Genomic DNA, 576,716 nt, shown 5'->3' with positions numbered 1-576,716 from the left:
CTCAATACTGCCTAATACGAATCTCTCCCATATCAAAGAATGAAACGCACAAAATCCCAGGAATTGCAATCGAGAAAACATAATAGTTGGTGGAAAATTATTCCAAAGTAAACGACCAAAGTAACTAATATGAATCTCTTAACTATTTTATCATCAACAAGGTTAAGGTTAGGTTTCAGCATTTTACCTCGCCTATCCTAACCTAACTCATATGGAATAAGACAGTGGTAGGTCCAGCATTTGTACCTCCATTTTCACACGAAGCGTTAATATCTTTGACAAATAACTAGTAATAGCTATAACTTTCTGAAGATAACTCACAAGGATGACATATGTGAAGGTGAAGGTCATTGGAGGTTGGTCCTCTAAACAACAAAACTTTGCCAGTTTTATTTACCAGTTTTTGCAACGAAACTTACCGAACAATAACAAAAGTTAACAAAATATGGTGAAAGTGATCAAATTTTCCCTATAACTTTAGATACAATTTTTTTTTGTTAACCACTGCTATTTCTTCATATCGATAAAAATTACACCTTGTTTAAACGGCATAAATGTTGATGAATTAAAAGCACGTATTTATAGATATTATTCAGCAAACCTCGATTTCTTTAAGCCTCTTCTCAAACATATGAATCCTTTCGAAAACTAGCTTCTCGTGAAACGTCCAAAGTATAGGTTCTTGCGATTTAAAGTAAGTTTCTACCTTTTCTTTATATGATCGAAACAATTCTTGATAATTATTGAGCATTGGTATTACCTCCGCTATCTTCGCTTTGTTGTCTTCAATATCTCCTTCGAATAAAGTTGACGGATTTATATGTTTCACTGCCTATAAAACAATAATCAAGTGACAAACATATCAAATACGGGCGTTATCTTCCCTGTTAATATTAAAGTAACGATTAGCAGAAAAATTGTGCTTATTTTCCAAAATGTTCATTTCCATACAGGATGCGTCACAATTGAATTTCGCGGGCTTCGATAATTGACCCACAACACCGATAGGGCACGATTAATGGTCAGTCTATATATTATATATATTATATTGTATTCTTATCATTTTTTACATCACTATTATTATCTGTACGGGAATGAACGCATTTTGCAGTGTGTCAAATGTTAGAAGAAAAGCACTTAAAACTTATAGCACTCGCTAATAAGATGTAAAGTATCTTTAATTAACATAAGTTCTAAAGTCAGTCCTTTCAATGAAGAATAATAATTTGTTTTTACATTTGTAAAAGACGTCCGGTCTAGTCTTCCATCTATTTCAAAACAAGACTAACATCTGCTTATTATGGATTGTCGTAATCTTTTTTCAGTATTCATTCTGTGTCTTGTATTACACAACATACGTTCATTTTCCATTCATTATTGTAAATCTATTGCATTATTTATCATTGACAAAAAGACCAAGACCTTCAAGTGTCGCCATAAAACACATCCAAAGGAGTCAGATTATTCAGAGCCATTATCATTTAGAGATCATTTTGAAGTTTACGATACGGAGAAGAATATCTACTATTTTTCTTAAATTTAAATATTTCACTAATTTTGCATATGTTAACTTTATTGCCAAGAACGTCATAAACTTAATCACCATTTAAACCTTTGATATTTTCTATTCAATAAACGTATCGTAAATTATTCTTAGAATTAGAAACTACGAGAACAACATACATCTTAAACACTTGGAATAAATTGGACTTTAATTGCCGATAAACGACAAACGGACGCAGGGTACAATAAATTTGTGAATGAACTTGAAATAATAATGTCGTAGATAATGTAATTTTTACTCCTAATAAAATTTTATCAGGTGATACTCGGATAGGACGTAAACAAGAATCAAAAAGTACATTAAGCGATATATTGAAGGTGTCAAATAAAGCATTAAATAAAGCAACTGATTGGTCTAGTAGCAACTAGAACTCTGAAATAACAAATGACTCTCTATTTAAATAATTCTTTTATCCAGTTAGCTGTTTCTGACGAGTATACTAGTCATGAGGAAATGATACAATATTTTGTGTTATGACGAGCCCTGTTAGTAATAAAATTAAAAATATACTATAATTATAAAAAATTAACAAATATAATATAATTTGACAAATATACTCTTATTTTTTGCGACATATTTTAGGTATACACTTTCCAAATAATGGTTAATGAAAATTTGTTCAATAATGCTCAAAAATTGTTGTGTTAATATATTATTTGTTATGTGATTATACTATGTGAATTAAATACCTGAGAAATTAATAAATTTGAAATTTCTCGTAACAGAGCAATAATTCTTTCCATAGAGTAATATTTCGAGTTCGACCACATTAAGCAAACACAGTGAAACAGTAACTTTAATTTCCATATTATATCTCTGAACTCAACGTTTTCAATTTCATTGAAATACATTTCCAGAGGTTTCAAGTAAAGATTGATATCCCTTGTTTCCAACAATGCTGAAAGATTAGAGCAAAGATCATTTGAACATAAAAAATATATCTATTAAGTACAATAGTAATTTTTATTTTCAATTTAACAAAAGGTTTAAGATTTAGTATTTCTCAAAGATTAAATTAGAACTACTTTGAATAGGAAAAGAAGAAACAATTATATTGTTAAGTTGAAACATAAGTGTCTATATTCCTTAAATTAGGAATAAGAAAATGCTATTCCAGTCAATATAAAAGAAAGTCAATAAATCCAAAATTGCAAGAAATAAAACACTTTCTGTTTCCTAACTATTACTTACATGCAGTCACGTTCTTTACTAAATTTTTGAAATACACCGAATATGGACTTTCTATTTTTTCTAGAAATAGATCCATCTGTTGCACTTTTGGATCTTTTAATTGATAATAAAGCGATTCCATATTCTTTAATCTCATGTCCCAATAGACCAACTCTAGTGAAATAAACGATTTCGAATGATATTAATAATTGTCGTACCTTCCTTGTACAGATACAGGATAATTACAAGTGAGACGAATTTTTTCTTCAAAAACACGTCATATTTAATATTTTAAAGTGAAAAACTCAAATATGTTTTAATTGATAAAATATACTTGCTACTTGAAGTAGTGAACTGTCCTTTCTAAGACATGTAATTATCCTAATAGAATATTTTTATAAATATGGAAAATCCGCAAATACAATTTTGGATGTGGTCTATCTTTATTTTTACTTACTTTTACTTACTTACAGATAGATAAGTTGAATTCAACAAAACCTAAGTTATTCTATTGAATTAAATTATTAATTTAATGTAATTATAATAATTATTATTATTATTCTGAACAACCTCTTGCTATACATACAGTGTGTCCTGTTTAACTGTTAATGCTCAGATGTCTGAGAAAATACGAAGGATACAAACAAAAATTGAGATAAAGATTGCACTATACTGTATTCCTGCGCATTTGACCTTGAAACATCCTGTAAAGGCGACGTTATAATTTTTAAATGGATACCACCATTTTCTATTACATATTCTTGCAGCTGACATAACATCTATTTGCACATGTCCATTGTTGTCAGATAAAAGAATAGGCCTTCCATTTCTTTTAAAAAGAACACTAATTCTTGCTCCTTTTGGAGAAATGAAAACACAGTTTAGAAAACTCCTAAACTAGTCTTCAACATCTACTGCAAATTTTCTCGATGGATAATTGATAATATTCAAGATTTAATATGATTCGGAATAGTTACTTATTATCGTCTAAAAGATGGTAGAAAATAAGATCACAATCGTTAGAAACAGAAAAATGGTCAAATTTTTTCTAAAACAAAAATTTGTAAAATAATTTGTTAAATAATACATACATATATATAGCATTATGCATAAAGTGCTTGTAATTTGAAAACTAAAGCTGAATGGCGGTTTATTTATAGAAAAAAGTTGTTCAGAATGTTGACCTTGAAAACATATTTGAAAATCATTGAAATCGGTGAAGCCGCCCCTATTCAGAATAATTACTAATTAATTAATTAAATTGACTTAAAAATTGCCGTATTGAATTAGAATTATAATTACATTCTTATAAATATGCAAAAATTATTATTATCTAACATGCTCAAATTATAATCATTACAATAAAACAATACTGATCCACTACGCATTTCACAGATATATAGTTTCAAAAATTTATCTGATTCATTTCTTTGCCTAATTCATCTCTACCAGGATTACCCTAATAGTAACATAGCATACTTAAAGTATGCTAAATATAATATTATTATGAACTATGTATAGTAATTTATCCTAAACAGATATGGTTTGAAAAATTATTAGATTACCGGACACAGGAATTTCCTTTTGATTCGTTGAAGACTTTGAGAACTCTACGTTGAGGATCTCATTAATTTGAGTCGCCCATTTTATTACAATTTCCTCTATGTTGTTCTTTACTTGGAGTAATCTAGGAGACTCTAATTTAGAATTGAATTGCTGATCAAGAATTTCTTCGATACCCATTGGCATTGGTAGTAAAGTTTGTCCTGTTATTTTTCCTTTCACCTATGTTTTGTATAAGTAATAATATTTTAATTTGTTCTTCACATAGCTTTTAATATGCATATGAACGAATACGATAGGTCAATTAATAACTATAAAATTATACAGTTTGTACTTAAAGATGTCAACATAAAAATGCATTCTATAAAGTTGAAGCACAAAATTTCATATCAGATATCTACATATGAATTCATTACTAAATCATTATTAGTAGATAGAAATACATAAGAACAGTGGATAAAGCGGAATATCTGCAGAAGGAAGGAAGGACAAGATGCGGAAATGTTGAGGAGCGTAATTGTTACTAGTTGGAAAAGAGAAAAAAAAATGTTTCATGTAGTTTGGACATAAGCACCTTAAAAGGCTTAGTAAAAAAATTGCTATAGGTTACATTTTAGTGTGTGAATAATTGAAAATATAGTAAACGGTAGGATAAATGAAGCGGTTATAAGCTGGTTAATTCAATTTTGGAAAAAAATCCATAAAAATATAGGCACCGAACTGATTGTAAGGCAAAGACAGATGTGTGATAGCATATAGGTTAAGTATTGGATAGTGTATATAGATTAGGTTAGGTTGGGGATAGGAGAAATAAGGATATACTAATACGTTCAATTTTTAGTATTAAATATGAGAGACAGTATGTGTGTTTGGGATAGAAGTATGAATGGGTATGGGTCTTTGGATGTGATGGATGCTCTGAGAGTTATATGACAATGAGTAGGAATTAAAAATACAAAGAAATAAATATTATACATATACAGTGCATCCCGTTTATCTCGAACTACTGAAATATTTCGAACATGAGTGATACAAAAAAATTGCACGATATTGAAGTGGACATATTGTACTTTTGCGTATTTGACCTTGCGATGACTTTGAAACATTCTGTGAAAAAGGTGGCACTCAGACGTTCTCAAGACACTACAAACTTGTATCTCTTACGAAAGACATAAAATTCTAATGTTTTGAAAACATCTGAATGTCAGTTACAAAAATATACAATAGAAGATAGATGCTTCCATTTAAAAATTGCAATATCATTTCCACAGTCGGTTTCAAGGTCACCGCAAGATTAAATAAACAAGAGTATACTATTGTATACCCTCTTCATGTCGTGTAATTTTTGTCTAAAACATTTTTTCGTATCACTCGTGTTTTTTTATCATAAAAGATATAACTTAGAAAAAACGAAGCTGGCACCCCGCTGGGGGTAGCCACCCACATGCTATATTTATTTTATTTTATTTTTTTATTTACCAATGAGATATAACACTTTACCAAATGTCCTTCAGGACAAATTGTAAAAACCAAAATAAAATAAAAAAAAAAGAACTCGTGTTTCTTGAAATATTTGCATGCTTTGAGATAAACCGGACACACTGTATATACTCAATCATTCTTAAATATAAAATTAATTGCTTTACTATTTTTTAAATAAATATCTTTGTACCTGCCATATTAGACTTCGAAGGTCGTATACTTGTTTCTTAACATCTTTCCGAACAACTTCCGGCCACCCAACGTGATTTTTTGGATTAGATAAAATAGGTACGTATGCCTGGAAATATTACTTTATATAAAAATTATTTAAAGACCGATATATAGTGACTTAATTAATAACTGAATTAACATAACAGTTTTCATATATATCTAAATTGTATAAAATAATATTTTGAAAGTAAGGTCATTTTCTTTTGTTTCTTTGTTTGTTTTATGTTTTAATACACTTTTGTTTATAGACAAGACCAGGAAAGACAAAATACTGTTATTTAATATCAATATCATTTCTTTTCGATTATTAGTACCTGACTATTTAGAGAGACTATGGTTATAGGACATAGAATTACACCATTTTGAAAATGGATGATTATGCAACTTCATCTAATAGAAAAATTTCAATTAATTAAAACAAATGAATCCTTTAAGTCTTAAATTATAGACTGTTTAATTGATATTTTCAAAAATCACATTTAGGAATTTTTCTATATTTACCTGTTGTTATTTTTACCACATATTTTGCTATCTTAATTATCTTCCATGAGCAAAAAATATTCAGGAAAGAAAGGTAACAAAAAAGTAAGCTTGAGAATTAATCTTTAAACTCAATGTTTAATTAATGTTACGATAAATACCAAATATCAAATTTTACTTGCCAAATTAATATTTACTAGTTTAGAGAAAGACGTTATATATTTTTATACTATATATGTAATTAACATAGTGTTGCAACTAAAATCACAAAATACAAAAAAAAGAAACTACATTTTCCTAAGTCGAATGTAATGGAATGTTTCGTTAAAGAATAATTAGAGAAAGTTAGAGAACTAACATCTTCTACAAGCACCGCCAGTTCCTCGATCGGATTCGGTGCCATGTCACCTGGTATCAACAAATCTTTGTAGTTATCCTCAGTGACCTTTTGGGGCTTCCTCTTCAAGAAGTACGTCTGCTTTCTCTTAGATTGCGTTATTTCGAGATAGGGTACTAAGACACCGGCGGGTGTCAGTTGCAACACAAGGACCATCTCCGATGCAGTTCCAAAGAACTTCGTGATTAAATCCTGTATGTGAAAGTCCCGTAATTCATCATTGAATTAAAGAGACAATTTCAGTTTTGGAATCTCTTTAACCGATTGTATTATTGTGAATCTTATACAGGGTGAGTCAGTGAGAAGTACTACCTAAAATAACTCGTTACACATTAGTTTTATCGAAAAACGTCTTAAATGTTGCATTTCACGGGACTCATCGAATGAGCGCAATTCTATTTTCTAATATCTTATATTTTCTGAGATATCGAGGCAACCTTGAATCTTTTAAATGGCACCGTATATCTTTTATGACATTGATCAGGCCAGCTGGACATTTTCTACAAAAGAGATATTAATCTATTTATAACGAAAAGACATTAGCGTGGCAGATACCTTGATTTGAATTTGTTAAATTTAACTTATGAAAGACGAAGACAACGTAAGCACGAAAATACCGCGTCGCATCACTGCTTGTCTTTCATATTAAATTTGACAGTTGACAAATTAACCCATCCGCAACCGTGGTACTGTCGTGTGAACTGACTAAATGTTCTACAAAGGAGTAATAAAATCCACATATGTCAACAACTTAATAGTTTGACAAATATTTTGTGGGCTACGCAAATATTGTCCAATCTCCATCATCCTCCCTTGAAATTATCAAATAAATGATGATTTGTAATAACCGAATTTTACTCTGTTAACGATCCGATATTTGGAACGACTTGATTCGTAACAAAAATTATCCTCATCAATTCTTATCTTTTCCCATTATTGTTCAATATATTTGACACATAACAGAATGACACATTACACATAACAGAAGTATTAATTGTTGTTATAATAATTTATATAAATAAGTATCCCCTCCTCTGATTTAGAGCAAGATAATAATTGTAACACTATACAGAGTGTTTGGTTATAAACAAAATATGCGAATTACTGGAAAACTATCCACTGTATGAAAAAATGGTCCAAACAGGAAGTGAATGGTTTCAGAGGGGACATAATGTGATATAATTACCTTTTTTTATAGATGGCCAATTAGAGATCATATACCTTTAAATATAACTAACATATTTATGTGCAAATAAATAAATAGTATTAAAACCTATTTATATTAAAAAAACTATTAGTGTAGCAAATGTTTTAACCTTAACCCATTCGCAATCCATGTTGGTAAGTGAAATTCGAACTGATCAAATCCGCCAATGGCGTACTAGTACTGAATAGTGACTTTAATCCATTTTTATCACAGCTCTCTAACTTTATAACTTATCGCTTATAATGACAACAGCAATTTTGGCAATGAGTCTATATGTCCGAAACATACACGACTGATCATATGTAATTTATCAAGTCACTCATAATTCATCCAGATTTTGTTTTACTATGTAGTGCCGCTTTTTCAACTGAACTATCGTTTGGTCGATACAGAAGATCTCAATCGATAGGTAATATCAAATCGATAATATTCTTTAGTCCTTATTGGGTTACGAGTGTTCGAGATGTGCCCCATTTCACTACGTGTGTCAGTATTACGATCAATAAATATTTATCTTTTCAGTCGTAAGATTCTATTTGTACTCTGATGTAACCTTACGCATTACTAATTAGTAGTTAATTAATCGTTAGTTCTAATTTAATCTAATCTAATCGAATCATACTATATGTAAAGTTTTTAAACATTCAACAGAATAATAAAAATATCTTTACATCTACATACGTACATATGCTTCATGTCCATACACCATCTGTGTGTGAATCTACATATACACTCGCTTGCACTCAGCATATCAATAGTTCACAAAGAAAACTTGCAGAATGTTCCGCTAGAGTGACATCGGCCAGTTCGTCGTATGGAAGTTTTAATATGACAAAGGAGCCGTAAAATTAAATGGAATAGAATATATTTCGATTCTAATTTTGATTCTAACTTTAATTCAAATATTCAACAAAAATATAAAACTGAAACAATTGAAACAAGCAAGTTGGGTAGTGGAGAACATTGTAGCGTTAAAAATGAGGAAATTGGATATCAGTGGACACAATGTGGTGTACAACTGAAAATTTATAAATTTGAAGGACATGCAGCAATTTTGAATACTATAAATATAAAAAAAAACAGAAAGATCGGATAAGATTAATATACATATGACTAAATAATAAATAAAACTTCGTGACAAAACAACAAGACATTCGAGGCACTAGTACAATAATACAATGATACATTAATAATAATAATACATGTTTTGGCCGAGCGACTTGGCTCGTTACATTCATCCATGATACATGTGCAGTTTGAGCCAGTCGACGCGACACTGCCACGGTTGCATTTGTCAACAGAAATTAACCTATTCAAATATGAAAGACAAGGAATGACGCGACGCGGTATTTTTGTTCTTATGTTGTCTTTGTCTTTCATGAGTTAAATTTGACAAATTCAAACTAAGATATCTGCCACGTTGGTTTTCACTATAAATAGATTAATACCTTTTTACAGAAAATGTTCAATTGAGCCGACTAATGTCAAGAAAAATATATGGTGATATCTGAAAGAGGTTGCTTTGATATCGCATAAAATATAAAATATTAGAAAATAAAATTACATCCATCCAGTGAATCCCATGAAATGCAGCATAATTCATTTAAAACATCTTTCAATATAAACAATAGGTAACAAGTTATTTTAGATAGTACTTCTTATCGACTCACTCTGTATAAAGATAGATAACATGTTAAAATGCAAAAGAAATCCTACTGTACATGCACTTATGTAATCAAAGATTGTACTAGGTTTTAAGCCTAGCTGCAATAAATAATATACGTATGCACATACATTACCAGAGGTCGTTATGACTACTTCTTTCCACAACGCATTTCTATCTTTATTTATGATGTACTCTATCTTCACTTACGATATGCTTATTGAAAAAAGCAGAAAGACGCAAATTGTTTTTTATCAAAATGCATAATTCGATAAATTAATGAAACAGTAAAATTTTATTACTCTGTTTTATAAGCACACTTTATGATCCTTTTATTCTTACTTCAGATGATCACTTTATTGCGTTAATCTGTATTATTGCGTTCTTTTAACTTACGCGTGATCACCATAAAAACAGAAAATATTTTAATGAAAATTAATCGTATACAGGATGTATACTGAAAGCATCTTTCAGGCATTTCAGATAATTTGTCCAAAAAGAAGCTTTAAAAGACAGTCATCAGTTTTTGGTCCGCTACACATTTGGATATTAGAAACTACCAAAAAGTTTGTTTCGTTAAAGGATAATCACACGTTGACCTTTTAAAAGGTCAACCTTAAGGACTTTACAGAGTTGTAGCAAGACGAATTCAAAGGCCTACTACACAATGTCCTTGAGATAACCTTGTATTCAGCAATTTAGGTTAGATCAACAGAAAGAATATGAAAAATTATTTTATTCCGATCAAATTACATATTCAAAATAAGACTAAGACTGATAAACTAATAAGTTTATTAAAAAGATCCAACGATAAAAATAATACCGTTTTGCATTATGATAAACTACTGCTATTGGTAGAACTTACATTTCTAAATTCAAGGTCATTTTAAAATTTCCTCAAGGTCGTAATATATCAGGTCATTGAATTTGTTTTGATGCCAATTACAGCTCTGCGAAGTCCAAAATATTTAAAAATATCAAGGTGGCCTTGAGTTTTTATTGAAAAAATATATTTTTCAAAAATTTCTAATATCCGAATGCGTAGCAAGTCGAAAAATGACTAATTTTTGTCCAAAACATTTCTTTGGCACATTGTTGAAAATGCCTGAAAAATGGTGATTAATCTTAGAAGATACACCCTGTATATTAAAAGGCATCCTAAGATAAATTCTTCTTTAAAATATAACTTTTTAAACCGTGTTGTCAAAAATAATAAGTAATAATAAGTTGCGACGTGATAAAATATTTTAGATAAATGAATCAAAATAAATGTTCCGCTATTCATTCAATGAGTTGCGTTCATGTAATTGCGATTTCCCTGACATTTTCCTCCCAAGTTATTCACAATGCAACACATATTTTATTTATGACCTTTCAGATAATAAAAATTTCGAAGATGAAAATCGAAACGAAAAGTTTAAATGAAAGTATCCTAGTGCGACTTATGTAATATCATGTAACCGATAAGATCATAGTGAAAGGTGTGCAATAATGTTTACCTTGCAATAAGGAAATATTTAAGTGGCTTTTGTGATAAAATGCCTCACAGCTGTAATTCAAAGAGGCCCCAGTGACCGACCGAAATGAAATTTGAATAATCTACAGGGGGTTTCACCTACGATCTGCCCATCCTTTCTTAAACTACGTTTCAATTTTTGTGGCCAAAACATGTTAAGTTATGATATACCGTATACAGGGTGCGCCGTTAGAATTCGGACAGAATTCAATTTGTAGTTCCCACCATATTAGAATTCAGATGTTTGTGCTGATTGACTCTGAAGTTAGTTAAATATGTCAATAAGTCTTCTATAACCTCAAAATGACAGAACTCGTTAAGCAAAACCCGGAATACGATAGAAGAGCGGCGATTATAGAAAGTCTTCGCGCCGGGTGGATGCCAAAGTGAATCGGAGGAACGACCGTTGGCTGGCCCACAATCTCGAAGATGTTCCTGTTGTGGGCAAAACCAAATTTCCAGCAAGTGTTCACGTTTTGAGCGTTGTCTCAAGTGAGGGCGACGTCATGCCTCCGCACTTCTTCCAAAAAGGCGAAAGAATCACAAAGGAGGTTTATTTGGAGGTCCTGAAGACAGTAATAAAGCCGTGGATGGAAATTACGGCTTCTGGAAGGCCGTATTTATTTCAACAAGATGGCGCACCTGCTCACACAAGTCATCTTGTTCAAAATTGGCTCTCTGACAATGTGGACATGTTTTGGTCGAAAGATTTCTGGCCTCCTAACAGTCCCGACCTAAACCCATTGGACTATTACGTGTGGGGCGTTATCGAGAGACAAACTAATAAATGCAGGCACCCCAACGTCAACTCCCTACGAGCTGCTATCGAGTCAGAATTCGCGACAATTAAACGCGACCAGTTGAAGTCAGCGTGCTCGCGCTTTAGAGCAAGAATAGAGCAGGTCATAGAGGCAGAGGGTGGTTACATAGAATAAAAGTTCTCAGCAAGGACCCTTTAAATGAGATATAACAACATTTTCATGTGTTTTTGTGTATTGACTTAAATAAACAACTTTCTGCACAAAACTTCTTTTGTCCGGATTCTAACGGCGCACCCTGTATATGTATATACAGGGTGTTCGACGTAACGCGATTTATTTTTCATATTTTCCTACTATTTGCAACAATGTAACATTTTTTGTTTTGAACTGTACTTTAATGATGTCGAACGTACTACAAATGACGATAACAAAATTGTGATTTCTGCGAAATTAGTTTTCACATTATACGCAACAATATCTGGTTGTCATTCGTCTGGGTTTTCCCGGAATTGTCCTAGTTTTTAAGACGACCGGGAAATTTTCCGTGATCCGGATTTCCCGATGCTGTCTTATTTCCAAAACGGCCAGCCTTTATTGATCGTTCATATTATCATGATATACATGTATGTGTGTTCGTGTAGTGACCTGCCACGTGTTAGACACATCTATATGTGTTCTAATATACTAGGTAGCAATGCATTTATTTTTCTAAAAATGATTTCCAAGTGTTGCGTTCGCATCAGATGCTTTCGAAGCAGTCTAAATGCAAATGTTGTGCTATACGGTTATCTCATCTAACTTAAAAAAATATGTAGTTTAGGAATTTCCAAGTTTCAGGCGGAAAACTTTGGAGTTTTAATGCTCTTTATTCTAAATTAGCAATTTTCTAGATGGCTATAGATAGAACTCTATTTAATAGGAATATTAATCCAGTCATCACTTTCAAGAATAGTTAAACAGAATATAAGATATCCCGTAGTAACTGAGGTTACAAAAGTATATCTTACGTGAGACACCCTATAGATACTAAGACTGAATATCGCTATTGTATCATCGGCTATTTAGTTTCTTAATCTCTCGAAAACTAATGAATACTCGAAGCTAAAATTTTATATTGTGAAACACTACTCGCCTCAAATTTCGTATAAATCAGCCACCGGAACCTTTCAGAATTTTATCCTCTTTCATATTTATAACGCAAAAGTAGAACGGAAATTTACCTGTGAGTAATACTCAAGTTTCGTTCCTTTATCTTAATAGCCTTACATGCGCGATAAGATTCAAACGAACATGTAATTGCATTTAAGAAAGGAATATATTTGCACAATGCAGGTATTCCAATGCGTTTGCAGCAGAGATGCAAAATAATAGTTAGTTTAAACATTTTTCATCAATGAAAGAAAAGTCATTGAGTAAAAATGAATGTATATTTAAATAGCAATTAGTTATTAATAAATCTCAGAAATTTTCCAAAATTAAAATGATTAAAAAATAATAATTTTTATTTGTTCCGATTACGAATAACCATTATGAATAATTACAATTTTTTTAGCTACTAGTAAACATTATCGATGGCGAAATAATTAAATTATGGTTATCAGTAACCGGTATATGTACATAACAAAATTTTTGTTGGTTACCAGCAGCCATTATCAATGGTCCGAATTTTATTTTAGTTATTTATTTAGTTATATTTATTTAATTGTAACCGAAAAAAGATTTTCGATGGCGAAAATTCTTTTTAATTATCGCTAAGCAATATCGACAACAAAAATCTTTTCTATTTATATTCGACTATTGTCAATTATTATTAACATTACTGATAAATAATGTTCATCGACAACATAAAAAGACTTAATTATAAAACTTGTTTATTAAGCAAACAACGGTATGAAAATATATGAAAGAAGGAATAGGATAATAAATATTGCAGAATAATATTTTTATTAACGCTTGCATTAATATTTTACCAATATCTCTTATTCTATTCTTTGTTTCACATGTTTTCATACATCTTTCTTGCTTAATAAGATATATAAGTTTCAAAATTGATTTTTTTATGTTGTCCATGAATATGTATCAATTATCAATAATGCTAATAGTTGACAGTAACCGAATGTGATTAGAAAAAAATTCTGCCATCGGTAATGGTTACTGTAACCAAACAAATTCCGCTCATTTATATTGGTTACTGGTAACGTAATGATTATCTTCAACCAAGATATGTTTAACTGAAGATATTGAATCTTATATCATAACATAAAAATTTGTTTTATAACAATTACGGTATCTGGTTTGCAGATAAAATGGCGTTGTAAAAGATGAAAGCTTTATCGAATTATATAACATTTTTGTTTATCCTTATTCGAAAAATAAATTGAAGCACTTCTATCAAACCACTTCAAACGTATTCAAGTTACCTTGAAATCCGCATTGGATAACATTTTCGCCCATCTGTCGGCTTTTAATTTTCTCGAATACGTCAGATAATTAAACATATATTCCAATCGCGGATCCTCCTCCTTTTTCTCATCATCCTTCTTATCCATTTTTCTTGGTTATAACTTTATTTATTGAATTAAATATAACATTTTATATTACTATTAATCTGTTTCTTTATCGTATGTTTATACAAAGAAATAACGACTCCTATGACAGCAGAGTATATGCAGATACCTTCAAAGGTTTCTTCTCTGATCTGAAGTTAGATCTTGGCTAAATTCATACTGAAAGTTGCACCTTTATTATATATGTATACATGTATATATGTATATTTGCTATATATGTATACATATATATATGTATAGAGGAGTATGGGACGAAATAGGATACTATTTTGTAAATATATTATTCTCTTTTATACAGAGTGTCTCATTTTGATCGATACGTACAAATATCTCTTTAACTATACATTTTCCGAAGAAGTATTTTAAATGAAACTTACTGTGTTTAAAGGAGGACATCTTATGGTGATCTTTGCTTTTATTAACTATACATCTTTCATACACCATATAATAATAATTATAATAATTTTTTAATTGTCTACAGGAAAAATATTATTACGAAAAGTAGTATATGATTAAGGTACGTGTATCTGACAATGCTTAGTTTAAAAGATATTTCAATGTCAATTTTATCAAATTGAATATATGGAAAAAAGGGAAATATACACATAAAAGCACTGCGTTATAAATTTTATAAAATCAAAGTTAAAATATCTTTTAAACTAATCATTTTTCAGAGCCATTCTTTTCTAACAAATATACAAATCTTTAAATGAAAAGAAAACAAAAGAAGCTTGTATGCAAAATAAAATAAAAATGTTAGGAAATTTCAAAAAAGTATTTAAAATGTCTCAAATAACAGATATATTATCTATCTTTCTTCGTAGCTTAAATGTCATTAAAATTGACTTTATACTCAGAAAAACTTTTTTATTTAAATAGTTTCTCTCGCCTACCAGAATTCTTTTTAAATCCATCTACTATTCTTTCAAAATTAACTATTTGAAAGATCGTATTCAGAAAATGTGACGTTTTAAAATTTTTTCGAAAACTTACATCACTCCGTCGCCCATTTAACCTCACATTCGCTGACATATGTACAATGCTTTTAGCTACACTTAATTGAATAATCAATTTTTCATTCGTTCTATGTACCAAATTTTAAACACTGTTTATTTTATTTGACCGATTTTGAAATAAACAAACATTTTTCAAGGAATAGATTTTTGCTCATCTGATATTTTCCAATTACGCTATCAATGTTGAGTCAAAATATCAAAAATATTGCTTCATCTATTAAAGACTTAAATTTCTATTTTTAGAAAGGTAAAAGATATCTTTTTTCAATTCTACGTTACGTAATAGTCAATATTTGTAATTAGGCACTTGAAATATTTTTTGCTATGTCATGAAGGTTATGTACTATGTGTTCGTATTATCGAATCAAAGAGAACACTTTTAAAGTCTATGCAATTTGTACCAATCAACAAGATTAATGATTGCAGTCATTGAACGTAAAATGGGCCTATTTATTTCGCTTAAAATTAGCACTATATTTCTACAAATAGTAGATTTCTCCTCTGCATTCAGTTTCAATTATATCGTTGATCAGAGTTTTTGATTACGAGTTTTTAAACTACATTTTGCTTAAATGAATTCGAAGCTACTTTCTCTTTCGCTAAATGCATGAAAAAAATTCCTGGATAGAAGAACAAAACGTTTTAGATCTTTGAACAACAGGAACAGATTAATTACATGGTCCATAACCTCATATTATTAGTTAAGGAAGATATAAAACAATTTGCGAGAAATATTTATAAACCATTGTACATATTGTAACCAAAACTAAAATATTTTCTTATTCTTACCTTATAATGATAAATAATGTGACCTTAAGTATTAGATCAAATAGGAAAATAATGATAATAATAGTCATCTATTGCAACTCTGACTCGGTAGGTACAAAGATTTGTTTTATTTCCTATTCTTATATTCTAAATATTCTTAACACTAACTTACTAAAAAAGACGAGTTTCTCACTTATTTTTCATTGCATTTATTTACATTACAATAATCTGAAGACATCCTTGCAAAATAGTAAAAATGAAACTGTTCGATTGAGTTGGTTTTGTGTCGTTAAAGAAAATTCAGTTTACGCGATAAATGCAAAACTTTCAATATCTCTGAACGATAAATGTATGTGTACAACACTTAGGTCACTTTCATATGTTCTTTAGTTTCCAGTTTCTAGAACTGGAAACTATTACATATCGAAAATATTACATATCGAACACTACATCTTTTACCTAATCTTATGGAATATATCATTTCTACTACTCGAGCTAACTTCTTTCCTCTCAGCTAGTCTAAGCTGCACTATGTTCCTTATCATGTGTGTTGGCAGTTGTAACTGGATATAGTCTTCATGTTTGTATGCTGCCTTGTTTCTTTTGCCCTTCGTATCATAGCTGACGTTTAAAATTCCACGATTGTCCTTTAAAATAAGTTTCTCTCTCTGACCTTCTCTAGGATGCTTGGTAGGTTCTCTCCTATCTTCTTTACCGACGGGTTGTTGCATAACTCTTCTTGGCTGGTTTTACCGAGTTTTTACCGAGTATATTTTTCATTTGTATATACCAATTTCTTACCAGTTTTCTCGTTTTTCTACATCGTCCAGTTGGTCTAATCTGTCGCAACTTCTCCTCGAAACCTTGTCTCCTCCATTTTCCCCATTTCCCCCATAATTTAATTCTCTACCTTCTATATGATTCTCACATTTATTCTTCTTGTTTCGAATTTCAGCAAGTAGAGTCTGGAATACCGTTTGTAGTAACCCAGTAATCTTTTCAGGAGCACAGATTGTTTCTATATTAGTTGTGTATTCAACGATAAATCTTTATATACTAGGTGGCTACTGTTGCATCGAAGATTTTCATTTTTGCTTCCCAGTTATATATTTCTTTCTTTATGAATGGTTTCCAAAGCGCTCCAAGAGCTTATCTGGCTTTCGCTACGAACTGTTGGGCAGGTCTGGTTGCATACCCTTGAAGCCAAAAAGGTAATCACCTAGATGTGTATACTTTTTGTTATTATTGTTATTGTTATTGTCATTGTCAGGGAGGAAATGTACACTCTGATAACAGCAATGATAACAGTAACAATAGTAATAGTAGAGAAAAATAGGGGCTATTCACGCTTATAATTTTGGTTGTTCACGAACTAGTGCTGCACCATGCGGCCAAGTGCTGAAGGTTGCAGACGCTAGCACGTACAAGAACCCATAATGCACAATAACATAGACGAGAACCTATTAATTTCCATTCTATATGAATCTATCTAATTGTACTACGAGAAAGTTCATATCTATTTTCCCATCCAATAAACACATACAAGAATAACAAAATCGCGAATAATTAAACTAATTGTAAGTTATCAAAGGAAGAGAAATTAATTGTTTACTATATTTTTTCTAGAGAAGAAAAAAGAATATTCCCTTTAAAACGATAGTGGATCAGTGGAATGGCACAATAATCTTAATATATTTTCCTTACACGATAATGTTTTAGATTTAACATTGAATTTACTTTTGTCCTGATAATATTTTTGTCATAGTGAAACCAAAATATCAATTTTTTAATAGTAAATTCACTAGTTGGTGAACAGTGAATAATATTTCTAACAGAATGTATCCATCTCTGGTATCTATCTTCAATGCATGTTCGCCTACGAGAATGATAAAAACAGAAATTCCAATCGACTATAGATAGTGTGTAAGAACATGAACACGAAACAACTAATATGTGTAATGACGTAATTGGCTGGTGCAACTAGCCACGCTCTTTATCCATCTTATTTTCATTACTGACATAAATTTATTAATTTTATGAATCTTGATCTTGTTAAAATTAGGAGAACTATATTGAGATAAACATTTCACATTATATTGACATCAGACGAAACTTCTCATTTGGTATCTAACGAAAGAATGACGAATAAACCGAACAATATAAAAGATGAAACGACGATACAAAATCTTTCAGCGAAAATTTAGAAAATAGGCAATTAGGATTCTCTACTAAAAAAAATTATTTTAAAAAATATATGAAATTATGTTATAATATTGGTAGCAAAAATTTCATTTTAGAAAAAAAACAAAATTTTTACGGAAATTTAATATATTTATCAATTTTTTTAGGCAAATATAATTAAAATTCACTTACTAATTGTCGTGTTTTGTGTAATTTTAATTAAAAAATATCACGAACATGTTAATGAAAAAGAGGACCAATAACATAAATTTTATTATTGCATTGTTGTCTTATCGATTACCGATCTCGGATTGAGTAATATTGCTCGCCACTACCTCTGTAGTTGGTAACAGATGTTCAGTAAAGAAAATGTAATTGTAAAACGTAATTGTTTTACTGCATATTCAAAGATATCGTCAAAATACTAAAATACTTCTAGTGTATATACTTCTAGTAATATAACTAGTAATAATATCTAGTAAGTATATCTAGTAAGTAATAATACTTCTAGTAAGTGTATCTTAATTGAATTATTTTATTATTATTAAGTAAGTATTAAGCAATGATTGTTGCGTTTACATACAAGAAAGTTACAACACAAGAAACATTCGATAATTACACAAGAATCTGGAGCCAAATATTGCAATAACGAAGATGTCGAAACGACATCACGAAAAATAGAAATTTTTCGAAACTGAGACGTATGAACGCCGAAAAAGTCAGAAACTGATCGTAGAAGATAACAATGCGAGTAACGAAACGATCGACAAATATTAAATACCCGCGATATTTAAACAAAGTCTTGAAATATAAAAAGTTTTATCGACAAAAATCAAACTTCCTTGTTTTGATTTATTGTCGATAAAACTTTTACCGACATGTTTCTTACATCCTTCTGATTGAAATGACACCAAACACCATATAATATGTAGTATATTTGCCTGTTCATGTTAATCTAAAAGACCTCACAAGTACATTGATAAAAGTTTAATTTTTAAAAAATCAAAAATAAGATAACTGTTGCTTTTAAATTGATACCTAGTTACAATGTTTCAGCAATATCTGTCATGTTACATTACTCGATAGCGGCGGGTCATCGAGCTTCTTGAGGCGCCAGAGGGAATTCCTCTTCATGGTGGGGATGACTCCGTGCAACGGTGACTCCTTTTTACTTGTTAAATAATCTTTTGCGAAAACTAATGAACATTTAGGGATGAAATTTGGCGCACTTTTTCAGAGGCTTGCGCCTCTATCATTTAGAAATATGTAGTGTTCCTAAGCATCAAACAAACATTCCATGCGATTCAATCAGATCATTCCCATTTCATCCATTAATTTGCAGAGAAATATGCCACTTTTGATGCTTGTTTCATCTTCCGAATGTCTATTAACATTAAGCCTTGGATGTTATTTGCATGTGTTCCTTTTGTACAATTTTTCTTAACGACATTGCTAATGCTTCTTTTTATTGGGCAGGATCCTTGCACAAATACATTGCATAAATATCAATAATGAACCTTCTAGTTTTCATCATAAATCTGGTAAGAATCCATGATTCTTTCACAACATCCGTATAGAGCGTTCAGTATCGTCGTGAAGATTATCCGTATCGTTTTCAAACAGATTATTTTCGTCGTTCAAGGAAACCGAAGCTACACTTACGAAGTTATATAACACAAAAGCAAAGGCTTCCTTGTGAACATTCTTTATCCCTATCAATTTGTGGACCAATAATATTAGGTAACCAGTTTAATGGAGAATGAAGTAATCGAATTCTTCTGCCATTTGCCAACGAGGAAGCATTGGGTTGAGTAACATGAACCCTTTCCAAATCAACAATTAACCAACTACGATAGAAATTCCCAACTAAATAAATATTCTATTATTCTTTCCTCTTATGCAGACTGCGGTACAACGATTCAACATTCTCAAGTACGTCTTCAAAAAGAAAACAGAAATATTGACAATGTTTTTGTAAAGTAATCTACGTCTTGGATATAAATACTGGAAATTATTATATTTTTTTAAGGAATATTTTTCTTAGAAATGAAAGGGATTAGTTTACAAAATGTGCAGAAAAATTTTCGAAAAAATTGCCATTCATCGGAATCCTGAAAAAGATAGTAACGGTCTCGTTTTACAATTTTGTTACCTGAGCCTGTAATGAAAATTTAAACAATACGTTTCTGCATACTCACATCAGTTGTATATTGCCAAATTTGTAGCCAAATCGAGGGTAACTTCCGTCTCAAGCATTTTCTCGTTAGATCATTGGAAATGCTATAAAAACGGTAGATACTCTTAGAATGAACACCCTGTATAAGTGACATGAATCTCCAAAATGTCTTCTTCAAATTTGTATTACAGATCCGGATAAAAAACTGCAGAAAGTGATCTTTATCGTTTACAATGTTTTCAAAAGTTTCATTCTATTTCCTCAAAAAAAGGTCGAGTCGTTTATTACGATGTTAAGAAAGTTATTCCGTTTTAAAGGCTGTTTGATCAGTTGTGCGAGTAACTCCACATATTATGTTGAAAATCGAATTTTTGAATATTGAAAATTATTACTAAAAACTTATAAAGCAACGGGTGACCAAAATATTCATTATCCAAGTAGCATGATTGATCAGTGATATATTAATTGCAGGTTGAATAGGATTAAGATATCGATTAGGATCAGGTTAAGGTAATAAAATAGAGATAAGATAGAGGTTAGGTTTGATTAATTGAGGTAGCTAATATCATGTGTGTATTTAGGCTATAGATGTACATATGTTCGAATTATAGCTGAATGTAACCGTAGGTTAGTATGTATGGTTGTGTATATACATATTCATTCACATATATGAGATTATATAGATTATACATGTGAAGTACATATTTATTTATTTATTTAATTTTTTTTATATTGCAGCAAGTATCGCGTGCGATACGTGTATAGAAACGAGACGCTGTAATTCTATAAAGAAATCAATAAAGGCAAAAAAATATTCAACCTAACCGAACCTAACCTAACCCATAGTTATCCCATTTATTTGTCTTCTAACAATATTTGATCATTGTTTGAGTAAACTACATAGAAATTCTTCTCGTATGTTTTGAAGGAAAATTAGTAAAATTTTCAATAATTTGTTTAATATTATTCCATTACAGAATTCTTATACATCTTAATTACGTATGTTATATCTTCGTTACATAATATTTGAGTATTTTACAGGGATAACAAATGAGATATTAAACGAACAAATCACAGATACGTGTTAAACAGTTAAATAACCAAACATGAAGTAATCACTATTCTTCGACGTGCTGTGAATGGCGTTAAAATACTTGGCATAATCAGCATACTAACGCTTTCCCCTCTACCGTAACTAGCGCATTGCCTTCTTCGATGTTTCTATTTATACGTGCATTTGCATCGATGCGCTAATCTATTTTCACTCCTTTGCAAATAGAAAACCGTAACGCAAGCGCAATAATAATATAAAAAAAGAATCGGTGACTTTCATATGTCCTCTAAGTATTCGCCTACAGAAAAACTAATTATGTCAAATTATGCCCCCTTCGAAACTATTCAACTTCTATCTGAAACATTTTTTAATATTATCGACAACAAACGAGATATTCCAGATGATGAAGTTAGATTGACCACCCGGTATATGGACCGTTTATTTTGAAAGTGGCGCAAGGCAATTTTTGGAACAATTGAAGAATTTTATTCTTTAATGCGAACTTTTCGTTTATAAATAATTTATAATTTAAATCGCCAAATATTCGTTTGTTTCTATCGATTGAAATTTCGTTAATAAATAGAATTGCATAATCAATAATTTATTTTGAAAGTGCCGCAAGTCCATTTCGTAGTCTACCCAAACAGCGAGGCCACCGGTAATGAAATACAAATGGTATTGGAATTAAACAACAGTGTTTTGTCTTTCCTGCTCTTATTTATGAAGAAAAGTAGGTCAAAGCATGAAGCGAGAAGTTTAAATAAATAAAATTTGTTAAATGACATGGTTCACTAGTTTTAAAAGTGGTGTCAAGCCATTCATGACCCTGAAGAAAGGAAATATTTTAAAATTGGGTAATTTGACCTAAACTCTTACGCATCACGTACGACCCAACGATATTAATTGAAGATTAAAATTTTAAAAATATTAGAAACTGCAAAAGACGAGACGATTATCATATCAGTTCCAAGTTTTAATATTTGTGTATATGTATATACGTAAAAAGCGTAGACGTTACATTTGTCCCTCTTCAATGAACCAACTATGATGAAAAGCATCTAATTTCAGTAACCAATTAATCGATTAATCGATTTAACGTATTTTCATAACCTTAAATTACTTGAATATGTTACGACATTTTATATTATAGGTGACTTTGTGGTTCGTAAATTTGTTCGAATAAAACAAATTTAAAAAATAAGTTTATTAACATGCAATCAATAATATCGCCATACGACATCGATCATTCGAGCAAATCTAACTTCATCATTCCTATGAAATTACTTCGACAAATCTTGACATAACCTCTAATTGGCTTAATATTTAGTTTAACGCTTGTTATTTCCAGTATATGATAACTAGACTCCTGCGCAAGTTCATATTTTTATGAACACAGCTAAAAAAGCAGAACCTAGATAGAAATTTGTGTTGTCCTATAACTATGATGATAAGTATCTTTAAATATCTCGTATATTTCTGCATTTTACATATTTACATTCTATACATTTTTGCACATACAAATTTTCCAAAAATACATCCGCAGTCTAATGATACTCATTGTAAATTAAAATATATGGATCAATGTACAGGGTATTAAATATTCCATCTAAAACCTCTCGTTGGTTTTAACCAATTTCTGTAGTACTAAACTTCTAGTCAAATGCCTAAATACCTAAATGGATTATGTCAGATATGTAGATGATTCGTTAATTTAAACAATTTGTATAAATATAACATTTCTCTAGTTTATTAAATATTTACATGTATAAAAGAATGGACAATTTTTACTCTCTCTTTTAATTCAAATTAATTTCTTGATACATTTAATATTAAAAAAATATATAAGTCACAAATTTGTTTAAATAAACAATGAGCAATATGAGAAATAATTGGTACATATAGTAAAGTATACTTTTTAGAGTAAAGTATATTTACTTGTATTTCAGACTCACAGCCTATTACAAAGAAGATTACTATATTATATATCACACATACATCAACATATATTCATATATATACCCAAATATGCACATACACACTGCAATATAGTAACTTAATTTTCATTATGATTCAACTAGCATTAATTTTCTCATTTTTATGATTGTACAAAAAGGGATATATTTCTTACTTCCCATATATTCCTAATATTTAATAAGACAGGCAATTCTTCTTCTCCAACTTTCTATGCATAGTCCTACGGGAAAACATATATAATTTCATAGACACCCAATTATTTTACAATTTCTATCACGCTCTATAGTTCTACCATATTTTGAAAATCTGGCCATTTTTGTATGCACATGTCAGGTACCAAAACACATTTTGTTACAAATAATGGTTATTCATGACCAAAAAAGAAATTCTGCCACGGATAATGATTATCAATAACAAAAACAATTCTCTCATATGTAGCGGTTATCGACAACCAAAATAAAATTCTCTTACCTATTATGCTTATCGGTAAGAAATTTTTCTCCTCGAAAATGGTTATCGGTAATTAAAGTAAAATTCTCTTATCTATTACAGTTATCGGTAAAATTTTTCTCCCCGAAAATGGTTATCGACAACCAAAATAAAATTCTCTTACCTACTATGCTTATCGGTAATAAAAAGAAATTTTTCTCCTCGAAAATGTTTATCGGTAATTAAAGTAAAATTCTCTTATCTATTACAGTTATTGGTAAAATTTTTCTCCCCGAAAATGGTTATCGACAACCAAAATAAAATTCTCTTACCTACTATGCTTATCGGTAATAAAAAGAAATTCTTCTCCTCGAAAATGTTTATCGGTAATTAAAGTAAAATTCTCTTATCTATTACAGTTATCGGCAACTGAAAAGATTTCGATTTTTATAACGGTTAAACATAACCAAAATCGGTTAAATTTATTTATTAACTCTTATAGTTCAACTTTTAGTCAGTTTGGCCATAACTGTTAGGCTGCCTGATACGTATGTATCTATTTCAAAACTGAATATAAAGATTACAGTCTTCCCATATATTGACTGTAAACTACTAATGAACTGCGTAACATGAAATGTATTTTCTTGCCAAGGCGACACCAGATAAGAGAGAGCTACTGTATACACGAATTCTTAAAGAAACTGAAATCTACGACGCAACGTTTTATTTGCAAATTCGATAAGTTCCATTCGGTCCGGCTATGGTCAAGGCGAAAGAACCGAAAGAATTTAACGGACGAGGGAAAGAGAGCGGCAAGCCGGGTGAAGATAAAGATTGAGCCAGTGAAGAGTATCACGAACGAAGAGGAGGCTTGAGAATGAGGAGGAATTTGGTGCGGGCAGTGGAAAGCGGCAGGTGTTCCGGGTTAATATTCGTAGCGAAGAGGATTGTTTTGCAACGCTAACTCTCCGGGCAGCTTACGTGCCCGTGCCCGTCTCGTAATTAGTTTGACTTTCACCGTGAGGGCCACCATACCGAGCACACTTTCGCTCGTCTTCAGTTTTGCCCGTCTCCTCTACTTGCCTCTGGAATTACGTTATGGAGAAAATGCCTGAATGCGTCCACAGGAATTTAGGCCGATATCAAGGACGTTCTCCCGTAACCTCGCCAGATCCGAATCGTCAATTCGACGATCCGAGAGTCGACCAGCGCGTCCCACGTGACTCACGGGATCCTCGAAATCTTTCTGTGACCGGCACAAAGCGGCGCAATTTGATCCACTACATCCTTGCAGCAGCGATGCTTACTCAATAACGGGCTTTAATGTAACCGTGCTTTGATTTCTTGTAATCTCCGAATGATCCGTTGCTATACGAAATCTCCTTCATGCAATATCGTTTCACGAGGCGTTTAAACGCCGCGCTACGTCGCCCTCTTGTTGCACCTTCATTCACACTTTCTTCCAGTGCAGCGTGACGATGAGGCTCGCTGCCAAAATTGTACCCAACCGTTTTGCACCGTCACTTTTTTCCTCTTTCGTTCCACAAAATTATACACAACCACTTCATGACCCTTCCTTCTTTCGTTCGATATTCAACGTTCTCGAAATCACAGGTTCATACATGCTGGAAACTACAATCTTTTTATCTCAAGTATTCATGAACTAGGCACGTGTGTCGAAATTGGCTGCAACGACGTTATCGTTTATGGTAACCGAACTGTGTTTGGTAGAAACGCAAATTTGCCATAACCTAATTTGTGTCGACTCTTGTTTTTTTCCACAAAAGATATAACCTAGCAAACACGAAGATGGCACCCCGCTGGGGGTAGCCACCCACATGCTATATTTATTTTTATTTTATTTTTTTTTTAACTTTACCAAATGTCCTTCAGGACAAATTGTAAAAAAACCAAAATAAACTAAACTAAAAAAAAAACTCTTGTTTTTATCCTGCCATCTAAAGGAATCATAGGTAACTACGTAATAGTAATATGATCTGTGCTTGCGTTTCTTTTAATGCCGTTACAAGGATGCTCGAGTTGCTATATAAAAAACCTTGTCAAGAAGAAAGGTTTATCGAATATGTTCGCTACGATTGGCTTACGAACATACGTGGCGCGTGTGAAAGAAATCTGCAAAATTTTATTCTCACATTTACACTCGATAAACAAAGAAGTAGAGCGACTGAAAAATACCGTTGAAAAATGAAATTAATGGACTATCGTCGATCGATTCTCTGGAACCTCGACGCGACTGGATAACGATCACGCGAAAGCGTTTCTATTAAATTAATTAAAATAAAATACACGGTAAATTAAAGAAGATCCTTTGTTCGCGCTTCCGATCACACCGGTTTGAATGGCGAAAAATTTCCCGGTGTAAATTTCGCCTCCGTAAACCATTCTAGACGGGCCAAGACGAAAACCAGGGATGCCGTTAATCCGTAATAAGATCAGGGTTACGTAGTCACCTGAACGAAGATCGCCCGATCGATGATCGAATGAGCGAAGGAAGAGGACCGAGGATGTTCCTTTTCCCCTCTTCCAGCTCGTATAAAAGTCCGAATGTGTCGATCCAGCCGGCACAACAGTGAAAGATCGTCGGTGAAAGACGTTCTCCTTTGCGACATCTACCTTTCGTCCTCGTACCCTCTTCGGTCGCCGCGAAATACAACGATGTTGATCTATCTGGTGAGTTGTTCGATTCCTTCGTCGTGTCAGTTCTTTAACTTTGTCGCCTCTACCGATTTTTACAATTTTCCGAATTTCCGATTTTCACGTTTTTTCTGCACGTCGACCGTTTATGCAAAAAAAAATTGGCTAAAGAAAAAGGGGGGCAAAGTTTATGAAAAATGTGAAACAACCGCAATTGTGTTATTACACTCTTAACAGATCTAGTGAAAAATTCTTTCAAATGTTGTTTCAATCGAGCCAAGAAAATGTTTGCCAAACGTTATTCGGAAAAGTGTTTCAAATAAAACTTGTTCCATTTCAAAGGGGATGTCTTGCTATGATGTCTAGCTTTGTCTAAATGCAGGCGTTTTCGAGATCTCAAGGTGCTCTTTTTTTTCTCTTTTTCTTTTTTGTAATGTGAATTATACAATTTTCGATTCTCTACAAAATAGTATTAGGGTACTTGTATCTAAAAGTGCCTAGTTTAAAAAATATTTCGATCTTAATTTCGTGGAATTGAGTGCATGACAGACGAGGAGAACGTAAACATAAAGAGCTGCCATCTTTTCTTGTATTTCATACGGTAAGTTCTAAAAGATTAAAATTGAAATATCTTTTAAACTAACCATTTTTCAATGCAAGTGCCTTAATATATTTTTGTAGAGAATTAAAAAATGCATCGAATGGTGCATAGAAAAATGTATAGTTCCATTAAAAAAAATAGAGTTCACCTTGAAATCTTGAAGGCGCGTCCGCCTAAACAAGATTCGCGATCATCGCAAGATATCCCTCTAAAAATAAAGTAAGTTCTATTTGAAACACCTTTTCGGATAATGTATAGTTTACCAGATATTCACGTGGATCGATTAAAATGAAACACCCTGTATTGTATGTACATATATAATGATAAACAAAATTATAATATCTGACTCTAATAGTCACTCCAATAGTACTCCAGTTACGATTAGAAATGTTTTTCTTCTCTCTTCCTAAATATTCTTCCTTGAAAGAATATGATTCCAAAGATAAAACCAAAATTTACTCGTGCAAGTTTCAATTCCCCAAAGCGCTTTCGAGTGCTTCAGAATTTCTTTCATAATCGTATAAAGTCTTATCGTATCGATATCCGATAAATATATGTACAGTGAATAAAGTGAAAGTTCGAATTCGGATAATTTCTCGATTCTTATTTGGCAATGCGTACTAACCAGTGATCGAAAATAACAGTTATCTTAGAAACATTGTTTGAAAATATGTCATTGAATAAAAATTAATTTTAATTCTAATTAAATTTAGGAATTTTGAAATGCTTAAAAAATCTTAATTTTCCTTTGTCCTGATTACGAAGAGCCATTATCGATAATGGAATTTAATTTTGATTAGAGGTAATCAATATAAATGGCCAGATTCTTTTTAGATTATCAATAACTATTATCGATGATCCGAATTTTGTTTTGGTTACCGATAACTATTATCGATGGTGAACATTTTTTTTGGTTACCGCTAACCAATATCGGCAACAAAAATTTTCTACTTACATTCGGCTATTGTCAATTGTTATATTATTACTGATAATTAGTATTCATTGACAACATAAAAAAGCTTAATTATAAAATTCATACATGTTATTAAGCAAAAAGAACGATATGAAAATATATGAAACAAAGAATAGGAGAAAAATATTGTAATACAATATTTTATTGTATGTTATTCTTTGTTTCATATATTATTTTCATACCGTTTCTTGGCATAATAAAATACATAAGTCTTATAATTAATTTTTTTCAGGTTGTCAATAAATATGTATAAATCATCAGTTATATTAACAACAATTGACAATAGTTTAGTGTTAGGAAAATACACTTTTATCGTCGATAATGGTTATCGACACCTAAAATAAAATTCGGTCAATCGATAATGGTTACGGGTAACTAGAAAATATTTCGCTCATCTATGTTGGTTATTGGTAAGCAAAATTAAAATTCCGTCGTCGATAATAGTTATCCGTAACCAAAATAAAATTCCCATCATCGATAATGTTTACCGCTAATCAAACAAATTTTAATCATTTATAATGGTTATTCGCAACCAAAAGTTTTAAATTACAGAGATCTATAATAACTATTATACCATAACTGTTTAATTTGTCTTGTAACGGTTATGATGTCTGATAGTAGCTAAAGTAGGCAATATTTTTAACAACTCGTTGCTGCTCATTTTTCCGCGATCAGCGATCTACTCTTTACGACTGATCTTCGTGTAATTTGATCTCCTGTGGAACCTGTTGGCTACCCTGACATGTTATGACTTCGCTTTTGGATCGTCTATAATTTGTTCGCAATTTGCAACTGAAATATACTATCTCGATCCATGCAATTTGAATTCTATTCCAAAAGTGAGATCACAACTGACAGGTTTGTGCGCTAAAAGCTGCCCCGAAATATCTAAGAAATAATAAAGAAATTAGATGAAAAGAAAGCTGCGGTTCAATAAATTCATTTCACTTAACTGAACAAATTGTACCAAAACGTTGTAAAAATGAAATTTATCAACAAAGCATTTGAAATTAAACAAATTTGCGATATTTATATTTGGAATCATTATATATAATGAAGGAACTTCAACCAAGTGATGTAAAACAGAAAGGAACAATGAAAAATAGGACGTACACTTAGTCAAGTACAACAAACCATACGCATAAAACTTTGTATTAAATTAAATGATTAACAGTTCCAAAAAAATACAACAATACAATTTATAAAGATAAAATAGGATAAATAGTAAATCAAAATATAAAAAATAAAATATTGTAAAAATAGTTATTCGATTATTTAGTCTTTTAATATGTACTCAAAATTTTTAAGTCCTCTGTTTTACACAGAAAAGTGCAGCATTTTCGTTTAATCTAAAAACTTTCTATTTTGAACGTATACAAAAACGAAATACAAATACTGTGGACTAAAAAAACAAAAATTTTCATTTATTTTTATTTATTATTATCATTATTGTGTTAGGTTTCTGTCCATTACAAGCTTAGGTGAAAAAAGCTTAGTAAAGAAAAGCAGACAAAATGATAAAAATATATGAGTAGATACATAAGTAACCATATTCCAAAAAACAAAAATTATTTCGCAGTAGTTTTATAGAATCAAAAGAAACCGAGCAAAAAATATCCCAGTTATGATAATTCATGATTAACACTCAGCAGCCAGCCTCATTTTCCACTCCAAATCTGCCGAGAATTAGAATGCTTTAGAAGAAACTTATATTAAAGTAACCGTATCAATTGTAAAACGTTTTTACCCATTTTAGTCTATAATTATATGTTATGGGTTTCCATTTACGCTATATATGTAATGTAATATTATAATGCGTAAATCATAATTATTAACGTCTCATAAAAATGAAAGATATTTGATATATTCAATATATGAAATTATTGTTATCATTATTTTTTATTATTTATTATTATTATTCTTGCGTCAACTTTTGACTCATTACAAACTTAAATAATAATCGGAATACGAATATAGGTAAAAAATTAATAATATTACAAAAATATTTAATTAAGTAATTAGACATACAAATATCAATATTTCTTTGATATAGTGTTAGATTTGTATTATCTCTTTCAAACTTATTCCATCTTTCTTACTAGTAATTAATATCGCATTACTCTAAATGAAGGTACGCTATCTCTTAGTACTCTAGGCAAATTACTCTAATTAGTAGTGCAGTCTCTTTACATCATCTTCAGTCTCGCTTTCACAATTTGCCTTCTGTTTTTATTTGTACTTTGTATATATTTTCAATCTGAGTTCGCTATAGGTTAGGCAGTCTTTTAGGATGTGTTCGATCGAAGTATTGCTGACTGACACATTAATTAAACATCATCAACGCGAACGAGAGACTTGTGATTTGATACGACTGCCAAATCCTTCTGGTTCATAATTAAATGTATACCATATACTATCTAGAAATAATATTAATTTTAAGGAGACAAGCTAAAAATAAATAACAAACTTTACCTGTAAAAGCCTTTGTTCTAAAAAAATTAATTTTGAGATACGTACATTTAATTCATATACAACCTGAATAATATATATATATATATATACAGGGTGCGCCGTTAGAATCCGGACAAAAGAAGTTTTGTGCAGAAAGTTGTTTATTTAAGTCAATACACAAAAACACATGAAAATGTTGTTATATCTCATTTAAAGGGTCCTTGCTGAGAACTTTTATTCTATGTAACCACCCTCTGCCTCTATGACCTGCTCTATTCTTGCTCTAAAGCGCGAGCACGCTGACTTCAACTGGTCGCGTTTAATTGTCGCGAATTCTGACTCGATAGCAGCTCGTAGGGAGTTGACGTTGGGGTGCCTGCATTTATTAGTTTGTCTCTCGATAACGCCCCACACGTAATAGTCCAATGGGTTTAGGTCGGGACTGTTAGGAGGCCAGAAATCTTTCGACCAAAACATGTCCACATTGTCAGAGAGCCAATTTTGAACAAGATGACTTGTGTGAGCAGGTGCGCCATCTTGTTGAAATAAATACGGCCTTCCAGAAGCCGTAATTTCCATCCACGGCTTTATTACTGTCTTCAGGACCTCCAAATAAACCTCCTTTGTGATTCTTTCGCCTTTTTGGAAGAAGTGCGGAGGCATGACGTCGCCCTCACTTGAGACAACGCTCAAAACGTGAACACTTGCTGGAAATTTGGTTTTGCCCACAACAGGAACATCTTCGAGATTGTGGGCCAGCCAACGGTCGTTCCTCCGATTCACTTTGGCATCCACCCGGCGCGAAGACTTTCTATAATCGCCGCTCTTCTATCGTATTCCGGGTTTTGCTTAACGAGTTCTGTCATTTTGAGGTTATAGAAGACTTATTGACATATTTAACTAACTTCAGAGTCAATCAGCACAAACATCTGAATTCTAATATGGTGGGAACTACAAATTGAATTCTGTCCGAATTCTAACGGCGCACCCTGTATATATATATATATATATATATATATATATATATATATATATATAATACTTTTTAATTTATCGTTTATTAAAATATCGCATAAAATAATGCAACATCGATAACATCGCAAATTATTAAAATAAATACGTACTGTTAAAAACAGAAGATTTCGTTAATTTTATTTACTCTGTATGTTTCACATATCTATATATCACGTATATATAACCATATCATGTGAAATTTTCTCTTTTCCTTCTCTTTAATTTACCTTGTTCGAGCTGTCTCCGACAAAAGATACCGAGAAGTAAATTTCATACTTAAATTCCATAACGAGTGTGGCCGTGTTTCTTTTGTGGGCGTCGATGCATCAACATTTTACGATTTCACTTGATTTTAAAGCAGAGATCCGGCCAGAATCGTACACTTCACATGCGTTTTACTACAGAAACGAAATTTTTCCCCCGTCTTAACGATAAAAGAGAAAAAAGTTTATATTTTATAACGTATTTTATTTAGTTTATTATGTTATAAAAATTTTTGAGGTTATGAGCCTTACTATGAACAGATGAGCATATATGATGTTTACACTGGCAGTATAGCATAAATAGAGATATAAATGTCTCTTTTAATCGATAAATCGAACTGTTTATTTGAAAGTGGTCTAAGTTCATCTTCCTTTGTTGGAGATATTGAATTGAAGCCACGTTTCCATCGATTAAAAAATCCTCATAAGAACTACTTGGCTTTTTTTTAGAATTAATTCGACCAGTATCTTCCTTCAGTGTCATAAATAGATTCAAAGACACTCTCAAAATTGTACAGTTCATTAAATTTTAATTATTTAAAATTTATGTGTTATGTTTCAATCTATATATGTTTATAGATAAGAACAGGAAATACAAAGTACTGTTGATTAATTTCAATATCATTTGTTTTTGATCATTAGTGCCTCGACTATTTGGACAAACTACAAATTACAGAAAATTAACTTACCGCACTTTCGAAGTAAATGATTATGTAATTCCATTTATTAACAAAATTTCAATGAATTAAAAAGAATAATTTGTAATTTAAATTAAAGATTGTTTATAAATAAAAAGTTCATATTAAAGCATATATAAATTTTTCATTCCCTCCACTTTTGCAAAAAATAAACACAACATTTTCAATCTTATTAATCTTTTAACGCATATCAATGCAACTATAAACCAGTGGAGTAATAAAGAAAATATCGAAAAAATACCAGAGATCCAAAATAACGGTTATTTTAAACATTTCTTGGAAAAGTAATAAAAAAAATTCCGGTCATTTATATTAGTTACTAGTAACCAAAATTAAATTTCTGTGGTCGATGATGATTACCGATGAACAAAAAAATTTGTATCGCTTATGATAAATCCGTGTATCAAATCCGTGACCAAAATTTTTAAATCAAAGATATTAACTCTTATACTATAACTTTTTAAATTTGTCTTATAACAGTTATAATGTGTGCAAAAAAATTAAAAACTGTGTTTTATTGGACTAAAAAAGTGTAATGAAATGAAAATGTTTAGACCCTTTGCTTCACTGAAAATGATAAAAGGAAAAAAGCAAATAAATTTGCTCTCAAATACAGAGCCTGTATCGTTAAAGTAATTACTTCGTTTCACGGTTGTATTGCTAACGACGATGCATCTTTATGGACGATTAATCTTCCAATTCGTTCCGATCAATAAAACGTTCACGGAAGAAAAAGCTCATCAATGCAATGTCAAGCATCCGAACGTACGAATAAGGAGAGCAAAAATGTACAACGATGCAGTTGGTCCGCCGTTCGAAAGTAGCCGAATTGTTTTCACGATGAAAGTTGATCGCGTATTCCGCGTGCATGTGACCATGTACTCACGTGATCAATCTGTCGTAAGCAAGCACATACAGTGGTTCACGAAAGTATTTGAGAAACTTTTCATATATACAGTATGTTCTGTTTAACTGGAAACGGTCGAATATCTCGTTAAGTACGAATGATGCGAAAAAATGTTTCAGGAAAGAATCGTTTGACGTCAAAGGGAACATATTGTGTTTTTATACGTTTGATTTTGCGATTACTTTGAAACATGTAACCTCCGTAATATTTCTATTTTTTAGTTCATACTTTTATAACTGACATTCAGACGTTGTCACAATATAATAATACTAGAAATACTTTTGTACCATCCATTATCAATACGTGGACTTCAAAATTCCACAGAACAATGCAAGGAATTAACCTACAAGTGACTGCACTCACAAGTCACTCGCAACTGACTGAAACATTAGAAAACTGCGAAATCATGTGTCGGTAATGCAGTGTAAGTAGTAGCATTATGAAAAACATCTTTATGTGTTCCTATGGTATATATTAGGTAACGCTAATACTGGCATATCGAATTTTATAGTTTATATCTCGATAGTGGATGATGCAAAAGACACGGGTTTGTAATGTTTCGAAAACGTCCGAATGCCAGCAACAAGCATATATAACAAATATATAATAAAAAAAAATTAATTTAAAAATTTAATACTATATACTACGTTTCAAGGTCGTTGCAAGATCAAGTAGACAAAGTACAATATGTTTTTCTCGAGATCATACAACTGTTGTCTAATAAATTTGTCGTATCATTCGTATTATTGCAGATATTTGAACATTTCGAATTAAACAGGACATTCTGTATATAGCAGAATTTGTAGTAGCCGAATTAATTGAGAAAGAGATGACTATTCGAATGAAGGAATCCGGATAGTAAAACAAGCGTCCTTTTTTTAATTATAACACTTTACGAAGCAATTTACCTTTCATGACAACTAATCAATATTTGTCTGTCTTGTTTCTATCGTCTCTTTTCATTAGTCATGGTCCTGAAGCATCTCCAAAATTGATAACAGAAATACCCTGAACCATCTTCAATATAGAAAGACCTCAAATCAAAAATGAAATATCGAACACTGAGACATTATCATATATCTTAAAAAGAATAATTACAAGAAAAATTATAAAGAATACGATATTGTTGTAACTATAACTTAGATAGCCAGACTTTGAAAATATAAATTTCAGGTTTTAAGTTAAAGGTTTGAGATTCGTAAGCTTAACGTTTTATAACATTTATCCATAAACTATAAGGTACAGATGGAAAAAATAAATAAATAAGTAATAATAATAACGAAAGAATATACAAAAAAAAAAAACAAATTAACAGTGAAAGTAATAGTGGCGTTAAGTACTTGGTTAGTATGTCCAACTTTTTCCAAACTTTAATATGTTAAAAGGGACACTATTTAAACAACCAAAATATCAGGAAAATGGTAACACGAAGAATTGTAAATACTTTTAATTTCACTTAATCTCAATCTAATATAAACCGCATTAAATTTCGTTAATTATTTTTTCACGATTCATCCACTACAGCTAAACCTAACCCTAACCTTAACGCAAATCACATGTTGAATTTTTTAAATTTTGTTTGTTATATATTTTGTAACGCTTTCGTTATTCGACTATTTTGTTAATAAATACTGAATTAAATTTCTTTTTTACCTATTTACTATTTAACACCTTTCACTTAATAGCATTCATATAATGAGATTGAGATTAGATTTAGGTATAGTAAAATTAAAAGTACTTATAATTGTTTACGATACTCCTTTGTGATATTTTGCTTATTTAAATAGTCCTTTTTAACATATTGAAGTTTAAAAAAATCAAAAATACTGACCAAATTGTTCACTGTTACCAATTTATTACTACGTTGGGCTACATTAAATTACATTTCATATTTCTAATGCCATGAATATTTCAAAATAGGGCAGGTTTTCATCGTCACTTTCATTATAATTTTCTTTTTTTCAGTGCTTAGCATTGGGATTTGAAATTGGGAATTCTTTTTATCCAGATTTCAGAACTTTTCGCATAATATAAATCTAGAAACTAGCATACTGTATTGCTGATAACATTACTCACGTATAATAAAGTCCAGATACTTATTTTTTAATTCCATTAAAATTTTTCTCTATTGTTGTTTCTTGATATCAAACGTAGATCTTCTAACGTCGTAAACTCTTATAATTTTTCCAACACTTTCACACCTTTTTTTAACCTTTGAAATGTATTTTCTTTTCCTTCAACGCTCGATACAATACATTACTTCTTCGATGTTGTTATACGCGTTTATAATATATTGATATACACATTCTTAATACGTACAATATTAGCTTCGTATTAGGCTAACAGGAAAGATATGAAATTGTAAGAGGTACATGTAATACTAAAAAACATAAGCAGAAAATTGCTTACAATATTTATTGCAATTATCTTGTTAATAGAACATTCGTATAATAGGTCTTCAGATATCGTAGATCCCACTGTATTATACAAAACATCTTGATATCTCATTAGCACTATAACGAGACACGACTATCGTAATTATACTGGTGAATTCTGAAATGGATGTAAAAATTGACATAGGGATACAAGATATTGAGTTAGTGCAAAAGTTCGTTCCAATTCCAACAGATATCACTAAATTATTTGTTTACAAGTCCCATCTGTTGCTGCATGCTCAAACTTCATAGCGATATTCAAGTGTTATTTCAACAGCAGACATTTGTTCTCTGACAGTTTTATTACATTGTAAGAAAAAGATGTTGAAAATGAACGAAGAAAAGATTCAGTTACATCGTGTTATGCTCTACAAATTGCGGAAAATGATAAACGATGACGTTCTGCTTAATTTATCGGAAAATAATCCAACTTCAACTGAAGAAGTTCCAGAGAAACTTTTTTATTGTACAAAGAAGTGATGCATGGTCTTAGAAAACGTCCTGAATATTTTTTACGACAATTTCCGCTGTTTCAATTTCCTGGAATTCGTAGAGCATGACATGACGCAAACGAACCTTTCCTTCGCTCATTTTCAAAATTTTTGCTTTACGATGTAGAAACTATTGAAACACAAAAGTCTGACATAAAAGATATAACCTAGCAAACACGAAGATGGCACCCCGCTAGGGGTAGCCACCCACATGCTATATTTCATTTTTATTTTTTTTTTTTTTTTACCAATAAGATATAACACTTTACCAAATGTCCTTCAGGAAAAATTGTAAAAACCAAAAATAAAATAAAAAAAAAAACAAAAGTCTGCTGCTGAAATAACGACCGAATGTCTCTCTTTTATTCTACATGAAGTTCGAACATGTAGTAACAGATGTGACTTGTAGACAAATAATCTACTGACATCCATTGAATCGGGCACGAACTTATGCACTGACCCAATTTTTATTGGGAACGTACACTTTGCAAAGATCAGCAAAGTATCTAAATAATAAATTATTCGCCATAATCAGTCACAATAGCCGTCTCTAACGCTGTAACGAGATATGACTTTCGTGATTATATTAGTGAAATTAGAAACAGATCTGATAATTTACATAAGACTTACAGGATATTTATTGACAGCATACAATTTGCAAAAACCAATAAAGTATTTGGACAGTTAATTACTTTCTGTATATATTAATGAGTCACAATAGTACAACCGGTAGTGAGACCATCTTTAGTACTAACTACATGTTTAAGACTGCTATTCATGCAGCATACTAATTGCTTAAGGCGTATGTTTGCAATAAGTGTCTTGTAATTTCTATATACATTTTTACATTGATTTCCAATTTTACTATTATAATATATAATGAAGATGGTCATATCTTATTACAGTAACAAATTTTCAAAAAATTTCTTATAATAAATAAATTTATTAAAAAATTCTGTGATAAATATTTGAATAATTTCATGAGGCTTTACTTTTATTCTGACTGCTACTGATATTTTAGTTATTTCTTTTATGATATTTTAATTATTTTAGTTATTTCATCATAACTCTTATTTTCTAGTTATTTCATTATAAAACTGTTACTTATATCATATGTGACTTATAATGTAAAGTTAAATAAACAATGTTGCTAGATTTTTCCAATAAATGTAATAAGTAGGTACCACCAAGTAGTTATAACCGATAGTGTCATAATATCTACATTATAAAAAATTTTTATTTTAATTTTTTTTTTTATTTTAAAATTTATACTACGTGGTGATAGGTCAAGTAAATAAAGAAAGTTCATACAAATCTATGTCAGAAAATGCTTTATTGAAGAGTTATATAAGCGTTAGTAAAAATTTGTATTAATTGTTTTGGCAATCACAATAAATAAATGTTCGAAATTTCTTGCTTCTGCTTTCATTCGAACTAATGATTGTCGGGCTGTTTCAAATATTCCTGCTGTCGTGAAGATAATGGTAAATGCATTTTGGATGTATTTCCAAAGCTGGTTTTCTGCCTCTATAACATTTTCATAAATCAACTGTTTGACATAACCTCATAAATAATACTGTCTACGATTCTGCATAACGAGTCTGAAGGAAAACCTTCCCGGAAATTTTTGAACCCTCATGACTCTTCAGCAAAGCACTTTCGTATATAAATTTCAGTGAATTCCTTTTACCTGCTTAACCTCACTGACATGTAGCATAAATTTTGTCCCGAACTTTGTAGTATGCACTTTGTGTTAACTGTAATGCAAGTATAATTAATGCAATTTGTACGATCTGTATTCTTTACTGCAATTAATATATTCATCAAAAAATTCTATCATGAGTGTTCGAATACTTCCGTGAGCCATTGTAAGCGCATACATACTAGAAGCGCAGCGAAAGAGCAGTCGTGACCGTTTCGCAATCAATTTTCTACCACGTTAAATTGTTACACTTATGCAACTGCTCTCCCTTTCCTGTCGTACGGAACGAAATTCGAAGAAACTACGTAAACCGACACCCACGCGCGATCTTGGCGCTGCTGGATCGTCAACAACTAACAGTAAGTTCCCACATTTTCGAGGAAATTTCACTGTTCGCTGCTCGGTCGGTGTTGGTGCTCAACGACCGTTTCGTTATCTTTCGCGCCGACGTAACTATTCCTGTATTGTTCCCTGCCAACACCGATGCGACAATCACGTTAACCGTTAAAGTATTCCTTATCTTCAGTTCTATCATTTCCTCATCATTAGCTATATCTGCTTTGTCCTTTCTTTATGAAAGAGATTCTGTCACAGGAATTTTGATACACTTTACCATGGGAGTAAATAAACTAAAATTGCGGTACAATACAATAGACTAAAATAATAATAATAATCAGCAGATAAAAACACTCGCAGCATCTTTTCAAAGAGGAACAGATATACACGTGGCAATCACACAAGCAGATACATAATATGCGCGGTTAAATCTAAATACAAATATGCTAGATATATACACCAGAATAGCCAGAATTACCAGACCAAACAATAGAAAGATGCAAGACAAAACCATTACACAGAAAATGTATAAATATCGCGGAACATAATATAAACGCTGTGTTGACATATCCATTCTGTAACCAGAAATTGCAGGATTTATGATAGCCATTTGGGACCAAGTTATTAAGTTACCAGGAATTACAAAAAATACATATTGGAAGAAGGAATTGAAAATGATAAATGTAGCAAATGACAGTTCGTTACTAACTTACCAGGAATCACAGAAAATACATATTGAAAGAAGAAATCGAAGATGATAAATACAGCAAATAACAGTTCAAACGCAATTATACAAAAACAGACATAAGCAAGCAACAGGAATCATTCACAAAAGTAAAAATTCAGATTAGAAAAGTAATCATACTATACATACAGACTATAAACAGTATTAGAGAACAATGACGTAAAGATATATTGGCATAGAACAATAGATATAAATTATACAATAACAAACAACGAAACTAATAAGTAAACAGAACAGAATGACATACCTAATAGAAATTAGCAACCTCAATGACAATAGCATAACAAAGAAATACCAAGATAAGATAGGAAGATATATGCCATTAGCAGAAGAAATAACAAAAATACGACACCAAACAATTGTAAAAATTTCACCAATAATCGTATCAGTAGTTGGAATAACATCCAAATGTTTTCGTAAAAATATACAAGAATTAGGCCTAAACATAAACATCCATACATGCATACAAAAATCAGTTCTTTTAATAGCTACAAATATAACACACTCATTTCTACCGTTAAATCAGTCAATATGAACAGACTTGGCATCATGCCCATATACGTGCATACATAATACCCGTACTGATGAATATATGTATAATAATAATATTTTATTATATACCAGACTTTGTGTCTGTTACAAGAAGGTCTTTTCGCACAGTGAGGTGGTTCATTTAAATATACTTTTTCTTATCTTAGCGACAGTTATTCTACATACAGTGCTGGACAAAAGTATTGGCACAGCAAGATTGTTATGATACAAATGCTTATAACTATTAAACAAATTGATTTAAACAAAAAACTTTTTGACGTATTTATTTATTATCTATCCTAGTTTATTACATAACAAGAGCAACAATATAAATAAAATAATACGCAAAATAATAACAAAAATATATTTTTTGAACATTTTATGGGTGGACAAAAGTATTGGCACAGTAGAATATTTACGCTTATAACTAATTACATAATAAACTTCTAATATTTTGTTGGCAGTCCTTTTCTTTTAAGGACTTCCTTTAATCTTCTTAATTATAACACTCGATCAGTGAAACTGGAGACTTCAGTTATTAAACAACAAAAAACCAAGAAAGAGTAATAATGTCTAGAAAAACGAAAGAAACCACAATTGAAGAAAGAAAAATAATATTAAATTTATATAAGATGAATAAATCTTACAACGAAATTGCACAAATCATAAACAGAAGTCGTTTTACTGTGCGTTCAGTCATAAAACGCTTTAAAAGTGAAGAAAATCTAGAGAATCAAATTAGGAGTGGTCGCCCTTCTAAGGTAACAATTCGAGAAAAAAGGAAAATCGTAAATATTGTAAAGAAGGATCCAAAAACTAATTCGACTGAAATTGCTTCGATGTTAAAAGCTGAGTGTGAAAAAGAAGTAAGTACCAAAACTGTACGTAGGGTATTGAAGGATGCCGGTTATTCTGCCCGTGCAGCACGAAGAAAGCCCTACATCAGTAAAATAAACCAAAAGAAAAGAGTGGAATTCGCGAAAGAGTTTGTTACGAAAGATACTGATTTTTGGGAAAAGATCATGTTTTCAGATGAAAGTAAGTTTAATATTTTTAAATCTGACGGCAGAATATTAGTATGGCGAAAACCCAACACAGAGATGGACGAACTGAATCTGCAAGCCACCATGAAACATGGGGGTGGTGGTTTAATGGTGTGGGGATGTATGGCATCATCGGGTGTAGGAGAACTTATATTCATTGATGAGATAATGGATAAATATGTATATTTAAATATACTCAAGCAAAATCTTTTGAAAAGTACTCAAAAATTAAACCTCCCCAGGGATTTCTATTTTCAGCAGGATCGAGATCCTAAACATATGGCGTATATTGTTCGTCAGTGGATAATATATAATACTGCCCACACATTAAACACACCACCTCAAAGTCCCGATATGAATCCCATTGAGCACGTGTGGAACGAATTGGAAAAAAGAATTAGGAAACATAATATCACAAGCAAGTCTGAACTGAAGAAAGTTCTTCTGCAGGAATGGAGCAATATTGTACCTGAATTCACTAAAAAATTAGTCCACTCGATGCCCAGAAGATTAAAGGAAGTCCTTAAAAGAAAAGGACTGCCAACAAAATATTAGAAGTTTATTATGTAATTAGTTATAAGCGTAAATATTCTACTGTGCCAATAGTTTTGTCCACCCATAAAATGTTCAAAAAATATATTTTTTATAATAAATAAATAAATACGTCAAAAAGTTTTTTGTTTAAATCAATTTGTTTAGTAGTTATAAGCATTTCTATCATAACAATCATGCTGTGCCAATACTTTTGTCCAGCACTGTACATTCTAAATACATTTATTTATTACAATATAGGTTAGAGGTAAATATAGTATACATAATGATGACATAATATACATATGCGTGAACTTAAACTATAATACTAATATACTATAATACCAAAATATTTAACTACACTTATAATATTGTTATAATCTTATTTTAATCATTCTAAGAAATTTGGTAAAAAACGTAGGTTAACCAATGACCACTGTGACGATTAATAAGTTAATTATGTTTTGACAAATGTTTATACATGATATATTATGTACTGTACGTAATATTTTACATAATTGTAAAATGACATATATTAGACATTATGAACTTTTTGGAATGAAGTATAGTTTAGAAGATACATATTTACGTGGATCGATTAAATGAGACACACTTTGTATACTATGTACATAGATACACTTTATATTATTTGTAATCACTTGATTAAGCAACATTCTTTTTATAGGAAAATCTTGTACAGGATCGTCTAATGAAAGTTGCAAATTAATAATATTTCATTTTATAAAACGAATTGCATAATCAAAACAATATTTAAATGTTTAAATGTTCATGATCAAAAAAGGATGATAAAAGTTTAATATAAAAATTTAACGAAATATTCAATTTAACAATAAGACAAAATCTTTTCTTTTGTAGATAATCTCTGATAAACATCTGATTTAAATATTTCATCGAAAAAACAACGATAAAGAATAATGAGTTTAAGCTAAATAAAACGTTTTTATTGTGTGGGGATTGAAGAAAGGGAGAGAGAGATGTAAGAAGAATGATGAGAAAAAAGAGAGTTTCGTTCTGGGTCCACTGCTAGACTCAATTAATAACCTAGTCGTTTGGAAGTTGTGCTTGTAGGAAGTGCTTGGACTGGGAACACTAGTGGGAAAGTTTCACGTATCGCACTACAGTAGGTTAACTGGAAAGAATAAGTCACATATCTGTAACGTCATTGCTACCAGATAGTACGAAAATAGTTTATCTATGTGCATATTAAATAAGGAAGTCATTTCTGTATTGAGACTGAAAATATAACAGTTTATATTTCGGAAATCATTTTTCTCAAAATCTCTTGGCTCTTGACCAGAAACGTTTATCTGAATTAACATGGCAACGTAGATCTCTGGTGGCAGGGCGGGGAAGCTTCTTGCAATTGTTTCTATGAACTTATTAAACTAAACTTACTAAACTCAAAACATAGTAGTCGAGATGAAATAAATAAAGTGATGGAAAGCGGTTCAGTTAATTAAAAGATTCATATTATTTATATGATAATTAGCTGACTTCGTTATCCGAAACATATTATTCTTCTAATTTAATGATACTCGTTTATGTTGACATTTTAATCGTGGGAATTCCATTGAAGAAACTTTCACGAAATCAATGAAGTCTACTACCAATTAATCTACCATTCAACTAGTTTCATAATCAGCCAATAAGGAGATAATTATACGACTTTTAAGAAACAATGCAGCAGATTCTCCTGCATAAAGAAAAAATAAACGGAGCGAGGAAACTCGAAAAGGAAAAGCCAGGATGCGAGAGTAAAAGTAAAAGGCACTACTTATTTTTTGAAATATAGTCACTGCACTGGAAATAATTAGTATGACACTTTAATTACTCCGTCTTTGTTCTCTCTCTTCTCCCTTTTCCTTAAAAAAATCTATTTCTTTTCAACGGTTAATACCAATACTTAATAAAGACAAATTACTTAATTTCTAAAAAAAAAATTAAATCATAAATCCTTTACTTTGCCACTATCTGATTCTGGCTAATATGTTTGATCATCTCCGCTACTGAATTTATTTTCATTTATTAGAATTCATGTTTAATTTAAATTTTGGCGTGAAAGAATTAATTCGGTATTCCGAATTAATTCTAGATAACTCTGTAATATATTCTGGAAACGTAAATCAAATTCCTGCATAATATTAACTTCGAACTTAATATGCTTGTTTATTCAAATTTACCAGCAGTCGATACATATGAGAGGTTACATATGTTTTAAGACTTACGCTCTTTTACATGAAAATAAATTATTTTATCATGTCTTGTTATTTTTGTCATTCTTATCTGATACTCGTTGAAAGAATTTTATTACTTAATTCAATTAAGAATTTCAATCTCTTCAAAAAGTAAAAGTAAAATATTTTAGGTGTAAAAGTAAAATTTAAAAAACCTTACATTTGACTTCAATAACTTAGTATAAATTCATTAATATTCTATTTTTAACATTGTTTCGATAAATACAGGGTGGTACGTCTGACACGACACATTTACAACTACGTAACAAAAAATTTTTAAACCGAAATTTATCAGTGTCGTGTTTACAATAAATGTCTATAATAAAAAATTTCGAAAATAATTTGTTTTCGTGAAGAAACCAAGCTTACCTTGGATTTCTTAAGTACGATCATATTTTTTTCTTATTACATTGTAGTAGACGTCAAGACGAATTCGAACTACGGAAGAATAAGAATCTGTTGTAATTATCGTAATCAGTGAATAGTGCATCTAAAACGGGTTTTAAATGATGTTAATGCTTTTCTACTGTTTCCCTAAAAGGAAAATGTAATTAAATGTGAATTAAACGTCTACAGCTGATACTATGTAACTGTCCTTTTTAGCCAAATCCATTAAGCTAATTGTGGTTATTTGCAACTACTGACTCCTACATTTATTAGCATTAGATTTACTTTAAACACATTTATTGGATTTAATAAATCGAGATTATTAACTAATTTATATGTAAAGCTAATGAATTAGAATTTGAACTCAAAACTTTTATTTATCACAAAATATGATACGATATTCACTATGGATATAAAAAATATGCCTAAATCGTAAGTAGGCTTCTGAATCCGAGTAATCCAAAACTTTAAATTTAGCGCAAATTTATTATTAATATTATGCATTTTATAACTACATAAAGTGAAAAGGTCACAAAATTTAGCTACAGAATAATTAACAAAGTGATTACTAAACGGAATTACTATACAACTTCATGTTTATTATGAGTGTACTACGTATATCAAATGCCCACTTTTATCACCTATCTTCTCGAATTACAATCAAGATGATACAAAACAGCTTTATCGAAAAAATGAAACTTTAATATTTTAGTCTAATAGAAAAGAATTTAACCGTATTGCTCATAAAATGAAATTTGTACTTTATTTAGACATCATAAGAAAGAATCATTTTGAACATTATAATCATTGTCACAAATAAAATATGTTACAAAATGGAAAATCACGAAAAATGGACATTCCTCGTTTTTCCTTCTTATCCTTCAATTTCATTATAACTTCAAGATATTGAAAATTCTTTCAGACCACGCTACTATTGGTAGCTTCTACGACAGTATATTCGAAACCAGCACCGGAACCACCTAGCTCGTACTTCCCTCCATCGAGCGGTGCTAGTCTCTCAAGCGGTAGTTATGGTCCCCCAGACCGCTATGGGCCACCCCAACAACAACCTGTCGTCCATAAACACGTTTACGTTCATGTACCACCTCCGGAAGCGCCAGAATACAAACCACCAAAATACATACCACCCGCAGCACCACCACAGAAACATTACAAGATTGTGTTTATAAAAGCACCTACTCCACCAACACCAACAGCACCAGCTCTACCACCATTACCGCCTCAAGATGAAGAAAAGACTTTGATCTACGTATTGGTGAAAAAGCCGGAAGAGGCTCCAGAAGTTGTTCTCCCGACTCAAGCACCAACGCAACCCAGTAAACCAGAAGTCTATTTCATTCGATATAAGACACAGGTAAAGTATACAAAGTTTAAATATTTAAAGTAAAATTATGCTGATGATTGTAAACAAATTTGAGTGATTGGACGTCGAGCAAAAATGAGACACTAACTAAATACAATTGTGAATATTATAAATATTTATTATAATAACTGCATTCAAAGAATTTAATCAAGATATCTACTTAATATTGATTGACATAATCATTACTAATGAATGAATATTAAAATAAACAATATTATATTACATACTTTATGAACTGAATTTGTGTTTGCCTTCATAATGTGTATACACAGAGTCACAAATTTGCGGTGTATATAATTACATATAAAGATATATATGTAAAAAAATTAACGCTACTTTAAAGAACCATTTTTTCAGAATCAATTTTACCATTACTATATCCTATCATATATAATTACAATTGACATGTAATATTTTATTATTGAGAAAAATTATTCCAAAAATGATTTTATCTGGGATTAGAAAATATCCACTATAAGTAAGCAAATAATAATTAAATGTTAGATAAATTTAAAAAATGACTGTTAAAGGTAAACGAAGTACTTATTTATCATAAACACAGGAATTTCTTAAAACAAGTTGTAAAGGGCTGTAATTTTCTTATGTTACAGAAGGAACAACAAAATGCAGAATATGGACCCCCACCGCAATCACCTCCTTCAGATAACTATGGTGCTCCACCATCAAGCCCTGGTGGTCCTTATTAAATAACCCTATTCTAAAAGAATGCTCTGAATCAAATACTCAAAACACGTGAATCTCGCGAATAATAGAGATTTTAGTCAATAACAATACTCATTATCTATGAGATTTTGAGAAAATCAATCTGTAAGTAATGTGATTACTATTACAAAGTTTTGTGACTTTTATGATTATACTTAGATACTATTTATCTCTGTCAATGATAATATACTAAAGACACTTTGTAATGTTAATATCATTAACCATAAGTTAAGATGGAAATTCATGCATAATACTTGTATTAATTTATTATATGTATTACTTTTATCTCTATTAATTTCAAATTATTATCAAATGAATCAGAAAAAAAGTTATATAATCGGAAATATCTTTACTGCAAATTTCAACATTATTTTAGAGCACTATTCACAAAGGATTATCACGTATAGAAAGTTAACAAATTCGGAAATTTCTGATTAATACAAGATACACAATGAAAATTATTGTAACTAATATATATGTATATTTTAATAAAACTATTTGTACTTTTGTAAAAAGTTTCACTTCATTAGTTTTACATTTATTTCCTCTTTAAAGCTACTGTAATATGAATTTTCTTTTTCTATTAATATATACAATTCAATAAATGTAGATCAGAAACTAAAGAAGATACAAAAATTTAATTTAATGCAAATTTATTTGGAACAGAATATAAAAGGATAACAAACAATGATATAGTTTACAATTCCAAGTTCATAATTTTGATATACAAGTATATTAAAAAATTACTTCATTTAAAAAGATATTTTTATAAATAACTTGACTGCTTAAAATGCAATAACAATGAAAAAATATTCATTATGTTCGCTTGTATATCTGTAAAAAATTGTAAACCTGTAGTTAGTATTACAACTTTTACTGTAAAAATTAGTCTTACTTGTTTAAACAATCTATAAAAGTATTTCACACATTCAGAAAGATTCTTTTGAATTATTATAACTTCCAAAAACATTTTCTAAATATTTTATCCTATCTTCTTTGGGTAAAAGTATTTACTTATCTATTTATACATTTCCTTTGCAATACATTAGATTGAGTAGTAAATTCATTCCTTTTCTTGCAAGATAAATATGCCTAATAAAAGAAGTATAAACCATTTTATTTTATCACTTTTTACTTCTTGCAATTATATCATTTCTTTACTTTATCACTGTAAAACTTTCCTTCCTATTATAAAATGATATGGACATATTTTCTCAGAATTCTATGTAAATACATATTCAAAACATAATAATTTCCAACCAAATTGCATTGGTAACATTATTCTAGTGAAAAATAATGGTAACTAATTTTCTTTTTTCATTGCCTATGATTAACTTATACACAATATTTATCAGCAGTAATTGTCTGCTTTTTTGATAAAACATTATAATAAAGTCATTCTCTCAATTTTATCAAAAATACATTCTTAGATTGTTACTGCGGTTTAGATTAGTGTTTTTCCTTTATCAACACTGTCCAACATAATTTGTTGCCTTCCAATTAATTATTTCAATCACAGATCTTCAATTTGTTTAAATACCAGAAACTACTATGATTTGTGTTAAATATTTAAAATTTTATGTCTTATATAATTTGTAACCATTATAGGTATTCGATTAACATTAAGCTTTATTTACTTGCCTTTACTTTCTCAAATAGACATTATTTGTAAATTTACTACCTACATCTTTACCATATGTGACAAATTTTTATTTTTGTCTATTTCTTAAAAACCTACATTGTTCTTTCCAGAAATATTATTTAAAATTTTATGTCTTATATAATTTGTAACCATTATAGGTATTCGATTAACATTAAACTTTATTTACTTGCCTTTACTTTCTCAAATAGATATTATTTGTGAATTTACTACCTACATCTTTACCATATGTGACAAATTTTTATTTTTGTTTATTTCTTAAAAACCTACATTGTTCTTTCCAGAAATAAAGCAATATTAAATATCAAAAATAATGCTGCACTCACTCATCATCAAAAAAGTTTTACCTATTACAAAATACATACTACATACAGAAGTACTTACTAAATTATATACAATCATATACATCCTTGGAGGACTTAACTTAACCTGATATGTTTAATTATCATAACCATTGAAATCATGAGATAGACATTTTTCGAAACAATCGAACATTTTTTGAAGAACGTGTTAGATAAGGTTTTGAAAGAATTATTCTGACGTTTCGTTTAGTTAGCATCATCATTGTAACAAGAAGTCCACTGAACCCAAATGGGACAGAAATCGAGTATACTTTTTTATTCGTAATAAAGCTAACTATTATCTTGATGAAATATATGTCGGAATATGTATTTTAGAGCACAGCTTATACCCGAAAATTTCAATAATTACCACGAGTCTTGCATTTATAAATAAACGAACTTAGTACTCAACTTAATATGCACTCTTTCCTACAATCTTATAATTGAACTTAAGTTTTAACTCAATATCTATGCAAACAATTTATTTTAAAATATCATTCTTTTAAGACAAAGAAACAATTTGGCTTTAAATTGATCAATTTGTAAATACTTTTAACCGCTTGACGGTTTCCATGTCACACTATTTTCGCGTAATTTTTCCATTCAAACCATATGTACTACAAACAGTGTACATACTTACTTCTTTATCTTAACACTTATAAACTTGTTTTACGTGCACTATGGGGACAATTATTTTAATAAAAAATTCAACTTTTACCGAAAATAGATTGGCATGGAAAGTTTTAAGTGCTACATAATTTAATTACATAATTCGCTCGAGAGCGATCGCACAATTTGACATTTTTCGTATACATACATTTTTTCGATCAACTTTGGCACTCAAAAGGTTATAAATATAAATATATTTAACAATATAAGGTTACGATGATAATACATATTAAATAAAATAATCATGTGAAATCGACAACGTTTATAATTCTGATTATAATTTAACCGAAAATGAAAAATTGATTTCACACATTTTAACTTTTTAAATTACTACAAACAATAATTTAATTTATTTATATAATCATACCTTCATCAATCATATATCATACCTTTACATATTTCAATCCTTAAATGCATCATATTTTTAAAAGAACAGAAACTTTAGCATAGTGTTTACTACTTAAATTATGTCTAAAGTGATGCTAACACAATTCTTTTTGCAAAAAGAAATAATTTTCTTAAAACGCATCAATTAAAATATTGATAAAAGATATTTATAATAGCTCTCTTAAATATTTTGTACGTATTAAAGTTTATACAAAAAATATTTTGTACGTCCTCAAAAGTTAATTCCATCTATTAATCGAGGAAGGTGTAATTTTTTATATTTAGTGTACAATATCACATAAAATAAATCCTTAAATAGTATTAAGTATCTGTTTATATCTATTAGTCACAATATGAAATTACAAATATTTTCCAAAAATAAAATGTTTTTTCAAATACCTAAAACGAACATGTCAAGATATAAGCATTAGGTATGATTAAAAAACCATACTCCTACATTGCAAATTTATTAAGTTCTTGCTTAATGAAAGATTAAAGATTAGTGAAATTTTCCATTTCTTTTCCTTCTTAAAAAAAGATTTCCAAAAGTATAAATAGGTCATTTCTGGGAGGTTAAAACATAAATTTTCTTTTATTTATACAGAAATTACAACCGTCTACTATTCATAAAAAATCTATTGTATATTTTATTATCTTAATTGGCACTTTTCAAAAATAGTTTATAAATACTTCTTGTACTTCAACAAATTGTGTGCGATCCCAGTATTTGAAGACAATGTACCCTTCACTATTTCATTTCTATCACTTTCCTTATATTTAGCATCATCAATAAAAAGTTAAAACTTATTCAGAAACTTTTTTACATTTACATTACTCTTCAAGTTTTTTAGACCGTTTTTTTAGAAAAAATATCTTAATAAATAGTGAAATCAGTGGATAAGAGAGATATATTATATGACCACAATAATAAATAGAAAAGTAAACTTGATGATAACGAGGGTATGACAAAAATGTAAAACAAACAAGACAATAACCCATAAAAATAAATGTGTACATGTTCATAAGAATCCATGTGAGAATTTGAAGTTCTGGACGACTGTTTAATAAGCTTTGTAATTTCTGTTGTCTCTTCAATATTTGAGATAACTACAAAAATTAATACAAGATTTTACTCAGTGTAATGATATTAAATTGACAAATAATTAGTTCATTAACTATTTTAATAATAATTTCATTAATTGAATAATAGCTTACTTAATGTATTTAGTCTATCTGGCCAATTTTATAAGTTATAATTTAATAAATTACATTTTGAGGAAATATAACATTAATATCAATGTATATTTCTACCAAAAATAAACATGATATTATATATATTATATAGTACATAATAACAAGAAGAATATAATACTGAATTTATAAATTATAAAACTTTTAAGTAAGCCATTAAACAATCATTTACCTGATCGTAATCAAGGTAAATAACCAATTGCTTAATCAATGCATATAGGAATATATAATGTAAAATTAATATCAGACTTACATCTTTTTCAGCATACATGATAATAAACTCGAGGAAGAAGCATACATAGTATCCTGAATGAAGTCCATGCCAAACTGCGAGAAACACCAGGGTGAAAAACTGACTATATATTTTTGATCCCAGAAATTTCAATCTCTTGTAAATATATTCCGCGCACCAATTATTAGTGTTTATATTAAATGATAAGATATAATCATTAAACTGAGTTGCTGTTTCAAATTTTAACAATTTAACATTTTCACAACCATTCCACAGAGGACGACCTTTCTCATCCTTTCCATTATAAGTTAAACCAAAAGTTGTACAAACCTGAAATGAAAATTATGTTTTATGATTCAAAGCAAACAATAATAAGTAATTGTTAACATTGATTAATTATAAATTATTAATTAATTAATCAATAGATTATTAATCTATATTTATCTCAATAATTTTTTTAAATGCTTAAACCTGAAACAGTACATATTATAAACATATATATATATATATATATACATGCTTTCCTTACCCCTTCAGCTAATAACCAACAAGAAATATATTTATACAGATTGAAATGACCCCAAAAGCCAATCGTAAAAAGACGTTTCAAGAATGTCTGTTCTCGGAATTCTGCACTCAATAGATATTGATTGGGAATGTATGAAGTCCCTAATTGATAGAATGTCAAGTATATACATCCAACAAACATTCGAGAAATACCAGGAATGATACAATCATGAAGTTCAATTTCTTCTTTCATAGAGAACTAAAAATATAAAAAATAAATTATTTTTTCTTTATATTATATTGCATAAGTTTTACAACAATAGATGAAAGTGTGCCACCATGTTACAAAAGTTAGAGTAAGAAAATATATTACATAAATGTAAACATGTTTTATATAAAATATCTTATTAATATAATACAAAGTATGTAATAATAATGGATTAATCTTTTCTTTAACACAATATGAAAATAGGTTGACAATATTTACTCTAACCTTATTTCAAAATGTTACCTATTTTCATAAATGTAAAATTAACATCAGTGAAAAATGAGATTTATCACATTTTTTTATTAATTATAATTCGTTTCAGTGAATGCATTAGAAATTCCTTATATTAGTTTGTGACGTGTATTCGTTCTCTTCTCGATATATACATATATATCGAGCGATAAATCAGACTTTTTCTTGTAATTCTGTTCATGAATTATTTATAAGATTGTGTAATATTTTTCTCTTAGTTTTACTCATAGAACATGTTGGCACCGTTTGTCGAAAAAGATCTGAGATATCCTATATATCAATTAGAAAGTTCTTACAATTTGTTCGATTACTTAATTAGTATTTTAGTATGACTTACAGAATTCGTATCGATCATCGTATATCGTCCATTTACATAGTCTAAGTACCTTTTCATGCTAAATTGTGGCCCAACGAGAAACGATCCTGGAAAATATGCAAATGCTGCAATCTCTAAAAACGTTGGTTGTTCTTTCAAGGCCACTTGTTTCTGCGATACAGACAATTTTTCCTAAAATGGTAATGTCATTAGTTAACCTTCCTTTTGAAAGGAAATTTCCTTCGTTTCTTATTCACCCTTCTTAATTGTTGTATTTAACTTAAATTTTAACTTCGATTCTTTAACTCAGCTATTTATTCATCAATTAGATACTTCCATCGCGTGTATTACGCTATTTGTTGTTCTGTACGTACCTCGGGTTTTTGACCGTCCAGCAAATTGAACGCAAGACCAATTAATCGCAGAGTTAATACACACTGTGGCATAGTCCATTTTATATCATAGTCATCTGTACTTGTCATATAATATCCTGTAAACGATAAAAACGAATATTATTTTGATAATGTATAATATCTTTACTATGTTTAATTTATCATCTAGATACAGGAGTATTCTGTAATATATATAAATCATTTTAGAGATAAATTTAGCATGTGAAAAAGATAAAAATTCTATTCGTCCTTGTTTTTATGTTATAGAAAGTGTTTAACTTGAAATGATGTTCTGCCGCATTTTAGTTGGGCAATTATATTATATATATATACACACACATTTCTATTGTTAAACCTACTTATTTGACTAAAACGCGATGGAAGTATAGTTATAGATTTGTTTAAATTTTATCACGTACAGTATTGGACAATCAATATTTACAATCAATATTAATGCAGACCTGCAATCATATACAAAGAGATTTGGTCTGTTATGAAAGTAAGCAGATACAGTTTGTTAAAGAAGAACCTCGCCGTAACTTGAATAAGGATAAATTGAAAAGAACATTATCAGATGTTCATATGAATTCTTTTCATTCTTTTCTTGTACTAAACCGATCTTTAAATCTCATATATTACAGGACACCCTGTATATATCATTTCAAGTGAAACGGTAACATGTACCACGAAGTTACAATTATCTGCACACGTTAAGTTTTACGATCTATTAAATTGTATTAGTTCCAAGTAACGCAACTATTGAATAAACTTGAAATTATTTGCTTTATCAATTATTTACATTATTAATACATCCACCACGTGGAATTAATTTGGAATAAATTTCAAGAAAATCGTATTATTTTAAATTAAAATAAACAATGAAATATATATTTATTTATTATTATATATATTATTAATATATATTTTATTATTATATAATTATTAATATATATGTTATTATTATATATACTATATATAATATTATATTATTATTATATATAATATTATATATATTAATAATATATATAAAAATAAATAAGTATGTATTTCATTGTTTATTTTAATTTAAAATAATACGATTTTCTTGAAATATATATATATGATGTATATTACCTGTTGGACACTTGTTATACATCCATTACACAACATTAACCGATGACCGGCGTCACGTGAACGGAGAAACTTTTGTTGATTAACAGTAATCGATATCGCATCAAACGTATTAAGTTATTTATCATCGTTATTTAAGAAGCAATATATGTTATGCAAATATTTACACATAATTTTTTATAAATTGCGCTCAATTAAAACTAACGATACTTTTACTATAATTTATAATAGTTCGCACGATTTCTGGACAATTTGTAAACATTGATAATATTTTCTTAATAAAATGAAGCTAATTATATAGAACAAGTCAAATATCTTTTATTCCTACGTTTTTTGCCGAAGATTAGTAGGTTGTTTGCTTATTAATTTACATATTTTAAAAAATCGCACGAACTGTTATATAAGTATAAATAATAGTGTGCTATGGATTCTTCATACCGCATAGAAGATAAGCCATATTGAAGATAAAAATAATGACAACAGATAAAGAGGAACCACCAAGGCGTTTTAAGACACAATATGTAACATACATTGCTGCTGCTGAGTGAAGTATATTGAGCCCTGTAAGTACACAATACTTATAGTCAACTAGTTCCTTAAAGAATTGATTCAAAATATTTTTTAATGAAAATTACATCTACTGTTATCAATTAATCAATCAATTTATAAAATCTTTCCAATACGCGAAAGAAAAATTATTTTAGTATGTCGATCAATACCTTTAAATAATTTCCGAATTGCTTTCCGATTTAATTACTATTGAATAATTCATCATATTTTAATAATTCTTAAAGTAACAAATATATTACACACTCTAAAATTTCAATTCATTTTCTCGAAGAAATAAACGTATATAATTGAAATACAATAAAAAATATAAGACAAAACATGAAAATGTATTTTAAAAATTCAAGAAATAATAATCTTTTTCTCAAATATTCTTCTTTATTTAAATATCATTTTCTGAAAAAAAATAATTACCATAATTCCATAAGCAAATCAAAACGCCACAGGTTGCAAAAAATATATGTTGAAAAACTGGACATTTTCCGTACAAAGTATATCTGTGAAGAAGGGCGATGGGTAATCCTGAAAGTTCAGTTATAATTGTATTATTCTCGAGTTTCATCGAAATATTTTTACGAATGTTTCATTTCACGTACATTTTATAAATTAAATTCATATCTAGTTGCAATTATTGATACTTGTAATTCGTTTTCATCAATTTCGAAATTAGTCATATTACAAATAATTAACTTTATGATAATGTTTGTATGATAATTTAATTAATTAATCTAAAAATAATACACCAATACGTGAAAATCTGTTATATGGTTATTATCGTAACATATATAGCTTTGAGAGACGATAAAAAAGATAAAAGTAATCAATGATACGAAATTTAAATACAATACGGATAATTGGAACGCAATAGTTATTATTAACAATGTTCTTATCCACAATAATTCCACAATTGAAAAACAAAGAAAATAATTTATAATTGTAAATATAAATTCTTTCATTAAGCTAGAATATTATATATATTGCAATGATGTTGCAATTTCCGTCGTAAAATAATTTGCATAAAATAAAACAAGGAATAGAGAAATATGACAGATTAGGACGAGAAATGGAGTTACTACTAAAGTAAATAGTAATTATTTTTATTCTTACAATCACTAAAACACACACATAATAACACATATGTTCAAATATAAATTTTAATATAACCAAACAGTATACATTTCAGATAAACAACTTGTATGTTTCTTTATAGCCAAAGTCAATAATAAATCCTAACTGACTAAATTACAGATTTTATAATATGACATACAATTACTTCTGTATAAAGTTTGGTCTAGGATTCAAGATTAAACAATCTAAATAATGAAAAATATTGTTTCCTATTGCAATAGTTACTATTAGGATAATCTTGACTACTTTACGAAAGAATTAAAGTACATATCACGTACGCATGTGCAGCAAAAATGACATAACCTTCAACCTCAAAACGCTGCAAAAGTGTGGAAATAGTATTTCCAATTCTAAAATGACAAATTGAGATCTGGAAATGTATTTCTAGAAATACATAAGAAATTATAATACATAACAAGTAAATCGATGTGCAATTTGATTATGCAATCACTGATGTAATAAACAAAAACGAGATCAGGCTATAGGTTAATGTATACATGTATTTTATATACGCCAATGTATTGATGTTAAATATTGTAAATAATAATCGTAAAAAAAGGAAGCAATGTCCTTCTGAAGACATTAATTACCAAGAAAAATGGAGATAAGAAGACGAAGTGCAGCTTCGGATGTATTTAAAGTTTCCGAGAGGCTTAACAACATACTGCTCGACATTGTTGATTCTTTCGAAATGGTTTCTTATCCTGTTGCTTTATCTTCTTAAATTAGTTTCGTAATATTATTATGAAATTTATTTCTATGGATGATGTAAAAAGAAAATTTAATTTACATTCTGCACCAATAACATCACATGTCACTTCTATAGTTATCAAGAAATCGATACTCAAACCACGATAGGAATGGAAACCGTTCTAAAACTCATTAAACTTTAGATAGTTGCAGATAAAATTTTTCAAAAAAGAAAAATATGTATATAGAAAAAAATTACATATTGAAAAGGATGGTTGAAATAGTAAAAAGTAATTATTCAGTATATTATAGAAAAAATTGAAAGAGGATTAAAAACGAAACATTGGTATATTTAAGAACACCTGAAAACAAATTTCACGTCAAACAAATCACACTTTCTGTATCTATTACTTTGTATTTAACATTATTTAAAATATTAATTAATGACATTGTGAATAGTTATACTTAAACATATTATAGAACAGTTACCTTTCAGTAGACCATAAATTTACTTTCAAGAATCCTTAAATTAAAAATTTTTTCTAACGTAGTGTATGTAGCGTGTCAAATAAATCATTACCCGCTTCGTAACCATTGACGAGATATGTTGCGACACAATACCATTTGCACGATGACACAGACAAGTTATTCGCGACAAAATACCGTTCGTATATTGTTACGGGCAATGTATCTATCGACACAATATTCGTACTGCGTTGCCGTTGAGATGTCCCGTGAGTCTGTTTTTTTATAATTGCAACTTTTGTCATAATAAGCAAATGCACAAGATATCTCGTCCATGACGTAGTATGACTATGAACAACGATATTGTATCATAATCGCGAAATGACTCAGCCGTACTATCGTATTAACAATATCGTATCGTAAAATATCTTTTCCATGGCTAAAAGCAAATTAACACTAACCTTACCAGGCCTGGTTAAATGATCGTTTTCAAATTTTAATTTAAAATTGTACATTCATTATTATTTATTTCGTTCATCTAACTTTTATTCATCAACATTTTTATATTAACACAAATTGACAAATTAATTCATCCGATAATATGAGAATTTACATAAAGTCAGATGAACAAAAGAAATAACAATAAATGAACAACTTTAGACCTTGAAGCCGGTGGTCATTCACCGGATCTGGTAAGGTTAATGTTAAAATATGTAGCTTTACAAGCTTACTACAAACATGAAATCTTTTTAAAAAGAATAAAACCGAATATAAGTAAACTTATGAATCAATATTGTTTAAAATTGTTGCAATTTAGTTCGTTCTCAAACCGTATATAAATCCGCACAATTTATTTATACCAAAGACAAAAGAGAGTACTCATGCTTATTTACCTGGTTCTTCTTAGACTGGTGCTGCACCATGCGGCCAAACGCTGAAATTGCCTAAAGTTAGTATATACAAGAACCTACAAAATTAGGAATCTGCCTGTTTGGTTGCACACTAGCATAGACAAAAACCCATTGAGTTCCACGCTACAAGAACCTATTTAATTATACGGTTCTACGGAAAAGTTCATACGTACTTCTTTATCCGATATAGACAAGTATGAGAATTATAAAATTGCGTAATAATGAAATTATTTGTAAACTGCCAAAGAAGAAGAAATGAATTGTTCACTACACATATTTATTTTTAAATAAGAAAAGAGAATGTTCCCTTTCAAACGATACTATATCGGTAGAATGATGCAATAATTTTAATATTTTTCCATATATCATCTAAAATTAACATTATCTATCCTTGACACTTGACATGTCAATTGTACTAGCATGAATATTTATTCATCGTCGCATGGCAATTTTCCTTGGTACGTACGATAGTGTTCGTTAAGACGAATTCAACGACCTTGCATATGAGGCTATTTATTGTTGTAAAATGTTATAAATTCGTCAGTTCTTAAGAAGTCAAGTGAGCCAGTGTTGCTAGTTACCGATTGTGGTAAACGCTGTAAACAAGTATCGAATTTCTTATCTCCCATGATGCTTCCTAAAATATCAAATGTTATTGAATCGTGAAAACTCACTTTAGTTGACGTACTTTAGTCGAATAAAAATTATAGTAGTCGTTAAAAACATTCGTTGAGCAGTAAATAAATAAAAATCGTCAAAAATCGTACTACTTTCAATTATCAATTATTCATGTTAAATTGATAACACGATTTGAAAATCATAAAAATGTAACTTTTGTCATTCTGAAAAATAAACAAAATTTAATCCCCAAATGTTTATTAGTTTTATTTTTATTAGTTATTTAGTAAAAGGGAATCTTCGTAGACTTTAATTTCTACAATTTTCAGAAGTCGCATAGTAACTGGGGGAGAGGGGGGAGAGGGGGGCTATTTTCTATTCTTGAAAACTTGCCCTATTATGTAAAATTCGAAACTAATCGATCTTTTAATCGTAAATTATTTAAAATTGGCGCCAGAAATTATACATCATTTTATTATTTGTAAAGACACGTTTATCTTATAAAGAATATAACAGTTACGGTAATATTAAAAATCTATGAATTAATAATATTCAATAGTGCAAACCAAAATGAATGCATAATTATAATAATACCATTAATAATTCTATTCTTTCTATTGTTCGTTATAAGAATATATAGAGGCAATGCTAATGACTAAGACTGACGATAAATAACTGACGAAAGTTAAACACGAAGTGTAAACAAATAAAAATTACTATACTGAAATCAGCTTATTTTCAAATTATGCTTGTGAATTTATAAATGTCCCAATGAGCTATTCCAAATTTTAAAAACTCGTCTCATTTTGACCATTAGCTGCTGATACAATGAATGTCCATCTACTTGCAATGCGTGGGACCAATTCTTTCCACTCTTCGCATCGATCTTCGGGCGAGTTCTTGCGTTTCCCATTACGTGACGGGATGATACCTCGCGGATGTACCTCGATAATCTTAATTTTCCACTGACTCATTCTTGGTTCAATAGGATGGATAAATACATGTGAATGAATTGGCGAATGCATCTCTCTAAGAGGGAGAAAGACGAACCTCTAGATTCCGTACATATCATGTAGGCATTGGCCCTGAGGTGGTGGGGACGTCCAATTAATGATTCGCAGGCAATAACATAACAAAGTACGCAGAGTTTAAGAAAAGGAAAAAGTATGCTAATTCCAAAAAATTCAGCGCCGTTAGGCTGCCCTTGTCCATAAATAGTTGTCGTTTTCTAATACTATTTTTAAAGACTGGAAGGTTTTACAAACTTATTGTTGCGTTACAACACATGTGTTTCGTCTGCAGCAAAGCGATATTCTGAACACAATATGCATTTCAATAAATAATAATATTTGCAGTCAGAGTGGTTATCACATTGACATAAACCACACAGTAGGCTAAAAATACCGAACTTTAAATACGTGAAACTTTTGAACCGATGGATCCCCAAATTAAATACTTTTGTATGTTGTCCCTTTTCTCTATTTGTATGAGTACCGAGAAAATACCGGACGTTAATATGCTAATTTGCAAATGTAGAACATCGACAAATACAAAACACAGACATGTAGAGTAAGAACACCTTGTACATACCAACTTTTGAAATTCATTACGAATGAGATCGTCTTCTTTCGAAAAATGATACAGATGATGTCCTTGATATGAACCGTTGTTGCATAGGCGCGTATATTCACTGACCTAACATTTTTCTGCAAATCCATGACATAAAAGCTTGAAACAAGCTACAAAAAATAACGCACACATTCGTGAAGACGTACTACAAAAGTAAAAAGAAAATTAATAAACACATAATATAAAGCAGTTAACTAAATAAAAAGGAATGACAATTGAAATTTGGTACAGATGTTTTAGCTGGAAAATTTTTAACTAAGAGAGATAACTCAGGCCATGATGTATTTATTTGTGGTACATATGTATTTGGTTGTGGCAGCAGACGACGGACTGAATCTGCGTAAAATTTGTTTTTATAAGGCTCGTGAAAAATTCATTATTTACTGAGTATTTATTCCGGCGTAGAAACTGAACATTTTTTTCGAGGAATCGTCTTAACAAAATGCAAAAAGTTTCATTCTGATTGATTCATGTATCGATGTTCGATGTAGAAGATTCATACGTCTTAGAATGATATATAGAATACAAAAATCTTTACAACCTCCAGTTCTTTAGAAAATGCAAAAGATTTCATATTGATTAACCTATCCTTGGCAGAATAATCGATGGATTTATATAAACAGAATAAATATTGAACTCGTAACCTCCTGCTTTCCGATCTTGATTAAAGACATCATCTAGCAACTGTAGCATATTTAGTAACTGTATGTGAGCTGTTTACTAGCGAAGATGAAGAAAAACGGTTCTCCAACGGATCTGTGTACGGTCGCACGGCATATTCGTTTATTGCCAAGGAAAAGCAACAGTCAAACAACAACATAATTTAGGAAGGAATCGACAATCGGAATGGATTGGTTAAAATCTCACAATCAGCAGTGTTTTTGTACCATGGGAATGATAGACGATGGTGAGGCAGCGTTTGTCTTTTGGCAGACAATGCTATAAAACACATTTTATTATTAAGATTTCAAAAGTGTGGAACTAAAAAAGTTTTTAATATAAAATAGCGACTTTTTTTGTAAAAATATTGCCACCTGCAATTTTTCCTAACTTAAGGTGTTTTGATGACTAAATGAATTGGTCAATTGCTATCTTGGGATAACCAATAGACGCGAGTGTTTACCTTCTTCTTCCATCAAGCCTTTCTCATCCAATGATTTGTAAATATTCAATGCTTGTTGTACCCCCATTCTTATCTCGGAACTTCTAACGAATCTTGGCAAAAACAAATATTACCTAGATTTGCTCTGTCGACTACCGCAGATAACCGAACCAAATGACTGTCTTCCATAGATTTGTATTTTGGACATTATACTATTTCTTTAGAAATATATATACTTTGTTTGATGCTATATATTCTTATTTCTTAATCCAATTTGCTCTCTTATTAGGGCGTCGTATGTCCCGAATCTCGCGTTACTTTTTGTAGTTTGCTTCAGGTATTTATGTGATAAACTTGCAGAGAATGGTTCGGAGAGAAAACATATACGTCTACATCGAATGTAACAACAGTCGACATCGAGAATATCAGCTGTATCACTTTCCGAAGAAACACAACCCCTTCATAAGGAATGAATTTGAAAAGTTGGTAAGTACAAAGCATTTGTACTGTGCATACGTGTGTCTTGTATCCGTCAATGTTTTAAATTAACACATTAGCGGCCGATATTTTTTCGGTTACATCTCGTTTCTGGCCAGCATCCTTCTTATCCTTTTTCACATATTCTGATAGCACTCATATGAACAATATTATGAGATCTTTCCGATTAAAATAAGTTAGCGTATGTGCTCCGAACTATATATAGTGCTTCATTTCATTTTAAATATAAAAATGCAAGCACCGTGTTGGTAAAAGTTTCATCACGAATCAAGAATGAGAAAATTTAAATTTTGAATTCAAGCTAACAGCTTATCACGGGCCTTTCATATTTGTTGATTCTCAGTCCCTCCTTCTCTCTCACTCGCATTGTCCCTTTTTACGTTCGACACGCCTAGGATCTCAGTTTCTACATATAGAATAGTTTATGTTTCTGCATTATCGGAACACTTGAATCCCTATTTTAGTACAATTACAAAATATTTCCTGTTTTATCAAAAAAAGCAATAACAGTTGAGAAAGAATTGTGCCTGTGGGCAAAGTTTAGCCAGTTCTTCGATTAAAATATATTAACACTAGCAATATTTTAGCATTTTGATGATATCCTAGAATTTACAACAAACAATTACATACCTCTACTTCATTATTCAACTACTACTGTCTATAGAAATAGTGCCGGTAGTATTACTCGATCCGGGACCGAATATCGACGAGGCAACAATACGATAATAAAACTTTCATATTATTGATCTATTTTCATGAAACTTTCATTTAACTATTAAACAATTAAACTCTCATCAACATATCCGAGAAATTTTAGTAATTAAAATGACATAAAACACGATAAAATTTGTTTAAGTTGACTAACTATTGTAAGTTTCTACGTAAACGAAAGACGTCACAATAAGGAGGGCATGATCGTGAAAAACCGTATCCCGCAAGATTTCACCCAATGATTTCACATCCCTGCACGCCGCGAAGCGTACGAGCAAGCAAGAGAGTCCGGTTCTGTTCCTCACACAGCTCAATTTTTTTTTCCAATAACTGATATCTTCGAATTTTATCTAAAATGTAAATATATTGTAATTCTTTTTTCTCAAATGGAAGTAAATGTCGAATAAAGTACTATACGAGATTGAGGGTAGGTTTGCTGTCAGTCAGGCAATTGTAATATAAGACGAGATACCTTGTATCTTGATTTCAACTTTACTCGTTTTCTTTATGTTACTTTCGCTTATTATTAATATGTAATATTCTTTTAGCATGCAATCTCTTCTAAAGTGTAATGCCAGCGAGGCTTTAAGAAGCATGGATATCTGTGCTGATTATTTTTTATCCGAAATCTTCAAACAAAATCATGCAAAAAATACGAATAGAAGAAAAAGCATACTGTATCCGAATCACCAACAAATTTATCACAAAATAAAAGAGAAAAGGAAGATTTACAAAAGAGGTATCTCGTAATCGAAAAACAGCTGATCAGGGAAAAAGAGCAAGAGTAAGAGGGATGCAGCTACCAGCACCGCCAACAGTAGCAAGAATCGGATGAAGGAGGGATAAAATAAGAAGAAGAAAAGGAATTATTTGTTAATATAGCAATGCCAGACTATACAAGAGTACCGTTAAAATTCGCTGACAACGAGGATTCTATTGAACGGCTAACAATTGAATCGCAGACAAACTGTAACATCTAAATTGACGAAAGTTTAGGAAAAAACTTACGAGAAATAGTACCATAAAATAGATTTCGGTAGTGTGAAACCCAACAGGTTCTTTTTTATGATGGTGTACAACCAAATAGGGCAGATATCTAATTTTAAGCTTAAATTTATAGGTTCTTATATATGCCAAATTACGACAAAGCAGGGCAGATCTTTAATTCTATAAATTCATTTGTGCGTTAATTTCAATTGAACTTCAATTTCCTCTGTATTCGAAACCATGGACGACATATATAGCGACACGATACCATTCGCGTGATGATACGAACAGCTTATTCGCGACGTAATATCGTTTGTATATTGTTAGGGAAGGTGTTGTCCCAGACACAATATTCGTATTACAACGTCGTTAAGATGTCCTGTGACTCTGTTTATTTCTAATTACAATTTTATAATAAGCAAATGCACGAGATATCTCGTCCATGACGTAGTATGACTATGAACGATATTGTATCATAATCGCGAAATGAGTCAGCTGCACTATCGTATGAACAATATCGTATTGCAATATATCTTGTCCATGGTTAAAAGTAAATTAACACAAACAAGTAAAGTAACAAATGATCGTGTTCAAAATTTAATTAAAAATTGTACATTCATTGTTATTTATTTCGTTCATCTAACTATTGCAAACATTCTTATCTTAACGCAAATTAACAAATTAATTAATTCTACAATATAAGAATTTACTTAATGTCAGATGAACAAAAAAATAATAACGAATGTAAATCTTTAGATTAAACATTGAAGCCGGTTATTTGATAGGATGTTTTTAAAAAGATTGAAATCGAACATAAACTTATGAATCAATATTGTTCAAAATTGTCGTAGTTTAGTTCGTTTTTATATCCGTATTTAAATTCGCAGAAATTATATCAGAGACGAAAGAGAGATCATTATACTTTTTATAAGAAGACGTTTATATTTTAAAGAATGTAACAATTACGGCAATATTAAAAATATAAGAATTAATAAAATTCAATAATTCAAAGCGAAATAAATGCATAATTATAATGACAATTATTAAAAGAATTTAATTATTTAGCAGTAAACCTAACGACACTTCGTGTGTACCTATTCCTATCGTGTAAGGTCAAAATGACCTGTGATTAAAAAATTAATAGTTTTTAGATTTAATTTATATAATGGCTAATTTCTAACTAAACGTATATAAAATGATGAACTTTCATAATATTTCGTCCAAATTTACTTTTGTTTAATTTCAGTTAAAGACTTAAATAGAATTACACTTTTATTTATATAGAGATATATGTTATTCAATTTCGCTGCATTTTTTACAAATTATCTTATTTTCAGATATACATTTTCGCATAAATATTTCCCGCATCTTAAACAAATTTTCGTAATTTTGTAAACTTTACAATTGTTTACTTGACAAATTTTTTGTAGTAATGAATTTGAACTTCTGTTTCTTTAAGTAAAAGTATTGTATGCATCAGATTTGTAACAATTTTGTGAATTCTCTGTAAATTGGCCCATTCTGTAGATACCGTTGCAAATTTATTGGTTCGCAAACGTTGGCTTCCTTCACTCCTCTTATCAAATTTTATAAACCACATAATTTCAGCAAAGTAATTCCTGCCCATTCTTTTCGAAAAAATGCAGATCTCTACATTTTATTCCATAAATACGAGACATCTATATTTTTTGCCTGATATGCACCGCGAGCATGTAGCAGAGCAATAAATGCATCTAGTTCTGTTGCATCTTTTAGTCCCCAATACTATAAATGCTTCTTCTTCCTTACAATTTATTATATGATCCCTTATACGATGATCAATGACAATATAAAATGTCATCTTTACTTGTCCTTTCATTATATGCCATTTAGTATATCCCAAAAGATATTATGAAAAATGTCCTGCCAGGTTTGGGACTTGCATCTTTTTCTTTCCAAACTGTTCCATCGGATCCAGTTTCACTCTCTGCTGTCAACGATAATTTCTTTCCATTTTGCCCTTACGGAAACGTTTATTTATAATATTCAACTCTGATTCGTTTATAAATAGCTTTTCCTGTGTTTCCATGCCGTTTTCAGTTGCTGAAGTTTCTCGTTCATCGTACTCTGAATAGTTTTCCTATGTATCCGTTATTTCTTTTTTTTAATTTTGTTTTAAATCTTGACTTTTCTAGGGTAAATATTTATCATAGAATAATACCATGTACGGAATACGAAGTCATTGTCAAATTTGATATGCTTTACTTTTCCTTTTCTAACAACATTACACAAGAAGCTCTGAGATGCCTTCTTTCTGGGTTTTGGAGATAACAAGTTTAGATGTCGACTAATTGACTAACATACCGAGATGTATTCTTGTCGAAAAGACAATAGTGAGTAAAAATGTGATCTGTGACGTCGATATTTACACCAAGATATTGATGAGTATTGAACGTACTTCACCAACGGTTACACGTGGATAGAGTTGGGGAAGCTTCTTCCGTGTTTTACAGTAATAAACAATAACCTTAAGAAACTTATCGACTTTTAAAGTGTTTGTCACAATGGACTGTAGAAAATGCTAAATTTTGTGGCCGTTCCTTAGGATTATTATGAGCCTAAATTGACACGCCTTGAAAGCTGGTAGCTATGTTGATCGTTGGATGGATTTATTTATGGCAAGATTCCAGGTGTAAAAGCAGTTATTGTCTGTTATTACTGATTTTCTTTGTCACCTGATCTTGAGATAGCCTTTTCTTCGTACTGATTGTATATATTTTAAGATTAACTAACATATTTTGTTTTGCGGTCAAAGTGACCGTTCACGATAGGCAAGGACGAGTACACATTTTTCTCAAGAAATAAAAGAGCAAACTAAAATTAAATACCGAAAAATATATTGCATGCATGTTTTAGGAAAAATCAGAAATTCTAAAGCGATATGATAAAGCTTAAATATGGTTAAATTTGTGCAGAAGTTCCGAGAGCGAACAATTTAACCGCGCCGGTAGCTGTAACGTTAATAATAACGTAATAATTCTATTTTTTCTATTGTTCGTTATAAGAATATATAGAGGCAATGCTACTGACTAAGATTGACGATAAATAACTGACAAAAGTTAAACATGAAGTGTAAACAGATAAAAATTTTAATATTGAAATCAGTTTATTTTCAAATTATGTTTGAGAAATTATACATGTCCCAATCAGCTATTCCGAATTTTACAAAGTCGTCTCATTTAGACCATTAGTCGCTGATGCACTAAATGTCGATCAAGTTAGCATGCGAGGGACCAATTCTTTCCACTTTTCCCATCGATTTTCGAACGCGTTCTTGCGTTTCCCATTACGTGACGGGATGATACCTCGCGGATGTACCTCGATAATCTTAATTTTCCACTGACTCATTCTTGGTTCAATAGGATGGATAAATACATGTGAATGAATTGGCGAATGCATCTCTCTAAGAGGGAGAAAGACGAACCTCTAGATTCCGTACATATCATGTAGGCATTGGCCCTGAGGTGGTGGGGACGTCCAATTAATGATTCGCAGGCAATAACATAACAAAGTACGCAGAGTTTAAGAAAAGGAAAAAGTATGCTAATTCCAAAAAATTCAGCGCCGTTAGGCTGCCCTTGTCCATAAATAGTTGTCGTTTTCTAATACTATTTTTAAAGACTGGAAGGTTTTACAAACTTATTGTTGCGTTACAACACATGTGTTCCATCTGCAGCAAAGCGATATTCTGAACACAATATGCATTTCAATAAATAATAATATTTGCAGTCAGAGTGGTTATCACATTAAAATAAACCATACAGTAGGCTAAAAATACCGAACTTTAAATACGTGAAACTTTTGAACCAATGGATTCCTAAATTAAATACTTTTGTATGTTGTGCCTATTCTCTATTTGTATGAGTACCGAGAAAATACCGGACGTTAATATGCTAATTTGCAAATGTAGAACATCGACAAATACGAAACACAGGTATGCAGAGTAAGACAATCTTGTACATACCAACTTTTGAAATTCTTTACGAATGATATCATCTTCTTTCGAAAAATAATACAGATGATGTCCTTGATATGAACCGTTGTTGCATAGGCACAAATATCAACTGACCTAACTTTTTCCTGCAAATCCATGACATAAAAGCTTGAAACAAGTTACAAAAAATAACCCACACATTCGTGAAGACGTGTTGCAAAAGTAAAAAGAAAATTAATAAGATTTGTCGTACTATGACATGAATAATAAGTGTTTATAATATGTTTGATTCTATTTGAATATGGTGCTTAGGTTTAAGGTATAATATCTTGTTAGCCTGCGGATCTGTTCCGACGTGTCGAGTAGTTGAGTAATTAGAGGGTTATGGTGGGTGTTAACTCCTGTGCTATGTCTATTGCTGAACTTTGATATTTCTTCTTTGACTGTGGGTATCTTGAAGTCGTGATGTATCGTTTCGTTGGTGACATACCAAGATGCATCTATTAGGGATCGTAGGGTTTTCGATTGGAATCGTTGGAAAATTTTTATGTTGGAATAATTTGCTGTTCCCCATAGTTGGATTCCATAGGTCCAAACAGGTTTTAATATGGCTTTGTGTAGAGTAATTTTACTTTGCGTGTTTAAGTTGGAACGTCGGCTGATGAGTCAGTAGAATTTTTTAAATTTTCCTTTGAGTTGTTTGGTTTTATCTATGATATGTTGTATCCATGTCAATCTTCTGTCCAGAGTCATGCCCAGGACGCCTTAGGACGTTTGCTGCCTCGGCTAGGCAGACCCGGTGTCGTAGTGCGTCTGGTTATACGCCGGCGTGGTACTAGCAAAGCTCCTCTACGGAGCTCCGATCTGGGCAGAGGACCTTGTGACCAACAGTCGCAATCTCCGAGAGATCAGGAGGCTGCACAGGGCGGTGGCCATCAGAATAGCGAGGGGTTTTCGCACCATTTCGGCAGCGGCAGCGGCGGTGCTCGTCGGACTTCCCCCGTTCGAGCTGCAGGCCCTGAGGTGTCACGAGATTTATATCCGCACTTGGTGTCTGCAGGACAGGGTCGGCGCGGTGGACGTTGACGCTGAGGCACGGGTTGGCGAGAGCTGCTCGACAGATGGCGTGTCGACCTGGACAAAAGAACGGGCGCGCCGGTGCTAAGGGTACTCGGAGCCGTCCTTCCAAACTGGGATGTTTGGTTGGACGGAGGCGCACCTCTTCTGACCAACAGGGTGACGCAGGTGCTTATGGGACACTCAGGGAGTATCTGCACTGAATCGGGAAAGAGACGACCGCGCGTTGCCACCACTGCGACGCAAGTGTAGACTCGGCGCAACACACGCTGGAACATTGCCTGGCGTGAACAGCACCGCGACACTCTCTCACCGGGGAATACGACCTCTCGCCGCCGCCGATTTTTGAAGCATTGCTGACGAGCGAGAAGCGCAGGAAGGCCGCAGTCTCCCTCTGTGAGCTAATTATACTGCGGAAGGAGTCAGCGGAGCGGTTGAGGAAGCGGGTTTCCGTTCCCGAGAGGATCGGCTGACAAGGGCGCAGCGGTGCCCGTGGACGCGCCTACACGAGGCGCGCGAGGGCCACCGCGACCTCCGAAGGGGATTTAAATTAGGTGCTGGAATCTCCAGCACCCGGTAGCCACCAAGCAGTCCGATTGGGGATCCGGACGGCCTCTTGGAGAGGACGCGACTTAACATGGCAACACGCTGCACCATTTGCGGTCAGAATGTTGTGCACTGGAGGGGCCTGGTGTGTCACCTCAGCGGTTACCGGGCACCCCTCGATCGCAAAAGGGACGGACATCGTGGAGGTGTTAGTAGGTTGGAGTTCGACACTACCACGCTGCTCTTCCCCCTAAAAGCGGCGGGTGTCCGTGCGGATTTCCTCTACAAAAAAAAAAAAAAAAAAAAAGAAACAGTGTAGATGATGAACAGCAGGGGTCCGAGGAAGCTGCCTTGGGGTATGCCAGTTTCTATTGGAAATGTTGAGGTTATAGCTTCTAAGTGTTTTACCATGTATTGTCTATTCGTGAGGCAGGATTTGAGGATGGAGTAGTAGGTGTGTCGTAGGGTGTTCTTTAGTTTGAACAATTCATTACAATACACAAAAAATTTCATTTCGATTAAACTATCCTGGGCAGAATAATCGATGGTTTTATATATAAAAAAAAAAATAAATATTGAATTCGTAACCTTCTGCTGTCCGAACTTGATTAAAGACATCATCTAGCGACTGTAGCATATTTACTAACTGCCTGTGAGCTGTTTACTAGCGAAGATAAAGAAAAACGGTTCTCCAACGGCTCTGTGTTCGATCACACCGCATGTTCGTTCGTTGTCAATGGAAAGCAATAGAGAAACGATAACATAATTTAGGGAAGAATCGACAATCGGATAGGATTTGTTATATTCTCACAATCAGCAATATTTTTGTACCATGGGAATGGTAGACGATGGTGGGGTAGCGTTTGTCTTATGACACACAATGCTATAAAACATATTTTATTATTAGATTTCAAAAGTATGGAATTAAAAAAGTTTTTAATAAAAAATAGCGACTTTTTTTATAAAAATATTGCCACCTGCAATTTTTCCCAATTTTAGGTGTTTTGAAGGCTAAATCAATTGGTCAATTGCTATCTTAGAATAACCAATAGACGCGAGTATTTGCCTTCTTCTTCCATCAAGCCTTCCTCGTCCAATGAATTTGCAAACATTCAATCCGTGTGGTACCCCCATTCTTATCTCGGTACTTCTAACGAATCTTGGGAAAAACAAATTTTACGCACATTTACTCGTTCGTCGTCTACCGCAGATAACCGAACCTCATGACTCAATCCGAGAAATTTTTATTTTTTTCAAACGATTCTGTCCATAGTTTTATATGTGGTTTCATTAGGGGTGTTTATTTTTGTATCTGTGCCCAAGTTGTTTTCTTTTTGGGACGTCGTATTCCCCGACTCTCGCGTTACTTTCTGTAGTTTGCTTCAGGTTTTTATGTGATAAACTTGCAGAGAATGGTTCAGAGAAAACATATACGTGTACATCGAATGTAACAACAGTCGACATCGAGAATATCAGCTGTATCACTTTCCGAAAAAACACAACCCCTTCATAAAGAATGAATTTGAAAAGTTGGTAAGTACAAAGAATTCGTACTGTGCATACGTGTGTCTTGTATCCGTCAATGTTTTAAATTAACACATTAGCGGCCGATATTTTTTCGGTTACATCTCGTTTCTGGCCAGCATCCTTCTTATCCTTTTTCACATTTTCTGATAGCACTCATATGAACAATATTATGAGATCTTTCCGATTAAAATAAGTTAGCATATATGCTGCGAACTATATATAGTGCTTCATTTCATTTTAAATATAAAAATTTAAGCACCGTGTTGGTAAAAGTTTCATCACGAATCAAGAATGAGAAAATTTAAATTTTGAATTCAAGCTAACAACTTATCACGGGCCTTTCATATTTGTTGATTCTCAGTCCCTCCTTCTCTCTCACTCGCATTGTCTCTTTTTACGTTCGACACGCCTAGGATCTCGGTTTCTACATGTAGAATAGTTTATGTATCTCCATTATCGCAACACTTGTATCCCGATTTTAGTACAATTACAAAATATTTCCTGTATTATCAAAAAACGCAATAACAGTTTTAGCATTTTGATGATATCCTAGGATTTACAACAAACAATTACATACCTCTACTTCATTATTCAACTACTACTGGCTATAGAAATAGTGGCCGGTAGTATTACTCGATCCGGGACCGAATATCGACGAGGCAACAATACGATAATAAAACTTTCATATTATTCCATTTATCCGTATTATACTTCTATATTATTATCCATTTTCATAAAACTTTCATTTAACTATTAAACAATTAAACTTTCATCAACATATCCGTGAAATTTTAGTAATTAAAATGACATAAAACACGATAAAATTTGTTAAAATTGGCTAACTATTGTAAGTTTCTACGTAAACGAAAGACGTCACAATAAGGAGGGCATGATCGTGAAAAAGTGTGTCCCGCAAGATTTCACCCAATGATTTCATTTCCCTGCACGCCGCGAAACTTTCGAGCATGCAAGAGAGTCCGGTTCTGTTCTCCGCACAGCTCAATTATTTTTTTTCCAATAACTGATATCTACGAAGTTTATCTAAAATGTAAATATATTGTAATACTTTTTTCTCAAATGGAAGTAAATGTCGAATAAAGTACTATACGAGATTGAGGATAGGTTTCCTGTCAGTCAGGCAATTGTAATATAAGACGAGATACCTTGTATCTTGACATCAATGTATATAACTCGTTTTATATATGTTACTTTCGCTCATCATTAATATGTACTTTTCTTTTAGCATGAGATCTCTGCCTAAAGTGTTATGCCAGCGCTACTTTAAGAAGCATGGATATCTGTGCTGATTATTTTTTACCCGAAATCTTCAAACAAATTCATGCAAAAAATACGAATAGAGAAAAAAGATGTACAAAAGTGATATCTCGTAATCGAAAAACAGCTGATCAGGAAAAAAGAGCAAGAGCAAGAAGGCAGCCATCAATGCAACTACTAGCGCCACTACCAACAGCAAGAAGCGGATAAAGGAGGGATAAAAAAAGAAGAATAAAATGAATTATTTGTTAACATAGCAATGCCAGGCTATAGAAGAGTACCGTTACAATTTGCTGACAACGAGGATTCTATTGAACGGCTACCAATTGAATCGCAGACAAACTGTGACGTCTAAATTGACGAAAGTCTAGGGAAAAACTTCCCAGAAATAGTACGATTAAATAGATTTCCGTAGTGCGAAACGCAACAGGTATTTTTTTGATAGTGTACAACAAAATAGGGCAGATACCTACTTTTACGCTTAAATTCATAGGTTCTTATATATGCTAAATTGCGACAAAGCAGGGCAGATCTTTAATTCTATAGATTCTTTTGTGCGTTAATATCAATTGCACTTCAATTTCCTCTGTGTTCGTAACCATGGACGATATATATAGCGATACGATACCATTCGCGCGATGATACGAACAGCTTATTCGCGACACAATACCGTTTGTATATTGTTAGGGAAGGTGTTGTCCCCGGCACAATATTCGTACTACAACGTCGTTAAGATGTCCCGTGACTCTGTTTTTCTGTAATTACAAGTTTTGTTATAATAAGCAAGTGCACAAGATATCTCGTCCATGACGTAGTACGACTATGAACGATAGTGTATCATAATCGCGAAATAAGTCAGCCGTACTATCGTATCAACAATATCGTATTGTAATATATCTTGTCCATGGTTATAAGTAAATTAATAGCATGCTCGATCAAATGACTGTGTTCAAAATTTAATTAAAAATTGAAGATTCATTGGTATTTGTTTCGTTCATCTAACTTTTGCAGACATTCTTATATTAACGCAAATTAACAAATTAATTAATTCTACAATATAAGAATTTACTTAATGTCAGATGAACAACAAAATAACAACGAATGTAAAACTTTAGATTTAATATTGAAGCCGGTTATTTGATCGGAGCTTTTTAAAAAGATTGAAATCGGACATAAACTTATAAATAAATATTCTTCAAAATTGTCATAGTTTAGTTCGTTTTGAAATGCGTATTTAAATCCGCATAGATTATATCAGAGAAGAAAGAGAGATCATTATACTTTTTATAAGAAAACGTTTATATTTTAAAGAATGTAAGAGTTACGGCAATACTGAAAATATACGAATTAATAAAATTGAATAATGCAAAGCGAAATAAATGAATAATTATAACGAGAATTATTAAGAGCATTTAATCATATAACACTAAACCTACTTACACTTCGTGTATATCTATTCCTATCGTGTGGGGTCAAAATGACCATTGATTAAAAAATTAATAGTTTGAGATTTAATTTATATAATGGTTCACTTCTAACTAAATGTGTATAAAATGATGAACTTTCATAACATTTCGTCCAAATTTACTTTTGTTTAATTTCCGTTATAGTCTTATACAGAATTGCACTTTTATTTATATAGAGATGTGTCTTATTCAACTTGGCTGCATTTTTTACAAATTATCTTATAACAAAATATACATTTACCGTATAAATATTTCTCGCAACTTAAACAAATTTTCGTAATTCTGTAACGCATACAATTTTTTAATTGACAAATTATTTGTAGTAATGCATTTGAACTTCCGATCCCTTATGTAAGATTAATGTACGCATCAGGTTTATATCAATCTTGTGAATTCTCTGTAAATTGGCCCACACTGTAGATACCGTTGCAAATTTATTGGTTCGCAAACGTTGGCTTCTTCCACACTTCTTATGAAATTGTATAAACCTCATAATTTCAGCGAAGTAATTCCTGTTCATTGTTTTCGAAAAAATGCAGGTCCCTACATTTTATTCCACAAATACCAGACATCTAAATTTTTTGCCTGATATGCACAGCGGGCATGTAGCAGAGCAACAAATGCATCTAGTTCCGTTGCATCTAGCTCCCTCTTATTCCCCAATACTCTGAATGCTTCATCTTCCGTACAATTTATTATATGATCCCTTGTACGGTGATCAATGACAAGATAAAATGTCGTCTTTACTTGTCCATTCATTATATGCCTTTTAGCATATCCCTAAAAATATGAATGAATATGAATGATTGAAGTTCCTCGTTCATTGTACACTGAACAGTCTTGTTATATGTCTTTATTTCTTTTTTTAATTTTTTGTTAAATCTTGACTGTCTTAGGGTAAATATTTATCACAGAATAATGCCACGTACGGAATACAAAATCATTGTCAAAGTTCATATGCTTTACACAACTTTACATAAGAAGCTCTGAAATACTTTCTGTCTGAGTTTTGGAGATAACAAGTTTAGATGTCGACTAATTGACTAACAAACCGTGATGTATTCTAGTCGGAAAGACAATAGCAAGTAAAAATATGATCTGTGACGGCGATATTTATACCAAGATATTGATGAGTATTGAACGTACTTCACCAACGGTTACTCGTGGGTAAAGTTGGGAAAGCTTTTTCCGTATTTTATAGCAATGTGTAATAACCTTAAGTAACTTCTCTGTTTTTAAAATGTTGGTCACAATGGACTGTAGAAAATGCTCAATTTTGCGAGGGTTTCTTAGAATTATCATGGACCTGAGGTGACACGCCTTGAAAGCTGGTGACTATGATGATCGAAGTATGAATTGATTTATGACAAGGTTACAGGTGTAACAGCAGTCATTATTTGTTATTACTGATTTTGTTTGCCACCAGACCTTGAGATAACCTTTTCTTTGTACTGATTGTGTTTATTCCTAGAATAACAAACATATTTTGTCCTGCGGTCAAAGTGACCGTTCACGATAAGCAAGAAGGAATACAAATATTTCTTACGAAATAACAGAGCATTTAAAATTAAATACCGAAGAATATATTGTATGTATGTTTTAGGAAAAGTCAAATTCTAAAGCGATATAACAAAGCTTAAATATTTTTAAATTTGTGTAGAAGTTCTGAGAGCGGACAATTTAACCGTACCTGTAGCTTTAATGTTAATAATAACGTAATAATTCTATTTTTTCTATTGTTCGCTATAAGAACATGTAGATGCAATGTTAATGACTAAAACTGACGATAAATAACTGACAAAAGTTAAACATGAAGTGTACACAAATAAAAGTAATTACCCTGAAATCAGTTTATTTTCAAATTATGCTTGTGAATTTATAAATGTCCCAATCAGCTATTCCAAATTTTAAAAACTCGTCTTATTTTAACCATTAGTTGCTGATACAATGAATGTCGATCTACTTTGAATGCGTGGGATCAATTCTTTCCACTCTTCGCATCGATCTTCGGGCGAGTTTTTGCGCTTACCATTACGTAATGGAATGATACTTCGCGGATGTACGTCAACATTGTTAGATATGTTGTTTCCATGTCAATCTTCTGTCCAGAGTCATGCCCAGATATATGACTGACCTTTTATCTGGAATAGGTTTGTTGTTTATCGTCATCTGTGGGCAAGCTTGTTTTCGTAGCGTGAAAGTTATGTGGCTAGATTTGTTTTCGTTGACTTTGAAGCGCCATTTGTGGAACTACTGTTCCATAGAGTCGCGGCGTCGCTGGAGAGTAGAGGAGGCAATTGTCGGGTCTGAATGTGAGGATAATAAGGCTGTATCGTCAGCAAATGTCGCTGAGGTTATATCTGTCAAAGTTGATAAGTCTGCAATGTAGATGTTGATGGATCTGACTCTCGACAGCCATTGGACAGTCGCAGCTCACTTCGAACGTCTAATACCGTCGGTCTAGGCGACGGCGAACGCCTTCGGACGTTTGTGCCTCGGCTAGGCCGGCCCAGTATTGGGGTGCGCCGGCTGTACGCCGGTGTCACACACTCAAGAAGACCACCCGCTCAATAACCAAATAGACCGAACACCCTGCATGCCACATCTGTTGAAACAATAACTAGAAAGGCCCCTCCAAAGGGACCAGATCCTCGGTAGAAGGACCTTCCTCAACCAGCGATCGAACAGTCCGTTGTAGCATCTCAACGTAGTCTATTCTAACATTCCGAACCACGCTGTTGTAACGCTTGAACCGTCACTCTGTTGGATTTCTGCAATAAATCTCATTGTCGCATACGAAGTTCTCTATTCTTCACCCTATTCGTGAAAGAATCATTTCGTTCGATCCGCGACGCGAGATCACCGGCGATCCGTTAATTTCGCGATCTCTTGTGTCTTCGACGTGACACCGGTGTGATACGAGCAAAGCTCCTCTACGGAGCTCCGATCTGGGCAGAGGACCTGGTAACCAACAGTCGCAATCTCCGAGAGATCAGGAGGCTGCACAGGGCAGTGTCCATCAGAATAGCGAGGGGTTTTCGCACCATTTCGGCAGCTGCAGCAGCGGTGCTCCCCGGGCTTCCACCGTTCGAACTGCAGGCCCAGAGGTGCTTCGAGATTTAACGACCCCTAGGAGAGGACGTGCCGTGACATGGCTGCACGCTGCACCATTTGCGGACAGAATGTTGTGCGGAGGGGGGGGGCTCGTGTGTGACCTCAGCGGTTCCCGGGCACCCCTCGATCGCAAGAGGGACGGACATCGTGGAGGTGTCAATCGATTGGAGTTCGACACTACCACGCCGCTCTTCCCCCTAGAAGCGGTGGGTGTCCGTGCGGATTTCCTCCACGAAAAAAAAAAAAAGTGTAGATGATGAACAGCAGGGGTCCGAGGACGCTGCCTTGGGGTATGCCAGTTTTTATTGGAAATGTTGAGGTTATAGCGTCTAAGTGTTTTACCATGTATTGTCTGTTCGTGAGGCAGGATCTGAGGATGGAGTAGTAGGTGTGGTAGGGTTTCCTTTAGTTTGAACAATTGTTTACAACGAGCAAAAGATTTCATTTTGATTAAACTATCCTTGGCAGAACAATCGATGGATATATATAAAAAAATAAATATTGAATTCGTAACCTTCAGCTTTCCGAACTTGATTAAAGACATCATCTAGCGACTGTAGCATATTTACTAACTGCCTGTGAGCTGTTTACTAGCGAAGATGAAGAAAAACGGTTCTCCAACGGCTCTGTGTTCGATCACACAGCATGTTCGCTCGTTGACGATGGTGGGGTAGCGTTTGTCTTATGACAGACAATGCTACGAAATACATTTTATTATTAAGATTTTAAAAGTATGGAATTAAAAAATTTTTTTAATATAAAATAGCGACTTTTTTGTAAAAATATTGCCACCTGCAATTTTTCCCAACTGAAGGTATTTTGAAGGCTAAGTAAATTGATCAATTGCTATCTTAGAATAACCAATAGACGCGAGTGTTTACTTTCTTCTTCCATCAAGCCTTTCTCATCCAATGAATTTGCAAACATTCATTCCTTGTGGTACCCCCATTCTTATCTCGGAACTTATAACGAATCTTGGGAAAAACAAATTTTACGCACATTTACTCGTTTGTCGTCTATCGCAGATAACCGAACCTAATGACTGTCTTCTATGGACTTTTATATTTTATATTATATTATTTCCTTAAATATATATATATTACAATTCAGGCTGTATATTTTTTTATCTTTTTCCAATTGATTTTCTTTTTGGGACGTCGCATTCCCCGACACTCGCCTTACTTTTTGTAGATTGCTTCAGGTATTTATGTGATAAACTTGCAGAGAATGGTTCGGAGAGAAAACATATACGTCTACATCGAATGTAACAACAGTCGACATCGAGAATATCAGCTGTATCACTTTCCGAAAAAACACAACCCCTTCATAAGGAATGAATTTGAAAAGTTGGTAAGTACAAAGCATTCGTACTGTGCATACGTGTGTCTTGTATCTGTCAATGTTCTAAATTAACACATTAGCGGCTGGTACTTTTTCGGTTAAATCTCGTTTCTGGCCACCATCCTTCTTATCCTTTTTCACATTTTCTGATAGCACTCATATGAACAGAGAATAGAGACGACATATGAATGTTTCTAATATAAGAATCTAATGGTTCAAAAGTCTTGCGTTTTTAAAGTTTGGTACTTTTAGCATACTGCATAATTTTCTTTTACGTGATTGCCATGTAAACAGTAAATTTTATTATTTGTTTAAACACATATTGTGTTCAGATATACAGAATAGCGCTTTACGATCAATATTGTGAGATCTTTCCAATTAAAATAAGTTAGCAAATATGCTCCGAATTATATGTAGTGTTTCATTTCATTTTAATTATAAAAATGTAAGCAATATGTTGGTAAAAGTTTCGTCACAAAATCAAGAACAAAGAAATTTAAATTTTGAATTGGAGGACTCAGCTTATCACGCGCCTTTGATATTTGTTGATTCTCAGTCCCTCCTTCTCTTTCACTTGCATTCTCCCTTTTTACATTCGACGCGTCAAGAATCTCAGTTTCTACATATAGAATAGTTTATGTTTCTCCATTATCGTAACATTTGGATTCCGATTTTAGTGCAATTACAAAATGTTTCCTGTATTATTAAAAAATGCAATAAAAGTTGAGAAAGAATTCTGTCTGCGGACAAAGTTTAGCCAACTCTTCGATTAAAATATATTCACAGTAACAACATTTTAGCAATTTGATGATATTCTAGGATTTACAACAAACAATTACATACCTTTACTTCATTACACAACTATTACTGACTATAGAAATAGTGGCCGGTAGTATTACTCGATCCGAGACTGAATATCGACGAGGCAACAATACGACAATAAAACTTTCATATAATTGTCTCACTTGAATGAAACTTTCATTTAACTATTATACATTTAAATACTAATCAACATGTCCGTGATATATTTCTGATTAAAATGGCGCGAAACACGATATAATTTGTTAAAATCGGCTAAGTTTTGTAGGTTTCTACGTAAACGAAAGACGTCACAATAAGGAGGACACGATCCTGATAAACTGTGTCCCGCAAGATCTCATCCAATGATTTTACATGCCTGCACGCCACGAAACATTCGAGCAAGGAAGAGAGTCCGGTTCGGTTCCACACACAGCTCAATTTCTTTTTTCCAATGACTGATATCTTCGATGTTTATCTAAAATGTAAATATATTGCAATACTTTTTTCTCAAATGAAAGTAAATGTCGAATAAAGTACTATACGAGATTGAGGATAGGTTTCCTGTCAGTCAGGCAATTGTGATATAAGACGGGATACCTTGTATCTTGATATTAATTTTCTCGTTTTCTCTATGTTACTTTCGCTTATTATTAATATGTAATATTCTTTTAGCATGCAATCTCTTCCTAAAGTGTTATGCCAGCGTGACTTTAAGAAGCATGGATATCTGTGCTAATTATATTTTACCCGAAATCTTCAAACAAAATCATGCAAAAAATACGAATAGGAGAAAAAGCATACCGTATCCGAATCACCAACGAATTTATCACAAAATAAAAGAGAAAAGGAAGATGTTCAGAAGAGATATCTCGTAATCGAAAAACAGCTGATCAGGAAAAAAGAGCAAGAGCGAGAATGACGACATCAATGCAACTGTTAGCGCCACCAAAAATAGCAAGAAGCGTATGAAGGAGGAATAATATAAGAAGAAGAAAAGGAATTATTTGTTAATATAGCAATGCCAGACTATACAATAGTACCGTTAAAATTCGCTGACAACGAGAAATGTATTGAACGGCTAACAATTGAATCGCAGACAAACTATGACGTCTAAATTGACGAAAGTCTAGGGAAAAACTTCCGAGAAATAGTACGATTAAATAGACTTCCGTCGAGCGAAACCCAACAGGTTCTGTTTTATGATAGTGTACAACAAAATAGAGCAGATACCTAATTTTAAGCTTAAATTCATAGGTTCTTATATATGCTAAATTATGATAAAGCAGGGCAGATCTTTAATTCTATAGATTCTTTTGTGCGTTTATTTCAGTTGAACTTCAGTTGCCTCTGAGTTCTTAACCATGGACGACATATATAGAGTCACGATACCATTCGCGCGATGATACGAACAGCTTATTCGCGACACAATACCGTTTGTATATTGTTAGGGAAGGTGTTGTCTCCGGCACAATATTCGTACTATAACGACGTTAAGATGTCCCGTGACACTGTTTTTCCGTAATTACAATTTTTGTTATAATAAGCGAGTGCACAAGATATCTCGTCCATGACGTAGTATGACTATGAACGATATTGTAGCATAATCGCGAAACTAGTCAGCTGTACTATCGTATCAACAATATCGTATTGTCATATATCTTGTCCATGGTTAGAAGTAAACTCACATCATGCACGATCAGAGCACCGTGTTCAAAATTTAATTAAAAATTGTACATTCAATGTTATTTTGTTCGTTTATGAAACTTTTGCAAACATTCTTATATTAACGCAAATTGACGAATTATTTAGTCCGATAATATAAGTATTTACTTAAAGTCAGATGAACAACAAAATAACAACGAATGTAAAATTTTGGATTAAACATTGAAGCCGGTTATTTGAACGGATCTTCTTAAAAAGATTGCATCCGGACATAAGTAAACTTATAAAACAATATTGTTCAAAATTGTCGTAGTTTAGTTCTTTTTTAAATCCGTATTTAAATTTGCGCAAATTATAGACGATCAGAGAATTGTAGACAAATCAGAGACGAAAGAGAGATTATTATACTTTTTATAAGAAAACGTTTATATTTTAAAGAATTTAACAATTACGGCAATATTAAAAATATAAGAATTAATAACATTCAATAACGCAAAGCGAAATAAATGCATAATTATAATGACAACTATTAAGAGCATTTAATCATTTAACACTAATCCTACCGACACTTTGTATATACCTATTCCTATCGTGTGCGGTCAAAATGACCTATGATTAAAAAATTAATATTTTTTAGATTTAATTTATATAATGGCTAATTTCTAACTAAACGTATATAAAATGATGAACTTTCATAATATTTCGTCCAAATTTACTTTTGTTTAATTTCAGTTAAAGACTTAAATAGAATTACACTTTTATTTATATAGAGATATATGTTATTCAATTTCGCTGCATTTTTTACAAATTATCTTATTTTCAGATATACATTTTCGCATAAATATTTCCCGCATCTTAAACAAATTTTCGTAATTTTGTAAACTTTACAATTGTTTACTTGACAAATTTTTTGTAGTAATGAATTTGAACTTCTGTTTCTTTAAGTAAAAGTATTGTATGCATCAGATTTGTAACAATTTTGTGAATTCTCTGTAAATTGGCCCATTCTGTAGATACCGTTGCAAATTTATTGGTTCGCAAACGTTGGCTTCCTTCACTCCTCTTATCAAATTTTATAAACCACATAATTTCAGCAAAGTAATTCCTGCCCATTCTTTTCGAAAAAATGCAGATCTCTACATTTTATTCCACAAAAACGAGACAACTAAATTTTTTGCCTGATATGCACCGCGGGCACATAGCAAAGCAATAAATGTACCTAGTTTCGTTGCATTTAGCTCCCGCTTAGTCCCCGGTACTCTAAATCATCTTCCGTACATTTTATTATATGATCCCTTATACGGTGATCAATGACAAGATAAAATGTCGTCTTTACTTGCCCTTTCATTATATGCCATTTAGCATATCCGTAAACATATTATGAATGAAGTTTCTCGTTCCTCGTACACTGAACAGTCTTCTTATACGTCCGTTATTTCTTTTTTTTAATTTTTTTTTAAATCTTGACTTTTCTAGAGTAAATATTTATCACAGAATATTACCATGTACGGAATACAAAATGATTGTCCAATTTGATATGCTTTACTTTTCCCTTTCTAACAACATTACACAAGAAGCTCTGAGATGCCTTCTTTCTGGGTTTTGGAGATAACAAGTTTAGATGTCGACTAATTGACTAACAAACCGAGGTGTATTCTAGTCGAAAAGACAATAGCGAGTAAAAATATGATCTGTGACGGCGATATTTACACAAAGATACTGATGAGTATTGACCGTTCTCCACCAACGGTTACTCATGGGTGGAGTTGGGAAATCTTTTCCGTGTTTTATAGCAATGGGCAATAACCTTAAGAAACTTCTCAATTATTAAAATGTTTGTCACAGTGGACTGTAGAAAATGCTCAATTTTGTGCCCGTGCTTAGAATTATCATGGGCCTGAGTTGACAGGCATTGAAAATTGGTAGATACATTGATCAAGGGATGGATTGATTCATGAGAAGATTGCATGTGGAACAGCAGTTAATAATTGTTATTACTGATTTTGTTCATCCTCTGACCTTCCGATAGCCTTTTGTTTGTACTGATTGTATTTATTTTAAGAATAACTAACATATTTTGTCGGGTGGTCAAAATGACCCCTCACGATAGGCAAGAAGGAGTACACATTTTTATCGGGAAATAAAAGAACAAACTAAAATTAAATACCTAAAAATATATTGTGCATATTTTAGGAAAAGTCAGGAATTATGACCCGATATTATAAAGCTTAAATATGGTGAAATTTGTGCAGAAGTTCTGAGAGCGGACAATTTAACCTCGCCGGTAGCTTTAACGTTAATAATAACGTAATAATTCTATTTTTCTATTGTTCGTTATAAGAATATATAGAGGCAATGCTACTGACTAAGATTGACGATAAATAACTGACAAAAGTTAAACATGAAGTGTAAACAGATAAAAAGTTTAATAATGAAATCAGTTTATTTTCAAATTATGTTTGAGAAATTATAAATGTCCCAATCAGCTATTCCGAATTTTACAAACTCGTCTCATTTAGACCATTAGTTGCTGATGCAATAAATGTCGATCAACTTAGCATGCGAGGGACCAATTCTTTCCACTTTTCCCATCGATCTTCGAACGAGTTCTTGCGCTTCCCATTACGTGATAGGGTGATACCTCGCGGATGTACCTCGACTTTCTTAATATTCCACTAGCTCATTCTTAGTTCAATATGATTGATAAATACATGTGAATGAATTGGCGAATGTATGCCTCTAAGAGGGAGAAAGACGAACCTCTATGCTCCGTAGATATCATTTTGGTATATAATCATATATAATCATTTTGATTCGCAAGCAATAACATGACAAAGTACACAGAGTTTAGGAAAAGGAAAGAGTATGATAATTCCAAAAAATCCGCGCTGTTAGGTTGTCCTTGTCCATAAATAGTTGTCGTTTTCTAAAACTATATTTAAAGTCTTGGAAGTTTTACAAAAGTACTGTTGCACTGCAAAACATGTGTTTCACCTGCAGCAAAGCGATATTCTGAACGCAATATGCGTTTCAATAAATAATAATATTTGCTGTCAGAGTGGTTATCACATTAGAATAAACCATACAGTAGGTTACAGTACCCAACTTTAAGTATGTGAAACACTTGAACCGATGGATCTGTAAGTTAAACATATTTATATGTTGTCCTTATTCTCTATTCGTATAAGTACTGGGAAAATACCGGACGTTAATATGCTAATTTGCAAATGTAGAACATCGACAAATACAAAACACAGACATGTAGAGTAAGAACACCTTGTACATACCAACTTTTGAAATTCTTTACGAATGATATCATCTTCTTTCGAAAAATAATACAGATGATGTCCTTGATATGAACCGTTGTTGCATAGGCACAAATATCAACTGACCTAACTTTTTCCTGCAAATCCATGACATAAAAGCTTGAAACAAGTTACAAAAAATAACCCACACATTCGTGAAGACGTGTTGCAAAAGTAAAAAGAAAATTAATAAGATTTGTCGTACTATGACATGAATAATAAGTGTGTATAATATGTTTGATTCTATTAGAATCTAGTGCTTAGGTCTAATGTCTAATGTTTTTTTAGCCTGCGGATCTGTTCCGAAGTGTCGAGTAGTTGAGTAATTAGAGGGTTTTGGTGGTTGTTAACTTTTGTGCTATGTCTATTGCTGAATTTTGACATTTCTTCTTGGACTGTAGGTATCTTGCTGTCGTGATGTATCGTTTCGTTGGTGACGTACCAAGGTGCATCTATTAGAGATCTTAGGGTTTTCGATTAGAATCGTTGGAGAATTTTTATGTTGGAATTACTTGCTGTTTCCCATAGTTGGATTGCATAGGTTCGAACAGCTTTCAATATGACTTTGTGTAGTTTAATATTATTTTGCGTGTTTAAGTTGGTACGTCGGCCGATGAGCGAGTAGAATTTTTTAAATTTTGCTTTGAGTGTTTGGTTTTATCTAAGATATGTAGTTTCCATGTCAATCTTCTGTCCAGAGTCATGCCCAGATATCTGACTGACACTTTATCTGGAATAGGTATGTTGTTTATCGTCCCCTGTGGGCAAGCTTGTTTTCGAAGCGTGAAAGTTATGTGGCTAGATTTGTTTTCGTTGTCTTTGAACCACTGTTCCATACAGTCGGGGCCTCGCAGGAGAGTAGAGGAGGCAATTGTCGGGTCTGAGTGCGAGGCTAATAAGGCTGTATCGTCAGCAATTGTCGCTGTTATTATTTATATCTGTCGAAGGTGGTAAGTCTGCAGTGTAGATGTCAGAGGACGCTCCCTTGGGGCATACCAGCTTCTATTGGTAATGTTGAGGTTATAGCGTCTAAGTGTTTTAACAGGAATTGTCTATTGGTTAGCTAAGATTTGAGGATGGAGTAGTAGGTGTGGTAGGGTTTCTTTTAGTTTTAACAATTCTTTAAAACATGCAAAAGATTTCATTTTGATTAAACTATCCTTGGCAGAATTATCGGTGGATTTATATAAAAAGAATAAATATTGAATTCGTAAGCTTCTGCTTTCCGATCTTGATTAAAGGCATCACCTAGCGACTGTAGCATATTTGCTAATTGTCTGTAAGCTGTTTACTAGCGAAGATGAAAAAAATGGTTCTCCAACGGCGCTGTGTTCGACCTCACGGCATGTTCGCTCGTTGTCAAGGGAAAGCAATAGACAAACGATAACATAATTTAGAAAGGAATCGACAATCGGATTGGATTGGTTATAATCTCACAATTAGCAGTATTTCTGTACCATGGGAATGGTAGGCGATGGTGGGGTAGCGTTTGTCTTATGACAGACAATGATAGGAAACACATTTTATTATTAAGATTTCAAAAGTATGGAATTAAAAAATTTTTTAATACAAATTAGCGACTTTTTTTGTAAAAATACTGCCACCTGCAATTTTTCCTAACTTAAGGTGTTTTGATGGCTAAATGAATTGGTCAATTGCTATCTTGGTGATAACCAATAGACGCGAGTGTTTACCTTCTTCTTCCATCAAGCATTTCTCATCCAATGATTTGTAAATATTCAATGCTTGTTGTACCCCCATTCTTATCTCGGAACTTCTAACGAATCTTGGGAATAACAAATTTTACGCACATTTATTCTTCTGTCGTCTACCGCAGATAACCGAACCAAATGGCTGATTTCTATGCAGTTTTATATATTTTAGGAAAGTTTATCCTGGATTATGCATATACTATTCTTCAGTTTACTTATTATTATATATTTGGCCAATTACTTTTGTTTTTGGGACGTCGTCTTGGCCGACGCACGCGTTACCTTATGTAGTTTGCAGCAGGTTTTCATGTGATAAACTTGCAGAGAATGGTTCGGAGAGAAAATATATCCGTGTACATCGAATGTAACAACAGTCGACATGAAGAATATCATCTGTATCACATTCCGAAAGAAGACTATCCCCTTCATAAAAAGTGAATTCGAAAAGTTGGTAAGTAAAAAGTATTCGTATTGTGCATACGTGTGTCTTGCATCTGTTAATGTTCTAAATTAACACATTAGCAGCCAGTATTTTCTCGGTTAAATCTCGTTTCTGGCCACCATCCTTCTTATCCTTTTTCACATTTTCTGATAGCACTCATATGAACAAAGAATAGAGACGACACATGAATGTTTCTAATATAAGAATCCAATGGTTCAAAGTCTTGCGTTTTTAGAGTTTGGTACTTTTAGCTTATTGCATAACTTTCTTTTACGTGATAGCCATCTAAACGGTAAATTTTAATACATATTTAAACACATATCGTGTTCAAAATAATGGAATATCGCTTTAAGATCAATATTGTGAGATCTTTCCGATTAAAATAATTAAGCATATATGCTCCTAACTATATATAGTGTTTCTATTCATTTTAATTATAAAAATGTACGTAACGTGTTGGTAAAAGTTTCGTCACAAAATCAAGAACGAAGAAATTTAAATTTTGAATTGGCGGACTCAGCTTATCACGGGCATTTCATATTTGTTGATTCTCAGTCCCTCCTTCTCTCTCACTCGCATTTTCCCCGTTTACGTTCGACACGACTAAGATCTCAGTTTCTGCAAATAGAATAGTTTATGTTTCTCCATTATCGGAACACTTGGATCCCTATTGTAGTACAAGTACAAAATGTTTCCTGCATTATCAAAAAACGCAACGAAAGAATTGTGCCAGCGGACAAAGTTTAGCCAGTTCTTCGATTAAAATATATTCACACTAGCAACATTTTAGCAATTTGATGATATCCTAGGATTTAGAACAAACAATTACATACCTTTACTTCATTATACAACTACTTCTGACTATAGAAATAGTGGCAGTATTACTAATATTACTAATATAATAGTGGTAGTATTACTCGATCCGGGACCGAATATCGACGAGGCAACAATACGATAATAAAACTTTCATATTATTGATCCATTTTCATGAAACTTTCATTTAACTATTAAACAATTAAACTTTCATCAACATATCCGAGAAATATTAGTAATTAAAATGACATAAAACACGATAAAATTTGTTTAAATTGACTAACTATTGTAAGTTTCTACGTAAACGAAAGACGTCACAATAAGGAGGGCATGATCGTGAAAAACCGTATCCCGCAAGATTTCACCCAATGATTTCATTTCCCTGCACGCCGCGAAACTTTCGAGCATGCAAGAGAGTCCGGTTCTGTTCCCCGCACAGCTCAATTTTTTTTTCCAATAACTGATATCTACGAAGTTTATCTAAAATGTAAATATATTGTAATACTTTTTTCTCAAATGGAAGTAAATGTCGAATAAAGTACTATACGAGATTGAGGGTAGGTTTGCTGTCAGTCAGGCAATTGTAATATAAGACGAGATACCTTGTATCTTGATTTCAACTTTACTCGTTTTCTTTATGTTACTTTCGCTTATTATTAATATGTAATATTCTTTTAGCATGCAATCTCTTCCTAAAGTGTAATGCCAGCGAGGCTTTAAGAAGCATGGATATCTGTGCTGATTATTTTTTATCCGAAATCTTCAAACAAAATCATGCAAAAAATACGAATAGAAGAAAAAGCATACTGTATCTGAATCACCAACAAATTTATCACAAAATAAAAGAGAAAAGGAAGATTTACAAAAGAGGTATCTCGTAATCGAAAAACAGCTGATCAGGGAAAAAGAGCAAGAGTAAGAGGGATGCAGCTATCAGCACCGCCAACAGTAGCAAGAATCGGATGAAGGAGGGATAAAATAAGAAGAAGAAAAGGAATTATTTGTTAATATAGCAACGCCAGACTATACAAGAGTACCGTTACAATTCGCTGACAACGAGGATTCTATTGAACGGCTAACAATTGAATCGCAGACAAACTGTGACGTCTAAATTGAGGAAAGTCTAGGGCAAAACTTCCGAGAAATAGTACGATTAAATAGATTTCCGTAGTGTGAAACCCAACAGGTTTCTTTTTATGATAGTGTACAACCAAATAGGGCAGATATCTAATATTAAGCTTAAATTCATTGGTTCTTATATATGCTAAATTGCGACAAAGCAGGGCAGATATTTAATTCTATAGATTCTTTAGTGCGTTAATTTCAGTTGATTTCAGTTAATTTCACTTCAATTTCCTCTGTGTTCGTAACCATGGACGATATATATAGCGATACGATACCATTCGCGCGATGATACGAACAGCTTATTCGCGACACAATACCGTTTGTATATTGTTAGGGAAGGTGTTGTCCCCGGCACAATATTCGTACTATAACGACGTTAAGATGTCCCGTGACTCTGTTTTTTTGTAATTACAATTATTGTTATAATAAGCAAGTGCACAAGATATTTCGTCCACGACGTAGTATGACTATGAACGATATTGTATCATAATCGCGAAATGGGTCAGCTGTACTATCGTATCAACAATATCGTATTGCAATGTATCTTGTCCATGGTTATAAGTAAATTAATAGCATGCTCGATCAAATGACTGTGTTCAAAATTTAATTAAAAATTGAAGATTCATTGGTATTTGTTTCGTTCATCTAACTTTTGCAGACATTCTTATATTAATGCAAATTAGGAAATTAATTAATCCTATAATATAGGAATTTACATAAAGTCAGATAAACAACAAAATAACAACGAATGTAAAAATTTAGATTAAACATTGAAGCCGGTTATTTGATAGGATGTTTTTAAAAAGATTGAAATCGAACATAAACTTATGAATCAATATTGTTCAAAATTGTCGTAGTTTAGTTCGTTTTTATATCCGTATTTAAATTTGCGCAAATTATAGACGATCAGAGAATTATAGACAAATCAAAGACGAAAGAGAGATAATTATATTTTTTATAAGAAAACGTTTGTATTTTAAAGAATGTAACAATTACGGCAATACTAAAAATATAAGAATTAATAAATGTCAATAACGCAAAGCGAAATAAATGCATAATTATAATGACAATTATTAAGAGCATTTAATCATTTAACACTAATCCTACCGACACTTCGTGTATACCTATTCCTATCGTGTGCGGTCAAAATGACCTGTGATTCAAGAAGTTATAGTTTTTATGACATAACTTAGATAATGATGCATTTAAAACTACATGTATATTGAATGATGTACTTTCATAATATTTCGTCCAAATTTACTTTTGTTTAATTTCAATTGCAGACTTAAATAGAATTACACTTTTATTTATATAGAGATATATCTTATTCAACTTTGCTGCTTTTTTTCCAAATTATCTTACTATCAGATATACATTTTCGCATAAATATTTGCCGGGTCTTGAACAAATTTTCGTAACATTGTAACCTGTACAGTTTTTCACATGACAAATTTTTTATAGTAGTGAATCTCAACTTCTGATTCTTTAAGTAAAAGTAATGTATGTATCAGGTTCGTAACAATTTTGTGAATTCTCTGTAAATTTTCCTATAGTGTAGATACCGTTGCAAATTTATTGGTTCGCAAATGATTGGCTTCTTTCACTACTCTTATCAAATATTATAAACAACATAATTTCAGCATAGTAATTCCGGCCCATTCTTTTCGAAAAAATGCAGGTCTCTACATTATATTCCACAAATACGAGAGATCTAAATTTTTTGCCTGATATGCACCGCGAGCATGTAGCAGAGCAATAAATGCATCTAGTTCCGTTGCATGTAGTTCCCTCTTAGTCTCCAATACTCTGAATGTTTCTCCATCCGTACATTTTATTATATGATCACTTATACGGTGATCAGTGACATGATAAAATGTCGTCTTTACTAGTCCATTCATTATATGCCATTTAGCATATCCCTAAAAATATTATGAATGAAGTTTCTCGTTCATCGTACATTGAACCGTCTTCTTATACGTCCGTTATTTCTTTTTTATAATTCTTCTATAAATCTTGACTTTTTTAGGGTAAATATTTATCATAGAATAATACCATGTACGGAACACGAAATCATTGTCAAATTTGATATGGTTTACTTTTCCCTTACTAACAATTTTACACAAGAAGCTCTGAGATGCTGTCTGTCTGAGTTTTGGAGATAGCAAATTTAGATATCGACTAATTGACTAACAAACCTAGATGTATTCCAGTCGAAAAGCCAATAGCGACTAAAAATATGATCTGTGACGGCGATATTTACACCAAGATATTGATGAGTATTGACCGTACTTCACCAACGGTTACCAGTGGGTAGAGTAGGGGATGCTTTTTTCCTGTTTTGTAGCAATAAGCAATTACCCTAAATTATTTCCCAACTTTTAAAATGTTTGTCACACTGGACTGTAGAAAATGCTACATTTTGTGGTAGTTCCTTAGGATTATCATGGGCCTGAATTGACACATCTTGAAAGCTAGTGACTATGTTGATCAATGTACGGATTGATTTATGACAGGGTTACAGGTGTAACAGCAGTCATTATTTGTTATTACTGATTTTGTTTACCACCAGACCTTGAGATAACCTTTTCTTTGTACTGATTGTATTTATTTTAAGAATAAGTTACATGTTTTGTTACTTCTTCCCCTCACGATTGGCAAGAAGGAGTAGAAATTTTTCTCAGGAAGTCTAAGAGCAAACTAAAATTAAATACCGAAAAATATATTGTGTGCATGTTCTAGGAAACATCAGAAATTCTAAAGTGATATGAAAAAGCTTAAATGTGTTTAAATTTGTGCAGAAGTTCCGGGAGCAGACAATTTAACCGCGCCGGTAGCTTTAATGTTAATAATAACGTAATACTTCTATTTCTTCTATTGTTCGTTATAAGAATATATAGAGGCAATGCTAATGACTAAGATTGACGGTAAATAACTGACAAAAGTTAAACACGAAGTGTAAACAGGTAATAATTTTTATACTGAAATCAGTTTATTCTCGAATTATGCTTGAGAATTTATAAATGTCCCAATGAGCTGTTCCGAATTTTAAAAACTCGTCTCATTTAGACCATTAGTTGCTGATACAATCAATGTCCATCTATTTGGAATGCGTGGGACCAATTCTTTCCATTTTTCGCATCGATCTTCGAACGAGTTCTTGCTCTTCCCATTACGTGATAGGATGATACCTCGCGGATGTACGTCGACTTTGATAATTTTCCACTGGATCAATCTTGGTTCTATATGATTGATAAGTACATGTGAATAAATTGGCGAATGTATGTCTCTAAGAAGAAGAAAGACGAACTTCTAGGTTCCGTACATATCATGTTGGTATAGGCCCTGAGGCGGCGGGGATGTCGAATTAGTGATTCGCAGGCAATAACATAACAAAGTACGCAGAGTTTAAGAAAAGGAAAAAGTATGCTAATTCCAAAAAATTCCGCGCTGTTAGGTTGTCCTTGTCCATAAATAGTTGTCGTTTTCTAAAACTATTTTTAAGGACTGGAAGGTTTTACAAACGTATTGTTGCGATACAACACAAGTGTTTTGTCTGCAGTAGAGCGATATTCTGAACACAATATGCATTTCAATAAATAATAATATTTGCAGTCAGAGTGGTTATCACATTAAAATAAACCATACAGTAGGCTAAAAATACTGAACTTTAAATACGTGAAACTTTTGAACCAATGGATTCCTAAATTAAATACTTTTGTATGTTGTGCCTATTCTCTATTTGTATGAGTACCGAGAAAATACCGGACGTTAATATGCTAATTTGCAAATGTAGAACATCGACAAATACGAAACACAGGTATGCAGAGTAAGACAATCTTGTACTTAGCAACTTTTGAAATTCTTTACGAATGATATCATCTTCTTTCGAAAAATAATACAGATGATGTCCTTGATATGAACCGTTGTTGCATAGGCACAAATATCAACTGACCTAACTTCTTCCTGCAAATCCATGACATAAAAGCTTGAAACAAGTTACAAAAAATAACCCACACATTCGTGAAGACGTATTGCAAAAGTAAAAAGAAAAATAACAAACACATATTATAAAGCAGTTAACTAAATAAAAACGAATGACAATTGAAATTCGGTACAGATCTTTTAGCTGGAAAATTTTTAACTAAGAGAGATAACTCAGACCATGATGTATTTATTTGCGCTTCATATGTATTTGGTTGTCTGCGGTAGACGACAGAATGAATTTGCGTAAAATTTGTTTCTATAAAGCTCGTTAAAAATTCGTTGTTTACTGAGTATTTATTCCGGAGAAGAAACCAAACATTTTTTTAAAACGGCATCCAAGAATCATCTTAACAAAATGCAAAAAGTATCATTCCAATTGATTCATGTATCGTTGTTCGATGCAGACGATTGATATGTCGTAGAAAGATATAGAATATAGGAATCTTTATAATCTTCAGTTTTTTACAACATTTTTTTTTACTTTATTTGCGTTTATTTTACAACCATTTCTCGTTAGAGAATTTTAAGTAAATTTCGCTGACGTGGTACTATGACATGATTGTGACATTATGACATTAATAGGTGCTTATAATATGTTTGATTCTATTAGAATCTAGTGCTTAGGTCTAATGTCTAATGTTTTTTTAGCCTGCGGATCTGTTCCGAAGTGTCGAGTAGTTGAGTAATTAGAGGGTTTTGGTGGTTGTTAACTTTTGTGCTATGTCTATTGCTGAATTTTGACATTTCTTCTTGGACTGTAGGTATCTTGCTGTCGTGATGTATCGTTTCGTTGGTGACGTACCAAGGTGCATCTATTAGGGATCTTAGGGTTTTCGATTAGAATCGTTGGAGAATTTCTATGTTGGAATTACTTGCTGTTCCCCATAGTTGGATTCCGTAGCTCCGAACAGCTTTCAATATGGCTTTGTATAGTGTATACGTCGGCCGATGAGCGAGCAGAATTTTTTAAATGTTGCTGTCAGTTTTTTTTTTTTTTTTCTAGGATATATTGTTTCCATGTCAATCTTCTGTCCAGAGTCATGCCCAGATATCTGACTGACCTTTTATCTGGAATAGCTATGTTGTTTATCGTCACCTGTGGGAAAGTTTGTTTTCGTGGCGTGAAAGTTATGTAGCTAAAGTTGTTTTCGTTGACTTTGAAGCGCCATTTGTGGAACCACTCTTCCATAGAGCCGAGGCCTTGCTGGAAAGTAAGGACGCAATTGTCGGGTCTGAGTGCGAGGCTAATAAGGCTGTATCGTCAGCAAATGTCGCTGTGATTATTTATATCTGTCGAAGTTGGTTAGTCTGCAGTGTAGATGTCCACGGACGCTCCCTTGAGGTATACCAGCTTCTATTGGAAATGTTGATGTTATAGCGTCTAAGTGATTTACCACGAATTGTCTACTGGTTAGGTATGATTTGAGGATGGAGTAGTAGGTGTGGTAGGGTTTCCTTTAGTTTGAACAATTGTTTACAACATACAAAAAATTTCATTTTGATTAAACTATCCTTGGCAGAATAATCGATGGATTTATATAAAAAGAATAAATATTGAATTCGTAAGCTTCTGCTTTTCGATCTTGATTAAAGACATCATCTAGCGACTATAGCATATTTATTAACTGTCTGTGAGCTGTTTACTAGCGAAGATGAAAAAAATGGTTCTCCAACGGCGCTGTGTTCGACCTCACGGCATGTTCGCTCGTTGTCAAAGGAAAGTAATAGACAAACGATAACATAATTTTGGGAGGAATCGACAATCGGATTGGATTTGTTATATTCTCACAATTAGCAGTATTTCTGTACCATGGGAATGGTAGGCGATGGTGGGGTAGCGTTTGTCTTATGACAGACAATGCTACGAAATACATTTTATTATTAAGATTTCAAAAGAATGGAATTAAAAAATGTTTTAATACATGTTAGCGACTTTTTTGTAAAAATATTGCCACCTGCAATTTTTCCTGACTTTAGGTGTTTTGAAGGCTAATTGAATTGGTCAATTGCTATCTTAGGATAACCAATAGACGCGAGTGTTTACCTTCTTCTTCCATCAAGCCTTTCTCATCCAATGAATTTGCAAACATTCAATCCTTGTGGTATCCCCATTCCTATCTCGGAACTGTTAACGAATCTTGGGAATAACAAATTTTACTCACATTTACTCGTTTGTCGTCTATCGCAAATAACCGAACCAAATGGCATATTCCCATGCATTTGGTGATTATATAGAAGAGCTTATCATTGTAGTTTTCTATACTAGTATTCTGTTTACTTTTAATTCTATATTTGCCCAATTCATTATCTTTCTGGGACACCGTCTTCGCCGATACATGCGTTAGTTTATGTAGTTTGCAGCAGGTTTTTATGTGATGAACTTGCAGAGAATGGTTTGGAGAGAAAATATATACGTCTACATGAATGTAACGACAGTCGACATCGAGATTATCATCTGTATCACATTCCGAAAGAAGATAACTCCTTCATAAAGAATGAATTTGAGAAGTTAGTAAGTACAAAGTATTCGTACTGTACATACGTGTGTTTTGTATCTGTCAATGTTCAAAATTAACACATTAGCAGCCGGTATTTTCTCGGTTAAATCTCGTTTCCGGCTACCATAATTCTTATCCCTTTTCTCATCTTCTGATAGCATTCATACGAACAGAGAATACAGACGACATATGAATGTTTCTAATATAAGAATCCAATGGTTCAAAAGCCTTGCGTTTTTAAAGTTTAGTACTTTTAGCTTACTGCATAACTTTCTTTTACGTGATAGCCATGTCAACAGTAAATTTTATTACTTATTTAAACACATATTGTGTTCAGAATTATGAAATAGCGCTTTACGATCAATATTATGAGATCTTTCCGATTAAAATAAGTTAGTATATATGCTGCGAACTATATATAGTGTTTCATTTCATTTTAATTATAAAAATGTAAGCACCGTGTTGGTAAAAGTTTCATCAGGAATCAAGAATGAGAAAATTTAAATTTTGAATTCAAGCTAACAGCTTATCGCGGGCCTTTCATATTTGTTGATTCTTAGTACCTCCTTCTCTTTCACTCGCATTCTCCCTTTTTACATTCGACGCGTCTAGAATCTCAGTTTCTACATATAGAATAGTTTATGTTTCTCTATTATCGCAACACTTTGATCCCGATTTTAGTGCAATTACAAAATGTTTCATGTATTATCAAAAAACGCAATAACAGTTGCGAAAGAATTGTGCCTGCGGACAACGTTTAGCCAGTTCTTCGATTAAAATATATTCACACTAGCAACATTTTAGCATTTTGATGATATCCTAGGATTTACAACAAACAATTACATATCTCTACTTCATTAGACAACTACTACTGACTCTAGAAATAGTGGCCGGTAGTATTACTCGATCCGGGACCGAATATCGACGAGGCAACAATACGACAATAAAGTTTTCATATTATTGATCCACTTTTATGAAACGTTAATTATGATATGAAACAACAATGCAGCGAAAGTCTCCTGCGGATGTGGCTCATGGGTGTCCCTGTTCATGGGATGAACCTGCTTTTTCGTCAGATAAATATCCGCTTTTTCCGTAATTTTGTAAGAGCGTGCAATTAGCATAAGGACTGATTTAAGGACCATCCACGAACCGAAAATACTTATTCGAATAGAGATTAAGCTAACAGGATTCGGTTTATGGTGGGACCTTAGGTTTATTGAGGGTCAGTGAAACGATGTGTAAGTCATGGTGGTCAGACCGTGAGGGACGTCGCACGGAGCACTTCACGCGACATAACAATTCTAATCTTATTTTATCTCAAATGGAAGTAAATGTCGAATAAAGTACTATACGAGATTGAGGCTAGGTTTCCTCTCAGTCAGGCAATTGTAATATAAGACGAGATACCTTGTATCTTGACATGAATGTGCTTTACTCGTTTTATCTATGTTACTTTCGCTTATGATTCATATGTACTATTCTTTTAACAGGCGTTCTCTACATAAAATATTATGCCAGCGCCACATTAAGAAGCATGCATGTCTATACCGACCATTGTGTGCCCAAAATCTTCGAACAATATCATGCAAAAAATACGAATAGGAGAAAAAGCATACCGTATCCCAATCACCAACGAATTTATCACAAAATAAAAGAGAAACGGAAAATGTACAAAAGAGATAGCTCGTAATCGAAAAACAGCTGACCAGGAAAAAAGAGCAAGAGCGAGAAGGCCGCCATCAATGCAACTACTAGCGCCACTACCAACAACAAGAAGCGGATGAAGGAGGGATAAAATAAGAAGAAAAAAAGGATGTTAATATAGCAATGCTAGACTATACAAGAGTATCGTTAAAATTCGCTGACAACGAGGATTCTATTGAACGGATAGCAACTGAATCGCAGACAAGGTGTGACGTTCAAATTGAGGAAAGCCTAGGGAAAACCTTCCGAGAAATAGAATTGCAAAATGAACAGGCTCAGCTGTTGAAAGAGGATAAAAATTTGATAGCACAAATAAAGTATGTCAAGTAAAACCTTAAAGGAACACAAATGTCTAGAGACCAATTGCGTAAAAAGTTGAAAAGATGAAATGTTTTCAAGGTCAAAATACATGCTCTAGTACGGACAAGAAAAACATACAAAAAGTTGGTCTAGGAGACAGAAACTAAAAAATATAGTACAGCCAAACGATCCCTATGAAGACAACATAGGAAACAATCGTTTTCCTAATTCCATAGTTTCTGAAGAATCCATTCCTTCAATGGTTTTAGGAGCATTTAAAAAATAAATTTTCGTCACCGCGGAGGATGGTCCGCGGCCGAGAAAACATCAAGAAAGACAAACGCATGTCTCAAAAGTCAGCAGAAAAGAAGAACAGCAGTTGGGATTTCCTCGAAGGCAAAATCTACGCTTATATAATACACGTCTTTGACTGAATCATTTTGAATAGTTTTCCTTTATGCAATTTCCTCTGTTGGTATAGAGTTATATATACATATTAGACATGTCGGGTATTTGTAAATGTATTATCTACGTTCTCTGTTTCTTGTTTTTAAATTATTATATTGACATTATACTACTTTTAACTCTAATCTAAATGTGTCACCGTTCAAAAATATAGTAAACGGATAATTTCTCTTCCTTAGGCCACTTAAAATGTATTAAATAGTTTCATTCTTGCGTCATTTTGTTATTCTCAGACTTGTCTATCTTGGATAGAAAAGTAGATAACCGTACGATTAAATAGGTTTTCGTAGTGTGAAACCCAATAGGTTCTTGCGTATGGTAAAATACGACAAAGGAGGGCAGATCTTTAATATTATAGATCCCTTTGTTCGTTAATTTTACTTGAACTACAATTTTCTCTATGTTCGTAACCATGGACAACATATATAGCGGCACGATGCCATTCACACGATGACACGAAAAGTTTATTCGCCACACAATACCGTTTGAACATTGTTACTTGTACATCCTTATTGTGATATATCTTATCCATGGTTAAAAGAGAATTAACACTAGCCTCACCATGCCGGTTAAAATGACCATGTTCATAATTTAATTGAAAATTGTACATTCATTGTTATTTCATTTGTTCATCCAACTTTTGTTCATCAACATTCTTATATTAGCACAAATTGACAAATTAATTCATATGATAATATAGGAATTTACATAAAGTCAGATGAACAAAAAAAATAGCAATGAATGTAAAGCTTCAGATTACACCTGGAAGCTGGTCATTTGGTCGGACCAGAGTAAGGTTAATGTTAAAATATGTAGCTCGACAAGAACACTATAGACTTAGAATCTTTTTACAAAGATTAAAATCGGTCATAAGTAAACTTATGAATCAATATCGTTCAAAATTGTCATGAGTTAGTTCGTTTTTAAATCCGTATTTAAATCCGCACAAATTATATCAGAGACGAAAGAGAGATCATTATACTTTTTATAAGAAAACGTTTATATTTTAAAGAATGTAACAGTTACAGCAATATTAAGAATAAAAGAATTACTAAAATCCAATAACGCAAAGCGAAAAAAATGCATAATTATAACGAGAATTATTAAGAGCATTTAATCATTTAACACTAAACCTACCGACACTTCGTGTGTACCTATTCCTATCGTGTGCGGTCAAAATGACCTGTGATTGAAAAATTAATAGTTTTTAGATTTAATTTATATAATGGTTAATTTCTAACTAAATGTGTATAAAATGATGAACTGTCATAATATTTCGACCAAATTTACTATTGTTTAATTTCAGTTATAGACTTAAATAGAATTACACTTTCATTTATATAGAGATATATGTTATTCAATTTCGCTGCATTTTTTACAAATTATCTTATTTTCAGATATACATTTTCCATAAATATTTCCCGCATCATAAACAAATTTTCGTAATCTTGTAACCTTTACAATTGTTTACCTGACAAATCTTATGTAGTAATAAATTTGAACTTCTGATTCATTAAGTAAAGGTATTGTATGCATCAGGTTTATAACAATCTTGTGAATTCTCTGTAAATTGACCCATACTGTAGATACCGTTGCAAATTCATTGGTTCGTAAACTCTGGCTTCTTTCATTCTTCATATCAAATCGTATAAACGTCATGATTTCAGCGAAGTAATTCCGGCCCATTCTTTTCGAAAAAATGCAGGTCTCCAAATTTTATTCCACAAATACGCGACATCTAAATTTTTTGCCTGATATACAATGCGGGCATGTAGCAGAGCAACAAATGTATCTAGTTCCGTTGCATCTAGCTCCCTCTTAATCCCCAATACTCTGAATGCTTCATCTTCCGTACAATTTATTATATGATCCCTTGTACGGTGATCAATGAGAAGATAAAATGTCGTCTTTACTTGTCCATTCATTATATGCCTTTTAGCATATCCCTAAAAATATGAATGAATATGAATGAATGAAGTTTCTCGTTCATCGTACACTGAACCGTCTTCTTATACGTCCGTTATTTCTTTTTTATAATTATTCTTTAAAGCTTGACTATTCTAGGGTAAATATTTATCACAGAATAATACCATGTACGGAGTAAAAAATCATTGTCATATTTGATATGGTTCACTTTTCCCTTACTAACAATTTTACACAAGAAGCTCTGAGATACTTTCTGACTGAGTTCTGGAGATAACAAGTTTAGAAGTCGACTAATTGACTAACAAACCCAGACGTATTCTAGTCGAAAAGACAATAGCGAGTAAAAATATGATCTCTGACGGCGATATTTACACCAAGTCACTGATGAGTATTGACCGTACTCCACCAACGGTTACGCATGGGTGGAGTTGGGAAAGCTTTTTCCGTGTTTTATAGCAATGAGCAATAACCCTAAATTATTTCCCGACTTTTAAAATGATTGTCACAATGGACTGTACAAAATGCTCAATTATGTGGCGGTTCCATAGGATTAGTATGGGCCAGGAGATGACAGGCCTTGAAAGTTGATAGCTACGTTGATCGATGTACGGATTTATTTATGACAAGGTTACAGCTATAACAGCAGTCATTGTTTTTATTACTGATTTTGTTTGTCACCTGAACTTGAGATAACCTTTTCTTTGTACCGATTGTATTTATTTCAAGAATAGATTACACATATTTTGTTACATATTCCGCTCACGATAGGCAAGAAGGAGTACAAATTTTTCTCAGGTAATAAAAGAGCAAACTAAAATTAAATACCGAAAAATATATTGTGTGCATGTTTTAGGAAAAGTCAAATTCTAAAGCGATATAACAAAGCTTAAATACGGTTAAATTTGTACAAAAGTTCCGAGAGCGCACAATTTAACCACGCCGGTAGCTTTAATGTTAATAATAACGTAATAATACTATTTTTTCTATTGTTCGTTATAAGAACATGCAGATGCGATGTTAATGACTAAAACTGACGATAAATAACTCACAAAAGTTAAACATGAAGTGTACACAAACAAAAATAATTACCCTGCTATCAGTTTATTTTCAAATTATGCTTGTGAATTTATAAATGTACCAATCAGCTATTCCAAATTTTAAGAACTCATCTTATTTTAACCATTAGATGCTGATACAATGAATGTCGATCTACTTTGAATGCGTGGGATCAATTCTTTCCATTCTTCGCTTCGATCTTCGGGCGAGTTTTTGCGCTTCCCATTACGTGATAGGATGATACCTCGCGAATGTACCTCGACTTTCTTAATATTCCACTAGCTCATTCTTGGTTCAATATGATTGATAAATACATGTGAATGAATTGGCGAATGCATCTCTCTAAGAGGGAGAAAGACGAACCTCTAGATTCCGTACATATCATGTAGGCATTGGCCCTGAGATGGCGGGGATATGCAATTAATGATTCGCAAGCAATAACATGACATAGTACACAGAGTTTAGGCAAAGGAAAAAGTATGCTAATTCCAAAAAATTCCTCGCCGTTAGGTTGCCCTTGTCCATATATAGTAGTCGTTTTCTGACCTATTTTTAAAGACTGGAAGGTTTTACAAACGTACTGTTGCACTGAAACACATGTGTTTCATCTGCAGCAAAGCAATATTCTGAACACAATATGCGTTTCAATTAATAATAATACTTGCCGTCTGAATGGTTATCACATTAAAATAAACCATACAGTAGGCTACAGAACCCAACTATAAATACGTGAAACTTTTACATCGATGGATTTCTATGTTAAAAACATTTATATGTTGTCCCTATTCTCTATTCGTATGAGTACTGAGAAAATACCGGACGTAAATATGTTAATTTGCTAATGTGGAACATCGACTAACACAAAACACTCGCATGCAGAATAAGAACACCTTGTACATACCACCTTTTAAAATTTTTTACGAATGACATCGTCTTCTTTCGAAAAATGATACAGATGATATATTTGATATGAACAGTTGTTGCATAGGCGCGTATATCCACTGACCTAACATTTTTCTGCAAATCCATGACGTAAAAGCTTGAAACTGGCTACAAAAAATAACGCACACATTCCTGAAGACGTATTACAAAATTAAAAAGAGAATTAATACGTTTTGTCGCACTATGACGTGAAAAATAAGTGTTTATAATATGTTTGATTTTATTTGAATCTAGTGCTTAGGTCTAAGGTGTAACGTCTTTTTAGCCTGCGGATCTGTTACGACGTGCGGAGTAGTTGTGGAATTATAGGGCTTTGGTGGTTGTTAACACTTGTGCTATGTATATTGCAGCATTTTGACATTTCTTCTTTGACTGTAGGTATCTTGAGATCGTGATGTATATTATCGTTGATGACGTACTAAGGTTCATCTATTAGGGATCTTAGGGTTTTCGATTAGAATCGTTGGAGAATTTCTATGTTAGAATTACTTGCTGTTCCCCATAGTTGGATTCCGTAGGTCCGAACAGCTTTCCATATGGCTTTGTGTAGTGTAATTTTACTTTGCGTGTTTAAGTTGGAACGTCGGCCGATGAGCGAGTAGAATTTTCTAAATTTTGCTTTGATTTGTTTTGTTTTATGTAAGATATGTTGCTTCTATGCCAATCTTCTGTCCAGAATCATGCCCAGTTATCTGTCTGACTCTTTATCTGGAATAGGTATGTTCTTTGTCGTCACCAGTGGGGTTAGGTCGCTGTGATTATGTCTGTCGAAGTTGGTAAGTCAGCAGTGTAGAGGTTGAACAGCAAGTGTCCGAGGACGCTATCTTGGGGTATACCAGCTTCTATTGGAAATGTTGAGGTTATAGCGTCTAAGTGTTTTACCATGTATTGTCTGTTCGTGAGGCAGGATTTGAGGATGGAGTAGTAGGTGTGGTAGGGTTTCCTTTAGTTTGAACAATTGTTTACAACAAGCAAAAGATTTCACTTTGATTAAACTATCCTTGGCAGAATAATAGATGAATATATATAGAAAGAGTAAATATTCAATTCATAACCTTCTGCTTTCCGATCTTGATTAAAGACATCATCTAGCGACTGTAGCATATTTACTAATTGTCTGTGAGCTGTTTACTAGCGAAGATGAAGAACAACGGTTTTCCAACGGCACTTTGTTCGACCACATGGCATGTTCGCTCGTTGTCAAAGGAAAGCAATAGACAAACGATAACATAATTTAGGGAGGAATCGGCAATCGGATTGGATTGGTTATAATCTCCCATTCAGCAGTATTTCTGTACCATGGGAATGGTAGGCGATGGTGGGGTAGCGTTTGTCTTATGACAGACAATGATAGGAAACACATTTTATTATTAAGATTTCAAACTGATGGAATTAAAAAATTTTTTAATACAAATTAGCGACTTTTTTGTAAAAATATTTCCACCTACAATATTTCCCGACTTCAGGTGTTTTGAAGGCTAATTGAATTGGTCAATTGCTATCTTGGGATAACCAATAGACGCGAGTGTTTACCTTCTTCTTCCATCAAGCCTTTCTCATCCAATGAATTTGCAAACATTCAATCCTTGTGGTATCCCCATTCCTATCTCGGAACTGTTAACGAATCTTGGGAATAACAAATTTTACTCACATTTACTCGTTTGTCGTCTATCGCAGATAACCGAACCAAATGGCTAATTTCTATGCAGCTTTTAATTCTATAGCAAAGATTTTCCTTGAATGTGCATATACTACTATTGTGTTTACATATTATTTTTTTTTTGTGTTAACACTTTTCGCTGTAATATTGGGTCTTTGTCCCCGACGCAGGCGTTAAGTTATGTAGTTTGCATCCTGCTATTATGTGATTAACTTGCAGGGAATGGTTCGGAAAGAAAATATATCCGTGTACATCGAATGTAACAATAGTCGACATCAAGATTATCATCTGTATCACATTCCGAAAGAAGACAACCCCTTCATGAAGAATGAATTTGAGAAGTTGGTAAGTACAAAGCATTCGTACTGTGCATAGGTTTGTTTTGTATCTGTCAATATTGTAAATTAACACATTAGCAGCCTGTAGTTTCTCGGATATATCTCGTTTCTGGCCACAATCCCTCTTATCCTTTTTCATATTTTCTGATAGCACTCATACGAACAGAGAATAGAGACGACATATGAATGTTTCTAATATAAGAATCCAATGGTTCAAATGTTTTGCGATTTTACAGTTTAGCACTTTCAGCTTACTGCATAGCTTTCTTTTACGTGATAGCCATGTAAACAATTAATTTTATTATTTATTTAAACTCATATTGTGTTCAGAATAATGGAATAGCGCTTTACGATCAATATTGTGAGATCTTTCCGATAAAAAAAAGTTGGCAAATCTGCTCCAAACTATATATAGTGTTTTATTTCATTTTCATTAAAATAATGTAAGCAGCGTGTTGGTAAAAGTTTCATCACGAATCATGAATAAGAAAATTTAAATTTTGAATTGAATTATCGCGGGCCTTTCATATTTCCTGATTCTCAGATCCTCCTTCTCTTTCACTCACATTGTCCCTTTTTACGTTCGACGCGTCTAGGATCTCAGTTTCTACATATAGAATAGTTCATGTTTCTCTATTATCGCAACACTTGGATCCCAATTTTAGTACAATTACAATATGTTTCCTGTATGATTAAAACATGCAATAACAGTTGAGAAAGAATTCTGTCTGCGGACAAAGTTTAGCCAGTTCTTCGATTAAAATATATTCACACTAGCAGCATTTTAGTATTTTGATGGTACCCTAGGATTTACAACAAACAATTACATACATTTACTTCATTATACAACTACTACTGACTCTAGAAATAGTGGCCGGTAGTATTACTCGATCCGGGACCGAATATCGACGAGGCACAATACGATAATAAAATTTTCATATTATTGATCCATTTTTATGAAACTTTTATTTAACTATTAAACATTAAACTTTCATCAACATGCCCGTGATATTTTTGTAATTAAATGACACGTACCACGATCATAAAAGATATAACTTAGAAAAAAACGAAGCTAGCACCCCGCTTGGGGTAGCCACCCACATGCTATATTTATTTATGTTTTATATTTTTTTTTTCTTCACTAATAAGATATAACACTTTACCAAATGTCCATACCAAACGTACCACGATATAATTTGTTAAAATTGGCTAACTATTGTAAGTTTCTACGTAAACGAAAGACGTCACAATAAGAAGGGCACGATCCAGAAACAGTGTCTCCCGCAAGATTTCACCCAATGATTTCACTTCCCTGCAGGCCGCGAAACTTTCGAGCAAGCAAGAGAGTCCGTATCTGTTCCTCACACAGCTCAATTTTTTTTTTTTTCCAACAACTGATATCTACGAAGTTTATCTATAATTTAAATTATTGTAATTTTTTTTCTCAAATGAAATTAAATGTCGAATAAAGCACTAGAAGAAATCTGAGGTTAGATTTCCTGTCAATCAGGCAATTGTAATATAAGACGAGATACCTTGTATTTCGACATGAATGTACTTTACTCGTTTTATCTATGTTACTTTCGCTTATTATTAATATGCACTATTCTTTCAGCATGCGAACTCTTCCTAAAGTGTTATGCCAGCGTGACTTTAAGAAGCATGGATATCTGTGCTGATTATTGTTTACCCGAAATCTTCAAACAAAATCATGCAAAAAGCACGAATAGAAGAAAAAGCGTACTGTATCCGAATCACCAACGAATTTATCACAAAATAAAGGAGAAAAGGAGGATGTTCAAAAGAGATATTTCGTAATCGAAAAACAGCTGATCAGGAAAAAAGAGTAAGAGCGAGAATGACGACATCAATGCAACTGTTAGCGCCACCAAAATTAGCAAGAAGCGGATGAAGGAGGGATAAAATAAGAAGAAGAAAAGGAATTACTTGTTAATATAGCAATGCCAGACTATACAAGAGTACAGTTAAAATTCGCTGACAACGATTATTCTATTGAACAATTGAAACGCAGGCAAACTGTGACACCTAAATTGCCGATAGTCTAGGAAAAAACTTACGAGAAATAGTACGATAAAATAGATTTCGGTAGTGTGAAACCCAACAGGTTCTTTTTTATGATGGTGTACAACCAAATAGGGCAGATACCTAATTTTAAGCTTAAATTCATAGGTTCTTACATATGCCAAACTACGACAAAGCAAGGCAGATCTTTAATTCTATAGATTCTTTTGAGCGTCAATTTCAATTTCAATTTCAACTTGAATTTCCTCTGTGTTCGTAACCATGGGCGGCATATATAGCGATATGATACCATTCGCGCGATGATACTAACAGCTTATTCGCGACACAATACCGTTTGTATATTGTTAGGGAATGTGTTGACCCAAACACAATATTCGAACTACAACGTCGTTAAGATGTCCCGTGACTTTGTTTATTTGTAATTACAATTTTATAAGCAAATGCACAAGATATCTCGTCCATGACGTAGTATGACTATGAACGATATTGTATCATAATCGCGAAATTAGGCAGCTGTACTATCGTATCAACAATATCGTATTGCAATATATCTTGTCCATGGTTAAAAGTAAATTAACACCATGCTCAATCAAATGACCGTGTCCAAAATTTAATGAAAAATTGTACATTCATTGGTACTTATTTCGTTCATCTGACTTTTGCAAACATTCTGATATTTACGAAAATTGACCAATTAGTCAATCCGATAATTTAAGAATTTACTTAAAGTCAGATGACCAAAAAAGTAATAACGAATGTACAACTTTAGATTAAACATAGAAGCCGGTTATTTGAACGGATCTTTTTAAAAAGACTGAAATGGGACAAAAACTTATGAATCAATATTGTTCAAAACTGTCGTAGTTTAGTTCGTTTTTAAATCCGTATTTAAATGCGCGCAGATTATATCAGAGACGAAAGAGAGATCATTATACTTTTTATAAGAAGACGATTATATTTTAAAGAATGTAACAGTTACGTCAATATTAAAAATACAAGAATTAATAAAATTCAATAACGCAAAGCGAAATAAATGGATAATTATAATAACAATTTTTAAGAGCATTTAATCATTTAACACTAATCCTACCGACACTTCGTGTATATCTATACCAATCGTGTGCGGTCAAAATGACCTGTGATTCAAGACGTAATAGTTTTTTTGACTCAACTAAGATAATGGTGCATTTATAAATAAATGTCAATAAAATGATGAACTTTCATAACATTTCGTCCAAATTTACTTTTGTTTAATTTCCGTTATTGTCTTATACAGAATTACACTTTTATTTATATAGAGATATGTCTTATTCAACTTCGCTGCATTTTTTACAAATTATCTTATAACAAAATATACATTTGCCGTATGAATATTTCTCGCAACTTAAACCAATTTTCGTAATTCTGTAACACATACAATTTTTTAATTGACAAATTATTTGTAGTAATGCATTTGTACTTCCGATCCCTTATGTAAAATTAATGTACGCATCAGGTTTATAACAACCTTGTGAATTCTCTGTAAATTGGCCCACACTGTAGATACCGTTGCAAATTTATTGGTTCGCAAACCTTGGCTTCTTCCACACTTCTTATCAAATTGTATAAACCTCATAATTTCAGCGAAGTAATTCCTGTTCATTGTTTTCGAAAAAATGCAGGCCCCTACATTTTATTCCACAAATACCAGACATCTAAATTTTTTGCCTGATATGCACAGCGGGCATGTAGCAGAGCAACAAATGCATCTAGTTCCGTTGCATCTAGCTCCCTCTTATTCCCCAATACTCTGAATGCTTCATCTTCCGTACAATTTATTATATGATCCCTTGTACGGTGATCAATGACAAGATAAAATGTCGTCTTTACTTGTCCATTCATTATATGCCTTTTAGCATATCCCTAAAAATATGAATGAATATGAATGATTGAAGTTCCTCGTTCATTGTACACTGAACAGTCTTGTTATTTGTCTTTATTTCTTTTTTTAATTTTTTGTTAAATCTTGACTGTCTTAGGGTAAATATTTATCACAGAATAATGCCACGTACGGAATACAAAATCATTGTCAAAGTTCATATGCTTTACACAACTTTACATAAGAAGCTCTGAAATACTTTCTGTCTGAGTTTTGGAGATAACAAGTTTAGATGTCGACTAATTGACTAACAAACCGTGATGTATTCTAGTCGGAAAGACAATAGCAAGTAAAAATATGATCTGTGACGGCGATATTTATACCAAGATATTGATGAGTATTGAACGTACTTCACCAACGGTTACTCGTGGGTAAAGTTGGGAAAGCTTTTTCCGTATTTTATAGCAATGTGTAATAACCTTAAGTAACTTCTCTGTTTTTAAAATGTTGGTCACAATGGACTGTAGAAAATGCTCAATTTTGCGAGGGTTTCTTAGAATTATCATGGACCTGAGGTGACACGCCTTGAAAGCTGGTGACTATGATGATCGAAGTATGAATTGATTTATGACAAGGTTACAGGTGTAACAGCAGTCATTATTTGTTATTACTGATTTTGTTTGCCACCAGACCTTGAGATAACCTTTTCTTTGTACTGATTGTGTTTATTCCTAGAATAACAAACATATTTTGTCCTGCGGTCAAAGTGACCGTTCACGATAAGCAAGAAGGAGTACAAATATTTCTTACGAAATAACAGAGCAAACTAAAATTAAATACCGAAGAATATATTGTATGTATGTTTTAGGAAAAGTCAAATTCTAAAGCGATATAACAAAGCTTAAATATTTTTAAATTTGTGTAGAAGTTCTGAGAGCGGACAATTTAACCGTACCTGTAGCTTTAATGTTAATAATAACGTAATAATTCTATTTTTTCTATTGTTCGCTATAAGAACATGTAGATGCAATGTTAATGACTAAAACTGACGATAAATAACTGACAAAAGTTAAACATGAAGTGTACACAAATAAAAGTAATTACCCTGAAATCAGTTTATTTTCAAATTATGCTTGTGAATTTATAAATGTCCCAATCAGCTATTCCAAATTTTAAAAACTCGTCTCATTTTAACCATTAGTTGCTGATCCAATGAATGTCGATCTACTTTGAATGCGTGGGATCAATTCTTTCCACTCTTCGCATCGATCTTCGGGCGAGTTTTTGCGCGTCCCATTACGTAATGGGATGACACTTCGCGGATGTACGTCAACATTGTTAGATATGTTGTTTCCATGTCAATTTTCTGTTCAGAGTCATGCCCAGATATCTGACTGACCTTTTATCTGGAATAGGTTTGTTGTTTATCACCTGTGGGCAAGCTTGTTTTCGTAGCGTGAAATTTATGTGGATAGATTTGTTTTCGTTGACTTTGAAGCGCCATTTGTGGAATCACTGTTCCATAGAGTCGCGGCGTCGCTGGAGAGTAGAGGAGGCAATTGTCGGGTCTGAGTGCGAGGCTAATAAGGCTGTGTCGTCAGCAAATGTCGCTGTGGTTATTTATATCTATAGAAGTTGGTAAATCTGCAGTGTAAATGTCTATTCGTGAGGCAGGGTTTGAGGATGGAGTAGTAGGTGTGGTAGGGTTTCCTTTAGTTTGAACAATTCTGTTACATCGCGCGAGATGGTTCTTGCGACGTCCCTTTCGGTCTGACCGCCAATCTTTCCACCTTAACTTCTATTCACTCAAGTATTTTCGGTTTATTGATGATCCTTTGAACAGTCCTTGGGTTTGTTGCACACTCTTGCAAATTACGGAGAAAGCTGATGTGCACCGCAAAACAGCTGGTTTTCCCCAAGAACAAGGACATCCATGAGCCACATCTGCAGGAGACTTTCTCCTCGTATTTTGTTTATTAACATTGGCTATAACCAATGGGCATCGCGGATCGTTACCTCACTTTTCTATCGAAAAGTGTGAACAACGAATCCGCATCCTTAGTTCAGAAAGGGTACACCCACATCGAGCATTCCTCCTAAATAGTACGAGATGGGTCAGGCACTGCTTTTACACTCCTCGGACAGTCATGTATGTTGCTCTTACACACCCCGGATAGTCAACTCTACTGTTCCTTCGCTCATCGGGCAGTCAAGTCTGCTATTCTAACACGTTCTCGGCATTCAACGCGCTAACTCTATCAACCCTCGGGTCAATCATTGTACTTACGATACGACGACGCCAAACATTTCTGTCTCCGTTGTAAGTGTTGTAATGTGGTGTAAATATATCTATATTATATAACTGTAGACTACAGTTATTCAACAACAAACATCCCTATTATCCCAAAAGACGCGCCTCAACGCGATCGCGTCTCCCACCGACTGGACGAAATTGCAAATTCTTTACAACAAGCAAAAGATTTCATTTTGATTAAACTATCCTTGGCAGAATAATAGATGAATATATATAGAAAGAGTAAATATTCAATTCATAACCTTCTGCTTTCCGATCTTGATTAAAGACATCATCTAGCGACTGTAGCATATTTACTAATTGTCTGTGAGCTGTTTACTAGCGAAGATGAAGAACAACGGTTTTCCAACGGCACTTTGTTCGACCACATGGCATGTTCGCTCGTTGTCAAAGGAAAGCAATAGACAAACGATAACATAATTTAGGGAGGAATCGGCAATCGGATTGGATTGGTTATAATCTCCCATTCAGCAGTATTTCTGTACCATGGGAATGGTAGGCGATGGTGGGGTAGCGTTTGTCTTATGACAGACAATGATAGGAAACACATTTTATTATTAAGATTTCAAAATGATGGAATTAAAACATTTTCTAATATAAAATGGCGACTCTTTTGTAAAAATATTGCCAACTGCAATTTTTCCTGACTTTAGGTGTTTTGAAGGCTAATCGAATTGGTAAATTGTTATCTTAGGATAACCAATAAACGCGAGTGTTTACCTTCTTCTTCCATCAAGCCTTTCTCATCCAATGAATTTACAAACATTCAATCCTTGTGATATCCCCAATCTTATCTCGGAACTTTTAACGAATCTTGGGAATAACAAATTTTACGCACATTTACTCGTTTGTCGTCTATCGCAGATAACCGAACCAAATGGCTGATACCAATGAAGTTTTTACTTTAATAGCAAAGTTAATCTTTGAATTTTATCATTCTACTATCCAGTTTATTTATTATTATATATGTTTGCTATTAGTTTACATTTTCATATTTGGTCTTCATCCCCGACGCAGGCGTTAAGTTATGTAGTTTGCATGAGGTTTTTATGTGATAAACTTGCAAAGAATGGTTCGGAGAGAAAATACATACGTGTACATCGAATGTAATAACAGTCGACATCGAGAATATCATCTGTATCACTTTCCGAAAGAGGACAACCCCTTCATAAAGAATGAATTTGAGAAGTTGGTAAGTACAAAGTATTCGTACTGTGCATAAGTGTGTTTTGTATCTGTGAATGTTCTAAATTAACACATTAGCGGCCGGTATTTTTTCGGTTAAATCTCGTTTATGGCCACCATCCTTCTTATCCATTTTCACATTTTCTGATAGCACTCGTATGAACAGAGAATACAGACGACATATGAATGTTTCTAATATAAGAATCCAATGGTTCAAAAGCCTTGCGTTTTTAAAGTTTGGTACTTTTAGCTTACTGCGTAACTTTCTTTTACGTGATAGCCATGTGAACAGTAAATTTTATTATTTATTTAAACTCATATTGTGTTCAGAATAATGGAACAGCGCTTTACGATCAATATTGTGAGATCTTTCCGATAAAAAAAAGTTGGCAAATCTGCTCCGAACTATATATAGTGTTTTATTTCATTTTCATTATAAAAATGTAAGCTCCGTGATGGTAAAAGTTTCATCACGAATCATGAATGAGAAAAATTAAATTTTGAATTGAATTATCACGGGCCTTTCATATTTCCTGATTCTCAGTCCCTCCTCTCTCACTCGCATTGTCGCTTTTTACGTTCGATGCGTCCAGAATCACAGTTTCTATATGTAGAATAGTTTATGTATCTCCATTATCGCAACACTTGGATCCCGATTTTAGTACAATTACAATATGTTTCCTGTATCATTAAAACATGCAATAATATTTGAGAAAGAATTCTGTCTGCTGACAAAGTTTAGCCCGTTCTTCGATCAAAATATATTCACACTAGCAACATTTTAGCATTTTGATGATATCCTAGGATTTACAACAAACAATTACATAGCTTTACTTCATTATACAACTACTACTGACTCTAGAAATAGTGGCCGGTAGTATTTCTCGATCCGGGACCGAATATCGACGAGGCAACAATACGACATAAAGCTTTCATATTATTGACCCACTTTTATGAAACTTTCATTTAACTATTAAACATTTAAACTTTGATCAACGTGTCCGTGACATCTTTGTAAGTAAAATGACACGAAACAGAATATAATTTATTAAAATCGGCTAAGTATATTAAGTTCCTTCGTAAACGAAAGACGACACAATTACGGGAGGACGATATCATCGATGTGTATCTAAAATGTAAATATATTGTGGCCGCGCTCGACAGTAAACCTTCCAACGGCTTCTGTCTCGTGGCTCGCTACACAGAGACCCTATTCTTCGGATAAGATGATTGACAGATGTCGAGACACCTCACGGTATATTTTCAGTTAGCCTAAGAACCTGCAATAAATCATAGGATCTATTTAGCCAAAGTGACAAACAGTCTTTCTCTTAGCAGGCCCTAAGCCTGTCACCTCGTACGGGAAGATACGAGAAATCTGCTTCTCTCATGCACGATGCTTCCCGCTAGCGACTTTCTTTCAAGGGCAGTTAGTATCCTTTTCCAACCACCAACACAAGAATTATCCAATTAACAACCGTGTCCATTTCTCTCACTTTCCGAACCAGGGCTTTCCTTAACGAATCCGATGATCTTGCCCCAACATAGTTTTCCTTCGCGGCATCATCGTGACGGAATGTCAGTCGTTACATACCGTCCGAAGCAACCATTGGCAAGTCATAGTAATTGGTGAGAGTTCCTCGACATCTCAAACAGTCGTCATGCAAACTTATAGCGCGAATCTGACTCATCGACCAGACGTCAAACTTGTAATCGCGAATCGCGAGTCCTACGCCAAGTGTACACCTTGAATATATTACAATAAATTTCTTCGTTAAATATACTCAAGTGTTTCATCCTCTCACTATCACGATCCATCACCTCAATATTGTTATCGTGGGGAGACGCGATCGCGTTGAAGCGTTTCAACGAGAGTCGTAAATTCCCGTTACGATCATAACAATCGACACCACGAGCAGGTCGATCCCCTTGTTTCTTGTCGGATAATAGGGGTGTTTGTTGTGTAATAAAATTGTAATCAACAGTTCTATAAGATTTGTATTTTCAACAATTTATTACATTCATTATTCCGCCGTGTCGGAAGATATATTTGATAATTGTATGCTTGCTAGTGGCGTCGTATAAGTAGAAAGTAGATTAAGTTAATGTCGCATAGACCGTAGTGAGGCCTAAGTTTGCAGTTACAGTAGATGACTATGTCGAGAATGAAAGAACAATAGATTGGATTGATCTAAATGTATAGCAATAGTATATGACTGCGCTGAGATGGAAAGAACAGCAGATGACTGCTCTAACGATAAGACCGTTGACTCGACTACACGAAGATTGGAGGAACAGTAGTAGACCCATCTCGTACTATTAAGGAGGAAAGCTCGGTGTGGGTGCGCCTTTTTCAACTAAGAAGGCGGATTCGTTGTTTACACTTTTCGGTAGAAAAGTGAGAGTAACGATCCGCGATGCCCATTGGTTATAGCCAACGTTAATAAATAAAAATATGAGAAGAAAGTCTCCTGCAGAGGTGGCTCATGGGTATCGCTGTTCATGGGAAGAACCTGCGTTTTCGTTAGACAAATATCCGCTTTCTCCGTAATTTGTCACAGCGTGCCATAAACATAAGGACTGTTTTAAGGACCATTCATGAACCGAATATACTTATACAAATAGAGATTAAGCTAACAAGATTCGGTTTCTGGTGGGTCCTTAGGTTTATTGCGGGTAAGTGTAACGATGTGTAGGTCATGGTGGTCAGACCGTGAGGGATGTCGCACGGAGCACTTCACGCGACGTAACAATTCTAATCTTATTTTATCTCAAATGGAAGTAAATGTCGAAAAAAGTACTATACGAGATTGAGGTCAGGTTTCCTCTCAGTCAGGCAACTGTAATATAAGACGAGATACCTTGTATCTTGACATGAATGTGCTTTACTCGTTTTATCTATGTTACTTTCGCTTATGATTCATATGTACTATTCTTTTAACAGGCGTTCTCAACATAAAATATTATGCCAGCGCCACATTAACAAGCATGGATGTCTATGCCGACCATTGTGCATCCGAAATCTTCGAAAATATCATGCAAAAAATACGAATAGGAGAAAAAGCATACTGTATCTGAATCACCAACGAATTTATCACAAAATAAAAGAGAAAAGGAAGATGTACAAAAGAGATAGCTCGTAATCGAAAAACAGCTGACCAGGAAAAAAGAGCAAGTGCGAGAAGGCCGTCATCAATGCAACTACTAGCGCCACTATCAACAGCAAGAAGCGGATGAAGGAGGGATAAAAAAAGAAGAAAAAAGGAACTATTTGTTAATATAGCAATGCTAGACTATACAAGAGTATCGTTAAAATTCGCTGACAACGAGGATTCTATTGAACGGATAGCAACTGAATCGCAGAAAAGCTGTGACGTTCAAATTGAGGAAAGCCTAGGGAAAACCTTCCGAGAAATAGAATTGCAAAATGAACAGGCTCAGCTGTTGAAAGAGGATAAAAATTTGATAGCACAAATAAAGTATGTCAAGTAAAACCTTAAAGGAACACAAATGTCTAGAGACCAATTGCGTAAAAAGTTGAAAAGATGAAATGTTTTCAAGGTCAAAATACATGCTCTAGTACGGACAAGAAAAACATACAAAAAGATGGTCTAGGAGACAGAAACTAAAAAATATAGTGCAGCCAAACGATCCCTATGAAGACAACATAGGAAACAATCGTTTTCCGAATTCCATAGTTTCTGAAGAATCCATTCCTTCAATGGTTTTTGGAGCATTCAAAAAATAACTTTTCGTCACCGCGGAGGATGGTCCGCGGCCGAGAAAACATCAAGAAAGATAAACACATGTCTCAAAAGTCAGAAGAAAAGAAGAACAGCAGTTGGGATTTCCTCGAAGGCAAAATCTACGCTTATATAATACACGTCTTTGACTGAATCATTTTGAATAGTTTTCCTTTATGCAATTTCCTCTGTTGGTATAGAGTTATATATACATATTAGACATGTCGGGTATTTGTAAATGTATTATCTACGTTCTCTGTTTCTTGTTTTTAAATTATTATATTGAAATTTTACTCCCTTTAACTCTAATTTATAAGTGTCATCGTTCAAAAATATAGTAAACGGATAATTTCTCTTCCTTAGGCCACTTAAAATGTATTAAATAGTTTCATTCTTGCGTCATTTTGTTATTCTCAGACTTGTCTATCTTGGATAGAAAAGTAGATAACCGTACGATTAAATAGGTTTTCGTAGTGTGAAACCCAATAGGTTCTTGCGTATGGTAAAATACGACAAAGGAGGGCAGATCTTTAATATTATAGATCCCTTTGTTCGTTAATTTTACTTGAACTACAATTTTCTCTATGTTCGTAACCATGGACAACAAATATAGCGGCACGATGCCACTCACGCGGCGACACGAAAAGTTTATTCGCCACACAATACAGTTTGTACATTGTTACTTGTACATCTTTATTGTAATATATCTTTTCCATGGTTAAAAGAGAATTAACACTAGCCTCACCATGCCCGATAAAATGACCATGTTCATAATTTAATTAAAAATTGTATATTCATTCTTATTTCATTAGTTCATCAAACTTTTGTTCATCAACATTCTTATATTAGCACAAATTGACAAATTAATTCATACGCTAATATAGGAATTTACATAAAGTCAGACGAACAAAAGAAATAGCAATGAATGTAAAGCTTCAGATTACACCTGGAAGCTGGTTATTTGGTCGGAGCAGAGTAAGGTTAATGTTAAAATATGTAGCTCGACAAGCTCACTATAGACTTAAAATCTTTTTAAAAAGATTACAATAAGACATAAGTAAACTTATGAATCAATATTGTTCAAAATTGTCGTAGTTTAGTTCGTTTTTGAATCCGTATTTAAATCCGCGCAAATTATACCAGAGACGAAAGAGAGATCATTATACTTTTTATAAGAAGACGATTATATTTTAAAGAATGTAACAGTTACGGCAATATTAAAAATATGAGAATTAATAAAATTCAATAACGCAAAGCGAAATAAATGGATAATTATAATGACAATTTTTAAAAGCATTTAATCATTTAACACTAACCGACACTTCGTGTATATCTATACCAATCGTGAGCGGTCAAAATGACCTGTGATTCAAGACGTAATAGTTTTTTTGACTCAACTAAGATAATGGAGCATTTATAACTACATGCCAATAAAATGATGAACTTTCATAACATTTGTTCCAAATTTACCTTTGTTTAATTTCCGTTATAGTCTTAAACAGAATTACACTTTTATTGATATAGAGATATAACTTATTCAACTTCGCTGCATTTTTTACAAATTATCTTATTTTCAGATATACATTTTCCATAAATATTTCCCGCATCATAAACAAATTTTCGTAATCTTGTAACCTTTACCATTGTTTACCTGACAAATCTTATGTAGTAATAAATTTGAACTTCTGATTCATTAAGTAAAGGTATTGTATGCATCAGGTTTATAACAATCTTGTGAATTCTCTGTAAATTGACCCATACTGTAGATACCGTTGCAAATTCATTGGTTCGTAAACTCTGGCTTCTTTCATTCTTCATATCAAATCGTATAAACGTCATGATTTCAGCGAAGTAATTCCGGCCCATTCTTTTCGAAAAAATGCAGGTCTCCAAATTTTATTCCACAAATACGCGACATCTAAATTTTTTGCCTGATATACAATGCGGGCATGTAGCAGAGCAACAAATGTATCCAGTTCCGTTGCATCTAGCTCCCTCTTAATCCCCAATACTCTGAATGCTTCATCTTCCGTACAATTTATTATATGATCCCTTGTACGGTGATCAATGACAAGATAAAATGTCGTCTTTACTTGTCCATTCATTATATGCCTTTTAGCATATCCCTAAAAATATGAATGAATATGAATGAATGAAGTTTCTCGTTCATCGTACACTGAACCGTCTTCTTATACGTCCGTTATTTCTTTTTTATAATTATTCTTTAAAGCTTGACTATTCTAGGGTAAATATTTATCACAGAATAATACCATGTACGGAGTAAAAAATCATTGTCATATTTGATATGGTTCACTTTTCCCTTACTAACAATTTTACACAAGAAGCTCTGAGATACTTTCTGACTGAGTTCTGGAGATAACAAGTTTAGAAGTCGACTAATTGACTAACAAACCCAGATGTATTCTAGTCGAAAAGACAATAGCGAGTAAAAATATGATCTGTGAAAACGATATTCACATCAAGTCACTGATGAGTATTAACATATGAGTACTGACGAGTACTCGACCAACGGTTACTCATGGGTGGAGTTGGGAAAGCTTTTTCCGTGTTTTATAGCAATGAGCAATAACCCTAAAATATTTCCCGACTTTTAAAATGTTTGTCACAATGGACTGTAAAGAATGCTCAATTATGTGGCGGTTCCATAGGATTAGTATGGGCCAGGAGATGACAGGCCTTGAAATTTGATAGCTACGTTGATCGATGTACGGATTTATTTATGACAAGGTTACAGCAGTCATTGTTTTTATTACTGATTTTGTTTGTCACCTGAACTTGAGATAACCTTTTCTTTGTACCGATTGTATTTATTTCAAGAATAGATTACACATATTTTGTTACATATTCCGCTCACGATAGGCAAGAAGGAGTACAAATTTTTCTCAGGTAATAAAAGAGCAAACTAAAATTAAATACCGAAAAATATATTGTGTGCATGTTTTAGGAAAAGTCAAATTCTAAAGCGATATAACAAAGCTTAAATACGGTTAAATTTGTACAAAAGTTCCGAGAGCGCACAATTTAACCACGCCGGTAGCTTTAATGTTAATAATAACGTAATAATACTATTTTTTCTATTGTTCGTTATAAGAACATGCAGATGCGATGTCAATGACTAAAACTGACGATAAATAACTCACAAAAGTTAAACATGAAGTGTACACAAACAAAAATAATTACCCTGCTATCAGTTTATTTTCAAATTATACTTGTGAATTTATAAATGTACCAATCAGCTATTCCAAATTTTAAAAACTCGCCATATTTTAAGCATTAGATGCTGATACAATGAATGGGGTTGGTAAGTCAGCACTGTAGAAGTTGAACAGCAAGTGTCCGAGGATGCTATCTTGGGGTATACCAGCTTCTATTGGAAATGTTGAGGTTATAGCGTCTAAGTGTTTTACCATCTATTGTCTATTCCTGAGGTAGGATCTGAGGAGGGAGTAGTAGGGTTTCCTCTTGTTTGAACAATTCTTTACAACATGCAAAAGATTTCATTTTGATTAAACTATTCTTGACAGAATAATCGATGAATATATATAAAAAGAGTAAATATTCAATTCATAACCTTCTGCTTTCCGATCTTGATTAAAGACATCATCTAGCGACTGTAGCATATTTACCAACTGTCTGTGAGCTGTTTACTTGCGAAGATGAAGAACAACGGTTTTCCAACGGCACTTTGTTCGACCACGTGACATGTTCGCTCGTGGTCAAAGGAAAGCAATAGACAAACGATAACATAATTTAGGGAGGAATCGGCAATCGGATTGGATTGGTTATAATCACCCATTCAACAGTATTTCTGTACTATGGGAATGGTAGACGATGGTGGGGTAGCGTTTGTCTTATGACAGACAATGCTACGAAATACATTTTATTATTAAGATTTCAAAAGAATGGAATTAAAAAATTTTTTAATACAAATTAGCGACTTTTTTGTAAAAATACCTACAATGTAATACCACCTAGAATTTTTCCCAACTTCAGGTGGTTTGAAGGCCAATTGAATTGGTCAATTGCTATCTTAGGATAACCAATAGACGCGAGTGTTTACCTTCTTCTTCCATCAAGCCTTACTCATCCAATGAATTTGCAAACATTCAATCCTTGTGGTACCACTATTCTTATCTCGGAACTCATAACGAATCTTGGGAATAACAAATTTTACGCACATTTACTCGTTTGTCGTCTATCGCAGATATCCGAACCAAATGGCAAATTTCTATGCACTTTTTAATTCTATAACAATGATTTTCCTTGAATGTTCATATGCTACTATTGTGTTTACTAATTATTTTTTAATTGTGTTAATACTTTTCGCTTTCATATTTAGTCATTGTCCCCAACGCAGGCGTTAAGTTATGTAGTTTACATTAAGTTATTATGTGATTAACTTGCAGAGAATAGTTCGGAAAGAAAATATATCCGTATACATCGAATCTAACAACAGTCGACATTCAGATTATCATCTGTATCACATTCCGAAAGAAGACAATCCCTTCATAAAGAATGAATTTGAGAAGTTGGTAAGTACAAAGTATTCGTACTGTGCATAAGTGTGTTTTGTATCTGTGAATGTTCTAAATTAACACATTAGCAGTCGGTATTTTCTCGGTTAAATCTCGTTTATGGCCACCATTCTTCTTATCCATTTTCACATTTTCTGATATCACTCATACGAACAGAGAATAGAAACGACATATGAATGTTTCTAATATAAGAATCCAATGGTTCAAAAGTCTTGCGATTTTAAAGTTTGGCACTTTTAGCTTACTGCATAACTTTCTTTTACGCGATAGCCATTTAAACAGTAAATTTTATTATTTATTTAAACTCATATTGTGTTCAGAATAATGGAACAGCGCTTTACGATCAATATTGTGAGATCTTTCCGATAAAAAAAAGTTGGCAAATCTGCTCCGAACTATATATAGTGTTTTATTTCATTTTCATTAAAAAAATGTAAGCAGCGTGTTGGTAAAAGTTTAATCTCGAATCATGAATAAGAAAATTTAAATTTTGAATTGAATTATCACGGGCCTTTCATATTTCCTGATTCTCAGAACATCCTCCTCTTTCACTCACATTGTCCCTTTTTACGTTCGACGCGTCTAGGATCTCAGTTTCTACATATAGAATAGTTCATGTTTCTCTATTATCGCAACACTTGGATCCCGATTTTAGTACAATTACAATATGTTTCCTGTATCATTAAAACATGCAATAATATTTGAAAAAGAATTCTGTCTGCTGACAAAGTTTAGCCCGTTCTTCGATCAAAATATATTCACACTAGCAACATTTTAGCATTTTGATGATATCCTAGGATTTACAACAAACAATTACATAGCTTTACTTCATTATACAACTACTACTGACTCTAGAAATAGTGGCCGGTAGTATTTCTCGATCCGGGATCGAATATCGACGAGGCACCATACGATAATAAAATTTTCAGATTATTGATCCATTTTTATGAAACTTACATTTAACTATTAAACATTTAAACTTTCATCAACATCCCCGTGATATTTCCGTAATTAAAATGACACATACCATGATATAATTTGTTAAAATTGGCTAACTATTGTAAGTTTCTACGTAAACGAAAGACGTCACAATAAGAAGGGCACGATCCAGAAACAGTGTCTCCCGCAAGATTTCACCCAATGATTTCACTTCCCTGCAGGCCGCGAAACTTTCGAGCAAGCAAGAGAGTCCGTATCTGTTCCTCACACAGCTCAATTTTTTTTTTTTTTTTTTCCAATAACTGATATCTACGAAGTTTATCTATAATTTAAATTATTGTAATTTTTTTTTCTCAAATGAAATTAAATGTCGAATAAAGCTCTAGAAGAAATCTGAGGTTAAATTTCCTGTCAATCAGGCAATTGTAATATAAGACGAGATACCTTGTATTTCGACATGAATGTACTTTACTCGTTTTATCTATGTTACTTTCGCTTATTATTAATATGCACTATTCTTTCAGCATGCGAACTCTTCCTAAAGTGTTATGCCAGCGTGACTTTAAGAAGCATGGATATCTGTGCTGATTATTGTTTACCCGAAATCTTCAAACAAAATCATGCAAAAAGCACGAATAGAAGAAAAAGCGTACTGTATCCGAATCACCAACGAATTTATCACAAAATAAAGGAGAAAAGGAGGATGTTCAAAAGAGATATTTCGTAATCGAAAAACAGCTGATCAGGAAAAAAGAGCAAGAGCGAGAATGACGACATCAATGCAACTGTTAGCGCCACCAAAATTAGCAAGAAGCGGATGAAGGAGGGATAAAATAAGAAGAAGAAAAGGAATTACTTGTTAATATAGCAATGCCAGACTATACAAGAGTACAGTTAAAATTCGTTGACAACGATTATTCTATTGAACGGCTAACAATTGAATCGCAGACAAACTGTGACATCTAAATTGACGATAGTCTACGAAAAAACTTACGAGAAATAGTACGATACAATACATTTTCCGTAGTGTGAAACCCGACAGGTTCTTTTTTATGATGGTGTACAATCAAATAGGGCAGATACCTAATTTTAAGCTTAAATTCATAGGTTCTTATATATGCTAAATTACGACAAAGCAAGGCAGATCTCTAATTCTATAGATTCTTTCGAGCGTCAATTTCAATTTGAATTTCAACTTGGATTTCCTCTGTGTTCGTAACCATGGGCGGCATATATAGCGATATGATACCATTCGCGCGATGATACTAACAGTTTATTCGCGACACAATACCGTTTGTATGTTGTTACGGAATGTGTTGTCCCCAACATAATATTCGAACTACAACGTCGTTAAGATGTCCCGTGACTTTGTTTATTTGTAAATTCAATTTTATAAACAAATGCACAAGATATCTCCTCCATGACGTAGTATGACTATGAACGATATTGTATCATAATCGCGAAATGGGTCAGCTGTACTATCGTATCAACAATATCGTATTGCAATATATCTTGTCCATGGTTAAAAGTAAATTAACACCATGCTCAATCAAATGACCGTGTCCAAAATTTAATGAAAAATTGTACATTCATTGGTACTTATTTCGTTCATCTGACTTTTGCAAACATTCTGATATTTACGAAAATTGACCAATTAGTCAATCCGATAATTTAAGAATTTACTTAAAGTCAGATGACCAAAAAAGTAATAACGAATGTACAACTTTAGATTAAACATAGAAGCCGGTTATTTGAACGGATCTTTTTAAAAAGACTGAAATGGGACAAAAACTTATGAATCAATATTGTTCAAAACTGTCGTAGTTTAGTTCGTTTTTAAATCCGTATTTAAATGCGCGCAGATTATATCAGAGACGAAAGAGAGATCATTATACTTTTTATAAGAAGACGATTATATTTTAAAGAATGTAACAGTTACGTCAATATTAAAAATACAAGAATTAATAAAATTCAATAACGCAAAGCGAAATAAATGGATAATTATAATAACAATTTTTAAGAGCATTTAATCATTTAACACTAATCCTACCGACACTTCGTGTATATCTATACCAATCGTGTGCGGTCAAAATGACCTGTGATTCAAGACGTAATAGTTTTTTTGACTCAACTAAGATAATGGTGCATTTATAAATAAATGTCAATAAAATGATGAACTTTCATAACATTTCGTCCAAATTTACTTTTGTTTAATTTCCGTTATTGTCTTATACAGAATTACACTTTTATTTATATAGAGATATGTCTTATTCAACTTCGCTGCATTTTTTACAAATTATCTTATAACAAAATATACATTTGCCGTATGAATATTTCTCGCAACTTAAACCAATTTTCGTAATTCTGTAACGCATACAATTTTTTAATTGACAAATTATTTGTAGTAATGCATTTGTACTTCCGATCCCTTATGTAAAATTAATGTACGCATCAGGTTTATAACAATCTTGTGAATTCTCTGTAAATTGGCCCACACTGTAGATACCGTTGCAAATTTATTGGTTCGCAAACCTTGGCTTCTTCCACACTTCTTATCAAATTGTATAAACCTCATAATTTCAGCGAAGTAATTCCTGTTCATTGTTTTCGAAAAAATGCAGGCCCCTACATTTTATTCCACAAATACCAGACATCTAAATTTTTTGCCTGATATGCACAGCGGGCATGTAGCAGAGCAACAAATGCATCTAGTTCCGTTGCATCTAGATCCCTCTTATTCCCCAATACTCTGAATGCTTCTCCTTCCGTACATTTTATTGTATGATCCCTTATACGGTGATCAGTGACAAGATAAAATGTCGTTTTTAAGTGTCCATTCATTATGTGCCATTTAGTATATCCCTAAAAATACGAATGAATATGAATGAATGAAGTTTCTCGTTCATTGTACACTGAACCGTCTTCTTATACGTCCGTTATTTCTTTTTTTATAATTATATTTTATAATTTTATAAATTTATATTTATATTTCTAATTAAATCTTGACTTTTCCAGGGTAAATAATTATCACAGATTAATACCATGTACGGAGTAAAAAATCATTGTCATATTTGATATAACCCAATAGACCTCATAAAAGATATAACTTAGAAAAAAAAACGAAGCTGGTACCCCGCTGGGGGTAGCCGCCCACATGCTACATTATTTTTTATTTATATTTTTTTTTTCTTCACCAACAAGATATAACACTTTACCAAATGTCCGCAAGGACAAATTGTAAAATAACCAAAATAAAAAAAAAAAAAAAAATATCTGATATGGTTTACTTTTCCTTCACCAACAATTTTACACAAAAAGCTCTCAGATGCTTTCTGACCGAGTTTTGGAGATAACAAGTTAAGATGTCGACTAATTGACTAACAAACCCAGATGTATTCTAGTCGAAAAGACAATAGCGAGTAAAAATATGATCTCTGACGGTAATATTTACACCAAGATACTGATGAGTATTGACCGTACTCCACCAACGGCTACACATGGGTGGAGTTGGGAAAGCTTTTTCGGTGTTTTATAGCAATAAGCAATAACCCTAAATTATTTCCCGACTTTTAAAATGTTTGTCACAATGGACTGTAGAAAATGCTCAATTATGTGGCGGTTCCATAGGATTATTATGGGCCTGAGATGACAGGCCTGAAAGTTGATAGCTATAATAACGTATTACTTCTATTTCATCTATTGATCGTTATAAGAATATATAGAGGCAATGCTAATGACTAAGATCTACGATAAATAACTGACAAAAGTTAAACACGAAGTGTAAGGAAAAAAAAAATTTTTATACTGGAGTCAGTTTATTTTCAAATTATGCTTGTGAACTTATAAATGTCACAATGAGCTATACCAAATTTTAAAAACTCGTCTCATTTAGACCATTAGTGGCTGATACAAAGAATGTCCATCTACTTGGAATGCGTGGGACCAAATCTTTCCACTCTTCGCATCCATCTTCGAACGAGTTCTTGCGCTTCCCATTACGTGATAGGATGATACCTCGCGAATGTACCTCGACTTTCTTAATATTCCACTAGCTCAGTCTTGGTTCAATATGATTGATAAATACATGTGAATAAATTAGCGAATGTATGCCTCTAAGAGGGAGAAAAACGAACCTTTATGCTGCGTACATATCCTGTTGTTAAAGTCACTGAGATGGCGGGGATAAGCAATTATGATCCGCAAGCAATGACATAACATAGTACACAGAGTTTAGGAAAAGGAAAAAGTATGCTCATTCCAAAAAATTCCGCGCCGTTAGGTTGCCCTTGTCCATATATAGTAGTCGTTTTCTGACCTATTTTTAAAGACTGGAAGGTTTTACAAACGTACTGTTGCACTGAAACACATGTGTTTCATCTGCAGCAAAGCAATATTCTGAACACAATATGCGTTTCAATTAATAATAATACTTGCCGTCTGAATGGTTATCACATTAAAATAAACCATACAGTAGGCTACAGAACCCAACTATAAATACGTGAAACTTTTACATCGATGGATTTCTATGTTAAAAACATTTATATGTTGTCCCTATTCTCTATTCGTATGAGTACTGAGAAAATACCGGACGTAAATATGTTAATTTGCTAATGTGGAACATCGACTAACACAAAACACTCGCATACAGAATAAGAACACCTTGTACATACCACCTTTTAAAATTTTTTACGAATGACATCGTCTTCTTTCAAAAAATGATACAGATGATATATTTGATATGAACAGTTGTTGCATAGGCGCGTATATCCACTGACCTAACATTTTTCTGCAAATCCATGACGTAAAAGCTTGAAACTGGCTACAAAAAATAACGCACACATTCCTGAAGACGTATTACAAAATTAAAAAGAGAATTAATACGTTTTGTCGCACTATGACGTGAAAAATAAGTGTTTATAATATGTTTGATTCTATTTGAATCTAGTGCTTAGGTCTAAGGTGTAACGTCTTTTTAGCCTGCGGATCTGTTACGACGTGCGGAGTAGTTGTGTAATTATAGGGCTTTGGTGGTTGTTAACTATTGTGCTATGTCCATTGCTGAATTTTGACATTTCTTCTTTGACTGTAGGTACCTTGAGGTAGTGATGTATCGTTTCGTTGCTGACGTACTAAGTTTCACCTATTAGGGATCTTAGGGTTTTCGATTAGAATCGTTGGAGAATTTCTATGTTGGAATTACTTGATCTTAGAAGCCCTGAACTACTACGAGATACCGGAGTACCTCGTAAGGGTCATTAGGGCATACCTCTGCGACAGGTGGATCATATACAACACCAAGGTTGGGGAAACGAGGAAACCGGTCGAGTGCGGTGTACCGCAGGGGTCAGTACTAAGCCCAATCCTCTGGAACACCGCTTACGACCGTGTACTTCGATGCCATATGCCCCCGGGTGCGGGTCTAGTGTGTTACGCAGACGACACCCTGATACTGGCAGGGGGCCGATGGTGGCACGAAACCGTCAGACACACAGAGGACGCGGTGGCGTGCGCGGTGAACGCTATCAGGAGACTCGGACTGAGCGTGTCACCAACCAAATCGGAAGCCCTGGGATTCTTCGACCGGCGACGAAGAGGACCACCACCAACCGGACTGTCCATCAATATCAACGGAGAGGAAGTGCCGGTGGGACACCAGATGAGGTACCTGGGTCTCATCATCGACAGCCAGTGGACCTTCGAGCCGCACATTGAACAACTGGTCCCAAGGGTGACTGCCGCGGCCAACGCCCTATGCGGCCTACTGCCGAACGTGGGTGGAGCGGGAGTGGGCGTTCGCCGACTGTACGAGGGAGTCGTAAAATCCCGAGTACTCTACGGAGCCCCAGTGTGAGCCGAAGACATGATGGAGAGCCGGCGCAGCCGGCTACTACTAAGGAGGCTACAAAGGACGACCGCCATCCGCACAGCAAGAAGCTACAGGACGGTGTCATACGCGACGGCGACCGTGCTGGCTGCGTTCCCCCCCCCCCCCTTCGAGCTGCAAGCCCTCGCACTCCGAAGGGTATACGACAAAAGGAAGATCTCACGCCTGGACGGGCGCGCAACGACGCCACCACCCGACAACAGACCACCGTCGAGTGCACGGGAAGAAGCCAAACGGGAGACATGGGAGCGATGGCGCTCTCAACTGGTCGAGGAAGACACTACACGGCAACACCGGGCTGTTCGCGCCGTGCTCCCCAACTGGGAAGCATGGAGAGAACAAGGCGGGGTACCGCTGACATTCCGTATGACACAGATGCTCACAGGTCACGGAGTGTTCGGTGAGTACCTACTACGGATCCGGCGGGAGGTGACCTCCATATGTCACCAATGCGAGGAAGAGGAGGATACGGTACAACACACGTGGGAGCGATGCCCGGCATGGAGAGACCAGCGCCGCGTCCTGCAACTCGACATCGGCGAGAGCGTAGCCCCAGAAGCGATCGTGAAGGCCATGTTGAGAGGGCACCAGGAATACACCGCCGTCCGCTCCTTCTGCGAGCAAGTGATGCTAGCAAAAGAGCGGGCGGAGAGAGAAAGATAAAGGAAACGCGACCCAGTAAGAGTGGAGCGACAAAGGATGCCCAGGCGCAACAGGGGGGGTGGCACCGCCGCCGCCACAGCTCGAGCGACAAGACTAGGAAAACGGAACACAAGGGATGTGGTCCCCTTCTATCGGACCAACACAAATATGGACGCCTCCCTCCTGATAAAAAAGGGGAGAACACGACGAGGCGTGCTTCTGGTAGAAATTCGCCAGAGAACCCGGGGCAACCTTCCAAAACATAAGGCTGGCCACCGTGGAGTTTTTAGTCGGTAAGAGTCCGACACTACTCGACCGGTGCGATGCAACGGCGAGTGTCCATGAGGATTTCTTCACGCACAAAAAAAAAAAAAAAAAAAAATGTTGGAATTACTTGCTGTTCCCCATAGTTGGATTCCGTAGGTCCGAACAGCTTTCAATATGGCTTTGTGTAGTGTAATTTTACTTTGCGTGTTTAAGTTGGAACGTCGGCCGATGAGCGAGTAGAATTTTTTAAATTTTGCTTTGATTTGTTTTGTTTTACGTAAGATATGTTGTTTCTATGCCAATCTTCCGTCCAGAATCATGCCCTGTTATCTAACTGACTCCTTATCTGGAATAGATAAGATTCTTTGTCGTCACCAATGGGGTTAGGTCGCTGTGATTATGTCTGTCGAAGTTGGTAAGTCAGCAGTGTAGAGGTTGAACAGCAAGTGTCCGAGGAATCTATCTTGGGGTATACCAGCTTCTATTGGAAATGTTGAGGTTATAGCGTCTAAGTGTTTTACCATCTATTGTCTATTACTGAGGTAGGATCTGAGGAGGGAGTAGCAGGGTTTCCTCTTGTTTGAACAATTCTTTACAACATGCAACAGATTTCATTTTGATTAAACTATCCTTGACAGAATAATCGATGAATATATATAAAAAGAGTAAATATTCAATTCATAAACTTCTGCTTTCCGATCTTGATTAAAGACATCATTTAGCGACTGTAGCATATTTACTAACTGTCTGTGAGCTGTTTACTAGGGAAGATGAAGAACAACGGTTATCTAACGGCACTTTGTTCGACCATATGGCATGTTCGCTCGTGGTCAAAGGAAAGCAATAGACAAACGATAACATAATTTAGGGAGGAACTGGCAATCGGATTGGATTGGTTATAATCTCACATTAAGCAGTATTTCTGCACCATGGAAATGGTAGACGATGGTGGGGTAGCGTTTGTCTTATGACAGACAATGCTACGAAATACATTTTATTATTAAAATTTCAAAAGAATGGAATTAAAAAATTTTTTAATACAAATTAGCGACTTTTTTGTAAAAATATTTCCACCTGCAATTTTTCCAGACTTCAGGTGTTTTGAAGTCTAATTGAATTGGTCAATTGTTATCTTAGGATAACCAATAGACGCGAATGTTTACCTTCTTCTTCCATCAAGCCTTTCTCTTCCAATGAATTTGCAAACATTCAATCCTTGTTGTACCCCCATTCTTATCTCTGAACTTATAACGAATCTTGGGAATAACAAATTTTACGCACATTTATTCGTTTGTCGTCTATCGCAGATAACCGAACCAAATGGATAATTTCATTGCAGTTATTAATTCTATAGCAAAGACTTTCTTTGAAATTTCATATCCTATTATTGTGTTAACTTATTGTTATTTATTTTTGATAACACTTTACGCTTTCATACGTCGTATTTCACTCCGACACAGGCGTTAAGTTATGTAGTTTACATCAAGTTACTATGTGATTAACTTGCAGAGAATAGTTCGGAAAGAAAATATATCCGCATACATCGAATCTAACAACAGTCGACATTCAGATTATCATCTGTATCACATTCCGAAAGAAGACAACCCCTTCATAAAGAATGAATTTGAGAAGTTGGTAAGTACAAAGTATTCGTACTGTACATACGTGTGTTTTGTATCTATCAGTGTTGTAAATTAACACATTAGCAGCTGGTAGTTTCTCGGATAAATCTCGTTTCTGGCCACCATCCTTTTTATCCTTTTTCATATTTTCCGATAGCACTCATACGAACAGATAATAGAGACGACATATTAATGTTTCTAATATAAGAATGCAATTGTTCAAATGTTTTGTGATTTTACAGGTTAGCACTTTCAGCTTACCGCATAGCTTTCTTTTACGTGATAGCCATGTAAACAATAAATTTTATTATTTATTTAAACACATATTATTTTCAGAATAATGGAATGGCGCTTTACGATCAATATTGTGAGATTTTTCCGATAAAAAAAAGTTGGCAAATCTGCTCCGAAATATACAGGGTGCGCCGTTAGAATTCGGACAGAATTCAATTTGTAGTTCCCACCATATTAGAATTCAGATGTTTGTGCTGATTGACTCTGAAGTTAGTTAAATATGTCAATAAGTCTTCTATAACCTCAAAATGACAGAACTCGTTAAGCAAAACCCGGAATACGATAGAAGAGCGGCGATTATAGAAAGTCTTCGCGCCGGGAGAACGCCGGTCGAAATTATAAAATTCTTTAGCTACCCAAGATCGACGGTATACGACATTGCTAAGAGATACGCAGCCTCAGAGTGGTTCGAGAAGGGTTCTCCTTCTCCGGCGAGAAAAGTTCAGCGTTGTCTCAAGTGAGGGCGACGTCATGCCTCCGCACTTCTTCCAAAAAGGCGAAAGAATCACAAAGGAGGTTTATTTGGAGGTCCTGAAGACAGTAATAAAGCCGTGGATGGAAATTACGGCTTCTGGAAGGCCGTATTTATTTCAACAAGATGGCGCACCTGCTCACACAAGTCATCTTGTTCAAAATTGGCTCTCTGACAATGTGGACATGTTTTGGTCGAAAGATTTCTGGCCTCCTAACAGTCCCGACCTAAACCCATTGGACTATTACGTGTGGGGCGTTATCGAGAGACAAACTAATAAATGCAGGCACCCCAACGTCAACTCCCTACGAGTTGCTATCGAGTCAGAATTCGCGACAATTAAACGCGACCAGTTGAAGTCAGCGTGCTCGCGCTTTAGAGCAAGAATAGAGCAGGTCATAGAGGCAGAGGGTGGTTACATAGAATAAAAGTTCTCAGCAAGGACCCTTTAAATGAGATATAACAACATTTTCATGTGTTTTTGTGTATTGACTTAAATAAACAACTTTCTGCACAAAACTTCTTTTGTCCGGATTCTAACGGCGCACCCTGTATATAGTGTTTTATTTCATTTTCATTAAAAAAATGTAAGCAGCGTGTTGGTAAAAGTTTAATCTCGAATCATGAATAAGAACATTTAAATTTTGAATTGAATTATCACGGGCCTTTCATATTTCCTGATTCTCAGAACATCCTCCTCTTTCACTCACATTGTCCCTTTTTACGTTCGACGCGTCTAGGATCTCAGTTTCTACATATAGAATAGTTCATGTTTCTCTATTATCGCAACACTTGGATCCCGATTTTAGTACAATTACAATATGTTTCCTGTATCATTAAAACATGCAATAATATTTGAGAAAGAATTCTGTCTGCTGACAAAGTTTAGCCCGTTCTTCGATCAAAATATATTCACACTAGCAACATTTTAGCATTTTGATGATATCCTAGGATTTACAACAAACAATTACATAGCTTTACTTCATTATACAACTACTACTGACTCTAGAAATAGTGGCCGGTAGTATTTCTCGATCCGGGATCGAATATCGACGAGGCACCATACGATAATAAAATTTTCAGATTATTGATCCATTTTTATGAAACTTACATTTAACTATTAAACATTTAAACTTTCATCAACATCCCCGTGATATTTCCGTAATTAAAATGACACATACCATGATATAATTTGTTAAAATTGGCTAACTATTGTAAGTTTCTACGTAAACGAAAGACGTCACAATAAGAAGGGCACGATCCAGAAACAGTGTCTCCCGCAAGATTTCACCCAATGATTTCACTTCCCTGCAGGCCGCGAAACTTTCGAGCAAGCAAGAGAGTCCGTATCTGTTCCTCACACAGCTCAATTTTTTTTTTTTTTTTTTTTTCCAATAACTGATATCTACGAAGTTTATCTATAATTTAAATTATTGTAATTTTTTTTTCTCAAATGAAATTAAATGTCGAATAAAGCTCTAGAAGAAATCTGAGGTTAGATTTCCTGTCAATCAGGCAATTGTAATATAAGACGAGATACCTTGTATTTCGACATGAATGTACTTTACTCGTTTTATCTATGTTACTTTCGCTTATTATTAATATGCACTATTCTTTCAGCATGCGAACTCTTCCTAAAGTGTTATGCCAGCGTGACTTTAAGAAGCATGGATATCTGTGCTGATTATTGTTTACCCGAAATCTTCAAACAAAATCATGCAAAAAGCACGAATAGAAGAAAAAGCGTACTGTATCCGAATCACCAACGAATTTATCACAAAATAAAAGAGAAAAGGAAGATGTTCAAAAGAGATATCTCGTAATCGAAAAACAGTTGATCAGGAAAAAAGAGCAAGTGCGAGAATGACGACATCAATGCAACTGTTAGCGCCACCAAAATTAGCAAGAAGCGGATGAAGGAGGGATAAAATAAGAAGAAGAAAAGGAATTACTTGTTAATATAGCAATGCCAGACTATACAAGAGTACAGTTAAAATTCGTTGACAACGATTATTCTATTGAACGGCTAACAATTGAATCGCAGACAAACTGTGACATCTAAATTGGCGATAGTCTACGAAAAAACTTACGAGAAATAGTACGATAAAATACATTTTCCGTAGTGTGAAACACGACAGGTTCTTTTTTATGATGGTGTACAATCAAATAGGGCAGATACCTAATTTTAAGCTTAAATTCATAGGTTCTTATATATGCTAAATTACGACAAAGCAAGGCAGATCTCTAATTCTATAGATTCTTTCGAGCGTCAATTTCAATTTGAATTTCAACTTGGATTTCCTCTGTGTTCGTAACCATGGGCGGCATATATAGCGATATGATACCATTCGCGCGATGATACTAACAGTTTATTCGCGACACAATACCGTTTGTATGTTGTTACGGAATGTGTTGTCCCCAACACAATATTCGAACTACAACGTCGTTAAGATGTCCCGTGACTTTGTTTATTTGTAAATTCAATTTTATAAGCAAATGCACAAGATATCTCCTCCATGACGTAGTATGACTATGAACGATATTGTATCATAATCGCGAAATGGGTCAGCTGTACTATTGTATCAACAATATCGTATTGCAATATATCTTGTCCATGGTTAAAAGTAAATTAACACCATGCCCGATCAAATGATCGTGTTCAAAATTTAATTAAAAATTGTACATTCATTGTTATTTATTTCGTTCATCCAACTTTTGCAAACATTCTTATATTATCGGAAATTAAGAAATTACCTAATCCTATAATATAAGAATTTACATAAAGTCAGATAAACAAAAAAATAACAACGAATATAAAACTTTAGATTAAACATAGAAGCCGGTTATTTGAACGGATCTTTTTAAAAAGACTGAAGTGGGACAAAAACTTATGAATCAATATTGTTCAAAATTGTCGTAGTTTAGTTCGTTTTTAAATACGTATTTAAATCCGCGCAAATTATATCTGAGACGAAAGAGAGATCATTATACTTTTTATAAGAAGACGATTTTATTTTAGAGAATGTAACAGTTACGGCAATATTAAAAATATAAGAATTAATAAAATTCAATAACGCAAAGCGAAATAAATGGATAATTATAATGACAATTTTTAAGAGCATTTAATCATTTAACACTAATCCTACCGACACTTCGTGTATATCTATACCAATGGTGTGCGGTCAAAATAACCTGTGATTCAAGACGAAATAGTTTTTTTGACTCAACTAAGATAATGGTGCATTTGTAACTACATGTCAATAAAATGATGAACTTTCATAACATTTGTTCCAAATTTACTTTTGTTTAATTTCCGTTATAGCCTTAAACAGAATTACACTTTTATTTATATAGAGATATGACTTATTCAACTTCGCTGCATTTTTTACAAATTATCTTATTTTCAGATATACATTTTCCATAAATATTTCCCGCATCATAAACAAATTTTCGTAATCTTGTAACCTTTACAATTGTTTACCTGACAAATTTTATGTAGTAATAAATTTGAACTTCTGATTCATTAAGTAAAGGTATTGTATGCATCAGGTTTGTAACAATTTTGTGAATTCTCTGTAAATTTTCCCATGCTGTAGATACCGTTGCAAATTTATTGGTTCGTAAACGTTGGCTTCCTTCACTCCTCTTATCAAATATTATAAACATCATAATTTCAGCATAGTAATTCCGGCCAATTCTTTTCGAAAAAATGCAGGTCTCTACATTATATTCCACAAATACGAGACATCTAAATTTTTTGCCTGATATGTACCGCGAGCATGTAGCCGAGCAATAAATGCATCTAGTTCCGTTGCATCTAGTTCCCTCTTAGTCTCCAAAACTCTGAATGCTTCTCCTTCCGTACATTTTATTGTATGATCCCTTATACGGTGATCAGTGACAAGATAAAATGTCGTTTTTAAGTGTCCATTCATTATGTGCCATTTAGTATATCCCTAAAAATACGAATGAATATGAATGAATGAAGTTTCTCGTTCATTGTACACTGAACCGTCTTCTTATACGTCCGTTATTTCTTTTGTTATAATTATATTTTATAATTTTATAAATTTATATTTATATTTCTAATTAAATCTTGACTTTTCCAGGGTAAATAATTATCACAGATTAATACCATGTACGGAGTAAAAAATCATTGTCATATTTGATATAACCCAATAGACCTCATAAAAGATATAACTTAGAAAAAAAAACGAAGCTGGTACCCCGCTGGGGGTAGCTGCCCACATGCTACATTATTTTTTATTTATATTTTTTTTTTCTTCACCAACAAGATATAACACTTTACCAAATGTCCGCAAGGACAAATTGTAAAATAACCAAAATAAAAAAAAAAAAAAAAATATCTGATATGGTTTACTTTTCCTTCACCAACAATTTTACACAAAAAGCTCTCAGATGCTTTCTGACCGAGTTTTGGAGATAACAAGTTAAGATGTCGACTAATTGACTAACAAACCCAGATGTATTCTAGTCGAAAAGACAATAGCGAGTAAAAATATGATCTCTGACGGTAATATTTACACCAAGATACTGATGAGTATTGACCGTACTCCACCAACGGCTACACATGGGTGGAGTTGAGAAAGCTTTTTCGGTGTTTTATAGCAATAAGCAATAACCCTAAATTATTTCCCGACTTTTAAAATGTTTGTCACAATGGACTGTAGAAAATGCTCAATTATGTGGCGGTTCCATAGGATTATTATGGGCCTGAGATGACAGGCCTTGAAAGTTGATAGCTATAATAACGTATTACTTCTATTTCATCTATTGATCGTTATAAGAATATATAGAGGCAATGCTAATGACTAAGATCTACGATAAATAACTGACAAAAGTTAAACACGAAGTGTAAGGAAAAAAAAAATTTTTATACTGAAGTCAGTTTATTTTCAAATTATGCTTGTGAACTTATAAATGTCACAATGAGCTATTCCAAATTTTAAAAACTCGTCTCATTTAGACCATTAGTGGCTGATACAAAGAATGTCCATCTACTTGGAATGCGTGGGACCAAATCTTTCCACTCTTCGCATCCATCTTCGAACGAGTTCTTGCGCTTCCCATTACGTGATAGGATGATACCTCGCGAATGTACCTCGACTTTCTTAATATTCCACTAGCTCAGTCTTGGTTCAATATGATTGATAAATACATGTGAATAAATTGGCGAATGTATGCCTCTAAGAGGGAGAAAAACGAACCTTTATGCTGCGTACATATCCTGTTGTTAAAGTCACTGAGATGGCGGGGATAAGCAATTATGATCCGCAAGCAATGACATAACATAGTACACAGAGTTTAGGAAAAGGAAAAAGTATGCTCATTCCAAAAAATTCCGCGCCGTTAGGTTGCCCTTGTCCATATATAGTAGTCGATTTCTGACCTATTTTTAAAGACTGGAAGGTTTTACAAACGTACTGTTGCATTGAAACACATGTGTTTCATCTGCAGCAATGTAAAAAGAAAAGTAAGAAATTTTGTGGTACTATAACATGATTAATAACTGTTTATAATATGTTTGATTCTATTTGAATCTAGTGCTGAGGTCTAATGTGTAATGTCTCTTTCGCCTGCGGATCTGTTCCGACGTGTCGAGTAGTTGAGTAATTAGAGGGTTTTGGTGGTTGTTAACTCTTGTGCTATGTCTATTGCTGAATTTTGATATTTCATCTTCGACTGTGGGTATCTTGAGGTCGTGATGTATCTTTTCGTTGGTGACGTACCAAGGTGCATCTATTAGGGATCTTAAGGTTTTCGATTAGAATCGTCGGAAAATTTTTATTATGGGATTATTTGCTGTTCCCCATAGTTGGATTCCATAGATTCAAACAGGTTTCAATAAAGCTTTTTATAGTGTCGTTTTACTTTGCGTCTTTAAGTTGGAACGTCGGCGGATGAGCGAGTAGAATTTTTTAAATTTTGTTTTGAGTTGATTTGTTTTATCTAAGATATGTTGTTTCCATGTCAATCTTCTGCCCAGAATCATCCCCAGTTATCTGTCTGGCTCTTTATCTGGAATAGGTATGATTTTTATCGTCACCTGTGAGGTTAGGTCACTGTGATTACGTCTGTCGAAGTTGGTAAATCAGCAGTGTACAGGTTGAACAGCAGGTGTCCGAGGACGCTAGCTTGGGGTATGCCAGCTTCTATTGGAAATGTTGCGGTTATAGCGTCTAAGTGTTTTACCATGTATTGTTAATTCGTGAGGTAGGATTTGAGGATGGAGTAGTAGGTGTGGTAGGGATTCCTCTTGTTTGAACGATTCTTTGCAACATGCAAAAGATTTAATTTTGATTAAACTATCCTTGGCAGAATAATCGATGGATATATATAAATAGAGTAAATATTCAATTCGTATTCTATTTTCCGATCTTGATTAAAGACATCATCTGGCGACTCTAGCATATTTACTAACTGTTTATGAGCTGTTTACTAGCGAAGATGAAGAACAACGGTTTTCCAACGGCACTGTGTTCGACCACATGGCATGTTCGCTCGTGGTCAAAGGAAAGCAATAGACAAACGATAACATAATTTAGGGAGGAATCGACAATCGGATTGGATTGAATATAATCCCACAATCAGCAGTATTTCTGTACCATGGGAATGGTAGGCGATGGTGGAGTAGCGTTTCTCTTATGACAGAAAATGATATGAAACACATTTTATTATTAAGATTTCAAAAGTATAGAATTCAAAAATTTGTTAATATAAAATAGCGACTTTTTCGTAAAAATATTGCCACCTGCAATTTTTCCCTGCTTTAGGTTTTTCGAAGGCTAATTGAATTGGTCAATTACTATCTTGGGATAACCAATAGACGCGAGTGTTTACCTTCTTCTTCCATCAAGCCTTTGTCATCCAATGAATTTGGAAACATTCAATCCTTGTGGTACCCCCACTCCTATCACGGAACTGTTAACGAATCATGGGAATAACAAATTTTACTCACATTTACTCGTTTGTCGTCTATCGCAAATAACCGAACCAAATGGCTGATTTCAACGGAGTTCATTTTATAACAAACTTTATCATAGAATTTTTTTTTAATGCATTTCTGTTTGCTTGTTATTATATATTTTTGAAATCGCTTTACTTTTTCATCCTTGGTCGTCGTCCCTGACTCAGGCGTCAAGTTATGTAGTGAGCATCAAGTTTTTAAGTAATAAACTTGCAGAGAATGGTTCGGAGAGAAAATATATATATAAATTTATATATATATATAAATTTTTTTTTCTCAAATGGAATTAAATGTCGAATAAGTACTATACGAGATTGAGGATAGGTTTGCTGTCAGTCAGGCAATTGTAATATAAGACGAGATACCTTGTACCTCGACATCAATGTACTTTACTCGTTTTATCTATGTTACTTTCGCTTATTATTAATATGCACTATTCTTTCAGCATGCGAACTCTTCCTAAAGTGTTATGCCAGCGTGACTTTAAGAAGCATGGATATCTGTGCTGATTATTGTTTACCCGAAATCTTCAAACAAAATCATGCAAAAAGCACGAATAGAAGAAAAAGCGTACTGTATCCGAATCACCAACGAATTTATCACAAAATAAAAGAGAAAAGGAAGATGTTCAAAAGAGATATCTCGTAATCGAAAAACAGTTGATCAGGAAAAAAGAGCAAGTGCGAGAATGACGACATCAATGCAACTGTTAGCGCCACCAAAATTAGCAAGAAGCGGATGAAGGAGGGATAAAATAAGAAGAAGAAAAGGAATTACTTGTTAATATAGCAATGCCAGACTATACAAGAGTACAGTTAAAATTCGTTGACAACGATTATTCTATTGAACGGCTAACAATTGAATCGCAGACAAACTGTGACATCTAAATTGGCGATAGTCTACGAAAAAACTTACGAGAAATAGTACGATAAAATACATTTTCCGTAGTGTGAAACACGACAGGTTCTTTTTTATGATGGTGTACAATCAAATAGGGCAGATACCTAATTTTAAGCTTAAATTCATAGGTTCTTATATATGCTAAATTACGACAAAGCAAGGCAGATCTCTAATTCTATAGATTCTTTCGAGCGTCAATTTCAATTTGAATTTCAACTTGGATTTCCTCTGTGTTCGTAACCATGGGCGGCATATATAGCGATATGATACCATTCGCGCGATGATACTAACAGTTTATTCGCGACACAATACCGTTTGTATGTTGTTACGGAATGTGTTGTCCCCAACACAATATTCGAACTACAACGTCGTTAAGATGTCCCGTGACTTTGTTTATTTGTAAATTCAATTTTATAAGCAAATGCACAAGATATCTCCTCCATGACGTAGTATGACTATGAACGATATTGTATCATAATCGCGAAATGGGTCAGCTGTACTATTGTATCAACAATATCGTATTGCAATATATCTTGTCCATGGTTAAAAGTAAATTAACACCATGCCCGATCAAATGATCGTGTTCAAAATTTAATTAAAAATTGTACATTCATTGTTATTTATTTCGTTCATCCAACTTTTGCAAACATTCTTATATTATCGGAAATTAAGAAATTACCTAATCCTATAATATAAGAATTTACATAAAGTCAGATAAACAAAAAAATAACAACGAATATAAAACTTTAGATTAAACATAGAAGCCGGTTATTTGAACGGATCTTTTTAAAAAGACTGAAGTGGGACAAAAACTTATGAATCAATATTGTTCAAAATTGTCGTAGTTTAGTTCGTTTTTAAATACGTATTTAAATCCGCGCAAATTATATCTGAGACGAAAGAGAGATCATTATACTTTTTATAAGAAGACGATTTTATTTTAGAGAATGTAACAGTTACGGCAATATTAAAAATATAAGAATTAATAAAATTCAATAACGCAAAGCGAAATAAATGGATAATTATAATGACAATTTTTAAGAGCATTTAATCATTTAACACTAATCCTACCGACACTTCGTGTATATCTATACCAATGGTGTGCGGTCAAAATAACCTGTGATTCAAGACGAAATAGTTTTTTTGACTCAACTAAGATAATGGTGCATTTGTAACTACATGTCAATAAAATGATGAACTTTCATAACATTTGTTCCAAATTTACTTTTGTTTAATTTCCGTTATAGCCTTAAACAGAATTACACTTTTATTTATATAGAGATATGACTTATTCAACTTCGCTGCATTTTTTACAAATTATCTTATTTTCAGATATACATTTTCCATAAATATTTCCCGCATCATAAACAAATTTTCGTAATCTTGTAACCTTTACAATTGTTTACCTGACAAATTTTATGTAGTAATAAATTTGAACTTCTGATTCATTAAGTAAAGGTATTGTATGCATCAGGTTTGTAACAATTTTGTGAATTCTCTGTAAATTTTCCCATGCTGTAGATACCGTTGCAAATTTATTGGTTCGCAAACGTTGGCTTCCTTCACTCCTCTTATCAAATATTATAAACATCATAATTTCAGCATAGTAATTCCGGCCCATTTTTTTCGAAAAAATGCAGGTCTCTACATTATATTCCACAAATACGAGATATCTAAATTTATTGCCTGATATGCACCGCGAGCATGTAGCCGAGCAATAAATGCATCTACTTCCGTTGCATCTAGTTCCCTCTTAGTCTCCAATACTATGAATGCTTCTCCTTCCGCACATTTTATTGTATGATCCCTTATACGGTGATCAGTGAGAAGATAAAATGTCGTCTTTCTTGTCTATTCATTATGTGCCATTTAGCATATCCCTAAAGATATTATGAATCGATGTCCTGCCATGTTTCGGACATGCATCTATTTCTTTCGGAACTATTCCGTCGGATCCAGTTTCACTCTCTGCTGTCAACAATAATTTCCTTCCTTTTTGCCCTTATGCAAACACTTATTTATAATATTCAACTCTGATTCGGTTGTAGATAGCTTTTCATGTGTTTCCATGCCGTTTTCAGTTGCTGAAGTTTCTCGTTCATTGTACACTCAACAGTCTTCTTATATGTCCGTTATTTCTTTTTTTTAATTTTTTTCTAAATCTTGACTTTTCTAGAGTAAATATTTATCACAGAATAATACCATGTACGGAATACAAAATCAGTGTCCAATCAGATATGCATTACTTTTCTCTATCTAACAACTTTACACAAGAAGCCCTCAGATGCCTTCTTTCTGAGTTTTGGAGATAACAAGTTTAGATGTCGACTAATTGACTAACATACGCAGATGTATTCTAGTCGAAAAGACAATAGCGAGTAAAAATATGATCTGTGAAAACGATATTCACATCAAGTCACTGATGAGTATTAACATATGAGTACTGACGAGTACTCGACCAACGGTTACTCATGGGTGGAGTTGGGAAAGCTTTTTCCGTGTTTTATAGCAATGAGCAATAACCCTAAAATATTTCCCGACTTTTAAAATGTTTGTCACAATGGACTGTAAAGAATGCTAAATTTTGTGGCGGTTCCATAGGATTATTGTGGGCTTGAGTTGACACGCCTTGAAAGGTGTAGCTACGTTGACCGATGTACGGATTGATTTATGATAAGATTGCAGGTGTAACTGGAGTCATTATTTTTTATTACTGATTTTGTTTGTCACTTAAACTTGAGATAACCTTTTCTTTGTACCGATTGTATTTATTTCAAGAATAACTTACACATATTTTGTTACATATTCCGCTCACGATAGGCAAGAAGGAGTACAAATTTTTCTCAGGGAATAAAAGAGCAAACTAAAATTAAATACCGAAAAATATATTGTGTGCATGTTTTAGGAAACGTCAGAAATTATGACGCGTTATGATAAAGCTTAAATATGGTTAAATTTGTACAGAAGTTCCGGGAGAGGACAATTTAACTGCGCCGGTAGCTTTAATGTTAATAATAACGTAATACTTCTATTTTTTCTATTGTCCATTATAAGAATATATAGAGGCAATGCTAATGACTAAGATCGACGATAAGTAACTGACAAAAGATAAACACGAAGTGTAAAGAAATAAAAATTATTATACTGAAATCTGTTTATTTTCAAATTATGCTTGAGAATTTATAAATGTCCCAATGAGCTATTCCAAATTTTAAAAACTCGTCTCATTTAGAACATTAGTGGCTGATGCAATAAATATCGATCTACTTTGAATGCGTAGGATCAATTCTTTCCACTCTTCGCATCCATCTTCGAACGAGTTCTTGTGCTTCCCATTACGTGATAGGATGATACTTCGCGGATGTACCTCGACATTCCTAATTTTCCACTGACTCATACTTAGTTCAATATGATTGATAAATACATGTGAATAAATTGGTGAATGTATCTCTCTAAGAGGGAGAAAGACGAACCTCAGGGTTCCGTACATATCATGTAGGTATTGGCGCTGAGGTGATGCGAATGTCCAATTAATGATTCGCAGGCAATAACATAACAAAGTACGCAGAGTTTAAGAAAAGGAAAAAGTATGCTATTTCCAAAAAATCCGCGCTGGAAGGTTGTCCTTGTCCATAAATAGTTGTCGTTTTCTAAAACTATTTGTAAAGACTGAAGGTTTTACAAACGTATTGTTGCGATTCAACACATGTGCTTCGTCTGCAGCAATGTAAAAAGAAAAGTAAGAAATTTTGTGGTACTATTACATGATTAATAAGTGTTTATAATATGTTTGATTCTATTTGAATCTAGTGCTTAGGTCTAATGTGTAATGTCTCTTTCGCCTGCGGATCTGTTCCGACGTGTCGAGTAGTTGAGTAATTAGAGGATTTTGGTGGTTGTTAATTCTTGTGCTATGTCTATTGCTGAATTTTGATATTTCATCTTCGACTGTGGGTATCTTGAGGTCGTGATGTATCTTTTCGTTGGTGACGTACCAAGATGCATCTATTAGGGATCTTAAGGTTTTCGATTAGAATCGTCGGAAAATTTCTATTATGGGATTATTTGCTGTTCCCCATAGTTGGATTCCATAGGTTCAAACAGGTTTCAATAAAGCTTTTTATAGTGTCGTTTTACTTTGCGTCTTTAAGTTGGAACGTCGGCGGATGAGCGAGTAGAATTTTTTAAATTTTGCTTTGAGTTGATTTGTTTTATCTAAGATATGTTGTTTCCATGTCAATCTTCTGCCCAGAATCATCCCCAGTTATCTGTCTGGCTCTTTATCTGGAATAGGTATGATTTTTATCGTCACCTGTGAGGTTAGGTCACTGTGATTACGTCTGTCGAAGTTGGTAAATCAGCAGTGTACAGGTTGAACAGCAGGTGTCCGAGGACGCTAGCTTGGGGTATGCCAGCTTCTATTGGAAATGTTGCGGTTATAGCGTCTAAGTGTTTTACCATGTATTGTTAATTCGTGAGGTAGGATTTGAGGATGGAGTAGTAGGTGTGGTAGGGATTCCTCTTGTTTGAACGATTCTTTGCAACATGCAAAAGATTTAATTTTGATTAAACTATCCTTGGCAGAATAATCGATGGATATATATAAATAGAGTAAATATTCAATTCGTATTCTATTTTCCGATCTTGATTAAAGACATCATCTGGCGACTCTAGCATATTTACTAACTGTTTATGAGCTGTTTACTAGCGAAGATGAAGAACAACGGTTTTCCAACGGCACTGTGTTCGATCACATGGCATGTTCGCTCGTGGTCAAAGGAAAGCAATAGACAAACGATAACATAATTTAGGGAGGAATCGACAATCGGATTGGATTGAATATAATCCCACAATCAGCAGTATTTCTGTACCATGGGAATGGTAGGCGATGGTGGAGTAGCGTTTCTCTTATGACAGAAAATGATATGAAACACATTTTATTATTAAGATTTCAAAAGTATAGAATTCAAAAATTTGTTAATATAAAATAGCGACTTTTTTGTAAAAATATTGCCACCTGCAATTTTTCCCTGCTTTAGGTTTTTCGAAGGCTAATTGAATTGGTTAATTACTATCTTGGGATAACCAATAGACGCGAGTGTTTACCTTCTTCTTCCATCAAGCCTTTGTCATCCAATGAATTTAGAAACATTCAATCCTTGTGGTACCCCCACTCCTATCACGGAACTGTTAACGAATCTTGGGAATAACAAATTTTACTCACATTTACTCGTTTGTCGTCTATCGCAAATAACCGAACCAAATGGCTGATTTCAACGGAGATCATTTTATAACAAACTTGATCATAGAATCTTTTTTTCATGCATTTGTGTTTGCTTGTTTTTATATATTTTTGAAATTACTTTACTTTTTCATCCTTGGTCGTCATCCCTGACTCAGGCGTCAAGTTATGTAGTGAGCATCAAGTTTTTATGTAATAAACTTGCAGAGAATGGTTCGGAGAGAAAATATATACGTGTACATCGAATGTAACAACAGTCGACATCCAGATTATCATCTGCATCACATTCCGAAAGAAGACAACCCCTTCATAAAGAATGAATTTCAGGAGTTGGTAAGTACAAAGTATTCGTACTGTGCATAAGTGTGTTTTGTATCTGTGAATGTTCTAAATTAACACATTAGCAGTCGGTATTTTCTCGGTTAAATCTCGTTTATGGCCACCATTCTTCTTATCCATTTTCACATTTTCTGATATCACTCATACGAACAGAGAATAGAAACGACATATGAATGTTTCTAATATAAGAATCCAATGGTTCAAAAGTCTTGCGATTTTAAAGTTTGGCACTTTTAGCTTACTGCATAACTTTCTTTTACGCGATAGCCATTTAAACAGTAAATTTTATTATTTATTTAAACTCATATTGTGTTCAGAATAATGGAACAGCGCTTTACGATCAATATTGTGAGATCTTTCCGATAAAAAAAAGTTGGCAAATCTGCTCCGAACTATATATAGTGTTTTATTTCATTTTCATTAAAAAAATGTAAGCAGCGTGTTGGTAAAAGTTTAATCTCGAATCATGAATAAGAAAATTTAAATTTTGAATTGAATTATCACGGGCCTTTCATATTTCCTGATTCTCAGAACATCCTTCTTTTTCACTCACATTGTCCCTTTTTACGTTCGACGCGTCTAGGATCTCAGTTTCTACATATAGAATAGTTCATGTTTCTCTATTATCGCAACACTTGGATCCCGATTTTAGTACAATTACAATATGTTTCCTGTATCATTAAAACATGCAATAATATTTGAGAAAGAATTCTGTCTGCTGACAAAGTTTAGCCCGTTCTTCGATCAAAATATATTCACACTAGCAACATTTTAGCATTTTGATGATATCCTAGGATATACAACAAACAATTACATATCTCTACTTCATTATACAACTACTACTGACTCTAGAAATAGTGGCCGGTAGTATTTCTCGATCCGGGACCGAATATAGACGAGGCAACAATACGACAATAAAACTTTCATATTATTGACCCATTTTTATGAAACTTTCATTTAGCTATTAAACATTTAAACTTTCATCAACATGTCCGTGATATTTTCGTAATTAAAATGACACGTTCCACGATAAAATTTGTTAAAATTGGCTAACTATTGTTAGTTCCTACGTAAAGGAAAGACGTCACAATAAGGAGGGCATGATCGTGAAAAACCGTATCCCGCAAGATTTCACCCATTGATTTCACGTCCCTGCACGCCACGAAACGTACGAGCAAGCAAGAGAGTCCGGTTCTGTTCCTCACACAGCTCAATTTTTTTTTCCAATAACTGATATCTTTAAAGTTTATCTAAAATGCAAATATACTGTAATTTTTTTTTCTCAAATGGAATTAAATGTCGAATAAGTACTATACGAGATTGAGGATAGGTTTGCTGTCAGTCAGGCAATTGTAATATAAGACGAGATACCTTGTACCTCGACATCAATGTACTTTACTCGTTTTATCTATGTTACTTTCGCTTATTATTAATATGCACTATTCTTTCAGCATGCGAACTCTTCCTAAAGTGTTATGCCAGCGTGACTTTAAGAAGCATGGATATCTGTGCTGATTATTGTTTACCCGAAATCTTTAAACAAAATCATGCAAAAAGCACGAATAGAAGAAAAAGCGTACTGTATCCGAATCACCAACGAATTTATCACAAAATAAAAGAGAAAAGGAAGATGTTCAAAAGAGATATCTCGTAATCGAAAAACAGTTGATCAGGAAAAAAGAGCAAGAGCGAGAATGACAACATCAATGCAACTCCTCGCACCACCAAAAATAGCATGAAGCGGATGAAGGAGGGATAAAATAAGAAGAAGAAAAGGAATTACTTGTTAATATAGCAATGCCAGACTATACAAGAGTACAGTTAAAATTCGTTGACAACGATTATTCTATTGAACGGCTAACAATTGAATCGCAGACAAACTGTGACATCTAAATTGACGAAAGTCTAGGAAAAAACTTACGAGAAATAGTACGATAAAATAGATTTCGGTAGTGTGAAACCCAACAGGTTCTTTTTTATGATGGTGTACAACCAAATAGGGCAGATACCTAATTTTAAGCTTAAATTCATAGGTTCTTATATATGCTAAATTACGACAAAGCAGGACAGATCTGTAATTCTGTACATTCCTTTGGGTGTTAATTTCAATTTCAATTTCAACTTCAATTTCCTCTGTGTTCGTAACCATGGACGAGATATATAGCGATATGATACCATTCGCGCGATGACACGAATAACTTATTCGCGACACAATACCGTTTGTATATTGTTACGGAATGTGTTGTCCTCGACATAATATTCGAACTACAACGTCGTTCAGATGTCCCGCGACTCTGTTTTTTTGTAATTACAGTTTTTGTAATAATAAACAAATGCACAAGATATCTCGTCCATGACATAGTATGACTATGAATGATATTGTATCATAATCGCGAAACTAGTCAGCTGTACTATGGTATCAACAATATCGTATTGCAATATATCTTGTCCATGGTTAAAAGTAAATTAACACCATGCCCGATCAAATGATCGTGTTCAAAATTTAATTAAAAATTGTACATTCATTGTTATTTATTTCGTTCATCCAACTTTTGCAAACATTCTTATATTATCGGAAATTAAGAAATTACCTAATCCTATAATATAAGAATTTACATAAAGTCAGATAAACAAAAAAATAACAACGTATATAAAACTTTAGATTAAACATAGAAGCCGGTTATTTGAACGGATCTTTTTAAAAAGACTGAAGTGGGACAAAAACTTATAAATCGATATTGTTCAAAATTGTCGTAGTTTCGTTCGTTTTTAAATCCGTATTTAAATCCGCGCAAATTATATCAGAGACGAAAGAGAAATTATTATACTTTTTATAAGAAGACGATTTTATTTTAAAGAATGTAACAGTTACGGCAATATTAAACATATAAAAATTAAAAAAATCCAATAACGCAAATCGAAATAAATGCATAATTATAATGACAACTATTAAGAGCATTTAATCATTTAACACTAATCCTACCGACACTTCGTGTATATCTATACCAATGGTGTGCGGTCAAAATAACCTGTGATTAAAAAATTAATAGTTTTTCGATTTAATTTATATAATGGTTAATTTCTAACTAAACGTATATAAAATGATGAACTTTCATAATATTTCGTCCAAATTTACTATTGCTTAATTTCAGTTATAGACTTAAATAGAATTACACTTTCATTTATATAGAGATATATGTTATTCAATTTCGCTGCATTTTTTACAAATTATCTTATTTTCAGATATACATTTTCCATAAATATTTCCCGCATCATAAACAAATTTTCGTAATCTTGTAACCTTTACAATTGTTTACCTGACAAATTTTTTGTAGTAATGAATTTGAACTTCTGATTCATTAAGTAAAAGTAATGTATGCATCAGGTTTATAACAATCTTGTGAATTCTCTGTAAATTGACCCATACTGTAGATACTGTTGCAAATTCATTGGTTCGTAAACTCTGGCTTCCTTCACTCTTCATATCAAATCGTATAAACGTCATGATTTCAGCGAAGTAATTCCGGCCCATTCTTTTCGAAAAAATGCAGGTCTCTAAATTTCATTCCACAAATACGAGATATCTAAATTTTTTGCCTGATATACAATACGGGCATGTAACAGAGCAACAAATGCATCTATTTCCGTTGCATCTAGCTGCCTCTTAATCCCCAATACTCTTAATGCTTCATCTTCCGTACAATTTATTATATGATCCCTTATACGGTGATCAATGACAAGATAAAATGCCCTCTTTACTTGCCCTTTCATTATATGCCATTTAGCATATCCCTAAAAATATTATGAATGAAGTTTCTCGTTCATCGTACACTGAACAGTCTTCTTATACGTCCGTTATTTCTTTTTTTTAATTTTTTTCTAAATCTTGACTTTTCTAGGGTAAATATCTATCACAGAATAATACCATGTACTGATTAGAAAATCATTGTCCAATTTGATATGCTTTACTTTTCCCTATCTAACAACTTTACACAAGAAACTCTGAGATGCTTTCTGTCAGTTTTGGAGATAACAAGTTTAGATGTCGACTAATTGACTAACAAACCCATATGTATTCTAGTCGAAAAAACAATAGCGAGTAAAAATATGATCTCTGACGGTAATATTTACACCAAGATACTGATGAGTATTGACCGTACTCCACCAACGGTTACACATGGGTGGAGTTGGGAAAGCTTTTTCGGTGTTTTATAGCAATGAGCAATAACCCTAAAATATTTCCCGACTTTTAAAATGTTTGTCACATTGGACTGTAGAAAATGCTACATTTTGTGGCAGTTCCTTAGGATTATCATGGGCCTCAATTGACACACCTTGAAACCTGGTAGGTACGTTGATCGATGTATGGATTGATTTATGACAAGGTTACAGGTGTAACAGCAGTCATTATTTGTTATTACTGATTTTGTTTACCACCAGACCTTGAGATAACCTTTTCTTCGTACTGATTGTATTTATTCTAAGAATAACTAACATATTTTGTCCTGCGGTCAAAGTGACCGTTCACGATAAACAAGAAGGAGTATAAATGTTTCTCAGGAAATAAAAGAGCAAACTAAAATTAAATACCGAAGAATATATTGTATTTATGTTTTAGGAAAAGTCAAATTCTAAAGCGATATGACAAAGCTTAAATATGGTTAAATTTGTGCAGAAGTTCTGAGAGCGGACAATTTAACCGCGCCGGTAGCTATAATATTAATAATAACGTAATAATTCTATTTTTTCTATTGTTCGTTATAAGAACATTTAGATGCAATACTAATGACTAAATATGTGAAAATTTGGAATCGATGAATTCCTAATTTAAAAATTTTATATGTTGTCCTTATTTTCCATTCATATGAGTACCGAAAAAAAATTTGCTAATGTAGAACATTGACAAATACAAAATAAACGTAGACAGAATACGAACAGCTTGTACTTACCAACTTTTAAGATCTTTTACGAAAAATGATACAGTTTATGTTCTTGACATGAACCGTTGTTGCATAGACTCGAATATCCACTGAACTTACCTTTTTCTCCAAACCCATGACATAAAAGCTTGAAACAAGCTACAAATAACAACACACAATTCCGTGAAGACGTATTACAAAAGTAAAAAGAAAATTAATAAACACATAATTTAAAGTAGTTAACTAAATAGAAACGAATGACAATTGAAATTAGGTACAGATGTTTTAGCTGGAAAATTTTTAACTAAGAGAGATAACTCAGGCCATGATGTATTTATTTGTGCTACATATGTATTTGGTTGTCTGCGGTAGACGACGGACTGAATCTGCGTAAAATTTGTTTTTATAAGACTCGTGAAAAATTCGTTGTTTACTGAGTATTTATTCCGGCGAAGAAGCCAAACATTTTTTTAAACGGCATCCAGGAATCATCTTAACAAAATGCAAAAAGTTTCATTCCGACTGATTCATGTATCGATGTGTGATGTAGAAGATTCATACGTCGTAGAATGATATATAGAATACAGGAATCTTTACAACCTCTAGTTCTTTACCAAGTGCGAAAAATTTCATTTTGATTAACCTATCCTTGGCAGAATAATCGATGGATTTATATAAACAGAATAAATATTGAACTCGTAACCTCCTGCTTTCCGATCTTGATTAAAGACATCATCTAGCAACTGTAGCATATTTAGTAACTGTATGTGAGCTGTTTACTAGCGAAGATGAAGAAAGACGGTTCTCCTACGGCTCTGTGTTCGGTTACGCGGTATGTTCGTTAGTTGTCAAGGAAACTCGGAGTGGATTGATTTGAATCTCACAATCTGCATCATTTCTGTACCATAGGAATGGTAGACGATGGTGAGGCAGCGCTTGTCTTCTGGCAGACAATGCTATAAAACACGTTTTATTATTAAGATTCCAAAAGCATGGAATTAAAAAAATTTTTTAATATAACTTATAGCGATTTTTTGTGTAAAAATATTGCCACTTGCAATTTTTCCCGACTTTAGGTGTTTTGTAGGCTAATTGAATTGCTTAGGTAACCAATAAACGTAAGCGTTTACCTTCTTCTTCCATCAATCCTTTCTCATCCAATGAATTTGCAAACATTCCAATCCGCGTGCTACCCCCATCCTTATCTTGAAACTTCTAACGAATCTTGGGAATAACAAATTTTACCCAGATTTACTCGTCTGTCGTCTACCGTAGATAACCGAAAATAATGTTTGTCCCATTTAAATCACTCAATGATTCCATATACATATATCTTTATGTGCTCATTTTATCTTTTTGTCTATATATCTTTTTGTGCTGTATTTTATATTTGCGACATCGTTTTCATCGACAAACGAGACATATTGCGTAGTTTGCATCAGGTTTTTATGTTATAATCTTGCAGAGAATGGTTAAGTAAGTAAACATTTGCGTGTACATCGAATGTATCGACACTCGGCATGAAGAATATCATCTGTATCATTGTCCGAAACAAGACGATCTCCTTCATAAGGAATGAATTTGGGAAGTTGGTAAGTACAAAGTATTTGTACTGTACATACGTGTGTTTTGTATCTGTCAATGTTTTAAATTAACACATTAGCGGCCGATATTTTTTCGGTTAAATCTCGTTTCTGGCCACCATCCTTCTTATCCATTTTCACATTTTCTGATAGCACTCGTATGAACAGAGAATACAGACGACATATGAATGTTTCTAATATAAGAATCCAATGGTTCAAAAGCCTTGCGTTTTTAAAGTTTGGTACTTTTAGCTTACTGCGTAACTTTCTTTTACGTGATAGCCATGTGAACAGTAAATTTTATTATTTATTTAAACACATATTGTGTTCAGAATAATGGAATATCGCTTTACGATCAATATTGTGAGACCTTTCCGATTAAAATCAGTTAGCAAATATGCTCCGAAATATATATAGTGTTTCATTTCATTTTAATTATAAAAATGTAAGCATCGCGTTGGTAAAAGTTTCGTCATGAATTAAGAATAAGAAAATTTAAATTTTGAATTCAAGCTAACAGCTTATCACGGACCTTTCATATTTGTTGATTCTCAGTCTCTCCTTCTCTTTCACTCGCATTGTCCCTTCTTACGTTCGACGCGTCTATGGTCTCAGTTTCTACATATAGAATAGTTTATGTTTCTGCATTATCGGAACACTTGAATCCCTATTTTAGTACAATTACAAAATGTTTCCTGTATTATCAAAAACCGCAATAACAGTTGAGAAAGTATTGTGTCTGCAGACAAAGTTTAGCCAGTTCTTCGATTAAAATATATTCACACTAGCAACATTTTAGCATTTTGATGATATCCTAGGATTTACAACAAACAATTACATACCTTTACTTCATTATACAACTACTACTTACTATAGAAATAGTGGCCGGTAGCATTACTCGATCCAGGACAGAATATCGACGAGGCAACAATACGACAATAAAACTTTCATATTATTGACCCATTTTTATGAAACTTTCATTTAACTATTAAACATTTAAACTTTCATCAACATGTCCGTGATATTTTTGTAATTAAGATGACACCAAACACGATATAATTTATTAAAACCGGCTAACTATTGTAGGTTAGGTAAACAAAAGACGACACTATAAGGAGGGGGCGATCGCTGAAAAAGCGAGTCTCGCAAGTTTTCACCCAATGATTTTACGTCCCTGCGCGCCACGAATCGTAGGAGCAAGCAGGCGAATCTGGTTCTGTTCCACATACAGCTCAATTTTTTTTTAATAACTGATATTTTCGATTATGTTTATCTAAAATGTAAAAAAATAGTAATTTTTTGTATCTCAAATGGAAGTAAATGTCGAATAAAGTACTATACGAGATTGGGGTTAGGTTTCCTCTCAGTCAGGCAATTTTAATATAAAACGAGATATCTTGTCTCCTGACATCAGTGTGCTTTACTCGTTTTATCTATGTTACTTTCGCTTATTATTTATATGCACTATTCTTTCAACAGGCACTCTCTTCTTAAAATGTTATGCCAACGTCACTTTAAGAAGCATGGATGTCTGTGACGATCATTGTTTACCCGAAATCTTCCAACGAAATCATACAAAAAGTACGAATAGATGAAAAAGCATACTGTATCCGAACAACCAACAAATATATTACAAAATAAAAGAGAAAGTTGTGCAAGAAAGACAGCTTGTTATCGAAAAACAGCTGATCAGAAAGGAAGGACAAGAGGAAGAAGGACGACATCAATGCAACTACTAGCACTACCAACAATAGCAGGAAGCGGATGAAGGAGGGATAAAATAAGAAGAAAAAGAAAATTAATTATTTGTTAATATACCAATGCTAGATTATACTTGATATGTATCATGTTTTAAAAATATAGTCAGTGATTAATTTCTCTTTCTAAGGTAACGTACAATTTATTAATTAGTTTCATTCTTGTGCCATTTTGTTATTGTCATAGTTGTCTATCTCGAATAGAAAAGTAGATATGAACTTTTCTTTAAACCGTAGGATTAAATAGGTTTCCGTAGTGTGAAACCCAACAGGTTCAGGTTTATGTTAGTTTACAACCAAATAGGGTAGATCCCTAACTTTCAGCTTAAATACGTAGGTTCTTGTATATGCTAAATTACGACCAAGCAGGGCAGATCTTTAATTTTATAGATCCTTTTATACATTAATTTCAGTTGAACTTAGCACTTGGCCGCATGGTGCAGCACTAGTACAGGAACAAGCAGATCCATAAGCGCGAGCACTCCAATTTCCCCTCTGTTCGTAACCATAGACGACATATGTAGCGGCACGATACCATTCGCACGATGACACGAACAGCTTATTCGCGACACAATACTGTTTGTATATTATTACGGAAGATGTTATCCCTCGACACGATATTCGTACTACAACGTCGTTAAGACGTCCCGTGACTCTGTTTTTCTGTAATTACAATTTTTGTTTTAATAAGCGAACGTACAAGATATCTCGTCTGTGACGTAGTATGACTATGAACGATTTCTATCACAGTCTCGTTTGTAGTTGCGAAGCATTTAAAAGCATATTAAGGAAGCTTAAAAACTCTACTAAAAATATAAAATCTTTCTGAAAAGATTTAAAAGCGCACCTGAGTAAAATTATGAATCAGTACTGTTCAAAATCGTCGCAATTTGTGTATTTAAATTTAAAAAGGTTTCGGAGAAAGGGTAGTGTCCAAACTGCAAAATTTGTTACCTAAATGTGCCGTTTCGGAGGTACCTTATTTCGCTAAAGCCGAAACTGAGGTTCATTTTTCACGGAAATGAACAGTTCGTAATATTCGAACTTATTAATATTTAATCAAATGTTTTAACCGTAGAAATTTGTGTAAGATCGTGATTACGTAAAGAGGCAAAATAAATGATGACGCAACCAACGACAACGTTCCAAATGTTCAAATAGAGGATAATCTATGCAGTAAGTTAAAAGTATCAAATTTACAGGAAAGGTATATCGTTTAAATCTATGAGTACGTCACACGTGACCAGGTTAGCCAAAATTTTATACTCGTTATTTCCTTAAAAACCGATCCTTATTTTCGACTGCAACAACTTCAAAAACCCAAATTTTTTTCATTAAAAAGTCTCAAGGTCACTTTTACATATTTCCTTAAATATGCACAATTATTTCTATCAGTTGTTGTGGATAATATGGAGACAAATTCAGGAATAACAAATCAGCTTACCTTTTTTTAATAATTTGCTTACATCATTCCGAATCAAAATAAGGTTTTTTATTGAACGTGCAAAATCATCTCGCTATTTAACTCAGGAGCAATATCATCGATCAACACGCTCGTTTACATTTTATGTTCATGTATGTATATATATATATATATATACTTGTTACAGACATATACAGCCGGCTTAGTTCTCATGACAGATCACGCGTAAAGACTCGACGTTATCATCGTGGCATGATTAGCAGTATTGACTTCTGAATTGATTAGTGAGAGAATGGATACTTTGTGACTAAATGTATTATAAAGATTAAGCACATTTGTTATACACTTGTTCAGAGGGCACCACGCTGGGGGTAGCCACCCACATGCTATATTTATTTTATTATTTTTTTTTTTTTTTTTATTTACCAATGAGATATAACACTTTACCAAATGTCCTTCAGGACAAATTGTAAAACCAAAATAAAAATAAAAAAAAGAAACCTGTTCAGAGCATGTAATTGTATTTTTATCGAACATCTAATAAGCATTCTCCAATTGCGTGCCATAGAATAGAATAACATAGAATGCTAAATGTTCTAATTTGTTCATTAAGTTTGGAACACTATATAGTTCTGCATTTATCTAACTTCAAAGCTCTTCGATTATGTTAATGTGTGTTTTGTAAACGGTGGATTATAAATATCCTGACAAGTATGTAAATCGTTAACATCGACATAAATAATTGTCACACTGACAGGTTCAGAATAAATTAGTAGTAGGTTCACACACAATTATTATAAACAAGAAATGTGATTACTATTTCAGCCACAAAATATCACCGAATTACGCGTCTGTAAGAAATTATCTTATTACATTTCCAAGCAAGTTATTTAAAAGAAGCAACATAACCTGATACATACTGCTGAAACTATACGTATTGATGTCTTAATATTATCTATATTTTGTTGGAACAAATTTGTTGACAGTTTTTTTACGTTACAGTCGATTGTCATTTCTGATTAACTTTTACTTAAAATCTTTTTCTGTCAGATTATTAGAAGAAAAAATCATGGAGGTTATTAACACCAAACATCATATACATATATTTATAATAAATTAATGGAAAAATGAATTTATCGTTTAATAAAACAGTGGTATTAAAATAAATTTTGAAAGGGAAGTATAAATAATATTTCATGAATATTTCATGGTAATAAATAATTCTTTAATAATTTAACTCATGTCACACTATACATTGTTATAATCGCAATATAAAACACATCGTAGGATTCGTTGAGTGGCAGTTTTCAACAACAAACATACTCTGTCGAATCAACTTTTAGAATCAGGAAAATCGAAATTAACTAACCCTTCGCAATCTTGCTACGTAATAACGCAAACATCGCATAATATTAGTAGCTACCACTTCATCGTCAATAAGAATGAAATATTCTACAGAATGTCTCGTATTTATGTAGCACTATGTACAGTTTAGGTAACTGTAAATTAATTTTACTTTGTCAATGACAATTCATGAAATACATATTAAGATAAGTATAATTGGCGGTTAATACGAAAAGTGATTCTTTTATGCTAGGTTCTTTTTCCGAAATGGTCTACGAAGGGTAGATATATCGACAGTTTAAAAGCATATCTCTAATATAGAGACAATGAACAAGAATTACTATATTAATTTATACAGGGTGTTCCATCGAAAGATTATTAGTTATACAGAAAAATGCAGAAAGGGTTTCAAACGATGCAATTCCTTTTAATAATTTTATCTAAAGAGGCACAGTTTTGGAAACATCCTGTATAATATTTTACATTAGAAAAATTGTGTTTGCTTTGAAATGGTCGCCGATTCTTACTTTAGAAAAATATATCAATTATGTTTTTGAGTAACAATCGACATTCAAATCGCATTTCCTATTATTCGTACATATACAAATTCATTTTACACACATTCACACATACGCGCGCGCACGTATACCATATACATTCAGAGAAACTCGCTAATAAACGAAAATTAAATTAATTTAGCGTTTGATTCTTCTGCAGTTCAACTCTTCGTTTCAAATATTACTATTTTATAGATCGTCTCATTTTACATGCAACAAGGGTATCATTTCTAGTATTATATTCAATAATACATTAATAAGTCATAATATCGAAAATGCTAATTACCCTTTGAATATTACATCATACATTGCATTCAATTAAAAACTTCAAGATCGCGGTAAGAAATCATAGTAAATTACTTTATCACGATAGAAAATCAATTTGCAAATCAATGGTATATTCATTGGCAATTAACTGTTTTAGAATTCTAGTACTATTGAAGAACGAAGAGTCAAATGGACGCTTTTTAAAATCTAATACTGCCTTACGATTTCTTCATTGAAGCCGATTTAATATCATTCTTGCTATTCTTAATCAGTTTTAAGTTTGAAACAATGATCTCCAGGTTTCTAAAAGTCTACAAATTTGCCACTATTAAAGAACGCTGTCAATCATTGTTCAAAAAATATCAAAACCGACCGAGTTCTATGTATATACAATTTAACAATCAATGTCTGAAAAATCTGTAAGACATTTTCAAAGCATTAAAAAGGCTACCATAATTATAAGAATATGGTTCTTAAATTATAACAGGTTGGTTACAGTTGGTTACAATATTATAATAAAATTATCAAAATTAATTCATTTTCCTAATACGTCTTTTTTAATGCTCCAAAAACTACTTATCAAGACTTACGATCAAATGAGGTTTCAGATCCAAGAAAAACTTAAAAACAAATAGTTTTATCAATTACTTATGAAGAGGAAACTCGTCAAAGACTGATTGGTCCGAGCAGGGTATGTAAATGGTACCCTGTCTTTCAAGAAAATTTTAAATAAGGAGAAACTCGGTCGAATAATCAATCTTACAATATTATGCTCTTTCCTGACTATGAACAAAATTATACGCTTTCATCTAACTTTTGAATTCGTTGATTATTTCAACAATTCAATTTCATGAACCCTTCTAATAAAATAACAGGCGCTGCTTTTAATTGTTTAATTTATAAAAGTGTAAGTTCTAGTATCTCACTAGTTAAACTCTATATTTCATATTACTCCACAAATTCTGATATAAATCGTCTTAAAATGTATAAAAATAATGATATTTTGGAGTTTTTCTGACTTTTGGAACTAATACAATAAAATTTCTATTACTTTATATTGTACTATAAAGCTGAAATAAGATATTTGAATTAAACTATTTTATTAAATATTTTTATTTGTTGCTACAAATTAATAGAAATTGAGAGAGGAATTTTACTGGAATACATTTAAATTTATCAGTTCATAAATATTTGTCTTATATATTTATCTAAAATTAATTTATTAATTCATTTAGTACATCAATTTAAAAATTATATGAAATACTGACAAAGAAAATCCAGAAATCAGAAAAACGTTATGCATCATTTTTCAGAGACTGTATGGATATTCTGCTAGATAATTTCTAATTAATGGTGGCAAGTGTTCTGTGGGTAATTTGTTCCTATTAACAACTAACCTGGCCAAATGACTAAGAGACCTAACTTCTTTAACTAAAGGCTTCGTCAAATAAATTTCACTATACAGTTGTCCACTATAATCTACCCAAACTTCCTTTCTATGTTCATCAACACTTTTTGAATATTCCACGTAATATTCCAGCATCTTAATTGGACAATCAAAAAGAGGAATCGCAAAAGCAAGCCTAGGTTCAGCATCTAATCGAAACTGTCCCACAAAATAGTGAACTCTAACAGAGGTAGGTCCTCTAGCAGTCTGTACAGACACAGCAAACATATATCTGCTATCTGAACTATCTCTCATCAACCATCTGCCAATCGCAGCATTCTTTAATAAATTTTCACTCTGTTGCCAACTAAGACCTTCGTGGTACCAACCACAAATTTGTAAAAGTCTTTTAACTTCGCTCAGTCTAGCTGCATCCCTGTTCATCATATAATTGTCAAAACTCCAGGGACATGGCATTAACCAAGAGACTGGTGTAGTTGGAGTTCTGTCTCTTCTTTCATCAAAATTTTCTTCGTTATTCTGAGTCTCATTTTTCTGCACTAAACCTCCACCATTAAAATTGTTTCTAGTTCTTGAAGTTATACCTGCCAAAGATTCAGGCGAATTTGTAGTAGTTGCAGTTATATTTACTGTACATTGTCCTAAACTTGCAGGAAGCTGTACAGTTGCATTTACTTGAATCTGTACTCCTGGATTAGAATTTAAAACCATGGAGTTACGATTTTCAGAAACTTGAAAGTTATTTGATTTAACATGATAAAGTTTCTGAATATTATTACAACAACAATTAAAATTTCGATCTTGATCTAATTCTTGACCATTTCCTTTCGAACTTTTAGCTTGTTGAAATTGCAGGACTGGCACATTAGTCACTTGAAAATTTGAAAAAACTGATTTTGCTTCACTATTTTCAAATGAAGTTCCCTCTTCTGCTTTTTGCGGTAGGATATTTCTTCGAGTCCCTGGTAATTCCTGACAACCACTTGGGGGTATTAAAAACATCCTTTTATCGTGAGTCACACTTTCTTGTTGATTCCTTTGTTCATTAAATACAGTAGAGGCTTCTTGATTTTCAGTTGATAATGTCTTTTGCACGAAACATCCACCACCAGACAATTTTGGACGGATTTCCATATGTGGTGTTTGCATAAGAGTTCCGGAATCTGTACTCTGAATTAAACAGCCTCCGGATTGTATACTTGGTGTTGTGATTGTTACACTTCCTCCAGTTAAATCGCAACTTGTAGTGATTTGACATCCAGAACTATTTTTTTGGATTTCTTCATTAATTAATGGAAATCCAAGAACTTGTGTATTTTTTTCAAATTTTTGGAGGAAACCTTCCTTTTGTTTATCGATTCTTGGCTTTTCCAAATCAAGTGTCATTGATGGAAAGTTGAAGGAATTGATAACAGGTTGTATAATAGTTGGTGCATTTATAAAACAACCACCACCACTATTATAGCCTTCAGGAACTAGCAGACCACCATAATAACAGGTTGTTGGATGAATTAGAGTATTATCTTCGTCCATATTTTGAGCTCTGCAACAACCTGGAGCTGGAAATCGGTGACGACAGTTTGGACACATTACTGTCAACATTTTTTGTAAAACTACTTTGTTTTCAGCATAACAGTCTTGTATCTGTAAACAGAAAAGACAAAGATCATTTTAATATTTTGATGAAACTAGTGTGTACAGTATAAAAATATTCTAAAATATAAAGCATATAAAATATAAATATTCAGTCTGAATACATAAGAAATATTTCTTTAATAATATTTGATTTATAATTATTAAATTATACAAAAGTCAGATTTAATAATAGTAAAAATCAATTTAAAATACAATAAAGACAAATTATTATAATTAGCAAAATACAGATAATTATTTACTAATATTATCTGAGCGAAATCATCTAGATTTAATTTATATTACTATAAATTAAAAAAAGTTCTTACTTCTTACAATTAGCCAAATAAAATGGATCACACTTCTAATAAAAATTTATTAATTGTAAATATATTATACTCTTATAGTATAGCTTAATATAATATTTAGAAGTACCATACATTACTTATATAATTTTTATAGAAGCATATTTTATAAAAAATATTAGAAGAAAATAAAGCAAATTGTCTTAAAATGCATTAAAATTTTTATAAAATTATACGGCAATGTTTTATAATCATTTGCTATACGCGATTATTTATAAGTGACTGGCATAATTTACGTAATTGACCGCATTGCGTAAGATATTTTCCATGAAAATCTGTTCCAACTAAAAATACTAACATGCCTCAGTAATTTTGTTTTTGTCTTCATTTTACTTCAACGCAGTAAATCTTGATTATATTAAATTTTAAATGGTATCTTGAACCTTGGTCTTCGACGTTTTTAATTTATATGTTACTTTTAGTTCAGCCTAATTAATTAATTTAATTCTTAATTTTTAGGTTACGATGCTATTGCATACATTATTAAGTAAATTTAAACATATTTCCAATGAGTCATGACTTACATAAAAAAATAATTTATTTTTAATTACAGAACTATTTCATTCCACAAAATTCTAGAATTTTTTTACAATCAAAATTTGATCTCTTTTAACAGTGAAAAAAAGAAAGAAGAGAAAGAGAAAGATCACGTTTCTTTAATTCCACCTTACTTTATTAGCACATTATAATCAAGTCATAAAATAATTATACACCACCTGCAGCTGTTTCTTGTTCTAAGAATAAAACGTTTCGCGTTCAACCCGTGTTCTTGCAAGGTTGATCAACAGATGTAAAAAAAAAACAGTGAATAATTGTACATTGCGTAGTAAACAAAGGAATTCGAACGGAATCAGATTATTGTCATTCTTCTGAATCTTCTTAATTACTAATATTTTAAACCTTGCGTGGAAATCGTTTCTAAGATTGATAAATTTGTCCATGAGTTTGAGCAAGAAAAAGAAAATGAAATTTCTATAAAAACGATAAAATTACGCAATCCCGTTAATTGGTAATTTCTGTTCACTTCGTCAGGGATGAATGCATCTCTGTTACCATTCGATCAATACACACGATCGTAACGTCGTTATAAAATCAAACAAAGTACCAAGAAATAGTCGTGAAACGTAAAACGAGAAATACAAAGAATTTGTCTAATGAATTTAAATCGATTTCTCATGCATATCTCCCTACCAACAGATCGGTCGAGTCACTCGTTGACATAAGAGTCCGTTAACCTTGTCAGTGTCTCACTGAGGTTATTTAAATAATCGACGAAACGTCAGGCGCAACTTCTACGTACGGCTTTACGATTCATACTTTTAAGACCAGGTGTCGCATTCTCCCGTGATCCCGGCAGGAATAGAGACGCATCTTTCGACATCGTTCGCGCGCACCGCAGCTGCCTTCTTTTCCCATTGTGTTTTAATGGGCCACGTGGCAGAGAGATGTCCGAGTGTTAGTAAAGCGGCACGGAGCCGCTTTTCCACGAACGTGTCGCAACGCTAGAAGGCCAAGCCCCCATTTAGAAGTTGTTCTTGGCCTCTCCAACTCCCCACCACTGCACACCCTCTCTTTGCCCCACTACTGGCGCCGACCAACTGACAATATCCCTCTCCTCTCCTAACCACGCAACGACACTACTGGTTTCCCTATATCAATCATATTCAGAGCTTTTACCAAATATTTGTTCGTTTCGTGCGAGATAAACTTCATGTTTGCAATTTAAAACAAACCTTGAATGATAATAACAACATACGCATCGGTATTTGATTAAATTTGAAAAGCAAACACACAAGATCACTAGGAATATTTTCAATTTTCAAATATTACCAACTGTGGTATTCGAGCTCGAACAAGCGTTTAATAGAATTACCACTAAATAGCATTGTAGTAATAGCCGGTGTTCTCTTTTTTTTTTCTCCAATTGTATCAAGAAAATGAGAATTATTCGCGTGGTAATGGTCCGATTATTCCGTGTCTCTTACGCTGGCTTCAAAATAGCCGATCGTTTCTTAAAAACACAGATATCTACGAACAATATCGATGAACGTTATAGCGAGCGTCGTAAACGCCGCGAAAAAAGAATCAATGTTTTTCTTGTAACGCAATATTCCAGCGAACAGAACACTTTCGCCAGAATCGTCGTGTCACGATTAACAAACCTGCAGTTACAATAAATATTCATCGTTGCGAATAAAAGGAACGAGTGCCAGTGCCGATTTCGAGAAACGATTTCACATCACGTCATCGACGAATTGGTATTATCCGGAACCCCATAATCGGTTCCACCAAAAGGCTCTTCACATGTTTACAACCCCTTTTTTTGCGTCATCGATAAGTCAGGTTACAATGTCGGTATCGGTATCGGTATCGGTATCGGTATCGGTAAAGGTAATTACTAAGATAACATTTTCCACGAATGTACAATTCTAGATACAAAATCAATCAAATATAATATACCTATAATGCATTCTGGGGAATAATAAGAAATATAAGTATGTGCACGTATGTGTTATCTATCAGGCATGATATTAAAATTACTTGTTTCATTTATTTAAGATACTAGCGAGATATTTCAATAATATCATATACTGCTTTCTACAAATAAAGATTTTTTTTTTTTTACTATTTTTGAAACAAGAAATGTATTGTCTTCGAATTATTTTCGAATATTTTTTACACCGTTTAACGCGAATATGACAAATATTTCAAGAAGAACGTACCTAGTTCTATTTTTATTTTTTAAACGATAACACCAAATGTTTAGAAACATTTTCACCTGAATTTTATCTAATCTTTCCGTCATTCTAAAAGATCAGCATAGCAATTCGAGGTTTTAAGTTTCATGGAACTTGAAATTACAATTTGCCCAAATATTTTCCATGGTTACAGGTTTGTCAAGTAGATATATGGAATGATCAAACAATTATTCTGTTTCATGACGCAAACTCACTTCCTTATCGAGTATTCCTTGAAGTAATAGTCGTCAATTGATGACACGTACACGATATCGAAATTATGTGGTATTGAAATATATGTACAGTACCTTTTATGAAAGTGCCTACTACGCATTCAAGCGTTGTCGTTCGCAACTTATTTTGGAATTCTAAGATTCCATGCTATTTGCCCGAAGAATGTTAATTAAAAAATCACTTCTGTTGAATCGCTTATCGTCGCTTAAATCGCTTCCTTTTTTTCCCTTTTTTAATTTTTACTACCTAGCTCAACGTAGCTTTGTTCGCTCGCGTGAGAAATTATTTCTCTACGATATTCGTTTCTATCGCGAAATAATCTTTCGATCGTAGAATTTTTTAAGCGATGTACATTTCTTAAGAAAGAAGAGGAAAAAGAAGCAAGAAAGAATACAAATTTGTTCAAAGTGAAAAAGATTGAAAACAAGATCTTATCTATCAATTAGTACCTATTACGCAGATTTGCTCCAGGTAACGTATAATTACATAAGATGTTATATGCGTTTAGCGAAGCAATTTAAAGCTACTTTTCTTCGAGAATAATAATCAAATAATGGAAAGCCGCAACACTGATATTTTATCTAACCGAACGAAGAAACCTATGAAAAGAAAAATTAGAGAATAATTATGACAGAGAAAGAATAATTTAATAATTAAATTCTGTTTTAATTTTTATCAATATAACGTACAGAACTTTCGAGAAGTAAAATAATATCCCAAATTAGTGTAGATTTTTTTAATGTCCGCCAGTAGGAAGAAGGTGACCTTTAGACGAAACTACACACACACTGGAACATAATGAAATTATATGTTTTTCTACACTATTCGATACACTTTTTGATTCTTCTGCGGAAGATTATCAGAGTACTTTGTATCTGAAAATATTTAATTTAAAAGATATTTCAATGTTAATTAGATCAAATCGAATGTACGAAAGACAAGGAAAACATAAACGTTGAGTTATCTTTCCTTGTCCTTCGTACGATAAATTTTACAAGATTAAAACACTTTTAATTAAACTAATCATTTCTCGGCCAAGTATCTTAAGAATATTTTTGTAGAAAATTAAAAAGTGCATCGGATGATGCATAGTCCCGTTTAAAGAAGCAAAGGTCACCTTGAGATCCTAAACACACATCCACCTAGACGAGATTGCGACCGTCGCGAAACGTCCCCCTCGAAACAAAGCGAGTTTCGTTTCAAACACTATTTCCAGTAAATGTATAATTTAGCAGATGTTTCGCACGGATCGATTAGAGTGAGACAGCCTGTATTTCAAACGCACAGAAGTGTGAAATACACATACAAATAGTTGTTTGAGTGTATGAATAACGAGTTTGATAGTAGACGTGTAATTACGTGTTCTTAGAATATGCGCAAAAACACTGAACTCTAGTTTAAAAGGTTTCGGGAAAAAATGTACTTCAATATTCATAGAATACATATTATGATTTTTTATTTATGTCTATTTTAATTTACTGCTTCAATAACATCCAGTTTTCCTCGGTACTGCTTTATAGTTTACATACATGCTTCTTGTATTTATATGTTCAATGATTGTTATATCTCATTCATTTGCATCTAGTACAATAGGACTGCACATTTCGTTCCACCTATAATTTCGAAGATTTTCTTCGTTTCTAATAAAATCCTGGCGGATTATTTTTATAAGGTTCCGAGTATTTAAGTAGAAAAAAAAGAAAGAAGAAAAATAAAAAATAACGTAATAACATAAGAATCGAATTTGTGGATTCTGTAAAACAGAATACCGCCATGTTTTGTTCATTAATTTCGATTTTTTACTATTCACAGTAGCCCTGATCTTTATTCTTCCTCGACCATCTGTTCTCTCCTGTCGTTGGAATGCTAAGGGGAGTGGAAACGGCCGAAGGAGAGAGAAGGAGAGAAAAATCTTTCTTCGAGCAACGAGGACTTCGCAGAATCGGACGTCGTAGTTTTATTTGAGGAAACAGAACGAGACTCTGATGGAGGGCCACGAAATTAGAAGAAATCTAAGAGAATATATTTTTTGTCCTATCACGAAGATTTAGGACGTAAAAATGCAGCAACGGCAATATTTATAAGAAGAAATAATTTCTTTCTTTTTTCCTTGTCGTTCTCACTTATTAACACATACCTGTTTATTACCACGACATTTATCGTTTTATCGTTCGAACGTAGATGTTCCAAATATGTGCGGACGAATTAGTTAAAGATATAAGTAGATTACGTTGCACAATGTGCATAATAATAATTCGTCATTTGCGGTTTTTAATGTAAACGTAACTGGTGACTGTGTAATAAAGAATGTACAACACGAAAATTGCTTAAAAGAAGTTAGGAAATACATCGTTGTATATGGCCGACGTTGGATAAAAATAAAGATTAGGATAATAAAAGAAAATTGAAATAATAAAGAAGTGGTGATAAAAAATTAAAGGATAAACGAATAAACACTAAGAAACGATTATTACGTTCACGTGTGTAAGGATAAACGAAGAATGGTGGAGTGCATAAATTTGGCGAAGAAAAAGCAACGAACGAGTTTTACGATGCACGTTCGAAGTCATAAGGTGGTTCGAAGGCGTCATAAATCGAGAGAAGGGTTTGGGATCTACCCTGTTTTCAAGGGGTCTGGCTAGAAATTCGTCTTCTTGGAAAACGACGAACTGGGCTGATGACCTATACGCCGGCGAAATACAGTTCGTCGTAGCGAATGCTAATTTTACTGGTCAACTTCATCGATGCCTCTACGGTCCTTTCGTTATACAGCTCTTTTCACAAACGGCGACCGACATTCACAAATATCACATTGTAATTTACTTCTCAATTTTTTTTTTTTTATCTTTAAATAATTATTTATGAACTACAGATAGTTGAATTAGGAGCGTAAAATATTCGAGAGATATAAATACCAAAGAACGTAAATACTATACAGGATGAGAAAGTTTTAGCTCATTTTCCTCCTTTTTTTTTTTCTTTTATTAATAAACATTTTCTATACTTTCAAGTAATAAACAAAGTAAATTTTTCTTTTCAAATTTCTTGTAAACCATCAATTTTAAAATCTTACTAGAGTTACATGCACCAATTGGAATTTGAATTTGTAACTGATGAGAATAAAAGACGATTCTAGGGAATTTTGTAGCTAATTGAGTAATCACCACTTATGAATGATACTGTAGCTGGCCTCGTTATCGGCAAGATTTCCAGCAAGTATAAATGAGAAGAGGTTCCTCGAATGAGTGGCAACACGGATTTTATCACTTACAGATAAGCGTGAATTTTATTTTACAAGCCTTCGCGGAAATAAACCTGCTTCCGTGAAAGAATCGGCTTTTGTTGTTGCAAGTATTTAGAGCATTACCCTCAGGCTATTAATCAATTAATAATTTCTTTTTCCTCCGGACTAATTTGAATTTTGCATAAGACCATTTTAAAGCAATCATTACAGGAATCATTGATCTAACGACGAAATTACGTTGGTAACTTTCCCCACAAAGTATGAAATTTGCAAAACATGAATTAACAAATGTAAGATTATTCCATTTTTTACACTGCGAATTTGTTAAATATTAACGTTCGCGATGTTATTTGAATGCACAGTGTCTTCAACAGGTTAATAAATCGATTTTACAATGATAAATTATAAATATTAAAACATTGCATGTGGTGGAATTGTTATTACAAAGTGGTTCGTTTCTTAACCTCTTAATGCTAGAACATCGAGCAACGCGTTGATAAAAAAAGAATTCTCCTATTTACTGCGTTTTTCTGTATTTCCCCCCTTTTCCGTTCGAGTCTTTTTCTCTGCGAAAGGAGGCCGAAAGGATCAAAAAATTATGGGATATGTCATTCGTCTTATCGGTTAATAAAGTCGATAAATCTGTCAATCTTCTATGTAAAGCAGAAATATTTCGGATTTCGATTAAAAGAGCGTTGACAGTGTCCGGAGCAAACAATGAACTTGCAAAGAAAGACTGAAAACGTAAAGCAAAGTTTCTGCCGCGGACCGCATTAAAATTCATAGGCTGACAGTTAAAACGGATGTAAATGTATCCAGAACGATGCTGGAAGGTGAAAAAATTAGCATGGAACGGTCGAGTTCTCGGTAAACGTACGATAGAAATTGTAGAACGTCTAAAAGCGTAACTTACTGGAATATTTTAGTAATTCGGTGACAGCGAAGAAGAAGAAATCCCCCACGAAACTTTCTCCGAAAAGGCACTTCCACTTTCACCTCGAGTCTCTCGAAAATAAACCCGTAGCACTGCTAAAAATATGTCTCGTTCAATGCACGCGATAGAAACTGGCGAATTGTTTCGATTTTCCTTCAGGATCGGCAACAGTGAAATATTCGATAGAAACTCGATAATAAATAATACAGTTGTCTGGCGAATACGCGGTGTCTACTTTTCAAAGATTGCCGAAGCGTAATGCCGAGAACAGCTACCAGACCAACCGCCCCAACGTAAAAGTCGGGATAGCACTGGCGCTGCTACTCACTGAATGAATCTATAATTGCTTTTGTACAGGAACATGGTGGGGGCGAGCACGTGATCCAGAGCCGAGTGGTGGGGCAGATCGTGGAAGACTCGTCGAGGGAGCATTAAGAACTCTATTTTAGCGATGGCTACGATACGGAAACGACTAACGAACCAATCCATTCAAACTTCGACTAATAACTTGCGAATGACGCGGAATTTCAACCTACGTTTTGGTATCGTAACAGACCGCCGTTCGACTATTCCACGAACGAGATGAATGAAAACGGTAAGGAAGAAATGACAAAAATTGTTGGCCTAGATTATCATCTTCTATGTTGTGTGTTTATCACCTTAGTTATATAAACATACAGCTACAAAAACATACAAGATCGAATAGAAGATACGTATCTAGCGGATGAATATTCTGTGTATTACGTAAAAGTAAGTTGAGCAACTGTTTCTTGGAATTTCATTTTTTTTTTTTTTTTTTTTTTTTTTTTGTTATGCTAGTTCCTAAACTTGGAAACAAACGTTGCAGGGTACGACGAAAACAAACAAATTATGAAAAAATTTATAAAAGGAGCCTGTATGTAGGCTTGTTGGAATTTGATGAACGAACACACTGATTACATATGTATATTTTAGTAGTACACTATGTGCTATGTTAACGTAACACAGAGAACAGATTTACAACGAATTTCGTAGCACATGCGCAGTTGCGAATCCAGTCCGCGGAAGATCTTCCGAAGAAGGATCTTAGGAGCGTGAATTTAGCTCTTAATTGGTAGAAAACGCGAGTTCCGAATGGACTTTGAATCGTTAGTTTATTAGTAATTTATTGAATAGGGTGTTTTGAACGATGCCAATAATGAAAACTCGGAGTTGGAATAAGAATTCAGTACTAGTACATAAATGGTTGGTTATCTAACAGGTTATTAGATATTGTAAAATACATCGGATTCTCGGTAGGTTTTCCTCTACGGTAAAGAATAATAAACGACCAAATTTTGTCTCTTACGTTTCGTTTCGAGATACTCCGACGGTTTGTTTGTAGCCGTTCCAAATATATTAACACTAATGTATTTTGTATGTAACCAGTAACGTTGCACAACGTGTAACTCACACTATATAAGTTAACTGCTAAATCGTTTTCTTCGTAATTCTTTAAATTAGATGCAATTCATAGAACCTGTTTATCGCTCCGATCAATCAATTAAATATTTTAGGATGGCATTCGTCCGAGAATAATCGTTCGCGTGTCACGCGCAACTGAACAATTTTAATTAAAACAAATTAAAAAATTCATAATGACAACAATCGTACTTAAGGCAAATTTCCATTAAATCGTTGCCAGTGACAATCTTTCTAAATTAGATGCGATTCATCGAATTTGATTTGTTAATTCTATTTATAGAACATTACCAGGAAGGAAAATGTTACACGTAACAATTGTTGAACAAGTTGGATAAAAATAAATATTAGCAAGGATTGATCGAAGCTGTCGCTATTGCATGTGCGACAGAGCACATGGCTCGCGGAAAAATGGATTCCTTTTAACTGGTTTACGTGCGATCTCGCCTCTGCTATCGCGTCATCGTTCTCGCTTACGAGTTCGTATTTCCGTGGGCCTCCCGTCGAAACGTCACGAATTCCGACGATTTGACGCCGTACACTTACGATGTTGGCTGCCAATCGATCGCCGCTGCCAGACTAGCTACCCCCTCCCCGCCGATATTCTCGACATTGGCAAACATTTCACGAACTGTTATACGATCAGAGGTTCGTAAAACTTGACAATTTTTACAAAATCGCGATACCGTAGAAATACATTCCGATCGAACGAGCGTTGTAATATTTTAATCGCCTTACGCAAATATTTACTAAACTATATATTATTGAGAAAAGTGTATCAAATGAAACTTGTTCTGTTTCAAGGGGGCCATCTTACGATAACCATCAAATTTATCTGGGTGCGCGCGTTTTTCAGGTCTCAAGCTGTCGTTGTTCTTTTAAATGGAACTATACAATCCTTTTTATGGATTTTTATACAATTTTTTTTTTTTTCATGAAATTTTTAATTCTTTACAGAGAAAGTATTAAAGTACTTGTATAAAGAAATGTTTAATTTGAAAAACATTTGTACGTTAACGAAATCGAGCGTATGAACAAGGAAAACGTAAACATAAAAGCACTGCGTTATCTTTCCTTGTCCTTCATACGATAAGTCTTGCAAGATTAAAGTTGAAGTATCTTTTAAAATAACCATTTTTCGATCAAAGTACCCTTTTGCAAAGAATTAAAAAATGCATCGGATGGTCTCTAGGAAAATGTATATTTTATAAAAGCCAGACATTGTAAGTGTTATAGAACGAATTTTTAAGGTTATGGTATAAGAGTTAATTTATTTAATTCAATACAATTTTCGTTACGAATAATCGTTATCGATGACGGAGATTTCATTTTGCTTGCTAGTAATCATTATCGATGATGGAAAATTTTGGTTACGAATCAATACCGGCAGCAAAATAGTTTTCTGTTTACATTTGGCTATTGTCAATTGTTGGTAGCATCACTGACAATTAGCGCATATTCATCGACAACATAAAAAAAGCTAATTATAAAATTTATTATATTTTTAAAAACAGCTCGAAAATATGTGAAACAGAGAATAGAATGAAAATATTGTACATAACTTTTATCTTATTCGTTGTTTCACACATTTTCATACAGTTTCTTTTCTTAATAAATAAGTCTTATAATTAAGTTCTTTTATGCTGTCAATGAATAGTAATTATCAGTAACGTCAATGACAAATTGATAATAGTCGAATGTAACTAAAAAATAATGTTTTCACAGCTGATAATGGTTAGCGATAATAAAAAAATTTTTCGGCATCGATAATGTAATGATCATAGTTAATCAAGTGTAATTAGGTTAACCAAATTATAGTTAATCAAAAAAATTCCTGTTTCATTAATATTAATATTATTTAAATATTAAATTTCTGTCATCGATAATGATTAGTTGTAGGTAAAAAATATTTTAATCAATATAAGTTTCATTTGAAACATTCTTTCGAGTAATGTGTAGTGTGTGAGATATTTACATGAATCGACTAAAACGAAACACCCTGTATAACACCTAGCAACTTGAATTGTTCACTCAAATAAGAATTTCAAATTTCACGAAATATTACGTTTTTATTTAAAAAAGTTCTATCTCTTTCGTTAATCACAACAATTAGCCGATGCTTGCAAAATAACACTTATCGTGTGCCATTGATATTTAATGATAAATCAGTAGATGTTTTATGTATGTACTAAGATCGTTAACGTGGATAATTTTAATTGATTTTCGCGGAAAGCTACGTAACTGTTACACTTTTCGCTAGCTCTTATTGCGCCTCCAATTTTTCCTTTTTTCCTTTACATTTTTGTTAAAAACTGTCAACGTGGAGATAAACGAGATTTGGAAATATTAAACATTTGTATGATTTACAAATAACGTATTTATTTTGGTTCTCTGTTTCGTCTCCATAGACAATGAAAAAGACAATGACGAACAACACTAGTTCCAAAAAACGTGAAGAAACCAAAGAAACCACAAACTAGCGAAGATATGATGATATATTGTGGTACTGAAATATATCATAATATGCTTATTTTAACATTAAGTATACTATGACAGAGAAATGTTGAAGTTATTGAAAATATTGAAAATAATATAAATATAAATATATTAGCGTATAAGTTATAAAAATTAATAATACTTAGAGTATAAGTTATAAAAATGATATTGGCAGCACTGCAATATAGATACACGTAGGTAACACATTAAAAAGCAAGCGAAATTCTACTAAACGCGCACTTGTGTAAATGAAGATATACGTACTAGTCATTAAAACTCACTGCAATAAATAACATACATACATATTTAAAGAAGACAAAAAAAAAAAAAAATAGAAAAGAAAATAGAAAAAAAAAAAAGAAAAATAATGCAGGTAATAGTCGTACGTTGTATCTGACGATTGACGAAGAATTCTGGTAAAGGAAGGGACAAAAAAAGAGAAGAAAAAGACACGGACAGGAATCGAGAGGAAGAGAGGAGGGTAGAGAAAGAAAGAAAGCGAGCGAGCAGGCGAAACCCCACAGAGAAAGAGGGAACGAGAGAGAGAGAGAGAGTTGCGCGTACCTAAGACACGTTATTCTTGTTCATTTCCAAGAATAAATCCGTAAGAATCCAGCTGGTCGCACAATACGAGTTTCTCTTAACAAAATACGCTGCTCCCTGCGTCCCTCTCCCTTCCAAACATTTTGCAAGCTTTCCGATTCACTCTAGGTCCAATATACCTGGCAAGCATTTGTTTTAAGGAAATTTTCACTGGAAACTGTGAAATCTTATCTGAAGAATCAATCTTCCTTTCAGAATTCTACAATATTTATCGTGAAGATTTTTCACTGCCAATATGCTGCATTTGTAGATTGTACTTTGCCATCTTTGATGGATCAAATCTTAATACTAATGTCCTAAACTTTTTGTACATTATGCTAAACTATTTTTATGAGAAGTCGTACGTTTTAAACGAACCTCGACTCGATTTAGTTTTGAATAAATCTTTGAAAAAATGTATCAATATTCATAATGAATATACGTATTTTATGCAAGTACAAGTATCATTGAATAATCGGACGTTGAATAATGTACATCGCTCATATAATATATGTGTATTGATAATGTATGTATATGTATATATATACATATATATTAATAAACATTGAACTGCAAATTTTTATGCATTTTCATATTTCTATGAATATAACTAAAAAAAAGAGAAGAAAAAAACATAAAACCTGAATAGAAATTCGTTCCAAGTAAACTAAATATTATAAGTACTCTAGTTTGAATATTTTTACATAATTTTACATATCATATGAATTGTATGTGTAGTTTTGCGCTTTCAAATTTCCTAGAAATACAAATCACGCATCTAATAAAATATTGAAATGAGAAGAAATTAATTACTGTTTATATCGCGATCATTCCTGCTAACGAAATTGTTCTGTCCTGGAAATAAATATGTCATACTTTTATCTCCGACGATTACTGTGACATGAAAGTTTAAGCAATAACGACTACGCGTTACGTAATTCGAGCATGTGTATTCGTAGAAATTGCTATTCCAAAAGCGTGTTGAAATCCAGTAAACTCACTGAACCCATAAATTTTATGAAACCTTTACCCATCAGAAAAGTGTTCCCTACTGATGATACACGAAGTACAAAAGAGGAACACCTGGTCGTGAGTCATAATTCTGAGACCTATATCCTACCAGACCATGTGACGTTTCTTTCACACAGCCATTCGTATCCTCTGACCGACGAGAACCTTTTATATAGTCCATTAAGTAGTTAGTTTGTTATTTATTTCTCTTTTGGAATCCTTTGGCATAGAGTTTGCATGAACATAACCTATTTGCAAAAGATGGCGCTTGGAAGGGAAAGTCCTCTCTCATCACCCAACGAATATTCCACTAGTTCGTTAAGTATTATATTATTGACCGTTTGATAATGTTCTAGGAAGTACTTTACTGTAACAAATTGTTTGCCAATTGTCCTTCACGATATTTGTTCTTTTAGGTGGAACTATATATTTTTTATACACCGTTCGATTTAGTTCTTTAATTTTTTTAATTCTCTACAAAAAAAGTACCAAGGTGCTTGTATCTGGAAATGATTGGTTTTAGAAAATATTTCAACGTTAATTTAGCTTTGTTAAGTTAAATTGTAATTAAATTAGCTATTCCCCGTCTTTCATACGATAAGTCTTCCAAGATTAAAATTAAGATAATTTTTTAAAACTAAAACTCTTTAACTAATGTTTAAACCAATATCTTTTTGTAGAGAATTAAAAAGCGTATCAAACAGTGTAAGGAAAAATATAGTTCCATTCAAAAAAAGCCACGCATCGTAACTGTTACAAGAATTCTAGAGGTTATGGTATAAAAGTTGATATATTTAATTTAAAAAATTTGGTTACGAATAACTATTATCGATGACGGAAATTTCATCGTATTTAGCAGTAATCAATATAAATGAGCGGAATTTTTTTTTTTTTTTTTTTTTTCGTTACTAGTAATCATTATCGATGGCAGGAATTTAATTTCGCTTGCCAATAACCATTATCGATGACCCGAATTTTACTTTGGTTACGAATTATCTTCATAAATAATTAACGATTTATCGATTACCAGTAATCATTATCGACGAAAGAAATTGTACTTTGGTTACGAATAACCATTACAAATGATTACAAATTTAGAGTTCCCTCTCTTTGTTCAACGAATCTTCGACTAGTCCATTAAGTCATGAACCATCTAATAATGCTAGGAAGTACTTTATCGAATTTCTAGGACTTTTCTGGCGTTCCCTACGAAGAATCTACATAATCTTTCGTGTTTGGACTTTACATATACAAGGTGGGGTTCTTAACTGGAACTACTTCGATTACTGCGTAAGCAATGACTTTCCTGAAAAATGTTTCGGGCAAGAGTTGTATGATGTCGAGGGAGATAATTTGACGTGATTAGTTGTTTCATAGGAGAATGTATAGAAGGCACACGAAACCTCGAAATCTCTTTAAAAAAATTAACACGAGAAAAAATTCTTCTCGCCATTATACGTGCCTTTTGAAATACTTTGTCCCGAAAAGTTTCTTCATAAAATGTAATGAACAAGCCAGATATTTAGGTGATCTCATTTAGCTGAGACAGCCTGTATGTTCTATCTTGTTCTCTCTGCTTTTGGGTCCAGTAACACAAACCAATTTCACTTCTTTCCTGCTTTTTTATCTGAGATTCTAATCGTGTATCTAAAATCTAACACCTCATCTTGCGTTTATCTTTCAAATTTATATTTTTCTTCTTTCTTCTTAAATATTACAAGTGCTTGTTTGCGAAACTAATAATTCTGATGTATAGTCCTCCGCCTGGCAGAGATACTATGCAACCTAATAGGTGATATTTTCAAATTTGTAAAGTATTTGTAAAGTATTATAGAAAAATTACAAAAAATTTACTTGCAAATTTACAAGTATTCTGCATGTGGTGGACGATACGAGAAATTTTCTGTCCTCAAATCTGCAGCTATATCTCTATCGCGGGAGTTTCCAGTCCTGTGTATACAACCGTGATACGTACGCTTCGTTGTTCTCAATTCTTCCGAAATTTCCTTGTTTACTGTTTACACGATGACAGTAAACATAGATAGCGAAAAGTTAAAAATTCGTGCTTCCTCACTTTACAACGTTTAAATTTGCAGCACATGCAGCAGAACGCATTTGTACGTGGAAAAGCTGCTGTTAGAAAGAGGCCAGCAGGAAAATGGTTTTAACGGTTCAAGGAAGGAAATGATTCGTTAGATGACGTGCCGCGTTCAGGACGTCCATCTGTCGTCGAAGATGAGGAATTGGATGAATATATGCGTTCAAACTCACGAAAGAGGTCAGTTCAGTTGTAAAATTAAAACGGCGATTACTTCATTGAAGAAAATTACCTTTCGGAAAAGATATTTAAATTTTCCTTGAAAAATTCTAAAACGTTTCCGGTATTTGATGTTTCATGATTTATTGATTTTATAGACACTGTAGCAGGATGTTTTATTGAGCGGAACGTTCGAAAGAGCCAGTTCGCGATAAGAAATATACCGATCGCTCGAAGAATAGGAATTTTGCTTTATACGAAACTGGACAAATACTCCTTTGTTTCGTGCGGAACTTCTGCCGTTTTCTTTAATACGTTGATTCTTGGAAACATTCTGTCTAACAGAGCATGAAGACGCAATGTCAACAAGGTCGATAATTCGTGAGATATTTCAGATTTTTATATCAAGTATCTTCCCTTTCAACTTAAAATATCTCACGAATTGTTGATTTTTTTTTTTATATTGTATCTTATTATCTTTTGACGTAAAATGTTTCCAAAAATCGATATGTGTAGAAAAAAGGAAAAAAAGTTCCATTTAAAAGAATGAAACTGACCTTCATACGACCTTGACACATTCTCCTATGAAAAAACTAATCACGTCAAATCACGTCCCTTTCGAAATTATCCAACTCTTATCTGAACTGTTCTTCGTCAAAGTCATGACTTTCGTAGTAATCAAGGTGGTTCCAGTTACGGGTCTTACCTTGTACATTTATCTATATTCCTGTAATATTTACACATTTTTTTTAAAGAGAAATAAAACTGGTAACAAACTGAAATCTTAATTGCACTCTTAAAAAGAAATCTTTGCAGCAAATAAGCACAGACACCACAAATATATAAACATATATATATATATATGACTGAAGTATTATATTATTGACCGTTTGATAATGTTCTAGGAAGTACTTTTCTGTAACAAATTGTTTGCCAATTATTCTTCGCGATATTTGTTCTTTTAGGTGGAACTATATATTTTTTATACACACATATTTTATATATATATATGTTTCAGAATTAAATACCGTCAGAATTAAAAATATTTTTTTCTTCACTATCTTGCATTTATTTCCTTCTTTTATTGCAAAGTCAGACAGTCCAACTTTAAAGGGTTCCCATTTCTTTTTCTTTATATATATATACACACACACACACATTTGTGGTGTCTGTGCATTATCTGCTATATATATATACACATATATATGAAAAGAAAAAAAAATGACGGCCCTTTAATCTGTCTTTGCAAAAAAAAAAAGAGAAGAAAAACAAGATAAAGAAGAAAAATATTTTTAATCCTGACGGTGATGATAACACACGCATTGAAGGTGAAGGGAAAATTTGAAGCTAATCAGTTGAACCGATTTCAAGATGTTATGGAAGCCGTTTCAGATAACACAGTTTTAAAAAAGTGCTATCTAAATAACATGCGTCACGAGTCAGTCTCAGAATTTTTAATTTTCCAGATTTATTTTTGAAATTGTATATCTGTGCATTTTAAGAAAATGCAAAAAAAAAAAGAAAAAAGAGAGGAAGAAAGAAATAAGAGAAACGAATTTTTTCGCAAATCCGCAGTGAACAAACGCTCTTAACAGTACTTAACGGTCTAAACGATCAGAAAGAAGAGAGAAAATTGGCAACATTGGCGCGTTTGAAAATATCACGTATTAGGTTATGTTGGATCTCTAATGGGCACAAATCAAAAGTCAGAATTGTTGGTTTCGCAAAGAAGCATTTATAATATCTAGAGAGTAATGCAAGATTAGGTGTTAGATTTTGGATATATTATTATTATTATTATGCTTATATCAGCGTATTTCGTTTTGACCAAAATTTGACTTCTATGCCCTTAAAAGACGCTAAGCTGTCTGAAATTGGTTACATGGCTTTGTTGGATAATCACAATGTTTGTTTTATCTTGTGGAGATATTGGAGACATTGAGAACTAAGTCAACAAACACGAAAAATTGCAGTTTTATTCATGCAGTGAGCTATACGTATTTATTCGTAACAATAGCCTTGAATTGGTTACGAAAGAAAACAATATTTCTGAAGCGTTTGTTATTTTATATTTTATGTTTATTATATTTATTATTCTTCGTCGAATGGCTGAAAAATCGTGCGTATCGTTAAAAGTGCTCATCCTGGATGGAAGTTATTCGAGTTTATACCCGTCTGTAGCTACTCTTTTAAGTTTAACTGCTTTTATGTAAGCAAAGAAGATAATATCTGCGAATAACATTACAGGAATACTTGTACTCACGCACGTCGAAATACTGATTTGGTTTTTGAAGCATTTTGAAGTAATTTGAAAAATAAAAAAATATTGAAAAATAAGAATTCAAAATTTGCCAAGGTTTTGCTAATTGTTGTACGTTGGTGAAGTATAAAAGAGGTTATTCATGGAACTTTATCTATTTTTGAATTCAGACGAAACAATAATAGCAGCATCACATTAGCAGAAAATCGAAATTATGCATAGAAAATTGATTAATAGATAGACGTATGTTTCTGCATAATAATACTCGGTCTCACGCATCAAAAATAACTACAGCAAAATTACCTGAATATATATATATATATATTTTCAGACTTTATTTACTTATTAAACAATAAATAGCGAATTAAACAATATTTTTATTCCGAATAAGAATTAAATTTATATATAATTAAATATTTATTATTTCTTACTTGCAAATAATATTTTATTTTTTATTTGCATTTAATTGGAAAACAAATGATAACATATAAATAAATGGTTTTTGGCGTTGCCCTACCTGTTCCATCTTGTACAACATGAAAAGATCATCAAATTAATATGTTTATTTTTCAATGGATAAAATCTTTCCGAACAAGTTGACCCAAACTCTATTTGATTTTGGTGCATTCATCAAAGCCAACAAACATTATTAAACATTACAAATTGTAATTTACGTTAATCTTTCTGATTGAAACGTTACATTTGTGTAAAAATAAATTTGCTCTACGACCGATAAATAATAAGTAAAAAGTAAATTTATATTTGTAAATAACAATCTACTTCATTATTGTAAATAATGCATTCAGACTCGTTTACATAATAAATGATATGTTTCTGTTTTTTATTCAAATTTCAGTTAACAAATGACTTTCTACTTGAACAATTATTTAAAGAAAAATTTATACAATAACGCCCAACATTGCCATTACCTTTGGCTACATTAGCTACAATGGCTACGCCTTTCTCCAATAAACTAGAATTTCCTTTCACCCAACACCACTTAAAACTGTTTCTAAAGAATAAAACATTTCCTATATGAAAAATACTAATTGCATTACTAAAGAATCATTTCTACAAAAATAAAATAGAAAAAGATATATATTAATATATTTAATAATGAAACTAATTATATTATAATAATTATATTTAATAAGCATATAAAACTGTTTCTAAAGAATAAAACACTTCCTATGAGAAAAATACAAATTGCATTACTAAACAATCATTTCTACAAAAATAAAATAGAAAAAGATATATATATATATATATTATAATAATTATATTTAATAAATTTAATATATATATATTTATTCTTTATTTATAACTATATATACATATCAATTGATATTCCGCCAAGATAAAATGATAAGTGATTCCATTGATGCGGTTAGATAAAGAATATATGTATTGGTTTGAAGATTACTAAAAATGGTACTGTCATCTGATTTTAAGATAAACGATATATTATACATAATATACAGATAATTACAATTAAACAGATACGACGAAGGTAAATGTAACAAATATATGCACAATATATAATAATATTTCTACTTCAATGAAAGTCGATATTGACTTTACCAAAAATTTTACCTTCATGTTTTTAATAATAGTAAACGTAAGAATTTAGAATCTAATTGAATGTAATTGGTCAGTTTAGTAGTAACAAAGTGATTACCAGGATGTTAAGTACTTTCATATATAATATTTAAACACGTTACACTCCTATCCTCGTGACATTTATTTCGGTAATAAAAAATGTGATGACTGACAATGTTCGAAACGTGTCGTCGTAGATCGCGCGTTTCCAGAAAGCTTTTATGTTTCCTGAACAATGGGTGGAGGCCGATTCCGTTATTAGGAATACAATGCGTCCCATTGTGTATTTACGGGGACCCTAGTGGGGGAGATTTCGTGGTAAATTGCCGGGTTTTGCAGAAATCGTTCTTTTCGAGGTTGAACTGTTCCAACGTATTCTTTAAACAGTGATATACCTAGCTTTTTGCATACACCACGTACCAAAAAGTTTGAGCAAGCATATGAGTATTATTTATATGTTTATAATATAAACATATTTATAAAATATATTTTTTTCAATGAAATATATTTTCTCATACTAAATATCTGATTTAAATATTTTATATGTTTGTGCACGTTATGTGCACCCGGTAGATTCTCGGAATTCTAAATTTCCTAGAAATACCTGAATATGTATGGCTATGTATGTACGCTTCGCGTCTCTAATCGAGTAAAAAAATTAAAGTGTGTATGTTCATAGCATTATTGGGATATTAATGGCGAAAAAGTAAACTCAAAGTAGGTGTTAAAGTATTCTCTGTGAAACTCGTGGCACGCATAGACATAAATAGTCTCGCCATAAACTGTCGAACTCGTTTAAAAACGACAAGATTACGTTACGTTAATATATTTAAACATACCATAAAAGTAACGATAATGATACGTCTGTGAACCATAAACGTAGTTAGATTAACGTTCTAATTCGTCAAACGAACGTTCAAAATTTTCGCCAGGCTTTTTGAAGCGCCCTCTACACTGTCGATAAATAATAGAATTTATTAAAGCAGCGAGTTCTATATTTAACTTTCCCGTGATTGTAAACGAGAATACCAGCATGTGTCCTCTATTCATTTTTATTGGGTTTTTACTCTTTCGTGAAAGTTAAATAGACCCCTGGTAACAACCTGCTTCGTTTCAATAACAGAACAACGGCGAAATAAATAACATATCCGTATTATGGCATTATGGAGTACCAATTATCGCTAACAATAAGTACGCCTCTGCAACAATGCACTGGCAATAATTGAAGCAGCGATAGATCCATTGGAACGATTTCCTTGAAACGATACGAGACTTGAGCACGATCGTAATTTCTACTCGAACGTTGAATTACGAAAGTATCGAACTACTGTCTAATCTGTATCCCACGGACGAAAATCTCACGTGTCCGCGCGTTTCAGTTTCCGCGGAGCGTGTCGATGTAATTTGTTACGATTAAACCGTAGTTTCACAGGAACGTAAATGATTTTATAATACGCGGCGCGTTACCCGGCGCAATCAAATTAGAAAGCCTAGCAAAGCGTAGGAATAGCAGTACGGGCTAGAATGATAAAGGTTACTAGAAACGAGCTGGCCGTTCATCGAGGTGGATCGAGGACTATTTCAGAGAGGATTCCAGGAACGTTTCGAACGGAGAAATCGAGAGACACGCTATGCTCCCATTTCAACTGGTCGCGTATATGGGCCTCATAGTGGCTGTTATCGTGTCTGTTACCTTGTGGTAGAGCCAGGCATCTTATCGCAAACAAACAAACTTCTTTATGGCGATTACACTCGGTTCTCTCGAATCGACCTTTCCTCGAATCGGCTGTCCAAGGGCGCGCCTTCCGATTAAGGTCGAGTCAGCGATTGTCCGAAATATACTTCACGCGACGCTAATACTGTTTTACATATCTTTCCCTCCCCTCTTTTTTCTTTTCTTTTTCTTTTTTTATCGTGTTTACACTACACACTCGTGTCACGTTCGATTATCACGCTTGTTAACACTTTACGACTAGAATTTTATGTACATGCCTCTCAGGGTAATAACGATACCAAACCGACGTTTATCAACTTTTAGATGACAACGAAGAACTATGACTAGCTATTTCGAATTTTTTGTCAGAAAGAGGTAAATAGTATATATAATTTGTCGAGTGTCTTTGATTTCTTTCAAACTGTAATGTGTTGAAAAGGGTTATTAAGGTTAAACCTAACCTAAAAGTAACTATAAAAATAATGAAATTTATAAAAATATTATAAACGAAAATTAAGTGACAGAAAGTAAATAGAAAACAGTCACGGAAAAAGTTTAGTCTAATGTTTATTGGTAATAAATTCAATCAGTCAAAAATAACAAAGATTGAATAACAAGAATGAAACTTAGTAATCATTTGGGTCGCTGTTAGTATCTAGCTCATGGCTAGTGCTCAGTAGCTTTTCAATTTCTGTATCATAATTGTACATCTCTTAACTTATGGCTTTAAATATGTTTTAGATTCTTATTTTCCTAGATTGAGGTTAGGTTCAGATTTAGTTCAAAAGTAAGAAAGTTTGAAAAATCGAAAATGCTCACCAAACTGTACGCTATTACTATACTGTGGATTTTTATGAAAATTTATATTTTCATGGATACAATTAAAAAAGTAGGATCTATTCAAATCATTGTTTTTAATATTTTAGTGTTTGAAAAAATCGAAAATGTTCACCAAATTATACGCTATGACTAGATTGCAGATTTTCATGTAATTTTAATGCAAATTTGTATTTTTAGGGATACAATAACAAAGACCTATTTAAATGGTTGTTGTAATTTTGGGTATTTTATATGTTTCTGTATATCATGTGCATTCTGTATTTCTTTGAATTTCTCACAGTTGTAAAAAAGTCCGCAATCTAATTATTACCTTTCTCAGAGAAGAAATTCTAAATAATTATAGTTCTTCGTTGCCATCTAAAAATTGATAAATTATGGTATTACTGTAAGTAATAAATAAATATAAAAAAATATAAAGAAGTAGTAACTGCTCATAACATGGAACACCTGATTTTAAAATCTTCCCAAGAAGAGCAACATGCTTTCGTCAATCAAACTGACGTTAACATACGGCGAAATTAGTAGACAGGGATTGAAATAAACAGATGCCTTCCGTTTTCAAAAATATTCTCTTCGAACTTAGGTGTTTCGTTTAAAAAAATATCTGTTTTGTGGAATTTTTATGGAAAGAAATGTTACCCTTGGGAATTTCTTTAAAAAATGTTCTCGTGGAACAGGTATTTTAGAGCCTGTGTAATAAAACTTCCATAAAAACGAGTTATTTTGAAACGTGTATTAAAAAAGTTTCCATAAGCTGACTAAAAGTACCAACCTATTAGTACTATTTTTATTTAATTTTACTTAACAATATAATATCATATTATTGACATGTTTATTGAATAAAACATATGAAAATCACAATATAAGTGATTAATAGTTTTATATGCAGTATTTAAGAGAAAAAGAGTTTGTCAAAAATAATACTTAAATAAAATTTTGCATAGTTTAAATAAATTGTAATACATACAAATTCTATAGTATAATGTATAGATAACGTTCTTCCTAAATGTACATTTCAAATAGAAACACAAAGAAACTTTGAACTGTGAATCATCTACATACATAAATATTACATAAATAAATAACGTATTCAGAATATAAATTCAACTGTAATAATTCTTTAGTATTATTGCAATTCTAATACTATTCACCCAACAGTATTCAGTATTTGTAATAAAGCTTTTTTAATGTTGATGTACAAAATACTTGTTCCTGTTATAGAAACATTTTTATTTTTATATTTCATAAGTTCTACCCGAAGTAAAACTTTTCTTTCTTATCGGAACTCATCACGCGAGGACGTTTTCTAAAAAAAGTTCCACGGTACGTGTTTGAAATAGAACCTATTAAAAAGTTCCATAACCCTATCGATCCCTATTAATAGATATTCGTATGTCACTAGTTAACTGTGTTCAAAGCTTGAGTGTCTTGAGGTCATGGTAAAGAAAGTTAAATGCTGAGTCGTTTATGCCCATGCAGACTTTTTCATGTTTTTGTGTCTTAAAAAACTCTGCCAACATTTTTGAACGCTACTTCAACTTTCTAGAATATTATCCAATAGTATTCACATGTTACCTTAATTTTTTTAAGCAGAGAAAAATTTAAATAAAAATGTGGGAAGATGACAAATTGCTTGAAATTACTGGTCGAAAATGACCCATTTTCATGTGCAGGTGGATGACTCATATGGAATATCTAGAAAATTTGTAAAGATATCTCAAAGAATTTTACTTTTACTATGGAAAATTAATATTCGTTTAAATAAAAAAGAAAAATCGATACTTCTATTTTTCTAACATATATTATACTAATTTCCTTTGTCTCGTACACGTTGAGCACGTGAATGACGCGTCTGAAGCACATCTTCGCGATGTCAATGAAAACAGCGAATACATTGCATACATTTTTCGCTATTGTTGTCTCTCATGTAATTGCCGCCGCAAAATAAATATAGCTCTGTATCACCATCATCATCATCATCAGTAGCAGTTTCATTGACATGTTCCATATTAAGCACACTCAACGTGTTGCATATTGAATACATACGTATTTCGACAGACAAATAGTAATTACATTAACAAGGAGATGGCAAGCACTGCGAAATCTCGAATGAGTTGATTGTATGTGCATTCAATGCTTCAGGTTGATGATAAAACAATTCCAAAGGAATTTGAGTGCATTTGATTTCGACAGATTAATCTTCTAAAGTAATTCTTGGTGTAGCTGTTTCTTCTTTTAAATGTTTTTATTTCAATTTCCACCCACAAAATAGTAGAACTATGCAGGAGTACTATAATAAATAAAAATGATCAAAAATTTATCCAAATAAATCATAAGTATTTAATATTAAAAAAGAGGATAATATCAATATCCAAAAATATATAAAGTAAGATGTAAAAAAAACTTATTACTTTCTCGAAAATAAAGAGCCGCACAGGCAAATCCTTTTAGGGCTATTTCAGTACCAACCTAATAACTAAAGCATCGAATGCACATATAGCCAACTTGTTTGAAATTTCCTGTTATTTGCTTGAAAGAAAAAACTAAATTTAACGGTAAATTTCTTCTGAATACTTAGGAACAAGCGTGTATAATAATAAGTTGTGGAAGGGTAGTATTGTTTAACTTGCTAAAAAATTTCACTGTTTGACTCGTCTGTCAAAATCTTTTATGCGCATTCAAACACAACAGTCAACAACATTCAACGACAGATTTCCAAGTAAAGCTGAAACGTGAATATGCTTGTCTTTTGCTTTTTACGAAATACTTTACATTGTTGCCAACTGATTTTGTTAGTTACTTCCGGGATATTGCAGGGTTCCATATTAACTGCAATTATCCTAAATAAAAATTAACCGAGCACCAAACATCACTTCTGCATATACGCCCCCATTTTTTATTGCTATTAATTAAAAATAAAATTCTCTCCTTAACAATTAGCTAAAATTTCTAACAGATACTGAAGTAGAGACGTTAGTAAATTATATTAAGTTTGTATAGAATTTTTTGAAAGCCTAGAACACTAAAAAAGGTTGAGGTGGGCCCAAGGTTGCAGATACTATAAATAAAAAGACCCAACCACTAATAGAAATATGAGATAATATGGTAGATGAAAGAAATAGATAAGTGGATGAGTATGTTACTTCCAATGTACAGTTATAAAGGACTAACAAAGTTGATTACTGACATCTATTTGTACAAAGATCTTACGTGAAAAGATATAACAAAAGTTATGAAAATTTAAACATAATTTTTATTTTCATCCTAATGTTAAACTGTATGTCATTGTTACAACAATTTTGTGTATAATATCGTCTATTAAATAATTTTTATCATATTGTCATAGTATTAAAATTATGATCAACCTTCTAAATAATGATATATTAAAAAAGAAGTTAAGTAAGTTAAGGAATAAATTTTAAAATGTAAATAAAATAAAAAATAAGTAAAGGATAAATTTAAAAATAGAAAATTAACATGAGTTTAATATTTATAGGATCAACTTCAATTTTTGCTTAAAAGATTATTTCACAATGTAAAGCACAATGGAATATATGTTATATGAAATAAGATGTACATTATTGCGGAGTATTACGCCCTCAAGGAAACATTTTCAAGCTCGTAAATTTTAATTTTGTAAGCTCATAATCTTCTATAAAGAGAACACGCCACTACTAAGTTTACATTCTGTAAATATAAAACGAAAATGTGCTAAATTAGAAATGAGGAGATTTGGCGTAAAGACTTTTTCTTAGAAAATGTTGTTTCGTAAATATTTGCAGTTGAAAGCGAAAAACATCACAGATCAAACAGAACGCTTATTTTGTGTACTTTTCAGCATGACGAAAACTTGAAATAAAATTAATGTAATTACCAGTATTTCTCCTAAATGATTTCCCGTGCACAAAATGTAATGTATTTTACGGGAAATTATAATTATATTATATATTAAAAGAGTTTTAAAGTTACAATATATTAATTTAAAAATTATTAATTGTAAGTAAAATAGCAATTTCTTAATATTTTTGGATGTAAACAAGTAGCACTATCTCTCTGATATTTCTCTCCAATTCATATGTTGTTTAACATCTTCTATTGTAAAGATAAATTACTAGTGATGATTGCTACTGAATGCTACTGATTTATCTGTGCACTTTAGATTAGGTTCCCTATCAGATCTTGCAAGTATCATTAAATAGATAATTAAGATAAAGGAGATGATTTATACGGTGAACAAACAGTAGTAAACAATTTACGAATTTTATGGTAAATATCTTTTTACTTTTTTAACAATGATTATTATAATATAGTGCTAATAATATGCGTTGTACTAATACAATATCTTAGAAAGGATAGAGATAGATAGAGAAATTGGAAAACTTCCACGTGTAATTCTTAAATATACGATTGACAGTTTAAACATTCGTGATACTAAACGTAATGATAATATCGTTAAAAGTCTTACACACTCAAACATAGAATTAATATGGGAAAAGATTGCGAGGGGTTATTTCTTAAATTACAAAATATGCATATGTATCTATTTGTAAAACTTCTAATGACATTAGCAATATATTCACCAAGTATATAAATTTCTGTGTTCTGTACAATAAAATAATAGTAATAAAGTAATAAGCAGTGAGAAGATTTTTAACAATTACAACACAATATATTATATAAGATCATATTATTCATATAAAATCAATGTCATTTTGGAACTTGTATTTTAATTAGTTTAAAGAAATATCAATCGAAAAAATATAATTCAAGTATTACGCCATTCCTTTACGAATATTCTCCCTATTTAGAATTTTCGATCAAATGAATTTATGCTATTTTAAGTAATCTACTTCTGGAAAGAGAAGTAACTATCGAGAAATTAGAAATTTGTATAAAAATAAACATTTAAAAGGATAAAGGTGAACGTACCTTGTACATTCGTTCTCGAAGCGTCCTCCTTCGTGTATATACAGTTACAGTTGCACAGTATAAATATCAATTTTAAGGGAACTCTGAAACGTTTTTCACTAATCAAACTACGAATTTGGAAGGATATCACTACTTAACTTCACTTATTCTACATTTGTAATAGAATTTGTGCAGAGATTCCGTTTCGGCAAATATGTTTTAGCGTCCCAAACGAGCTAGCTCCGCCATTGGCATTATTAGTTCTACGAATCGACCACAGGGGGTGCTCAAACTCGGCAATAGAATTACCTCCAAAATTTAAATTGTTAATTTTGACCATTCAACAGTAGGAAGAGAATTAATAGATAAGATATGCTTCAAGAAGTAGAATTATACAATGAAAGATGCATACAACGTGATATACTACGTACAATTTATATTTCATATTATGTATATTTATATTGTTATAGTCGTTGCTATAAATTACGGATATTTATCTATACATATACGTATACGTCTCCGTAAAAATATTGATATTTACAATTTGTACAGTTGTTTAGAACTAAGAAATATCATGATCACATTATATCATTACTGTTATGTTATTAATAGCAATAGAAAGCATTTACATTACAATTCATGATTAACATATATTAGCTTTAATAAATAAATGTGTCTCTAACATGAAATTCGTATTTCATATTATTTTAATTTCTTAATGTACAAATTTTTCGTTGAAATCACAGCAATATTTATTGAAATACTCAAGGGAATTAAATAACGCATAAGTAAATTTTGATGAATTTAGGAATACCGAGTAGGTGTTTATCTTTTTACGTTTCTTTGATGAAATATTACTGCATTATGCGTGTGTAATAAGAATATTCGTCAGCTTCATTTTGGCAGTAGTCTTTTTCAGTCAAATATTCCTAAATTCATAAAAGTTTCAATTGTAATTAAATTATATCAGGGAATTATATTTTCAGCGCCATCTATTAATGTAGCAGACAATATCTGATAGAAATCGCTTTCTCACAAGGTAAAGTTTAAAATATATGTAACTTCTCGTAAGAATAAATAAAGAACATTGTCAATATTAAATCCTACTAATAATATACACGATGTATATCCTAGTTCACTAGGATATTCATAGATAGTTCATTCTAATTCCTTCTGCAAGACGATGCTGGCATATTTGTTTTATTTGAAAATAGCACTTTTTGAATAAAACAAAATTGCTTTAATGTATTTCCTAAATTCGTACGGTTGGGTTGATCTCAGCAACGGTTTAAGGAGAACTAGATTAATCTAATCGGAAATAAAAGAAAATTTCGAATGCAAAAATCAATCAAAAAAAAATTACGTACGAAAAGAGACACTTCTTGCTTCATATAAACGGAAGTATATACCTTGTGGTATATTTTGTAATTCTTCTGTTAACAATATTCTACGATGGAAAATGAGGGAAAAATATCATAAACGTAGGTTCAAAAATGCTTTAGTAAAAAATTACAACGAAAGTGCGGAATAACAACGGACTGATTCTCGTTCGATTCAGTATAATAACAGATTGGCGCTATTTACCTACATTAGTTCCTTTCAAAGCGTCATCTGTCCTTATAATTATTGGATTAACAGCCTTAAAAAATTTAAATTATTACATTGCAAATTGATTTCTTTCAATTTCGGTAAATTGTAGAACAAATTCTTCGATATTAATTTCTCATATCTGGTAAACCTTTTGTTTTAATGTTGTCCACAATTAAAAATCCAGTGACATGATGTCTGGTGATTTTGAAAGCCAATGAATTAATTCTCCTCGGTTTATCTATGATTAAAGATAATTCTCATTTAATTATTATCATTATTTTGTATTTCTGAAATAACATTTTTGTAAAGTATTATTATATTGTATTATTGTATGATATTTTTCTCTTACCTTTAGTTTTCTCTCGTACAATATGCTGGCACAGTTTTGTGGAAAAGACATTTCGTATGTAAAAACTAACTATTAAGACCCTACATACTTTCAAACATGCCGCGACACGCATCGACACTTAGATTTCAAGAAATCTGCATCGGTTTCGATTTATCTCCACATTACCGATTGTTCTTAGTTTATGGTGTGACACCAACGCCAAAACACATATGTCAAAATGTTTGGTTATTTTTCAATTGCAATATCAGTATTAATATAATAGAGGGTATGTTCATAATAAAAAAATAATGATTTAAGGCTTAAAAGTAATGGGCAAAAACATGGTTAATTGGTAGAAACAGATTTTCCAGTTCCGCGTTATTAAAAGAATTAAAAACGAATGAACTGAGTGATTACAGAAATTATTTGCGTATGGATAATGCTGCTTTTTAACATCTATTGGATAAAGTACGCCTAAAGATTGAAAAACAAAATAAAACGATGAGAGTCTGCTGTACCTTATATTCGTTATCGGTGCCTCCCTCTACACGTTGAAACCTGCACCTCAACCGGATCTTGCTCACCTACTAACGCAGGATTCTGATTTCTGCATCGATAAAAGCTACTTCTGATACCGATTTTCCGATACCGAACTACATTGCAAGATGTATCAGGAAACCTAGTTGTCGATGCATGTCACAATATGTTTTAATGTGCATAGAGTCCTTTATATGACGTTAGTGTCTATTTATATTTGCTTGTGGCCATATTGGCGAAACACAAAGGAACGAGTAAACACTAATTTTATTGTTAAATTATTTTACTTATTTAAAAATCACAATCATCAGATGTTCGTTTGGTAGACGAGAGCATCGTAGAAAGAGGAGTCCACCACCTCGTTCTTAACTATACTTGTGTTACTTGCGTCACTGTGTGGTTTGTGCCGGTATTTCCATTATTTTCTATACAAATCCGTTTTGCAGTGCTTCTGGGGATTTTACAGTTTTTGCAGAAAAGTTCGTTAAACGTTTTCCTGAATTGTCTACTCATCGTGCAATATAGTATGAAGTTGATAGCTGAGTTTACAAGCGTTAACATATCTATAACATCACCTGAAAATTGACAAATTCTTCTGTTAATATTTCTTATAGTATTAGTAAATTCTTATATATATTATATATCTTATATTACAAAAAATATTTTTCACGTTTTTTATACAATGTATCCGTTTTATCTGAAAACACGTACAATTTATTAAATTTTAGTTGCTTGAAATTTATGTTTTTCGTTTTGGTCTACTTTGATCCAATTAAACTAATAGAAGCAGAATATCGTTATCAATATCATTTGTTTCTGATTGTTCGTGTCTCCACTGTTTAGACAGGTTACAGGTTACAGAAAATGGACTTACACCACTTTCAAAATAAATCATTATGCAATTCCATTTTTTAATCGAAATTTCATTGTTGATTGAAACAAAAATGTTTCAAGATTTAAATTATAAATTGTTTATAAATAAAAAGATCATGTTAAAGTATGTGTTTGTCGTTTTCTCAGATAATCAAAATATGGACTTTCATGACTTTTAAAATGAACGATCCATGTTGTTACTGATATATTATGAGTCAGTATTTTATTAATTTTAAAAGAACGTTATTATTAATGAAAATTTATTTATATTGTAAATGTCGTTATTGATAAAAATTCAGCAATAAACGATAATCGTGAATCCTTTAGTAAAGCTGCCAAAATTTTTCACTTTCATTTGTTTTTCTGTTGAAGGTTATCTAGTGAATATTTCACACGCTTTTAAATTTTTCCTAACTGCATAGCGCTGTTAGTGCTGACACAATGGTCTATACTCCTTTGTGTCAAAGTGACGATAACTCTCTTTCATAGAGGTAGAAAATCAATTTTTGTGTAAAAAATTCTCTTTTTCTCTTTGACTATATATTATTTTGCTTTTCTATCAGACATAATGTTGATAAGAAAATTAATTACTAAGAAATTCCAGGTAATCGCCAAGAAAATATCTGAGTTAATTACGAAGTTAATTACTAAGAAAGTATTAAACAAATGTAGGGTAATGAATATCGTAAATTTATTCTTTGAATATTATAATTTGATAATATTGTATGGTCTTTATTCGGTTAATAATAAATAATAATATTAAATTGCCCAAATGTTTCTTTTGTTTTATAAGGATATAATAGATGCACAATACTTTTTGTTTCATACTATTTTATTGAATTATGTATGATCCAGTTTGTTCTATTGGAACAATAAAATTATATAAAATAATCCAATAAAACAATATTCAACAAAAAATGTTGTGTATCCAAATGAAAGTAACTTTTGGGGCAACCTAATAATTAATCTGATTTATAGAAATAAATTTTGTACTAATTTAAGGAGAAACATTCTAACATGTGTTTAATTTGTTAGTGTAAAACTTAAATTCTTCTTACCATGCAGGTAATTAAAATGACTTGTGTATTTTAATTATTTTGCATTCGTTGAAGTGTCAATAAATCTTCCTTACAGAAATAATTTTTAACCTATATATAGTATAGCACTTTCATAAAAATAACTTCTCATGTATCTATACTGGGTGTAAAAAGTAAAAAGTATTCGCACACTCTCTAGAACTGAATAACTTTGTTTAAGATTTCATCAAACGACTTGAGTTTTTTTCGAAGTTAGTAAAAAATTAAAAAAAAAAAAATTGCGATTGGTCGAAGCGGCGAAGGGCACAGTAAAAGTGACTTTTTACAACCTTTTTATCTGAGACTGAAACGAAAGCTTGAAAAGTACATTTTGTAGATTTATGTAAGTCACATGCATCTTGAAAATTTCATCGAAAAATCTTTACATTTATTACGGTAATAAACTGTATATGTATAACAGACATAAATCTGCGAAACGTACTTCTTATATTTTCATTCTATAGGTTAGGATCAAAATGTTGTGAAATGTCATCTTCGCCATTTTTATCGCCACTCCGACCAATCGCAGTTCCTCAAAATTATTTTTGCATGCCATATAGTAAACTAATTCTTCTAAACTACCAACATCTCAAAGTAGCTCAAGTCCAGCTTTGTTCCAACATTAGAAAAAATATTCTATTTTAAATATGTATTATATATATATATATTATATATATATATATATATATATATATATAATATATATATATATATATAAACTTTTTATACATACATATACATATATATGTATGTATGTATGTATATATATGTATATGTATGTATAAATAGTTTTCTAATAGCTTTTGCGAATTGAAAATTATTGCATAATTCATTTGATTATGTCTTTTTTATAATTCTTCTGAACGTCCTTTCAAATTACTTTTTTTATATAATACGATATACAGTGTGCTCTCAAAACATTTATTAATTAAAATCGTAGATAATACAATAAAGTAATCTAGAATTTCATAATACTACTACCATAAGGCGTATCGAATATATGCAACATTTTGAAAGGTCGTATTTCTTTCAATTATGCCTACGTATATTAAATTATAGTATTAATTGTACATACGCTTTTGAAGTAAAATACAATTTCCAGGATTCATTTCACTGTGTTTATCTCTTTGAACACGTATTCAAATATTACTTCAGATAATCCCTTAAAAATATATAATAATTATTATTGCATAATTTAATTAATTATATTTCCTTTACCATCCTTTTTGACGTTGTCAAAATTTTGAAAGAATTTTTTTTTAAATAATATGACATAATAGGTGTACAACATTTTTTGTTTTATATTACTTTGTTGAATTATGTATGATCCATTTAGTTGTATTATTACAAAATGGATTGTTTCTAACCTCAAAATGATTTTATAAGTAAATAATAGATGCACCATATATTTCGTTTTACATTATTTTATTGAATTATATATTTTGTATTAATAGAACAGAATGGATCATACATAATTCAATAAAATAATATGAAACACAAAATGTTGTGCATCTATTATTGCCTTGTATTTCCATGTACTTTGTAGTAATAGAACCTGGTAGGTCTGTATTTCAGTTTTTCATTCTTAATAAATTATGTGCGCAAAATATTACTTGTTATTATAATCGATAAAGCATATACTTTTTTGTACTTCTCCAATTTATCCATTGGTTTCACTGTTGTACACCTTTTGCATATCGTACATTTGAATTAACCTGTTAACTGCGGAGTTTACTTTCAAAAATCCTTCACGAGGTGCGTAGTTAAAATGAAATTTTATTGGAAATAAAAACGAGCGCAAGGCAAATGCTGCTATTATAAATTTCATAAAGTAAATAAAGCAAAACGAGGAAGGATTATATTTTTATTCGATAAAAAATTAGTAATTCATTGTTGAAAAATGTATTGTTATTAAAAACTTAGAAACTGCCAAGAAATAACAAAATAAATCACACGAAACGATTCTGGGAATAGCCGGTATACGCAGGAAAACACACAAATGGGGATGTATTGGGGAAAATAATCAATTTATAGAAATCAAAGAGAATAATAAAAAAAATTAATTTTCTTTTATAAAATATACAATAGTTTTACTGGAAGTATAAAAGAATCATAAAACTAAATATCATTTATATTACTTTTTACTAAAATTTCGAGTTTTTATAGTGAAAGGTAATCTTTTATTTTACACGACGAGTATATATATATATATACCCATCGAACGCAATTATAACTGGTTAACTTATAACTGAATCTTATGATTGAATGACTATAGTTTACTTAATGTGATAGCAATTAAGATATTTTAATGTTTTTTTAACACTTTCCATGTTCGTCAACCATCATGATGGTTGGTAGACTTATGGTGGACAGTATGGTGTAAATTGACTATGGATTTAATCAATTTTAACACTTTACTGACCGCTAGCGGTTCAACAGCATACGCACGTCCGACCGGCAGCTTAGGCGCAGATTCTGTCTGGCGCCGGCTCTGTTTCGGTTTAGACTCTCCAATACTATTCTTTTCGTTCATCGCGAATGATAAGTTTTTCAAATTGGTATAAAACTGTGGGAGCTTACAAAACAACGTAACTGACGCAACTGAGCAAGGTACCTTAGTACTAAATAACAAATTACTGCTCAAATAATGAGAAAGATTGTTGGCGATAAAAAGTCGATTAATAGGCTATCGATCGGTAAGCGTCGGTGACAAAAAGCCGACTAATAGGCTATCGATAGGTAAAGTGTTAAGAAGTGGCAATAAAATATCATAATGTCAAAAAAAATTGTTTTATTATAAAATACCTATCAATGAATCTTGTCACATTTTAATAATAAACTAGGAACTTTTTTCAACAAATCAAAGATAATTTATAATCTATCTATCTACTCGCCAGACATGAATTCCCTGGAGTGTACCATTCGAGGGATTCTCGAGGCAGTGGTTTGCTTTTAGCCGTACAAATCGGTGGAGTCGCTAAAGCGTCATTTGATGAAGGCATGGAAGCAAATTGATCAAAGTACGGTGCGTGCCTCTATAGATCAGTGGAACGTCTCAAGGCTTGCAGCGACGCAAACGAAGGAATTTTCAAAAACAATTTCATCTAACTAACATTCTATGGTATTCTGATTGTCAATATATGTTTTCTCATTTTTCTTTGATAAGATTTAGATATAAACAACTCTATCGCGACGTTGCCAAATTTGCAGTTTCTATGCAGTATATACGTGCCATTCAAAGTTCTGAATATTTCCACTCGTATAGTCGTTATACAGTGACGAGGAAGATTTAATTTAACACGAAAAAGAAATTCTTAAGATTATACAGGGTGTCTGGTAACTGGTAGTACAACTGATGATTCCGTTTCGTTTTTTTTTTTTTAGAAAATCAAGTTTGAATATCTCTTTGATACACGTGCTCTCAGACAAGTCTCAATTCAGTGAAGAGTGTTTGCTCTTGGAGACAATGACGAAGATCATCGGATCGTCAGTCTATAGAAATTTAATTAAAAGAGCACAATTATTTATGCAAAAGCATGCACATCATCTTCAGCAGTTTTTGAATGAATAAAATAAATAAAATTGCTGACGATTAAGGACTTTCTTTTGTTCTGTGCTCTCATCATGCAGATCATCTGGAATTGCCAACTGTCGGTAAGGACGTTTACCGATATGAACTTAAATTACATTGGAATTTGCTATATAATGTTACATGCGATATTTTATAATTAATCGTATCTGAATTTGTAATTAGATCGTAAAATTGCAGGTAAAATAGAGCATACTGGTCGTTGAGAGATTGATAGTTACTAAAGTTATATTGGATATTTAGTTTGCCAGATGTGCAATCAATATCTGCATTCATATATACTTACACAGCTACTAGAGATAAACAATTAATTTAATGAGAAATTATCATCGTTACAATATGGAAATTACATCCTCTTTATCGAATATTTTAACATTCAATACGCAAGTACTTTCCTGGCTAAATTGTTTCTCATTCTGGCAATACAAAGCTTTGTTGCTGTGACATGTGAAAATCTCCAAAATAAATAAATGTAAAATTCTCTGCAAATTTGACTAAAAAATAAAGCTAAATTTGATAGTGAAACTAGAAAATAAAGCTAGTAGAGTTAAATTTCAAAATGTGTATCCACGATTGTACAGTCAGAGGATTCAACTTCCAGCTAGACTTTCTGTCGATCTTTTATTTAGAGCGATAGAAAATAAATATTCCACAAGTTTTGGCATACTGACCTAACATCAAGTAGCAAGTGGAGAAGAATCCTGGACCGAGAAGCACGCTGAAAAGTCCGAGTATTCCCTGTGGCAATTCTGTGAGTAGAAAAAGCAGCAAGACTGCTAGCAACATCATCGTAGTTCTATCTGTTTGTCGCTCTTTGTCCCCTCTTCGGCAACTTTTCTTTTTTTCCAGCTGTTGTTCTTGAATATTGGTTAACTTTCGCCTCCTTCGTTTGGCTTCCAATAGAACTTGCAGAAGCTTTAAGCTGACGACCGTTAGGACGAGGCAAGGCAGAAGTTTTATTACCACGCTATAAATCCAGAAATTTAGTTCCTTCAAAATGTCATGATTTTCTGCCATTTCCGTCAATCGAACAAAGTAGAGAGTAGTGTTTGTTGTATTTCCTATTGGGAAATATAAAAATATTTTTCGTTGATCGAATCAAGTAAATTCAACAGCACATATATCGATTTAAATGTTGGCTGAATCGGCTAAATTGAAAGTGACTATGATATACATTTTAATGGCTATGATAAATTTTTAAATATCTCACATTTTCGTCCCTTATTAGTAGGCTGCGGATTTTTATGCATTTATGCGAAATACGAAGACACAAAACTATACAGAATGCATATAATATGCAAAATTACATGAAGCATCCGAGATAGATAGAGTTACAGTTTTTAATATGATAACCAAATTTCTGTTTAAATTCTGCTTCGTCAGTTTTGTTTATCTATAATCTCGCACGTAAAAGGAAAAAGTGACTGACACGCTCATTAACGCCAACGCTAAACTCCTGTACCTAGAAACGTGAAACTTGAACAGTATATCCCTTTTATGACGTAGGCATAGTATTTTCGGAAATACGAAACCTTAAAGGCTAGAAGGAGATAACATTTTTTTCTGTTCAAGTGATATCTATATTTCACGCATTGTTTCAGTCGGGAACACGAATTTCGACGTATCAACCTCTCGTTAAAAATAAACAAACACGTCTTTGAGCGTTTTTCGAAATACATACAGGGTGAACGATATACGCGCAACTGAGTCATTTAAAAGTCCCGCCATTCTGGAACGAAGCGATATTGGCAATTGTTCTATGAATATGAATTGAAAAATAGAAAATTGTTTGAACACTTTATCCAAGTAAAGTCGATAACGATGACTATGACAATATCATCTGATAGTGCGCTAGACATCTTCTTATCAGATTTCTTTAGAAATAAAGTGTATGCCAATATACCAAATACAATGGAGCAGCTAGCAGACGTTTTTCGAGAAACAATAGCGAACATAGCTTTCAAAACGTGAGATGCAATGGAAAATACGATTGATCGTATTTGTCGTACTTGATCGACTTCGTACAGCGTCTGGAAGCGGACATCTTTCTCATGTTGCGTTCCATACGTAATTCCTAGGTATTATTAAATGTCTTGTATTGAAAAGAGTGTTGACTTTTTTATTCTGGTTAAACATAATTGACAATTATAAAATGTTCACCTTGTATGTGTATCTTTTTTTTCAGTATTCTAGAGTCTTTACAATTTGTTCAAGAAGGATATTCGGTATGTCATAACAGGATAGAAGTATGTTCAACGAACACGCCTGTCCCTTTGGATGATGTTCGTACAAAATTATGTTTCACTGATAACTTTTTGTCAATAACACTGAAAATCAGTCAGCTAGGGGAGAGTCGTGTAGTACCGAACAATCTCTAAGTTATTTGTTACGCCTTAGGCTAGAGTGAGTAAGAGTCAAAATTTAAAAAATGAGTTTGCTGTACAAATAGAGCTTGGTGGAAGAAAAGAAATTAATTTTGTGAAATTCGATGATAATGGAAATGTTGTAATTTGTGGGAAACGAAGAATTATCGTCCAGTACCGATTATTTCATTAGTAGATGTTCCAGCCTAAATGATTAATAACGTTAAAAAACTGACATTTAGAGGTTAGAATACACGCTTTTATTCAAATTATATTCTTACATACAGTGTGTCTGGCTTATTTCGAAACGCACAAATATCTGGAAGGACATGTATCGTACGAAAAAATGTTTCGGACAGAAAATCCATAGCATGGGGGAGCACGTACTGTACTTTTGTGTATTTAACCTTGGGGTGACCTGTGAAAGCCATGTTACAATTTTTAGGTGAACACCTCCGCCTGGTATTACAATATATTCTTGTTGCTGACATTCGGTCGTTTTCAAAACACTGCAAAGTTGTATCTTTTGCACTATTCGCTATCAACTTAAAAAACTAATCCAACGGAGCAATACGAGCAATCGCCTAACCTAAAAACGATTGCTCGAAACTGACTGATTGTTTTGGAAACATTAGAAAACTGCGACCTTGTGTTTCGGCAACGCCATTTCAATAGCAGCGTTATGAAAAGCGCCTTTACGTGTCCCTGTAATGTGCATTGAGTGGCGCTAAGATCGGCGAATAGATCGAATCTTAAAGTTCATATTTCGGTAGCGAGTAATGCAAAAGACACGAGTTTGTAGTGTTCTGAAAATATGCGAACGTCGAACGTAAAAATATGTAATAAGAAACGAAGGTATCCATTTAAAATTTTAACGTGACCTTCGCAGGAGGATTCGACGTCACCGCAAGGTCAAGTACGCAAGAACATAGTACATTCTTGTCGATATCACGCAATCTTTTTGTGTCATTTATGTTTCTCGATATATCTGTGTGATTCAAGATAAATCGGACACATTGTATGTCACAAGGAAAATAAGTAATATTTTTGTGATGTGTGCACTGGACATGTGATCAGTCAGCGTTCGTCATTTTCGGAATACTGAAAGCCTTAGTAGCCTGCTCTAGATCATTTTATCTCTGAAGATTAGCTTCAAAGCCACATCCACACTCCGCTCTGGCCATTTTTCTTTTTTCTCCTTTGGAATTTTAGATATTTTTCTGCCTGTAACGGTACAAGAAAGAAAAAACGAATATCTTCTAATTTAATTTCATCTGTCAATAGAGTGAACTTTCGGATAAAAAGAATGTGGTTCGTACTGAGCGACATCTGATCGGTCGGTATTGACGATAGTTAAACGCTTGGTATTTGACTACAAACACGTGGAAATGTTTTTGATTGTAACGTATTAGGTTGGGCCAAAAGTCTCGTTCGTTTTATAAGGAAATAAAAGACTCACATTTTTTGTTTGAATGCAAAACGATAGCCAAAGGACGATTGAAAATAAAGACGATAACATTAACTTTCACGTTTGAATAAACATTACCAGATAAAGCAGCTGCGTGCAGATAGCGAAAGACACTTTTGGGACGACCTAATATATAATACACAAATAAGATTGCAGAACTATTTTATGGCTGATAATTACACTCTGTTAGACTACATATAGTATACACAGTGGAAAAACAACATTTACTTACCTGGACAATAAAATATCAGCTTTAGAAAATAACTTCTAACACTGGGAATATCAACTTATACGCGTAACGTGTCAAAACAGCGAAAACGATGTAATAAGCGTTAGAGCTACGAAACATGTTGTATAGAATTGTTATATCCATCTGTTCGTTCAAATAAAGTGCTAATATCTTGTGAAAAATGTCAGAAATAATTTTAGTCGATATTGTATAACAGTCGGTACTGCAGTACTCTGCCCTAGACATATATATTGTTCATCCTGGATATATCTCCTAACTCACGTAGGAGTGAAAAACGGGTAGGTTTTTTTCTCCAGTGATAACCATATCTCCATATCGGCTAAAGCTGTAAATTTGCCGTCGACGAACAAACTCAGCTCATTAAAAATAAACCATCACGTGCTCGAGCGTGTTCACACAGAGGTTGATAAACATAAATCACTAGAGAAACAAATACTGCGCTAGCGAAGCTGCGGCGGACAGCTGGCAAAGATATAAATCTGCATAAAGATCTGCAATCTGATAAGAAGGAACGAAAGCAAGAAGTTGACTATTTTAATACATGTTTTAGCCATTAATACATGATGTAATAAATAATTACGATTATAATACACATATCGTCGCGTGGTGTCGATAGTAGCGCGATTGAAGAAATGTAAATTTTAGAAGAGAGATTTTTTTTAAATTTACGAAGAAGTCTTCGTGATTCATTTCGACAACCTCATAAGACTGATTTAACGCAAGACAGCGGTTAAGATTGATAGCGGTATAAGTGGTAATTCCTTCGTTTGATGCGAAACTAATGGAATTATAAATATACCGTTTTGCATGGTAAAAATAGAACCACAGTGTAGATCTTCTATTCAATAGAAACAAGATTGAAATATTTTTAGCTGTGCCACTGTCAATGCCACGCAGCCATATCAGTATTCTGCAAACAAACTAACTTATCGACGTTGTAAAATTTCGTTTCCTTAACCTTTTAAAATTCTAGGTAATATACCGGGCGCATGTGCTGTTTTCTATTTTTTTTTTCTTCCTCAACTATTAATCTAGCGACTTTGAACGAAACGATAACCGTTACTTCTCGGTTTCACGCAGGTTGTCGGTGAAAATTTCTAGTTAAAGTTTAAAACTGTGATCGGAGACGATCGCAGCATCTTTGGTCAAAGCCCAATGTAATGCTACGATCGATCCTAACCACAATGTGGTCTATCCCTTAATTACAGACTACTTGTCCCTGAGAGAAATTTGAGATCGTATTTCATTGATAAAATCTGACTGAGTTTGCAAGTTTCAGCATTTCAGTGAACCGTAGAAATCCATAATAAACAAATCGTATGTATCGGTAAAGAAGATCTGTTATGTTCAATTCATTTTTCGAACACAGTGTCGATAAATTAAATTTTCGAGTGATCTAAGGAACGAATAGTTTAAACTGTGTGCCATCAGAAAAGTTTTTGATTGATTCGTAATTCGTTCAATTCATTTTTAATTGACTCGAAATAATTTGTAAATAATTTTACTTGTTACTTTTGGATTTTTATTAATTAGTTTGCCTATAAACATAAATATTATATATTTTCATGCGTTGTAATTCGACCAAATAAAACGTATTGTGAATGTCTGAAATTACTCTTTTGATTAGATTGAATTTTCGTATATTTATTTATTTATTTGTAAGCATAAATGTTTCATTCGCATTTACTGTAATTTAGTTGAGCAAATATTACGATTTTTGGAATTTATAATCGTGTCGTTTCTCTTTCTACTTTTGATTGAATTTAATCTTCGTGTATTCGATTATTCATTTGCAAATATAAATATTTCATTCTCATTTATCGTAATTCAATTGAATAAATATAATCATTTTTCAAAATTACAATTGCGTCACTTTTGGTCCTACTTTTCATTCGATTGAATTTTCATATTTTACTTCTGATAAAGAACATTTTTACGAATTTAACAATGTTCCGAATATGTAATAAACGTTTGGAGTATTAATCATTTTTTAAAGCCAAATTGTCATTTTCGACCTCTGAAGAAACAAGGGAAGAAAACAACAGAGTTGAATAAAAAGACAAAAATCTATGTAAAAATATTATTATAAATAAACATTATTAAAATTATTATTATTAACTCTGCAACAGTCCTTAAATTCTTACATTTGATTCATGCGATCGTTTTAAAAAAATCTTTGCCAAAGAATTGAAATGAAAAATTACACTACTACGAATGTAAGAAGTTTGTTAACAAATTAGAAAAATACTATCGAAACGAAAATGACTCGAAGAATACAACAGGACTAATTTTAATAATTATCGACGAATAACCTTACCCTCTGTATATTAAAAATTTATTTAAATATGCATCCAATTTTTTTTTTTTTTTAAGTTTTAATTTTCATGATAGTAAATGAAACATAATAAATATCCAACAAGTTCGTTAAACTAAATTTTTATGACATTCTATTTTTTTTTTTATCCTTGTTCCCTGACTTCCTAAATTGTTTTCGGAAACCTTTAGCTATTAGTCTATCGCTAAGCACGAAAGCGATCGTTTTACATCGCTATATTAGTTGCCATATTCGATATGCAATATCGTAATAGTAGAAAACGTTCAACATGCAAAGTGTCTCAAGTAAATACGTAACGTACAACGAATTATTTACATATACGAGAATTTGCTATCAATGATAGTAAAATCTTTGATCTTTTGAAGCTCGACAGCTTTCTTCGTGCAGATGTAAATTCGCTGCTAGCCACTTCGAACGAGGAAATAATAGCCCCTTTCCTTTTCTATAGATACGTAGCATTGATTCAGGCAACTTTAAATAGATCTCATACTGCCATTTATAACGCTCGTTTCGAGCGTATAAGTAAAATATATAAACGTTTAAATGCGATGGGCAGAGACGTACAGTGGCGGGCTAAGCTTCTGTGCTGTAATCACTATACTGTACTATACTGTACCTAGTCTTGACAAGGATCAAATTCGAAAGAAAGTAATTTGCGGTGCAAACGATGTTCGATAAAGGGGGACAAATATGGTTTCCTTCAAATTTTATCCTTAAGATTAATCATAAATGAAAAAGATCAAGAAGCTTGTAATTTGCAGCGAACGAAAAATTGTTGGCGAACTGTTTAGTTAGTAGATTTTAAGATCTAAGTATTAATTGCTACGTGTAAATTGGTGAAAAACATTTAAGCAGAAGAGAATTTATTTTTAAGCGCGTCTGCGAATATCGCAAGTAAAACGATCGACACTTTCTTGGCCTTTCCGCTCTATGTAAACATAACCTATAAATCTGACGCACTGCGTTCAATCTCCGTGGAATGATTTCTTGCAAACGGTGCACTCAGCGACTTATTCATCCAAGTTTAGTTTCCTCTTTGGCGAGCTATTCTTTTCTCTTTCGAGCTTGCTTCCTTTCTCGGAGAGACTTTGGTTATACGAAAAGATCTAATAAAATATGGCCGCTATGGGCGATTAGAAAGTACTGGTCATTGGGGAAGGTCTCAGGTTTGACGCGTAAAGTAAACAGCAAAATACCGAGGAATTTATGTATACCTGGTAGTCTAAAAATATTGTACATAATATGACAAAATTATTTAATTACCTGGAAAGTAAAAAGTCAGCTAAAACAAATTAGAACGTCAAACATTAAATGTCTTAGAATTCTGGTAATACAGAAATAATAATAAGGAAATTTTGGAATGTTTTTTTTTTCCTTTATAGTGCAGTTAACTAACGATAAGGCGAAAACCAGCTTTAGCCGCTACTGTACAACTCTCCTTTAAGTGTGCAGTAATTCATTTGCAGTATGTTAATTCGTATTTTTATTTACTACAAATCCTCGTTTTATTCTTATCTTAAGTTAAGAGTCTCTTACAATGTTATTAATTGGAAAAACTATGAAAATGTTTTAGAATCTCTTTGCCATGAGACAGGACAATAAAGTTTCGTATAAGACACTTTGCATAATTGGTTATACGATATTTTCCTACTAAGCGAAAACGAGCTGTTGGGATCAAACTTTAATAGCAGAAATTGCTCATAAACGTTAAAAAGGTAAAAGGTTCAATTGTAGGATGTATAAGTATCATTAACGTTATTAATTTATACTAATGTAAAAAGCTCTTTCATAAGATTAATAACATCAATAATAAGAGTAATAAGAAACGAAAAAAATAAAGACGTTAGAAGTATAAAATGCTTCCATGCTATCTGTTTCTGTAGCGTGTTTCTTCAAATGCAACGTAGTGATTAAGCAACTGGTATGAATACAAATAAGGCGTTCGTGATACTACTTTTATGATCGTCGATGGAATGGAACAAAAATCTCTTGGCCACTTTCTAGTGTACAGTAATATACTTTTAATAAGAATATTCAAATGTAATGTAAATTATGGATTTTTTGATATTGATGAAAATTCAGAAGATTTAGGCATTAAAAGACTATATACATACTAGTTACGGTATACAGGGATACGTACAATAGTCTGATTGGAAAGAAAAATACAATTCTACTTTGTTAATTCACAGCCACATTAAAAAAAAAAAAAAAAAGAAATTAGGTTCTATGGAAATTGACATGAGATTATTCAACTTTTTCTATATTATTTATTAACACAGTTAACCTTGCAAGGACTACGCTTCTGGATAAAAATATATTATTGAATGATATATAGTAGAACCTCGATTATCAGAACTCCTGTTATCCGAATTTTCTACTATCCGAACGACCTATTATTGGAACACGTTGCGCGTGTAAAAAGTTCAATCCTCTATAAGAAATTTTGTTTACGATCAAGTAACTTAAAGGATTGCTGTTATATAGTGACATACGCCCGCTTAGGCATGAAATGTGTGATACTAAGAGGAGCACAGAGCAAATTAGCTACACTGAGGACACCACACAGGAAAAAGTGGAAGATTATATCATGACAGACGTAGAAGAAACTCTTTCTATATCGAATACAACACCAGGGTTCGGTAATTGTGACGACGCCGACATAATAGAATGCTTTCAATGTGATGAATCGTCTTCAATTGACCGTGATACTGGTGTAATGTGCACTTTGAGTAATGCATTGAAACATGAATAGAATGGTAATGACGATATTCCTCGGCGTTTTCAAGTATTTGAGGCTTTAGAAATAGAGCTAAGATGGCATGAGAGAGAAAAGAAATGTAACTTCACCGAAATCTGGTAAAGAAATTCGGCCATTTGTATTACTGTTAATATTTGTTTTTATTTACTATTTTGCTATTAATGTTTATGTTCCTTTTCAAAATAAATATATGACGATAAACATCAGGAAAGTAACTGTTCCATTATCCAAAAATTTCCTTATACGAACACCTGTGTCCCCCTACCTATTTTGGATAATTGAGGTTCTACTGTATAAATTTTGGGTACCATTGAAATACTCGATACAGAATTCACCGACAACTATTCATCGACACCAAATTTGACCTACACCAAACTTGACTGACATCATGCTTGACTGACACCAGACTTGATCCACATCATGTTTAATTGACATCGTACTTGACTGACATCAGACTTGACCGATATCACACTTGGTTAACATCAGAATTGACCGAAACCAAACTTGATTGATGCTAGAATTGACTGATATCACAATTAATTGACATCAGAATTGATTAATAGACTTGACCAATAAGAAACTTGACCGACACCAGACTCGACTAATAGCAAACTTGACAAATTGACTTGACCGACACCAGACTTGATCCACATCAGACTTGACAGATACCAGAATTAACTGACATCAGACTTGACAAATAGTAGACTTGACCGACACCAAATTTCATCATCATACTGGATTGACCGGAATCAGATTTGATTGATATTAGAATTAACCGATGCCAGATTTGATTGACATCAGAATTGACCGATAGTAGACTTGACCAACATCCGATTGATCGATACAGGATTTGATTGACATCAGAATTGATTGACACCAGACGTGACAAATAGCAAACTTGACAAACAGCAGATTTGAGCGACATCAGACTTGACCATACTTGCCAATAGTAGACTTTATCGGTAAGAAACTTGACCGACACCACATTTCACCGACAGTAGCTTTGGCCTACAGCTTTGACTGGCAATTTTAACTAGCATCTACTCTAAAGGGTAACGGCTTTAACTGATTGATAGAAGTAACACAGAGAAGTAGGAGAGGATTGTTACTTATGTAGGTTTAATGCTACAGATAATTGATAGGATTAAAAAAGCTGACCTAAACCTAATACCGTGCATAAGCTGGCTAGCAATTAAATATTTTGGTTTGATTTCAATTAATTTATGGTAAGTTTGAGTGTAATTTTAACACAAATCAATATGAAATTCATAGTCTGCGTTAGGTTTGTCTTTGGTCTAGTCTTTTTAATCCGGCCACCATAAGGCAGCTGGCCATCAATTATCCGCAGTAATAAATCTACGTGAATAAGTAAAAATCCTCTTTCATTTCCCTGTGCTAATACTGCCAGTCAGTTAAAGCTGTCGTCGGCGAAATCTGGTGTCGGTGAATAGCTGTCAGTGAAATTCCTGTCGGTGATTTCAATGGAACGCATAAATTTCATCTTTTCATGTAATAATATAATATGCATACTGTGTATAGTTACACATTTGGTTTCTATAATTTGTATTTCGATTTATTGATACAATTCGCAGATCTATAAAAACATTAAGATGTCTACTTAGGAACGAAAATGGAGATTAAAATGTAACTGTGATTCGTAATAATGCAGTTTTTAACAAGTCCTCCGTTGTTTCTAATTACTCTAGTCGTTAGCAAAGAATTATTTCAGACGCTAGGTTGTTTCCTTCAGTCGCTATTTCAATCCATTAACATGTGAAAAACAACGTTGTCTTCGTAAACATTTTGCCTTTACGAACAATTTACCTAAGTTATTCTCAACAATTATTTATAAAAATATTTACAAATCTGAGGGGCTAATGTAAGAGTATATTTTCGTGTGGAAAATACGTTATTAAAATCACTTGCTTTCAACTTTGCCCTGTTGCATATTAGATCAAGACATTTAGTGTGATAAATTTAATTTCAAATAAATGCAATAATAATCGTTTCGCAATTGTCGCTGCTCATTCAGTTCATGATGCTATTTTATACATCTATGTGACGATGTATCTTTGCTACCATCTCTTTGTATACACGAAGATGACAATTTATTAATCAAAATTATGGAGACGATGATATGTAAACTATACTAGTATGTAATTCTCGTTTACTCCTGTAACGCTTTATATAAATACTCTACGTATTTCTTAATTTTGTTTTTTGTAAAGAGTAGAAGATTGCGTTTATATAGCTTTTTTTATATAGTTTATATAGCTTAGAATATTTATTGTCTCTAAATATCTATAGCATACAAGGTTTCTCATTTTAATCGACCCACGCAAATCTCCTAAAAAACACGTTATTTAAAAAATTGCTTCACGTAAAACTTGTTCTGCTTGAAGGGGGACATTTCAGGATGATCACCAGATTTGTTGAAGTGTTTTTTTAAATGGAACTATACCTTTTTTTGGTACACCGTTTGATGTAATTTTCAATTCTCTACTAGAAAGGCATTGAGGTACTTGCATCTGAAAACTATCTCAATGTTAATTTCGTCAAATCGAGCGTATAAACGACAAGGGAAGCACTGCGCCATTTTTCCTTCTGTTTTATACCATAAGTGTTACAAGATTAGGGTCGAAAGATCTTTTAAAATAAGCATATTCCCATCCAAGTACTTTAAACTTTTCAACCTACCTGTTAGACTTTATAATCGCCGAAGAAAACGCGTATAAAGACAAGAAATGGCCTGAAATTGCTTCAATGGTTTCTGAATGTCTATATTAATCGAATACCAGAGAAGATTATTATTAAAAATCACAGTTGCAATTTCGTATTTCATTTTTGTTCCCAAATAGACATTCGACTGTTTTATCGTTTCGTCTTCTCTTCCTCGCGAATTATTTCGACAAATTAAGCGATAAATCGCAGAAATATATTCTTAAGAATCAAATGATAACATAAGTGCGCTATCTCTTTATCCGTGATTGTAAATCATGTTGATCATCCTATATAAAATATTTTATTACGTGTAAATCTAATTTGAATTTTTCTTTTCAAAGGCGTTCGACAATCGATCGTACTTATACAGCGTTGAGCAAATGTTAATGATAATTAGTCGTTGATGTTTCGCCTAATAATACAAATTCATAAGTGACATGCATAAAGTGCTACTTACCGATCAAACTTTCATTTCGAGACTTTATGCTCATTCCATTGGAATCCAAAACTTCTACTTGCTGTCTTACTTCTGTCGTGATATACACGGGTATACAAAGCACAGGACAGAAAATGTACGCGATCGAAATCGCAAAAATAGTTCTCTTGTAACTACACCACTCTCTGTTTTGTTGCGGCCTTGCTACCGCCACGTATCTCCACACAGCCAGTATCAAAGTTAAACAAATTGAAATGGTGTGACAAACCTGTGGATATTACATTGGAACTCCGTGAATTTATCTGTATTGTTGCTCCTTTTTGTTAAATCGATATTTTCCAATTACGAATCGTATGCTTATTTTCTCGATTTATGTTGAAGAGAAAAATCTTTATGACAGAAACATTCGCTATAAATACCGAGCGAACTTCCACGAGTTATACTTTTTTCTCTCTGTTTAAATCGCAGTGAAACTTTGCAGAACTTTGGTTGGTTCCAATACACGTATAGTAACTGCTTCGGTTAGAAAAGTTAGGTCAAGTATTTTAAAACTAGTCTACTGCTAATGCTAGTGTTTTTACTAATTTATTACCAACATTTAATATATTACCAATTCTAGTAATTTTAATATCAGAGTCCGATTTGAAGAAAATGAAATTAACATGAAATAAAATAAAGATAAATCATGTTGCACTGCAATTTGGTTTTTAATTAAAGAAGAAGGCAAATCCAATATATTGTATATTGGATTGATTGGTGTTCAAACATATAGGTCGATTCTCATCAAACAAAGCAAGGAAACGACGGTCCAGAAAGAATGCGATGAGCCATAAATACCAAACGATTTTATAGGTCACTAGTACGATAAACACATTGCCATTATACACATAATTATTCAACACGTATTTTCGAAATGAAATTTTAATTCCATATGACAAAATTACTTCGAACCCTCGCATTCTTAAGCCAGCCTCAAGTTAGTAAGTTAAATTTCTACCAAATGTTCTAATTTTGTTTAATTATGTACGTAATCCATAGACAACTGGAAAAATTTGGAATTTTCCTTTTCCTTCCTACGTAGTAATAAATTGTTACGTCTCGTGGAAACTTACAGCAGAAACTCCAGCATCCAAACATCTATTATTTCGAATATTACACTATCCGAACGTTCTATTAACGGAACGATATTTCTTGCTCGCGTCCTTTACTATTACACGTATTTTCTCTAATTTCCTATTACTTTCCTATTGTTTTAATACGAAACTAATACGCGTGTAATATAGTGGGATCAAGGAGAAAACGTGTTCCATCGAGTATTGGAAGGAAAGGAAGAGTTACTCAGATAGTTAGAAAAACGTATGGAAGTGTCGTCAAGATTACAAAAATTGACGACGTTGACGGATCTGTAATTAGTGCTGTCAAAACAAAAACGTAATTGAAAATTATCCAGGTGTTTCAGGAAGAAATAGAAAAACTTTAATGCATATAAAAAATAATAAAAAGTAACAAATCAGAGGTAATGCAATGCATTACAAATTTTGGAATGTAGATAAAAATTGTTATCAACGTTTTAGGCCCTCGTGCTGGAAAATAGAAGATTATAGTGAAAGTGACGATGCGGAACCTTTATATCGAATTGTACGTAAAGTTCGTTCCGTTTTTCAGTTTCAGGCCAAACTGAAGAACGTGCATCGTTTTCAATCAATGTACGCACTATTCCTTTCCTCCTATAACTTTTCGCCTTCCGTGTGGTAACTTCGTCATCCCATCGGTGTGCAAGTGCTTAGTCTTCCGAGGAAAAGAAACGTTCCAGTTCGTTTTTCCAAAGAATGATAAGTTTTTGTCGTTGAGGTAGTTTTATAACAAGCGAGACAAGCGATGGTCTGAACGTGCAAGATCGTGAAAATATGTTACACGCGATAAAATATTCTATCCAAGTTGCGTCATCATTTTTGTCGTGTGCCGATTGACGTATTTGGTCTCGCGTTGTCTTGGTGAACCATGTTCGAATTTGTGCCAGATCAAAAAGAAACAAGTTGTTCCTTCCCTGTTGTTAATTAATCGACAATACCAGGCTCGACCAATTGCACTGTGGTTAAGGACAATTGTCTAAACTCAGATCCAAGAACATGAAGTCGCTAAGAAAAACGGAACGAACTTTATGTCGGGCCCAATATTTCTAACAAATGTTTATGGCGTTAGAAGCGTTAATTTGAGGCATATACAGTAATTCTGTAATCCAACGTAGTTCAATGTATTAACAAGATTTGATGTAGTAGCGAAAAAGATATAGGATTCATAGATAATTTAAAAAATATTACACTTTTTCGTTTTATAAGGAAATAATCCGCAATATTGTTTGTTTTATATTATTTTATTGAATTATGTGTGATCATAATAATAAAAATAATATAGAATGAAACATAATTCAATAAAATAATATAAAACAGAAAATGATGTGAATTATTTCCTTACAAAGTGACAGAAACTTCTGGGACAACGTGATATTATTCATTTTGAAATATAGAATAATAATAAAAAAAAGAGACGCGAGTTCCATTACTCGAAACTCGAACAGTTATGCTTCCTCATTAATTCGGATACTGCAGGTTCCACTGTATTTTATTCGATGCAATCATTCTTTACTTTGAGAAATGCTTTCAAATTTTCTAACAAATCATCGACATTTTCAGCAACGAATTTGCCTATCTGCTCTTCAGACAGTTCATAGAATTTCCAGGCAAAATTATTTCCAGGAACATGAAGTGGAAATTCGTATTCTTAAAAAGAAAGCAGTTTTAACTTCCGTTATTTAACTAGTTTCTTGTTATTGTTTAATTTAAGTCGTTTCAACACGCTGCTCTCCAATTTATCCATCAAAGAGCAGAAAACGATGAACGATTTCTTTTCAAATGGAAACGAAACGAATGCCACACTAATTTATGAAATTTACTTGGCAGATAGATCAGTCGACGACAAATAATAACTTCCCCCTTTTACACGTTACAGAAATTCATCGAACCTCGCAAATTCTTCGCGCAACCTCACTCGGACTGGACCTTATTCCTACAATCAACAATCGAGCAAGCCAACTGCCATTCTTTTCAGTATAGAAGAGCTATACTGTTCCAAGCGAGAAGCCAATATCCTTCGCTGGTTAACCACGAGCCTAACTCCATGGTTTATCATTAGATCTCGAGCACGCGAATCGCTGTAATTTACGATATATACAACAATTCGGCAAATGAGTTTTTCTTAGATAATTCGAGAAACAGACGCGCGTTCTACCGCTTTAGAAGTTATGTCGACCCATCATCAATTCGCGTACCGGAGATTGCCCGGCCTAGTCGAACTTGCAAAGAAAAGCAACTTCTTAATGGAATCTGTTAATCTCGATGTTAATTAATTTAATCGTGATAATTGTCCGTTACCTGTGCGAAATTCGAATGGAACAGCACAAAAATCGTCCATCCGTAGGTGAAGGTGTCCCTTCTTGATCGCCGATACAAATAGAGGTGAAACGCGTACGGAATGTAATCGATCATGACGAGCAGATCAGCCACGGCCAATCCCGTTAAAATTATATTGGTTGGTGATCGCATTTCCCGCCTGGTCAGGACAAGAATGTTTAAAATGTTGGCGATCGAACCGAAAATACAAACGAAAAGAGAAATCCAGCCGTGCAGCCGTGAGTAATAGGAATGAAACGACGATAAATCGCAAACGTAGTAGCTGGTCGATGCGTTGAAATCCATGATCGTTTGAAATGCACTAGCTATTCTTTTATCTCTCTCGTCTTTTAACGGCTCTCGTCGTTGCTCGTTTGCCGGCTGGTCTTCGATAAGTAATTATCCTAATGGGATATCTTCGATGATCTTCGATGTTCGAGTATTCTGCTCGCAACGGTAATTCCACGTAAACGAACGTGGCTGTTCCTCCTTTTCCAGGTACAGAAATGTTTTCCGAGGGAAATCCCTTAAATATCGCGATATCGATCCTTCGAATTTCGTTCTCCGAATTTTCCCGCAAATTAATACGATAATGAGAAAACGAGAAAAGAAGAGTGATACATTTTTGTACGTTTTGCTAATACTGTTTAAACCGTCAAGAAGAAAGAATTAATCGTTAAGAAGAAATGATTAAGAACATACGTATGGATGAATATTTCTGGTACTTTGCCTTATTGTTAGAAATGTTCTCTCTCTGTTTATTGTTCTTTATCTTTAGAACCGTGTAGAGAGTTGTTTGAAAATTTGTTGCACTCTTGTGCTTAGTCCTCGAAGAAATCCTCTTTGGCTTTCCTTTACGACTTCCGTTCTTTTATCCTGGAGACTTTAGAATCTGTCGGGAAATCGCCGCTTATCCTTAATGATGTTCTTCGAATCAAAGGAAAATTTGTGCGCTGGTGGATTAGTCAGTATATTTTGCAATTTCGATCTTCTCATAGGAATCGAACGAAATTATCATTCGATGAATCGAACAGTTTATCTTTCATTTATATGGCCGTTTCTATTTTCAAATACGATTTACCATTTCGATCGTACGTTTTCAAGAAAGACACTGGAAAATTCCTCTCGTCTCGTACGATTGTTCTAGCGAGCACATTTAACGGATCGACAGTTTTTACTTTTTTATTTTCCTTTCTTATTAACAGAACGCGAACAGTTAATACACTACGATTAATTTAAATTTTCATTTACTTTTTTTTTTTGTTTCTCCTTTTATTTTGTAGCTGTTGGAACGATCGAGATTTAAACCGAATGGAAGACACACAACGAGATGCAACAAGCGAGCAATTGGAGAAACGAACGACGCAACCGTGACGGAGAACGTCGGAACCGAGCGACGTCGGCCAAGCTAATGTCGCCGCGACGCTATCCCATGTTGCAGCCGCCCCGAAATTTTAACGCAGACGCAGATCATTTCCCTGTCTCTCGCTCTTTCTCCCTTCCTCTTTCATTCCGATTTTCTCTCTTTCCCTTCCACCCTTAGCCTTCTATTTATCACGCGATTCATCTACTTAATAATTCTTTGTCTTATTCTTTTGTACATTCATATACTTCCACATGGGCACATTCGTTTACGCGTAGGATAATTGCGCCAAATTTGGAACACCTGACTTTAAGAGCGGCCCAAAGATAGAAACATTCTTCTCTTTTAACAAAACTAACGTTAACACACCAGGGAATTAATAGATATTCGTGCGTTAACCAGTTAGCTGACCTCTGAAAAGTGTGTACCTAAAATGAAACCATCGCAGAGGCAACGGAGGAAAGAACAAGTACTTTGTTCACACTTATACAGTTTTTTCATAAGAATTAATTATACTCTTTTGTTTGTTCGTTTTGTTTCGCCTTGGCCTGCAAATATTCAAAACATCTTAACATTTACGAATATATTTTAGCTTTCGCTAAAATTGCAATTAAACAGTAAATTCGAACTACTTTTTACGCATGACGAGTATACTCGTCGCAACACAAAATAGCGCCGTTTCTTCATGACGAGTATACTCGTCGTAACACAAAATAGCGCCGTTTCTTCATGACGAGTATACTCGTCGTAACACAAAGCAGTGTCGTCTCTTCGTGACGAGTATACTCGTCGTAACACAAAGCAGTATCGTCTCTTCGTGACGAGTATACTCGTCGTAACACAAAGCAGTGTCGTCTCTTCGTGACGAGTATACTCGTCGTAACACAAAATAATGCCGGTTCTTCGTGACGAGTATACTCGTCAAAAACAGCTAACTGGCTAAAAGTTAACTGAGAGCAAGAGCCTAAGATGTAAGAAATGCAAAATATGTCCAATCTACCGAGTTAAAAGAATGGTACTTAATTAATATGGAACTGCTAGGAAATTTGTAAAGAAGTCTCAAAGAACTTTATTTTTGAATGAATATCTGAATAAAGAATGAATATTTATTTAAATAAAGAAATCAAATGAACGAATATGTCTTGTTTTTTCTGGCCTTTTTTCATGTGATTTGAGCACTTTATTTGGATGAAGCGATGAATATAAGAATTCTGTGTAACATATACTGAACCGTATTGTTTATTCAATTTTTTTCGCTGTTCTGACACTTTAAACGTACACGTTGATATTCCTAGTGTTAAAAATTATTTTCCAAATCTGATATTTTGTTTATTGTTCATTATGTTTATTATATCTAACCTATTAAATGTAATTACTAGTCGCAATTTTGCGATCTTATTTCTATGATATATACACTGTAATATAAAACATTTCCATGTGTTTGTCATTCAGGCAAGGCCAATCGATTGTCGTCCAGTATCGACCAATCAAGCGTCGACTAGTACACACCACATCTTTTTCATCTGCAAGTTCAATCCGTTGACAGGTGAAATTAAATCAGAAGATGTTCGTTTAATCTTTCTTATACCTTTTCACGCAGAAAAATATCTGAAATTCCAAAGCACCAAAAAGAAAAGTAGGCAGAGAGGAATATGAATTCGGCTTTGAAGCTAGTCCTCGGAAATAAAATGATCCAGAGACAGGCTACTGAGGCTTTCAGTGTTCCAAAAACGACGAGTGCGAAGACTGCACACATGTCCGATGCACACACCACGAAAATATTAATTACTTTCCTTGTGACATACAGTGTGTCCGATTTATTTTGAATCACACAAATATTTCGAGAAACATAAATGACAAACAAATTGCGTGATAACGACAAGAATGTACTATGTTCTTGCGTACTTGACCTTGCGGTGACGTCGAATCCTCCTGCGAAGGCCACGTTAAAATTTTAAATAGATACCTTCGTTTCTTATTACATATTTTTACGTTCGACGTTCGCATATTTTCAGAATACCACAAACTCGTGTCTTTTGCATTACTCGCTACCGAAATATGAACTTTAAGATTCGATCTATTCGTCGATCTTAGCGCCACTCAATGCACATTACAGGGACACGTAAAGGCGCTTTTCATAACGCTGCTATTGAAATGGCGTTGCCGAAACACAAGGTCGCAGTTTTCTAATGTTTCCAAAACAATCAGTCAGTTTCGAGCAATCGTTTTTAGGTTAGGCGATTGCTCGTATTGCTCCGTTGGATTAGTTTTTTAAGTTGATAGCGAATAGTGCAAAAGATACGACTTTGCAGTGTTTTGAAAACGACCGAATGTCAGCAACAAGAATATGTTGTAATACCAGGCGGAGGTGTTCACCTAAAAATTGTAACATGGCTTTCACAGGTCACCCCAAGGTCAAATACACAAAAGTACAGTACGTGCTCCCCCATGCTATGGATTTTCTGTCCGAAACATTTTTTCGTACGATACATGTTCTGCCAGATATTTGTGCGTTTCGAAATAAGCCAGACACACTGTATGTAAGAATACAATTTGAATAAAAGCGTGTTTTCTAACCTCTAAATGTCAGTTTTTTAACGTTATTAATCATTTAGGCTGGAACATCTACTAATGAAATAATCGGTACTGGACGATAATTCTTCGTTTCCCACAAATTACAACATTTCCATTATCATCGAATTTCACAAAATTAATTTCTTTTCTTCCACCAAGCTCTATTTGTACAGCAAACTCATTTTAAAAATTTTCCTTTGGTAAAATTCTCTAGCAACAAGAGTTTGCTAGAGATCTACTCTAGTCCAAGATATAAGAAAGAAACTTAGGGCGGTTGGTAGTGCACGAATCTCCCCTATATTAATTTTCTTTGTCTCCTAAACGTTGAACACGTGACTGACGCATCCGAAGCGCATTCTTCGTGATCTCACTGAAAACAGCGGATATATGAGATCCATCTTTCACTATCATTCTTTTTTATATTAAATCTTATTCTTACACTATATCTCCTTTGTAATATCCGCTACAAAATAAACGTAATTCTGTGTCGTCATTCGTAACAGCATCATTGACACGTGCTGTTATAACATACGTAACTCTTAACGTTTTCCATATTAGGCACATACGTATTTGATAGAAAAATAATAATTGCCCTAAGAAGAAGATAAGTTCAACCGTAAATTTCTTTCGACCAGCGATAAACAAACTTGTTTTATGATAAATCACGCAAGAATATTTTGTAACTTGCACTCGCTAAACAATTTCACTGTTTCGCTCACCTCTCCATAATCTTCATACTCTTTCGAACACGACAATCGACTACGTGCAACGACACAGTTTCAAGCGAAGCTCAAACGCCAACATGCTTGTCTTTTTTCACGAAATACTTGACACCGTTGCCGATCGATTTGGGTAGTTTCTCGCCAAGATATCTCAATGTTCTAAATTATTAAGCACAGTTGCTCCAGATATACGTAAATATTTCTGTTGTCTTATTTCCTATCGTCGATTATTCGTGATCGCCTTTACTTTCCAGCATCGACGCTTCTATTCACAGCGTGATCATGCGAGATTTCCTGCAAGATGTAACGATTGAAGCGATGGCCCATAAATCCTGAATTTTATTAGACTTCAGTGAATCCCAGCGAAGTTCAACTACGCTGCATGCTATATGTTTTGGTCAGCTTGTCGATACCATCGCTCGTACTCGTTACCTTCGTCCGAACGTAGAAAGTTGCAGTTGCGACTTTACAGTTTCCAGCGTTTAATTATATATTTCTCTGGTGGGAGGTGACAAGGCGCTTCTGGCGCGGAAGGTTAATCATCAGATCATCTTTCGTGCAATTTCGATCTTTACTTTGACTACACTTGAGACAATTATACGTGCAACTGTGGACAAAATTAAGTGGACGTTTCTCTAAAACAGAATAACTTTTCTTAAAATTTTATAAGTTAGAAGGAATAGTTTACTAGATGATGCGCGAAAGAAACTTTGGAAAAGTTACGGTTGATCGGAAGTCTGCAGGAAAATAGTGCAGCTCGCTCTTTACGACTTTTTTAACTGAGAAATGAAAATTTGGACGATTCGGTTCGAAGATTTATTAATAATTCGTGAGTTGCTTGCATGCTGAAGATATGTTCGAAATTAATTAACGTTTCTATGAACTACAAACAGTTAAATATGGCAAATATTACCGTTCATATGTGTCCAAACTGCAGACATTTTGGCCAATTTGTAGTATCAATATATGAGTATTATTAAAAAATATAAATTAATAATAAGTTAATAACTAAAAAGGATACTTGCCACCTTCTCAGATTAACAAGTTACTAACGGTGTATTGAGAAATTATTTCGTTTATATACCAGTGCTCAAAATATTATTGATTTAGTCACGATAGTCTTGTTCGTTTAAGATTTAAAAATCTTCCTTCGTTGGATCAACAATTTTCAGAGTAAACGATGCGGGGATAAACAATTTTGCAGATAATATGTGGTAGACGGTGAGACGTGTTATTGGTTAAATTAATAACGAGACGAGTTGATTTCGTTAACTATATTTACAGATATTGTAAAATGTAGAATACAAAGTTAACCGTAAGAGTTGCTTGCTTGATGATATTCGTTATAAGATTGCGCGATACTGCGATACTGATACTAATTGTTATGCTGATTCGTTATATTTATTCGCTTGACTGATGTTCTCGATGACTCGATACTGATATTGATTCGCGCGATTGACGATGTCTGGAGAACATGGTCGTCTATTTATACTAGTCGGGGTGATACTCGAAGGTTTGAACTTGGCTCCGGTTGACGATTGCACGTAGCCGTGATATTGCTTTGTCCAGAGTTTGTTTATTACATTTTGTGCGTCGTACAGTGTTAATCCTCTGTGGCAAAACAACTACGTGAGGCATCTTCGAATCGAAACGTCCTGTGACGTATGTGCCGCAACAAATAAAACTATCCCATTACGTTTGACATTTATAAATAAATAAATTTTCCTGTTGCGTATTAGTTATTATGAATCAATTATACCGAGTTATAACATTCTATAATGCCAGAACACTTATTGTTGTTGCTATTGTCATTGCTATTGCTATTGCTATTGCTATTGTCATTGTCATTGTTATTCTTATTGTCATTGTCATTGTCATTGTTGGGTCTCAATAAATTTTACTCGATACGTATGTTATTTTCTTTATAGTAATGCAAATAAGTGGAACAAAATGTTGCTTATCACCCACATGACTTTACATTAAGACACTATTTCTCAATAAAATTGGCGGGTATCTGCAAATTGTAATGTCGAGGAATCAATTTACTAATTGTATATTAAAAAAATTCACATCTAATTTTCCGATATTATTTTTAGGCTACTTAATTCGGTTCTTTATCTTCTTTTCACATGATTTTCAATCGTATCGTTGTACATTTAGATTTTATATGTATGTGCCACATTGCTACTGCAGAGTGATAGGTGCGCATTATATGGTGAATATTCCCATTGTTTCCATTGAAATTTACATAACAGCCCTTGTGTTAACAACGGACGCAGAATGGGGCCAACCTTCCTTTGCGACATTCATCACTAATCTTCTTAATCTCTCTATGCTAATAAACTCTACGGTTCGAATGCTTAGTAAAGTGATTGACGACTCGAAGTATTTTCTGCTGACATACGCAGATTTCCATATCTTCATATTTTATTTTTAATATTTGTTATATTTTATTATTACAAGGATACCAATATTTTATTACTAATTATCTAAAGTAATTGCGAACAGCCTGTTCGCAATAAAGGAATTTTTGCATAACAGAACTGTTACTTTCCTGATGTCCATCTTCAAAAAAATGTTCACCTTTGCAAACTCATGTTTGCTTTATGTATTACAAAAAAGAAGAAAAATTTTATAATAGCCATACAAATTATAAAATTATATAAAAAGATGTTCATCTTTGAAAGTTCATTTTTGTCCTGTTTCAAGGGAGAACCTAAACTGTAGTAATAGCAATACAAATAATGAAATTAAACAGAATCATATACATCTTTGAAAGTTTATCTTTGTTCTATGTATTTCAAAAAAGAAGACAAATTTTATAATAGCTACACAAATTATGAAATTAAATAAAAAGATGTTCATCTTTGAAAGTTTACTTTTGTCCTGTTTCAAGGGAGAACCTAAACTGTAGTAATAGCAATACAAATACTGAAATTAAACAGAAACATATACATCTTTGAAAGTTTATCTTTGTTCTATGTATTCCAAGGAACACAAATTACAATAATAGCAATACAAATAATAAAATTAAATAAACAAGCCCATCTTTGAAAGTTTATTTTTGATCTATGTATTTCAAAGAACACAATTTATAATAATAGCAATACAAATAATGAAATTAAATATGATTCGATTAGCGAATTACCCAACATTCTTAGGAAATTTAATTTGGTAAAATTGCATTCCTTTTGTGCCATTTTAGCTCTATTTTGAAAGACTGCAGTACTTCAAAACATTAAGGAATATCATCGTTACTATTATACCTGTGTTTCAATTCATTATTTGAAGCACACATTAGTGTATAACAAGCATAGTTAAGCATCACATTAGTATCATGGTCAACTGAAGAAAATTCATCACATTAAGACCATTCTATATGTGTCTATACCACTACGCTGGCGCTGTCACACTCACTGTATTCAATATAGAAAGAGTTTCTTCCATATCTGTCGTAATCTTATGTTTCATCTCTGCCCTTATAGTGTCTTTAATGTAGTTTACTAGCTTTTTCCATGCTCTTCGTAGTGTCACACATTTGACGTACATCCAAGAAGCACATGCCGCCATACAGCAGCAATCCTTTGAATTATTTGCGAAGTTGTACCGTTCTTTCGTCAGTAGCATCGTTGATCTTTGACAAAAATTCTTATAGAAGAGTGAGCTTGTTAAATGCGGAACGTGTCGAATGAAATGTTCGGATAAAAAAGAATCCGGATAACAGGGTTTCGGATAATCAAGGTCATATCCTATTATTATCATTGCTCACCGAGAATTATTTTTATCCATAAAATTCTTAGGACAACGCCTTTCTGAAGTTTGGACGCTACATTTTTTATAATATTATCACAGTCAATTTGTTGAACAAAATAATAAATGTACGGTATAAACGCACATCAGGCGCAATTACAATATATAAATAACGGCATAATAAATGACAGTCTACGTAATCGAAACTTTCTACGTATTAACAATATTGTAATTATGCAGTCATCCACCGGCTATTAATAAATAAATATAAATTCTTTCCGACTGAATTCACATAAACAATACGGCCATTCAAATCGAAATATTTTCCTGCTCCTTTGTGGTTTTCCAGCGTTCGCAGACAAGTTTGTAGTCGCGCAACAACGCCGTATAGTCATGCAGTAAGTCACAGCAACGTACATCAGAACATATTACATCGTCGCACCATAATCTTCTGAATTACTAGTACACACCATGGCTGCCAGTAAACAACGTACACGGCACGCTATATTGTTTGCATTTAATCTGAGGAAAGCTATGACAGAAGCCACAGAAACATATCTTTTAGAATAGGAGATAGGACGGGGGAATTTGCACACTTTGTGCATATATACATACAAATAAATTAATTTCTCACCTTTTGTTAGGTTATGTTTGTTACACAATCTCATTTTCTTAATTTTGAATTTTACCCACTGTAGCATAGTTACTCAAGGCGTAACAAATCAACTTGGAGCCATCGATGCTACACGACTCTCCCCTAGCTGTTAGTTGATCAGTTATCAGTAAAATATATTTCTGCATAAACAGAATTCGAAAACTCATATCAAGAATCAATAAACAAAATGTAATTTTGTACAGGCGCCATCATAAGATTTAGATCCCATTCTGTTATGCCAATCTGGGATTAGGGGTTAGGTCGCAAAGAGGTTAGGTTGCAAAGACTCCAAGGTCTAGAATATACCAAGAGGAAAAATGTATATACAGGATGTACAACTGATTGAATTTCATTGTCGATAGCTTCCAAACGAAATAAAACAGCAACAGTCTTCTCAATACGAGTCATTTATTAATACTTGAAAATTATGTATTATTTATAATAAATTATTTGATAAATAAATGAGTTGTAATATATAATAAGTTATAATAATATATAAGAAAGTTATGTAATATTGCTTCTCATCTTTTAGGTGCTCGATGGTGTTTGGTATATCGACATATGCTTTACTTTTGAGAAAATCCCATGAGAAGATGTCCGGCACAGTTAAATCACAAGATCTACGCGGTCTGATGATATAGCGAACGTAACTTGCGCGAGGTCACCGTCATCGACGAATTGCTTTGATAAAATGTTCTATTTAAAATCGTGACTCGCTATTGAACTGTGCTACGCTCTATGCTATTAATTTGCCACGAATCCGTGAAACAATTGCCAAAGTGGAACAAAAGATGACGCGTCGTTCCAGACTCGAGAGGGTTTTAAATTAGTCAGTTATATATTATCCACCCTGTAGTATTATTATTATATGTGTTATTAGATATTATAAGTACATCTTAATATAGTTAATGTATTTTGTATCTATGTGTATGCGCGCGCGCGCGTGTATGTGTATTTTAAAGCTTCCCGATACGGTTTTCATAACACAAAAATTCTTCAATTCAAATAAAATGCTAGCATCGTTCATGTCATTCTTTATAACGTTGTAAGAAAGCTAAGAATATGTACCAGAGATCCATTGTACCTATCGTGCGCGGCGTGAATTGAAGAAAAACAATATTTTGCGAGGTTATGTAACAAATTCGTTCGCATTTCTTAAAAATAGGAAACCTCAAACATCGTTACTCTTATATAAGAAGTACTTAATTAACGATGTATATATTATTTTCTAAGGAATGAATAACTTATTCGCATTATTATTTCGAAGCTTTCGTTGTTTTTTTAAAAATATTTCGATACGTGCGTTTTTAAATTCTTGGAATTATTTAACGATTACTCGTGAAAGAAGTTTGCCAAATGTCGAAACAATTAATATCCCAATATTAATAGCACAGTTAGTGTTCCAACAATTTCTGACATTTATAGAAAGAAACTAATAACTACATAATCTGAAAGAAATGAATAATTTACGTACGATGGAAGAATTCCCAAATTTTAATAAACAAGATAAAACTGCTGTTTAGGTCCCGTTTCTAACGACCTTCACCTTCACATATGCCATCAAAGTCAACCTCAGATTATCGCATCAACCTGCAGAAGATTTCAGCTGCCATTTGTTCAGCGCTTGTTGTTTGTCGTTTATTAATGAAATAAATAATTTTAAGAAGTCGAACGTACCTTATCAACGCTAAATACATGTTTAATGAGCCAGCACATGGTACGTTATATACTAATATTACTGCACTTACAGCTCTGTTTGAATTTGAGGTTAGGTTTGTGTTAGGTCGTTCGTTATCGACTGCGCTGTTTAAACCACTAGCTAGCCTAAACGATTTACGTATTTGCAGGAAGAAATGCGAAGAATTCTAGGAATTGGGTCGAAAAAACACAGGAGTAAGTCGAAAAGTATTCCAAACTTCACCCGAAAATAGGATGTGACTTCTGCCCAAGTGTTCCGAATATCAACGCGGAGAAATTCAAGAAAGCGCGAGTTAACTGCCAAAGTAACTATGGACTTTCTTAACTACGTTATCATAATTAGGTTTGGGTATTTTTATCTCGCCTACCCTAACCTAACCCTAACCCCACTTCAAATGGAACGAAGCGATTATGGACACAGCATTTGTACCTACCTTTGCGCAGGAAGCGTCAATAATGTTTTAAGAAACAACGAACGACGTCTAAAAACTTCTGAAGGTTACTGAGAAGGACAACCTTGACGACGTGTGTTAAGGTCAAGGCCATTGAATGTGACTCCCCTAAACAGCAGTTTCACCGTATTTATTTATATCACTTACACTTTTGTCTGTTGCAGTTAACGTACACGTATGTAATACTTTTTTAATATTCTCTAAAATATTACATCAACAGGCAAGCGAATTTATTACGCAATCTAACAGTCATGGACGTGGCAAAAATATCTTCCAAATATTTGGAGAAAGGAAAAACACGTTTAATTACTGAACAAGTAGCAGAAAAAGCATAATATTAACGAAATGCATTCTTCGCAACGAACAGTCGGCGCGTCGTTCTTATTTCGTTTTGATGAGATCGACAATATCATCCGTTTCTCGACAGGATCGTGGGGATGAAAAATAGCTTCTGTATAAAAGCAGCAATCGTAAAAAGCATTGGCTATCGTGAGGTCAAGGAGCAGTGCTTGCTGTGAAATTTGGTTTTCGTCTTAGAGAACTTTACTCTGCGTTTTATGCGATATAAAGAAACATTTATTGCAAACTTTTCAAACTAATTAAACGTTAAAACAAAATAAGACCATGACGGTTGCAGTTTATAGCGAACAATTAAATAGATTAAGCGTAACTTCGAGAGATAAATGACCGGTAACAAATAGTAAAAAATAGCGCATTTTTGTTTAATCGATGACGCTCAGACACATGCAAATGGAACGATAGAGAGAATTAACGAATTCAACTGCAAATTGGTATCGCATCCGTTACACTCTCTCTTCTTCTGGCACGTTATGATTTATTTCACAAAACTTTCCGCGTGGCAGCAACTTTAGCGGCACGGGTCATTTAAACGTGACGTTGGATCAATTTTTCAATCTAGAAGGCGAGATTAACAGATTTAAAAGTGAGAAATTCCCGTCGCAAAATAGTCGATGTATATATTGAGCACTCCAAACATAATCACAGAAAAACATTAAGCTGCTGCGCATGAAGCGACGGCTTCGTAAGTACACGTTTAAATTACTACAATTCTACGCGATGTCTTTTAGCTGGAATCGCATTAACGGACAATTGTCTGCAGACACGTGTCGCAACAAATCAGCATCTTTCTTTCACGGAGAATTCACAGACGACGATGAATAAAATTCGAGTCCGGAAGCCATTCGTGGATTAAAGTCACGTTCACACTGACGGACAATTGTCGACAGATACACACGGCAGGGGTAGGAGAGGGGAGAGATCTCCGTAAAAAGCACGTCCCTAGACAAGAATTTCGTTTTCCATTCGAAATGTAAAACAAAAGACAACGTCTGCGGGTGAATATAGAAAGAATGTGCTTTTCGCCCCGTTTGAGAAGCAGCGATTCGTATATGTATTGAGGCAAGGAAAGGCGAAAATAGAAAATTTGAAAATGCAAGCTGTTCGTCGAAATCACTGCAAAGTCACGCACCACCTCTCCCTGGGTATGTCGTAAAGAATTTTCTGTAAATCGAACAAAGGTCAATTTCGTTCTTTTTCATGGAACTATATGCTCTTTTTTATTAACCAATCTGTCGTGACAATCTCTATAAGATAACCTATAAATTAACCTATGTTTTTAGGTCGACAAATTGTCAGTATCGAACAAGAAGAATTTTTTAGCAGAGTTGAACAACGAATAAAATCATTAAATTCTGGGTTTCTGTTAAATATTGTTAGATTTTTTCGTAGACAATTTTTTCGTCGTTATAATATTAATTATTTATATTTCTATGACATACTATTTATTTAAAAGGTACAATTTCGAAAGTTTAGGGTGTTCTTCTTTGTATTTGAGAGGGTTCGACTGCTTGGTAATGGTCATATTTCTACAAAGATGAATTTCAACAATCCGTGTGTTTCATTTCCAACACATCGATAACTAGATATACCCGGCTGCTTTAATATGAATTTATTAACTTAGCCTGTTAACTGACAGCTATATAACACAGTTCCATTTGAAAAAGTAGAGATGACCCTATTGTTACCTTAAAAAATTGAAGTAAAAATTTTCTCTTTCACAGCGACATTCTACGTAAGAGATGACAATGAGAATCTTCATATGTACTTTTACCCCGTCGCTTCTACAGGCTCACTTGTTATATGAAACAACGCTCATCGTGGGACACCCTGTATAACGTTTATTATTATCCGCAGTTTCCGATAACCGCGAAAGGAATTTGTAATTTTCTGGTAGCCACTGATTGTACTAACCAATAGCTATATAGCTGTAATACACCGCTATTTCACTATATATTTTAACCCAAGTAAACTTTTCAAATTCGACATTAACACAGAACAGATCATCCATTAAATCTTCCCTTTTCCTATTTTAGGTTCTAACAGCTCCAGCGAAACAACCATGCCTCTCCCTCCCCTTCTTTTCCTAGAATCCTTCTAAAGTTGGTCTGTCATCCTTCTTCTTGCTCCTGCCCCACACCTGCCAAACATGTTCCCACGTTTCTTCATCCAAATCGTACAGCCTGTAATCCCTATCCTCCTCACTCACCCAATATTTGCTTTCTTTCATTCCATTGCCTAATGTAAATCTGGCCATCCTTCTTAAACTTTCTCCGCTCCAGCCTTGATCGAAATGCTTTAAAATCCCCTCTCCTTTTCACGATCTGTACTATCTATTGTATCTTGATTTCTCTATCCCCTGCCATCTCTCTCTCTTGGTCTTCTCTATTCATCCCTACTAACCCTTTTTAACTTCCTTCTTAGCTCTTCTTAAGAGCCCCCTCCTCTTCTCCTGTAGCCAACATATGACTTCCTGTTCCCTTTGTCAACATAACCTCTTCTCTTTCCTTCTTCCATCCTCCCCTTATTTCGCTTCTTGCAACTTCTTTCCTACTCTCTTGCGAACATTCTCCTGCAAGCTTGCCATCTTTTCTCTTTCACAGGTTCTGTTCATAGTTTCACCCTGCGTTTCCTGTTCGTGTCCTCATCAGATCTCTCTGGAACTCTTCTCTAATCATAATACAAAAACATATACACTGGCGTCCATTAGTCCACCCCAACGTCCGGCTTAAGAAACTTTCAGTCTAATCTTGCACTCTTTCAATCTTCCTTCTCTCTTCCCAATCCGAAACTTTCAGTCAGTACGCTAACATTGCCCACACCAACTTATCGAATGACCGTAACCTCATCTGCTATTCCATTGCAAATACTCTCCTATCCTCTATACTGATCTCATAACTGTTACCGTCTTTTTCGCTCTTTCCCTTATTTGTACTCTTTCACCTCCGTTCCTCATCATCCTGTTCCCTCGAGTAAGTAAAATCCCTTCCTTATTCTATCTTCTTCCCTCAGTTCATTTTCTTCGTCCTTGCTCCTACTGTCTTAAATCTTATTATTATACAAAAGGAACGAAGAACAAAGTAACTTTATGCATTTACTTACATTAAAAGAATCATGTGACTTATCGGCTAAAGAGATTGGGGATCTATAAATATTTGAAGAAACGGACAATTAATCTTCATCTAAATTTGAATAAATGAAATTTCAGGTCGGGAAAGTAATTGTTCTATTATCTGAACAGTTTTGCCTCCCCATCAGTGCGGATAATGGAGGCCATACTGTAACGAATGTTCGTTAATATTTCGCATTGCTTCCACAGCACCATGTCTCAATTTATATTCGTAAAGATAAATTATTCGAATTTCATCGGAGTCCATCATTCGCCTTCTTTTGTTGCTAAACAAACGTAACCTCACTTTACCAACCAATACGAAACGTGACGAATGCTATAGGATATGGGCTTTAACATGTCACGTGACATTTGATATTTACCGATGATTTTCTTTATCGAAGAGTTAGTTTAAGTAAAATGTGTCAGTTTGGGAGAACCACGCATTTCATGCGTAACAACTTAATAAATTATATGTTCCTTCCGCGGATATCGAAAACCGCAGATAATAATAAATATTTTACAGGCTGTTCCATGATAGGTGTCGTTTAACATAACTACTAGATGACAGAGATGATAGGACAAATATGTAAGGAAACTTTTATCACCATTTTTTATGTAGAATGCCACCGTAAAAATGCAAACATTTATCGTCAATTTGTCAAGGTCGTACTAAGGTCATCTACTTTTTTTTTAGATGCAAGTATGTATACATTTTTTTATTCACCACTCGGTGCATTTTTTCATTCTGGACGAGGTATTTGTGTTGGGAAGTGAGATATTTTAACTTCAATGCTGTTAAACTTGTCGTATGAAAGACTTTAATATGAAATGTAAATTAAGACTGTTGTAGGATATTGTATCAAACTTCTTCCTATTGTACATGCTGAAAGTACATACTTATGATGCAGATTAGTTTATGAATTAAGCATAATAAGAAATCAACAATCGTAATCAATATCACAATTATAATTTTTACAAGCATATAATTTATACAAGTTCAGGAAAAAGAAAAAACAGGTCTGTGAAAAATACATAGATGTCAAATGTATCTTTTACTCAAATAATGCAATCGTTATTAATAATTTTCATTTATTTCGTAATTGCTGCAAGTTGGAGCATGAGCGGCTACGTAGTCGAGGTCCTTTTAGGTTATGAAGTTATCAAGCAATTATGAAGTAAATCCAGTGTTGTTAATCGTACTAGTTGTCAAAAGAAATAGACGTGGGGGCGAACCGATGTATGGCTAACGTTGGCAGCTCCAAGAGTTTGGTTATCGTGGACAAACTGACGTATGGTTAACGCCAGAAGCCACAGGAAAGGTCAAGATGTGGGAACGAATCAGCGTCTGGTTAACGCCTGGAGCGCCATGAAAGTGATATGCGAACGAACCAACGTGTGGGTAACGCTTGGAGTTGCAGGATATCCTAATAGTACACCTCGTAACGTTTAACTAATCGGTACACCTCGAGCGGTAAAGCTATACCGGGTTGAACAGAAAGTTCGTTCCGTTTCTCGTAGCGAGATAGATCTGAGTTTAGATGAAAACTATTAACTTTAATTTAATTGACCTAACTTAGTTGACCAATTGCTGATGAGGTAACACTCAATTGAGTTAGCACAATAGAGTGTAAAACAAAGAATCTTCGAAGAATTTGTCTTTTTCTGGCCTGGCACAAACTCAATCATGGATCACAAGAACAAGGCAAGAATTTATGCAATTACTATTAGCCTCCGTTTAATTGATCTAACCTGTCATTGTCTAATAAGTTAACAGTCAATTGTAGAGCGTAAAACAAACAATTTTGGAAGAATTTGTCTTTATTTGGCCTGGCACAAATTCAATCATGGATCACAAGAACAAGGCAAGATTTTATGCTATGACTATTAACCTCAATTTAATTGATCTAAAATGTTATTGTCTGATAAATTAACAGTCAATTTTAGAGCATAAAATAAACAATTTTGGAAGAATTTATCTTTTTCTGGTCAGACATAAGTCCACACATGCTTCACTAAGGCAAGACAAGAGTTTATGTTATGACTACTATCCTCAATTTAATTGATCTAACCTGCCCACAAGTTATGAAAAAGGGAGTAGTGAAGTCAGAATAAATCTATGTCTAACACGAGATTTTCGTGGATAAAATCCTTGCTTTCCGTCGTTTGCGAGCTTCGGTAATCCAAGTCGAGCGTATATGCGATCTCCAAAAAAGGGAATTCTATGATACGAACGTAACATAAATATAAAAAGAAGAAAATATTATAGAGATTTACGTAACCAATTCAAACAGCGATATTTCAAACCGGTATATCGATGAAATCGTGTCAATACATTATTAATATGTTTATAAATAAATAATTTAAATTTAATATCCGTGTGTGTATATATAATACACACGAATTCGTGCATACTTAGACGTACATATGTTCAATATTTGGTCTTTTGTTGTTTGTCTTTGAAGCTGCATAGTGTTTTAAAACCGCGGGAAATTCAAAATTCTGAACTGTTTTTTTATTACACAGTTCTTCTATGTAAATTGTTCTTTGTAAATTACCAAATCCTTAAGGGTCCATAATTAGACTATTATTTATTTGTGTTAATTGTTTAAATCGGATACTATGTAGGGTAATAAATAAAAAATTTCTATCGTCTTAAAGAATCGACCAATTCAGGGTCAAAAGGAAAGAGACGTATTGGCTGATGAGCAACCATAGGAAATTCAGTGCAGATAACAAACTTCTCGTCTACGAAACAATCGTCAAACCCACTTGGACGTACGATATCGAGCTATAGGACATGGCCACTAAAAGCCGCACAGCTTAATTAGGTGCTTCACAATCTATTGTGCTCAGGACCATAGTAAACGCACCGAGGTATGTGCACAATTACGAACTCCGTAAAGACTTGAAAATCGGTTCAGTAACTGAGGAAATTATACGCTTTAGTGACAAATACAAAACCAGACTAGACAATCATCTTAACGACCTAGCCAAGGAACTCTGTACAGATAACTTACCTACAAAACTACACAAAAGGTATTCTAATGACCTTCAGCCGCATTAATAAAACAACACTTTTGCATGATTGCAAACAGTCACAAATCCATTACATTTAGAATTGTTATATGCATAGATACTCTCCACTGAAAGAGTGTTATATTATTTGTAATAAATAAACTACGGATGTTTATGCAAATTCATATTTTCACCATTTTACAAAGTGAAACTTAAACAAAAATTTGTTTTACCTGTTAAATATTGTAACACGTGCTTTACTTTGTACATCTGATACACTTTTTAGAATATTAGTGCATTCTGCAAATTGTTGTGCCTCCAAATTTTTCCTAAATGCGTAAACATCTGCAGTCTAATCATACGAGTGTCATACTACAATTACCAGTTAAAAAATTTTTCAGATGTCCTTGTAGAACGAATTGTAAAGTTCATTGAAATTAAAGAAATGAACTGCATTAAGGAATACCATTTAGCGATCGATGTTTCTTTCTCTGGCACACGGTGCTATCCGAAATGAATTATTTTCTTGGATTTCGAAGAGGAAAATGCATGACTAGGCTTTGCAACAAATAGATTGGAAACTTTGATTAGACGACCAAGCACACGCAGTTGATAGCAGCCAATTTTTTAATGCATGCATTTTAATATTTTAAGTAAAATTCAATGGTTTTATATGGTTTGGTCAACGTTTCTCTTTTACTTTATACTATACACTCAGTTCCTTGGTTTCTCGTGAAATCAAGCTCTGTTTTGTGCAACTTTTCTACAATCTAATTTTGAAGTTCGCAGACACTAGACGCTCCGCGGAGAATTACAATGGAGGAAAGAACAAAAAGGAATCAGATATCGAGTAGCAATTGTTTCATAAGCATCGATTGTGTGTCACATATTTCGGCAAGCACAATCATAAAACATTATAGGTCAGCGGTTTTCAAGCTTTTGCTTAGCACGAACTCATCTTAACCTCTTAGGTATGATGCACCACTATACTGACTATGGCTCACTCTACTGACTAATTCACTTACCGTTTCAACTAAATGATCTTTTTCATTTGCTTTGCTTCACACTTGTTTTACCCTCACAACATTTTATGACAGTATTAACAATATACAGACAGAATATATAGTCTTTGTTTTTGATACGCCAGTGTCAGGTACCAATTGTTGCTTTTCGTTAAAATAAATGTACCATTATTAGATGCTCTTTTTAATATGCCGATCCGTATCCTTATAATTTTTTAGAATCTTCAACTAACTATTATTATTAATTATTAATTATTAAAGTAAATTATTAAAGTTAAAGTATATGCATCATATTTTTAAGAAAAATTATAATTTAGCTATCAAAAACTTCATTACAATGTGCTTGCGTAGAGCACAGCATTATCCGTCTCACATTGCAGTGGTGTATCGTTTACGCGTAATCCTCGTCAAACTCTGCCATACAGAGAAACATACAGAAAATTCAGCTGTACCTAAGAGGTTAAATAAATTTTGGTTGTCCCGGAGTTCTAAAATCTAACTCAAAATTTACATCCTTAATGCGCCAAATATGTACACATTAATATGTACATTTGAGTAAAAAATATTATATAGTATAGCGTATACATTTAATTAAAAAATATAAAACTCATGTATTGTTCGTCAACAATCTTTCTGGAAAGATGAAATTCGTTAGAAACAAATACACGTACTAAATACTTTTCATTAGAATAATACAATAACAATCGGGGTGTGTGCAGGCTTTGTGGGGAGTCCGTGTACAGCGGGTTGAGAACCGCTGCAGCGCTGTTATAGGCAGTATAATACAAGAAAGATGTTCAAAGAGGGAATTTGTGGAGGACTTATCCAATATGCTCTTGATATCTTCAGATATGATATATATATATATATATATATATATATATATTAGGTTGTCCGAAAAGTGTCTTTCTTTTACAGACACGTCTTTTGCAACGTCTTTATGCAAACATGAAACCTAATCTGTCGAGCGTTGTGAGCTTTATTTTGATAGAACAAAATGGATCATACGAAATTCGATAAAATAATATAAAACAGAAAATATTGTGCATCCACTATTTCCTTATAAAACGAAAGAATATATATAGGGGTTGGACAAAATAATGGGAACCCCTCTTATATGTATGATATATAACAGGTGTTTCCATTATTTTATTCAATCCCTGTATATTGATGTACGAGTACATCATCAGGTTTTTACGTAAATAATCCCGTTTTTGTTTTATATATTTAGAATTTGATATACATAAGCATGTACATATATGATATATATGACATATAAGAGGTGTTTTCATTGTTCTGCTCAACCTGTACTTTGATGTACGACTATATTATACATCAGCTTTTTACGTGAATAATGCAGCTCTTGTTGTAAATATTATAATTAATAATATATATAATATATAATATTATAATTAATAGTGAATAAAATATAATTAATATAAAAAATATAATCATCAGCATTCTAACTAATTTTCAATTGTCTATGTAGTTTTAAATTGGAACACAGCTTTTCGCGGTCAGGTTAGGTTAGACAGGTTTCAAACCTATGAGACGTGCAGTGTTCTTCTTGCAATTGCATATTAGTAATAGTAATACACAGTATAATACACAGTACCAAAAAAGCCATAATATTAATCATTAGATTATTATTAATTTTGTACCTTTTAGTAACGATTATGCATTATTACTACATGTTAACCAAAATGTCTGGATATTACCGAGTAAATTACTAACTGTACCAAAAACAGGAGACAGTTCAGACAGAAATTGAATAGTTTCGAAAGGAGCATAATCTGCATCTATATGTACGTGTAATTAATTTTGTTGTAAATGGACGCGTATATGTTTCCTTAAATAGAATTGTATAATTTTCAATGCACCAATCGATCCGTCTTGATATTCTCTATAACAAATTATTAAATTATTCATGTCGAAAAACCATTAGTTTGACGGATATCTCAACTTTTAATTTGGAAAGCCTATCGTACAAAAAACAAGGAAGGCAAATACAAAGGTCGTACCTTACGACCTTTCTTTCCTTCTATTATTTCATACGGCAGGTTCTACAAAATGAAAGCTATCGATAATTATGCACGAAAGAAGCCTCAACCCCAACGACCTTGATCTTCACATACGTTGTAGACGAGAAGGTCCTGAATAACATGCATAAGTTAGGTTAGATCTGTTGGAGGGTCAGCCATAGAATCTGACCTAATCTAACCTAACTTACATATGCAATTTCATCTTCAACTGTTAATATTGGAATAAATGTAACTTAACAAGTACCATCTTCTTTTTGTCAGAACTTTTGGATCACGATCCTCTACAACATATCAACAAAATTGGAATCCACGTCCACTTTTGTACATAATTACCGAAATATCTGCTAAACCAATGATTTTTCGACATGAATAGCTTACTTTTATGTGAACTTTTCCTCTGGCCATCCAATTGTCTTGGTGGAGACCTACATTTACTAAAAGTAGACACCATTTTTAAATTTAGGTTATCCTTAAAGTGGGAACACTTCTCGCTCATCTGCCAGAGGGTGTCTGTTACGACGACACGAAAGAGCTTTCGCCACTACCTGAACTCCCAGTGATTGCTGCAACTACGAATGTAGTTTCCAAAATATCTTATCCTATCCTAGTGTCTAGGACAAGGGCTGCTAGATAGCCTCACTAACGAGTCCACTGGTAGTTCTCTTTTCGTCTCCCTCCCTACACACCCTTTTCTCTCGCTCTTATTCAAACCTCTACAATCCATTACTCCGAGGTCGTCGTGAGGTGACCAGTTATGCTTGTACAAACTACCTACATAACTTTCCACTAACAAGGGAAAAGGACTCCAATTTGTCGACTTCGATTTTAATGAGCTTTTACAACTTGTTCGTATACAGGTCTCTACTGATATGTGTAAGATATGAGGTGTAGCTATTTGCTAAGGTTAAAGCACATAAATAATTAAAGTTATTACATGTATGTAAATTTCCATACGTAGTGCTGGCACGAGGAACAGTTGTATGAATATTATTGTGGAAATATGACGAGTAAGTACGTTGCTGGTAACACGAAGATCAATTTCTCTTTTACTCACGTTCTTTTTGTTTTTTGTTTCCATCATGATAATAGAGTACATGATAGCGGGTGATAGTTATCGTATGTACGATTTAAGCACGATATAATAAGTTCAGTACCACGAACGAATAATCGAATTTTGTATCTTATTGATCTTTGTCTTTAAGTTAACACTCTGGCGATGATTTTCTCGCATTACTACAGCTCTCTACTCTCTACGTATAGTATTCGAATAAATCTTCATTCGAACAAGTTTTTATTTGAACGAAATTTCAATAAAAACTTGCTTTTATCTCGAACAACTTCATGCATCCGCAGCTTTTATTCCAAGTATAATTTATTCGAAATGCTATTCGAACAATGTCCAACCTTGGTGCAGACAATCAAGTGATAGAAGCAATATGGCGCAGATACGCATAACCTAAAAATACTTAGTTTTGCATACCTTTTGAACCAGCAGATTCTGTCGTGTTGGCAGCAATACACAACATTCAATAATACGATGAGGTTAGTTACAATATTATAATAATGGTACGCCTGAGGATTACGATCATTCGCTATAGAATGTCTAGCCACCCTAACCTCTTATACGCTCACGCCCACGTTTATGTAAACAGGTCTTGACACTCGCTAGGGAATACTGTTCGAAGATTGAATTGGGACCAATTATGAGAAATCAACATGGAGAACAACAAAGTTCGCGTTCTTGCGAAACAGACAGAGATGAGATTACAGAGATTACAGATTTCTCGCCTTAGAACTTGTATTTCCGAATTCTACACCTTGAAAACTGTATGATTCCCCCCCCCCTCCAAAAAAAAGAAAGGAATCAATAATTTGTTATCCCATTTAGGCTGAAAATATTTGGTGTTCAGAGAAAAAGTTTACCCTAATTTGTTATAGAAAGTGTAAAACAAATCGATCAGTGCATTGATGACTGCATGATTCCATTGGAATGAAACGTATATCATCTTCGTGTGACCTCGAGAAAAACTAGAAATAAGTACACCATATTATGACAGCCTGGAAATCACTCACTTTCAGTAATTTGCATTCATAGATTAAAATTGGACATCCTGTATATATATATATATATATGTACTAAAGGTATATATATATATGTCGGATTGGCGTTAGGGGAGTGTAATGAGTCTTCGCCGGTGTTGTTCATTGTTGTTGCACAAACGTTTATTACACTGATATAGTTGGTACAAGATTGACAAGCGGCCGCGGTAACTAGATGCTAATGACAATGACCCTAGGTTCGATATGGCGAATTCACGGTCCACGGGATAACGAATATACTTTGCTTCGAAGTCTAAGTCGGACTCGACTTACTACTCGTGATACAAGGATCGCTTGATTAGCTCTTTGCTAAGACGTAGATTATTCACCGATCGTACAAACACACTAGGCGTATGGCTAAAGAGACTGCCAGAAAGGGAATGACTTTCCGTCACGACGATACTGCAGAGGAAGACTATGATGGGATGTGCCTAAGGGCACGAGATCACCGGATTCGTCAAAGAAAGCCTCCACACGGAGGGTGAGGGAAATGGGCGTTGTTGTTAATTGGTTAATTTCTATATTGGCGGTTAGCAAAAGATGTTAGCCGCCTTTGAGAGAGAGTTCCTGGCGGGAAGCGTCGCACGTGAGGGAATCTGATCTCCCATATCTTTCCGCAATAGGTGACAGATTTACGGGCGGATAGATAGATTGTCAATCGGAAGGACTAAGTCCTAAGATTTGTAGCGGCTCCTCAGACTATCTGAGCGTAAACTGCGAATGATGCATCGGCATCTGGCGATCATCTTACTCAAAGAATGCGGTCTGTGTGTGACGAGCCGCGGGGCTATTACAATGTTTTATTATCAAGTGTCGGTACTGCAAATTCTTTAAAGGAAAGCTATGTAACTTCATATCTCTGTTAGGCGGAACGTTCATCCCGCGACCGTGGCCACGCTTCGGCGACCGATGGTCACCTCGAGCCCAAAGGCTCATTGTCACAAATTTCGAATGATTGTGATGGGTTATTTCTTAAATGTTACGGTATTGAGGTTTTCCAAGCAACTCCAACGGCGACCCGGTGTCCTTTTATCTCCGACATATATATGTACTAATATATATATGTATATATTATCATAATGCAACGATGATGTAGTGTTTATGAAGTGATGAGATAAAATGAATGATGTGCACATGTATTATGCTGATAGACTATCACTGATCTTTGCACAGTACATCAAGCGAGTATTATGCATACGATCCAGCGGAAATTTTGGACTTAACGCTAGGATTTTCTATTTAATTTCCGAGATCGTGGTAACTGACATAACAGGCCCTGAGAGGATTTTGAAATTCAGCTTCTGGGATAGCTCGATACTTTGTTTGCAAAATAACTCGATAGATTACCCATGTTAGCTTGTTAAACTTTCATGTACAATTATAATAGCGGGCATACATTTTCGGGCCAGGCATATCTGTCTTACTTAAAAAAACGTACCGTTGAAAATCACCTCTACCATAAAATACATTTTCATTTAATCCGGTCACGCCACTTACTGCATATTATTTATCCTCGTTAATAAAATTTCGTATATTAAAGTCGTACCCATCATGATAACTAATGGCCGGGTATCATTAATCTCGTGCAGCTATAAACGTTTTGTAATAACCATTTATAATGGGTTGTTCAGGAAACAGCTTTTCAGACCGAAAGTATCGACAAAATTATTGTCTTCCGGGGAAAGAAGGAAAGCAATATCTTGACATGTCGGTGCAAATTTATATTTTGTTACAGCCTTTTCCACGTTTCCAATTAAAACCATGCATATTCACAATCCCATCATCATCGTTTAGAAAATATAAGGTTGAAAGGATCCGTTGCATATAGCTACTCGCTTTTTTTATATTAAACAAATTTCAAATGTAAGAGGCTATTCCCATTTTGAGCGTAATAAATTTTGGGATGCTACCCTAAGACGACTCCTTCCCTTTTATTTTCTCATCCAGTCTTCTCCTGAAATGCCTTCTCCAATATTTTCTCTGCTCCTTCTCTCTTTGTCCTTTTGTCCTTAAATGATCTCACGCTTCCCTTTTTTCCTCTCACAGCCTGCACTTCTTTTCTTCCTCCTTCGACCAAAATTTCTTGCTCAACTCTTCTTTTCCACATTCGAACGTCGCTATTAATTAAGTATTCTGGAATTGTCACTGTCCTCATCTTTATGTGCTCTTCGTTATATGTGGAGGTTCTGATTCTTTCATATCGTTTTTACCTTTACAATCTCTTCCTGTCTCTATCCGTTTGTCTGCTTTATGGTGCTATGTCCTTTCCTCTTCCTTCTCTCTGTCTTCTGTGGTTGTACAGTCGTACCGTTTCTCTGAAAGAATTTTCCTCTCTTCCTCCCATTTTAACTTTTTGTTCTTCCTTTTTCTCATTTCCTCCGTACAACCTTCCAGCAATTTCTTCTCTATTTCTCTATTTCTTCTTCATATTTATGTGCTCTGCTTGCTGCCTCTATTCCGTTTTTGTCCAATTTTGTGGTCTTTTACTGTGTACATTGGTGTCCATTTCTCTAGTTCCAATATCCATCTCACATACTTACATTTATGCTTTCCAATTTTTCTTGGTCTGTTCATTCTCATTATTCCAGTGCTTTGCATTACTGATCAGTACACCATCATCCCTGTTTTAAAATGTTTATCAGATTCCCTTTCCCCAGTTCCCAACACTTTTGCCATTGCTTCCCTGCTCGACTGCTCCTCCAGTCTTCAGTATAATAAGTATTTGTACTCTTTTATTTCTTGTATACTTTCCCCTTCTCAGCTTTACTCTGTCTCCCTCTTTGACCTCCTTTCCCTGCCTGCAATCAGAATCTTTGATTTCTCTCTGTTCAGTTGCAACTTTTTCACTTTCAGCCAGCTTTCCAATTTCTTTTCAATCGTCCAATTCTTTTTTCTGTTCCCACCACCAGCACAACATCATCTGCATATGCCAGCACATGTACTTTAACCTGCCCATTAACATCCCTTCTTTCTACATCCTTGCGCGTTCCTGTACCAAGTCTACTGTGTACAAATAGCAAGGGTTTTAATGGGTAATCCTGCCTTGTTTCTTCCTTCGTCGAAAATACGTCTCTTTCTTGCTTGTCCTTATTTTACTTCTTCTTTACTCTGTACATTTCTTTTATTCCTTTTCTTAGTCGCGCCGAGATTCCGTTTCTCTGCATTATCCTGTTCAGCTGTGTCCTGTCAAGTCAGTCGAGTGCAGCCTTCAGTGAATGCACTCTTAATTCTACATTTTACATTAATTCTACAAATTGTGTCCTTTGTTATTCTATATCCTTTCTGTAATTTCATGCTACTTTCCTGTGTTACTTTATTCAGAACAGTGTTGATACACGGTAACGTCTTGCGTACAGTGGCGTGAAGTATGAGATATGTTGCATGGAGCGTTGAAAGTGAAGAAAAGATGCTTGAGGAGTTAGGAAAAGATGTGGAAGTGTCGTGCAAATTGGTTGGAAGATTTACAATGTCGGAAGATTTATAATTAAAGACACGAAGAACGAGAAGTAGACAAATTTTAATATATATAAAAAATAAATATTTGTACTCCGTTATATAATAATGGTAATAATCATGGCAATAAATGAATGCCAACATGCAGATGTGTAAACAATGTTGGAATTTGGATAAATATTATCGTCAACGTTTTAATTTCTCATGGTGAAAGTAATTACGAGAATTTATTTTTTTTTTTATTTTGGAACAGGACCATTAGGAAGAGGACCTACGATCAAATGGTTTGAGTCATAGAGTATAACTCAACGTAGATGAACGTATTAACAAAATTTTATTTAGCAGTAAAACAGATGTAGAATCCACAGATAATTTCGAAAATATTGCATTTAAATTATATGTAAATTATTCTCTGTGATTCTTCTTGTATTATTGTTTCTGAAATATAAAATAATAATTATACAGAGTAAGGCATTAGAAAAAGGACCTACGATCAGATGGTTTGAGTCATAGAGTATAACTCAACGTAGATGAACGTATTAACAAAATTTCATTTAGCAGTAAAACAGATGTAGAATTCACAGATAATTTCAAAATTATATGCAAATTATTCTCTGTGATTCTTCTTGTATTATTGTTTCTGAAAGTTAAAATAATAATTATACGCAGTGACGCAGTGACGCAGATTTTATTATCCGAACAGCTGCTATGTCTCTCCATTAATTCGTATACTACTACGGGTTGTACTGTATATTGCACTTAACTTTGTAACTCCTTGTTCTTTTTCGTCATTTTAATTACATCAAACTCCTGCTATCTTAGATTTTTCTACACCTTGTTGGCTGTAATCATTTCTTCAGAAGCAGATTAAAAGTTAATGGTTCCAGTCGTAATTTGTTTGGATAAATGAGGTGCGGATGAATGAAGTTGTGCTGTACCTTAATGCACCGATGAATGTAGTAACCAGTTTGGTTTTTCCTGAATTTTCATTCGTCGGTTTTACTTTAACTCGCATTTGCTTCCGAGAGCGGTGTTTTGCATAAAACGATAAGAAAAAGCGGAGGAATGTTTAATGAGTTTCATGATCCTAGATTATACCTCATTAATCTTTGTCTTATCATTATTTAAATAAGGCTGGAATTTAATATCTACGTAGGCATGTACACAACCGTTAAAATATGTATGAACGCATAGGTATTTGTTTGTAAGATAATGTTATTTTATTATTTGTTATAAAACTAATTGTTAAAAACTAAAACGCATTGAATATTATGAAATAATATTTTTGTCTGAACTGTGAATAATCTTTTATTCACAGATTGCTTTGTCCTTGAATCAGATGAGGGAGATTCTTTTATGCTAATAAATAAATCCATTTATTTAGTATAATGAGATATAAATGATCATAATTGAAGGGATATGAAAAACATTTCATCTTAATGAAAGGCTATTTTATCCCATTAAGAGCCAGACAGTAATATAAAAGATAATGAATAAAAGCGTACATAAAATAAATTGTGTGTTGTTCCCTGAAGACACAACAAAATATATTCCAATAATATTTTTATATATATTATTATCATTGTTATTACTGTATATATATATATATATATTATTTCATATTTATTTTATATATACAATAATATCTTTAATATTATTTCAATCAAACTTGCACACTATAAAAGTCAAGGATATGAAAAAATGATTAAAACAATATAATTTATCATAATTCTATAAATAACCCTTCAATTTCTTCAAACTGTATACAGTTGCAAGATCTATAAATATGAAGAAAGAAACAATAATAAAAAAGATATATGTAATATATATATATATTATACAATATATATTATAATGCATTACATAATATATGATATATATAATATATATTAATTTATTTATTAATATAAATATATTTATAAAACAAATTTCAAGATTTACTTCATATATATATATTTTTTTTAAATATTTATATAAATATATTTATAGAAGAAATTTCAAGGATTTATTCAAGGATATGAAGCAAATTCTTGAAATTTCTTTTCACGCCTTCTATATAATGTTAAAAAGCAGAGCTCGATAATGCAAATTACCAGCAAAGAAGATTACAAATGAAATGTTGCGTTACCATAACGTTGGTCCTGATTGGATCAATACTAGCCCTTGCATATTCTTAATAATTGTAAATGGAAAAATCGATCAGTGCAGTGGTTGTATACCTATAAACAGTGTATAATACGGTGATTATCATAAAGATTAAATCGGTAATATTCGCAGTCATAAAGTTTGTTAGTTTACATTATCGCGATAGAATGCAACGTATTGAAATAGTTAAAATTTATCTTAAATCATGGTAGGTCCTTTTGCTTCGGTTCTGCTTTATTCGATCCTCGCATTAGCCGGCTACGTCCTCGTTGCGACGCGCAGTGAATAAGAAAACTCCATAAAGGAAATTTCAATCGAAGTTCTAAGTAAAAATAAGATAAAGGAGAAAAGTTAAAAGTGTAAAGAACTTAACTCAAGTTCTCTGCTTATAGCTAAATATGTATTGTAATCCGGTTGCTTTTCATCGTGTCTCAAAGTTCTCTTCAAACTCTTCAAATTCTGTTTGCAAACGGCACGTGTCCAGAGATATTAAAAATACGAAGACAAATATGAAATATAAAATATTATTTGATACAAATAATAAAAAGAAATTTAATAAGAAAAATAAGTGGCCACTTAAAACGTTCTTGGTGTTTCACTTGTCATTTTTATATCGAGAAAGTTAGTCAACGAGAAGTGACACGAAATAAAAACGTAAAGAGTTGGTAAACTCCCGGTGAGGATAGAAATTAAAAAAGAAGAAGCCATTTGGATAGAAAATACATCGAACACGATAATCTACGACATTTGTCCTTAATGTATTTTTGATGGAAATAATTCTACGAGTTTGCTTTGATAAATAAATAAAAGATTATTATCTATGCAAATATTCTGACGTTATTTACGCATGTAAATTTGCCATAATAAACCGAGTTTACATCCCACATACATGAATAACTGGTATATATTTTGGCATTATCCAACTACTTGTTTGCTAAGGTAGAGCTAGAAATTTATATCTGTGTACAACGTACTTACATATGTACGTGATATTCCCATGAGAGGTCGGTTAAATGCAACCTACTTTATTTGTTATTAAGTTATGAGATGCGATAGTAGAATTATTAGTTAAACACCTTAATGTTCCTATATACAGGCTATCTGATTTTAACATTATTAATATAATATTAAATATTTCATAAATTATACGTTGTTCGAAAAAGTGTCTCAAACTTGTTCTGTGAAACTTGTTCTCTTTCAAGAATGTCTTGTGACGACCACCAGAATTATTCAAGTGGACTTTCTCAAGGTGACCTTTGTGTTTGCAAATGGTTCCCTTTTTTGTATATCATTCAGTGAAGTTCTTAATTTTATACAAAAAGGTATCAAGGTGGTTGTTTCTGAAAATGTTTAGTTTAAAAGGTGTTTCAATCTTAATTTCATCAAATTGAATGTCTGGAAGACAAGGAGAACATAAACATAAAAGCACTTTGATTGAAATTAAAGTGCCTTTTCAACTAACCATTTTCCTACTCTTGTACTTTAATAGCAGTAGAAATAGTGGAACTAAGTATGATATGATAATAGAATCACGGGTTCCAAGTCTCCTTAGGTTCTTCAATCTGCTAAGCTACATAATTTTCTTAGCAGATTTAATTCGCTGAAGTCACATTCCTTCTCTGCTTCCTACAATCTTAACTTTATTTCCAGGGCCTGAAATACTAGGTTATCCCAGTAGCTTCTTTCGTTTAATTTATATTATATTTGTTTTATCATATAATATAAAATGAAAGAAACTTTTGGGACAATCGAGTACTGCAACATGTTGAGGAATGTTACCACTATCATTATATTTGTGTTTCAATTCGTTACTCGAAGCACAGATAACATTGGTAACATGGCCAGTTAAAAAAGATTCATCACATTGAAACTATTCTATCACGCCGGTGTTATTACAATCCGCGGATCTTGCTATCGTATTCAATGCATAAAGAGTATTTTCTTCATCTGCGCTAACATTATCTTCCTCTCTTCCTGTATGGTATTTTCAATGTATTTCATTAGCCTTTTACACGCTCTTCTTAGTATCGCACATTTAACGCCCTCCGAGACATGTGTCACCGTATAACAGCAATCCTCTAAATTTAATTGCTTGAAAAGTTGAATCACCTTATCGCCAGTAGTATCGTTGGTCGTTAACAAAAATTCCTGTAAAGAATTGAACTTTTAACGTACGAAACGTGCTCGGATAATGGAAGGTTCGGATAATAGAGGTTCTACTGTATTTATGGTGGTAAATGCCATAAGATTGGTGTTATAATATTTTATACAATATACAATAAAATAAATAAATAAAATATATAATATATATTTAAATATACTAAATGTAATAATTAAATATATTTAATAAAATAAAATACAATGTTTATTACCTGATAGAGAAAAGAGAACCGTACATTACAGTATATAGTACTTTCAACAGTCGTGATAAGCTAGGAATGTGCTGAACAAATTTGTTGGTCTGAAATATAATATTTATTACAGGCAGTGCGTCTTTTTGCTGCGAGTAAGTTTTGTAAGTTCTGTAGGTTTTTATTTCACTTATACAAAATTTATGTCACTGTGTATTGATTCTTATAAAATCAATTATTTTACACAATAATACTTTCAATATTACACATCACTATCGTTATCGAACACTATAATAGCACTTAACGTTATACTGAAAGCACCGAAAATCGGATTGTATTATTGTCTGAAAATATCGTGTTTGGTAGAGGTTAAAGACATACATTGAAGAGAGGTTTCATACGTCTACCATACGTCTTCAAAGCAATCCAATTGTAACTTATTATTAATTGTAAACCTACTTAATTTATAATAGATAGCCTTTAACAAACAAATTATTATGGAAATTTGTATAATTTAATAAATGTCGCTTAAGTGAATAGCTAGGGCTCGTTAGATCAATTCACGCGATGATGTTAGAGATGCTGTGTACCTAAAGTCGTAAATGAAACTAAAAAAATAAGGATAGTAGCTAAAAATATTAAATCGATAAAACGACTTTAATGAGATACATCATTATGCCTTCCGCTACCATAAATCAATCTTCTCATAGATAGAACAGTTTGAGACATTTTACTTGTTGTCATGATATTGATCTTCTGGAAGCAATCTTGCTTGCTCTTTGCTCTTTGCACTTGCTCATTTACTTACACACTTGCATTGTGCACTTGTACTTTGCACTTGCACTTTATATTTGCACTTGTACTTTCACTTACACTTGCACTTTATATTTGCACTTGTACTTTCACTTGCACTTGCACTTGTACTTTACACTTAAACTTGCACTTTACCTTTGCACTTGGCACTTGCACTTTACATTTGCATTTGTACTTGCAATTACACTTGCACTTGTAGTCTGTACTTCACTTGCAGTTTACATTTACACTTGCACTTAAACTTGCACTTTATATTTACAGTTGCACTTGCATTTACACTTGCACTTGTAGTCTGCACTTCACTTGCACTTTACATTTGCACTTGCACTTAAACTTGCATTTTGCATTTACACTTGCACTTGCACTTGCACTTGCACTTGTAGTCTGCACTTCACTTGCACTTTACATTTGCACTTTGCATTTACACTTTGCATTTACACTTGTACTTAAACTTGCACTTTGCATTTACACTTGCACTTAAACATGCACTTTGCATTTACACTTGCACTTGCACTTGCACTTGCACTTGCACTTGTAGTCTGCACTTCACTTGCACTTTACATTTGCATTTTGCATTTACACTTGCACTTGCACTTGTAGTCTGCACTTCACTTGCACTTTACATTTGCACTTGCACTTGCACTTGCACTTGCACTTGTAGTCTGCACTTCACTTGCACTTTACATTTGCACTTTGCATTTACACTTTGCATTTACACTTGTACTTAAACTTGCACTTTGCATTTACACTTGCACTTGCACTTTGCCGTAATGTTTCATGGACATTGCAGTCTACTATTTCTTCAGGTCAGTCTTGGAAATGGGGGTTGGCATTGGATTTTAATATATTATAATTGAATTATAATTAAGTAAATATAGTAATAGTTGAGGTGTGCTAGTAGCCTCTTAGTTAGTGCACTAGCCTGTATAGTTGTGGTGATAGTGCGCTACTGCTAGTGTGTAGGGTGAGACAGGTTCTGCTGCTGGGGTACTGCTGCATTTTTCTTCTCATTTTTAATGCCGCGGAAGAAAAATCGGACTCCAGTTGCCAGGATTTCAACCCGGATCCCGAACGTTCGTAACCTAAGGCGCCAACCACTGCGCTGCCGTCGTCCGACACTAGTTGATGTCGAGTGGTGGTATTTTGCTGTCGAGTGCCGCCATATAGTAATAATAGCAGTAATGATAGCAGAAATATAATAGAGTATAATAAATAAGTAAAGTACAAGAAAATAATATGTCAATGTAATAATGTAATGTAATCAATAAAATTATCATAAATGTTTGTTTAATTTTAAGATTGTAATAGGCGAAGGTCAAACGCAATAAATAAATATTAATACTAACTGATAATAATGGTACAATATGCAGACCATTGTACATACAGAAATAGACCATGTAGGCGTATGAGTTTGCATAGCTTGCGTAGAACCAAGCTTTGGCCAAACAATTTCTCCATAAACAAGGAATTTTATTTAATATTTGTTGATGTTAAAAAATATTGCATTGTTGATATCAATGAGATAATTTTTTAGATGTTGCTTTTTCTGTTAATTAATATCTTGTTAAAAATAATATCTACTTTATCATATGTATGTATAAAAAGCTGTATGTACAATAAAGTTCCTACATCACTCTCTTTGTGTTTGAAAGTTCCAACTCATTAAAAACACTATGATGTACCGGCGGATTTGAAACTTCAATTTTAAAAACAATTTTAATAAAACTACAATTAAAGGTGTTAATAAAAACTTTAAATAAAAAATACAAATTGTATTAATAAATGCACCTGGGAAAGGCAAATAAAGTATGACAAATGCTTTACAAATACAATGTACGACAAATATGAAGATTCGTGTGTTTAATCACCATTATGACATATTACTGTTATTATTTAAATAAATAGGTAAAGTTACTTTGCCTAGTTTTGAAATTGGTAAACATTTTTGGAATAATTTATTTATGTTGGGGAACAGCTATAATGATCTCTTGCGTACTGTTTCCAATAAATTTTAAAATGGAAGCATTCCAGACTGCGAGAAACTTTATTCGCCACTTGATATGTAAAAGCGGTTTCGAAGAAATATCAGCGTTTATTAAAGTTTCACATAAAAGCGATTGGAAGCGAGAAAGGGAAGAAAACCGTTTACCATCGCTCGCATAACGTATAGGTCTTCTAAATTTTAAATTCCCTAGTTTTCTTGACTTATCATTGTACTGCACTGCATTATCATAGAAATTTCCGTAGTTTGAAAACAAATTAAAAGAGGTATTCAGGAATGGAAAGAAAAAATATACTTTAAACGTCTTTATAGCTCTAATTACAAAAAGCTGAAAGAATTAAGTGGAATGAGCAAAGAACATTATATGAAAAAATTTACCTTCCAATGAAACTGAAAAAATCTTTAGCACAATTAATATTTTATCTACCGGAAGCCTCTTAAATGCTTTTTGATGCGATCGCTTATCGACCGATTAATCGGCTTTTCGATGCCAACACTTACCGACTGAGAGCCTTCATATTTTATGTTCACTTGTTAGTAACTGTACTATAAGCTTTCGATATCTTTACAAATTTTCATCGTTTACGATGGATCAAGATAATGAAGACGAGGAGTTTTATTTAGATAATTTGTCAGATTGTAGCTGCTGTTTGAAACTATTATACGAATATTAGTTTATAAGTAGCTCTATTACGTGAAATAAATATAATAATGGTGTTGTGATAATTATAAATACCGACAAAATTACACTGCTCTGAAGCAAAAGAAATCGGAACGACGTAATGAATAATGTCTCATATTTTGATTTTAGAATGATAGAGCTTGACAAATAGGTACATACATTCCCTCGCGAAAGCTAAAGCCGAGCCGGTATTAGCGCTGAACCTGTGCCCCACAATTAGGTTAGTTTTTAGTAAATTATAACCTCAATAATGAGCAGTAGATAAAGTGTCACTAAGAAGTAGGAAAAAAACAATGGAAAATCAGCAGAATAAATTAAATACCACAGTATATAAATGAAGACGAACTATGTCAAATATGTGACAGAAAGAAAAACAAAATCAATCTAACACATCTTAGAATATTGTACAATGTAGTGAATCTAAACTAAAAATATGTACAAATAAAAATAGCAGGCAAATTATGAAAGCAAACACTGAAGAGGATGTAAAAAGATTACAGTGATAGTTCATACAGAGTGTAATGAAAATTAGAGCAATTTGTCCAAAGTATTAAGATAGTATACCCTCATTTAGGATAATGTAATAATAATTACTTACAATACAGGTAGAAATAAGTCTGAAAGGGAAGATAGAAACCAACACTATATCACAGAAATACTATCACTTATTTATGTACTTTTAGTTCTTTTAGTAACACGGAATTAGTAAATTTTTCAATAAGTCTGTGATCTATCTGTGATTCTGAAAACGATCTGTCTAGTGAAAAATAACCATACTCGTTTCATGACTTTTTCGCCGTACAAATGTCATCATTTGTTTTCCAATGGAATCCAAATAAAGAATAAGATTGTATTTGCAAATAAAAATTAATAATTGAATTATTTCTGATATCATCTAAATCAGTTTTATTTAAAGAAGAAAATCCACAGCAAAAATATTGTTTCCAATTGTTATTTAGCATTTGATAGATAAATAAAATTTTGCCCAGCACTTTATGTAGTTACATACGTTGTATGAACTTGTTCCAAGTCGAAACCCGTTTTTTAATACTTTTATTGGCTTGTTTCACTTTCGTGCGTTTTATCGCATTTATAGGAACTCCAAAATTGCAAGAACGTATACATAATACACAGAACATAAAATACGCGCGTATTTATTATAATACTCTGAAAATGAAATAAATTTTTACTTATAGTCCATTTGTTTAATTAGATTTATAGAGATAAGAATTTGCATAAATATCCGCAGCCTGCTTATTGGGAATAGTTTTGTAATTCGATTATTCTAATACGTATAAATATTAAAATAAAATTAATAACGGTATAAAATGGCGAAGTAAAACCTTAAAATTCGAGACTATTCTCAAATTCCGAGTAGAGCTAATTTGAAGCACAAGAAGCTCTTTTGTGAAATCTGGAATCGATCTGTCACATAGTTGTCCGGAAACTGTTAATAAAAGTTGATGCATCGTAACACAGTGGCATATGGCGTATCTGAAGAAAGAGGATTTTACGTTTACTTTTTCTTCTTGGAACATGAAAGCTATATGCAAAACTGTACCAAAATTGGCAAAAAATTATATCGAAATGTCATGAAACGAATTTATTAGTTCCTGTAAAACTGTCCATATAGTCTTTTCTTAGATGCTAATGAAGAAATAGGTTCGTAGGTGCGAACTACGCAGAGCAGTCGACATGGCAACGTCGCAGAATGGATACGTTTAGACATGTAAATAGCGAGCGACTGTTAATTGAGATACATCAATTTCTTTATTAAAGCTAATTCGAAAAAGAATAGTATAGTATCGGGGAATATATAATACTTAATAATAATTAAATGATGGTTTATTTAAAAATATGGATTGATACAGATGTTGATTAGACAGGAAACGATGGTTATTTAACATGAACTAATCGCAATAACGTACTGTACTTTAGACAGCTCAATAATTAATTTGCACAACGGATCCAACGCTCACTCTCTCACGTCGTAAAAGATATAACCTAGCAAACACGAAGATGGCACTTTATATTTATTTTATTTTTTACCAATAAGATATAACACTTTACCAACTGTCCTTCAGGACAAATTGTAAAATACCAAAATAAACTAAAAAAAAAAAACTCTCACGCGGACTATATTCTCTCGACAACGCAACTCGCACTCTCTAGCCTCTCGATTCACACGCTCTGACTTCTCCACTGACACTGACTGTGAATTTGTCTCTCTGCCTTAGCATTCTTTTGTCCCTTTGTCTTAGTCTCACCACGCACGTCTTACGCAATCGTTCGTGGCCAGAGTCACGAGGCCTTTTTTCTACAAAACTCTTCACCTAAAGAAAATGTTTATGGTTTACCTGATATTTTTAGGCTTTTTCTGTCCGCGATACTACAATAGTGTGTTATAAAAAATATGATGTATAATTGCTTCAAATTCATATTAAGTCTGAATCGTATAAATTATCTGACGTTAAGCAAAACGGAGTGAATGGCTGCGACGTTGTCAAGTCTGGTGCTTCAATTAACCGCGCTGGTCAATTTAACATTGTATTTTCGTATTGCAATTATTTATATCAACATATAACTTTTTAAAACGAATGTAGATGACGTTAAAAATTATTATTATCTCCATAGCGACAGACTACCTTTATATTTATCATTTATTAACGAAGTTCAATCGCAATAACATAGTTGGCTAAGAATCACTTTAATAAAATGAACGAAAAATAACCAAAGAACGAAACTGATCGGTGTAAATGGACGAAAAACAAATTTCGATGGCTAAATTTATTATCTTTGTAGAATCGATCGGTTACATTGGCTCATAGTTCAAGGAAAGTCGATCCCTTGTGTGAATTAAAATGACCCAACGACAACAAAGCGTCCGATTTATTTGACGTAGAAGTAGAAAATCGATATCTCTGGAATTACCTCCATATATTTTTCTTCCAGTCTCAAACTTCCATTTTCTCGTACCTTTGCTACGAACACAAACGAATTTACTCGTTACATCACGTTCATTACTCAATTTTTAATGACTCTTACTTTTTACTCTAGTACGTCGAGTTTTCACATCTTCAAAATTTAACTGCTTTATTTTCAACGGAATCACTGTGTTTTCCTTCACCTCTTTATTCCCTGCGCCCCGTTATTCGAAGTTCCCTTAAAACCATCAACGTCGTCTTCTGTTATTTCGGTATTTTTCCGTGATGTTATTCTACTGCTTCTGTTATTTTATTGTTTCCATTGAATAGTTTCTGTATTTTTGCATCAATATCCTTCTTAATTCTTTCGAAGTATTCTTTTACGTACATTTTATATAGAGTGAGAAAAATGTCCATATTTTTTATCTTTTCCCCGTGTGCGCCATTTGATCGCGTTTCCGTTAGTCTGCCGGAAAAAGTACATAGGGTGTCAACAGACGCCTAAACTTTCATGTATTTTGTTCTTCTTAATATCTTTAATCAATTTTTCAAAGCTTTTCAAATATCCTTTTACTTTTCGACTTGATATTACAAAATTACTAAACTTATTTTTTTTTAACTTAATTATTTAAACAATTTTATCCAAACTTATTTTATCTCGACAAATTATTAAATTATTATTTAATCATAAAAATTATTAACTTTTGTCTTATTGAAATACTGTTGTTATTTCGGAATACGTGAATTCTACGCTTGCTTCATTAATTTATTCAACCCTCCATTTGCATGCTGGGTCGTTTTCGACCAGTAATTTGAAGTGGTCTTTTCATTTTTCCAGGTTTTTGTTTAAATTTTGCTTTGCTCAAAAAATTAAAATAACAATACAAACTATTGGATAATATTGCAGGAAAATGTAAAAATATCCAAGAATTTTGGAGGATTTTTTAAAGCACAAAGATCTAAAAGGAACTGCATAGACTTAAACCACCCAGTATGCAAACGACGTCAGTAAAAATAAGGTTGCAAGCGAAGGGTTAACTATTTTCGCATGGATTGTTTTCTATATTTTTATTATTTATTATTATTATGTATTTATACGTAATCCTTGCCTCACGGCTTGCGATGGCTTTTGGTTTCTACGTTTTTTCGATATATCTGTATGAGCTATATACAGGGTGTCCCACTAACTTCATCCATCCGCAATATCATCGTTATTTCAAACAATAAAGGACGATGTTGCTTGTAAAAGTAGTAGTGTCTAAAGATATACATAGTATCTATAATAAGTATATAATACATAATACAATAGTTATCTGTAATAATACCATAAATGATATAGTATCAACAGTTTCTTTACTGGTGGAGGCATAGAGAAGATTTAGAGGTTAAGTTTGTCTTTCTAAGTGGGATGTCCAATTTTTTACATTATATTTTGGTAAGAACTTCCTTTCCATTTTTGTATATTGCATTAAGTGTGTCAAAAAGTCTAAAAAAGAAAAAAGGAAGGTAACTTTGGGTTTCTGTCTCACTATGAAGATAATTCTCGAAATTCTCGTTATGGCATCTGATGGAGTCTCATTAAAATCACTGACACAGATTTCAAGGACACTGGTTTTATCAACAAAAATTCCCCAACTCCAGACTTGATCGACATCGGACTTGATCAGCGCTGGACACTTGATCGACACCAGACATTTGATCGACATCAGACTTCATCGATAACAACGTTGACGGACCACGCTATTAACCGATGAGGATAATGAGATACATATTCTATACGTGGATAAAACTAGAACGTAGACTGATAAGTATAATGCATAATGAATATGCTTATTTTTGCATAAAGAATTATATCTTGGCCGAATATTTGATATAACATCTTCAACGTTTTCCAAGGTTAATCGACATTTCGATTTTAAAATCGTCAATGACGAAGACATCCCTTTGCGACAGATACGCCATAAGTATATGCGTTGCGATCTATAGTTTAAGAAATTAGGTTGTCCCAAATGTTTCTTTCGTTTTATAAGGAAATAATTTTATATTATTATAGTATATAATATAGTATATAGGAAACCAAATAATACAAATAATATAAAGCAAAAAATGTCGTGCGTCTATTGTTTCCTTATAAAATGAAAGAAACTTTTAGGTCAACCTAATACTTTGCTCGAGCACAATGCGAACAATTGGTTCAACTCTGCGTCGATTATTGTTGTTGCCAAATAATACTGTTGCCGATGAATGCTCTTGTCGGTGAATTGTTTTCGGTAAAAGCAGTGTCGATAATTTCAATGGGACCCTATTCGTTGTGCACCCGTTATATATGAATTTTGGTTTAAAGCTTTCTTTGTTACATAGTGGCAAATGAAAAATTGTTCGAAGAATCGTATGTTGTATTACGCAGAACACCCGGTATAGCTACAAATCTATCTTACGGTGAAGAATTGTTTCTCAACTTGCACCCACCACGTACATAGACCCGCGTATCACATGCGTATTCCTTACACGCAAGCCATAAAACGTTATTATGTAGTGGAATTCACACCGCGTAGGAATATGCGAATTTCCAACTTTTAACGCAACAGAGTGAAGGAATACCGCGTTCGCCGTACAAGAGTTTTCGTTCTTCAGAGAATGCGTGGAGAATCTATACAGAGTGGCCCATAAGTCATTCTCCCATTTAGAACTTGTATAACTTTCTTTTGTTGTATATTTTTAAGTTTCCATTTCCAGATTTTTCAGGTCTGCCTTTTAGAAATATATAATGAAGAAACTTACAACGGAGCAACGAGTATAAACCTTCAAAGAAAGATAAGATCTGATTTGCTACTCTGTGTGACATAACATCACAGCACACTGTAATCTTTATGGGATGCAAATCACGCTGATGAGCTACTCTTGGGCTTTCAGTGCCGCAAAACTTAGTGTTCCATTTATTAACATAAGAAAATTTGGAGGAGTTTAATGCAAAAGAGTTTAATGCATATACTTCTATCAAATCAACAAACTTTATTTGTTATTCTAATCATACACTATTAAACAAAAGCTAGTAAATTAACAGAAACCAAATGCTAACTCATGCGAGCATGAATTCTTCTCATACGTGTTTATAATAAATTCTTTATATTGCAAATGTATATGTAATGTAACATATATGTAATATATGTATGTTACATTACATATATTACATATATGTAATGTATATGTAATGTATATGTAATGTACATTACATATATTACATATATGTTACATTACATATTCACACATTACACACATTACATATACATTTGCAATATAAGGAATTTATTCGTCAGGCATATTAATCTCATTTTTCGTCTCATTTTTTAACATCATATTGATGTCGTTTCAACCCGAATCAATCGTTGGAAAAGACATAAACGAAACAAGAAATCGTGTGGTATTTTCTGTTTGCACTTCTAGCTTTATCCTTCGATGTTAGTGCAGTAGATCCAAGATAATCCTCCGCCCATCTTCCCCTATTCGGTTCTCTCAAATAGATTTGCATCTACTAGATACACAGGTAGGTAAATATACACTGATTACTAAAATAAGTAAGTTGCAATCAATATAACATCGGCATTCTTACCTCAACACAATTTATGCATCCTACTAAAATGTGTTGGGGAATCCTAACCTAACCCTAACTCTAACTTCCCTTTCTTTTTTATATGTGGAGGAAACCTTCATGGACATCCCGCGCTTTCTGGGAAAGGCCGCTAATGTAGAATTTCTACCGCCTAAAACTCCCACAATGGCCATCCCGGACGCGTGAGAAGGGGAACCTGAAACCACAAAGGCATTCATCATCGGCCCCCTCGCGTATGGACTCGTCCACGAGTGAGGCAGATGCAGATCCCCCACCCTTATATCTGTCCCGTGGGCTACGGCACATTGTGCGGCCATCGCACACCGAGCCTCGTCCTCGGGGAATCCTTTTCTTTTTCTTTTTTTTTTTTTTACGTAGAGGAACCTTCATAGGCATTTCGCGCTCTTTTAGGGGGCGGAGCGGGGAGGAGGAAGGGTAGTGCTGGAAGGGGGACCTTAACCCAAACCTAATCCTAACCCTAACCTTCATTAAGTAAGTCAAGTTGTACGCCAATCACCTGCGCAAAAGTCAGACTAGATAAGAAAAAATGCAAGGAGCCACTGCTGTTGATATTGCTTTTTTCTTTTATTACAAATGTTTTTACGGACCTCGCAGCATAATCTTCTTCGAAATATAGGTTATGTTGTATGTTAAAATAAATGTCAAGTGATGTCCTTTACCAGTTGACATAACGGAAGAACTCGAAGATATACAATCGTGCGTAATAAACTTTGAGTTATGATTGCTTGGCATCTTCCCTCTAATTATGGTACTCACTGAGGTGAAAATAGATACACATTTGGGACAGCGTTAGAGAAGTTGAGCCATTGATTTTGGAAGTAAAATTCAATTGTTTTTAGTCGCTGCTCCACTGTGAATTTTCCACTTATAAATTTCCAAAAAATAAATTTTAAAAGTGTATAAAAAATTGCAAAATATAGAACAAAAGAGTTCAGAGTTATATAACGTCTAAACGAGAAAGTGACTTACAGGCCACCCTGTACTTAAAATTTGTCACGTCAGACGGTTTGAGGTCGAAAGACAATTTGCGTCGCTCGTAAAACCCTTCTGTAGTTTCGTCCTATCGGACTCTTGGTCCGCCGGAGTACGAATCGCAATCTACGGACTCCAGACATTTGATGACTCAGGCATTTTGGCAAATGTGTGTCATCTTTACGTACAGCGCAACGTGTCATTGTTGCCATAATACTAATCTTATCAGGGCCGGTCAAATGACCGGTTCCAAAATTGAATCTAAAATTGTACATTCATTTTGTTCATCTAACTTTATGTAAATTCTTATATTATCTGATTAATCAATTTCTGAATTTTTGTTAATTTCTGTTAAGCTCTGCCAGTGTGTTTTATAAGTTAAAAAGAGGGGGCTAAAATATCATGTAGCAAAACGTCCACAAATGCCTCATTAGAAAATTATAATAAAAATATTAAATGCAACAAATGCAGCAGCACTGTATGCCTTTTCTTATTCTGTATTAACTAACAATAAGAGAAATTTATGGACTTTTCGCTACGAGATATTTGAGTCTCATTTTTAGAGACTATTTTTTAGAATACATTTAGAAACATTTCTTAGAATACACTGGCAAAGTTTGTACACTAAACTGCGGAACACCTTGTGTAATTTAATTGTAAAAGCTGAGTTGGTTTTTCCTTGACCCTCTTCAATTTGAAAAATGTTAAGTCTTATTAAATTCTCTTCAAGTCGTTTTTATTTGTTAAGTCTGTCTCCCTAGAAAAATTGGTAGGATCTGCACAACGCGAGCTTTCAGTTCTTCCCTTGAGGTTCGAGTTAGCGAGGTTCAACCGGATATCATTTTTATCGCTAATTCAAATAAATCTTTTAATACATAGCCACATTGAATTTTATTCTTTTCAAATCTTAAATCACCTAAATGCTAGAAGTGGTATTAAACGTGTCAGTTAAAGAGACGAGTGGTAAAATGTAATGGTCAATGCATTTTAAAATCACTTTGAATACAAGTACAAAGATGCTATATGTCGATCGCAATCGTCTCTCACTCGATTCTACCGTACAACTCGCTATGCAGATCGCTATGAGGACTCTCGTAATGATTCGCTATAAAGACTAGCAATACTGCTCGTAATGATATTGACTGAAGTTCGAATGTAATTCCGGTTGGCGATTACAAATAACGACGGTGATGTTTTGATCCGGAGTTCGTTATTTCTCGAATGTATCAGATAAAACAGCGTTAACGCTCTAAGGCACAACAATATGAGTCATTCCCGATTCGGATCGTCGGATGACTCGTGTGCCGCTATATGCTGTTTTAAATACCATAAACACTTGAAGGTGAGAAGGCACATCTTCATTGTCACTTGCATTGTGATCTTTTTTTCCAATTAGAGAATTTAACACGTTAATAACAATATAATATTTTTTCAAATTCCAAAACTTTTTCCGACGATATTGGTCTAGATACTAACATTTTGGTAATTCTGCATATAGAGGACATACTTCACCGATTTCGATAAGCTTGAAATATGTTGTCAAGGTCAATATTCGTCTCCGAGCTATGTATTCACAAAAAGCTTCAATTAAAGATCATAGTCGAACAAGCATAGTAAACATGCCTCTAAATCAATTTGATCTGGCTGCGTATCATTCAATAGACTTCTCGAAAGGTATCAAGTTACTACCCGTACTATAAGGGTAGTTCACAACGAAAAGTGATTTACAGTTTAAGCTCCATTTCTTTCGTTCTACTTAATGAAAAATTCTGAGAAAAATCAGGGATATTCTACTCGGTGGCGTGCACGTCTGTGGATTTTTCTAGAACTTTTTTACTACAAAATCGATTTTTAAAAAATTCGGAAAATTTTTAAATACTGACTTCATATCGATATTGACGTCAGACCACGTTTATATTTTTACAGTACTAGTGTCTTGTTACGACTATTAATGTGTAATTTTTTCAGATTTTTTAACACGCGGGAATATAGGTTAAAAAAACATTAGAAACCGGTATTTGTTTATATTATTGCCTTAATCGTTCACGTGACCATGCTAATATTTTGACAGTTTTAGCAGCTTGTTATGACTGTTAACTATGTATTTTATGACAGTTTTCCCAGATTTTTTCCACCAATTCTTCATAGGTAAAAAAAAAAAAAATTGTAAATCGGTTTTTCTCAATTTTCTGTACAAAGGAATGGCATATTCCTATAATCGACATACTTTGTACATTAAATGGTCGTTATATGTGATTCTTCCATTAAAACTGGTTATCTTTTTCAACAATGAGTTAAGTTTAAATTGGATTATATGAAAATGTGCTCGCCTACTTCAGAATTAAGCGTAATCGTAACACAAATTGTATCGAAATTTTTAACACATATAGGAAAAAGTTGTTCAGAATATTGACCTTGACAACATGTTGCAAGCTCATTGAAATCGGCCAGGCGCGCCATTTTTTTATACAAAAACCAATTGTTTCATTACCGATTTGTAGAGACCTATATTGCAAAGGTAAATATTTATCTTTCAATTCCATCAACATTTGTCTATTTATCGAGCCATCTCAGTACCTTCAATTGAACGTTCCTGTTTTTCAAAGCCATTGCATGGTAGACCTCACAACGTTGTAGATTTTTGTAATTATTACAGCAGTTTCACACTTCTTCCTTTTTACTGCTGAAGTGTCTCTCGTTTTATTTGAACACGTTGACCGCCGACATGAGAATTTTATTTATTTTGGCCCGAGAGCTGCGATACTCTGAAATATACTACACCATAACATCTAATTCTTGAACCACTTTTCTATAATCAAACCAAACGACTGCAGCTTCTTCTTTTTCGACAAATTAGGAGAATTAGCTTATTGGATGAGGTGCAACAAAATTTTTATTAATTAAATTGATAATTTGTTAATTAATTTTGTTCAATTAAAATTGATCGAAATCGAGAAGAAGATGCAGGTCGCTTTTTATTACTTCTTTATTTGAGGTTATAATGCATATTTAAACGTTTCGTAGATTTATGTCAATTACACAAAAAAGATAAAAGGAAAAAAGTCTTCAATCATGTCTGCGTGCTTTTTGAAAAAGGCTCAAGTCATCTAGTCCAATTTTTAAAAAATTATTCCGTTTCAAAGGATGTCCGAATATTAACAAATTTACGATCGACGTTTCTGACGTGGGAGCCACAGCTGGGCACCGCTTACAATTTCCGTGAGTCTATAGCTGATAGCCGCAAGGTTCTGCTGTTAAAACGACGGTGAATTTAATCTATAATCATTCTTCTATGTTTTTATTTATAACCGTTTGTCTTGTTCTATACGGCAAATTCTCGTTGCGGGTATCTGGAAATTATCTCTGATCTCATCTTCCGGCTTCGAATCTTCTGGGTGCGAGGCAGGAAGCTGCACATGAGATTTCCCGTCCATTCACTGTCTATCTATTTACATAGAACGTTGCACTCGACAGAAGGCGTTTTCTTTATTTCACAATATCATTTCATTTTACAATATCAGAAAAAGCATGTTCAAGTATGGAAACACCGGAAGCTACACGACAGTAGACATACCGTGTAGCGAATTAAGTCCAACAATCACAATAACATGATCAACCAGCATTCCTTGGCCGACCATTAGGAGGAGCAGGTCATTGACCGTACAGCGACACTGTATCGCAAAATTATCTCAATTCGCATTTCCTGTGAATTCGTTTTCAAGCGAGGAATATGCTGGGAACTGTTAAAGATGATAACCTGATTGGAGGGAAGAAAAGGAATTTGCCAGATGACGTGAGTTCACATCAACTAGTGAGTGTGTCTTATGTTTTACGGCCTCATTCCTCAGCGTTAATTTTTCGCCATACTGAACCCGAGTGCCTTAGGACCATAGGGCTTGGGGTTACGCCCAACCAGCGCGCGAGGTACCCAGCACCTTGCTATCTGTATTAGTAGGCCTGCAGGGGCTGTCACTCATCTCAGATCGAATGAGGCGTTTTCTAAGCCCTACCGTCTCTCCAGGACGGTTCCGGACTGACCGACGGACCGTTCAGGAGTGGTGGTGGTGGGGGAGGGGCACCCGTCTTGCCAGCATCTTGGCATCAACCACTGCCACGAGTCAAAACCCGAACTGGTCGAGCAGAGGGGTCGCTACTCCCTCCAGGCTCACACTCGACCCCCGTGGTACCTTTCTAAGTCATTGGTCCAACTATCGTGTAGATGTACGGCCACGTCATTGCCGGCTCGGCGACCTGTTAACCTTGCTCGGCAGACCCAGATGGGACTCACGTAAGCGGGGGCCTGAAAGTACTTTTGTACCCGGGACTTATCCCGACGGTCCCACCCCTGACATCAGGATCGTGGGTGCGCTACTACCCAAGGCCACGTAGAGAGAGCATAACCGCGGTCAAGCGCATTACACTCCCGGCGACCTTCCCTACGGTGTACATAGAGGACTCACGTAAGCGGGACGCTTGTCCCGACGGTCCTCCCTGGCTGCGGGAACGTGGGTTTGCAGCCCCCATAGACTCACATAAGTGAGCCCTGCCTGCGGAGGTGAGTTCACATCAGCGGCAAACAAGGACAGCATTTGAAATGACGTGATATCAGGTGGATGGTAAACAGGAACGGGTTTCCAATTGACGTGAATGCTCGCCAATGGCAAACAGCAACGGAATTCGAAATTACGTGAATGCCAGCGGCAGGCTGAAGTATAGCATTTACAACAACGCGAATCCACGTCAACGACAGCGAGCGTGCTAATGTCAGCGACTGTATGTCATTCACATGCTGAAAAAGTTTCCGTTCACGGAATTTATCTTATTTCAAGCTAGCGTAGCGCCGGATGAGCACAGTGGCAGTCAACGTGTTAACGCTTGATACAACACATCTTTTTGATGTCATTGTACATGAGAAATTACGTGTGCAACATCAGCTTCGCGCTAAGGATGAAATCACGTGCTCTTTACTCTACGCACCACCTCCTGGAGCTTCTTAAACGTGTACAATGACCTATGGTTAAAGGTCATTTAGAGCTAAAAATCAACAAGAGGAAATAATTTAATTTATATAAGCGGTCGAATGTTGAATTTTATGTATTGGTGGTTTATTAATTTACCAATACACTGCTACTTTTTAAACATTCAAAGTGATGACCTTAAGCGATGCAGGAGGTGGATGTCACGACGTATGGAATTTCGTTCGGATTACACGCCTTTTTCATCTCTTCTTTGACTGTCGATATCTCACTATACACTTGCTGCTTTAATTTTCATCATAAATAAAAATGCGCCAATAATCTTGAACGTAAACGCGATACGCTGTGATACCACCCTTTAGAGTATCGCTTTAGGGCATGCATGGTGGAGGTCATCTCTTTGAATATTTAAAGAAGCAGAGTATCGATACATTCGTAAATTGTAGTATAAAATAACGTGGCCGATCGCCCACACAAAGTCAATTATTTTCCCTAGCCGCTTTTGGTCCTTGAGCGACCTTAAATGATCTTTAGCACATAGGTGATTGTGCGCGTTTTAAAACGCCCTAGATGGTGTGAAAAAGAACCATTCCATTTTCTATTTTGTATTATACATCGCGTGTTATTCTATTTGAAAGAATTAAGTTGGCCTTTATATGACCTTTACGCGTTCACCTATCAAAGAACTATTTACATAAAATTAAGTGCCTCTCGATACTGTGCCAGTTTGTACTGGCACGTCTTCTTCTATATTATGTATGGCAATAGAGGACACCAAGAGAAGCTATTGTTTGGCTAATGAAACATTTGGATAGTGCTACATTCGAATAACAAATTTTCGGCCAGTGGAGGTTCCATTATATTCGCCATCAGATACGATTATTGTAAATCTATCGAATTGGAAAAAATTATACGACTATACAATTGTAAAGAACATGTAAATGTAATGCACATGTTTTTTGTCAAAAAAAAAGAAAAAAGGTTGTTTTATACGTGTAGTTTTTGTACGTTATGCGCTCATTGATCATAGAAATGTAAGTACAAAGACTTGTTACATCTATCGAGAGACTAAAACATTCTTTTTCGCTCGGTATTATAAATTAATATAACGTGATATAATATAACGTAATACAATACCGTGTAATATAATATAACGTGTTTTGGTATTATAATGTAGTAAAATATAATGTAATATAATACAACGAAATACAATATATCACGTAATATAATATAACGCGATATGATATAACGTGCTACAATATAACGTAATATAGAATAACGTGTTAAGATATTATAACGTAATATAATATAACGTAATATAATATAACGTGATATAATATAACGTGATATGATATAACCTGATATAACATAACATAATATAATATAACGTGATATGATATAATGTAATGTAATATAATATAGCGTAATATAATATAACGTAATATAATATAATGTAATATAATATAATGTAATATAAAATAACGTATTATGATATTATAACGTAATATAATATAACGTGATATGATATAACCTGATATAATGTAACATAATATAATATAACGCGATATGGTATAACGTAATATAACATAACATAATATAATATCATGTGATATGGGATAATGTAATGTAATATAATATAGCGTAATATAATATAACGTAATACAATACCATGTAATATAATATAACGTGTTTTGGTATTATAATGTAGTAAAATATAACGTAATATAATATAACGTAATACAATACCACATAATATAAAATAACGTGTTATGATACTATAACGTAATAGAATATAACGTGATATGATATAACCTGATATAATATAACGTAATATAATATAACGCGATATGATATAATCTGATATAATATAACGTAATATAATATAACGTAATACGATACCACATATAAAATACATATAATGCTAACGAAGTGACAAATTTAATAATTAATCGGAAGGATTAATCAAGGAGAATAAGATAACCAGAAGAGAAAAACAGTAAAAAGTGCTCGATTTATACTAAATATCGGTAGATGTCGTAATGTGTAACTTACGGTCGTTTGTGTTTTTATTTCTTTGTTCTTGAACCAAGAACGTGGATTTTATTCAACACGTGTATGTATAGGTGATTACACAGGCCAAAAAGATTAGAAGCTTGCTGAAAATTATTTCTTTCTGGATAAATATATCAACTTACGTTGCACATTGACGTTTCTGTCGAAGAGGTTCGTCCCAAATTTCTCATATATTTAATATGATTTAATACGACATACATATGCTGATTTCAATACCATAATACAATAATGATTCGATTCCACACGAGTATAATTATTACTCACTGATAATAGGGAAAAACGTAACGACAGTGTTTCCATTTCATTCTATATACACGTAGGCACGTTTGCTTTATTTTGATCGATTTGTAGCAACACCATGTGAATATCAGCAGAATGTATACATACTGTATTTGTATAAATACAGTCGGTAAAATCTCTGGCAACAATTTTTTATATTATCGGCTGATGCGTTATTGAATATTCACATTTTTAATCTTCTAAATCTAAGAAACTAATTGTCTACTCAACTTGATAATTTACTGTAATTAATGTTTCACTTTAATTAGAAGGTTTCACTCGGCATAAAATTCAGTTCCAAAATGAGACATAAAAATTTGTCTCGTTTTCTGGCTCATCATTAAAAAATTTGTCTCTGTCAATCAACGATCCTTCTTCTAATTCTTCTGTTCTTTAATCAATATACCTGCTATTATTGGCAATGATACTGGAGTTGAGATACGATCAGCCATTTTGAAACACGTGTTTCGACGTTGGTATCACACCATAAACTGAGAGGTAACGTGATGGTAAACTGAAACTCATGCAGATTTCGTGAAACTCACGCGTCGACGCATGTCACATAAAAATTCAAAAAAAAAAATTCAAAAAAAAAAAAAAAAAATTGTCGATCTCCAAACAGGAAATCGAATTTTTTATTCCCACTCAATTTATACAATAATTAAATGGTAAACCCTTTATAGTATTTGCGGTTCGCAACGATAAACTTTTAATATTCAGGCTGGTTCGAAATTACTCAGACTGACTTGGATGATTTTGAAGGGAATATTTATATTCTTTATTCGTTGGAGTGGGAGAAGCCCTTTGGACATACTTGTCATATATTTTTAAAAACGGCTAGAGTGACCGAATGCCACCTAGACAGCTGAGAACAAATACTACCCGGACAGTCACACGTGATGAGGTGCTTGGAATTTTAACTTATCGCATAATTTGTAGAATTTGACCTGTGACACATGCATCGCAACGTGTATCAACGAAGCCTTAAGGTTTGACATAGACAATTGAGTTTTGTCACGCGAACGTTTCGATATTAGGTTATATTGTACATACAGAGTGTCTCACATAATGTGGTCAATCCATTAGAAGAGTAAGAAAAGAAATGATTCTACGTGGAAAAATAAATCGAAAATGTAGAATAAAATTCGCTTTTGAAAACTTAGCAGGTGCACTTAAACATAGCTAATTCCTGACTGGAGAGAAACAAACAATCGATAATAGGTTATCTTGCGTGCGAACATAAATAAAAAGTGGAACACCATTTTCCCGTTTTATGCTTCGTTTAAAAAAAAATGCAGTTCGAACACGTTTAGATGAGAATTAGCGCCTAGTACTCGTCATGATGATAAAAACATGTTCATTTTTCTTGGAAACAAAGTGTATTGTGTAATAGAATGAAACATTCCATTCTATATTTTTGCCTTATTTTTACATGTACAATAACCTCTTGTTGATTATTTACTATTGTCCATTCCGGAATTAGCTATGTTCGCTTATAATTAATACATTTTCAAAATGAATTTTCTCGAAAACGAAGCCTTCGATAAAAATAATTTTTATTTTATGTTCCTACTTATTTTTAGTGTCACTTCCCAGTCACTTGACCACGTTATGCGGGATATCTTGTATAAGAAACCATATGCGAGCAGACGAGTTCGTGATTATGCTTCTCCAGTTCACATCGGATACTACCAGTTCAACGCGATATCGCATTTCCTCCTACAATCGTATATTCTATTGCTGAAAATGGAATTTCTTATAAGTGAGAGACGTATGTGAGCTGCTAGTTGTACTTACGTATTTAGACCCCAGAGTGTACTAAGTCGCACTTTTCAAACTTTAAAGATGGGCGACCCAAACTTGTAAAAGTGTTGCATAATACATGGACTTAATATAATTTGTAGGTTATTATGTACGTATCATGTGTGTATTCCTTATTGGAATTTAGGTTCTCAACTATTACAATTTCTTTGGGTGATTTAAATTTGTTGCATCGTTTCCTTACTTCCTATTTACTTTTCTATGCTTTAAAATTACTTAAGTTAAATTTACGTAAGTAGTTAAGTTTACATTTGCATTTACACGGACATTTACATTTGCATCTACATTTACACTTAACTTATACACCTATATAGTGAACTTATTCACTAGATTCATAAACTTATTCACTAGATTACTTAAGTTACTATACTTAGTACTTTCGCTAGGAACATTATACAATATAACATACATATGTTATAAACTATAGTTATAAAATGTGTCAAAAAATAAAAAATAAAATAAAATTGTGTAAAAATATGTTATAAAAATAACATTGTAAACATTATAAAAGCTGAACGATTCGGAACGAAAACGTTTTTGTCCTCAGGAAAGGTGAAAAATTGGATACGAGAAACATGTAGGATGTTGTGTTTTAAAAAAAGTGGACTTGATACATCCTAACACTGGGGTACAGATACGCGTTGTTTTCGATTAGCAGCGTTCGTATTAGGAGGAGTATTCCTCACTCCTTTGTTCATTAGTCCTCGTCAGTTGATGTGTAATAGCAGTTTTGCATATTGAGGTTAGATTATTTTAATCAATGTTTAAAATATCCCACTTACCATTCTGAAATTGTAGAAAATTTATGTTATGTATCATTTTTTTTGTGGTTTTATTGCTATTGTTTCTTCTTTTTTTTAATTTAAAATATATAGTCACTATTTCAGCCAGTATAATATAACGTTGCTGAATAGATAAAAAAAAGACACGGGTAACTTCAAATATTTCAACATACTTTAAAAAATGAGAAAAATGCTAGATAGGACGTTTTATCTGAGGAGGGCAGTATACAGGGCGATTATCAAATAATGCGAGCCATCCGAATAACTCTTTCAATTCTTGAGATACAAAGAAACGTTCGAAACAAGAGTTGTTTGGTCCCAACGGGGCTATTATATGATGAAAAAATTTTTTGGGTGGATTTTAGGTGTTTACAGGTTTCGAAAGTCACCTTTACTTTGTTTAAATGAAATTAAAAACTTAAATTAAAAGTGGATCCCCGGCTTTATTGACAAAAGAGCTCGTTCCAGACATCCACGGTGTGTAACATATGTTGTTCGTTCAAAGATCTCTTTCGCCAATAAAGCCAAGAATACAATTTTCCGAAGCATTTGCAAGGAATTTTTATTTTTTACTTTTATTTTTTTTCGCGTTATCGCGTCCATGACCACGTAAGAAAAGATTTTCTCCACCGTGAAATAGTCTTCTCAGAGCCAGATAACTTCCGTTTCAAACATTTCTCTGTGTTTCAAAAATTGCACGAATTATCTAGCTGACCTCCTTTTGGTGACTCACCCTGTATATGACAAATGTGTATGTTTGAAGTCTGGGCACATATTTCGTATTAAAGGCAGATTACTCCCAACGTGAAACATATTTTTATGCGTTCATTATTTTATACTTTGTTGTCTATCAAAAGAGATTATGTACACGGCAACATTTACCTCGAGGCATGCCAGCAGACGAGATTTCATGCGTAACGAACTGAATTTTATGAGATCCACTTATAAAAATAGTATGGAGTATAGTATAGTACATTTTCCAAACATGAAATAACATTTCTATGGGAAAAAAGTTGCAATTTGTTTAGATGTATATATAGCAGCTCTCTCTTGCAGGTCTGTATTGAACAGCAGAAAATACCATATATAAAAAGGAAACGGTCTCAAAGAATTGGCTGATTGAGGTTAAGTTGGAGTTAGGCTATAAGTAATATTATACTGCACTTAATATGGAATATCTGATCTTGTAAGCCCGCAAAAAAGAAACGTGAAAAAGAGAAACGTTCTTTCTTTTTAAATGAAACTAACGTTAAAACGCAACAAAATCGATAGATGTTCAAATACGGCGAATTAAAGAAATAACATCTAACATAGAACACTTAGGAAAGTATAGAAATTTCAAAAAATTGTATTTTTATTATGAAAAGTGGATATTCATATTATAAAGAAAACAAGAAAACAAATACATTATATTAAATTAATTTTCTTTGTCTTCTAGGCGTTGAACATGTGAATGATGCATTTGAAGTACGTCTTCGTGATACTGGACCAATTTTTCACTACTGTCTATTTCATAGTTGCCGGCACAAAATAAATATAATTCTATATGATCATTATCAGTAATAGTATCGTGTTCCATATTGACTATATACGTATTTCGACAGGAAAATCATAATTACACTAAAAAGAAAATTAGTTTAACGGTAAAGTCGAACACACAAAAACAAACATGTTTAATGATAAATCATGCAAAATTAATACATTTTAGTTTGCTTTCACTAAAAAATGTTCACTGTTTAATTCGCCTCGCAGGAGCTTTTATCCGCTTTCAAACACAACAATCAACTGCATTTAACCATGTTTTGAATACGCTTGTCTTTTGCTTGTAACGAAATATTTTACATTGTAGTTTGATTATGACGTAGATTGATTTTGTTAGTTACTTACCGAGATATTGCGATGCTTCATATTATCATTATTTAGTGGTACCTCGAGACGATTTTACATCCCAATATCTGCATCGGTAGTACAGAGACGCTTACATAACCTTAAAATAATTTCGTACGTCGCTTTATAATATGTGGTTGAATTCGTATTTTTAGTAGCTACAACGGAATATAAAGGAAAATATAAGGTGACTGTCAAAATACTTAAAGTCACCTTGATATCTCAAAAAATATAAAATGTCGAAAAGTCAAAGTGTATTCGTCTGATCAGGCTCTTTGAATATAACAAATTTCGCTTCAAGCATTTCTTTGATAAAATCACTAAATAAATTTCAGGCTGTAATTTTTATCGACTCACCCTGTATATTATCAATGTGTGATATTTTTTAAAATCTTCCCAACATAAAAAGATGGTTTTCTGTTGCATATACACGCAGATATAGGTTTTCACAAAAGTATAAGTTGTTTTTCTTCGCCTCAAAAACAGTTTTCATCCCTATTTTAATGATTTGCGTATAAAAAAGATACAAAGATGTATGATGATCCGTGTAATCCACGGTATCCATGAACCACCGTAATTCAATACGACTCGAGGTTTTTGTAGTTTTTACGTTACCTTCGACGTGACATATATCCGATACGATAAAGTTACAATATCACGTTACAGTTAATATACATACGTTTGTTAAAAAGAGGTTAACAAAGTGCAGTCCGGAGCTTAACTAAACAAATAATCACAGATTTCGTATAAATAATTTTCTATTGCTATTAACGTCGAAATGTTTGATTAAAAATATACTTAATAGAAATACAGTGGAACATCGTTTGTTCAAATCGATCGTCGATTATTTCGGATAACTGAGGCTCATTCGCTACCACTGGCAGCTGCTGCAATGAGTTTCGATAATAGTGGTTGTCGTTCGAATAATTGAGATTGATTGACCATTTCGACGCAAACTGTTAAATTATGCGTCAGCTTAGACAAAACACACGGACGTATACGACTTTAGAGTACGCGTCCGTATAACAAAGTACGTTACGAGTAATAGAGGTTAAGTTACGAGCGCATGTAACTGACAGTGAGCAACAACTGGTTTATATAGAACGAAGTTCTACTGTATTTTTCATAATTAAATTCAATCCGATCAATTTCTGAAGGCCAGTGTCATTTCTTGTAACGAGAAGTATTTATTAATGTGATCTCGTTCCCTGCTGTTTGGGTAAGGCTGTTGAGATAAATGTTAGGTTGGTATGATCACATTTTCTATATGCAGAGTTGGTACGACTACTTACGATTCTCTTCTGTTTTTCCTCGTTCGCCACGTTCTTTTTATCTGAGTATCCGGTGTGTCGTAAATGGCTGTACAAAGTGGTAAAATACAGAGCGTACAAAACTAATCTGTGTGAATGAATTAAATATCAAACTCTAAACCTATTTAATAACAAAGGCTTCGTCTCCGTTGAGGTAACAACGAGTAACTATTTGTCACAGTTGCCTGCTGCATGTTCCAAAACATTTTGAATAAACAGCAACTTCTAGAAATATTTTGCCCGTGCTGACAATGAAGCAACAATGTGGCGACATTTTACGGATATACTACAATAACAACTATTCGTTTTCGTCCAAAAATTTTAACCTTAAAACACTAAAGGTGAGTATTTCGACCATGTGGAGAATCTTTTGCTAGCTAACAGGTAGAAAATCCTTTCCTGCCAAGCTAAAGGAAGTTATTTGGCAAAAGGTTTATGATAACTTCGGTCTAAAATGTTTGAAGATGCGAATATGTGAAATTTTTTTAACAAATATTGTCTTGACAAATATTGGAAAGAACCATGCCCACAGCTTGAGGGTACTGTAAAAACGTTTACAGTCTAAGAGTTAAATATATGTTATCTGAACTGTCATGGTGCTGAAAGTAATATCTAACAAACCGACAAAATGTAATATTAAGAGATAATTTTGCAAAAAGAGGTCACCTCATTGGTTTTGATGACCTTGAAATATGTTGTCAGGATCTTTATTTTGAGTAATTTTTTTCCTATACAAGATACCCTCGCACGATTTTACTTTGCGAGTTAAAAACAAAAGTATGTTAGGTAAAATTGTATTTCTAGCGTTTGGAATAGATTTGATTTAATTTGAATTAGGTTTAGATCAGCTTTACTTTAGGGAATTACGGTGGCCGGATTGGAAGTGTATCCTAACTTAAACCAAACCCGGTGCCCGAAATCTAGTTAATTAATTATTTACAAAATTAATTAGTCATGTAATTTGTACGTTAAGATGGAAGATGGCTTTATACATCAAAGTGTGGTGCAATCTTAACTTACGTTTAATCTCCGACATCTGGTAAACTAAAACAGAGTAGCGGTAACATGTAGAGGAAAAAGTTACTCAAACAACATATTTCAAGCTCATTGAAATGGCCGAGGTGACTCTTTCTCTACATCATTACTTATTAAAAACCAGAAGTAAAGGTTAGTCTACAAGTGGGAACTTCCAAACACACAAATCTTAGGCAACTCTTACATTAACATAGTTATGTATATCGTATCTGCTACAAATGTAAAAATTTTAATAAATGTTGTTTAATCGCAATGTTCAACAAATGCCATTCACGATAATATAAAGTCATATACCAAAAGTATAGTAGAAACCGTCCGAAAATTGAGAGATCGTGAGAAATCAACATAAGAGATAAGAAGGTTCTCTGCGCATGCGTGATATGTTATGAATGTCTCAGATGGACGCAGAGACACTCTCTCTGCCTATGATCTCTGCCTGCCTTTCAAGAACGAGAACTTCCTTGTCTTCCATGTTGGTTTTTTACGATCCAATTTTCGGACGGTTTCCCCTAGCGAGTGTCCAGATTTGATGTTTATGTGCCTGTATTTTCATCCGATTACGGAACTAAGTAACTAAGTAATCGCTAGGGACCCCAATGTATTGCTGAAATATAGTCGTTAGTAGTTATGGTAGTCGATGCGACTTTAAATATAGTAAAGAAGGGAACAAATAAAAAGCTTATTTCAGCGCAGTCTATAGTAGTTCAGAATCCGCTTAAAGAATGTAGTCTACCAAAGACAAAAATAAGAAACGGAATAAAAAGATAAATAGGCCGAAATGGCAAGAAAAGAAACACAAAGAAAAAAAGCACTGCGAAGAAACATTTTCGTTAGGCAATATAAGAAGTAGGTTAGCTCTTGTAAGCGACATTTCCTGAGAAAAAATTCTAAGAGAAAATCTTAAAACTGGAACTCGATGTTGCTGTCAGTGGAGACGCAGCTTAAAATATTTGTAGCGTAAGTTGATTGCCTACGATCTTTCTAAAATGTCGACGATACATTATTTAGTATATTATCTATACGTGATCCAATTTTTGGAGAGCCAGACCTTACCAAAGTGGAAATATCTTCAAAGTTGAAAGTTTCAACGCGTAGTCCCTATAGTAGGCCGCTGCAAAGATGAGTTTCACTAATTTCGGAGAAAACATACTTACAAAGTCGTTGAACGATTAATATATTGTGTAATTTTAATTTGCAGTCAGTTTTTGGCAGTACTATATGTACTATATGTACTATATGTACTATTGGGTTGACAACTAAATGATTGCGGATTTTGTTAATACCTAATCCGCATATCACTTAGCTGCCAACCCAATATATAGTGCGTAGATCTACGCCTATTAGATCGTATGATCAGGGTTGCCAGATGATTCACTTTTGCCGATTTCGTCTTACGTTTCCCCGCGTCTCTTCGACAATATTGTCTCCCACTTCCATTTGTCTGCAGTATGAGTCAAGACGTCACTGATACACTAACTATACTACTTTCGACATTGTCTGAGAAATCTTCTCCTTTAATTCCCTCAATCTGCCCCAACCTTCCCTAACATTGCGTAAGTTACACCGTTGGAAAACTTACTAGTGAGGGAGTTGAACAAAAGTAATCACGGCTACCACAAACGTCCCATTTAGAAAATATAGGTTAGTTTACGATGCGGTTAGAAAACGTATTCTTCTCTTCTTATTTCACTGAAGTATATTTGTCATTACGTGTATTTAGCCGTATTTCTAGGCACGAATTGTAAACTTTTAACACAATCTCGCCACTAAAATTCGAGAAAAATCGTGCCGTACGCGACTGAAAATTATGTTTGTTGTGACAAACAATCGTCGATCATACATGCTTCACTGTGTGTTAGATGCTTCGAGTTGGTAAATATCGTCGGTTTTCGTGTCGATTGACGTTACTACAAAATTGCTGGAGTATCGTTGTGTATAGAATTATGTTACCAGATTAGATTAGGTTTTAGGTTAAATAATTTTATCTATACATATTTTCTAGGTGGAACGTTTGCTGTAGCTGTGACTGTCTCGTCCTACGATCCGCGCGATCCGTAGCGTGAAAGTAAAATTAATAAATTTTCTTAAACCAAGGTAATTTAAAACGTTTATTCGAAACCGTGTTTACAGTATTTGAAGTAAAAGGCAGTTAAAGCTGCTAAAAACTATATCTTGCAAAAACTCATCTAACTATGTTTTTATGTTATGTCTTTATAACAATATTAAGACAACTTAAATTGTAAACAAAGTCGGCAGTTGAAGAAACGTTGGGTATTTTGCCAAACATTTTCAAAAAAAACACCCTGACGTTTTTTCATCTCCGACGGATATAAATGTAGCGACTCAGAGAAGTCAGTATGAGAATATTTATATTTATCGTTCGGTTATCGAGTAAATTAATTTTCGTTCGTCTATCGAATATTATAGATTAATTATTCATTCTATCGAAGGTCAGTTATCATTTTGTCTATCGAAGAATTAGCTATCATTTTGTCAATATCGAAATCGAGTAAGATTTGAATAAATCATTTTATATTGTTAATTTACTTTCGAGCAACTTTAATCCTCTCCCGTGCCAGTATTCCCGCACACAGCAGGTTAGCCGAAAATGGAGCTTATTGCCAGTTGCATTAAACGTCAGTTGACGCTACCTTCTCGTCGGCGACAAAATAGAACGTAATACAACTGTGCATCATACGGACCAACAGATATGAACAGGATCACATGAACAGCTCTCGACAGCCTATATAGTGAAGCCTAGGGAAAACCATCTGAGAATTGAGTCGTGACTAGTGCGAAAGCAACATGCAAGGCAAGAAGGTTGTCGTTCTACGCATGCGTGACATGCTGTGAATATCTCAGACAGAGATGAAGACGCTCTACTTCCGTCTGTTTCGCAAGAAGGCGGGCTTTGTTGATCTTCCATGTTGATTTCTCGCGGCCAGACACGACTTAATTTTCGGACGGTTTTTCCTAGCGAGTGTCAAGACTTGTTCTGCATGAAGTACATAGCGTATCGTGAAGTATACACAAGTATACGTAAAGTATAACGTAGGCGTGGGTGTAAATGCACTATATTACAGCCAATTTTTTTTTTTTCGTCGTAAGCAGGTGACGCAAATCTGAAAAGTCTTAAAATATTAAAATATAAACTCACATGCAGTAGAATTAAATTTTGTTTATTCCATATTTATTTCTCTATCGTTATTTTAACAAATCCTGGAATTTTTGTTATTATCTTCTTTATTATATTTACTATTATTTGCTTTAATCCTTAACACTTTGATGGCCGCATATTTTGGTATTTAGTAGATGCTACTGCCAATTGTACAATTATTTGAGAAATTTGCATTGAATCCATCATCATTATTTCTTAATCATTAGAGTCTTCATTATCTCGCTCTATTTCGTACACTTATGGATTATATGAATTTATTTATATATTTATTTCCTTGTGTGTCCTATGCAGTTACAGAAATCGGGATTACAATTATTTTCTGACCATTCACTTCAACTGTACCATTAGATCCAATAATTGCCAGCCTTTTCAGCGTATCTGTAAATCATTTCACTACGATACAACATGAACAGGTAATCACCAAACACAGTAATCATCTGTCTTGCGCATAAGTAAAGCGATCAAAGTAAAAGAAAGACAAAAAAGTGTTAACACATTGAACGCCACGTGAGTTACATTTAACTCGCACCGTGTTTGGCCAACAGGCTGTATGAGTTGAGTGTAAGTCCAACCCTAGTCTATGAACCCCATGATCTGCGAATTGGGTACGCCTGACATCTATGTACCGTATAATGTAAGTGCACATATTTATCAAAACTAGTGGATCTTTTCGCCACGATAAAACGTAGAAGAATCTTGAAAATAATATAAACCGATTTTTCCATGCTTAGACAAAAAGCAAAGTTCATACGTGTTAGTCTGACGATACAAACCTTTCGACTGAATTTTGTCTCACTCTGCACACGACATAAAAGATATAACCTAGCAAACACGAAGATGGCACCCCGCTGAGGGTAGCCACCAACATGCTATATTTTTATTTTTTATTTTTTTTTCCTAATCACTAAGATATAATACTTTACCAAATGTCCTTCAGGACAAATTGTAAAAACCAAAATAAACTAAAAAAAAAAAAAAAAAAAAACTCTCCACGCGGTCAGTTATGGCGTCCCCTGTTCTCTCCGTACGTTGTATAGGACATGACGGCAGATAGGCAATTTCAAAGAAACTGATGTCCATACGTCGTATGGTTTATATATACTACGTAAGAGCATAATTTTTTCACGTGTCGCTGACGTTCATGGCAACAGGTTGTAATGTGACGATGATTCGAGGTATCTTTGAAATGTGAGCTAACGCTGACAATGCAAAAAACGTTGGTTAACTGCAATTGTGGTGCAGACACCGGTTATATGGTCTGGACATCCCGTGAGTTTTGTGTAACTCACGGATGCAAATGAAGAAGAAGAAGAAAATAAAATAAAATGATCTATATTTAAATATTCTGGAAAATTTAGATTCTGAGGAATCTAATGGATTTTCAAGAGAAACCAAGTATAGAAATATGTGCATTCTACCTTGGCGTTTGATATGTTAAAAGCTATCGTCATAAGAGGCACGTTTATGCTGTCATGGGTGAGACTCTAAGTTGATGTATTTTTCTTATTTCAGTAATTGATGAAGTCACACAAACGAAATCACATGTTTTATTATTACTCACCATCAGGGAAAACATTGAAAAGTTGCAGATTGTGATAACAAGAAATAACATCACAATGGTGTTGTTAGGGGAGAATGACATTGTGTTGAAACACAATTTGCATGAAGTGAAATTTTGTTCATAATATTCTTTAATGATTAATAAATGATATGATAATAATGATATTGTAGGGGTTAGGAAATGATGTAAATTTGTAGGGAAGCAAGTTTTCGAAAAGTTAATTTTCTGTGAAAATTTGGTATTGTAATTGTTTTAACCTGTAATTGAAGTACATAGATGGTAAATGATGATTAATATCAATTGTTTTATTTCAGAATTAACTTACTACCTTTCATTATATATAGCTAGCCTGTGGTAACAATGTTTCTCTACTTTTTATTGCAACTCAGTTCTTTTGCCAAGTGCTCAAATGTCCAATGTCCTACGATAGACACATAACTCTCTCACTAATCTGCCTTCTAACACGCTATTCATATTCTCCTACCATTTGTCATTTCCTATCGTGTTCCACACCCAAATCTCTGTCCCCTAATAAGCTATTCATATTCTCCTTCCATTTGTCATTTCCTATCATGTTCCGCACCTAAATCCTGCTTTCACATCCTCTTTGCACACTTTCCTCCCCTGCATTCCATTGCAGACCCAACACACGATATAACTTAAACGTGACATTTCAAAAATTATTTATGGATCCCGTATCTTTCCTACTGCTGAATCAAATAAATTTGTTAACATCTTGGGCTGGGTTGAATTACATTCTGCTCGTGCCTCGGATCATCTAAATCCTTTGATGTCATAAACCAGTTGAAAAAAAGAGGGCACACATTCGCCGTCGCTTTCATCGTTATTTTTTTCTCTTAACACAACGGCGCAAAATATTCGGCTAATTGTGCGAAAAAGAAGGTGTCATTTTCGATTTTATTGAATTTTTTATTGAATATGTTGCAGAAAAGAGGGTCTTGAGTAGTATTTACTTTGTTCGAGGCGTAGGATGATCGTGATTCAAAGTTAGGTTACCAATCTCCAAGGAATCTAACCTAACCTAACTATATCTTACCGATATTAGGATCGTTATTTTACGCAAATGCATATGGAATTTGATTTGTAACAACTTATATTGCAGTAAATGTAGTATAACAATGACTATTTTCTTTTTGTCATAAGTTTTATTATCATTCCATCAGAGTGTATTTTCTTCAAGACTTGCTTGAAACTTATTGTTTCTACGATGTGGACTGATTGTGTTTATTTTGTAACAATATCTTCCTGTGGGTCGACTTATTTTTGTCCTAGACTCGTCAAAAAGAATTTTATCAATATCGACGACCTAACGACTGTGACTTCTCCTTGTAAGATATATTAGAATATATACACAACAATGATAAACACAATGAGAGTGAGCCTGCAGTGAACCGCACTGGAGTGTGAACAAAATCCCATTACAACGTTTCTTCATCAATATCTATATTGATAATATTTATAAATATCATTTTTTATATCCACTAATCAATTGTTAACATATTCTTTTAAAAATACGTAAGATTGAATACTTAATGAATAATATGTTAAAAGAGATGAAAAATATTCAGAACAAAGTAGTAAGATATATAATAGATAACATTTTTTTGTTTCATATTGTTTTATTTAATTATGTATGATCCATGTTGTTCTATTACTACAAAACACATAATTCAATACAATAGTCATATTTCAATGTAATAGAACAAAATAGATCATATATAATTCAATAAAATAGTATAAAACAAGAAACGTTGTGCATCTATTATTTTCTTATAAAGGGAAAGAAACTTTTGGAGCAATCTAATATTTCAAATATTATTTTGTAATAGGTTTCAAAATAAGAAATAATAGCTTTCAATCATGCTAAGAATAAGATACGCACAAAAGTTCTACTTTTAGAATTTTTTGCCAATAAGACGCGGGCCCTAGTTTTTGCCTCGTGTCTTATTTCCCAGCCGATTAGCTTGCCGCGTCTGTTTTTCTAACACTTAAAAGTCAACGGTCTCGTTCGGCAATTTTCGGCACTGCTAGCGCTTGTGTACCGGCTAGATCGGCAAACTTCGGGCCGTCACACTTCATCGACAGGTCGTCGACTTATCAAGCCGAGAAACGGTGGATGATAATTGTTTACATTTCCGTGTCAATCGTTGACTTTTTGTCTTCTAACCACCCAAACGGTTTAGGCTTCTGCGTGTTTCCAAAAATACAAAGGAACCAATGACAGAAGAACACGCAGAGGTATAAATCAGCGAGCCGTGCTCGGTTCGTTAGGATGTCAGTAAGTGCACACGTAATATCAATAGCTTCCGTCTACTCATTTCGTCCATCTACTCAACCTAATTCTTGTAGTCGCCACCGCGTGTCGTGCTCTACTCATCGTTGCTGTTCGTACCACGTTGAGTTTCTAATAATATTAACCAGTTAGCTGTTTTTGACGCGTATACTCGTCATGGAGAAATGGCAATATTTTGTGTTACGATGAACCCTGTCAGTAATAAAATAAAAAAAATAAAACGGTCATTTCATTTCAACTTAATTCTATATTATAACAGCCACATAACGTACTTTGTGTTTGACGAGTATATTCGTCATCGCTTACTTTTTGCCTCACATTTTAGGATTACACGCTTTTCAATGTTTCCAAAGAAGCCACAATAGCTAACTGGTAAACAATTTACTATAATATTTTGTGTGAAAATTTAGTTAAATACTATATATAAAAATGATTAATTTATTATTTTGTTTGCATTATCTTATTACTTTGCTCGAAATATTTTACATCATTTTGAACGTATTATTTATGAAATATTTTTAGTTTACATATTTCTAAAAGAGAATTTTAACGATTGTTCTTACGTTTTAATCAATTGACAACAAAGCGGAAAGACTACGTATTTTCTTTCATTTTTTTAAGGCCAGTGGATATAAAAAGGATATTTTACAATGCCTGAAGACGGTTCTATGAAGATCACTACACTTGAGTACCCATATGTTTTTGACTTTGAAAAAAGCTACTCTTATACAGACACTAAAAAATGGTTAACGAATAATTTAGTGTACTTCTACAGCAGTAGTATCGTTTACTTCATCGTAATTATTAGCGCGAGGGTTTATATGTTAAATAAACCAAAGTACAATTTGAAACTTCCATTTGCAATATGGTGTGGATTAAATGCACTGTTCTCCGCATTCGGATTTATTAGAACAGTACCGGAGCTGTTCTTCGCATTGAGATATCGTAGCCTCTACTATAGTGTTTGCCTAGCTAGGTAATGCCACTTTCATATTTTACCTTTTAATATATTTCCGGATAAATGGCGACTTGAAAAATAATTATTAACGAAACATTATTATATGAGACAGTTTCTTATGCTCGGTATTTAGAGAACACTGATACGTGAAAAGCGCTAGTCAAACAAGGAATACATTTTTAACAGATGTTTATGATACTATTATCAAAATAGTTCTATAAATTTGTTTCTGAAATGAGCTTTATTTTATTAATTGGTATAATTAATTATACTCAAAAATTTGCAGCATATCAATTTATACAGTATACCTACATCGTATAGTAATTTTCCAAATCAAAATAGTACAATTCTTATTGTTTCATTATAATACGTTACTTTAGTTTACACGCGATAATCAAAAAACGTGCCAATATTTCAAATATGTTTATTAATTATGTATAATAAGAAGAGAATTATTTTCTTTTCAGTAACTATTTCCAAAATCCTGTTTCTGGCTTTTGGATATGGGCACTTGTCCTATCGAAAATTGTACAATTATGCGATACGATCTTCATCGTGTTACAAAAAGAACAAGTGACATTTCTGCATGTCTACCGTCATTTAACTATTATTCCTTACTATTGGTTCACATACATGCAGACTACAGCAATCATGAGATGGTTCAGCGTAATAGACTACTTTGTTCATCTCTACATGTATTCTTATTATACTTTGAAAATACTGAAGTTCATATTACCGAAATATTTTACTGTATTAGTTATTGTGATGCAGCTAACACAAACGATGATTAATGGCATTATAATTGTTATGGCCTATGATCTGCGAGACTCGTATAAGCTTGATTGCGATATTACGTTTGTAGATGCAGTAGTTGGTTCCATCTATTGCATCATCAATTCTTACTTCTATACGGTTACCATTATCTCGACTTACAAGAATAAGAAAAATGAAAACAAATATGATAAAAAGATTAAGAAAAGAGTGCATTAAAGTTTTTGAGATCTTTTTCTACGAGCGCTTCTTAAATAGCATTTCGTGAAAACATTTCTAACATATTTCACAAGTCTTTATTAGGTCAGAATGATAGAAATTTGTTTTAATAAAATGAAAGTGATAAGGTTTATTTTATTATTATAAAAGAATTAATATATTTTATGTTATGATATGGGATGTGAAGACTTTAAAGACAGTTCCTTGGGAAGAAACTAGAAACAGTGGAAAATCAAGAATGAAACTTCGTTAAGCGTATCTTCAAAATGTTTTTAGGAAACATATTAGTCAGAAGAAACTTTCCCAAAGATAGGAATTCTTTGTCATGTGCATTTCTATATCTCATTTTAATTGTATTTTTATTTACCACATTCAAATGTGTAATAAATTTAGCTTCGTCATTCAACATGTTTTAATAACATACGGTTTAATATTTTGTGTAATCGATAATTGATGATTTCTTCAAAGATTTGACTTAAGGAATATCCTGACTAAATGTCAAGTCAAGCATCTAGGACTAGTACAACGCAGTTCTAATGTTGTCAATATGCTCCTTGTTTAACTGAGATAAAATCCAGATGAAAATTCATAATATGCATTTTTAAGGATATCTTAAGTTCCAATCTTTATGTCCCTAAAATAATTCATATCCCAAAACTTACTCTGTGTACTATGCATTATATATTAAATATATCATATATTATATGTTGTACATTATGTATTGTATATTGTATATTATATATTCTAGATCATACATCATATAATATATATTATATATTATATGTTATATATTATGTATTATAGATTATATATTATTATATCTTAACCCAACGTCGATAAAAATCAAAATATAAGGAATAAGTTTGCAGTGCAAATAGAACTTAACATAAGGCAGAACATAAATTTTATATGTATATTACAAGTGGAGCACTGCTTCTTTGCATAATCACCAATATTGCTAACAATATTTATCCAAATTTCAAAACCTTTTCTCATGACATACTAATAAATTTAAATAGTGACGTTCCTTTAATGCTGATTTACAGAAATCATTACTAGATACTTTTTCAATTCCATTAAAATTTTTCTATTTGTTACTTAGTATCTTTTTCTCACAATATATTCGAAGGTTAAGGTCATTGGAGTCGAGGACTCCTTCTTTGCATAATTATTAATATGGCTAACGATATTCAAATTTCAAAATTTTTCCGCAATAATATATTGATAGATTTAAATATTGATGTTTCTTTAAGGCTAATTTACAAATATCGCTATTGTACCACATAGTTTAAATATTTCTTCAATTCCACTGAACCTTTTTCTACTTCTTGAAATACCTGAGGAGCTTTCAGCTACATGTTTTTAGTTTAGTTTTTCTGGTTATATCTAATATATTTTTATTTCATTCTTATTCTATTATATTCCTCCGGTATCTGCAACTTCTACAAAATCCCTTCTACACGGTTTTCTCAATTTTTTAAATTATCAGGTAGTAGAAGGTCCAAATTGTGCATCTTTGCTCCAACACGAGGAAATCAAATAAAGACAACGTAACTAAAATGAAACGAAGTAAGTTAAAATCCAAGGTCAATTTTTCTGTAAGTCTTTTTTACAAAACTTCATCGACCCGGGCCTATAAATTTATTATATAAATAAATGCATAAAAATTATGTGCGCGTATAAATTTAACAATTTTCATATGTAATAATTTTTATATAAAATAATTGTTATATATCTTGTGTATAAAATGTGATACATCTATACGTACCTATGTCCTTAGCCGCAACATTTTTTGTACACCTTGTGTATAAAGTATATGTGTCCTTCATCGATCGGACGCAAAAGTCGAATTGATTTGATCGTTTCGACGACAAGTTTATTTATCCTTTTATTAATATGCATTTAGCCTAATACGCTGTTTAGTCCAATTTTGATAATGGTAAGAAATGAACATGAATTTAAAAATTCTTACCACTTTCTTTTTCAAATAATCGTTTATTAAAAATCTTACCAAGAAATGGTAAATTAAAAGACGAAAATAAAATGTTTTCTTCAAAAGACGTAAGCGAAGACTGCGGTCGATAATTCGTTTCACTATTTTATCCACCTGATCAGATGAATTCAATGGTATGGTACGAATAAACCCTGTAATACTTTTCTTATATTCCATGTAGAAATTTTAGACGAAACTAGAGAAATTTTCGACAGAAAATCATCATTCGTTCGAAATATCCATGCCACGTATCCTCGGTCGCGATAGATCGGACGAACAAATCAAATTAATTAAACGTGTTCGAACAAATGCGGGCGACGAAAACGTATGCATCACTAACCACTTCCGTTTATTTTAAGGCGTTCCATCAGCTCGTCCAGTACAACTGTAGCTATAGTACAGTATAATAATATGGTATGGTATAGTATAGTATAATACTATACCACGTGTTTATCCCATCGCGACAAACGCACCTGTTCGCATTTTCAGTGTGTTATTTAGTTAGAAGGAAAATCGTAAGAGCGTGCTACAGTCTCAGTAACTTCTTTCTATTTCCTGTAATTAAAAGTCATTCGAAAGGTCATCTCTTTCGTATCCGATTCGGAAACGCTTGAAAGGTTAACCAAGCGAACGTTCTACGGGATTAAGACCTGCAGTATTGTTTGAAGAAATGGCAAAGAAAAAGAAGTTTCCATCTCGGTGTATCGCTTGCAAAGAGAAATTACTTTGAAAGCAAATGAAACCTAGGAAAGCTTTTATAAATATAGATTTCTTTACTTTTGCAACAGAGACACGTACATTTGAGTGTATTACATACAGTAAAAAAAAAAAAAAAAAAAAAATTATAACACCGGATAATAGATCTGCTCTTGCAGAATACTTTTTTCAGTGCCACTGTACAGTGCTGGACAAAAGTATTGGCACAGCATGATTGTTATGATAGAAATGCTTATAACTACTAAACAAATTGATTTAAACAAAAAACTTTTTGACGTATTTATTTATTATCTATTCTAGTTTATTACATAACAAGAGCAACAATATAAATAAAATAATACGCAAAATAATAACAAAAATATATTTTTTGAACATTTTATGGGTGGACAAAACTATTGGCACAGTAGAATATTTACGCTTATAACTAATTACATAATAAACTTCTAATATTTTGTTGGCAGTCCTTTTCTTTTAAGGACTTCCTTTAATCTTCTGGGCATCGAGTGGACTAATTTTTTAGTGAATTCAGGTACAATATTGCTCCATTCCTGCAGAAGAACTTTCTTCAGTTCAGACTTGCTTGTGATATTATGTTTCCTAATTCTTTTTTCCAATTCGTTCCACACGTGCTCAATGGGATTCATATCGGGACTTTGAGGTGGTGTGTTTAATGTGTGGGCAGTATTATATATTATCCACTGACGAACAATATACGCCATATGTTTAGGATCTCGATCCTGCTGAAAATAGAAATCCCTGGGGAGGTTTAATTTTTGAGTACTTTTCAAAAGATTTTGCTTGAGTATATTTAAATATACATATTTATCCATTATCTCATCAATGAATATAAGTTCTCCTACACCCGATGATGCCATACATCCCCACACCATTAAACCACCACCCCCATGTTTCATGGTGGCTTGCAGATTCAGTTCGTCCATCTCTGTGTTGGGTTTTCGCCATACTAATATTCTGCCGTCAGATTTAAAAATATTAAACTTACTTTCATCTGAAAACATGATCTTTTCCCAAAAATCAGTATCTTTCGTAACAAACTCTTTCGCGAATTCCACTCTTTTCTTTTGGTTTATTTTACTGATGTAGGGCTTTCTTCGTGCTGCACGGGCAGAATAACCGGCATCCTTCAATATCCTACGTACAGTTTTGGTACTTACTTCTTTTTCACACTCAGCTTTTAACATCGAAGCAATTTCAGTCGAATTAGTTTTTGGATCCGTTAAAAGCTGAGTGTGAAAAAGAAGTAAGTACCAAAACTGTACGTAGGGTATTGAAGGATGCCGGTTATTCTGCCCGTGCAGCACGAAGAAAGCCCTACATCAGTAAAATAAACCAAAAGAAAAGAGTGGAATTCGCGAAAGAGTTTGTTACGAAAGATACTGATTTTTGGGAAAAGATCATGTTTTCAGATGAAAGTAAGTTTAATATTTTTAAATCTGACGGCAGAATATTAGTATGGCGAAAACCCAACACAGAGATGGACGAACTGAATCTGCAAGCCACCATGAAACATGGGGGTGGTGGTTTAATGGTGTGGGGATGTATGGCATCATCGGGTGTAGGAGAACTTATATTCATTGATGAGATAATGGATAAATATGTATATTTAAATATACTCAAGCAAAATCTTTTGAAAAGTACTCAAAAATTAAACCTCCCCAGGGATTTCTATTTTCAGCAGGATCGAGATCCTAAACATATGGCGTATATTGTTCGTCAGTGGATAATATATAATACTGCCCACACATTAAACACACCACCTCAAAGTCCCGATATGAATCCCATTGAGCACGTGTGGAACGAATTGGAAAAAAGAATTAGGAAACATAATATCACAAGCAAGTCTGAACTGAAGAAAGTTCTTCTGCAGGAATGGAGCAATATTGTACCTGAATTCACTAAAAAATTAGTCCACTCGATGCCCAGAAGATTAAAGGAAGTCCTTAAAAGAAAAGGACTGCCAACAAAATATTAGAAGTTTATTATGTAATTAGTTATAAGCGTAAATATTCTACTGTGCCAATACTTTTGTCCACCCATAAAATGTTCAAAAAATATATTTTTGTTATTATTTTGCGTATTATTTTATTTATATTGTTGCTCTTGTTATGTAATAAACTAGAATAGATAATAAATAAATACGTCAAAAAGTTTTTTGTTTAAATCAATTTGTTTAGTAGTTATAAGCATTTCTATCATAACAATCATGCTGTGCCAATACTTTTGTCCAGCACTGTATATACGCATAAAAGATATAACCTAACAAACACGAAGATGGCACCCCGCTGGGGGTAGCCACCCACATGCTATATTTATTTTTATTTTATTTTCTTTTTACCAATGAGATATAACACTTTACCAAATGTCCTTCAGGACAAATTGTAAAAAAAAAAAACTTTATATACATTCCAGCCATTTACAGAGCCATGACAAAGCCGCTTTTCATTTGTTAAGAATTGTGGATCGTAATCGCCGAAATAATTATGTAGAAACTCTTTCATTACATGTAGCGATGATAATAAAATAGTTTTGTATTTATTTAATATATGATTTACAAGATGTTCACAGATACCTATTACACGTGTTTCAGCATTTTTCTAGTCTCACTTCCTACCATGCGTACGGAATAGTGACATTCTTTTGTTCTACGAGAAGCTGCGCACGCACATATCACACGCATACACACATATTGACATACATACTCAAACATTCATGTATATTACTACTGCGCGGCTGATCCGGTATACCGCACAAAATTACATATATTTCAATACGTACAATTCTGCGAACTTCATGGTACGTCGTAACATTGCGAACGTTTCTGCGCGAATAAGTATTTCTCTTTGCCAAAGGCATCAATTGGAATAATCAGAAAAATAAGCGCGTAGCGAAGTTAAATCGAATCCCTTAACAAGTTTCTCATTTTGAACGCGATCTCGCGAATGAATTGTAACATTAACAATGCAAAGAGCGATTTAAAATGCATTTAGATGCATTTTAAATGGATATCGTGAGAACACTGGCCAATCCGTCTTACTGCTTACTAAACTTTATCCATTGTAGAAATTTATTCGCAATTCTTAATACGATCATTCAACTTTTAATAATTACAATGATTCAACCGGGCATAAAAATTCTATTCGCATCAACCACCAGAAGCAAAACATCGTTACAGAACGCGCAAACTTTGATGATAAAATAATCACATTTGTCTTTTGATTTGTATATCGTGTAATGGTAAACCTTGAACAATGCTTCGTACGAATTTAAGTGTTTATGAATTCAAACTACCCGCCAACCGACATTTTTTACTTCTATTTTGTTTTACCGACAGCTACTTGTTGAATAGAATAGATCATGCGAGAAGAACGGTAATTTAGGACTTAGAAAATCGATTCTCGATTTCCCAGATAATATTTGTAGTAGATTTGTTATTAACTTATATTGTATTTAACTTAATTGTTTCCAAAATAATCTCGATTTTCCAGAATCGAGCGTCTGATTTACCCTAAGGATTTACATTATTATATTTATGATCGTAAATCTCGAGATAATTCAGATGATCGATTCTGAAGTCTGAAAATCGAGAATCGATTTTCAACGTCCTGAGCTACCGATCTTTCTCCGTCAAACTTCAATATTTTAAATAATTATTCTGTGATCTTGTCTATCTCTGATGTTGCTCTCTGTCCGTCCGTTTGGGAAATTAGTGTCTCTCAAAATGGTTGTCCGTAAAACAGAAGAGAGTTGCTCTGTCCGTGAAACAAAGAAAGTCGTGCCATCCGTAAAACAAAGTGTCCCTATCCCACGTGAACTCTAGGGTGTTTACATGTATATAATTATTATAATTCGAGGAGCACATATTACGGTGGAAGAAACCTTTTCAAATCAAATCAAGGTATATATATATATATATATACTTTTTTCAGTGCCACTTTATATACGCATAAAAGATATAACCTAGCAAACACGAAGATGGCACCCCGCTGGTGGTAGCCACCCATATGCTATATTTATTTTTATTTTATTTTTTTTTACCAATGAGATTTAACACTTTACCAAATGTCCTATAATAATATATATATATATATTATTTATATTTATTATATATATATAATAAAAAGGGAAAAATATATATATGCGCAATAAAAATATTTTTATAACCTCGATAACGTATCCAACAAGCTTGAAGTCTCCTGAAAAATGACCTTGAGAAAAAATTCCTCCCACCTAATATGTGCTCCTTGAAGTAATCTAACTTTGTTGTAAGGAAGGTATTTAAGTGATCGCATATAATTGAGACACCCTGTGTAGAATGAAGAAAGGAAAAAATATAAAGTCGACGGTAATCTTAATAACATGGCCGCACTGATCCCGCTTCAACAAGTGATTATCAACTTCTCTAAAAAAATTAAGGTATTGAACATTTATTGAACAATTTATTTTTTATTGAACAATATTTATTTATTGAACAATTTAATAAGCCACCGAACGGAAAAGTAGTCGCTAATGACCATGATAGTCGATACGACGTTAAATAAATTATGCAACCAATCTCATTATCATTAATGTTATAATTATTATTATTTAAGATCGTTCGCAGAACCGACGAGTTTGTATAATGAAGATTCACTCGCTGCGCGTAGTTTGGAGAATAAAGGCTCGGTTATGGGTTCATAGAATTAACACCAAACAGAAGCTGGCTCGTTTAAACGAGAGTGCATAAGCGAAGTTCCACTATGTTTCATGATAAAATAAATTGCAATACATCAAGGATTATGCAACTGTTTTAAAATGAAGAGGTATAATATCTTTTTAATACGTGCATTTCCCATACACATTTTATTACGGATTGGAATAAATAAAATAAATCGTTGAATTACGGATACGTTAGTAGCATTTTGAAAATTTCGCGCAGCATTTAGCATCAATTGACAATAAATAATTTTCCGGGAAATTGGAGATGTTTCTCCTTAATCCTTACAGTTGTTAATCAATAAGCTTTTAGAGTTTGGTATTTATTGATTCACTCAGATTAGATTTGTATATTCTATATTTCACCACCAAGTACAAACATGCGAACACACAGGATACACTGAGATAATTAACACATGGCCGACGTCTAAGACAAAAGAGCGTCGTTAAAAGTCGTACCAACTTAGCTTGTAAGAACTAGTGATCATACCAGTCCACTATTTCTTCAACAACAGTTGTTGTTGTGCGTTGTAAAATTAAGGACCATTTTCAAGTTAGACATATTTTTTCTAATTACGAGAATAGATATCTTTCTCATTAAATTCTATCGCTTTTGCTATGCTTCTATGCTTATGCAAGTTCATACTCGTATCAAAATGATAAAACAAACGAAACGTAAATAGAAATTTGCTTCTTTGAAACGTATTAAATATTATGATGTGTCTTTTATTTTGGATGTTTAAACAATTCCTTCTTATTATGTGCATTTTGCACATTTTTATACCTTCGAATCTCCAATAAATACATAAATTTCCGCAGTCGAATTATTAGTAATCCTTAATATCGTACTGTTAACATTGTTGCTTTAAAAAAACAAATTGAATGAATTTCTTTCTTCCTTCTTTAAAAGTTTCTGTTACAAGCTTGTTTCGTGGCTTAATTTTCTCCGCATTTTCCTGCGAAGAGTCTAATTTCCATATGTAATTAAAGTAATTAAAGTAAAAAATGTATTAAAGTAAACTTCTTCCTTAACTATTTTCTGTTTATTTCTTGTCTCTCAATTTGCGTTTATGTAACTAGTTTTAGGTTAGGTTTTGGTTTGTTTTAAAGTAAAATTGCTTATAAATGTTAGGTTATCCAAAATGTTTCTTTTATTTTGTTTTGTAAAGAAATAATAAATGCTCAACATTTTTTCTTTCATATTATTTCATTGAATTATATATGAACCATTTTATAATAATAAAACAAGATAATTCAATAAAATAATATAGAACAAAAATTTTGTGCATCTATTATTTTCTTACAAAACAGGAGAAACTTTTGCAACAACCTCATATAAGAGAGAAAGTAAAATATGAAAGCAATTAAATATTGAAGTAAAAGCGCTTATAATTATTTATGACACTTTCTTCTACGATATTTATTTTCATTATTTTTTTTAATCAAACCCCTTTCAACATACTATACTTTCAAAAAAATTGGAGATACTCGTAAAATCATATTCTACGTGCCTATAAAGAATAAAACACAAATGAATACCTTAAAAAATTTCCTAAATAATAATATTCATAATAATAACATTCATAATAATATTCATAATAATATTCATAATATTCATAATAATAATTCATAATATCATTGACAATAGTTACTTACCTACTAATGTTCAAAATATGGTCCAAAAAATAAAGCTGGCTTTGCATTAGCCCAGTCCCTGGATGGAACGATTACATTCCAGTCGTTCGACTGAAAATCGATCAATGTCTATGTTATTCGAAAGCTGTTATAGGATTTTTCGGACCGCTGAAAGCGTCTAGACGATTTCAGGAACGCTGGAATATTACGTTCGCTGGATTGAAAAATGCTCTTTCGATCCAGTCGTTGGGAATACTTACCGAAAGGACGTTACTGTACTGGACTGAAAAATTGTTCGCGTTACTCCAATTACGATCCAGTGCTGGATTGGATGAAACTGGATCGTATGAACCGATCGATGGATGCAGGAACTAAACTGGAAAGCTATTAGACGAACGTAAAAGAACAACGTAAAATTTGTACACTCGAGGGAATGAAATAATAGGCGAGCAAATAGACGTATATGGTGTAAACAACGTATATGCATTTTATTTCAACATTGAACATTCACTAATGTGTATACAATATAATATATTTATATGTATAATATATAATAATAATTATAATAATAATATTGTATTATTATTTATGTATACAAGTACATACGTTGTTGCTGTTAATGTATACACGCATAATGTATGCATCCAATTAATTAATTGGTATAATAATTATTCTAATGTTTCATTAATTAATCATACTGTATATCTCTCTATCGTTTTCTAATTGTGTGTCGGTTAATACAGCTCTTAAATCAATTATATATTAATCACTTGTCTGTTTCGTGGATAAAATTCTCGTCTCGTTTCATTTACTTTACACATGCACGCGTGCAACTATAATATATATATATTTTTTTTTCCTGTACGCACGCGTATGTATAAATATTCCCTGTAATTTATTTTCTTGATCATCTAAAAAAATTATCTACTTCGCTATGTGTTCATTAATTAACTAATTAATATTGGTAATCTTTGCCTTTTTCTCTGCCTCACGCTTCTCTTATACTTTTATCACAATTACCTGGTATTATCGTGTTGAACGATCATTTCTCGAGCCCTGCAAATTATCGTTCTTCTTTGCCTTTTCTAGTGCTGCCACTCTCACTGTTTAGCAACGATTGCCCTGACGTCGGAAACATCCTAATCTCTCGCTCGCTTATACTTGTACTTTAAGCGAGAACTAGCGTTTCCAACTACACGTTGCTGATTTAGACCGCAGAATGGAAGTGTTCGGCATTTTTTCCAATCGAAAAACGCCAGAAGAACTATAATTTTTGCAAAGACGAACATCAAGAGGAAATTCCCGAAACGATATCTTACATTATATTGTTACGCGAGTCCATACTATTCTCGACTATTTAAATAATGAAAAAATAATCTTTTCCCCAGATACGAGCGTTAAGAAATTTTCTCAAGTTAAAACGAAGCGAGCGATTTCTCGACTCGTTAATTCCCTCCGATGTTCACAGCTCGATTTATTTGTATAACTATCATTAACAATATCGAATAATGACCGCTTAAGAATCATCTTTATTGCTGTTGTTTCGTGCATTGACTTGGGATATTGTGAGAAATGGCGCTGAATGATACGATGGTACAAAAAAGCTTCTTACGTTATAGACGCTGCATTACAGAACATTCTAATAATATCGGACAAGCTATGGTCAATTTGAGTTAATAACATTCCAAGATAATTTTTAAACAGGTCGATATTAAACAGGTAAGATTTTAATCAAATAATAAAGCCTCAAGAACCGTCTAACTCATAGAACAGAAGATATTAAAGTTATTGACGTATATTAATATTAAGGATGAACAAGGATTACAATGTAAAACGATCCGACGTTCGTCTAACTCTGCTGAGAATCTATCGATTGAACGTGGCTTTCAAATCTTTCAAGGTTAGTTTACGTATCACTTAATTAAAATATTAGCTGAAGCATTAAACGTTGAAGTGTTCAAAGATACACTTGAACTGTATATACCGTTGCTTCGAAAAATGTCCGCGTTTCGAGCACGTACCGGCAAATATCTCTCGAACGTAGAAAAACAATGAGAAGAAAAAAGAAAAAAAGAAAGCGTGTGTAAAAACTTCACCGTGTTCCGTGTCCTCTGTAACTTGGCAAAAAGCGTTGGACCTATGCACAACTGCACGTCCTTCAAGCAGAATCAATCGAAAGGTCTGGCAAATATTTTAGATAAAACGTTCTTTGAACATCTAAATTGTTGGTTCAAATGGCATAAAGACGAACAATTCATGTAACTGTCATAGGAAGATCTGTCTGAAATAGCCTCGGGGACCAAGAAAGACAGATGAAAAGAAGAGATTGGACAGGGAAGAAAATGAAGAAAGAGGGAACGTATGGAGTGCAGAGAGAGTTAGAAAAGGTAAGAATAGAAATATGAAGAAAGGAAAGAGAAAGCAGGTTATTGTTCTGCCATAGAGGAACAGAGAAAAAGGACAGCAGGTTTGGGGATTTTGTAAAGAGGTTTCATTAGTTTGACAGAAACTTGAAGACTTTGAAGATTTGACAGAAACATGGATGGAAGTGAAGAGATGGCAGAGTTTAAAGAAGATACTTTCCATCCCATGGATCAAAGATAAAAAGGAGCCACAAGGTAAAGATGGTGGAAAGTGAAAGAATCTAGATGCAATGGCATACATACAGAAGAATTTAAAGGCAGCAAAGGTCAAAGTAGTAGAAGGAAGAATGAAGATTAAAGACAGAAAGACAATTGCAAGGTCTAGGTGAGAGAACAAGGGTGAAACTAAGGAGGAAGTAAGGGTGAAAATAGGAAAGAAAGGGCATGCTGGGGGAATAATCATATTATAAATAGATAATTATAGCAAATAATAAAAATAATATGAAATAATATATGAAATAATAAAAATTCCTATTATAAAGAGGAATAAAGGAAGGAACTGGCAACTAATGAATAGATGTCATGAAGTACAAGAATTTGTAGGGAGAAAAATGAGAGTAGAAGAGGAGTTGCAAAACTTCTGAACTAAGGACAAGAGCAAGACAAGGTGCTGATTTGAATTATAGAACAGGATTTCAATTGAAGAATAGAAAGAGATGGAACTGTGTACAGAAGAGAAGATAAACGCATGAGAAAAAATTCAAAGCATAATAAGAAGAAATAGAGAAGGAGAGACAATGTTGAAAATAGTGAAAGATAGAGGGTGGCACATTGTGAATGGAGCAATATGCAAGAGGAGTTCACATGTACAGAAGAATAAGGATCCTCAGTGATGGATTGTATGATTATTAATGTTGTAGGATGGGGCAGGGCTATTATAATTAATCTAATCTAATCTGATCTAATTAATTAATTAATTATTAGATTACTAATTTAAATAATTAATAATAAATATAATTAACATACAAAATATTCGACAGAATGACCCAAGATCTTAAAGGTTTATCGATTGTACAAGTACATATTTATTGGAAGAAATAAGAAAATTTCATTGTAGTGTTTTATTGTTGTTTTTTCATACTCATCCAGTTCCTGGTCATTAGAAACAAAGATGATATTGTTAAAGGTATTTTTATTTATTCTTATAATTTCGACAAGTCCTGGTAGCTTTAAACCTCTGCAATGAATGGATTCCATTGAGAAATCACCGACACGGATTTCACTGACACTGTTTTGATACAATTACAATTCATCGATATCGGACCTGTTCCACACGAGATTTCAACGATGATAATTTCGTCGACAGCAATGTTATCCGACGTCAATATTAACTGATACTGTCAACCGAACAATAATGATCGAGATACATATTCCTTAGGTAGACAAAGTTGGGACGCGCACTGATATAATATGTGCTGTGAACTCTAAACCAAACTCTGCAATTAGTTAAATTCTGTGTCGACTATCATTGTTGTCGATCCAGTCTGGTGTCGACGAATTGTTGTCGACGAAATCGGTGTTTCTAACCTCAATGGGACCTCAATGAACAATGTAGCAGAATTATAGTTAATAAATTAAAAGCGGACATCGAATGTGATGTGATGAACAGCTTTTTATTTAATTTTATTACTTGTGTTGCCATTATTAATATTTATGTTCTTTCTTTTTAAATACATAGAACAAAGATGAATTTTCTAAGATGAACATCTTTTTATTCAATTTCATTGTTTAAATTGCTATTACTAATATTTATGTTCTTTTTTTGAAATACATAGAACAAACATAAATTTCCTAAAATGAACATCTGTTTATTTAATTTCATTATTTAAATTGTTATTACTAATATTTATGTTCTTTTTTGAAATACATAGAACAAAGATGAATTTTCAAAGATAAACATCTTTTTATTCAATTTCATTGTTTAAATTGCTGTTATTAATATTTATGTTCTTTTTTTAAATACATAGAACAAAGATGAATTTCCTAAAATGAACATCTATTTATTTAATTTCATTATTTAAATTGTTATTATTAATATTTATGTTCTTTTTTTGAAATACATACATGACGATGAACTAACTGAGATTTTATGGTATAAACTTCTACTATCGACAAAATCGGACAAAAAGTAAGAGATAACGAGAGTCGATTGAACGAATTTCTTATATCCCTTTATTCTCTGGTACAAGCCAAAATTTTGTATAATCTCGTTGCTCCTCAAGCGTATGCATACTTAATGGAACTCCATAGTCTATTTTCTCGAAAACGTTGTATCAAAAACTGATTACATTTTCGACTCTCTTTTGCGTGTGATTTTCGGTTTGTACGATTTCCATTGTACCACGATTTTCAGCACATCAGTATACTATACAGATTAACCTGTACAATTAAAACTTCGTTTGATTACGAGAAAGGTGATCATAATTAATTCTAATTTTTTACTATACTTTGAACTCTATAAATTGGTAATTATTATAAATACTAGGTCGTTGCGTGTGAAATGGCCAAATTCTTAACGATGTAAAATCTTACGAAATCTTCTCTGCTCATCAGTTTCCCAATGATGGGTCGTACGACCCAATAGGCGTGGATCTAGAGAATACACTGCTACACTGCAGAATATAGTGCATAATAGTTAGACGTATCGCGAAATATCATGTTACAATATTATAATGAGCAAAAAGCATAGCTTATAAAGGGTTTCATACAAAAATTACAATAAATGAACGTACAATTTGTTATTGGCGAAAGATATTGAATAAGAAGATACAAACACCAAAGATGAATCACAGGCGATCGAAGGAAGTTATCGATGACAGTCTAAAGACTTTAATCGTGTTTAATACACGTCGTTGTACGATTAGATGGTGCAGGTAAATTAAGTCCACGTTATATAACAGTCTCTCATCATTTACAAGCCTTCATGGAAGAAAGAATAAGATAAATGGATTCTTCACGATGATTAATGAACGTTATGGGTTTCCCTCGCGTACAATTAAAAGATCCATTTTTACACCAGACTGCGCAGCACTATGTTCTATAGGCCCACGCCTATTGGATCGTACGATCAATCATTGAGAAGCTAATGAGCAGAGAAGTCTAGCAAAACTAGTCACGATTACTGTAAATCTCCCATTCAGCAAATCTAAGTTAAATTAGCATACAATTAAAAAACGCGTTCCTTTCGCAAATTTCATTTAGGTACATTTGTCATTTCACATGTAGAGGATTGATGTTAGGTTGAGATTATGTTGTGGTTATGTTGGGGTTAGGTTGGGGTTAGGTTGGGGTATACTTTTTATACATAAAAAGTAGAAGAGAAAATTGCAAATTTTTAACAGTCTCGCCACCAAAATACGAGGAAGATTATGCCACGTACGACTGACGGCAATTTGTTTATGGACACAAATATTCATCGATGGACATTCTGCGCCATCTATTAGATGCTTCATGATGGTAAATATTTCTGTGCAGTTGTTGCTATAACATTATATCGCCGTATACGGAATTGGATCAAATAGATTTTGCCCATCTAAGCTAATGTTTCCACATTTCAGTTCATATTTTCTGAATGGGATATTTACTATGGACTGCTCTGCTCATGAGCTTTCCAACGATGTATCGTGTGACCAAATATGCGTGGACTTAAATACTATAGTAACCCCAATACTGTATTTTTTGTTAGTTGAAGCTTATTATTTAAATACGTACAATTTATGTAACGCTGTCAAGGGTTTTCTTGCATCCGGAAGAGCAGAATTTTTGAAGAGATATGTAAATGACGGTCAATGGGTATTTAATAGACTCACGCTTTGATTGATAAATGTTGTTTCCGATAAAATGAAAGATACTGAAACTTTGAGTCAGAATTGGGTCATTTCAATTGTAACAACGATCTAACAGATTACTTGATGTCAAAAGTACCGTATGTCAATAGAACACCATAACAGTAGTAGCGACAAACAGACAAAATAAGATTTATATATTTTGAAATATTTTTGTATGTGAAATTTGTAAATTCGTATAAAGATGTAGCGTATATAGTAGTGGCTGAAGTATAGTTCAAAATTCATATTTTTCTTCGATAATAATTTCATTATATAAGTATAGTATATGTAACTACACATGTTGATGGTAAGTTTGGTGCACTGAACATTTTTGACCACATTGGTACATTAGGAGTCATCTATGTTAGTGGTCTTTTAACAATTTAATTATTTCTGTTGATTATAACTCCTTTTTTCAAAACTATAGCGTTTGAATGATTTAAGTACTCCTATCAATTATAACCTCGTTTTATAAAATTGTAGTGATTTAATCAATTCATTGTTCCTGTCAATTACAACCAATTTTTCTAAAATTCTAGCACTTTACGAATCTAATTATTTCTGTCAATTAGAACTTTTTTTCTAAGATTATTGTCTGTTCATCTTATAAACTTTCTTTTGTCCCTCACTGCGTTATTTCGACAGAATTGTTTGATTACAATTTTCCTTCCTAACCTACAAAGTCACATACACTATTAGATATACTACAGATATACTATTTTATTCAAATTTCTTATTTTTCTTCTTCTCGCTAGTTTTAATGCAAATAACAATACTATTTAAAATTGTAATCTTTAGTACAGTTTTGCTTTGGATTGAAATCCAGTAAGATTTATTAACTTTCCTCTGAATTTAACATACTGTTCATATTGTTTGGCAGGTTAATCGTTCTTCCTATAGCGTTGAAGTCTCACACGGTTCTTGGGGTTAGGTTATTAGACTATGCATACGAAAATCCATATTCTTGACAACAAAAGGTTCTATTTCTTCGCGCACATTGTCACAATATAATGCTTCGCCAAGGAACTCGTTTGTGTTGTTTAATTTCCGTAAATTACACTTTACGACGAAAAGATCGACTTTCTGCCACGACGAGTGAACCTTTAAGATCTGGGGAATTTTTCGCTGTTGCTGTGCGTACTAAAATCAGCAATTTTCTTTAATTAAATCTATCCGAAATTTAATTAAAACAAAATCAAATGAAAATTTAATTAAATCCACGGATAGAATGAAAAACACGATGGACTTTGTTAAATTAAACACAATGAAACCGTTAATATCTTGCTCATACCTGTAAAACATAACCTCGATTTGTTCGTCTTTCGTAGCGATTTGATTCCATTTGCATTAGTAGATCTCATGAAAACACGTTCTAAACGAAGCCAATGGATTTTTTCACGAATGCATAAATCCATCATTTTTATTAATCGAATTATGTTCGATTTCTATTATTCCTATTTTTAATTCTATTTTTATTATTAAACGTACGCAATCCCAAATATGCTTATCCCAAAATTCGTCGAGGGGACATTTTTTTCATCGGACAATAATCGTTTTCTCCTAAACGTACTTTTCGTTCGTTCACCGAATAGACGGAAATTATACAAATGTAAAATCTGATATCATAAACGTGCCCCTTTCTCACGATGAAATTCGATTCGAACGCTTAGCAAATAATTCTATAGTAAACAGGCGTACAGTATTTATGGCGGGAACGAACAACAACAGTATTTGTTATGATAAGTTGGCCTCTCATAGCATGTTGACATCATATTGACATGATGTATATGTAATGTAATACTACATATGACACGCGTAAATCCTGTCCTGTATGGGATATAGTAACTGTACCTAATATGGAAGCAGCGCCTAATATGGAACACACTACAATATCTGGCCGAGTAACTAGCGACATCAGTCAGCAAAGTGTAAAATATTTCTTCAAAAGGAAGAGAACAAGCATATTCGCATCTCAGCTTCGCTTGGAAATCTGTCGTCCAATCTAACTTGATTATATCAATGCTGGAAAACGTATAAAATCTCTTGAGAAGTGAGTTAAATAGTAAAATCTTTTACTGCAGGCAAATTAAAAAAAACGTGTTTCTTCAAACGAAATTTACCGTAAAATTTATCTGCTTCCTAGTGTAATGATTAGTTTTCTGACGAAATACGTATGTGCCCAATGTAGAGCACGTAGAGTGTACGTATGGAACAGTAAAATCATCATGAAAATCAACAGTAAGTAATACTGTTACTCGTGATACGGAATTACACGTATTAGGTGTCAGCGATTACAAAAGAGGCGACGTTAGTGGAAAGTGGGTTTAGCTTTTTCGCTGTTTTCATTGGGATGACGAATGATGTACCTCGGCTGCGTCCTCCGCGTGGTCTCCGCGTGTAAGTTAAAAAAAAATGGAAGATGTCTGTTTGTCCTTTTGATTTAAATAAATGTTCATATTTCATAAAGAAAAGAAGCTTTCTGAGATTCCTTTACTTTTCTACGTGTCCCATATTAGGTGCCATTTTCTGAAACGTTTTCTTAAACTATCTTTTTTAAATTCTTTACCTTGACTTCAAGACACTTAAACTTTTGCCTAGTTAGCTATTAACAGCCAGCCAACTCTGTGGGACACCGCCTCTGACTCCAACTTTAAAATTACTCACAGCTGACAAATTATTAGAAAGCTAAGAGTCATTATGAATGCAGATTAGTATGTTTATGTTATGTATAGTGTAGTAAGGAATCCCCATAAAGAAAGAAGTCATCTAACTTGGCAAATGATGTTAATCGCCAGCTCATCGCTACAATCGGCTCCTAGCGCATTTCCTGGAGATCTCCGAGGAACAGAAAAGGCTAAAAAGGCACCGCTTCCTTCAAATATCTATCCTTCAGATTTAGCAAAGCAAGACAGTAAATGACAATGTAATACATCAATGGGTGCATTCACTTTCAAAAAATATATAAATGGCCATAATTAGTGCTAGATATCATTATTTGATAAATTGTACATAGTTGCAGTTTTTGTGCAGTTGATAAAAAAGCTATTAATATACGAATGTGTATAAACTTTGGCATGCTCTGACGTTAATTTCATCGAAGAAAAACATGTTTTTCTTTTTGGGAAGCTAAACCTAACCTAACAAATCAGATGCAGTTGTTGTATCATATTAGGTGCAGTTATTTTATCGTATTTGGTGCAATTACCCTAACGCGTATGTAGATGTAGTAGGTACATATATATGTTGAAATTTTATCCTTCACATATGTATGCTTAACGATTATTATCTGGAAATTCGATGTGTTTCGTAGTTTTAATACTGCTGTTACTGTTGCGCCATTATTTATTTAGAAACAAAAAAAAAAGAAAATGATCGAGGACAAAAAACCTTTGAAGAACTTCCCGATTCGGTAGATCGTTAACTGCTCCTTCCCCAATTTGTAGGGAATTACTTTACAAAATTATTGTCGATAATCTTCGCGTACTTCTAACTGAGAAGTTTCCGAATCCACGTTCGCCCTTTTTCCACAAATCGAAAGTTCTCTTGTAAATGAGGTAAAACCCATTTTCGCCATTTTCACCAAGAACTACGCTGACTACAATGGAACTCCGTTTATATGAACGAAATTTTAGCACTGCCTGGTTATCTGAACTTTAGTTGAGCTCCTATTCATCTGAACTGTCGTCAAGTGACAATCCACTTAGGCTTGCTGCAGACGAGTAACTTTTGTCCGCGCGATGTTGTTTCTCCAATTTTTTCTGCCAGAGACATACGATCACAGCGACATCGCGCCGAAAAATGTCGCTCGTCTGCATCGGGCCTCATGTAAACGTCTACCAATAAGGATAGGTCTGCATTAGCGACAATTTGTCACTCTCAGTCGCATTAATCAAAAGTTCCATTTCTTCTTCTTGTAATGACGAAAAAGTTCTACGGTCGTGTCGTCAAATGCGCGCACGTCCGTATAAACGAATGCCCTTCTCGTAAGCGAAAAGACTATCGCGTGACAAATTGTCACTAGTGCGCGCTTAAGCTAAAGCCTAGACCACACTGGCAGATATTTATCCACAGACGCGTAGACAAATTTTTTCATCGTTATAATATTAATTATTTATATTTTTATGACATCCGGCCCCGGAACAGTGCATACGTACGTATTTATTATTTAAAATTCAGGGTTTACAAAGTTTAGTGTACTCGTCTTCGTTGTCGAAAGGGACTTGCAAGGACCTGGTGATGGTTATATTTGTACAAAGATAGATTTCGACAATCTGTGTGTTCCATTTCCAACAAATTTCCAATTGTAGAGCAGCCTACATACATCTTTTGATAATTATCGGCGGGCAATGTATGTGGATGAACCGTGTCAGTGCATACGCGCCTTTAGGATATAAACGGTAGGGGCACGTGTTATGTGACACACTTCCATTTATCCCAGTCGATATAGATTTGCGATATTATTACGTATTCGAGAGCGTATGTTTCGTGGAATCCTCTTATATGAACATTCCTATTAACTGAACGAAAAATCATAGATGGTAGGGAGAAATGGTGGATTCCTACCATATCAACGACCTGGTTATATAAACTAATATGTTCTCCGATAGGTTCATATGAACGGAGTTCTACTGTATGTTTCAACTCAGGTGTTTCGTCGCGCACGCTTAAGGGTATTAAAAAGGAACGATAAAAGGGGATAAATAAATAAACAGACAGGCATTTAAACAAAATAATCCGTGAATTTATTAAAAATAACACAGGAAAGAATAAAGGAAATGACAAACAACAAATCAGGACAATGAAGCCGCACTAACCGGTTAGGACGATCATCTAATTAATCAATTAGTAAATCTACTAATCGTAACTTAGCTAGTAGCTTATCACAACCGCGGGCGCTCCTCTCGGTACCTATTTCTTTTACATTTTTAGCTTTCGAGAGAAGACCATCGGTATCGCCATCACTTCAAGTTTATTATTTCTTCTCTTACGTAAATCAACTCTTACGTCCTGTATTCCTCTTATCCATCAGCTTTTACAATTTTCATGCGGATAAGTCCAAAAACGCTTTGTATCGCCGTTTCGACGATAGAAATAGAAAAAAAAAAAAAAACACAGATAAATACACAAGTTTGTTTGAAAGATACAATATTTCGATCTACTGCCATATCTTGCAAAATATTCTTCGCGTAATGTAATTATTAAAATCACATCGTTTCGTTGTACAGATTATCATAGACTTATGTGCACGAAATATTTTGCAACATAGATTGGCAGTTTAATTCTATCGTCGATAGCCCGTAGAATTTCTAGGTAACTGTTTACACTTTAATTCACAGTAGCATCAACATATATAATACCAAACTAAACTTGATGGAAGTATTTGACCAATTGTCGGCAAATAAAGCTTCTCAGTACACCCATATGACGCAAATATTTCGACTCCATTCAATTTCTCTGAATATCGCTACAATTTCCGTTATTCAAACCAATTCTATTTTTTTTTTTTTTTTTTTTTTTTTTTTTTTACGCAATTTTATAACTCTAGCTCTGGTAAAACTGCTATCTGGCAGTCCATCTTCAATGATCTTGCCCTTCACATATCGTTCGTTTGCTGCAAACAATGACATAACCTAAAAATCACAATTTTAGATTTGAATGTCCTGAACTGCTAGTGTCGTGGTGATGCAATAGCGACACAGCTGCCCTCGCGCGGTGAATTTTCGAAGTTCACTTGCACGACTCAATCAGCACAAAGTACAAGAAACAGCTGTTTTTTCTGTACCAATAACTCAACAATTACGAATATTGAACCACGTCATTGTTGCAGCGAAAGAACGATATGTTATCAAGGTAATTCTCTTCGGTGACCTTTGAAAAGTTCTAATAATCGTGTCTCGTTGTTCGTTAAAAAACTACGTTTGTATGTGTATATACAATGTATATACATGTTTTATACTAATATTCCCACACTTAAAGTTTTGTTTAGATTTAGTTTAGGAATTTCATTGTTGGCTGCGCAGTTTGAGCCATCACCTAACCTAAACCTCTTTCGTATCAGAGGAAGAAACGCATAAATGCCATGGAGAAATTAATAAAAGCGTGGGTGAACCGTGAGAATTACTACGAGTCTCTTAATTACGTTGTCATAACTAGGTTCAGGTTAGGTTTGAGCATTTTAACTTAACTCTAACCCTAATTAATGTGAACCAAAATATAATAGACCCACAATTTTTACCTCGTAATTTTTTAAGGAACAACGAGCAATGTCTAAAATCTTTCGAAGGCCACTCATATAGTATACGTCCTGGATCCCCTAAACAACAGTTTTACCTGACTTTTCATTGAATCATAGAATTTCTTCAGGAAATTTTTTATTTTCCATTGCTACGAGAAATAAGAAAATACAGTAGCAGTAAAATGGAGAGGAGTCGAGCTAGCGTCTCTCAACCAACGATTCAGGTGGACATTGAATTTTACTGCAAGAATTTCAAACACAAAATTGGCTTTATCACGTGGCTGAGAAGCACCGGTATATGCAATCAACTTATACGGATATACATGCGAGTGAACAACCATTTCCAGAATGTCTACATATCCTTTACTTAAATAATAGTATTCTTATCGATAAGATGAATAGTAGTAGATTTAGTTCTTCGATAGTAATCAAATCGCATTTCGTTATTAAGAAAGAAACGTTCAAAGATTTAAGGCAAAAGAGAATTTTTTCACTTTTCACTTAATTATTCGAGAGGAATAAATAAGTCATCCACAATAGTTTCTCAATTTTCAATCAATTTCATATACCTGACATTCGACAGAATAAACGATAAAAAAATTCATAAATTGTTCGTTCCCGGTTAACTATATCATATATGTTCATCTATTTATAAATAAATAAAAAAAAAAGAAATTGTTTCTTTCAACGTTATTTTCATACTAGTGACTTGTCTCGATCACGCATTCGTATGTTATTTGCGATTAAGTATATCAGAGAACTTGAATTAATAATAAAGAAATAAATTAATGATTAAAGAATAGGATTTTAAAATATTTCCTTCGTATAAATAAACAATGTTATAGTTAATAAATATTTATTATCTCTATCTGTTTTATCACACGGTAACTATATAGAAGTTTTTCTTTGGGGAAATAAATCAGTATTTTAAGGAATATATTTATTAACGCATCACTTATACATCGCGTTCGATAATCCGTGATTAACCGATACGAGGCGTATTAATTTATCGATTCGCTTGCGACGAATTTAATTTACTGCGGAAACTTTGCCACGATTATATTTTACAAACGCTTTATTTTCACGTTCGACAGATTTATTAATTTTTATTGCCAACGACGCTATTCAGGAAGTTGTTAAGTCATTCGGTTTTAGAAATGTACACAACTAATGGATCAAGTTAAAAGTGAAAATATACGATGTGAAAGAGAAATCGACGAAGTTTAATATAAACGCTCGAAGAGAAAATATACATCTCTTTTCGCGGATGTTTACGAGAATCTTAGCTCTATCGACAAACACCGTACGAACAAAATTTAGAATCCAGCGAGTTTTCAATTTCCGAGGTGATGTCCAGTTAATCAGCGCCACTTTCCACTCTAATTAGGGATGTAAGTTCATTAAGAAAAATGCTCGGTCAACAACGAACCCGCGGATCACATTGACCAATTCGCTCGTTTACCGAAACCTCCCATCGACGATTTTTTTTGTAAGTAACAATTGGAGTCTAAAGGTATATAAATATTTTCAACTATCGTGCATTTGTTTATGGTAAATCGTCGATGAAAATATTCCTCTAAACGATCACACGAGTTTTAAATCACAACCCTTCTCATCGTCCCTTTTCTCGTTAACTTCGAGATAAAGTTCGTTTTTCTTCTCATTCGAAACATCCCCCGATTATTTTCAATTTCGAATATACCTTTAATTAGAATCAGAATTAATCAGTCAGAATTAATGTACATAGCTCGTACGATACGATAGGAATTTTTAAAAAATTGCAAAAAGGCAATAAGTAACACTCTTTTTTTTACAAATACAATCACAGAATTTTACAATTTCTTCTATCGCTATCCACACCGTTAAAATTCACGTTGAAACATGTTTCGATGCGTCGACGTCTAGGTTTCTCGAAATCTGTTCAGTTTCAGTTCACCTCTACATTGTCGATTCTTCTCACTTTATAGCTTGATGCCAATGTTAAAACGCGCGTTTCGACGTGTCTGATTATTTTCCAACTCCAGTACCGTCATCGACAATAGGAGGTCTGTTCGTTGTAAAAAGATAGAAACTTAGAAATCGAAAAAGAAACGCGCAAGAAAATGGCCAATTGAATGAAACAGGTTTTCTAACCTCACGTTGTTGATGGAACTAAAAACGAACGAATCGATCGATTATAGAAATTATTTGCGTATGGATCACCCTGTTTCTCAACATCTACTGCTTTAAAATTCAGCCAAAAATACGATGATAATGAATCTACTGTAAATTAAGTAAATTAAGTCGGCGATGCCCTCTACACGTTGAAACTTGTGTCCCAATGAGGTTATGGTCGCCAACTAAGATTGGATTATTGTGTTGTTGGTTAGGTTCCTGTATCGATACAAGTTGCTTCTGATGTCTATCTGTCGAGACTTAATTACATAATTGTAACACGTGTCATGAAACTTAAGACTCGATGCATGCAACATGTTGCAAGTGTATATGGGCCTTTACACTTAAGGCGGATTTACACTGGTTCACTTTGGAGGAACATGGCAGATGAACTTGTTTCCATCTGTTGCTCATTCGAGGATGAAAGCAGCGTTCATCGGCCGTGTTCGTCCAAAGTGAAACCGTGTAAATTCCACTTCAGCCTTGAGGAAACAAGCTGCAAAGCCGGCGGAACGTCTAAGTGTAACAGTGTGAATAGCGACAACCCAGGTCGTGCAAACTTCAACACTCTCGATCTTTCTGATATCCATCTTAAATCATAAGAAAAGGGGAAAAAAGAAGAAAAATAAAAAGTATACAAACATATCTGTTAACGCAACGTGATACGTTACAACATCAATTAGCTATTCTGTTAAATCTGAAGAAAACACTTAGGAAAGGAAAGAAGATAAAACTTCTAATTTCGAAGATCTATCCCCGGAAACTGATTTGTGCATATGCTCGATTTCTCGATTCTTTGTTGACCATGACGTTCTCGTAATTTATCTCAATTAATATGACTAATTATATAGATACATCTACTTAGGCTTAGATAATTCTATGTAAGGCATGGAGTATGTCATCTCGTTATCTGGTATCTAGATTATTCGTATATCTTTATAAATTTCTTGTTGTTTCTCTCACACACGCACACACGCCCCATTTCCCAATTTTCCCCTCGGCATTTTTTTGCCCTTTTGTTCAACAAGAAACAATCGCGCGTTTCCTACCTGTAAGGTCGAAAAAAAGTTATATCCCCCTCCCCTCCGCCTTTCCAACATTCTCTCGATAATTTAAAATTCATTAATAAATTTCTAAACTATAGTCGAGAAACATTTCAGTTTTTACTTTCAATTATGTTCGATCGAGTTTTGAATTTACGTTCGAGTATTTCGGTCGACAAAAACCGATTAATTAAAACCGTTGCCTTCGCTGATTCCCAGTATCGACCCACCGCTCTGATAGAATCGCGTTTTCACGGAATCCAGATTGTTATTTGTTTATTTAATCTTGCCGACCAATTGTTGGTGTGCATCTATGCGTATGTGGCCTATGGCTGCACGGCGGACACAGAGCAGAGAGAAGATATTTTCGGTAACTGCTTAACCATACGATAAGCCAGCCCGTTATTCCCCATTCAAATCACAAGGAATAGCTCGCCAGCTGACCAACACATTCGTCTCTGCGCGAATTCTATTTTCTCTAGAATAAAAGTCCCATGAATTCTCTGCCCTAAGTAAATTAGCTCGTTGATCAATGACTAATTTATCGGTTACCTAATATTCAATAATTAACAATAATTAAAGCTTACCGAGATAGGTTAATTAACGGCTGAACTTTATTTCGCAGGATCGACAATTATTTTCTTTTTCTTTTGCTGACTGGCTATTTTCCACACGAAGGATTCGATAAATATGAGTTTTAAGGCGAGAAATCTCATTGGATAACAAATTATCAGCATTGCAAAAGTATTTTGCATGTCCTTTTATTGACGCCATGTTGCTTCTGTTCCTCAACCGATTGGCCTGCACTGATGAGGATTCAACTGAACTTCGCTGAAGATTAATTCTTTTTTTTTTTTTTTTTTTTTTTTTTTTTTTTTTTTTTTTTTTTTTTTTTGAAAGAAATTAATACATCTTTGACCCATCCCATTTAAAAACTTTGTTTTTTATGAAGATCAGTGAAATACAAAATTTTCTACTTTAGTAGCAATGATCCCAGCCCAATGCCATGTACAAGGATCGTGGCTTATCTAACAGCATCAGACTAGCATCAACAGTAGCATTCACATAATTTACATATTTTACGCGTTTTCATAGAAGTTTGTCCATTTAACGACAACAGCACAGCATCGACGGTTCTCCCTATCGTCTAGATAGTAATCTGGATTTAGGTTAGGTTCATTGCTGACAATGCATTGGTGACGAACAGGGTTAGTTTAATCACTTCAATACCCATAATTATTTCAGCTAGTTTAATTTTATGTATATTATACATATCGTAAATAGGATTTTATTGTCCTGCATCTGCCTTAGACGTACTGTCAATTTTTCTACGGACGTCAATTGCTACTCCAAATTTTATATTTCGTTTTTGTATAACACTTTCTACTTCTTTTTCTTTCTTTTTTTTTAATAATATATGATATCGTGCTGTTGATGTTGGAGAGTATCGATGGAATTTTTGTACATCTCCAATTATCTGTTTACACATACAGTGCATCAAATTTACCGCCGCTTCTTCGTAATTTCAAACTTCTGTGTGCCCAATATTTTCTTCCTTTTTTTTCTATCATCTTTCCCTTTATCAAGGTACAATGCTAATACGCTGGTAAATTTTGACAGTTTGTAAAGTGGACGATAGGTGTGAATCTCACGTGTTGAAGACGTATGAGCAGCCAAATGTCGTTACATCACTGTTGTGCTATTAAATGGACGACTAACTTAAGGAATAACCTGAACCTAATTGACAAATAACCCAATTAATTGATAATTAATAAATAATCCAATATTCATGATTCAAAACCCCACCACAAGCTGGTCACCATTCTCGTGCATTTATTCACAACCAGCGACACTCATTGGACGAATCGTGTATAGAAGTCAATATGGCGTCAAAGGAAGGTATAAAATAACCTAAAAATACTCGGTTTTACACAGTCATAACTTTTGAACTAGTGGCTCCCGCGCCTTAAAGCTGCATTTCCAGATTCCACAGGACGAAAAGTACAAGATTGCAAGAAACAAAAACAATAATCCTTGGTCTGACAAAATAAAGTTTAGCCTAATTAATTATTTGTTAATTATCCGTTACTAACGTAACCATCCATCACAAAAGTTTCTGTCTTTCGTTACTCCTAATTATTATTCTTATTATTCTTCTCCTTATTTATTATTATTATTTTATTTACAAATTATTTCGCCTTATAAAAAACAACTAATCAGAAGTTTAACAATTAGAACTCTAACGATAGAAAATAATCACTCCTTCACGAGTTACGTGAACGTTGATTGAGGAAACGAAATGCACGTCGAAATCGATCGAATCGTTTAATAATTAATCAAGTTCAAATGGAAAGCAACTGTCAGATAATAGCGAAATGATTTGGAAAAATTTATTATTGAAAAATCTAACGGCAAGTAAATATACGGTCAGGAACAAAAGTGGACAAATGGGAGAAACAGTGTTCGATAAAGCTTAAAATAGTATTAATCTTTCATGTTTAAATCTGATTTATAATATATCCTCTTAATCAATAACTGAAATTAATAAACCTATAATAAATATAAACGTACAAGCAGAAGAATAGCGAATAAGTAGACTGTGGAAAATCGTGTTTGACAAACAAGATAGTCGATTAAGAGGACATTTCCGGTTCAGTTATTCAGGACATCAAATATAAGTAATTCTTAAATGTGGTCGATTGAACAAACCTATTAGTTAAAAAAAATTCTTTGCGACAATAGGATTATTTGTCAAATAATACTATGATGCCAAAAATGGCGAGACCATGATTGCAGGTTCAAGATTAGGTTGCTTCTGATCGTCGTAATCAATTAAGTGGCCATATAATTGCTTCAAAATATACATAGTGTACCAAAAAGGCATAGTCGAAGAAATATACTAACCTATACCATTGTATACTATTTGATAAAGACAATGTGCTATCGCAGAAAAAGATCATGAAATTGTCCACGAATGCCAAATTCAAGTGAAATCCAGTGAGTGCAAGGAAAAATTGCAGGAAAAGCAAAAATATACTTCGACGAAAACTGCAGGATCAAGAACAATACCACGGAATAAATAGAACAAAGATGGTACTACCACGTGTCTACCTATCTGGTAGAAGAAGGATGAAGGATGAGCCAACAGTTCAATAGCTGGTCGCAAGAGGGAGATGCCAGAATGTTTATGTATACTTTGTATACATTTTTGTGTGCACAACAGAGATGGTGTCAAATTTGTCCAGACAAAATGGGAATGGAGGAAGTTTATGGAGCACTGGTATAAAGGAATTTCTCATGACATATCAAATTAGTGTTTTAGTATCTATAAATACAGCCATGAATGCACATAAGCACACTGATGTAACAAAAGAAAATTTAAAAGTGACAGACTTAAGAATTGGTCTCAAAGAAGTGTTCATCCTACAACAAGAAAATGATCCCAGATACATGGCCAAGAAAAGTAAAAAGCTACTTCAAGATTCAAATATTCAGTTGCTTAAGTGACTATTAACAAGGCCTCAAATAATTCAATTGGCAACTTGTTGAGTTCATTGGATGTTGATATTCCATTGGATAAGCGATATGATAAAATATATTTGGTAAAAATTATTGGAAAGTATCAGTAAAGATTATAACATAAACTTCACAAATTGCAGGTATATTTTCTATTGCAGAATATTTTAAACAGAACGTGCAGTACCCCTGACCAATTTGCAGTAGTAGTTATGTATCCATATTACCTGTTAGTGTTTTATAATATATCTATATATATCTTTTTTTTTCTTTTTCTGAATAATGTTTAATACCGGGTGTGTCCAAAAAGTAATGAGAAAGATTTCAGTGCAGTAAATTCTACTACTATTATTTTTGTTCTCTAGCAATTGGTTGACAATTTGTTAAAAGATTTTGCTCTCCTGAAAATATAAATAACAATTTCGACCATCGATTAGATCATTCATGTATACTTATGTGTACATATATACATGCGTGTATATAGGTATATTATATAAATTAGGCAGGTGTTTATATAAAATCGTAAATAAATATATGTAAGATCAATATTATTTTCAACTTTATTGATAACCATTTTTACCACTTGTCCACTTGTTTTCTTCTTTTTTTCTTTTTTTTTTTTATTTTTGTTTCCGACTGTACGAATTTACAACGCGAACAATTTTGTTTTATTCAGTTTCGGTAAAATCGTTTCTAAATTTTTGTATAAATTGTATACAAAATCTTATTGCTCGAAACTGGTTTTAATCGACAACCGATGTACATCTGATTCTACGGGCAACTTTCGTTAATCAAAGAAAATTATTCCCATCGATAATTTTCAGTCGCAGTACATAAAGACATCCGAGAACGATCAAAGTTGCGAACCTTCCACGGTAATTTCACTCACTAACCGCTAATTTAGAAAATTTATTGCTAGATTCATTTTCTTACATGTAAAATTTCCTCCCAAATATTTTATCATCGATATTCCTCTTCACTTATACAACACGATCGATCGATATATTTTATTAAATTAATGTATATATCTATATATATATATTAATATATAATAAAACGACTATGAATAATGCAAATGTTGGATATTCTTTGTTACTGCAGCTAAAGAAATCGGACATCGATAAAATTAACAGACTCGTAACGAACTAATATATTTTCTCTAAATGTTTACACAACGCCTCTAACGTTTAAATAAAATTATGAAATTCCATTCATCTACATATATAACTGATAATAACATTTTAACAAAACATTTATATACATATCAGTTTAAAATCACCTATTACTTTCGATGACAACAAAAAATTAATAAACATGTGAAACCGTAGAAAGTGGAGTAAATCGAGCACTCGCTCGATTAATGCCGTGTCCGAAAGAATTTTTTCCAAGAAACTTCCGAAAAGACCATAGCTAACACGAGATGTATTTTCACCTCTAGTTTTTAAATAAAACAGTTAAGAAATAATTTCACGTTGGAAACGATTTATCGAGATCGATTCATCTTTCAAACAAATTGTTTTCCCATGAGGATTATCGAAATCCGATGATGGAGCCACTCAACTGAAGAACGAAATATTTTCCATTAATAGTTTAAAATTCGTATCTGTTAGGCCTCGCAATGAAGTTAATCGACGTTCTGCCATAGGCTTTGCTTAACGATCGATCGAACAACAATTAATTGCACATTTCGTTAATTGTTCGTTTGCAAACAATGTTGAGCATCATTGAATAAATCTTGGCGTAAATAATTATTTACAGAGGCATTGTTTATTTGAAAGTTCGAATGAAAAACAGAGATAAATTATTTGTAATTTGGACAATTCTAAATGCATTGTTTAAAGTAATCGAGTTAACTGTTATTTACAGGTACAATTGTATTCGTTATTTTTATTTATGATTTATCAACAAGTATAACATTACTGTAAACGACAGTTTGTAATTTTTAATCATGTTCATTAGTTGTGACAAAATTAAACAGGCTTTTTGACAATTAATTCGAAAGGTGAGTAGTTTCAGAAGCAAGTGGACAAAGCAAGAACCGAAAATTATTTATTTATATATTATCATTTATCGTGTAATTAAGTTCAAACTAAAAATAAAATTTCATTCGTAAATAAGAAACAATAGACAAATTGTTTCTCGCATTGTTCAAATGACTTCCATTTTCTACGAAATTTCATTTTTACTCGCAATTCGAACAGTATTTGAATTTTCTATTTACTGCTCAATAGTTAAACAAAGTTTTGCCCAACACTGCAAGTGAACTACAAATTCGATAAAATAACAATTTCTAATTAATTCCGTGATCAATTTCATTTTCAATGTAACCTGTATAACAGAAATTAGAAAATAGATTGAGGTTAGGTTGAGGTTAGGTTATTAGAAAATAGAGTCGAATCGATCTCGATAAGGAGAAGGATACCGCGCAACTTTGTATATACATCAAATGTTATTATTTAATTCGAGTTTCTAATTGCTTCAGATTAAAACAACGAATTAAGCGGTAAAGTTAAAATAATCCGGATTAAAACCGCGAAAGTGATCAATCGATTTTTCCCCGTTGAAATACCATGTTTCATTTGTTTCAACCTGTCATAGGCCTTGTAAAAATTATTTACCTATTTATGTATATATATATATATTTTTCTATGTTATATATATATATATATATATATATATTATCACCAAATCAACAAATAAATATCCTAAATATATTAAATATCGTATAATATATGCTCTCCCAACAAATAATATATAAGTTCTCATCTATTCTCGTTAATAATAATTCAATATAATTATATGCGTGCGTATGCATTTGTATACATATACGTATCTCTGTATACACACACATACGCACATATGAATTTATTTGTTTGTTTATTTATTTTCATTTATATTTATATGTATGTATATATATATATATATTCTTCATTTCTTTAATTTTTCGGTTTATTTATCTATTTACTTGTTTAAACTTTAGGCGTTTTCCTATACGAAAATTGCTACCCTCACATCCCGGGTAGTTGTCCCTTTTGTTTTACCTTTTTCGTTATTCAGTTTACACAGATGGAGAATTTCTAGTAAAATCTGACGAAAAAATAGTAATCAACGTCTTGTTACAATTACCCCTTGGTACGTTTATCGACTGGCGAGGAAAAACTACAATTTACTAAAATACCTTTGTCAAATTAAGAAACAAACGACGATGCCATTAAGCCAAGTCACGCAGAAACCTGGCAGTCCTCGAAATGACAGCAAGATTAATTAAACGCATCACGGATCCCATAATTTTGTGAAGCTCACTTTGCAAAAGATTACCAACTCATAAAACAACTCTTACATTATTAAAACTACTGCAACCATAGTTCCATTTTAGGCTTATAATTATTCTGCAGAAAATTTCCAAACCATATATTAACTAAATAAGCCATTGAAAATGGTAAAATGGTAAAACAACAACAGGAAATAAAATATATTCAACGGAAATAAAGCTATTTCTTTACAGTTAAAATCCTGAAACTAAAACTCGAGTGCAGATCATCGAGGACTGATGACTTTCTGCATAACTCGGCCCAATTGCGAGTTTAAAAATTCTATTAATTCAGACAATATCCCAGAAAAAGATTGGTCAAAAATTGAACTGCAAAATTCAAGCATATCATAATATCTGGTAAAAAAAATGTTTCAATTTTACGATCAAATATTTTGTCAATATCACGCAATAAAAAATTGCAATTCGATCGTTATATCTACCTCGTAAATTAATAAAGATATAAAAATTCATGTAAGTAATTAAAGTGACATTTCTATTGAACAGCTTGCTACTTTAGCAGGTAATTTTTCCTCTTTCGTTTGTTAATCTGAAATCGATTAATACCACACTTTTCGACTGCGTGTTGTACGTTCTTTGAATGTTACGTTAAAAAGAAACATAACCTCTGTTACAGTTATCTTCGCAAAGAAAGTTAACTAAGAATTAGTTAATCCAAACTGCGCCCTCATCATCCTAATTACAGTAGAACCTCGATCATCCGAACCCCTGTCATCCGAATTTCCTATTACCCGTACGTTCCATTATCCTAACACGTTCATCATATAAGAAGTTCCTTTACAGGAATTTTTGTCAACGACTAACGACACTACTGGCAAAAACGATACAACTTCACAAGCAATTAGGTTTACAAGATTGCAGTTATGAGATGGCATATGCTTGGTTGGGCATCAGATGTGTAACACTGAGAAGAGCATGGAGAAAACTAGTGAATTACATTGAAGACACCATACAGGAAGAAGTGGAAGATAATATTACGACAGACGTAGAAGAGACTCTTTCTGCATTGAACACAATACCAGGTTTCGGTTATTGCAACAGCCCCGACGTAATACAATGGTTTCAACGCGACGAACCTTCTTCTATTGGTCATCGTGCTGATGTTACGTGTGTTTCGAATAACGAATTAATTGAGAAACGAATATAATGACAATAATGATATTCCTCGACGTTTTATAATATTTGAGTCCTTAGTCATAATCTATGCAGAAAAGAAATGTAACTTTGCCGAATGAAATCTGCTAAAACAGCTAAACAGGTCATATTTACTTTCAGTATCAATATTGCTGTTATTGGGTTGGTTAATAAGTAACGTCGTGTTTTCACGCCACCTGGCGTTCTGTTGTCCTCAAGTAACGATGCGGTATTCCTAACCTCACAAATCGGGTCGTAAGTCAGCTGATGGCGCCTCTGACTAAAAAACTTATAATTGAGCAAATTATGCCGTTAAAAAGCACCACACAAACGGCAAAAAAAGATTTGCGATGTGCAAGATGATGATGCTGTAAGTGTAAAAGTGATGAGAATGGTTGTTTACGAGATTTCACGGTATGCGATGAGAAACAGCCTGGTACAACCGTCGAAGTTTATAATGACAAATTATCGACTGTTGATAAGCAGACAGATTACTGAGATGTTGAAAAAAGCGGAATCTAACGTTCGGAATCACTTACATCAACTTGCAATAGTAGTGTAAATGAATCTTTTGTAACAGTACAGCTTGAAAGCATAACCTTCATTCTTCATTAGTTTCTCGGTGGATAGAAGAATATGTGAAAATCAGCCATTCGACCTCTCACAGAAATTTTACTTTATCCCTCGTTATCTAGTAATCAACTTTTTTCAATCAGCTTACACCATCTTTGCATTAAACGGCTCATATGGCATTTAAGTTCCCACAAATTGCCAGGAAGAAACACAGCGGATAGAATGTTGGCTTGTGATTCGCTATTGAAACGTTAGGAAAATGAGCCATTTCTAAAGTGGATTGTCACAGTTGATGAGAAATGGGTCACCTACAATAATGTTGTACGGAAAAGGCATTGGACTAAGCCGAGATCAATTGCATTAACAACTTCCAAGTCCAAGTTTATAGCCTGAGAAGATCACACTGTGTGTATGATGGGATTGCAAGAGAATAGTGTATTACGAGCACCTAGCACAAGATGAGACTATAAATTCTACGAAATGTTGTAACCAATTGGATCAGCTAAAGGCGAATATCCAGGAGAAATGGTCAGGAATAGCGAATAGAAAGAAGCCATTTTTCACCATGACAATGAGAGACCACACGTCTCGTCACAAACTCGACAAAAGCTGAGGCAATTCAATTGGGATGTTCTCTGACATCTTTTCATCTTCACAGAATATCCCTAAATCGTCATTTGTTCAGATCTTTATAAAATTCAGTGATAAAATGTCGATTCTTTGGGGGCCTACAAAATGCACATGTCCATGTTCCTTGCAGAAAAAGATGAGTTTTGGGAGAGTGGAATTATTGTCCACATGATGGCAAAATTTGGTCTGTGGACCAAAACGGACACTATGTTGGTGAATAAAATTTCTCAATAAAAACACAAAGTGACTATCTCTTTTTACAAAAAGTACAATATTATTTATTATTCAACCCAATATATATTTACATTTTTGAAATATATAGAACAAAGGTGAGCTTTCTAAGATGAACATCTCATTTAATTTCATTATTTATATCGCCATTGTTATAGTTTATGTTCTTTCTTGAAACATACAGAGGACAAATATGAACGTTCAAAGATGAACACCTTCTCGAGGATGAACATCAGGAAAGTAACTATTCTATTATTCGAACATACTTATCCTTCAATTAGTGCGGACAACTGAGGTTCTACTGCATTTCATAGAATTCCATCCTAAGAGGTTGCTACTACCACTACGTTCGTTCGCGAATTATAAACAAAATTGTCTTTCGTTCATAACAAACGATCGTGTTTATTACTAACGAAATTACTTCTTTTCTTTTTTTGTTCATTTCTAATTATTGATCCTATACAAGTTATATCATTTATTACGATTTTTTTCGTTATTAAGATCGATTTTTTTTTAAATCCGTTTCAAAGATGATTTTTCTATCAAGTAGGCCGCGTCCGCTTTTCCCTTTAAAAACATCTCGCTGTTAGGTTAGATGTTTCTTTTTCTTTTTTAAGTTCACGATACTTTTCGTTATTTTATTTACATTTTATCAGCTCTTCGTTTACGAATTGTATTCAACACTCAGAAATTGGAGTTGATAAATTTAAGGCTCGGTTATTAATAACGATAGTCGGATGTTTTAATTATTTTTTTTAAACGAATAATAATTTACGAAGGTAATATCATTGATTCGTATAATTTTCAACCGATCCTAGCGGTGCTAATTTAAAACACGGCGGTTTAAGGCATAAGGACAACCTTGACATGATCCAAATTATGGAAATTTGGAAATTACGCGATTTAAGACGTCACGTTCTTTCTCAAAGAGACGTTCTTCCCGTACCTTTGAAGATTTTTCAACTCTTCACGTAATTGAACTACATCATGTACCATAATAATCTGATATTCTGAAGCAATCAACCAATTGATCCTATAACGGCTTTAACTGTCCAAATAGTCTCGGCATTGTTTCATCGAAGGTAAAATATCAATCTTGCCATTCTGCCTTTGTTACGTCAAAAAGGCATATCTGCAATTTCCGCTAAAATCAAGTCATTGCTGTCAGGCAGCAGAAAAATAGTTTTCCTGTATGTATAGCAAATAAGAAAGTCATATCTGCGTTAAAACTGAAGATATAACAGTTCATATCCCGGACGTATGTGAAATCGATGCCTGGTTGTTAAATATTGAAAGACACTTTTCTCAAAATCGCCTTTCGACCAGATACGCCTATTTGAATTAACACGACAGCATTGATCCCTCCAAGTTCTTGAACTTTTTAACAATAGCGAATCCTTCGAGTAATTCAGTGGTTATGTGACATATTAACCACGGCCAGATTAAACGGCGAGCCAATTTAATCGAAAATGGTAATTTTCAAGATGTCGATGCCGAGAGAGGACGAAGCAAGAAGGTTAGTCGCAAGCCGCAAGAAGTCCCCAGATTCGATTGAACGTTGCGAAGTTGTTCGATTATGGCTGCACGTTCAACGCACTTCTACCACCTCTCACTTATCTTCGGGATTTGCCCTTGGTGATCTTTCTGTTTCCTGTCTCTCACTGCGAACAAATATTATCAACCCTTCCAGACTCCTCCTTTTCCTTTCCCTGTTTTGGTATCCTTTCATTTACATATATTTAATAAAACATTTGTGTAAAATATTTTATGGTACACTGCCAGCCTTAAGTACGTGTATATGTTAGGACAGCTGCTGATATTTGGTATAAATTGACTGTTTACCACAGATTTTATTTTCTAGTTATTTTATCAGAAATTTTGTTATTCGTGTGTCTCATAAGGTTTACTAAATGAAGTAAATTTAGTTACACTAATTTCTCAATAAATATAACGAGTATGTGTCCTAATACGTACTTATGGTCGGCAGTGTAGATACCTATATTATAGAAGGTTATAGTATTAAGGAACATATATAAAAGACATTCATGAAATACATAAAGATTATATACACGGTATTTCGTAATAAATTGGCGATATTTAAGGGGCGGATTCAGCACCTAATTCGACAACAGAAAAATACTGATAATAATAATACCCGAAAGTCACTATTTTAGGGAACACGAATTGTTATCTTCTCCCATACCTTCTTTGTAAAAATGACAATTTGTCTTGGAGACATTCGGTAATTTTATATAACGTATTTTTGCAGAATTATTTTTAAGCTTGGAGGTTGGTATACGTGAAACGCATGTGGGAAATGCGAGGACTAATGTGCTCGAATATTAATTATTTCCTATTATACATATGTAGTATTAAATGTAAAGAATAGTACGATATATCATTGCATAACCTCTCACAATTTGTACTAATTTACAATTTATAGTTATATGTTTCCCCTACCTTTTCTTAAATTGTTGAATTATTTCGATGTTTTTTAAATTAATCTCCTCAGGATAGGCCGGCTGTGTATCGTTTGTGAAAGTATTTGGGTGATTGGATAGCTTCTAATTATATTTTTCAGTATGATTTTCGACTAAACTGTTACAGTTTCGTGATGATGCAATAGCAACACAACTGCCCTCACGTGGTAAATTTTTAAAGTTCACTTATAGGTCTCTACCAATAGAAAGTACATGCAAGAAACAATTGCTTTACCAATAATTAAAAAACTAGAAATTATGAGTTACTGTTTACGAGATATAGCGAGTTTAACATTCTGTCATTTCGTATCAAATTACCTTCGTAGGAGATGCTAAAAGTAACTACCTTGCATTTCAGTGCATCCATCCATTGGATTTTTAACCAATTAGCTGTTTTTGACGAGTATACTCGTCGTATACTGTTTAAATTGCAATTTTTGCGAACACTAAAATATATTCGTAAATTTTAGGATGTTTTGAATATTTAGACGCCAAGAGGAAATAAAACGAACAAATACAAAATTTAAAAATTGTATATAGTGTGAACAATGCGTTAACAGTTAACTGGTTAATTGTGGAGATACTTGAAATCAATCGTATACTCAGCACCTACTAAAATTTTAAATAAATAAAAAATACTCTTAGTGAGTATAAGCCTTTAAATTCTTGGACATTTTTTTTAACAACCCATTGTATATATTGTACGGTATTATAGGAATCTTTTTTATCTTTTATTTTTCCTTTTTTAGCGATGCTGAATTTGTCCCTCAAATGTTGCCCATTTATTATGAAACATCCAATATATGCAAGTACTTCATGTTGTCCGTAATACAAGCGTGATTAATGCGATTCGTTTCAAAGCATTCTTCGTTGCAATTAATATCGTTGGATCCTAAACTAATTACTGCACAAGATTCCTTAATGAAATTAGTTAACTGTATCACGAGCGATACGTAGGAATTAATTTTAAAAAGCTTACGATTAATCAGAAAGAAAGAACAGTCTTAACTATAACTTCCTCTGAATGGTGGGATGCGATTATTGAACTCAATTAAAACGCGTACCTATCGTTTTAAATTAAGGAAATATTAATGTAACAGTCTGAAGTTTCACAGAATTTCTGAATAGAAATAGCATAAATTCTAAATTACTGCAATAGAATATGATATAAATAGTCTTGGGCATTTCATGTATCTAACATTTGTGCTATTAGTTGAATGTGTACAAAATTTTTAATTGCAAGGAATACTAATTTTTCATTGGAAAACACTTAGGAAACGTTAATTTTTCTTATTTTACTTGATGCCCATTTACGATAATCAACTAATAATATAGAAATTATCGTATTAACCTGTTTTTTACAGAAACGTGTGTAAACATGTGTATAAGCAAATCGTTCAGCGACAATAATTGCATTTATTGGTAAATATAATTGGAAATGTAGTGGAATGTAGTGACATGTAGTGGAAAATCAACTATTGATTTTTCAAGGGAAAATAAACGTAATTTAAACGGTCAGTTAAAGTGAATAATAATAAAGTAAAAAAAGCTAATAGGATTTTTTTGTATTATTTAATATAAATAATAATATATTTATCCTTCATCTTCACTTTACTGACTTCATCTCCATGCCGGGTCATTTAAATCCATGCAATTTTTTTATTAAATTTTTGTGTTTTAAAAGATGCAAAAAAAATTCTGAAGACTCTTTCAAGCTTCTAAAACATCATCCAGTAGTTTTTATTGTTACCTCGTTTACCTCAGTCGTTTTAAACAAAGTAAAATTGAAACAGAAATGTGGGAAGAATGAAAAATGACTTAAAATTACTGGTCGAAAACGACCCAGTAAGCAGATGGATGATTAAATACTCATTGAAAATTTGATTCATTTTTCTGAATGATTAGAAAAAAATGCTATTTTCCCGGAATTTTTGGAATATTTATAATTATAATATTTCTAAAAAATTATAATAAAGAAAATTCATATTTTTATATCAGCAAATCTTATGCTCATTTTATAAATAAATTTGATTAGCTTTCTTTAGTGATACTTGTGAGTGAATTAAAAGAATAGTTATTGTTATAAATTATATAAATTAACTCGTTTATCGTAACTGCTTCTGTTAAATTCAGTTATTACTTTCACTAATATACAATTAAAATCTAAAATAAAAAACAGGAAAGTACCAAATTCATTTTTCATGGTTTAAATATCAATTTAAATATAATGTGTTAATTCAAATTAATATTGCTGTTGAGTTTTTCCATTCACTGAGAAATAAAATTGCGATTCTCATTTTTAATTCAACTTGCTTCCATTGAAAACTAACAATTTCATTTTTACAGGTAATTTTAATTACGCTACTATACAAATTGATATTATACAAACATACGGTACGTGCAAAAATTTAAGACCACCTATGGAAGGAATCTAAATTTTGTTTTTTTTTTTTTAATCGAGGTAAGGATATTTTATGTTATTTTAAAAAAAGCAACTGATGTTTTATGCGATATTCTCTTACCCTTTCACGAAAGAACCGTTTTTTTCTTTTTAGAATGCTGTCGAATAATTATTTAAGAATCTCGTTGCATTATTTTCAAAAAGTCGATTTTGCTTCCCTCTTCTTCTTCATTTATTATATGATATTTAAGTGAAGCTTCCTTTCATGACTGCATTTTCAAAAAATATGCGAATCATAAAATACCATAAATAAGCATCATAGTGGAAAGATTATTGCAAAAGGGAAAGACCTACGTATTTACGTAGATCAGCAGAAACGTTTCCTAAGAATGTATTCAGTTACCCGTTACAGAATCAGCAACATAGCAAGCAAAAAATTTTGCACTTTTTCTTTTAACTAAATTGATGGACTTATTAAACCGGCAGTACTGTAATGTATAGTTCTATTGGACCATACGATACACCAACCAATTTCCAATGAGCTGGAAAACTCATGAGCAGAGGAATCCAGTAAAGGTGGTCAAGGTCACCCCATCCTAGCAGCGAACATGCCATTCAGAAAATATAGGTCAAATTGCGATAAAAAATGCATTCTTCTTGCAGAAAGTTTATTTCATTTAAGTGTATTTGTTACTATGTACATGTGAACCAGAAATAAGAATCCACAGAGAGAAAAATACCAACTCTGTCCGAGGAGATAGTAAACTGTATTAAAAGATACAAAGGAAGAATATAAAAGCACTCGAATAACAAAATTAACAGAGGACGAGTAAGTAGCATCCCATGGATTCAAATACATTATGGAGAAGCAACAGTCGTGGAACAACATTCTACAAAGGATTGGTATTAGCATGATACCAAATCATAAATGATAAAAAAGTATTACCAAAAATGGAACAAGACAAATTGTAATGAAAAGGTGGAAGAGAAACAAATATTGCGACTGAAAAGTAGATTCACTGTGACAAATAGTCATCGATCGCACATATTTCCCTGTGTGTTAAATGATACTTCATGATAGCACATATCGTTGGTTTTTATATGGGTCTTACTATAATATTACTGTAGAGTTGGGTTATGTTGTCAGATCGAATTAGATTTAGCTCAGACTATTCTACTGGCAGGTTTGCACATTTTAACCCATATTTTCTAAATAGAGAGTTTATATAAATAGAATAGAACGTTTACATTTGCAGTAGCTGTGACCAATATTGGATTCCTCTACTCATAAGCTTTTCCATGTTGTATTATACGACCCAATGGACGTAGGCCTAAATACTCCAGTGCAGCCAAATCCACTATGCACGTAACTGTATATTTGAGCGGTATACGTGTATAAATTTAGTGCGTAAGAATGAATTATGTCTATAGGTACGTGTCTATCTGTGACATAACTACAAACATAGGCGACATGTTTATCACATCGCCTAATTTACATACGTTTATATAAAACTAGAAACAAAAGGTTTGGATTCGGTTAGGTTGGCAACCAATATCGACGCATGCGCTATTAAACACGCACATTATAGGCAAAATTGACTGCAATGGTAATACATGATTAGGAAACTGAGAATTTCGATACGCCAACTAGTAGTAAAAAATTGAACTATCGAGAATAGATCGAGTATCTATCACCGATACGATCACCAATATTTAAAGGGACACGTTGTACAGAACGTGTTTTAAATTCGTTTTAATGCCTGCGAATTGATCAGTATAATAACAGTCGTATAATTATTTACGTAATTATAAAAATTTACGCGATGTAACTTTTTCTAGAATTAAGTAAAAATAATATATATTGTTGTGTGTACAGTTGTGTGTAAAAATGACGCTGTCCGCTTTTATCATTTTCTTCGGGGAACCGAAAACCTACAGTGTAACTAAAAAATAAATTAAGTCAAGAGGAAATTATTGACCGCTTCAGTGCATCGGTTAAAATTATAACAATGGACAAAAGTGTATCACTATCTATAAGAGTATACTCATTACACTTTACAAAAAAAGATTTTTTTCCATCAGGTAAGTATCATTGCAATCATAAATAGAACTGGACATAAAATTCATGAATCTTAAGAAGTCGTATAGGAAATTTATTTAAATTTTTCCTCCTAAATAGTCGCATTAAAGAACACTACAATTCCATCAGTTAGTCTTCCAAGCTCTCCAATTAACAGAACTTAGTATATTAACAAAGACTACTTGAAAAGAAAAAAAAGACTACTTCATAGAATATTAAACAAGTTTTAAATTGTTAAAAGCTATTGAGTGTTTGGAATATAAATAAACCAGCTAATTGACTAGACTGCTTTCAGTAGTTTGCAATCTTACCACCAGAGGGTTAACTAAGTCACGCCTCTACTAAGTTTCTCAATATAAATTCTAACATTTTCATGTTACTTATACAGTTCAAATTCTTGTACAATATTAAAATATACACGCTCATCTATATTTGTGCAATAAATTTGTACGTATATATATCGCTCAAATATGCAGTTATGTACGTGTGTAGCCGGTTTAATACTATTCAGGTATAGTTGTGCATCAAATTGGTACATGTACACCGCTCAAGTGTGCAGTTACATGTACAACAGGCTTAAAGTACACTTGCACACACACGACTTGTACAAGTATGGATGTTTAAACATATTTATATTTCTCGTACAATGAAAATATTTGTGCAATATTATCATACACACGCTCGTGTATACTTGTGAAATTTTGTATATGTATACTGCTAGTATACTAGTATATAAAGTATATAGTTACGCGTGTAACCGGCTTAACACTGTTTAGGTATACCTGTATCGTGTGTCTGCTATATGGCCATCAGGTATTATATAAGAAAATTTCTAATTAACGTTACGTAACACGTAGAATAGAAACAAACAAGTATTGATCGGATATCGTTTTAGAAAGATGAAATACCACAATAACTTCAATTATACTACTTCTATTTACAACACGTTTATACTCAATATTAGAACCAAAATGTCAAATAGGATAAGTCTACATCTTAACAAAATTTTAAGTTAGGACTGTATATATGTACCGCGTTCAATGAGTACACTCAAAAAATAATATAAATATAAATTGTGTATCTGAAGATATAACAAAAGTTTGTAACTACCAGATTATTAGAAAGACTATTATTTCCGTTTTATCCTATCCGAATAAGGGAACATTTTTAAAATTCTGCGGAACATTAATGTAGTAAATGCTGCGTATCTTTCAGTAATGGAAAACATTTCTTTATGCCCTGAATCTTTAATTTAAAAGTCAAAGCGCCTCGCAGGCTGAAAGAAACAATTTTATGCAAATATGAGAAGGCTTACGCCGACAAAAAGTGCCAGAATTTACATTTTCATTTATTGGGTATTAAACCTCGCAAACGATTTAAATACCACTTTTAAATGCAAACGCACAGCGTTCTTTTTGTTACAGCAGCTTTTTAAACCATTACTGGTTTTGATCTACCATATTTACTGGTTTAATCTATTATAACGATTAATGATTCAGAATCGTAGGGAAATAATATTATTAACGATATTCGCAAATATATAATTAATAGAAAATACTTTTCGCTAGTAAATAAAAGTGCATAATTTTCTATACCTATTTTAACATCATGGATTTTTATAATTGTCGTGCGAAAAGCAAATTTTCATTTCATTTCAAACGTCGATGACACTCGAATGAAAATTTAATAAGTTCTCGTTGATGAAGTGCAATAACTGAAAATCTCGGTTTACGATCGAAGGAAAAATAAAAAAAAAAAAAAATTGGAGAAGATAAATCGAAAATTAAATTGGACTCACCAAATGTATCTAATAGATTTCATCTTGAGTGCCGTCGAGTTCTCCTTGCACTTGTAAGCCAACACTTGCTTCACGCTGCTCACGTCGACTGTGGGAAACCTCGATGTCACGTAGGCTTTAAAATTTCAATGAAAAATGTATTTTCACCAGATGTGGAAAATTAGATACTGCGATTCTACTGATCACCACTGCATTCAACCAATATTTCATTCATTCCTCCATTCGTTTTACTTTATGCCCTTCGTGGACAGAATTACCACTTCAAAAGTAGGGCGTCCATGTTGGAACCTAGGACCATAACAGTTATAACCGAAACGAAACAAATTGCATATATAAGAATCAGTAGATTATTTCAATTGATTTTGCTTACAAACAGTCATTATAAACGATCACAATGTTTTTGGTTATCGATAATCATTAGCAAGGAAGAATTTTTTTTTGCTTACCATTATCCATTATCGATAAAAGATTCCTTTTTGGTTACTTGGCATACCGAGCGAACAATTAACTGAAGTGAATATACCTGTTTTACCCATTTAACAAGTTAAGAAAATTGGATATAAAAAACGAATAGAGAATTTGTTTTTAGTGCCGTTAGGTTAGATACTGATTATCATTAATATTAACAACTGACGATGACGAAAAGAACATTCCGTTACTGATTATGATTACCAGTAATCAAAAAGAAATGTTACGTCATCGATAGAGGTTATCGGTAACAAAAAAAAAAATTCCGTCACGAATAATAATCAATGGTGACAAAAAAAAAGAACTATGTTACGGATAATAGTTATTGACAACCAAAAACAATTTTCTTATATATAACGATTACGTGAAATCAAAACGAAATTGTCATAACAGTTATCGGTAACCAAAATAATTCTGCCGTTGATAATACTTATCAGTAAACAAAAAGAATTCCGTCACAAATATTAATTATTGGTTACTTAAAAAAGGACTATGTTACGGATAATGGTTATCGACAACCAAAAACAATTTTCTTATGTATAATGATTATGGGTAACCAAAAAAAATTCTTACAATAACGATTATCGGTAACTAAAACAATTCTGTCGTCGATAGTGGTTATCGGTAACCAATAATACTTTGGTTATTCATAACGATTATCCATAACCGAAATCAGTTAAACTTATCTACTAACTCCTATACTGCAACTTTTAGTCGTTTTGGTTAGAACTGTTAGGATACCTAGTTCTTTGTTATTGTATACTTTAATTTCTGCGTTGAGGTGTTTAAAACACTGCTCTGATTTATTTATTAAAGAGCAGAAAATGGTGAACAAAGATGTGATGTTGACTTATAAAATTTGCTCGGTGGATATGACTAATTGACAACAGATGATAATTTTCTTTTCTACACGTTGTAGAAATTTGTTAAATCTCGAAAATTCTTCGTAAATCTTCAATTTGTCTAGATCTTTTTCTTACGAATAATTAAACCAGCTAATTACCGTTCTTTTCGATATAAAGAAACTATAATGTTCCAAACGAGAAACCAATCTTCTCTTGTGGTTAACCTTAAATCTAACCTTACAGTTAATTACTAGCTCTCGAGTACTCGAGCAGCTGTAATTTAGGCAACTAAGCAGTGCAATTTCCTTAAATAATTATGAAAAGATACTACTATTATCCGAACAATTCCTCATCTGATCAGTTATATCATTCCATTAATTCGAATACTGGAGTTTCCAGTGTACATAGATGCTACTCATGGATATGATATACAGGGTATCCCGGTATTAATGGTACAATCAGCGAGAAGGTGATTTTACGTGAAAAAGCAAATCGAAGATGCGGAATAAAATTGTTTTGTTTCATACGACGCTTCGTTTTCGAGAAGATCGATCCCGAAAGTTTGTCAAGTGTAGTCGAACTCGATTAAATTTCGAGCGGGACAGAAACGAATAATTGACAGGAAGTTATTCGACTGAAAGTAGGTCAAAAATGCAGGAAAAAACTTTTCCATAGAAAGTTTCGTTTCCGAAAAAATAAAATTTGAGAATTGATCAAATACGTGCATACCGGACAAACTCTATTTCCTTGAAAACGATGTCTTAAATGAACAAATATTTTCGCAGATGGAATAATCTCCCGCTAGTGGTTTACTCGTATCTAATCGGTAACTGTCCAAATTTACATATAGTAATCAAATTTTCAAAGTCAGTTTTCTCGAAAATGAAGCGTCAAATGTAAAAAAATGTATTCTGTATTTTAGACATATCTTTTTATGTAGATCCCTCTGTTGCTCGATTGTACTATCAGTACTGGGACACCCGGTATATATTTCTCGATTCGAATTGATTTTTACTGCATCTCATAACTACAAAGCGAGAAACTTAAAAATCTGATATAATGCACTTAATATGATATAATATGATAATAACATGTATATATTTATTATTATATTATACATATTATATAATTTTTTTGATATGTGACATTATTATTTAAATTCAGTTATATCTTGATATTATATCATATTATTATTATATCGTATGGTTATTTATATTATATCATATCTATACACATTATATAATATCAATATTATTAATAATACTTTAATATCTAGAATATAAATATTACATATATATTATATGTACAATATATTATTATAAATATAATATTATGTTAATATATCAATATTATTATATTTATTATATTATTAATATATTACAACATTATATTATATCATATCTATATATATTAGATAATATCAATATTATTAATAATATTTTAATATCTAGAATATAAATTTTATAAATATTAAATACATATCATATATACAATATATTATTATAAATATAATATTATATTATATGATATATATAAAGTATATATTATAATATATGATATCTATATAGAATATTATATATATCATATAATATAATATTATATATAATAATATATATAGATGTCAGATAATATAAATAACGATGCGATAATATTATAAATATTATAATATATACTATAATTATATTATAAATATAATAATATATATATTCTATATAAATATCATATGATATAAACAACGATAAGATGTAATAATAATAATAATAATATGATATAATATCAAATTATAGCACAATTTAAATAATAATGTTTAATAATGATAATATATTTAATAACATGAAATAATGTTTCTCCAAAAAAGGACAGATCATATTCACTGTAAGAGGAACAAATGACAATTGAATAATTATTGAGACCAAAGTATACATAGGGTGTGCTGTATAACGTGATTAATCGACTAAAGGGCTATTTTACGTGCAGAGGCAACTTGGAAACGTAGAGTAAAATTCTTTGTCCCAAGCTTCGTGCTTAAGAAAATCGAGTTTGAAAATTTATCAAGCATGCTTGAACATACATAGTTAAATCTGGACTGGACAGGAACAAATAATCGACAGAAAGTTATTCTACACGTGAGAATAAATGAGAAATACAGGGCAAAATATTTTCCCAAGACGATTTATTCTCGAGAAAAATGAGTGCGAAAATTTATCATAAGCGCGTAGTAGGCCAATTTTTAACTAAACACGACTAAACCCTATTTTCTTGAAAACGACCTTGAAATCGTACCGTAAATGGAAAAATTTTTGTTCTACTTTTTTAACTTACCTACGCGTATAGAATAACCTCTTATCGATTATTTACTTACACCTAATTATATTAGCCTAGTTTAAGTATACTTGACAAATTTTCAAATTCAGTTTTTCTCGAAAACGGCGCCTCGGACAATAAAGTATATTGCACAGATATTTCGTCCGAAGACACAAATTTCATCATTGTCTCTTAATAAACTAGTAATTAGATTCACATTGTCAACGCATACGTCAACGATGTTATTTATAGACAAATCGTATTTTGTTCAGGAATATAGAAAACATTCGTACAGAATCTTCCGCTGTACATTTTATAATTCCAATCAAATCCGATAATTAAATCTCGTGTACCTATTCTTTGTGAGCATAACGAATTAAAAAACGTAAAATTGCCTTATCGGATATGTCTGTGATTTCAACTATTAAAACAGAAAAGCATTTACCTCGCAATATTTCTCTTATTCCTAAAAAGGCGGATTTATTTATGGCTTTTTTACTGACAGCTAAAATTTTGCTTTTTTTGAGGGCGTACGATATTTGATGTTTGAAATTTTACGATATACTCAAAATTTCTTCTTAATGATTCATAAATTTCTTCTCCTTTCTTTTCTTCTTTTCTATTTTTGCATAATCGTGCTATGCATTCTACTTTCTTCCATGCTTTCCCAATTCTCTTTTATCTCCCACTTTGTTAATAATAATAAAAAATTTAATATTTTATTATTATTTTTCACATTATATTTTGCCATTAAAATATTAGTGAAATAATGCTGTCGCGAGCTATGCATTTTGCCTTGTATGGATTTTCCCGTTTTTCAAACCAGGATTTAGATTTTGCATCCTCCAGCCAAGCTTGGAGAAATGCTTATTGTCTTCTCCTAATTGTCTTCCTTGAAGCAAGAGAGAACAAATTGTTATCGCTGTCTATTTATAACGTAACAATAGTTATTTGTAAAATATTAAAATGCAATTTCAAAAAGATGATCATTAGGAAAGGAAACTACATTCATTTTATAATCCCTCTATAATTCAAGAAACTCTTAAATTAAAGATACATCCTACTTGGATCATTCCCTATATCTGAGTTTCTAATAGCAGTTCGAAATCTAGCAATGCTATTGTCAATGTCTATAGTAACAAAGTATCCACTATTAATAAAATTTTCCAACGTCGTAACAATACACACAACAAATACTGCAAGGAATAAGTATTAAAGGAAGAAACTAATGAACAAAATGGTCAGCATATCCTCGTTAACAAAAACATTTCAATTTTTCAAGATATAATCATTTTGAAACTATAGCGATGCAAAAGTAGTAAATATTTGTCTTGTCTAATTTCTTACTCGTCTTGGAACCTCGATAAAACAATACACAAGTAGATGGTTAATGGATCAGCTGACGATGTTTTCTCTCTATTTCACTTAAGCCTAGTTCATACTGATAGACAATTGTCTGCAGACATGAGTGAAACATCCATGAACTCAAAATCACGTTTATAGACGCGTCTACGTTCCACGTGCTTCGAAATTACCGATTAGTACCATAATCCGCCGCATGGTGTGCATGAGTCGTATTAGTGTGTATATATATAGTGTATTTCACCTAACTTCACCATCTTAAATATCTTGCTTATCTTTTACAGTAGGAAGAAATACCAGAAGAAGGGAATGTTCGGTTGAAAGGCGTAAATGGTGACAGACAAAAAGATTTTCTCATGGCCATTTTTTTATTTCGAGATTTCAAGGTCATCGAAGTATTTCTAAACGAGATATATTTCCACCACAGCAGTCTTATATCTTATAAAAAGACAAATTCAACGATTTGAAATATGTTGATCTTCGAGTAACCTTTAATGAAAAAATCATAAAATGTTTGATCTTAATTTCAATACCAATATTCTCAATGCCAATGATTTCGGGGACAGTAAATGAAAGAATCTCAATTTCATTGGAACAGTGTGCCGTGTAATTGTTCGTGGTGCTTATAAACGGACGTTCATATTCTTCTTCTATCGTTTGAAGTATGTTTACAAGCATCATATCAACACGATTATTGCTTTACAATCAGCAGCTTATCTATTATGTAGAGTACAGTACAGAAGTACTTGAAAATGTAGAGAAATCATTCATTTGCCGTCTCCAAAAGTGTATTGGGATTAATGGTGCACATTTTGAGCACCTTCTGAAATAAATATTCTGCACTGAAACATACAAATCCTACCTCAACCTTCTCTCTATACAAACATGATTTTCTCGTTGAAGGCCACATAAAGGTTAACATATTGCACATTGTTGAATTTGTTTTTTTATGCGCTATAAGACTGTCGTAATGAAAATATGTAGTCCCGTTTAAAGATACTTCGATGACTTCGAAATCGCGAAAAAAGTGGCCTTGAGAAAATTTTCTGCCTACCACCACATTTCCCCCTTCGAACCGATTATTTTCTTCCTCTGATATTTTTTCCTAGCGTAAAAAATAAACCAGATATTTAAGATGGTCAAGTTAGGTGAAATACCTTGTGTAGGTCTACTTGACGTCGCGTCTTCCCTACACCTGGCAACTCTGTAACAATGTTGCCAGATGGTTCTCTTAATTTAACGATAACATGATGTCATATTGCCCCCACTGTTTCCCGCGTCACGACGTCACTAGTTCATCAACTATACTACTTTCCCCACCACCAGAGGAATGTTTCCCTTACATCCCTCAATCTGGTAACGTTGCTCTGCAGTTGTGTACACTTTCCGTCATTGTCCGCATGATATCGCCAGATAATGCATTACAATGTACACACTACATACATTTTGCTATGGATTTTCCGCGAAAAACGTATGCGGATTGATTGCGATCGCATGTCTGTGGACGATTGGCCAGTCAGCTAATTCATTGGATTGCGGCAACTAATTATATAAAATTGTTGCATAAAATTGTTTATAACTTGGGAGATAAACCTCAAACAACATTTTTGTATCTAAATCTTTTTATCGTTTTGATGTCTAGGATCGACCTTGCACATATCTCCTACATATTTTGGAACATCCAGTATAGTTAATTTTTGTTTCATAACTATAACTAGCATATTCATGTACAGAACATTTTATTATAGAAAGACTGAACTTAGAATGCGATTTCTTTTTCTTTTTGTCAAATAATCCATGGTAGATTCCTGCAATTTGGTGTGTAGGACATCCAGAAAATTGCTTTAACTGCTAAGAGTAACATGTGGGTGCTAATTCCATTGAATTAACATTATTATATGAATGTACAGGACGCAATAAAATGAAATTGTAACAGTAACTTAGTACCTATATTTTTAATAATTTTAATCATTTATTCCATTTTGAAATACCTCCAATCAGATTATGTCGTGTTATACGTATAGAAGAATTGCAAGAACGATTCTACAGTTATTTGAGACGCAGTATAAATTCCACTTTACAGTGCAGTGCAAGATGCTATTCCAAAATAACAATTTACGATTTTCTCAATATTATTATTTTCATTATTATATATTATATATTATAATATAATATTCTCATTATTATTACAGTTTACAATTCTATCTGTGCGAAAACTTTTTTACTTCGGTAATATCGGACAATTTTTTCATCGACAGAACTTTTTTTCATTGGCATCACTTTACAACGATAGTTGGAAACCAGATGGTGCCAATTCAAGTGAATGTATGTATAGAGTACGTCCAATTACATTCTTTCACTATTTGTTTCTCAATCATAGAACTGACAAGCACCATATTGTTCCGATGAGAAACGTGTAGCATTTCTGTTCACAAAAGATTTGCAATTTGTCAAAATGCTTGTGTAATCGTCGTACGTTACAAAGTATCAGATGGCGTTATAGAAAGGCAAAAGAACGACTGACGAAATATGGTAGCTACACGCTATAGGAAATGCGAAACCTTCGTTCAGTACATGTACAGGGTGTCCCAGTAATTCCATGTAAAAATATCAGTCGAAAATATGGGGTAAAATTATGTTATGTAGCTTCATTTTCCATAAAGTCTTATTAAAAAATTTGTTAGGTTTATGAGAAATTGATTAATTTAGACCTGGATACGAATAATATATTTATTTTTTCACGCTAGAGTTACCCTATACACTGCGAAACAAAAATTATTAATTCGATCATATAATATTGCAATTGAAAAAATGAAATTGAAAAAACTGAGAAAATCTTGGGAAAATGAAATTAAGTTTATACTTTTAACATTAAAAAAACCTGAGGTTTTGTGTATCTAAAGAGATTGGCCGGTTCGTATCGATTTAGACGCTACATATTTCTCCTCAAGCAATTTTTTATCCACATATATGCAAATATATGCAAAATATAACGTATATATAATAAATATAATAAAACTACAAAAGAAAAATAATAATTACCATATGGACCACTTATTTTGAAAGTGGTGTAAGACTATTCTCTTTTATTTTGATGCGCCAAAAATAACAATTGTCCTTAACACTTTTATGAATCGACAACAAAAAAAAAATATCATTTTTCTTTCTCTTTCTCATCTTTTTCTGTAATACATAATGGCTATGGGCAACCAAAAAGAAGTTCCCTCATCTATGGTGGTGTCGGTAACCAAACAAGTTTTAATCTATAACGGTTATTCATAACCAAAGTCAGTCAAACTCATCTACTAATTGTTACACTGCAACTTTTAGTCATTTTAGTTGTAACTGTTAGGATATCCGATTCTGAGATATCGAAGTGTTCATGTTTCTATTGATCGAAAAATCCTAGTTTCTATATGTTTGAGTGGACGTAAACCCATTACACAAATAGTTTGTTAGAGAATTAATTTGACAAATGTCTTTCTTCAGGATGGCTAATGGACTTACACCACTTGCAAAATTAACGAACTGCATAATTCATCAAATTTTAATTATTTGAAATCTATGCTTTATGCTTTAATACACATGTTTGTTTCTCGATAAGAACAGGGAAAACAAAATGCTATTGTTTAATTTCAATATCATTTGTTTTTGATTATCAGTATGTGGACTGTTTGAACAGGCTATAGATACCACTTTCAGCATAAATGATAATGTAACTCCATTTATTAACGAAATTTCAATCGAGTACACGAATAGCTGTAGTTTAACTAAACAAGTGCACTTTCTTGGAAAGGATCAGGGCGTAACAACAACATTCCTCTGAAGAAAGGAGATAAGGAGAAAGGTGATCCCTCCAAAACTCTCCGACCGAGGTCGCTAAAGGCGGCTACACACGAGTCGACTGAATGGTCGGCTGGCGAGAAATTTGAGGATATCGCCTTGCGCAAATATAAATTTACTCGACTAGCTTAGTGGACGGTTGAGTGGTTGAATAATCAAGCGCTCAAACGGCCAATTGGCAAGGTACAGTTCTCATGTGCGCATAGGAAAATTTAGTTGTGTATGTTGGTAAAACTCAGTTGTGTTCAGTCCATTGAATCCAACTTTTTGGATTGCCTGGTCAACTAGGGTTCTTTGCTTGCTGTTACTTGCCAGTCGACCATTTGGCCGGTCAAATTTGCATTTACGGAAAGCGATTTACTCAAATTTCTGCATAAAAGATATAACTTAGAAAAAACGAAGCTGGCACCCCGCTGGGGGTAGCCACCCACATGCTATATTTATTTTTATTTTATTTTTTTTTCACCAATAAGATATAACACTTTACCAAATGTCCATAAGAACAAATTGTAAAAAACCAAAATAAAAAAAAAAAAGCAAATTTCTCACCAGTCGACCACTTGTCGAGCCGAATGTAGCCGCCCTAAGACCTCTCATTTTGAATTTCCTCTAACCTTCAGTCGTCTCTCATTTTCGCAACTTAATGTGCGTTGTATCAAATTGACACAATGATAAAAGGTCAATGAAACGAACAAATAAATAGAAGAAATAAAATAATGAACCCTCTGCTGACAGTATGTCAGGTCCAAACGAAATTTTCATTATTTAATTTCTCTAAAACGAAGATGTCAGACCCTTTGGTTCTCACGCCTTAGAAAATTAAACCCACGATGCTTTGACTGTGAAAATATCGTTTACTTTCAATTCAATTCAGATCTGAATACCACGAAGGTGAGATGAGCATTGTATTTTCAGAGGCTCGTACCATCCTTTACGTTAATATTTCGGTAAGCGAATCTTTCTATGTGCATAACTTATTTATTGTGGTATATATGGCAATCTGTTGGCGACAGCCTCAGTGTTTCATATGGCTACTATGTTTCTCGTACATTATTAAGTATGATATACGGAGCCTTTCTTTTTCGTCGCGTGTCTCAGATCATTTTTTAATAATAAATAATCCATTCAAAAAACCTGCAAATTTAGGTCTCAAAAATGATTATATATTTCTAAGGGGTGGCAAATTTCTTTCCATTTTTTCGATAGGGAATAATCCTATGGGTGAAACCAATAACTTTTTTAAATATTTGTTTAATACAAAATTGTGTACTTTCAAACAATTTCCCATTGTTTCGTAAAACAAATGTTTATTTATTTGCTGACAAATTTTTATTTCTCTTGCAAAGAGATTTAAACATTTGGCCAAAACATCGCTTTTGTAACAAATTGATACCACGAGTGAGTTAGTGTATAGAAATTTGAGTAATTGTATTAGTGGGAATATTCGTGCTTGTCGACATCTTTTATGGACATATTACGTGTGTTATACTAAACACTTTAAAATTTGTAATGATACTCGACTGTCATAATGATATTAGTATCTTATATTAATATCTTAAAGGATTCTTAAAATTATTAAATCTTAAAAGATTCTTAAAATGTACATAGAAATATTTTATAACAAATACGTATTTTGCAAACACCACAAAAGTGTTTAAATAGGCAGTCACCGACGCTATTAATAAGTTTCAGTGTTCAATAGAATCATTTTTAACACTTGTTCTAGGCTTCAGAATGTTAACTAACTATTTACAGCGTATATTAATTTTTCACAAAATATAAGCGAATGTGTATATTTATTTTCAAATCGAGATCGATGTTGCTCATATGATCATTGCAGTTCTGTCTCATTACAGTGCAAATGAAATTTCAAAATGTTTTATACGAGACACATGACACATGTATATTTAAACATTTATATGTAAAACATGTAAGATATATATAAAATATTTTATACACATATATACACACATAACAGCTTTTCATGATAAATGTACCAATACTTTTTTGAGTCACTGTATATATTTTTGATAAAAATAACGTAATAAAATATGAAATGTACATTCTACAATTTAAATAAACATCAACGATGGATACATACATATCCATACATACATATATTGAAATATATATTGAAATATATATTGAAATATACATATGTAAATTCTATATATATTCATATTCATATATTCATATATTACATTCAAATGTAAATATCGAAATATATATTGAAATACACATATTGTAATATATATCCAAATATACATATTGAAATGTATATTCAAATAGATATTCAAATGTACATTCTGAAATATATATTGAATTATACACATTGAAATATATATTCAATTATATGTACTAAACTATATATTGAAATATACATATTGAAATGTATATTCAATTATATATACTAAAATATATATTGGAATATAAATATGTATATTCTACATATATTCATATTCATTTATTTATATATTATATTCAAATATAAATATCGAAATATATATTCAAATATAAATATCGAAATATATATTCAAATATAAATATCGAAATATATATTCTAATATACATATTGAAATGTATATTCAAAAATACATATTGTAATATATGTCTAAATATACATATTGAAATATACATTCAAATAGGTATTCAAATATACATATTGAAATATATATTGAAATATACACATTGAAATATATATTCAAATATACATATTGAAATATACATTCAAATACATATTGAAATATACATTCAAATAGATATTCAAATGTATATATTGATATATATATTCAAATACGCATATTGAAATATATATTGAAATATACATATTGTACAATTATATATATATATATATATATATATATATATATATATATGTATGTATGTATAAAATTGAATATCAATATATGAAATTGAAATCTTTTTTAACATTACGATATTGCCAGAACTTTTTCTTCCATTATTTCACATTGGAAAAAAATTCGTATACATATTCTAATATCAGATTTTATTGCTGAATCTGTTTTAAATATTTAGGCACTGCTTAAAATCAAGCTAATTAAGAATAAAGGAGAAAACAAGCCTTAATGTTACACGCGACTGCCACTACGTTTTATCCGCCTTTTCGTTCGCTTATTTCGATATTTATACAGTTCGGGAGAAAATAGATTGACGTACGGCAACTAGATTTTTCTAAGAAGAGTTGTTTTATAGACTGAAATTCCAATTCCTGAACGAACTATTTTCAGTCCAAGTAAATGTTTAGACATCGTCGAGAGTAGTCACCGTTCTATTCTCAGATATCCTGTGTTTACAATGGTTCATGATACACGCATTTTACGTACCTTTCCTATGTGTCGTTTTGTTCCCCTAGATTCAATTGTTTCGCGAAATTTTATCGAATTTCAAATTTCTCAATTTCCTCTCTTTCTTCCTCCAATTCCTTTTACTCTTTAAAACGTTTCTTCGGCTTCTGCTCAAGACAAGACCAAAAATAATATTTCTATTAACATATACTTATCTTTTATGACCAGATTCGTTATCATTCTTGAATTAATAAGCTCGGAAATTTCACTCATTAAGTGTTAGCAATTTTCCAGCGGAACAAATTTAAATTTAGTTTCATTGTTTCAAATAACACGATACGCTGTGGTTTACGAAAATATTCGAACATTTTCCACAGAACTCTTTTATGAATATATTATAAACATTATACCAAACTTTTTGAAATTTCATTAGCTCTGTATTATTTTTTTTTCTTTTTTTATCTAAATGTAGTAACACTTGAAAGCAACCAGAAAATGTATACAGAAGTTACAAGATAAATATGCACTTGCAATTAGTAGAAAATCAGTATACAATGTGAATAGTAGTCTTAAACGTAACAATTAGTAGCAAAAATCGTCTCTTATTAATACAGCGTGATATATTGGGCTGGCAACTAAGTGACTATGGATTTTGTCATTAGGTGGTATTGACAAAATCCACAGTCGCTTAATTGCCAACCCAATAGTAGCTTAGAAATATTTTCACGTTTATTCCTATAAATTTTTTATTCTCGACAACCGTCACGTTTCTGCTCGGTTTATGAGTATTGGAATTCTGATTTGTTGGATATGCACATGAATATATAGTGTGATACAGCATGATGCGCAAGAAAAACACATTAGCTGCGTTAAGTGCTCGTAAAGTGCCTATAATTCCAACGTAATCAAACATTTTCCATTTCCTTTGAAAATATGGTACTTTTAAAGACTCGATTTCAATTTAACGTCTTTGTACCGTCATCCAATAACACATCAATTCGAGCTGGAATCAGTGAAATATCTTATCATTTAACAATTAGTCACGCTGTTATTTTACATCACAAAATCTCTCAATAGGCACGTGCAATGAAATTCTCAAGAGTTAAATCGTTTGCTTTCTATTTCTGTTTTTCATCTCACAGACTTTATACCCTCTAATCTCCTTTTTATTATCTAGCATTTTTCAAAACACGAAATCAGACGATAAAGTCGTTACGCAACCTTTGGAAAACTTCGTAAGTCTATTTTAATCCGAAATTGAAATATTTCAACATCCACTTGCCAGTACGAAACGCACATATATTTTTGTTACTAAAAATTTTATATTACGCTGCTTATGGATATTTTGGTAATATTAAGGTGCCATTTTTAATTAGCCTGTTCAAAACTGTGCTATTCATAAAAGTACTGCCACCAGAAGAAATGTATTATTCCACAAGATGATGATCTTACTGGTGAACTGAAATTTCTTCTTTTCCACTGATAATAAATCAACTCTTATTTCAGACACTGGGGCCCTTTTCGATTCTCAAGTAGCTATTGTTCAGTGAAAAATGACAGTGATATTGGATGGACAAAATTTGGGGACAGTTTGAACGTCCTAGAATATTTTTTGGCATGAGGAAGGTTAACAAACAACGTTTGTTTTTTAAAAAAATCTTTTCACCTGCAAGTTTCGAAGAGAGATATTTTTATGAAAAGTTATGCGGTAACTTCTTTATGTTTCCCTCGCTAAACATCTACCATGATGCTTTCGAGATGTGGTGCTCCAGGGGAAAAAGTAGTTTTCTATGCATGTTTCAAAGAAGATATTTATTTGACGTGTCGAAGAAGAGCATTTTTCGAATAAGAAAACCGAGGATTATATGCAGAAGTCAAGTCATTCGAACATAAAGGTACAAAAATTCTGTATTTTATTTCTAGATAGGTAGATTTATGTATTTTAAAGGGAAATAAGAAAGATTTCAATGAGTTCCTCTACGGTGAATGCACAAGAATCTGTATGGAAAATTTGCACATAAATAAAATATGTTCGATCTGAGCAAAGAATACGCTTTTGTCACACCTGGGTCAACATGACCCATTAGTAACTGTGGAGAGTTGCCACGACACTCAGTATGCGACTGACGAGAGTTTCAGTGGCATAATCGTCAGAGATTATAAAAAACACTTCAAACTAATAATATTGTACACATAATGCAATTACAAGCGAATATCTTGAAGATATTTCTTTCTAAAGTAAAACTATGGGTCACTAGGACCCATAACAACAACCTAGGACCCATAACAACAACCTAGGACCCATAATAATAACCTAGGACTCATAACAACAACTTAGGACCCATAACAACAACCTAGGACCCATAACAACAACCTAGGACCCATAACAAATTAAACTCTATGCAAACGTGAACCCAATATCGAAGGAAGTCGAGAATAAAATAATTTCAAATTTACCTGTCTAATTCTGCACAAGAAAAATTGCGGAAGAACGAAATAAATTGTTAGCCAGTCTGTAGTCCAAAAAAGAAAAAAAAAATTGTCGTTCCGATGCATCAGCATCGGAGTGCGAGCAAAGTTATCAACGTCACAAGAAAGAAGATTGTGTTTTAAATATATTGAATTTGATGAAGCTTCGACTGTTTCCATGGCAAAAAATTTATCAAACGAGAGTACGGAAAAGCCAATTAACAAATGGACAGCGTTAAAAGAATGAAATGGCAAGAATTGCATATGAGATAGAAAGAGATAAGAACCTGTGCTGCCTGTGTATAAGAAATAATGTGGAAGAAAAATGCAGAATATACATCCTGCGTCAGCAAGCATGGTAGAAGCAGAGAAATTCTATGGCCCAGAATGAAAGTGAATTAGAAATAACAAGATTAAGTTGGTGGTTTCGCTTTCGAGAGAAACGCGTTTGAAGATCCGCTGAATGACACGTGATTAGCCTCACGAATTTCATCACAGACTGCTATTGTAACTTCCTCTGCTTTTTAGGCCACAGTCCTCGCTTATTTCACTTATTCGCGGTCAATACTTAATTATTAATTAATTCTTCGAGCTTGGCGATGAACACAACGAACGTAACAAATAAAATTTGGTCTGTTGTTTTAATTGAGACATTGAGAGGAAGAGAGAGTCCGTGTCATGGTAGAGATTGTCTCGACAATCTGTTAGCATTCTACCAATATGCGAGGAACGTTTCAACTGAAACAATAAAGCGAGTTCGATTAAAATTGAAATGGACTATTCTTCTGGCACGCGTCTATAACGTAATTTCCTTACTCTCGAGTTTCGCCTTATTTTTAACCATATCACTCCTCTCACTCCGCTTGTGCCACGAATTGCGATCCATCTTGCATAAGAAGCTTCCATTCGAAAGGCTGAATCCTCTCAAACGATTTGTACAATGTGCAATCTTTGCATTATTACGTAGAAACAGAAAAGCCTTTATACGTAGTTCAGCAACGCTGTCTATTTCCTCGCAAATGCTTTGCGAGTCCGTTGTGATCAAAAACAGTAGATAGAATAATAGCTAATTGAATAGGTAAACAGAATTAGCATTTGAGAAACAGATAGATTGCAGAAATACAGAGGTTATTCGTGTCCTGACATCGTGAAGAAATGGAATTACTTACATGAATGATTACACTGTTTTAAACAATTAGAGAATCATCGTTATGAACGAAATGTTCTACTGGCACAATAAACTTGACTAGTGTAGTCAGACGAATACAAACGAGCAACTCCCGTAAGCTTAGTAGAAATTGACATGTTAGTCGTACGATGCTGTAATAAAGATTTACTTTATGATAAACGTTAAAAAATATACACAAAGTATAAAAAATTATGAGTCACGACTATTATGGTTAGATTTTATGGATATAGATCCTATACCAACGTATTAATATTCTTTTATATGGAATAACGAGATATCAACGCGTTAGGTCCTTAGCTTACTATGTAAGTCAAACTGGAGTTCGTGATATGTATAAATATAAATAAATGATGAACATAACGGTGATAAATTTACTATAGAAAAAATAATAACAATTTTTAACATCGTTTGTATCTATTTTGGAAATCGGATTGTTTGGGTTTCAGCCATTATCTGCTCTGTTAAACTTCGCTAGATATAGCCTGAACATGACACCATGAGTACCACTCGTCACAATATACAGTGTCTCAATAAAACCATAGTGCAGAGATAAGAAGATGGCTGGTGAGGCAGCATAAGGACAAGAATGGTATTTTGGCCGCTCTACCTCGCTCTACCTTTGAAAGCATACTCGCTGTTCACAGAAGCGTCAATTCAAGGGACGTTACGAGACATTCGTAACGTTAAAACGCATACGAACAGTTACACGATCTACATCAGTCGAAGTTTGCGATCGTGCAATAGCGACGACGGTCGAGGAACACTGTTTGGATTTCACGGCACGCTTTGATAGTGTCTGTACAGTCAGTGTAAGAAATATTCGTACAGTATTTAACTTTAACAAAATTACTGTAGAACATCGTTTAGTAAAAAAAAAAAAAAAAAAAAAAAATGAGAGCAAAAGATATGTACATATTCTTACAAATAAAGATAAAAAATATCAAGTCACCGTATTTCATAGAGAAATGATTTAAAGAGAGCTATTTTAGAAGAATGGAAAAATAATTCGAGTAGAGTACTCGTCAAGTTGGTAAATTTAATACCACGACGCTTTCGAGCTACACCCTTGGACAAAAAGATAGCACATGTGTGCTATCATTAATTTCTCATAGATAGAGTCCGAATTTCCCAAGTTTGACGAATGGCATATAAACAGTACCTTGTAGTAATAAGGTATATGAGCTTGAAACTGTATCTTCGCTATTCCTCTTGTATTTATCAACAATGATTGTGAAATCCGGTCGGCGAAATGATAGCACACTTTCAAAAGTTGTAGTGTTTATTATCTACTAAATTGTACAAAAATAAAAAACCTTTTAAAATTTAATAATGTGTGGATCCTCCCTTATTCTCCACCACCTCCAGCATTCGTTTCGGCAAAGAACGATATAGTTTTCTAATATAATCCAGCGATATATTTCTCCATTCCTCTTCAAGGCACTTTTTTAACTGATTAATACTTTCAAATTGCCTATTTTCTCTATAAACGGCATTGCTTAATTTACTCCAACAGTTTTCGATTATGTTTAAATCGGGGGAGCATGCAGGCCAGTCCAAAACTGCAATATTTTCTGTTGAAAAATATTCTTTCACAACCTTAGCGGTGTGAACTGCAGCATTATCTTGCTGAAAAATAAAATCTTGTCTCGCAATATGTGTTGCGTACTTTGCAATTTGATTTTGTATCAAATTACGATAGGTTATAGCATTCATCTTGCTGCGAATTGATATTAAATCAGTCTTTCCGTTATACCCAATACCTGCCCAAAGCATAATGCTACCTCCACCCATTTGACGCCGTATTTGTGACAATTTTTTTTTTCTTACATCATGATAGTAAAAATTGAATCCATCTGGGCCATCTAAATTAAATCTTTTTTTATCTGTAAATATAACTTTCCTCCACTTCTTGTTCCACCGTATATGTTCTTTTGCAAAATATAATCGATGCTCCTTGTGAATCTGCTTTAGAGCTGGTCTTCGTTTTAATTTCATCCGCTTTATGTGCGCGGATTGTTGTAGTACACGTCTGACATTCCGAGGATTAGTTTTTACGCCAACTTTTTCTGCAATTTCACGTGACGTGAGAAGCGAATTTGACGCGGCACGTAAAATTGCACGTTTTTCACGAGTACTAATCGCGGAAGGTCTCCCACTGCTTTTTTTTGTTCCATAATTATTTACATCTTTCAGTAAATTATAAATGACTTTCCGACTTCTACTGAGAACTTTTGCAATTTTAGAAATAGTAAAGTTTTCTTTCTTTAATTTCAAAACTGTTTGAATCTCTTCACTATTTAGCTGTTTTCCACGTCCCATTGTTTGAATCGAAATTTGTAAGGTTTCTAATGAAATTCTTCTACTTTTCACTACGTCTACACCACTCAGAATACACAGAAATACTAAGGAATGGAAACAAAATGCTTGGTGTGCTATCATTTCGCCGACCGGATTTCACAATCATTGTTGATAAATACAAGAGGAATAGCGAAGATACAGTTTCAAGCTCATATACCTTATTACTACAAGGTACTGTTTATATGCCATTCGTCAAACTTGGGAAATTCGGACTCTATCTATGAGAAATTAATGATAGCACACATGTGCTATCTTTTTGTCCAAGGGTGTATAATAAAATCAAAAGAAAACTCCTTAAGTATTGAAATAATTAAATCTAATGATTCTCTGTCTTAGACATTAGATAAGATTTATTCAATTTTTAAATGTTTATTAAAATTTTCACGAAGGATATAGGTATCCCATCTAGTTGTTTATGAAAATTATTCTGCAGACTAATAAAAATATATTCATGTAGAAAACTTTGTTCATGAACGATGTTCTAGAATATTTTTGTTGAAATTAATTACGAATACTTTTTATACTGGCTGCATGTAGTTAGAAATGTACGTCATCGCGGTAGTTATGCTATGTTAATGGTTATGACTTTAATTTCAGTCAATATCTTATCGTTTGTAGCCTACTTGGTTTTGTGTTTTGTTTACTATTTCCATCGTCTGATGCTATATGACAAACACACTGAATGACAAATCATTTACCTGCTACCTGAGTTCATTTATTTCAAGAGGATGACTGGAAAATTCGATAACATCAATTTCGATGATTTTCAGATATGTTGTTAAGCTTATCATTCCGAACAGCTTTCACCTACACACGTAACTACCGCTCAGCCTATTCGGATATTCATAAAGATCTTCAATTCAATTTAGTTTCCATTACACTTCACACTCTGCCATATAAGTGACCGTATTTTTACATAGCCCAATCTAACCTTATCATTGCTGTTAATCGTCCGTAATACAAATAAAGAAAGATAAATTAATAGGTTATAGGTTGGGTTAGAGTAATATTTACCAAACTAAATGTACAAAGTAATTCAGATGTCCTATAGGTGGCTGCACTGCGCAATGTGACACAGGGATGGTTGCATGTATATTGAGAACAATGTTGCAATAAAGTGAGTTTTGTGAGAGACACTCTTTCTTGAAAGAGATTAAGATTGAAAATATTAAATTATTACCAAACAAGGAGTATTCTTTGGTCTGTTAAGAAAATATATTTATACATTTTTGAGTTGTTCTGTATGTACAAAAGTTATCAAACCAAATAAAATAACACCAAACTGAAGCTGAGCAGCGATAAGGTATATAAGGAAAGGTTGTTCAGAGTGATGATCTTGACAACATATTATATAAGCCAACCTAAATTTAACTCATTGATGCTAATCACCCTTAATATAATGAAAGAAAAATATAATAATATAATAATGAAAGATATACTAATGGGTTATAGATTAGATTAGATAGGTATCAACTAAATTAAATTGGGGCCAAGCGATAACATGTATGAGGAAAAAATTGTTTAGAATTATAATCTTGACAACATATTTCAAGGTCATCGATATCACACGTGAGTTCCCTCTTTATAAATAATTATAGACGAAAATAATAGCAACTTATGAGATAAATTTCAAAGATAGTGTCCCTAACCTCGTCTGTTTCTGCTTCCACACTTATGTAACTGACCAATGTGGCTCCTGAACGATTCATGCTGATAGTTGCGTACAGCAACAAAGTTCGTACGTTTTACGAATTTTTGTTTTTATGAACAGCTTTATGGTATTAGAAAGGATGGCTCTATGATCCATTAAAATCACTGACACCGTTTTCACGAACCACAATTCACAGAGATACCAGATTTTACCAACAACAGCTAATACTGGCAGTATTAGCACGGAGAAATAAGAGAAAACTGTTCACTTAAGCATGTAGGTGTATTGCAGCAAATAATTGATAGCCGACTGCTTTGTGATGTTCAGATTAAGAATACTAGCCCAAACACAGACCATAGATTTCGTATTGATTTGCATTAAAATTACACTCACACTTACGTTAATGAAAATCAAATCAAAATTTATTTATCTGTTAGCCACCAGCTTCTGCTCTGTCTTGAGTTTCAGTTAGCGTTTTCAATCCAGCAACCACAAGGCAGCCAGCCATCAATTTCTTGCAGCGATGAAACTACATGCATAAGTATCAATCATCGCTTATTTTTATATTTTCCCATGTTAATACTGTCTACTGTCGGTCAATTCCAACAGGTCTGGTGTCGGTAAATTGTGGTCCCCGAAGACAGCGTCGGCGATTTCAATGGAACCTGACCTGTGTCACTATAATCAATCAGATCCACATTCTTTGTTCCTATACAATACGTATGATTATAATCTTGTTCGAGAACATAATAAATCCAGCAATGGCAAGGAGTAGTTCGTATATACATTAAGAAAAAGTAGCTGCTACTTACATATAATAGCCTGTACTTTGGCCTTGTCTAGCGCAGGTTTCACTGGTCTTTCAGTGGCAGTTCCAGCTCGGCTCCATCGTTGTCCTGTGACCGAGCAGGTGGCCAACTCGGTGGGGCTGAACAAGATTGCAGCCAGACCACGGGTCAATTTTCTGTAATCGCTCCATTTCACAGCCCTTAGTTGTTCCTCGCAAACTGCTATTCCCTCTCCCAAATGCACCTGCCGAACACATGTTTGTCAAAGATTAAAAGAAAAAGAAAGCCAACATTTTTATGCTAATCTCTAATCCAGGCAAATAGGTACAAAAATGATACATATAGTAATATATATATTTTAAGGTTATTCGGTGTATATGGAATTAAAGAAATGCGTGGGTAAATTGTAAGGTATTGAAAGTATATATATTGTGAATAATAAAGTACAAAATGTGAAATACAATGTAAGCCGATCCAGATCCTCTCCCTAGCAACGTTACCCGGAGACTAAAACAACTGCCGAAACCAACGTCGCACGTGTAGCACTTATGGTCTGTCATCGACGCATTCTTTTGTCTACGCGCTATCGATGACCTTAGCGCTTGAGAAACCGAAGACCAGATGTAGAGTTTTCTCAGAAGTGACGATCACTTCAACAATATACAGTGCTGGACAAAAGTATTGGCACAGCAAGATTGTTATGATACAAATGCTTATAACTATTAAACAAATTGATTTAAACAAAAAACTTTTTGACGTATTTATTTATTATCTATCCTAGTTTATTACATAACAAGAGCAACAATATAAATAAAATAATACGCAAAATAATAACAAAAATATATTTTTTGAACATTTTATGGGTGGACAAAAGTATTGGCACAGTAGAATATTTACGCTTATAACTAATTACATAATAAACTTCTAATATTTTGTTGGCAGTCCTTTTCTTTTAAGGACTTCCTTTAATCTTCTGGGCATCGAGTGGACTAATTTTTTAGTGAATTCAGGTACAATATTGCTCCATTCCTGCAGAAGAACTTTCTTCAGTTCAGACTTGCTTGTGATATTATGTTTCCTAATTCTTTTTTCCAATTCGTTCCACACGTGCTCAATGGGATTCATATCGGGACTTTGAGGTGGTGTGTTTAATGTGTGGGCAGTATTATATATTATCCACTGACGAACAATATACGCCATATGTTTAGGATCTCGATCCTGCTGAAAATAGAAATCCCTGGGGAGGTTTAATTTTTGAGTACTTTTCAAAAGATTTTGCTTGAGTATATTTAAATATACATATTTATCCATTATCTCATCAATGAATATAAGTTCTCCTACACCCGATGATGCCATACATCCCCACACCATTAAACCACCACCCCCATGTTTCATGGTGGCTTGCAGATTCAGTTCGTCCATCTCTGTGTTGGGTTTTCGCCATACTAATATTCTGCCGTCAGATTTAAAAATATTAAACTTACTTTCATCTGAAAACATGATCTTTTCCCAAAAATCAGTATCTTTCGTAACAAACTCTTTCGCGAATTCCACTCTTTTCTTTTGGTTTATTTTACTGATGTAGGGCTTTCTTCGTGCTGCACGGGCAGAATAACCGGCATCCTTCAATACCCTACGTACAGTTTTGGTACTTACTTCTTTTTCACACTCAGCTTTTAACGGATCCAAAAACTAATTCGACTGAAATTGCTTCGATGTTAAAAGCTGAGTGTGAAAAAGAAGTAAGTACCAAAACTGTACGTAGGGTATTGAAGGATGCCGGTTATTCTGCCCGTGCAGCACGAAGAAAGCCCTACATCAGTAAAATAAACCAAAAGAAAAGAGTGGAATTCGCGAAAGAGTTTGTTACGAAAGATACTGATTTTTGGGAAAAGATCATGTTTTCAGATGAAAGTAAGTTTAATATTTTTAAATCTGACGGCAGAATATTAGTATGGCGAAAACCCAACACAGAGATGGACGAACTGAATCTGCAAGCCACCATGAAACATGGGGGTGGTGGTTTAATGGTGTGGGGATGTATGGCATCATCGGGTGTAGGAGAACTTATATTCATTGATGAGATAATGGATAAATATGTATATTTAAATATACTCAAGCAAAATCTTTTGAAAAGTACTCAAAAATTAAACCTCCCCAGGGATTTCTATTTTCAGCAGGATCGAGATCCTAAACATATGGCGTATATTGTTCGTCAGTGGATAATATATAATACTGCCCACACATTAAACACACCACCTCAAAGTCCCGATATGAATCCCATTGAGCACGTGTGGAACGAATTGGAAAAAAGAATTAGGAAACATAATATCACAAGCAAGTCTGAACTGAAGAAAGTTCTTCTGCAGGAATGGAGCAATATTGTACCTGAATTCACTAAAAAATTAGTCCACTCGATGCCCAGAAGATTAAAGGAAGTCCTTAAAAGAAAAGGACTGCCAACAAAATATTAGAAGTTTATTATGTAATTAGTTATAAGCGTAAATATTCTACTGTGCCAATACTTTTGTCCACCCATAAAATGTTCAAAAAATATATTTTTGTTATTATTTTGCGTATTATTTTATTTATATTGTTGCTCTTGTTATGTAATAAACTAGGATAGATAATAAATAAATACGTCAAAAAGTTTTTTGTTTAAATCAATTTGTTTAATAGTTATAAGCATTTGTATCATAACAATCTTGCTGTGCCAATACTTTTGTCCAGCACTGTATATTACTGGTGCACTGTTTGAGTTTTGCGCATGAGTAAAAAATGCATGTAGGTGTTGCAAATCGCAGATGCTGATTTAAAAAACAATGACGCTTTTGTATTAAAATGAGGAAAAAATTAAAACATATCTTAAGGAAGAAAAGTTTTAAAGGAACGTAATAGAATTTTCAGATACAGATAAATATAATGAATAGCAATATACAGTGTTCTCTAAGTTAATTTAGTGACACGACTCACATTGGAGTATTCCACTTAAAAAAGCTGTTCAAAATTCAAATTTTCAATCTCGTTTAAAAAAAGGGAACAGTATTAATATTATCCCGGTGAAATGACATGATGCCCATTTCTGTGATCTTGAACTCTATAAGAAGGCAGGAAACCGTATGACAAGCGTTCACTTTCTTCTTAAACACGTTTTTTTCAAAATTCAATGGAATTTATATATTTTTTTAATGCAAGTATATAATACACTAATGTGAACACTATGAATAGAGTTTCAGGAGATAATTACATTTTTATAAATAATTCATTTATATTATGTGTCAGGCTCTGTCAGACAATGAGAAACTATAAAATGTAGTAATCATTGAAACTTTTTGTGAAAATATTATTTACCATATATTAAAGTCTTTTCATACTCTCTTCTTTCTTTTTAGTTTTCTGCCTTTCTGAAGTGCAATAAAATTTTTCTCCTGCAACGTTCTTTCGCTGATTTTCCACCCAGTTCATATCTTTTAACAGTAACAAATATTTCAAATTCATAGAGTCGTTTGTCAAAATTGCGCTGTTCACAATGTTCTAATGAAAAATTCTACGGTGTTATAAAACCCCGTTACATTTATATATATATATAAATAACAGTTATAGCTTATTAATAAAAAACTAATCTGCTAGTGTTAAATATGAATTCTTTAAGAAAAGGAAGAAAGGAATAATTTTGAGTCAATGTTATACTTATTTTGATCCTTGAAATATGTGAAGATAAATAGAGCATTAATTAGGTCTGTCTTGTTTAATAGATTAACATCTTAATAGGATGTGAAGGTTACTCTATCCCAAAGTGGAAACCGATATCCTCACCCAGAGAACACTGTATTAATCCTTTCGAATTGGAAGCTTATCTGCGAAATTATAATGAATTTGGCACAAATATTCAATTAATTAAAGCGTGCTGAATTAATCAGAATGTTTTGTATTATCGAATGACCGTTTCACATTAATCAGACGATTATAAACGTTTATAATCTTCTTGCAACGACTAAAAATAAATTTTGGTACAGAAAGTGTAATTAAACAATTTCTTAACTTTGATATCAAAATACGTAATTAATTCATGTTTAATTACTCGACCAAATTTCGTCGGAAATAATCAATTTGATCGCTGAGTGAATCGCTTGAAAACAGATTCATTTGCTAGTTATACATTTTCATAATACTTATTTATATTTAATTTACAGTTTATTTAGATGCCACCAAACTGTTCTTCGCTCTATCTATAAGAAGGCGTAGCTACCATCGCTCGAAAGTATTCCACATAATTTAACTACAACATTACACGCAGTTAGCAGAGATTTCGTCTCAAGTTCGGTAAAGTTACCTACATTGAAATTATTTAATAAGAAAAACAAAGTTCTACTGTTACACTTCACGTAAAAATTATATGTTGTTTATTTATAATTGTATCGTAAATTATTTTGCAGAATGGTAAATTATTCGTTTGGTAAATCAACAGTAAGAATTGTACCAGTGTCTGTATATACTTGTACAAACGACTATTTGTATTACTCAAATAATTATTCGAATAAATGTATGAAACAATTGATTACGAATAGTTTAAGGTTTAATACTTTAAGGGCAAAATACTCGACTAATATGAATTTATATGAATAATACGAATTCCGATAGTCTTGGATAAATATTTATTTGAAACAATTCGAATAATGAACAATTCGCCCGACTCTGTAACTGTAGAATTTATAATTTAATTTAAAATGTAACTGGAGAATTAATAAGGTTGTACTATTATCAGGAACCTACCAAAGTATCCAGATATTTCCGAGCGATAGTGTACAGAAGTATTTCCGATTTAACCATTTGCTGGCCAACTCAAGTTAAAGGTAACAATAAATAGAAAAATAAGAAGAAGATGAACACGTAGTCAGTGAAGGAATAAATATGTAAATATAAGAGCCATAGTCCAACAGGAACAAGCAGAAACAGTAAATAATGTAGAGTAAATAAATACACAGTAAATAACTGTAAAAGTAGATAAATTGCTGTAAATAAGAACATAAGAAAATATAAAGTTTGCACAGTTAGATCAATAAGTGTGCAGACGACTATGAAAATGGTGTAAAATTGAAAGAAGTTACATGAATCTACGGTGCAGTAATAACAGCAAGTTTTTGCATGACAAATATTTCACTTGAGTCGTTTCCAACGTCACCGGCGCAGATGCGGAAACAAGAAGTTGAAAGAAAATTAGTATTTCCAAGTGTTGGAGGATGCAAAAACACGAACGCGAGACTCAAGCAATTTGAATCAATAAATTATTACAGCTCTGTAAGACAAGCGGATAAGAAAAGAACGTGGGGGACAGGGAACTGCCTTTAATTAAGAATGATAAAGAAGAAAATAATTTCTGGAATAATTTGCAGTAAAACAGCCTCAGGGCGTATGATATTAACAATTAGCAAGCGCAGAAAAAGATTCAGTGAAAATAAACAGAAGCAAAGCGAAGGAGGAAGATGACACGGTAATTTTAACATGCTAGCTAGATTATGCGCTAATTAAATATTCTTCTTGACGCTGCATTAATGTAGGTGAATTAATTCCTTTATGTCGCATATGTGACGACAACGTTTTCATAAAAAACTAGTTGAATTATTTCAGAAAAGGGATACTCTTAAATGAACAAATTACGTTAAGAATATTCGCAAATTAGGTAACAGGTCGGCTATTCTAATTAATAGGTTAAGAAGAAAGACAGTCGTTTAAACGAAAGGGAATATCTTTGAAAATTTTGTGAAAATACAGAGAGCGTGTCCAGTTTATCTCGAAAGATGTGAATGATGAAGATATGAAAAAAAATTTTCAAACAAAAATATCGAGGAAAATATACTATATAGTCTTGTACATTTGACCTTGTGGTGACCTTGAAACTTTCTGCGAAAGACACGTTAAAATTGTCCAATGGATAGCTTTATCTCTTGGTACATTTTCTTGTAACTGGCATTCAGACGTTTTCGAAACACTACAGACTCCTGTCTTTTGCACCAGGTTTCAAGGTCGAATACACGAGAGTATAGTAAACTCGCCTCGATGTCCTGCAACTTTCGTCTGGAACATCTTTTTGCACAATCTATATTTTTCAGGATATTATTATTCGGAGATATTATTATATAATTTATGTAAATATTTCTATATATTTATATATATACTTAATAAATTTATATAAATTATTGGGTGATAAACCGGACACACTGTATGTAACTTTACCCAATATGTAATAATCTTGGCAAATAATTAATACAACCAACAGTGTAAGATATTTCGTAGAAAATGAAAGACAAGCATATTCACGTTTCAATTTCACTCGAAAGTCTGTCGTTGAACGTGGTCGATCGTTGCGTTCGAAAGTGTACGAAAGTTTCCGAAAGGAAGTTAAATGATGAAATTACTTGCCAAAGGCAAGTTAAGAAATATTACTTTCGCGTGATTTATCGTTAAATGCATTTTCCAGTGTTCAACGGAAATTTACCGTGAAATATATTTTCTTTTTAGCGTAGTTGCCATTTTTCTATCGAAATACGTATGTACCCATTTTATAGGTTGGCAACTAAGTGATTGCGAATTTTGTCATTAGGTTGGCAACTAAGTGATTGCGGATTTTGTCATTAGGTTGGCAATCGCTTAGTTGCCAACGCAATAAATGAACGCGTGCAGAGTGCACGTAAGTGAAACATGTCAGTGATAGGTGCAACACTGCCTCCCTATACGACAACGTAAGTAGTGCCATTATGCGAAAGACATGCTCGAACACATGAACTATGATTCTTCTAGATAAAAGAATGAATACTTTTATAAAAACGAAATCTTGAATATTCCGTATCTTTAGTTTATTTTATTAATTTGCATAGATCATTCGAAATTACTGCAGTCGTATAATGATATTGGGTTAAGCCTGGGTTAAGAATGATGCGAACTTAAATGAAATGAACGAGGAGAAAAAAACATAAGAACAATGTAAATTTACCACGCCGTCGGAAGAGGACTCCTCGAAACCACGGAAAGCAGGCATCGCAGCAGGAGGTGTAGTTCTCATATCCAAGGGTAACCATTCACTCCTTGATGGCGAATTACTCTGTACAGACGGGGATCCATGTTTTCCACCCCTTGTTCCAAGCCGCGGCCTGCCGCGGCGTACCCTTCGACCTGAACAAGTATTTTCATATAGCGTTTTTCAAATGTTATGTTCTTTCAATATAGATATATATATGTAATCCAATATAATTTCTTTATTTCAAACCTATGAATTTCTTATTTTAGCAAATGCCGTTTTAGAATACATTACAGATTTGGGCAAGATTTCTTTGAAATGAAGATAGAAAACAACAATTTTAAATAATGAGTAGACTGTGGATATTTACTAAGGTCCCATTGAAATTACTGATACAGATTTTATCGACAGTGCTTTTACCAATGACAATTCACCGGCACCAGACTTGATTGACAACCACTCTGACCAACAACAGGTTTAATCGACGACGTCGTTAACCGACAACAAAAACGATGGACACAGAGTTTTACCAATTGTTTACAGTAAGCTACGATTTAATTTTGTCCACCTAGAAAGTATGTATCTCGATCATTATTGCTAACGATTAGTATTGTCGTCGATCAAGTGCCTGGTATCGATCAAGTCTGGCATCGATCAAGTGCCTGGTATCGATCAAGTCTGGCGTCGATCTAGTGCCTGATATCGATCAAATGCTTGGTATCTATCAAGAGTCTGGTATCGATCGACTTTGGTGTCGATCGAGTCCGGTGTCTATCAAGAGCTTGGTATCTTTCAAGTCTGGAGTCAGTCAAATGTCAGATAACGATCAAGTTTTGAGTCAGTCAAATGCCAGGTATTGATCAAGTCTGATGCCAGACAAATGCCTGGTATTGATCAAGTCTGGGGTCGATCAAGTCCGGTGTCGATCAAGTCTGGGGTCGATCAAGTCCGGTGTCTACCAAGAGTTTGGTATCCTTCAAGTCTGATGTCAGTCAAATGCCCTGTATCAATCAAGTCTGGTGTCGATCAAGTGCCTGGTATCGTTCATGTTTGGTATCTATCAAGAGCCTGTTATCGTTCAAGTCTGATGTCAGTCAATAATGCCCTGTATCAATCAAGTCTGGTGTCGATCAAGTTCCTGGTACCGATCAAGTCTGGTGTCGATCAAGTGCCTGGTATCGGCCAAGAGTCTGATATTAATCAGGTGTCTGCTGTGGATGAAGTATTTGTTGTCGATCAAATGCCTACAGTTGATCAACTGTCTGATGTCGATCAAGTGTTTGATGCCAGTGAATTATTGGCGTCCCACTTTAGTCACCGATATTGTTTTCACCAACAACATTTCACAGTTCACAGACGTGATCGACAACAACTTTGGCTGACAGTAACTTCAACCAATGACGGTATATATTAAGAACTGTCAATGATCGACACAGAACTTGACCAACTGCTTATAGCAAAGTCGACCAAAATACCAGTTTGGTTTAAATTTATAGTATTGTGTTAGTCTACTTTCTAGCTTTCTCGTACATCTGGAAAATGTATGATTATATCGGTTAGTAAAGACAATTATGTTAATTATAGTATAAAAATTGGTTCCTTATGAACTAATACTACCACACACGTAGCAAATGTTTTGTCAAAGCCAGAACGTAGATTGGAACAATATTCTGAACCAAGAGCTTTTTAAACTATAGATCAAGCAGAATTATGAGGCTATAACAATTTGTGTATTTGTCACATACCAATGAGATTAAAAATGTCAATCATCTGACATTAAAGAATCAAGGATTCATCTAATTATTAATCGACATAGATATAAAACACAAGTTTTTAAAAAATCATTTAAATGAATTTTGTCTTAGAATTAGAACAGAACTTGCAACAATTTCTACAATAGTCTTAAACACATTTATAACATTTTATACTACATGTTTATCGCAAAACGACGTTTTTGTGAAATCAAAATTTTGATTAACCGTGAGAAACTTTGAAAATGCTCTGTAATATCAAATATTTGGCCAAGATTTAACTTTTTATCCAAAAATAAACAAGCATATTTATCAAAATGAAACAAACAAATTTACTTTGTCCTAATAAGTGCTACAAAGTGATAAAATCAGAAATATAGCAGGCACTGTTTAAAATTAAACTTTTTTCATTTATTATCTATTAATTGCTCGTTTGTATATTTATTTTGTGCTACATTTTTACGTATACAGTCTCGGACAAAATGGAGCTACGAAAGGAAAAAGTTTAAAAAACACTGCGTTCAACCAAACACGTACTTGGCTCGAGCTTGCAGTAAAAAACTGATTGTACTTTATGTCGACTATTGTTGTTATCGGTTAATACTTTCATTACAGTGACTGTCAATCAAAGTTATCGTTGCTCTGGCGTCAATAAAATCTGTGTCAGCGATTTCAGTCGGAACCGATATTTACATATGCTAATTTTTAGTTATGAACACAACTGAAAAGACTAAGCAAAAATTTCACTAACTGAATATTCATATATTTTTGACATGCGCATTCCGCATATTTTTGAGCTTTTACATCTTTTTGTAGCTGTGTAAAAATCACCAAAATGATGAGCTATTGTGTTGGCAACTAAGTGGTTTCGGAATTTGTCATTAGGTGGTATTGGAAAATCCGCAATCACTTAGTTGCCAAGCCAATATTTCATCTTAGAAACAACATAGGGGAAATAACTTCATTTTATGTTCAAATCAAATAAATGATTTTCGAGTAATTTTCTATCTTAGTTAAATTTCTCAGGTAGAATAAATAATTTGGATTCTAATATTAAATTAAAATATTATCTTTTGCATACAGTTGAATTATGAACAGCATAATCATGAATTATTTTATAACATAGGAATATTTAATCTCTGAAATGTATGTATAATTATACGTGTAACATAATTATACAACATAAATATATAATTCCAATTATGCTTTTATTATTTACTTAATTAATATTTAATATTAATTATTTATCAAGTTTGTGTGACCTATGAGACAACAAAATCAGCATTCTGACGCAGTTGACAATGTTGGATGAGAAATTATTCAAGACAATATTTCAAGAAACATTTATCCAAATACGAAATATGGAATAAAATAAAAAAATTGTATTTAGCAGTTAAACAATGAACTAAATTTTAAGATTCTTTTAAGGAAAATTATTTGCCTGTTCGAATAAACTGGCGCATAATTATTTCGAAATAACATCTACTCAAATATTAGATCGCTAAATATCGCTAGATGTATCAGTAAAATAATCGTTTCTCAAGTGTTTTATTTAAATAATGGCCAAGCTCGCGTAATGAATATTTAAAAATATCGAAAAGCGGCGTACAAGAAGTAAAGGTAAAGTGAAAATGTAGAAGGTGAATTTTTAATACGAGGCGTCATTTCCGTGAAACTGGAGTTTGAAATTTTTATAAGTATGCATAACGTATACACACGCGCTTCGCTTATTCCTATCTGCATAAATTCGAATAATCAGCAGCAAGTTATTCTACCAGCAGGAATAAGCGGAAAATGCGAAATAAAACGTTTTCGTTTAATTTTCAAAATACAGGCACATCATGAGAAATTAGTCGGAACGCAAACAAACGAAAAGCTAAATGCAACATCGTTATCGCTATATAATACACGTTGATAAGTGAGTCTAATTTTGAGATACGCTTACAAACAAATAGAAATATTTATTTCGTAGAAAAGGAATAGTGTAAACACAGAATTGTGCTCATTTATATGGTACATAAAATTACGATATAAAATAATCGCGAAATAGATCGATCGATAATTTCCGCGCCTCAAACGTAACAATTAAAACCTCAATTTTGCTCTTTGATGACAGCCACGTTTACGAAATTCTTATTGTACGAATACAGTAAGAACTCATTTTTCTCGTGGAGATTGAGCCTCGTATTAAAATTGTCGTTTTACGTTCGACAACTTTCAATCGCTTTGTGCCCCATATTTTGCTACGTCCTGTACATGAAATATTTGTAGGTTAGTCAATTACAGACTAGCTCCGCTAAACATGTATGTACACATATGGAAAGAAATTTGATTATAAATTATATTTATTTATATTTATATTATTTATTATATAATTATATAATATAAATATTATATACATATAATATAAATAATTATAAAATAAATATGAATATAATATAAATATAATTATAATATAATTATATATATTATATTATATTTTATATTAAATATATATATTTTATATATATTTTATTTTTTAATTATATACTTTAATTATATATAATTATATAATATAACTATATTATAATCATATTTGTATTATATAATTATATAATAAATAATATAAATATAAATAAATACAATAATAAATATAATTATATTGCAATCATATTTATATTATATTTTATAAAAATATTTTGATTACATTTATATTGTTAATTAATATTTCTATAGATAATCATTGGATATAAATTCTTGATAAATTTATTAAAATAAAAAGTAGTAATATAGTTGATATTAAAGAAAATATACATAATTTATTTAAAATGAATATTTAATTTTTATTAAAAATTAGAATATTTTATATAAAAATTTATTTATAGGATATTAATATTCCTATTAGTTTAAAAGGTTAATATATATATATAATAAAATAATAATAGTATATAATAAATATACATTAATATTCTATCAAAATATATCTTTAATCAGACATATTACATATTTTATTTAATATTAATATATATGTATATAAATAAACAAATATGTTAATTAATTATAAAAGATTGTAAATCTTCAAATCGTCAGATACTTTTCATTGAACACTTGCTAACTACACTTTGTCATACAAGAGTATACTCGTTGTATCACCTGGAACACATTGATGGAATACTATAATCTAAAATACAGTTTGTTGTACAATTTTATAAATGTCGTATTCATTGTAAAACAGTGAACGACACAAAACACAGTTTTCTCTTAACGTGGCCAAGATTTCCACGGATTTTTCTCAATGCACCAAGCAACTTGTCTAACTTCGAATGCACAAAAGTCAGTGAATTTGGCAGATGCAGCCAAGTGTCTACACATTTGTGCACAAGACAGGAGTTTGTTAACGAATGCGTATGGTATAACAAAAAGATAAAATGGTTTTGGCTAACTGTTTTCCAGCTACAGACGAGATAATTCGTCAAGTCACAGCTGAGCAATGATTGCATAGGCAAATTTTGACAATTTTGACCATACACACATAACCACAGTGACATTTGCTGACGATACAGCCTTATTAGCCTCGCACTCAGACCCGACAATTGCCTCCTCTACTCTCCAGCGAAGTCTCGACTCTATGGAACAGTGGTTCCACAAATGGCGCTTCAAAGTCAACGAAAACAAATCCAGTCACATAACTTTCACGCTACGAAAACAAACTTACCCACAGGTGACGATAAACAATATACCTATTCCAGATAAAGAGTCAGTCAGATATCTGGGCATGATTTTGGACAGAAGATTGACATGGAAACAACATATCTTAGATAAAACCAAACAACTCAAAGGAAAATTTAAAAAATTCTACTGGCTCATCGGCCGACGTTCCAACTTAAACACGCAAAGTAAAGTTACACTATACAAAGCCATATTGAAACCTGTTTGGACCTATGGAATCCAACTATGGGGAACAGCAAGTAATTCCAACATAGAAATTCTCCAACGATTCCAATCGAAAACCCTAAGATCCTTAATAGATGCACCTTGGTACGTCACCAACGAAACGATACATCACGACCTCAAGATACCCACAGTCAAAGAAGAAATATCAAAATTCTGCAACAGACATAGCACAAGAGTTAACAACCACCAAAACCCTCTAATTACTCAACTACTCGACACGTCGGAACAGATCCGCAGGCTAAAAAAACATTACACCTTAGACCTAAGCACTGGATTCAAGTAGAATGAAACATACTATAAACACTTATTAATCATGTCATAGTACCACGTCAGATAAATTCACTTAAAATTCTCTGCGAGAATTGATTGTAAAGTAAACGCAAATAAAAAAAATTTGACTATAAAAATTTTATACAATTTCAGTGTACAAATCGTAGGTAAATTGTATTATTAAATCGTAACTGAATTGTTTATAATTAATGATTAATTATATTGGAATAATTATCACACATAATATGAATTGCGTGAAATGTAACTTAACGTAACATCGTTCAAGCAGCGTAAGGGTGAGTCTCAAACACCGAGACCATTTGTATAGTCAAACGAATAAAAATTGAATGGAAACGTTAGATTAAGAGTTTCACGCTGAAAATGTAAATATCCAATTGAAAATTAGGGATCGATAATATACTAAAAGCTTGAGGTAAATGCATTACTAGATGGAACAACAAGTTGGGAACATCAAGACACCCCATATGTAAGATATAGGAGCATCTGGCTGAAAAGTTAGCTACGACTATGACCAAACGATGCTAAGCCTTTGTACTGCACTGGCGTCGTTACAGTAACATTGATGACGTCAAAATTGCTTCTTGAAGAGTTTCCATCGACAAAGGATGGAAAGGAAGGTGGAATAGGGGGGAGGGACTATTGTGTAAATAAATTCACGAACATGTTTCTAAGCTTCTGGTTTGAGAAACAGAGCCCTTGACTTGAGAAAGTTTCAGAATAAGAAATAGAAGGAACATATAAAACAAATTTTTCGAATACAGAAAATTAAACTATATTTTTTATTCTATAAATATTCGGTAACAAAAATGGGCATAGTTTGGATCTCCTGGTGCAAAAATATATTTGGAAACGAATTGGCTGATCTAACGGCAAAACATGTATCCACACCAGCTTCCCATATGCAAGACATTAATTGATAGAGTAAGATATGGTAAAACAATATGCAAAGAAAACAAATGTATTATGGCGAAATTAGAATATATTCTCGTTCCATAACTTAATACCTAACTGCGATGATTTGAAGACAAATGAAGAATTTTATTCTATTAATTCTATTAATCCTATTAATCACACACATAATCATTATTGAGAGTGTTCTATATGTAACGAATAGAAGATAGAACACAATGTCGACAATAATATTAATAATATCCTTACATGATCTCTGGCTTCTATAACTTGAAGACAAATGAAGAATTTTATTCTATTAATTCTATTAATTCTATTAATTCTATGAATTCCATTTAATCTATGAATACTATTAATACTATTAATTCTATTAATCCTATTAATTCTATGAATCCTATTAATTCTATGAATTCTATTAATTCTATTAATCCTATGAATTTCATTAATTCTATGAATACTATTAATTCTACTAATTCTGTGAATTCCATTAATTCTATGAATTCCATTAATTCTATGAATACTATTAATTCTATTAATTCTGTGAATTCTATTAATTCTATTACTTCTATGAATACTATTAATTCTATTAATTCTGTGAATTCTATTAATTCTATTACTTCTATGAATTCTATTAATTCTATTAATTCTATTAATTCTATGAATTCCATTAATTCTATGAATTCTATTAATTCTATGAATTCCATTACTTCTATGAATTCTATTAATCCTATTAATTCTATGAATGGCATTAATTCTATGAATTCTATTAATTCTATGAATTCAATTAATTCTATGAATATTATTAATTCTATTAATTCTGTGAATTCTATTAATTCTATGAATTCCATTAATTCTATGAATTCTATTAATTCTATGAATTCCATTACTTCTATGAATTCTATTAATCCTATTAATTCTATGAATGGCATTAATTCTATGAATTCTATTAATTCTATGAATTCAATTAATTCTATGAATATTATTAATTCTATTAATTCTGTGAATTCTATTAATTCTATTAGTTCTGTGAATCTTATGAATTCTATTAATTCTATTAATCCTGTTAATTCTATGAATTCTATCTATTCTATTAATCACCTTCAATATCATAGAACCTTCTATATGTAACGAAGAGAAGATAAAACATAATGTCGACAATAATCTTAATGATATCCTCACATAGATTCCTGACTTCTATAATTTGAAGAAAAATTAAGAATTTTATTGTATTAATTCTGTTAATTCTATTAATCACCTTCATAGTCATAGAACCTTCTATATGTAACGAAGAGAAGATAAAGCATAATGTCGACAATAATCTTAATGATATCTTCATATCCCTAGCTTCTACGATTTAAAGACAAATGAAGGATTCAAGAAGAAATGATTGAAATATATGTACATATTGGAAAATAATCTCCCTATTAAATATAACATTTAATGCAACGCAAGACTATCGATTACTTACCTAATTATGGAGTATCTTACACAGAGAAAAAGGAGAAAACATAACATCGACAATAATCTTAATGACATCTTCACACCGATCTCGTTATAACGAAAGATTATCAACTTTTTTAAAGACATCAAGGTATCGAGCAGAATTTAACAAACCACCAAACTTAGAAATAATCGCTTATGATCATGATAATCAATAAGTTTGAGTAAAGTAAATAATAATAATAATAATACATTCGCTATTAGAGTATGTTTCATTCAGCCTCACAGCCAAGAATTAGACTTTGTTTACAAATACAATAGAACCTCGATTATCCGGACTCGCTATTATTCGAACAGGTTTCAAATGTTCAATCCTCTACAAAAAACTCTGTTAACGATTACTAATATTACTAGCCAAAAGATTATACAATTTCGCAAGTAATTAAATTAAAAAAATTGCACAATTATATGGAGGCACATGTTTGGGTGTATCAAATGTTCAACACCAAGAAGAGCATGGAAAAAGTTAGTGAACCACATTGAAGATACCATATAGGAAAAAGTGGAAGATAATCTTTTTGCGTTGAATACAATAGCAGATAATATTCGCTGATAACAACGTTGACGTGGCAGAATGGATTCAATCTGTCGAATCATCTTCTATTGACCATGACATTAATGTTATATGTGCTTCGAATAATGAATTGAAACACGAATATAGTGGTAATGATGATATTCTCCAACGTTTTGAAGTATTTGACACCTTAAGAATAGAGCTAAGGTGGTAGGAAGTACAAAGGGAATGTAACTCTAAAGAATTAAATCCAGTGAAAATGTTGCCTGATTTAGCAGCAGAAATCACTTGGCATCCATAAATCTTTAATGGGATCATATTTAATTTCATTACTTGTATTGCTGTTATTAGTATTTATGTCTTTTCTTGAAATATATAAAACAAAGATGTACTTGTTTAGATGAACACCTTTCTATTTAATTGTATTATTTGTATTGCTATTATTAATATTTATATTGTTTCTTGAAGTATATAAAACAAAGATGTACTAACAAAAATGAACACCTTTCTATTTAATTTTATTATTTGTATTGCTATTATTAGTATACATATCCTTTTTTGAAATAGACAGAAAGATGAATCTTCAAAGATGAACGTCTTGCCATCTAATTTTATTATTTGTATTACTATTATTAACATGTACGTCCTTTTTTCAGATACCTAGAACAAAGAAGAACTTCTTTTTAAACATAAGGGAAATAATTTGCCCTATTATCTGAAAATTCCTTTATCCGAACACCTTTGTTCTCCCAATTAGTTCATATAACTGAGGTTCTACTGTGCCTATATTTACAAAGTTATCTCACCCAAGCACTTTGATTCATTCATTCTCTTTGTCCCATTCATAATGACTCCGACCTACTCCAAGACTAATTGCCCTTTTATTATACCTTTGCCTGTTTGCTCAAAACTCTCCTTGATCTACTTTTTACTAGCCTATCTTTTCATTTCTCTTTCTCCTGCAATCTCTCGAGCCATTCTACAATTCTCCTATCCCAAACGTCTTTCAGCCTGACACCTCTTTCCCTTTCGTTGCGTTAGCACGTTAACCTCTGAGTTAACAGAGGTAAACAAACTCACGTGATTGGAACAGAAGCGTATTCGCAAGCTTCGTGTCGTAAACCCAAAAGGTGGGGACTGAGCCCAAAGGTACATTTTCACGTGACAGTTCAATGTGACTGTACGTTTGCACACGGTACAAAGTCACGAAGCTCCTCTCTAGAGACAGAGAGGCAGCAACACAATGTACTGTTCTAACTTTCAGCCTCGTGACTCTAAAGTCACGACTTAGAGTCACGTGTAGATACGACCTAAATTTGATGATGTGATTTTCACGCTCATGACACTAAATGATACGACCTTCGTCGTGAAAATTAGACTCGCTTTGTCATGACATTCAGCTTGCTTCGTCCTACGCTGTCACAACAGCAACTATCCTGACTTTTACTGTCACGTGAAGATCTGTGTCAACAATGACTCGTGTAAATCGGTTCCTTAGCTCAACTGCTAATCTCCTGCTTGCCTAACTACGTGCTTGGTAGGAGAATGTTTCGTTTCCCTCTACAGACTGCAGTCGTTGAGAGTACAACAGGCTCCTCCCAATTTATCTACGCACAGATCACACCTTCTTCCTTCCTCCTATCCTCAGTATCTATTTTCCCAATTTTTCCAAAATTTTACACTCTGTTTGCTCTGTTGACTCTCGGCCTCCTCTTTCTTTTCTTAGATAACCTGTCAGCCCCATCGTTCAGACATATTTGTACCTATCGTTTTATTTCAAATATTTGTTACTAAATAAACGTAAAACAGTCATACTAACTGAATAAATAGTAAAACAGTCATAATATTGTCTTTTTTAACAATCGCGTAGCTGTTGCATTTGCACTTCGTGCCAACGTTTCCTGGACATCGCAGTCTACTTCTTTAGCGCAGACCTAAAACTGAGGGTCCCTGGCCACGTTGTTTCCACTTTTACCGAGCGATGTTCCGGTTGGCTGATCGAACTGATCAATCAATTCGCGAGTTCTAAATGTCAACTCGCAAGATCTAACCGCAAGTCGTTCAATTCGATTGGTTGATCGAAGACCCGTAAAACGCACTTGCAAATCGTACGGATGTGACACTCGTGCACCAAAATCATCTGACGATCACACGAGTTTGAAATCTGAAAATGTTGAACGCATTTCTACGTGTCTTCGTTTTTGTACTTTCGATAGCATTCTGTACGATAAACAGATTCTATGCGAATGTTTGGCGAGCTCGCTCTCGTACCACAAACTGTGTAGTTCTCAAGCACTTCAATGTCTCAGTGCAGCTCCTTTCGCTCGCACTTTTTAAGCCTGTGTAACTCGTCCACCAACGTATTTCTCCAGATTCTCGTGAAATGACACACTGGCCGCAAATACATTTAAAACAAAAAAGAGGGGAGAACTGTTTAATTGGAAGAGGGGGTGAAATTCAGAAGACCAATCAGAAGGAGGTTCTTCTTCTATCTGAATTAAAGGGCGACGAGGTGAAGAAAAAGAGAAAGTTGGGGAAGAACGTTTGCCTGTAATTATCGTTCAAAAAGTACGCTTCGCTTGTAACACAGTAGTCCTGTGATGTTCCAGAAAATTACAGATTTCTCGATAAAACACGTATATCCGTTTCCAACGATATCTCACGTCTACAACTTTCGAAAGGTAATATTTATTAAATAAAGCTGATAGAAATTCGTTCGTTTCTAACAAATCTTCGTCTCGTGTTTAAATAATCTTCGTTGAAGGAGATCTTCATGTTGAACATTTTACGCTGCGGAACTTAAAATTAAAATAAAATCGAAACGGAACGATATGTTTGCAAAATCGTAAACACGCAAACTTTGTCGATTTTACTAAAATTTCACGGTTAATCGACAGTGGGAAATCTTTTAACAACAACGCATCGATGTTGTTGTAAGTCGATCAAAATAATGTTGACATTTTCATATGATAATTAAGAGGTAATAAAAATTAGATTAAATTACTAAATCAAATTTTTAAGGCGATTACAAGTAACGAGGTGCGTTAATATTTACAGTGACATAATTCGATCAATGTTTCGAGTAATTACACGAAGTGTGGGATGAAATAGTCGAGTAACGTGACTTTGAAGGGACACGCGCTTACAAATATCTGGGTAATATTTCGCAAACATTTCGAGCAACCTGTTGACCGGAATAGAAATATTTGAGAATTTTGCTAACAAATGGAAAGAAAGTCTAAACCTAAGCTGACGTTTCATAAATATACGTTGCTTGTTTCAAGCATTAAATTGATCGTCACTGTCTGAAAAGAAGCCTTCAAGTAAAGCATTTGTTATTTAACACTTTACTGACCGCTAGCGGTTCAACAGCATACGCACGTCCGACCGGCAATTTAGACCGCAGATTCTCCCTGGCGCCGCTTCTGTTTCAGTTTACACTCTTTTATACCATTCTTTTCGTTCATCGCGAACGGTAAATTTTTCAAATTGGTATAAAACTGTGGGAGCTTACAAAGCAATGCAACTGACGCGACTGAGCAAGGTACCTTAGGGCTAAATAAAAAATTACTGCTCAAATAATGAAAAAGATTATCGGCGACAAAAAGCCGATTAATAGGCTATCGGTCGGTAAGCGTCGGCGTCAAAAAACCGATTAATCGGCTATCAGTCAGTAAAGTATTAATCATTGGCAAGCGTATGCGTGGAAACATTGAACTGAAAATTGAAACCTCAACTACGAACCATAACGCGGCTGAAATTTCTAGCCCGAAGCAGACAACAAAACTAAAATCAACACGCTTTCGTCGGCGCGTAAATGCTCGAACTTTCGACGAGCTTCTAACCGGTTAAATAATCGAAATGTGAAACGTGAAATAACTATATCGAAGCTGACGTACAAATTTGAATATCTTTATTCATTGATATCTTCGCGCTGACAATTAAAAGGTCGCATACAGTTAACGTGGATCGGAATATCGATACAAACACACCGGTTCCAAATCATCAGAAATTGTAAACACATTTACGTAGTTGCACGTGCATCTGTGTCGATATCCCGAGCCCGGTGATTACCTATATTAAATATCTATCGTTAATTCTTCGAAACCAGCTGTCCATCGTTCAGAGAGCTGTTTCTCTAAGTCTTGTTTTTACGTTTACATTCGAGAAAAGGAGCTTGATCTTGTAAAAGTTTGAAACGAAAGTACAAGTACTTAACATCGTTACGTACACGATTAATCGATAAATCTGCTGACAGATTATTCGTTCTTTTAACTAATTGTTGGATGATGCTTTATGGATGCAAAAAATTTTGTAACAAAGAAGTACAATATAATTCCTTGCAGAAATCATCGTAAGAATTTTTTTTCTATTTTTTTAAAGTGCCTTCTTACTCGTGTTGAGAACGAATCGATTATGGTAGTTACAATAATTTTTCTGATTTAATCTCATTTCAAGTTTTATATTCAGACGCATGTAAAACGATTTTGTCGACACGCAAAATTTTTTCGAAACTGATCGCGAATTAAGTGTCTTTACAGTTAAATCCTCCATGTGTTCGATATATTTCGTTCGAAATATATTAATTGGAAATATTGTTTCAAATTAACTCTGCACTAACACTAATTCTTTAAAAATTGTTTAAAAATTGTTCACAAATTGCCACTCTGCAAAGAACGTCGATACAATAAGAAAATAAAAGAAGAATATGGGGCAAGGTGGGATTGTCGTTTCTTTGCATCGCAGTACTTCCTGAAATGCTGAAAGCAGACAGACTTTTGCACGACACCGGTAATTACAGTGAGTTGATGGCGCCCTCATGCGTTCACCGACCATTTTTCTGTTTCTAACGATCCTGATGTTATCTTATACCATCGTTTGAACATCAACAGGTAAATGACTGTTCTCGATCGAATGTCTGGAATATTATCAAGTGGGCAATTGCTTAAGCTATTTAAGCTATGAACGTTATTCGTGAACAAATTAAGACATCGAGATAATTTTTGACATAAAATTTCTGTACTCCTGCAATTTCAATGTACGTGCAGAAGAAAAACAAAGCGACAAAGTGGAAGCAATTGTACAAAAGAAATAGCTGCTATGGTAAAGCAACTGCAGCCTTTGATGTTCTCAAAATCACATTGCACAGAGACCTGGGTCTATCTCGAGAATATTCTCAACTAATAGAACCCTTCCAAACTGATTAGTATTTCATTTAAAAGAAATGGAGAGCCTATTATTTGCTCTAACAACAATGGACACACCCAAATGTTAGGTTGTCCCAAAAGCTTCTTTCTTTTAATAAGGAAATATTAGATGCACAACATTCTTTGTTTTATATTATTTTATTGATTTTAGAAGAAAATGGATCACACGTAATTTGCTCTATTGGAACAAAATAATTCAATAAAATAATATAAAATGAAAAATGTTGCACATTTATTTCCTTGGAAAAAGGAGGAAACCTTTGGAACAACAGGTGCGTCCCATGCTGTCTCTTACAAGACACTGTCACTGTCTTCAAAATTATTTTTTCTTTTTCTTTTTGCAGTTTCCGTATCAAGTTTCGAAAGTTTATTTCACGATATTTCTATAAACAGATATTGATAGTATGTGTATATTTTTTTACAGACCAATTAATAAGATCATTTAATTATTTTAAATATTAATTTAATTAACGATTAATAAGATCAAAATATCAAGAAATACATTTTGGGGCAATTTTTTCCTAGTGTCTCCCCAATTGTCTGATTTGCGTAATTGTGCAAATTGACACAATTGGAAACACAAGAATAGAATTATGCGACGGTAGCAATGAAAGTACATGAGGATGCATTCTTATTACAAAAGCTAGATTTGTCCATGGAGGATTGAACGGTATTCTTAAATGATATGGATCTTAATTAAGGTGCCAAAAAGAAACTTTTGGCTATATTGCTTCTTAAACGTGACTTTCATTCCATGAAATATGACCTGAAACGTTTTCCTAACATTTCGAATGTGTAGCGTCGTGAGATTTGAAATGCAAACGGTAAATTAGGAAAATATTGATCGTGTAAGAAAGAATCATCCAACAAATATTCACATATTTTATTAGAAAAAAAAAGACTTACGGAGTAATTATTGGTAGATTAGTGATATAATCAATCGTTAACTAAAAATATCTACACTCATCTGGCTTTCAGAAATAAATGTAAGCATATAAAAATCATAGTAAAATCGAATTAAAAAAAAATACGGTCGTTTACGTTCGCGATTGTCAACTTAAAGAATAAGATCGAAGAATTAAATAACATAGGAACTCAAAATAACGCAGAAACATTTGAGTGTTTCGTTAGAGCGCGTTTAACAGAATTTTATACAGAAAATTCGCGGACATGTGAAACTTGTTCCGAATAAACGACGTTCGATCGGACAATCATTTAATCAAACACTTTGTTAAGTATCGCGGTAATCATTTTCTTCGGTTAATCAATTAACCAAAGAAACGATCAATTAGTTAGCTAAGCGATTTCATGGAGAATCGAGAAAGGAACTTTGTCGATCGATTTTTTAAACAATTTGCAGTTAAATTCGTTCAAACTTAATTCACATCCGTTACATTCAACAATAAATAATTAATTCGTATACAAAGAAGGATTGACGTTTAATACGTTCCCATTTCTATTCTGGCAAACTCACAGAAGCTCAATTATTTATTGTTTACAATTATGTGGAATACAAAACGTTTTACTCGTCGACACTCCGCACTTTCGAACATAATGTTTTCTATAAATTACGTTTGCAAGTAACGTAGAAAAATACACGCAGCTTCTGCGTCTCGCAGCGATAAACAAAACGTTACATCGAACTGCAAAAGATCCATACAGTCGTAGTTCAATCTGTACAGATAATTGCTCGTCTTAATTCTTCAATTATTCAGCAATTACTTAGTAAAATATTGTACGACACATTCTTCGAATATCCACCTTTCTGTTACGATCGAAACAAATCGTGAAGATTCAGAGTGTTTGTGCTACAAGTAAATGGGCAATGATCAACTCTCAAAGAGACAACACTAGAAATGCAATGAAAAATGCACTTATTAGTACTTTAATAAGCTAATACTTATCTCCTATTTATCACGTATCCGTTTACGAAGTTAGATAGAAAGTAATAAAATAATACTACGATGAAAGCTACAATGTCATACTTTAAAATAAATTACACAGTTTCAAGCAAAGTAACTGATTTAGAGCATCCACAACGGTTTTATGAATACATCGTAGTTGATCTCTTAGAATTATCCATGATTTTATATACTGTTTACATTTTGTTCGCTGGATATTCTGAAACCTAGTATTTCAGGTTATGTGCACATTCTTTATGGACCAATCGGTGCCTCTGACGGGCCAATCAGAACTGTCCTCCGGTTATCCGGTCGCAACTGGACCAATGAGAACAGGCTTCCAATGATTGGCTAATCAGAGACACCGCTTTCGCCATGGCAAATATAAAACATAACCTAAAACAGTGAGTTCCAGAATAAGCTTGTATAAGTTCTTAAATGTCCACTGACAAAGTAATATACAGTGTGAGTCAGTTGACATGATAGTGAGTCATGAGTCATGTGACAGCTACAAAGGTTGTAGTAGACCAAAGGATATAGTACACCAAAATAAGAGGGAATTTCAAATTGCAGCTTAATTTGCAACGCTAGGCATTGCTTAGATCGACAATTTCCTGGCGAATGGTCGTGCTGATCTTATTTCCTGACCAGCTCGCTTTCCGGACCTGAATCCATTCGATTATTAGTTCTGAGACATTAAAAGTCTTTTGTCCATAAAATTTCAATTGACAGTGCTGAAATTGTTTGTCAGCGTGACGACCAAAGTTGCCGACAAATCCGCGTAAACTGTTGGGACAATTTCGACGATATATGACGCGATGCATTCATGCTTTTATGTAAGCTGTATCTCTGATGACTTGGAGCAATTTGCCTGAACATAGGTAAGCGACCATTACAATATAAAAGAAGCTGTCACTCAAAAACGAGGTCATATCAGGTATATACGTTCACGCGGACTTTTCTTATTTTAGTGTGCTGAAACAATCGCTGCTGCACTAATACATCCTGTGAACAGCCACATACATATGTATGTGATCAACGTTCTCAGTGTGCCTAGCAATGTGATCTCCTTTGATCTTACAAAGTCTACCAACGCTCGCTGTATAACATAACTTGCTGCATATGTAACATAATTGTATAACGTGTTACACACAAGTGTTGTGTAACGCGTCTTTTTTTAACGCGTTATACAACTTTGCTGTACAAAGGTCCGGTCGAATAGCACGTAAGCATGAGCTGATTCTCTATGAAAAAATAAGAAGAAAACGTGGATAAAAATACATAGAACGGTGGGTAAAGTGGAATATCCTCAGTAGGAAGGAAAAGGAGGCAGCCACGGGCTAATTGCAAGTGGAAAATGCGGAAAAGGAGGGAAATCTACATAATTTGTTCTACATAATTTAAAGATAAGCGCTTTAAAATACTTATTGAAAGATTGCTAATAGAAACTACTGTTATCCAAAACGAAATCATATCGAGCATATTTTTACATAAACTTTTCTTCTTATTTTAGCCTGCTAAATCAGCTTCTGCCGCGCTTCACACATGTTCTGATTCATCCTGCGTAACACGATTGATAAGCAACTACGATGAATTCAAAGCAAACTACACGTTTAGATAAAAAATTATTCGTTTACAAGCACATACATGTTTCTTTTTTGAAATTAAAATTAACAGTACATACAAGGAATAGTTGATTTCGGCAGATACACCGCAATTATCTGTCTAGACAGACTCCTAAGTACAAAATTGTATTTTCATTTGTCATTCACATTAGTATAGCGAAGAAAGGAAAGGAATCGATTATTCAGTCGTTCGTGTGAATAGTTATGAATCATTCTTATTTTTATATACCTACGCTATGTCACTCGGGACAGTTTATAATAATAGATTCTAATAAATAAATTTCCTTAGATTAAAGCGTGAAAAATTTCTACATCAGAAGCGAGAAAATCCGAAGAAAATCCACTCGGAGTGTATTTCCTCTATGTACATGCAATGTTTTGTTCTGAATGAGAAAATACATAAAAAATTTCAATTCCAATTCCTTCATTTCTCTTCACTTCATATTGTTCACTCCTTGTAGAAATTTTAGAAATAACCGCAATACAAATACGAGCGCGTAATTTACGGAATTCTTTAATTTCTTTAATTATTCGAACGAATTCGTTTCATAGATTTCTTGCAAGAAAGAGGTCAATTTCGCATTTTTGAAAAATATTTCTATCTGAAATGTCACATTGCCGTTAAAATCATTTTTCCACCCGATAATTTCCCATTTGAAGATCCACAGAAATTGAACGTGATAATTCCCGTGGTTATTGAACAAGAATTTTCCTTCATTTTCATTTTGCAAAAAATCTATAAACCTGTTTATTATTCGTGTTTCTCGTAAAAATTCTACAATCTAATTTTTATGACTTTTCGGTAAAAACTTTTGCATCTAATGTTTGTAATTTTTTGCAAAAATCTGGGATTACAATATTTGCAACGACTGCTGCAAAATTGTCAAAGGCTTAAAATTTAATATTCAGCGTTCCCCTCTGAATACGTAGTTGCAAAAAAATTGCAATTCTAACTTTCTTCAGTTTCTTTGCGTATGTTCTAAAATCTAAATGTTCTTAATCTTCCTGCAAGACACTTCTCATTAATTCTCCCGCTAAAGTCATTCATTTTTGCAGAAACCTGACAAACATTTCAACATAGTAGTCTTCATTAATTTCTTTATTATTAAGAATAAAGAATATCATTAATAGTAATAATAGTATCATTAATTTCTTTATCAGTAGCATCCTCTATTTTCGGGAGAAACATACTTCTTTCTTTTTGAAAAATCCCCTGAACTACTAAAAATTCTAATTTTCCCCTCGCGTGACTTTTGCAAAAATTAGTAGCCCCAATTGCTCCTCCTTTCGATATCCAAAAATCTCCACATACCATGTGCTCGAATGTTTGCTTCTTCCAAAAAGAACTCTGGACAATAATCTCTATTTGTTGCAAAAATGTTCTGCTGCAATGTTCACATTAAAAATCGCGAAACAAGTTGCGAGGAGATTTGATCCTTTGGAAAGAAGCGCAACTTCGTTCAATTGTCTGAGAGAGTTGCTAAGTTTACATTTGTTTACGGAGCAACAATGTACACTTCTTGCAATAGCGATTGCCGATAATACTTGTCAGAATGTTTCTCGTGAAAATGTCTGCAATTAGGATTCTTCGCTTTCACACGAAACTCGCGTCACTTTTTTTGTGGAAAGAAAGTGAAAAGGATTTGACCCAAGTAGATTTGCAAAAAACGTTGCATTATGTGATTTGTATTACTTTGGATTCTCGTTCGGCTACTTTGTTTTCACTGAAATTAGCAACCGGGCTCTTATCCAACGCAGAAAGCAATAATATACAGCTCGGCTATTACCCACATAATTTTTACTTTACTTTTAGATAAATATCAATAGATAGGTATCTTATTTAATAGTGCTTTATCTCATAGTAAAATGGTTCATATCAACTTGTTTTTTTTTTTCTTTTTAGAAGTTATATTCAAATGAAATATATATTTGAATAAAAGAAAACCATAGCAAGACTGATAATTCAGGAGAAATATTTACACGTCTAATTTAAAGCTAATTATGATATTCCTTCAAATCGTACTAAACTGTAAGTACGATTTACGATGATAAAGAAAGAAATTAGAAATTTCATTAAGATGAAAATATTTCAATACATTGTATAATCAAGAAAGAGAGAGAAAGAGAGAGATATAGATAGAGAGAGGGGGGGGGAGATGTTTCCCATAATTGAAAGACCTGAAGTGAATTTTAAATTAGAATTCGAAATGTAATTACACATCTCTGACGAGAAGAAATTTCGCAAAATTACTTCATTATATTTATTGGGTTTTTACCCATTCCACATAATTAATAACTAAAGCGAATCATTAACAAATGACCGGGAATATAAATCATGATTTATATTACAAATTTTCTGGATTAATTTAATCGAAGATTCTTTTCACAGAAAGTAACCTATTTTCGAATAATAGCAATTAAAAATAGTCATTTTCAATGATCTATGTTCGTATTCCGAGGAAATCGCGAACCTAATCGGCAAATGCAATCCGTATTTTCGTAATTCGATCATTTATCATCCTAACTTCGCTAAATATAAAAACTAATTAGAACGAGAGGAGTAATTAAGACTAAGACAAGAAAAAAAAGAAAAAAGAAATCACATTTCCGATCGAACGTTTAACAAACACGAATTACACAAGACTCACAGCATTAATCGATCTATTAATTGTTTTCGTACAATTCGCGTACGCGTTTAATTAAAAGAAGCTCTACGAATCACATTATCGATAATTTCAGGTAAAAATTAAAGAAAAAAAAAAACACATAATTATAGAAAATTGCACGAAAATTGCATATATCCCTATGCTTTCACTTTAATACTGATGCACTAACTACACTTACGCTCGAAAGATTGCACTATCGACTACCTCACCTTTACAGTTATAAAAATCACTATTAAAAAATATAGTGAAATACTGGTCGTTTGAGTACGCTATCGAGTAGAAAATTCCTTACGTTAGATACAAGAGTGATAGACGTACATATTTTAAAGAGAATAAGAAGAAGAAGAAGAAGAGATAGGAAAGAACGAAGAGATATAAGATTAATTTTTAATACGTAATATTCGTAATTAGTAAGTTGTACGGTCGCAATTTCAGTGAACTATAATTCTCTTACCTACGAAATTCTTCATTCTCGTATTGCAAAATTTATCTGTTCGTTTAGTATATCACCTAGTTTTCACCTTAAGTTTCTCTTTCTCTTCGGTTCTACACTTTATGTCAAAAAAAGAAAATAATAATAAACGTGAGTTATACATTCAACGAATCTACCATTAGCCTGCTGCCTTTTTACAATAAGCTTGATTATTTTGTCTTTCAAATTTTCCAAATTTCCCAGCAAACCATCAGCATTCGCACCGATCAACTAACCAATCCGAGAGCTCATCAGACTGTTCTTGGAATTGCCAGGTAAAACCATTAAAAAACGCTATGTACAAGTTTGTATTCTCAGCCCTTTGCACTCCTATGTCGAGTGTAACTCGACATCAGTTTTATCTCAGGAGCTTCTTTGTCGAGTCTCAGTCGACATTCTTTCAGTGCCACCTTTTTTTGTGAAACGTGCAAAAGAAAAGGAGAATTGCATCCTGGAAACTGTTTCGAGATATATCATACTCTTAAATACTAGTTTTATTCACACTATTGTTGTATTTTCTAATTTTTAAGTGAATTTCTTTCTTCCTTTGTTTATTTAAATTGTCTTGGTTTTTTGTTAAAGTAAATTTCAAATAAAACACTTGAAAGGGTTGGCAGCTGCTCCTAACGAAATTAAAATGAAATTCTGAGTGCAAAGGGTTAAAGAGCAAGCACACTCGACTATCGTCGTTTAATCAGTTGCTTCTTATCGAACACACGGTAGAACCTGCAGCACCCTAATATCCATAGAAATATTTTTATCCAAATGCAAGAATTATGCAAATATCAGTCCAATAATTTGCCCACTACGTGTGCAGACATCAACAACATCGTCAGTCCAATTTGTCAAATGTTCACGTGCAAACAAATTTTAAAGACTCGAGGAATATTTAAATGAAGAAAAAAAAGTCAAAAGTTACTCGAATGCTCTACTTTCAAAAATATTATTCCATGAACTTATATATATATAAATATACAGGAAAGTAATATGAAATTGTAGACAGGATGTATAATAGTGAAGCACAGAAGTATTGTTCATGGAACAATACTTTCGAGAGTATACTGGAACAATACATGGAACAATACTTTTGAAGGTCATATATAAGTATACAGGAAAATGGTATGAAATTGTTATATATATAACTTGTTTAAATAATAAAATAAATAATAACAGAAAATGAATATGTTGTGTGCAACAAGCAAATTAGTCAGAGGGCAAACGTTCAAGAAAACGCTGAGCGTTCAAGAAAAAAGAAAGCTGCTAAAGAAGTCAAAAAAAGGTGTGGAAATGTTGCAAAAATCACCAACGTTTACAACATTAAGAAATGTAAATTAATATAATATAAATTGATTGTAATATAATTGATATAATGAAAAGCAACAACGTGCCTGTTTTGAGAAGTAGAAAAACTTTGATGGACTTGAAAAATAAATATCTATACTCTATTGTATAGTAATGCTAATAAATCAGCAACAAAGAGACGTTAATATATATGTAACGTACAAAGATGTTTTGGAGTTTGGATAAATCATAGTATCAACGTTTCAAGTCTTCGCGTTGAGAAAAGGAAGATTACAGTGAAGCTGACGACGACAAAAGTCTTCTTATTTGGAAATGTCTTTGACATTAGAGAAAGATCTCTTAATCAGACGATTCGAGACATAAACAGAATATAATTGGACGATATACCGCGTCTAAAGACAACACTTTTCCTGATGGAATTCATCGTTTCCTTGATTGATCGCTACAGCAAGCAACGACAAATGCTTGCAAATGCAAATTGAAAAATAATCGAACGATTAGCGGTATCGTTTCTTAAGTAGAATTTTTTGAATTTCATCGAGAAGATTGGAATATTCATTCGTGTGATAATATAACATTTGATGTTATCAAAATTCTCTCCGCTAATTCGAGCACTGCAGGTTCCACTGTATTTCATTCGATGGAAATTTAACTTTCGCCAGCTGCCTTTTTGCATTAAGCTTCGCTACTCGCAGTATTTCAAGAGAAGCTTCCAAATTTCCCAGCAAGCCACCACGCGTTTACATTAACGAACATGCCAAAATAAGCTGATCAGAATTTTCCAAAATTGTCGAAATATCATAAGGTTAAAGAGAAATTGGAATTCTTAAAAAGGGAGCAGTTTCAACTTGCCTTATTTAATTAGTTTCCCTGTCATCGTATACTTTAGTTTGAGCGTAGAGTTCAGTTTAAAGCGCTTGACGCTTCAGCAAGCAGCTTAACTCGACAAGCAACGTAACTTCCTTTTTTGACACGTTAGAGAAATTTTGTCGAACCTCGTGAATTCTTTGTAAAATTTCAATTTGACTAGATTTTATCCTTATGAATAATTAAACAAGCTAACTACCATCCTTTTCCAAATAGAAAAACTATATAGCGTTCCGAACGAGAAACCAATCTCCTTCCTCTTTTCATTAACCCTAAGCCCTAACACTATGGTTAATTACTAGCTGTCGAGTACACGAATCGCTGTAATTTACAATATGTACAACAACTAAGCGAATGCACTTTCCTTCGAAAACAAAATGAGTCAGATAGGACAAGAACGAAGAGAAACTTAAAAGTTGAATGGGAAAAACTCGTCCCAATGCATCCTGCGAACATTTCGAATGATCGTTAGTAACTTTCGGAATAAATAACGAGGAAAATAAATAATAAGCGAAACGAATCGATATTAATGAAAAAACGGGAATGTTAACATCCGTAGCTACTCGTCGAATCTCTGACTATACTCTTTTGTTTCTTCGACTGATAAAAGGAAATCTAGTTGAATCGAAAATTAGAAAGTTCACGGCTTTCGAATAGAAACCTGCATAGTAAAATTTCGTGAAATGATTGCAACCTTAAACCTATCTGGATCAGGACAATTTCATTAGTTTGCTCTAAGTTATTACCTCGCCGGTAATAGAAAATTTGTCCAACTTTTTAAATCCCAGATTCCTTGACCCTTTCAAGTTTCAAAAATATTTCTAATTTCTAGCCCGACGTTTCCCCATCTTTTTCTTTTTCCTTTCTTTTCTTTTTTCTTTTTCCACTTCGGATTTGTCATGTTCGCTCGTCGAACTCGAACAAGCATCTCAACTTTCCAATTTTCAAATCGCCCACCGATCAAATAAACCGTTTGAAAAAGAAACACGGGGAATGAATGGTGCGAAAAGGTGCTTTCTCCAGACTTAGACGTTTCCCAGATTACGAATTTTCCAGTAATTTCTTCGGTTTTGCCGTTAATTTTTTTCCGTAGTAATTTGTTGATTATTCGGCGGTTTTTTTTTTTGTTTCTCTTTCTCTTTGTTTAGGAAAAATGGAAAAACTGCATTGTCTATTGGAATGTCTCAATTAATCAATTAATCAATCAATCAACTAATCGGCTGATCGTTAATATCACTTTTAATGCCCAGCGAAAGATTGCGAGTTAGAAAAATGACTTCCCTGTAATTGTCTGCTTCGTTTCGTTTCCTTTTTTGTCTCAAATCATCGATTCTCAGTTTCTTTGCTTTACTCGTTCTATGTATTCTATCTCTGTGGCTCGCTGTTTCATTCTGCCTATGTGCTTTATGTGTGTGTATGATATATGTATATGAACATGAATCTCGGTCTAGGGAGCCAATCGATCGATTATTCTGTAAACAAATAATCAAATTGCTACCACAACTGATCCTCTGTCGTGAAACAAAGACCGTGTAATATTTCTGCAATGGAAATATTATCGACCTTTTCCAACTAATATTTTCACCAAAATCTATCATATCATAATATTACAATTTAGAAGAACACAAGAAACTCACATTATAAGAAAAATATTTACAGTTTACACTTTCAACGAATCATCGTATTATACGTTGCAACAAAGTGAATCGAAGGTGTCGAATAGTATGATGTAATATTTCAATTAAAAAAAAAAAGAAAAGTATATCCGAATAAAGAAAAACACAAGAAATTAATAATGTAGGAAAAATATTTACAGTTTACACTTTCAACGAATCATCGTATTATATGTTGCAACAAAGTGAATCGAAGGTGTCGAATAGTATGATGTAATATTTCAATTAAAAAAAAAAGTATATCCGAATAAAGAAAACAAGAAACTGATAGTGTAAGAAAAATATTTACAGTTTACACTTTCAACGAATCATCGTATTATACGTTGCAACAAAGTGAATCGAAAATTTCTGAAAAATGTGTTTTAGATCGAAAAACTCAAGACACGCGTCACTCGATGTTATTAATAAACGAAGTAAAAATATCAATTAATTGAATTGGACTAACAGTAAAGACTCCATAATTGCTCGCAAGTAGCTGCCGCTTAATTGCTGCTTGCTTATCCCCACCAATGGCGGGATTCCCCTTTGAACCGTCGACGCGAGTAACGTGACGCGTCAACTTCTCGAAGCTAATTTCACGGAACGCGCGTCCTTTTGACGCATTTCGAATTTCATGAGGAAAATTACACAAACCGTGTACGTTCTTCTTCTACAGTTTCTATCGACTTCTATCCATTTAACGAGACGAATATACATGGAAATTCATTTTCCTCGAAGCTTTCCAGTTTCCAAGTTCTCTACCTGGTGTACCTATCTCTACGGAGACCTGTCGATTTGACGCAATCGTAAAGTAAGTTGGTAAATTGGCTTAGAAATATAATAATATAATTGAATAATATTAATAATAATTTAACAATATAATGTAATAATATAATTAGAAATATGAACGCGATAAACGAGTCAGCTGTTGACAAAAGTGAATGATAAAGTGAACATGAAGAATACAGCGACCATACTTGGACAAAATTTCTCAAATTTCTCAAAAAAAAATTCTCAAATCTCGAGTGGGTGAAATGCTGTTTCGTGTGCTGCGTATTCACCTTGAAAAACCTTAGGCAGAACAGGGCAATAAGCCTCAGAAGAAGAAACGAAACTCGGTATATGAGTCGCGTAGTTGCAAAAATCGCGCAACCAATTGCAGTCACAGTGTGAAGATGTTTATGAAGCTACTAGTGTATTTTCAGTATCAGTAAAATGATCGCGAAGTCGCGAATCATCGTGAATTTATTATTGCGAAATTCAACTTGTCGCTTCAAATTTTCACAAACTGCCCTTCTCTATGCGTCTGAATATGTCTATTGGCTTGGCAATTAAATTTAAGAAATGATTAAATAATTTATAAGTGACTATATATAGCAATTTTTTGTAATTAAAATTTTATATTCTTAATTTTTAAAATTTTTAAATAAAATTATTCAGTAATATTTATATTTATAAATTTCTTACAAAATTAATTTTATATAAATATTCAATTATATATATATACATATCAATTAATTTAATTAATTAATAATTATTAAATAATGATTAGTAAATAATAATAAATAATTAATTTTGTAAGAAATTTATAAATATAAATATATACTGAATAATTTTATTTAAAAATTTTAATAGGGAATTTTTAAATTTTTTAAATTAATCAAGAATATAAAATTTTAATTTAAAACAAAATTGATTTTTTAAATAATAAATTACCTATAATATTATTATATTTATTTAATTTAAATAGTAATTAATAATTTATGAATGATAAATTTATTTATATTGACAATACCACCTAATGACAAAATCCACAATCACTTAGTCGCCAACACAATAGAAGAGGAGACAACATCTCGCAAAAGATGGTCAGTGTACGCGAACAGTGCTCTGACACGCCAGCTGTGAAGAGGATGAAGACGAAGTATTTCAGATTTTCGAATCAGAAGAAAGCGACAAAACAGAGGAATCTTCATATAAAAGCGAAGGAGAAGATTCCCGAGATTTTTGCCATAGCAGGAAAAGGACGCGTCTGCGATGCGATTCCAAATCCGAGAATCACACGAACATTCTCAGATCCTGCGAGATTTGAACGTGGTTCATGATATTGAAACTGCGGTCGATGGAACAATTTGGAAGAAATTGGAAACAGGCGGATCTAATGGTAGACCACTTTATCAACATTTCAAGAATATCGCTAGTTCTACCGGATACGCAACAAGAAATGTGGCGACAGATAGCGTCAGCAGTTCCACTTGATGATCGACAGAAACATGTTGCAACATAGAAAATGTTGCACCGAAGCAGAGACATGTGGTGTCTTAAAAAGTGATTGGACAATTTCAATGGCTAAGTTAGTTGCTTTTATTGCGATTTTGAAGCAAAGTCACTGAAAGCTCTTTATTTATGGCGCAGCAAGTGGCCAGTCGCTTTCTTCTCGACCACAATGCCAAGAGATGAATTGATGTAAATTCTTCGATTTGATAAAAGTTTGATAAAAGAAGAAAACGATCGGAAAGCTTACGTACAGACAAAATTCAGCACACGTGTTAAAAATGCGTGGAATAAATGTGATGATATATAATGTTAGACATTATAAGTTCTATGCAAATGTATATCTCATGGTCTCATTTATAAATAAACAGCGTATAATTATGTTTTCTTTTTTTTTAAAAATGTATGATTTTGTTCATACGTCAAATCGACGCGTAGAGATAGGAATATATAGGAAATGTGAGTAAACCTAGCGTTGAAGATCTGTTTGAAGATCTCTTATACTTGAAAAGGCAATCATTGACTATCTCAAAATAAAAAAAAAATAAAAAAGAGATAACTGACTGTCTCAAGATATAAAACAAAAATTTACTCGAGTCCTATCCGACCAATTAGGTACCCGGATACTCACAATCGGAAAAATACCTGATGCAACCTGCTTGAACATTCTACTCGTGTCACCCAATGTTTACAATATTTCAAATAATTTATGTTTCTGCGTCAATCGAGTATCTAAATTAAATATCTTCATTTTTCTACCGAAACGCCAACAAATAAACGTTCTCAGCAGCTAGACTGGCTGGCTTCAACATTTCCACACATTTCCAGCTGTTGAAAACACATTAGCAAAAGTTGCCAAGATGTACTTGTGTATACAAGTCTGCAAGCTCTGAACGTGTGGTTCCAACAGCTGACAATATCGTCAACGTATAACCTAACAGCATTACAGCATTAACAGCAGCAGTACAGAACTAAAAATGTCTACTTTAAAATGATCGTTCCATTGTCTACCAAAAACATTGTGAACGCCCGTGACGCGAGTAGGGCACTCGAGTGAAAAATAGCAAGCATCCGAGTAGCGATAGCTCTACTCTCAGCTATCTCATCTCTGTGGACAGGAACAGTGATAAAGCACGTAGCTAAATTTGAATCATTGCAATCAACCGCACTGAGAACAGTTGCGAATGCAGCGCGGTGTACCAGCAGCAAAAGTCTAAGGAAACAGCCAATTAGGCTACCAACGATTCAAGAGGAAATTAAGAGAAATGGAAGGAAGCGTGAGAAAAGAGTTGCACAGTGTCCTAATCAACTAGCCCTGCAGGCGTACAAAGCCAAGATGAAACGAAGATTAAAAAACAAGCAACCTGCTGATCTGCTAATCTCATGAGATGATACAAGATGACATGTTCTTTTTCCTACTAGGAATAGTCATCCAAGTGATAATGTATAAAGAATATGGAAAAATTTACCAAATGTCCAATAGGACAAACTGTAGAGAGAAATAACTAAGTTTAGAAAGAGAATTATGTCATGTGCCTGGTGCTGATGTTTCTCACCCAGGCACTTCATAAGTAGACTGCTGGTTCTTATGCAATTATAGTTCAATTGGAAAGCGTATGCTATGGAAAAATATGCGAGATACCCAAAGTATAGTGTCATAATATTTAGCAATTAAAGTAAGTGTTTCATTAGATTCCGTTTCTTTAATTGTAGAAACAAGAAAATATAAATTTGCATAAATCTGCAATCTGCTCACAAGTAACAACTCTACTTGAAAGTTATTGAAATCCTACACATTTCTCTGCTTGTCATTCGCTGAAAAGAACACCATACAGCTACCAATAAGTCGAGTTGCTCTTTCCTTCTTTTCTTTTTGCCAATTCTTAGCTTTTATGGAGACTTTACTGTATCACCTAATCGACGAGTGCTCATGGAAAACATTGTAAGTGCCAAGCAACAGATTCTCAGGGGGAGAAGAGAACTTATAGTATTAATATAGCGCAACTTGATGAAAAAGAGAAGTGTATCTTCTAGGAAACTCAATGTTCCATTCAACTGAATGAAGACAGATGGCATAACAAAAGCTAGGAAACAATTATCTGCTGTTTATTAGCATTCATATGTTTTTGTATAGAGATGAGGTTGTCACATCACCTCTGAACATTATTAATAACAATTTAGAAAGGGACATTGCAATTGAATTCTACGCTACAGCATTCTCATTGGTAGGTAGAACATTTTTCAGTAAAAATATTCCAAATGTTTTCCATTCTGACACTCACAGTGTTTTCCACAAACGATATTCAATTAATGGAATGTATCTAAAATTCATAGCTAAACGATATTTAGTCATTTAGTTATTTTCTGGAAATTGAAACTGGAACAGTTTCTCCTTTGAAGCTATAAGAAAGATTGCTATAAGAGCATAAATGAGAATTCTGTTGATTAAATGTCTATAGCGAGCTATGATCTAACAGAAAAAATAACTCAATAGCGAGATTAGATCATATGACGATCAAAAGATATATAATCATTAAGAAGATATAAGAAACGAATGAATAAAATATTGAAGAAGAATCGAAGTAGTATAGTGTTAGTGGAGGAACCGTAGACCGAGGCTTGCAACAGGCTGTCTGTACAACAATCTTAATAACATGATATGCAACATTTATATTCTAATCTTAGAGTCAGTAAAAACTATGCGCTGGGCACGAAGCTCTCTGTTCCACGCGTTAAAAAACGAATAGAAAAACCTTCGGAAAAAGTGCGTAACAATAAGGAAATGAAAACCGTCCACGTGCGAGACGAAAATATCGGAATTAGTTTGTTTTCCTATCTCTTTCGTGGTTAATGAGTCTGGCGTTTTTAAAAAATTTGATTCGTCGCAGTCGTTGCGACCCCGGCACTATTGTAAAACGGTATGTAAATATACTTATTATAATAATATATAGCTGCATCTGTGATTTGATTGTAAATCGTGAGGTAAGGAGCCTGTGTGAATGGCGCGATCAACTCGAGAAACGTTTCCACTTTCCTCGAACTCGGAGTCTACCGTAAAATTTCCAACAATCTTATAATTACACACGCAACATGTAAGAAGCTAAGAAGATTAAAAAAAAAATCTCGATATTTGATATTGCACTATTTAAATATTTCGATATTTATATTCAATAATTAAATATTTCAATGTTTAAAACAATGAAATAAAAAATAAAAGGAAAGAATAAAATTCAAATGATGATCTGGTTAATAGAAAAGAAAAAAGATCAATAATTTTGAAAATTAATACTTGGATAATAATAATTTGAATAACTATGAAATTGATGGAAATTTTAGACTCTAACGTAAAGTATATAGTGAAACATTTGTCGAGAACATCGCGCTCACGGAACTATTGTCATCTGTAAAATATAATATAAAAGATCCTGAGTTGTACTGTGTGGTACTATGGCTATGGAGTTCGGCGGTGACTGAGATGGCTTTATCTTTCCTCTTTTCTCTTGAAATAATACATACAGAACATTGTTAGTTCTAAGAGAACTAAATATCCTGCAATGCCAAAATAAAATATAAAATACTTCACCTTCTATGTATCATAATATCTACATACTTTAAGATATTGACAAACAAATTTAACACATGTATAAACATTAGTGTCACTGAATAAAGTAGGCAAGCTCATTAATTATACATGTTACTTATGTTAACCAGTAACTTAACGTGTTAATAATCAGTTTGCATAGAAGTATTTTCAAAAATCACCTACTAGATATCCACTAAACGCATTTACTAAGATAATAAAATATTTATAAATTGTTATCACTATGAAGTTTTATCATATAATAAAGCATTAATAAAAAAGAAAGAAATTCAACTTGATCTAAAAAGATTGATTAAGGATTGTAAAATATATGATTAACGTTATTAAATAATAAATTGCTGGTTGATAAAGCAATACATTTTATAAAATAATACTCTATGAATCACTTGGGACAAACTACTCCGTTATTTCTAAATTAATAATACATGTTTTCTAAGGATATAGTTAATTTGTAATATCAATACGTTAAAGTTCCAAATGTATCATTGTTTAATAGAGACAAAATGAGAATAATAAAAATAATAATACTGTTTACGAGAAATTCACTTAATGGAGAAACTAATATTTCAAAAATCAATACCATTAAAAATAATTGGTTAATGTAGTAAAGGACAGCAATGAAAGTAAAATACAGAAATGCAATGTTTTACGGTGATGTTAAAAAGTAATTTCAAAGAATTAAAAGAAATTCCAAAGAAGTTGGATTATACGTAATTTGCTAAAACTATGGAGAAAAGTGATAAATTCAGCTCTATAATATCACATTAGAGCGTATAAAAAAATTCGCAAGAAAAGCCATCTCGGGCACAGGCCTCTTATAATATATTAAATTCAATCTGCTGCATCACGGTGGTTTCCCATCGATAACTGTCAATAATAAATCCTCTGTAAATCTGCTTGAGCTGTAAAATCGGTTGGCTGTCTATTGCACCGTTAAACTGCTATGCGGTGAAAAATATATTATAATATGTTCGTACGTCATCCTGGGAGTTTCTGTGCGTGTCACCCAGTCGTGTGACGCAATCGATAAAGTAAATATAATCCTCTGTAAGAATATAATATCGTTGTAAATATCTGTAGTCTGTATAACACTGTATAGCATCAAATAAAACAACAAGTTATCCTGGCTCGCGGAATAATCAGTACGAGGTGGGATGGCTGTTCCACTTGCGGCGGTTATTTGTGATTTCTCTCTTGTTTCTTCTTTTTTTTTAAGGAATATTTTCGCATTTCCTTACGACGAATAGGCACGGCACCTTTTGCGAATTGTCCTTCGGAGGACTATTGTTTCATTAGTTATTGTAAGACACTGTGAAAAGATTATTCTATGGAGCAAAGTGCTGTATGATGGATAGCTCAGAAGCTAATTTTAGTATTCGTTTCGTTAAAAATCTTTAGAGCAGAATTTTGAAGTTTCAGTTGCGAATGATTTGCAGCTAAAAAAAATGAATCTTACTATTATTACTAGCAAAAGAAAAAACTCTTTTTGCTGTAAAAAATATCATAAAAGAATATTGCTGTACTAAACAAATTAAGAATACTATTTATATATAGAATATAAATTTTAAATTCAAGCTCCGTTGTCAATTTTTGCTTCCAAATATTTCTATGTATTTTTCAATACTTCTGTGCTTTTATTAAGTAACTTATATCTTCTTATTAATATATATATTAATAAATAATTTCTTTATTAAACTCTAATAAAGAGACCCTGAATTTTTAATGCACTTAGTTTTAAAAATAATATGAATATTTTAATAAATATTATTATTCAAAACGTAAAAACTTTATATTCTTTTACATGTAATAAATTTATCAATATTTCGAAAAATATGTTGCATATGCATTATATAATCTGTTACTTTAATAAATTAGAAAAATATAATTAGGAAAACAGTAAAAAAAATAATTTGATACTTATGATAAAACAAATAATGAAAATAGAATAAATTAAAAAGAACAGAACTAAAAAAGTTAAAGCTAAAAAATATCATTGTTCACTGATTAATATTTAAAATTTCATTCCATTCGTTCTTACTCGTATCATACTCTAAAGACTTTTAATAATCATTACTACTATATCACTTATTATAAATAAACACAAAATCTTTGAATTATGTTTTTATACAAAAAAATAAAAGCAAGGTATGATGATACTTTATACCTTTTAAAAATAAAAAATAAGAAATTCTAAATTTAAGCACTTGCTATGAAGAATAGAGTAGTTGATAAGTAATCTTATAAAAATATTCAATGTTAAGAATTCTATAAATTCTTAATGCTCTCCATCACAGCACACACCCTTAATCTCTTCACTGCACCTTAATCTGTCTTCAAAAGACTATATTAATCTCCATCTGGAGTTTATGGTTGCCAGAAATTACTGACATTAAGCCTACTCAACCAAAAAGCTATCACAAATGGGCCGAAGAAACTAAGGCGCATTAGTGGTATGCAGCATCAAATTGCATCATGCTGCTCTGAAAGTGCTTAGATTCGGCATTGGTCTGATTGACCTCATAAGCACCATCTTGGAATACTCTTGATTTGTTTTCCAGAGTTACTGTAGCTGTGCCCTCTTCCATAGAAACTCTGGGCGTAGAAAAGGATTTAACATTATCTGTTTGTTGTGCCTGGATTTGTAGATGAGTTTGCGCTCCAGTCTGTTGTTGCGCTTTAGGCTGTTGCTGTTGGTAGATTTCTTCTTGACGATGCCTGTCTGCCACGCTGAGCTCATGGAAGCTGACCAGGTGGCGTTTCAGGTAGAGCTTGGTCTTGAATGGCTTGTTACAGAGGGGGCATGTGACACTCTGAGGGTTGTGGATCAGGCGCATGTGCTGACGTAGGTTCGACAAGTTACTGTACATGCGGTTGCAGACAGGACAGGGGCGTGGGTCCAGCGAGTGCAGTTTGCGTAGGTCAGCTGCAACACACACACAACTTGCTCTAACCCGGTAGAGGCAGCACGGAGAAGGGAGTTAATTTTTTTTGTTTTGTTTTATTGAATGGATTTATGGGTGGGGTCTCCGATTTGCCAGCCACCACCGGACAGCAACAACCAGCTAAGAAACCCTAGCCACACGACTATTATATACTCTTTCTAATTTAGCAATAGGATCATTCTTAGAGTTCTAAATATCAATTTTTATGTATTACGACTATATTATTTTTTGTACAATTCCTTCTACACAAATTATGTAAATGTTTATACCAAAATTATTACATCTCCTCTCCAAAAAGATAAAAACACTTTAATAAGTGCCATTTTTTTAACCCATCAATTACAATTATATAACATTTTATTTTGAGTGTAAAAATATTAATGTAGTTAGATTTCAACGTTCAATTGCAACATTGAAAACTACCACCTCTAATCTTAAGTAAATGAGTTAAATAATTTCGTAATTTGATTTTAAATTCTATTCATTGGTAATAGTTCAAAGTTCTTGCAACTTTAGCCTAAAATAATCAAGAGCATAACAAATCAAGTACCAAATCAAAATAATATTTCCTGAATTTGTATATGTATGATTTCATATATTTCATTTGTATATTTATTAGTGAATAAAAGATAACTTGTTTGTTTTATAAAAATTAAGAAAAAATATATTGGTTGATCCTATTACTACCTGTCGTGCGTACAACGATATCGCGCGTTTATTAACGCGCACACATCGGAGACAAATGGTAAGCGTGTGTTATTGGGACATGAGGCGTGAGAGCTCGCGCTGCATCCTCCAAGATTATTATACAATGTTTCTTGACAATAACACCCTTTTACGTTTACAAATTTTCGCTTGACACGTATAAATCTTATTGATATACAATCGTATATAGTTGCTGTTACTATCACTGTTAAAACAATAACAATAAATAAAAACAAATAATAATTTTTGCAATTATAATATGCATATTTTTTTTCTTTACTTATTCTACATTCTACATTGTAAATAATTTCAATTTAACTTTGCAGTAATAGAAATAAATACCATTTAAATTTGAATAGTTTATCTAAACGAGAAGTATTATAATTAAAATAAAAAGTAACAGAAATATAAACATACATTGAAAATTTATATGAAAATTTCAAAATTAATAGCAACCGAATTTTTTTGGAAATTAATCACTTATTATATTATAAACCTTATATTGCTACATAATTTGATTAGTGAAGCCAGAGATATTAATCTTTTTTTAATTACAACACCGTACTTAAACACTGACCTTAACCAAGAAGCTTATAACAAAATTTAGCATCAAGCAACAGTTTCGCTATATATTTCAAGTTAGGGTGTTCTGCCATGGGATATTTATGAGTACACAGAAAAACGACGCCAATTAGATGAAATATAAAATATTAAAAACTGATAATGTAAAATAATAAACACTGACTGTAAATTAAAATAAATTCAAATTTTATTAATGTTTTATCTGAATTGATTTAATATTTTATTGGATGATATACTCTAAAGTATTATAATTTAAAGAATTTTAAGGAAATAAAAATCATAAATTAAAATTATCCAATATTTCCAATTGGCGTAGCTTCTGAAAGACAATAACGGAAAACATAGAAGCAACGGACAGGCAATTTTACCAGACGGAGGGATTTTACATTTAACCATTTAAAATTCTTCTTTTCTTCCCTCATTTTCTCTGTTTTCATTGCTTGAACTTATAATAATTATATTTACAATTTTAAGTAAACCTAAAACAATTTTTAATTTAAAAAACTTAATATAAAAAATAAATTATAATGTTTAACTAAAATCAAAAGTAACGCAAGCTGTATAAAGTTCTCTTTTTGTAACAATTAATATACATAAAATTTATTATAATCTTTTAGTATCACCTCCAATTCTGGCAAATAATATAGACAGGTAGAGAGCTCGAGTATATATGTACACGCAGCTGACTTTCTCACACAACAGCCGCAAACTGCACTCCCCTGGATAAAATCAGAAAATCGCCTCCGAGTGTCAAATGTCTCTTCTTTACCTTTCACCTCTCCCTCACCCACACTCATCTACACATTCTTCACTCTGTCTTCCTTACACTCTGTCTCTCTTAATGTTTGTTTCTCACTTTCGTTCTTACACACACACATTCCTTTTGTTTCCTTTCTTTCCCTTTCTCTCCTACCGCCTAGCAAGAGCTACCGAGCTACACGAGCTTACCATTTCAAACCGAGGCTCTCCTTCTCCTTCCATCTTTATATTCGCATCCAAAAAATTCTGTCCGACATGATCGGCTAGGTTGTTGCTGTTTGTAATGGTGCTCGCAACTACCAAAAAATTAGGGTTGGGACGGACGATCACTTACCTTGTTGTTCTTGATTTAGTTCCGTATTACCAGCATGAGATGGTCCTGGCATCCCACCTTCTAGTGAACCACCACCCCCTCCTCCACCTCCTCCTCCTCCTCCTGCTCCACCACCTACAAAAATGTAAATTATTGTAGAAAGGTAAAAAATTTATTTTATAATCCTTATGAAATTGTAGAAATGATGCAAATTTTAAATAATTATTCTAAATAAATTAAATACTAATATATTAATGCATACATAACATACACACACTGCGTGATTACCTTGATAGGAAGGTGGATAAGATGGCAGAACTTCCATGCCACCATCAAGGCTAAGAAAACCACTTGGCAGTGTGTTGACCTCCTGCTTTGGAGAGCAATCATCATCGCTTCCATATTCTGGTAATTCTATTTTTGGCTAAAACACAAAAATTATTATGATTATTTTTCCTAAAAACTGAAATTTATTCTAATACCGATCGCCTTTCATTAATGATATACATTTATTTATTACAGCAAAAAAGTTATCACAAAATTGTGAAAAATAAATTTAGCATTATTATTTCATGTATTTCCAAAATTTGTTGAAATCTGTATTCATCATATGGTTATACAAGAATGCTTATACAAGTACATTAAAAAATATACCTTTAAATAATGAATATAAAACTATAATAGAAAATAAACTAACCTCAACAATATCGAGATCTTTATAACAGTCAAGTTGAACCTGTGGCTCAATTAATGGCCGTGTGCGTGGCGTTCCAGTTGCACAGGCCGCCGGAGCTGGTACTGGACTAGATATTTGAGGCGAATCACTTCGTTTGCACAGCCTTTTTAATGGTGGAGGACTTGAAGTTGGTGGAGTTTTGCTACGGTCCTCCTCCAAATTTGGTGAGATCAGCCCACGGCCATTTGATGCGTGTATGTTGTTTGTCTTCAAATGCTAAAAATGACAAATTTAAATTAGATAAGTATTTTTAAAGAAATAAGTAATTATTTTAATATCATAATAATTGTAGCACAATAATTTTTTGTTCACATATTCTTATCAATTATTGGCACAGCAATATTTCTATGAACTTTATATATATTTTAAATAATTTTACATAATAAATAAAATAATTTTACTACTTAAGCAAACTTAGTATTAATATATCAAAAATCATCACCTTCTTTAATATAATATTGTATTAAGTAATTACCATTAACATTAAAAAAAGAGTTATGAAAGCAAAATAAATAAGTAAAGTCATAGTTGGCACGAAATAGATGGTAAGAGGAAATGGAAGTTCTGGAAACACTCCAAGCCTACAGAATCTTAAACGGTAAAAAGTAATATAGTCGATAAAGCGATTAGATAATAGGGTTGTAGAAACTAAAGTATTCGATAAGGTAGTTTAAAGATATTGTAAGGTTTACGGATACAGAGTCTTTCAAACCCTTTGAAGAAAGAGGTAATAAAAGTAATTCACACTAATATTAGTTTAAGAATCTCAAATTACTTATATTAAGTACAATGTGTGCAACATATAATATCCACACAATTTTTAGAACGTACCTTTTCGTTGTTGTGCTGATTATTTTGAGAGTCAGTGAGGCCACGGATTTGCAGAGACTCAGCAGTTCTTAAAAATGTAGGTAATTCTGCTTGAGATATGTTAACCTCTCCAGCATACATGAACTCCAAAAGTGACTGCAGGTGTTCAAACTCCACATCTCGCATAAATATTATCGGATGCTTGCATGGATTTGTCTATAAATACACATCATATATTTATTTAATATATATTTGCAGAAATAACTTTTTATTGTTATTTTTATATTTAATTCTATCACAAAACTATTACTAAGTAAATCAATATAAATAAAAAATTATAGATATAAATTGAAAATATATTTATTAAGCAAATACATAATACAACATTTATAAAAACTAAAAGTACAAATAGCACTAATTTTTCGAATAAAATGATCATTAAATTTTAAATAGAATTTGTACTAGCATTTTCTGGAACTGAAGATCTTATTTCAAAAATTTATCTACATAATATGTATATAATATATTTACTTATTGTTAAAATTATTATAGTTATCATATATTATTTCTCAATTAATTTCTTTTAAGATACAACTTCTACATAACTTATATCATTCAAGACATCAGTTAGTAAAACATCAGTTAGTAAAACATCAGTCAGTTTTAACTTAAAATGTCTTGACATATATATGAATAACAATTTTTAATACGTTTACATATTTAATGTTGATTAAAGAATATAGAGACAAAAAACATAGCGATATAAAGAATAAAACATAATGAACAATTAATTAAAACTATAATTCTTGGTTTTCGTTAGTATTTATACTGCCTTACTGTTTAATTCAGACATTCTGCTTAGTCAGACCATTATGTTAAAACATGATCTTATACAATTATATATCTTCATATGAAAATTACAAAATGTTATTCTATATCTCAATCTTATGTGATATAAAAATTTTTTAAATTAAATATTATGTCTTAAAAATTTCAATATTTCATAATCATTTAATATAATATAATGTACATTCAATTTTCATATACTTATTTACTATTTGTATTATCATTAACAAATTTCTCTTTATTTCACGCAAGGTATTAGAATCAACACTTGTATACCAATATAATGTTATTATCTTTTTCTTTTAATAGATCCAAGTTTTAGAAATAAAAAAGTAATTTATACTTGAATGTCTAAAAGCAACAGAATTGTCCAATTAATGACTAAATCAAACTAAATCAAACAAAGTATTATATTATTTATTTAATATAATAAACTTACATAAATAAATTCAACATATGACAAATTATAAAGAAAAATATAAGATATGAAACAAAATATAGCTTTTTATTTTTAATTTTAATGTAAAATATAAACTTCAAACTACAAGTAAATAATGTTAAAATAATGTTAAAACTTTGTGTAATGTAATAACTTTTTAAATGATGATCTTTTGCTTAATATAACAATAAATTTACTCTATAAATATCATAAATATGTTAGCACTTACATCAAAAGTACTAAAATTCAAATCATATATTGCTTACTACCAAAGAACTGTATTCCTAACTAGGTTTTTATTTTATACTTTTTTTATCATAATTGCTGTTAGTAATTATATAAATGTACTGAATTTGAACAATTTATGTAGAATTTGTATAAAACTAGCTATGCTGAAGTCAATCTAACTAATCATCAGATATTGAAAAATAAATAACATCAAGGGAAAACTATTCCCATGCAAACTATATATGAAGATATATAGGAACATTACGACATAGTATCACGACATGTACAGGAGAATTATGAATAAGAACTTTAATTTCGATTCGACCATATCTAAAGCAAAGCATGAGTCTCAAAGAAGGTAAGAATGATGGGTTAAGGTGAAGGGAGGGGGGAACATCGAGGAACTAGCACTGAGAGAAGCAAGGCGGGGAAGGTTTTCTAACCTTGAACAACTCCTTGAAGTAAGGGCTGCACGCGGAGAGGACAACCTTGTGCGCCTGGAGACGCCTACCATCGCAGGCTAAGGTGACATCAACGAAGTCCTCGTCATCCCTGAGGGCCTCGAATTGGCTGGTGATATTAGCTTGAAAGTTGTTCCAACGCAAGCAAAACTGCTGCTGGCTATCCGTCATTCTCCTCGCTCGACTCCCTTCGACCTCCTCTCTCTCCCTCTCTCTTAAACCGAGAGCCCCCCACCACCCACCCTCTGTCCGTCTCTCTCTTACTTTCACCTTCTTCTACTTCTGTCTTTTTTCCTCTTTTTCTTTCTTACTGATGGCAGCGTTATTCTTCCTTCGTTCCACACTTTGACTTCTCAAGTGTATCTTTCTCTGTCTTTCTTTCTTGCAGGAGACACTTCAAAAATTTTCGAAAGATATTGAATATGAAAGATTCATTGAGACGAAGAGGGTGAGGGTGGTTTCGCAGGTCAGGCCTGTTTTACTGCACCCTCGTGCTACTGGTTTGAGATGAGGCTCTCATTACTCTGGAAAAAAAATGGCAGGTGCAAAAAGTGCAATCGATGACTGAAGAGGAGGTGTGTACGTGGGGAGAATCGATAGACGGCTTACCAACATTAAGAGATAAATGAAATACATATTTCATGTATAGTACTTTTTACAAATAACTTTACAGTTTTATATTATACCTATTTCGACTGGATAAACGTATAAAAAGCGTCACTGATCACAATATTTCAACTAATAAATTCAACAAAATTTTCATTTTTCTTACAAAAAACATTTAATCTTATTAAGTCACTAGAAATGTACCTAGAGATTTTCATAATCTTGTCATTTCTTTCTTTTCTTTTCAACAGTAACATCAACATATGTTTGTAAGTAATGAAATCATAATTTTCAAAAAATCTATAGTACTTAATACTAATACTAATGTCTTTAATATTAGGATATAAAACTGAAAAATTAAAAAAAACATAATATTTTATACGGTTTTCAATTACATTAAAAATATTAGATTAATGTCTAGTAATTTTCATATTAAATTTAATATTTTATGGTACTATCTGGTACTATTTTTAAAAATAATGTGTTCACGTCAATACTATTTTTAATTTTTTTATTGTAATTCTGATTATATATATAAATCTTACATCAGTTCATAGATCATATCATATAGATTTAATAAAGAATTTCAAATTTACGAAACATAATATTTCTAATTGCATGCGCTTATACGGTTAAACATTTTTAACGAAAATAAAACTGTTAATCTGTTAATACTGACATATCTTTTAAATGAGTCATTTTACTGCATAATTTTATAATACATTCCTAAATTCTACAAATATGTAATTATTAAATACTTTAAAAAATATGTTTACATTATTAAAATTTGAACACTTACTGTATTTAAAACCAAGTTGTGATCACGGTGAAGAAAGTAACAAACAAATAAAATTCGTAAACTTAAATTGTGCAATAATATTCTAATTCAAATTCTATAAAATTACTGTATAAAAAGTATTATTATCTTTTATACTTACATTCCACATTTCCGAAAAGTGAAAACTTTGAATTTGTATGGTAAGAGAATATAGAAAATATTTCCGTGATTGCAGATAGTTTCTCCAACTCCCGTCGTATTCTAAATTAAACCAAATTTTACCACCCATTATATGATCGTCTTCATAGCTTCGAACAGTTTCGGGCCGTCATGGACGCCCGAATTTTGTTCATAAAATAACTTTTTTTTAAATTTTTTCCTCACACTATCGCGGTATATGTGAGAGAGATTGTATAAAAACATGATAATTACGGAAAATTGACAATTATGTGACGTAAGTGAAAAATGTCAAAAAGACAGGTGAGTCAATCTTCTCTGTTTTTTATTATATTTTCATGTATTTTCAGTGTATCATTTTCATTTCTCAAAGATTCAGTCACCAACATTTAAACAAGAAGAAATTAATACATTTAATAGTGAAATTCGATGGAAAAATAATGATTATTGTTTTTAACCTCGTTTTGAAAGGTTACTGCGGGCGACTCAATCGATACATTGTCCTCGAATTTCGTTTTCCTGAGTAACCAGTATAACTAATTGCTTGTTAAACACATGAGATTTTTATTAGAATTACCGAGAGTTCTTTACAAGGGGGAAATATTCTGATTTTTCTATTAAAATTTATATCTAATAAACACAAGATAATCGTAACCTTCATTAAGTTAACCTTCAAAGTACACTTTTTAAAATTTTATTTAATGTCAGTAAAATGTAATTGATATTTCTTGTTTATATTATATAATCTTAAATTTTATGAAATGAAATAAGTATCATTAAATAGAATGTCCTTTTATGTTTTTAAATGTAAAGCAATTTAAACTCAATTTGTTAGTAGCCTATTTTCAAAGTATTATTGTTCTTAAATATAGTTAAAACAAACGGTTGAGAACTGCTTTCTCTTTTTACTATATTATAAAATACTCTATAAAGTCTGAACTTAAAAATGTGTGTAAATTATTATTCAGTTTATTTAATGTACAACAGTGAATTTATATTAAATACTATTACATTAGTATTATAATCACATAAAAGTTGAAAAAAAGCATAGTTTAAGAAATTAAAATATATGTGAAATTTTTTTATTAATTTTATTGTAACTTTTGTTTTTAAGTTACAGAATACTATGTATTGTTTTTGGTTTTATTTTTAAAAAATAGTTTTAGTTATCATGTTGATATTATTTGACATTATTTAAATATTTTGATACATTTTATGTAATTATAATTATAATGATAAAACTAATTATATAGATTAAAAATTTCCCTTACTCAGTTATTAAATTAATAAATGCATTTTATATTTAAATAATTTATATATTTCCATGTTTTATTGTTTTTTTTTATTAATTCAAAATGTTTTTCTCTTTTCTTTTCATATTATCATGTGTATATGGAAATGTAAACCTAAGAATAAGTGAATTTTAAGAATAATTAATTTATATTTTCATATTATATTATGTTTTAATAAGAAAAAGTTAAAACAACTCCTTTTTAAAATAATTGTATGATTTCTTTTATGTTTGCAGAATATATACAGTGTGTTTTGGTGATCATCGTGGTTTCCTTACTGGAAACCAAAAATTTTATACTACGTCACGGTGAGTTCCTAAATAAACTAAACTTATAAATTGATTATATAACCTTAAACCATTAAGTAAAGTTATGAGATAAATTATTGAGTATTTAAATAATTTGATTTCGTTAAATGTTGTTTTAGTTAATGTATAATTTTAACGCTGAGGCAGCTTATTTTTCTGAACTATCATTACTAAAATTTGTTTTGGATAGATATTAATCATTTATATATTAAAATTCTTTATTGCATTACTATAATATATTAATTAGTATATAATTAATTTCATGAATAAGTAAGGAAATCAATAATAATTATAGAAATGTTTCTTACCTTTTGATAAATCAAGAAGTCTTAATCCGATTAATATTGTAGACAAATTACAATTCCTCAACAGTTAAGTATACTATTAGCCACCAATAAATTAGCTCAACTGTTATGCCATATCAGACAACAGTTATTTTAATCTGAATAGAGATAATTGTCTTAGTATTAGGATAGTACAGTCTCTGAAAGAAAAATAAACTGAATTATGTTAGTTTGTGATTTGAAATTATTATTTATATATATTTCATCTTGTATTCATGTTAATAACACTACGAAGAGTTTATAATTTCATTTTAGACTAATTGATATTAATGTTATAAAATTGTCTTGTGTTATTTCACTGATCTTTATTTTGTTATAATTCATCACTTATACATATGCTCCTTAACATATCATAACTTTATTTCTGATTCTGCTATATAAAATTATTTTATAATCTTTTTATGCATTATTTCTTTTTTTTTATTTCTGATATATTCTCTAAATATCTTTTTAAAACTTTTATTCTGAAGTGTTTAATTCATTCTTTGAATCTTACTTCAACTCCACACTCTTTTTACAAAGGAATTCTTTGAATTGTATCCGCGAATTCCTAACTTTAGTAAATTATAAGAAAAGTCAATAATCATTGTTTTACGGATAGGTGTTAAAAAATTGACAGACTTTTGAATATGATTGTACAGTTGTTATCGGCTCGAGGCAAGTGATAACGAGAGCTGAGGAAAAAGACATTCTCTTATGTGAGGATTGAGGTGTTCAGAAGTTATTTGGAAGTTGACGAGTTATTCGTCCAAAACGTTTCCGATATCTGTGTTCGTTTTATTCTGTGACACTCCTTTAAGATAAATATTCAGTTTCAAGTGAGATTTGAGTGAAAGTTAAGGAGTCTTTGGAAATTTATTTCGATTTGTAACTTTGTGTTAAAGTCAAAATTGTTTTTACAAAAATATTCGCGATTATAAGAAAGAATAATTTTTAAGTCTGCAATTACGTGTTGAACGTAAAATCCTTTTTAATATTATATTTACATATACGGAATTCGTACATTTTATCAATTCATACTTTTGAATAATTTGAAATAAAAAAGGCTTTACTTCCTGTCTGAAGGATTTTAATTCGTCGTTATCGTTACTCGGTATTAAAAAAATTTTCTCTCGGTATAACGATAAGCATATCTGGAGAAACTGCAAACACTGATTTTTATGTCGGGAGTCAGGCGTACGTGCCGAGAAAAGTATTCTTGGAGGTGATAGTTCACAATTGTTTTCAAACAAATGTTGCTTAGAGGGATTGCATTCGCGGAAGCAAGGCGAAATTCCGCCAGACGTATTTTAAAACCTCAAAATTCCGCTTGCGAAAAGGATAATGCTGAATTGACTTACGATGGAGTCTTTCAGCGTAGTTTGGGATCGAAAGCAAATAGCCTTTCACGATCAATCGGCGAATCTACTCTTGTAAGTTTTTATTCATGCCTGAAGATAATAGAAATTAATTTTACACGAAACGACGCAGCGTGACATACGACGAATGCCTCTTAATCCTGCTAAATTAAACATATTAAGGTATTTGTAGTGTGACAATAACCTCTAAAAATAAAACATACGTTTCTTTTCTAGCCATTTTACTACTAACTTTGAAGATGAATACTTTCACATAAATAAAACTGTCTCCCTGAAAAATGAATCGTTGTACAGATAATAGATATAAATATATGAATAATAATACATAAATATCGAAATCATCGGAATTTCAAAGAAATTGTGAGAAAATCAATGTACGTTAAAAATAATGTTTTAATAAATAAGTTTTACACAATTTTTATATCGTACGGTTAAACAATCATCGGTGTTTTTCTTTACGATTTAAAATTAATGTTATTATATTTAATATAACAATATTTAATATAATAATTCATAATAATATAAATGAAGTTCAAACGAATATTGATCAATTGCAAATATAATCGGAATAAAGTTTGTAAAGTCTGCATAGAAGTTTTGAACAGATCCTTTTTAGTGATGTCATTTGTATAAATGACACGGCTGCGAACACCAGCTATATCCGGTATCTATAGCAATAGATAGTGCTCAAAGCAATTAGAGGATCGTTTTTTCCTGACATTTCTCATACGCTTTGTTTCAATATTTTTTTTTTTTTTTATTTTTCAATTTTCATAGATATTTCATGTATTATTATTCTATGGCATAAGCAAATTGTTAATTCTATTCAGTGTATTGAAGCACTAATGTCGCTTCTTTAGGATTTGTTAAAATGGATATGGATAAATTGTAAATATAATTGAGATAAAATTTGTAAAGATCATATAGAGGAAGTATTCAACAGATCTTTGGTGGTGTCCTTTCTATAAGAGAAACAGCTGCAGACAGCTGCAAACATTAGCTACATTCATTTTTATATTTATTCCTTGTACACTTTTTCAATTTTCATAGGCATCAGTAGGTACCACATTTTATTTATTCTGTGACATAAGCAGTGCTGGTGTCTTCCTTTAGGATTTGTTTAAATGGATGTAGATTAACTGTAAATATATAATCGTAATGAGTCTAACAGCAAAAGTCTACATAGAAGTTTTAAACTGGTCTTCTTTAGTGATCTCATATGTATAAAAGAAACAGCTGCAAAAACCAGCTACATATGGTACCCACAGCGATGCAAACTGTTCAAAACAAAAGGAGAATCGTTTCTCCTGTCACTTTCATTTTTATATTCGTTTCTCATAAACTTTGTTTCAATGACTGTCTTCAACCTTCCAATTTTCATAGGCATTTTCATAGGTACTATCTTTCGTTTGTTCTATGACACAAGCGAATTGACAGGCTGAAGTCTGTCAATTCATAATGCTGTAAGCGTCGGTAAAATATATTTCGCAGTAAAATATATGTAATTTGATATCGACAGAGGTGGAAGCTAATAAAATTGTCCTATATCGCATCGTATTCTGAGCGTCATAAATTGGAGAATTAGATCGATCTTGTCAAATCATCATATGGATAACAATAATAATACATTAATCCATTATAAGTAGTAGCGATTTTTCAAACATCTCGAACATTGTATAATGCTTGACGATTTGTTTACATTAAAATTCCGCAAATGTAGAAATAAAAATATAAATAAGATATAGTGTAACGTATAAAATTTCATTTGCACTTTAGTTGTGCTTTTAAGATATTTTTCTTGACCAGGCGTCGTAACTGCATGTTAATCTACTTTTCTTGATAACTATATGAAAGATTATGATAGAATATATGTATATTAGATGTACATATTGTGTTACGTGCTATTTAACACGATGCCAAGAGAAAGTTTATATTTGCTTATTTCGTTCTTATCGCAGTGTGATAACGTATCGACGATAAAATCAAATAAAAACTTTCCTCAATATTTTATATGGTGATAAATTATTAACACTTTCAAATATCTTGATTGATGGATATCTCTGTCAATTTTTCCAGTGAATGATAATCATTCTAATATAAGCAAGGAACAATAAAGCTTATTTATAAAAATGATAGACGATTTATAGTATAGTTATAAATTCAATTATGGTTATTTAATATATGTGAATTTAGTTTCTGCAAAGTAATTGGATTTAATCAATAGAATCTTCTCAAAATAGATAAGATTACCGAGATATTACTATGTATGTATATATGAACATTTGTTAGATATATAACTGATGATACAGTAGTTGTAATTCTGAAAATCATTTCAAATGATACTTGAAATGAATGTAGTTAAACATAATTCCAGGAAATTTTCCAATTCCTTGTATTTAACTCGCTGAATGCTACGACGGTCTCTGGTGATGCAAATTCTATTCAATTTTTCGTAAATTTTACGGATTAAAAAATTTGCATCGATATGAATGACTTCGATAACATCGTCAGAAAAAAGATGCGCAAATTAAGTACAATATTTCGCTAAAATTAGATGTTATATGATATATTTTAGAAATCATAATTACTGTGAGACAAATTTTTAAAAATTATGGTATAAGAATTAATTAAAATTAATTAATAAAATTTTGATCACGAATAACCATTATAAATGGTTGAAATTTTTTTGATGACCGGTAATCATTATCGATGACGAAAATTTAATTTTGGTTACCAAATGCCAATATAAATGATTGGAATGTTTTTTGGTTACCAGTAACAAATTATCGACGACCCGAATTTTATTTTTTTTACAAATAATCATTATAAATAATTGAAATTTTTTTCATTGTAGACAATCATTATCGATGATGGGAATTTTATTTTGGTTACAAGTAACCATTATCGACGAAATTTAATTTTGGTTACCAGTTACAATTATCGATGATCTAAATTTTATTTTGGTTACTGATAACCATTATCCACGGCAACAATTTTTTCCAGTTACACTTGACTATCGTTTATTGTTATTAGCATTACTGATAATAATTAGTACACATTCATTGGCAACATAAAAAATAAAATAAAAAAATAAAAATATTAATAATATTAATTATCAAAGCTATACATTTTATTGAGCAAAAAAGGGTATGAAAATATATGAAACAAAAAATAGGATAAAAGGTATATTGTAGTACAATGTTATTACAAGTGTGAATAAAAATATTGTACTGCAATCTTTTTGTCTTATTCTTTGTTTTGTAAATTTTCATAATTAATAAATAAGTTTTATGATTAAGTTGCTTTATATCGTCAATGGATACTAATTTTATCGGTGATATTAATAACAATTGATAATAGTCGAATGAATACTAATTTTATCAGTGATATTATTAACAATTGATAATAGTCGAATGTAATTAAAAAAAAGTTTTTGCTGTGGATAATGGTTATCTGTAACCAAAACAAAATTCTTTTCATCAATAATGGATCATAAAAGATATAACTTAGAAAACACGAAGTTGGCACCCTGCTGGGGGTAGCCACCCACATGCTATATTTATTTTTATTTTATTTTTTTATTACCAATGAGATATAACACTTTACCAAATGTCCTTCAGGACAAATTGAAAAAACCAAAATAAACTTTAAAAAAAGAAGAAAAGATCAATAATGGTTGCTGGTGACCAAAAAAAAAAAAATTCCCTTCCTTTGTATCGCTTACTGATGACCAAAATTGAATTTCCTTTATCGATAACAGTTACTGACAGCTAAGAAACCTTGTAATTACCCATAATGGTTATTCGTAAACAAAACAATTAAAGGTTAATATTTTGCAGTCATTCAATATTTTGAGAAATTTCTTTCAGTTTTACTGATATTTAAATAAAATTTAATTCTCATTCGGTGACTTTTCCAAAAAATTCTTTGAAGTATCTAAATGTTATTTCGGGTGTCTGGCATGTTTCAATCCATTGCAATCCAAATCCAGGACAATATATATATATATATATATATATATATATATAATATAAAATTTCCGTGGCAGTCTACGTATTAAAAATATTAAAACGTCTTGTATGTTTTATACAAATGGTAGTACGTTTCCCTTTAATGGAAACATGAGACACGTGAACTTAGTGACTGAATACAGTTCACTGGATACAGCGCGTATACACTTTTCTGTATGTATATTAATAGCTTGAATTCGTTCTTTTGTACATTCCAGTAACGTTTCGTCCTTGCTTGGTTTTAGCTTGCAGTTGCTAGTGTTTACTTCGTGAGTATCAGTGTCACGAGAAATAGCGCCAATATCTTAGAAACTTGCAAATGATGCCATTTTTATCGTTTAACTATGCTTTATAATTAACTTGAAGATATCGTGAGTTCTTTCAAATTTCTTTTTAATCTTTCCACCTATTTAAAAGAAAAAAAAAAAAGAAAGAAATAGATTTAATTATTTACGTGGTGCAACCTGTGGAATTAATTTCAATTAAATTAAGCCTTTTTACAATTATTACTTTATCTTTTGAAAGCAATAATAGAAGAACAATTACAGAGAACAGGACACAATATAAACGTAATACTTTTTAAATTATTTATGGACTCTGCATCTTCTTTATTGCTAAATCAAATTTTACAATCACACACTGAATTATAGGTTGAATCATATTCTCTTTGTGCTTCAAACCATCTGATGCCATAAACATCTCAAAATAAGGAGGTTCTCATCATTGTTTTCACCGTAACCCTCTCTTTCTTCAGTATGAAGACTTAAAACCTTGATGATTGATATCCATCCAAATTTCAAAACTTTATCGCACAAGACATATCAAGATACTGGCAGTTCTTTATTGCTGGTTTATTGTCGTTGTCAAATTTATTTTTCAAACGCATTAAAGTTATCTTACTACTTGAAACACCTGAGTAATTTTCAATTACATGTTTCCGTCTTTCACGTTATTAATTATAGAGCTTCGAACGTTGTAGATTTTTGCAATTCTTGCAACACTTCCATATCTTCTTCTAACTGTTCAAGCATCTTTTCTTTCCTTTCGTCGCTCGTTACGACACGTTTCCTCTTTGATGTCATTAGAAGCGAGATATTAACGCGTGCAATATTGCCTTCGTATTAAGGTAATAGGAAAATAATATGAAATTATAGAAAGGACACATAGTAGCGATGGGCACAAGCGAAAGATTTGTTCTGCTAATGGAACGTTTCGACAGTAGAATATTCGAATATTCGAATAATAGATCCTCGGCTACTGGATGTTCAACTGTATTCTATTGTACGTGTATTATTAATCTTCTGTTTTTACTTCGTTGGCGCGAAATTTCTAATAATTTCCAGCCTAATTCCACGATAATCGAACTTGTACAATTTTTCTTTGCGTTATAAGATAGAAATACATAAAAATGCTCCATAAAATTAAGATAGTAAAAATTATTTCTATTAACAAAAATAATAACACGGTACAAGGAGATTAAAAAAATGCGATATGGTAAATAAGGAGAACGGAAGAAGAAGTTTTTATAAAATCTCTTTATCTACGTTCGTATTAAACGAAATAAATTTTCATTCGTTAAAACTTCATATCGGATAGGAACGCGATAATTTACCGAGACTGATTTCGATGATTGGTCATTATTGCAGTCGATTACGTATATTGCAACTGATGTACGACTGCTAATAAAACTAGTTGCTCTGTTAGCGGAATCTCTTTTCTAAAACAATCTTACTTAAACGTTATTCAATTATTATTATTATCATTATTGCAATCGATTACGTATATTTCAACTGATGTACGACTGTTAATAAAACTAGTTGCTCTGTTAGCGGAATCTCCTTTCAGAAATAATCTTACTTAAACATTGATTTATATATTGTCAGCTTGTAATTGACACCTTAATCGTAAGAATTTTTATGTAAATTTATGCACTCGTGATACGTTTTCCAGGTACGTGATCCGTTGGACAAAGAAAAATATTACACGTCTGTTCTTCAGATTTTTATTTTGTTTATTTACTCTATAACAATATACGTACAGGGTGGCTCAGCTGAATGGGATCACCTAAATGTTTGCTTTATTTATTGTTGTAGGAAGGGGTTGTACTTCAGGCGTCACATGTAAGAGTTGGACTTTTTCTCAGATTTTTTTTTTTTTTGAGAGAGAGATTTCATGGTCATCGGTATTTTTTGGATGGCATTTTATTGGCTATATTTCTTTATCCAGCAATTGATACGTTCTTTTTTATTTTCCATAAGAAAGTATTAAGGTACTTGTGTCTAAAGATGTTTAATTTTCAAAAAATATTTTGATCTTAATTTTGTACAACTTGGCATATGAAAGATAGGGCAAGATACTCCTGTGTTTATCTTTCGTTTTTTTTTTTTGCGTGTGTTTCGTGCTCTGCATTTGATTAAATTCGGATGGAAATTTTTTCCATTCGCCCAAGAAATCTTCGTTTTCTATTTAATGATAACACAAATTGTTTGAAGGAAAATATTTGCAGAATGCAAAAGGTGTAAAAATGGTTTATATGTCTGCTTTTTAAATAAAATCTCTTATTTTTGTTTATATCTTATATTTTGTTTATATATTATATATTTGTTTATTTATACATTGTTCTGTTTAAATTTTTTCCAGTCGTCAGCCCATTTTGCCCCGAAAAATTGTACTCAATCCCAATTTGCATGCGTATATAAAATAAACATACAAATAAGTTAAAATAAAAAATAAATAAATAAAATAAACATAAAAACAAAGAAGTTCAATTTTAAATAATTCTTTGTTATATCATTTATTACCATTAAATTTGCAAACCGAGATACACGTTTATTTACTTTCGCATAAAGAGTCAAATTTTGGCCGGATATTTGATACATCTGTAGTCGTGGACGAAAGGCCTAAGAGATATCGGGTGAACTATAAACAATATCGCGAGAAAGACGAAGTGCCGATAGGTCGTGACCCTGGCCACGAGCGGTTGCGGAACACGTGCGTGGTGGAGCTAAGACACAACACAAAGGGATGCTAAGGGACAAAGACGAATTAACAGCGAGAGAGTTAGTTGAGAAGTCAAAGAGTGTGAATCAAGAAGTTAGGAAGATAGTGTTGCTAGCGTTGTGGAGAGAGTGTGATCCGCGTAAGAGAGGGCGTTGGATCCGTGGTGACGAGAGTTGCAAATTAAATATTTAGTTGTCTAAATTATAGTACGTTATTGTATATAGTTCACGTTAAACATCGTTTCCTGTTTAACCAACACCTGTTTAATCCATTTATTGTAAATAAATTAATTGTAGTAAAGATTCTACACAACAGAGTATCTTCAACGTTTCTCAGAGGTAATCGATATTTTGGTTGTACAGTCCTCAATGACGAAGATTTTGTTTTGCAATAGATACGTAGTATAAAACGTAGTATAAGTGTGTTTAGGATTTTTTGTCATTATAGTATTATTATTAGTATAATAGTACCATTTTAGAAATTGTTGGGGGTTCTGTCCTAATTCCAAGCGAAGGTCCGTTTAAACGATTTTTTAAAAAGCTGCAGTTTCATACTTGTGTCGATTAAACAACTTGTGAATTCTTGACTCTTTGATTAATTAATTTAAGATGGTCGATATTTTTATTGTAGAAATTTCCACGACCCCATAATTCTGTTGCGCAACCTCATATGGGGTCTGGACCCATAATTTGAGAATCCCTGCTATAGAAAATAAAAAATCTCATATGTTGGAATAAAAAAATATACAGAGTTCTATTAAAAAAGAAAAAAATACCGATGACCTTGAAGTCTTCTAGAAAAGAAATGAACTTTAAGAAGAATTCTTTTCACCGTTACACGTGCCCCTTGAAATAGCCTAACTTCGTCCTGAAGAGTTTTTTCATACAGCAATACGTGAAGGTGATTCCATTCAGCTGAGTCACCCTGTATAACGATATTACCATATAACGCTATATAAAATCGTTATCCTACTATTCTAATGTGTTTTTTTTTTATGAACTAATAAACATTCACGTCACTAGTTCCTAGTATTTGTCTCGTGAGGTGTTGATTTATGAGAGAAATAGAAGTTTCAACTTCTGTTAGATTGTTATAGTCTGTTATGGTCTGAATAGATTTTTATATTATGTTACATTAATATATCTTTTATATTGTATTGTATATTAATTTCTTCGTATTATATTGCATCAGATGTATCAAATGATGATTTATGATATGGTAGAATTCAAGGTCAATCGAATACAAAAATCAAATAAATATTTCGCATTTTAAGTAGATGTTTGATAAAATACTGCATTTATTGAATACAATTAGGAAAGAAGATTCTGTCGTTTCGAATATTAGACGTTATTATTAAAAGACAGTATTCGTCTGTGAACGCTGCAATATTTTATAATTGTCGTGAATTTCATTTTATATGGCGCATTGTACGTCTAACGTAACGATCTTTCTTTTTTAGTTTATTTAATCACTTGTTCGTCGTACATAACAGTTTTGTAAGGTGTTTTAATTTATTGTTTCTTGTTTTCATCTTGCAATAAAAATCTTATCTCGCCGGTTCGTTGGTTAGTGATTGGGGCTGGCGAGGAGGACTAAAAGAAAAAAGTCAAGAAGATTCTTAACTAGCATATTTATCGTCATCGCCCGTACCAAAATGAATAATTCATGTCGAAAATCGGTAAAACCGTGGCTGCTTAAATTGCAAAGTTCGTAATCTCGTTTCTTTTTTTTTTTTTTTTTTTTTTTTTTTTGGTAATTTAAAAACCAAAAGGACGATTAAATATTAACATAAAAGTATAATTTTGGAATTGACGCTACAGTGGCGCGTTTCGCGAAATAGTGTGACGATTGTCCGAACTAATTGAATTCACGATGATCGGATAATCGAATTTTTCGAATAATCGAACGACTCACGTCTAACTAAATTCTACATGAAAAATTAGAATTTTTTACAAATATGTAATTTACAATATTCTTAATAAAAATTAGTAAATTTAAATCTTAGTAAAATTTCTTACAAATATGTATCACACGCATTACATACGTATGTTTTAATCATTTCTGTTCTTCTAATTTTTCTGATATTTTTCCCTGCTAAATTGCATATCATTTTTAGACTTGGTACAGTGTTCCCTCGATCAACGTGGGGGACACCTACTGACCGCGTAGTTGCGAAGCAACTCTCCTCCCACAAAAACTGGAGCACAACATACGTACACACATTTATATTCTTCCCGTGCATGGGTATATGTTCATCATATTTGAAAAGGAAATTTTACTTTGCGAGGAGAAATATAAAAATAACGAAGTATTACGCTATCTGTCCTCGTGTTTCATACGACAAGTTTTACAAGGTTGAAGTTAAAATATTTTTCAAACTAATTATTTTTCGATCCAAGTACCTCCACGCAGAGAATTAAAAAATCCATCGAATGATGTATAAAAAAAAATGTATTGTTCCATTTGGAACAATGGATGTGACTTTGTCTTTTCATCGAACTGAAACTTAAATTAAAAAATTTTTTAATTAAAAATCTGAAGATTAAAAAGAAAAGAAAAATGGGCGTGACTTTGTCTTTTCATCGAGCTGAAACTCTTTTTTTCTTTTTAATTCTTGATATTGCAAATTGTAGTCGGTTGGAAGCTGATTAATTTTTGCTCGAAACATTTTTTCGTACCATTATCGGAAGTAGCTGAGAAAAATCGTGGTCACTGATTTTTACATCACTCTGTATATAGATTGGTTGCATTATTATACTACATATATACGGTAACGTAAAAAAAATGAAATTTGTGAAAAAGAAAAATCCGAGTATAATCGAAACTATTACTACTACTACTACTACTACTAATAATAATAATAATAATACCATGGAAATAATAATAATAATATTATGGAAATAATAATAATAATCTTTGACATCATTTATATTTATTTAAAAAAATTAAATGTTAATATAAATAATTGCTGTATGAAAATAGAATGTTAAATTGACTAGCGTAGTTAATTGAAACAACAGGCCTGGCAACGTCGCCGCTGATGTCAGAATGGACTTGTCATCATTAAAAAAAAGACAAGAAAGAAAAATGTCGTTAGAATTGCCAAAAAAAAAAAAAAAAATGATTAGAGAATTAACAATTATAAAAGAAAATTCGTTAAACTTGAGAAAATTATTTAACAGTAATAGATAAATTGAAATTAGCATTATATTATTTAATGTCTTATCTCCAAATTTCGGATAACCAATACGGTTCAGACTTAATATGAATTTGAAACAATTATACATTATATCTTTTGTAACGAACTATCTTTTTCACAGAATTAGCTTTAACTAAAGAAATTGGTGTATTTTTCAATCAATCGCCGCTCGTTATTCGAACGTCTAAACATACGCATTGTGAGACGTTGCTTAGCTTCTGAAAGATTTCCACGTAAATCTGTGTTTCTCATTAGTATTCAAGTAAAAAGCATCAATTCTACAGAAATAGAAAAATTCACTTCGTCACACTTGCATATAATTTTCTGCCAATTTTGGCACGGTTCTTTGATATAGCTTTTCCATTTTCGAAGGAAAAGTAAAACTAAAATCCTTTCTTTTTCATCACTGTGTGATGACAACGCTTCGACTTTTATTAACAATTTCTCGATAACTATGTGATAAATCGATTTCAGATTTTAGACGAGGGTCTCTTGCGCTCCGAATTAATTCTGCTCGAAATTCGAAATTTGAGGTTTAATCTTAAATTTTGAGGTTTACCTAAGAATTACCTTCAAATGTGTCCGAATATTAAAATGAACAATTAGACGTATGTAGGTACCAGCTCACCGCGAGTACCGAAAGAGGCGCGATTACTCGGTATTACAGCAGATAGATGTAACTGGGATGCACGATACCCTATTGACTATTGTACATAAGATTACAAAAGTGATTTTATAGCTATGTTTCGACAACTGCGCAACAGGACTTATCTCATTAAGTAGTTAACGTTTGAATTGTCAATAACTGGCTAGTCATTAAAATAAAAGGTATCAGCAGTTCTGAAGTGTTTTTTTACCAAGATTGTCCGAAGAGGTGTGAAGGTCTAACAGTGGGAATTTCTGTCGTATGTACAAAACAATTGATTTATTATTGTCATGTGCTGTTTTGAAATTTCCATGCATGTCAGTGAAGAGTTTGTTGCGTAATTACCACTACTTTACCATTTACGATAGTCTTCAACACTAACCACAAAAAGGATCAGCTGGAAGCAAATGATCTTTACTTCATTCGGTATTACACATACACCTTTGGCTATTCGAGGATGTAGTTCTTAATGCAGCACAACGTGGAAATTTTTTTCTAGGAAGAAGTAAAGATGAAACTTTCCTGAAAAGGGGTTTTTCTAAAAATGTTGTGGGGAATATTACAAGTGAGAAAGAAGGTTCGTGTAGGTCTCATTCTGTTCATCTTGGAACATGCTATATTGCTGATTATGACAGAGATATGATCCAATCCTAGATGTGGCAAACCTTAAAAGAAAAATAATGCTTCCAATGTGGACCGAATATATTGTTGAAATCTAACCATTTATTGAGCAGTTTGTAATTCTTTTAGAAACAAAAGTTTTGTAATAGATGTACGTATCAGTGACTATGAAAGTGACTTAATTTAATTGCTTTTCATGCAGAAATTCTTGCATATTATTGTAACGTAGGTTGTAACATGGAACAAAATAAAGATTCTACTTCTATTTAAGTTGTAGACTTACAAAATTTTCATAATCATTGGCGCGTATGTAAGAAGATTTCCCTCTGCTTACATTTACATTGTCTGTCAAGTCGAAAATTAGCTTTCGTCACATTCTCTCATCAAACGCGCTATTGTGCCGATGAGAGCTGGTAGTATGTGCAATATTACCACCAGGGCCACGTAGATCTTGAGATTTTACCTGCGCCAGGTGATAAAAATACGTTTTGGTGGAAAACGCGTTTAACATGTTGAATGTCACGATAGTTTTACAAGGATTGGCTGTGGCACCATGATAAATTTTTTGTTATGCGATACATATGATGTTGAAATATTACCTACAAGAGATCTCACTGGGGTCACCGGTGACCCCCATCGCGCTGTAGTGCAATTTCGCTCGATTCGCTTATTTTTTGCGATTATCAATTATCTCATTGTTTCTTCGCGTTGCTAAATAATTGTTCTATGTTGCTACGTCCCGTAACCTACCATAAACCGTAATCCATCCTCGATCATACTTATTCGGACCCGCAATAATCCTAAAAAACCTTCACAAGATTTAGTATTTTTACTTTACTCTCAAGGCCCTTAATTGCCATCAAACATCTTTCAAGTGGAAACGTTCCTTAGGGTTATCATTCATTAATGTAAAACACGGAAAAAGCGGGTTTTTCCATGTTCGACAGCCACTGGTGGGGGGCGCACATGTTAGATCTATATTTCATGTATAAATAAAACTGTTTTTATATGTTTTATACTGCATTAATTTCGTCACACCATACAAAATTTATAACTATTGACATTTGTTCAAATTATGTATTTCTACTAATCTTGGTGCATGGGTCACCGGTGACCTCCAATGGCATTCGACTTGTTAAAGTCTTATAACAAATAAGTTCATTAAACCTATGAAGATTAAATGCATCGAGTAACAGTTTCGGCTCTAATCTTTTGTAACAGCATAGTACAAAAGGTAGAAGTAGGTACAGGGGTGAGCAACAAACCCCTGTACGGTCAGGGACCTGAAACTGGGTAGTCATTAAAATAAAAGGTATCAGCAGTTCTGAAGTGTTTTTTTACCAAGATTGTCCGAAGAGGTGTGAAGGTCTAACAGTGGGAATTTCTGTCGTATGTACAAAACAGTTAGGAGAGTTGAATGTACATAAAAGGTTGTACATTCCGATGACACAGTACTTGACATTTCTCCCTCAAAATTGAACAGTACGTTCTTAAATATACAGACTACACTATCGTTGGACCGACACTGCTATACGCGGCTTGCGTTGTAGAAGTGCACCTGCACACGAGTCCTGTTGTACATTCAGTGTTGTAGCTAACACTTGTGTAGTGTTCGATCTAACTCTGTTACAAAGCGATATCTCTGTTGCTTTTAACGATATTGAATAGTTCTCGGTTCGGTCAAACTGTTACCCCATTTCGAGTTTGACTGTAGATATTCCCATTACGAGTAACGATCCGACCTTGGTCTGATACTAGCCTGGAAACGATTTCTGGAAAAAATATTGGTCCGCTCTCGGTTCGATCAAATTACTATCCTATGGTTTCGATTATGGCTATTCACTATGAGTTCAACACGTTCGATAATAGTGCATTTGCGAATGGCCCGGGGTATGTTCGTAACGATGACCTTAGGATAGGTTTAGGTATTAAAACAGTCGAAGAGGAAACAGAATGTTTTGCAAAGAAATGTAAAATTCGACTCGAAAGCAATGCAGATAGCTTAGCCAGAAACCTGTACATATTGAATTTAGCTTGAGGATCGGGGAAAGCACATCCGGAGGATCTGATCACGACACAATAAATCAGTGTTGCTAGGAACAGATGCAAGCCCAGGTATTGTCCAATGGGACAGTATCTACGTGCTAATCGATCAAAATTATACAATAATTTACTAAATATTTAAAGAAACTAATTGTAAGTTAATCATAGGGTCAATAAAAAAGGAACACTATGATAGCTTCTTATTACTTACTTTTCACTTCATTTCATCTAAAGATCTATTGGGCTTTAGGAATCTACGAAAATTGAGAATTCATAAAAAATTATCAAAAATGATCTTTTATTAAGTAGAATCGCTGTTTGATCCACTGTGTCCCGTAACAACGCTCGAAAAATCACGGGTTGACTGATGGTAAATTGAGAAACTCGTTCATACTATCGATTTAGTTCTGAACCAGTTCAATCTCTCTGAACACAATAATGTAGTTGTGTAGGTTAATAAAACTTAGCTGTGTTGAATCGACCACTTAATACAACTTTATAGATTTTCTGACTAATTAGGGTTCTATACCTGGCACTCCTTGCCAATCGATCTCTTAGTCGATCGAGCTAGTCGATCTTTGCACAAAGGGATTTATTATAATACCTCGCTATTTGAAAATCTTCCACCATAAATCCACTGATCATAAAGCATTGTTTCATAAATGTATATTAGACGCGTTGATGTAGGTAGACAGTAAGTACGCTTTCATACAATGGTGTTGTAAAACCCTATGGTATAAACAGGTCCTGAAACTTCCGTGGTGGAGGTAGTTTCGGATTTGAGGACAGAAAGTTTCTTGTATTGCCCACCATACACAGGGCACTGATGTCGAGTAGTCAACAATCTCAACAGAGTAACACATGGTGGAAATAATCCAATGAATATTTTATAGTTTTTATAATATTTTATAAACAAGTATACGTTATTTATCTATAAACAATTCTATTTATGACTTCGTTTTAGGAGACAAAAAATTATAACATTCTGTCTCCTATTGTCTTGACTACTTTGCAGCAACACCATTGGTGGCGGACTGCAGAAACGCAGGTTACTTAATTGTGAGATCCACCACCAGGGAAGTTTTAGGAACTGTATATACCTCTATTTATCCTGTTGTACAACAATATGCACGAAAAGGTTTTCGTCAAGCGTAGCTTTAACATTGTCAGTCAGTAGCTAACCGTGCGTTGCAGCTTCTAGTGAAACGACAGTTTTAGTGATTCAGGATGAAAGCGTCTTTCTCGTTGCCCGACATTTTATTAATGTTACAAAATGTATGTACACTTCATAGTTTGAACATCGACGGCGTAGGCGTATTGTCAGGTTTGAAGCAAAGTGCACACTATCAGACAATTTTCCATAAACGCGTGATGCAGCCAATCAAAATTATTTTTCTGCGGATTTTCCATGAAAGACAGATTTTAATTGACTGCGACACGTGTCTGTGGAAAATAGTTTGATAGTGTAGACTTAATAAGTCTACACTTCTATAATATAATAAGCCTACGCTTCTCTGAAACGACGCTTTCGTGGACAATGGGTCTTAGTCGACCCGTCTGTCACCGTTCTTAAGGAATTTCAAATTATTCGCTGTTTGTTGGATGTTGTCGAAAATAAGTGATGTAATTAGTTGTTATTTATTTTGTTTCTTTGCATGTGTGGTTGTCCGTGAAGGAAGGTGAGGCGATACCCTTCGTCGCCACAGCGTCCAAGCTGGCCGCCGTGGAGGATGCGGCTCCCAAGGGGCCCGAGGCTTCGATTCGATCGAAAGTCTCGCCTACAGCAAGGGCCGCCTTACAGGCTCTTCGGTCACCAAGGAACAGAATATCAGGTCCTCTTACTCCTCCTCCACCGATAACCAAGGATGTCGAAACCATCACTGGTGAGTGAGCAAAAATTGCAAAGACCTGTACTGTTCTCCTCGCAATTCCAACCAATTGCATTTTTTTCAAAATTTTCTTTACATGTCGTCGAGTAAGCTAATCCTTCCAACTTCTTCAAAAGACTCAAGTCATTTGGTCAAATTCTTAAAAAGCTTTTGTGTTTTAAAGGATGAAGGGACACTTTTGTGACCGACTGTACATACTTATCCTCACTGCCTCCATTTTTCTTTTTTTTTGTCTTTTTCTTTTCCCTCATTTTTCATAATTTTAATATTTCTTTATCGGAAGATCTTTTATCGATAAACATTGAATCCACTTGGTGGTGTTTTTATGTTCTTTTATCGACGTTCACATATTAACGATCTTAACAAAGTATTGTTTCAACAATATCTTTTTTTTTACACAATCATCAATAATGCGTTATGATCAACGCAAATAACTGTTGTAGTTAGTGCATAATGTTGCTTTCTGCTAGAATGAATCATGCCTAATTTTTTCCAAGTTTCTTGTTAGTTAAAAAAATTGATAAAATTTGGAATAAAACTAAAACTAGGTAACCAACTTCTTTTTATTATTATTACATACAATTGATAAAATAAGAGTCGAAGATTGAAACTTGTTACTAACACACACACACACACACACACACACACACACACACACACACACACACACACACACACACACACACACACACACACACACACACACACACACACACACACACACACACACTTTTTCAATTCTTCTAAACTGCTATGTACCCTGCAAGATGAACCGTCATTTCTTGGGCATTTTCGATAGTAAGCCAGGAACATATTTGAAACAAAAGGTAGTTTTTAGTCTGCACATTTGGATATTAAGAATTTCTAAAAAAATTTTTTCAATGAAAAGTTAAGATCACCTGGATTTAATTTAATGGCATCATATGTTCTGAGTAGTAGTTGACATGAAGACTAATTGAATGACCTGCTATATTATGACCTTGAGATGATCTTAAATTCAGAATACCACCTATATTACCACCTAATTTATGCAAATTTATATTTTTATGAGCACACATATTGTTTTGCATAGCACGTGCATTCTATGCATCCTTACATCTCTAAGTCCGATAGTTACTGCACATTGGTAAAATCTGAAACGAATCTGGAAATGTATATAGAAGTTACAAAACATACACATAGTTATTGCTAAAGATGGTGGCATTAAATATGGTGACTTATTAAGATAAGGAATGCTATCGTTTAATAATATAGAAATACATATATGCTTGTAGTAGATATATTGTAACATCTACATATGTAATATATATTTTCAGATTCCAGTTTCAAATTTTAAATATTACAATTTGGGAATAATCGTGATATAGTCGTGTCCAATTATAGTGTTAATAAAATTTAAAACACAGAAAATATATTCGTAAAAGTATACTTGTAACAAGTTTCTGCAAGTATGTAAATACTTTTGTGAGCTACTGTACTTAGATATATACTAACGCTAATAAATGTTTGGACGCTATAGCATATTAATATATTAATATAATTATAATATAAATTAATGAAAAACTAATGATATGCGAGCAATACTTGCATTTTTTTCTGAAGTCAACAAATATTTCAATTTAATTATTTTTTTCTAAATTTATATTAAAATTTACACAATTCATCGACAGATCTACTGATTTTAAATATTAATCTTAATTGCTTGAATTAATCAGGATATAAGTTAAAAAAATATTCTTTTACCTGATATGTGTTCAGGAAATTATGTAGATAGTTTAGAATAATAAATAACTAGTTCTGTTATTAATTTAATAATTATACAGAAAACGATATACCTGGCTGATTTCAATGACCTTGAAATATGTTGTCAAGGTGGACATTCTCAACAACTACATGCACATATGTATAAATAATATTAAATTGCAGTAACCCAATTTATTATTTATCTCATAAATGACTTAGCCTTGTACTTATATCCTTTAATTACATTATTCAATTGTAGTTTGTAATTGCATTTTAATTGCAATTACAAATTGTAGTTATCTTGCATAATTGTATTCTTGTATGATTTATGGAGCAATTCAATCGTTATTCTGTACAACTTTGGCTTAAAAATACGTAAACAATTTCATTGATATTAAATTGTTCAATTAGTAATAACGTTTAATTGTACAATAAATTTTTAACAAAAAAGAGGCCCTCGTTGTTTCTTAAATTCGATACGGTCATCTTTGTACATATTTTTAATAATATCTGCTACGGCTAGTAATAACAATTGTGCAATTTCACGAAGCTTTTATCCTTTTCTCCATAATAAATTGCAAGCTGTCTTCTATCAAAACTTCTGCGTCACGCAATGGCAATGCAATTTGGCATTCTTTCGTTTTCGTGACAAGTTAAATTTGGTCTAAATCTTGGTATCTAATAAGGACATTGATGTTAATTTTTGCTATCCTTAATTATGCAAAATAATTACACAAAACTAATCTATTTCGCAGATCGAAGCATTTTTTAAGAATTGCCAAATCATGGAACGTAAACAAGTGTCCTGATATTAGTGTGACGTGAAGTAAAGACAATTTCTGTTAAAGATGTATTTTGCACATTATTTCATTATTTATATAAAAAAAAGCTATCTACTTGTACAAAAAAACCACCTATACCTTTTTTATTAATAATTTATTCGTCTTTTTTATTAAACAATTCAAATTTGTTGGTATTAATTTGTGGATATTAATATTACTATTCTAATTTATTAACGTTAACTAATTCCATTTAAAAATAATATCTGATACTATGATATTATGCTTTCTCGAATCTATCAGTATTCAGCAATTGTACAATTAAATATTATTGTATGAACAATTTCTTGTTCACGTATTTTCAACAGAGATACAAAATAACAGCCATTTTAAATATTTTTTGAAAAATGTCATCGAGCAAAAATCAATTTTTATTTGAACGGAAGCCGATTATCGACAAATCTCAAAGAAATTTCTCAAACAACTAAATAAACAAAAAATATTAATTTTTAATTTTTCTGATTAAAAATAGTTATTATGAATGGTGGAATTTCTTTTGGCTACCAGTAAATATTATTAGTGACGAAAATTTGATTTTGTTTGTTAGTGACTAATATAAATGGCCTGAATTTTTTTTTAATTACCACCAATCAATGTCTATGATAAAAATTTTGTCTCGTTACATTCGACTATTATCAGTTGTTATTAACATTACTTACTAATTAGTATATTAATACAAGTGTTAATAAAAATATTGTACTACAATATCTTTTATCGTATTCCGTATTTTTTTTCTTTTTCTGCTTAATAGAATATGTTTAAGTTTTACATTAAGAAAACGAATAAAGTTTTGCTTAGTAAAATATATGTTTTTTTATGTTGTTAATGAATATGTACTAATTATCGGTAATGTTAATAACAATTGACGATAGTCGAATGTAAATAGACAAAATTTTTATTATGGGCATTGCTTGATGGTAACGAAAAATATTTTTCGTTATCGATAATAGTTATCGGTAGCCAAAATACAATTCAGGTTATCGACAATGGTTATCGGTAACTAAAATTAAATTCCCGCGATCGGTAATTATTGCCGGTTATCCAACAAACCTTCATCATTTGTAATGATTATTCGTATAAGATATTTCTTTAATTAAAAATATTAACTTTTATACCACAACTTTTAAGATTTGTCTTATGACAATTATATTGTCTGATTTCTAACCTACAATAAATGACTCACATTTTTGTAGGAGTAAGTGACTGCATATTTAAATCGTTCTCTGTTATACAGAGCAATAAAATACAGAGATAGTGCTGTATCCGAATATTAATGTAACTGTACACGCTTCGAATTCTAATCTGGCAACGCGTTTTTATGATACAAATGTATTCATAGTGTGTATCAATTCGGATACCGAATCATACGCTACATATAACACACACCACCTACAATAATACACTGTGTTCTGTTTAATCTCAATGTAAAGATACTCAAATATCTGAAAAAATATTAATGATACGAAAAATGTTTCGGACAAAACTTATATAACATCAAGGGTCACATATCTTGCAACGACCTTGAAACGTTATGTAAACGCGACATTAAAATTCGTAAACGGATACCCCATTTCTTACTGCATATTCTCGTAGCCGGCGCTCAGATGTTTTTGAAACATTGCAAGATAAACAATTAAACTCTTGAAACAAATAATCTTTTAAATTCAACATACAAGAAATTCGATACGAACAATTACCTAAAAGTAACCGAGCCTGAGAATTGATCGACTACTTTGGATACATTAGAAAATCGCAATCTTGTGTTTCGGCAATACCGTGCCAGTAGCAGTGTTACGAGAAACGTCTTCACGCGCCGCGTGGTGTGCATCGGTAACGTTAATGCCGGCGGCACATCGAATTTTAAAATTCATATCTCGATAACGGGTGATGCAAAAGACACGAGTGTCTAATGTTTTGAAAACGTCTGTAAGTCAGCTATAAAAATATGTAAGAAAAATGATTTTTGAATGAAAAATTTTACTGTTAATATTATATTTTAATTTTAATCAATCAATTAATTGTAATCAAATGTCAATATTTTATTTTAATATTATACTTCAATGTCACCGGTTAAGTGGATAGAAGCACAGTGTGTCTGCCTCGACACAATACATCTTTTATTCGGAACATCTTTTCGTATTTTTTCGAATATTTGAACGTTCCCGGTTACACAGAACGTACTGTATACAAGGTGTTTCTGGCATACAGAAACAGTATAACTATAACTTCATACCAAAAAAAAGTTTGAGAAAAATCTTGCAAAGTGCCATGACGCTCATTTTTTTAACCGAAACACGCTAATTTTTTATGACGCATTCTTTAATTCTCAAGAAATATGAAGCTACTTGTGTCGAAGGATGCTTAGTTCGAAAGATATTTCAATTCTAATTTCGTCAGATTTAGTCTTCGCAAGATAAAGAAAGCGGAAACACAAGCATTCTACTCTGCGTTTTTCCTTGTTCCTCATATGCAAAGTTTCATTGCAAGATTACGATTTAAATATCTCTTAAACCAATCATTTTACAATCTAGGTACTTGAATACATTTTTGTAGGAAATGACAAACGTATCAAACGGTGTACAGTAAAATATATAGTTTCATTCAAGAAAAAGAAGAAAAAAAAAAAGAACAAGACAGATGACCTTGAAATCTTTCAAACGTCTCTGCTTTCGGAAAAGAAACACGCACCACGTGACGCATCACTCGAAATCATTCAATCTTTGCTAACGAAATTTTTCTTCCTCGATTAAAATTAATTTTCAATGAAGAAAAAATTAATCTTCTACCGTCTGAACGCTATGGCTTATCCCATAGTTACCGGAAATGCTACTACGTAATACACTGTAGAATACGTATCGATTCGAATGCCGAATAGGAATGAAAACTTGCACGATAATTTACGTAAAGCACGCGTGACGTCCTGCAGTATACAAACTGATTTTTCATGGAAATTAATCGTTAGCACCTAATATCCTGGGTAATGGAAATCCGATTGGCGACGTGTGTGTTAACCACTTACCTGCGTTCTCAATTACGAACAGTACAGATGCAACTTTACGAATGACGCAATGTTCACAAGTCACAGAATAAGTTAGAATTCGCGGAAGCGAATGTCACAGGTTCGACAATTAGTTTTCCGACAGATTCTTCGCGATCGTTTCCCGCGTAAACACTTTCAGCACTCTAATACAATCACAGAATTCATCCAAGCAGATGAAGTTCCCACGTTCGATGAAGAGTTCTCGGGTGCGATTCATGCATGAAAGAAGTGCTCTAATCTTCTTGAACTCAAAGAAGCAACTATCCCCTCTGTTCTCGAGAACGAGTATTTTATGGTGGTCTGCGAACCTCCATGGCAAACGACATTCACCGCCGGCAAATGATGATTACTTCTCTCGGTCATTATCATCATCATTATCGTTACGATCATCATCATCATTATCATCATCATCACCATCATCATTATCCTCATCATCGTCATCATCATCATCATCATCATCATTGTTGCCGTTGTCATCGTCTACCACTTCTTCGTTATAGTCATCGTTCCATAGAGGCATTTCGACATCGAACTAGCATAAACGAATAATTTTCTTCGTTTAAGGAGAATAAACGAGATTTGCGAAGCTTCCTGTTTCCTGTAGAATATTCCTATAGAAAATCGGTGGCGCCATTGCAACCAAGTGAGAACTTCGTCTTCTAAATCAATAAAATAGGAAAATAATTCGAGTGAAATAACCGTAGCCAATTTGAAATAAATCGATATGAAATTAATTTAGAGCTGTAAATTCACGGTTACCTGTTATCGGTAACGATAAACATTTGCAACTTTTAAATACCATTGATCGATCGATAAAAATGTTTTTGTGATATTTTTATAATATTATTTATATATTTATCATGTAGCGGGCAAAAGAAAGTTTAGGAAATAAGAAGCATAAAACGACATGGTAATTTTGCGAGATGAATTTATAAGTAACTAGCAGGCTGTGCATGTTTATGATATTTCACGTTTTTATCGGGATAATTAAAGAAACGGAAACTAAATAGAAATTTGTTTCGTGTACCGAATATCACAGTAGTAGGTGTCTCGTTTTAAATATTGCATATGTTCTTACGTATTACACGCACTCTCGAGATTTTTGGGGTTAGATTAAATTTCCTAGAAAGACGCGTAAACATCCGCAGTCGACTAATAAGAGCAACAAATAAGTACAGTGTACATATACTGTAGAATAGATGATCGTTATCGATATGGCAGGAAATATTCGGTAACAAAAGTTACTAAAATCTATAGTGTATCAATTTTAAGCTTTCTTTTATTTGCTATTGTACGTACATTTGACTATATATACGTGATATATATATATATATATGTACGTCAAACGAACGGCGAGGAACGATCCCTTGCGAAAAAATAGGAAAGAAATGTAGAATATCATTTTTTCGTCTTTCTTTTAGACTTTTTCTCTTTCTTTCTTCTTTTTTAACGACCATTTATTTGGTATCACTTTGTAATTATACTAATATGTAGTATCCGTGTACATGTTGCTGTTTAGCTTTGTCTTTTGTGTCAGCCTTATGGGGAAATATGTAATAATATACTGAGTGTCTCCTAAAGCATGGTACGAGCAGTCGGGTGGCGATTCTACGTGGAAAAATAATAAAAAATAAGTCGATAAAGGAGAATAACATTTTTTCGTTCGACGCTTCGTTTTCGAGAGAAATCAGTTTGAAAACCTATCAGGTTATATTTTATATGGAAGTTTCGAATTACGAGATCTCTGTATTACTAAATATCTTTCTCTATTACTATAAATAGTATAGTAAACGTCCTGGTTTGCTTCCTGCTATTGCCGTTATCTTATCTCCACGATATCGATTGTTACTTTTGCCATATTCTTTGTTTAATTCGAATGGTTTCATAAATAAAGATAAGATTCGTAATTTTTAAGGATCAATTTATCAACGTGGAAGCAAATGCACGGAGTACGTGCGGAAATAAGTGAAAAATGTGGAATGAAGTTGTTTCGTTTAAGGCTTCATTCCGAAGAACATAGAGTATGAACACGTTTAATTAAGAACTGGGCTAGCGTTCGTCTACCATCAAGCTTTTGATTTATTTTCCTCGGAAACGAAGCGTCTGGTGCAAAAACTTCATTCTACATTTTCGACTTATTTTCACTCGTACAACAACTTCCTACCGATTATTTACTCCTGTCCAATCCGCAATTAGCCACGTTCAATTATACTTGATTATACATAAATTTGCAAACTGGATTTTCTCGAAAATGGGGCTTCGTAGAAGACACGTCGTTCCATATCTTCGACTTATTTTTTTACATGGATTTACCTCCTGTCGGTTTGTGCGCCATGACACCCTGTATAACGCATATAATATGTAGTATTAATTATGGAATGAAATATGTTCTCTGCGTTATTTTTTCAACATTAAAAAAAAAAAAACATCGTATGTAGATATGAGCATCATAGTTAAGAAAAATTGTTTTCGTAAATAGTAAATTAAAAGATATCGGGAAATATTACATGGCGAATTATTGCCTTTCATAACCGAAATAGAGAACGAAAAAATAATTTCTGAAATAAACGACGCTGGTGTACGTATAGCCGCGAGTATAAAAAAGTGGCTTCGAGATTTCGGAATAGAATTATTCCCGTGGCCAGCATCGATTGCTCGTCTGAACGTTATCGACAAGCTGCGTGGAATTCTAGCGAAAGAAATTTACGATCAGAAGAAGTAGCTATAAAAAATATTGTTGAACTTAAAAAACGAATAAAATCCGCGTGGACGGGAAATTTATTCAACTTGAAACATTAGATAAGTTAGCGTATCTAACAGATTAATAAAAGCAATCAGAAATGAAGGAATAAAATAAAAAAAATAAAAATAAAAAAATATATCGAACGAAAACGTAAGGAAATTTACATTGAGTTTATATTTCTTTCACGATGAAAAACACAATTTCCAGAGAAAATTTCATTTTTACAGGACTTGAAAAGAAAAAGGTTTTTCTTTCTTGTATCCTTCGTTTTTGTTTTTTATTATAATATAAAATTATATAAATTTGTTTTGTCAAAATAGTTTCATCAACGTTTGTTTTAATATTACGAACGATAGGATTGAGTTTATAATTATTCAGGGCACTGTATGCCTACATTAAACTGTTTCTCCAATTATTTCCGCTTTTGTGTAGTTTCTACAATCGCTGCTTAACTTACTATTATTGTTACTCAGTCAATGTGCAATATGTCCTTTATCTGTAATGTATGTATGTAGTTCATGCGTGTGGTATTGTCTTTTATATTTACGTGGAAAGAGAAAATTGTGCTGAGAAATCCTTCTTCATCTTCAATTTTACACCTTTTTTCTTCTTCTCTACCTGTTTGTGTATACTGTTTACATATGTTGTGAGGTGCATGAATCCTATCAGCTAAATAATTAATAAAGCTAAACATTTAGTTCTTCTTAGTTATTTTACTTTGTTATTTGTACAATACATATTATACAATTTATTGTAAATTGCTAATTATTGTATAATGCTGAACATTTTGTTCTTAGTTATTTTAATTTGTTACTTGTATAATATATACTGTACAAAGCAATAATGTATAATATAATATGTATTATATATATATCACTTTGTATAATATATATTTTATAAATACATTGTACTGTACAATACATGTTATACAATTTATTGTAAATTGGTAATTATTGTATCATGCTAGACATTTAGTTCTTAGTTATTTTACTTTGTTACTTGTACAATATATGCTATACAAAGTAATAATATTACATATAATATGTATTATATATATATGTATATATCATATGTATATGTATATGTATATATATATATATATCACTGTGTATAATATATATTGTACAAGTACATTGTACTGTACAATACATGTTCTGAAATTTATTGTATATTATACAATATTATTCTATATATATATATATTTCAAACTGGAGAGAAATGTCCTTTTATATATATACACAATGTTCACTTGTACAGTACACAATTCTGTACCCATAAGACAATGGACATTTCTCTTCAGTTTAACAAATATGTATGTATATATATTTCTATATATATATTTTTCTATATATTCTACAATTTATTATTAATTATATGTTCTACATATTAATATTGTTAAATATATATATATAGCTTGTAGCAATGTTCAGAACAACTAAAACAATCTACAGCAATTTTTAAATATTCCATTATCAAAAAATGGGCAAGTTAAGAATTCACTTTTCTGGTGTTGTTCCTGTAATCTTTAGAAACAGATGATTATTTCTTTGGAGCAAACGTGTGGAGCAACTTGGAACAATAATAAAAAGTTTAAAATTTAGAAAATCAAAGGCCAATTTGATATAGGCCACTTAAACTAAAATATTAATCTATTAAAGCTACAGAAAATTTCAAACAATACCAATTATTCTATCAACTATTAAATAAGCTGTCAAAAAATATCGTATTGGGTTGAACAGGAAGTTCATTCAGTTTTTCGTAGCCACATGAACCTAACCTTAAACAATGACTGTTAACCTCGCTTTAATTTAATTGTAACCAGGTATCATACATGATCAGTTAACAGTCAGCTGTAGAGTGGAAAACAAACATTTTCGGAAGTACTTGTTTCTTGTTGACCTGGCACAAGTTCAAACATGATTCACAAAGCTAACGCAAGAGTTTAAACTGTCAACCTCGATTTAATTGCTCTAATTTGGTCTATCGATGAGTAATTAACAGTTAACTGTAAAGTGTAAAACAAACATTTTCTCAAATATTTGTTTCTCGTTGGCGTGGCACCAGTTCAAACATGGTTTACCACTTAAATTCACAACATAAGACTACACGTGTCAAACGTCACGCGACAAATATCCGTGCAACTTAAATAGGATGTTCTACCCCATCTACCATATTCTCGCGATCTTCCACGCCACGCTATTACTCATTGCGCTCGTTACAAAACTAGCTCGAGGATTAGAACTCGTCTGTTTTGGAGAATCGAGCGATTATACGCCAATAGAATACCGACATCACCACAAGGATAACGAAAAGTCATCGAAAGGTTAAACGCGTACGTCGATAGTAAACAATAGACGTAGAGGAAACAAAATATGCTTCGGTTTGACCGTAAAAACGAAACGATCCTACCGTTCAACCCAATGAAATAAAGAGAAGGAAGAAGCTACAGCCAATGAAACAACGAGAAGGAAGAAGCACAGCCAATGAAAATAAAGCTACTTTATTTATTTATTTATTTCAATTAAAATCTCCACACATTTGCTTTATTGCGAATTATAATAAAAATACAGCTATGAATAAATAAATTGCTTCAAAATAATATTCTCAATGGTATCGATCGTCTGAAATCTTTTTTATGAGACAAAGCTTTAGATTTAACGCGACTGTGATAGCACTGACACATTTGCTCCACACTTATGCGCCATACTTGATAATTGTAGTTTCTGGTTTTCGATGTAGCTGGAACATTTAAATTCGCTCACTGACGTAGGTTACGATGATCATTCACCTAAGCAGTGTTCCAAGCATTTGAAACAGGTATACGGTGTTTCGAATCAGCTGACGAGATAATTTTACGATTCTGACGGTGATGCCGAAATAACTAACGTACTTCGTTGCGTGGCTCTAAAAATAACCGACCTATAAAGGGTCGGTCATTTTACGCTCTCCTACTTTAGCGTCCATTTGTCTAATGCTGAATATAATACCGATAAGTAGATTAGGGATCTTTATGCAAGTTGACGTTTTCATGAGCACGATTAAAATGGTAGAACCTAGGCAGATATTTCATTCTCCTGTTAAGTATAAGAAGTACTATGTTGTAATGTTATTTGGATGTTTTGTTTGTTTTTGCAATGTTACGTTTTATATATTTTGGTATTTTTAAACTTTTCATAAGGTTACGCGGTCTACCGATAATAAGCTGGTAAATTAATTAACCATTCGAAGATTTTCACAATTTTCTATGTTGATCGATTTATCGCGAAGATGTGTTGGAAAACGAGGAAAAGAAGTTACGAAAGATTCGCAGAATGGAATTTTCCTAGAACAGCGTCCTGTTATTTACCCCGTAAACTTCATTAGAATTAAATGAAAATTAATTGAACATTACAAAAATTCGTAACATTGAAACGAAATGAAAAATATACGAGTCGCTGTAGGAATAGTTATTTGCAAAAATTATATTTATCCCGTGGGAACGTCATCGGTTCTAGAGCCCAAAAATCCGTCGATTTTTTTTTGGCCGGTAAATTTCGGTAAATTCGATCGTTAGCGAAATGGAATTATTGCGAGGTGCGAAATAATAAAAAAATAACGATGGCGAATAAAATTTATAAAAATCGATGTTTTTCGATCAACCTATTCAGGGTTCGTAAAGAAACAAGATTGGCCACCAGCCAATAGATTTGTGCTATTTTGTTCGGTCTGTTCGAGCACTAAGTTCTCACTCGACTCGCGAATCCGTCTGATCGTTTCCTTCACTCTGCAGAATTTCAATTTCACCAATTCTACTTTTTAATAAGAACTCGTTGCAAATTTAAGTATTGGTGATGTCGTAAATTTCGTGAGAAATTTTAACGTTACATTTTTCGATTGAAGAAGTGTTCTGTGCAATTATAAATAACAATTACCGTATAAATAAATTAGAGATATGACATAAAAGACGTGTGCTCATCGCCTCTTTCAATGCAGCATAATGTCATTGGAACGTTCGTAACATTTTATCGACTGCGAAAAGTCAATTACATTGACATTACGAACATCTGTTGGTCATTTTTCTCAGTTTCCCTTCATTTTCTTCCTTTTTACACTTTTTGACACCGAAAAATAAGATTGTAAACTCGTTCGATATCGTAAAGCTTTTTATTTGGTGTTTACGTAGTCATGCACTTTATGTGCCAAATATAAAGCATATCTAACAGGTTGTAATATATACATAAAAAGAAATTAAAGCTACGTATCCACTGACAATAAATACATGTGGATAAGTGAACAGTAATATTGCACGAGTGAAAAAATATTCTAAATATAATTAAGCATTGAAGTGATTGTGTTCAGAAAGACAGAGGGGTTCGTGTCTAAAATGAGTTAGAATTAATGATTATGTACTTAAGAAGTGCTGAGTCTAGTCGGCCCAGTGGCCCTGCGAGACTTAAAAAAATCCTGGAAAAGAAGGAAAGCATTCTTAACAAATGGAGAAACGGTACGATTCTTTACCAGGCATTCTTTCCACTTTTTAATTTACGTTCGAACTGTTTTGTTTTATTCAGTTCCGAGCTGCGTATTTTGTGTCGTTAAATCTCGAATGTCTTCGTTCGGTTCACGATTATCTATGTACATATTGTGGATAGAGCTTTATTATTATTATCGACAGAGACCGACTTTGTATTTTGCTTTGTATCGTGCTCACGCTGCTAGGTGGCAGCACTCACAACATTACATAAACCTGTACTGTTTTCAGAAGTCAGAGTATTTTACGACTTAAACGCTTATTTTCGTTTGTCGGGAAACGAAGAGCTTCCTTTCGATTATATAATTTTGTATCTTTAAATAATTTTCCTTGAGAAATAACACACTTAAAATACTTTTCAACAAATAGGAACCGAATGCGAGAATTCTAGCTATATATGACTCTTACGTGGCATGACGTTGATTTGATATTTAAAGTACGATCGATAAAAGAATACGTATTTACATATGTAGAAGCAATTGGCTGTTATTAATAAATCACGTATATATAAGTTTTCTGAAATTATTGAACATATATGTTCAATAAGTTTTTTCTTTTTTTATTCATTTCACAGTATTTACGATTAAATCTTCGAGGGAAATGTTTAATAAATGTAACGTATATATTAAAATCAGTCTTTCATATACAATCAAATTTGTACACATTGCCTAGAAATGGGAAGCGATGCCACATTTAATGTATCGTAGTATATGTATTAGTAAATCTGAAAAAAATGCAATTTGACATTTATTACAATTAATTAATGTAAGTCATGTTTCTCATATTAGCGTCTGTATTAGCAATTATTAAAGCATCTTGTAGAAAGTTATCTACTTATACCAGCGTTACAATCTTTTTGTAATATGTACTTAAATATCTCATAAATATGTATACCAAAGTGTCTCTAGAAATATGTAAAAAAGTCTTCGAATAGAAATAATTCTAACTTTACAATTCCTCGCATTTAGCCTCGCTAGAGGAAATGAAAAGTAATTAATAACTTCTTCTACGTAGAAATGTGTGGTAATAGGTTATGTTCATAAAAAATATATACAAGGTGTCTCATTTCTATCTCGCCAAATTGTACGATCAAAAATAAGAAAAAATGTTATACAAACTTAAGATCGTAAACGTTTTATCACAAAGTGACAACAACAATACGAAAATTATAAGTGACTGGATTCTCGTTCGATCGATTGAAGTTGTTCTAATAAATACAAAATTCACATCCATTTCCATGCAGAATCAGACAGGAAACTAGTCACTTATAATTTCGGTATTGTTATAACTTCATAAGGAAACATTTATGATCCTATGCTTATATAACACACCTTTTTTTATTTTTAATTATACAACATTCTTTTTTAATATCTATTTTATGTTTACAACTGACTCTGTTGAGCCAACCAGCAGATAACCGTACAATATATTATTACAACATAATAAGCAAACAAAAATAATATTATGCATATAAAAATTTATGACGATACATTCGATCGACTGTTAAAAAAAATAGAAATTTTCGAAGAGTGGATTCGAATTTTGCGTCGAATCGTACTTTGCGATGGGACATCAATCGCAACAAGTTTTCAAGCTGAGCTGACAATTCGTTTCTGAGAGATACGGCAGGTGAAAAATATGAAAATTCATTAACGCGACAACTCGTACATTACGACGTACGTTTATATCAGTCTGGTAATTGACAAGATTGTTGCCAGAGGTTTTGCCGATTGCTTATAACGAATTTGAACTTAGGTTTACAAAATTCATATGGCTGGTTCGATATAGCGGGTGATATATTTAAAAAAAAACACCTGCTACAGAGTTATTTATTTTTCTTGATTTTGTTCCTTGGAAATGACGATGGATACGTTATGTATATGAGGATTGGGTATGTACATGAATCACATAATATTGCCATATCCAAGGAACCGTACAATTGGTATAATGTGACTGCAATAGCCAACAGTCGGGAAGTTACCACTTTAGCGTGTGTAGTAATATTCTGTGATTAATTTTCGTCTGATTTTAACTTTACCGACAAGTATAATTTTCAAACAAGCTGTTTCAAACAAGCTTTCCGTTATAATAAAATAAATCATTATTAAAATAGTAAGTAATTATTGTAATTAGAGTAATTACTATTAAAATTATTATTGTTACTAAATATTGCTTTAAGTTTGAAAACTCATTTATAACTTTTTAGCATCAGAGTTCTTTGAATGAAAATTTTATGAATATTAGGACATTTTTTGGCATATTATTTGCATCGCTGTGTTGAATGGGTCATTGTGAATTTTGAAAATTTAAATTCGAGTTCGTTGTTAGCAATCGGCTAAAGGTCTGGCAACGATATTCTTAAATATAGAAGTCTGTAGATCGAAGCGTATGATGAGCTAACGTGGTTAATGAATTTTCATATTTTTAACTTTCTGTGTCTGAGAAATTAATAGTCAATTCAACTTGACAATTTCATTTCATCATTAGGCACAATGTTCCGTCCCAAAATCGTGAGACCAAAACAATTTTTTGATCATCCTTTATCTGAATTGTAGAAATTTTCACTTATTTGAAATTTGAAAATGTTCAAACTTGCTTGATACTTGAAAATATTCAAGCTTCTTTGAAATTTAAAAATGTTCAAGTTTACTTGAAATTTGGAAATGCCAGAACTTACTTGAAATTTGAAAATGCTCAAACTTATTTGAAATTGGAAAATGTTCCAGCTTATTTGGAACTTGAATATGTTCAAGCTGACTTGAAGTTTGAAAATGACCAAAATTACTTGAAATTTAAAAGTGCTTAAACTTAGTTGAAATTTGAAAATGTTCCAGCTTATTTGAAACTTGAAAATGCGCAAACTTACTTGAAATTTGAAAATACTCAAACGTACCTGAAATTTGAAAATACTCAAACGTACCTGAAATTTGAAAATGTTCCAGCTTATTTGAAATTTGAAAATGTTCCAGCTTATTTGAAATTTGAAAATGTTCAAACTTGTTTGATATTTGAAAATATTCAAGCTTATTTGAAATTTGAAAATGTTAAAGCTTACTTGAAATTTGAAAATGCTCAAACTTACTTGAAATTTGAAAATACTCGAACTTACTTGAAATTTGAAAATGCTCCCACTTACTTGAAATTTGAAAACGCTCAAACTTACTTGAAATTTGAAAATGTTCCAGCTTATTTGGAACTTGAATGTGTTCAAGCTTACTTGAAATTTGGAAATGCTCCAGCATATTCGATATTTAAAAATTTGCTTTGGTATTGTTTGATATTGTACAAAGAAATATAACATGAACATAAATTATAGAAGAAAAATGTTTCTTTTCTACCAAGAAGACTTTGCAGCTAATTTTCTCTTAAATTCACTTCATTTCTTCCAAATTATCAACAAATACATATTTAGAGTAGTTCAATTATTCAAACGTATCATCTAATTATAATACCAATTCAAAAGCAAAAATTTCACCCAGACGGAATTAAAAAATGTCTTTCTATTCTAATTGCTAAACCGTATTCAAAAACAATATTGCTTTATATACGAATAAAAAATCACTGAAGAAATCGTGCACTCTATTAAATGCATGCATTATTGCCAGCAAGCATGATTGCCTATCAGATTGAGTGTTGGTATAAGTGGTTTTGTATTTCTAGTTAATTTAGCTTGACAGTATGCAGTAGAATCGATTACATCAGTGTTTCTCATAGTGATCGTTAGACAATGAGAATTGTTCTATTACAGCGCAATTTGATTTCTTTCGCCATATATATCACATACTTTCAATTTAACGAACTTGGATAATTTAGTAATTAATAAACTTCACTGCTGACGATTAAGATAATTAACTACGATAATGTTCCCTTTTTTTTTCTTTTCTTTCCGTTTTTCTTTTTTTTTTTATCGCCTGATAATCTCAAACAATCTGATGGAATAATTCATAACAAGATAAATTTGAGAACACTTTTCCGAGTAATGGCACACCAATTAAGCGTAGCTTGTTAGATCTTGTCGTATTAAATCAGCATATTAGACCCTGTCTTTGTAAGCATATGTATCACGGTTCGATGATCCCACTATGAGAAATTAAGAGGGTCATATAGAAAATAGATACTTTCCAGCTGCATTGTCATAATTACTTCTCCAGAGAACATTCCATGCAATTCATTTCATAAACATATTGTAAAACACGTGTAAAACGTCGGACACTTCCAAGCAGAAATGCATTGCAGAAGCTACAGAAAATAGTTTCGTTTGAAGAAAATTTTACACGTGTAAATCTTGCAAGCTTATACGAACAAACTACTAGAAAATCACATAGAGTATACTATATATTTTATTTATAATAATAGATACGTAGGAATTGTTAAATTATATCGTTTTAAATGTTAAGTGATAATTAATTATTCAGCTTTATCAGAAACTTGCACTTAACGAATTGGATGACTAAGGATCGTAGTGGTGTAAGTCAATTCACTGGTTTCTTCGTGAAATAGCGTGCAACGTTCATTGTTACCAGAAATTTATCGTACGTTCTCAGAGCACGAAAACGTATCATGGAAGAAAGTAAAACTATAACATCATTAATTAGGAGAAGATGATGTTTGTAGGATTTGAAATGCTAAATTCTGGTTCTCAGAATTTCTTGACTTACACTGCCATGATTTTTAACACTCCAATGATACATACGTCTGTGATAGGAAACACAAATTGCTATGAATAACGTGTACAGTAAGTGAGAGGTAAAATTTTAGGAGGCTTTCTTACAATTCAATTGGTTGTTCATTATAAATGTTAAAAGTGATTTGATGGAATAATAAGAGTAAAATATAAATGCGAAATTAATTCTATTGTAGAGGTGTGCAGCGGAGCTGAACTGCCAGAAGTCGAGATCATCAGTTTGCTAGAAGAACAGATACCTCGGTACCGCCTGCGAGCCGATACTCTCACTCAATTTCAAGGTAAATATGAACACATTATATATAAATATAATTCATTGCACAAAAATATAATTTATCACATTAAATGTAAATATAAATACGTGAAGAAAAAATGGAAGTACGATGGAACCTCCAGTATGCTAATTTAGTCAGCAGATGAGAGAATTCTACGATATAGAAACGAATAATAAAAACAGCATCTGTTTTTATCATATTATCATTCTGTATTTCAAAATCAATAATACGAGAACAATGAGAGAGAACGTAATATAAAGTAAATGTAATAAATCTTTTGAATTATTTTAAATTATGGAATTAATTAAATTAAAATCAAAATTGAATGAAATTTAATTAAATGAATTTAATTCTTTGTGGATTCTACATCTTCTTTACTGCTGAAACAAATTTTGTTAATATTATATTGGCTTCAATGGAAAGTTCGTCTCGTTTTCACGGCCAAATTGCAGCACGCGTTTTCTCTTTTACATCTACCATTTTCGATCGATGTATGCGGCATTCATTTCGATGTCTTTTCGTCATCCTTTTGATAACTTCGCTATTCCATTGACGTAGAATTGCTTAGTCTTCCGAGAAAAAGAATAGTTCCAATTTGTTTTTACAGTCTTCCGAAGAACACGAGTTCTTATTGTCGAAGGTAGTTTTGTAACGAGCGGGCAAGTGATAGACTGAGCGTGCAAGATTTCGAGAATATGGTAGATGGGGCAGAACATCCTATTCGAGTTGCACCAATATTTGTTGTGTGACGTTTAATACATGTAGTTTTCAATTCGTGCCAGGCCATCAAAAAAACAAGGACTTTGGAAAATGTTTTACACTCAAAAGTTGACTATCAATGTATCATCAATATTGGATTAAATCAATTAAATTGTAGTTAAAAGCTATTGTTTAAACTCTTGTATTGTCTTGATGAACTATATTTGAACTGGTGCCTGCCCATCAAAAAATAAGGACTTTGGAAAATGTTTATTTTACACTCAACAGTTGACTATCAATTTATCATCAATATCAAGTTAAATCAATTAAATTGTGGTTAAAAGCTATTGGTTAAACTCTTGCATTATCTTGATGAATTACGTTTGAACTAGTGCCTGGCCAACAAAAAGGATACTTTGGAAAATGTTTGTATTACACTCAACACTTGACTATCAATTTATTATCAATATTGGGTTAATTGAATTGTGGTTAAAAGCTATTTGTTTGTAAAAGCCGTTGTTTAAACTGAGGTCCATCTCGCTGCGAAAAACGGAACGAACTTTCTGTTCAAGCCAATACATTGCATTATATTGAATTATATTCTATTTGTGTCTCAAACCATCTAATTGCATGTCGTCTCTCCTCGTCTCTCCAACGCCATAAACAATTTAAAACAAAAAGGCGTCGTCTTCTGCTTTCACTCTGATCTTCGTTTTCTCAGTACAAAGACTCCGAAATTCTTCTCAGAATACATATCTAGATACTGGTATTCCTTTATTGCTGATTTACCATAATTACTATGAAACAGCAGAACATAGATATTTATTTTTTGTATGTATTAATATTTTCCTACTTGTCGAAACCCCTGAGTAATTTTTAATTACACATTTCTGCTTTTCACGTCATTAATTATCAATCCTCTAAGGTCGTAGATTTCTGCAACTTTTCCGGCATTTCCACGTTTTTTTCTAATTTCTCATGTATCTCTTCTGTCCTTTCCACGCTTCTTACCACACGTTTCCTCTTTGATGTCATTAGACACGAGATACTAACTCGTACAACATTAGCTTCATATCAAAGTAATAGGAAGGTAATATGAAATTACAGAAAAATTACACGTAAGTGTCCTTCGCGACACAAGCAACAAATATTCCGCTAATTGAACGTTCGGATAGTGGAATGTTCGAATTCGAATATAACATTCGACTAATTCCAATGTAATACAAGAGAAGTATCATACAGGGTGGTCTGTATCTTTCCGTACAAATTTCTCCACTGTGTTTTGTCCCATTCGCAACCGTCGCAGTATCGAACTGACTGAAACTGCATACAGTGGATGAACGAAACGTGTCAAGTCGCTCGCTGTGTCAAGACGTGTGCTATTTCTGCATACGCCTCGAGTGTCTAATTATTTTGTCACGAGCCTTCGTTTATCATTTAGTGATAGTATATTAATTTCTTCCGAACTTCCCATTTCTATTTCTTGAAATATTTATCCTATTTAACATTCCCACGTGTCCTTCAGTTCTACGCCATACGATATCCACTGATATCCACTTTTCATTTTTTCTCTTTTTTTTTTCCATTGTTGATGCCACAGTGTTCGTCACAAGATTCTCTCCACTTGCTTCAACAATTCCACTGTCGATTCCATTTTCACTGAATGTGACCCATTGAATATGACAGATCATATACGATCAGGTTGCATATGTATGTTCCTCTGATACAGCTCCATCGTCAGGTCCGCTGTTGTCGTTATAAGAAACAGGTCACGCAATTAGAGCCCTGATGAAAATATGTCAGAGTGAAGATTTAGTACTAGCAGCATGTGACCGGCGAAAATATCTCACTCGGAGCTTCACGTACTGCTACGTCGTCGGTGACAACCACCTAATTTGATTTTGATGTAGCGGTACGTCATCGGTTGCAAATCGATTAACCGTTCGAGTCTCAACCAGCGCTGTTCAGAGTTTGATGTCGAAAAGTCCAAGCACGTTTGAACGCTACGGACGACTGACGGTATTTTGTATTTCATTGTTATCTTCTCAGTAATTTTTATTGAAGAGAACTTGAAATATTTATAAGCTAATAGTACGCATATATAACAATGTAGATGTATCTCATAAAGTAAGAAACTTTTTTCTGGAACTCGAACGGTTAACACGTTGAATGCCACGGGGGTCACCGGTGACACACGCACCAAGATTAGTAGAAATACATAATTTAATCGAATGTCAATAGTTATAAATTTTGTATTATTATCATCATTACTACAATGTGATGAAATTAATGCAGTATAAAACATATAAAAATAGTTTTATTTATACATGAAATATAGATCTATCATGTGCGCTCCCCACCAGTGGCTGTTGAACATAGAAAAACCCACTTTTTTCGTGTTTTATATTAATGAACGATAACCCTAAGGAACGTTTCCACTTGAAAGATGTTTGATGGCAATTAAGGGCCTTGAGAGTAAAGTAAAAAATGCTAAATCTTGTGACGGTTCTTTAGGATTATTGCGGGTCCGAATAAGTATGACCGAGGAATGGATTATGGTTTGTGGTAGGTTGCGAGACGTAGCAACATAGAACAATTATTTAGTAACGCGAAGAAACAATATGAGATAATTGATAATCGCACAAAATAAGTAATTCGAACGAAATTGCACTACAGCGCGATGGGGGTCACCGGTGACCCCAGTGAGATAAATTCATTAATGTTGTTTATACATCGTAACATATTTCTTGTAGGTAATATTTCAATATTATATGCATCACATAATAAAAAATTCATCGTGGTCCCACGGCCAAACCTTGTATTGGATTGGCAACTAAGTGATTGCGGATTTTGTCAATACCACCTAATGGTAAAATCCGCAATCACTTAGTTTCCAGCCCAATAAAACTGGCGTGGCATTCGACGCGTTGAGGAGCGTCCAGACGATCGATATTATCGTCAGCATCTCAGTTTTTCCGTAAGAAACTCTGTACACTCTCTAGACGATCAATTTGTAAAGTACGACAGAACATGTGGCATCCACTTCAGAACCTGATCGTGCGTCCAAAAGCAAGCAAAGTAGGCGTGTTCTGTATATCTTCGTTTATGAGATGTAACGAATTTTCTATTGTGATGTTGTGTCATGTAATTAGATTCACAGAAGATGCTTGAAATGACCACTTTGCATTTCAAGGTAAAACTGTATATGTCTTGTCATGCATCCGGCTGTGCGGCTGCTGGTGTTCACCGATTTTGTTGAAGAACTTGCTCTATTCTCAGCCTCAGTATTTCAACATTTTCCATAGGCTAATTATCATATAGGTTTACAAACGTCGTTGCATCTCATAAACGAAGACAGATGGAGCACATGTCTACAGGAACTTTCTCCATTGGTTTTAAATGTACATTGGCTCTCAGAGATAGCGCCACATTTTTTGTCACATTCTGTATATTGTCAATGCAATGTGTTGAACCTCAAGCATTAAGAATAATATTGGCAATTATATTGATCGTCTGAATTTACGTATATAAACGTAATGAAAACGAAAGTAAAATAAATCCAACAAAAAGCCCATACGTACTTCATGTATTATTCACAAGTTGCATATAAAATTGATCGAATAACGTAAAAGTTGGCAGAGAAAAAAAGACAGGTGGAGCACATATTTACAGGAACTTTCTCCATTGATTTTAAGTCTAAATTGGCTCTCAGAGATAGCGCCACATTTTCTATCACACTCTGTATATTGTCAGTGCAATGTGTTGAACCTCAAGCATTCAGAATAATATTGGCAATAATATTGATCGTATCCAACAAAATCAAAACAATCCAACAAAATCCCATACGTACTTTATGTATTAATCACAAGTTGCATATAAAATTGATCGAATAACATAAAAGTTGGCACCGCGTGATTCCTTGTGGAAAAACAAGGGGGAAAATATAGCGTAGAAATTTTTCTTCTCGGCTTAGTTTCGTAGGAAATCGAGTTTGAAAATTTATCAAGTAGACCGGAACACGGCTAATTTCGGATAAGCTAGAACCAACTAATCGAACCGAGGTCGTTGCACGTGCGAAAATAAATCGAAAATGTGGAATAAAATTTTCCTGTTTGTGGTTTCGTTCTACTTTTAAGGAAACTGGTGTATCTTCAAATTTATTTTTCTCTGAAACGAAGCGTCCTGTGAACAAATTTCATTTCACATTTTCCACTTGTTTTCACACGTAGAATGACCTTCTGTCGATTATTGAGACCTGCACATGTTCGAGTATACTTGACAAATTTTCCAACTCGATTTTCTCGTAAACTAACCCGAGAGTGAAAAATTCTGTGGCACATTTTTTCGTATTTTTCTACGAGGAATTATGTCGTACTGCTATTTCACATGTTCTTAGGTGCAACCCTGTATGTACGTTCTCACGTTTCCTTATCAAAGCGTCGCGTGACCTTATCGATAGAGAACATGTTATCGACATAGTAAAATGTTAAATACATCGCAAAATATCTTGTACCAACGTAGGTACATTTTAGTACACAGGTCTACCAAATTTATTGTGGATTAAATTTTGCAATTGCAGTGTCGATTTTCCTAATTAACTCGTTGTGAAACACGTGTATGCTAGTAAGAATATTAGTATTATTAATATAGTATTAATATTGATACAATATTAATATTATCTTGTCCCTTATTTTATTATATTTTATATTTTCTTAATGAAGCATTTTTACGAACATTTTGTCACGAGATCTTTTCATCGTATTTCTACGTACAGAGCGCGCTGATAGAGTCTATACAGCAAAATTATAGGACACTCTGCACGCTGAAACAAGTACACGTCGTAGATGTCATTATCATCCGCACATTATCAACAACTATACGTGCTAGTAGTGTAATTTACTTTTGAAACTTTATGATGGCGCATAAGCTGAACTTAATTATTACAGTCTTCGTCAAAGATAAAATAGGCAATTCTGTTACAAATACCATGTAAACTATATTGTTCGACAATTTGGACATAATAGTATTTCTAAAAGAGTGCACAGAAAAATATGAGATGTAATTTTGATAACAAGATCGACGACGTCGGTGTATAGAAAAATATATAAAATGCATTCTGTCAGGAATTTTCTAGTTCTCACTGTTAGTGTGTTTGTTAAAACGTATACTCGTAAGCATCAAATCTATTACATTATAACACTTGTAAATCGTCTTTCAGACTTGTATATAAATCTAATTTAGCCAACCTATTTTTACACAGCGTTAACTACTTCGCTTACACGTAAATTCTGTAAATTGAGGTTAGACTCGCAATTTTATTATATTGGCTTGTCTCGAATGTTTCTTTCGTTTTATGAGGGAGTAATGGATGCACTACATTTTTCGTTTCGTATTGTTTCATTGAATTATATATAATCTATATTGTTCTAATAGAATATTCAATAAAATAATAATAGAAAACCAAATAATATAAATAAAAATAATATTACATATAATATAATGTAATACAAGTATTATATTATAATATAATAATATAAAGCAGAAAATATAGTGCATCTATTATTTCCCTATAAAACGAAAGAAACTTTTGGGGCAATCTAATACATAAAATATACGTGTTACAATAAATTGAATAAATTATACAATGAGAAACATTATCAGTGTAAAGAAATAATTACCATTGTCATTTCACTCGAATGTGTTTCATTGTTACGAATAGTATTATTATGATACTTTATTTAGAATAAATCATTTTTATTTACGAAGTAATACGAAAATTTGTTATGACAATGCAAAAAAATTGCAGTTTCTGAAAGGAATCAATATTTTTTCGTTTAATTTAACACATCTGTAATATTCCGACTGGTAACCTTACGTAATGACTGTTATGTAAGTAACGTTGGTTGCTAATGATCCAAATGTCTTGATGCAACCAAAAAATCTAAATAAAAACAAAATATTTTTATTATACACACGTGCATGAATATGCGTGTGTTTTACCTCTCTCGTTTACTATAATTAGGCTCCAGATTTTTATACATTTATGGAAAACTTGAAAGTGCAAAATACGCAGAATGTATATAATGTGAAAAGATATACAGGGTGTCTCATTTTCATCGCGCCAAACATCTCTTAAACTATGTATTATCCGAAAAAGTGACCCATTATTGGATAAAACACGTGTTTCAAATGGGACGTCTTGTGATGGCCATCAGATTTGTCTAGGCGTTCTCGAGATCTTCAAGTGATCTTTGTTCCTGTGAATGGAACTGTACATTTTTTTATACACCATCCTATGCAGTTTTTAATTCTCTAGAAGAAAGTATTAAGGTACTTGTATCTGAAAATGCTTGGTTTAAAAGATATCTCAACGTTAACTTCGTTAAATTGTGGGTGTACGATAAGCTTCACAAGGTTGAAGTTAAAATATCTTTTGAACTGGTCGTTTTTCCACCCAAGTACCTCGATACTTTTTTGTAGAGAACTAAAAAAATACACCGAATGGTTATAAAAAAATGTATAGTTTATTTAAAAAAAACGAAGGTTACCATGAAATGTCGAAGGTGCGTCCACCTACATAAGATTAGTGGCTATCACAAAATAGCCCACTGGAAACAAAGTTTTATTTGAGACACTTTTTCGAATAATGTGTAGCTTGGGAGATATTTGCGTGAATCGATAAAGATAAGGCAATTTGCATTAAAATATTCGAAGTACATTTTTTTCTATAATGCTTGATAGCTAAACCAATTTTCTACCTAGGTTCTACTTTCTCGATTATGTTCTCAAAGATGTGAATTTGTATAAAATTGTCTGATTGTAATTGTTATTTTCTTTTTTCGTCACCAAATATATTTAAGCGTTTTATAAATATTCGTATGACTGATATTATTTATTGTTTATAGGATACGAGAACTCGGATTGGTTCATCCCTTCACCGGCCCTAAAATCAATAGACGTTGACTTAAAATTGTCACCGGAGCAAATCCGGGAGACTCTCAATTATTTCAGTAAGTAATTGTTTATATCAATTCTTTTATCACCGTCTTTCCTGCTTCTCTACGCTAAAAATTAGGCAAATCGCTTTATATTGGTAAGTTTTACATCGTTTATTATACAGGGTGGTCCACCTAACTTTATCACCTGGAATATATCGCTCGATTTTGATAATATTAAACAAAAAATGTTTCAGGTACAAGTTGAATGCTTTCGAGGGGGACGTAATTTGGTATGATTAGCTTTGTCCTAAATGAACGCTTAAAGGGCGTATGAAGGTCACCAATGTTCTTTACTTTTTTTTTTTTTTTTTTTTTTTTTTATGGAATCATGAATTTTTCAATAGACTAATTCAGCATTTTATAAACATCTCCCACTCGCAACTCCATTTTGCCAGGAAAAATTTCACGCCACCCCAGTTATACAGGGTGTCCCACCTAACTCTGTCACCCTTAATTACTCTCTTATTTGCGATGATACAGAAAAATGTCTCAGGTAAAACTTGTTTGGTATCGAGTGCTTTTATTTATTTAACCTTGTGACGATCTTGAAGCGTCCTGTAAAGGCGACGTTAAAGTCTTTAAACGCGTACCTCTGTCTTTTATTACGTGTGCTCTTAGCCGACGTTCAGATGTTTTCAAAACACTACAAACTCGTGTGTTTCGCGCTATCCATCACTATCGTGATGCGGACTTTAACCATTCACACCGGCGCTGCTATTTGTGTTTCTCGCCGTGGAGCAGCGCTCGTATTCATGTTTATAATAAGCTCATAATATTGAATTGTTATATTTTTAAATAAATCCTACTTTTTTCAATTAATATATGTTAAATTCCATTGTTTAAGATTTCAACCAAATGACAATTTTTTCTAGTTACTAAACGAACTACATTTCTTCTGGTGTGCACCGTCTGATGAAACATTCAAGCGTGAGCCATCGGTGGTACACGTCGGCGAGAACGTGTTAAAATTCAATGCGCCACACGCATTAACGTTACCTGGTGTACACTATGATCACGCATAAAGATTTTCATAATACTATCACTGATGTGGCATCATCGAAACAAAAGATAGCAGTTTTCTAACATGTCCAGAATAGTCAATCCGTTTTGAGCAGTTATTTTCAGCTAATTTCCTAATATTGAATTTCTTGTATGTCGAAATTAAAAGTTTATATCTCGATAGCAGGTGCTACGAAGGACACAAATTTGCACCTTTTTGAATACGTCTGAATGTCAGTTACGAGACTACCTAATGAAAAATGAAGGCACCCATTTAAAAATTTGTATGCCATCTTTGCTATACGTCTCAAGGTCATCGTAAGGTTAGATAGACAAAAGCACAGTACGTCCTTATCGATACCAAATTTCGACCGAAACGTTCTCTTATATTGCCACAAATAAACGAGTAATTAAGTGTAACAGGGTGAGGTAAGAAAACTTTTATGCATAAAAAGGTACACAAATTAAATACACAGAATGGACAATATATAACTGACTGATTCTCACTGTCGATAACTCCTAAACGAAGTAAAAGACAACAGTCTTTTTTAATACGAGTCATTTATTAATATTTGGAAATCACGTATGGAATCATGATATGAGGAAGATATTTGCCTTCGGACGCTGTACAAAGTCTGCTCTGTCAGTCGTATTTTTCGTTACATCTTCGCACGTTTCGACAGTTATGTTCGCTATCGTTTCTCGAATAGCATCTTTTAGCTGCTTGATTGGCTTTCGTTTATCGACATGCGCTTTACTTTTGATATAACCTCGTAAAAAGAAACCCGCTGCAATAGAATCAGACGATCTTTGATGGCCGAACGATACCGACAGAGTAATTTGTGTGAGGTCATCGTTATCGACGAATTACTTTGATATAGTGTTTTGACAATTTTTCCCCGCTCTCGAACTGTGTAACGCTGGATGATTATTTTGTCGTACGTCCATGATACGATTGTTAAAACGGAACAGGAGATGATGCATCGTTTCGCAATGGCGGGACTTTGAAATTGGTCAGTCAGTTCTACATTGTCCACCCTGTACAAATAAAACATTAATCGACAGTAAATTAAAGAAGATTAATTCTAAACAATTCTTTGTTACATTTATAATCGTATCATTTATTACCACCTATTAGAGCAGAATTAAATTTGCATATCGGTAAAACAGATGTGCTTGTTTATTTTTGTATAAAGGATTAAATTCTGGCTGAATATTTGATATAACAGAGTGTGTTCAATGTTTTTCAGAGTTAATCGATATTTTCATTTCGCAATCATCAACGATGATGTTATCCTTCTGCAGTAGATACCTAGCATAAAATAGTCATAAGTGCGTGTTCAAGGACATTTTAGAAATTATTGGGAGTTCTGTATTCATTCTGAGCTAAAATTCATTCAAACTGCATTTTTGAAAGAATGCTGTTGTATACCTATGTCAATTAATCACTTGGTCCTTCGTTGACAGATGATTAACATTTTTTAGTTCACCGATGTGTGACGGTTATAAAAGTTTCACGACCTCGTAACTCTGTTACACGATCCTATATAGGATTACGACTCATAGTTTAAGAAGCCCTGCAGCAATCGATCCATCTTGTCGTCCCCGATAAAAGAGTAAATTAGCCAAACGTGCAATACCATTTCGTTTTTCAAATGTTATTCTTGTTATTCTAAAACAAGCTTCCTACGATTATTCGTATATTTACGCTCAATTTAAGACCACTGTTATACTCATAACGCTATGAACAAGTTTCTCTCTCGAACTAACCTTAAAAAGGACAGAAGTTATATCTAATATGGAACATGTACACAAAGATGTAATACTGACACGAGGTACAACATTTTCATGGAAAATAAACAAAGAATAGTTTTATTCTCGTCCTACTTTAGTCTTCTTTGGTAATAAAATCACATTTTAAAAGAACCACATTACATTAATAAATAGATGCTTACAGTAGTCGTAAATGCAAGTATCAAACTGGACTGCAGCACAGCAGATTCTTGTCCACTTGAAAGTAGTTTGCTGCTTTCAGATACCCCATTTTCTTTTCTCCAATGATTTTTATGGCTCGAGCCATCTTCTTCTCATGACTTTCTTTCTTGTTGATTTTCCTAATGCTGCAAGAGAGCATCCTGATGTTCCCCTAAATAAAATAACCTAGAAAGAAAGCGATGCAAATATGGAGTATTGCGTAATTGCACCAATACTGGGTGTCCATATTTGGAATTGCACGAAGTTGAAAACACGATATTCAGCTTATACTTACTTCAGTTTATACGTGCTGTACAAAAGCACAAATAAGTATGATAAAATAATAAGAAACACGAAAAGGAAAAAAGGAAGAAACACGTCAGATTTACACAGCGTCGAAAGTTTTCGAACATCGACAAGGTGAAACGATCATACTATGATATTATACGTTCGCTCGACCGATGAACCACAACACGTACGATAACAAAGCGATTAAGTGAGATCATCTGTAGGCGTTCGAGGAATATTCATTTGGCAGATTTTTAAAGATACCATTATAGTTCCATATTAGGTATAATATTGCGTAGTATTTAATACATTTATAATATTTTATACTGTATATTGCTGTATCGAAAAAATATCAGTTTTAAAAATAGCAATTAAAATTTAATTTGTGAAAATTTGGCAAGGAGAGACTATCTTTGTCTGTCATACGTTAAGTATGACAAATTGAAGTAAAAATATCTACTAAACTAATAAACAATACAATGCTAAATAAATATAATACAATAGTATAATATATATTAAATAATAGTAAATAAATAACAAATAAATACTACTTTTACTTATAAATAGTACTTTTTCTTGGAAATGATGTCCAGCTGGATCGACTAACGTTTTAAGAACACACGTGATCCCATCGAAAAAACCATCGGTGACCTTCGTATGGCTTCTACGCATTCATCTACCAAAAGTCTACTCGCAGATAATTATATTCCCCTCGAAATCATTCAACTTGTACGTGAAATAACTTTAAAATATTATAAAAGACAAGCTAGATGTTACAGGTGATGAAGTTACAGCTGGACCACCCTGTATATGGGACTTACCGATGTCACACGGTGATGGCGATTTTTTTTTTTTTTTAAGAAATTGATCGTTCTACGGATAGCGTACGAAGAAAATGAGGTACATAGCACCTTTTAAAGCAGCACTTTTCAAGAGCTACATAACAATGGGTTTTTAACCGAAAAACACTTGAGAAAGTAAAATTGTGCGCGCTATTTTTCTCAGAATTCTCTTGCAGCGCTAAGAGGAACTTACGATGAGGAAACTGTGCGTCAACTCTTAATCCTCAAATATTTCGCCCTCGAATTTCGCACAGGAAATTGCAGATTGTTTATTGTCTTCGTAAATCACATTCAGAACGTATTTTTTTTTTCATCGATAAGCTAGCAATTTCATCGATAAAATTCTACCTTTATCGTTCGCTCGTTATCGTTAATTTGCGATAATGCTCCTTGGACGTCGTCATTAGCGATTGATTCCTCTTCTTGAACATCTTATTTTTGCTAGTTTTGATTTCGTACGTTCGGCCGGATTATTCAAAAAATTTGCTGTTATTTATCGGGAAATGCGCGATGTTCGAACCTCCTCTCAGCTTATCTCTCAGCTTTACGGATTTTGTAGCTTGCTTCATTTCTATATTTAATCTTTGCTTCGCTACATTTCAAAATTAAAGATTATTTTAATTCCTTTCATTTACTAAGATTGCCGTTTCTCTGAAATACATACGTATGCACATTTGAGTGAAAACAGTTGATGTAGGTACATATTTAATAATTCATATGCAAAGATATTTCCATCTTATTTTTAAACGTAACTAGAAGGTAAATAATTACCTATATCATAAGATTATGAGCGATTTAAAGCGCAATGAATAATTCATTATTACATATGTACACGAAGAATTATGGTCGTATGTTTCTAACATTATACGTGCAGTTTTATCAATAAGTTCGTATCTGAATCTTATTCATAAATTGTTATCTACATACTTTTATCAAATTAACTTTTTACAAGTTTTATACGTTGTTCTTTGCGATATATTGCATAACTTATTAGGTCTTTCTAAGAATTAGAACAAGCTATAGCGTTGAAACGTAGAAGACAGAAAAAATTTTTATTAGGAAGAATTTGTTTATTTTATTTTATTTTATTTTATTTTATTTTTATTATTTTATTTTATTTTATTTTATTTTATTTTATTTTATTTTATTTTTATTATTTTATTTTATTTTATTTTATTTTATTTTTATTATTTTATTTTATTTTATTTTATTTTGTTTATTTTATTAGGAAAAACACATGTTTGTGGGAGTGAAGCGTATCAAAGATTTCAAGGTCACCTCTATTTTTTTTTCGATGGAACATATTTTTTTAATACATCATTCGATGTGTTTTTTCATTCTCTGCAAAAAAGTATTGGGGTACTTGGGTCGAAAAATGGACCTATTTTTGATATATCAATTTTGGTGAAATTAAAATTGAGATATCTTTCAAATTTATATCAGTCATCGACTCAAGTATGTTAATACTTTCTGAAAATTAAGAAATGCATCGAGTGATTTATAAAAAATTACAGAGACAGTTTGAAAAAAGTGTGCAACGCGCTTCGCAACTGCACCGGTGTGTCTGCGAGAAAAACTAGCACGGTAGTAAGATAGAGCGTGTTAAACAGTGCAAACTTTTTCTCTACGACTTTTCTCAATCTTCACTTGCGACGGAGTTATAGCCTGTTCCAGTTATTATTATGAAAATACCCTTTATACTAATATTTTGTTTTGCAATCTAAGATTCGCGTGAAACATTAATTTTGCTAAAAGGATATTTACAACAAAAATTGTTTGAATAGATACTTCTAAATGCATTTGTTCTTTATGTAAAATATCGTTTTACGTCTCTGTGATAACAAGTCACATGCAATTAGGCGCTCTTTTGTTGGATATCCAATCGTAAGAGCCGCCCGGAAGAGTGCTCGACCAATCAGAGCGCTCGACCCGGCAGTGCTGCTGGAAATTCTATATGATGTACTTTAGTCGCCGCTCGTCCTCCACGTTGGAAGGACGTCGTGCGCGTCTGTTTTCCGTCGATATTATATCTAAAAGAACTCGTCTAATCTTTTGGCAAGCTGACGTACTTCTTTCAGTTAGTGTTTATCAAAGAAAAGTGGTCTAGTGCAGTGAACTAAATCTTAAGATGTGGCAATTATAAGTGAAGTGTTGCTATGGTGAACTTTTATTTCACATATTTTTCATCATGACGTATTATCCGGCATCTACAAGCATAGCTTTTTCCTAACTCTCTACGATGTACATACGCATAACGTTTTATATAATCTTGGATGAAAATTTCATTCACACGATGATTGATTCGTAGCTATTTCTCGTGAATTAATGCCACAGTGAAAATTCGACAGTTCGCTCATTTATAATTTTCGCAATATAGTCGGGATTAAAATTCGATCTGATATTTTATTATGTGTTTCATGTATTATTTCGTATGCGAAGCCTGATACTAATCCGAATGCAGTGCAGCTTACTGCAGTATTTACATATCGTATATTCATTTAATGCTTTTAAGAAAGTGATTGCTAATATTGAACACCGGAACAATAAACGTTACGTTTCCGTAATAAACATGCTTTGTCATAAAATTCTTACTTAGAATTTCTAATTTAATACTTTGTGTGAGAAATAAGTAAAACTGTAGAATATTTCTTCAATTTAAATTGGTTAGTTTAAAGTTAATCAATGTTTAATAGATTGGAATGTTTGGAAATCTACTGCCCTTTCGATCAGGTTAGGTTAAAATGATCCTTAGAAAATAATTTCATTGCTTAATTATTGAGATAGATTAATTTGCACCTTCTTTATAGCAAATTAATTGATGTTTTATAAAACAGTAAAGATATTCATTCTAAAAGTTAATTTTATAATTATTAAAAGATACTTGAAAATGTAGATTTGCCTTTCAAAGCATGCGTATTCGAATGAAGTGAGGTTAGGTTTGAAGAATAACATATTTTCTTCAAGTTTCACGACAAAAATGAAAAAGATTCGCATGAGATACATTTATATTTACGAATATCATTAGTTATAATGGGATTGGGTTAAATTAAATCGAAACTCGCATCGATTAGATATTAAATATGTACTGCTCTTCAGGTTATACACTAACTTCACGATACTCTATCGTGTTTTGAACTGTTAAAATAATGCTGTATATCTTTCGTTATTTAACATTATCCAAATGTGAGATAACTTTTGCATATCGTTGTTACATAACTGTATAACATCATTTTATCTTTATAAACATGTCGTTGATAACGTGATAAATTTCAAAGATCCTTGCTGTTAACAGCAATCGAAGATTATTTGTTGTATAAAATTTGACAGAAATATATAAATTTATTCTGGATTCATTGTTTAGTGTTGAATATGTACACGATTATTATATGTATATTGGTATGCAATTAATAGAGATGTGCATATTATGGTTGTAATTGTACAGTTTGAGAACAATGACTAACCGACGTTAATGAGATTAACGCGAATCATTTCATTTTACAAGTAAATGTGATAAAAGTTAAATACAATTTTTCGATTTCTTATTATCGTAAAAAGAAAATTACGGGCTATTCGTCTAAAGAATATAACAATAGTAATTTTATCTGTACTTTAGGCCCATTACAACCTATTACAAGGAGGTTGTTGCCTTCTTATTCCTAATTTCTTACACTATATTATATTGTTAGAATGAGCTCTTAGTTACTGTATTATATTGATATTTTATTGTGTTAACTCTTTCTAAATCAATGGAATAATTTCTTAATAAAATTAACGATCGTATAATTTGTGTGAATGGTTGGCGAACATGGAGGTCGTTTTCGTGATTTCAGAGCTTAAATAGAAATATAACGTATCCAAACCTGCATTAATCAACGGCTATTCTTGCGCTCCGATTATTTTCCACGTTTAAGTACTTTTTTTTGTAAGGAACACTTTAATGGACATTGTAATAAGAAGTCATTACGTTCTATCGTAAGAATAAAATTCTTGCTTTCACGTCAATTATATTTGATGAACACGTGTTTAATAACATTTAAATAAAAGGTGTTCCATTCATTTAGATTCAGCATATCTAAAACATTAGCTATATAGGAAAGACGTGTGATAAAAATCTTTTTTTTTTTTTTTATTGCAAAAACTGACCCAAAAAGTCACCTATTTTTTGCCCCACGATTTTGGAACTGTATTTCGTGTCGAATGATCCTTTATGGTGAAACATTACCACAATAAATTTTCAAGTTGAGCTGACAATTAGTTTCTGAGACATGCGAGGTCAAAGATGTGAAAATCCATTAATGTGTCAGCTCATACGTTTCGACGTACGAACTTTTATGTCAGTTTGATAGTTTAAAGGATAGTTGCTAGAGATTTTGTCAACTGTTAGCAACGAATTTGAACTCAGGTTTGCAAAATGGCCGATTCAATATGGCGTACGACATATTTAAAGAACACCTGCTACAACGACATTTATCTTTTTTTATTTTGATTCGTGGAAATGATGATGGATACATTACGTATGTGAGGATTTCATATGTATATGAATCCAATAATATTGACCATATTCAAGGAACTATGCAATTTTTATCAAGTGACTTGCAACAGCCAATTGTCGGACCACCACTTTCGCGCGTGTAGTAATACTCTGTGATTAATTCTCGTCTGGTTTTAATCTTATCGACAAGTATGAAAATGCGGTGATGTTTCCCGCTATAATAAAATAATTATTATCGAAACCACAAATAATTATCGCAATTAAAATAATTATTATTAAAACTATAAATATTACTTTAGTTTCGAAAATTCACTTTATAACTTTTTACATTGCGAATATTAGATCAAAGTATTATAAAAATTACAAGTCGAAGCGTATGAGCTTTAAAAATCTTTATTTATATTTCAAATATTAAATATTTAAAAATCTGACATAATCAGCATGAATTTTTTCACTGATTTGAAACAATCGTATCTCACCTAAGAATTGATGAAAAAATTAGCTGTGCAGATGTTAGATTTTTGGAAATTTTCATTTAGCAATAAATTTTTCTTGAGGGGTGGACAAAGGAAAATTCTCAAATAGTTGAACAGACGTTGATAAACGTTCGTTTCTTGTAAAAATTGGCATTTGGGCGTGCCAAATTCACTAAGTTGGGTTACTGTCCTTTGACTGTTCAACTGCTAATTATTATTCGGCAATGATAACTTCTATCAATATTTTCTTGAGTCTTCCTTGTACTTTTTGGCTGGTTTTTTTTAATTCTTTAATGAGGGGACTGTTGTGATCTGCATTTCGGTTTTCGTGTTTTGCTGCATGAGAACCAATCACGTGCTTTATGAATGATATCTTAAGTTCTCAAGATCATTCGAAGGTGCGTTTGTTATGATTTGAAAGAAGGACATTGAACATTCCAAAGACGAAAGATCGTCTGGCGACGATATCTTTTTTATTTTGTAACACCAGTTATGCATGTAAAATTAACGATATAAAATTTGATTGTATTGCTAGCCTCTAACTTTTACGTCTAAGGACCTTTTTTTACTCGTTTACGTACACTTAACAGAAATTTAAAAAACGTAACCATTGCTTGGAAATTACTGTATATTTTTTATCTTCTCAGATACATTGATAATGATTAAAATGAAAAATACGATAAAGGGAGAGCAGCCCATACATGAAATTATAATATCGTTGTTTGTCGATTATACTCTCGGAACATCTGCAGCTAATATTGATATCGGGAGAACCAGATAAAACCTAGCGACAAAAGTTAAGAAACATGCCTTGTTTGAATTATATAACCACTTTTAATAAAGCTAAATAAAAAAATAATGTAGGAAGGCGTTGAGCAACCCTTGGGTTTGATGACAGCATGCCATCTGTGTGGCATTAATTCAATTAATCGAACATAAACCCCAGTCGGTATATTACATCATGATTTCATAGCTTTTGTGTTAATTACTTTTTATTTATAATTAAGTATAATTTAATTTCCCAACTGGCGTCTAACGTACAATCCCACAAATATTCAGTTGGGTTCCAGTCAGGAGATTCCCTTAGCCACTTAATCATATCAACATTCTGTTGCAGAAGAAATGTCTTGATTAATTCAACGTTTCAGGTCACTATCGCGTTGCCATTTTCTCGTTTGCAAATGGCGATATACACTTTTGTAAGATAACGCGATTCACGAATTTGTTGTTGTTTCTCTCATGTGTATTAGCGGACCAGGGCTGCCAACCCGACACCGCGTTACATTATCACTATCAAGTTTCACTTTTGGTTTTAGATATTTAACGTTAAAACTTATTGTATGTTCCTGTATGGTCTGCTATCCCTTTATGGGTATTTTTAGTTCTATTCAATATATCTCAGAAGATAAAAAAAAATATAAAGTAATTTCCAGGGGATTATTGTATTTCCTAATTTTTATAGTAAGTGTATGTGTAATGATCGAGACCGTGAGAACTCTTCCTTTTATTCCTTGTATTTATACCATATATACTCCATTTACATTTTCGTTAAGTCGTTCTTCTTTTATTACATATATGAATTATGTGAATCCTAATTGATGTATTACGCTAACAGGAACTATCTAAACATATCCAAACACTCTTTGTATGCAACGTTCGCAACGTCGACGATATTCTTCGAATAAAATGTCACAGATCCACGCTAACCATATTCGTCAAAGACGCCAATATCATTGTCGTATATATAAAATGAATGTTACGTTGATCTTTAATTCCATAGCAAAGCGTCGTTTATCAAGCTCTCTGATAAAAGCTTCTCTCGAGGCTATGAAAAGTTTTCTGAAATATATATTTATTTGTTTAATCTACCCGATGGCCTGACTATGACACGATCGCCGTAATACAACACAAATTATTTGTTCACGTTCGCCTGCTATGTGCTATCGCGTGCAGTTTCAAGTGTTTGTTGTTTCAAAGATAGCAGTAACGTATTAGTGAATTTGATCGAATCCTTTGTATATCAGAGATACAATTTTTGTTTTTCCGTCGAAATCTTCCGCGAAGTATTGTTATTAGCAACGAATTCCTTTAGTGTTACATGGAAACGGGCGCTTATTGTAGAATGATATATAACGTGAGGTGCCCGGTATCATTCGTTTAATACTCTTCCAATTTTTCCGTACATTTTCAATATCGTTGGCATATTTACAGAATAAAAAGGTTTATGAATTTATTATTCACGTTAATTAATATTGTTTACTTTTATAAGTTTCACTGTTGATTTTTTAGTTTCGCTATAAATTAATATTATACATTTACGTTAATTCTGATTAAATTTCAAAATTATACTATATTTTTCATCGAAAGTTTATTTCTTCAATTTCATGATTACTCTTGTTCGTTACATAGATATAGTTAGTTTCACTTAAGTTTGATCATAATATTATGATTTTGGTATCTAGAGATAATATTAACACTAACCTTACCAGGCTCGTTCAAATGACCAGTTTCAACGTTTCATTTAAAATTGTACATTCATTGTTATGTCTTTCGTTTGTCTAACTTTATATAAATTCTTACATTAACAAAAATTGAGAAATGGATTAATCAGATAAGATATTACTATTGTCCTCTTTTATTACACTGTCCCATTCAATACAGATAATTTATGAGGGACACAAAATACTCTTCTTTAAGAAGCAAAAGATAAACCATGTAAACATTTAGACTATCATTTATGATAGCTTGTCAGTGTTATCGATTAGAAGTTGAATGGTCTTTTAAATTTTGTTATGTCTTGTGCGAAACAAAAATGCCCTAGTATGTTCTTGCTGTATTTTTTTTTTATAGTAAGTATCATTATATATATATATATATCTTTCTACAGTTCTGTATAGTGTAATTATTCTATATAATTACTAAGATATGTATACTGATAATTTTACGTTAAATTCATATAATGAGCGAGATTCATAACGGCAAATAATTTAACTTCGCCCTGAGAGGTTTTTTTCATACAATCGTAGATAAAACAGATACCTAGGTGATCTCATTCAGTTGAGTGAAGCAACGAGTTAGTCCGTGGTTGAATTCGCGACTTATCAGGGAAAGGAATTTCTCAAGTCTTGTAGTCGATTTTCTCAGAGAATTGCGCAACAATCAATTAGACGATGAATTAAGCTTTCCTTGTTAAAGAAAAACCGTGTAATTCTTTAGACACGTCCCCTTTCGAGTAGTTCAACGCTTTCTCATAGAAATAATCCGTCAGCTAAATGGAATAGGAAAAGAAAATGCGATACGTATAATGGTTTATTGTTTTCGAAATTACGGTGCGGCTCTTTCACACCAATTTATTGCCAGCAATTTAATTAATGCATATAATTTAATCAACGTGCACAGAAATTCTACGTTATAATACTCGATTTTCGCTTGTTCTTCGGATCGCAGAAAAGTATAAGAGATGTATTAAAATTAATTGTAAAATTTGCGGGATGCTTGCTATCGATGATAATCGTAAAAAAACTGTGATATTATATTTTTTGATTAATTTTGATTCGTTATTAGCTGCCAAGCAATAATCATCAATCATACAGTGTTTTATTTTCGTTTTCAACCTCTTATCTCGTTGAAGAAATTCCAAAAAATATGCGGACGTCTGTTAGAACCTTTATTTATTGTAGCTACAGCGTGTTTAAAAAATGATGGATAGAAATTTGGGTACAGCAGGAAAATTATTCAAACTTATATTGTTAATATGCACGTTACTGACATGTAATTTATTTTAACATTAACACATTTTAGTCTAATACCGTCTAATTTTCTCTGATACTGTAAATTTGTATCATAAATATGTATATTGAAAATATATTATCATAATTCAACCGAGGATATTTATGCAAATTTTTATTTCTGAATGCAATTAAGGAAATAAAATGAATACAATTAATACAATGCAATTAATTCATGTAATGAATACAATACAATACAATTAATTCATATAATGAACACAATACAATTATGGAAATAAAATTGAAGATTCGTCTCACATTTGTCCACCAAAGTAGAGAAAAATGTTTATATTTGATATTAACGATAAAAAAAAGTTGCATCAGAATAGATGTTCAAAATGGCGTGTACGAAATTCTAACACTAATACTATGAAGTGTTCCCACTATCATAACGAATACTTTGGATTATTTTATGTACTTTTGCGTCTTACGTGAATCTTGTTCCTTTTCAAACCTCTAAGTTTCCCATAGATCTATCAAAATTCGCAGACTAATTACAATAATGTAATCTCGGTATATTTAAACACGTTTGATATTTCGTATGAAACGCGTCTATGTTTGTGAATTTCATGGCGAACGGTTTGAACATTTGTTCTGCTTTTAGTTTTCTATCGATAAGGTAGTTCCCTAACCAACTATGCTAGTCAAATTGGAGTTGATTAATAAATGCTAAGTATAAAGATAATATAATACTCATAACTAGTATGATATGAAATAATAATAATAATTTTTGACATCATTTGTATTTATCTTGGAAAGCCAAAAGTTGATATAAATAATTGTAATATGAAGATAGAACATTAAATCGACTGGTATATTTAATTGAGGTAGCAGATCTGATGATATCGTCAAGTTGAAAAGAAAGTATCCAACAAGAAAGAAAAATATCGATCTCGAATTGTTAAAAGGAGGATAGAGAAGTAATAATTATGAAAGAAAATTTGTGAAAAACTTGAGAAAATTATTTAACAACATTGGATAAATTAAACTCAGAATTATATTATTTAATATCTTATGTGACCTGAATTGAAGATTAGTTTTGCTCGAAATTTGAGAGTAATCTTGAATTTTGAGATTTATTTAAGAGCTGTCTTAATATTTATATGAACTGTGAACTGCTTTTCTCCTACTTTGACACATAAAAGTTGTGATCAAATTTTTACGCAATTCTTTTAAAAGAATTCTTTTAAAAGAATTCTTTTAAAAGAAGCCCTCTATATAGAATTCTATCGTTGTTTCATAGTTACATTTTTTTTTTTTTTTTTTTATTAACATTAGCATTAATTTCATGTTGCAATTGTAATTTCTGATCGTAGAGATATGTATAATTGGTCCATAACAATGTGATCAGTTTATCGGCACTTATATACCTGATATCAGTTGGTCAATCGCACGTATTGAAAGTTCCGAGTATTTATATTCTTATCGATGCGATCTAAATGATTTTTATAAACAGCGCCGTGATATACTTTCAATTGTACATTAATATCTTTTGATGAGATATATGTGCACGCTTTATTTATTTTGATAAAACAATGAAATAGGTAACACAAGGTATCTCAGTTCCAAGTAATTTTGCACAGGTACGAAATAGTATTAGTTAATAGGTCACACAACATGACATGGTCGATAAGAACGATATATTTGCAAAACTATAATCTTGTTTCTTATACGCAGGTGAAGTGGAAATCATAATACGTGAAAAAAAAGAAAACATTTGATATAACATTTTTCCACCCGAGGCTTCGTTTTCGAGAAAATCGAATTCGAAAATTTAATAAGTATCCTTAAATTTAAATAATTCCAGACCGAACAAGAGTAAACAATCGACAGGAGCTTAAACTTCATGTGTAAATATGTAAATGTAGAATAGAATTTTTTCACAATACGCTTCGTTTTTTTTTCTTTTTTATTTTTTGAGAAAAATAAATTTGAAGACGTATCACGCGCCTGTATCAAACCAGTTCGTAATTAAACATTATTTCCATCAAACGTTAGTTCCTTCAAAATGATGCCTTAAACGGGAAAATATTATTCAACATTTTTTACTTATTTTCACGTGTATAATAACCTCGTGTTGATTGTTTACTCACACCTAGTCTTAACCAAGTTAAGGTATACTTGGCAACTTTTCAAACTCGATTTTCTCAGAAATGAATCGTCATATGAAGAAATTTTATTGTATATTCTCCATTTAATTTTTTCTTTAACCATAATTAATCTTTAATTATGTGTGGCGATCTGTTGTATAAGCACTCGCCGTACGTTGAGTACGTTGCCATTGAGAATGTGGCTACGCAATTACCATTTGTATCAACCAACAGGGGGCGATCTGATCGCCCAATGGGAGACGCGTTTCGAATAACACGTTAGCCAATCACATTATAAAATAGCTTAGATGTTAATTTAACTTTTAAGTTATCTCTCTCTGTAGTATATAGTTTCGTAAACAAATCTATAGAAACAGACGTATGGGCGCCATATTTCAAATCACAAAGGACCAATCTGGTATTTAATTTAATTTCGTAAAATTTCATATATATATAAATTTAACGTTGCATCGACTGCGAGATTATTAGCGACGTAGGCAGATATGCTTAAAGCATCGTTAATTATCTTGTTTTCTTTAATGGGTCTTAACAGATCGTTGATTTTTTCTTTGTTGACATTATCTCTAATACACGGTTTTAGTTTGTGAACGATGTGTGTTATACCACTCCAGACAGGATAAAATAAAACGACTGGTACGTTGCATTCTCCGCATTCTTCACCGGGAGTTGCGTCCTTTGTCAATCGATGCAAGTGGGAGACTTTTGTGTGGTCTATTCAGATGCGAGTAATAGCGACTTGGTCTTTTCCGAGTAGTGAGGGGGTTATGTTGTATTTTTGGAAGAACGAGTCACTGACGTTTTCAATGTGAGAGGACGCTGTTCGTCTCCACCTTCTTTCCCATTGCTGTGTTATAATCTTCATTGAGTCATAATATATCTGCCATTAGGTTTAATGATCTTGTGCCAGCAAGAATCCAATTGAGATATTCCATATTTGTAAAAATTAATTCGAGTAGAATCTTGGTTATCTGAATTGTTGGGGGGCAAAGGTTTTCGGGTAATGAAAGAGTTTCCTTCTTGATACTCATCTTTATGTATGTGTTTCAAAATACATAGATATTAATAATAACAATACAAATAATGAAATTAAAGAAAAGCATGTCCATCTTTGTCTTATGTATTCCAAAAAAGAATATAAATTATAATAATAGTAATACAAATAATGAAATTAAATATGATTCGATCAAACATTTTAACTATTAAATCACACAACCTTTTTAGCAAATTCAATTCGATGAAGTTACATTCCTTTTGTGCCTTCGACCATCTTAACTGTGTTTCTATCGCCTCAAATACTTCAAAGCGTTGAGGAATGTCATTATTGCCGTTATATTCTCGGTATTGTATGCATCTTCTACATCTGTCGTAATATTATCTTCCATTTCGTCCTGTGTGGTGTAGTCAAGGCAGTTCATTAGTTTTTTTCCATGCTCTTGACAACGTCACACATTTCACGTCCATCCAAGCATGTGCCAGCATAAAACAGCAATCCTTAAAACCTAACTGCTTCTTGTAGCGCCCTCTCGAAATTACCATTGGCATTAATTCACGAAAATTCGTCATACGTTCCCAACATCATTCGTAACAGTGTAGAATGCAGAATTAAATAAATGAACGAACGAGGCGAAGTTGTGTCGACAAGGAAGAGACAAATGGAAAGATAGTGTTGGGATAACGTGATCTCATGAACAGCGGTACGTAAATTTCGATCTTCTTAAGATCGAAAATCCGATTATGGGACATGAGCAACGAGCACGATCCGCGAGTGTCTGGGAAATTTGAACGTAAGTTAGACGGTGCTTCATGTGCAGAAGCAAGCTATCAAGGTCAAAGGAAGGTAGGCCATTCTTCGAGAACGATTGACACAGTTCAAAATGTGTTGGATCGAGAGCCGGTTAAAAACTTGTCGGAAGTTGGCGTGCGAGAAAGAATCGGTGAGCCAGCAAAGTATTCCCAGAGCGCGACGGAGACGGATTCCCAGAAAGACTCGTCTTGGCAGACAATCCAAGTTTCTCACGATGGTTTTCTTCCAAGGAGCAGCGAAAGTTGCTCGGAATGTATCGGCGGCGAAGCAGGAAATCTTGCGTGGAAAACAAAGGGAAACGTCGCGGAACACCGTGATTTACAGGCCGTTTGGAATTTGAAAGCGACTTCGTCGAAAAGCGGCGAGGACAGGCAGCTGATATTGGGGATAAACGAAAATCTGCCGGCAGATTTGAAAGAAAAATACTTCTGGCGACCGGAAGCAAGCAATTCGCAGAAAATGAGCGAATATTTTTTCACTGATTCGAAGGAACGTTCTCGGACTAATAACCGAGCGAGTTCCATAGGGACAGGCGACTCGCAAAGTCGCTGCAAGTCGAGAGATCGTGAGAATCATCAGTGGAAATTGCAAACCAGTTCTCCTTTAGCCCGAAATCCCACATTCGCGAATTTGGCGTTGGACGTGTCTTACGCAGGGTTGGACATCTCTGGTTTCCTGGATACGGAATCCTCCAGGAGGCTTGAAACTGATCCACCCGAGTTCTGGGAAGACTTCAGTGTGGTCGAGTGCCTGGAGAACAAATTGTCGTCGTACGACGAAAGTACGCCAGAAGAACGGGTGGAGGCGCTGAAGGAGGTTTTGGCGGAGACCGATATACACGAAGGCGATGGAATCGTGTCAGACTTTCTGTTTCACGTTGCCAGAACGAAATATGGCAAGATATATATCAGGGTTATCAGAACATTGCTCCTTAATCGAGGTAGGATATGAATGGTTTATGACAGCGCTTCTTAAACTTTTTCCATTCGCCAACCCATTTTATGTCGGGAGAATGTTACGCAGCCACAGTTCTGTACATAAGAAGGTACATAAAATAGATATATAGGACGGACGATATATAACCGACTGATTCTCACTGTCGATAACTTCTAGACGAAGTAAAAAAACAACAGCTTTTTTAATACGAGTTATATATTAATATTTGGAAATCTGATATGAGAACGATGTCTGCCTTTGGACGCTGTACAAAGTCAGCCCTGTCAATCGTATTTTTCGTTATATTTTCGTACGTTTCGACAGTTATGTTCGCTATCGCTTCTCGAATAGCATCTTTTAGCTGCTTGATTGGCTTTCGTTTATCGACATGCGTTTTACTTTTGATGTAACCTCGTAAGAAGAAACCCGCTGCTATAGAATCAGGCGATCTTTGATGGCCGAACGATACCGGCAGAGTAATTTGTGTGAGGTTATTGTTATCGACGAATTACTTTGATAAAGTGTTTTGACAATTTTTCCTCGCTCTCGAACTGTGTAATGCTGGATGATTATTTTGTCGTACGTCCATGATACGATTGTTAAAGCGGAACAGGAGATGGTGCATCGTTTCGGAATGGCGGGACTTTGAAATTGATCAGTCAGTTCTGTATTGTCCACCCTGTACATATAAAACATTAATCGACAGTAAATTAAAGAAGATTAATTCTAAACAATTCTTTGTTACATTTATAATTGTATCATTTATTATCACCTATTAGAGCAGAATTAAATTTGCATATCGATGAAACAGATGTGCTTGTTTATTTTTGCATAAAGGAATAAATTCTGGCTGAATATTTGATATAACAGAGTACGTTCAATGTTTCTCAGAGTTAATCGATATTTTCATTTTACAACCATCAAGAATAAAGGCGTCGTTTTTTCATGGTATTATTAATTATTCATTTACAATTTTTATTACACAATTCAGGCGAGGATTTAATATTCAGATTATTAATAAATATGAATAATAATAATAACTAATATATTTGAAGGATATTACTAGTGTTACAGATTTTTGTAATAGTATGACTGAGTACAATCTAGTAAATTTGAGGGATCTGCTTTATTATTAGATATTATTCGAATAGAGCTGCTTAACGTTAAAAAATTTGAGTGGTAGTATTACTATTATTAATATACTTGGCAAATATTGTTAGTATATAAACTATATAGATTTTTGTAATAGTATAGCTGAGTACTAATAAAGCTAAGTGTTTTGTATAGTATCAGATATTATTCAAGTAGAGTTATTGAATCTGAGACAGATTTGAATAATAGTATTAACATTACTAATATATTTAAGAGATAGCATTAGTATTGTTAATAGATTTTTGTTACAGTGTAGGTGAATACTAATTGCCTTGAGGGATTTAGATCTTAATATCAGACATTATTTCAAATATACTTTCTGAACGTTAACAAATTTAAATAATGGTATTAACATTACTAATAATACTAGTACATTAATATTATTAATAGATTTTTGTTCTGGTGTAGGTAAATACTAATTGCCTTGAGGAATCTAATTAATATCAGATATTATTCAAATAGAGTTGTTGGGTGTAAGCAAATTTGAATAGTACTATGTATTAAATATTACTGATAGATTTGTGGGATCTATTTAGCTTGAAATATTATTCAAATAACTTTGTCGAACGTAACAAATTGAATAGTTGCATTAATATTAATAATATATTTGAGACATATTATTAGTATTGTAAACTGTTTGATAGTAAGACTGAATACTAATACATTTGACCAATTTACTTAGCATCAGATATTATTTAAACAGAGTTGTTGAATGACATTATCACATATGTAATATAAAATATCATAAGCGTGTTCAAGATTATTTTAAAAATTGTTGAAAATTCTGTTCTAATTCTAAGCAAAAATTCACTTAAACAATTTGTTAAAAAGCTGCTATTTTATACCCATGTCGATTAATAACTCGGTAAATTCTTCTTCATCCTTTGCTGACAGGTCATTGACATTTTTCATTTCTCTGATGTGTAGCAGTTGCAAAAATTTCCGCCGCCCCATAATTCTGTTATATGCCCCACATGGGGTCATGACTCGTAGCCGAGGAAGTTTCGCTTTATAATATCGATTAGTCGATCTCGCCATTTACGAAATTGGATATTAATAGCTCGACTAAAGAGACAGCTCTCTAAACACGAAAAAGTGACGGGGACGAATGCGAAATGCAAAAGATAGCATTATATATATATATATATATATGTCAGAGATGAAAGGACACCGGGCCCCAGTTGGAGTTACTTGGAAAACCTGAATACCGTAACATTTAAGAAATAACCCAACACAGTCATTCGAAATTCGTGACAATGAGCCTTTGGGCTCGAGGCAACCATCGGTCGCCGAAGCGTGGCCACGGTCGCGGGATGAACGTTCCGCCTAACAGAGATATGAAGTTACATAGCTTTCCTTTAAAGAATTGGCAATACCGACACTTGACAATAAAACATTGTAACAGCCCCGCGGCTCGTCACACACAGACCGCATTCTTTGAGTAAGATTATCACCAGATGCCGATGTTTCATTCACTGTTTATGCTCAGATAGTCTGAGGAGCCGCTACAAATCTTAGGACTTAGTCCTTCCGATTGACAAACAGTCTTTGTTCTATCCGCCCGTAAATTTGTCACCTATTGCGGAAAGATATGGGAGATCAGATTTCCTCACGTGCGACGCTTCCCGCCAGGAACTCTCTCTCAAAGGCGGCTAGCATCTTTTGCTAACCACCGATATAGAAATTAACCAAATAACAGCAACGCCCATTTCCCTCACCCTCTGTGTGGAGGCTTTCTTTGACGAATCCGATGATCTCGTGCCCTTAGGCACATCCCATCATAGTCTTCCTCTGCAGCGTCGTCGTGACGGAAAGTCATTCCCTTTCTGGCAGTCTCTTTAGCCATACGCCTAGTGTGTTTGTACGATCGGTGAATAATCTACGTCTTAGCAAAGAGCTAATCAAGCGATCCTTGTATCACGAGTAGTAAGTCGAGTCCGACTTAGACTACGAAGCAAAGTATATTCGTTATCCCGTGGACCGTGGATTCGCCATATCGAACCTAGGGTCATTGTCATTAGCGTCTAGTTACCGCGGCCGCTTGTCAATCTTGTACCAACTATATCAGTGTAATAAACGTTTGTTCAACAACAATGAACAACACCGGCGAAGACTCATTACACGCCCCTAACGCCAACCCGACATATATATATAGAACGATGGCTTCCTGGATATCTTCTCGCACTTGATAAGGTACACGTTAATTACAACATCATAGATGACTCTGCAATGATTTTATTCTTTACAATCTTCATTATTTCTTACGTGTGATAGGACATTGCCATATGATTACATTTTTTTTCTTCTCTTTCCTTTTTTTCTTCGTACAGTACGAAATTATGAAATTGACATTTGTAAATATCAAACCTAGAACCATTTTATTCAGCGATAAGCATATCTACAGATTCCTTGATTTTTTAATTATAAATCGAATTAAAAAAGAAAATTTTTCTAATCTGATAGAAAGACTTCGAATATTAATGCAAGCATATTTAAAAAATGTATGCTTGCAGTAGTATATACGCTACTAGTGTCATTTCAAAATTCTTGTTACACCTGATAAACTAACCTTCTCTTTATATTAATAAAATCCCCCTTCCTTAAAAAAGGAAAAATAAAAATAAAAAACAAGTTGTCTGGTTGAATTGTAAAAGAAGTTATTCTGTTTCAAAGAATGTCCAGATATTAATGTCAGTAACCGTATACGCATATACCATTCAAAATAGATTCGTTTTAGGAACAAGCAGACCGATATTCGTATCGCGAAAGTTTTCTTTCTTAACGACCGAGGAAGTCACGTTACTTTCATGTATCGAATGCACGAAGAAAGGAAGCGCGATTTCGATCTTGTCGTTTTTAAATCGATGATGGTCTACTTTCATTTACCTTCGTTTCGTCGCTGCTTTAATTTCTCTGTTCGGAATTCGTTGATCGAGTACGATCAGTGAAACAGAGGATGTATCAAGTGATATTCAAGATCCCTTCAGATACGAGTGTCACTTTGTAGAGATCATCGATAACGAAATTAACATAGTCCAGGAGAAACTTGAAAAGAAATTTCTTCTGATTAAAAGCTAATTATGTATCGTTAAAAGAATGTTAATCGAGGGTTGTCGGTTTGACTTGGAATAAAATTTCTTCTTTTTTTGTATTTTATTATTTCTCTTGCGTTAGACTTTCGCCCATTACAAGCTTAGTATTTCATAAATATGTGATTAGATATAATTGACATATACAGGAAATGAAAATACTCCGCCGCAATTAGGGTAGAAAAATTTCCAATCGCGGATGTGATCTTTCGAAAAATACTGCATCGGAAAATAAGCGAGTTTCGTTCCAATAGAAAATTTAAAGTAAATACGAAATCGTTGGAAATAAAGGAAAGGTTATTAGAAAAATATGAAATTAATAATTTTTTATAATACGAAATTAAGAATTCTGTTCGAAGAATTTGAAGGTGACTTTGAAAGGATAAGAGATTTCTTCGACGTTTCTTATCTTCTGCTTATCAAATCGTGCAACATTCACTGCGAACAAATGCTGAAATTAATAAACTGGACGGATTACTTGTCCCATTAAGTTTGATAATTGATTGCAGTTGGAGAAACGTCTAAATCTTGTAATACTATGGCAACAAAAGATTAACCAACTGACTAATTGTAAAAACAATGATATACATAATTTTTATCAGTAATCATTCGTTATTAATCACGTTCAGCCGACAGAAACATTATGAAGAAATTATTTGTTCTATGCTTTCTTTTTTAATCGTTATCTGGCTATAGTTAAGAAATTCAAAAAATTGTATTCCAGATATCTATCCATCTCTTTTCAGAATTAATATTACTCAGGTACTGTAATATAGTAGTACTAGTAGTAGTAGTAGTATTTATTTATTGTGTTGAACATCTGGTCCACTAAAACTTTGAGATTGTATGGACATTTGGTGATAATTACAAAGTAGGAACCTTCCTTATCCGAAGGAACAGCAAGACGAAACTGTTTGAATCATGTGAAATATTTGGATAATGGAACAATTATTTTTCACATATGAAATTTCACTTATTCAAATACAAAATTCAATTGAATTTTAATGGATCCTTATTAGCTTTTATTATATTTAGTATATTTTATATTATTATATTTTATTATGTTTATTATATTATTTTACTAACTTTTTGCATGCCAAGACGCACAATTCATTCAACATAAGGAACTTTATAGAGCCACGTTCTTTTTCTACTTCGAACGTTCGAAGCTCCTTTTCAAATGTCACGAATGCATCGATATGAGAAGACACTTTCGTTTAAAATCATCGCTATTATCGTCTTTATCGTAACGAAACCATCTCATTGCATCAGTATATTTAAGATTTTCCTACTGTTGCTAGCACTCGAAATTCTTCTTCAAATAATTGAAATCAGTATCATGTTTTTATTTTTTAATATTCGCAATTGTGATTTTCCCAGCATCATGTACATTTGCCAATTCTGTTGTACCTACGGCGCAGCTTCGAGGTTCTTAAATATGTCGCATTTTGTCTCAACAGATGGAACGATATTGCTTTCATACTAAGTTCTTATAATCAAAATTCATTCGATCCAATAAGGGAAAGAATACATTGTGTACGGACAATAATAAAACATGTACATATTTGAAATGGAAAAGTCATTCGTTACTGGAAAATGCTTTGTTCTAGATAAGGAAGCTCTACTTATTTCCATTTTACATTACGTTTATTTTTCATTTCAAATCCCTTCCGGGATACATTGAATCGCTCTTGCATATTATTACGTGTAATTGCATCCTAAATATCCCACGTAATTCCATTTTATATCTCATTCATTTTGCATCAGTAAACATCTTTATATCTCCAATATTTGAATACCAACCGGTAATACAGGTCTAGAGCACATTTAGCACATTTCGAGATAAATCGGTTTGTAGGTTATACTACGTCGTAATGATACATTTTATTTCGGTATTTATTACAACGAAGCGAAATAATTAAAGACGACGATGAACAATAATAAAAAAAATTCCAAACGCCTAACACGCTTCTTGTTTTCAAAATTATATCGTCTTTCCTTACTGCGATGTAATCTACAATTTGTGTGTAGTAAAATGATCTACAGGGACCTTAGAATCATATTATACTGTTCACTCAATGTTGACCAAAATGTGCTATAGACTCTTGTTCCCTGTTGGGATTCATTTACTCATCCCCTTTTATCCATCACCTTCTTCATCCATCCTATTCCATTAACCTCTTCATCGATAAGATTCTCTGTTCGTTCACCCACTGTTGTATATTCACATTGCGCTATAACGTGTTCTCCTATTCCCTCCCCCTTCCCACATATACCGCATTCCTTCTTTTCTTCATCCGGAGTTTACTCATCCTCCACTCGTTCCCTAATCCGAACCTAACTTTGTTAATCTTCTTGACTTTCCCTTCCTCTCGTAGGTACATACCTTCTTTCGTCCTAATTGATAGGCTGTCATCGGTCCTAACGTTGTACGCTTCAACACAACATAGAGCTCGACGTTGAGTAGCGTAACCTGATCTATTGTATTCAGTCGTCTATGAAAAATCACTAACTACCCATAAGACGATAATGAAACTTGTTTATCTTCGATTTTCTCGAATTTAATCATCTACCCACGCATTTGCGACACTTTTCTGATTAAAATGAGACTAAACATGATATAGTTTAAATCACACTTACATGTATATGTAATAAATGAAAGATTGTTTCTGTTTTCCATTTCCCATCTGCTCGTTCCTATTTTCCTTTAAATCTCTCTCTTGCTATTCTATGGCTCATGTTATTTCATTTTTCCCTATCAATGAGCCGTCTGCACTCCTCAAGTAGTGAGTTTTCTGATCTTCTAATCTCTTCTTCATATCTTCATATTTTATGTACCTTTCTCCTGACCCCAGAAGTATTTTCCCCGTCTTCGTTTCTTGTCTAAATATCCTACTGTAGATGTGCACCTCTCCAGTCACTAATACTGCTCTTAGATACCTTTCTTGTACTGCTTCCATTTCTCTCCTTTCTTCTGTCTCCCATATTTCATTATACTCTTCACCATGACGTTAAATATCATAACTCATCTGTTGTAATCTCCTCCAAACTTACACCCCCCCCCCATCCTCCAAATTTCCATCATCGCAGCTGTTGAACTAATACAGCCTAATTAACATATTATTTACTTTGTAATGATTATTGTTAGACCTATGTTATTACTGCTTATTATCTTCTCGCTACCACGCGTCACACATATGTGATACACTACATTTTTATACTATATACAAATTTTCCTTAGAAATTCAGATAAAATGTAAGAAATTACCTTCAGTATTTCCTTTGATTCCGATCAACTGCAGTTTTTTCAAAAATCTTTTGCCACATCATCTAGTAAACTAACTTCTCAAAAAGGCTCGAGTCGTTCGATTCAATATAAAAAAAGTTATTCACTCTTTAACGGTGTGCCAATATTCCCGTTCGTAACCGTATGTTACGTATATTGTGTTTCAATTTCATTCAAGATAAATCTTATTTATTTTCGTTTCGGATACTATTTATATTTATTATAGCATCGACAAATTATCACTAATCCAATATTGCAACACATTGTTTTTATTTATTTTAAATTTTTCTTCTCGATTGACAAAGATTGTACATAAAATTGTTTGGAACACATAGAATATCAGATTTTGTACAAATAGCCACACTGTAACATGACACTCGAAAATCGCTCGAACGGTCGACAGAAATATGTAAACATGGAGGTTTCCGTCCTTGTTGAGTCCGTCGTCGAAACTCGTATATTGACTTTGTCTCAGTAGCATCGTGTGCGTTAAATAGGTAACAATACAATACTTCACATTTCTAGATATGTGTGACAAGTGGTTTACAGTAAGAAGCAATCTACTCACAGCTCAGCGTTACACATATGTGCACGATTCTAAGAATCGCGTTGTCTACTTAGCAGCTTTTATTACTATATATGTAAAAATATATGTCACATTATGTAAAATTTTAAAATTTTCAATGTTGAGCTGTGAACAGTGACTTTTTCCTTAAACGGTGATAGTGAAAGCGTTAAGTAATACATATAAATATATACTCTAACAATATTCTATTTCTATTATATATTATAAACCAGTTTGACTTTACTTCTGAGGTCTGTTAGTAGTTTTTAGTTGCTTGTCCTTCTGTAATCAAAGTACTGTAATATATGTATTATATGTGTGATAATGAACATATGAACTAACATATTGAAAAATGACGAAATATTGTAGATGAATTAAATGCAGTCACAAAGATCGTAGGAAAAATAGATTCGTTTCAACAAGTCAACGCTTATCGAAAAGTTGCCAGACAACTCCGTAATAAATGAACTTCGGTCATAGATTTAGAAAATCCGATAATCGCATTGTTGTTATTGGTAGGCAGTGTTAGGCAAAATTTTGTACATCTATTAAATAACAAATAATAAACTAATATTTTAGTAGTAGCCTGTTTTAGGTTAGGTTTAAGTTTAGTTTCGATATAAAATTAAAAGTACTTACAATTAGAATTGTTTGTGATACTTTTTTAAATAATATTTTAACTTTTAAGAAGCTTTTCAATATATGGAAATTTGAAAAGGATCGGAGATACCAAGCAAATTGTCAAGTAATTACCTTAGTTGTTTTATAAAAACTAGATCCATCTAATACTTATATAGAATTATTTCCCTAGGAATTTTCTAGGATTTAAATTTCCCTCTCAACCGTATTTATACGCATCTTTGCCCGCGCAGCTTGCTCTGACAGCTATGCGTCATGGCGCCGGAGTAATTTTGTCGTTTGTTTCGTTTCACGTTATCTTCATGTTTTCTAATAGTAAGAAATAATATTCTCGTTCTTTTACGTGCGTGGATCATCGATCACTGTTTGTTGTGTCAATTAGTGTCTATATAAACAATTAATTGTTAAAATTTGAGAACTTCAAGAAGATTAGTGAAATGTGCCCGGTACATCCTCTGACGTCAGAGGCGGAAAATTAATGTGCTGAATGGTAAGTATTTATTTTGAAACACAACTAATTACATTGAGTGATCAACATGTGATTATAAACAAATCTCCTCTTCACTTTTTGTTCTCCATTTTTCCAACGTACTTTGTCGTAAAATATACTTGGACGATAATTTTGAAATTTCAAATTCGATTGAATCATAAACGAAATATAACAAAATTTCGAATTGATATACTCATGTGTAGATAAATAATAATCAGGTAGATTATTCCCTATATAAATAACAACTACTGTATTACTTCCTTTTCTTTAATTTTCCCAACATTGCTGGTCAACCCTCGAGACATGACGCCATTTTTAAAATCTCGAAACTTTAACCCCTTTGTTTACTTTTTTCCTTCTCCTTTGCTAATAAGAAATCATAGTTTATTCATAGCCTGTACTATGTTTTGCACGAAATTTTCTCAACTACTCTATAATTACATATAGTGTAAAAATTTAAACTATACGACAATTCTAATGAAAATCAAAACTTGTTAAGAAATCGAAATTAATTAAAATCTATCGTTTGATTAAATTCTATCGATGGATTAAAGAGTATTCTGTTACATAATATTTTATTATACTATAATTATTAATTCTTCCATTCTATTTATTTCTATAATTATATTACTTAATTACATTAACGTGCAATGTGTTATGTATTATTTATATAAAATACGGAAGTTAACAACTACAATTTGATAAATTAATGTTTTGGAACGATTCCAAGCAATTATTATGTTATTATTTCAAATAAAGTTAATTGTATTCAAGTTTATCTGTTTAAAATAGTTATATATAAAATATTCCTAACACTACAATTTATAAATAAATTATTATCTCTAAATATTTTGTTTGCATTTCTCATTATTTATAATTGCTTTTACGACTCTGTTATTATTTTGATTTTTTATTTGTCTATCATAGGTATGCAGAATATATAATAAAAGATTAAAAAATATATGAAAAAAACATTGTAGCAATGTTTCTTTGTTATTGGAACGTTACATGGAATTCGATTTGGATATCTTAGGATTAAAAACACGAATGAAACACAAGGTTCACTGTTTTTCCATTATAACTAGAATCATGTTTAATGGATTGTGACGAACAGTAAGAGATTATTTTGGAGGTCAATCGTTCATGTATATCTTTGATACATTATGCAACGTTTCAGATTGATGCATATTGCCACGTGGTTATTCTCTGGCCGATCATTTCGTATCATTATTTACAATCATTTCATTTTACAACAAATACTTCAACTGGTGCGTCGTATAATATCTAACAATTTCAACATTTTTTAAACGAATATTCTTATTATATATGCGTCGTATTGATTACTTAAAATTAAACGCATAAAGTAGGTTCAACTTTCGTGATTAATGTCGAGGAACGTCAGCCTATTGATAAAGTGCAAAGTTAACGATGCAAGTACATGTAGTTTGTCGACATGTAGTCGCATCTTTGTTCCTATAAATAAATGACGAGAACCGCGTAGTCTCGGTTTATCACTTCAGTGCATACTCTTATGCAAGCTTTACCGCGTGGAAAAATCAATAATCACCTGCGACGTCTCTGCCTAAGATGTTACGTCAGAACTTTTGGTAATTTTATTTTCGATTGTTGCACTATAAATTAACCGTAATCAGAGATCAAAAATAACATTTATTTTTACAATTTTTATAGGAGGGGGAGGGGGAGACTGACATACTGGTAACTTTTGTTGTAGTAGAACACAGTGAACACTAAAGTACCAAAGAAATTTTTCAAAATATTAAATGATTAAACAATATTAATTTTCAAGTATTCTACTTACGAATAACTCCTTATATATGATTCCAATATTTTTTGTTAGCGATTACCATTATCTACGTGAGATATTTTTTGTTGCCGACAACCATTATGGCAGAATCATTTTTTGGTTGTCGATAACTTAATAGTTATAGTCGTGATGATATTATTTTCAGTCACCAATGACCATTTTTCATGACTGAGGTTTTTTTGGTTACTTATAACCATTACAGTTTTGATTACTGATACCTATTATGTATGAAAGCATCTTTTTATCGCTGATAATAATTATCAACGACATAATTTTTTTACTACCGATAACTATCATAAATTAGAGAATTTCTTTGGTTATTTTTGGCGGATTTCTTTTTGGCTACTGATAACCATTATCAAAGACGGAATTTTTTTTAGGTTCCGATAACCATTATCGATGTCGGGATTTTTTCGTTACTATTACCAATTGTCGATAACCCGAATTTTGTTTTAGTAAACATTATCGATGGCGAAAAATCGTTTTGGTTGATAAGCAGAAAGATTTTTATTATTTATCGTGATTATTCGTAACCAAATTATTTTAATTGAATAAGTCTTATAGCATAACTTTTAAAACTTCTGTTTTCCCCCTTTTACCCGCACTTTCAAACGATAACAATTCTCCATATGTGCGTTGTTGCTTGTTCAGTCGATACGACTTCTTGTTTTTAAATTATTCTATGGCCATTAGTATCCTGTATATAGAATATTTTTTTAATAAGAATGTAAAACGTCCAAGTATATTTTATAACACTTCCAGGGCCTTCATAGAGCTTGCCGCTATCGTGTTTAAAACATAGTATCGAATTTCATGTCCGAAATAAGCACCAGTAATTTACGTCATAATTTTACTAAAAATTCAGCAGTCTAAAAGGCTCAGACAGTGCGTACTTTTTGTTGCTCTGAAGCTTAAGTTTATAGAAAATTACTAACATTGGGAAATATTGAAACGTTTCAAACGATACAGGTAAAGAAAATCTACTCGATTGCTTATCAACAGAGTATATATAATGCAGAGTTCTCGATTACATAATGCAATTTTTTACGATAATGTTTCGAAAGACGTTCGCTTGCTATGATTTAGAGAATTGTTTGAAGTTAGTAACCCCTCCCACCAAACCACACAAACATCCCAGAGGAGATAAGAGAGAAGCTTATACCAGAGGACAAACACAGAATCTTGAAATTCGATTCGACGTACAGGAGAATCGAAGTAGCTGCAGACACGCAAACGTGAAGATTATATACAGTTACAGTTACCAACACGTATAAATAATATAGAGCAGCTTAGGCTAATTGGATAGGAAGAAATTAGCTTAACCGGTAAATGTCGGTAAATACGACATGTTTCATAGGATTAGAGAAACAGCAAAATGTACGATATGCGGTAATTGCGAGCTAGAAAGCAAAGAGTACATGTTATACAAATTTCCACAGCGCTGAACGTGCAGATTGCACATTATAACGGAATATGCCGGAGTACTATTAATAACCAAAGAAGAACAAGTGAAATCAATATACGTATTATTTTACACAAAAAATGCTAAAACTAAAAGTCTTCTGCTTAAGTAAAATAAATGAGAATTTAAAATGAGAAAAATTTCTGCGAATACCTAGATAAGACTGCGATAGACGAAAGTTCGTAGAAGGCTATTATTGTGTTATTAATGACTCATCAAACACGAAACGAGGATATCCGAGATTTAACTTGTGATAAAATCTTATTGCTGAAAAGTCAAATTGCAATATTTCTTATTGCATTCTTACGTAACAGTATTTACATTTGTATTCTTTTCAGCGGAGGACAGATCAAACGGATTATTATTCTATTGACTTTCAACAATGCTTATTTATAATTTATAAACAGCAACACATCGTGTAAATATGTCTCACGTGTTCTCTTTGTCACTCGGTCTTGCCTTCGGAAAACATGCAAGCAATTTCCAAGTCTTATTAAGAAGAGTCACAGTTTTTACACTTTTTAAAGGAATTTACACTTGAAATGTTGGCAATTGTAAGGGGAATAAATCTTCATGTGTTAACCGTAATTTATGAATAGTAATTTGTGGTTTAGCTGTAGCTTGTTTATGACAAATGACCAATATTTGTTTATTGAAATATCTTAAAATAAACTTTCAAAACTTGACATGAAAAGTGCAAAAAAAAGATGCATAATGGGGTGCACAAATTGCTGTTAATTGTTGTTAACCAAATAATAGGTCCTCTATTTCTCCCAAATGAAATACTAATACTTCCTCCTCCCCTAGTGAAAATACACTTTGGGAAGGTTCTAAACTAGTCTTCAACAACTGTCGAGGACTTTCTCGACAGGGACCCACCTTCCTGTCCAATGCAGTTTTTAGGACATTAAAAGCTGCAACTGCTTTACGACAGCCCATTGCTTCCGTGCAGTTGCTTCAACAGCCAACCGCGTTCATTCTCCGGTCCAACATTATCGCTCTGTCTTCCATCTGTACGTCCATTTTATCTAAAAGCTAGCGTGTTGGGTGACAGTGTGTTCATCTGCTTGCACAATATTGCATAATATTCCAGACATAATACGATTAAGAATAGTCACTCGCCTAATGACGTTCAAAAGATGACGGTCGTTGAGGTTAGGTTGTAATTAGGTTGAGGTTAGGTTGTCTCCGTGGCGGGCAGTAGTGGGGTCATGCCCAGGAGTGGGACTGCAGTGGTAGTGTCCATATGACTCGACTTATAACTTTTTTGCCCTACACTACTCTGCTGTCCATGAGGATTTCTCTACATTAAAAAAAAAAATGATTAAGGTTAGGTTGAGGTTAGGAAACAGAAAGTCGTCACTAAACGCGTACGAACGCAATAAGCTGACCGTATTGGTACCGTGTCAAAATTCATCTTGCATCAACACATCGCCAGCTTGCATGGGGTAATAAGGAGCGAATCTTGTAAATGACCATCGAAGGGTCAGCGTCATTTCGTCTTTTGCATCTCGTTCTTTCCTTTGACATGTGTTTTGCATCTTCGATTTTTCCAAACCAACGTCAGAAGCAATATCACGAAGTCTCTCCTTTGTTTTTGGGTCACCGATGGCCATAGGGTTTCAAAATGGCTTGTATCTACCTCCTTTGCCATTTTTTCCATTTGAATCGAGTAACATGGACACGATTAGAGTGACTTGTTGAATCTTCTCTTTTTTCTTCTTCTAGTATCCTAGAGTCTTCACAGTCTGTTCAAAACACATTCACGACACAGACATTCACCAGAGTCACTAAGATGTTCTCTTCGGACTTTGCTAGGCTGATTGCTTGAGCTGTTAGAATTTAATCTTAAAATTAAAATTAATAATCTGTGGAAGACACAACGTGATATTTATTAAGTAGAACTACAGAACCAAATGTATATAAGCGAGTGATATAATTAACAACGTATGGAGATTGTTGATTGTTGGCCAGTTACTCTCAGATTAGACGTAGGTAGTGACCCATGATCCCTTAAATATTTTGAACCGCACTCTCTATACAGTAATGAGTATGACCTGTGTAAGTGTCCTGTTCAAATGCCTGTGTGGGTGTCTGTGTAAGAGTATTTGTGCCTATGCGTGAAATATCGTAGTATTCCAACATGAGCGTAGGTCTCTGGCTACCAAGATGGAGATGCTCCTTCAGTCTTGAACTGTACTGGCTGCACAGCTGCGTTACCTGCAAACTGTAACACAGTTTGTGTACAGATTTTCACAAATCCCATCGTTTGCAACGTAGTAATTGTGCTGCATTTTCTATCGTTCTGAGGATTTCTCTTAACTTGGTCCTGGCTGAAGAGCTGCAAACTTTGCTGTGTAAGCTTTTCGCTTCCATGTCCTATAATTGGCTGCCAGGATTGGTTTCATAATGCGCTTATGTACAAGTAACTATGCTTCTATACTGAACTTAGAACGTTCACCGGTTAATCGGAACGTTGCTTTCCTCCTGAATCGAATTTTCTGGGTCTCTTTGTCGTTTGCTGGTTCCATGTTACCTTGCGGTCAAGATGTAACCCAAGATAGTCAACCAGTTGGTTTTGGGATATAATGCACTTATTAAGTGCAACCTTGTTATATTAAATTCAAGGTAAACGTGACATGTCCATTTGTCAGTATTTATTCCTATTCTCCACTGACTTAGCCTGTGTTCCTCAATGACATCGACGCAACCTTAGGATATTGGTCGGTGGCTAGAATTGCTGCATCATCTCTGGATGTTCGTCAAGTAGTTCCAGAGCTGGTCAGCATGTCGCCTGTGCATCAGGTGTACACCGTAGGCCCCAAAGACACTTGCGCTTACTGAATTATGCGATATTTCTTTTTCCATCCACGTTAGATTATTGTCAGTAGCAGCAGTAATAGTTCTTGGAATGTTATTTTCGTTGATGACATTCTCTGTCTTTTTGCTTCGTTTGCTTCGCAGTGACATATTACCAATCTCGAAGCTTACGAATCAACTGTTAGTTCAACTTTAAAAAACATTTATGTAACCAATTGCGTATGCAAAATTTATATTCGCGTACATTTTTTCTTCCCAGAACTTGTTATAATTATCGACGATAGTTGATATCGAGATTTGAATATTTCCGTCGTAAAGTTCACTGGCGTTCGATACTCGCGCGTTATGGCAAGTTTCTTCTTTAATTGTTTATTGTTATGGTTCGGTTGTATACCGGATAATTGGTGACAATTAGCAGGGAAAAAGTTAATGGATAATATTATCACTTAATCAATCAATATTTTTTATATAAAATATTGTGTATATATATAATAATTAAATTTGAAATGTGGGGGTATATTTATTATTATAATTAATATATATTATATATATTGATATATATAATATATACTGTATTTTATAATTGTATAATTATATTGTATTTTATAACTGTATAATTATTATTATAATTAATATATATATAACATATATATTAATTATATTATTTAATATTATTTGTAATATTAATTAATATATATAATATATACTGTATTTTATATAAATTATATATATTATATATAATAATAATTATACCCCCACATTTTAAATTTAATTATTTTCGTATAGAAACAAATATTTACAATGTATGTGCATATATAACTATATATATATTTGGTAGGAAGTTAATTACACATAGAATGTTGTATATATTTGTTTTCTTTGTTTCTATGACAAACATTGCTCGTGAAGTTTAAACGATCATTAGCATTGCAAACAAGGAGGAATAAAAAGTGATTGAAAAACTATTTATAATGAAGATTATTAAATTGTGTACAGCATCGTACACATCGCATTTTATTCTGAAGTTAATCCTTTTGTTACGAGAATATCAAAGGAAATATTGTGGTATTCTCAAAATTTTATAAAATTTCGTAAAAAGGGAAGAAATGAAGCTTAGGTCAATCAGCGAAAAACGTATATTTCTTAGCCGAAAGTGTTTACAACTTCCAGCGAACCCTCGGACAGTCACACGGTGATCACATTTCACTCTACAGTTCCTACTTATCTCACGAAACTTTCCTCGCTTTGTTACGTAATCCAGCAATTGGAATATCGACAAGTATTCATAACGCTCTCCGATTAGCAATGTGCGCTAATTGCACGTGTAATCTGTACAGATCTCACAAGGTTTATTAAACGGAAGGAAAAGAGAGCATTTATAATGCAAATGTTCGTACGGCATTGATTTTATTTTAGCGAGCGTAATATAATAAACCAAACTTTAATAAAAATTTACTTCAAAATATAAATCTGCTTCCACTGTCTTTTTTACCAATGGCGGTAACAAACATAAAAGAACACTTGCTTATCGACACACAGTCGCGAACTTCTTTCGAAACATGATCGTAAAATGATACACAGTCCGGCGTTGAACGTTAACAGCGAGCACAGATGAGAAATTCAAATTTATGTACAGACTTTGTAACGTTCAGAATAGAAGCGAGAGCTGTATGAGGCAGCAAGTCGTAGCTAAGATAGACGTTTCGAAAGGAATAAGAAAGTAGAAAGAGAGAAGGTCCTGGAGGAAAATTGCATTAATTAATAAATACAGCTAACGAATCAGCCATTGCTCCCGATCCTCCCTGGGTTCCTGGCCGATCCTGGCGGAGGAAGAGAGAAGCATTTCGAACAATACGCTCCTGGAATCGGAGGAAACTTCCGACCAGGAGCTACAGGATCCACAAGAGGATGACCCTTACGAATACGACGAAGACATCAGACCGTCGAACGAGGATTTGTTGGAAAACGAAGGTTTCCTGGATGGAAATTGTCCCAGCTCATCTAGGATACCCGCGCCTTGCTGGGGATGTTCCGATTGCACCGGATTGCATACACCGATTTTCCTGTTGGCTTCCTCGCCGACAGAGCCATCCTGCACCTGCGTTTCCTGTCAGTAATTCTCAAATTGCCGGGATCAGTTGAAATGGCTTGAGCTTCTTTTTCCTTTTCAGTTCTTGCATTACACTTCCCTTCGATTTTCGCAAATCCTCGCCTGTAACGTAAGTAGCTGATACACTGTTCAAAATACGAAATTAATCAGTGTGTAATACGCTGGTGTTTTGGTACAGAATTCGAACGAATGGAACACGTGAAATCAGATTTTAAGGTTAGATTAGAATAAAATTTGTTCATTCTCGGCTCAGTTCTCGAGAAGTTCGAGTTTGGAAATTTATCGAGGTAGCTATTGGGTTGGCAGCTAAGTGTTTGCGGATGTTGCCATTAGATGGCATTGACAAAATTCGCAATCACTTAACTGTCAACCCAATAGTTAGAACGTGGCTTATTGCAGGTTAGAATCGACAGCTGCTTCTATGTGTGAAAATCAGTCCAAAACGTGGAATAAAATTCTTCCATTTGAGGCTTCGTTTTCAAGAAAATGAGGTTTGAACGTATTCAATTTGCAGTAACAGGCCCGGTCGGGTGTCCGGTTCCAACTGTACGGATTTTGTCAATACCACCCAATGATAAAATCCGCACTCACTTAGTTGCCAACCCAATAATTGAAAATTGTACATTCGTCGTTATTTCTTTTGTTCGTTCAACTTTTCGCCAATTCTTATGTTAACAAAAATTGAGGAACTTAATTTAATTTTCCAATTTAATTTTTTCTTAGAAATAAATCGGTTTGTGGGGATATTGTGTTCTAACTTATCAACTTATTTTCACGCATAGAATGACGTAGAATGTCGATTATTTAGACCCGTCTGGTCCGGAATTGGTCAAATTTAATTTATTTCCAAACTTGTTTTTCTCTAAAACTAAACCGGAAATGAACAAATGTTATTGTATATTTTCTTCGTAGAGGATCGTCACAGTTGAACCCTCGGTGTCACATTGGCTCACGAAACGCGCTTGTCTCATATTGCGTCAGCCAGACCCTGATCAATCTTTGAGCACCTGCTGTTCAAAGAATAGCAGTGATATTGAATTGAACAAATTTGGAAATATAATTTGAACATTCTAGAATATTTGTTTAGATAACAAAAGAAGGTCAACGAAAAAAGGTCTCTAATAATAAGTTTAGAAAAAAAAAAAAAAAAACATTTTTGTGATGAAATACCATACCTTTTTTATGTCTTTTTATGCTCAAGACGTGGTACTCTAAGGGAAAAAATAGTTTTCTAGTGCACGTTTCAAAAATTATATTTATCTAACACGTCGAGGACGAGCTGTTTGTAAATAGAGAAAATCTGCTGCAATTATATGAAAAAGTCAATTCATTCCTACACAAACGTGCCAAAATTTTATATTTTAATTATACATACGCAGATTTAAGTATTAAGAAGATATAATAGCGATTTCACTCAATTCATCCCGCAGTTCATGCACAAGAATTTCTATGGAAAATTTGCACAGAAAGAAAATCTGTTCGATTGCAGCAAAAGATACGCTTTTGTCACTTGGCTTAGCCTATCCCATTACAAACTTCAGAGAATTGCCAGACACAAACTAATGGGATCATCAGATGTTATAAAAGAACACTACAAATTAATAATAGATAATGCATTTAATAATATATATAAATACAAACAAATACAATTACTAATAAACGTAATGCCATTGTAAGCCACGCTTTGAAGATATCTTTCTCCAAAATAAATCTGTGGGTCACTATAACCTATAATGACAACCGAGGGTTAGGAAACTTTTGTATAGCATAAACTACAGTATTCAAAGACCTGCTATCCCAACGTATTATTATCCAAACGTTCCATACGCGTTGCTCGAACTGCAACGAATCAGGAAGCTATTTACTGCATTCGTAACGCGACAATATTCGTCAGAAATAAAACACGCTGACACTCGAAACTCGTATTATCCGCGCGTGTTTGAAATTCTTGCTGCAGGCCGTAACAGAAATGTCGTAATTATTTATTATCTTATCAATGCGCCACAGTTTCCCGTTATAGTATAAAACTGTGCACACCTAGGATATAAAGCGACTGAATCATAAAGTTTTTCCGTTATTTTGAACAGTATATTAGAAACGCTGAATGAGAAATTGACGGTGAATGCGCAGCATCCGGTTGGTCGAAGACCGAGATGACGAGAAGGCGCGTCACCACAGCCTCTCCTCGTGAACGTTCGTGACTCATTCGCGTGCCACGCTCACATTTCACATTTCCTATTTGGTTCTTTACCCTTTGCTCATGACCTTGTGTACTTATACCCCAGGATGAAAGGGGTGAAAGAGCAATGTCACTGTAGTAGAATTCGCGATACCAAAGCATTCAAAAGCTTCTAATTTTACACTTCTTTCGAGACCTTGGACTTAGTATAGTGTCCGGACCGTAAAGTTATCGGTCCGAACGTGCCTCTTTACGAGGGTACTTTGAGCCGCTAAAGCCGAATACGAGGGTCGTTTTTCACCGTCTTAACAAGTCGTCTTTATCGTTAGAGCCACCGACAGTTAGCACATAGCCAACCGAATAAGGAGATCTCCCCTCTTTGAAAAATACCGCTGCGTGACTGAACGAGGAAATCTCCCCGTTTCATTTTAGCAATACGTTTCCTTTTTCTTTTTCTTGTTGTTATTATCAGTTATTGCTTACCTGGAATTGTTCCCAAATAATTGCGCCACCTTTTCTATTTTTATAAAGTACACTATATAATAAATAAAATTCACCAATCTAGTGGTGTTAAAATTAATTAAAAAGTCATACTATAAGTTATGACTAAATAAAGTTATAATCGAAACCACACTGTAAACAAATATTAAAATGTATTGTGAATTTTTAATTTCACGTTCAATTCGTGTTATTTATCTTTAGTTGTCTTTAATGTTTTTAATTTTACCTATATTTTTTTATACTTTTAATATATACTTTCAATTGGATGTTTCGTATGAACAATATATAAAATCGTTAAATAAAATCATTACCGCAAAATATAATTGACCACTTAAATAATCTTTGTTTTTTAAGTAAATGAATATTAGTCCTGGATACTTGGAAACGTGTGGTGGAAACATATAGCTCGCTGTGGCGCTCGCAGTTGGCTAAGTCGTCTTTATCGTTAGAGCCACCGACAGTCAAGACGAAGCTATTTCTGTCAAAACCAAACAACTAGTCTTTAAAAAATACGTAATAATAGAATACTTCTATATTTAGCGATTTTTCACATTCTTACAGAAGGAGTTATGTAGTATACTTTTTGGTATTTATTATTAACCCATCTAGGACTATGATCCCTAAACAAGGGTTGCCACCTTTATAAAATTGTAGAGCTAGTCATTTTCGCTGGTATATTGGTATAAGTAACAGAGATAAAAATCTATTTTCATTTTGAATATATAAAAAAAAATTCATTATATTATTTCTGTAGTTATGGCTGCAAAAGTCGTTACATCATTGCAAGAGGAAAAATGTAACGTAAAGTAGGAATTTTAAAATAGAATTGTAGAAGCAGTCATTTCGACTGGCGTGGTAGGTTCTAGTGTTGTGAACGTTTTACCGACAGAAGTCTCAACTTTAGAAATCCGCGTAGGACCGCGATCATTAGGTTTGAGAATTTTTATGCAAATTCATATTTTTAAGTATATAATTGGAAAAATAAAACCTCGATAGAGGATTGTTTTACCCACAAAATATTATAGAAAGCACTATGCTTTGAATATATTTTATATATTTGTTCTTATCACGTGCGTCCTGTGCATGTCTGCACGTTTTTTACAAATGCATCAAAATCCCCAGTTTAGAGATCATATTTATATTAACAAAGATTAGGAAATTGATTAATCAGATGATATAAGAATGTACGTAAAGTTAGGTGAACAAAAGAAATAACAGTGAATAATTTTAGATTAAATTTCGAAACCTGGTAAGATTTTTGTTAATTACGCACCCTGTAAGGAATTTTTAAAACTAAATTCCGCAGTTAACCTGTTAAAGACCAAATTTTAAGCAAGCCCTCGCCAAAATCCGCCAGAATCTCACGCATCAACAGATTTGACCGAAATTTTGTACATTTTATTTGCATAAAAACGACCCTAATCTTCAGCTTCAATGATCCCACGCTGAACATTTTGCAGTTCGGACACCACACTAAAGCTGAGATCTTTTCTTTGAAAAATATTCTCTGAGAATTTTTGTATTTCATATTCTCTGTGTCTTTTGTCTTATTTCGCGTTATTATTTATTTATTGTATTTTATTTATTTAATATTATTTATTGTACGTGCACATGTTCATGTATCTTTTGAATTCTAAGTTCTTCATGTACGTATATACAAAGAGATATTTGTGATATGAACGAGACCAATGGTTTCTCAGGAAGAGACAAGTAGAATTAGTAAAAGAAATTTTATTTACGTACAAAGCTTCTTCTCTCTTCAAGAAAAATAACTTAGAAGTTTGATTCAATAAATGCGCATTTACCTCGATTCGACTTATCCGTCTACAAACATATACATAGGTTTCTATTCATACTTGTATTTACAAAGCATACTTGCGTATCATCTATCTCATTGTTGTATAAATATCAGATACCCAGATTTGACTATATTTGGCTCTCATTTGCCACGATACATCTTCAGTTTGCACTTTTACATTAAATAGTTTATACATTGATAAATAAAAAAGGTACTACGTTTGAAATTTCATAACATTTATAATCGTCGACAACTAGCAGAACAAAACTATATAGTTAACAGCAATATCACATAAACAATTTTTGGCAATCTTTTATTAACAAAATTCTGATGAAATAAAAGGATCTCATATTTGAGGATTTGTTCTACAATTTTCTATATTATCTGGAAGAGATTTTGCTTCGTAATCACCTTACTAAAAGACTTTACACAATCTTTTTGTAAACTGAAACTTAAACCTAGCGATAATTCAAACGACTTCTTCCCATAACATGGTGGGAAGATCCTTCGATACAACAAACCAAGTCCTTTTAAAAGCTGTTTAGTCACGCGAGGCATGCTCGCCAATTCCAGCTAAAGAAATCACCTCACTGCAACACATACCAATATTCTCTGACCCTTGGCACGTATTGATTTCTTTTTTGTTTTCTTTCTTTTTAAGAAACTGATATCTCACGAAATCAGGTGAAACCTCGCAAATCGTTAAACTATTCCTTTCATAATACGAAGAAAGTTGAGAACCTTCTCAAACTTATCTACGATTTCATCTAAGCGTAAGCTAACCTACAGGACACGTGGTTAACGATTGAGATATCGATGCGACCCTAATCGTTGAAATAAATAAAATAAAAAGAAACGTATAAGATTTTACACAATTGGCGACCATTCAGTTCAAATGCAAAGTGGCTCTATCTTACGCATGTTCTAACTTTACACTGTTAGAAATGTCGAACCGCACATGAATAATCAATGAATGAATATCTAAGTATGTACGGTTGGGACATATGTTCTGTACGACTTCACCTTGTATTTTTAATTGAACGATCGAGTCATACGGTAAAGTCGTAGAGTCCATAAATACCAGTAGAAGACTAGTTAGTTGTTCGCAATCATACTGATGGCGTTCAAGTAGACGTACCGGATCAAATTTCATACTCGGTAGGCTTTGCTATTCGTTTTAAAGCGAAAGCTTTGTATAAGGAAGATACATGTATTTTGTTGTCGTTTGTATCACAAATTTTATCACGTTTTGTATGTACGTATATTTAGTATATACGTTATATTATATACATATATATACAGGACGTTTGTTTTAACGATCTGCACGAGTTTTTAATCCTTTACTATGTTTTATTTTTATTTTGATATTGTGATAAAGAATAATCAGTAAAAAATGTGTATCACAAAAATTTGTGCTCATGGGGGAACACAAAGTGGTAGCTAAGAAATTTGTACAATATTAGAAGAAAACATTGAAAATGAATTTAACTGATTAGGATGTAATTGCTATGTCAGTTTCTTTCTTAGTAGCGAATATGCTATTATGAACTACAATGCGAGAGGATCGAAGAAAGTGTAAAAAGCTCACAGATTACAACATATTTCGTGTACTCTGTGAACATTTGTAAGAACCACAGTGCTGCCTTATTTTGTACTTTCTATGGTTTTATAGTACATGTAATTTACAAACTTTAGTTGTTTCCTCCATAAACGATATATTCTGTAAATGAGAATACAGTATTTTATATATACCATAGTCTTAATTCTCACTACAATATCATAAAAAAAAGATAAATATTCACGAAAAGGGCTCTCCAATTCCGATGATTTTTTAATTTGATTTGTCAAAATCGTCACTCTAAGTAACGTTGTGAAGGTTTTAGGTCGCTGTATATTAAAAGCTATTATCAGAAAATGTTTATAGCAGAATTATGTTGTATTTTGATGCAGTAGTACCAGTAAATAAAAGCTTGCACCTGCAGTTTGAGAAAAATTCTAAAGGAAAGAAGAAAAAATTCTGATGGACTTAAAAATAGATTTGAGTTAGATCAGATTAGAAACCCATCAGAATTTTTGTTCCTTTCTTTTAGAATTCTATAGGCTTCTATTGCATAGACTGATTTGGTGGGTTAGAGCCTTAGGTCCATGATGACCCATCTCTCCATCCTGACATACCTATACCTCATTTCAGGTCAACTGGTCACTGCTTCTCCAATTAGAAGTAATAGTTATCCTTAAAGTTTTTCTGAAAAAAGTCATTGACAGAGGAGTAATTTTCATTTAAGCAGAAAACCCAAATGGAAGATCAATTAATTTTTTAAAAATTTCTAGAGAAGTAAAAGGAAGTGATTGAAAAGAAAAGATAATTTTTTAATATTCTGGTTACGAATAACCGTTATAAATGACCAAATGCTTTCGATTATCGATAACCTAACCCTGACTCGATAGCTCGATAGCAAAAGTCCATACGCGGCCTTATTATTATTCTATAATGAAGTATTTTATCTTTCAGCGATAATCTCGACTTTCTGGCAAGTATCCAGTACGTATTTTTACATCTTCAGATCTACTTGCTCTCCTTTCACTGTTATATGTTGCTTCCAATCGAACTTATTGTCCAAGTGAAGATCTAAATATCGCACTGATGATAGTTCCGGTATTTTTATGCTATTAACAAAGAGTGGTCATTACCCTTTCCTTGAGGAGAAACTGTTAGGGTTTAACCTAATCTCATTGATTTCAATCTTCCGCTTGGTGATCCAGTTTTCGACTAAATCTAGGTGGCGCTGAAGGTAGAAAGTTCATCACAAATGAGTTTGAGTGAGGTTTAGGTTATCTAAAAAAAAATCTCAGTTATTCACATTCCATTGAACGTATATGGTGTCCGGAAAGTTATTCTACTTTCGTGCAAACTTTTTTGATAATTATATTTTCTAATAAACGGCAACACCCAACTAAGATGTTCATCGTCCTACACAGGTTGATCGATGATATTGATAACGTATTAAAAAATTATGTAAATCGGAGGTGGCTCTGTTTCTGTGAATATTTACCGAAAAAATGTATTATAATTTCATTTGAAAAATTTAATATACATCGGATTATATTTTGGATAATATTATTGTCGATGCGTTTTTTATTATTTTGTGTTGTATAGTCAATGCGATAAATTTGTTTAACAACTCTTTTGTTACATTATTACAAGTGGCTAGGAACGTGTAGAACGTTAAAACATCCAATATTTGTATTATCTTAGAAGCATAACATATTTATGTATATTACAATTTATTTAACTATTCATTCGAATGTAAATCTTTTTAATTATTCAATGTTTTATTTTCAATTACGAGAATTATTTATCGATTTCATATTATTTAAAAGTTTAAGAAGCAAGCTTTTGTTTTATTCTTATATTTCTTTTCGTTGGCGAATCAAATTTATGCCAGTATTAATTATGCAATTTCTGTTTATCGTAAGATCTTTGTGTCCATTTGCGTTTTGAAATTTTATTACCGAAACAGTAGCGTTTCCTAGTTATAATTATCATAATCTTAATTGTAATTATTGTATTATAAATATTCGTCAGTCCGTACGACTTTTCAGTTTCATTATTCTATTCGCAAATCTTTAAATCACAGGCAGTGCTGATTAACACGAACGTAAATTTATTGCACGCTTTTTGATTGAAGCACTGGTATATATATATATATATATATATATATATATATATATATATATATATATATATATATATAATATTATTATATATATATTATATATATATTAATATTAATATATATATATATATATATATATATATATATATATAGCAAGGATTGTTGTTTTTTTCTTATAATTAATTGTTCAATTTTTATAATAAGCCGAGCACTTTAAAACACTTTAAAGCAACAAAAAGTTGAACATTTGTTTCTGGCTCTTACAAAATACACTTATGTTATTTTCTTGCTAAATACAGTATAACTGTAAGAATAGTTCTAAAGCTCTAATTCTTAGCTCAAATTTTGTTCTGTATGCATAAGATGTATTACTAATTCGTTAATATCTTTAATGCGACAAACAATTCATTTATTTATCGCTCAGAGGCTCTGGAGATTATTACCAAACAACTATTCTATTATCGTTATTATTATACTTTAATTTTCGCTCCAAGGGCCTTGAAAAAGAAGCTTGTTTTCTCTTGCTTAAAGAACTAAAATTAAACGACACCAAACAGGGAACTGAACTAAGCTTAAATACCTATAATACAAATAATATTCTATACTAGTATACAATCCTAATATAGTTATTATTTATTAGGAACGTTTACATATAATCTACAGATCAGATATATTTACATTAAATAGGAATTTAATATATGACAGTTCTTGTGCATTAAAAATAAAGGGTCCACAGGGAGAAGGGGAAATGTCAAGTTTCTCAGAAAACAAAGATTTATTTTTTAATATACGTATAATGTTAAAACATCATATATTTGCTCATATATATGTGTATGGTATAGTCATTTCTCCACCCATACATTATAATTTCTGGATAATAATTTATGTTACTCTTACATCATAAATGTAAAACCTAGATCCACAACTAATCTGTAGTGGTAATCAATTCTCTTGCTAATTGTTCAAATATTCTACTATACACTACATATACTACATACACTACATATACTATATATATATATATATATATACACACACACACACACACACTACATATTCAACTCTCTCACCAATCTTCCTTGTAATACATCATTCATATCCTCCTTTCATTCGTCATTTCCCATCATGTCCCGCATCCAAATCTCTGCCTCCTTGCCCCGCTTCCCTGCATTAGTTGCATAGCTACATGTGACAAAAACTCTCTTCGTCCAGCTCCCACAATTTATGCTTTAGGTTATCTTCCTCAGCATACCGTCTTGTCCCCCCAACATTCTCGCCTAAGACCGGGACTACACGAGTGTTAGATCGACCCTGCGTTGTAGAAACGCATGCACACACGCGTGAGCCTTGTAGAACATTTAGCGTTGTGCATGTATGTAGCTACGCAACGCAGCACCGGTCCAACATTCGTGTAGCCCTGGCCTCTAAGTCTTTGTCCACTGCCCCTACGACTCCATTTTTCATTCAGAATTTTTCGACCGCCACTTTTTTCTTCCTTAACCGGTATTCACTGCAGTATGTCGACTCTGCTTCAATCTTCTCGAATAACACGTTCTATCCTCCTGCATAATTCATCTTTTATTTTCCAGCTCTTTGTACTCCTGCTCAAGCGATGGCAGCTTGCCCATCGCCCCATCTCCTACCTCGTTGAGGGTTCCAAGCAGTTGCTTGTCCCATTCCGAGGGCCAACCATTCCGAATATTTTTTATTTCTTTGTTGAGCAGATCTTAGGGCACCTACCTTCCTCGATCTTTTCAATTGCCAGGATATATATGCTGGTTCTTTTTCTGGCTAGTATGCCCAATTTCGTTCTGCCCCAATGCAGAAGGAAGCCTCAACTTCAATTTTGTTGAATTTCGAATATTTTGTAGAGGGGACCGTCCTAAGCAAAGTAACCAGGAAAAATTCCTCGCTTATATCACTTAATCCCTCTACTACTACTGCCACTGTCACGTAGCAATATAATCTTCTTTGTATATGTGAATTCTCGACCAATGCGCGAGTTTTTATCTTTATGGTTGTATCGAAAGTGGCGGTTGACGACCTCTGTTCGTGTGAGGAACCCCTCCGGAAACCCTGGTCCTGAGCAGCGTTACCAGATCGAGGGAATTAAGGGAAAAAATCCCTCTGGTAGTGGGGGAAGTAGTATAGTCGGTGAATTAGTGACGTCGTGACTCATGCCGTAGATAAATGGAAGGGTAGGGGACAATATTGGTACACGCGCTGAGAAACATGAGATGAAATTCATATCACGTGACACAAGCGATATAGCTGTAGAATGGCAGTAGGGATAACGTGATATTATGTTATCGCTGAATTAAGGGAATCGTATGGCAGCCCTGGTCTTGAGTAACATGCACTTTATCCGCGGCATAAGACCGTGTAATATATAAGGTGTTCCGACAAAGCACCTCCGTTCTGTCGGTGTTTTGTGACTGTCAGTTGGTAGTTCCTCTGACTGTAGCTAGAGACATCGTTGTCAGAAAGGTATGTACGTGTGCGTTAACGAGATTGTAGTAGTAATACAACTTTTAGAGATGGCATTAGTATATATATATACCCTTTCTGCTTCGATATAATCTAGTCAGAGAACTATTAGAAAATAATCACAAACCACCAGAAAGAACACATCATATATTACACCGTACGTGCGACGATCATGGTTTAAATGTTAGGTTAGGTCAGATTCTATGGTGCGTCTGGGTGGCTCGAACCGAGCCGCCAATGGAATCTAATTTAACCTAACCTAGCCTAACTATATACTTTACTACTATTAGGATCGCAGCCTTATGCGAATGCATACGGCTATAATTTCATTTTTAATCATTTATATTGGAGTTAACGTAACGTAACAAGTGTCATTTTCTTTTTGCCGTAACTTTTGAACTACGATCATCGTATGTCTCGACAAAGTATAATACACGTTACTCAAGACCTTCTACAATATATTCGGAAAAAATCCAATATGTAATATAACGACAAATTGTAATTTAGGCTCCCTTTTCCGCATAATTACGCGATCTCAAAATATAGTCAGGGGTGTCTCTATGTAGGTCCATCGCCATTTTGATGTGCCTGCTTTTTGCATTCTTTCAATCTCTTTTCATATTTTCGTCGGCCCTTATTTTCTCACACATCAAAATCACTACATTTTTTTATTTTTCATTTTATTCTACATCTTTTACAACTTTAACTTTGAGTAATATGTGACATGTTAAACTATAAGGATTGAAATATATATATATATATTCGTTTCTTGCTGTACAAGCGAATTTCTTGAAACTACTGTAAAACTGGGGAAATTTTAAATCGCAATGCGACACAAATAAAGTGCACACATAGGAGCGTATGAAAAAATGTTAAACCCAAAATTCGTTAAATTTGACATTCCCCCTTTTTCTCATTGACCCTTCAGTTGTAAATTATATTTTGTCAATAAATACGAAGAGTATGTAACAATTATATATAATAATAAATAACCACTGTGAAATTTATTTATACCTTCCCTGGAAATCGTTTAATCTACCGTTGATACTATTTTTCTGTTGTCGTCTGTTGTACTGTTTCTTGTATCGTATAATACGTCGTCATATACATTGTAATATTATACGAGTATACCTGTACTTACAACACGCAATATACAGAGTAGAGTAATACAATATTCTCTTACACATGTTACATCTAGTTAACTGTATCATTTTATCACTACATATTGATGACGTAAGAGTTTAGCGATCGTAAACTGTTTATTGCCAACTACATAAAAAATATGATGCGTCACTTTCTAAAAACAACAGTTTACCTATTTGATACTCTCTGTGTAATGAATATTATAGAAATAAAGAAGATTCACGATGAAATTTTCGGATAGAAAAACAGAGAATGAAATGGTGTTAAAATGAGACACCCTATATATCGGTTTATATGTTGGTGATTATATTTTGTAGTTTGAAAAAGAATTTCATTGACGGCCTTAATTATCTGTTCACTGTATAGCTTAAACTTTGAAATAGTATATTATTTCAAACGTGATACAAATGTTTCCGACTAATTAATGCAACTGAATGAAATTTGCTATTCGAAAGTAAAATAAGAGTAGAATGAAAAGCATGATTCTTCAGTTAACTGATTCATAAAAAAAGTCAAGTGCAATTCGGTAATTTTTTATTCATTCGCTTTCTCCTTGCGTTCATAAAAAGCTCTATAAAACTAATTACGAACACATTCTTCGTAGATGTCTAAAAAGAAAAAAAAATATATATATATTTTTAATGACAAATTGGCTCCAAAATTAATATTTCCATTATTTTATAATTACTCATGTATTGTTAAATTGTGTCATATATTCTTGTGAATATGTTCGTGTTAAAAATGACCACGTGAGTTCGCGCTTGCCATCCATATGCAGAAGCGCTAGTTACAATAAATAGTAACTAGAAGATAGTTCTAGATACAATCGATAGATTTAATCGATAGGTTTAAGATGTTCTTTTGTTTTATCCCTAGTCCATATAAGAAAGTGCAATAAAGGTTTTTCGGCTTAGGATGATGTGATAGATTTAGCCAAAGAATAAAATAATAACTATTATGATCCTACCTCTAAATACAGAAATAAGAACAATTTGCTGCTATGTAACTACGTTAAATTTTATAATATCGTGTTTGTATTCTCATTTCTCAAGCGATGAAAGTAACTTGCTACAGAGAAGACAATGCATCATTGCAAATCCTTTCCTCGCGATATCGTGCTATCGTTATTATTGTGAACCCATTTCTTTAGAAGTTTTCTTAAATCGATCCAATCCATTTGCTTTCGATAAGATCATACTCTCTTATCAAACAATACCAGGTGCTAAATTGCGAATAGGAATAGCACTCATGATCAGATATCGTAAATGTTATAAGACAAATTTGAAAAGTTGTGGTAAAAGTTTATATCTTTAATGAAATAATTGTGATTACGAATAATCGTTATAAACAGAAAAATTTTGTCTTGATTATCTGTAATCATTATCAATGGCAGAAATGTAATTGTGGATACGAGTACAGTGCTGGACAAAAGTATTGGCACAGCATGATTGTTATGATAGAAATGCTTATAACTACTAAACAAATTGATTTAAACAAAAAACTTTTTGACGTATTTATTTATTATCTATTCTAGTTTATTACATAACAAGAGCAACAATATAAATAAAATAATACGCAAAATAATAACAAAAATATATTTTTTGAACATTTTATGGGTGGACAAAAGTATTGGCACAGTAGAATATTTACGCTTATAACTAATTACATAATAAACTTCTAATATTTTGTTGGCAGTCCTTTTCTTTTAAGGACTTCCTTTAATCTTCTGGGCATCGAGTGGACTAATTTTTTAGTGAATTCAGGTACAATATTGCTCCATTCCTGCAGAAGAACTTTCTTCAGTTCAGACTTGCTTGTGATATTATGTTTCCTAATTCTTTTTTCCAATTCGTTCCACACGTGCTCAATGGGATTCATATCGGGACTTTGAGGTGGTGTGTTTAATGTGTGGGCAGTATTATATATTATCCACTGACGAACAATATACGCCATATGTTTAGGATCTCGATCCTGCTGAAAATAGAAATCCCTGGGGAGGTTTAATTTTTGAGTACTTTTCAAAAGATTTTGCTTGAGTATATTTAAATATACATATTTATCCATTATCTCATCAATGAATATAAGTTCTCCTACACCCGATGATGCCATACATCCCCACACCATTAAACCACCACCCCCATGTTTCATGGTGGCTTGCAGATTCAGTTCGTCCATCTCTGTGTTGGGTTTTCGCCATACTAATATTCTGCCGTCAGATTTAAAAATATTAAACTTACTTTCATCTGAAAACATGATCTTTTCCCAAAAATCAGTATCTTTCGTAACAAACTCTTTCGCGAATTCCACTCTTTTCTTTTGGTTTATTTTACTGATGTAGGGCTTTCTTCGTGCTGCACGGGCAGAATAACCGGCATCCTTCAATACCCTACGTACAGTTTTGGTACTTACTTCTTTTTCACACTCAGCTTTTAACATCGAAGCAATTTCAGTCGAATTAGTTTTTGGATCCTTCTTTACAATATTTACGATTTTCCTTTTTTCTCGAATTGTTACCTTAGAAGGGCGACCACTCCTAATTTGATTCTCTAGATTTTCTTCACTTTTAAAGCGTTTTATGACTGAACGCACAGTAAAACGACTTCTGTTTATGATTTGTGCAATTTCGTTGTAAGATTTATTCATCTTATATAAATTTAATATTATTTTTCTTTCTTCAATTGTGGTTTCTTTCGTTTTTCTAGACATTATTACTCTTTCTTGGTTTTTTGTTGTTTAATAACTGAAGTCTCCAGTTTCACTGATCGAGTGTTATAATAAAAGACTAACGGGGGATTTCCCTTCGCTACTTCCAAATGACGATCGGAAATCGTTGAAAACGGCGACGATACATTGTTTGTTCCATGCTGTGCCAATACTTTTGTCCACCCATAAAATGTTCAAAAAATATATTTTTGTTATTATTTTGCGTATTATTTTATTTATATTGTTGCTCTTGTTATGTAATAAACTAGGATAGATAATAAATAAATACGTCAAAAAGTTTTTTGTTTAAATCAATTTGTTTAATAGTTATAAGCATTTGTATCATAACAATCTTGCTGTGCCAATACTTTTGTCCAGCACTGTATATCAATATAAATGACCGAAAATGTCCTTATTACATTCAATTACATACAAATTTCTGGTTACATTCAACTACTGTCAATTATTATCAGCACTACTGATATTAATTAGTACATATTCATTGATAACGTAAGTAAATGAATTATGGAACTTATACATATGTTATTAAGTCGAAAAGCGATATGAAGAAATATGAAACAAGAAATAGATATGTGTTATAGATATTATTATATACACTTGTATGTAACAGATATTTATATCAATATTAGATATTTATAATAGTGATAATAAGATATATTGTAGTACAATACTTTTATTAACGCTTGTATTAATATATTAATCGTCATTAATATTAATTTTATTATTAATATTAATTAATATTATGACAATAGACAATAGTCAATAGTCAAATATGAGCAGAAAAATGTTTGTCGTCGACATTGGCTGGCGATAGCCAAAAATATTTTTTATGGTTATATATGGTTACTGTTATGGTTACTGACAGAAAAAAATTTTTTTTTAATCACTTCACTTTTTGAGAAATTTCTTTGACATTTATTGATAATTGCCTTCCATTAAAATAAACATTAACTTTTATTATATATTTTACCGATGTCGAGTGTACTATAAGCGACAATAAAAAATTGCGAAAATACTTTGTCTCTATATCGAAACCAAGGTCACCTTGGGTAACATAAATAGGATCATATGTCTTTTTCATGAGATTGTAGTGGACTTAAATTCAAACGATAAACTCAAAAGGCATGTTGCATGATATTTTTGTTAACTCAATCCTATATTTAATTATTAATTTTTCTCATATCTTTTCAACTTTTAGAGAAAAGAAAAAAAAAAGAGAAAGTACTAAATTTATTCTAATTCAAGCTACAGTGATACACGGGCTGAAAGTGCACACCAAATTTTAAACCAATTGGTCGAATGGATTTTGAGATCTTACGGATACTATGTTAAAAAAGAAATTATGTCTTTTAAGAAAATGCAAAAAGAGATTTTAGGAATCATTTTTTGTGATACAATTAATCTTATTGCTTGTGACATAGCGTTTTAAATAGCGGTGTTATTTATGTCTGGTATATGAAATATTGATCGAAGAAATTTTTTTAGAAAATTCATACTGAATTTAATGAATCATTTATTGATGATATGATTTAGGTCAAAAAATAAAATATAAAGAACGAAGATGCTAGCAATACACGTACTCTACAGAGATACAGAAGTTGCTGTGGTAAAACAGATTCTTCTTGACTCTTAGAATAATTGATTCTAACATTTTTTGACTGAAGCAATTTCCAAAAATAGCACGTCTGAACGTCAGCATTCCGATCGTTCGATATTTGGTTTATCCTTGTAAGCTCGTTGAATAGCTGGACGCCAAACATCTTTTTTTCATTTTCTTATGAAGAATGTATACTCTTTTTCTTTTTTCTGTTTCTTTTTTTGCACAGATTCATATCTTGAATCTACTGTATTATGTTTTCTACATGTATAACGATATGCAAAGTACTTTTGCTGAAACAAAAAAAGGAAAGTTGTACTAAATAGGTTCATTATACTGAAAACAACGAAAAAGAACTTGAGGCTAGCGAAAATAGAAGATTTACTATTTGCTTAAAACCTAAGAGATTCAATGAAAAATGTTATTTATTATGTAGGAGCTGTGCAAATTGCAAATATTGATGATATTGTCTAATAGAGAATATATGTTGAATTCAAAAATTTTAGTAAATCAAAGGAAGAAAAGTAAATTGTCATTTGGGTAATTAAAAGCGATCATTTTTAAAATGAAAGCAAAGCAAATGAGCAAAGGAAATGAGTTGGAAATGGGAGGAGAAGAAAGAATTAGAGGTAGTAAAGAAGTTCACATACCAGCGAAATAAAATTTCATAGAAACTGGCAATTAAAAGCGTATAATTAAGTCTACAGTTTTATTAAAAAGTGAAGAAAGAATAGAGTTGTGGAAACTATTGACCGTAAAATGTTTTCTACAAATTCTACGCTTTCTTTAATTACATTTTATGTGTTATTGAAAATAATGGAGATATTAGATTTACGAATAGCATAATGCATATTTCATTCATTTGCAGTGTGGAATACGTATAAAACATTTGTATATTCACCAATAACAAAAATAATAAATTTAATCAAAGAAATTCTAACTCGCGTAACAGGCTTTTATTGATTCACAAATAGGGTGAATTAAATGTACACAAAATATTAATGTTTGTTCACACTGTGTATAAAATTAGACCATGAATATCATTGCAAATGTTTATAGAAACACTAACTCATATAACAGGTTTTTACTGACTCATAAACAGGAAGTATTTGGTATACACAAAATTTAAATTTCTGTTTATACCGTGTATGACTTACATAACGAATGTATTATTACAAATGCATTTAGCTTTTCTAGAATATTATATATATATATATTAATTTCTTATTATTGCCTTTTGATTTATTACTCGCATTGCTTGTACAATTATTCTATTTCATTGTTTAGTTATTGCTTCTTTATTATATAATATGCTGGTTGTACTATTATACCACATTAGATTGTACTATTTTTTCTAATCAATTTTTACTCTTTCTTAAATGCTATTTCTTTTATAAATTATTATAGAGACGATTATTTCTCATTTCAGTTTTATGTAGCAACCGGGTGAGCCAAATGACCAAGACCTATAATGACATAGAAGCAGTTACAAGGCTTCTGGAGGAGGTAAATATGATTGCTAATATAAAATATATATATAAGGGTGTGCAGAATCCAGGGATTACGAACTCGTATTCGTAGTGGGATCTCGAGACTCAATTTGGTATATAAATATACAAGGTGATTCAGAAATGCATGTTCATACTTCAAGAAATGAATCTACATATTAAAATAAGTAAAAAACGTTATGTGAACATATGTCCTACGTACTTTAATTTCCAAGATATGGAATGACTAAACAAAATGTTTAAAGACTCTAACAGTTGTAACCAAAATGACTAAAAATTCCAACATAAGAATTAGTATATAATAAATGAACAGAATGTTTTTTATTACCGATAACTATTGTGTGTGAGAGAATTTTTTTTTTTTTGGTTACTGATGATCAATGTCGGTAAAAGAGTCTCTTTTTGTTTGCCCATAGTCATTATATATAAAAAAACTTTTTGCTGGTTGTTGCTAGTCATTTTCCAAGACAGAATCTTTTTCTGTCATCGATAATGGTCATTGGTAGCCAATAAACATCCCGTTATGAATAATTGTAGAAACAAAAAAATTCTGCTACGGATAACGGTTATCGATAAACGAAAGAAATAAGTAGTCTCACCTATAATGATTTTAATTTGCTTGATTGATCACCTATAATGATTATCAGTAACCACAAATATTTTGATCATTTATAACAGTTATTCATAACCAGAATGTTTTAACAAATTCCTTTTTCGTCATTGTCTTTTTTCATAAAAATGATGTATTATAATGTATGTATAAATAATGAAAAAATGACTGTATTCGTAAAGATGACGATATTCTATAAATGCGTCTCATTATGAGTTACGTTCTGTCTACAATGATGGTTAGTAGCAGTTTGGTAGTTTTCCAGGGTTAGGAACTAAAAATGAAGGAAAAATACATTTAAACCTGTTTTATAAGCATTATTCTTCTTTTTCATGAATTTGATTTAATTATGTAGAAAAATAGCCTTTCCCTTCTTCTGGAAAACATTCTTTTTCAAATCGAGTCATTTTCGTCTCAAGTGTGCTGTTGCTGCGCAATAATAGGATTATAAATCCAATGGGTTTGTCTTCTGCAGCTGCAAGATAGCGAAAAATTTATAGAAAATATATTCTGCAAATCAATATGTTCTCGAGACCCACGTACTTTATTACTTCATTGCTTGTGAACCGTTAACTGATTACACAGACGTCACGCACGTCGACCCAAGTCAATCGCTAACAGAGGATGACCAGTAGACAGAGTTCATTTTCACCAACTTTCCTGTAACCAATTATCGTCCTTTTCCGCCACCTCTCTAAGTTCGAGTAACTTGCAAATTCTCCAATCCACGTGTTACTCCCAACAGCATTGCCTATTCTTCGAATTTTCGTGAATCTTGAAAAAAACCTTCCTAAGATTCGTCACTCTACAAAGTCTACAGTATAGTTTGGTCCATCATCTTTTATCCTAACTGTTATACTTAGTATCTATCGCTCTAGCAAGTATCAAATCTATTCATTGGGAATCTAACAAATATCAAGTTTGTCATCCAATAAATCTGTTGTTTATTATAAAAGCAAAATAGATAACATGTTTGTCGAAGTTAACTTCGTTAGGTGTCTTGTGAGTAAATTCAAAGTTCATATCGTAACCAACTTGCAAGCTGTTCAGTCAGAGTGCAACATGTGCGAAGCAATATCAATTGATATGAATCAAATAAAATTTCAGGTAGTTAGTATTCTATTCTCGCTAGTTCGTTACAGTTTTCTAGATGCTGAAAGGTAAAAGTGCAATAACGTATGTTAAGACATGAGAAATCCATATCTTGAAAACTAAAAGTACTTACATAGGACATATGTTCATACGACGTTTTTTTTTTAGTTATTTTAATGTGTAGATTCATCCCCTGAAGTATGGACATACATTTATGAATCACCTTGTACAGTTGCTGCAAAAGGTACTGACACATACATCTGACACATACACACTGATACATATCATTTTGTTTGTGCCATCTTGGTCTTCACTTAATTTGAAATACCTACTCAGTATTTCCTATCAGCGTGTATAACTTTACCTAAAACGTAAACACGTGGAAATATTTCAATATAACTGGAAAAATGAAAAAATGCTAGATAAGATATTGGAAGAATAGAGATATAACTTGTTTCAGCCAAGTCTTGACATGATTCCGCACACCTCTAACGATGTATAATTTATTCTTACTCGCAAAAATTTCTCTGTAGAAAATAGAATAAGATAAAATTAGAATAAAGCTTATTAAGCTACAATTTAAGTTATAAGATATGTACGAGATGTGATGAAAAGATACCCGAACTGGTTATGTTAAAGGCAAACTTTTTTAGATATTTATGCCAATGATTCTCCCATTGATGATTTTCTAATCTTTCGAAATGCTATTCAGATATTTCGTTCTATTCGCCTTTTTCATCTCAATGTCGTCGAATCTTCGTCCTTTTGGTAACAATTATGGAATAAGATAACTGTTCAACTATAGAACTACGTTTCACTAAAAAAAACGTTGCTAAAAGAACACTCCTCACGGAATAAGCAATATACGATGTTTAAATATATTGAACGAATATAATAACGCATTTGAGGAGTATTTCGAAAGATTCGTTTAGAAAATCAATGACAGAAACGTTGGCATAAGTGTATAACCTCAAAAAGGGAATATTTTGAAAGAGATTAATTGCTTGTACCGATATCTAATAAAGACTGCTTTTAACACAATCAATCCGGGTGTGTGTTAATCACACCTTGTAAATTATTGAATTATTATTTGTTGTGTTCATTAAATGTTAAGTGAATAATTAATTTGTAGAAAGAAAAGGACTTGGAACTAACCGCACGTATCGGTAAAGAACTTCTATCGCACAATCAAAAACTCGAAGCCACAGTTACCAGTTTAGAGACCGATTTAAAGGAAGCCAATGAAAATATTACCCAACTCACGCACGAACTTGCAAAAAAGACAGAATTAATCCAAATATTAACAAATGATGTCGAAGAATCAAGTTCCGAAGCCGGTTCGCCCACCGGACTTCGCAGTATCAACCTTGACATGATGCAGAAAAAGATCAGCTGCCTCGAGGATGAAAATAAGCAATTAAGAGCTGAATTCGCGAAATTGATGCACGATGCCGACAATTCGGAGGAACAAGAAGCAAAACTTGTCAAAGATATTGCCGCTCAACTCGGTTAGTCGATGAATTTTTGTTAAAATTTTTAAATAAAAGCTTGTGGATTCCATAAGAATGTTTAAAGTTCGTATTAATTGAAGTTTAAAATTCTATTAGTAAATAGATTATTTTGTATGTAGCAACTGCAAATATGGAGGTAGATGGAATATCGGATGAGCTTGATAAACAGAAGGAAGAAAATCGATTACAACACGAACAAATTGTCAATTTGACAGAAAAATTAGCTAAAACAGAACTGAGATTGGCGCAGTTGATGGCTGAGCATGATGAAATGAGCGCTACTTTGCACATTACCAAGGATAATCAAAACACTCTAGCGAACGAGTTGGCTGAATTCAAAGAACGATATGCTGAGGTATATTCTCAGATAGTTCTATATTACCATACTATTGTTCACTGACTATCTCCTTTTTTATATTAGGAGAATAAGGTTAAAGAATAGTTTTGAATTAAATAGAACTAGTTTAAATGATACTCTTAAATTATATTAATGTATTTTTATATTAATGTATTTTCAAAATGTTTTATACTATAAGGTGATAAATTTATTGACGGAAACTCAAGAACAATTACGAAAACAAAGACATAGAAGTATGCCAACTGTTAGGGGAGGCTCTTTGTTCCCTTCGATGGGTGCTGTTCCACAAGCAGACTCCATTGCTTCAGAATTGGAATCATCGCTTTATTCTGAATTCAGTTTGGATTCTGGCATCATTTCAGATAGAATGTATGTGTTTTGTTTTATTTCACATTCACATTTTTCATTTTGCTATCATTCATTCAAGAAAATTATTAATTTATATTTTTGATGTTGGACACAGACCAACATATAAGAAAGTTTTTGAAACAGTGAGGAGCGCATCAAGAAATACATCTTATCCAGCTGATGCAAATCAATTCCCGCGAATAGGTTCAATGACAGTATCAACTCTATCAAGCAGTTCTACTGGGCCACGAATGAGTTGTGGTCAGGCTCGACCTGTGGCATCAATTCCTGCTGCGGATTCCACTGGACAAAGCGATTCGGAAGAGTTTGAAGATTACCCGTAAGTTTATATTTATTAGTCTTTCTAACAATATATAAAATAAGAAGTTTTCAATTTTGCTAATAGTCATTTCCTTGAATACTAATTTATAAAACAAGTCAGTAAATATGTTCTAAAAATTTTAGAGGTCCACAAAAAATAGGAGTGCCAGGTGCTCCTGGTGCAGCAGATTTGGAAGTAGCACTTCGTAGATTAACACCTGCAGAAGTTCTTACAAGGCGTGCTTGTCTCAGCACTGGAACAGGATATAGCTATGACTATGATGCTGGAATGCATTCACCTTCCACTTCCGTACCTCATGGTTGTAGAACTCCAGACAGTATTATGTCTACGGGAAGTAGTGGAAATTTAAGTGGCTATGGTGGAAATACTTGGAGAGTTCCTGAGAAGTTACAAATAGTGAAACCTATTGAAGGCTCTCAAACTTTACATCATTGGACTCGATTAGCTACACCTACACTAGGTAATGCTGTATGATCCTCTGTTAAAATTATTTTAAAAAATATATTTTATTAATATATTTTAATAACAGTATATGTATAATATATTGTAATAGATATAGATAATATACATACAATAGCTTTGCCTCTTGCAAGAATACAATGAAAAATATTATATTTACCAGTATTTTATCTACCACGTTATTGTATATAATTAAATTACATTTATTGAGAAATGAAACTATCAGAATGTGAATATAAAAATATTTAATTAAATCACTATTTTATTTCTTAGGTGGTCTTTTAGAAGAACGGCCAGGAGTAAAAACAAGAGGAGGTCGAGGCCTGGAGGATTTAGGTCTAGTTACTTTCACTTTAAGCGATCTTGAAGAAGATGAAGAATACTCTAACCCTGGAAAAATTTTTCAAGATACAGGTTCCATATATACATTCACCAATAGTACTGTTCTTCATCCTGATGATCACAGAAATGTCACTCCTAGTATTGTGGATAGTACTGTCGAAACAGCACCTAGTAGTGCTTTAAATTCTGGTATGAGTACTCCAAGCACGTTAAGCAGAAAAAATTCAACTTCAACTTCAACATTCTCAACAACCTTTGGACTTGCAAAAATGTTAAACGAAAGAGGTATTTTTTGTTTTGAAATTGAAAATATTTTATCTAATTTATAAAAGTAATACAGATATATTTTTTACTAGAATCTAATTTAGTTATTAGGAAAAGTCGTTAGTAAAAAATTTTAGTAAATTAATTTAATCAACATGTTCAAATAGGTATAAAAGCTGCATCACCTACTTCATTAACGCCGAGTGGAGAGAGGAATTATACGCCCACTGCAACACCTTGCAATAGTCCTGATGCTAGTCCTCCAGATAGTCGCTCTAGTACACCAACTCCAGAAGGTAGACTTTCTTTAGGGTTACTATCCAGTGGTGCTGAATTGTTAAAGAGAACATTCGGTGGAGAAACTCAGGTATGTATAAACATTTATAAGCAAAAACATTTAGAGTTTTAATGTGACAAAATTACAATTATATTCAATATGATTTGATAATGAAGTTCGGGTATGTTGTACTGGCACCTCGCATTACACACAACATTTATTTCTATAAAATGCATAAAAAATAGTAATTTTATAAAATACATCTAATTGACATTTTCTAATTTTGATAAGAATTGTAAAACATCCAATATTCAATATGTATCTTTTAAATGAGTTTAAATAGTGAAAATTTCCCTTAAACATGAGCGATGTATTTATTAAAATTTGATAAAATAATGAAGCAAGAAGAAAATACTGGGTAATTTTAATAAGTAGTAACGTTTCTTGAATAAAAATTTCATCAAATCATGCGTAACACCATTACAACCTAATAAATCTCATCTTTATACATGTTGCATGTAAACATTAATAAGTAATTCCGATTAGTTAAAGAATTCTGATCTTAATCATGACATCATTTCACATATTCATGTGAATATTGAAAAGCGTGGAGTGTCAATAGAATTTTCTCGATATTTAATTAAATAAATTTTCCTCCACATATTGATGAACAATTGTCATAACAATGAGGAATTATTAGTTCGATTATATTATTAGAAATAATATTACTGTTTTGTTATTAAGAATAGAAGGCATATTCTGTTTATCAATATATAAATGATAGTTCTCTTATTTATAATTCAAATTCAGATCTTTAATTGATCGTTAACAATCACTTGCTAATTAAAAATTAGGTATTTAAATACAAAAGTGTAACAAATTATTATAGTGGATGGTTTCCTGAAAATAAAAGGAATTTACATTAGAAAGGACATTATTAATTTATTTTAAATTTAATGAATGATTAAATATTGAAAGAAGAAATTAGAAATGTTTAAGAGAATTGTTTCTATAACATCTAAGATGAATTAATTTAACACTCAAAAATTACTTATTTCTTAATCAGATAGTTTTAGAAGTATTTAACCTTAAAAAAATAAGGTATTAGAATGGGAAATTGTTACTATTTCTTTATACCAAACATATTTTATTCTCTATATTTATTGTTCTATCTTTATCATATATTATTTTATGACTTTGATTTATTTTAATATTTCTTGTATTTTCCAACAGGCAAAGAGGAAACGACACGAATTATCCAGATCAGATAAAAAAGCTCTTACCAGTATCCGTTTAGTTGAGAAACTTGAAAGAATAGGCATTGACACAATAATGGCTTCAACATATGGTTCATCTTTCTCCCCATTAGTGTTACAAGGTTCTTTATACACCAGGCATGCTACTGCAAGCCCTATGGCTCAGTTAACTTTCCTGAGAAACTCCATGCGTGGAAACCAAGAGAAACTTTCACCTTCTTCCACTGCTAGTGATTCCTCGACGACAAAACGAAATATAATTGACAAAAAACAAGACGAGTTTACATCAAACAGGGAATCTAGACAAAAAAGAACTTGTGCTAGGGCCATGAGATCTGATCTCGGACAGGTTACATCTGCTGCAGTCCCTGTTTCGACTGCAAAAGAATCTCCTGCGCAATCCGCTTTGGGAAGTATTAGCTCGCTGCTGTTTGGACGAAAGGGTGGATTACTTTGAAACCATTGTTTATTGAGTATTGACTAAATTATAAAGGAACAGCCAGATAAGTTTTTAACAGAACGTAATATACGATTGTCGGAGCAGTGATAAAATGAACAATTTACTTCATTTCATCTATATCACAGTTGTTTTATCAAATAATGTCGATAAAAATCTTTATTTTATTCACAGACATTTCACGATGTAGCTAAAGAGAATACAAAATTTAATTTTTAATGTACCAAAAAAAAAAAAAAAAAAAAAAAAAAAAAAAAAAAAAGAAGAGAAAAAGAAACCAAGTTAAATATCATACACAAGCTTATGTACCATTAGTTATGCGTTCTAATATTAATCCTTTGCACTCGAGAACTTTTTTAGTCAGGCGAAGTAGCAATTCGAGATGATTTAGCGCATATGTGACACGTATCTTATGCTAGTGTAAAATGAGTTTATACACTAATTGATGTACAAAAACATTATATTCTAATAATTTATGCATATTTACATCTTTGAAAATATGATTTTGTAATATTAATTTCTGTATGTCTTTGTATCGTAATTTATGAAGTATTCACTAAGGTGCATTCTTGAATAAAATTGATCTCATTTCTCAATAGCTCAAAATGAAGTTCGTCTTCATTTGAGCTAATTTCACTTCTGAAAACCATTTTTTAGGACTTCTAAACTATAATATTTTTGCCATGGTCGTCGAATTCGAATTAACGTCGGAGACGTTTATAGAATCATAGTTTCGGAGGAATTTGGGATTAAATATTTTATCTCCATTTTAAAGTGTAATTCTTTACACTTTCTAACAAAGAATATAAAGAGCTAACGAACCTATTTATGAACTAATACTGCGATCTCATTAATTGGATATGTCGAAATCTAGCATAAACAGGAACTGTCGTCTCTCACTCGTCACTCGAGTTGCCACACGAAACTCCATGGCGAACCGAAAATCGCCTCTTGAGTGCAAAGGGTTAAAATTAGAAGTAAATTGAATATGCTTTTATTTTATAATAGTATTTTATAAAGAACAGAATAATACGTGCGTTTACACTATAAAGATACATATTTAGTATCAAGCTTGAGAATCTGATATTACTTAATATTATTCTTCTTTTGTACTCACTGTAATGTTATTGTTGGACACTAATTGACAATATCTTTATTTACAATTTCTGTGAAATATTGTGAAGTATCACATTGCTGGCCAGTACTATTTAAATTAACTTAACATTCCTACATTAGCTATTTTTTTCGCTTTTCTTTTTAAGTTTCACTTTTGATACTAAATCCTTCTTCTGCGTGAATATTGAGAAATATTTGAAATATTATTTGTTTAAATTATAAATTTATAACTCAATATTTTTAAATATTTGCATGGAAAGCTATTACATGAAAAACGATGTAACGTATTCCTAAAATTACAGTATTATACTCGATTATGTAAATATTTAATTTAAAGCTTTTAAATGATCATTTTATCAACGCTCCGACATATTGTAATTACGAAAATAATTGAGAACCTCCATATCTTAATTTTACACAGCAGCTATTTTACGTTGATTAGATTAGTTCTTAAATGATTTGTTGTACATAACTAATTCATATGTGGAAAAGAAAAATGTTACTTAATCGAAGAACAAACCAAAAACTTGTAAATGATTATTTTTGGTATCCATTATTATGTGAATATCAATGTAGAGGCGCGTGCGAAAAAAGTAATTTGAAATTATTAATTTACACATATATGAAAACCAAATGGGTATTAGGGAGGTGTATTATGTGAATTAATTTACATTGTATAGAGAATAATAGCATATTGTAGCTAATACTTAAAGTGACTTAGAACGTTGCAATCATGTAATACGAAATGTTACATTACTCAATGCAATTTTTATCAGTAATGACATTTCTTGTTACCATTGAAATAGTCGAAACATATTTTTTATGTAAAATCTTTTTTAATGTTGTGCATTATTTTTTCTTTTTTTTTTTTTTAGTTAGAGTAATATTCTTCATTTTTAAGATTATTTGAATCAAAATTGATTCGTTTCAGCCGCGTCACTTTGATATATTTATTTATCTTTTATGCCAAAGTGTCCAAAAAAAGAGAAAAAACGAGACAGTTACCAAAAAAATGCAAGGCCAATAATGCACGTAAAAGGATATAAATGACTTCATATATGATAACATGATAAAACAAAATTAATTTATAACATAATGATTCAGATTGCGACAAGTAAATATGATCACACTAATTACTGTTAAAAAAAAAGAGTAAAAGTCGCAGTGAATTTTCTAAGTGGAGCACAATTTTTAAGAGCAGAATTTTTCAGGTGCTTTAAATAGTATCAATTTCGTTTAATTAGCTTAAGAAATTTTATCGTTAATTGATCAATTATATTTAAGATTAATTAGTTAATTGTGTCACTACTGTCGGTCTTTAACAAAAAGACCTTACAATTAGTACCGATGATTAATTAATTAGTCATTCCGTATTCGTCGATTGATTGATGGGTTGTCATTATGAAATAACCACGAAAAATTTTTGTATTCCTTCATTAATTCTTTATTCAATAATAATTACTTGTACATAATTAATAATGAATTGACTATTGCCTAATTCACAGGTTATGTTCATTATATTGATTGAAAGCAGTACAAAGAAAGAATGATTATCTTGAATTTGTATTTCTTTCCCTTTGTAAAAATGCGGAGATGAATTGTCCAATAATTAATCGATCGATAATTGATCAATTATTTTTGTAAATAATAATCTGCATTGTTCTTTCGTTTTGTCTCTCTTTTTTTAATCTATTATGGTTAAAAAAATTGATTGCAATGTATTGCGTGAGTTTGATGGTGAAATGCAATTTTACTAGTAAATGGACTTCTATCTTGTATCATAGGAAGGATTATTTAGCAGGCGCAGTCTTGTACATAGAGGAATACAGATTAATAAATTAAATTGAAAAAGAAGTCTTACACTGTTTTGATATTAGGATCACACTATCCCACGAATTCCGGCCTATTATCTTCCTACTTTTTACAGGTATTTGCCATACACGCGCGACTTACTCAAAACGTGTGCAACTCGTAACAAAAAACTTGTGAATTCGCGTTACCGACGGTCACGACTTAGTTAATTTACCGACACTTCCCTCCTTAATTGCTCTCCTATCTACTTACCTGCTGGACGCACCGGAAAATTTAACCTTTACCTTTTTAAAATCTACCAGACTCGTCTCGCAACAACGTTGCGATACTTGTAACTGTCGAATTTGCACATTCCTGGACGGTCAAGTCGAGGACGGAACACATTCCTGGACGGTGATAGTGCGCTCACTGGTCTCCGCCTAATCATCATGCCACTCAGGGCACGTGCAAAAATGCGTGTATTTTGACCTATGAGGAGAAATTGTCACGCTGTACTGTTTCTGGAGGTGTGGTCGTGTTTATATTACCCCGTGCGAGATCAGAAACTCCAAAACTGATCACCAACATTTAAAGACACATAATACATTAGAATTTTATATGAAATGTTTTTTTTTTTGTACATAATAAGTAATTTTGCAATACAATAGAACTTCGTTTATATGAATCTGTTGGGGGACAAGTTGGTTCATACAATCAAGTCGTTTACACAATAGCAGTTCACGTACTTGTCCCCAGCATCTATGATTTGTCATTCAGCTAATATTCTTAGTTAGAATAATTAGTAATAATTCAGTTAGAATTCTTGTGAGATTTTGAAATAGGAGTGAGAGAAGAAAAGATGTGGAGGAATTAAGACGAAAAAGAGTGTTTCGTCCAGGATCTGCTAGTGAACTCATCAGTGAAGATATCCAGCAAGTTCCCGCTTGGAACAAAGTATGACACGAACCAACACAACCTAGCAGCCTACTTAGCAAACATAGGAATTATCAATCAAAATTCAATCAAAATAGCACATGTGAATATGGAACTTATGTGATGGAATGTGAACTACGTTCATGATAGCGTAAGCGCCAATGTTGATCATGGTCGTACATACAGGCATGGAAACTTTAACGAAAGAGGTATAGCTCTTAGTGATCGGACGATGTTGGTTATCTTGTCTGGAATAAGGCGTCTCGATTTATTTCGATCTACCATGGCCTTTCGGCAAAACCACACCGCCTCAGACTTCTCGGGGGATACCTCCAGCCCCAACCCTTTGATCGCGGCGACCGCGCAGGCGATCGCCAATTCCGTCAGACGGACGGTCCTGCCCCATGTCGATCCCCATACCAGCACCAACGTGTCGTCGGCGTAACACGTCAGCACCGAGTCCGGGGGCATCGGTGCCCGAAGTACCGTGTCATACGCGATGTCCCACAGCAACGGGCCCAGTACCGAACCTTGTGAGACACCACTACACCGTGACAGGCATCTGTCAAACAGAGTTCTCAGCCTTGGGGCCAAGACTCCGGCGACCACGTTCCACACACGGGCCGGAACCCCGTCGGGACCCGGGGACTACCGCGCTCCGATCTTCTCGATATGTCCATGTTCTCCGTCGTGGGGGGCGCCCAAGGACGGAGCTTGTTCAGCACTAGTCTGTACGGGCGTCCCCAGGGATTGGAATCGAGGGTGGCCAGATGCTCATCCCAGGCTCGTCTCTTCGCCTCCTTGATGACTCGTTGCAGAGGCCTCCGCGCTTCGCGGTAGGCGTCGTACAAATAAGCCACCGTGGCTTCATCCCCTTGTCGCCTACGCCGGGATCTGGTATAACGGCATCGGGCGCGGATGCACGCCTCGCGGAGATGAGCGATCTCCTCAGACCACCAATACATCGCCCGAGCGCGGCGTGGGGCTCCGGACCGCGGCATACACGAATCGCAGATCGCTTGCAAGTCGCGCTTCAGGCGGGCTGCCTCCGCCTCCGTTTCTTCATCCTCGTCGCGGTGGATCGCCGCCCACCGCGGGAAATTCCTTCTTCCTCTAACCGATGAGCCTTCGGGCCCGCACGACCCGAACAAACGGTCGCCTCCCGCGCCACTGACTGTCACGTCTATTCCGATATAGAGGTGGTCCGAGAGTGTTTCCTCGGCCAACACCTCCCACCCCGAGACACGGCCGGAAGCGGCAGGGTTTGCCCACGTGAGGTCCACTATGGACTCGCCGCGCCACGCCACGCACGTGCTGGACGATCCCCGATTGATAAGCTGGAGGTCGAGCGCAGCCGCCCAGTCCTGCACAGAGCTCCCCCTTCCATTGGTCCTGAGGGAACCCCACGCCGTGGAGTGAGCGTTGAAGTCTCCAAGGATCAGCGACGGATTGGCGCCCAGACGTCTCACGCAAGCCGCGAGACCGTCCAGGAATGAGGCGTATTCCACCCTGCTGATGTTAGGCGACACGTAGACGCCGACCAGCACTAGGTCACCCCATTTCACGGTCACAAAGCCCCGTCCTTGCTCGATCATTGAGCAGGAGAGGTTCCCCGCGATCCTGTTCCAGAGTATGGCGACCGAGCCGAGCAGGTCCCCAGCGCCTCGTGACGCATCTGGGATGCTATACGGCTCCGCCACCACTGCCAGGCCGATCCTCCTCTCCACCAGGCTCTGAAGCATTAAGTCCTGAGCCCGGCGGGCGTGGTTGATGTTACACTGCACCTCTTCTCCTTCCGTTTACGTCGGAAAAGGCTCCGTTTCCATGGCCTCCTCCGGACCGTTCTCCTCGCAGTCGTCACGACCGACCTCCTCTTTGTCTCTTCTGGCCTACGTGGGGCCGGTCAACGGTTTCGTCTCTTTATTCGCCGTCGCGTCACCGCCTTCGTCAGGAGCGGGCTTTATCTCTTGTACGGTCCTCCCCGTGCGGGCCGGTGGCGTACACGCTGGAGATCCCAGCCGGTGCGACGCGGGCAGTCAAAAGTCCGCGCATACCGGGCATTTAGGTACCCGCGCCAGGCAGTCCCTTGCACGATGCCCTTCCATGCCGCACCGGTAGCAACGATCCGACCGGTCAACCGCTGACGGGCAGTCCCGGCGCATGTGGCCCGTCTCCAGGCACTTGTAGCACCGGAGTTGACGTGCCGGGAGAGGGGTGACTCTCGCCGCTGACCATCCTATGTGGAGCTTGCCTCCTGGAGCGTCTCTTCCCCCGCCGCTGACCATCCTATGTGGAGCTTGCCTCCTGGAGCGTCTCTTCCCCCGCCGCTGCTGCCGCCGATTTTCCTTGCCGCTGTCAGTGGGCAACGCAGCCACACCGAACCGAGGCCCCGGAGAGCGGCGCGTATAACGCCCACGCTGACTTCCGCGGCCTGGCAGCCCCCCGCCTCGGCGACGGCGGCTGCCACCTCCTCCGGGGTGATTGAATCCTCCAGCCCGGTCACCCTCAACTTCGCCATCTTCCGCGGTACGGTGACCTTGGCGGGGAAGTCTCGAAGAACAGCCACCATCTTTTCGGCCAGTCGCGACGCTTTGCTGTTAGCGTCCTGGCCCGCGACCTCGAATATGAGAGCACCTGTAACCGCTCTACTCGGTCTCATTTCTGCGATGCCAAGGTCGGAGGGCTTGGTCTCTCTCCTGACCACCGACATCGCATTCCTATACGTAAAACTGGAGCGTCACCGCGGCGCACTGTGGGGAGCGGGAAAGGCCAGGCATATTTGTTTTACGCGCGTGCCACACTTACAAATTTATATAATATTGTACTATAACCTTTACTCGTTGATAAATCATGAACTACTGAACAGTTTCTAAACATATTAACAGAGTGTGCTATCATTTCGTTCTTAAAATGAAACAATTTTTTTTGTTTCACACTAAACCTCATAATATCTTTATTTTCAACGAACCGCATATTCTGAGCTCATAATGTTTTGATATTATACGTTACAGACGGAAAACTTTGTCATTGAGAAATTAAAGGTAGCATACATCTTTTTGATCAAAAGACGGATTTATTAGAATGATTGCTAAAGAAATAATGTGTAGAGAATTACTATAAATACTTACAATAAGCGGAGACTGTCTACAATAACTGAAACTTTTACAAATAAAGCAAACATATAAGGATTGGGCAAACATATATGAAATTAGCCAGCCCGTCAATTTGACGGATTTCTTAGAAATAGATATACTACGTACAAATTTAAAAAATTAAGAAGCTTACGAAAAAATAATTGTATGTATAAATTCTTTGGATGAAATGATTAATTCACGATGCAAAATGGTTAAAATTGGTTTTTGGGGTAATTTCATTTCGAAGTTTGAAATCCGTCAATTTGGCGGGTCCTGTAAACACAGTGTTAATTTCAGGATGTCATAGCAGTTTTCTTCTTTTACCTGTTTTCTGTTGGTAAAAATGAGATAAGATGGTAATAAATAAGATTGCTAAAATAGCAGATATTAATACGTGACACGTGGTGTACGTCAAATGACGACGCGAAGAAACTTGAGCAATGCAATTTTAGGGTAAAGCACAGTCGTATTACTGCCTTTCACAGCTCTGTACATAACTTTGGATTTGAAACGATTTCATGGAATTTACGCGGCATTGATTCGATTAAGGGTAAACGAATGCGATACTCGGCCGGTATTTCAGACTATATTTTATAATTTGTCGTAGTAATTGCATTTGCTTTATAAAATATCGTTTTGATAATTAAAGTTTAACAAGTTTAGGCTCACAAACGTTCAATTGGATTCTGAAATGAGTTTGAAGGTTAAATTGGCTATTTGATTACATTAACATCGAGATCACATGGCAGTCTTCGTGTTTTTTAACTTTTGTGAGGAAACTTGTGTTTTGTTTATCGACGTATACCGCGTATTGCGTATGTATATTGTGATTGTTTATCGAAGTATGAAATGTTAGTTCTTTATGTTATTTTTAATTCCAACTTGTGTAGCTCGAAAGATTAGTAATATACAGTAATTCTCAAACGATCGTCCTATTACTTAAGGTGGGTGTCTTGAATTAGAATGTTCCAAAACAGCGTCTTTTTGTGATTTTTTTAGAAGGGAAAGAAAGAAATGAAGTTATTGAATTTTGAAATATGGTTTTGTATATATTTAACGAATACAAAAAAATTTTTTTTTCAGAAAAAGAATATTATAACTAAAAATATTATATTATAAAAAATATTATTATAAAATCCACCTCGTAATTCTTGACTGAAACAAAAAACCAAAAGAGGCTTAAATTACTATATATTTTTCTTCTCGATGAACTAAAAACAAGGCAGAAAATAGTGTGAAATCAAAAATTTTGGCGGATTTAAAGAAAACATGTGTTTTATAAACAGAAAAAATAAACTTTAAGGTGCTATAACAATTATTTAAATAAACTTTTTGACGAACATTTTTTACTTTCATAAGCAATTATTATCATAAAAGTATTTTGGAAACAACACTCCGCCGGTAAGGTCAATTTGTATCTACTTTATTGACAGAAGCTACAACGCGAACGATATCCGCTGATGAACTCGAGAACACAATTAAAAGTGAGTGGAGAAAACTGTAGACAGAAACATTAAAAGCAAGTGATACAATTATACAGGTACAAGTATTTGCCACAGAATGAGATATAACAAAATTAAATGGTACACATCCCGTGAATCCCTCAAAATGTAACATAATTTATTCAAAACATTCTATGATACAATCATCATGTAGAGTTATTTTAACTAATAATTGTATTTTCTAGCTGACATTTGTGTAGCACGACACGAATTAAGACGACGGTAGCAAGGACACGAAAGACACTCACGACCCACATCTGGGGGACAACTTCTCCTCAAAATTATTTATTACCATTGGCTATAACCAATGAGCATCGCAGATCGTTACCCTCACTTTTCTACCGAAAAGTGAGAACAACGAATCCGCGTTCTTACCTCAAAAAGGCACACCCCACACCGAACTTTGCTCCTTCATAGTACGAGACGGGTTTATTACTGTTCAATAAATTTTCGGACAGTTAAGTCAACTACTGGTCCTCAAATCTTCGGGCAGTCAAGTCAAGTATTGTTCTTCAATATATCAAATCGAGTCAAATACTGTTCTATTCTTTCAACATTCTAGTAGTCAACTACTGTACTTTCCATCACGACGAAGGCAATCATCTTCTGATCAATAACAGGATATCATCATCACTACAGTCTACGCGACAAGTGTTGTAAGTAATTGTAAATATATATATATATATATATATATATATATTTATATATTTTTTATATATATATATATATATATATATATATATATATATATTATAGAACTGTAGACTACAGTTTTATTACATAACAAACAAATAAGGAGATCGACCTGTTCGTGGTGTCGATTATTATAATCGTAACGGGAATTTCCGACTCAGAAAGCAGATACAATTACACTCCATACTTTATCTGATTTTCAGGTACAAGATTAACTCAGGATCACCTTATGACAGATCATTGGATTGTGCTTTTTATCGGCTATGACGTAGAATTTAGAAAAAAAATACATTGACCTTGAAAGAGTTGAAAATCACCTTAGTATCTGCAACAGAATGAGATTTAACAAAATTAAATGGTACACATCCGGTGAATGTCCCAGAATGTAACACAATTTATTCAAAACTTTCTTTAATATAATCAGTATGCAAAGTTATTTTAATTAATACTTGTACTTTTTCGCTGACATTTGTGAGCAGCGCATTTCTTAACACACACTTGACTGAGTCACATATATTTATTTGATGTATATTTATATGTTCTTTGTTACATATAAACTACGAATAAAACAGATGACAATAGGATAAATGATGAATAGAAGCAGAATAGTTAATTAGAATTGAGTATTCAAGGGATCGTTAGCAAAGTAGCATTTGCCTCCTTGCTTTGCGCTTGATCGGTGCACCCTCTTACGTTTAAGGTTCAACCCACGTACGTATACTCAAAATTTTCGATTTTTCTGATATTCTACATTGTAAGACATAACATTCACGTATATGTTATAGGTTTTCCAATATCTGATACTCTTATTCTCTATTTGTGTACATGCCAAATAGAGAATAGAATACAACAATAACAACATACCGAAACATTTCATCACAACAAACATTCTGGGCAACTTTTTACTGCATCTACATACACCGGTCACTCGACATTAATTTTCAAGATAGAAAGAAATTTATGTTTAATGTGTCTTATTTAATAATTCATTTTATAAGTTTTTCCTCTTTAAACAATTTCTCAATAAATGAAGGTATATATGCTACACTTTTGACTAATTGAAGGTCGGTATTAAGGGCAGTATTCCATGAATCAGTCAGTTTATCAAATATTATTTTGTGAGAACTGTTATTAATGCAGCCCAATCCATAAGCCGTTGATTTCTCCTTTTTATTCGTATAATATTAAAAATAGTTATCTCTCTCATTAGTGAGTTCTGTTTAATTTATTCTATATGAAAGTGTGGTTGCCTATTCCACGGGGAAGGATTACATTGGATTACATTCCATGTAATCATAACCTAAATGTAATTGAATTTTTGTGCCAATGGCTTGGAAACAAAGGCCAAGCGACGTCTATAGGTATACGAAAATATTGCTTAGCATGTCCATCTTGAAACTTTGTTTCAATGTCATTCAAATCGGTGATGTGTACCTTTTGTGGAATAATTACTATAAAAGAATACTTATTCTGTTACTATGTGTTGGAGAAAAGTAAATCATCAATGTAATAACCAGATGTCAGTAAATAACTATAATGAATAAATTAATAAATATATCTGTCGAAATAAATAGGCGTCAAAAATGTAGCATGCCCGGGTGAAGGTTTACGTAACATTATGTTCAAGGTTACTTAATGCTTAATACGTTGCATATGGATGCTGCCCAACGAATTTCTTCGATACATTCATGCTTCAGAATTAATCTGTGTAGTTAATTACAGATGTAGTTAATTCCAGATGTTTCCAGATCCAATTTCCTTTACTTACCAGTTATAGTACATTTTCACTTATCAAAGACACGATTTTTCTCTCTAAGAGGAAGAGGATCAATTTTATAGGAACAATTTTTTGAACTGATATATTTTTTATATATGATATGTATCCTATAGATATTAATTTAAAGACGTGCTAACATCACCCAAATGTGCATATTACTAATTGTTTGTCACGCAGAGATATCCTACACGTTTTATTATATATAAAATTCCATTTCTTTTTATGCTGATTTGTAGCTTTACACGTTCATAAGTCTAAGAAATTTTGACCTTTCTAGTCTGAATAACATTATGCGCGAGAATTTAGCAGCTTGCCAAATATAGCAGTACATGTTGTTACGCAACAAGGGTTTTTTGCATGCTATAGTCAGTGGGAGAATTCGCGAAATTGCCACGAGTGGCCTCTTGCAGAAGTTTATGAAAGATATTTGGTAAGCTGTTATATCTTAATGTTGCAGTTCCATAAAGAAGATCGGAGACGTATAAAATGGATGTCATCCGCAATATTGTAGGAGGATTCCCAGTACAAGTCAGATCGACGGTTTCCATTTTACTAAGCGTATCGCTATACATAATATATTTGTTCGTTAATTATTCTTCGAAGAATCTTCCTTCCGAATCACTAATGCCATCTTACGATTTCATAATCGTAGGCGGTGGTACTGCAGGTACGTTTTTTCATAATATCGATAGAAAATTACACCATAAACGAAATGAAAATATAAGAAAGAAGCACTACCTGTGTGTTTGCACGGGAGAAGGAGCGCTTTATTATCCATATAATAGAGTAACACACAAATCTAACAATATACACATCTCGATCATCCAATGTACCCTTTCTTTAGTCGCTCCATCTATTATGTAGTATATTAATGACGTACTTTGTGGTAGATATTGACAACGAAATTTTAACCACCCTTCCTGCATATAAACGTAATTTAAGTTTATTTTATAATACGTTTTAAATATGTATTACATTATAAATATCGTATAAATTATATATTATGGGAACATATTCCAGGTTTATCAGGAAATTAGTTTTGTGGTATAGATTAAATATTTTTCCTTTGTCGATGATATTTTTGAAATAAAAGTATTTCTAATATTTAAGTAGATTGATGTTTTCTTACTTATGTTCTATAATGTTCTGCCAATTTACATGTTTACAGGAATTGTTATAGCGAATCGGTTGTCCGAGATAAAAGACTGGAACGTACTTCTCTTGGAAGCAGGTGGCGATGGAAGCATTATATATGATATTCCTGTTACTGCTGCTAATCTGCAGCTCACCGAGATCGACTGGAAATACACGACGGAACCCAGTAGAAATCACTGTAGAGGTAATATCTAGGAATGCTAGCGCATGCATAACTTAATACTAGATACTAATAAATACTAATACCAAAATTACCCAATACGTATATATGAGTTTCTTTTCTTTTTATTTTATTTTTGGTTTTTACAATTTGTCCTGTAGGACATTTGATAAAGTGTTATATCTCATTGGTAAATAAAAAAATAAAATAAAATAAATATAGCATGTGGACGGCTACCCGCAGCGGGGTGCCAGCTTCGTGTTTTCTAAGTTATATCTTTTATGTATATATGAGTGGGGAAAATTTTTCATTTTTAACATTAATAGAAACATACATGTATACATGTATTTTTGCTTAAATAGTTAAATAATTGTATAGATATATTTAGCTTAACTAATATTGTTTGAATTATACTGACCTATATATAGAATATTTAGGTACATTTATGTAGTTCTAACGTTAACCCACAAACGTTAATCGGCGAATGATCTTATCGTCAAACCCAAAGAGATATAAACTCGGATCAATCACCAACCAGCATTAATAATCGATTACGAATTATTCGCATCGCCTTTCATGTACTTTATCGCAAATTCTGCCTACAGCGATGAACGAGGGTCGTTGCCTGTGGCCACGTGGTAAAGTTATGGGAGGCAGCAGCACGATAAACTACATGATGTATGTTCGTGGTAACAAAAAAGATTACGACATCTGGGAACAACTAGGCAATCCAGGATGGTCCTACAAAGACGTCCTAAGTTATTTCAAAAAATCGGAAGACAATCAGAATCAGAACTACGCCAAGACTGCGTATCATTCGACGGGGGGTTACCTAACTATCAACGAATCACAATGGCAGGGTCCATTGGGCAATGCGTTCCTTCAAGCAGCAGAAGAAATGGGTTACGAGAATAGAGACGTTAATGGAGAACGGCAGACTGGCTTTATGTTTCCTCAGGGGACCGTTAGTCATGGGAGCCGGTGTTCCACGGCGAAGTCCTTCCTGCGGCCGATCAGCGCGCGTAAGAATTTACACGTCGCTATGCAAGCACATGTTACGAAAATTTTAATAGATCCGTCGTCAAAGAGGGCTTACGGTGTAGAGTTCCTTAGAGACGGAAGGACGCTGCGCGTTCGTGCCAACAAAGAGGTGATACTTTCCGCAGGATCTATCAATAGCCCTCAATTACTGATGCTGTCTGGAATAGGACCTGAAGAACACTTAGCGGAACACGGGATACCAGTGATTCAGAATTTAAGTGTGGGTTATAATCTTCAAGATCACATATTTGCGGGAGGCATTACGTTCTTGCTACATGAAAATATATCGTTGGTAGAAAGCAAGTTGTATAATATTCGATATATGCTAGAATACGCCTTAACCGGAACTGGCCCATTAACACTCTTAGGAGGAGTCGAAGCACTAGGTTTTATCAATACCAAATACGCGAATGCCTCGGATGATTTCCCAGACATGCAATTGGTTTTTGTGCCATGGGGTATGAACACCGACGGCGGCAAAGTTTTTAAAATAATTCACGGTCTAACCACAGAATTCTACAATTCTGTATACGGGAATTTCATCGGTAGGGACGCATGGACCGTGCTTCCTACGCTCATAAGACCGAAAAGTAGAGGTGTTATCAAGCTTCGAAGCAACAATCCCTTCGATCATCCGTTGATTTATCCCAACTATTTCGAAAGCCCGGAAGATGTGGCGACGATGGTAGAAGGAATTAAGTTTGTGGTCGAGATGAGTAAAACTGCACCACTTAAACGTTATGGAAGCAAATTTATACCGGTACCATATCCTGGCTGCAAGAATATTTCCATGTATACCGATCCATACTGGGAGTGCGCGATCAGATTCTATGCCACGACTCTATTTCATCCAGTGGGTACTTGCAAGATGGGACCTAATTCGGATCCAACAGCTGTAGTAGACCCTCGGCTTCGAGTTTACGGAGTCACCGGACTTCGAGTGATAGATGGCTCGATTATGCCAAACATAATCAGTGGTAATACCAATGCCCCGATTGTCATGATCGCAGAGAAGAGTGCCGATATGATAAAAGCGGATTGGTTGATGAAATAGGAAGCAGAGTGAGTAGCTGTTCATGTAAATTAACTTAAAGCGGCTGCTACTGTTTATTACACAGTAGACACTTGTAATTATAAATTCCTATTCTATATTACGTTACGAACTTATCAAAGAACAAACACTTCAAGAAGTAGGAGTTGTACGACTTCACCTGTTACATACCTTTATGTGTTCTGGTTCATTTCTTACATTGCCGTTGGAATTCAGAACTTAAATGTAGTATCGTGGACGGATTGTCTATGAAATATCGGGTGAACCATAAACCATGTTGTAGGAACCATGTTACAGTGCCGGAGCTATGAGAAAAGACAAAGGGATGCTTAAAGGAGAAAGACGAATTAACAGGCAGTCGTTAGTTGAGAAGGAGAAGGTTGCCAGGGTTGTCAAGGAGGATGGTCCGCGCGTAAAACAACGCAGGAGAAGCGTGCGAGGAGCATCGTGAAAAATACTATGAAAAAGCACATATTGGCTTGAATATTGAGTTTTAAGGACGTCGAAGACGCATTAGAAGCATTTAATGGTGACAAAGGTGAAGATGTCCATTCGAGTCGTTCGAAGAAATTGCAGACACCTGCAGATATTTGCCAGTTTCGACTGTCATGCTAGGACTTGTCATGAGTTGAAGCGATTCCTTTGACAAATTTCGTTGACAAGCCTGTGCATTTGCTCTATCGTGTTTGTTTCTGAATCCACATTGGTGATCTGACATTAATTCTTCTTTCTTTATTGTTGGTTTTTGGCGATCATATATTATTTTTTCTAGAATTTTGGAAACCATAGGAAGTAGTGATATTGGTCTGTAAAATGCAGTTTGGTGTGGGTCTTTGCCTGGCTTAGGTAACTTTATGATCTGTGCTAGCTTCCATAGATTAGGAAAGTAATGGATTCTTAAAATTGTATTGAATATTATTGTGATTAAACGTATTGCTTTTGGAGCAAGGTCTTTCAAGATTTTACCATTGGTTAGGATTCCTGCTGCCTTATTGTTTTGTCTTTTCTCGATTATGATTCTAATTTCTTGTGGTGTTGTATTAGGTATGGTGTAATGTTTGTTAGTTGGGGTACTAGTATTTTATGCATCTTCGTCTGAACGACAATTACTGTTGTTACTATTATATGGAGTAATTGTGTTACAAAGATGGTTGGAAAATTCTTCAGCTTGCTCTTCGTTGCTTTTGGCCTATGTATTCTGTGTTTTTCTGATTGCTGCGATTAGTTTTATTGGCTAATCTATTTTGTTCGTGGCTTTCCATAGAGTGTAGTTGGCATTTTCTTGTGCAGCGAGTGTCTCTATGAATTTGAAGAATTCGTTATTATTATGATCTTTTATTTTACTTTTTATTTTCTTTGCGAGTTTGTTTAGATGTTTTTTGTTTGCACGTGTTCTATGTTCTTGCCATTTTGCTTTGATTTTGTCAAGGTTGTCTGTTGGAATTATTTTTGCTTGCTTGTTGTTTAGTTCATAATTAGTAGCTGCCCATGCTGTTTCTTGTATAATTGCTGTCAATGTTACTGCCTGTTCAATGTGTTTGGGTGCTTTTAGTGCAATACTACAGTTGATTTTGCTCAAAATTAGTTCTTTAAATGTTTGCCATTTGGTGTTTTATTGCAAAGCGACTTTGGATTGCTGTAAAGTATTGGTTTGCTTGTGTATTCTATTAATATCAGTGTATGATCAGCTAAGCTCAAGATTGAGTGTTATTTTTAATTAGTTTAGTCCTTTTATAACTGCAAAATCAAACAAATCAGGTATTTTGTTTAAATCTGTCCACCAGTATGTTGGTTTTCTTGTGGATAATATGTTGAGATTACTAGTTCTAAAATATTTTCAGTGTTCTACCTCAAGGTATGATAATTTTTGAGCTCCATAGCGTGTGATTTCCATTGAAGTCTCCTGGTGCAATGTATTTGTCAGCTAAGAATTGAAAATACTCTTCCCATTTTTATATTGTCATTTTGTGTCATGGTGGTGCATATACTGCCGATATTTGGAAGTAATTGCTGTTAGTTTGTATTGTAACGGTGGTTCCTTGAACATGTTCCTGATTAATTTGACTATGTATGTGATGTTTGATATCGGTTCTTATTATCACTGTGGCCCCTCTGAGTGCTTTTCCTAAGGGATGCTCAGCATATGATGCTTGTCGCTAGCAACTTATTCGAATGCGATTAGCATCCTTCCTTACCTATCAACCTAGTAGATTAACCAATTAACAGCGACGTCCATTTCCCTCACTTTTCTAACGAAAACTTTCCTTTACGAATCCAATGATCTCGTATCCTTGGACTCACCCATCACAGTTTTCCTCTGCAGCATCATCGTCACAGAAAACACAGTTCCTCGACGTATCTTGAGCAGTCATCATCTTAACTTATAGTGCGCATTCTGCTCAGTCGCTATCTTAACTCGATCGGTAACATTCGATCGGTAACAGTCGATCGGTAACCAAGAAGCGCGAATCATCAATTGTAATCGCGAGTTCTATTTAAATTGTCGAAGGCGATTATTGCTAATAAATATACTGTTTAAACTGAGTGTTTCTTTGGTACCTGTCACGTCCTATCCACCTCATAACTTTAATGCGAGCGGGTCGGTATTTGAAAATTGGGGCGTTCAAGTTAACCGCGGTAGCGTCAGATGGAGACAACACGGACGGTTGTGATGAGGTTTTCGAACTGTACAGTTGAACAAACAAGACCTAGCACGAGTACGCTAGAAAGATGCGACGGTGGAACGTCGAAAGGTTCCTTAGTATCTCCAAGCGTGATTTTGAAGATGGATGCAAATGAAGTAGCAGCCGAATCGAAGTAGTTTCGAATCGGTGACGAGATCATTCAAGTTTGTAGGCGTAGGCTGTGTGGTATGTCGATGGTCGAAGCTAGGAACGCGTTAAGGACATGTTCGGAACCCATAGAATTGCAGATAGCCAGAGAACCGACTTTCGTTTTAGGTGAAGAGCTAGGTAACACGTGGGGCGATATTCTTGTATACTTATACAAGATACTTTACATACTTTATATACTTTTCCCACAATATTATTGTTAGACAGAAATGTTTTAGTTTTGAGGTCCGTTGTTGTAGACCATTGGAATTCCAAGCTGCTACTTTCAGCCTGTCAATTTCTATTTTTTACTTAACATGTTTGTAAGTAGTTGTAGCATAACTGTAATTTGTTGTGTTTGTTGTCTGAGTACTGCATTTTGCTCACTTAGCATTTTTGTATTTACACTTACACTTATACTTATTTCAATATATTTTTCTATTACAATCCACTCGTTCCTCTACTTAACCTCAACATGTGTAATTCAATATACACATGTACATATGACTGATGCACCTTGTTGAGGTTATTAGATATGTGAACAAAGGAACACGTGGATAAATGGTAAGGTAGAAAATATATTTTAATACAGAAGCGTAAATACAAGAAGGAATATAATTTGAGCTGGTCCTGATCAGCACGCTAGCAGTGTTACCCTATGACTGAAAACCCTGAAGCCATCGTTGCCTGTCTACTGTTTATGGTCTGCCTTCACCCCAGTCTTTTGTCTATACGCTGTCGATGGCTTCAGTGCTAGAGAAAACTAAAAAGACCAGATGTAGAGTTTTCTTAGAAGTGGTAATCACTTCAACGCACACCTGAAAAATATTCATGCGATACAAATCGTCGCTGTATCGAACCAAAAATTGCCTAAGAAATGTCCCATATCTCTCAAGAAGTGAAAAAAAGTAACAGGTTCCCGAAGAAGCTGGAAAATGGATGGACATGGCTGGACAAAAAGTAGTTCAGTCATCGAGAACAAGTTGGTTAGCATTCGCCGAATGCATCAAATGAATATTAAGAAAATGGTAAACATTATGTGGAATATTTGCTGTGGATGTTGTTGCAGATGAAGTTCAATACGTCACTGCCAATGTCATTGAATATGATCTTAAATTGTAAAAAGTATGAAACCGGAATTTGCCTATAGATGGCCCTAGCTGATAATGTAGTTATCACTAAACTGTGTCATTGATGCCAAAAGTCTTTGTTGACATCTCACAAACATTTTCGACTCACAACAATACAAGTTTCATACAACAGCATAGTTTGTAACAGAGTTGAACATGTCGAATTTTGTGCCTGGAAGCTACGATTTGCGGACAGCATTGATTTTCTGTTACCATTTGAAGAAAACTGCTGCAGAATCGCATCGAATGCTTGTCGAAGCTTACGGTGAGCACGCTCTTGGGAAATCACAGTGCTTTGAGTGGTTTAAAAAATTCAGAAGTGGCAATTTTGACCTGAGGAACGAAGGACGTGGAAGACCACCGAAAAAGTTTCAAGACAGCGAACTGCAAGCATCGTTGGATGAGGATGACGCTCAAACGCAGCAACAACTCGCTGATCGATTAAACGTGACACGAGAAGCCGTCTCCATACGTTTGAAAGCCATGGGAAAGATCCAGAAGGTGGGAAAATGAGTTCCACGTGAACCGAATGAAAGACAGCAGGAAAATCGAAAAACCACTTGCGAAATGCTGCTCGCCAGATACAGAAGAAGGTCATTTCTCCACCGAATTGTGACTGGCGATGGAAAGTGGATATATTTTGAGAATCCTAAGCGTAAAAGATCATGGGTAGCTCCAGGCGAACCACCGACATCGACCACAAGACCAAATCGCTATGGACGGATGACGATGCTCTGTGTTTGGTGGGATCAGAAGGGTGTGATCTATTACGAGCTGTTAAAACCTGGCGAAATCGTTAATACTGAGCGCTACCGACAACAAATGATCGATTTGAATCAAGCTTTGCGTGAAAAACGACCAGAATATCAAAAAAGGCAACGCAAAGTAATTTGGCTCCATGATAATGCACCATCGCATACAGCAAAACCGGTCAAGGAAACGATCGAAGCGTTCAGTTGGGAAATACTTTCGCACGTGGCTTACTCACCAGACTTGGCTCCATTCGATTACTATTTATTTGCATCGATGGGACACGCACTTTCTGACCAGCACTTCACTTCTTACGAAAATGTACGAAAATGGCTCGACGACTGGTTTGCCTCAAAAGAGAGACAGTTTTTTTGGCGTGGCATCCACCAATTGCCAGACAGGTGGGAAAAATGTATAGCTAGCGATGGGCAATACTTCGAATAAAATATTTTTAATCATTTTCATACAATAAACGTGTATTTTCTATATAACAATTCCGGTTTCATATTTACATACCTAGCACATCTAACACATCTAACATTTTTAGATTTTTTGTTACAGATATTTACATGCTTTAGCACATTGTTCCAGAGTTGCCAAATTTTAATTTATTGTTTGTTAATAGAATGCCATGGAGTTTTGCAGTCAACAGCTGGTAATTCTTTTAGTAGGATACTGTTATGATTGAAAAGAAGAATTTGTATGAAGTAGATGCTTTCAATCAAAGTGAAGTTATATTGGTGCTCATATATGATTTATATTATTTAATTATAATTAATATAATATTATAAATTAATATGTAAAATATAGTTTATAATGGTGCCACAGATATCACCATCAAGTTAAGAAATAGTACAGGAGAATAGTACTGTAAAAACATGCAAAAGATTAGAGATCTTTCGTCAGGTATAATTAATGAGACATTTTTTAACTCCTTAAATTTCTTAAATTCGTTTACTATTTTGTACACTCGTAATCAAGACTCACATACTAATTATGACATCAAGTATGTTGCGTTTGTGATTGATTTAAATAAAAAACTAATAAACAAGATGTTGCAAATGTATTTCAGTATTTCAGAATGTTTCAAATTTATCTTAGCCATCTTGAAGACTGCAGTGAAAAAAATAAAATATGTAAACGTTTCAAAATTGATTTTTTCATTAGTAGATGAAATTAAAACGAAAAATAGGAATAAGTAGAAACCTGAATTGACTAAGCAGGATCAAGTAGCGTTACATTACTTTCCAACCAACGCTAAAATTTGTTAATAAAATATTAATTTTTATACCATGATATCTACAAATAAATAATTTAATATAAAAATAAATATACGTATACATATATGCTATAGCAAAAATTTGTTAATCTATTACAGTTTTCAGTGTTCTTTTTGTAGTAAAGTTATTATTAACTAACCTAAAAATCATCGCATATATTATGGTCAATATCACTGCCTTCATCGTTTAGTTGTAAATGTCAACAATTTTTGCAATAAACTAACTTACTCATGTTATTTATTAACTACCTTTAGACACTCTGTTTATTTTACTGTATGTAATTCTACAATCGTTTGCATAATCTCTGTTTCTTCTTTGCATAATTAATTTTCTGTTATGTTGAGCTCGTTGTATACGAGCAACCTTTGTCCGCGCGATATCGCTGCGATCGTTTTTCTCTGTTTTCCCAATTGAGAACAACGAAGACAGACATATGGTCGCAGTAATATCGCGCGAAGCTGTACTTACGTAACTCTACACTTGTCCTAAAGAAATGTCAATCTCGTTGACTAACGTGCAACTAATATAAATTTTAAATCATATCTGATCTGTAAGAAAATTACCTATTCTGTCAACATTTCCGTTTGATTCAATGGGTTTCGTTGTTCGCCGAAATCAAGTGCGTATTGGCTCAAATACAGCAATGATAAAGTGGTTGCCGGTTGCAGGGATATGATTAACAACAGTGTGTACATGCCCTAATAATTGATGAACAAAATTTTCAATGTAATTGCCTCATTTTTCATTTTCGACCAGTCAATTTCTAATTGCCGAAATTTTGTAACATCTATGGACCAACTGTCGGTATGCAGGTGTCAAAAAGAACCAACAATCTCTGGGATCAGCATTTTGCGTCCATCAGCCATAGGTTTAATGTATGTAAGAGAATTATAGTAAATAATAATTCGATTCTTGTACATATCACATTTTATTCTAAGACATCCTGTAATTTATTATTTATAAAAGTAGACATTCGGTATTCGTTGTTTGTATCAATATAATAAACATACATACAGATATTATAAATTCACATTGTTGTGCTATTCAAAAAGTTGACTGCATTCTATCAAATATATCATATCAAGTATGTATAAACTATATCCTGATAATGAAGGAAAGAAATTACAAAATATAGTACTGAACGTCTGTAACAATTTTTCTTCATCGACGCTATGCTTTTCTCACACTATACGTTTCAATTGCAATGCAATATATCAACATCGAAGAAATGTAATATGAACCGCTACTTTATTAACTATTTGTTCCTCGATAAGTTTGGACAAACAGAATTCTACAGGACTAATTTCTACTTGTTAAAACTTAATTTACCAGGTATTCATTTGATTAAGCATGACTATATTCTTACTCGAATTTCGCTATTCGCGATACAAAACGAAAATATATTTCGAGTTCATAATTATACGTTCCTATTATGTAATAAACAATAGCAGTTGACGTAAATTAATTTGCAAAAACTGCACATTTATTTAAAATATTACAAAAACATTATTCATTGAAAACTCGGTTTCCTGAACCATTCCGCTTTTATCATATCCGCACCCTTCTCTGCGATCATGATAGTAGGGGCATTGGTATTACCACTGACTATGTTTGGCATAATCGAGGCGTCTATGACTCGAAGTCCGGTGACTCCGTAAACTCGAAGCCGAGGGTCTACAACAGCTGTTGGATCCGAATTAGGCCCCATCTTGCAAGTACCCACTGGATGATATATAGTCGTGGCAAGGAATCTGATTATGCACTCCCAGTATGGATCGGTATAAATAGGAATATTTTCGCAGCCAGGATATTGTACCGGTAATAATTTGCTACCATAACGTCTAAGTGGTGCAGTTTTACTCATCTCGACCACAAGCTTAATTCCTTCTACCATCGTCGCCATATCTTCCGGGTTTTCGAAGTAGTTGGGATAAATCAACGGACGATGGAAGGGATTGCTGCTTCGAAGCTTGATAACCCCTCTACTTTTCGGTCTCAAAAGCGTGGGAATCGCGGACCATGCGTCCTTATTAAGAAACTCCCCATATACAGCATTGTAGTATTCTCTATTCAGACCGCAAATCTTTTTTAAAATTCTGCCGCTGTCGGTGTTCTGACTCAATGCCACCAAATGCAGTTCCATGTCTGGAAAATCGTCGGAGGCATTCGCGTATTTCGTATTGATAAAAGCTAGTCCTTCGACACCTCCTAGCTCGGTGAAAGGACCGGCTCCGAATATGGCGTATTCTAGCACATATCGAATATTATACAACCTGCTCTCTACCAACGATACTGGTTTATTCACCAAAAACGTAATGCCTGTAATAATTGCATGGTCTTGAAGATTACGACCCACACTTAAATTCTGAATCACAGGTATACCGTGTTCCGCTAAGTGTTCTTCAGGTCCTATTCCGGACAGCATCAGTAATTGAGGGCTATTGATAGATCCTGCGGAAACTATCACCTCTTTGTTGGCACGAACGCGCAGCGTCCTTCCGTCTCTAAGGAACTCTACACCGTAAGCCCTCTTTGACAGCGGATCTATTAAAATTTTCGTAACATGTGCTTGCATAGCGACGTGTAAATTCTTACGCGCGCTGGCCGGCCGCAGGAAGGCCTTCGCCGTGGAACACCGGCTCCCATGCCTAACGGTCCCCTGAGGAAACACAAAGCCAGTCTGCCGTTGTCCATTAATGTCTCTATTCTCGTAACCCATTTCTCGTCCTGCATCAAGGAACGCATCGGCCAGTGGTGTGTGCCATCGTGATTCTTCGACAGTTAGATAACCCCCTCTCGAGTGATACGGAGTCTTGGCGTAGTTCTGATTCTGATTGTCTTCTGATTTCTTGAAATAACTTAGGACGTCCTTGTAGGACCATCCTGGATTGCCTAGTTGTTCCCAGATGTCGTAATCTTTTTTGTTACCACGAACATATAGCATGTAGTTTATCGTGCTGCTGCCTCCGATAACTTTGCCACGTGGCCACAGGCAACGACCCTCCTCCATCGCTGTAGGCAGAATTTGCGATAAAGTACATGAAAGGCGATGCGAATAATTCGTAATCGATTATTAATTCTGGTTGCTGAATTGATCTGAGTTTGTATCTCTTTGTGTTTGACGATAAGATCATTAGCAGATTAACGTTTGTGGGTTAACGTTAGGATTACATAAATGTACCTAAATATTCTATATATAGGTCAGTATAATTCAAACAATATTAGTTAAGCTAAATATATCTACACAATTATTTAACTATTTAAGAAAAAATCTGTATTAATTTTGCTAAAGATACATGTATGTTTCTATTAATGTTGAAAAAGAAAATTTCCTCATACAGACTTATTGGGTAACTCTGGTATTCATATTTCATAGGATGTAAAATGATGTATGCGCTAGTGTTTTTAGATATTAAATACCTCTACAATAATTTTCATTGGGTTCCGTCTTGTATTTCCAATCAATCTCGGTGAGCTGCAGAGTGGCGGCAAGAAGAGGAATATCATATATAATGCTTCCATCTCCACCTGCTTCCAAGAGAAGTACATTCCAATCCTCTATCTCGGACAAACGACTCGCCAAGACAGCTCCTGTAATCACGTAAATTGGTAGAGTATTATAGAACATACGTAATAAGAAAAAGTTAATTAATTTAAATGTTTGAAATATTTTTATATCTAAAGTTGGTAGTTCAAATTCAAAATTTATTGATACTACAAATCGGATTTCATGAAAAACCTAAAATATGTTTACAAAATATATCTGAAATTCGTTTATATGTAGGCAATAGGAAGTTAAAATTTGGACGCCAATTTGCACAAGAACGCACAACGTCATTAACATACTACATAACAAATAGAATCATTCCTTTTTCCACGGAAGCACACAGTTATGTTTGTCTCTGTCACATTTTTATTAGGTTTGTCATGGAATTTGTGTCGATAGCATCAAAAAAACATACCCGCAGAACCACCACCTACAACTATGAAATCGTAAGACGGCAATAATAATTTAGATGGAATATTCGTCGCGGAGTAATTAACAATCAAGTACATGGCATATAACGACACGCTTAAGAGCGCCGAAAGCACCGATGCGATCGTTTCTGATTGCAATCCTCCGAGAATATTCTTTACGACATCCATTTTTTGCTTCTCCGGTATCCCTTATCAACCTGTAATAATAAGACTTGATACCTTTCTAATAATCTTTATTCGCATGATAAGACGAAATAACAGGCAATCAGTAATAAATACATTTGGATGCTCCTCTCTTGTATAATGCCTCTTTCAATTAATGTGCATACATAGGAAAAGAATTTCGAGACAATTTTCAAACCAGTACTCAATTTGTAAATGTATGACGTTTTTATCCACTTCATATTTCGTCTCTAATAAATAAGATAATTAAATAAATATTTGTTTTTGTAAATTTGTTCTTGACAGAGCATTGTTATTAAAAGCATGTATGTTTAAGGAGCGAAGCTAATTTAATTTCTGCTTACAAAAGATCAAAATGGGAATCTGTACCCTTCAACCATAGTACAATTTTCCTTACACAGTCTAATTTGAATAAAAATTTGCATACAAATCGACAGCTACAAGTATCATATGATTCTCAATATTAGAGCTATAAATTATGTTGCTGTTACTATATCTCTTCCACAAAAAGATCATGACGTCGTCAGGGAAAAACGTACTTTAACGTGCGAGATACGACCATTAAATCAGTACACATCTGAAATCAGTTGCTTTTTACGATTAATGGGTACATAGTACACTCAAAGAAAGTTTCGTTAAACAGCTTCGATATGGAGCATGTTAAATATTCAGTAAATATTAATATAATGATACAGAAATGTCCAACCGATCATGTTTTACTTATATACTAATTCTTCATTTGCTCCGTCGGACGGTTTTGGGTCTTTGATTGTTCTTTCTCCTATACCTATAGACGCCACTCGATCTTAGTTTTAGTCTTATTAACAGAATACTTCGATTAAATTTTCATTACGATTCTAATAAGTTCTAGGGCAGGTGGCCAAATCTTTCGAACAAAGCTTAACTCACTAGTTCAGAGATAGCATTTTTTAATTATTTTCAAACACAAAGAATGGGTTACAGGTCCGGCTGAATCTATAACCATTGGCGTAAAATAATGCTCAAAAAATGGATTGACATATGGACTGTTGTATCTTTCAACCGATCTTCAATTGGTCAATAATGTAACGAATAACTCTACCGCTACTGAAAAATTGCTTACAGAAGAAACATTTGTAAAACGAATTGCTGAATAATACGTACGAAACATAAATTTCTTTTTAACTTGAAAACTAATGTCAAGTGATCGTGATACATAGACATACGACGAAGTGGTCCGGAATGTGAATTGTGATGAAATACCTCGGTATCATGCAAATTGATGACATGTAGCCTTTCCTGAAAATTTATTTGAAATATGAGTGACATGGACATTGAATGAATGTGATACTTAAGATGTAGAAGATCAGAAATAACGAAAGAATCAAATATTAGCGAAAATACAGAAGGTTTTAGAATACGTACGTGGATTGAACGATAACTGTAGTGCTATATGTAAGTGCACCGATCAAATGCAAAGTAAGGAGACGAATGATTCTGTGACAGCACTCGACAGTAGAAATACCACCACACAACACTAACTGGTGTCGGCAGCGCAGAGGATAGAGCCTTAGGTCACGTTCGGAACCAGGATTCAAATCCCGGCGATCACAGACCGATTTTTCTTCCGCGGCATCAAAAATGAGATGAAAAATACAGTAATACCCCAGCAGCGAAATCTACACCCGCAGCAGAACGTGTCTCACCCTACACACTACGAGTAGCCTACTATCACCACAAATATACAGGCTGGCGTAATAAAAAGCAGAGACTCCAACATCACTTTTTTGCTAGCGATCTCTTGAATACTCAATCTAGACTAGTTATTCTGCAACATAGCCTAGATGCAACGAAGAACATATAAATATACATCAAGCAAATATATACGTGATTCTTATGTAGTTTATACATGTCTTGAGAATATTTCTTACGATAAAAAGTCAGTCAAGTGAATGCTAAGATATGTATTGCTCATAAATGTTGTTACGTCGCCCGACTCTCTACCTGGGCCGGACCTCACATCGCGGACGGATGGCAGCCAGATGTCCGTACATCCTTATCGCGTACTCTTGAAAATACTCGCAGCCCGACTATAAATCACAGAAAAATCTGGCGAAAGTCTTTCATTGCAAACAAGGACTTTTCCGCGAAAGCGTTTTCCAAGGTTTCTGGTTAGCATCTGGAAAACACGTGAACGCTAAGTGTTCACACGTGCGATGCCTCCTACTCCCAACTTTCCATCGAGGGTGGCTAATACCCTTCCTAGTCCATCGATAGTCTTACTAACCAATAGAAACAATTTCTATTGCCCTCACTTCTCCAACCAAAAACTGTCATCAACAAATCGGATGACTCCGTGCGTTAGACACACCCTTCCTTAGCTCACCTCCGACACAGCATCGTCACGATCAAGTCAGTTCATCTCCGTCGTCAAGTCAATCAACACGTCTACCACGATCGCTCGGTCCAACGAACTCATTGAGAAGTATCGCAAAGTCGCAATCTAACATTCGGCAAGTCATTCAAGTATAATTCTAGCCATCGAGGCACTAAGTAGTAACTTCAATTCACGCGAACGAGACATTCGATTCTTCGCGTCAACATACGTCGGACGGTTCTTGCATTCATTCGGCAAGCTAGTCTAATAGTTTCACACGATATCGGGATTCATCACGTTAACCGATATCCATTATAACATATTTATATATACGTTCCAAGTGTTGTGAAAAGTGGCGAAATAAATAAAAACATATAACTGGAGACTACAGTTATTTCAATAAACCACCCCTATTGTCGTAACTGAAATCAGGGGATCGCCCTGCTCGTGGTGTCGATCATCAGATCGTAACGGGAATTTACGACTCCCGTTGACGCTCCTAACGGAGACTCGTCTCCCCGCGACTGGACGAACAAACAAATGTGGACGATAAAATAACAACTGTTATTTGAAATGACTCCATACGTAATTGTTGTATTAAAGAATATTTTAAACGAATTATTTTATATCTTTCATGTATGTCGCACATTCTTGCCAATAAGAAGCACAATTCAATGATCCGTAATTAAATAACTTCGTGTTCATGCTATACCGCAAATCAGACAAAGCATCGAGTGTAATTGTATCAGTTACTTCTAGTGTTGCTATTCATAGTTTTTGCCATTTACCTCTTCATGTTTTTCCTAAGAGTGTCGGAATAATGCTCTGGCAGAACTCGCACACCTATACTTTTCTGCGGGGTGATATCCTCGTTTCTGTTGAATGGATACGCGTGCAAGAAACATATACTACAGCAGTTCAAAAATGAAGCAGGGCGAATTATAGAGAACTCAGCAGTGTACGAAAGGTGCGATTTCATCAAAGAGATTTACTGATAAAAGAAATTTAAATCACAGTGAATAAATATGCCACACGACGCAATGCACGCGTACGATAATATCGTAATGCAGAAACAGCTCATGACACTCGAAATGTTTACGCTATGCTGCAGTTAAATCTTCCACGATTTCTATTTTCTATCTTCTATGTGCATTCGGTTTACATCTATGTCTTCAAAGTGTACATATCAAAAGATACAAAGCATCTGATATATTATATTCTAGGTTCTACTTCATTTTATGTTGTAGGCGTCCTCCTATTGACAAAGAAGTATTCGGAAGGAAACTTATTCTATATCTTTTCATGCAAGAATAAGCGAGTGTTCGAACGCTCGATTTACTTTTCTGATTGTTCTCTCGCATTGTTTTTTCGTAAGTGATTCTCGCGTTTTACTTCAGCCTCTATAATTCTGACAACATCCTTTGTTCACGAGAAAGAAGTATTTCGGGATAAAGAATTTACGAAGCTAGAAATAAAGTAAATATGCTTATTATGCAACGAAACAATTATAGATAAAATAATCTATACGGTACATAATTACGTAACGAAATTGCAGATAATTAACACTATATACACTTTTATAATAATATCGAAGTTGTATGTCGTAATTGCATTTATGATACATAGTAATTGTATGTATCATATGTCGTACGTGAGCCCATTTTATACATACTATATTACATTTATCATTCTCTATGTATTTTTGATGAAAAATTGTAGAAATGGAACGTCTTCTCAGATTCTAGTGATAAAGCACAACGTTATAAGCAACATTTTTCTGTAGATGTTAAAAGTGCAATTTTGTTGATGCTTTTCGCTTCCAACTATCTGGAGTAAGTGTCGTGCTGTCTTTCACAGTCCGTTTACCAAAAGGGCACTAATCTCTTTACCATTTGATGATCGGATCCATTAAACAAAATCTGTGTTTTGTGACAATGCGACACTGGATCGCTTGTCACCTGTAAACTCACCCGTAACCTCATGCATCCCTTCAAACAGTTATATTATCCACGATAAATAACTTGTAAATCAACACGTAAGCTACGTATATGTCAGATTTCATCGTTAGGCCAATTATCGCATTGCTCTCACTCCAGTTATCTGCCGTGTAGCTCTTCACCACCATGGTGGAGGAATGGAACAATTTTCATCATGACTGCAATGCTTGTCGATTGTCCTAGTAGCATTAGTCCGATTTGTGTATTAATGATCATTGTTCGCTTCCTTGCACACTGAGGAACAAACGCAATAAAATATAGCCTACCTCTATTTGGCTAAGACGATCTTTCCAACGGTGAAAGAATTAATGAAACCGGCTGAATAGTTCTTAAGATTAGCTCGGACATACTGGCACCCTTACCTGGAGATCTTCTCGCTTAATAATTTTAATATTGGCGGAGAATTTCGATATGCCAACTAGTGTACGAAAATTAGACCCTGAGTAGGTCAGGTATCGATAATATGATCAATGTTCAAATTGACATAAGTATGAAAAAGTTACTTCATGCGGTTGGATAAATTTGCGCAGTGGATGTTTCTCGTAGACAAAATAAAAGTAGAATACAGTAACCGGCATTAATACGTATACATATGTAAGTATATTCGGATATTGAGTAAAACAGAGAAGTTCATCTTCATTTGAGCTAATTTCACTTCTGAAAACCATTTTTCGGGTATGTAGTTCGGGTATGTTGTACTGGCACCTCGCATTACACACAACATTTATTTCTATAAAATGCATAAAAAATAGTAATTTTATAAAATACATCTAATTGACATTTTCTAATTTTGATAAGAATTGTAAAACATCCAATATTCAATATGTATCTTTTAAATGAGTTTAAATAGTGAAAATTTCCCTTAAACATGAGCGATGTATTTATTAAAATTTGATAAAATAATGAAGCAAGAAGAAAATACTGGGTAATTTTAATAAGTAGTAACGTTTCTTGAATAAAAATTTCATCAAATCATGCGTAACACCATTACAACCTAATAAATCTCATCTTTATACATGTTGCATGTAAACATTAATAAGTAATTCCGATTAGTTAAAGAATTCTGATCTTAATCATGACATCATTTCACATATTCATGTGAATATTGAAAAGCGTGGAGTGTCAATAGAATTTTCTCGATATTTAATTAAATAAATTTTCCTCCACATATTGATGAACAATTGTCATAACAATGAGGAATTATTAGTTCGATTATATTATTAGAAATAATATTACTGTTTTGTTATTAAGAATAGAAGGCATATTCTGTTTATCAATATATAAATGATAGTTCTCTTATTTATAATTCAAATTCAGATCTTTAATTGATCGTTAACAATCACTTGCTAATTAAAAATTAGGTATTTAAATACAAAAGTGTAACAAATTATTATAGTGGATGGTTTCCTGAAAATAAAAGGAATTTACATTAGAAAGGACATTATTAATTTATTTTAAATTTAATGAATGATTAAATATTGAAAGAAGAAATTAGAAATGTTTAAGAGAATTGTTTCTATAACATCTAAGATGAATTAATTTAACACTCAAAAATTACTTATTTCTTAATCAGATAGTTTTAGAAGTATTTAACCTTAAAAAAATAAGGTATTAGAATGGGAAATTGTTACTATTTCTTTATACCAAACATATTTTATTCTCTATATTTATTGTTCTATCTTTATCATATATTATTTTATGACTTTGATTTATTTTAATATTTCTTGTATTTTCCAACAGGCAAAGAGGAAACGACACGAATTATCCAGATCAGATAAAAAAGCTCTTACCAGTATCCGTTTAGTTGAGAAACTTGAAAGAATAGGCATTGACACAACAATGGCTTCAACATATGGTTCATCTTTCTCCCCATTAGTGTTACAAGGTTCTTTATACACCAGGCATGCTACTGCAAGCCCTATGGCTCAGTTAACTTTCCTGAGAAACTCCATGCGTGGAAACCAAGAGAAACTTTCACCTTCTTCCACTGCTAGTGATTCCTCGACGACAAAACGAAATATAATTGACAAAAAACAAGACGAGTTTACATCAAACAGGGAATCTAGACAAAAAAGAACTTGTGCTAGGGCCATGAGATCTGATCTCGGACAGGTTACATCTGCTGCAGTCCCTGTTTCGACTGCAAAAGAATCTCCTGCGCAATCCGCTTTGGGAAGTATTAGCTCGCTGCTGTTTGGACGAAAGGGTGGATTACTTTGAAACCATTGTTTATTGAGTATTGACTAAATTATAAAGGAACAGCCAGATAAGTTTTTAACAGAACGTAATATACGATTGTCGGAGCAGTGATAAAATGAACAATTTACTTCATTTCATCTATATCACAGTTGTTTTATCAAATAATGTCGATAAAAATCTTTATTTTATTCACAGACATTTCACGATGTAGCTAAAGAGAATACAAAATTTAATTTTTAATGTACCAAAAAAAAAAAAAAAAAAAAAAAAAAAAAAAAAAAAAAAAGAAGAGAAAAAGAAACCAAGTTAAATATCATACACAAGCTTATGTACCATTAGTTATGCGTTCTAATATTAATCCTTTGCACTCGAGAACTTTTTTAGTCAGGCGAAGTAGCAATTCGAGATGATTTAGCGCATATGTGACACGTATCTTATGCTAGTGTAAAATGATTTTATACACTAATTGATGTACAAAAACATTATATTCTAATAATTTATGCATATTTACATCTTTGAAAATATGATTTTGTAATATTAATTTCTGTATGTCTTTGTATCGTAATTTATGAAGTATTCACTAAGGTGCATTCTTGAATAAAATTGATCTCATTTCTCAATAGCTCAAAATGAAGTTCGTCTTCATTTGAGCTAATTTCACTTCTGAAAACCATTTTTTAGGACTTCTAAACTATAATATTTTTGCCATGGTCGTCGAATTCGAATTAACGTCGGAGACGTTTATAGAATCATAGTTTCGGAGGAATTTGGGATTAAATATTTTATCTCCATTTTAAAGTGTAATTCTTTACACTTTCTAACAAAGAATATAAAGAGCTAACGAACCTATTTATGAACTAATACTGCGATCTCATTAATTGGATATGTCGAAATCTAGCATAAACAGGAACTGTCGTCTCTCACTCGTCACTCGAGTTGCCACACGAAACTCCATGGCGAACCGAAAATCGCCTCTTGAGTGCAAAGGGTTAAAATTAGAAGTAAATTGAATATGCTTTTATTTTATAATAGTATTTTATAAAGAACAGAATAATACGTGCGTTTACACTATAAAGATACATATTTAGTATCAAGCTTGAGAATCTGATATTACTTAATATTATTCTTCTTTTGTACTCACTGTAATGTTATTGTTGGACACTAATTGACAATATCTTTATTTACAATTTCTGTGAAATATTGTGAAGTATCACATTGCTGGCCAGTACTATTTAAATTAACTTAACATTCCTACATTAGCTATTTTTTTCGCTTTTCTTTTTAAGTTTCACTTTTGATACTAAATCCTTCTTCTGCGTGAATATTGAGAAATATTTGAAATATTATTTGTTTAAATTATAAATTTATAACTCAATATTTTTAAATATTTGCATGGAAAGCTATTACATGAAAAACGATGTAACGTATTCCTAAAATTACAGTATTATACTCGATTATGTAAATATTTAATTTAAAGCTTTTAAATGATCATTTTATCAACGCTCCGACATATTGTAATTACGAAAATAATTGAGAACCTCCATATCTTAATTTTACACAGCAGCTATTTTACGTTGATTAGATTAGTTCTTAAATGATTTGTTGTACATAACTAATTCATATGTGGAAAAGAAAAATGTTACTTAATCGAAGAACAAACCAAAAACTTGTAAATGATTATTTTTGGTATCCATTATTATGTGAATATCAATGTAGAGGCGCGTGCGAAAAAAGTAATTTGAAATTATTAATTTACACATATATGAAAACCAAATGGGTATTAGGGAGGTGTATTATGTGAATTAATTTACATTGTATAGAGAATAATAGCATATTGTAGCTAATACTTAAAGTGACTTAGAACGTTGCAATCATGTAATACGAAATGTTACATTACTCAATGCAATTTTTATCAGTAATGACATTTCTTGTTACCATTGAAATAGTCGAAACATATTTTTTATGTAAAATCTTTTTTAATGTTGTGCATTATTTTTTCTTTTTTTTTTTTTTAGTTAGAGTAATATTCTTCATTTTTAAGATTATTTGAATCAAAATTGATTCGTTTCAGCCGCGTCACTTTGATATATTTATTTATCTTTTATGCCAAAGTGTCCAAAAAAAGAGAAAAAACGAGACAGTTACCAAAAAAATGCAAGGCCAATAATGCACGTAAAAGGATATAAATGACTTCATATATGATAACATGATAAAACAAAATTAATTTATAACATAATGATTCAGATTGCGACAAGTAAATATGATCACACTAATTACTGTTAAAAAAAAAGAGTAAAAGTCGCAGTGAATTTTCTAAGTGGAGCACAATTTTTAAGAGCAGAATTTTTCAGGTGCTTTAAATAGTATCAATTTCGTTTAATTAGCTTAAGAAATTTTATCGTTAATTGATCAATTATATTTAAGATTAATTAGTTAATTGTGTCACTACTGTCGGTCTTTAACAAAAAGACCTTACAATTAGTACCGATGATTAATTAATTAGTCATTCCGTATTCGTCGATTGATTGATGGGTTGTCATTATGAAATAACCACGAAAAATTTTTGTATTCCTTCATTAATTCTTTATTCAATAATAATTACTTGTACATAATTAATAATGAATTGACTATTGCCTAATTCACAGGTTATGTTCATTATATTGATTGAAAGCAGTACAAAGAAAGAATGATTATCTTGAATTTGTATTTCTTTCCCTTTGTAAAAATGCGGAGATGAATTGTCCAATAATTAATCGATCGATAATTGATCAATTATTTTTGTAAATAATAATCTGCATTGTTCTTTCGTTTTGTCTCTCTTTTTTTAATCTATTATGGTTAAAAAAATTGATTGCAATGTATTGCGTGAGTTTGATGGTGAAATGCAATTTTACTAGTAAATGGACTTCTATCTTGTATCATAGGAAGGATTATTTAGCAGGCGCAGTCTTGTACATAGAGGAATACAGATTAATAAATTAAATTGAAAAAGAAGTCTTACACTGTTTTGATATTAGGATCACACTATCCCACGAATTCCGGCCTATTATCTTCCTACTTTTTACAGGTATTTGCCATACACGCGCGACTTACTCAAAACGTGTGCAACTCGTAACAAAAAACTTGTGAATTCGCGTTACCGACGGTCACGACTTAGTTAATTTACCGACACTTCCCTCCTTAATTGCTCTCCTATCTACTTACCTGCTGGACGCACCGGAAAATTTAACCTTTACCTTTTTAAAATCTACCAGACTCGTCTCGCAACAACGTTGCGATACTTGTAACTGTCGAATTTGCACATTCCTGGACGGTCAAGTCGAGGACGGAACACATTCCTGGACGGTGATAGTGCGCTCACTGGTCTCCGCCTAATCATCATGCCACTCAGGGCACGTGCAAAAATGCGTGTATTTTGACCTATGAGGAGAAATTGTCACGCTGTACTGTTTCTGGAGGTGTGGTCGTGTTTATATTACCCCGTGCGAGATCAGAAACTCCAAAACTGATCACCAACATTTAAAGACACATAATACATTAGAATTTTATATGAAATGTTTTTTTTTTGTACATAATAAGTAATTTTGCAATACAATAGAACTTCGTTTATATGAATCTGTTGGGGGACAAGTTGGTTCATACAATCAAGTCGTTTACACAATAGCAGTTCACGTACTTGTCCCCAGCATCTATGATTTGTCATTCAGCTAATATTCTTAGTTAGAATAATTAGTAATAATTCAGTTAGAATTCTTGTGAGATTTTGAAATAGGAGTGAGAGAAGAAAAGATGTGGAGGAATTAAGACGAAAAAGAGTGTTTCGTCCAGGATCTGCTAGTGAACTCATCAGTGAAGATATCCAGCAAGTTCCCGCTTGGAACAAAGTATGACACGAACCAACACAACCTAGCAGCCTACTTAGCAAACATAGGAATTATCAATCAAAATTCAATCAAAATAGCACATGTGAATATGGAACTTATGTGATGGAATGTGAACTACGTTCATGATAGCGTAAGCGCCAATGTTGATCATGGTCGTACATACAGGCATGGAAACTTTAACGAAAGAGGTATAGCTCTTAGTGATCGGACGATGTTGGTTATCTTGTCTGGAATAAGGCGTCTCGATTTATTTCGATCTACCATGGCCTTTCGGCAAAACCACACCGCCTCAGACTTCTCGGGGGATACCTCCAGCCCCAACCCTTTGATCGCGGCGACCGCGCAGGCGATCGCCAATTCCGTCAGACGGACGGTCCTGCCCCATGTCGATCCCCATACCAGCACCAACGTGTCGTCGGCGTAACACGTCAGCACCGAGTCCGGGGGCATCGGTGCCCGAAGTACCGTGTCATACGCGATGTCCCACAGCAACGGGCCCAGTACCGAACCTTGTGAGACACCACTACACCGTGACAGGCATCTGTCAAACAGAGTTCTCAGCCTTGGGGCCAAGACTCCGGCGACCACGTTCCACACACGGGCCGGAACCCCGTCGGGACCCGGGGACTACCGCGCTCCGATCTTCTCGATATGTCCATGTTCTCCGTCGTGGGGGGCGCCCAAGGACGGAGCTTGTTCAGCACTAGTCTGTACGGGCGTCCCCAGGGATTGGAATCGAGGGTGGCCAGATGCTCATCCCAGGCTCGTCTCTTCGCCTCCTTGATGACTCGTTGCAGAGGCCTCCGCGCTTCGCGGTAGGCGTCGTACAAATAAGCCACCATGGCTTCATCCCCTTGTCGCCTACGCCGGGATCTGGTATAACGGCATCGGGCGCGGATGCACGCCTCGCGGAGATGAGCGATCTCCTCAGACCACCAATACATCGCCCGAGCGCGGCGTGGGGCTCCGGACCGCGGCATACACGAATCGCAGATCGCTTGCAAGTCGCGCTTCAGGCGGGCTGCCTCCGCCTCCGTTTCTTCATCCTCGTCCCGGTGGGTCGCCGCCCACCGCGGGAAATTCCTTCTTCCTCTAACCGATGAGCCTTCGGGCCCGCACGACCCGAACAAACGGTCGCCTCCCGCGCCACTGACTGTCACGTCTATTCCGATATAGAGGTGGTCCGAGAGTGTTTCCTCGGCCAACACCTCCCACCCCGAGACACGGCCGGAAGCGGCAGGGTTTGCCCACGTGAGGTCCACTATGGACTCGCCGCGCCACGCCACGCACGTGCTGGACGATCCCCGATTGATAAGCTGGAGGTCGAGCACAGCCGCCCAGTCCTGCACAGAGCTCCCCCTTCCATTGGTCCTGCGGGAACCCCACGCCGTGGAGTGAGCGTTGAAGTCCCCAAGGATCAGCGACGGATTGGCGCCCAGACGTCTCACGCAAGCCGCGAGACCGTCCAGGAATGAGGCGTATTCCACCCTGCTGATGTTAGGCGACACGTAGACGCCGACCAGCACTAGGTCACCCCATTTCACGGTCACAAAGCCCCGTCCTTGCTCGATCATTGAGCAGGAGAGGTTCCCCGCGATCCTGTTCCAGAGTATGGCGACCGAGCCGAGCAGGTCCCCAGCGCCTCGTGACGCATCTGGGATGCTATACGGCTCCGCCACCACTGCCAGGCCGATCCTCCTCTCCGCCAGGCTCTGAAGCATTAAGTCCTGAGCCCGGCGGGAGTGGTTGATGTTACACTGCACCTCTTCTCCTTCCGTTTACGTCGGAAAAGGCTCCGTTTCCATGGCCTCCTCCGGACCGTTCTCCTCGCAGTCGTCACGACCGACCTCCTCTTTGTCTCTTCTGGCCTACGTGGGGCCGGTCAACGGTTTCGTCTCTTTATTCGCCGTCGCGTCACCGCCTTCGTCAGGAGCGGGCTTTATCTCTTGTACGGTCCTCCCCGTGCGGGCCGGTGGCGTACACGCTGGAGATCCCAGCCGGTGCGACGCGGGCAGTCAAAAGTCCGCGCATACCGGGCATTTAGGTACCCGCGCCAGGCAGTCCCTTGCACGATGCCCTTCCATGCCGCACCGGTAGCAACGATCCGACCGGTCAACCGCTGACGGGCAGTCCCGGCGCATGTGGCCCGTCTCCAGGCACTTGTAGCACCGGAGTTGACGTGCCGGGAGAGGGGTGACTCTCGCCGCTGACCATCCTATGTGGAGCTTGCCTCCTGGAGCGTCTCTTCCCCCGCCGCTGACCATCCTATGTGGAGCTTGCCTCCTGGAGCGTCTCTTCCCCCGCCGCTGACCATCCTATGTGGAGCTTGCCTCCTGGAGCGTCTCTTCCCCCGCCGCTGCTGCCGCCGATTTTCCTTGCCGCTGTCAGTGGGCAACGCAGCCACACCGAACCGAGGCCCCGGAGAGCGGCGCGTATAACGCCCACGCTGACTTCCGCGGCATGGCAGCCCCCCGCCTCGGCGACGGCGGCTGCCATCTCCTCCGGGGTAATTGAATCCTCCAGCCCGGTCACCCTCAACTTCGCCATCTTCCGCGGTACGGTGACCTTGGCGGGAAAGTCTCGAAGAACAGCCACCATCTTTTCGGCCAGTCGCGACGCTTTGCTGTTAGCGTCCTGGCCCGCGACCTCGAATATGAGAGCACCTGTAACCGCTCTCCTCGGTCTCATTTCTGCGATGCCAAGGTCGGAGGGCTTGGTCTCTCTCCTGACCACCGACATCGCATTCCTATACGTAAAACTGGAGCGTCACCGCGGCGCACTGTGGGGAGCGGGAAAGGCCAGGCATATTTGTTTTACGCGCGTGCCACACTTACAAATTTATATAATATTGTACTATAACCTTTACTCGTTGATAAATCATGAACTACTGAACAGTTTCTAAACATATTAACAGAGTGTGCTATCATTTCGTTCTTAAAATGAAACAATTTTTTTTGTTTCACACTAAACCTCATAATATCTTTATTTTCAACGAACCGCATATTCTGAGCTCATAATGTTTTGATATTATACGTTACAGACGGAAAACTTTGTCATTGAGAAATTAAAGGTAGCATACATCTTTTTGATCAAAAGACGGATTTATTAGAATGATTGCTAAAGAAATAATGTGTAAAGAATTACTATAAATACTTACAATAAGCGGAGACTGTCTACAATAACTGAAACTTTTACAAATAAAGCAAACATATAAGGATTGTGCAAACATATATGAAATTAGCCAGCCCGTCAATTTGACGGATTTCTTAGAAATAGATATACTACGTACAAATTTAAAAAATTAAGAAGCTTACGAAAAAATAATTGTATGTATAAATTCTTTGGATGAAATGATTAATTCACGATGCAAAATGGTTAAAATTGGTTTTTGGGGTATTTCATTTCGAAGTTTGAAATCCGTCAATTTGGCGGGTCCTGTAAACACAGTTTTAATTTCAGGATGTCATAGCAGTTTTCTTCTTTTACCTGTTTTCTGTTGGTAAAAATGAGATAAGATGGTAATAAATAAGATTGCTAAAATAGCAGATATTAATACGTGACACGTGGTGTACGTCAAATGACGACGCGAAGAAACTTGAGCAATGCAATTTTAGGGTAAAGCACAGTCGTATTACTGCCTTTCACAGCTCTGTACATAACTTTGGATTTGAAACGATTTCATGGAATTTACGCGGCATTGATTCGATTAAGGGTAAACGAATGCGATACTCGGCCGGTATTTCAGACTATATTTTATAATTTGTCGTAGTAATTGCATTTGCTTTATAAAATATCGTTTTGATAATTAAAGTTTAACAAGTTTAGGCTCACAAACGTTCAATTGGATTCTGAAATGAGTTTGAAGGTTAAATTGGCTATTTGATTACGTTAACATCGAGATCACATGGCAGTCTTCGTGTTTTTTAACTTTTGTGAGGAAACTTGTGTTTTGTTTATCGACGTATACCGCGTATTGCGTATGTATATTGTGATTGTTTATCGAAGTATGAAATGTTAGTTCTTTATGTTATTTTTAATTCCAACTTGTGTAGCTCGAAAGATTAGTAATATACAGTAATTCTCAAACGATCGTCCTATTACTTAAGGTGGGTGTCTTGAATTAGAATGTTCCAAAACAGCGTCTTTTTGTGATTTTTTTAGAAGGGTAAGAAAGAAATGAAGTTATTGAATTTTGAAATATGGTTTTGTATATATTTAACGAATACAAAAAAATTTTTTTTTCAGAAAAAGAATATTATAACTAAAAATATTATATTATAAAAAATATTATTATAAAATCCACCTCGTAATTCTTGACTGAAACAAAAAACCAAAAGAGGCTTAAATTACTATATATTTTTCTTCTCGATGAACTAAAAACAAGGCAGAAAATAGTGTGAAATTAAAAATTTTGGCGGATTTAAAGAAAACATGTGTTTTATAAACAGAAAAAATAAACTTTAAGGTGCTATAACAATTATTTAAATAAACTTTTTGACGAACATTTTTTACTTTCATAAGCAATTATTATCATAAAAGTATTTTGGAAACAACACTCCGCCGGTAAGGTCAATTTGTATCTACTTTATTGACAGAAGCTACAACGCGAACGATATCCGCTGATGAACTCGAGAACACAATTAAAAGTGAGTGGAGAAAACTGTAGACAGAAACATTAAAAGCAAGTGATACAATTATACAGGTACAAGTATTTGCCACAGAATGAGATATAACAAAATTAAATGGTACACATCCCGTGAATCCCTCAAAATGTAACATAATTTATTCAAAACATTCTATGATACAATCATCATGTAGAGTTATTTTAACTAATAATTGTATTTTCTAGCTGACATTTGTGTAGCACGACACGAATTAAGACGACGGTAGCAAGGACACGAAAGACACTCACGACCCACATCTGGGGGACAACTTCTCCTCAAAATTATTTATTACCATTGGCTATAACCAATGAGCATCGCAGATCGTTACCCTCACTTTTCTACCGAAAAGTGAGAACAACGAATCCGCGTTCTTACCTCAAAAAGGCACACCCCACACCGAACTTTGCTCCTTCATAGTACGAGACGGGTTTATTACTGTTCAATAAATTTTCGGACAGTTAAGTCAACTACTGGTCCTCAAATCTTCGGGCAGTCAAGTCAAGTATTGTTCTTCAATATATCAAATCGAGTCAAATACTGTTCTATTCTTTCAACATTCTAGTAGTCAACTACTGTACTTTCCATCACGACGAAGGCAATCATCTTCTGATCAATAACAGGATATCATCATCACTACAGTCTACGCGACAAGTGTTGTAAGTAATTGTAAATATATATATATATTATAGAACTGTAGACTACAGTTTTATTACATAACAAACAAATAAGGAGATCGACCTGTTCGTGGTGTCGATTATTATAATCGTAACGGGAATTTCCGACTCAGAAAGCAGATACAATTACACTCCATACTTTATCTGATTTTCAGGTACAAGATTAACTCAGGATCACCTTATGACAGATCATTGGATTGTGCTTTTTATCGGCTATGACGTAGAATTTAGAAAAAAAATACATTGACCTTGAAAGAGTTGAAAATCACCTTAGTATCTGCAACAGAATGAGATTTAACAAAATTAAATGGTACACATCCGGTGAATGTTCCAGAATGTAACACAATTTATTCAAAACTTTCTTTAATATAATCAGTATGCAAAGTTATTTTAATTAATACTTGTACTTTTTCGCTGACATTTGTGAGCAGCGCATTTCTTAACACACACTTGACTGAGTCACATATATTTATTTGATGTATATTTATATGTTCTTTGTTACATATAAACTACGAATAAAACAGATGACAATAGGATAAATGATGAATAGAAGCAGAATAGTTAATTAGAAACGAGTATTCAAGGGATCGTTAGCAAAGTAGCATTTGCCTCCTTGCTTTGCGCTTGATCGGTGCACCCTCTTACGTTTAAGGTTCAACCCACGTACGTATACTCAAAATTTTCGATTTTTCTGATATTCTACATTGTAAGACATAACATTCACGTATATGTTATAGGTTTTCCAATATCCGATACTCTTATTCTCTATTTGTGTACATGCCAAATAGAGAATAGAATACAACAATAACAACATACCGAAACATTTCATCACAACAAACATTCTGGGCAACTTTTTACTGCATCTACATACACCGGTCACTCGACATTAATTTTCAAGATAGAAAGAAATTTATGTTTAATGTGTCTTATTTAATAATTCATTTTATAAGTTTTTCCTCTTTAAACAATTTCTCAATAAATGAAGGTATATATGCTACACTTTTGACTAATTGAAGGTCGGTATTAAGGGCAGTATTCCATGAATCAGTCAGTTTATCAAATATTATTTTGTGAGAACTGTTATTAATGCAGCCCAATCCATAAGCCGTTGATTTCTCTTTTTTTATTCGTATAATATTAAAAATAGTTATCTCTCTCACTAGTGAGTTCTGTTTAATTTATTCTATATGAAAGTGTGGTTGCCTATTCCACGGGGAAGGATTACATTGGATTACATTCCATGTAATCATAACCTAAATGTAATTGAATTTTTGTGCCAATGGCTTGGAAACAAAGGCCAAGCGACGTCTATAGGTATACGAAAATATTGCTTAGCATGTCCATCTTGAAACTTTGTTTCAATGTCATTCAAATCGGTGATGTGTACCTTTTGTGGAATAATTACTATAAAAGAATACTTATTCTGTTACTATGTGTTGGAGAAAAGTAAATCATCAATGTAATAACCAGATGTCAGTAAATAACTATAATGAATAAATTAATAAATATATCTGTCGAAATAAATAGGCGTCAAAAATGTAGCATGCCCGGGTGAAGGTTTACGTAACATTATGTTCAAGGTTACTTAATGCTTAATACGTTGCATATGGATGCTGCCCAACGAATTTCTTCGATACATTCATGCTTCAGAATTAATCTGTGTAGTTAATTACAGATGTAGTTAATTCCAGATGTTTCCAGATCCAATTTCCTTTACTTACCAGTTATAGTACATTTTCACTTATCAAAGACACGATTTTTCTCTCTAAGAGGAAGAGGATCAATTTTATAGGAACAATTTTTTGAACTGATATATTTTTTATATATGATATGTATCCTATAGATATTAATTTAAAGACGTGCTAACATCACCCAAATGTGCATATTACTAATTGTTTGTCACGCAGAGATATCCTACACGTTTTATTATATATAAAATTCCATTTCTTTTTATGCTGATTTGTAGCTTTACACGTTCATAAGTCTAAGAAATTTTCTAGTCTGAATAACATTATGCGCGAGAATTTAGCAGCTTGCCAAATATAGCAGTACATGTTGTTACGCAACAAGGGTTTTTTGCATGCTATAGTCAGTGGGAGAACTCGCGAAATTGCCACGAGTGGCCTCTTGCAGAAGTTTATGAAAGATATTTGGTAAGCTGTTATATCTTAATGTTGCAGTTCGATAAAGAAGATCGGAGACGTATAAAATGGATGTCATCCGCAATATTGTAGGAGGATTCCCAGTACAAGTCAGATCGACGGTTTCCATTTTACTAAGCGTATCGCTATACATAATATATTTGTTCGTTAATTATTCTTCGAAGAATCTTCCTTCCGAATCACTAATGCCATCTTACGATTTCATAATCGTAGGCGGTGGTACTGCAGGTACGTTTTTTCATAATATCGATAGAAAATTACACCATAAACGAATTGAAAATATAAGAAAGAAGCACTACCTGTGTGTTTGCACGGGAGAAGGAGCGCTTTATTATCCATATAATAGAGTAACACACAAATCTAACAATATACACATCTCGATCATCCAATGTACCCTTTCTTTAGTCGCTCCATCTATTATGTAGTATATTAATGACGTACTTTGTGGTAGATATTGACAACGAAATTTTAACCACCCTTCCTGCATATAAACGTAATTTAAGTTTATTTTATAATACGTTTTAAATATGTATTACATCATAAATATCGTATAAATTATATATTATGGGAACATATTCCAGGTTTATCAGGAAATTAGTTTTGTGGTATAGATTAAATATTTTTCCTTTGTCGATGATATTTTTGAAATAAAAGTATTTCTAATATTTAAGTAGATTGATGTTTTCTTACTTATGTTCTATAATGTTCTGCCAATTTACATGTTTACAGGAATTGTTATAGCGAATCGGTTGTCCGAGATAGAAGACTGGAACGTACTTCTCTTGGAAGCAGGTGGCGATGGAAGCATTATATATGATATTCCTGTTACTGCTGCTAATCTGCAGCTCACCGAGATCGACTGGAAATACACGACGGAACCCAGTAGAAATCACTGTAGAGGTAATATCTAGGAATGCTAGCGCATGCATAACTTAATACTAGATACTAATAAATACTAATACCAGAATTACCCAATACGTATATATATACGTACATATACGTTTTTTTTCTTTTTATTTTATTTTTGGTTTTTACAATTTGTCCTGTAGGACATTTGATAAAGTGTTATATCTCATTGGTAAATAAAAAAATAAAATAAAATAAATATAGCATGTGGACGGCTACCCGCAGCGGGGTGCCAGCTTCGTGTTTTCTAAGTTATATCTTTTATGTATATATGAGTGGGGAAAATTTTTCATTTTTAACATTAATAGAAACATACATGTATACATGTATTTTTGCTTAAATAGTTAAATAATTGTATAGATATATTTAGCTTAACTAATATTGTTTGAATTATACTGACCTATATATAGAATATTTAGGTACATTTATGTAGTTCTAACGTTAACCCACAAACGTTAATCGGCGAATGATCTTATCGTCAAACCCAAAGAGATATAAACTCAGATCAATCACCAACCAGCATTAATAATCGATTACGAATTATTCGCATCGCCTTTCATGTACTTTATCGCAAATTCTGCCTACAGCGATGAACGAGGGTCGTTGCCTGTGGCCACGTGGTAAAGTTATGGGAGGCAGCAGCACGATAAACTACATGATGTATGTTCGTGGTAACAAAAAAGATTACGACATCTGGGAACAACTAGGCAATCCAGGATGGTCCTACAAAGACGTCCTAAGTTATTTCAAAAAATCGGAAGACAATCAGAATCAGAACTACGCCAAGACTCCGTATCATTCGACGGGGGGTTACCTAACTATCAACGAATCACAATGGCAGGGTCCATTGGGCAATGCGTTCCTTCAAGCAGCAGAAGAAATGGGTTACGAGAATAGAGACGTTAATGGAGAACGGCAGACTGGCTTTATGTTTCCTCAGGGGACCGTTAGTCATGGGAGCCGGTGTTCCACGGCGAAGTCCTTCCTGCGGCCGATCAGCGCGCGTAAGAATTTACACGTCGCTATGCAAGCACATGTTACGAAAATTTTAATAGATCCGTCGTCAAAGAGGGCTTACGGTGTAGAGTTCCTTAGAGACGGAAGGACGCTGCGCGTTCGTGCCAACAAAGAGGTGATACTTTCCGCAGGATCTATCAATAGCCCTCAATTACTGATGCTGTCTGGAATAGGACCTGAAGAACACTTAGCGGAACATGGGATACCAGTGATTCAGAATTTAAGTGTGGGTTATAATCTTCAAGATCACATATTTGCGGGAGGCATTACGTTCTTGCTACATGAAAATATATCGTTGGTAGAAAGCAAGTTGTATAATATTCGATATATGCTAGAATACGCCTTAACCGGAACTGGCCCATTAACACTCTTAGGAGGAGTCGAAGCACTAGGTTTTATCAATACCAAATACGCGAATGCCTCGGATGATTTCCCAGACATGCAATTGGTTTTTGTGCCATGGGGTATGAACACCGACGGCGGCAAAGTTTTTAAAATAATTCACGGTCTAACCACAGAATTCTACAATTCTGTATACGGGAATTTCATCGGTAGGGACGCATGGACCGTGCTTCCTACGCTCATAAGACCGAAAAGTAGAGGTGTTATCAAGCTTCGAAGCAACAATCCCTTCGATCATCCGTTGATTTATCCCAACTATTTCGAAAGCCCGGAAGATGTGGCGACGATGGTAGAAGGAATTAAGTTTGTGGTCGAGATGAGTAAAACTGCACCACTTAAACGTTATGGAAGCAAATTTATACCGGTACCATATCCTGGCTGCAAGAATATTTCCATGTATACCGATCCATACTGGGAGTGCGCGATCAGATTCTATGCCACGACTCTATTTCATCCAGTGGGTACTTGCAAGATGGGACCTAATTCGGATCCAACAGCTGTAGTAGACCCTCGGCTTCGAGTTTACGGAGTCACCGGACTTCGAGTGATAGATGGCTCGATTATGCCAAACATAATCAGTGGTAATACCAATGCCCCGATTGTCATGATCGCAGAGAAGAGTGCCGATATGATAAAAGCGGATTGGTTGATGAAATAGGACGCAGAGTGAGTAGCTGTTCATGTAAATTAACTTAAAGCGGCTGCTACTGTTTATTACACAGTAGACACTTGTAATTATAAATTCCTATTCTATATTACGTTACGAACTTATCAAAGAACAAACACTTCAAGAAGTAGGAGTTGTACGACTTCACCTGTTACATACCTTTATGTGTTCTGGTTCATTTCTTACATTGCCGTTGGAATTCAGAACTTAAATGTAGTATCGTGGACGGATTGTCTATGAAATATCGGGTGAACCATAAACCATGTTGTAGGAACCATGTTACAGTGCCGGAGCTATGAGAAAAGACAAAGGGATGCTTAAAGGAGAAAGACGAATTAACAGGCAGTCGTTAGTTGAGAAGGAGAAGGTTGCCAGGGTTGTCAAGGAGGATGGTCCGCGCGTAAAACAACGCAGGAGAAGCGTGCGAGGAGCATCGTGAAAAATACTATGAAAAAGCACATATTGGCTTGAATATTGAGTTTTAAGGACGTCGAAGACGCATTAGAAGCATTTAATGGTGACAAAGGTGAAGATGTCCATTCGAGTCGTTCGAAGAAATTGCAGACACCTGCAGATATTTGCCAGTTTCGACTGTCATGCTAGGACTTGTCATGAGTTGAAGCGATTCCTTTGACAAATTTCGTTGACAAGCCTGTGCATTTGCTCTATCGTGTTTGTTTCTGAATCCACATTGGTGATCTGACATTAATTCTTCTTTCTTTATTGTTGGTTTTTGGCGATCATATATTATTTTTTCTAGAATTTTGGAAACCATAGGAAGTAGTGATATTGGTCTGTAAAATGCAGTTTGGTGTGGGTCTTTGCCTGGCTTAGGTAACTTTATGATCTGTGCTAGCTTCCATAGATTAGGAAAGTAATGGATTCTTAAAATTGTATTGAATATTATTGTGATTAAACGTATTGCTTTTGGAGGAAGGTCTTTCAAGATTTTACCATTGGTTAGGATTCCTGCTGCCTTATTGTTTTGTCTTTTCTCGATTATGATTCTAATTTCTTGTGGTGTTGTATTAGGTATGGTGTAATGTTTGTTAGTTGGGGTACTAGTATTTTATGCATCTTCGTCTGAACGACAATTACTGTTGTTACTATTATATGGAGTAATTGTGTTACAAAGATGGTTGGAAAATTCTTCAGCTTGCTCTTCGTTGCTTTTGGCCTATGTATTCTGTGTTTTTCTGATTGCTGCGATTAGTTTTATTGGCTAATCTATTTTGTTCGTGGCTTTCCATAGAGTGTAGTTGGCATTTTCTTGTGCAGCGAGTGTCTCTATGAATTTGAAGAATTCGTTATTATTATGATCTTTTATTTTACTTTTTATTTTCTTTGCGAGTTTGTTTAGATGTTTTTTGTTTGCACGTGTTCTATGTTCTTGCCATTTTGCTTTGATTTTGTCAAGGTTGTCTGTTGGAATTATTTTTGCTTGCTTGTTGTTTAGTTCATAATTAGTAGCTGCCCATGCTGTTTCTTGTATAATTGCTGTCAATGTTACTGCCTGTTCAATGTGTTTGGGTGCTTTTAGTGCAATACTACAGTTGATTTTGCTCAAAATTAGTTCTTTAAATGTTTGCCATTTGGTGTTTTATTGCAAAGCGACTTTGGATTGCTGTAAAGTATTGGTTTGCTTGTGTATTCTATTAATATCAGTGTATGATCAGCTAAGCTCAAGATTGAGTGTTATTTTTAATTAGTTTAGTCCTTTTATAACTGCAAAATCAAACAAATCAGGTATTTTGTTTAAATCTGTCCACCAGTATGTTGGTTTTCTTGTGGATAATATGTTGAGATTACTAGTTCTAAAATATTTTCAGTGTTCTACCTCAAGGTATGATAATTTTTGAGCTCCATAGCGTGTGATTTCCATTGAAGTCTCCTGGTGCAATGTATTTGTCAGCTAAGAATTGAAAATACTCTTCCCATTTTTATATTGTCATTTTGTGTCATGGTGGTGCATATACTGCCGATATTTGGAAGTAATTGCTGTTAGTTTGTATTGTAACGGTGGTTCCTTGAACATGTTCCTGATTAATTTGACTATGTATGTGATGTTTGATATCGGTTCTTATTATCACTGTGGCCCCTCTGAGTGCTTTTCCTAAGGGATGCTCAGCATATGATGCTTGTCGCTAGCAACTTATTCGAATGCGATTAGCATCCTTCCTTACCTACCAACCTAGTAGATTAACCAATTAACAGCGACGTCCATTTCCCTCACTTTTCTAACGAAAACTTTCCTTTACGAATCCAATGATCTCGTATCCTTGGACTCACCCATCACAGTTTTCCTCTGCAGCATCATCGTCACAGAAAACACAGTTCCTCGACGTATCTTGAGCAGTCATCATCTTAACTTATAGTGCGCATTCTGCTCAGTCGCTATCTTAACTCGATCGGTAACATTCGATCGGTAACAGTCGATCGGTAACCAAGAAGCGCGAATCATCAATTGTAATCGCGAGTTCTATTTAAATTGTCGAAGGCGATTATTGCTAATAAATATACTGTTTAAACTGAGTGTTTCTTTGGTACCTGTCACGTCCTATCCACCTCATAACTTTAATGCGAGCGGGTCGGTATTTGAAAATTGGGGCGTTCAAGTTAACCGCGGTAGCGTCAGATGGAGACAACACGGACGGTTGTGATGAGGTTTTCGAACTGTACAGTTGAACAAACAAGACCTAGCACGAGTACGCTAGAAAGATGCGACGGTGGAACGTCGAAAGGTTCCTTAGTATCTCCAAGCGTGATTTTGAAGATGGATGCAAATGAAGTAGCAGCCGAATCGAAGTAGTTTCGAATCGGTGACGAGATCATTCAAGTTTGTAGGCGTAGGCTGTGTGGTATGTCGATGGTCGAAGCTAGGAACGCGTTAAGGACATGTTCGGAACCCATAGAATTGCAGATAGCCAGAGAACCGACTTTCGTTTTAGGTGAAGAGCTAGGTAACACGTGGGGCGATATTCTTGTATACTTATACAAGATACTTTACATACTTTATATACTTTTCCCACAATATTATTGTTAGACAGAAATGTTTTAGTTTTGAGGTCCGTTGTTGTAGACCATTGGAATTCCAAGCTGCTACTTTCAGCCTGTCAATTTCTATTTTTTACTTAACATGTTTGTAAGTAGTTGTAGCATAACTGTAATTTGTTGTGTTTGTTGTCTGAGTACTGCATTTTGCTCACTTAGCATTTTTGTATTTACACTTACACTTATACTTATTTCAATATATTTTTCTATTACAATCCACTCGTTCCTCTACTTAACCTCAACATGTGTAATTCAATATACACATGTACATATGACTGATGCACCTTGTTGAGGTTATTAGATATGTGAACAAAGGAACACGTGGATAAATGGTAAGGTAGAAAATATATTTTAATACAGAAGCGTAAATACAAGAAGGAATATAATTTGAGCTGGTCCTGATCAGCACGCTAGCAGTGTTACCCTATGACTGAAAACCCTGAAGCCATCGTTGCCTGTCTACTGTTTATGGTCTGCCTTCACCCCAGTCTTTTGTCTATACGCTGTCGATGGCTTCAGTGCTAGAGAAAACTAAAAAGACCAGATGTAGAGTTTTCTTAGAAGTGGTAATCACTTCAACGCACACCTGAAAAATATTCATGCGATACAAATCGTCGCTGTATCGAACCAAAAATTGCCTAAGAAATGTCCCATATCTCTCAAGAAGTGAAAAAAAGTAACAGGTTCCCGAAGAAGCTGGAAAATGGATGGACATGGCTGGACAAAAAGTAGTTCAGTCATCGAGAACAAGTTGGTTAGCATTCGCCGAATGCATCAAATGAATATTAAGAAAATGGTAAACATTATGTGGAATATTTGCTGTGGATGTTGTTGCAGATGAAGTTCAATACGTCACTGCCAATGTCATTGAATATGATCTTAAATTGTAAAAAGTATGAAACCGGAATTTGCCTATAGATGGCCCTAGCTGATAATGTAGTTATCACTAAACTGTGTCATTGATGCCAAAAGTCTTTGTTGACATCTCACAAACATTTTCGACTCACAACAATACAAGTTTCATACAACAGCATAGTTTGTAACAGAGTTGAACATGTCGAATTTTGTGCCTGGAAGCTACGATTTGCGGACAGCATTGATTTTCTGTTACCATTTGAAGAAAACTGCTGCAGAATCGCATCGAATGCTTGTCGAAGCTTACGGTGAGCACGCTCTTGGGAAATCACAGTGCTTTGAGTGGTTTAAAAAATTCAGAAGTGGCAATTTTGACCTGAGGAACGAAGGACGTGGAAGACCACCGAAAAAGTTTCAAGACAGCGAACTGCAAGCATCGTTGGATGAGGATGACGCTCAAACGCAGCAACAACTCGCTGATCGATTAAACGTGACACGAGAAGCCGTCTCCATACGTTTGAAAGCCATGGGAAAGATCCAGAAGGTGGGAAAATGAGTTCCACGTGAACCGAATGAAAGACAGCAGGAAAATCGAAAAACCACTTGCGAAATGCTGCTCGCCAGATACAGAAGAAGGTCATTTCTCCACCGAATTGTGACTGGCGATGGAAAGTGGATATATTTTGAGAATCCTAAGCGTAAAAGATCATGGGTAGCTCCAGGCGAACCACCGACATCGACCACAAGACCAAATCGCTATGGACGGATGACGATGCTCTGTGTTTGGTGGGATCAGAAGGGTGTGATCTATTACGAGCTGTTAAAACCTGGCGAAACCGTTAATACTGAGCGCTACCGACAACAAATGATCGATTTGAATCAAGCTTTGCGTGAAAAACGACCAGAATATCAAAAAAGGCAACGCAAAGTAATTTGGCTCCATGATAATGCACCATCGCATACAGCAAAACCGGTCAAGGAAACGATCGAAGCGTTCAGTTGGGAAATACTTTCGCACGTGGCTTACTCACCAGACTTGGCTCCATTCGATTACTATTTATTTGCATCGATGGGACACGCACTTTCTGACCAGCACTTCACTTCTTACGAAAATGTACGAAAATGGCTCGACGACTGGTTTGCCTCAAAAGAGAGACAGTTTTTTTGGCGTGGCATCCACCAATTGCCAGACAGGTGGGAAAAATGTATAGCTAGCGATGGGCAATACTTCGAATAAAATATTTTTAATCATTTTCATACAATAAACGTGTATTTTCTATATAACAATTCCGGTTTCATATTTACATACCTAGCACATCTAACACATCTAACATTTTTAGATTTTTTGTTACAGATATTTACATGCTTTAGCACATTGTTCCAGAGTTGCCAAATTTTAATTTATTGTTTGTTAATAGAATGCCATGGAGTTTTGCAGTCAACAGCTGGTAATTCTTTTAGTAGGATACTGTTATGATTGAAAAGAAGAATTTGTATGAAGTAGATGCTTTCAATCAAAGTGAAGTTATATTGGTGCTCATATATGATTTATATTATTTAATTATAATTAATATAATATTATAAATTAATATGTAAAATATAGTTTATAATGGTGCCACAGATATCACCATCAAGTTAAGAAATAGTACAGGAGAATAGTACTGTAAAAACATGCAAAAGATTAGAGATCTTTCGTCAGGTATAATTAATGAGACATTTTTTAACTCCTTAAATTTCTTAAATTCGTTTACTATTTTGTACACTCGTAATCAAGACTCACATACTAATTATGACATCAAGTATGTTGCGTTTGTGATTGATTTAAATAAAAAACTAATAAACAAGATGTTGCAAATGTATTTCAGTATTTCAGAATGTTTCAAATTTATCTTAGCCATCTTGAAGACTGCAGTGAAAAAAATAAAATATGTAAACGTTTCAAAATTGATTTTTTCATTAGTAGATGAAATTAAAACGAAAAATAGGAATAAGTAGAAACCTGAATTGACTAAGCAGGATCAAGTAGCGTTACATTACTTTCCAACCAACGCTAAAATTTGTTAATAAAATATTAATTTTTATACCATGATATCTACAAATAAATAATTTAATATAAAAATAAATATACGTATACATATATGCTATAGCAAAAATTTGTTAATCTATTACAGTTTTCAGTGTTCTTTTTGTAGTAAAGTTATTATTAACTAACCTAAAAATCATCGCATATATTATGGTCAATATCACTGCCTTCATCGTTTAGTTGTAAATGTCAACAATTTTTGCAATAAACTAACTTACTCATGTTATTTATTAACTACCTTTAGACACTCTGTTTATTTTACTGTATGTAATTCTACAATCGTTTGCATAATCTCTGTTTCTTCTTTGCATAATTAATTTTCTGTTATGTCGAGCTCGTTGTATACGAGCAACCTTTGTCCGCGCGATATCGCTGCGATCGTTTTTCTCTGTTTTCCCAATTGAGAACAACGAAGACAGACATATGGTCGCAGTAATATCGCGCGAAGCTGCACTTACGTAACTCTACACTTGTCCTAAAGAAATGTCAATCTCGTTGACTAACGTGCAACTAATATAAATTTTAAATCATATCTGATCTGTAAGAAAATTACCTATTCTGTCAACATTTCCGTTTGATTCAATGGGTTTCGTTGTTCGCCGAAATCAAGTGCGTATTGGCTCAAATACAGCAATGATAAAGTGGTTGCCGGTTGCAGGGATATGATTAACAACAGTGTGTACATGCCCTAATAATTGATGAACAAAATTTTCAATGTAATTGCCTCATTTTTCATTTTCGACCAGTCAATTTCTAATTGCCGAAATTTTGTAACATCTATGGACCAACTGTCGGTATGCAGGTGTCAAAAAGAACCAACAATCTCTGGGATCAGCATTTTGCGTCCATCAGCCATAGGTTTAATGTATGTAAGAGAATTATAGTAAATAATAATTCGATTCTTGTACATATCACATTTTATTCTAAGACATCCTGTAATTTATTATTTATAAAAGTAGACATTCGGTATTCGTTGTTTGTATCAATATAATAAACATACATACAGATATTATAAATTCACATTGTTGTGCTATTCAAAAAGTTGACTGCATTCTATCAAATATATCATATCAAGTATGTATAAACTATATCCTGATAATGAAGGAAAGAAATTACAAAATATAGTACTGAACGTCTGTAACAATTTTTCTTCATCGACGCTATGCTTTTCTCACACTATACGTTTCAATTGCAATGCAATATATCAACATCGAAGAAATGTAATATGAACCGCTACTTTATTAACTATTTGTTCCTCGATAAGTTTGGACAAACAGAATTCTACAGGACTAATTTCTACTTGTTAAAACTTAATTTACCAGGTATTCATTTGATTAAGCATGACTATATTCTTACTCGAATTTCGCTATTCGCGATACAAAACGAAAATATATTTCGAGTTCATAATTATACGTTCCTATTATGTAATAAACAATAGCAGTTGACGTAAATTAATTTGCAAAAACTGCACATTTATTTAAAATATTACAAAAACATTATTCATTGAAAACTCGGTTTCCTGAACCATTCCGCTTTTATCATATCCGCACCCTTCTCTGCGATCATGATAGTAGGGGCATTGGTATTACCACTGACTATGTTTGGCATAATCGAGGCGTCTATGACTCGAAGTCCGGTGACTCCGTAAACTCGAAGCCGAGGGTCTACAACAGCTGTTGGATCCGAATTAGGCCCCATCTTGCAAGTACCCACTGGATGATATACAGTCGTGGCAAGGAATCTGATTATGCACTCCCAGTATGGATCGGTATAAATAGGAATATTTTCGCAGCCAGGATATTGTACCGGTAATAATTTGCTACCATAACGTCTAAGTGGTGCAGTTTTACTCATCTCGACCACAAGCTTAATTCCTTCTACCATCGTCGCCATATCTTCCGGGTTTTCGAAGTAGTTGGGATAAATCAACGGACGATGGAAGGGATTGCTGCTTCGAAGCTTGATAACCCCTCTACTTTTCGGTCTCAAAAGCGTGGGAATCGCGGACCATGCGTCCTTATAAAGAAACTCCCCATATACAGCATTGTAGTATTCTCTATTCAGACTGTAAATCTTTTTTAAAATTCTGCCGCCGTCGGTGTTCTGGCTCAATGCCACCAAATGCAGTTCCATGTCTGGAAAATCGTCGGAGGCATTCGCGTATTTCGTATTGATAAAAGCTAGTCCTTCGACACCTCCTAGCTCGGTGAAAGGACCGGCTCCGAATATGGCGTATTCTAGCACATATCGAATATCATACAACCTGCTCTCTACCAACGATACTGGTTTATTCACCAAAAACGTAATGCCTGTAATAATTGCATGGTCTTGAAGATTACGACCCACACTTAAATTCTGAATCACAGGTATACCGTGTTCCGCTAAGTGTTCTTCAGGTCCTATTCCGGACAGCATCAGTAATTGAGGGCTATTGATAGATCCTGCGGAAACTATCACCTCTTTGTTGGCACGAACGCGCAGCGTCCTTCCGTCTCTAAGGAACTCTACACCGTAAGCCCTCTTTGACAGCGGATCTATTAAAATTTTCGTAACATGTGCTTGCATAGCGACGTGTAAATTCTTACGCGCGCTGGCCGGCCGCAGGAAGGCCTTCGCCGTGGAACACCGGCTCCCATGCCTAACGGTCCCCTGAGGAAACACAAAGCCAGTCTGCCGTTGTCCATTAATGTCTCTATTCTCGTAACCCATTTCTCGTCCTGCATCAAGGAACGCATCGGCCAGTGGTGTGTGCCATCGTGATTCTTCGACAGTTAGATAACCCCCTCTCGAGTGATACGGAGTCTTGGCGTAGTTCTGATTCTGATTGTCTTCTGATTTCTTGAAATAACTTAGGACGTCCTTGTAGGACCATCCTGGATTGCCTAGTTGTTCCCAGATGTCGTAATCTTTTTTGTTACCACGAACATATAGCATGTAGTTTATCGTGCTGCTGCCTCCGATAACTTTGCCACGTGGCCACAGGCAACGACCCTCCTCCATCGCTGTAGGCAGAATTTGCGATAAAGTACATGAAAGGCGATGCGAATAATTCGTAATCGATTATTAATTCTGGTTGCTGAATTGATCTGAGTTTGTATCTCTTTGTGTTTGACGATAAGATCATTAGCAGATTAACGTTTGTGGGTTAACGTTAGGATTACATAAATGTACCTAAATATTCTATATATAGGTCAGTATAATTCAAACAATATTAGTTAAGCTAAATATATCTACACAATTATTTAACTATTTAAGAAAAAATCTGTATTAATTTTGCTAAAGATACATGTATGTTTCTATTAATGTTGAAAAAGAAAATTTCCTCATACAGACTTATTGGGTAACTCTGGTATTCATATTTCATAGGATGTAAAATGATGTATGCGCTAGTGTTTTTAGATATTAAATACCTCTACAATAATTTTCATTGGGTTCCGTCTTGTATTTCCAATCAATCTCGGTGAGCTGCAGAGTGGCGGCAAGAAGAGGAATATCATATATAATGCTTCCATCTCCACCTGCTTCCAAGAGAAGTACATTCCAATCCTCTATCTCGGACAAACGACTCGCCAAGACAGCTCCTGTAATCACGTAAATTGGTAGAGTATTATAGAACATACGTAATAAGAAAAAGTTAATTAATTTAAATGTTTGAAATATTTTTATATCTAAAGTTGGTAGTTCAAATTCAAAATTTATTGATACTACAAATCGGATTTCATGAAAAACCTAAAATATGTTTACAAAATATATCTGAAATTCGTTTATACGTAGGCAATAGGAAGTTAAAATTTGGACGCCAATTTGCACAAGAACGCACAACGTCATTAGCATACTACATAACAAATAGAATCATTCCTTTTTCCACGGAAGCACACAGTTATGTTTGTCTCTGTCACATTTTTATTAGATTTCTCATGGAATTTGCGTCGATAGCATCAAAAAAACATACCCGCAGAACCACCACCTACAACTATGAAATCGTAAGACGGCATTAATAATTTAGATGGAATATTCGTCGCGGAGTAATTAACAATCAAGTACATGGCATATAACGACACGCTTAAGAGCGCAGAAAGCACCGATGCGATAGTTTCTGATCGCAATCCTCCGAGAATATTCTTTACGACATCCATTTTGTGCTTCTCCGGTATCCCTTATCAACCTGTAATAATAAGAATTGATACCTTTCTAATAATCTTTATTCGCATGATAAGACGAAATAACAGGCAATCAGTAATAAATACATTTGGATGCTCCTCTCTTGTATAATGCCTCTTTCAATTAATGTGCATACATAGGAAAAGAATTTCGAGACAATTTTCAAACCAGTACTCAATTTGTAAATGTATGACGATTTTATCCACTTCATATTTCGTCTCTAATTAATAAGATAATTAAATAAATATTTGTTTTTGTAAATTTGTTCTTGACAGAGCATTGTTATTAAAAGCATGTATGTTTAAGGAGCGAAGCTAATTTAATTTCTGCTTACAAAAGATCAAAATGGGAATCTGTACCCTTCAACCATAGTACAATTTTCCTTACACAGTCTAATTTGAATAAAAATTTGCATACAAATCGACAGCTACAAGTATCATATGATTCTCAATATTAGAGCTATAAATTAAGTTGCTGTTACTATATCTCTTCCACAAAAAGATCATGACGTCGTCAGGGAAAAACGTACTTTAACGTGCGAGATACGACCATTAAATCAGTACACATCTGAAATCAGTTGCTTTTTACGATTAATGGGTACATAGTACACTCAAAGAAAGTTTCGTTAAACAGCTTCGATATGGAGCATGTTAAATATTCAGTAAATATTAATATAATGATACAGAAATGTCCAACCGATCATGTTTTACTTATATACTAATTCTTCATTTGCTCCGTCGGACGGTTTTGGGTCTTTGATTGTTCTTTCTCCTATACCTATAGACGCCACTCGATCTTAGTTTTAGTCTTATTAACAGAATACTTCGATTAAATTTTCATTACGATTCTAATAAGTTCTAGGGCAGGTGGCCAAATCTTTCGAACAAAGCTTAACTCACTAGTTCAGAGATAGCATTTTTTAATTATTTTCAAACACAAAGAATGGGTTACAGGTCCGGCTGAATCTATAACCATTGGCGTAAAATAATGCTCAAAAAATGGATTGACATATGGACTGTTGTATCTTTCAACCGATCTTCAATTGGTCAATAATGTAACGAATAACTCTACCGCCACTGAAAAATTGCTTACAGAAGAAACATTTGTAAAACGAATTGCTGAATAATACGTACGAAACATAAATTTCTTTTTAACTTGAAAACTAATGTCAAGTGATCGTGATACATAGACATACGACGAAGTGGTCCGGAATGTGAATTGTGATGAAATACCTCGGTATCATGCAAATTGATGACATGTAGCCTTTCCTGAAAATTTATTTGAAATATGAGTGACATGGACATTGAATGAATGTGATACTTAAGATGTAGAAGATCAGAAATAACGAAAGAATCAAATATTAGCGAAAATACAGAAGGTTTTAGAATACGTACGTGGATTGAACGATAACTGTAGTGCTATATGTAAGTGCACCGATCAAATGCAAAGTAAGGAGACGAATGATTCTGTGACAGCACTCGACAGTAGAAATACCACCACACAACACTAACTGGTGTCGGACGACGGCAGCGCAGAGGATAGAGCCTTAGGTCACGTTCGGAACCAGGATTCAAATCCCGGCGATCACAGACCGATTTTTCTTCCGCGGCATCAAAAATGAGATGAAAAATACAGTAATACCCCAGCAGCGAAATCTACACCCGCAGCAGAACGTGTCTCACCCTACACACTACGAGTAGCCTACTATCACCACAAATATACAGGCTGGCGTAATAAAAAGCAGAGACTCCAACATCACTTTTTTGCTAGCGATCTCTTGAATACTCAATCTAGACTAGTTATTCTGCAACATAGCCTAGATGCAACGAAGAACATATAAATATACATCAAGCAAATATATACGTGATTCTTATGTAGTTTATACATGTCTTGAGAATATTTCTTACGATAAAAAGTCAGTCAAGTGAATGCTAAGATATGTATTGCTCATAAATGTGGACGATAAAATAACAACTGTTATTTGAAATGACTCCATACGTAATTGTTGTATTAAAGAATATTTTAAACGAATTATTTTATATCTTTCATGTATGTCGCACATTCTTGCCAATAAGAAGCACAATTCAATGATCCGTAATTAAGTAACTTCGTGTTCATGCTATACCGCAAATCAGACAAAGCATCGAGTGTAATTGTATCAGTTACTTCTAGTGTTGCTATTCATAGTTTTTGCCATTTACCTCTTCATGTTTTTCCTAAGAGTGTCGGAATAATGCTCTGGCAGAACTCGCACACCTATACTTTTCTGCGGGGTGATATCCTCGTTTATGTTGAATGGATACGCGTGCAAGAAACATATACTACAGCAGTTCAAAAATGAAGCAGGGCGAATTATAGAGAACTCAGCAGTGTACGAAAGGTGCGATTTCATCAAAGAGGTTTACTGATAAAAGAAATTTAAATCACAGTGAATAAATATGCCACACGACGCAATGCACGCGTACGATAATATCGTAATGCAGAAACAGCTCATGACACTCGAAATGTTTACGCTATGCTGCAGTTAAATCTTCCACGATTTCTATTTTCTATCTTCTATGTGCATTCGGTTTACATCTATGTCTTCAAAGTGTACATATCAAAAGATACAAAGCATCTGATATATTATATTCTAGGTTCTACTTCATTTTATGTTGTAGGCGTCCTCCTATTGACAAAGAAGTATTCGGAAGGAAACTTATTCTATATCTTTTCATGCAAGAATAAGCGAGTGTTCGAACGCTCGATTTACTTTTCTGATTGTTCTCTCGCATTGTTTTTTCGTAAATGATTCTCGCGTTTTACTTCAGCCTCTATAATTCTGACAACATCCTTTGTTCACGAGAAAGAAGTATTTCGGGATAAAGAATTTACGAAGCTAGAAATAAAGTAAATATGCTTATTATGCAACGAAACAATTATAGATAAAATAATCTATACGGTACATAATTACGTAACGAAATTGCAGATAATTAACACTATATACACTTTTATAATAATATCGAAGTTATATGTCGTAATTGCATTTATGATACATAGTAATTGTATGTATCATATGTCGTACGTGAGCCCATTTTATACATACTATATTACATTTATCATTCTCTATGTATTTTTGATGAAAAATTGTAGAAATGGAACGTCTTCTCAGATTCTAGTGATAAAGCACAACGTTATAAGCAACATTTTTCTGTAGATGTTAAAAGTGCAATTTTGTTGATGCTTTTCGCTTCCAACTATCTGGAGTAAGTGTCGTGCTGTCTTTCACAGTCCGCTTACCAAAAGGGCACTAATCTCTTTACCATTTGATGATCGGATCCATTAACCAAAATCTGTGTTTTGTGACAATGCGACACTGGATCGCTTGTCACCTGTAAACTCACCCGTAACCTCATGCATCCCTTCAAACAGTCATATTATCCACGATAGATAACTTGGCAACAGTCGACTGCGAACCTCCGAGCCAAACGGACCTCTCAGCCCTAAAAAAAAAAAAAAAGGGACAGCTGACCCAGACCCGAACAGTGCGCGCGCCAACTAGACAATCTTTCGCGAAAGGAAAGACAAAGTGAAAAAAAGAAAAAAAGTGACAGAAAGTGGAAAATTGATTAGTGACACCATCGCTATAAATAGGAAAAAAAAATAACAACAAAATAAAACAATAAATAAAAAAATAGGCGACATCGATAATGAAGCAGAAAGCAAAAAAACGGAACCCTCCGTAAGCCCAACAAAAAAAACCAGTAAAAGAAAAGCAATCTCGCCAAAAACGGACAAAGAAAACAACATTAGCATAAGACTTGCCGCGCAAAAAACGCGGAAACTCAACCCACAACCAAAACTAGTGGGAAGGTCCAAAAGACTACCAGACAACCCGGAAAACACAGAAGAAGATCTCGTTCTAATCCAAGTAGAAAACAATACACAAGATACCACCGTCAAAGAAAGCAAAAACATGAAAACTACAAGAAGTCCTCCCTCACCAGTGATACCAACAAAAAACAGATTTGAAGTGTTACAAACACAGGAAACCACCTTACCACAACAACAGAATCACACTCAAGCAACGTCAACAAAAGAATCAACAATACAAAATGCGATCGTGGAAGCCATAAGAAGGAAGAACAATGAAATGCGAATCAAAGCAAACAGGAGGACTACGTCCACAGTGGGAACACCACACACCCAAGAAAAATCAAACGACACACGAACAAACAGCCCCCTCGCTCCACCTAGGAGGCCGCCGACACCACAAAATCAACATACTCATCTGATCAAACCAAAAGAGCAACCCCCACCGACAAAGGCACCGAGGGAACAAGCACAACAGGAACAGCCCACCAACCACCCTACAGAGGAACAACAGGACGCCCCCTCACCCACAAAAGGTAACAGGCCCCCGCCAATCAACATAACGCATCAAGACCCAAAAGACACCATTGCTCTCTTACAAGACGCTCTCAAAATCAGAAACTTTCACATCAACAGAATACACGCGAACAAACACGCTCTATACCTACATAATCTAAACGACTACATTAAAGCAAAAGAATTACTGATAACAACCAACACAACATTCTACACATACACACCAAAAGCACAAAAACAACAGACGTACCTATTAAAAGGACTAGACATTAACCTCACAGAGACAGAAATACTAGAAGACTTACAAGCATTAAAAATAGACGACATACAGTTTACGAAAGTATCACGCTTCTCGACAAGAAAATCAAGGGAAAGTAACAGACTGCTCCCAATATACATAGTACAGGTATCCCCCAATAGCAACGTCGTGAAATTACAAAAAATAAATAGACTAAGCTACTACAAAATAACGTGGGAAAAAATAAGAAAAAATGACATTACCCAATGCCACAAATGCCAACGATTAGGCCACACAGCACAAAACTGCAACCTAATCTACCGCTGTGTAAAATGCACCGAGCCCCATGGCCCAGGCGAGTGCAAAATAAAAAAAGACGATTCAATCACAAAGGATAAAATATTCTGCGTCAACTGCAAAAGCTACGGACACCCCGCGTCATACAAAGGGTGCCCCAAAATCATAGAGCTGCGCCAAAAACTTTCAGAAAAAATTAAAAAAGACAAAGAAACAAAAATCAAATGACTAGACCCGATAAGCCGAAAATACACCCCAGAACTAAAGTTCTCGGACGCAGTGAAACAACAAGCAAGACCTAAGCAGGAAATCGAAAACCCCCCACACACAATAAACCCAAAACTAGATTCGCGGACAAACCAAATCCCAATTACAACCGAGTTCATCCCTCAACAAATAATATTAAACGCTTTCGAAGATTTTAAAAAAAGTATCATCCAAGCACTAAATCAACAACAAATACAACTCAACGAATTAAAAAATGCAATGTCATCGCACGAAGACAGGTTTAACACCATCTTCAACTCCTTAGATATCGCAGTCGACAATTAGCCAAAACACACCAAACCAACAAACACAGCATAAAACATCCAAATTAGATTTAAAACACCTGAAAATAATTGCAATAAATGCAAACTCTCTAATCTCAAACCAAAAAAGATACAGTATGCTAACCCTAATAAACAAAGAAACCCCCGACATCGTACTCATCTCAGAAACAAAACTGAACAAAAGACACAAAGTATCCTTCAAAAACTACTCCATAATAAGACACGACAGACCAAACGCTATCCAAGGAGGAGGAACGGCAATCCTCATAAAAAACCCCCTGAAATTCAAAGAAATCCAAAACGACAAAATAACAAGTTTTAAAACCCTGGAGACGACAACCATAAAAATAAAAATAAACAAAAAGGAAAACTTACTCATCACTGCAGCCTACGCAACCTACGGAAACGAAAAAGAATTTAACGAGGAATTCAATAACCTCTTCGAACTTTTACAGCTCGACAAACAAGAAAACTTCCACATAATAACCGGCGACCTTAACGCAAAACACACAAGCTGGAAAAACCCACTAAACAATACGAGAGGAAACTTCATCAGAAACTGGCTAGACAATAAAAGCATACACTACAAAACAAACCTTTACAGCTCCGAGCTACCCTCCTACCCAAAAGGAGGCTCATACCTCGACATATGCCTAACAGATGCACGACTAAAAATCCAAAACTTACGACCAAATAACACGCTCAAAACCCTAGACTACGACAGCGACCATAAAGCCATACTCTTACAGATAAACAAAAACACATCCGACTACCTAACACTTGAAACACAAACCGAAACCCCCAAGTACAACTACAAAAAGACAAACTGGAAAAAATTCCAAAAACTACTCGAACAGAAATGCGACCTAAATATCTACAACAACGTCAACCTAACAAACAGACAAATCGACACATACATAGACGAAATCGAAAAACACATACAAAGCGCACTCCAAAAATCCGTCCCAACCTTCAAACAAAAAAACTCTTGCGATCCATATATCAACAACAAAATAAAAGAACTACAACGAGACAAAAGCTACATACTCTCCAAAATAAACAATATAAAACACAACTACTCTTACGACAAAAGAGAGGAATTAGAATACTTAAAATACCTACTACACAAAATAAAATTACAACAGAAACAAGAATTCGCAAACTCTATAAACCTCTACTGGACAAACAAAATAAAAAATATCTCCAAAAACGACTCAGCCAACATGTTCCCACAAATAAATCAAATCTTCAGACCGAAAGAACAAAACCCCAGCACTCCGCTCAAATTGCCTCCAGAGAAAGCTCCCCTCATCCAAGAAGCAGGTATAGAGATACACAACACCAGCAAAGACACCGAGAATAACTTCATAATAACTAAAACAACAGAAAAACTAGACATCATAGGCACCCACTTCTCCAAAACACGCACCCAAAACGAACACATGGGCCGAGAAGAATTAAACAGAATCATCATCGCAGAAACGAACAAACTCAAAAACGAAATAGAACAAGACATAACGTTAAACAAAACAGTCTGCACGTTCTCAAACGAAAACACCTCAGACAATCCCAAATAACCAGAAACAGAAATAAATTACTTTACAAATTATAACCAACTAAACAAAATCTTCGCCAAGCTAAATAATAAAAAATCCTCCGGCTTCGACGGCATCCCGAACATCTCACTTAAGCACCTACCAAACAAAATAAAATGGTACTACACAGTAATATTCAACAATGCGCTAAACAACGCATACTTCCCGAAAAAGTGGAAAAAAGCCAAAATAATAGCAATCACAAAAAAAAATAAAGACGGCTCATCACTCACAAACCTACGACCAATAAGTCTCCTCCCCAACATAAGCAAAGTATTTGAAGTAGTCATCAATAACCCCCTAACTACATTCTGCAAAAAAAAAAACATTATACCAGAAAACCAATTTGGCTTCCGACACAAACACTCCACACTACACGCGACAAACAAACTCACGTCAGACATCTGCTGGGCACTAAACGCAAAACAACGAGTAGCCGCCTGCTTAATAGATCTCGAAAAAGCCTTCGACACAGTCTGGATCACAGGCCTCATTTATAAATTAATAAAAAAAAACTTCCCGAGATACTTAATCAAAATAGTATGGGACATGATCACAAACAGAACATTCCTAATGACCGAGGGTTCTCATACATCGAACAAAGAATTCACCATAAAAAACGGACTCCAACAAGGAACTGTAAACTCCCCGCTACTCTTCAACATATACAACAGTGACATATTAAACCTGTTTGACATGAACAAATCTACCCACAAACGCTCCATAGCCTTCGCAGACGACCTAATCATCTACGTAACAGGCCGCAAAACTAAAACAATAAACACAGACCTCCAAGAACTATTCGACAAAATCAATGATTACTACCACACATGGAAACTAAGAATCAACGCAAACAAATGCGAAAGCATACTGTTCAAACCCAAAACCAGCGAAATCGGCCCAGCAGAAAGAAAACACTGCAAAAATTTCCTATTAAAAGAAAAGTCATCCGAAGAGTCAATCATACCACACAAAAACTGCGTAAAGTACCTAGGCATAAACATAGATGACAAACTAAATTACAAACAACACATAGAAACCCAACTCGCCAAGGCCAATAAAGCATTCTGGAGAGCAAAAAGACTATTTTACTCGAAACATCTCAAGAGCAATGTAAAAACATTATGCTACCAAGCTCTAATTAGACCAATTATAACATACGGTTGCCCAATCTGGTACAACATACCAGCATCGCTAATGGAGAGAATCCGCGTTTTCGAAAGAAAATGCATTAGAGCTTGCCAAAATGCGTACAGATCCGAACAGAGCGGATACAAAAAATATATAAAAAACAAAAAAATCTACGACCTAGCCAACATTCACCGCATTGACTGTCACATACTAAAACTAGCAAGAAATCATTTCGCACAAGCGTCAAAAATAAAAGAAAACAGCCTAATCTTCAGCGGCTTATACCCAAACGTACTATATTACAAAAATACAATGACAACAGGCTACATTCCCCCAGAAGCGTTCCTATACCTAGACGAAAAAAATTACCTCCAAGACCAAAACAATATCCCGATAATTTTCCACATAAAAAGAAAAGTAGGGATAAAGACAATACTCTACGAGGAAAACTTAAACGGACTGACTGCAGACACCAGGTGGAGGTACAACATGGCCCTCCCTCAAAAAGACACTAAAGACAAACACAGAAAAAACACAAAAAAATATTGGTGGATTCCAAACCCATAAGAAAATATAAGTGAAAACTACCAATTCGACAAAAAACCATTCCTACCACCGTGTAACCTAGATGTAAGTACTGTAAATATGTAAATACTGTAATCATTGTAAATAATATAATTTAACACCCCCCTCTCCTTTCCTCTCATCCCCCCCCCCCAAAATCCCACAACGCATAAAAGTAATACACCGAGGAGTCCTGTTTTGCGGCCAAGTTTCAGGACAAAATACAACACACACAAGAATACACAAAAATCACGCACCAATGCGACTTAAACCCAAGAAACAAAAAAATAAACGCAAAAACCGAAAATCCACGACACATATTAGACCATGGCTACGTCGTACCGACGCGTATCGGTACTTTTGCCTAAACACACTATACTCAAATTCATTGTTTATTGTGAATCTCAAAAATGTACAAAAAATCAAATATTGGCTAAATAAACTATTTAAAAAAAAAAAAATTAACAAAAAGACCTTACAATTAGTACCGATGATTAATTAATTAGTCATTCCGTATTCGTCGATTGATTGATGGGTTGTCATTATGAAATAACCACGAAAAATTTTTGTATTCCTTCATTAATTCTTTATTCAATAATAATTACTTGTACATAATTAATAATGAATTGACTATTGCCTAATTCACAGGTTATGTTCATTATATTGATTGAAAGCAGTACAAAGAAAGAATGATTATCTTGAATTTGTATTTCTTTCCCTTTGTAAAAATGCGGAGATGAATTGTCCAATAATTAATCGATCGATAATTGATCAATTATTTTTGTAAATAATAATCTGCATTGTTCTTTCGTTTTGTCTCTCTTTTTTTAATCTATTATGGTTAAAAAAATTGATTGCAATGTATTGCGTGAGTTTGATGGTGAAATGCAATTTTACTAGTAAATGGACTTCTATCTTGTATCATAGGAAGGATTATTTAGCAGGCGCAGTCTTGTACATAGAGGAATACAGATTAATAAATTAAATTGAAAAAGAAGTCTTACACTGTTTTGATATTAGGATCACACTATCCCACGAATTCCGGCCTATTATCTTCCTACTTTTTACAGGTATTTGCCATACACGCGCGACTTACTCAAAACGTGTGCAACTCGTAACAAAAAACTTGTGAATTCGCGTTACCGACGGTCACGACTTAGTTAATTTACCGACACTTCCCTCCTTAATTGCTCTCCTATCTACTTACCTGCTGGACGCACCGGAAAATTTAACCTTTACCTTTTTAAAATCTACCAGACTCGTCTCGCAACAACGTTGCGATACTTGTAACTGTCGAATTTGCACATTCCTGGACGGTCAAGTCGAGGACGGAACACATTCCTGGACGGTGATAGTGCGCTCACTGGTCTCCGCCTAATCATCATGCCACTCAGGGCACGTGCAAAAATGCGTGTATTTTGACCTATGAGGAGAAATTGTCACGCTGTACTGTTTCTGGAGGTGTGGTCGTGTTTATATTACCCCGTGCGAGATCAGAAACTCCAAAACTGATCACCAACATTTAAAGACACATAATACATTAGAATTTTATATGAAATGTTTTTTTTTTGTACATAATAAGTAATTTTGCAATACAATAGAACTTCGTTTATATGAATCTGTTGGGGGACAAGTTGGTTCATACAATCAAGTCGTTTACACAATAGCAGTTCACGTACTTGTCCCCAGCATCTATGATTTGTCATTCAGCTAATATTCTTAGTTAGAATAATTAGTAATAATTCAGTTAGAATTCTTGTGAGATTTTGAAATAGGAGTGAGAGAAGAAAAGATGTGGAGGAATTAAGACGAAAAAGAGTGTTTCGTCCAGGATCTGCTAGTGAACTCATCAGTGAAGATATCCAGCAAGTTCCCGCTTGGAACAAAGTATGACACGAACCAACACAACCTAGCAGCCTACTTAGCAAACATAGGAATTATCAATCAAAATTCAATCAAAATAGCACATGTGAATATGGAACTTATGTGATGGAATGTGAACTACGTTCATGATAGCGTAAGCGCCAATGTTGATCATGGTCGTACATACAGGCATGGAAACTTTAACGAAAGAGGTATAGCTCTTAGTGATCGGACGATGTTGGTTATCTTGTCTGGAATAAGGCGTCTCGATTTATTTCGATCTACCATGTTTTACAATTATAATTGTAAAATGTCCAGTGGCTGTCGAGAGTCAGGTCCAAATATGTCATACTGGTCCCGACTCCGATCTCTGCCCCCACCAACCTCAGGCGATAGTCCGTCGGAGGCGTCCCGTAATTGGCCTTTCGGCAAAACCACACCGCCTCAGACTTCTCGGGGGATACCTCCAGCCCCAACCCTTTGATCGCGGCGACCGCGCAGGCGATCGCCAATTCCGTCAGACGGACGGTCCTGCCCCATGTCGATCCCCATACCAGCACCAACGTGTCGTCGGCGTAACACGTCAGCACCGAGTCCGGGGGCATCGGTGCCCGAAGTACCGTGTCATACGCGATGTCCCACAGCAACGGGCCCAGTACCGAACCTTGTGAGACACCACTACACCGTGACAGGCATCTGTCAAACAGAGTTCTCAGCCTTGGGGCCAAGACTCCGGCGACCACGTTCCACACACGGGCCGGAACCCCGTCGGGACCCGGGGACTACCGCGCTCCGATCTTCTCGATATGTCCATGTTCTCCGTCGTGGGGGGCGCCCAAGGACGGAGCTTGTTCAGCACTAGTCTGTACGGGCGTCCCCAGGGATTGGAATCGAGGGTGGCCAGATGCTCATCCCAGGCTCGTCTCTTCGCCTCCTTGATGACTCGTTGCAGAGGCCTCCGCGCTTCGCGGTAGGCGTCGTACAAATAAGCCACCGTGGCTTCATCCCCTTGTCGCCTACGCCGGGATCTGGTATAACGGCATCGGGCGCGGATGCACGCCTCGCGGAGATGAGCGATCTCCTCAGACCACCAATACATCGCCCGAGCGCGGCGTGGGGCTCCGGACCGCGGCATACACGAATCGCAGATCGCTTGCAAGTCGCGCTTCAGGCGGGCTGCCTCCGCCTCCGTTTCTTCATCCTCGTCGCGGTGAGTCGCCGCCCACCGCGGGAAATTCCTTCTTCCTCTAACCGATGAGCCTTCGGGCCCGCACGACCCGAACAAACGGTCGCCTCCCGCGCCACTGACTGTCACGTCTATTCTGATATAGAGGTGGTCCGAGAGTGTTTCCTCGGCCAACACCTCCCACCCCGAGACACGGCCGGAAGCGGCAGGGTTTGCCCACGTGAGGTCCACTATGGACTCGCCGCGCCACGCCACGCACGTGCTGGACGATCCCCGATTGATAAGCTGGAGGTCGAGCGCAGCCGCCCAGTCCTGCACAGAGCTCCCCCTTCCATTGGTCCTGAGGGAACCCCACGCCGTGGAGTGAGCGTTGAAGTCTCCAAGGATCAGCGACGGATTGGCGCCCAGACGTCTCACGCAAGCCGCGAGACCGTCCAGGAATGAGGCGTATTCCACCCTGCTGATGTTAGGCGACACGTAGACGCCGACCAGCACTAGGTCACCCCATTTCACGGTCACAAAGCCCCGTCCTTGCTCGATCATTGAGCAGGAGAGGTTCCCCGCGATCCTGTTCCAGAGTATGGCGACCGAGCCGAGCAGGTCCCCAGCGCCTCGTGACGCATCTGGGATGCTATACGGCTCCGCCACCACTGCCAGGCCGATCCTCCTCTCCACCAGGCTCTGAAGCATTAAGTCCTGAGCCCGGCGGGCGTGGTTGATGTTACACTGCACCTCTTCTCCTTCCGTTTACGTCGGAAAAGGCTCCGTTTCCATGGCCTCCTCCGGACCGTTCTCCTAGCAGTCGTCACGACCGACCTCCTCTTTGTCTCTTCTGGCCTACGTGGGGCCGGTCAACGGTTTCGTCTCTTTATTCGCCGTCGCGTCACCGCCTTCGTCAGGAGCGGGCTTTATCTCTTGTACGGTCCTCCCCGTGCGGGCCGGTGGCGTACACGCTGGAGATCCCAGCCGGTGCGACGCGGGCAGTCAAAAGTCCGCGCATACCGGGCATTTAGGTACCCGCGCCAGGCAGTCCCTTGCACGATGCCCTTCCATGCCGCACCGGTAGCAACGATCCGACCGGTCAACCGCTGACGGGCAGTCCCGGCGCATGTGGCCCGTCTCCAGGCACTTGTAGCACCGGAGTTGACGTGCCGGGAGAGGGGTGACTCTCGCCGCTGACCATCCTATGTGGAGCTTGCCTCCTGGAGCGTCTCTTCCCCCGCCGCTGACCATCCTATGTGGAGCTTGCCTCCTGGAGCGTCTCTTCCCCCGCCGCTGACCATCCTATGTGGAGCTTGCCTCCTGGAGCGTCTCTTCCCCCGCCGCTGCTGCCGCCGATTTTCCTTGCCGCTGTCAGTGGGCAACGCAGCCACACCGAACCGAGGCCCCGGAGAGCGGCGCGTATAACGCCCACGCTGACTTCCGCGGCCTGGCAGCCCCCCGCCTCGGCGACGGCGGCTGCCACCACCTCCGGGGTGATTGAATCCTCCAGCCCGGTCACCCTCAACTTCGCCATCTTCCGCGGTACGGTGACCTTGGCGGGGAAGTCTCGAAGACCAGCCACCATCTTTTCGGCCAGTCGCGACGCTTTGCTGTTAGCGTCCTGGCCCGCGACCTCGAATATGAGAGCACCTGTAACCGCTCTCCTCGGTCTCATTTCTGCGATGCCAAGGTCGGAGGGCTTGGTCTCTCTCCTGACCACCGACATCGCATTCCTATACGTAAAACTGGAGCGTCACCGCGGCGCACTGTGGGGAGCGGGAAAGGCCAGGCATATTTGTTTTACGCGCGTGCCACACTTACAAATTTATATAATATTGTACTATAACCTTTACTCGTTGATAAATCATGAACTACTGAACAGTTTCTAAACATATTAACAGAGTGTGCTATCATTTCGTTCTTAAAATGAAACAATTTTTTTTGTTTCACACTAAACCTCATAATATCTTTATTTTCAACGAACCGCATATTCTGAGCTCATAATGTTTTGATATTATACGTTACAGACGGAAAACTTTGTCATTGAGAAATTAAAGGTAGCATACATCTTTTTGATCAAAAGACGGATTTATTAGAATGATTGCTAAAGAAATAATGTGTAGAGAATTACTATAAATACTTACAATAAGCGGAGACTGTCTACAATAACTGAAACTTTTACAAATAAAGCAAACATATAAGGATTGGGCAAACATATATGAAATTAGCCAGCCCGTCAATTTGACGGATTTCTTAGAAATAGATATACTACGTACAAATTTAAAAAATTAAGAAGCTTACGAAAAAATAATTGTATGTATAAATTCTTTGGATGAAATGATTAATTCACGATGCAAAATGGTTAAAATTGGTTTTTGGGGTATTTCATTTCGAAGTTTGAAATCCGTCAATTTGGCGGGTCCTGTAAACACAGTGTTAATTTCAGGATGTCATAGCAGTTTTCTTCTTTTACCTGTTTTCTGTTGGTAAAAATGAGATAAGATGGTAATAAATAAGATTGCTAAAATAGCAGATATTAATACGTGACACGTGGTGTACGTCAAATGACGACGCGAAGAAACTTGAGCAATGCAATTTTAGGGTAAAGCACAGTCGTATTACTGCCTTTCACAGCTCTGTACATAACTTTGGATTTGAAACGATTTCATGGAATTTACGCGGCATTGATTCGATTAAGGGTAAACGAATGCGATACTCGGCCGGTATTTCAGACTATATTTTATAATTTGTCGTAGTAATTGCATTTGCTTTATAAAATATCGTTTTGATAATTAAAGTTTAACAAGTTTAGGCTCACAAACGTTCAATTGGATTCTGAAATGAGTTTGAAGGTTAAATTGGCTATTTGATTACATTAACATCGAGATCACATGGCAGTCTTCGTGTTTTTTAACTTTTGTGAGGAAACTTGTGTTTTGTTTATCGACGTATACCGCGTATTGCGTATGTATATTGTGATTGTTTATCGAAGTATGAAATGTTAGTTCTTTATGTTATTTTTAATTCCAACTTGTGTAGCTCGAAAGATTAGTAATATACAGTAATTCTCAAACGATCGTCCTATTACTTAAGGTGGGTGTCTTGAATTAGAATGTTCCAAAACAGCGTCTTTTTGTGATTTTTTTAGAAGGGAAAGAAAGAAATGAAGTTATTGAATTTTGAAATATGGTTTTGTATATATTTAACGAATACAAAAAAATTTTTTTTTCAGAAAAAGAATATTATAACTAAAAATATTATATTATAAAAAATATTATTATAAAATCCACCTCGTAATTCTTGACTGAAACAAAAAACCGAAAGAGGCTTAAATTACTATATATTTTTCTTCTCGATGAACTAAAAACAAGGCAGAAAATAGTGTGAAATCAAAAATTTTGGCGGATTTAAAGAAAACATGTGTTTTATATACAGAAAAAATAAACTTTAAGGTGCTATAACAATTATTTAAATAAACTTTTTGACGAACATTTTTTACTTTCATAAGCAATTATTATCATAAAAGTATTTTGGAAACAACACTCCGCCGGTAAGGTCAATTTGTATCTACTTTATTGACAGAAGCTACAACGCGAACGATATCCGCTGATGAACTCGAGAACACAATTAAAAGTGAGTGGAGAAAACTGTAGACAGAAACATTAAAAGCAAGTGATACAATTATACAGGTACAAGTATTTGCCACAGAATGAGATATAACAAAATTAAATGGTACACATCCCGTGAATCCCTCAAAATGTAACATAATTTATTCAAAACATTCTATGATACAATCATCATGTAGAGTTATTTTAACTAATAATTGTATTTTCTAGCTGACATTTGTGTAGCACGACACGAATTAAGACGACGGTAGCAAGGACACGAAAGACACTCACGACCCACATCTGGGGGACAACTTCTCCTCAAAATTATTTATTACCATTGGCTATAACCAATGAGCATCGTAGATCGTTACCCTCACTTTTCTACCGAAAAGTGTGAACAACGAATCCGCGTTCTTACCTCAAAAAGGCACATCCCACACCGAACTTTGCTCCTTCATAGTACGAGACGGGTTTATTACTGTTCAATAAATTTTCGGACAGTTAAGTCAACTACTGGTCCTCAAATCTTCGGGCAGTCAAGTCAAGTATTGTTCTTCAATATATCAAATCGAGTCAAATACTGTTCTATTCTTTCAACATTCTAGTAGTCAACTACTGTACTTTCCATCACGACGAAGGCAATCATCTTCTGATCAATAACAGGATATCATCATCACTACAGTCTACGCGACAAGTGTTGTAAGTAATTGTAAATATATATATATATTATAGAACTGTAGACTACAGTTTTATTACATAACAAACAAATAAGGAGATCGACCTGTTCGTGGTGTCGATTATTATAATCGTAACGGGAATTTCCGACTCAGAAAGCAGATACAATTACACTCCATACTTTATCTGATTTTCAGGTACAAGATTAACTCAGGATCACCTTATGACAGATCATTGGATTGTGCTTTTTATCGGCTATGACGTAGAATTTAGAAAAAAAATACATTGACCTTGAAAGAGTTGAAAATCACCTTAGTATCTGCAACAGAATGAGATTTAACAAAATTAAATGGTACACATCCGGTGAATGTTCCAGAATGTAACACAATTTATTCAAAACTTTCTTTAATATAATCAGTATGCAAAGTTATTTTAATTAATACTTGTACTTTTTCGCTGACATTTGTGAGCAGCGCATTTCTTAACACACACTTGACTGAGTCACATATATTTATTTGATGTATATTTATATGTTCTTTGTTACATATAAACTACGAATAAAACAGATGACAATAGGATAAATGATGAATAGAAGCAGAATAGTTAATTAGAAACGAGTATTCAAGGGATCGTTAGCAAAGTAGCATTTGCCTCCTTGCTTTGCGCTTGATCGGTGCACCCTCTTACGTTTAAGGTTCAACCCACGTACGTATACTCAAAATTTTCGATTTTTCTGATATTCTACATTGTAAGACATAACATTCACGTATATGTTATAGGTTTTCCAATATCTGATACTCTTATTCTCTATTTGTGTACATGCCAAATAGAGAATAGAATACAACAATAACAACATACCGAAACATTTCATCACAACAAACATTCTGGGCAACTTTTTACTGCATCTACATACACCGGTCACTCGACATTAATTTTCAAGATAGAAAGAAATTTATGTTTAATGTGTCTTATTTAATAATTCATTTTATAAGTTTTTCCTCTTTAAACAATTTCTCAATAAATGAAGGTATATATGCTACACTTTTGACTAATTGAAGGTCGGTATTAAGGGCAGTATTCCATGAATCAGTCAGTTTATCAAATATTATTTTGTGAGAACTGTTATTAATGCAGCCCAATCCATAAGCCGTTGATTTCTCTTTTTTTATTCGTATAATATTAAAAATAGTTATCTCTCTCACTAGTGAGTTCTGTTTAATTTATTCTATATGAAAGTGTGGTTGCCTATTCCACGGGGAAGGATTACATTGGATTACATTCCATGTAATCATAACCTAAATGTAATTGAATTTTTGTGCCAATGGCTTGGAAACAAAGGCCAAGCGACGTCTATAGGTATACGAAAATATTGCTTAGCATGTCCATCTTGAAACTTTGTTTCAATGTCATTCAAATCGGTGATGTGTACCTTTTGTGGAATAATTACTATAAAAGAATACTTATTCTGTTACTATGTGTTGGAGAAAAGTAAATCATCAATGTAATAACCAGATGTCAGTAAATAACTATAATGAATAAATTAATAAATATATCTGTCGAAATAAATAGGCGTCAAAAATGTAGCATGCCCGGGTGAAGGTTTACGTAACATTATGTTCAAGGTTACTTAATGCTTAATACGTTGCATATGGATGCTGCCCAACGAATTTCTTCGATACATTCATGCTTCAGAATTAATCTGTGTAGTTAATTACAGATGTAGTTAATTCCAGATGTTTCCAGATCCAATTTCCTTTACTTACCAGTTATAGTACATTTTCACTTATCAAAGACACGATTTTTCTCTCTAAGAGGAAGAGGATCAATTTTATAGGAACAATTTTTTGAACTGATATATTTTTTATATATGATATGTATCCTATAGATATTAATTTAAAGACGTGCTAACATCACCCAAATGTGCATATTACTAATTGTTTGTCACGCAGAGATATCCTACACGTTTTATTATATATAAAATTCCATTTCTTTTTATGCTGATTTGTAGCTTTACACGTTCATAAGTCTAAGAAATTTTGACCTTTCTAGTCTGAATAACATTATGCGCGAGAATTTAGCAGCTTGCCAAATATAGCAGTACATGTTGTTACGCAACAAGGGTTTTTTGCATGCTATAGTCAGTGGGAGAACTCGCGAAATTGCCACGAGTGGCCTCTTGCAGAAGTTTATGAAAGATATTTGGTAAGCTGTTATATCTTAATGTTGCAGTTCGATAAAGAAGATCGGAGACGTATAAAATGGATGTCATCCGCAATATTGTAGGAGGATTCCCAGTACAAGTCAGATCGACGGTTTCCATTTTACTAAGCGTATCGCTATACATAATATATTTGTTCGTTAATTATTCTTCGAAGAATCTTCCTTCCGAATCACTAATGCCATCTTACGATTTCATAATCGTAGGCGGTGGTACTGCAGGTACGTTTTTTCATAATATCGATAGAAAATTACACCATAAACGAAATGAAAATATAAGAAAGAAGCACTACCTGTGTGTTTGCACGGGAGAAGGAGCGCTTTATTATCCATATAATAGAGTAACACACAAATCTAACAATATACACATCTCGATCATCCAATGTACCCTTTCTTTAGTCGCTCCATCTATTATGTAGTATATTAATGACGTACTTTGTGGTAGATATTGACAACGAAATTTTAACCACCCTTCCTGCATATAAACGTAATTTAAGTTTATTTTATAATACGTTTTAAATATGTATTACATTATAAATATCGTATAAATTATATATTATGGGAACATATTCCAGGTTTATCAGGAAATTAGTTTTGTGGTATAGATTAAATATTTTTCCTTTGTCGATGATATTTTTGAAATAAAAGTATTTCTAATATTTAAGTAGATTGATGTTTTCTTACTTATGTTCTATAATGTTCTGCCAATTTACATGTTTACAGGAATTGTTATAGCGAATCGGTTGTCCGAGATAGAAGACTGGAACGTACTTCTCTTGGAAGCAGGTGGCGATGGAAGCATTATATATGATATTCCTGTTACTGCTGCTAATCTGCAGCTCACCGAGATCGACTGGAAATACACGACGGAACCCAGTAGAAATCACTGTAGAGGTAATATCTAGGAATGCTAGCGCATGCATAACTTAATACTAGATACTAATAAATACTAATACCAGAATTACCCAATACGTATATATATACGTACATATACGTTTTTTTTCTTTTTATTTTATTTTTGGTTTTTACAATTTGTCCTGTAGGACATTTGATAAAGTGTTATATCTCATTGGTAAATAAAAAAATAAAATAAAATAAATATAGCATGTGGACGGCTACCCGTAGCGGGGTGCCAGCTTCGTGTTTTCTAAGTTATATCTTTTATGTATATATGAGTGGGGAAAATTTTTCATTTTTAACATTAATAGAAACATACATGTATACATGTATTTTTGCTTAAATAGTTAAATAATTGTATAGATATATTTAGCTTAACTAATATTGTTTGAATTATACTGACCTATATATAGAATATTTAGGTACATTTATGTAGTTCTAACGTTAACCCACAAACGTTAATCGGCGAATGATCTTATCGTCAAACCCAAAGAGATATAAACTCGGATCAATCACCAACCAGCATTAATAATCGATTACGAATTATTCGCATCGCCTTTCATGTACTTTATTGCAAATTCTGCCTACAGCGATGAACGAGGGTCGTTGCCTGTGGCCACGTGGTAAAGTTATGGGAGGCAGCAGCACGATAAACTACATGATGTATGTTCGTGGTAACAAAAAAGATTACGACATCTGGGAACAACTAGGCAATCCAGGATGGTCCTACAAAGACGTCCTAAGTTATTTCAAAAAATCGGAAGACAATCAGAATCAGAACTACGCCAAGACTGCGTATCATTCGACGGGGGGTTACCTAACTATCAACGAATCACAATGGCAGGGTCCATTGGGCAATGCGTTCCTTCAAGCAGCAGAAGAAATGGGTTACGAGAATAGAGACGTTAATGGAGAACGGCAGACTGGCTTTATGTTTCCTCAGGGGACCGTTAGTCATGGGAGCCGGTGTTCCACGGCGAAGTCCTTCCTGCGGCCGATCAGCGCGCGTAAGAATTTACACGTCGCTATGCAAGCACATGTTACGAAAATTTTAATAGATCCGTCGTCAAAGAGGGCTTACGGTGTAGAGTTCCTTAGAGACGGAAGGACGCTGCGCGTTCGTGCCAACAAAGAGGTGATACTTTCCGCAGGATCTATCAATAGCCCTCAATTACTGATGCTGTCTGGAATAGGACCTGAAGAACACTTAGCGGAACACGGGATACCAGTGATTCAGAATTTAAGTGTGGGTTATAATCTTCAAGATCACATATTTGCGGGAGGCATTACGTTCTTGCTACATGAAAATATATCGTTGGTAGAAAGCAAGTTGTATAATATTCGATATATGCTAGAATACGCCTTAACCGGAACTGGCCCATTAACACTCTTAGGAGGAGTCGAAGCACTAGGTTTTATCAATACCAAATACGCGAATGCCTCGGATGATTTCCCAGACATGCAATTGGTTTTTGTGCCATGGGGTATGAACACCGACGGCGGCAAAGTTTTTAAAATAATTCACGGTCTAACCACAGAATTCTACAATTCTGTATACGGGAATTTCATCGGTAGGGACGCATGGACCGTGCTTCCTACGCTCATAAGACCGAAAAGTAGAGGTGTTATCAAGCTTCGAAGCAACAATCCCTTCGATCATCCGTTGATTTATCCCAACTATTTCGAAAGCCCGGAAGATGTGGCGACGATGGTAGAAGGAATTAAGTTTGTGGTCGAGATGAGTAAAACTGCACCACTTAAACGTTATGGAAGCAAATTTATACCGGTACCATATCCTGGCTGCAAGAATATTTCCATGTATACCGATCCATACTGGGAGTGCGCGATCAGATTCTATGCCACGACTCTATTTCATCCAGTGGGTACTTGCAAGATGGGACCTAATTCGGATCCAACAGCTGTAGTAGACCCTCGGCTTCGAGTTTACGGAGTCACCGGACTTCGAGTGATAGATGGCTCGATTATGCCAAACATAATCAGTGGTAATACCAATGCCCCGATTGTCATGATCGCAGAGAAGAGTGCCGATATGATAAAAGCGGATTGGTTGATGAAATAGGACGCAGAGTGAGTAGCTGTTCATGTAAATTAACTTAAAGCGGCTGCTACTGTTTATTACACAGTAGACACTTGTAATTATAAATTCCTATTCTATATTACGTTACGAACTTATCAAAGAACAAACACTTCAAGAAGTAGGAGTTGTACGACTTCACCTGTTACATACCTTTATGTGTTCTGGTTCATTTCTTACATTGCCGTTGGAATTCAGAACTTAAATGTAGTATCGTGGACGGATTGTCTATGAAATATCGGGTGAACCATAAACCATGTTGTAGGAACCATGTTACAGTGCCGGAGCTATGAGAAAAGACAAAGGGATGCTTAAAGGAGAAAGACGAATTAACAGGCAGTCGTTAGTTGAGAAGGAGAAGGTTGCCAGGGTTGTCAAGGAGGATGGTCCGCGCGTAAAACAACGCAGGAGAAGCGTGCGAGGAGCATCGTGAAAAATACTATGAAAAAGCACATATTGGCTTGAATATTGAGTTTTAAGGACGTCGAAGACGCATTAGAAGCATTTAATGGTGACAAAGGTGAAGATGTCCATTCGAGTCGTTCGAAGAAATTGCAGACACCTGCAGATATTTGCCAGTTTCGACTGTCATGCTAGGACTTGTCATGAGTTGAAGCGATTCCTTTGACAAATTTCGTTGACAAGCCTGTGCATTTGCTCTATCGTGTTTGTTTCTGAATCCACATTGGTGATCTGACATTAATTCTTCTTTCTTTATTGTTGGTTTTTGGCGATCATATATTATTTTTTCTAGAATTTTGGAAACCATAGGAAGTAGTGATATTGGTCTGTAAAATGCAGTTTGGTGTGGGTCTTTGCCTGGCTTAGGTAACTTTATGATCTGTGCTAGCTTCCATAGATTAGGAAAGTAATGGATTCTTAAAATTGTATTGAATATTATTGTGATTAAACGTATTGCTTTTGGAGGAAGGTCTTTCAAGATTTTACCATTGGTTAGGATTCCTGCTGCCTTATTGTTTTGTCTTTTCTCGATTATGATTCTAATTTCTTGTGGTGTTGTATTAGGTATGGTGTAATGTTTGTTAGTTGGGGTACTAGTATTTTATGCATCTTCGTCTGAACGACAATTACTGTTGTTACTATTATATGGAGTAATTGTGTTACAAAGATGGTTGGAAAATTCTTCAGCTTGCTCTTCGTTGCTTTTGGCCTATGTATTCTGTGTTTTTCTGATTGCTGCGATTAGTTTTATTGGCTAATCTATTTTGTTCGTGGCTTTCCATAGAGTGTAGTTGGCATTTTCTTGTGCAGCGAGTGTCTCTATGAATTTGAAGAATTCGTTATTATTATGATCTTTTATTTTACTTTTTATTTTCTTTGCGAGTTTGTTTAGATGTTTTTTGTTTGCACGTGTTCTATGTTCTTGCCATTTTGCTTTGATTTTGTCAAGGTTGTCTGTTGGAATTATTTTTGCTTGCTTGTTGTTTAGTTCATAATTAGTAGCTGCCCATGCTGTTTCTTGTATAATTGCTGTCAATGTTACTGCCTGTTCAATGTGTTTGGGTGCTTTTAGTGCAATACTACAGTTGATTTTGCTCAAAATTAGTTCTTTAAATGTTTGCCATTTGGTGTTTTATTGCAAAGCGACTTTGGATTGCTGTAAAGTATTGGTTTGCTTGTGTATTCTATTAATATCAGTGTATGATCAGCTAAGCTCAAGATTGAGTGTTATTTTTAATTAGTTTAGTCCTTTTATAACTGCAAAATCAAACAAATCAGGTATTTTGTTTAAATCTGTCCACCAGTATGTTGGTTTTCTTGTGGATAATATGTTGAGATTACTAGTTCTAAAATATTTTCAGTGTTCTACCTCAAGGTATGATAATTTTTGAGCTCCATAGCGTGTGATTTCCATTGAAGTCTCCTGGTGCAATGTATTTGTCAGCTAAGAATTGAAAATACTCTTCCCATTTTTATATTGTCATTTTGTGTCATGGTGGTGCATATACTGCCGATATTTGGAAGTAATTGCTGTTAGTTTGTATTGTAACGGTGGTTCCTTGAACATGTTCCTGATTAATTTGACTATGTATGTGATGTTTGATATCGGTTCTTATTATCACTGTGGCCCCTCTGAGTGCTTTTCCTAAGGGATGCTCAGCATATGATGCTTGTCGCTAGCAACTTATTCGAATGCGATTAGCATCCTTCCTTACCTACCAACCTAGTAGATTAACCAATTAACAGCGACGTCCATTTCCCTCACTTTTCTAACGAAAACTTTCCTTTACGAATCCAATGATCTCGTATCCTTGGACTCACCCATCACAGTTTTCCTCTGCAGCATCATCGTCACAGAAAACACAGTTCCTCGACGTATCTTGAGCAGTCATCATCTTAACTTATAGTGCGCATTCTGCTCAGTCGCTATCTTAACTCGATCGGTAACATTCGATCGGTAACAGTCGATCGGTAACCAAGAAGCGCGAATCATCAATTGTAATCGCGAGTTCTATTTAAATTGTCGAAGGCGATTATTGCTAATAAATATACTGTTTAAACTGAGTGTTTCTTTGGTACCTGTCACGTCCTATCCACCTCATAACTTTAATGCGAGCGGGTCGGTATTTGAAAATTGGGGCGTTCAAGTTAACCGCGGTAGCGTCAGATGGAGACAACACGGACGGTTGTGATGAGGTTTTCGAACTGTACAGTTGAACAAACAAGACCTAGCACGAGTACGCTAGAAAGATGCGACGGTGGAACGTCGAAAGGTTCCTTAGTATCTCCAAGCGTGATTTTGAAGATGGATGCAAATGAAGTAGCAGCCGAATCGAAGTAGTTTCGAATCGGTGACGAGATCATTCAAGTTTGTAGGCGTAGGCTGTGTGGTATGTCGATGGTCGAAGCTAGGAACGCGTTAAGGACATGTTCGGAACCCATAGAATTGCAGATAGCCAGAGAACCGACTTTCGTTTTAGGTGAAGAGCTAGGTAACACGTGGGGCGATATTCTTGTATACTTATACAAGATACTTTACATACTTTATATACTTTTCCCACAATATTATTGTTAGACAGAAATGTTTTAGTTTTGAGGTCCGTTGTTGTAGACCATTGGAATTCCAAGCTGCTACTTTCAGCCTGTCAATTTCTATTTTTTACTTAACATGTTTGTAAGTAGTTGTAGCATAACTGTAATTTGTTGTGTTTGTTGTCTGAGTACTGCATTTTGCTCACTTAGCATTTTTGTATTTACACTTACACTTATACTTATTTCAATATATTTTTCTATTACAATCCACTCGTTCCTCTACTTAACCTCAACATGTGTAATTCAATATACACATGTACATATGACTGATGCACCTTGTTGAGGTTATTAGATATGTGAACAAAGGAACACGTGGATAAATGGTAAGGTAGAAAATATATTTTAATACAGAAGCGTAAATACAAGAAGGAATATAATTTGAGCTGGTCCTGATCAGCACGCTAGCAGTGTTACCCTATGACTGAAAACCCTGAAGCCATCGTTGCCTGTCTACTGTTTATGGTCTGCCTTCACCCCAGTCTTTTGTCTATACGCTGTCGATGGCTTCAGTGCTAGAGAAAACTAAAAAGACCAGATGTAGAGTTTTCTTAGAAGTGGTAATCACTTCAACGCACACCTGAAAAATATTCATGCGATACAAATCGTCGCTGTATCGAACCAAAAATTGCATAAGAAATGTCCCATATCTCTCAAGAAGTGAAAAAAAGTAACAGGTTCCCGAAGAAGCTGGAAAATGGATGGACATGGCTGGACAAAAAGTAGTTCAGTCATCGAGAACAAGTTGGTTAGCATTCGCCGAATGCATCAAATGAATATTAAGAAAATGGTAAACATTATGTGGAATATTTGCTGTGGATGTTGTTGCAGATGAAGTTCAATACGTCACTGCCAATGTCATTGAATATGATCTTAAATTGTAAAAAGTATGAAACCGGAATTTGCCTATAGATGGCCCTAGCTGATAATGTAGTTATCACTAAACTGTGTCATTGATGCCAAAAGTCTTTGTTGACATCTCACAAACATTTTCGACTCACAACAATACAAGTTTCATACAACAGCATAGTTTGTAACAGAGTTGAACATGTCGAATTTTGTGCCTGGAAGCTACGATTTGCGGACAGCATTGATTTTCTGTTACCATTTGAAGAAAACTGCTGCAGAATCGCATCGAATGCTTGTCGAAGCTTACGGTGAGCACGCTCTTGGGAAATCACAGTGCTTTGAGTGGTTTAAAAAATTCAGAAGTGGCAATTATGACCTGAGGAACGAAGGACGTGGAAGACCATCGAAAAAGTTTCAAGACAGCGAACTGCAAGCATCGTTGGATGAGGATGACGCTCAAACGCAGCAACAACTCGCTGATCGATTAAACGTGACACGAGAAGCCGTCTCCAAACGTTTGAAAGCCATGGGAAAGATCCAGAAGGTGGGAAAATGAGTTCCACGTGAACCGAATGAAAGACAGCAGGAAAATCGAAAAACCACTTGCGAAATGCTGCTCGCCAGATACAGAAGAAGGTCATTTCTCCACCGAATTGTGACTGGCGATGGAAAGTGGATATATTTTGAGAATCCTAAGCGTAAAAGATCATGGGTAGCTCCAGGCGAACCACCGACATCGACCACAAGACCAAATCGCTATGGACGGATGACGATGCTCTGTGTTTGGTGGGATCAGAAGGGTGTGATCTATTACGAGCTGTTAAAACCTGGCGAAACCGTTAATACTGAGCGCTACCGACAACAAATGATCGATTTGAATCAAGCTTTGCGTGAAAAACGACCAGAATATCAAAAAAGGCAACGCAAAGTAATTTGGCTCCATGATAATGCACCATCGCATACAGCAAAACCGGTCAAGGAAACGATCGAAGCGTTCAGTTGGGAAATACTTTCGCACGTGGCTTACTCACCAGACTTGGCTCCATTCGATTACTATTTATTTGCATCGATGGGACACGCACTTTCTGACCAGCACTTCACTTCTTACGAAAATGTACGAAAATGGCTCGACGACTGGTTTGCCTCAAAAGAGAGACAGTTTTTTTGGCGTGGCATCCACCAATTGCCAGACAGGTGGGAAAAATGTATAGCTAGCGATGGGCAATACTTCGAATAAAATATTTTTAATCATTTTCATACAATAAACGTGTATTTTCTATATAACAATTCCGGTTTCATATTTACATACCTAGCACATCTAACACATCTAACATTTTTAGATTTTTTGTTACAGATATTTACATGCTTTAGCACATTGTTCCAGAGTTGCCAAATTTTAATTTATTGTTTGTTAATAGAATGCCATGGAGTTTTGCAGTCAACAGCTGGTAATTCTTTTAGTAGGATACTGTTATGATTGAAAAGAAGAATTTGTATGAAGTAGATGCTTTCAATCAAAGTGAAGTTATATTGGTGCTCATATATGATTTATATTATTTAATTATAATTAATATAATATTATAAATTAATATGTAAAATATAGTTTATAATGGTGCCACAGATATCACCATCAAGTTAAGAAATAGTACAGGAGAATAGTACTGTAAAAACATGCAAAAGATTAGAGATCTTTCGTCAGGTATAATTAATGAGACATTTTTTAACTCCTTAAATTTCTTAAATTCGTTTACTATTTTGTACACTCGTAATCAAGACTCACATACTAATTATGACATCAAGTATGTTGCGTTTGTGATTGATTTAAATAAAAAACTAATAAACAAGATGTTGCAAATGTATTTCAGTATTTCAGAATGTTTCAAATTTATCTTAGCCATCTTGAAGACTGCAGTGAAAAAAATAAAATATGTAAACGTTTCAAAATTGATTTTTTCATTAGTAGATGAAATTAAAACGAAAAATAGGAATAAGTAGAAACCTGAATTGACTAAGCAGGATCAAGTAGCGTTACATTACTTTCCAACCAACGCTAAAATTTGTTAATAAAATATTAATTTTTATACCATGATATCTACAAATAAATAATTTAATATAAAAATAAATATACGTATACATATATGCTATAGCAAAAATTTGTTAATCTATTACAGTTTTCAGTGTTCTTTTTGTAGTAAAGTTATTATTAACTAACCTAAAAATCATCGCATATATTATGGTCAATATCACTGCCTTCATCGTTTAGTTGTAAATGTCAACAATTTTTGCAATAAACTAACTTACTCATGTTATTTATTAACTACCTTTAGACACTCTGTTTATTTTACTGTATGTAATTCTACAATCGTTTGCATAATCTCTGTTTCTTCTTTGCATAATTAATTTTCTGTTATGTTGAGCTCGTTGTATACGAGCAACCTTTGTCCGCGCGATATCGCTGCGATCGTTTTTCTCTGTTTTCCCAATTGAGAACAACGAAGACAGACATATGGTCGCAGTAATATCGCGCGAAGCTGCACTTACGTAACTCTACACTTGTCCTAAAGAAATGTCAATCTCGTTGACTAACGTGCAACTAATATAAATTTTAAATCATATCTGATCTGTAAGAAAATTACCTATTCTGTCAACATTTCCGTTTGATTCAATGGGTTTCGTTGTTCGCCGAAATCAAGTGCGTATTGGCTCAAATACAGCAATGATAAAGTGGTTGCCGGTTGCAGGGATATGATTAACAACAGTGTGTACATGCCCTAATAATTGATGAACAAAATTTTCAATGTAATTGCCTCATTTTTCATTTTCGACCAGTCAATTTCTAATTGCCGAAATTTTGTAACATCTATGGACCAACTGTCGGTATGCAGGTGTCAAAAAGAACCAACAATCTCTGGGATCAGCATTTTGCGTCCATCAGCCATAGGTTTAATGTATGTAAGAGAATTATAGTAAATAATAATTCGATTCTTGTACATATCACATTTTATTCTAAGACATCCTGTAATTTATTATTTATAAAAGTAGACATTCGGTATTCGTTGTTTGTATCAATATAATAAACATACATACAGATATTATAAATTCACATTGTTGTGCTATTCAAAAAGTTGACTGCATTCTATCAAATATATCATATCAAGTATGTATAAACTATATTCTGATAATGAAGGAAAGAAATTACAAAATATAGTACTGAACGTCTGTAACAATTTTTCTTCATCGACGCTATGCTTTTCTCACACTATACGTTTCAATTGCAATGCAATATATCAACATCGAAGAAATGTAATATGAACCGCTACTTTATTAACTATTTGTTCCTCGATAAGTTTGGACAAACAGAATTCTACAGGACTAATTTCTACTTGTTAAAACTTAATTTACCAGGTATTCATTTGATTAAGCATGACTATATTCTTACTCGAATTTCGCTATTCGCGATACAAAACGAAAATATATTTCGAGTTCATAATTATACGTTCCTATTATGTAATAAACAATAGCAGTTGACGTAAATTAATTTGCAAAAACTGCACATTTATTTAAAATATTACAAAAACATTATTCATTGAAAACTCGGTTTCCTGAACCATTCCGCTTTTATCATATCCGCACCCTTCTCTGCGATCATGATAGTAGGGGCATTGGTATTACCACTGACTATGTTTGGCATAATCGAGGCGTCTATGACTCGAAGTCCGGTGACTCCGTAAACTCGAAGCCGAGGGTCTACAACAGCTGTTGGATCCGAATTAGGCCCCATCTTGCAAGTACCCACTGGATGATATAGAGTCGTGGAAAGGAATCTGATTATGCACTCCCAGTATGGATCGGTATAAATAGGAATATTTTCGCAGCCAGGATATTGTACCGTTAATAATTTGCTACCATAACGTCTAAGTGGTGCAGTTTTACTCATCTCGACCACAAGCTTAATTCCTTCTACCATCGTCGCCATATCTTCCGGATTTTCGAAGTAGTTGGGATAAATCAACGGATGATCGAAGGGATTGCTGCTTCGAAGCTTGATAACCCCTCTACTTTTCGGTCTCAAAAGCGTGGGAAGCGCGGACCATGCGTCCTTATAAAGAAACTCCCCATATACAGCATTGTAGTATTCTCTATTCAGACCGTAAATCTTTTTTAAAATTCTGCCGCCGTCGGTGTTCTGACTCAATGGCAGAAAATGCAGTTCCATGTCTGGAAAATCGTCGGAGGCATTCGCGTATTTCGTATTGATAAAAGCTAGTCCTCCGACACCTCCTAGCTCGGTGAAAGGACCGGCTCCGAATATGGCGTATTGTAGCACATATCGAATATCATACAACCTGGTATGTACCAACGATACTGGTTTATTCACCAAAAACGTAATGCCTGTAATAATTGCATGGTCTTGAAGATTACGACCCACACTTAAATTCTGAATCACAGGTATACCGTGTTCCGCTAAGTGTTCTTCAGGTCCTATTCCGGACAGCATCAGTAATTGAGGGCTATTGATAGATCCTGCGGAAACTATCACCTCTTTGTTGGCACGAACGCGCAGCGTCCTTCCGTCTCTAAGGAACTCTACACCGTAAGCCCTCTTTGACAGCGGATCTATTAAAATTTTCGTAACATGTGCTTGCATAGCGACGTGTAAATTCTTACGCGCGCTGGCCGGCCGCAGGAAGGCCTTCGCCGTGGAACACCGGCTCCCATGCCTAACGGTCCCCTGAGGAAACACAAAGCCAGTCTGCCGTTGTCCATTAATGTCTCTATTCTCGTAACCCATTTCTCGTCCTGCTTCAAGGAACGCATCGTCCAGTAGTGAGTGCCATCGTGATTCTTCAACAGTTAGATAACCCCCTCTCGAATGATACGGAGTCTTGGCGTAGTTCTGATTCTGATTGTCTTCCGATTTTTTGAAATAACTTAGGACGTCCTTGTAGGACCATCCTGGATTGCCTAGTTGTTCCCAGATGTCGTAATCTTTTTTGTTACCACGAACATATAGCACGTAGTTTATCGTGCTGCTGCCTCCGATAACTTTACCACGTGGCCACAGGCAACGACCCTCGTTCATCGCTGTAGGCAGAATTTGCGATAAAGTACATGAAAGGCGATGCGAATAATTCGTAATCGATTATTAATGCTGGTTGGTGATTGATCTGAGTTTATATCTCTTTGGGTTTGACGATAAGATCATTAGCAGATTAACGTTTGTGGGTTAACGTTAGAAATACATAAATGTACCTAAATATTCTATATTTAGGTCAGTATAATTCAAACAACATTAGTTAAGCTAAATATATCTACACAATTATTTAACTATTTAAGAAAAATCTGTATTAATTCTGCTAAAGATACATGTATGTTTTTATTAATTTTGAAAACGAAAATTTCCCCATACAGACTTATTGGGTAACTCTGGTATTCATATTTTATAGGATAAGAATTTCGAGACATATTTTATATAAAATGATGTATGCGCTAGTATTTTTGGATATTAATTACCTCTACAATAATTTTCATTGGGTTCCACCTTGTATTTCCAATCGATCTCGGTGAGCTGCAGAGTGGCGGCAAGAAGAGGAATATCATATATAATGCTTCCATCTCCACCTGCTTCCAAGAGAAGTACGTTCCAATCCTCTATCTCGGACAAACGACTCGCCAAGACAGCTCCTGTAATCACGTAAATTGGTAGAGTATTATAGAACATACGTAATAAGAAAAAGTTAATTAATTTAAATGTTTGAAATATTTTTATATGAAAAGTTGGTAGTTCAAATTCAAAATTTATTGATACTACAATTCGGATTTCATGAAAAACCTAAAATATGTTTACAAAATATATTTGAAATTCGTTTATATATAGGCAATAGGAAGTTAAAATTTGCACGCCAATTTGCACAAGGACGCACAACGTCATTAGCATACTACATAACAAATAGAATCATTCCTTTTTCCACGGAAACACACAGTTATGTTTGTCTCTGTCACGTTTTTATTAGGTTTCTCATGGAATTTGTGTCGATAGCATCAAAAAAACATACCCGCAGAACCACCACCTACAACTATGAAATCGTAAGACGGCAATAATAATTTAGATGGAATATTCGTCGCTGAGTAATTAACAATCAAGTACATGGCATATAACGACACGCTTAAGAGCGCTGAAAGCACCGATGCGATCGTTTCTGATTGCAATCCTCCGAGAATATTCTTTACGACATCCATTTTTTGCTTCTCCGGTATCCCTTATCAACCTGTAATAATAAGACTTGATACCTTTCTAATAATCTTTATTCGCATGATAAGACGAAATAACAGGCAATCAGTAATAAATACATTTGGATGCTCCTCTCTTGTATAATGCCTCTTTCAATTAATGTGCATACATAGGAAAAGAATTTCGAGATAATTTTCAAACCAGTACTCAATTTGTAAATGTATGACGTTTTTATCCACATCATATTTCGTCTCTAATAAATAAGATAATTAAATAAATATTTGTTTTTGTAAATTTGTTCTTGACAGAACATTAATAAAAGCATGTATGTTTAAGGAGCGAAGCTAATTTAATTTCTGCTTACAAAAGATCAAAATTGGAATCTGTACCCTTCAACCATAGTACAATTTTCTTTACACAGTCTAATTTGAATAAAAATTTGCATACATACAATTTGCATACTATATCTCTTCCACAAAAAGATCATGACCTCGTCAGGGAAAAACGTACTTTAACGTGCGAGATACGACCATTAAATCAGTACACATCTGAAATCAGTTGCTTTTTACGATTAATGGGTACATAGTACACTCAAAGAAAGTTTCGTTAAACAGCTTCGATATGGAGCATGTTAAATATTCAGTAAATATTAATATAATGATACAGAAATGTCCAACCGATCGTGTTTTACTTATATACTAATTCTTCATTTGCTCCGTCGGACGGTTTTGGGTCTTTGATTGTTCTTTCTCCTATACCTATAGACGCCACTCGGTCTTAGTTTTAGTCTTAGTAACAGAATACTTCGATTAAATTTTCATTACGATTATAATAAGTTCTAGGGCAGGCGGCCAAATCTTTCGAACAAAGCTTAACTCACTAGTGCAGAGATAGCATTTTTTAATTATATACAAACACAAAGATTGGGTTACAAGTCCGGCTGAATCTATAACCATTGGCGTAAAATAATGCTCAAAAAATTGATTGACATATGAACTATTGAATCTTTCAACCGATCTTCAATTGGTCAATAATGTAACAAATAACTCTACCGCCACTGAAAAATTGCTTACAGAAGAAACATTTGTAAAACGAATTGCTGAATAAAACGTACTAAACATAAATTTCTTTTTTAACTTGGAAACTAATGTCAAGTGATCGTGATACATAGACATACGACGAAGTGGTCCGGAATGTGAATTGTGACGAAATACCTCGGTATCATGCAAATTGATGACATGTAGCCTTTCCTGAAAATTTATTTGAAATAGGAATGAATGTAATGAATGAATGAATGTTATACTTAAGATGTAGAAGATCAGAAATAACGAAAGATTCAAATATTAGCGAAAATACGGAAGGTTTTGGAATACGTACGTGGATTGAACGATAACTGTAGTGCTATATGTAAGTACACCGATCAAATGCAAAGTAAGGAGACGAATGCTTCTGTGACAGTACTCGACAGTAGAAATACCACCACACAACACTAACTGGTGTCGGACGATGGCAGTGTCGCGTAATTTTTGAATAATTACGCAACTGTTGATTTGTAGAATAGTCTTTATTCTTTAGACTTAGTGTTTTATTACAAAGGTCAATATTGTAACTGAATTGGAATTAGAAATGGAACTGTTTGAACGGTCTCGTACCATCAAAGAAGAAAGCTCGGTGTGGGTGTTCCCTTTGGAACTCAGAACGCGGATTCGTTGTCCACACTTTTTGGTGGAAAAGTGAGGGTAACGATCCGCGATGCCCATTGGTAAATGAATTAGGTAGTAAAGACAAGGAGAGCTAGATATGGCTCGTGGGCATCCTTGTTTATGGGAAAAGTTTTATCTTGCCAGGCACCCGCTTTCTCCGTATTAGGTAAGAGTCGAGTGCAACAAACATAAGGACCATCTGTAAACCGAAAATGTTTAAGTGAAGAAAACTGAAACTGAACAGATTCGGTTTATGTCGTCTTCTTAGGCCTGCTGCGAGTTACTAGAACAATGGATAGGTCTTGGCGTCCGGACTACGGGGAATCTCGCAAGGACCGTCACATCTGGCGTACCACATGGCAAAAAGGAAAGTTGATTCGTGACATTCCCCCCTCCTTAGATTGAACTCGGTCCCTCAAGTTTTCTTCAGGAGGCCCTTTGTGAAATCGCACTCGATGTGGTTTGAAATTGCAGCTGATTCCTCTTCTCTTTGGGGTGGCATGTATTGGTTGAGGTACAGGTGTTGGGTGTTGGTGGGACTGTTAACTTAAGATTTCATTTCGGCGAAAAGAGAAGGTTAGATTGATACATAAATTGTTATTCTGGCAAAGAGAAGTGTCGACCTGGAAAGTAGGGTTTTAAACGATTGCCGTGTATATATTTTTTTTTTTTTTCTTGAATTAGATAGTGGATTACATACTTTATCAATCG

General features: G+C 33.5%; 13 protein-coding genes and 9 long non-coding RNA genes across 35 annotated transcripts; 8 read left to right on the top strand and 14 right to left on the bottom strand.

Annotated features, from left to right (window-relative positions):
* Positions 1 to 5,942: 5,942 nt before the first annotated feature.
* On the bottom strand, positions 5,943 to 14,611 carry LOC132915295 (dynein beta chain, ciliary-like). Its single transcript, XM_060975101.1, has 3 exons — positions 14,455 to 14,611; positions 6,849 to 7,079; positions 5,943 to 6,077 (listed from the first exon to the last, which is right to left on the bottom strand). Exons 1-3 carry the CDS (start codon positions 14,581 to 14,583, stop codon positions 5,943 to 5,945), a joined length of 495 nt encoding a protein of 164 aa, XP_060831084.1. The 5' UTR covers positions 14,584 to 14,611.
* A 12,175-nt stretch (positions 14,612 to 26,786) lies between these two features.
* Positions 26,787 to 46,732, top strand: LOC132915114 (uncharacterized). Its single transcript, XM_060974795.1, has 3 exons — positions 26,787 to 26,890; positions 45,140 to 45,592; positions 46,213 to 46,732. Exons 1-3 carry the CDS (start codon positions 26,876 to 26,878, stop codon positions 46,306 to 46,308), a joined length of 564 nt encoding a protein of 187 aa, XP_060830778.1. The 5' UTR covers positions 26,787 to 26,875; the 3' UTR covers positions 46,309 to 46,732.
* A 228-nt stretch (positions 46,733 to 46,960) lies between these two features.
* LOC132915327 (lysophospholipid acyltransferase 5) lies at positions 46,961 to 57,185 on the bottom strand. Of its 2 annotated transcripts, XM_060975129.1 has the most exons (9): positions 56,195 to 56,286; positions 55,995 to 56,120; positions 54,691 to 54,798; positions 54,148 to 54,270; positions 52,582 to 52,697; positions 52,229 to 52,399; positions 51,394 to 51,630; positions 50,886 to 51,194; positions 46,961 to 50,488 (listed from the first exon to the last, which is right to left on the bottom strand). In XM_060975129.1, the coding sequence occupies exons 2-9, from the start codon at positions 56,077 to 56,079 to the stop codon at positions 50,213 to 50,215; spliced, it is 1,425 nt and encodes a 474-aa protein (XP_060831112.1). In that variant the 5' UTR covers positions 56,080 to 56,120; positions 56,195 to 56,286; the 3' UTR covers positions 46,961 to 50,212. The 2 variants fall into 2 exon arrangements, with proteins under 2 accessions (XP_060831112.1, XP_060831111.1); XM_060975128.1 differs by having other exon boundaries at positions 55,995 to 57,185.
* A 95,058-nt stretch (positions 57,186 to 152,243) lies between these two features.
* Positions 152,244 to 183,134, bottom strand: LOC132915237 (uncharacterized). 4 transcript variants are annotated; one of them, XM_060975022.1, is made up of 3 exons: positions 158,776 to 158,940; positions 157,805 to 158,641; positions 152,244 to 156,260 (listed from the first exon to the last, which is right to left on the bottom strand). In XM_060975022.1, the coding sequence occupies exons 2-3, from the start codon at positions 157,832 to 157,834 to the stop codon at positions 154,518 to 154,520; spliced, it is 1,773 nt and encodes a 590-aa protein (XP_060831005.1). In that variant the 5' UTR covers positions 157,835 to 158,641; positions 158,776 to 158,940; the 3' UTR covers positions 152,244 to 154,517. The 4 variants fall into 4 exon arrangements, with proteins under 4 accessions (XP_060831005.1, XP_060831006.1, XP_060831008.1 ...); XM_060975023.1 differs by lacking the exons at positions 157,805 to 158,641; positions 158,776 to 158,940 and adding an exon at positions 182,892 to 183,134; XM_060975025.1 differs by lacking the exons at positions 157,805 to 158,641; positions 158,776 to 158,940 and adding an exon at positions 177,102 to 177,288.
* A 1,218-nt stretch (positions 183,135 to 184,352) lies between these two features.
* Positions 184,353 to 208,038, bottom strand: LOC132915246 (G-protein coupled receptor dmsr-1-like). 2 transcript variants are annotated; one of them, XM_060975046.1, is made up of 4 exons: positions 206,626 to 208,038; positions 203,216 to 203,462; positions 191,535 to 191,924; positions 184,353 to 185,900 (listed from the first exon to the last, which is right to left on the bottom strand). In XM_060975046.1, exons 1-4 carry the CDS (start codon positions 206,947 to 206,949, stop codon positions 185,695 to 185,697), a joined length of 1,167 nt encoding a protein of 388 aa, XP_060831029.1. In that variant the 5' UTR covers positions 206,950 to 208,038; the 3' UTR covers positions 184,353 to 185,694. The 2 variants fall into 2 exon arrangements, with proteins under 2 accessions (XP_060831029.1, XP_060831030.1); XM_060975047.1 differs by lacking the exon at positions 203,216 to 203,462 and having other exon boundaries at positions 206,626 to 206,790.
* Positions 208,039 to 291,669: 83,631 nt separating this feature from the next.
* Positions 291,670 to 407,944, bottom strand: LOC132915243 (zinc finger and BTB domain-containing protein 12-like). 5 transcript variants are annotated; one of them, XR_009659809.1, is made up of 13 exons: positions 407,312 to 407,847; positions 384,909 to 385,084; positions 382,984 to 383,084; positions 381,422 to 381,963; positions 379,487 to 379,681; positions 378,617 to 378,871; positions 378,208 to 378,343; positions 377,941 to 378,054; positions 342,130 to 342,308; positions 335,163 to 335,382; positions 314,557 to 314,671; positions 297,870 to 307,458; positions 291,670 to 297,726 (listed from the first exon to the last, which is right to left on the bottom strand). XR_009659809.1 is itself a non-coding variant. In XM_060975041.1 (12 exons), exons 4-12 carry the CDS (start codon positions 381,608 to 381,610, stop codon positions 307,407 to 307,409), a joined length of 1,455 nt encoding a protein of 484 aa, XP_060831024.1. In that variant the 5' UTR covers positions 381,611 to 381,963; positions 382,984 to 383,084; positions 384,909 to 385,084; positions 407,312 to 407,847; the 3' UTR covers positions 291,670 to 307,406. The 5 variants fall into 5 exon arrangements, 4 of the variants coding, with proteins under 4 accessions (XP_060831024.1, XP_060831022.1, XP_060831023.1 ...); XM_060975041.1 differs by having other exon boundaries at positions 291,670 to 307,458; XM_060975039.1 differs by lacking the exons at positions 291,670 to 297,726; positions 297,870 to 307,458 and adding an exon at positions 313,273 to 314,034 and having other exon boundaries at positions 407,312 to 407,887.
* On the bottom strand, positions 329,768 to 330,580 carry LOC132915275 (uncharacterized). 2 transcript variants are annotated; one of them, XR_009659819.1, is made up of 2 exons: positions 330,542 to 330,580; positions 329,768 to 330,472 (listed from the first exon to the last, which is right to left on the bottom strand). It is a non-coding gene; the product is annotated as an uncharacterized LOC132915275 (long non-coding RNA). The 2 variants fall into 2 exon arrangements; XR_009659820.1 differs by having other exon boundaries at positions 330,545 to 330,580.
* LOC132915283 (uncharacterized) lies at positions 368,411 to 370,266 on the top strand. The gene is made up of 2 exons (XR_009659831.1): positions 368,411 to 369,100; positions 369,163 to 370,266. It is a non-coding gene; the product is annotated as an uncharacterized LOC132915283 (long non-coding RNA).
* LOC132915227 (trafficking kinesin-binding protein milt) lies at positions 386,162 to 490,290 on the top strand. 4 transcript variants are annotated; one of them, XM_060974999.1, is made up of 13 exons: positions 386,162 to 386,356; positions 401,497 to 401,704; positions 419,446 to 419,550; positions 427,149 to 427,253; positions 479,925 to 480,001; positions 482,838 to 483,213; positions 483,336 to 483,571; positions 483,753 to 483,943; positions 484,038 to 484,262; positions 484,388 to 484,725; positions 484,998 to 485,351; positions 485,498 to 485,697; positions 486,841 to 490,290. In XM_060974999.1, exons 1-13 carry the CDS (start codon positions 386,177 to 386,179, stop codon positions 487,318 to 487,320), a joined length of 3,075 nt encoding a protein of 1,024 aa, XP_060830982.1. In that variant the 5' UTR covers positions 386,162 to 386,176; the 3' UTR covers positions 487,321 to 490,290. The 4 variants fall into 4 exon arrangements, with proteins under 4 accessions (XP_060830982.1, XP_060830980.1, XP_060830981.1 ...); XM_060974997.1 differs by lacking the exons at positions 386,162 to 386,356; positions 401,497 to 401,704; positions 419,446 to 419,550; positions 427,149 to 427,253 and adding exons at positions 433,311 to 433,503; positions 443,805 to 444,955; XM_060974998.1 differs by lacking the exons at positions 386,162 to 386,356; positions 401,497 to 401,704; positions 419,446 to 419,550; positions 427,149 to 427,253 and adding an exon at positions 443,798 to 444,955.
* LOC132915276 (uncharacterized) lies at positions 448,660 to 453,817 on the bottom strand. The gene is made up of 3 exons (XR_009659821.1): positions 453,683 to 453,817; positions 452,532 to 453,588; positions 448,660 to 448,677 (listed from the first exon to the last, which is right to left on the bottom strand). It is a non-coding gene; the product is annotated as an uncharacterized LOC132915276 (long non-coding RNA).
* Positions 451,058 to 452,523, bottom strand: LOC132915280 (uncharacterized). The gene is made up of 2 exons (XR_009659827.1): positions 451,833 to 452,523; positions 451,058 to 451,670 (listed from the first exon to the last, which is right to left on the bottom strand). It is a non-coding gene; the product is annotated as an uncharacterized LOC132915280 (long non-coding RNA).
* Positions 465,013 to 465,632, bottom strand: LOC132915278 (uncharacterized). The gene is made up of 2 exons (XR_009659825.1): positions 465,325 to 465,632; positions 465,013 to 465,103 (listed from the first exon to the last, which is right to left on the bottom strand). It is a non-coding gene; the product is annotated as an uncharacterized LOC132915278 (long non-coding RNA).
* Positions 480,762 to 482,254, bottom strand: LOC132915281 (uncharacterized). The gene is made up of 2 exons (XR_009659828.1): positions 482,157 to 482,254; positions 480,762 to 482,069 (listed from the first exon to the last, which is right to left on the bottom strand). It is a non-coding gene; the product is annotated as an uncharacterized LOC132915281 (long non-coding RNA).
* On the bottom strand, positions 484,727 to 485,618 carry LOC132915271 (uncharacterized). The gene is made up of 2 exons (XR_009659816.1): positions 485,516 to 485,618; positions 484,727 to 485,114 (listed from the first exon to the last, which is right to left on the bottom strand). It is a non-coding gene; the product is annotated as an uncharacterized LOC132915271 (long non-coding RNA).
* Positions 490,291 to 500,187: 9,897 nt separating the features above from the next.
* On the top strand, positions 500,188 to 501,696 carry LOC132915063 (glucose dehydrogenase [FAD, quinone]-like). Its single transcript, XM_060974692.1, has one exon. The coding sequence runs from the start codon at positions 500,189 to 500,191 to the stop codon at positions 501,674 to 501,676; it is 1,488 nt and encodes a 495-aa protein (XP_060830675.1). The 5' UTR covers position 500,188; the 3' UTR covers positions 501,677 to 501,696.
* A 7,111-nt stretch (positions 501,697 to 508,807) lies between these two features.
* Positions 508,808 to 511,830, bottom strand: LOC132915054 (glucose dehydrogenase [FAD, quinone]-like). Its single transcript, XM_060974687.1, has 3 exons — positions 511,627 to 511,830; positions 511,085 to 511,255; positions 508,808 to 510,676 (listed from the first exon to the last, which is right to left on the bottom strand). The coding sequence occupies exons 1-3, from the start codon at positions 511,808 to 511,810 to the stop codon at positions 509,175 to 509,177; spliced, it is 1,857 nt and encodes a 618-aa protein (XP_060830670.1). The 5' UTR covers positions 511,811 to 511,830; the 3' UTR covers positions 508,808 to 509,174.
* An 18,026-nt stretch (positions 511,831 to 529,856) lies between these two features.
* Positions 529,857 to 530,608, top strand: LOC132915062 (uncharacterized). The gene is made up of 2 exons (XR_009659772.1): positions 529,857 to 529,989; positions 530,491 to 530,608. It is a non-coding gene; the product is annotated as an uncharacterized LOC132915062 (long non-coding RNA).
* Positions 530,609 to 531,255: 647 nt separating this feature from the next.
* On the top strand, positions 531,256 to 532,768 carry LOC132915061 (glucose dehydrogenase [FAD, quinone]-like). The gene has a single exon (XM_060974690.1). The coding sequence runs from the start codon at positions 531,257 to 531,259 to the stop codon at positions 532,742 to 532,744; it is 1,488 nt and encodes a 495-aa protein (XP_060830673.1). The 5' UTR covers position 531,256; the 3' UTR covers positions 532,745 to 532,768.
* Positions 532,769 to 539,875: 7,107 nt separating this feature from the next.
* LOC132915055 (glucose dehydrogenase [FAD, quinone]-like) lies at positions 539,876 to 542,893 on the bottom strand. The gene is made up of 3 exons (XM_060974688.1): positions 542,695 to 542,893; positions 542,153 to 542,323; positions 539,876 to 541,744 (listed from the first exon to the last, which is right to left on the bottom strand). The coding sequence occupies exons 1-3, from the start codon at positions 542,876 to 542,878 to the stop codon at positions 540,243 to 540,245; spliced, it is 1,857 nt and encodes a 618-aa protein (XP_060830671.1). The 5' UTR covers positions 542,879 to 542,893; the 3' UTR covers positions 539,876 to 540,242.
* Positions 542,894 to 559,632: 16,739 nt separating this feature from the next.
* On the top strand, positions 559,633 to 562,019 carry LOC132915057 (uncharacterized). The gene is made up of 3 exons (XR_009659769.1): positions 559,633 to 559,666; positions 561,191 to 561,400; positions 561,902 to 562,019. It is a non-coding gene; the product is annotated as an uncharacterized LOC132915057 (long non-coding RNA).
* Positions 562,020 to 562,586: 567 nt separating this feature from the next.
* On the top strand, positions 562,587 to 564,176 carry LOC132915056 (glucose dehydrogenase [FAD, quinone]-like). Its single transcript, XM_060974689.1, has one exon. The coding sequence runs from the start codon at positions 562,668 to 562,670 to the stop codon at positions 564,153 to 564,155; it is 1,488 nt and encodes a 495-aa protein (XP_060830672.1). The 5' UTR covers positions 562,587 to 562,667; the 3' UTR covers positions 564,156 to 564,176.
* Positions 564,177 to 571,286: 7,110 nt separating this feature from the next.
* On the bottom strand, positions 571,287 to 574,325 carry LOC132915294 (glucose dehydrogenase [FAD, quinone]-like). The gene is made up of 3 exons (XM_060975100.1): positions 574,127 to 574,325; positions 573,585 to 573,755; positions 571,287 to 573,155 (listed from the first exon to the last, which is right to left on the bottom strand). Exons 1-3 carry the CDS (start codon positions 574,308 to 574,310, stop codon positions 571,654 to 571,656), a joined length of 1,857 nt encoding a protein of 618 aa, XP_060831083.1. The 5' UTR covers positions 574,311 to 574,325; the 3' UTR covers positions 571,287 to 571,653.
* Between the last annotated feature and the right edge of the window lie 2,391 nt (positions 574,326 to 576,716).

Source organism: Bombus pascuorum, chromosome 16, assembly GCF_905332965.1.
Source record: "Bombus pascuorum chromosome 16, iyBomPasc1.1, whole genome shotgun sequence".
Lineage (NCBI taxonomy): Eukaryota > Metazoa > Arthropoda > Insecta > Hymenoptera > Apidae > Bombus > Bombus pascuorum.
This window is presented reverse-complemented; position numbering and strand designations above follow the sequence as displayed.

Coding starts and splice junctions, on each gene's coding strand:
- LOC132915295 (XM_060975101.1), bottom strand. CDS start 14,583: ATGGATAAGAAGGATGATGAGAAAAAGGAGGAGGATCCGCGATTGGAA. Junction 7,080..14,454: donor TATCCAATGCGGATTTCAAG/GTAACTTGAATA, acceptor TTTCACATACAG/GATTTAATCACGAAGTTCTT. Junction 6,078..6,848: donor TGGCGGTGCTTGTAGAAGAT/GTTAGTTCTCTA, acceptor TAATATTTCCAG/GCATACGTACCTATTTTATC.
- LOC132915114 (XM_060974795.1), top strand. Junction 45,593..46,212: donor TCATTCGATATAAGACACAG/GTAAAGTATACA, acceptor CTTATGTTACAG/AAGGAACAACAAAATGCAGA.
- LOC132915327 (XM_060975128.1), bottom strand. CDS start 56,079: ATGTCGAGCAGTATGTTGTTAAGCCTCTCGGAAACTTTAAATACATCC. Junction 54,271..54,690: donor GATTTGCTTATGGAATTATG/GTAATTATTTTT, acceptor GTGTACTTACAG/GGCTCAATATACTTCACTCA. Junction 52,400..52,581: donor TGGACGGTCAAAAACCCGAG/GTACGTACAGAA, acceptor TTACCATTTTAG/GAAAAATTGTCTGTATCGCA.
- LOC132915237 (XM_060975022.1), bottom strand. CDS start 157,834: ATGTCAACGAGTGACTCGACCGATCTGTTG. Junction 156,261..157,804: donor GTGACTCGACCGATCTGTTG/GTAGGGAGATAT, acceptor TTCTGTTTACAG/ATACAAGACTGTTATGCTGA.
- LOC132915246 (XM_060975046.1), bottom strand. CDS start 206,949: ATGGATTTCAACGCATCGACCAGCTACTACGTTTGCGATTTATCGTCG. Junction 203,463..206,625: donor TCCATTCGAATTTCGCACAG/GTAACGGACAAT, acceptor TAATATCCACAG/GTTTGTCACACCATTTCAAT. Junction 185,901..191,534: donor CACTTGCTACTTGATGTTAG/GTCAGTATGCCA, acceptor GTCAATTTTCAG/GTGATGTTATAGATATGTTA.
- LOC132915243 (XM_060975039.1), bottom strand. CDS start 381,610: ATGACGGATAGCCAGCAGCAGTTTTGCTTGCGTTGGAACAACTTTCAA. Junction 378,872..379,486: donor ATCAGCACAACAACGAAAAG/GTACGTTCTAAA, acceptor TGTCATTTTTAG/CATTTGAAGACAAACAACAT. Junction 378,055..378,207: donor TTATCCACCTTCCTATCAAG/GTAATCACGCAG, acceptor ACATTTTTGTAG/GTGGTGGAGCAGGAGGAGGA.
- LOC132915227 (XM_060974997.1), top strand. CDS start 443,953: ATGAGCAACGAGCACGATCCGCGAGTGTCTGGGAAATTTGAACGTAAG. Junction 483,572..483,752: donor TCAAAGAACGATATGCTGAG/GTATATTCTCAG, acceptor TTATACTATAAG/GTGATAAATTTATTGACGGA. Junction 485,698..486,840: donor CATTCGGTGGAGAAACTCAG/GTATGTATAAAC, acceptor ATTTTCCAACAG/GCAAAGAGGAAACGACACGA.
- LOC132915063 (XM_060974692.1), top strand. CDS start 500,189: ATGAACGAGGGTCGTTGCCTGTGGCCACGTGGTAAAGTTATGGGAGGC.
- LOC132915054 (XM_060974687.1), bottom strand. CDS start 511,810: ATGGATGTCGTAAAGAATATTCTCGGAGGATTGCAATCAGAAACGATC. Junction 511,256..511,626: donor TGTAGGTGGTGGTTCTGCGG/GTATGTTTTTTT, acceptor ACGTGATTACAG/GAGCTGTCTTGGCGAGTCGT. Junction 510,677..511,084: donor CAATGAAAATTATTGTAGAG/GTATTTAATATC, acceptor TTCTGCCTACAG/CGATGGAGGAGGGTCGTTGC.
- LOC132915061 (XM_060974690.1), top strand. CDS start 531,257: ATGAACGAGGGTCGTTGCCTGTGGCCACGTGGTAAAGTTATGGGAGGC.
- LOC132915055 (XM_060974688.1), bottom strand. CDS start 542,878: ATGGATGTCGTAAAGAATATTCTCGGAGGATTGCGATCAGAAACTATC. Junction 542,324..542,694: donor TGTAGGTGGTGGTTCTGCGG/GTATGTTTTTTT, acceptor ACGTGATTACAG/GAGCTGTCTTGGCGAGTCGT. Junction 541,745..542,152: donor CAATGAAAATTATTGTAGAG/GTATTTAATATC, acceptor TTCTGCCTACAG/CGATGGAGGAGGGTCGTTGC.
- LOC132915056 (XM_060974689.1), top strand. CDS start 562,668: ATGAACGAGGGTCGTTGCCTGTGGCCACGTGGTAAAGTTATGGGAGGC.
- LOC132915294 (XM_060975100.1), bottom strand. CDS start 574,310: ATGGATGTCGTAAAGAATATTCTCGGAGGATTGCAATCAGAAACGATC. Junction 573,756..574,126: donor TGTAGGTGGTGGTTCTGCGG/GTATGTTTTTTT, acceptor ACGTGATTACAG/GAGCTGTCTTGGCGAGTCGT. Junction 573,156..573,584: donor CAATGAAAATTATTGTAGAG/GTAATTAATATC, acceptor TTCTGCCTACAG/CGATGAACGAGGGTCGTTGC.